Genomic DNA, 531,788 nt, shown 5'->3' on the forward strand with positions numbered 1-531,788 from the left:
GCTCACCACTGGCTGGCAACACTACTCTTGCCCTCAAAATCACATCTGGGCTTCAGTGACATTTCAGCTAATTAATGAGAAAGCCAGCCCAAGTCTCCCTGATTGAAGAATTGGTCCTGGACAGACGAGAGTCAGTATCCCAAAATCATCCTGAATTATCTCCTGGCTCACCTGGGAGGGAGTGTGGAAGCCTTACAGCTGCAAAGGCAGAGCCTTATATCTCTGTCTAGCTTTCCTCCTCCTGTATTTGCACCCAGAGCCTCATTCCCAAGCACCTCAATGCTTCTGGGCTGCCCCATGCCTGCAGCCTTCTCCTGCCTGCCCCCAGCTATTCCTAATCCCAGCCACTTCTTTGCATCTCCAAACACAAGACCCAGCCATGGCAAACTGAAGGATTTTGCTGTGCCAGGGGATACTCTTTGGCTGGCACCACATCCCTCTGATCTCGCCCTGCTGGAGCAAGAGAAAATAAGTACCATTTGTTAACATGCCAATCGTTCTTTACACTGGCTGATTAAAAAATAATTACCCACAGCCATTATTGAGCACTCTTGCAAATGAGCTGTGGGAAGCTGTGACCGTGTGCTTAGCACACAGTGTGTCTTGCTTGTTTCAATATTATTTTAATTAAGTATCTGGGTAAAAGGCCTTTCTAATGTAACTTTCTTTTCACAAGCGGAGAGCCGGGCTCTGAGCTTGGCTGAGCGGTGACGGACTGCTGGAGCCCGGCATCGCTCCAGGCTGCTCCCACTCTGGTGGCACAGTGGGACACGCTGCTCATTGGAATGCAGGAGGACTAATCTTAGGCAGACCCATGATGGGAAGAGACCTCTCTTTACCCGAGGGATTGGCCACAGCATGAGCTGGGATAGCTCTGGCAGCCCATCACCCTGAGACCGACCAGCTGGGACCACCTGGTTTGGTCTGGGACATGGACAGGATGCAGATGATGACCCAGGACATCATTTGTGGATGAGGGACTTTGGGCCACCTCTCCTGCTGGCACATGGGACCAGAGGAGAGCTGGCCCTCTCAGCCAGGTGAGAGGAGAGGAGCTCAGTTAGGAGAGCTCTGTGGGAGCTTCATCCCACAACAGGACCACAGACCCCCAGCACAGCTTCATTTGCCAGGGACTTCTTTCTATTCTTTCCACAAAGGATTTTGCAAAGGAAAAAACAGAAGAGGTGGAGGAAAACCCACACGTTCTGGTCGCCCATCCACCTCCTGTAGCTGCCTTTGTGCATGACTCAAAGCAGTCACATCAGACAATCCCACCTCTTTCTTATTTACATGTTTTCCACTTTCTGCATCCCAGCTGGAGCTGTATTTAGCAGAGCACGTGGCCACCATCCATTATTTTGGGGGGTGTTTGCTCTTTCACATCAGCTTACATTCTCTCACGTAGCATTTAAGCTGCAGCACTGGTGTCAATTGTCTGTTGTTTGCAAGAAAATTAACCTGGCACACAGATTTCAGATCCTCAGCTGGTGTAGGATGAACATGGCACTGGAGAAATTGAATTACTGCACAGGTTCAAGCAGCACAAAACAGCCCCAGAACTTCCTCTTGATCTTCTTCTTATCAAATGAAATTGCCTCTCCAGGTATTTCTAGCAAGATAAAAAGAAAGCCCAGAGCAGGTGCACTCTGAAGTGCCTCTCAGACCTGGCAACAGGGAATTGAAGTTGTTGCTGAGGCCTGGGTTGGGTTCCAGGGACAGATTTTGTTTTGGGGGATGCAAAACCTTAGGATAAATAAGATTATTGGTCACAAAAGGAAATTTTTTCACAATGATAATAATTAGCCATTGGAATCATCTTCCCAGTGGCAGATTCCCCATCACTGGGCACTTCTAATATTCAGCTGGAGACAGTTCCAGGCCATCTTGTCTGGACCATGCTTTTGCCAAGAATGTTGGACAAGATAATCCCTGAGGTCCCTCCCAACCAGGTATTCTCTGATTCTGTATAGGAAGGTGTGGAGAAAGGTGCAGCCTTAACAGGCTATCATCACTTGGTGAGCTTGCAGCAGGATGGATAAATGATCTCTGGCAGAGTCAGACCGGTCGTGTTCTACTGCTGGAGCAACACAGCAATAAAACAGCTTTTTGATCAAATGGACACTTAACATTTCCCCAGACAATTCCTCTCTGTGAGTTGAGAAGTGCAGTAATTCCAATAGACACTCCAACAACCTGAAACTCTGAGCTTCAGATTTTGAATAGACTAAATAAAAATCAGAGGGCTTTTCTCTTGCTTCAACAAAAACATATGTTCTCACCAGACGTTTTTGATGGGGGAAAAATAACACATTTCCCAAACAGCTCTAGTAACTGCAGACAACTTCATTTCCCATCTCCGACACTGCTGTGGCAGGAATGTAAAAAGCAGAATTGATTAGACCAGATTAGGTTAGATAGGGAGCCTGGTGATGAAAAGCTGCTGCTGCTGCTCTCCTTGCACCCATCCAGGGCCATTAGCAACCTCCATCCCTCTCACCCAGGGATGCTGCCCCATTGCTGAATTCTGCTGTAAGAAGCTATTCCATGTGTCTCAATTTCTCCCTGCAGTCTCTGTTTTCAAGCACATTTTTCCCCCGTGTGTTCTTCTCCCACTGGAGGTGGAGCTCCAGGAAAATGGCAAGGAATTTCTGTACACATAATTCAACAACACACTTTGAGATCCCTTGGGATAAAGATTGCTAGATTGGTCCACTTTACTATCAGAAGGATGATGATGATGATGACTATCCATTTTCCCCTGAAAGCCTATTTTGTTTTGGCCTGTTTTTCTTTTTTCCTTCTCTTTCAATGCAGTAACACCTCCTTGTAGCTTCCCCCAGGAAATCGATCTTTCCGGTGTAGCTTCACAATAGGTCGCCCAAATAAGCTGGAAAGAGCCATTTTGCCAGCCCCTCCTGTCTTCAGCATAAAACTACTATATCTTATTTGTCAGTGCATTAAGCTGGCTGAGAGTGGAGCAGGTTGTGGATGAAGTGCAGTTCACTCTAACTCTCTCCTTCTTTTTTCTTTCCTTGGATAATTTCACGGTCCATTACTTTCCTGTAGCTGCTTCCCACAAACACACAGGCATCACCATGGTGTGTGAGCTTCCCTCTCACTACCACAGGCACTGGGAAGAATGCACATGTAGCTGCCACACCTGCTCCAGGGCACAGGAAGAGCAGCTCAGCCTTGTCCAGAGCAGGATCCCCAGGGATGCTGATGGCCAGAACAGCCAGCACATGCTACAGGGAGGTGAGGAAACACTGAGCTGAACCACTGGGTGAGGACTGGTCCACACTGAGATGGGCAGCACAGTGTGGCTTACATGAGACCCATCTGGCACCCACTGCATAGAAAATACAGCAGGGAGAAGGATTAGAGGGGGTTTTCCCACCAGTGTTTTCCCACCATCCAGTCCTTCAGCTACAGCAGGAGCTGGAGCATCCCATCACAATCCCTGGCCAGAGCAACCACTGGGATGCCCCAGCTCACCCTGAGAAGGCAACAGGTCCAGTGCCCACAGCACCCTGTCCTTGCAAACAGAGCAGCTGAAGCCTCATTAGAACTCTTGCTCTGGAAGACACAATTTCGGGTCTCTTATTTTTAAATCACCTGGAGGGAAAAAAAAAAAACGGCAGAACAAACCGGTGCATGAGGATTTTGCAGCTGCATGTCACTGCTCAGTTCTGAAATGTGCAGATTTGGGGAACCACTTGCCAACAGTGAAGTCTGTGCTCAGAAGATGTGAGACTGAATTTTCAGGGAGAGGCTTCCCTGTCCCTTATGGGAAGGCAGGGGGCAGCAGGGTGAGCAGCCCCCCGGACAGACAGGGTGTGGGTGGAGGGGACTGATGAGATTGGTCTCTCTCCAAACCAACAGCTTTTACTTGGAGTACACTTTCTCCCTCTGACAACGGAACCTTGGGAAGAAAAAAAAAAAAAAAGAGGCCAGAGCAGAATGTGAATCCTGCAGGGAAAGGATAAAAATAAACAAAAAAAACCTCTCCAAACAACCCTCAACAAAACAAAGGAAGGTGGGGGTGGGGGAGAGAGCTGATGGGTCTAACACACAAAGAAATGTTATTCACAGGCATTATTGATTAAGTTTTCTTCACCAGCACATACATAAATACTTATCTCTCAAACGAATAAGAGGCTTTGTAATGCTGGAGGGAAGGAGGAAAAAGATTATTGAAAACATGAGGGTCAGAGAAGCATCCGGCTGCAACAGATGCACAGAGAAGATAAACGAAGATGTCTTTGTCAACACCCTGGTCTGCCAAAGACCAAATGTGATAGAAGGCAGCGACTTTCAGGCACTGGAAACCATGCTTGGACTTTGATAACAAGGAAATAGAGACTATGAAGCAGATCCTCACCTGGGCTAATTCAGTGCCAGCACCCTCATCACAGGGCAGCCACATCAATTCACACCACCTGAGGATCCTGCTGGCTCTGGACAACGCAGCCCATTAGCAGCAGAGCAGAAGCAGAGATTTATGACAACCTCTGTAGGGCACGGGAGAAAAGAGAAGAGCAGCAATGAATGAGATCAAAGGAGAAACAGACCCACGAGCACCCCAAGCCTGCCTGGCTCCCTGGGAACCAGCCCTCCCCAGCCTTGCCCGCTGCCACACGGTGGAGCACACAGCTGTTTCTGGGATGGCTGGGACATGGAGGAATTGTGACGCTAGTCCTGGCCCGGGAGCCAGCCCAGTGTCACCTGTGGCACCTTGCAAACCTGGGCTGGGACCCACACACATCCCGGCAAGTGAAAGGGATGCTGGTGCTGAGTGTTTGGTGATATCAGCCCAGAAGCTTTTGAGCCATCTGAAGGCCATGAGAGACCATCAGGATAATCTGTTCAGCATCCCCATGGGATCACCTCATGCACCCTGCCTGGAATTCACATCTCTATCACCATGGCTTTCTCTCAGGGCAGCAGGACTGTCTGAGGGATGTTTCCACCCCACTCAGCACAGCTCAGGTCATGCCCTTCTACAGCTACATCTCTGCATCTGCCACCATGCAGGGCAGAAATGCCTGGACCATACAGGCAGGATCTTTGTTGAATAGGACATTGCAGTGGGTGTTTTGACAATGAAGTTAAGAAGTGAGCTTCCCCCAGCACAGTGGCTTAGCGAAAGGGTGCTGGGCTTGCACAGGTGTATGAGTGCAGGATTGAGGGTGCATCTGCAGCTGGAGACAGTACAGTTCTCCCAGAGAAGCTCTGGTGCTTCAGGGCCCAGCCATCAGGTTTGCCCAGCTGTTCCCAGAATCGGGTCTCCAAGCTCTCCCAGCAGGTCTGAGGATTTTGCTGTTATTACACACACAGAGACAGACACACAGAGAGACAGACACTCACAGGGTGCTCTCCTGCCTCCTTTCGTGGCAGCAGCCACAGACAGGCTCTGTCTGTGATAACAGCCCCCATGCAGCTTTTTTCTGCCTGTGAGCAGGGACACAAGGTACATCCCTGAGGTCACAGGTTTGCTGCGACAAACTGCCAGTAGAAGAAAGGAGAAAAAAAATAACTTCATATCTTCTGATTCCTCCAGCACAGGCAGCAAAGCTGCAGTTATCCCAAGGAGTGGAAGCTCAGGAGCTGGAGCAGGGCAGCCTCTAGTGGCTGCAAGCCAGGAAATGTGTTCCCCAAACCCGTGGAGAGGGATGTTTGCTCCCCACAGCATCCACCTGAACAAGGGACAGCCTGCACTGCTGGACTGCCCCATAGCCCAGAAATATGGGTCCTTGGACTCCCCCTCCCTCTTTTACATCCCTGCCTCCCTGCTGCTGCAGCCACCTCTCAGATGCCACGTCCTGCTCCTCCAGACTCCTGTGACTCCCTGCTCTGCCCAGAGGTACCAAGAGACACATCCCAGACCTTATGGATGTGCCACCCATGTCCACAGCACCTGCAGTTCCATCCCCAGCACAGATTTGTCCTTGCAGCTGACTGTGGGTAGCTGCTGGATCTGCAGCTGTCCAAGTGCTGGAGCTGGCTGTGACAGTGAATCCATCCAAATTCATTCATGTTCCATCTGCAGAAGCCTGGCCTTCTCTACTGCAGGATGCTCTGGCCCCAGGGGATGCCCAGGGGCCTGCACTGCATGGGGAAGTTTTCCCCAGGAACTCTTCTGACCAGTCCTAGTCCCAACATTGCATCATGGCCAGGATCACAAATGCTTCCTTTGCTGTCTTGAACTCCCTCTGCCAACAAAATTTTGTCTACCAGGTCAAAGCTTCATGCTCTACAGCCAACCCACAGCTTCATCCCAGGCCTTCAGCTTCCTCTCCCACAGGACATAAAAATGAGTAGAACAACCAAGCAGGACAAAAATCCTCCTGGCTGCCTCCAACAGCCTTTTGGCTTCACCTCAGCATAACCCCACTCCCTGCCTCATCCCAGCTCTACTGGTGAGTCAGAGCTCTCCATTTAATGTCTGAGCACTGGGGCAGGGATCAGGAAGGCAAACAGGAATCAGGGTGTTTGTGGGACATATCAAAGGACAGACAGCCAGACAGACGAACATGAATAGGCAGATAAGGCAGAAGGGGAGTTAGTTACACACCAGTGGGGGATGGTTTCTTGCCATGAACAAGAAACATTTTCCTGCCCCATGTTTCAGGGAGTGACTGGTACCAGAGCACAGCATCAGTCTAACATGCTGCCTGGCTGCTGGCTGTCAACCTTGCAAGCAATTTAAACACAGTTTATGTCAACAGTACAAGCTTAAAATGAAAATGGGGTGGGGAGGGAAACCAAGAAAAGAGCTTGATGCTTAAGATGCATGTACCTGTTCCCACTGCAGCTGCTGAGGAACCCACATCTGCCAACAACCTGCCCCACTGCACTTCCATTGAGAGGAGAGCTCAGTCTGTGGCATAAGATTCAGGAGCATGGCAAGGGAATATCAAAAGTAGAAACGGGGAAATCCCTCGAACACTGCAAATATTGGCAGGTAAATCACTCATGAGTGCAAGGTTTTCCTCCCCACCTTTGGCTTTGACCATTTCACTAGGAGATGCAGTCTCTGAGCTAAGCAGTACAGGCAGCCATGCAGAGCATCAGAGACTTTGCTGCTGCTCTGGACATCAATGGAAAGCTCTTAACTGCAGCAGAGCCAGGTTTTGTAGCTCCCAGAGACTCAATATTGAAGTTAAGGGATGAACAGCTCCTAGCCTACACATGTTTATGCATATTGCCATTTCCTAATGAGGAGATGCTCATTAGAGGGTCTCTGCAGAGGAGGCCCTAATCCTTCACAGTGTTTCCTAGTTAGGAACAGAAATCAGCCAAACTCAGTTTTGCAATACTGAAAAGAGGGTGAATCTGACTATTGGTTGTGACTGGATTGTCACAGGGCTGAGAGCATCTCCTGTGACAGCCTTAGAGTCCAGACAAGCTGGGCTACATCCCTGGGACATGAATCACTTGGCCAGAACCAGTCAGGGAGCACCAACATATCAGACAAATTTTTGCTTCTTCTTGCTGAATATCACCTTGTTTCTTTTGACTGTTTCTCCCTTTTGTTTGGGCAAAAGAATAGCTAGAATTTCCTCCAAAGACCACTGGGTTTATTTCTTAAAACCCCAGCTCCTTCTTGTTGCTACTTCATAACTATTCTGTTCTGAAATAATCTCTGCTCTCAAAGGTGTGACACCTTGGAGTGACAGGTGACAGCCACCCACCTCAGAAAATGCATCATAGGCAAATAAAGGCAGGACAATGCCCAAAACAGCACTGAAGAAGTTATGGGGAGGAGGTGAAAGCAGGACAGGGACAAGATAAAACCTTTCATCCTCTGCATTCACCAGGACATTTGTCTCTTCTTCATTGAAGCAGACCTTCTCAGCAGCACCTGCACCCAAGGACCTGAGTCCAGCTCCTCCTGGACAGTGTGGATGAGGACAGCAGCTGAGTGGAGTGGGAGGTGTTTTCAGCCAGACTTTTGCCTCCAGGAACTCTCAACATTGTCTGTGCTGGCTACTCAACACCAAGGCAATGGCAAAATTAATGGCTGAGCCTCTGAATGAGATTTAAACATCAATAATGAAGAGGGGGACAGCTCTGCAAGGCACATTAGCAGCCATCCAGGGCTTCACTTGGCTCAGACAGTTGTGAAATGGTGTGTGCAACACCAGGGTCCTCTTGTGATAGGCATCCATCTGTTGGGAGTGGGATGGAGATGTGAGGGAGCCTGGCATAATCTTACCTCCACTGTACCACACTGATCCTGTCTCCCCTTCACTCCCTTCCCTTAAAGCCATAGTGGGTCAGGGTATTTGGTTTCTCAAGAGCATGGAAAGATTGTGCTAGATCCAAATTTCCCCTGATGTTGCACAGCTTCCCATCTCACACACAGATTACACTGATATGTCCCTAAAATTTACTGTCCTTCCGAGACTGTGTGTTTGGCTGTCGGAAAGCACAGAAACATTTGTCTTGATCAAAACAGGAGAGGGGCCAATGCAGTTTTGTTTCCATCAGAGCAGCTGTCAAAGCTGTTCAGAGGAGGAACAGGAGTTGCATCCATCTCACCCCATATATCTGATGACAGCATTGGGGCACAATAAAATCAGAAATTCGGCGGTCAGAGGGTCTGGCAGCTCCCACAACATCTTTCCCGAAATCAGCACCAAGTCCTTCCCCCATCCAGTGAGACAAATAACCCATGTGCCCTGTTCCTCTGTAAGTTCAAGCTGCAGAGATGCTGCAGACAAACGAGCTCCCCAGGAGGCTGTTCAGTCACAGCCAGCTCACACAGCCAGCACCTCGCTGTCCCCAGACATTGAGACACATTCATTATCTGTACTGCATTGTGGCAGAGGTGTGCAAAGGCAAGGCCTCCTGGCCTGAATCTGACAAACTATCCTCTGAGCTCTCCTTACTCATTTTCTGGTTGCTGAGCTTCTGAAGTCAATCTCAGGCCACAATTTTCAAGCTGTGTTCTATGATTATGAGGCATAAAACATCTTTTTTTTTAACTAAAAGCTTAGAGTAACAAGAACGTCTGAATCCAGATTCCAAAGCTTTGGAACAAATGCCCATTCTTGCAAACATCACAATAAAATTATGTGAGCAAGCAATACTTGAAATAACACCCAATTTATCTTCCTATTTCCCCTGTGTGATTATGGCTTTCATTTTGCTGGGGTAAAGAACCTTGAAAACAAATGAGTCAGTTTGATTTTTGTTTCATGGAGGAGTTCATTTCCTGGCTCCTTGCTCACTGGCGATGTTCAGCTGACGGTCTGCAATTCTCTGAAAAACTGAAAGCCTTTGGAAACTTTGGGCTTTGTGGGACAGGAGGGGGACTTCCCAGAAACCACTTACCACCCTCCAATTCTGCAGTGGCATTCCAGGGCCTCTGGTACCTGAAGCAAAGGAACACTGCCCTCCCGCCTTTCTTTCCCAAAACATTCCCAGCACTGAACTCAACACCAAAGACAGCTGAGAGCCTCAAAGTCTGACCAGATTTACCTGACAAATTTAAAGTGTAAATAGCAAATAAACCACCTCAGCATTACATGGAGTGCTGTGGGGTGGCAGTGGAATCTTGCAAGCCCTTACTCTTGCTGTGTAACCCAGACCACTGCCAGGACACAACCACAGAGCATCATTTAAAGAGGACAGAATCTTTCACCTCATCCTGAGGAACAGCCTTGCACCTTTGGTCTCAAGCTTCTTGACTTGCTTTTCAAGGTGACTCCACCAGGTGATGGAGCAGTCCAAGGACTGTGGAACCTTTCCCTTCTCCAGACCTTAGGCTGCTTTCCTCCCTCCACGAGGTTTGTACTGCAAACAGGAGCCTATCACCCTTGCCAAGAGGTTAATTGTATCTCAGAGCCAAAACTGGCACTGGGCACCACTCTCCATACCTGCAGGAGCAGCCCCCCATATCTCCAGCCAAGGAGGCACCTGAAAACCTCATTCTCCTCTCCCAAATCCTCAGCACTTCTTTCCACCCTTGCAGCACAGCCACACACTCACACAGTCTTGCCCAGTCCCATGAGATGTGGCCAATTTTGCATTAAAATGGATGCACGTACATAGAAGTTCTGATTCAAACACTTCCATCAGATTTAGTCACTGGCTTTCAAATACAAAATGATGGTGACACCAATTCCTCCTCAGCCTGAGTGACTAATTGTCACACAGATGCAATTAGGCTTAGTTAAATGATCCATGTCCCTTCAAAATAATGGTCTGTTGAAATGCATTTGCCCAAAATAACCTGGGATTGACTTGACAATCAAAATATCTATTTCTTCAAAATTAATACAAACCCAGAGTTCCTTGTTTCTTCACAGTGCAGCTGCAAAATGAAAGGCCTTCCTCACTGTGCTTGGGGGAGGGTGGGCCACACCAGAGAGGTGTGAACAGACAGTACAAGGCAAGAAAAAATAACTACCACAAACTACTCGCTGCAGGCAGAACAGAGCTAGAATATAGCTGGATAGACTGCTCTGGCCTTTAGAAAACCTCCATCCAAAGTCTCCAGCATAAAAAATAGCTGGAAGGTGGAACAGACAGGCATCTCTGGTTACCTCCACCAGATTGCTGCAGAGCCCCCAAGCCACCAACATGATCTCTCCTGGTTGTACTCTGGGGGTAATATCCCAGTTCTGGGAGTTTCCCTGTAAAGAAAGCCTGCAAAAAAAAAAAAAAAAAAATCTGTGGCCCTTGAGGTGATCCTGCAAAATCCAGAGCCCCTTCAGTCCTGGAAGGGGAAGAGCCACCTCATGGAAACTCCTTGCAGAGAGCACAATGCTAAGAGGGACTGTATGACACTGCCTGCCTTGGGGACAGGGACACTCAGGAGATGGGAGCAGAGTTCCTCCAGGATTCAGACAGCAATTCCAGAGCAACCTGCACTTCCCCACCAACATCCTAACCCAGAGTTAATAAGGACCAACCCTCAAGTTTGTTACCTGTCAGCCTCCACAGGGAGCTCCTACTGATTGAGTGTAATGGTTTAATTGGAAGAACCCACACAAACCTCCCTAAGAAGCCCCAGGAATGAGCTCCCCCCATCCCTGTGACCCCATACCACCCCACGAGATGGCTTTTTAGCACACCCACTAAAGTGGAGTCACCCACCTCCATGGGACCCCAGTGAAGGATGTCCTGGCAGTTCAGCTAATTTCTACATCACCCCCAAATTGTGCCAATGCAATTTCCATCCTCTCTGCACAGCTCACTGCACCCAGCTCTGAAAGGGGAATGACAAAGTAATTACCCATGTTAGTGGAAGCAAATATTCCATCCTGCCTGTCTCAGTCCCTCTCCCCACCCCCGAGGGGTGAAGGCAGAAGGTGCCACAGATCCATCTAAGCACAGCTTTTAACTTGTCTGCCTCTGCATCCCACTCACCCACACCCAGCATTCCACAGACAGCAGATCCATAAGGGTGGCTTTTCAGGGACTTTCCCAAGTGGATTCTCACCTCTGAGGCTGTCGAGTTCACACCTTGGAGACACGGATTTGGGTCTTCCACCTTTCATGGAACTGAAGAGGAATTTAACATCTTTGAGACTATCAGTTGGCTAAAGGTCCCTGGTGCTGGGGTGAGAGACAGAGGACCAAGCCCCTTAGCTCATTCCTGGGACAGGAGGCTGGAAATGAGAGATTTCACATTCAGAGCTAATTACCACCTGGGAGGTAAAGAAGAGTCACTTCCTCCCCCTGAAACACTGGTCCATCCCACACAATTTCCTCCTTTGTGCAATTTCTCAAATCAGTGTGGACTGAGGACAGACATCCTGGGGGAGGCTGACCCTTATATCTGTGTGCTGGATGAGCCCTTGCCAGCAGCAGAGGGTGGGGGAGCATCCCTGAAGTCTGTGTGATGTTGTGCATGTGGCAGAAGGGAGTCAGACCTCATCATGCCATAGGTCTCCAACTCCTGTTCTTTACAGTGAACTCAAGCAGCACACTCAGTAATGCACAGAAATAGCAACTTACTCCTGGGAGAGATTTTTCACCAAACTGTCATTTCATCTGTGACTGTCTGGGCTGATCTGCAAATTATGAGTGAAAAATACCTCTGAAGAGATGTGGGAATAGAAACAGTTCTCTACAGTGAAACTAAAAAAATCCCTGGCCTTTGAAGGGATAGTGAGTTATTCATGCTAGTGCTCATAGCATGTTATAATCACTCTCCCCCAGCATCCCCTCCATGTCACAAGGAGATTAATTACTTGTATTCCCCATTTTTCAATGAAGAAAACTGGCCTATTACTTCTGTTCTAGCTAAGCCTCTCTGCTCCACAGGTACCAGCAGTTTAGCTCTTAGGCTAAATGGATCAACATGCCCACTTAAACTCAGGATGGTTGTTTTCATATTGCTCCTACATCCAAGGCTTCCTTAAAGCACACACAGTGACTCAGCCAGGCCTCCTAGCTCTGGGTCTCCAGCCCGTGACACCCTGGGGCTGCAACAAGTTCCCAGATTTCAGCAAGGAGAAAAACCACAGCTCCAAGCACAGATGGAGGTGGGCAGGAAGGTGTTAAATCAGGAGCTGCACTAGCTCTCCCCCTCCTGCAGTGCAGACTTCATCCTTTATTTATGGGTCAGCCTTCTCTGGATACAAGACATTTAAATTTTTCAGCAAGGTCTATGTCCCATCACCCAGAGCAGTTTAAATTTTCACTCATCTTGCACAGACTTCCAGCAGAGGGATAGTAATTACAGCAGGAAAAGGATGAAAATAAGAGTCAGTTCTGCAGTGATTATCCCCCGTGTAAAATGGAATGATGTACATTTTACAGGGTGGAAATGATCAGCCTGTTGCACTCAGCCCTGCCTGAACAGAGCAGAGACTTTACAGGAGCTCCTCATTAAGGTGTTGTTTCAGGGCATTGCTGCTAGAAATAGCCACTGAACATGAGCAGGCCCCAGGTAGCAATCAGCTGGTTGTGAGCAGGATGTGACCAACAACATCTGATTCCTCACCAAAAGGCAGCCCAAGAACAGAAAGTTTTTTGGCACAGGGGTCAAACAGATTATAACATGGGATGTTTCCTCGTAGTGTGTTGACATTTAACTCTTAAGGGCTCAAATTTTCAAAGACTTGTGAAAGCCCAGCTCTGAGACAGTAGGAGAGTTGTTACAGTCCACAAGAAGTCCTCAGGCTTGCTGCCTCCTGTCACCAGCCACACCGAGAGCAGAAGCCACCACTGCCCCAGCTGCCAAAAGAGATGCTGATCACCAGACCATGTCTGGACATTAGGCACGCTCAGACAGATTGGCTTTATGTGTCAGAAAAGGTTCAGGCTCCCAGCAGAAGCTCCTGGGCAATTTGCACAGCTCAATAGAACAATTTGCTCGTGGATAAGGTAATGGGAGAGAGGAGAAATGCTGTCTGAGTGCTGAAGAGGAGAGCTGCTCATTGCCTTGCCATCAAGGCATCACTCCATGGTCATTTTCCCAGATTTTATTTAAGTGGCTGTTATTGCTGGGGGAGAAGAGACAGACTGTGAGCTGCACAAAGACACAGGCCCAGCCAGAAGGGAGGGTAGAGAGCACAGGGGCTCCAATTCCCCCCATCCAAGCCCAAGGGCTCCAATCACTCCCTCAGAGGGGCTGCTGCAAGGACAGAAATGGAACTCCCACATCACAACCCCCCTCAGGAAACCCCAGCTGCTTTTCCTGCATTCAAAGCCACCCACCCCCATCCGATGGAGCTGCATATTTGCCCCTTTCCCACCTCTCCCAGACACATTAGAGGGCTGCACATGGTCACCAAGTGTTGTGGATTCCCTAAGAGCACAGCCCTGAGGAGCCCTACACAGAAACTTCTGCTCACAGGCCACCATAGCAGAGGGAAAGGGGCTGCCCCTGGGAACCCACTTGGCACTTCCAGAAGTGGAGGCCAAAACTTTGTTTATTTTTCCTTCATGCACTGGAAGGCCTCTAATTGCACTAGACCGCTTCTATAAGAAGGATATAATTAAAAGTGAATGGCTCCAAGTCTTTTATCATCATGAATATTAAATAAAGATAAACCCTACATCAATATTAATTTAAGCAGAAACAGAGAATGAAAGGCAGGACTTGATCCCAGCTGGCACTTCAGCATTTTATAGATGAAATTACGCAGCTAGGGGTGAAAAAAAGATTCCAAAAACCAACCAAACAAAAAAAGCCCACAAAACATTTCTGACCTTGGCACAAAGCAGATGGGGCAGGTTGGAAGTGACAGCCACTCCATGCTGTGCCCTCTTTCATCACCCAGTTCCCAAAGTTAGTTGCTCCAGAGGAAGGTACAGGACATTCCCAGGCTGACAGTTCCAGCAGTAGGCGGCCCAGGAGCTGGGATTCAGCTCAGCTTTGCTCACAGCTCTGGTGCACAGGTGTTTGCTGGAGTCACTCCATGGATGCACAGTCCAAACTGGATGCTCTCATTGACTTCACCAAGAGCCCATCGTGCTCCAGTGCTGCTGTGGGGTGATCCAGACCCTACTGAGTGGGCAGCCCCTCCCCTTGCAGTCTTCTAATATGTTAAAGATTTTTTCTCACTTAGAAACAGATCTAAAGTCACATTTTCCATCCAGCTTCTCCTTCTCCATCCCTGTTCCCACCTTTTGTTTCTCTTGTCAGCACTTCCCCAGCACGGATGAGGCATGAAGCATATCTCACCACCAGCACCTGCTGGAGGCAGCTGGATGGTTCCTCAGTCTCTTGTTAAGGCTGCTGGTGCCTCATCAGCAACCTGTCTGTGTGGGTTTGGTATCTTTATTACTGTTTATAGCATGGTAGCACACAGAATCTGCACCCACCCACGCTAGCTATCGACAGCTTATCCCCTGCACATTGTGCCCTCTGGCCTCCACTCATCTCAGACTGGCTTTCCCCAGGGAGCCCAGACTGAGAGCTGAGAAAAGGTGTGTGAATCCCAGCTGAGCCCCCACGAGTACTAAAAGACACCACTAAGGAGAAATCAGACATAGCTGGCCTGCAAGGAAGTCCTCCTGGGCAAGCCAAGCCTACATCCTTCTCCTGCAGGAGGTCACAGGTGCCCCCACCCAAATCACCAAGCTTTCCTCAGGACCAGGCACACCACACCTCACCCAAAGTGCATCCCTCAGCTTTCTGAGCTGCTTCTCACACTCCTGTGTGCCCCAAGCCTGATGGAAACAGCAGAGGAGGGATACAGAGCAAAGGAATCACGGGGGAAGTCTCCCCAAGGTCCAGGATAACAAAACGACTCTCAGCTTCTCTGTAGCTATTTCTGCAGTTTCTAACTGGTCTGAAGGCAAAACCAGTGCAGCTGTGTCAGACCAGCAAGCACCATTAACCCCCAGCTTCCAGCCATTCTCACCCTGCTCTGAGATGGGAGCACAGCCTGGAGCCATGGCCCATGTGGAGCTTTCCCTGAGTGTAAAACTGATGTTTAAATTTCTCGTGTCTGTAAGCAAGGGCACAGAGTGTCTGGGTCACTGCCTGACAGTGGCTCAGGCAGACACTGGCTACAAACTTCTCCCTTGCCCAGTCTGCCCCCACCCCTCCCCTGCACTGCTCAGGTAGCTCAGGTACCTGTACTCTGCCCCACAAGTGGCCACATCCTGACAGCAACTGAAATCACCTGTGTGCAGTCAATTTGTGATGCTACAAATGTTCAATATCATTTTTCTGTGCTCAAATACACTCCCAAAGAGCTCACTCATGAATGAATAATGCAGAAATTGCTCTTCACAAATTCAGCCCAGGGCACCATCCCTCTCTGCCCAATGCTGCCTTCAGGACTAACAACCTTCTGCTCTTTCCAAACCCATGGCTCATCATCACCTGAATTTTTATGTCTTGGAGGGGTCGGTTGGAACATGAGTAGGAGCTAAGATGTGATTTGAAAGAGATTGTAAATGTGCTTGTCCCAAGAAGCACAAGGCACAGCAGTTGTTGAAGATAACCAAGGGCCCATTGCTGGGTCTCATATATCCAGGTGAGTTGTTGAAATCAGCCCCCCACCCCCCATACTCTGTCTCCAGCTATGTGATCTATCAGCTGTGTTCACCTCCAGCCCACAGAACAGATTATGCATTTCCTGCCGTTCTGCACAGCCCCTAAGGACCCGCGGTGGGTGATTAACGGGCTGTAATGAGGGCAGAGCTGCTGCTTGTCCATAATCCCCCACAGCAAGACTCAAAAGCCCTCCTGAAGAACGACAGCTCCCGAGCTGGTTCAGAGCAGTGCACAGAGGCAGGCAAACAGCTCACAGTCCTCTCCAGCATCCCTCAAGCCCTGAGTCCTCTTCTGCTCCCCTGTCTGTGCATAGCCACGAGTTTCCAGTCTTCCTATTGCTGCTCCAAGGGATGGCCAGTGGAAGGGTTAAATATCCAAACCCTCCTTGGGTGGGGGTGCTCGGTGGGCTGGGACAGCTGGCCTCTCACTCGGCCACATGAGAGGCAGCAGTTTGGGAAGCACATTTGCCAGTTAGTGGCACGATGGCCTCGAGAGAAGTTGAGGTGGGGGACATCAGGCCTCTGCCATGGACGTTGCCCTGTGTGAAAGGTGCAAGGCACACACCCAGGCGTGGCTGTGGGGTCCTTGGGGTCTCCTCAGCAGTTACGCAGTTTGGACCTCTCGGGGTCTCTAGCTGGTCAGAGTGACCCCGAGAAAAGTTAGAAAGTCCCTTTTCCCAGCCCAGCGCTTGAAGAAGGAGTCAGGGCCCTTCATCTCTCCGTCTCAAGGTTGTTTATTGTATCTTATCTATAAAATTCTTTCTCCTGTCCTGGTGAGGTCAGCTCAGCAAGACAGACAGAGGCATTCTGCCTACCCCCAGGGCGGTGTTATGTCTTTATACTAAAAACTACGTGTACAATGTTTACAATTACTTTCCAATACCTATCACCTATGTTAGACAGTGAGCTTCTACTCTAAACCAATCTAAAAGTGCCAATATCACAGCAGAAGATGGAGGCCAAGAAAAGAAGGAGAAAGGCTGGACACGTCCAGATTCCTCCATCTTGCCTCCTGAATCCCCACTCTAAAAACCCCCAAATCTACTTTTTCACCCCGTGATAAATTCACTATCATTCTACTTAAACTGTCGTGGCTTGTAATCCTTCATATAAAGGTTGGTAATTGTTTTTTTCCAAGGGCTAAATCAAAGGCACACGGGTCTTGGGCTCTGTGCCAAGGTGTCTGAGCCCCCTGGGCAGGGTCTCGAGCCCTCCAGGACAGCTAGAGGAATTTCCTGGGCTCCCACATACACCAGTGCCAAAGGATGTGTCTGAGACACCTTCTCCTTGCAGCACCCCCATACTCCTGCCTTGCCTTCCAGCCTTAGCAACTCCTCAGCAGCCCAGCTGCCATGTCCCACCCCAGAAATGGGAAGCAAGAGGGATGATCCCTGGAGTGACTGAAAGGCCCTACAAACATGTGGGTTTCCATGCTGGCAGCAACAGTTTCCCCTTGTGGTCAGGAGGAAATGAGTCACTTGGCACAGACGTCTGTACCAGCTGCCTCATCACTGAAGCAGCCCCAGCACCAGGGCTTTCCCAGCAGTTTTGGCCTCACCAAGAAGCAGTGGATGTCACCACGACATTTCTCTGTACACCAGACCTTCTTTGGGTCATTTTCTTTCCAGGCCATGCTGCTTGAGATGGCCAAAATTGTGAGGACATCACCAGCCTTAAAAATGCTTCCTACCACAGGCACAGACAGGGGTCTCAAGCATAAATTTGAATTGTTCATGGCACACATGGGCAGTGTCCCCAGCACACAGCAAATTGCCTGCCAACCTCTGCTCCACCAAGGACCAAATGGCAGGAGCCCCCAGGAGCCATCACTTGTGACAAATTGCTCCCCAGTCACCATTCTACTTGGTGCCACTGTAACCTAGATCCCATGGAGCAGGTGGACCCAACACAACACTCTCAGGGATGGGATTGTTCACTGCTGCAGCTAACAAAGACCTGCAGGCTTCCACATCCATCACATCCTCGCCACCATGTCTAGAAATACCTCCAGCCACCCAGGGCAGAGGGCCTTCCCTGTGGGGAGCTTCAGGAGGGCTGCTGGTCCTGAGGAAAAAGGCACATTCCATAGCAGGAAGCTTTGGGTTCCGGGGCTATTTATTCTCAGGCTTCCCAAGAGGAGAAAGAAGCTGCATTTAGGGTAGAGAAAGACACACCTGGAGCAGGGGCTGCAGACCTGAATGCTGGGAGCTATGAGCTACAGGGACCTGCAGTGAGCCCTGGGCATGTGAGCAGGGGCAGCTGCTAGCAGGACCAGCAATGACTTGCATCATGGTCAGACACCCACCAGCTTCAGCAGGGCCAAGCTTTTGGAAATGAACAAAAGAGAAGGAAACAATGCTCTGGGATTTTTCTGGGTCTTTTTTTTTTTTTTTTTTCCCAGCAAAGTGAGGTCCTGCAAACAAACTGTTGAGTGAGCTCAGGCAGCTCACGTTATCTGTGCTCAGGAGCACAGCTCAGCCCCCTCCAGTACCATGGATCTGCTATCATCCCCTGCCACCCACATAATCTGTCACACCACACTCTGTCCCACTGCAATTTCACAGCTGCTCTGTCAGGGGGAAATCACAGCAATTTGGGCTTGTCTGAAAGCATTACAACTGCACTCTGCCTCTAAAGAGGACACTGGTTTGCACAGAAGGATTGGTCGTGGTGTGACCCTTACAGGCTGCAGAGCTCCCCACTGACTCACTTGTCACCAAGAACAAACAAAGGATGCTGAGTCTGGGCACCTGGGGGTGAAAACTGAGCCCTTCTCATGCCAAGTGCTCCCCTGAACTGGGGAGGATGTGGGGCAACATGTTATGAGGCAGGACCAGGTTTCAAAGCCTGTCCCTTCCCCAGGTTGTCCCTGGATTGCTCAAAAGAAATTTCAGAGGTTGTTTTCTCTCAAAGGTTTGCAAGAGATGCTCTGCTGCTTCCCTCTGTGGGTACTAAGTGCCTCAGCCCTTCACAGGTCTTGTGCCTGCCTTCAGCAGTGGTGTAGGCTCAGCCAAGCCTGTCAGGTGGATGATTCCTCAGCACCTCAGGTCTCACACTCTCAAAAGCACTCACGGGCTTCCCTTCCAGTGGAATACAAAGGGGAGCAATGACAAAACATCCATCAAAGTCAGGCCCAGCACACACGGCTACACAGCAGCACAAAGTCCCAAATCTGGCAGCTGTCAGGAGCCAGAGATGCAGCAGCTGGGATCCAGAGGAGATGAGATATGTTTGACTTGGCCAATATATGATACAACATCCTGGTTTCTCTGGTTTTATTTCAATGTTACATGCATTTTTTTTTATCCTCTGTGCATCCTTTTGGATGCATCCCTCAGTTTCAGCAGAGAGGGGAATGTCTGGTTGCTGAAACAATCCCAATCACCTTGTGCCAGTCAGGAATGTGCTGTGACAGTCAGGGTGCCTCCCATGACCTCAGTGTGCATGTAGAGGCAGAGGATGGGACAGAAAATGGGAAAAGGGGCTCAATATTTCCATCCACAGCATTATGGATCTGATTTTCTCTCACAGCCGAACAAAGTATCGATTTATAGAATAACCACTGGGCTGTGCTGAACGTGCACTAGATTTTTTTGAGGTACCTTCCAGTGGAAGCTACGTGGTACCTCAGCATGTCACCTCTGCAAGGGACTGTGGCATGAGCCTCTATGCGCGGCAAGTGCCAGAGGAGGGCCAGCACAGCCCAGGGACAGGAGGGAAGCACCTGTCCCAAAAGCCTCCACGTTTTCTCCTTATCCAATGCCCAGGACAGAATCGCCCATGGGAACGGCTGCCAGGAGCATTTTGGGAGCCCCCGGGACCCCCGTGTCGCTCCGCGCTGTCCCGCACCGCCCCGCGCAGATGTTCAGGTGCCATCTAGTGGCACTGGGGCCCCGTGGGACACACCGGAGTCCCCAGCTCCCGGCAGCGAGCCTTGCCCTGCCCACCGGCCCCGCACGCCGCTTCCCAGCTGCTCTCCCCTCTTCTGCTCAGAGACACCCTTTGCCACCACCCCACAGCCCCTTTCCCCACCATCGGGATCGCCTCCTCCCCCGATCTCCACCTTCCTTCTTCTTCCCGTTGTCTCACATCCCCGCTCTCCCATCCATCCATCCTCCCTTTCCTCCACGAGGGCTCTGGCCACCTCTCCTGGGGCTGTCACATCGAGCAGGAGGCTCCAAGGGCAGGCACTGCAAAGCCACTGAAGGACTCATCTCCTCCCAGGCTCACAAAGCAGGGAATGGCTTTGGGACGGGACTGTCGGCCCTGTTCACACCCCTGAGCGTCTCTGTTGTCACCCCCATGGTCTGACCCCCTGTGACACCCCCAAGGTGACTCCCCAGCACTGGAGCTGCACAGGAGCTGCAGCAGAGGCGCTGAAGGCCCCCCAGCAGCTCCCCAAGGGTGACTTCGGCGGGACCTTGTCCGTGGCAGGAGCCACGAGGGGGCTCCAGGAGCCCATCAGAGATGGGGGAGAAATGCCAGGAGCAGAGCCTGCATCTCCTGCAGGACTGGGGAAAGATGTTAAGAGTAGAGCTCACATTTCCTGGAGAATGAGTCTTCTCCAGCATCCCAGGTGAAAGAGAGCAGAGGAGATGCCACAGCTCAGACCAGGAGCAGGATCTGCCAGCACTTTTGTCCCTGTCACATGCACCATGACAAGCAGCAGTGCACAGGTTGCAGTGAGCCCAACACTGAGACAGGCTGTGGTGTGGGCTGTGCTGGCCTGACCCAGAGAGCAGCAGGGTCAAAAACATTTGCAAGATAGACCATTTATTCCAGTCATAGCATCACCCCACAGTCATATCCCTGTGGGTCCATACTTATCCCTCACATCTGTTTTACCCCTGTCTAACTCCAGTCAGTGTTGGGGTATTATTTCAAGGAGGTGAATTTGACCCCAACATTAAAGAAATGCTTTGGACAACACTGCTGAGCTCAGTCCTTGATGAGCATCATGGACATGCAGAAGTAATTCCAGAAATGATCTCTCCAAGAATGGGAGACATGAGTGGGAAAGCAGCTCCAGGCCTGTTTGCTGACCTGTGACAGCCTAACTCCAGTGTTCCACCAGCACCCGGGAAAGCAAACACTGCTTCCCAAAAACTCAGCATGCCCACTCTGGTCACTGCATGGTGAGACCTCAGGTAATATTTCTGCAAGTGCCCCAGCAAGGTGGAACATGGCCCCACAGCCCTGGCATTGCTGGTAGCTGTGAGCCAGCTGGATGTTTCAGGCAAAGAGCAGGTAACAGCACACAGGAGGCCTTGCCTGGACAGCACCAGATCCTCTTCTGGTGACCTTTTTTGACTTTACCCTTCATGGACACTTCACACAGCTGTGTCAGTGGCCAGGCCTGGCTGTGATGAGCCCTCCTCTCCATCAGACGGGAATAACACTGGAGAAGGCATTGCAGCCAGAGCAGCTTCTGCACCACTTTCCCTTTGCAGTCCTCATCTGCCTCCCCAGCAGCAGTCAGTGCAGCACAGGGTTTATGTTGCTGCAGAGGGCAATCAGGGCTGACCTGCTGTAACCCAGGGAGGCAGTGCAATTAGCCAGGCAGCTCATTAGGGCTCCAACAGGACTCATGGAGATCAGAGTCCCTTCCTAGAGATTCAGCTGTTGGGGCTGGAGTTTGGAGCAGGAGGCAGTGGGGATGCAGGAGGCTGCAGGTAATTTTAAGCATTTGGGTACAGCAGAATTGAAGTGGTGGCCATGCAGCCACTGCCCCTCAACTTTCTTTAGAAGCCCACAATCTCTCAGGTAAGATCTGGCTAGGAAAAATCTGAGTCCTGAGCTGGTCAGCATGAGCTTTCAGGGAGATGTGATTCTGCACACCAAGGGGGTTGGGGGATGGGGACAAGCACTGGGTCAAGGAAAACCCATAGGATTCAGCAGCCTAGCGGGGAAACCAGCCCAGAGGGCTGCTGATGGGAACTGCAGTGTGCTTCCCCTTGGGCATCCTCTCCTGCCTTCCAGAGCCTACACAGTCAGCATGGATGCTCTAAGCCCATGGTACATCCACCAGCATGGTCCAAAAACCTGCAGAGCTTCTGTTACCACTTTACATTTTCCAGTCCATCCTTGAAGTGTAAACACTGACTTTGACCAGAGGTGGTCTTGAAAGAAGTATCAGCAGGCAATGAAAATCTGACTTCAGAATTAATGCTTCCCCTGAATTAGAGAAGCCATTCCAAAAAGCTATAGAAGAGTGCTGTGATGGAAAAATTAATGCATAAAGGACCCACCCTGCAGAAGAGGCAGGGAAAAAATAGATCACAGTGTAATCAGGGCTCAGACAGGACCACACTTGCCTGCAAAAATAAATCCTTGCATTTGACACATTGCTTACATATTAATTAGTTTGATCATCTTGCCTGGGTGTGTTAGCATGAGTGAGAGCTCATGTCTGTTTAGTGATAAGCTGTTAAAACTTTCCAAATAGAGCTAGAAATTATGGCAGACTGAGATCTTCCCTGTACTCAAGGCCTTTCTCCTGGTTTTTTTGGTGCTTTTCCACCCATATTTTTCTATTTTCTTTCACTGTGTCTCTTAGGTACCATTTCTTTCTCAGTGCAGAGACTAACAGGAACAAGAGAAGCAGCTTCTTCACGGGAAACCAAGGAATCATAACCCCCCACAATACAAAGACGAGAAATGGAAATAGAAAATTTTACTTTTTTTTTGCTCTATCCCCTTCCCTTCCAGCTTCTCTAGGATTGCTGGAGGGGCAAAGCCTGTGCAGAGGCTGGAGGCACCATCGCCCCTTTAACGGCAGCGCCACAGCCTGACATCAGCGAGCTGCGAGCCCGGGAGGGCCGGGAGCTGCTGCTCGCGGAGTGGTGCCAACACATCCCTGTTTCCCTGCCTCTTCTCGGCTCTTGTTTTTGTGTGCCTTTCAACATGCCGCATGTGTATCCGTGCCTGCCAGTGGATATCTGCGGGGTTTACATTAACCAGCTCAAGCTGAAGTTGGTAAACAGCTATTAAAGTTTTGCTCCTCGTGCGTCCAAGGAGATTTCTGAATGAGGGAGTCGCTTGCATCCTTTGACGTCCTACGTGCCATTCCCTTATTTGCAGCACAGATAGATCTTCTTCCCACTTAGCTATGCAGACAGGGGAGTTTGGGTTGGTTTGTGCCTGGCACAGGGAGGGGAGATCAATCTCCCGTGGCTTAGCGGGGAGTGTTCATGTTTTTACCTGTTTCCTGAACAGGAGAGAGTCAGGCTAAAAACACTGAAACTTTAATGTTTAAAGTTTTCACTCCTGAGAAGAGTCCACTTCTAAAGCAGCTCTTTTGCCCTGGGACCAAATACTGAATCTGGCAATTCCTCAGTTCTACAGGAGGATGCAAATTAGGGCTTGATTTTATTCAGACTGTCACAGCTCCAAAGTTTCTTGGAAGCCAGATCCCCATCCCAAACGCTGCTCGGCACTAAGCAGAGATGCTAAAAGCAATTCCGGAGCGCCGATACCAGCGGCAGCACCACCACTAAAGCTATTTATCCCGGCACAGTTTGTTTTTTTTTTTTCACACATTCTTGCCTTCTGTTTTTGCTGGAGCTTCAGACCCTATTGAGAGGCAAATTTTAGCCATCTGGCAAAGCAGGCTGTGAGGGGGGAGCAAAAAAAGAGAGAGAGGAAACACAATGTGCATGGGCACACACACATACACAAAACTCTGGAGATTAGGGAAGACAAAAACTCCGCTGAATGCTGGAGCGCAGGGCAGCCCCGCGGCGGAGAGGAGGGAGAGGCGGGCGGGGAGGAGGGCTCGGATGCGGGCAGGTCTGCCTGCCTGCCTGGATGTGGGGAACGGCTGCAGGCACGGGAAGGCGTGACCTGCATGGAAAATGCCAGACAGCTCCAGACGCACACACACATAGGCGCACACACGCTCGCAAATCTCCGGACAGAGATAAGGCGGACAGCGGAGCGCTGGGAAAGAGGCAAAGCCGTCCCCCGCCAGCGAGCCCTCGATCCTCCGCACCAAACCCGCCGGGAAACTCTGCCAGCAGCAAAATGAGGTGAGTACCCCGGCACGGGCTGAGCCCCGGCCCCCGCACCCCGCGGTCTCCGGCACGGCCGGGCAGGGGGGGTGTCCTGCTGCCGAGGGATTCTCGGTGGTCAGCGCCGCTCCAGCTCCCTTGTCCCTGAGCCGACAAGGCAATGCTCACGGCCCGGCTTCGTGCCGCAGCCCGGCTTGCACGCCGGCATCCAGGCAAAGCCAGGGGGACATCCCGGCATGGGCACCGCTCTGCCACGGCCGAGGGCAAGAGGTACAGCGAGGTGGGACCTGCTGCGCGGGCTTCGGGTTTCTGTGCACACCAGGGTCATTTATCACTTTCACATGAGGTTAAGACTTTCCTGTCGTGAGGAGGAAGTTTGATGCTGTTTTGCCTCCCCTGCTTCGGAGAAAGCAGAGCTGCACAAGAAAACAGCCTGTTGAAATGGAGGAGGTGATGCCCATTACACCAGCTCAGCATCCAGCCCCGTGCATGTACTCTGACCAGAGGAGTAACAGTTTTTCCCTTCACACATTTTTGTGGTTTCAGAACAGCTGTCAGAAAAGGGCATGTTCAACCTCACTCGGCTTGAAAGAAAAATCAATCCAAATTTCTAAGCTCTCATTTACTTTTCTTTGTAAAGAAGAGCTGAGAAAATGATGGCACTACACAAATGAACCCCAGAAATTTACTGCCCTGGTTTTGAAAGAACACAGACAGGTTAAAAATAATCCACTAATGCATCTTCAATTTCCCCACCAGCAGACCTAAATCAAGCCCTGATTTTGAAACCAGGTGTACATGTGAGTAGTTCCAATGTCTGTTATACACACCTACAAGCCTTTGCCAGGCCTTAGTGCCTATTTTAGAAATTTTAATGTTTAATGGCTCTTATTTCCTGCATGTTTCTTTTCCTTGTATGCTCCACTATGTGTAGAGTCTTTCTGGGTCCTATGCAATAGCCCAGGCTTTTGTGTTCACACCTCCAGCATGGGTGGTGTTCTCTCCTTGTGCAGAGGAATACTCAGCTCATGCTCCCTTTCATGTCAAATGAAGCTCGAGGCTGGTGTGAAGTCAGCTGGACCACCAGAGATTTACCTGTTCTCTCTGCCCTCCTCTGGGATAAATAAGTTGGTAACAGGTTGGGACAAACTCTTCAGACAGAGATTTTTTTAAAGATGGGTTTGATGATGAAACCTCTTTATTAATCTCAGCCTCTGAGAAGAAGAGAAGAGAAGAGAAGAGAAGAGAAGAGAAGAGAAGAGAAGAGAAGAGAAGAGAAGAGAAGAGAAGAGAAGAGAAGAGAAGAGAAGAGAAGAGAAGAGAAGAGAAGAGAAGAGAAGAGAAGAGAAGAGAAGAGAAGAGAAGAGAAGAGAAGAGAAGAGAAGAGAAGAGAAGAGTAACATTCAGGGTTGCAAAGCTGAGGCCTGGTTCTATCTTTGCCCAGCTGCAAAGATGTGTGCTATTTACTGAGAGTTAATGATCCCAATTTGGCAGGATGAGGCTCAGCAGTAATAGTGATAATAATAATAATAATGATACTTAGCAGTTATTGCCAAGATGCTTTCACTAAATCGATTTAGAAAGCATCATTATTTTATTAAGCATGCTTATGTTTATTCTTCCATTAAATGAAGATTTGCCCACCAGAGCTCCATTAGTTAACGGATGTGTTGCCAGTGGCTGCTGCTCCAGCAGCATGGGAAGCACTGAGCTCCTGATGGCACTTCAGGCTGGCTGGGAGCTGTGGAGGTGCCTTTGCATCACTTGCAGCGCCTGTGGCACCCACCTTTCAAAGGCGCTTTCCCCTCATGGGAGCTACATGCAGATCCCACCTGCACCTCCCAGGGGTTGCTCCTGGTGCTGCACCTCCTCTTGCACGACCCACTTGGGAAGAGATGAGCCTTCCACAGCCATTGTCTCTGCCAGAGTTTCATTTCATCCCCTCACATGTGTGTTCCAGGTACCCCCTGGCCTGGCCTTTCTGTGCCTTGCTGCTCTGTGTGGCAGATGCCGTGGAGCTGACAGACATGTTTGGGGAGATCCAGTCTCCCAACTTCCCCGACTCCTATCCCAGCGACTCGGAAATGACGTGGAACATCTCTGTGCCTGATGGATTTAAAATCAAGCTGTACTTCATGCATTTTGACCTGGAGTCATCCTACCTCTGTGAATACGACTATGTCAAGGTGAGCTGTGTCATCTCAGGGCAGATGGGGGGATAGACAGCAGAGCTGCTTGGCCAGCTGAGAAAGGGTAGTGCTGGAAAAGCTGGGAACAAGACGGTTTTCCCCATTTTATTGGGCTCAGGAGTTGTCAGTCCAGTTGACCACAGGGAGAACACAGGCATGATGGCAGCATCCACTGGACCAACAGTGAGTGGGGCACCAGAGTCAGAGCTTACCCAGAGACAAACAAATTTCTGAAAGTATTTGGGCCCCTAATTCATACTGCACCCAATGGGATTTTCACACCTCTGGGCTGATGAAACACCTGTGGCTAAACACCAGTTTGTGCCACTCTGGTGCCAGCAAAGAGGGCCACTAAGCTGGGCACACTTTGTCAGGCCATGGCTGTGGGTGCCTCTTGCAGCCAGCCTGGATCCTTGGCCATGCCTTGCAGGCTCTTGGGACACCCTGTCCAGCCCCACGGGAAGCAAAAGAGAAAGGTTAGACATGAGCTTGAGGCTGCTATGGAGGTTTCCAGGGAGCTGTCATGGCCAAAACCTCCAAATATTTCAGTCTGCTTCTCTGCTGGGTGGTAACCCACCCAAAACTATGGTGGCCACACACTGCAGTGCCCCAGAGCAAGCTTGTCTGTACACCACAGGTTTCTCAAGCAGGGCTTTCCTTCACATCCAGGACAAGGGTGGCTCTTGGCTGCTTTCTAGGTTGCCTGGCTGAACACACATCATCACCCAGGACAAGCTCCACCCTGCTCCTTCACACAGAGGCAGGTGGAGCTTGCTCCCAGGTCTGGAACCACAGAACTTGGCCCTGGTACTAGTTGCCAGATAATTGAAATTATTGTTTTATTCTTGCCCTAAGAAAACAAAGCAAACATTTTTGTGTTTTTTCCTCTAGGATCTGTTGCTCCCTGCTTTAATTTCCCCTTTGTGCTGGCACTCACCCTGCTACTAACAGCTCTCATTGAGGTTTGATTAGCTCTTTCTGCTTCTCCTGGATCTTCTCCAAGCACAAGGGCCCAGGGACATATATAGAGATATATTGCTTTAAAACCCCAGTAAGCTCAAGGAACAGATTTCTTGGAAACTTTCCCCATTGCAAGCTTTACCCCTCCTCCTGCCCTTCATCCCCTGCTCTTTTTTCCTTTTTCATAAGGCTCCCTGTTATTTGGCCATGGTGCCAACTTGGCACCACAGCTCTCCCTGCTGCTGGATTTCCATAAGAAGGAGGTATTTTTCACAGGGATTTAGATCTCAGCTGTATAAATTTGCTCGGGGCTGTTACTCAGCTTGTGGAGCCTCCACCACAGAATTACATTTGGAAAGTGATGAAAATGGATGGATTCCAGGAGATCCAGAGGTTACTCTGCTGGGTAAGGCTGCAGTCTTGATGCTACTAAGCCACTGGCTTAGAAAACATAAAGGGGAGCAGTGAATGAATCCATGGCTGTTTCCCTCCTTGGGTTTGTGTATCCAGCTCTGCCTCCACCACTGCAAGCTGTAAAACCAGCATCAATCACCCCCCTCTTTGACAGAGGCCACAGTGCATGGCTATATAATATAACTATAGACCTAGCACATACAGGTGCTTCTCTGTAATATTCTGGTGGTGACAGTGAGGAAGCTCAGAAATACAGGCAGAGCTCTGTGCCATGGTGCTCAATGGATTCCCCATCTTTGAACTTGTATCATTTGTTTCAGAGCTCATGAGTAACTTTAATCTCTGCAGCACCACGTGCCAGAGACTTGGACAGGTTAAATATATGATTATGTGTCTCTTTGTGTGTGAAGAAACACCTTCTTGTTTGTTCAGGGTCTTCATCATCCTGACTGCTGTAAGAAGGAGGTTAAAAAGGGGCTGAGCAGGTGGGGACTAAATTCAGGACAGGTGAAAAGCCCCTGTGCCCTGGGCTTTGCTTCCCTCACTCCTTGGCTGCCCACACACCCAAGCTCTTAAGCAGTGTAGAAGCTCATCCCAAGTGGCAAGCTCAGGGTGATCTGAGCTGTAAACCACACAGACCTCTGCCTTCGGGGTGGTCTGCAGAAGGGAACAGTTTCCAGAGCTCTGAAACAATGGCTAATTAAAACAATAGCTGTTTATTCATATATATATGCACATGCACGCGTGCCAGTGTGTATATATGTAAAAAATGGATGTGGCTCCTAAAGAAATGCTCACAGCATGGGAGGCTTGTTTGTGCAAATGGGCATGGCAGAGAAGGGGAGTTGCACTTCAGTAAGGAAGTGAGCCAGGAGGAATGGAGGAACAGCCATCCCCAAAATACCCACCTGGAGAAGCCCCTCTTGCAGGTAGAAAACTCCAGTTTGCTGGAGAGCCAAACTCCAGGCCTCAGCACACTGGATACAGCCTTTCCTCATGTTTTGGGTGGCTGCTGTCAGCCTTCTGTCAGGTGCATGTGGACAGGGATGGAGCAGCCACCCACCCTCTTCCTGCTCCTTCCTTTTGCTATGGCTCAGCAGGCTCTGCCCAGCTCATCACCATCCACAGGGAGCCAGTTTGGGGTTTCCTCATTTGGAGAGAGTTTCACCATGGTTTGCAAGCCTGCAGCACTGGCCCAGGGCACCCAAAAAGCCACAGCTCTGACTATAAAATCAGGATAAATGACTTGAACAGTGTCACTGAGGAGCACAGTGACAGGGAGATGGGCATCCTGGCTTCTAAGGGGCCATCATGAATAAATCCCCAAGATTATTATGGAGATCTGAGCCTGGGGAGCTGTCAGTGGGGTTTTGCAGGTTGCTCAGTCAAGCTCTGGAATGAAATCAGCCCCCAAGAGCTTGGCAGCCAGCTCCTTGATTGGAATGAAGATGGGGGTCACCCCATCAGTGATTGATGGGGCACTGGCGGGGCACATGCAGGACCTGGGAACAGGCTTGGGTTTTCATTCAGGGCAGTGCATGCCCAGCCTGGGGCTGCAAGAAGTGTGCACAGGGCCCATGTACACCTTCCTCTATTCAAACGAAGGAGAAAAAGCACAAATCAAGGTTTGGCATGAACTGGGGGTCAGGAAGAGAGCATCCTCTCTTGGCCCTGTCAGCCAGCCCCAGCCGGGGGGTCATTCATTTCCTGGGAGTGTGGGGTCCCAAAAGGAGTGCTGTGAACCCCAGGAGGCAGCTGGGAGTATGGAGAGCCCAGGGCTTTGCTGCTTGTCTTTCATATCCTGATAGCTCTCTGCAGAGGTGTCAGGTGGCACTGGCCATTCCCCTGTGCCACTGGGGACAGTGCAGGGGGAGGAGGGAGACCAGGCATGGGAGCAAGTCATCAGCTCTTGCAGGACCCCAGCATCCTACCTGGGTCTCTTTTTACCCCCAGCCCCTCCAGTGAACAAACCTTGCCCAGAAATAGGGCACGTGGGTGCAGCTGCCATGCAGGAGAGGACAGTCTCTGGAGCCAAGCCAAATCCACAGCACAGGAGGTGAAAGCACAGGAAACCAGCAATCCTCCTTCACCACCCATAGCAGAGCTGCCACCTATGTTCCCGTGGAAATTCAGGGCAATTTTCATGTTTGCAGCGTATGAAAGGACTCTAGATGTATCCTGGGGAGAAGATCTCCCGGAGACTTAGATGGAGGTTTTGCAGAGGCTGTCCCTGCTTCATTCCCAGCAGTCAGTAGCAGCAGCATTGTGGAAAAAAAGCCCCGTTGCTCTGGGTGTTGCCTTCTTGCCACACTCTGCAGGGCCGCTCAGCAGGGGCCGCTTCGTGCCCTGCCCTGGCTCTGAGCATCTCCTCCCCATGTCATGTTCCCAGTGTCTTCAGCCCAGCACTGCGATTTCTCTGCCTAATGAGCCATTTATATATATTACAAGTGGTATGTTTGGCCTTCATCAGTCCAATTAGTGCATTCCTGGAGGGCTGCAGAGGCGGGGCGGGTGGCGGCTGTGTTTCCGTATTGCCGACTGCTGCTCCTCTCAGGCAGCAGACACCAAACTGCCAGGCCAAATCCTCCTCGGTGTTTCTGGCATTTCATTAACCCCCTGGCTGCAGGAGGCACCTCCAGACCATCAGTGCTCCCAGGTATCCCCAACACCCCATGCCCTGGCACAGCATTTTTTCCTGCCAGCCAGGGCATCCCAGTTCCTTCGCCCAAGGGGGGAATACAGAGGGGCCCCACAGCTTGGGACACCCATTAGCCACAGCACCAGCTAAAATGCAGAGGCATATAGCCACAGCCAGAGAGGGACTGCAATCTGCCTCCATCCAGAAGGGCAGAAGTCTTAATGAGGGACTGAAGATACAAGAAAAAACAGGGAAGACAGCAGGAGGCATTGGCACGGGTAAATTTAAGGCACAAGGGTGTCGCTATATTTTATTTTTCAAAGGAAGATTCTTTCAGCGTATTTTTATAGGGAATTTCTCTGTGGCAATTGATATTTCCCTCAGGGACACATCTTCTCTAGTGAAAACGTCGACATCATGACCCGAGAGGGAGAAACTCCAAACAAACAACCAGGATTTAATTACCAGCCTGCTCGCTGGATGTAAATGATCTACAAAAAAGTATACAGTCCCCAGCAGAAGCAGCAAATATTAACCAGGGATGATGACCTCTCTGTTTAGTTTACTGCTGAAGGGCTGCCTCTGCTCCCTGTGGCTCGGGGCATGGGACCCGTCTCAGATAAGGGGCTGTGGATACCTCCAGAGAGGAGAGCACAGCTCTCCCGGGGCCCATCCTGCTGCTCCAGGGCTGTATCCAGAGATGCTGGGGGCAGTGTTGGGGCTGGCCCCATGGCTGCAGCATCCTCGAGCAGAGGCACAGGGCATTGGGAAGATTTTCCAGCGCTTTGGGAATGCTGCGCTGCAGGTCCTGCACTCCCTGGGGCAGAAGGCAAGGAACAGGAGCCCACACGGTGGCTCCTGAGTCCTGGCAGAGGTGACAGCCACCAGCCCCACAGAGAACAGCTGGCTGGAAATTCCTCCTTCCTACAGATTTCCTTAAGAAAAAGCATTTTCTGTGGAAGAGGCTGTGTTCCATGTGCTGGCACTGCCAAGTCTGTGCATCAGGGCTGAAATGCCTTTTTCCTTCACTTCTGGTGATGGCACTCCTGTTTTTCAGAGTGAAACACTATTTCATTTCAAAACAATCTTTCAGATTTAAAAGCAATTCTAAAGCACCACAGTATATTTCAAAGGGATTGAAACCAGATGGAGCCCAAATTACTTGTTTTCTTTTTTTGCCCCAGAACGCTGTTGCACAAAAAAAAAAAATTCAATTGGGTTTTTGTCCCCAAAGCAGGGAGCGTGTTTTTTCTCGAAATTCCCAAAATTTATCATCGGAAAGTGTCTCTCTTTTCTGGCCAGCTCCAGCTTGTATGAGAGGATGGAAAATATCTGGAGGCAATGTCAAGGCATGCTGAGTTGCCATTTCCATGTTGGCTTTCCCTGGTGTGAACGAGTTTCCGCCTGTTTGTTCAGCTCTGGGAAATTTCCCTTTCAGCCCCAGACCCTCCCCAGCAGGCACATCCTGAGGGTCTCTTGGTGACAGGGATGGAGACAGAGAAGGATCTCTTCTTGCTGAGGCCAAGCAAGCCAGGGACAGCATTCCAACACCTCCAGGACCCCATGGGCCCCCAGCAGATGACTGCTTTCCCCAGGCATGTGCTGGGGGGCTGCAGACTTCATCACAGCCTCAATAGCAGTGGCTTGGCTCAAGCAGTGGTGGCTGCCTGGTGGTGCTCATCACATTCCTCTGCCGAGGCTTATTCATATTCAAATCCCTGGGGGAAAGCAGGCAGGGTGCTGGGAACTGCCTGGGAGAGGTCCTGGTTGAGACAGGGGTTGGGGAGGGGATGTGTAGGAGAAGGAGGTGAATAAATGCTGGAGAAAACAGCAAGGAAAAAGGAAAGGAGAGGGTTTCCAGGGAAAACTGAAGGGTTTTCTGCAGGGATTACAGTGCTTTAAGGCATAGATAAGGCTCTGTTTTAAAGGGATGCACATAGAGACTACTGAATGTGCTGATATGACAACAGAGCACCCTGGCTCATCGCTCCCCTTCCTCAGCTCTCTGGTGCACAGTCAGAGTCTCAGCAGTGCCTGGAACCACAGCTCTGGAGCCAGACAGGGAGCCTGGGTGTGAGGGACAGGACCAAGCTTGTCCAAGGCAGCCCAAGGGACAGAAATTACAGCTGCTGCTTAGAGTTGATGCAAAACCAATAGGCAGAGACTCCTCACAGAGATGGATCAGTGTTTGAGCCATGGGAAGAGGTGAGGGGAAGCAGCTCAGGTGCCACCAGCTCTGAGTGGGAGTGGCACAGCCCAGGGTTGATTTTCACATCCCTTCTTCTGCGCTGGCACCCCATGATCTCATCCCACCTCCCAAATGGACTCCCACTCTGCATCCTCCCCTTGAACCCCCAGCTCCTCCCTACACCCTGGATGCCACCTGTTCTTGGCATCTGCCTCAGAGGCCCCTCCAGGCAGAACAGGCAGACCTGAGTCCCTGTGCCCCATGGAGATACAGGCAAGTCCTGGCAGGGGACAGCCTGGGCAAGCACAGGCAGAGGTGTGAGCTCCTGGATAGAGAAGATGATTCCAATCCCAGCCTGACCTCCTCAGGGAACACACAGCAGGCTCTCCAGGCTCACCCCTCCTTTCTGCCAACAGATTGAAACCGAGGACCAGGAGCTGGCAACCTTCTGTGGCAGGGAGACAACGGACACAGAGCAGGCTCCAGGACAGCAAGTGATCCTGTCCCCAGGGCCCTACATGGGCCTCACCTTCAGGTCTGACTTCTCCAACGAGGAACGCTTCACTGGCTTCGATGCCCATTACACCGCTGTGGGTAAGCAACATTGGAGCCTGCAGGGCCAGCTTGCTAGGGTAGGGAGCCACATTTGCAGGGACCACATCCCAGGTCAGCCTTGGGTTACTGGGCTAGAGAAGAACTTGTGTGCAACCCTTGGGCCACCCTTGGGTGCTCATGTGACCCACCGCATGGGATAACAGATTTCTCAGCGTTATGACAAATGTCCCCACAAAGTGTGACATGTGGAGAGCTTCAGGGTGACCTCCCTTCCTTGTTAACTCCATTCTAGATGTGGATGAGTGCCAGGAGAAGAGTGATGAGGAGCTGGCTTGTGACCACTACTGCCACAACTACATTGGCGGGTACTACTGCTCCTGCAGGTTTGGCTACATCCTCCACTCCGACAACAGGACCTGCAAAGGTACCACAGGCACATCCCACACACAGGCATGGGCACACAGAGGGTCCCTGAGTAGGCATCACACCCTCCAAGCACAGGCAAAACAGCCCTTTTTTTGCTGCCAGGAGGGATGAGGTGCTTCTACCCCTACAAACCAGTAGTCTGGGACTCCTTCTCCCAGGGGCTGTGCTCCTCAGTCAAGCTCTATAGATCTCCTCAGGTCAGAAAAATGAAAAGCTTTAGTCCCTGCTCTGAATCTGCATCATGTAGATTAGCTGGGACTAGCTCTCAGCCCCGGGCTTCTATGCCATGGGCATGTTTGGAAGTTGGCTGTGTGAGATTCTCCTTGCATGGACATATATTTGGGATCCATGTACCTATATTCGGAATCCATGGATCCACCCAACAGACCCCACTCCACTGGGAGGATTCCTGAGTATGGTCAGGGCTGGGACATGACTGTCAGGGCCCTGATGGAGCCACGGCTGTGTTTCAGTGGAGTGCAGTGACAACCTCTACACCCAGAGGAGCGGGGTGATCACCAGCGCCGACTTCCCCAGCCCCTACCCCAAGAGCTCAGACTGCCTGTACAGGATCGAGCTGGAGGAAGGTTTCTTCATCACCCTGAATTTTGAGGACAGCTTTGATGTGGAAGACCATCCTGAGGTGACCTGTCCATATGACCACATCAAGGTGAGCTGGGCTCTGCACTCTCCTCCTCTCATACTCACCTTTTGTGTGCCCAGTGCTCTGGTGATGGGATCAGAATCACCCCTGTCTAAACAGGGATGATAGAATCACCAGGAGCCTTGTGCTCTGTTGACCCCATGTCTCTTACCACTCTTGTGACCCTTCCAGCCAACAGTGATCCTCTTTCTGTTCACATCCCCTCAATACATGGTGCTTAAGCCCCACTCCAGCCCCATCCTGTGGCCTCAGGGATCAAAGAGCCCCCTCAAATCACCCACTCATCTTTGCCTCGGCAGATCAAAGCAGGCCAAAAGGAGTTTGGACCTTTCTGTGGAGAAAAGTCCCCAGGACGCATTGAAACCCAAACCAACAGCGTGCAGATCCGCTTCCACAGTGACAACTCTGGAGAGAACAGGGGCTGGAAGTTGTCTTACACAGCAATTGGTAATTCCTGCTGCTTTCCTGTTTGCGGGGCTTGGGAATGGGAAGGGCTTTATAAAGGTGGACAGCATGAATTCAGTAGTCCGTGATCCTGTCTCCAGGAAGGATCTGTTCCAAAAATCACAACAGGAGAGGCATTAAGTAACATGGAGCCCTCCCCACAAAGGATTATTTTTTTCCCCTACAACAACTGGGCTCTGAAACAAGACCATATTGCAGAGAAGAGCAATTTTGGGCAGGATAATTGCACAAGCTACTGTTATTAGCTCCCAGATTTGTAATGCTCCAAGACAGAGAATTACAGACTGAAGGAAAGACATGGAGCCTCCATGCCTTCTAAAAGAGCCTGGCTGAGCCATGCCAGTGTAGACTAAGCAGGGCAGAGGTGCTCAAATTCTGCTACATGGGCTGGGTGGAAGAGCTGGGACTTTACATTTGCCCCATTTATTCCTCTGTTTAGCCTCATTTGCTTTCTATTCAAAGGAAACCCGTGCCCACTGGTGCAACCACCAATCAATGGGAAAATTGAGCCTTCTCAAGCCAAGTACACCTTCAAAGACCAGGTTGTCATCAGCTGCAACACTGGATACAAAGTGCTGAAGGTATGGATTGACAACATGGAGCTGGGAATGTGGGTAGGAAGAAGAGGATACTTCCTCTCAAATCCATTGCATCTCTGAGAGAGTGAACACAATCACACATCATCCTCATCCCCTTCTCAGGGGCAAGGAAAACACCTCCTCTGAGAGCCAACACCTTTCCTTTCCAAAGATGCAGAGGAAAAGAGGAGATAGCACTTCCCTGAGCCACCCTCTCAGCATCCCTCCAGAGCCAGCAACCTATAGAATGTCAGGCCTGCCACCCCTGCCAGAGAAAGTCAGCAAAAACTTGGAGGCAGCTGCCAGGGCTCTGCCTGCCCCCCACCTGGGCACTGTCTCAGCAGCCCTGCAGAGGCCAGCCTCCACTGACTGGGAGGTCCTCGGGGACTTGGGGACAGCATTAGTGAGTCAAGGGGGGCAGGACTTTGGCAGGCTCTCTCTGGGAAACAGCTGAGAACCACAGAGAGCATGGCTGACTCATGGGGTGGCTGTCTTCCCTCCAAGCCAGTAGCCCCCTTTGACTTCCAACATGGACTTGGGTATTTCTCTGATCTCCTCCCAGTCCCATCCTTCATGCAGAGCTGCCTCCTTGCCCATCCCATCATTTACAACAGGAATAAGTGACTCCAGTTCTTTGGCTTTCAGCGTGCCACTGAGTTGCTGGCAGCAAGAAAACTCCTCAAGTTTTTCATTACAATTTTATTGCAATTTTTAGCTAAAAAAGTCCTCTTCCAGGAGATGCTAGCTATAACCTGACTAAAGCACCAAGAAATTCCCTTTTTATTGAGAGATTTATTTATTTGCCTTGAACATTGATGTTTTTTTGGTTTTTTTTTTGTTGGTACCTTCTGCACAGGATAACGTGGAAAGTGACTCCTTCCAGATCGAGTGTCTGAAGGATGGCACATGGAGTAACAAGATCCCTATCTGCAAAAGTAAGGACACCCTTCCCTACCCTGCCAGTGTCCTTTTCCTGCTAAAATCATTTCATGCTAATGGGAGCTGCCCTGCCAGAGTGGAGTTCCTTACTCAGACACAAACCCAGCCAGAGAGGCTACGTAACCCTGCAAAGCTCTTTTGGCTTGTTCTTGGATAACATAATGGGGCTGAGGCCAAATGCCACAAGCAGGAGATTGGTGCTTTCATTTAGATTACTCATATAACTTGATTTGTGAGCCACTTTGCTGTCTCCCTGTCAAAGAAAGAGCAAGCCTGGCTCTTGAGAGCTGGCTCTGTCAGGTAAGCCTGGGACAATGTGGGATAATCTAGTTCCTGGTCCAAATGTCCTTCCAAATGGAGGTTATTAAAATGCAGGGCATTAGAGAGGTCCCAGGTACTAGCCTAAACTGAGCACTGCTCAGGTAAGTGAGAGGGGAGAGAAATATGTCCAAATATCTACAAACCTTAAAATGGGAGAAGTGGAGAGAAGAAAAGAAATGCCATTTGAAAGGACAGGTGATGATTTGAATCATCTCATCTGGGCAGACACTTTAAATAATTGTGCATCTTACCTTGGAAGAAAGAGTATTTCTGGAGTTCTAATTCATGTTTTCTCAGGCCAAATGGAAACTGGGAGGCTCTCAGACTTGCTAAATAGATTAATAACTGAAAGGGCTCCTTAAAAGCTGCAGGGTCAGTGATGCCTCTGCCCTACTGAGGAACTCCTCACTCCTACACTCTCACTACCACAAATTCCCATTGATTTTATCCAGCTTGAACAGTGATCGGAGAAAAATTTGCATTGTCTAAAACTTAGAACAACATCTAGGTAAATATTTTTAACACAAAAATTATTAATTTTTTGAGAAAATGGAAATTATTACCTGCATTTTTCCAGCTGGACTGGAACTAATCCCTTCTTGTGTAATACGACCCATAACACTAAATTTCTAAGACCTCTTTGGAAAGCCAAGAAGCCCCTAAATGGGCAATTTAGACCTCCAGACTGCAAAGACTCCCACCTCCCTGGGATGTCTGTGGTGCAAGGCAGGGAACAAACAATGCAGAAAATAGAAAACTTCTCAGCAAAGTGGATGAAATCCGGCTCCATAGCCTGGAGAGGCTAAACAGAAACCTGTGACAGCTTCTCCCAGCCACCACCCCCAGGCTGCCCTGGCTGAGCAGAGTGAGTGGGTCCCCAGCAGGGCTGTGGCTCCGCTGGCATCCACAGCACCCTGGCACAGCTCACTGGGAGCTCATTAACGATTTCTGGTGTTTTGGGGGCTGGGTTTCCTGCATGTCTCTCTCTGCTCATCTACTAATTGGGCTTTCTCTCTCTGCTCTCCTCCTTCCCCTCTGCTTTCGGTGCAGCTGCAGATAGAGCCGACAACCAGACAGAGGGAAGAGCCGGCTCGGAGCAAGTGGCCGCGTGAGGCTGGCGCCGGCCGTGCCGCCCCGACGGGCAGCCTGCCTCGATGCCCCTCTGATCTGTCCAGTACCCAGGGCAGGTTCCCTTTCCGCTGGCCTGGCTGCCAAATCCATCTCTGTGGCTTGTCTAACCGGCATGGCACTCTTAACCCCCACGCCTGGTGCTTTCTTAACTCCGTCTCAAGAAGGGTGAAGGAAACGGGCGTCGAGCCCCCCTTTCCCACTGACACACTGCCCCAGGGGAAGGGGGCCCACCTGGCCCCAGCGCCGCTGCCTGGGCACCGCGTGCTGCTGCTGCAGGCTCCCAGCATTTCTGCATCCCTCCCTCTCCACTCGGACTCCTGGGCTGCCCTGGCTGCCCCTCCAAGGCAGCCGTGCAAGGACTGTGGAGCGGCCACCCGGTTGGTGGGTTGGTGGGTTGGATTCAGTCTCCCACTGTCCTTCCTCACTGGCCCAGCATTGCAAATAAGAAACACTCCTTCCCCTCCTCTCTCCAAAAGTCCTGGTGCCTTTCAGACCTTCTGGACAAGGAGGCCTGGAGGATGGGTTGGCATCACCAGCCCTGTCCTGCAGGCACCAAGCCCTGGCACCAAGACAGGGGGATGGATGTTCCTCGCTCCCCACAGCTGGCCTGGCAGAGGTGAGGACAGCCTGGCCTCAGGCTGACTGCAGCTCAAGGAGGTCAGAGCCTGGTATCTGGCCCCATTCACATCCCCAGAAACCATGGGCACGCATGCTGTGCTCCCTGGGCATTGGAGGCTCCACTAGGAGAATGCTGGGATGTGGACCAGAGGCTGGGAGAGGAGGAAGAGGAGGAGGAGGAGGAGGTGTGTGTTGGGGACGTCAGTTCACTTCTGGTCCTACAAAGACAGAGATGCTAAATGGCCCCTTTCCTGAGGAAAAACTCTAGAAAGGCTCACAGAAGGAATGCCCTCCCCTCACCCTTTCAGCAGGACCTGGAACACTGGTGCAGCAAGAGCCCATTCTCCAGGGATCAGGCCTGCCCAGATCTGAGGGACACACAGGGATGAGATGGGCTGTGCAGGCCAGTGAATGCTGCCCTGCAGCTGTAAACAATCCCAGAGCAGACATGGTCAGGATGGTCCCCTGACATTCATTCCCTCTTTCCTGCAAGGAAACAGGTACCCAGGGTCTCCACCCAGCCTGCCTGCACCTACACACCCATCCCATCACTTGCTGTCTCTACAGACAGTGGAGGGGACCCTGGTGAATGGTGAGCTGCAGTATTTTGCCATAAATCAGGCTTTTTTACCCAAGGAATTAGGCAATCCTGAGCAGTGGTACATATCCCTGGTTCCAGCTACTGTGACTAGTGAATTCTCTCTTTGTTAGCCTGGATCCCTAGGACTGCTCTCCTCGATCCCTTCACATTCTGGAGCACATGGGAACCAACAGACCTCACACCATCCCTGATCCTCAGGACTTGCTTACTGCAAAGTCACTGTTTTCCCTACTCAACCCCTCATCCTAAACATAGCAGAGCCCAGCTGCACAGCACTGCATTTCCTGGCAGGATCAGACCCTGGTTCCTGCCTTCCACTGGGGCAGGTCACCCAGGATGGGGTAGGGAAGGCTGCACAGCATCACCTGAATGTGCTGTGAACTGCTCACATGGTAGGGAGGCTCAGCTGCAAGGAGGTGACTCCTGGATTTGGCAGATGAACCCTCCCACAGCCTGGGGTCCTCCCTGGAGTCTTGGCATTCACCTAATATGGGGGACAAGCTGCAGGGAGAGGCTGGGCAGAGCACTCTGGGGGATCAAGGGGAGAAAGGGAACCATGGACAGGCCATGAAGAAGGGCAATGCCCCCCCCCAAATTCTCCTCCCTCCATCACATCCTGCGTCAACACTAGGGACTGGTAAAGAAGAGCCATCCCTGCTGATGTCTTGGGGGATGGAGCAGGTAGCAGGTTTGGTCACACCCACATGTACTGGCCTCACCCCTGCCTGCAGACCAGCCAAGCCACACTCTCCATGTCCTTCATCTCCTTCTGTCATAGGACAGCCAGGACCCAGGGCTCTTCCACCTGATCTGTAAATGCTCATCAGCACTGTTTTGTGAGCAAGACCAGGGCAGGAAGGACAGGGCTGTGCTCTCAGCAAAGCCTTGTGCATAGAGGAGCACCCCTGATGCACAGCTGGTGAATCACTCCCCTCCCTGCACACTTCTACAATGCAAAGACACACTCTGGGACCATCTCACAACAGACCTCACCTGCCAGGACAGGCTTCTTCCCCTCCCACTGGTGCAGCAGAGAGATCTTGATCCCCCATGGAGGGGCTCCCAGGCCTGAGGTCTCCACCAGTGTGAGTGGTGTTGGTCACACAGCCTGTGGGTGGGACATGCTGCTCCTGTTCCTGGTGACACTCGTGTGCTCTGTCTGTGCAGGGTGGCCATGGGAGGGGTTCACAGAGCCAGGCTGCCCTGCCAGGACAGAGCCCCCTGCAGTGCCATAGAGAAAAGGGACACGGCACCATACAGGCCCTTGGTCTGCCCCACAAGCCACCATCCAATGCCAGAGCCCAGCACTACCTGCCTGCTGGCTGGCTGAACACCCCAAGCTGCAGCACAGGGTCCAACCCCTCCTTCTTGTTGGCTTTCAGTTGCTGACTGCAAAGCGCCGCCGGAACTGGAGCATGGCTTTGTCACCTTCTCCACCAGGAACAACCTGACCACCTACCAGGCAGCCATCCAGTACCACTGCCAGCACCCCTACTACCACATGGCCCCCAACAGCACTGGTGAGCAGTGGGGCCAGGCCACGTCCCCACGGCACAGCCAGGGTGGGCACGTGGGATGCAAGTGGGGGAGCTTGGGATGGCAGCTCCAGGGTGTTCTGCAAACAGCAGGCTGTGGATGTACCCTGCACATACCAAACCCTGTGTCTGCCCTGCCTGGACTGCCAGACTGGACAAATCCTGTTCCACAACGAGGTAGGATGGAGCTGGCCCTGCTGGCTGCTTTGCCTGAGTGTTTCACAGCCTCGGCAGAGCAGTGTGGGTGTTTGTTTTGCATTCTGCCTTCTCACCCTGCCATCTGCTCCCTGCAGACTACAAAATTTTCTGTGTCACTGTGAAAGGAGCTGCTGCTGGAGAGAGCACCAGGTCCAGCAGCCTCTGTAAGGGTTCTGCAAGGCTCCTCATCCCAGCACCCAAATGTTCAGCACAGAACAAGCTGAACAGATAGTGGTGGGATCATATCAGGCTGAGTTTTTCCTGCCATCCCCCTTGGTCCACAACCACAGAAAAACCACAAAGTGGTTTATCAAGCGCCACAGTTCTCTGTACCCTCCAGACCTAGTTCTGGACAGTAGAAAGGGTGCATACACAGCCCAGTCCTTCTCTCTTCTGCTCCCTCAGCAACCAAGGCCAAAAGAATTCCTCACATTCTTGTCTTCCTGCTTTTATCTTCCTGCATATGGTCCCAGCATCACATATGAATTATCAGAATGGGCATTGGCAGTAGTTTTGTATGGAGGCAGCTGCCAGCAGAGGCTGTGGTGATAGCACAGCCCTCCAGACAGCCCCAGGCAATGAAACTGAGGATGGAGACATGTCCCTGCATGGGAGCAGGGCTACCATGGCCCCCCAGGAATGGAGCACAGAGGGCATTAAAAGGGAGGTCACTTCCTGCTCTGAAAAAGGGTTCAAGGGGCCCTGACAGGTGGGCAAGGTTTCCTCACTGGAAAGGACAATCCCTCATGCCAGGACCAGAGCCCAGCTAACACTTTGCTCTCTTGCAGCCACCTACACGTGTGATGCACTGGGGCAGTGGAGGAGTGAGGAGCTGGGGACCAAGCTGCCATCCTGCAGACCAGGTACTGTGCTGGGGGGGCTTCACACAGCCAGGGGTGCAGAGCAGGGACACAGGGAGGGGATGCTGCTGTGCAGGAACCCTGCTCCTGGTGACAGTGCCAGCTATACATACCCAAGTGCCACAATGCATGGCCAGGAGAGTGGTGGAGACAGAAGCTTCCTGCTATCCCAGCAGGCCCAGAGGGTCAGGGTGCAGTGGTGGCACCAGGGTCACAGCCATGCCAGCTCTCAGGGCTCCCCAAACTCCCCACTCCAGCACACAAGGAAACCAGCAGCTCACTAGCCATGCTCAGCTGCCAGCATCCCTGGAGATGGTTTTAGCCAAGAGCAGAGCATTACCTGGCTGTCAGCTCCTGCTGGCAGTGTGTGCACATCCAGTAGCAATTATCACCTCTTCAAGCCTTCCAGAAAAAAACAAACTGCTTTACAGGGAAGGAAAAGTCCCAAGTCTTTGAGCAGTGCAGAAATGTTTGCAGCCAGCAAGTTTCCAGGCCAGGCACCTGCTTGGGATTAAACAAAAGTCTCTGGGAGTTTCTGGCCATGGCCAAGCATGGGGCCAAACTGGCTGGTACTTCAGGGGCCTGGAGGCAGTTTGAGTGTGGACTGTAGTGGGATGTGCAGGGATGGCTCTCCAGAGAGGTGCAGGGATCTGGCTGCTGTGCAGCAGCTGCAGCTGCAACCACCCTGGGTTCAGACACTGGCCCAACCCCATGGAGGGTATCTGCTCTCCAGCCATGCTGAGACACTGCAAGGCTAGAGGAAGGACTCCTAAGATTCCCTGCATCCCACAAAACTCCAAGACCAGGGCTGTGGCTGCTCTTGTTGTGGCAGCTGCTCTCTGCATCTCTGCTTGATGTTTCAGCCTGAACTAATTTGAGCTGGGAGCATACGGGGACAGCTTTGGGGCCATAGCTGCTTTCATGGGCCATTTCCAGGCCTTGTGATTAGTGACAGGAGTCAGAGAGACTTCAGGAAAATGGAAAATCCCAGAGAGAGGGTGACGCTCTCCTGAGATCGTCATCTGCCGGCAGCAGCTGGCCAGCTGCTCTTCAGATCTTCCCATGTCTCACGCACCTCCCCATCAATAGGAACCTCTTTTCCAGGAACCTCTGCTCCATGCCTGCCTCTGCCATTAGTGGGAGCATTTGCAGCCTGGTCAGCATTTTTGATATGTAATTTAATAGAATAAATATTTGGCTGGATGCACTTCCTCTAAAAGCATCTCCCTGGGACAGCCATCGTCTTCGGTGCAGCAGAGCAGCTGGGCTGGGACACAGGAATTCTTTTCCTGAGCATGTTTTTTATTCCTTTCAGCACTGGGATAAACGGGTGTGGAGCACATACAGAGACACATTCACCATGATCCCTCCCTGCTAGAGTTACATTTTTCCAAGAGACAGACTCTAGCCTCAACAAATCCACAGTAGAAGCTTCCAGTGCTCCTGCCCTGGTTCCAAGACTGATTCTCATCCTGACCCCACCACCCTGAGGGGTCAGAGCCTCTGTTTGTGAGGCTTTGCATTCTCCCCTCCCCACAGCACAGATGGCATTGAGGCAGAGTCCCAGCACTTTCCCTGGAGGATCTGGGGTTTTTTTGCAGACTGAGAGGGATGAGACCAGCACCTGAGTTCCTGTGATTTGGGACTCTCAGATGTAAGACAAGCCCAAATAGGCTCCCACAACCTCCCAGTGATATCAGCATTCCCAAGCCACCTGAGTCCTGTTCCACAGTGCTGCCACAGGCAAGAATCAGCCCCACCACCAACAGCCATATCCCAAGGCTTAAATTCCCTAGGGACAGGATTGTCCCTCCCCAACCTGTCCAACCTCTCAGAGCCACCTTCAGCATCCTGATTCCCTCACCTTCCTAACACCGTGCTTCTGGGAGCAAAGCAGGCACCATGTCAGGGCTCTTCAGGCATTAATTCTGGGTCTGTTGAAGAGCTGAGCAGAGGGCTTCTGGTTTGGCTGCCAGAATTGTGGCTGATGAGACGCAGGAGTAAAGCCCATGGTGCTAGGCAACATCCCATGGCTGAGCCTTCTCCAGCCTCAGCAGCTCCAGGAGGGCAAATGCCATGGCTGTGAGAACACAGACCTCGTGACAGGTCTCAGAGTGAGGGGTGAGACTGGGTTGATGTCAAGCTCCAGTCCTCCCACCATCATTCCCCTGGGTCTCTTGGCACACTGAGCAGGAGCCAGGCAAGTGCCTGAAAGGTCTGGGAAGGGCTGGGTGAGCTCACAGGTCACAGTGAGGCTGTAAGATTACTCATTTGGCCTTTCTGCTTCTGAAGTGGTGTGGATCTAGCCAAATCCCTCCAGAAACTGAAAATGGAAAGAAAAACAAAACCAAAAAGGACAAAAGAGAGTGTTTGGTTTGAAGGTAACCAGCCACAGGGCCCTTTTCATTTGTTCCCTAAATAAATAAGATGGAAGTAACCGTGCTGTCCCTTCTGTCCCCAGTGTGTGGCCGGCCGGCTCGTCCTCTGCCTGGCATCATCAAGCGCATTATCGGCGGGCGGAACGCGGAGCCTGGCTTCTTCCCCTGGCAGGCCCTGATTGTGGTGGAGGACATGTCCCGGGTGCCCAACGACAAATGGTTCGGCAGCGGGGCCCTGCTCTCAGAGTCCTGGGTGCTGACTGCCGCCCACGTGCTGCGGTCCCAGCGGCGGGACAAGACCGTCATTCCCGTCTCCAAGGAGCATGTCACCGTCTATCTGGCCCTTCACGACGTGAGGAACAAGATGGAAGCTGTCAACAGGACAGTGGAGAGGATCATCCTCCATGAGGAGTTTGACATCCAGAATTACAACCACGACATTGCGCTGGTCAAGCTGAAGGAGAAGGTGACCATGGGGAAGTACGTCATGCCTGTCTGCCTGCCCCAGTTTGAGCACGAGCTGGAGGGGCCTCACCCCAACACGCTGGGTCTGGTGGCTGGCTGGGGGATCTCCAACCCCAACATCACCGTGGACGAGATCATCAGCTCAGGCATGAGAACCCTGTCTGACATCCTGCAGTACGTCAAACTGCCCGTGGTGCTGCATGCCGAGTGCAAGACCAGCTACGAGTCACGCTCAGGCAACTACAGCGTGACCGAGAACATGTTCTGTGCCGGCTACTACGAGGGGGGGAAGGACACTTGTTTGGGAGACAGCGGGGGAGCCTTCGTCATCCAGGACCCCGGAACGCGGAGGTGGGTGGCCCAAGGGCTGGTCTCGTGGGGTGGTCCGGAGGAGTGCGGCAGCAAGCAGGTATACGGTGTGTACACCAAGGTCTCCAACTACGTGGACTGGGTGGAGCAGAAAACAGGCTCCTCAGAGAGATGGACATTTCTGGACCCAGAGCTGGAGAGATGAGTGACTAAGCAGCCTGCTGCCACCGCGGCTCCCTTTCTTCTTGTTGTTATTGTTTAATGTGCTCCAGACTCGGGTCTTTCGCAAGCAATAGCCACGATACTCCACGCATGCCAAGCCCTTGCCAGGTCATTTGTCTCGTTTGGTCCCGCATCTCTTCGCTCGCATTCTTAGGAAATGCTTGCTGGGGAGCTGGAAGGAGGGGGCGAAGGACAAGATCTCAGCTGGTATCCTCTGCATGTGCTGCCCATCTGCAAACCTCACCCACACTCCAGGGAACTTCCCTCCGAGCCAGGAAAACGGCACAGCGATTGAGGCAGCGTTTCCCTGACACCAAAGCTTTGTGCTGTGTACAGGGAATTGTCCCCACCCCCAGGACTCTCTGGTCAGATCTTTCTGTCAGAAGATGCAACTACAGAGCTTCAGAGCCTATGGACAGTGCAGGAAACCCATGTGGGCAGGCCTGGACCTCACAGGTTCCCCACGCTGGTGAAGCTCTTTTCTGTGCAAGGAGTAGAGATAGAGTCCTGGGAGTTTACCATTATTTTTATAGGCAAATAAACATCTCTTCTTGGTAGCATCTCTGGTGGTATCCACCTGGCCCCAAAGATGTGAGGATGCATCCACATTTAGCCTTAACCTTCAGCCACGGCTGCCAAGACAGCACCAGCCCAAAAGGGATACCTGTATCCCACCATGTGGGATCAGTGACCCACAGAGAACACGAGGACATAGAGCAGGGCTTGAACTCAGCATCATCCTGACCTCCAGCCACAAAAATTTCTTCAATCTTCTATCACTTGAAGCCCTCTCCAGTCCCACCCTGAGATTAGCTCTGTGGTTTCCCGCCACAGCAAACCTCCAAAAGAAAGTTTTCCATTACAAGACAGCTTCACATCAGCTGTATTTAAGCAATACTTATTTTCAGCAGAATCATTTAATATAAAACACCCTTTCTTGGGTTTCATCTCTTTCTCAGGGGCCTGGTTAGTCCTGCATGACAGTTTATTCATTCCTGCAAGAACCTAGTCCCTTTTCACTGCTTTTGAGGCCACTCATTTATCTGATTTACAGGTTACCAGTGGTGTTCAGTGTTTGTTCATGGCTCTTGTGGGCTATTGCAGGTGTCCAAGTCCTTCTAGACTAACTCTAGCCCACCTAACACACCAGAAGTATTCATATCTTCCCAGCTCCCCTCCATGGCCCATGCAGACAAGTCCCAACAAGGAACAAGGTCAGGTGAGGTGTCCTTCCTTCAGCAGGACCTTCTCCTTCCTTTGCCAGCATAGCTGTAAGCAACATGCAAAAACTGCCTGCTGTGCTCTCTGCATGCCTGTAACCTCCTTAAGGCCTCTCCTTCTCCTCCTCCTCCTCCTCTGGTTTTTCCATGAAAGGAAGAAGCCAACAGTGGATGAGCCACTCTGACATTTTGCTACCCAAGAAGCCATTTGTAGAACTTGTAGAGGAGGAAAAGGCCTAAGGAAGGTTGAACTTGCAAATACACTATGAACTGTACTCTTGGCTATGTCATGTAACTGCAAGGTATTTTTTAATATATATGTATTTCTTTTTTTATATATATTACATTCTATAAAATACCTGATGTCAGGTAAGGATGGTTCTCTTAGTCTTCCTCCTGAGAACAAAATAAAACTTTTGTATGTACTGAGCTTGTGCCCTGTGGCTTTTATTCCAAGAGGAACATGGTTAAGGCTGGTTGCTGATATCTGCCACGCACGCCTGCACTCCCAGGAGAATCTTCACACCACCCCTCACTCTGACGGCTGCTCAGCCTTGGCCTGTGCAGCTTCTAGGGCTGAGACAGACCCTGAGCAGCCCCTGAATACAAAACACAAAAAAAGGGCGACAGAGGAGATCCTGCCTTCAATTATTTATAGCCTTAGCACACCACTGAAGATGGGGGTAGTGGCAGGAGCAGAGGGCAGCAAGCTGTTTGCTGAGAATAGCAATTAAGTCTGAGTTCAATTGGCATGAGGAAAACAATATGAGGTATGTGACTTTTGCTTTAAAAGGTGTGGAAAATCAGCCCATTCCCACTAGTTGTTGGAGTGAAGGAGCATGTCCCCGCAGCAGAGGACCTGCAGTGAGCTCAGATGTGAGCTGAGGCAGGGACAAAACTCTGCTGGACATCTCTGCATCAGAGACTGTGCGAATCTCCACTCTGGAGAGAGCTTAAAACAATGGGGGCTGTTTCCTCCCATGTGCCTGTATCCAGGGCTGGGAGCTGGGCTATTGATCCCTATTTTCCTATGGCACAGAACTGAAAAACAGCACCAGGCTCCTCTGCACTGATGGTGGGGAGGAGGACGGTGGGTCTGGCTGGCTCACAGGTCTGCTAACACTTCCACAGACATCACGGGAGTAGAGGAGAGGACAGAAAAAAAGCAAAATAAAGGCCTGCTCCCCTGAGCATTAAATTATCATCTATGAGATCTGAGCCTAGACAGCCCTGGGGCACATTATAAAATATTGCTGCCCTTTAACAGATCGCTGGTGAATACAGACTCTCCCCCGCCTCCCCAATAGCTCTGCCGGGAAATCCCCGACCCAGCCCAGCCCTCGCCCCCCGCTCACCAAGCTGCGGTTGCCGAGTGCCAGCCCCGAGTGACCCACGGGCACTGCGGTGGCTGCAGGGGGGCTGGGGACAGGCGGCAGAGGAGAAATGTGAGACCAACAATGGGCTTTGCATTGCTGGCACCTCGCAACCTGCCAGCGTGGTGAGAGCTTCTCTCCAGGGAGACAGGCGTGGAGACAGCTATTTATCAGTCTGGCTGTGGTGAAAAGCCAGCAAAACATCCCTGGGTGAAGTTTTGCTGTCCCTGGCTGCGAGTGCCAGACATGAGCTGAGAGTTGGCTGTAGCAGAGCCCAATCTCAGACAGACTGGGGGGCCAGACAGGACCGGCACAGAACCCACAGAGAGAGCATCCTTCTTCCCTCATCCCCTGGGATGGGCTCGCTGCTCCCATGACAGCTGGGGGCCTGGCCAGGCCACAAGTGCTTGCTCTGAACGCAAAAGTGCCAGGAACCACAGAAAGCAGAATTTTGAAGGCAGTTTGCTAAGAAACTAGTAATGGTGGCAACTGCATGTTGGAAAGGGGTATCCTGGAGAGGACCCCAAAAATGAGGCCATGGCTAAGAAGCCCATGTATGCACAGGTGGCTCTGAGTACTGGGGAGGAGATGAAGGGGCTGCATGAGGGAGGGGACATGCTTGCACAAGATGAGGACACAGGCAGGCAAGAAGGCAGCAGTGAGGAGGGGACCAGGAGAAAAGGAACATATTCACAAAAGGCCATGAAAGGGGAAGCACAGTGGGTGTATAAAAGACTTGCAGGGGAGCAAGAGGTGGGTCTGCCCTTGTAAAAGAGCAGAGAGACTCAAGCAGGAAAACAAGGACCCCTGCAGGGATGTGGTGTCCACCAGAGCTGGCATCTCAGGCAGAGGCGAGGAAGTTCCCACTCGACAGCTGGGTGGCTGGGGAGGCACAGACAGCCCAGACACGGTCACTGGGGCTGGGAAATCCTCAGCATGGAAAGAAGGGGGCTATGGGCAATGGCAGCAAGAAACCTGGCCGTATCCTTGCTGGTGGGGAGGGGCGGGCTGCTCGCAGCACAGGAGGGAAGGAAGCTGGTCCGGGCTGCAGGATCAGCCTCATCGGAGCACAGCCCCGCAGCAAAGGCACTCATCAGAGCCATTCACCCACAGACCTACCCCGGAGCCACGGAGGGTGGGCTTTGGGGGGACCATACTACAGGGCAGCAGCTGGCCACAGAAATAGGAGGGAGGGCATCCCCCATGTGGGGAATGCTGTCCCCTCCCAGTGCTGGCGGGTCACTGGTCCCAGTGGTTGGTTCCCGGTGCAGTGCCGGAGATCTGCAGCTCCATCTGGTGGCCCCATGTCCAGGGCTGCTGAGGCTGCAGAGAAGGCGCTGGTGAAGAGAAGGTTGGTGGGATAGATGCAGATTAGAGCACTTAAGAAACCAAATCCACACGGCATCTGGACAGCACAGTGTTTTCATGTTGTATTTATTTTTTTAACCAATAGCCTGCAGGTTGTCTAGTTGAGAATAAGACAAACCTTACAGTAGCAGAAAAAGCAGCATAAAGGGCCCTTCAGGATACAGCAGGGAGGAGAGGACAGCACATGGGAAGCTGCACAGCCAGGAATTGATGCTGTGTGAGCCACACTGAGCTTGGCTATTTTTCTTCCTTCAGCCTATCATTCTTCCACCAATTCAGTCATGAAATCTTCGATATCATACCTATCTTTGGCATCAAATCATTTGCAAAGCCAGGAGAGGATGGATACAGCTGCCTCCGTGGTTCTGCAGGTCTCCATTAGTTGGACTAATTTGGCATACAGGTCTAAAATCAATTTCAGTACCCAAAGTTGTTTGGAGGTTGTTCAATTCAGTTCTTGCTACTCAGGTAAGCAGCGTGGCTGCATCTCCTGGATTCTTCTGTGGTCCCATGGAGATGGATTTCCCATGGCATCCCTGGTGTCTCCAGGGCACTCCCAGGTGACAGCCCTCACAATGCTCTCTCTCACAGGGCACACCATACCCCCTCACCACCACTTGCTCACCCCAGGATCCCGGAGAAGACAGACCTTGGTAACCATGGTTGTGCTTGAGGCTTGTTATGAACAGGCTACAGGCTATTTCAAAAGTTTATTCAAGTTGCTGTGGTTTAAGCTCAGCCAGTAACTAGGCACAGCACAACTTCTCAGTCAAACCACCCTGCCCCAGTAGCATGGGGAGGAGAATAGGTAAAGGGTAAAGTCTGTGAATTGAGATAAGAACAGTTCAATAATTGAAACAAAGTAAATATTAATAATAATAACAATCATGAGCAGAGAGATAGAGAGACATAATAAAGACAAGAGATGCACACTATAGTTGTTCATCACCCTCTGACCGATGTCCAGCCCATCCCCCAGAGCAATCAGCCCATCCCAGCCAACTCCTCCAGCTTACCCACTGAGCAGGATGATCTATGGTGTGCAAAGTCCCTTGGGCCAGTTCTGGTCAGCTGTCCTGGCCGTGCTCCCTCCCAGCTCCTTGTGCACCTGCTCCACTGGCAGAGCACAGGAAACAGAAAAGTCCTGGACTTCGAGTAAGCACTACTTGCAGCTACTAAAACATAAGTGTGCTATCAACATTATTATTCCCATATTAAATCCAAAGTATAGTGCAGTAACAGCTACAAAGAAGAAATTTTCTCCGTCTCAGCTGAAATCAGTTGTGGCTACAGGACATGCTGTGCCCACAGGTAAGTTCTGCAGGAGCCCAGCTGCCCTGCAGGGAAGGTAAGAGTCAGAGTGTTAGGCTGCATGGGGACAGCAGGTTTCCTCCCAGCCTTATGACACCCACCAGGTCCCTAAAGCCCTGAAGGGTGAAGTAGCAGAGGGCAAGAGTCTGCATCTTCCCCTTTGCCCAGACCCTGTAGCCCAATATTTGCAATTTCTGCATAACTGGGACATAGACTTTGGACTTGCTGCCACAGCCTTCTTGCACTTGCCAAGTTTGGCACCCTTTGCCCCCTCTGCAGGGTACCCAGACAGCTGGCCAAAGGCAGGGCAGAGTGGGCATGTGCCTCTCTGGAAGCAGAGTTCCGCTGGGAGATAAAAACAGCCCAAGGCTTCCCTTTGAGATGCCCACACACACCTAGAAAAGGTTTTTGAGACATTAAAAAGCACAAATGCATTCCTGGGCTGAGAAGAAGGGCGTTGTTTTATCCTTGCAAGTAATAAACCTCATCCTGTGCATGGGGTAGCTGGGAGATTCATCCTCATACAGAATATGTCCCATAAGAATCCATCAGACCCATCAGTTTTCCATAAGCTGTTGGACAAAGTGTCTGGTCGAGGCATCCCAGTGTGCTCCTATGCCACCAGGAGCTGGGGAGCTTGCTGAACCAAGAGCAAGGGCTGGCCTTGGGTATCCAATTTTCCAGACAGTTCATCAGCTTCCCTAGCCATCACCCCAGCTCCTCTTTGTGATCCCCAGGTCCCTCTACATGATGGTAAAATAAAGCACAATGAAGATGATCAGTGCCAAAACACAGAGCAAAGAGCTGCCGATGCAGCAGCACCATTTCCAGGAGAAGTTGCTGTTGGAGGGTGAGGGGTGGTGGGTAAAGGTTTCATGGGGCCTTAAGCCCTGGTGTTTTGGGGTCTGAGAGGTCCTGGATTCTTTTTTACTCCGGGCAACCCGTGCTGGGGCTGACTTCAACTTAGTGCGATGGGTCCTGGCCTTGCCCACACCAACCAAGGGCTTGCAGTCATCTGATCCCAGGGATGGCCGTGACCCCGTGTGATGGGTTCCAGCCTCCCCCGTATTTGTTAAGGACTTCCAGACATCTGATGGCCAGGCCAGCCATGGCTCACTGCTGTGCATCCTGCCCTTGTCCTCATCCATCCAGGGCTGCCAGGCATCCAGCGCCGGGGCCCTGCTGCAAATGCCGAGCTCGCAGGCCTCGCAGTGGGCTCGGTCGTGTGGCCCCGTCACCGGTGTATCCACCACGACTTCCAGGAGGTCAGAGGGCTGGACAGGCTTCTTGTAGAAATACTGGAGGATCTTTATCACCAGGTTGTGCAGAATTGTCTCCACGGTGTCCAGGCTAAACTGAGGATCCTCCAGCCGGGAGTTAGGGCAGCGCCTGCATTTCTGGCGAAAGATTCGCATCCACACCGTGCCCCAGCCTGGGCAGTGGTACATGTGGAACAGGACGTGCACTTTGGCAGAAGACCAGTTATGAAAGCACTGGGAGCACTGAAACCTGCCAGGGCAAAGAGGAGACCAGCTCATCCCAGGCTCCCCATGCTGAGCTGGAGGCTTTCAGCACAGTCAGTAGGGACGAGGGTTAACACAGACTATGGACTAATTTCACTCATGCAAGCTTTACACCAAACTGTCCTCCCCCTAACAGCATGATGCCAGTCTGGGAACTGCTCTACAGATGTGAGCTGAGGGCTGGCCCCAGCATTAAAGATTTCAGAAGCCAGGCTGTCTTTTGGGATCCTGGCCCCTCTGCCAAAAGCAGGGGCCCTTGGGGTGGGAAACATCAGGCCCCTATTTGGGACTCCAGCCCCTCACCTGTGCTGGCTCATCATAGCTCAGCAGAAAGCCAGCATCAAGCCCAAGACTGGGTAAGACAATAAAAAGAAGCAAAATAGAAGGAAGGTGTGGGTGGAGGGTGCAGGGCAGGTGAAGAGAGATCTTGAGGAGCCAAAAGATGTGCAGCCCACAGCTCCTCATCTTGCACAATCTGCATGGAGGCTGGCAACCAAGGTCTTCATTTGCTGCCACTCAGGCAAGGTGTCTGGGCAATGCCCAGGGTGGAAATGTTTGGGATGGGGCTTCTCATGAGCAATGCAGAGCCACAGCCTCCCTCTGCCCAAGGCCCTGCAGCCTGGTGCAAGTACAGGGACTGCTGAGACATCACCCCATGTCCCAGAACACAGTGGTTCTCCCTCTCCTCGCCCTCTGAGTGCAAACCCAGAAGATTTGGTTCTAGTGAGGTATAACTCTCCCTTACTTGCTGAAGGAGCTCTTTTCATCTTAACAATGACATGGAGAAATTCTGGCCAAATAGCAGCTGCCCTTTGGACCTGCTGAACTATTCTCCTCTCCAAATATCCGTTTGGCAATAACCCACCGAGATTCAAACAAAATTAACAAACCCTTCACAGCCTCATCGACCTCCAAACTTCCCCTTTTGCTCAAAAACTCATTTCCTGCAAAGGAAAAGGTCCACATGTCAACCCATCAACCCTGATCCCCCCTGCCCAGGGACTGTCAGCAGCCCCCTACCTGCCAAGAGCACGGCGCTGCACAAACTCCTTCCAGCCAGGCCTGCAGGCCTGCACCTGCAAGGCATCATCCTTCAGAAGTGTCCACAGATCTGTTATGTGCATTTCTTCAATCTTCACTGCAAAAATGTCCTGCCACATGCTTATAGTTCCACTTGAAGCTGGGGAAGGGGTAGCGACCAAGGTTGCAAGTCACGCTTGCAGCTTCTGAATGCACACTTGCAACTGCCTTTTACCTGTACTTTTCCTCCTTGTACAATGTTTTTGTTCTTGGAAAGGGGAACCTTTGCTCCTGCATGAGCAGCACCACCTCATCCCGATCTCTGGGTCAACAGTCTCTGCTGACACTGCACCAGGTCTTGGCCAGGTGAAATGTCCCCTAAAGTAAAGACAAAGTGGATTTCCTCAATATATGTACATGAACCCCTGACCTTGGAAATCCACCATGCTGCTCTGTCCATAGGCAGAAAGACTGGAAACAAAACCCCCTGCCAGGCTGCCCACGCCCATGACATTCATGGCAGTGGGGAGAATTTAAGAGAGATTTGCCCGGTTTAGGAATAATGAAAGTGAAACCCCTCAAAAATGCAGGACTCAGCAGCTGATAAAGCTCCAGATAACCTTATCTACCTCAACAGCTGCCACCAGCAATGGACTATTTTTACCTATTTTCAGCCAATTTGAGCAGAAAAAGGCCTAACATGAAACTTAAGGGTGGAAAGTTGGGGCAGACAGGGTAGTACATAAAACCAAAAGAGATGAGGTGTGCTCTGAGCTGAGAGCACCAGGCAAGGTATAAACAGCAGGGCTGGGGCCGCCTGCTGCCCTTGCCTCCCAGCTCACCCCTCTCAGGATGCCCAGGTCCCTCAGGAAATCCCATGGAGAGCAATGAAGGATGGAAAGCAGGTTAGATAAGATGCCAAATGATAACAGGTCTTGAGTTTGAGAAAGATATTGATAAGGCAGGTTTAGCTCCAGGCAGTCCATGTAGGTAAATCCCAGGAACCACAGTCTGGCAGGGAGGCTCTGATCTTTGCTGCTGGAAGGGAAAAGCCACTGTCCCTCCTGTGACAGCAAAGGCAGGAGACCCCAGGAGATCCCAGGGCAGAGCAAACCTTCAGCTTCTACATTTTCCTTCTTTGAAGTTCCTTCCACTCTCAATTACACCTCGATACCATCATCTGGAGCAGGACTGGAAGGTCGGAAAGTGCTTGGAAGCAGAGAAGCCAAGATAAGGTTTTCAGGAGGCTTATGAAGAAAGCCCTAACCTATGGATAGACCCTCAGTCACCCCACCTTGTCATTACTTCATTGGGTCCTGCTTGGGCTGGAGCAGTGAACTACAAACAGGACAGTGAAGGAGGGATCATCCCACCAGTGTTTTCAATGTTCACAGAAGGGAGCAGGGAGACATCCCTGGCTCAGGGCTGGTGCATGAGCAGGATGAGATGAAGCAGCAGATCTTTACAGCCTCCTATCATTCCTTTCTCTGGGGCCCCCATGTCAGTAGGTTCATTTTAGAAGACCCCTTCATGTATCCTGCCACAGAGGGGTCTTCAGGGCTGCAAATCTCATGGTGCAGAAGGTGGGAGCTAAGCAGGGAAAGGGTTGGCCTCACAGCTGGCACCATGGCCAAGCATGGCTTGGAGATCCAGCCAACAGCACGGTGACCAGGATGGAGCCCCCACCCTGAAGCATCTGCCTGTCCACTTGACCCCTTCTGTGTTATTGTCCAAGATTTACCCTGGAGGGGTTGAATGCAGGAAAGACCAAAAGGTTTTGGCACCTTCCCTTCACATCTAAAGCATGCCTGTGTTAAACATCTCCAGCTATTTTGAGGAGGAGAAGCCCCCTGGGGACACAGCCCTAGCTCCTGACACTCATATTCACCCAAACAAGGATCTGTGGTTTCAGCACAGCGCTTCCTCCTCGAGGCTGCTGACATAAGGCATTCTCCCCACAGGACAGGCACCACTCCCCACACTTCCCACCCCAGGGGCCAAAACACTGCCCCTCTGGCACACTGTTCAGTGGGGATACAGTGGCATACTTGGTTCCTGGTGTGGGAATGGGTCGCTGCCTTCAAAACCTGGCTGTGATGGAAACCAGTGCCCTGTTACGTCATGGCAACACAACTCAAATCACGACCCACAGTGTGCTGAGCCCTCACAGTCATCTCTGACACAGCCGAGTGCTGGTCCCTCTATTTAAGCTTTTGACTTGCTTTTACTAAAGGGACTTTCCTAGAACAGCCCACAGAGACGAAATTGCTTCGACATCCTGTTCCATTTCACACACACCTCCTGGCTCTGCCCAAGCACCTTGCTGCTCATCAGTACCTGCCTGGAAACAAAAGCTGTTCCTACAGGATCTCCCCACAGCCTGGCCTCAGCAGGGACTGGGGACAAGCTCTGTCCTGAACACAGTGTGACCTTGTTTGGCTGGCAGCCCTTGCCAGGGTCAGACCCTGCCAATCCTCTTCACTCCAGCAGACTGATCATAGCTTCTCCATGGGATGCGTGAAGGAAGCACACAAGGTGCAGCCTCAGTGGTAATTTCCCTGCTGTTTTTGCACAGCACAAAGTTATTTTTGACTTGAGCTCCCACCCCTGGGTGAGCCGCCTCTGTGTGCGCAGGAAGGTTTCCCGAAGTTCTTTCTCCTCCTCTTCATCTCTCACTATATGTCAGGCTGCTCCACATTCCCCACTCTTCCAGCCAAGGGACAAAGTGCCCACATGGCCCTGTAAGGACTTTCCTTGGCCCACATGTGCCCCATTCCTGCTGGGGCATCCATCCCTTGCTTTGGCATGGGTCACCCCATACCCTGGTGGCTCCATCCTGCCAGCAGTCCCTGCAAGGGGCAGAAAGGGGCATTCAACCCCAGACCCCATGCCAGACTGCAGAAAGGAACATCCCCTCAGCAGCAGGGATGCTGTGTCCATGAGCACGTCAAGGTTTACAGGACAGATGAACTGACAACTAAGCAACAGGGCAGAACCCTAAACACTTCTCACTGCTTGCTTCATACTGAGGCTTTGTCCATTCTGAAGACTTCCCTCATTTTTTCCTGAACACACCCAATTCTTTTCCATCAGTCATTCTTTCAGGAAATTTTTGCTCTTTTCTCCAGGTCATCAGGATGTATTCAATTTCTAACCTGCCACCCAAACAGCCCCTACACTCTTTCAATAGCATCTTGCTTTCATATGAGCCTGGCTTCCACAGAAAATCTCTGTTGGATGTGTCTGCTGCACGAGCTATTGATAACTGCTCATGGGATAGAGCTTCTTGAGAATCCATCCACCCACAGTGACAGAATTTCCCATTTCCTCATTTGCTTATGAGAATGTCATGTAAGGCAGCACAAAGATAGCATCACTCCCGCTTTCCCTGTGGTACCCAGTCTGTCACCCTAATGAAGAGAAAATGGGAATGGTTTGACACAAGTTCCTGCAAAATCTGTGTTCTCAGCCCCAGCAGTGCCCTGTCAGTGTTTGGCACTTGGTGGTAATTTGTTCCAGCAGTTTTCTGGGTACTGAGGCAGGTTGACTCATCTAGAATTTCCCAGATCCTCTTTTTTCTGCTTCCGTGAAGCATGTGGTAAATTGGACATTCATATCCTCCCAGGACATGACTCCATGACAGCTCTCTGGGCCTCAGTGCCCCTCCAACCTTGATGCATTTTACAATGAATGGCTGTCACCCCTAGTCATGGTGAAACCCACCAGCTCTAGGGACAAGCAGTGGCTACAGGTTCCTTTCCATGCTGGACTGTCTGCACAGCTGAACCCTTGGAGCAGAAGGGTCCACCTATCTAAGGGTGGATTTGAGGAAAGGAGGATCAGTTCCTCAGGAAATAGGGCTATGCCCAATCTGGGCTGTAGAGAGGGCATATTGCCCCATCATCCTGGACTTCTGGAATGGAGAGGGATGCTGAGCAATGGAGAGAGATTTAAGAGGGCAAATGGATGTAAGGATATGGGCAGGTATCACCTCACATGGGTTTAGGCTCCTTGTTCAGTGATGGTCCCTCCAGGCACAAGGAGCAAGCTCGACCCCCTCCAACAAGGCTCTGTGCCAGTGCCATGGGCAGAGAGTTGGGCCTTGGGACAGAGGAGCAGGCACGCAAAGGGCTCCTGCCAGGCCCTCCAAGGCCCATGCACCAGGATCTGGACTGTGAGCTCCCTCATTGAGCATCACATCCTACCAAAGGGAAGAAGAGAGAGAAGAAACTCTGGAGGCAACTCAAAGCAAAACTAGAGAAAGCAGAATGAGGGCGGGAGGAGGAAACACAGATACTCTGTACGCTACAACAGCTCAGTGGCAGGTAAGGTGAGACTCTCAGTGGGACAGGATGGAGGAGATGTTTTGGACCCAGACCCTGAGGACACGCCAGAGCTGTGCAGAGCTGTGCAGAGCTGGCCATGGTTAGGGGTCCAGGCAGCCTGCACAGCAGCCTACCCTTCCCACCACCAACCACAGCACCCACCAGCTCCCTCCAGCCTTTCTCTTCCAGGAACAACAGTCTCTTTCCCAGATAGTCAAGGCCATGGCAATGCTCCCACCCCACAGCTCCTAACAGACCAGTCCCACCCACAAGCTATCTCATTAACCCAGTGGATAAATAACCCATACAACTGATGCATCACCTCCAGTCCAACCTCTGCTGATCAAAAACTTTGGAGACATCCCAGTGACCAGGACAGAGCTCACTTGAAACTGACCCTGCTGTCCTACAGCCTGACCACGCCTTCTCCCCTCAACATCTGCAATGCCCCGGTGCTCAGGAACAGTGATTTGCTGCTTCATGGCATGGCTCTCCTCAAAGACACAGCTTCAAAGTGCAGGAGAGAATTTCCTTTTCATCTTCATCCACCTGTCCAGTTTTCCCAAGACATGGTTTATGAGTTCAGGTTTCTTGAAGAGATGCTTGCTCACATGTTGTTTCCAACCACCTTTAATCAATGAGGGGGTGTGTAAGGAGCCAGGCTGGCTCTCAGGCATCATGTAGGGGGTTTTTGCTTGCTTAGGTATAGCCCAGGCATGTTGCCACACATCCAGCTTTCTGCGGATGCTGACAGGGACCAGTCCCAGCTCTCTGAGGTCTCCCAGAGGGCTCTGGCCATTCCCCATCATCAAGACCCTAGTGTGGGACCAGGCTGAGTCTCTCCGGAGGTCTCAGAGTGTGTGTGTCTCAGGGGGCTGACGAAGCATTTTGTCACTGAGGTAGTGGCAGCCACTCCTCGGGGGAGTGCCGGGTGCCCGCGGTCGGAAGACGCTGCTGTAACTGCCAGACCAGAGTGCACAGGAAATGCAGCAGCTCCAGCACCCACAGCCTCTCCCTGGCTGGTCCTGGGTCCCAGCACAGCAGAAGCTGTGGCACAGGGATGGGGGGCCTGAGGGGATGTGTGTTGTGGGGAGGGTAGTATTTGGTACAGTAGCTATGCAAATCTGGGGGTGTGCACGCAAATTTGTCTGGTGACTTGTTTGCACATCTGTGTGTTCATGAGCATTTATGTGTGCTTGCACATGTGTGCACACCTGATTCCCCATTCCCAAGAAAGATACTGGGGTATGGGGCCTGACACCCATCTCAGGACTGTAGCCAGGCTGATGGGGATTGGAGGGGCACAGCATGCGGCAGGCTGGATGCTCTCCCATTGCAAAAGGCAGTGGGAGATGCTTTTGCTACACCTCCAACCCCACTGGATGGCTTGGGAGCCTGTGGTCAGCTGCAGACCACCATCCAACTAGAGAGGAAAGGAGTCAGCCCCAACTGCACCTGGAGGAGTCATAGCTGCAGCCAGGGAGTGCAGGAAGTGCTGAAGATCTGGCACCTCTGCTGCCTGAGAAGTAGGATGGAAAATATGAAGCAGGGTCCACCCTCTCAGCTATGTCAGTGTCGTGTCTGACGGGAAAGCAAAACACAGAAGTGCTGACTGAGCTCCCACTTTCCTGCTGCAGCTTCCTCCTGCCTCGTTTTCTGAGGCCTGCTGGCCACAGCAGATCTCTGACAGAGCTGCTGGGACAAGCAGCAGGGCTGCTGCTGGCAAAAAGCCCCGATGGGCTGAACCATGAACTGGCATGAGTTATGTGAGTTATGGGCAGTTATGGCACTGCCCGTGGAAGCTACTGGGAGCCTTCAGCAGCACTGGGGACCAAAGGGGACGCTACATCCACTGTCTTACCCTGAAGAAAGGTGAAAGCTATCCCAAATGGATATTTATCCCATCTAGTCCCCTCTGGAAGTTTCTCATGGACTTTCCAGTCCCCACAGAGTACAAGATATGGTGCCTGGCTTGCCTCACCCTTTCCCCCAGCACCCAAGTTGGCTCCCATAAGGCTGCACTGGTTTTACTGGGGGGTAAGGGAGGAAGAAACCTGCTGACTGTGCTGCCAAAGTGTAAGATGCAAGTGACTCTTCTCAGTTTTCACTGAGTTTCACACTCTCCTGGCAAGCCTCTGCTGCCTCCAAAGCCACTTCTTACTGGGGTTTCTCCTCTCTCAAGCAGCTGTCACTTCTTTCCGCTCTGGTTTCTGGCAGGTAGCACATCTCTTTCAAGAGAGAAAGTGGAAGCACCACAGTATGAGCTTTGCCCTGGCTAATGGGAGCCAGACCCCTGGCACAGCAGGGATTCTCATCCCCATGGAGTGGGTGAGTGCCCCAAGACAAGCCTGATTAAGAGAGAATGTTGGCTTGCAGCCATACCTGGGTGACCAGCTCAGACAGGGGCAAGGAGAAAACAAGCATCGACCTCTCTAAATTCTTAAGAGCAACTTTGTGGAAGAGCAGCTTGCATATGTCACAGAGAGGCCTGGGAACCACAACAGATGCTGCCATCTCCCAGCTCAGCCCTGCACTGCAAGAGCCGTTATTTGCCTGCCCACGCACTTGCCATCACGAGTCAACTACTGGATGCAAAACTCTTTATTCGCCCCCATGGCCATATCTGACTCCCACCTGGGGAGGGAGGGACGCAGGGGTAGATTGCCCCTCATGCAGAGGAGGAAAACACCTGGAGACAGGCAGAAGACCAGCTGCCTGCTTCCCAGGGGTTTCTGAATAGCAGTACATAGGGCAGCCTCTGCTCCGAGCAAGAAGCTTGCAAGAAGCCTTGGGCTCTCATGAGCAGCATCTCACAGGATTCACTCCAGTTCTGACCTCCAGCACTTTCTTCAACAGTCATGCTTTGATACTTGGCTCAGACCTAGGGCAGGGAAGCAGCATGGCCCCTCCAGAGAGCATTGGGTGGAGGTAGAATACCAAGGCGTACTGTAAGTCACCTTTGGGACAGACCTGCTGGCATCACTGCTCTGCCTCAGCCCATTCTCCCTGCCCAGAGTGAAGAGGCAGCACATCGAGCACAGCAGGGAGCTTCCTCATCCTGTGGTACCCACCCTATGGCCACAATAACACTGTGGCCAGGACTGTTCAATATCGACTCCAGCAGCAGCATCTCTGTTGCTTTAGTCCTGATACGCTGGATTTTCCCAGAGTGAGGGGCTGGGGTAGCCTGCCCATGCCCACACCCTGGGGAGGAGGGACCCTGACTCTCAGCAGGGCTGTGATGGCAGCTGTCGTGTCCTCTCCTCCAGGTGTTTCTTGCCACGCTCCGGTGTGACAGGTTTCTCCTCAGGGAAGATGATGGTGGCGTATTCAGTCTGCTCAACTGGCTGAGTCCTGGGGGGCACCGGGCTGCACTGGTCCCGCTGAAACTCCAGCACGCCATAATCCACAGTGGATATGAACACCACGGGGGGCTTCTCTTCCTTCTGCAAGGAACCTCATCGTGGTGGTTCAGCATCCAGAGGTACCCACCATCCCCAGCACAAGCCCGTTCTCACAGCAGGTGCCAAAATCAGCTCTGAAGCACCATGGGAGAGTGAGAGTGGGACACAGCAGAAAGATGCACAGACCTGGGGTAGAACATGCACAGAGGAACCGCATCATGAGCCTTGGGGTCTCAGCTCTCTGCCTCTGCAGGCAGGCTGGACTCTCTGCCTGCCTGGCCATGGAAGGCAGGGCTGTGCTAGGAGCCCCCTTCCTACCTCTCCATCAGGCTCCAAGGTGGCATGGTGTGCAGGAGAAGAGCGTAGGGCCGAGTTTGCTCAGCCCAGAGAGGAGAGAGCAAAGGGCAACCTACTCACTGTCTTCAGCCACCTTGTGAATGGGGTTGGAGAGAAGACGGAAACATATCCCTCCTAGAGGTGCCTGGCTAAAGAGAGAGGAAAACAGGTACCAGCTGCAGCAAAATAAATTTTATCTTGATATATTGGAGGGAAACATCCTCCCATTCTCTACAGCAACACAATCCACTGTCAAAGAGAAGCCTGCTTTGAAGAAGAACTGGATTAGAGAGTCACATCCTATCATGGGTAGTTTTATTTTGATTTTGTGATGGGGCTGTGCTGCTGCAGGTGCAGAAAAGCAGTTGTAGCTGTGCAGAAAAGATCAAGCAGCAGCAGAGAAGACAGAAGAAGTGAGATGCTTGTGAAGAATTGATAAAGGAAGGCCCAGCACCCTCCTTGCCCCAGCAATGCCACAGTGCTCTCCTGCAGCACAGCAGTGTGACAGAGGTAGAAAACTCACCACTGGCAGGTCTTCACTCAGTGGTTTCTGCACATCTGCAAAGTAACACACTTGGTTAGAGGAGGTTTGTGTGCCATGGAAGCTGGCCCAGCCCCACCAAAGAGGACTGGACACCACAATCTTTTCACAACACATCCTCCTTGTCCACAGGGTCTAACACCCTGAGCATTACAAGGACAAGTGAGACACCAGCTCACAGTCTAGGGTTTAATTTGGGATTAGTGGAGTGCAGCAGAACTCTCTGCGAGTCCTTGGGTGCCTGTGGTGTTTCTGAGGTGATGCCCTGTGCTGCAGCAGGGTGAGGTGCTCCAAAGGTACCTGGGCAAGGTGCATGGGATGGATTCAAGTACACCTTTAAGGCACAACACTAATGAGTGGTGTAGAGCCACTGCACATGGTCTGGGGGCTCTACAAAGGGCAAGCAGAGCTCAAAGCACCCCTCTCCTCCCAGCATGGAGACATCTGTCCCACAGAGGTATGCCACAGCTGAGTTTAGCACATTGAACTAGCCCATGTACCCCAGGCAGCTGCAGACCTCCGGCTGACCCCAGGTCCCAAACTGGGTTTGTGTGGCCTCCAGGGGAATCATACCTCCTCTCCTGTATGTGAAGGTGAGGTAGCCAAAGATCAGCAGCACAACCACTCCAGCCAGCAGGAGGATGCCCAGGAGCATGGCCTTGATGTGCTCTGAGGGGTTGCCTTCCTCCATCTCCGGCTCATCAGTAGCATTCACCTGAGGGGCTACTGCAATAGGCATTCAAAAAAGGGGGAACAAAACAACAGGTCAGGAGTGTAACGTGGCCTCTACAGTCCTTGTGAAAGGCAGCAGGGGAACATGGGGCTGTCCTCAGAAAGGGCTCAGTGCCAGGTAGGCTGTCATAGTCCCATTTGTCCTCCAGGGTGCAAAGGAGACAGGACAGGGCAGGGCTGTGCTGTCCTGACCCATGTCAGGTCCTCTGCCAGCAGGTTACTGCCTACCTTAACCCCTGGTGCTACAACAGGCTTGGGACCCATCCCCATCAGCTCAGCCCCCAGACTGACCTGTGACTATCAACTGGGCCCTCTTGCTCTCCACCACTTTATCGGGCTCATAGAAGGTGATCAATCCACAGTAGTAGGAGCCTGAGTCATTCTGGTGGAGGTTCAGGATCTCAATCTCAAAGGCAGAAGTGTGGTTGGTGAGCCGGTACTTCTCTGTGTCTGTCATGGGCTTGTATCGGCTGATCTCAGCCATTTTTTGGGCTTGGCTGTGGTTGGTCTCCTTGTACCAATTGAGGCTGTACTCCAAACCAGAGTCACTCTCCATGGAGATATTGCAAAAGAAAGTGACTTTGTCACCTTCAGAGCAAATAAACTCTGCTGGGGAGATGGTCACTGTTTGGGAGAGAGGATACAAGGAGCAGACATGGTTACAGCAGGCACAGTTCTCAGAAACAGTCATACCCCTGTGTGGGAGTCAGGGATGCAAGCCCAGTCCATATCATCGCTCTGGGACATGGGCAGGTACATCAGTCTGTGTCTCTCCCATTCCAAATGGATGCCTGCTGGCTGGAGAGGGACTCTCAGAGATAGCAACTATACTGTGAAATGGTTTCAGCGGACCAGACTGTGCTCTGGGCTACCTAAAATTAGCACTGAACACCTGTACTGGGGAAAACAGACTGTGGGGGTTGTATTATTTTTAAATATATGCTCTATGTTCATGTCTGAGTCATCATCTCTCCAGCTGAGGTTGACTCTGAAAGTGAGCAGAAGGACAGAGTCCCAGGCTGGGGCAGGGTCCTGTAGCGCAGCCCATCACATGCCTGGCTGCCTGCTGGGATGCTTTGGGCTCTCTCCACTACACACTGCTGGGAGTTCAGAGCAGGCAGGGGCTGCCCTTAGCACCGTATTTGCCATCTCCAGCCTGAGACCACCTGACAGGGCAGAACAATCTGGAGCTTACACAGCCATCCCTTTCCAGGGGCCTGTCCTCTCCTTATGTGAGTGTGGGCAGCCAGGTCCTGGGGTTCCAGCTGGGCTTGCCAGGCTGCTCCCAACACAGAATCCAGCCAGCCACAGCCACAGCTTTAGCATCAGCCCTGCTGCTTCACCTCATTTCCCTGCCCATTATCCCAGTGGGTTCATCCATCCTGCTTGGTGGGAGTGCTGCGAATACAATGTCCTGCTTCAGGCCAGGCACACAATGTCCTGCTTCAGCCAGTCCCACACAGCAGAACAGCTGTTGTATTAATTTCTGTTCAGAACAATGAAAAGTGGGAAGAAGCATTTTTCACGTGAGTCACCCAACCAAGCTATTCAAACCACCATGGCTTTGAAAAGTCTTTGTCAAAGGAAATTTGCCTTCCCTTTTCAGAAATCACCACCGAAAGCAGCCCCAGTGCTTGCACACAGAGTCAGAAAGTCCCTCCTGACGCTCCAACCCTGGCCTGAAGCCACAGGACCATAACCTCAGCATCACCAACCAGAAAAGGAACCTGGAAATTCTGTGAAAAAATACAAGATCAGATGGAAAACTGGGCTGAGAAATGAGGGTTGAGACTAAACAGGAGGAGGGAAGGAGAGAAGTGCCCCAGTTCCCACAGGCGGCACTGGCTGTGGCAGTGTCCACACCAAGAGATGGAATTTCTGCCTTGGTTTGGATTTCTTGTGTTTAACAGGAAATGTTTGGCAGGTTCAGGGCTTTATTTCCTACTAGTGCTGCTGCCAACAACGAATGAAGCGTTCAGAGGACTTCTGAAAGTAGATGTTGGGTTTACATGTTTTCCTGTATCTCCCCAGCTCCAGAGGTAACATCTGCTCCAAGGGATACCCAGCCCTCTGCCCACCCTCAAGGCAAAAAATACATGAATCCACCAAAGAAACAGTGAGGTGGAAGGAAAGGGAGACACAGCTTCATCAGAGCTCTCACTCACCCTGCCCAGACTCACACCTTCCCTTCAACCTCTCTTTCTCCCACAAAGTTCATGCAGAGAAAGGATCCTGGATCCTGCAGGATCAAGTCCAAACCAGGAGTTGCAGCTCAAGGGCACAGACTGAAGCCACGAGAGCTAGAAAGAAAACCCCACACCCCACTGCCAAACCCATAAGCTCAACACTAAACTCCAACCACCGTCACTGTGTCACAATATAGCTCTGGTGTCCTGTCCCCTTCTCCATCCTTTAATCCCATTTCTGTCAAAAGAATCCCCAAGCCCTTGGCTTCAGCTGCACACACCCAAAATCTTTGGGGTTTCTGCCTTCTTGATGCCAGAGCTAATTTTTAACTACAAAGCTCCCAGCCCTTAGACATTTTCCACCAGCATCAAATGACATGGCCATGCCAGTGAGCCCGCCACACTCCTGTACCTACCCTGGCGGCAGCAGGTCAGCATTGGCCCACAGCAGAGCAGGATGGCACAGAGGTCAACCAGAGCCACCTCCACACTGTCCCACGGCTTCTTTGAGGCCCCTGGAGCCATGCTGAGCCGCTGTGTCCCCTGCCCAGGCAGGCGGGAGGTGCTGTGCCGTGTGCGCTGAGCCGCTCCCGGCTCTCTCCGTGCTTCCTTCCCCGCAGCGGCAGCCTGTTCTCTGTCGTACACAGCGAGCGCTGGGGGGAAATGAAACGTACCCATCTCTGCCCCTGAGGGAAACCCGGGCTGCCTCCCGCCCCCAGCTTCCTCCCCACAGAAGCAAGGATCAGCTGAGCCAGACCTGGCCCCTTCCCCTCCCTGCGCGCTCCCGGCATGTTCCCATGCAGGTACCCAGCTGCCAAGCAGTGGGGACAGGCACCTCTGAGTCAGCACCCTTTTTGGGGAAAGCTTCCAGGGATGAAGGAGGCAGGGGCCACAAGGGACTTGTCCTCAGCTCTGAGCCTGGCCCATAAGTAAAAGTCATCTTGGGTTCCCAGGCATCCACAGGTGCTCCCACTGGGTGCCCAAGGCAGCATGGTTGTGGGACATGTGGCACTGGGTAGACAGGGTCTGGGAAGCCATGGGACACCTACTGTAGGCTGTTACCACCAGGATGGGATGGGATGGGAGATGAGGAGGGGGAGGAGGACAAATTTTGCCTCCTTATGTGTTTTTCTTCTCAGAATTGAAGAGAACAAGGGCAGGTGCCCAGGGTGCTGTTATTGGGGCAGAAGACTTCTGTAATCTTTTGCCATCCCCTCTCATCACACTGACTAATACTGGCATAGGAAATAACCAGCGGTGAAAGCACGCTCCTCCACTTCTCTAAAACACAGCCTTGGTGCCCTGCAATTTTGGAAAGTGTCAGGGGAAAATTAGTAACTGAAAATTAATAAGAAGGATGTGATTATAATGATGACTTCATTATTTTTCCAAGTTTCCACAAGCAAGCTGTGGGGCTGGGCTTGCTCACCTCTCACTTTCAAACATGTCCCTGGCAGTTGAGTGGGCTGGGGCAGCCACCGCTAATTTCATTGAATCATGAAATCATAGAATCATTAAAATTGGAGAAGACCTCTAGGACCATCAGGTTCAGCCAAAAACACCATACCACAAGGATGGGTAAGGAGGGGGCTCTAAGCCGGGGCAGACAGGGCACACCCTGGGAGGGTGGCTCAGTCCAGCCTGTTTCGGTCCTCTTCTCCAGTCTACTCCTGACATTTGCAGCATCACTCCTTTCTCATGAGCTGCTGGCACTGCTTGAGCTGCAGAGCCAGGCTGGGTGCTGTGACCACCTTGTCAGCTCTCTTGCCATCTGGTCAGAGGCCACCATGCTGCCTGGATGGGTGGCAAAGGGAGCGCTCTCCATCATGTACAAGGGTGCATGTGGGTTTTGACTTGGACATCACCTCTTCCTTCATAATTTCCTGGATTCCCACTTAAAAAGTCCTGACTAAACTAAACTAAACTGAACTGAACTCCAGGAAAAAAGGAAACTGACAGCAAGGATGCTTTTCCACCTTGAGGCTTTATGTCCCCAAATGGTGACACCAGGCACTTGAGCCAGGTGTGGGGAGGCTTGTTTGGCACTTGCCACATGTTTTGGTTTCTAGAGGTGGAAGATGTAATGGGTATCACCACCAACATCACAACTCAGCAAGCCAGGGATAGGCAGGAAAAACTGGCTCACCCTCCCCACCCCATGCAGCAGCAGCAGAGGGCTGATTAGAATCATAGCACAAATTGCTCAAACTTTCCAATGCACACTTGCAATCGGTATAAACTGGTACCCAGGGCGGGGAGGCTGCCGTGTCCACGAGAAACCAACAACGGCAAGATGCCTTTTTCTCTGAAACAAAAACCCATGGTGATGAAAAGAATAAAAGAAAAGATCAAGCTGCTAGGAAGCTGCTGTGGAGGAAAGCGAGGTGAGCAGCAGTGCCAGCCTCAGGTGTCAGCATTGCAAAGGAGCACAGCCCCAGCCGTACAGCAGCCCTGGGGCTTCAGGCAGGCTTTGAACCTTGCCTGCACCCTGCCAGACCAGCACAGCTCACCCTGGCTCCTCCACCAGGTTCTCAGCATGAAGGAAAACAGCCTAGCTCCAACCATGATTCAGCTTCTTGCTCATGCTGGTAAGTCTGCTCCAGCTCAGTGGGGTAGATGGTACATCTTGGAGTTTGCTGACATGATCATTAAAAGGTCCTCTGGTGCTTAAAAACATATAAATTCTTTCTGTGAGTTGGAGCACAGCAAATTGCATAGGACAGTCCTTTTCTATTTGGCCACCAACAGATGAAAATGAAGTCTAAAAAGTAAGGACAAGCAGAAATAAGTGAGAAGACTGTTCTTTAAAATTAAGAAACAGCAACTTCAGCAAGCATATGTCACACCAGTTAATTGGAGCACAAATGTCATAGTTTTTCTCCAACCAGAAGCTGGTGAGTTACATCAACACAGCTGAGACCCAGAGGACAACCTGGTCTTCTGCAGCCATCACTGCTGGGGCACACAGCTGTCACCTAAGCACTCACCTCAAAGGGTGGAGAGTCAGCCCCAAAGTGGTTTAAAAGCATCTGGGGTATTTAAGGAGCACTGAAAAATTGGAAGAAGAAAAAGAAAGCTGTGATCAAACATCTCTGATGGAGCTGACTGAAGCCCCGAGCTGCATGACCTTGAAGTCCAGGGAAAGCATGGCATCCCAGGTGAAAGAGGAAACACAAACTGCCACAAAAGGATGCTGAGGAAGAGAAGCCCACACGTCCCAAAGATCTTTCCCCCAACGGTTTAACTGAATTCACATCTGTGGGTCTGACCCAGGCAGGAGCCGAGTGGCTGGGGTGAGAGGAGGAAACGGTTAATAGTGTTTGCAAATAAACAGAGAGTCTTGAGGTCTTTCAGATACTTCTCAGAAATTATGAAGGTCTCTGCAAACGATTTGCATGAGCAGCAACATCTGACCCTGTGGGGACAGGCAGCGTCCTGTGGTTGTGAGTAAGCAGCGGTAAGCAGTGAGTAAGGGCAGGGATGGAACAGACACAAAACTGTTCCTTTAACAAGCAGAAACATGCAGGGCCTGGGCAGAGCAATGGTAACTGTGATGGGAAGGTGCCACACGGGTATGGCAAGGGACCAAGGTCACCTCCAGCATGGCAGTGAGTGCTCCTGCTGGCAGGCAGAGCTGACACCCAGCCCAGTGGTACTAAGGACTCTGACAGTCCATCTCTAGCAAGAGGTGCTAGCAAAGTCTGTGGAAATTAAGAGCTGCTGCTGCTCAGGGTCTCAGCAACCCATCCATCCTCAGAGCAGGTCAGGGCAGGATCTGGCATCAGTTGGGATATGCCTTTGCATCCCAAGCAAAACTCTGGCAGTGGTACCCCTTTCCTCCTGGGGCAGCCTCACACCTCCCGTACCCGAGGGGCACCTCCAGGCACACCTAGCCCTGTCACGGTTCATGGCCCCCTCCAGACTCTCGTCTGTGGCAGCAGCATCATTCCACAGCAGCACTGGCTGTGCCTTCACAGTGTTTCCATTCGGAGCTGGGTGAGGCACACAGGGACCTTTCTCAGCCGTGTCATCCGCTGCACGTGGGAAGCACAATCAATCGCAAAGATCGCTGCTTCGAGATAACCTGCAGAGGAAACAGAATGTCAGCTTCTCAGCAGGGGCTGCAGCACATGCAGCCTTCCCTGTGACACACAGCAGCTATGGGCAGGGAAAAGGGCACAAGGGGTAGGATTTGAGGGAGCAAGAATTTTAGGCCTTTATGGAGGATTTAAGAAGTTGCTGGAGGAAAGAAGAAGGCTCGGGTCTTCTCCCTGATGTCTGGGATGTGTTGTACAGAGGCAGGAAGGCAGCCCTCCAAGCCCTGGGCAAGGCTGAGTGCAGGGGCTGTGGCTGCTGGCTTGTTTGTGGCAGAAGGGGGGCACTGGGGAAGCACCCAGTGAGGCCAGGCTGTCTTACTCCACTCTCTCCCCATCATACCTCCAGCCACACCCCAGGCAGCAACCTCTTCAAACCCTTTACATACAGAATCACGGAATGAATCAGGTTGGGGAAGACCTCTGAGATCGTCACATCCAATCTATGACTCAACACCACCATGACAACTACAGCATGGCACTAAGTGCCACATCCAGTCTTTCCTTAAACACCTCCAGGGACAGCGACTCCACCACCTCCCTGGGCAGTCCATTCCAATATTAATCACCCTTTCTATGATTAAGAAATTCCTCCTAATGTCCAACCTAAACCTCCCCTGGAACAGCTGTGCCCTCTCATCCTGTTGCTGGTTGTTTGGAAGAAGGGGCTGACCCCTACACGGCTACACCCTCCTTTCAGGGAGTTGTAGAGAGGGATAAGGTCCCTCCCGAGCCTCCTTTTCTCCAGACTAAACACCACCAGCTCCCTCAGCTGCTCCTCACAGCACTTATGCTCCAGACCCTTCCCCAGCTCCACCACCCTTCTCTGGACTTGCTCCACCACCTCAGCGTCTTCTACAAGCCATTGCAAAAATTTACAATTATTACAGTTATTAAAATAGCCTGCAATTATTTAACACTTATTTACCAACTACTTAATTGTACAAGTCCCATTGCAAAAAAAAAAAAAAATACACCTTCCTTTCTTTCTTTCTTTCTTTCTTTCTTTCTTTCTTTCTTTCTTTCTTTCTTTCTTTCTTTCTTTCTTTCTTTCTTTCTTTCTTTTTCTTTCTTTCTTTCTTTCTTTCTTTCTTTTCGTTTCCTCTTTTTTTCTTTTTCTTTTTCTTTTTCTTTTTCTTTTTCTTTTTCTTTTTCTTTTTCTTTTTCTTTTTCTTTTTCTTTTTCTTTTTCTTTTTCTTTTTTCTACTACAAAGTGACACCGCAGGCTGCAGAGACACCCAGCGCAGAGCTCGGCAGGGCAGAGCACGCAGCCGTTCCCCGGGGCGGTGCAGCGGTGACGCGCGGGGCGGGCGGCGGAAGCGGCGGGAGCGGGAGCGGCCGCGGTTGTCCCGGTAACCATCGCCGGGGCCTGCGGGGCCATGGGCGAGCTGGGCCCGGAGGAAGGGGCCGAGAACACGTACAGGCTGCGGCCCGGCCTCCAGCAGCGGTGAGGGCCAGCGCGGCGGGCGACTTTGGACTGGGGCGTGTGGGCCCCAAAGGGAATGTGGAGCTGCGGTGGGAATGTCGGGAGGGCATCCCTGGGCATGAGGAGCTGGCGTGAGGCAGTGCGGGTGTTGGGAATGGGGAGCACCGAGGGCTTGGGGGCACCGCGCTCCCAGACCAGCTTTGACACCCACTTGAGTGGGGGATGCTGCTTCAGGGGAACTTCCAGTGGGGCTGGTTTCACCCCTGTTGATCGGTGTTTGGCTTTTGGCAATATCTCCATTTTAGTGAGGCTTTTTTTTCCCTTTCTGTTGCACTTCTCTTTTTTTTTTTTTTTTTTTTTTTTTTTTTTTTTTTTTTTTTTTTTGGCCAAGATAGGTTTAAGTCATCCACAGTAAAAGAATGCATCCGTGCAATACTGAAGGAGAAGCTGGCCAATGTGCAGTACATCCCAGAAGAAATGCCTGAGCTTACAAAGTCTTTATCAGACACAATAAAAGACAGACTGAAAGGTAAGGAGGTCTGCTGGGGATGTAATTTCTTTTCTTGCCATGTCCTCTCCCTTTTGACAAGATCCCTCTTTCTTCCTTTAATCTTGAAACGTATTCCTTCCCCATTGACTGACTCAAGTCTGCTGTATGAAGCAATCTGTCCTATAGATGTGCATTTCTTGCCTGCAGAACTGGAGATCTAATTCAAGCAGACAAGATTTGTTTTCATATAGCTTGGCAAGTGTGTGATGTCAAATGTGGAGGGACTGCAGGGGGAAAGAAGCTGCATTAAAGAGAAGAAAGAAGTGAAGTTTCATTGTTTCGTGATTCCATTCCTGCTCTTTTACTGCTGTGAGTTAGATCAGAGCTAGAATAGCAGTGGAGATCAGAACAAGGCTCAGGGGGCACAGGGAAGGGGGAGAGAGGAGCAGTCAGCCAAGGAGGGGTGTGACTACATCCTTACAGCTCTGGAAAAAGGTTGTGCTGCTGCACAGGATGCCCCCAGCATTTTTGAGTTCAAGAAGAAAAGTGCAGGCACCAGCAGGTGTTTCCTGAGTTTTGTGCTGGAATAAGTATATGGATGTGTGTGCTGGCATGGACATTTTTTCTCCTGTTCTTCGTGGGGACACGCTGGTGCTCCACCTGCTGGGCTGGCCTGACGTGGTGGCACAGCCGTGTGGTCACCCTCGGCAGGAGCCGTGGATTTGTGCTTCTCCCAGAATTACACATCGGCTTTAAAGCCAGCAGCAGCAGCTGTAGTCCCTGCACGTGTTCACGCTGAGGGCTTGGCTTCAGTAATATGTAACCACAGTGGCAGCAGCCTGAAGCTAGGCTGGCCCGGGGTGGCCACTCTTATCAGCTGGCATCTCTGATAAGCATTGATTGAGTTGGATGTTAGCAGAGCCAGCGTGCTGTGTTCAGTCCTCCAGTGGAAACAGGGTGCTGGAGTCGTCCCGGGACACTGCTTTGTTGAAGACAGGCATTGGGATCTATATTTGATTTCAAACATGCCTGTTCTGATTTGGCTTCTGGAGCATTGCCATGGCCTGATTAGATCTGGCCTGTTCCCCAGAGGTACTTTTTACTGTTGTGAAACAATAGCACATCTCTGAAGACACAAAAATAACACAGCTATTATATGGCCTTTTATACCACCGAGGAGCAAAGGAAACACCTGTGTGGCAGAAGAACCTCACAATACCTTTGCATCAAAACAGTTTTAAAATAAGACAGTTTTTTTCAAATTGCATTTTGTCCACCAGCAGCCTTATTAATGTTCTTTCCATGTGACCAGTTCTTGAAAGTTGTCAAAGCAGAATGCTGACATACAGTGTGGCTGCTCATGGGTGTCCTGTGCATTTTAGATGAATATTTTGATGGATGCCAACTACCCTGTTCACCCTTCATCTCCAGCAAAACCATGGTACTCATACTAAGGAAAATGAAGCATTGTAAGGCAGTCTGTCCACTTGGCTACTTGCATAGGCTTGTACAGCCACTTGCTTTGTAGCCAGAAATCTTTAGCTTTCAGGGTCGTGTCTTGGGCTCATATTTTTAAAAAGTTATTGCTCTCACTATTATTTTTTTCTCTCTCCAGAGGAGGGATTTGACAGGTACAAGATGGTGGTGCAGGTTGTCATTGGAGAGCAGAGAGGAGAAGGAGTGAAGTAAGTTTTGCATCTTCTAATTGTATTTCTAGCATGTTTTCTGGGTTTGGGTGTGTTTTTTTTCTTTGGAAGCTGCTTCCAACTTCCCTTGCTACAAAGATCAGTCTGCAGATGATGAAGTGTAAATCACTTTCTTTTGTCTTTAGTGGCAACTTTAGTGCTTAGGTTGTGACTGGTTGACTTAGCCAGTGATAATTGGCTCTGTAGTGGTTCTTAACAAGCTGAAATGCTGAAAATCATTTTTGAGGAGTGTGGTAGAAGCATTTTGTGTTGTGTTCATGATGAATTAGGGTACATCCCCCATCCCTTCCTAAGGCCCTGCTGGAGCACGAAAGCCATGGTAAAGCACTTCTGTCTAAAGCCAGAAAGCTTCCATAAGCATTTAATTTACATTTTTCAGAAGTTTCAATTTCTATAATCCCACTGCAATACTGCCATGGGAACCAAGCCTAGATTCCCATGTGGGTGCTGAGCACTTGCAGTCAGCTCCAGATACCTGCAGTCAGATGAAAGAATTCCTCTTGGCTGCAATAGTGAGCTGTAGCTTTCCATTACTCATGGGTAGGTAGAAGACAAAAAGGGAACAGCTCACAAGGTGATGCGCTTTATCTGCTGGGCTTATCTTTATTATTGTGCCTGGTACTCCAGCAGAAGATAAGTGCAACAGAGCTGTAATCAGATCTGCTGCCTCCCTGTTCTGGAGGTCAGAGAGGAATACCTGTACCTGCTGCTCAGGCTTTTGTCAGGAATGTCTGTCTGCAGGCATGCTGCTCCACAAGCACCGTGCCAGGGTGAACAGTTCAGTGTTCAGGTGGTCTGGTCAGAAATGTGAAATCCAGCCACACAGGCTGACAGAGCAGTTGGGGAAATTTTCCAGTTTGCAACAGACAGGAGGCAAGATTGAAACACAATCACTGACATCCTTAATGCAAAATACACCTTAGTACAGTCATTCATACATTATGGGACTGTGCCCCAAAAGGAATCCTGTCAGCTGAGGCTCACTGGGGCAGGCAGGGAGTGGGAGCCTTGCAGCAGGGAAAAGGGAATGTCAGTGCCTTTAGACAAGGCAGCAGCAAGGTCTCTCATGCACTATCCTGCTATGGTCCGGTTGTTTGTGCTCAGGATAAGGCTTGGGTGTAAAAGTCCATCAGGATAGTCAGGGAGCAGAGGGTGTAGATACAAAAAGACTTGAAGAGGTCATGGTCTTGTAGCGTGGCATCTGCCAAGGAATACGATAGCTCCCTATAAATAAATTGGGAGTATGTACCATGAGGGTGCAGAAGGTGAAGGACAAGAACAAATAAGCTAAATTAGCCACTGATACGCATAAGCCAGAAGTCAAAGATTCTTAAGCACCATAGCAATGAGGTTTCAAGCCCTGCTGCACGGTAAAGGTGGCAGGGTTGAGAGCTGATGAGTTTGAAAGTGGAGCACATACAGAGGGGATTACAGCATGTGGTAGAATTCAGCAGCAGAAAACTAGGCATGGGATTCAGGAGCATACTTCCCAATTCCACTGCCTTTAAAGCAAACTCAGTTTGGTTTTCAAGGGAAGTATCTGTGATCACTTAGGTCATTACACATGAACTCTGGATAATGTCCCTGTCTGGCTCCTTTGTCTAGCATGGCTGCACGATGTTTCTGGGATGCTGACACTGACAGCTGTGCTCACGACGTGTTCATGAACGTAAGTAGGGACTGGATTCTCATGGGAAGTGCAAGGCTACTTGCTTTTGTATGAGAGGCACAGTGACCTTAAATATGGAGCAGAAAAGAAACAGAAGGAAGAAATCAAGATTATTGAAACAGCCTGATTTACATCCTTGTTCACAAAACATATTTAGCTATAACAGCCAACATAGTGAAAGTTCTCCCCTGAGTAGGTGACACAGTACAGTACAAAAGTCATTGTAGTCACACCATTTTACTGGTGGAGAGAGAAAGCACAAGAGACAAAGTCTTTTCTTACATACTTTGCTGAACTGCAGTCATGGAACATGGCTGAAATCCAGGACTGAGCCAAAGTCAAGATTTTACATAATTATTTTTTTATTTTAAACTGACACCTAGATATCTGTGGGTGGGAGGATGGAGGAAATTGAGTCACTTCTGGCATTCAGATGCACTGACCTGGGTTACACCACAAGTGAGGTGAATAAGAAACTTAAATAAAAGACAGAAAATTGCTATATATTACTATAGTTTTGTTCTGATCTAAGTGTTCCCTGAGGTTTGCCTGTTCCTCTAGACTTAGCAAAAACCTTGCCTTGACTAACACAGAGCTTTCTCTGTTTTCCCCAGGACAGCCTGTTTTGTGTGGTGGCTGCATTTGGCTGCTTCTACTATTGAAGGTGACAAACATTGCTCAGAAAGATGGACATTGGGGAGAATGCTTTGGAGTACTTTTTATTTAAGTGCACAAAAGCACCATATTCTTCCTTTAGTACATAACACAATTAATGCTCTAGGAAGAACATCCTACACCTGTTCTACACACTACAACATTCCCTCTTCCTTGTGGATATTTATATAGCTTTAGGCACAATATTAATATTATTATTATTATTATTATGTCCTTTATTTAAATGGACCTTTGTTTTTTATATAGTGTTGGTTTTGTCCTAAAAGTGTATTGCCAATAGCCATTGTTTTTCAAGCAAACTCAACTTCTGTCTCAAAAGGGTTCTGTTACTTTTATTTTTATTTCTATGAAATTAATGAAATATTTATAAGAAAAAAACCATAATAAATCTATGTATTTCATATTTCTTGTCTTGTGGCATTTTCTTCCACTCTACAAGATGCACTATCCTGGATAGCTTGTCTGTATTTCTTAGGTGAGCATTTTGACAATTCTTTGTAAATTAATCCATAAAGCTGATCTCTGATTCTGGTTATCCAGTTTTGTTCCTATGACTCCCACAACAATTGGGCTATGAATCCCAGCTGTGTCACATGAGATGGTATTAATTGATGGAAAGTCGAGGTATTTAGGACATTAGGTCAGGCTAGCAGCCCACACACCCCGTGACTGCCAGAACTCCTCCCTGCAGTAAGTGCTCCTTGGTTTGGTGCAGTTTGGCACCTGTGGAGGCTGTGAGTGATCATTGCTCCTCACACTCTTCAGCAAATACTCCAGTGATTTCCCAATCTCTCTCTAATTGTTTTGGAATATGAGGGTGGATGTTTGGAGACCAACTTTGCTAGGACTCCAGCCTCAGAAAGGCTGCCGTAGATCTGCAGAAGAATGCTAAATATTCTCATCTCCCCAAAAGTTGGAGGACCAAGTGGGTTCCTGAGACAGTGGGTGCCAAGAGAGTACATCTTAGCATGCCATTGGAAGATGGGAGGCCCTGTGGTGGTGCCTGTTCTCTCTCTGCTGACAGGGCAGGCACAGCTGAACCATTCCAGCAGGATGAACGGCTTTCCGAGTGCCGAAGTGGGGTGAGGTGAACCCTGCATCCCACCCTCACCAACTGTTACAGCAGAACACACCCTCGCCATGCAGCTCTTGGAAACCGGGGAAGTAAAAAATTACAATGCATCTTCTAGAACCCCTCTTTCAGGTACAGTGCTGGAGGCAGCACACTGCTGCATCTCTATTACGTTAGTTTGAAATATTTTGGTTATGAGTCTTCCTCTCCTTTTCCTCTGGTGGGAAATGAAGGGTGTCTTCACTGACTGCTTTGTTGCTGCCTGTGGCTGTCACCCACTAAGGAACCTGCAGAGAGATGTGACAGTGCTGCTCTGTTTGTGCACGATCTGGGAATGTGACTTTTGGGGAGCAGCAAAACCCTCCACACAACATTTTCCAGGAGCTCGTACATATGACTTCAGACTCGTTTTGAAGCTTTTATAAAGCCATGGCTATTTAACCTTGCACTTGCTCAATTTTGGAGGCGTTTAATGGCTTCTTCACAATAGTGTTGCACAAAGCAGGTGAGCAGATTTGAGTCTGTAATCACTCAGCCTCACCACCCTTAGCTGTGGTGTGGGACAGGTAAGGGATGCTGTATTTCCTCTGGAGAAGCTGCTGAAGCACTGCACATCCGTGCAGACAAGCAGGGTAGCTCCCTCCTTCCAGAACCTCCGGAATTTACACCGGATACATCCATACACTGGATGAACGGAGAAAAGACTTCATCAGGCTCCCCTCCTCGTGACAGAAAACAGAGGGGCAGACACTGATCTCTTCTCTGTGGTGACCAGTGACAGGACCCATGGGAATAGCCTGAAGCTGTGTCCTGGGGTTTACGTTGGGTATCAGGAAAAGGTTCTTTCCACAGAGGGTGTTTGGGCACTGACCAGGCTCCCCAGGGAAGTGGTTATGGCACCAAGCCTGGCAGAGCTCAAAAAGCGTTTGGACAATGCTCTCAGGCACTCGGTGTGACTCTTGGGGATGGTGCTGTGCAGGGCCAGGAGTTGGACTCGGTGATCCTTGTGGGTCCCTTCCAGCTCAGGACATTCTGTGACGTGCAGAGCCGCGGGGCAGGAACGTCGCGAGCCGGAACGGAGGTTCCAAGCGCGGATTCCCGGGACGCTGCTTCCCCGCGGCGGGCCGGTCCTTTCCCGTGGTTCCGGGCGGACACGCAACGACTCCGCCCGCGCCCCGCTGGCGTCGGCGGGAGCGGGGCGGGGCCGGGAGCGGCGGCGGTGCCGGACTCAACGGGCTGGGCTGCGGAGCGGCGGCGGCGCGCTGGTACGAGGGCGTCCGGCGGGAGCGGGGGGCTGTCACCGAGGGGGCTGGGGGTGCAGGGGACGGGGAGCGGAGCGGTGCCTGTCACTGCAGCGGGGGCTGTGGAGTGGGTTTAGACTGGCGGCACATGAGGGCACCGCTCGCTCCCCCTGCGGAGCCGGTCAGGGGTCCCGCCCGGGCCCTTCTCCCAGCGTGGTGCCCGGGGCACAGGCCGGGGGCCTCGGGCCGTGCTGGCCGGTCGGGACGTGGCGCGCTGGCTTTGGGCGAGAGGGCAGTGTCTGCTGGGGTGGTCGTGATGCACTGCGTCCCCTTTGTGGGGGCTTGGGCAGAGGCCGGGGCTCGGGCGTGATCCTCCGAGGTGGCAGGACTGGCAGCCGAGAGAAGGTAGAGGCGGATCGCTGGGAAACTTCTGTAGTGCACCCTCAGCGCCTGGAGCGCGGCGGCTCCGGGGGACATCCCCCCACCCAAGGGACACAGTCAGGGCCTAGGGAGGACACTGAGGAGGTGGCCCTGGCTGCGGTGGAGGAAGGTGTGACCCAGCTGCTGCGTAGGCACACATCCTCTCTAACCCTCTGTTTGTGTCCACCGAAGTCCTGGCTGTACTGATTAATGGTTTTGTAATGGGACTTAAAGTCCTCAGGAATTCTGAGAGCTGCGATGCTCCTCTGTAGTCCTCACTCGCTGTGGAGGGAGGTGCAGGATGCTGCAGGTGGCCTTCTCTCTGTCCCCACCATGTCATGCTGCCACACCGGGACCCTGGCAAAGGTTGGGGCGGTCAGAAACAGGTAATGTTGGGTTTCCATCTGCAGGACCCCAGGATCTGAGGACAGCCACTGTATATGATTATGAAAATTAGATAACAAATACCCATGCATTATTTCCTAAAGAAGTTTGCTGTATATACACAATTATTAAAATTCCTGATTTTGAAGTTTTTCGTTGTGAGGTCTGTATTGTAACACTCTTGAAATCACTGTACCAAGAGCCACAAACAATAACTGTTCCAGTAGGGAACTGGTATTGATGTGTAAATCTGCTAAAAAAGGTTTACACCTCCAGTCTCAAGAAGCTCTGTTGCTAATCCCTAAAAACAAAACAGTGCAGAAGTCAGGTCAGAATAGCCACCTATTCTCACACTTTATTGTCCCTGACAGTATTTTTTCTGTTATTCTGCATAAACCCTGTTTCTACTGCTTCACTCACGCAGCAGAGGCTGTCGCATGTCGAGGCACTCAGTGCCTGGAGGTTATGGTGTACCCAGAAGGGCTATGAATTCACAGAGGTCTTGACAGCAGTTTCTCTTTTTTATGTGTATTACTTAGCAACACTATCTAGGTGAATGCTCTGAACTGTTTTCAGTTGTGGTTAGGCAGAGTTATCTTCAGCCATTTGGGACTTTGTTGGTGAGAAGCAGCATCTTTCCATCAATTGCAGGACATGGGTACCAGAGCTTCTGCTTGAGAGAATGTTATCAGCCTGCCTGGACCAGCAGGGGATGCAAGGCCTGGGGGGTTGTTTTAGCAGGTATAGCAAAGGTGTGGATGCTGTTGGACCAATGTGTGGCACTGGCTACACAGGAATCCCTTTTATATGTTCCTGTGGCTTTTAACACACTGTGGGACAGCTGCTTTTGTTGAACTTGACCCCAAGTAGCTGAAGCAGCCTGTGTTTTACAAGTGGGCAGGACTGTACCAGATACTGCAGTAACCTTTTTAAGGGGCTCAAGGGCTTGACCATCCAGGTAGAGCAGATGCTGACTGTGGGGAGCGTTGCAGTCTGTCTGGAGGAGAGCAGGCTGGGTCATAGCCAGCAGCACTCTGTTCCCAGGCAGATGCTCTGTGTCTGGAGACTGGGACAGAGCTGGGCCTGGCAAGCCTGGGCTGGGCATGAAGTTGCCTTGGAGATTGGGCAAGTTTTTTAAGCATTGATAGAAGAGAGATGCATGATGAGTCTTCTGTCATTAACCTCTCCCAGGTCTCTGTGTCTCCACAGATCTCCACGGGGATACACACCAGTAAGGTTAATTGGAGACTGGGTGTTGCAGATAAGGGAGAACAGGGGGAAAAGGATTCTCTTCGATCTATGGTCAAGGAATGCCAAGGAATGTAGAGTTGCTTTGGTACTTTATAGCCTGGCAAGGGACCTATCTGAAGTGACAGGACTTCTGCCTTTTCCCTGAGGCTCTTGCTTACATGCTGTCCATGTGTCAAGGCAATTCTCTGCAGACAGCTGGCAGAGTGCAAAGTTTAGTAGTGTTGCCTGCAGATGAGTCAGCAGAAGAGAACTATCTTCTTCCTGTAAAGTGCAATGATCTTGTAGGCAAAGCAGCACATGACAGTCACATCTGACTGTGCCAACGCCTCCCAAGTTCAGAGGGACGATAGGACAGCCTTGGAGCAGGCGGTGCCACCCAGGGAGCTGTGGGTATCCCAGGGCCTCCCTGGTCCAGCTGCCAGGCTTGTGCTTTGTGTCCCTGGTAGGAACTGCAGCAGCCTTGGGCTGGAGCATTTACTGAGTTGTTGCAGCAAGCTCGATTTCAGTTTAAGTAGCAGCATTTATTTTGCTTCACAGGTGAATCTGCAAGCGAAAAGCAGCAGAAGTGGCAGAAGAAATCCTGCTGCTGATGTAGGTTTGCAGTTAATATTGTCCAAGAAATTCTTCAGGACACAAAAAAAAAGGCAGATGGGCCAGGTCCTTATGCCATCAGTGTGCTTAGGGTGTAGAATGATCTGACCTGCTTCTGCAGTGTAGTGTGATGCTGGAGTTCTCTGACACCACCAAGACTGAAAAATGGCAGCACTGTCCATAAAGAAACAGACAGTGAGGTAAAGCTTAGGCTAAGCAGGAAGATCTGCTGGGCCTATTCTGACCTCTTCCACCTGCCAGAGGTGTCAACCTTGGTGTTGTGGTTAAATTCCAGGTCTGATGATTGTGTAGTTAACTGACACCAAGGGAGAAGTTTTAAATTCCTTCCCTGCCTATATTTTGTTTTCCTTTCTAGTAATCAAGTCCTCTTTCCCCTCCCAGAAGTGGCTGTGTTTCAGTGGGATTCAGTGATTCTCTGACAGGAAAAGCAACTCTTTTCCCATCTGGCAGTCAACTGCTCCTTGCAGAGCCCATGCAGGTCTCTCTTTATCTTGAAGAGTTAGCTGGCAGGTGATGCAAGGCCCTTCTTTGATACAGGACACACCAAAGAAATAAGTTGAAGAAGAAAAGCCCTGAGTGTTTTATGAAGTGGTGCAGGGATTGTGATATACCCATGGCTTTTCCAGACAGAGCCCTTCCAGCTTTGCTCCTTTGGAGCAGTATCTTGTATTCAGCCATGAACTCAATAATGCAGGAGGGTGACACCTTAAAATAGAACAATGTTAATATTTTACAGCAAGGCTCTTTCTTCTGGTTATGCTTGGTTTCTATCTTGGAGTGTTCAGAACGAGCTTTGAAAGTTATCTTCTCTTTCCTCTTCCCCATCTGCTGCAAATGTAATTAATTTTAGAACAGGCAGTGTTTTATTCATTTGAGGAAGCAAAGCTGTGTCCTCATCTGTTAAACTCAGCTACAGATGCTGGATCCCACTGTTGGTAAATAATTGTTTGGGATGCTATTTTAGTCACTTGGATCAAAATGAAGCATTCTAAGATTAGTAGGTTTATTGCAGTAAGGTGTGGTGTATTCCCCGTTTTTTGTGAAGCCAAGCCTGGTGATGGGAGGACTTCCCAGAAATGCACCATCCACAGGACAGAGGTTTTAAAGTTCTGAATAGTGGTAAAATTATTGTTTCATTTCTGAGTTAATTTGAGTATTTAACAGAGCTGTGTCACTCATGAAGTGTCCGGACACTGCAGAGGCTACTTCAGCAACATCTCATCTGTCAGGTCAGAGCAAACAGAGCATATTTATCCCACCCTTGAAGCTGGTTTCTCACTTGGTACATTGGGTAGAGCTGCTGCTGTGTGGCTGATGCTGTCTCACCACGGCTGCTGATTTATTGCACCACGAATAATAGAATCTCTCATGTTGGAATCCATTCACTTAAGTTGTTTTTTGCCATCGTTTAACTGACTATGTGTACCCTGAGAAATAGAAAAGTTAGGGTGGATGGTTGGGTGTGGGAGGAGGTGGAAGAAGCTGTTGGAGTTTTCTCCCGAGCTGGGACAGTGCTGCCCTGTACTGTAACCTGCAGTTCTTTGCCTGGCCATGAGATCTGCACCCAGCAGCAAGGGGCTGGTGATAATTCAGCAGAGACTGTACTTGTGTGCAGTGAAGTCTGGTAACTCTGATGGGGGAAGAGCCTCATCTGGTTGTGTGTGGGGCTGCTGTGTCTGTGCTTCAGCACCAAAGCCTCTGCTTTTGATGTTTTGCTGGGCAGTGGTTCAGAATGTCTGCATTCAGCACATTAACAGACCTTTTAATTCTCTCCCAAGTCAGGGAAAGAAAGTGGTGAGAGACCAACAGGTGACTTGAAGCACAGTGAAATTATTTTAACTAAATAACAAGAAAATCGGCTGCTGTTTCCCCCCAGTGTTTTCATGAATTCTGGGGTTACTTGAACCAGAGACAGACATTTGCTGCTTTTTTTGAACTTCATGGTTTCTGCTAGGACCAGGTGGTAAATGACTGACGCAGAGTGTGCTTGCAAGATGACACCTTGCAAAATGTAAGAATGACTCGAGTCAAACCCTGTGTTTTCACAGAGGCACTCTGGAAGCTGTTGCATTTATAGCACGGATCTCACCTGAAAGTCAAATGCTTGCTTAAATGTTTGAAGACTTGGACCTGAGGGTTCCAAACTTTTTTGCCTGAGGTTATGTTTCCACTCTCCCATATGTTTGTTCTCAGGAAATAGTAATTTAATTACAGGAATGGGAGAAACGGTAAGCTTGACTCACAGTGAGTGCTGGATGGCTCATGCAGTTCTGGAATGTCCTTGTGGCTGCTCTTCACTGTCACTTTTATCTTCTCCACAATACTTTTTTTGGCTCCCTACTGACCTAAGATTCTCTTTCTCTGTTCTTAGTACATTGTGGTAGGTCTAGCAGAGCAGCCAGGGATACTTATATATATGTAGCCCCAAACCAGTTCAGCTGTGTCTGACCCTAAAACTGTCCATAAGGTATCATCATGCTGATGCTCAGTGGGGAGGGAGAGATATTTGCATCTCGTTAAACTTCATTTGACTTGTTACTTTGGAGCATTCCTTAACCTTGAGTCATGTGTGCTTGAGTAAGTCCAATCACTAAATCTGCTATTTAGCAGCTCTTTCACAAAACACACCCTTCTTGGCTGCCAAACAGCAGAGCTTTGCCAGTGGCCTTTTGAGGGCAGTCACAGCTCCTCACGTAGCTCATCCCAAGTAGAACACTCAGCAGAGCCCCTCTACTGCGGAAAAAGGTGGTATTCAGAGGGGTATCTGCCCTTTGTCACACCTTGCACTTGCCCCACCTAACATTCCAGCACACCCACTGCATGTGGGTGGGGCGACGTTTTAAATTCCACACCACTCTTATTATCATGGAGTTGAAGCACGCACCTTGGGATCCTTAAGGATCGTTGCTGGGTGGAGGGGTCATGCTGCTCTCCAGACCAGAAGTGCCACGTGCTGCACTGGAGAGGTGCACACTTCAAGTCGACAAGAGAGATAATGCTGGTTTTTAGTTTTTGCAAATCTAGCACCCATTTCTTACTCCTGCAGCAGCTGGAAAGGGAATATTCATTGCCATACCTTCCTATAAATCCCTTTTTTTGCATCAGCTGTGTGAAGCAGGAGTTACTAATACTCCAGGCCCTTCTGGAAAGGTACAGTGACTCCAGCCCAAAGCAGAGATAACTTCCTTCTTTATAACTGTCACAATTTCTGTCCCAAATTGGTGGCATGTCTGTTCATCAGAGATGCGGTTCAGCTGAACCACCACTAATTGCAAGCTAGTACATAAAGTGCCAGAAGTGTGGCCTAATGTGGTGTCAGCAGCTGCTTCACCATCTGCTGAGTCACCACTGCGGTGGGAACAAGGGACAAGAGGGGAGCACGGTGGCAGCTGTCCCAAGGTGGGCTGTCCCCACTGAGGAGCTGCAGCTTGGTCTTACACAAACAGCAAAGCAAACAGCAAGCCTGTTTAAAGTCATTTAAGTTACAAGCCCTTCCCTTGCCTTCATCCTTCTGCATAGACCTTCCTTCCTCTCTTCAGGACTGTACAGGGAAGAGAAGGAGGAAGGACTGTACACTGCACACCTGCCAGCTGCCCTTGGGGTTTTAAAGGGTAAAGAATCCAAATGAGAGCTGGACAAGGGCTAAATGTGAACTGGGCATGCCATAATCCTTAGGTTGCCTTTTAGATGTAAAAATAGCATTATTAACCTTGTAGTAATGATTTATAATTTGCTTTGCAACTCTTGTTTCAGTGTCTCTCCAGCCAGCTGACTGCTGCACACTTCTCTCTGCAGAACAGCTCTGAGTTGCATTAAATGATTCAGTATTCCCACCAGGCACTGTTTGTCAAGCCTTGGCAGCTGATGCCAAATACAACTGGCTAAGCCCCTTGTGAGGTGGCTGTGTCTTTGCACTGACCTTCTGTACACTGTGCCTGCTGTTGACTGATTCTGTTTTGGAAGAACTAGAGAAATATCTCTTTTCTTTTTTTTTCTTTTTTCCCTCTCCTTCATTTTGTTCCAGTTCTTTCTGGACGCGTTTGGCATGATGGAGCCGCCGACCTCATCCAGGCTGAATTCCCGAAAGAGAAGAAAAGATGGATCAGGCCCTAATGGGGCAACAGAGCTGGATGGAATCCCTCCAAAGATGTCCCGACGCTCACTTGTAAGTAAGCAGAGATAAGAATTTTGGGAACCTGTGAGATGAGGACACTGAGCTCTAACAGCAGAAAGATACAGGTGGTGGTTTATCTGTGGACAGAGAAGACAAGGCAGGGGGCAGGGGATAAGAAGCAAATGACAGTAGCTCTCCTTCTTGCAAATCCAGTTTGGAATCTTGCTTTGTTCATACTAACAACATACTTAGAGCGTGGGCTTAAATTAGGTCTGAGGCAAGCATTGCTAAGCTGCTTTTGTGGTGTGTCCAGCTTGTCACTTAAGCTGAGCCAAAGAGGCACGCATTTAGATAGCCATAGAGAAGCAGGCATTTCTCACAGGTGGCTTTTAAGTGACCCACTGGGAGGGAGAAATACCCAGGCGAAGCACATAACAGCTGCAGGAGGGTCTGAAGCCTGTAAGCACCTGCAGAAGTGATCTGTTGAATCCACGCTCTGACACATGGGGAGGATCACTGTTCATTCGATTTTCTTGGTCTGGAGAGAGACCACATTTGTGTTGCTGGTACTCTGGGAGTGCCCAGAAAAAAAACAAAAAAAACCACAACAAACAAGCAAAAGGATTTCTTTTCTAGGTCAACCTTGGGATGGCTTTAACTAGCTAAAGCCAGTGGGATCTTTTCTGAAGGGGGTTTGATCCAGTTAATGCTACTGAAAAAAGGGCTGTCTTTAACTTGTCCTTGCCACAAGATTGCGACAGTTGGCTTTTTATAGTTCTTCTCTGCCCTCTTCCTGGAGCTGTCCTGTGCATCACGTGTGCTCTAGTTGTTCTTTTCTTATCTCTGTCAAAAGCCAGCTACCATCCCTGCCACGTCATACCAGGGTCATGGTCCTTGGCAAAATGTGGTGATGTGTTGCAACCTTCCTCCTCAATGACAACATTTTGCTCTTCAGGAGGGCTTCAGTCCTGTCACAGAGCATTGACAGTGGTGATGAAGTAAGAGCAGCACCAGCAGTGAGAGCTGGAGAGGCAGGCACTGGGAATGGAGGCTTGAGCTGTTGTGTAACTTATCCCACAAAACATTTATGTCCTTCACTGTTGCCAAAACCCGCCCTGTCCCTCTCTAAAGATCTCATGTTTTTCAGTAAGAAAAGAGAAGTGTGCAGGTTATTTATTATTCTGTGGGAGTCACTTGCTCTTCAAGTTGCTGTCTGTTCTCTGTTAGAAATAAAGCATTGGCAAACAGCACAAGACAAGTAATATCCAGCCACTTTCTAAGCTTCCTGCCTGTTTTTTAGCCACAGGGCAAATACAGTACTCCTGGTGAAAGATATATTTTTTTTCTTCTTTTTGCAAAAGTTTTATTTATTATAGCAGGAGTAATAGTGTTGCCTAACTATGAGATTACCTTGAAGCCTTTTCCACTCCCAACTAAGCAGATGTTGGCAGAATGTTCCCCTAAAGCACCAGGGCTCAGCAGCAGATGGTGGTAACAAACCTGCTGACACATAAGCCTGTTGTATTGTGCACATCAGGCTGAGTTTTGACCCTCACTGGCCCTGCAGGGGAAGGGCAAAATTCTGGCAGGACCTTTTGAGGACATATCTCTGTGTTTCTCTGATAATTTTGATAGGGCTTTTTTGTGCTTTTATTCCTAATTTCAACTAAACTGCCAAGAATCTGGTTTTATAGGGAAGTCCTAGACTTAATGGCAGTGATGAGAGGAGAGACCTGCAGGCCTTATCTGACAGTTAAGGATCCTGGTAGAGGAGGTGCTGTGTGAAATGTGGAGCCCTCCGTAGCTTAAAGGAGATGTTCAGCAGTAGCAGCTTGTTTGAATGTTGTGGTCAGTGGTTGTTTTCCTGTGCATTTCACTATAAGCACTCTGATAAGGATTGACACTGGCCAGAATGGCAGCGGTTTTTCTGGTTGCAGTGCTGCTGGACGCTGCCAGGATTCTGCAGTGGGACAGGAAGCCAGAGAGGAAACTGCAGATTAGCCTTTTCAGCTTGAAGGAATTATTGTAATGATTTGCAAGCTTGTTTCCTAGTGTTCTGACTTGGGAACAAGATGTCCATTGCATCCCTACACCTTCCAGCTAGAAGGAAATTCAGCTGTTTGTTTTGTAATGGGAAGGGCAGATGTTTCATTTCCATTCAGAGCAGACCAGAAATGATGGCTGCACTTAGCTGTTGATTAAATGTACTGCTGTTGTCAGGCTAGCAGGCTGGAGGGGTTTTCTTGCAGCAGTTGGAGTTATTCTGACACAGATCAAGGTCAGTCTCTCACTTGTATGGCTCAGAAATGGTGACAATACAGACATGCTCACAGAGTTAGTGCTGCAGTTGGTATTGCTCTTCTGCTTGTTCATATACTCAAATCAAGGAGCTGTTACAGTTTGTACATCACAGCACAAACACTCAGCACAGCAGAGTGATGGTCTTGCCAGAGTGGGCACAGATGGAGCTGTGACAGTGAGGTTTGAAGCTTGGCTTGTGCTGCTGTGAACTGCTGTTTGTCAGAAATCTGAGTTTAGCAGCTGCAGCTCTGACCCTCTGATTTTCTTGCTCTAATAGAAATACTGTTCATTAAACTCTACTTTTCTCTCTCTCTTCTTCTCTAAACTCAGGCTAATCAGCCTGCAAGGCTGTTTTGAGGTTTTTTACTAATTATTCTTTTAGTACACGTGTCTGAATTATGCAGAGGCAGTGAGTCACCCGGTGACTAGGACACTGTGATGGCAGTACTGCCACTACAAACTGCCCTCACTTCTGCACTGTCACAGTGAAACTCTCCTGGCTGTTTAGGGACTGCGGGAGCCAGCTCCGTTCTCAGATGAGGTGGAGATCGACTACAGCAAGCCATACATCAGAGTGACCTATGAAGAAGCCATGAGAGGAACCCCTTGTAAGTAAGAACACAGACTGGAAGGGAATTGTATAAATGTTGGGTTTGGGGGATGTGGATATGATTGGGATATCTCTGAGACCAAACCAACCTTGTGTGTTTGACCAGGTTTACAGCCAATGACAAAGTGAGTGCTTTGGTGATTAGATAACTGTTTCCATGGGAAAATTGTCCTGTCAGTACACCTGAAATTCAAGTTTTTATGTGTGAGGAGATTACAGATATTTATTTTAAACTCTAGCTGAGCCACTGACAGCCATAGAACTCCACACTTTCTGTACTACTTTGTCTGAGGTAGCTTAAAGTTAAGCACTTTAAAAGTCGTATTTTTTAAAAGTCATATTTTCTGAAACTTGAAACGGGCAAGTAAAACCAATTTATATCCTTGTCCAGAATGTCCCATTCTAGCCTGGATTTGAATTAAAGTCAGTGTCATTAAACACCACAGGCCAGGCCCTTAACAAGGTTTATTCTCTAAACCAGGCTGGGAGAAACGCTGTTCTCTTTGCAAGTCCACAGAGGAGGCAGAGGCACAACTGACTCCTGAAGCATGCCAGAGTGTGCAGACAGTGCTGTTTCTTACCTGGCCTCTCTGTTGTGGCTACAGAGACAATAAAAATGCTGTACTTCTATCTACCTGACTGCTGAGAGATGAACCAGCTCAGATTGAGACCTGTCTGTGGTTTCCTGCCAGAGGTTCTGAAAATCCAGTGTATTTCACAGTCTGCATTAATTTCTCAGCTGGAAATCTCCAGAGTCTGCACAAAGGTCTCTGATTCAACAGTGGTGGCTCTCCTGCCTGCCAAGACTGAAATACAGTGCACACTTCCTTGTTGCTGTTTGTGTCTGTGCTCAGGAACTGTAGCTGCTGCAGGTACAGAGGAAAGATAAGGATGTCCCAGCCAGTTTCCAGAATGTGAATGAATATTCATAAAGGTCTGCTAGGACCAGTCCTCTTCTGGCATACAGAAAGCTTTTGCAGTCACAGATCTCCTTGGCTCTTCAAAGCCTTCTGGCGTCTTCAGATTGAGGTCTTAGAACCACTAAAAAGTTATTCTAAGAGGCTGTCCTCAAACTGATTCCTCTTCTTAGCTTGAACTTAACAACCCTGACCTTCGCATCAACTCCTCTTCTTGCTGCCTCCCAGTCTCTGTCTCTGGGTACCTCCAGGGCTCTGCCCAGACCTAGGGGGTCTCAGCTTCCTGTTAGGTCTTCTCTCTGCCCTCTCTTCACTGCAGCTTTGGTGTGCCTCTGCTCATCACTCCTCTGAGTCTGTCTGACTGAACTGAGCCAAGAGAGCAGCAGGCTGTTCCCAAGTGTGTCACATACAAAGACTGTGGCTTTTGATTATCAGCAGCAAGAGGAATGTGGTCCTGTGTGGTCCCAAGATGAGAAGCCTCCCACTATTACATGGCAGTGCTAGACTATCTCACTTTACCTCTGTGCTGCCCTCGAAGAGCTGAGCTACAATTTCCCCTGGCAGAGGGGGTCTGAGGGAAGTTGTATTACTATTATTATTATTATTATTATTATTATTATTATTATTATTATTATTATTATTATTATTATTAATGATGATAATATCATCATCTACAGGTTTAGCTGATAATGCCAGTGATTCAGCAGAATTTTGTCTGCTTTTCATTGAGTAGTTCAGCTGTGTTTTTGAATAAAGTCATACACTGCATGTTCCTGGGGGAGCTGATACTGCTGGTCCCTCAACCAGACTGTGGCAGCAGGCTGCACAGTGGCACACTGTAAAGGTCTTGAGATGCCATCCTGGCAGGCAGGAGGAAATCAGGCACCTGTGAAACATTTGGGCCAGTTTCCCTCTGGTATCTCACTGTTGTGCAAAAAGTTAATTCCGCATTTGGATTTTCATAGATGGGAAATGTTCAGGGTATGATTTTCCTTTGGTTTCTCCTTCACCTTGTTTGGGTGATCCATGGTAGACTTTGTCTGCCTTTATATGTGGCTGTATTTCAGCTCTGTGCTCAGATGCATATGTTTCCACAGGAGAAGGCAGAGAGCCAGGCTTTTATCTTCACAGTTCTGTCCTGATTATGGTGCTGCATTTTGTAGCACCTCCATGACTTTCAGAAGGTCCTCAAATGTGAGTATGAGCAGCAGCTGCTTCTCCAGGAAAGCATATTCACAGCTGTGTCTCTGTTCCTTTGGCACAGTGGATCGCCCTGTCAGAGTTTATGCCGATGGAATATTTGACTTGTTCCACTCTGGACATGCCCGGGCCTTGATGCAAGCAAAGAACCTCTTCCCAAACACATACCTCATTGTTGGAGGTAAGGAGTGACCTTGTTGACTTTGGCTGTTGCAGGAGTACAGTTTAGCTCTGTCTGTAGTTGTGCATACTGGGGCTTTGTCTTTGTGGCTTCAGTGACTCTCGCTGCAGACACTTGTCCCAAATGTTGCTGGAGTCTTATTGCAAAATGTTGAGGGCTGGATATGTCTGCAGAAAGATACCCTGTACCAAATGAGTACTTAAGGAAAAGATTTTTGATTGTGCTGTTTTAATTTGACCCCTCTGTTCTGTGACAGGCACAGGTGAGTTGCACGTCTGAGTATCAAAATATATTAGGTATAGTTGAGCATCTACTTTTGACTCATAAATGAGACAGCTAAAGTATGAGTCCCTCCCATGGCTGCTTTGTTCACCTGTATTGCCCTGCAAGTCACTCCTCAGCTCCAGTTTCCTGATGGAGACTGTTTAGTGTCAAACAGATCCCACTGGGAGCATGGAGGTCACAGTGGTTTCTTGGGCATGTGCCTGGACACCTGGAAGTCAGTTAGGCCTTCCTTCTCAAAACAGAAGTTCCCATTTTGTCTGTTAGCTCATAAGTCTTTAGATGATGCCAGGAATGTCCTGCTGAGTGCCTGAAGGGATCTAGCAGAGGTGTTTCAGCCAGGCTCCTTCAAGAATATAGCAGGAAAAAAGATACCCCTTTTCTGGCTGCTGCAGTACATGGGCCTCTGCCCAGGCAGTGCCTCTGCTCATCCCTCCACCCAGGCTGAGAACACATCAGGCTGTGCATGTTGTCTGTCAGGAGCTGACCCCTACTCAGGCTGCATAATGATGCTGAAGTATGAGAACTGAAAATACCTTTAACTAGTTTTCTCAACTCCCATTGTCTTCGTGAAGCAAAATGAAATTCTGACCCTGCCATAGAATGATTATAACATCCTTGGGTGGTTTGTTTCCTTATCACAGTTTCAGTCATTGCTGAGAGCATTCTAATAGCAGTGTGCCTGCACTTCTTGTGTGCTGCAGTAGTGTCTGGAAGGGGAAGGGAGGGAGGAGAGCTGAAACAGTTGCTCCAACCTACAAACTGTCCTGAACTTAGAAATTTTAAAGGCTGAAAGACATCTCCATGTACATAAACACTACAACAATCAGGAAAAAAACTTCAGGTCAAACTATTGACATGTTAAAGTAGCAAGGAGTGTAACTGACATTCTGTGCCTCTGGGAGACTGGTGAGGAGAAGGGCAATGAACTTGCACCAGGACTGAGACAAGAGGCCACATCCCAGGAGAACATTAGCTCCAAGCAGGGAGCAGTCTCCCCCACTCTTTATCATCTGTTTGTCTAGAATGTATAAATAAATCCAATACCAGTGAGACTGGTAATGCCTTGTTTACTTTTTAGTCTGATAATCAAATAGAACTCCTTCCTCAGTATTTTACATTGCAGATTATGAAGAGTTGTTAATTTACTTTCTCATAGAACATAATAATTAAGCTTGATTTCCTGTGAACTCCTCCTTTGTTTTAATGTAAACTTTGCAAGAACTAGACTGTGATATGGCATTTTTATGAAATCAGAAGTTCAGGCAATAAGTTTTTTCAGACTCCAAGCCTGAGACACTCACTGCTTTAAACGTGGATTTTTGAGCAGCAGGCCCCTCAGGTGCCATTTCTTATAGAAAAGTAGTCTTCTGTGTTAGCTGGTTTTCTTGATAAGTGTTGAAAGCTCTGGAGACTTTAAAGGCTTGGGGTGTGGGTCCCCAGCTTGGGCAGAAATTCTCCAAGCAGCCTGCCCAGAATTGCTCAGGAGTTTAGTGCCCTGCAGCGCTCCCTGTTCCTGGTGTTTTGTGGCTGGAAGAGCTAGGTTTGAAACACTAGCCTCTGTCAGCTGCTGGCATTGTCAGGTTCAGCAGAGTGTGGGCAAGGTCCTTTTATTGTAAATCATTGGGGTAAGTGCCTCAGACTGTGTTCTCTGCCTGTTTCTCCAGTCTGCAGTGATGAGCTGACCCACAACTTCAAGGGTTTCACGGTAATGAACGAAAACGAGCGCTACGATGCTGTGCAGCACTGTCGCTATGTGGACGAGGTGGTGAGAAATGCACCCTGGACCCTCACACCCGAGTTCCTGGCAGAGCACAGGGTAATTTGTGACATCTGATCTGTTTGGAATTTCAATTAGCCTCTCTCTGTTTATAGCAAGAATTCGTCTTTGGGGGTGACCTCTGCCTGAGCAAACTGTTTCTGTTGAAGCTCTTAAATATAGAATGAACTGGGTTATGGGAATTGAGTGGGTTTCTTGGGAGTGTAGAAGCATTTGCTGAGTTGGCATGTAATGTTAAAATAACGTAGAGATTGTGACATAATGGAAAAGGTTCTCGCTATTTCAGGAGAGGTTGGTGCTGGTTACAGATAGGTGTGAAATGCAGTAGAGAGAGGATTACATGGGTTGGAAGTGATTTCTGCTATGTCTGGTCCAACTCCCTGCTTACAGCAGGAGCAGCTTAGATATACATCAGCTTCCTTGCCGCAGGAGACCAGACAAGCTGTCTTGAAAGCCTTTTATCAGCTGGTGAGATAAAGTGAAAGGAATCTCTTAACATCTGTTGAACAGCTTTGGGAGGTGAAGGAGTCTCCAGGGGAAGCTTGCTTAGTTTACCGTTGTTGTCGTTAATAAGCCATTTCTCTGTGGAGCTTAAAGCAGCTGTGACGGTATTCCCAGCCTTTTCTTTCCCCTCTGTCATGTGCTCACAATTCACAGGCAATTGCCATTGAGCACTTGGGACTGCTCTGTGTTGTGTTGTAACAGAGGGAGCGTCCTGCTGTTCTCTCTCATACCCCTGAGTGGAGGTGTTGAGCTGAAAGTTAGCATCTTTCGACAGCAGTGGAGATCTGCACATTCCAGATAAAATGTTGACTAGCTTTTTTCATTTTCAGATCGACTTTGTTGCACATGATGACATCCCCTACTCTTCTGCTGGCAGTGATGATGTCTATAAGCATATAAAAGAAGCAGGTGGGTCCCCCTCAAATTGTCCAGGGCTCCTTATCAAAAATCTTCTGTAGTTTCTCTTGTACCTCTGTAATACAAGATTATGCCCCTCTGATCTGCCCAGGAGCCTCTGGTGGCAGGAAGAAGCAGCTCTGGACCCTGCTTCATAACACTAGGACTGTTCAATGTCCCAGCCCAAGCATGGCCCAGCGTTAATTCCTAATTTCAGTCTAGTTATTTTGATTGAATTAACAGCAACCTCTTGAAAACATATACAGTTTGGCTTAGAGACTCTCACAAATGGGAAGTCTCATGAACTTAGCAGAGGGACACATCTAGCTGTTTGCTGTTAAATTCACTAGGGATCCAGCTTTTTTATATCTATCCAAACTCAGCCACCAGAGTGTTATATTTCTATCCATTCAAATGTAGGACCCCTTGTCCTGTCCTTGTCCCCACACTATTCTGTACGCAGTCAGTATATAAACCAGCTAAAGTGAAAACCTTTTCATTAGAATACCTGGCATTTTGACAGGGTTTTGACATGTTTTGGTCTTACTTAGGCATCCCAGAAAGGATGGCTCTGGTATTGTACATTTAAGGACAAAGATGTGGGAACAGCTAGCAAGTGAGCTCTTGACAGAAGTTGTTTCCTGACAGAGGTGGCAGCAGCTTTTTGCCATGTGTCTTGTTCGAGCTGTCCTGGGTCTTTTTCCCCAACTTTAGGCATGTTTGCACCAACCCAGAGGACTGAGGGCATCTCCACATCTGACATCATCACGCGCATCGTGCGGGACTACGATGTCTATGCCAGGCGGAACCTGCAGCGGGGCTACACGGCCAAGGAGCTCAACGTCAGCTTCATAAACGTGAGTTGAAGTGGGTCTCACCCCACGCTGCAGGAGCCAGAATCTTGCTAAGTGTGAAGGGAGTCTTGTCTAGTGATAGCACAGTCCTGCCATGTGCCAGTGAAAGGCCCGTCTGCAGAGCTAAGTGTTGGCACCAAAACAGCATCCTTGGAGTAAAAATTAGACTTCCACCTCTGAAATGGCCTCAGGGACCCACTCAGAGGAAATGAGGGGTTGCTAATGCTGCTGTCTTGTCAGAGATGTCTTGATGATGTCTAACCTATTGAAAGAGCTGGAGAGAGGGTGTGTGGCAAAATGTGTGTTTTTTTGAATGAAGAGTAAGTTTTCTTGATAGGAGCTGCTGTCTCATCTCTGTCCTCTTCCCCTACCCACCTCCTTAGGGTAGAGTCATTTGTTAGGATAAATCTGATGTTGTTTCCACTGTACTGTTCCATTCCTGGAGCTACAGGAGCAGCAGTGCTTGGGTAGGACAGAAGGATATGCCCTGATTCTGTGCTGTGCAGCTCTAGCCCTCAGAAAGAATACATGGCAGAAGACATTTTTGATGTTGGAAGTAAAGTCATAAACATTTTTTTTTTATCACTCAGATACTGTGCCTGTGAACAACAATGAAACAGGAGAGGTAACGGCTGCTTGGCCTCTCTTTGGCACATAACTCTGCCTCTGTTTAAAAACACCCAGCAGAAAGACTGGTGCTGTTGTGATATGCAAAGATCTACAGCAAGTCACTTGAATCTAATCTGTGTGCTGTATAAATATTTCCCCCTTCCATGCACTCCTGTTAGATAGTGCTTATCTCTGGCTTTAGTCTTGCTTTGTGTACTGTGCCAGTGCCTACCACAGAGTGTCTCACAGCCCCACTGTGTCTGCCATGTAGTCAAGGAAAGAGGTGTCATGGAAGTGAAGGAGGGGTGTCACCAGACTAATGGAGATGCTGAGTCTCAAGTAGCAGTTCAGTGTAGTAACACGGAGCAGAGATGGTCTCCACTCATATCTGGTGAGCTGTATTCTGATCCACCACTCTCTGTGCAGGAGAAAAAATATCACCTCCAGGAACGTGTGGATAAAGTGAAAAAGAGGGTGAAGGATGTAGAGGAGAAGTCAAAGGAATTTGTCCAGAAAGTGGAAGAGAAGAGTATTGATCTCATTCAGAAGTGGGAAGAGAAGTCCCGGGAGTTCATCGGCAATTTCCTGGAGATGTTTGGCCCAGAAGGTGCACTGGTAAGGAGTTGCTCTGGGAAAAGGGAAAAGGGAATTTTGGAGACGTTAACAGACATTGTAGGGTTTCTACAGAGTCTGCAGAGGAAAGGTTTGGCGTTTTTGCAGTGTTCAGTGTACTGCCAGTCTCCAGACAAGTTGTCCCAGGCTTGGCCAGCCTGTTTTCAGGGAGTACTCACCATTGCCAACAAGGTAATGCCAGTTACATTGTAGAGTGAAAAAACTCCCCTGTCCCATGAGCTGGCCTGTAAACTCCAGTTTGTGCCCTGCTGACCACTGAGCTGCCAAGAGGATGGTGGTCACTTTGTTGTTGGCCTAAGATGAGTCTGAATCTAATTGTTTATACCAGGCTTTCCTGCACTGTTGGGTGAATATCACAGGTATTTCATGTTAGAAGTGCTTGAAAATGAGTGGTGATTACACTGTGTGCAGTTTCCAAAGCCCAGAGTGATGCTGGGCCTTTTTCTGCTCTTAAATAGCATGAAGTTCTGAAGGAGCACAACTCAAAATGCTGCACAGGCTGTAAGGAGTGTCCTTTTCCATAAGTGTGTAACCCATGCTAACTGTCGTCCTGCTTTCCTCACCAGAAACACATGCTGAAGGAGGGCAAGGGCCGGATGCTGCAGGCCATCAGCCCAAAGCAGAGTCCCAGCAGCAGCCCCACACACGACCGCTCCCCATCTCCCTCCTTCCGCTGGCCCTTTTCCACCAAGACTCCTCCTTCCTCCCCTGCCAACCGCTCCAGGAACGAGTCTGCAGTCACCTATGACATCAGTGAGGATGAAGAGGATTAACCTACCTGCCAGGATTTGCTGAGGACTGCTGATCGCTGAATCCTAAGTCCAGACCCACTGGGGAACTCTAAATGAGCAAGAGAGCCATAGGAACAGGGCTGATGGGTGAGCACAGGGCCTTGGAGGCACCCGTTGCTCATAGTAAGGGCTGCTGCCTGGAAGCACATTCAAACCTCCTCTTCCTTCTCCCCAAATCCCCTTTTTATTGTTTACGTTCTAGCGGTTTCCAGGGTGAAGATGGTTTTTATATTTTAAGAAAATATTTGTTAAAAGGGCAAGGAATAGCACTCAAGCGTGGCTTTTGTTTTGGTTTCTTTTCCCTTGTTAAACCTCCAGGCAAGAGGGAGAGTGGGAAGACCCATCTGTCTCTTCTTTCCTTCAGCTCCTCTGTCTTACCCCCCTCCCCCACCCTCAGGCAGTATCTGTGCCACTGCCAAACGAAAGACCCCTCAGTTCCTCAACCAGCATGACCTCGAGAGCCTGCACAAAGCAGTGGTGTAATGAGGCTTCTAGGAAATAGAGACATCCCTGCTGGGCTGGAGCTGATAGGAATCTATCCAGCAGACCCTGTAGTGCTCGCATGCCTCTTAACTGAGCTTCCCAGCGTGTTGCAGTGAGGACGTGCTGGGCAGGGGTACCAGCTTGGCACGCAGGAGTTACACCCGGGAAGGACTTGCAGCACTGTAGAGTGGCACACCCTGTAAAGTGCACAGCATTCACAGCTCCAAACTGTAGAGGGGCTGCAGGGGAAAGGCCTTCCAGCTAATCTTAACAAGACTGCTAAATCCTGAGCTAAAATTGAGCCCTCAGTTGCTGTTGGAGAGAAGAGAATGAATCTTTGCTTCAGGGCATTTGCTGTTGTACATTTCCTTGGGTGTGTGAGAGCCCAGGGAGGAAATGAATGTGTCTAGTCTTTTGAGAAGTTCCTTGTTCCAATCTGTGGTTTGTTCCACATTTTAGTGTCTGTCCAGTCCCTCAGCACTGTGCTCTGTGTGTGTTTGTCTGTGTTTCAGTTGCTGTGCTGTAGGGGCTTGAAGAGTCCTTCTCACTGGTGCCATGAAGTCGCTGCTTTAAGGGCAAAGCAGCCAGTTTGCTGCTGATGTCAGTGTGTGCAGCTGGACAGATGAAGGGCCCCAGTTCTGTGTGACAGTTACCTGGCTTGTGCAGTACATGCACAAATCCATGCCTGCTCACTCTGCTCCATGAGGCAGGATGGAAGGAGCATCAGAGACTGTGGCAGCTTTTTAAGGTTATTTAAATACATAATGCTCACGTGAGTCCATGGTCCAAGTTGTGCCTGCTGTTGTGCCTGTGATACACACTGAGCTTTGTGGCCTGTGGCTCCCCAGGGGGACTCGCCCTCCTCATGTCTGAGCAGAGCAGGTCAGTGCACCCTGTCCTGCAGCCAGCACTGGAGAAACTGGCCTTGCTGTCATGTAGCTATGGAGCTTTTATGCCAGGGTTTGCCTCTGATACCCACTGTCTCTGGGTGGAGCTGCTGGGCTGAGTTGCCTGTATCCTGTGGTGCTGGGAACAGAGGACAGCTCAGAACCCTGTCAGCAGTGCTGCCGGGAGGTCACCAGAGCAGGATGTGAGGCTTGGGGAGCAGCACATGCAAGGAAGAAAATCAAGTGCTGCCACAAGCTCTGCACACTGTGATGCTTCCAGAGCACGTGGTGGCCCTGGGGTAGGAACAGGCTGCAGCTTCTTTCCAGCTTTTGTCTTGATGGTCTTTTGTCACCCTGCCCAAAGGGCTTGACAGAGGTTGTGTTTCTCTTGAAGCCAGAACCAGTATGGGAAAGGGTATTTTGGGGATCACTAATCTGCCACTTGGACGTCTTTCAGCAGGGATGTGCATAGCTGTGGGAGCATGGCTGGCTGCTGTGGATTTTAAACTGTAAGGAGCAAGTAACAGTCACGTGGTAGAAGTCAGTTGTTAATCCTCTGGTTTATGAGTGGTAGAACACTTCCTTTGTATCACCCACATTGTCTCTTCCCTCATCTTTCCTTCCTCACCCTTTCTTCAGTATGGATGTTGCAGTTGCTTTCCTGAGCCAGATCACAAAGGCCAGGCTGCTTTAGAGCCTTACTACTGTTTTAAACACAAGTTATGCAACAGTGTTCTGTAAGTTTGGGTATCTGTGATGTTCTGGACTGTGGCTTGTTCTGCAGAGACCTTAACATGCTTGGTCTCTCTGCAAATTCTGGGGTGCTTGGTAAGAAGCCAGCCATGGTTTTACATGTAGCTTGGAATAACAGAGCTGTTTCTTGTAATCAATAATCTCTGCTTCCTCCTTGCACTGAAATTAAATTGGACACTGAAATCCCAGTCTAGTCCTTAATTTTTCCTTTGTTTTGTTTTCTCCTGGATTGCTGGACCAGTCTTCTCTAGCACTGCCATGTTTTATTGGGAATAGATAAGAGCTTGATCATTCAGCAAAACATGAGCCAAGTTCCCCAGGGTCATCTCACTCCCACAGATACACCCAGTGCTGCTGCTTCAGGGCTGTTCTGCACAACTCTAAGCCATCCCTTGCTCTTCAAAAGAAGCATCCAGAAGAGACATGAAGTAAAAGGTGCAGTGGAAAAACAAAAGTTTACTAGCATGCAGTGAAGAACCCTGTGGAGTTTGATGCTGCCAAATCTAGAGGCATCTACTCATGTGAAACAGCCCTATTTCGCTTCCTCTGTAGATCTGGGGTGTGAGCCCCTGGGAAAGGATTTTCTGATGGCAAAGAACAGCAGCAACAGGACAGAATTGAGAAGGACCAGGGATGGTGGTAGAAGCAAGAGCATTGGAGAACGCTGCAACTTTTTTTAACATGTGATCTGCTCATTTGAAACCATGGTCTGAGTTGTGCTTCTGGCGTCTTTAATGAACACTTGGGGTCAAAAGATTACCCAGTGGTTTCTGCAAATTGTTATTGCTCCTGATGTCCATCCCCGTGTCTAGAGCAGAGGACCAAGGCTGCTTAAGGCAGCATTGACTAATTCCCAGTGTTAGGAAGGTGCTTTAAGGCTCCTTCCTTTACCTACCACCTAACTGGCAGGTGTGGATGCTTCCTGTGTTCTTTCAGGAGCATCCAGTCCCACAGAGAACAGGTCCTAGGGACAGGTCAGATCCATTCTGATAGCTTGGGAGAAATCACCATTGGCCTGGGCTCGCCTTGGCTGTGGGACCCCAGCCGGCAGCACCCAGAGCTCAGTGTCACAGCTGGATATTGGGCATGCTATGATGCTCCCATGCCATGGCTGTGTTAATCTGGGCTCCATCCTCCTCCCCCTGTATGGAGTCATCTCCCACCCAGCCTAGGCAGAGATAATATGAAGCCAGTCACCAATGCAGGACTCTTGTAAAAATTTATCTTTACTCAGTGCTAGGCAAGAGCCCCTGGGCTGGAGGTGGCTCCATGGACCCCCTTGTCTTATGGCTTTTAGGTTTCAGACCTTCCATTCTTTCCCAAGATGCTCTTTCCCCTTCTGCTGCCAGCAGCTCCCCAAGGCGAGGGGAGGAGGAGAAGGTTGTGCAGGGTAGATCAAGCCCTCATCCCTACTCTGCCCCTTGGCACCCCAGTTTGTCCCTCCTGCTCACGCCTTGGCCTCGGCCCCTGTGGGTGTGAAGCTGACGGGCTGGTAGCCTGGCTTGTCATCCTGCTTGCGGTAGTACATCCGTGTCAGCACTGCCAGGATGAAGGTCTGCGGGATCAGCAGCTGCACGTTCATCTCTGGAACAGGAGAGGGGTCTTCTGAAGCTGCCCTCAGCCACCATGCCCACCCGCCATGCCATCCATGTGATGGAGGGGCCTGGCTGGGAGCACGTGGTGCTGCTCTCTCAGCTCCCTACTTACGCTGGGACCTGGCCTTGGAGGAGAAGGGCGGCGAGCAGGCAATGCTGCCGTTGTTGGCCAGGATGCTGAAGATGGCAGGCTGGAGCGCCGTCAGGAGGAGCAGGATCTGCGGCCACCAAGACCCCACAGTGAGGGCTGTGCCACTGCCTGGCTCTCAGCCTTCACCTTCCCCCTGTCCTGCAGCCAGCAGGGCTCTCGCCCAGCAGCGGCTCCTGCCCCACCATCGTCCTTCATGCTGCCTCACCCCATCAGTGCTGCAGAACCCCCTCACCTAGGAGGGAGCTGGGCAGGACAGAGGCTCACCTGGAAACAGGTGAACTTGGCCTGCATGTTCTGCTCAGCCAGGTGCAGCCGGGCCTGCCGGAAGAGGATGCCCAGGCCCCACAGCCCAAAGAGGGCGGAGACACCAACCAAGGTGTTGATCCAGAGGGCCACGCTCTCCCCTGAAATCTGAGGGGGACACACAGAAAACATTACTGGGCTGACAAAGTTCAGGTGGAGGATTCCTGTATAGGTCATCAACCTGCCCATCCCTGTGCTCTGGCACTCACGTCAGCAGGGTTGTAATTCCCATCAGTGGTCAGGATCAGGCCCAGGAAGACAGCGACAGCCTTGAAGAGGGCATACTGGAAAGTCCCCAGGATCATCAATTTAAGCTTTTTCCTGGCATGGTGAGAGAAAGCAGTAGCACTCTGAAGTCCCCAAGTCCCTGCCAAGGGAATTCTCTCCCAGCCCAGCAGAAGCACAGGGTGAAAGCCCTCCAGGGGCAGGGGTTTATCCCAGCTCCCCCTCACCTGGTCATGGTGATTCGGGGCAGGCAGGGGCAGCAGCAGCAGCAGGGCCCAGTGCTGACCACCATGGGCACATCCTTCAGAGTGCTGAGCAGTGCTTCCTTCCCCCCAAAGCCCTCCACCATGACCATCATCAGCAGGTAGAAGCAGACAGCGAAGTACCTGGGGAGGAGGAGGAAGGCAGGTCAAGCCCTGTGGGCTCCGTGGTGCCCTGTCCCAGGGTGGGTGATACTCACGCCGTGGTAGCCATCTCCACCACCGTCATGGAGCGCGGGAACCACAGGCCAAAGCAGCTGACCACTGACACAACCTGGGGGACACATGGGCTTGGCACACTGGCACTCCCCCTTCTTGTGGGCTGGCACCCCTTGGGTGGCCCTGGCCCCCCAGGGTGATGCCCCCCAGCACCCCCAGAGCCCAGCTCACCGTAGGGGCTGAGCTGCTCCAGCAGAGGGTCTTCATCTTGATAGGGCAGCGGATCTTGCGGAAGAGGTACGAAACCTCTTCCACGTAGATCACGACCGACAGCAGCGTCATGGTGGTGCAGAGGCCCAGGATGATGAGTTGGGCCATGTCCAGCTCTGCCAGGGAGGGGTGAGAAGCTGTCTTCATCCTGTCCAGTTCCCCCTGGGGCCACTACTGCAGGGAGCTGCCCCTCGACCCACCACTGCCCAGGTTTAAGAACCTCTGTGCCGTGCCCTGGACATGCCTGTCTGTGCCAGAGCTGGCCCTTCTGTGCCACTGTTCCCTGTCCCATGACACCTGCCCCAGTGCTGGCCCTTTCTGGGCTGTCCCCATCCCTACAGGCAGGACTACGGGATGGGAGGCTAAGACTCCGGCAGCAGCCCAGTTTCTGACTTCTGGGGCTGCTCCACGCCTGCGCTCGCCTCGGCCACCCTACCACCTTCATCCCTGTCCTGCTCCCGCCAGCGACAACAGGAGGGTCCTCCCCACCCCGTCCCCCCACCTACGGTGCAGCAGCTGCCGGGAGGTGGGCGGCAGGGAGAAGCAGGCTGCCGGCACGCTGAAGTTGCTGATCAGCATCTCCACCAAAGGGCGGGAGAACCTGCGGAGGAGAACCGGGAGTGCTGCACGCGGTCACAGGGACACGGGGACACCCGGCCCCGCAGGGTCCGAGCAGTCCCCTGGCTGGTTTGCCTCACCTCCAAGCGCCCTCCTTTCCTTTTCAGAGGGAATGAATCATCCAAAGCTCCGATCCAAGAAGTTGGATTTGCCCGGCTGCAAAGCGGCACGGGAGTCTCCAGCACTCACCTGGGGTCATCTGCCAGCTCCAAAGTGGGATCCATCCTGTTCGGCTCCTCGCTGTCTCCGTCCCAGCGGCTGTGGGGCTGCTCCTCACTGCCTGCCTCAGCTCCCCTGGCCGGCCCGCGGGGTCAGAGTCCCCAGGGCAGGGACCGCGGGACGATGCCGCGCCTCGTTCCAGTTTAACCAGAGCTGCAGAGCCTCCCTCCCTTTCCCGCAGCCGCGGGCACCCATTGGCGTGGCCCCACGCCGTCCCGGCCCTCCGAGTGCTTCGGCCACCCGGTTATCGACCCGGGGTGCCGGGAAGGCAATTGTCACCCGTCCGGGCACGCCCGCGTGTCCCAAGGCCTGGGGCGCAGGGCACCTGTGCTGGGGTGACACCGCTGCGCCTTCGGGGAGCTCGGACCTGGGCTGGTGGTGCTCTGGAGGCTCCGGGACGTGTCCTCATGTCCCCTCAGCAGCAGTGTCGGGGCGGGAGGTGGTGCCGCGGGGCGGTGGGGAGCCTGTCAGCCCCTGCTCGGCTCCGCGGGCCCTGGGAGGACTCTGGGGGCCCAGCTCCGGGGAGCCGCGGCTGAGCCTGCACGGAGCAGCGCCCGGGGCACTAGAGGGCAGGGCTGGCCAGCGCTCAGAGCCCCGGCCTGGGGAGAGGACCAGGGGGCTGGAGGGAACAAGCTGAGTGGGGAGCTGGGGGCTTAGGCAGGAGAGCAGCGTACCCTTGTCTTAGATGGATCCCAGAATCATCACGGGTTCCAGGGGTGTCCATGGCTCCGGGCATTCTCCCAACCCTTCAAGGAAAATGAGTTCTGGTTTATACTGAGTCCCCTTGGAAGCGCTACCCTTTGCCCCTCTGGCAGGGGGCTTCTGCAGCAGCCAGAGTGGCACCAGGGCCCCAGATGGGTGCTCTGCACCTTGCTGTAGGAGCAGGATGCTGCTGTTGTCATGGGAATGGGATGGTGGGGAGGGGCCAGGAGGAGGGAATGGGTGTGGATTCTTCAGTGGGAGAGAGTGGGATGAGGGAGGAGGGAGTCTTGTGGGAACTATGCACACCTGGCCCTCCCCTCCTCTCAGCTCCATTAACCAAGGTCCATATCCCTGTCTCTACACACTGTACATACTCTTTCCTGCTCTACATGCTGTACACTACCCTGGCACACTGCATGCTGCACATCCAGCCCTCTGCACTCACATTCACCCACACAATTACCCACACCATGCACCAGCAAACCCCTCACCATGGCTGCTCCTGGCCCCACGGTGTGCATGGGACCAACGGGGGCCCCCCACCCAGCACCCCTGTATCACCAGCATTGCCCACAGCTGAAGAAACACGTCAGCTCCCGTGACATCTCCATGCCTTTATGCGACAGTCACTGCAGGCTATGGCATGGCAGTCCTGCTGTCCTGCTCATCCACCTGGTGTTCATCCCTCTGTGGTCCATCAGCACTGGGATGATCTGCACGTATCCCTGGCCCCAGGGAAGCAGAGCCCAGCCCGAAGCACGCAGCCACACGTGCTGCACTGCCCGGACACGTGCAGGAGCCTCTTCCCCTGCCTGGCGTGGCCCCAGGGCCAGCACCACCCATGGGTGCCTGCTGCATGGGGGCACGTGCGGGTCCCCTGCCCACCACACCTGTGTCTGGCTGTCCCTGACTCACTGATGTAACACCTTGATGATCCTTCTTGCCACTCAGGTAGTACCTGAGCCTGACTGAGCCGTGGTCCCCTGCGTTCCCCAAGCACAGCACACGCCAAGGTGCAAGGTACAGCTGTGGGGCATGGAGCAACCTGCCAACCTGTGAGGGGGATGCAGAACACAGCTGGGCCCCAAGCCCAGAGCAGAGGGCAGCCCCACACACTGATGCTCTGCATGAGTGAGCCCCAGCACACGTGCACACGTGTGCAAGGAGGGCTCCCTTGCTGCACACACTCCCCTCCGCATCCCCAGTGGGGCTGGATGCACCAGTGACACCCACAGCCCCGACCCACCTGCACTGAGCCCCCAGCCCCTTCACCGTGCCCAAGACCACCCTGCATGGGGCCAGGACACACCCACACACTGTCCTGCTGTGGATTAGTTATTGGGGGTCAGGGTGTCACCACCCCAGAACTGTCCCCTGGGGACACGGAGGGCTCTCGGCCCTGCAGCCCAAGGTGCTGAGCCCCCCCTGCACCAGCAGGACAGGATGTGCCTGTTCCTTGCTTGCTTCAACCTGCCCCAGGAGCTGGCGGAAATGGGTGTGGAGAGGGGGAATGCAGTGGGATGGGACAGCGCAGAGTCCCTCCAATTCCTCCCTTACTCCAGCCCCTGTCTATGCCTGGGATGTATGGTCCTGCAGCCACCAGGGCCCATGGCCACCCTTGTTCCCCAGCCAGGGTTCTCCACACAGGCTGCTACCATGGCCAAAAGCATTTCCTGTGATGAGCATGGGGGGCAACAGATGGGTCAGGCTCCCACCAGTTCTACCTCAGCCCCAGACCTTCAGGATGCTCCAAGGCAGAGCAGCCACAGGGACTCCCTTTCCTGCCAAAACCCATTTCAGCAGAGAAGGAAAAAAGAGCACAGAGATGGGAGCCATATACCCACCAACGCAGGGCAAAGGGTGGTTTGTAGGTTTGTGGTCCACTCAGCATCAGGGTGGCTGTTTAGCCCCAAGGAGCTGGCAGAGAAACCTGCAGCAGTGCTGGAAATTCTCCCCATTTGCTCATTTAGGCTTTTTTTTCTTATTTTAAACAAAACTCTTTGACCATGGAAATCCTGCTTCTCCCCCCCCAAAAAAAAAAAAGCCAAGCAGACCCTCTCAGTATGCCAGCTCTCCCACACTGCTGCTGTGTCAGCATTCCCCAATACTTGGAAAAGCCCTTAAAATGCAAATATTTGTATGGGGTTTAGACAGTTTTCCACCCATCTCTAATTCCCTGTGGTTATGGCCAGAGGAGCTGACCTTGGCGGGCACAGCAGGCTCCCAGCTGACCATCACCACCTTCCCCATGGCCAGGACGTGGCAGGGAATAAAACTCCCCATTTATATCCTTGGTAGGAGCTGGTAGCCGACCAAAACACATTCTTTCTCATACTCTCCTCTCCCACCCAGAGCCTGAGGCCACGGTGCATGATTGGGATGCTGGGGAGTAAGAAACCCCTGCCCAGCTCAGGCTGTGGCACAGCCAGACAAGTGGACAATAAAGATCTGCACCCTGAGCTTCTGATGATCCATGGTCACTGCTGTGACAGGACACAGAGGGACAGACCCTGCTCAGTGGCACAGAGCAGCCAGGATGCTCCCTCTCCCAAGGGACCTCCCACGCTCTGCCCAGTCCCTGTGCCAGGCAGGACCAGCCCCCTGAGAGCATTGGCACCCCATAGCATGGGGGGATGCCTGGTACCTGCCTCTGGGGAAAACCACCCTCCATAGGCATCTCTTCAAAGGGATGCCCACACTTTGCATGGCCACAGATGACCCCGTTCCCCACACTCCTGGGGTTTAGGAGAGACTCAGCATCCCCACCCCGCCAGTTTTCCAGCAGCATTCTGCTGAGCCACTGGGAACAGGAGGGTGGCACACTCAAGAAATAAATAAAACACAAAGGTCTATCAGACCTGTGAGAGGGCAGGAAAACCTTTTCCAGGGTGCTGGCCCTTTGAGCCCACCTCAGCCCTGCAAGCATCTCCCTGGTGAGGAAATTGCTGCTGAGAGTTTGGTGGAAGTGGATGAGGGATGTGGATCCTGCTAGCAGCAGTAAGACTGCTGCCACTATCTGCCTTCAACATTCCAACACAATCCACAAATGCCCAGCTCATTGGCCTTGGCTGGACCCCTGCAAATCTGTCAGTGTCACAGCAACACTGGCCACCAGGCTGGAGAGGGATCCCAGAACTTTGAGCAACACCCTGCAATGCTCAGTGTGGGGGAGTGACAATGCCCCCAGCCCTGGCCCCAGCACAGCAGGAATGGGGCTGGCTCTCCTCTGCCCCAGGTCTGGAGCCACTCCACCGATAGGGATGGCAGGGAGCCCTTCCCACAGCTGGCCCATAGATAAGGCCCATGTGTTCCCCACTGATTGCCCCAGGAGGGAGCTGGAGGGGCAGGAGCCACCATTCCTTGGAGATATGGCCAGGAGGGGCAGTGGGTGATGAGAGCAGGGGGGCTGCTGCAGGGGTATGAGACACTGGGCCCCTCTGGATCCCTCCGCTGGGCAGGTGAAGGTACTCGGGCTGCCCTGACAGCACAGCTGGGGTGGGAGTAAGTGTGGACCTCCTGGCAGGGCAACAGCCCTCCACAAATCCTCCCCTTCCACTGGAGACCAGCCCTCTGCCCCTGGAAAGCGCTTCCCAGTGCCCTGCAAACCCACAGGGCTGCATCACGAGCTTGCTGCAAGGCAGAGTCAGGGACCCCACTGCACCTCAGTTTCCCCAGCTGTAAAATGGGGCATGAATCCTGCAGCATGAGAGTATAGAGGGCTCAGTCTCTCATTGCTCTGGTGCCTGGGGAAAGATCCATGCCAGGTGTTATTTAGAGACCAAGCTGGCATTTTAGAAGAGCAGGATACTGTCCTGGAAGCCAGCTGGCTGTCTCCATCTCTGCCTCAAGGTCACCAGGAAAAATGCTGGCCTTGGAGGGGTTTGGGGTAGGAGTCCTTCTGGCTGCAGCTTCCCCTTCTGGGCAGGGAAAATCCCCTTTTCCCAGCACGAGGCAATCAGAATCATTCCTGTTAGAGACCCCGGCCCCCACATCTCCTGCCTGGCCATGGGTGATGGGACACTCCCAGGAGGTGGCCATGGGGCAGCGATGGTGGGGTAAGAGTGGCAGAGGGCAGCACACAGGGGAGCACAGGGCAGAGCTGGGGACTTCTGCTAACCAGAACAGCTCACTGTTTCACCAAAAAGCCAGCCCCAGATGTCTAATCTTCTTGAGAAGCAGAAGTGCTGCAGAGGGTGTGTGGGCAAAATTTCCCCATGCTCCAGCTCTCAGAAACACTGCTCTGCCACAGCTGGGGGACCATCTTCTGTGCACAGCCCTGGTGACACCCCCAGGGACCCTCCTGTCCCTTCCCATACAGGTCTGGGAGCCACCACAGATGCTTCCAGCCTGACTAGGCTCCCATGCTGCCAGGCTGGGAAGAGAAGTGAGACATTGGCACAACCAGAATGTCACTGTGTCTGTCCCAGAGCACCCAAAGGGGTCACCCCACAGGGAACTGGCTTGTGAGCCCTCAGCAGCCCAGCTGCAGCTCAGGTCAGCAAGACACCGCTTCCCAAAACTGCTGAGATAATTTGACCATGTGCATATGTTCATAGAAAAGCCACACATAATGTATACACAGACACCCACAAACGTGTATGTGACTTTCTATACTATCTAGGATCTTGTACAGTGCATATAAACTGCAATCAGCTGGGATGGGTGTGCCCCCAAGAGTGGAACTCTTCCCCACAGGCTGGCTTATCTCCCACGCCATAGCCTCAATCATGCTTCCAAACCATTCCTGGGGTACTGGCCAACCCAAGGGCCCCCTGGCCCCACAGATGACCGAAGGGGCTCCCCAGGGCAGGGGGCTGCCCTCTGCAATGCTCAGCATTCCACAGGTCATCCCCCAGACAGGGAAGAGGAAGAGGATGGTGGGGCCTGTCCCTGGTTTGGGAGGAAGGAGAGCCCACCATGAGAAGAAAGAAGCCCAAGAGAAGCTGGATGAAACCTTTCTATGATCTGGATCGAGGCCATCAGAGCAGCTTTGATGGCCCCAGCCTTCTCCTCCCGTTTCAACAGAGCCTCACAGATGGGGTACCTGATAACACCCCTGTCTTCTGTCAAGCCCTTCTGGCCTCCTTTCTGTTTGCTTTTCCTCCCAGCAGTTCCATGTCCGATGGTGCTGCCCTGGGCCAGGAGGGAAGTGGCCAAGCTGTGGGGCTCAGCGTGATGAGGGCTTTGTGTCCTTCAAAGGGGACAAACAAACGGCCAGTGGTCCCAGCCTGGCTGGGGGGATCCTGCGGAAATACCACGGTCAGCACTCTTGGGAGCTGCTTCCTGCCTGCTCCAAGGCTTTGGATGCAAAAAGTCTTTTCCTGCCGCAAGGTAACATCTGCATTTCCAGTGGGTGTCCCAGTGACATACCACTGGTTTCTTAGAGCCGCCCCCAACCTCCGAATGAAAAGGCACCTTGTTTGAAAAACAGAGGGGCTTTTCTCTGCTACAGCTACCTAAAATAACCACGTCACTCCTGATGTTTGCTTTTGGTGAATGACGAGGTTAACACGCCCTCTGAGTGGGCTGTGAGCGTTTTCTTTGGTCAGGAGCTTTATTTTCATACTCGTCTGTCTTGCAAGAAGCTCGCAGGGGAAAATGCTGAGGCTTTAAAAAGTCAGATGGACAGTAGAGACACTGTGTTTGTAGAAGGGAGGTGCTCCTCCCCTGATGACCCTGAGCCTTCCAAGCTCTGTGACACTCACCCACCAGCCTTGGCCACCCCACAGGGTCACCCACAAGCACCTGAGTCAGGCATAGGGAGTAGTCCCACCTGCTTGGGGAAAGCCTTCAGCCCTTGGTGGGACTTCTTCAGCTGTCCCCAAGTGATTCTGCCTCCCAACACAGGTGGGAAAGCACCTGAGTAAGGAAAGCATCCCATCCCTGGCTGCCAGAGACAAATTAAGGTACCCTGGTTAGTACACCACATCTCATTCTCTGCTCCATAAATAAACCTACAAAGCACATGGCATCCCCTGGGTCCCCATGGCACAAAGCTGCACACAGCAGCCGGGGGCAGGTGTCACAGCTGCCACCAATGCAGAGAGGAGGCAATTAGCAGGTAGTGAGAAAGCTCCTGCTCTCCCTGTCCAGCCCCATTGTGCTAATCCCACCCCAATTAAAGCCTCTTTGCTTTCAGACATTGCTATGAAAGATTAATCCACCCTAAAACAAAGTATTTCCAGCAGGTCAACAAGACAAAGCCAACCCTCAGTTTGCAAAAGGCTCTGGCACCTGCCTGGGAGCACTTAATTACCCCGACAATGGCATCAAGAGAAGAAGGGCCATGAGACCCCTTCAATCAAATCCACAGAGGAGGCTTTGCCTGCTGCTCCCACATGCCTGGGGCCAGCACCTGCAGGCTTCAGCCTCTTCCCAAGAGCAGAACCATCATCCAGCCCTCTTGGGGACACCTTTTCTCCCTCAGAGCCTGCAATGCTGCACACAGTACTGGCTTTTTTATATCGTGCTTTTCCTTTGTCCTTTGCACCGCTCTTACACCAATAAATGCACATTATAAAAAAACAAAGCAGTGGATAGTTCTAATCTCTAAGTCAACATGTGCCCTTATCTCAGAGGGTGGTTCCCACTGAGCAGGCTCACGCTGTCTTTTATCCAAAAGCAGCAACGTGTGCACACGCTGCAGAGCAAAACGGAGGCAAAACTCTCCCGGGCTTTCCAGGCCCTTTGGGAGCACAGGAGTGAGCAGCCAGGGATTCTTGCAGGACCAGGTCCTGCTAGAGAGGTACAGCAGGTACTGCAGGACCCCGCCGGGCAGGCACATGTCCAGCAAACCAAACAAATCACTCCCACCATATCTTCATGTCCTTTCATGGCTCTGTCCAAGACATTGCACAGAGCTGTTCCAAGGCTGTTAAGTACCAGTAACTTTCCTGCTGGCCTTCTTGAGCAAAATACCACATTGTATGTCTGGTTTTCTAGGATTCCAACCACCAAGTCTGGAAGGGAAAAACCCCAACAAGCCCTCAGCTGTAGCAAATGCTGATTCAAGAGAAGTGCTTACAAAATTGCACGTGGAGCACTTTGGAAAAGTGACCTGCCTGGAGGTGCACTCTAAAAGAAGAAAGAGGGGCTGTGCACTACACTCCAGATACAGCACTCCAGATCAGCAAGAGCCAGAACACAGCGGACCAAGAGAATTCATGACAGGCCCAGGTTTTCGAGGAAGAGACCCACATGACTGTGTCCCAGCTCCTGTGTTCTCTCCCCGCTGATTTCTTTTCCCTTTCCACTTCCCCTCACTCAGACCCTTGGCCCCTTGTGCCGGGGCCAGTCCATGGGTAGCCATCAAACACACGGGCTTTTTTCGGCAGTGCAGGGTGAGAAGGACCTTTGATGTGCCCCAGGGCGGCCACGCTGCGTCCCCCTGCTTTTCAAAGGCCGGTCCTTGGCTATTGTGTTCACATCCTGAGCTTGTTTGTACACTTGCTGGAGGGCCCAGCCCCGCAGCTCCCCTGCTGTCCCCGCAGCTCCCCTGCCACAGCCGCAGCCGCCCTGACCCGCAGATAAAAGCAGGGGCTCACGGGGCAGGGCTGCTATCAGAGCAGGGACACACGCCCAGGTGCAGCTGCCAAGATAGGCAGAGCTCTGCCAGGCCGACCCTACAGGGGTGAAGGCTCCAGGTCAGCAACAGCCCCCAGAGCTGCACCGGCCCTGGCTGCAGCCGGGGCGCTCGGGCTCTTGGCAGCGGCGGTATCAGTGCCCTGCAGCCAAGGGATGTCCTGGCACTGCTGCTCTCCCCCTCAGCTGCCCTTGGGGAGGGCCAGCAGCTTGCCAGCAGGGGTAACTGCCAGGCAGCAAGCAACACTAAAGCTGCTAAAGCTCTTTGATCATCATTCATCTCTCCGTGCCCTCTGGGCACGCACAGAGTGGGATAACAGTCTGCCCTCCTCCCTGTCGGTGAGGTGGGGTGGTGCAAGGAGCACAGAGGGTTCCCCACAACTCGGTGGTTAAAATCCCAGTGAAACCCAGTCTTTGCAAGCAAGGAAGCCCCGCTAAAAGAGCCAGACTGTTTTAGTCCCACTGGGGCAAGGTACAAGCATGAGCCTCTCTGCTGGGCCTCAATACCAGCCCCTGGCAAGCAGAGCAGCAGTAATGAGCATCACTGCATCCACATCCCTCCTTGTGTGACAGGAGAGATGGGGAGATGAGACTCCACATTGCAGGAAAGCAAAAAAAAAAAAAAAAAAAAAAATCACAGAGGATTTGAGGGGGTGGTCCACGGGAAATCCCAGGTCAGCATCTTTATAGGAGCAAGAGCCCACACTGTCTTCAGCCCCACAGCTCTCCTCCAGGTGCTTGGTGCTCTGTCTCCTCTCCAGGCCAGCTGTGGAAAATGTGGAGAGCCAGGCCAGCCCCAGGTGCTTCCCCAGGAAGGATGCAAAGACGAGTGTTCTTTTGAAGGGACAACAATGCTGTGGCCAGCTGTAGCTTTACCCACTGCGCTTTCATTCTCCCAAGTGCCTTTTCCCTCACCTCCTCCACAGCCTCTTTGCTACAGGACAAGAAGAGACAGCAGATCCTCTCCCACATGCCAGTGCCTGTCACAGTCCCTCTCCTTCCTCAGCCAGCATGGCAGCATGTGTCAGGGCTGTGGCCAAGGAACAACAGCTCCCAAGCATGGCCGTGGGTGCCTGGATTGCTGGAAGAGAGCAGGATGGAATGACATTCTCCAAGACAGTATGGTGGCTTTTCTTGAGAGAATCATACCCAACTACTTTACCCACTTTTTGCCACGCAATTGAGAAATGCAGCAGCAAAAGCCAAAATATGTGGTCTTCTGGAGGATGGGGATACTCGTGGTGTTGTGAAATTCTTGGCTATTGCACTCTTGGCTTGGTGAGACAGGAGCAGAGAGGGCAGGCTCTCCTGGGAGCCCTTCCTGCCAGACCTAACCTGGAAGGTTAGGGTAGTAGAGGGGTTGCAGTATGATTCTGACACAGAAAAAAATTGATTTCTCAGCTTCCTCAGATGTTTAATAGCTGACTGCACCCATGAGGTGACATGGGAGCACAGAGACAGTGTACCCCTTAAACCCAGCAAGGCTGGAGCTGGCACTGCCACTCCTCTGAGTGGCTGGGGTCCAGAGGAAGCAGTTGCCATTCAGGGCAGAAGATCAAAGTCTTTCTTTTGTCTCCAGATGCCTGTTGCCTCTCTGTCTCTGCACCCTGGGGTGCCTGGAGTGCCACACAGCCCCTGTTCCATGGAGTGCACAGCCAATGGGAGCCCTATAACCACCTCCCACCCCACAGACCACTGCATGTCCCACAGCCCTTGGCCTCAGCCCAACAGCAGATCCAATCTAGCACCACACTCCAGCACTTGGTTCTTGGCTTTTCCATCCCTTCCAGACTGAAGAGCCATGTTAATTGTAGTATTTCTTGCCATGGAAGGGGTCAAGTCACCTCACAACATTGTTCATGATAAGCTGCTGGAAAACCAGCTTTTCACAGAATATTCTGAGTTGGAAGGGACCAACAAGGATCACCAAATCCTGCTGCAAAACTGAAGTGAAACCATATTTTGATCACATGTTCTCAGCATCCCAGAGGAAGGACACTGGCACATCATGAGATATTGTACAAAATCATGTGGAGTCATTTGAGTCGAGTCAGAGGACTCACAAACCCCCCAGTTTGTGAGCTCAGAGGACACATGGACATCTCCTAAAATAGCCAAATAATTTGGCTTGCCAAACCACAATGGGGAGGAACACCCTGATGCTGGGAAGACAGATCAGAAGTCAGCAATAATCAATCCTACATCCTCTTTCCTCTTAATCTGTTTCCCAGTTTTTGCTCTCTGTTCCTCGCAAAGATTTTTTGGTTGTTCTGGGTAGCCTGAGCTTCTGAGCTCGGTATTGCCAGCAGTCCAGGCATCTCTGTGTGAACAGCGGGTGTCCCTGAGAGAGGTGGCACCAGCCACCAAGCGCCGACAGCCAGCCAACTTGCAAGGTGAAGGGCCCTCCACTGCTCAGGGGTACACAACACTGCTTTTGAAGAACCCTAATTTTAAGGTATTTTACCACCAAAACCAGCTGAGGTGCAAAAATGTCTGAGTTTCTAGAATGTCGGCTCTCTCTCTCTCTTTTTCCTGCACGTGTAGAAATGGGGAACCGACTGCCGAGACACGCATGTTGTGACTGGGAACGGAAAACACCTGCAGCAAGCGTCGGCAAGGGCGGCTTGGGGCGGGCACCTCCCCTGCCATGGCCGGAAGGGAGGCACGGCGGGCCGGGGCCGCGGGGCGGAATAAATCCCATTGCCGCCTCCCTTGTGCGTTGCCACACTGCTCCGGGGAGCGTCCGGAACCTGAGCGCCCTGCAGGTGTCCCTCCTCTGGCGGGAGCTCCTTGTGGAATCGCTGCCCTGCGCCTGGCACGGTGTGCACAGGTAAAGGAAGCTGAGGGCTTGGTGGGGGGAGCCCAGGAGGAACAGAAAAAAAGCCAGGGCAGAGCTGCGGCTGCTTTCCCCGGGTTACACTTTGCTGAGCAGCAGGCTGCATCCAGGCGGTTGTGGTGAGAAATGAGCGGAGCATCCAGCCTGCAGGCCTGATCTAAACTCTTTCTGAACCCTCTTAAACCTTCGGCTTCCACCGAGGCACCAGCCAGCGCCATGTACCACGGGTCAGTCACATGGCAAGTGACAATGGTTTTCTCTCCCATGACTGGCATCATGACAGCTGGTGAGGGATGAATCTCGAGAAGAGAGAGCCCGGGCACTGGAGCCCAGCTCAGACCTCCTCTGGTAAACAACTGGCAGGTCTGCCAGCACGTTTTGCCTGAGAGACACTTTACAGATTTGTCTCCAGTCCTCCACGCCGAATTTCAGGTCTAGTTAATCCCCCTTTTATCAGCGCAGGAATGTGTTGCTTTTCACCAAACATAATCCTCTTTGCAAATCATGTGTTCTGCCAAACTAAAAACTTTCTGCTCCCATCCTTCTTTCTTGGGAGAGGATTTGAGGCAATAATCCGGGCCTACTGATTTATTTTTCTAATGAGCAAGGGACAGATGAGCACTGTACTGCAGAACATGTGCACACACAAACCTTGAAGTGTTCTGTAGCTGTGAGATGCTTTTGAGGGATGCACTGAGCTGAAGGACTGAGGCTGGAAGCAGAGACCTTCTCTCTCAGTGGGCCACAGCCTGTGTCCTGAGGCAGGCTGTCCATACTTGTGTTTAGGGGCTGGAAGTCATAATACCTGCCACGCTTCCTGTTGTACAAATGAAATAGCAATCTGTGCAGCCCAACACAAAGGAAAGGCACCCTGGGTGTCTCTGCCCATTCAGATCTTAAAAGACAGCCCTGATCCCATGAGACTTGCTGGGACCTGAGGGTGCTGAGAGCCTCCCAAGCCAGAGCAAGTCCTGTGTCTTGTTTGCACCACCCAGGGAGGAAAATATTTTTCCTGCCCTCATCCCTCAAAATGCTGAGAGGGAGGGAATGCTAAACCTGTGACCTACTCCTTCTTCTACTTCTACAAGCATGCCTTCCCACCAAGAGTTATTAACCTCATCTCCCTGCCCCACATCTAGCCCTTCCTGTGGGGAAACTGGGACTTGGTGTGCAGCTAGTGAAACACATGCTGCTTGGTAAGTGGCTCCTCCGCTGTATCAAGGGCACCTAAAGGCAATTTATAAAGCAAGCAGCTTCATTCTTTATGAATGAAGTAGGTCGTAGTGAGGAGGGAACCAGTCTCTTCCACTATGCTTACAGTGAGAAGATTAGAGGTAATGGCCTTTAGCTGAGATGGGAGATTCAGATTAGGTATTAGGAAATTGTTTTTCACCGTTTCAGGCACTGGAATAGGTTTCTAGAGAGGTGATGGAGTCATGTCCTCTGGTGTGCTTAAAAGGTGCCGGGTCACACGGTTTAGTGATTACAGTGGTGATGGTGGGTTCATGGTTGGACTGGACGATCTTGGAGCTCTCCTCTGTGATTCTGTGCTTCCTTACGTTCCCTCTGCGCAGCAAGGCCAGGCAGGGCACACGGCAGCCCGAGCCCTGGGGTGGGCAGGGGGGGCGGCATGAGCAGCCGCAGCGGAGGCAGGAACGTGCTCAGGGCATGATAGAGGCGGGGCCCTTCCCGATAGGGGCGGTCCGCCGTCTCTCCTTGGCTGGGCCAATCCCGGCACGTTAGCACCACTACGGGCGCCGCAGAGGAGCCCGGCGCGGCGCTGGAGCTGCTGCGGGTGAGCGGGCGCGGGGCCGCGGCACGGCGGGAGTGGAAGGCCGGGGCGCGGGGCGCGGGGCGGGAGGCGAGCACGGACGGACAGACGGAAGGAGGCGGCGCGGGAGCCGCGGCGGCGGCGCGGGGGCCCTGTTGGCGGCCGGGGCCGCGCCGCATGCGGTAGTGCCCGCGACCTTGACGGGCCGCGCTCGGCAGGCACGGGGCAGACGTGCCCGCGGCCGGCCGCCTATTGCCCGCCGCTTATCGGGCGGCCCGCAGCTGGGCCCTGCTGGCGGCACCGGAGCCGCCCAGCCCCGAGGGGTGGCTGCTCAAACGTGCTCGCTTTTCTCTCTTTTTCTTCTCTTTGCCGTATTATTGAAAGATTTGTGCCTGGCTGGAGGGGCTCGGGGAGGCATCGCGCACCCGGCCAGCATCCCTGCCAGGTGGGATGCCCGCAAGCCCTTTGTGCTTCCCTGCCTCTTCCCTCTTAGCAGACCCTCCACATGCTCAGTCCACTCTTGCCCTGGTGGGAGCCTGCGGCCTTAGGTTGTCGCTTGGGGAAGGCTTCTCAAATCTGTCGCGGTTTCACCTCCACGTGTTCTTGCCCTAAATAAAAGGTGAAATGAGCAATGGCCACTTTATTTGATCTCCAAATAAAACCTTGCAGAGCTCCCAGCTGTAGAGCTAATCAAAGTGCACCTGAAGACCAGAGCACCTATTAGCAGCGGCGCTTGAGGGCATACTCAGGTTGCTTGCTCCCAACCTCAACACCTGTCTGGTCACTCGCTAAATTGCAAACCTTTTTCAGGAAGAAATTGAGAAGTAAATCAGTTTCACTTTACCTTTCAGATATGTTTGCTCTTTGCAGAGAAGTTAGAATTTTAAAAGTTGCTGAAATTATTTTGGAAAGATGCTCTTAGTGATTTTCAGAGACTTTGCAAGACAGAAATTGCCTTCACAAAGTTGTAGAGAACATAGCTGTCCAGGAGGGATGTTCGTATTAAAGTGTTTTGTCGGGGTTGGAGTTTGTGCTGCTTTGCCTTATGGCCTTATGTGACTTCTCTCTTCCAGTTGGACTCATCCTGTCATTGAGACGGAGCCCAGGAACCCTAGATATCTAGAGCCCATGGTGGCACTTGAATAAATGCCTCCTGCCAGCACTCCCTAAATGGAGATGTCCCCACCATTAATAAGACCCCTGGCTGAACTTAACCATTGGAGACTGTATGCCTTGCTTGTATGCCTGTCAGCATGGCCAAAGTTCAACAGAAAGAGTTGATTGAAGCTTATCATTACCATGGGAACTTCTAGGTTGCATTCAAGGTTCATGCAGGTTCACTAATGTAGTGACTTAGGTGGAAGTATGTGCAGAAAATCCATGGGCAGGCAGTGCACTAGTGGCAGTAACTGACCTCAGGTGTGTAATGTAGTGGCAGGGGAACAGCCTAACCTTGTTGTATTCTGAACTTCTAGGGCTTTGGTGAAGTTGGTTTTCATTTGTCCAGAAGGCAATGGATCATGCCAGAGCAGCAATCTCTAACTTGGTAAGACATGGTACCCCAATGATGTTTGTCTCTTGGTGGGCTGATGATACTGCAGAAGAAAGGTTCAACACCATCTGTATATGAGATTATATGTATCTACATATAAATGTAATAATATGTAATAATAATAATATGCATAATATTATTTTTATATTTTCCATATAGTTAATTGTCTGTCTGAATATACATGAGTTGGAGAATTTAGTATAGCTAAACTGTGCAACAGGTGGCTGTGTTGATGAAACTGTATGAAAGATATTTTAATGAGTAGGGGGCTATGTTTATTTTTAAAAATATCACTACTTATCAGTATTGGAGAAGATGATGAATCCAAAGCAGCGTTAGTTGCTGCTGTGTGGGTGGTGAGCCAGATGTCACTGCAAGTAGCTGGCCGTGATAAGGAAGTGGCTCAAGCAGTTCATGCTGGTGGGTTTATCTCTAGCTGCTATCGTGTTTTGGGTATCTGAGGGCTGTTAAGAAAGGGGGGGCAGGCCTTGAATAAAGTTGCAGAAGGAAGTGCTGCTGAGGAAGCCGTTCAAATGCCTACTGGGACAATCAACGTGTGTTCTATTGTTACTTGGGGGGTGGGAATTCAACCACAAGTCCAGCTTTTGAAAGCAACCTGTGCTTGAAACAAATGTGCAGGAACTTGTTCAGCCAAGCCTGCTGGTCCTAGAGAGCTTGGATTGTGAAATGACCCAAGGCTACAACTGAGAGTGTGGTGGTTTGGTCTCTGAACAAGAATGGGTGATATGTAGGGTTGGGGCATGTCCTCTGTGTGAGGACATGCCTCAGGTGTGAGGGAAGCCAAGCTGTGGAGCAGCTGAGCAGGGAGAGTGTTAGGACAGACTGCAGTGTTGCCCTTTCCAAAATATGAGCAGGCAGCCACTTCATTGTGGTTAGTGTGGGTCGGAGTGGAGCTGCAGGTCTGAAATGACATTGGTTTCTTTTGCCCAAGCAAGCAGATATCTGGTGTCTTCACTTCCAGCTCTGACAAACAGTTTAAGAGTGAGCTGAGAACTGTGGATGAGCTGCTGAGGTTGTAACAGGGTGCTTGTTACCAGGTGCTTCTCCAGTACAAAGGAGAGTGCTGCTCCCAAAGCTATTCCTTTGGCCTTTTTGCCAGTCTCACTCTACTCCCCAGCAGAACCATGGCTGCAGGCAATTTCAGCATCTCTAATGGAAGCAGAGTGGTTCTGCCAGTGCCTGGCTATGCCTGGAATTGAGTTAATCTGAGCAGCTGCCTTGTGCATGGGCTGCTGTTCTGTGGGAGGCTGGGCTGTGTCTTGCACCTGTTTAGAAAAGTGGGCTCCAGACTAAAAGCTCTGCTTGGGCACTGGTAAAAACCTGTCAAACAGTGCCAGTTGTTGGTGGGTGCAAGAGGTATAGCCTCAGCTTTCATCTTAGCTAGCATAATGCCCAAGGGTCATCTCTCTTCAGCCTAGCTGCTTTGTAATACTACCATATGTGTAATAGTGTAATTTAAGGGTAGCCATAGGGCAGTTTATTACAAAATTATCCAGGTGCTGGATGAGAGTATTTACATCAAAGTGGATGTGGCTCAAAGGCCCATGAACAGTTGCTTTCTGTTTCCTCTGTGTTCATCAAAGTGTATTTTGTACACAGCCAAGTCTCATCTGTGCTCTGCTGATTAAAACCAGGAGTTTCTGCTTGAATCAGCCTCAGCCATGGGGTCACGTGGGAAATGCTGGTGCCATTGGCTGCCTCATATCTGTAAGACTCCAGGCTAGACTGATCCGTGTGACTCCAAACTTGTGCAGGGTAAATGGAATCTGAATAGACTCTGGAGACCCTGGGTGGGTCTGAGTCTTAACTGTGTTTAAGGCATCCATCTTGAATTAATGACAGCCCAAATGCTCGCTGCAGTGGAGCAGCTGCAGATGGACCAGCAGTGTTTGGGTTGGAGCACAGGTGCAGCTGACTACAAGGATTGCAGGCTGGTGTAGCCAACTCTTCCATCTCCTGACTGCCTTTCCACACAGTTTAGTGGCGAGCCAACATCATACACACGCTTCAGCATTGCCCGGCAAACGGATGGAGACAACAGCCACGTGGAGATGAACCTGGCTGCTGATGAGGAGGAAGGAGGGGAAATTGGGAGACCAGAGCACCTGCATGCCAGCATGCCTCCTCCACGGAGGAATGGCAAGAACCTCTGCTTCGTAATCATGGCAGCTGTCCTCCTCCTTTTGATTGGTAAGGAAGGGTGAGAGGCAACTGCATGAACTTCAGTACTGAATGTAATCTGAATTTATTAAATTCCAATCTGTATTTTTTTCGGAGATAATTCAACAGCTGGGATCCAGGCCACAGCCTCTTGTCACTAAGTATGTCTAGATCAGACTTATGGTACAGCACTGGCACAAAGAATTGTGGAGTTTGATTGTGGAGAACTGTGACTTAGCTGAAGGGAAAACTGGTCCATGTCGAAGTTTTGGTTTTCCCTCCATTAATTCCTAGCACTTCTGTAGAGATATGGGTCAACAGATGAGTAAAGCCTTTGGTACTTGTCTCTTAAGGTTTTAACAATGCCATTGGCCTGAAGTGAGCATTTTCCTTTCCAAGTGGTGCTGGAGGGACTCTGCCAAGTGCAAGATCAGATTTACAGTGCCCCTTAAAACATGCCAGCTCAGGCAAAATGTCAGGCTGCATATTTGTCTGTCATTGGGTAAGCCAGCCCATCAAAAATGGTGAGAGCAGAGATGTATCTCAACTCTGAAGCTGTGTGGCGGGCTTCAGTCATCTTTCTGCAGCACAAAGAAATACCTGTTCTGTCCACAGGGTTTCTGATCGGCTACTTGAGTTATCGTGGACGCATGCAGAGGGTTAACAGGTGTCTGGATGGAAGTGGCAACTGCGAGATGACTCCTACTGCATCTTACTTCTCAGATGATGGAACAGAGGAAGAAGAGGTTCCTGGACCACGCATCTTATACTGGCCTGAATTAAGAAACATGTTGTCCTCTAAACTGTCAGCTGCACGTCTTGAGGCCAACCTAAGGTAATGGTTCCAGAAGGTTTATCTAGAGCTTTTAGAGAGGCACAGCTTGTGAGCAGAAATTGGGCTCATTTGGAGAACAAGGGTCTTGTGTAAGGTGGCATATTTTAAAGTCAGGCTTAAATGGCTTTGCAGGCTGCAGTGCAGCCTGGTGCTGTAGTCTAAGCTGTATGTCTATCTGTTACCTACAGACAGAGAGAAGGTAAGAATTCTTTTGAAGCTGGCAAGGTTGAGGATGAGAGCACTGCCAGCTACATTCATGACCAGTTCACCAGCTTCCGCTTGGATGACGTGTGGAACGATGAGCACTACGTTAGGCTGCAGGATAAAGGCAGGTACGTTAAAGAAGAGATTACACATCTCATCCATATGGATACCTGTACATGGATACGTGTACATGGATGCCTGTAGTCTTGAGCAAACGTGTGATTTCTGCTTAAAATGATGTGAAAATTGTGAGCCAGTTAGCACTCTCAAAGTCAACCTCAATCTAGCCAAGCAATAACTGGTTCTGCCTCTTTTCAGGCTTTCTAAATCCACAGGGTCTGGAAGCAGCACTCTGGATGATTCCTGGGGGAGCTGTTTCCTCCAAGTATGCTTAGGAAGTGGAGAGAAAACAAAATTGAGTGAAAACTCAGCTGAAAGGCAGATTCCCTGTGTCTAAAACTGGCATAGGTGACTCTATCTTGTCACCCAGACAGGGCTGCACACCTGGCAGTGGCTCCTCCGGTAGCTCAGGAGGGTGTCAACAGGCATTGTGTCGTCTGACAGCTCACACCCTCGTGTCTTACTTCCCCTTTTTATCAGGGGAAATGAGTTTGCTCAGCTTCTCTTAGGAGGTGACTGAGAGACTTGGAAGCAGATACTCTTTCTGCTACTAGTCCTCGAAATCAGGCTTCATTAATGTCTGTGGCCAACTCCAGAGATTTTTGCATGGAAGTGCTGGGATGAGTCTGCCTGTTTCGGGCTCTGTTGACTTGATCAGAATTGTTAGAGCACAGACTGAATTCAGTCAGAATACTAACTCAGAATACTGAGCTAATTAAATTTTTGTGTGAAAGAGTTTAACACTGTCTCTCTACATTTAACAGTAGCAGGAACCAGGTGTTCATTATAGAAGATGATCAAGAAGAGTTGGAGAGTACTGATGCATATGTGGCATACAGCAAGAGTGGCACAGTTACTGTAAGTGACTGCAGAAGAATCCTGCAAATGTGTCTGTACAGTTAAAAAAATAAGTCCCTTTAAGATAGGGAGTGTATAAAGCCCTCCCCAGTTAAGAGAGCTGGGGTAGGCTGGTCAGAGTGGGGAGAGAGGAGTGGGCCCACGTAGTATTCTTACTGCAGCAAGATGCAGGAGTAACTTTAAACTTCCCTGCTGGAATCCAGACAGGTTCCCTTGGCAGAAGTGCTGCTCCAACAGGCATCTTGCACTGGATCAGTTTACATTGCTGAGCTTCAGTTCCCTACTATTAACAGGAGTCACTGTTACAGTGACTCTGTAGGCTGTTTCAGGTATCTTACTGACATAGAACTGCTGCATTCATAACCAGTGTTTTTACTGCAGGGCAAACCCATCTATGTGAACTATGGACGGAAAGAAGATTTTCAGAAGATACGAAATCTGCGTGTTTCGATGAATGGAGCTATAATCATCTTCAGAGCTGGAAAAATAACCCTTGCTGAGAAGGTAAGCAGTGTCTGCCCCAAAGCCTGGCTAGACTTGGCAGCAGGAAGCTATGCTTCCTACTCTTTGAGGTGCAGAGGTATGTCATTTTTAGGTCTGTAGAACCCATGTATGTAGGATTGTTCTGCAGGCCTGGTCTTGCTTGTTTGCACAAAAGTTCCACATGCAGGTCTGGACACTGAGGCTGAGCAGAGTTTGTTACTGTTCATGGTGCAGTTCTTCTTGGCCTCGGGCAGTTTGCTGGAGCAACCAGACCTCTGGAGTGGTGGGGCTGGGAGCCAGCCTGGGAACAGAGCTGGCTAATATCACTAGATACAGCCATAAGGCTGCCAGAAGCAGGACAGTCTTGTCTCCAGGACACTTCTTGCTGCTGTAGCCAGATATTTTCAAAGTTTGGCTGCAATGTGTCACTTGGGCCCTTGCTGACTGTTCCTTGGACCACGTAGCATTGCTGGTATTGTGTCCAGCTGGTGGCCATGTGTGCTGCTGTAGTGTTTCCTCTGTAGAGAACAGAACCAAATAGCCAAGCAGGCTAAAGGATCCAGGTGTTTCTATATGCAAGCCTGTTCCATATCTGACCCAGAGCTGCCCCTCATATGGGTGCTCCTGGGGGGGCTGGGGCACAGGACCCTTTGCAGTTGGACTCAGCCTTGTTTGCAGGCATCTGAGACAGGCAGAGCCACAAAGTGCTTCTAAAAAATGTGGTCACTGGTTCTCCAATCCCATTCCCACTTTCCAAACTGGTGTCTAGCTGTACAAGACTGTTTGTACCAGTGGTATGCTAGAACTGGGTTGTAGGTGTGTTAAACAGGGACCTGGTCACCATTTTCCATGTGAAGATGAGCCTCCAGTGGCTGCTTGTCTTGAGACTAACCTCATCTTGGGAAAATAGATGGAGCATAATCAAAATTAAATCATATTACATTTTAAGCTGTTCCAAGGAGCAAGTATGAGCTGAAAGAATCATAGAGTGAGACACTGTGGTGTGTCCTGACTGTTCAAAAGGATGTTAGACACAGTTTGCCTGGAGTAGGGCTGAGCTGCTAGGATTCAGCTGCCTTGTGTATCTGTCAGGTAGCTGTTAAAATCTGTTGTGGAGTTGGGCACTGAGAAGCACAACCTTCGTGCCATTACTCCAGGTTCTTGCCTGGACTCCCCTTGCTTGCGGTGCAGATGTACACTTATTGTTTCTCTTTGCTGCAGGTTGCAAATGCCAGAAAGGAAGGAGCACTTGGTGTCCTGATGTACCCAGGCCCCTCAAATGACAGGAAGGCAGATTCCTATGTCCCCTTTGCACATGTGAGTATGTGATTGGTTCCCCTGTTTGTTCTTGAGAATCTCTCTGGCTGGGGGCTGCAGCCTGGGCAGGCCAGCAGTGCCCTTGTGTAGAGGAAAGCTGTTGGACTCTGGTGAGACTTGAGAACTCCTCTTGCTTTTCACAGGCCCACCTTGGAACTGGAGACCCCTTCACCCCAGGCTTCCCTTCTTTCAACCACACCCAGTTCCCACCAGTGGAATCTTCTGGACTACCTCAAATTCCTGTTCAAACTATCTCTAGAGAAGCAGCAGCCAGACTGTTTGGGTAAGTGGTTCTGCTGTCATGCAGGCTGGAGTGCTGTGGCCTCTTGCCAGGAGTGAGGATGGTGTCAGGTGCTGTGAGACAGAGCTCTCTGCTGCTCCCTGCTGTGTGTGGCAGGGAGCATGTTCTGGAACTGGCTGGAGAAGAGTCACTTGTGTCCATGTCTCATGCCTTAAAGATTGAACTTAATCTAGTGTTGGATTCCTCTTGGCCTCTGCATTGAGCCCCTCCCTGAATAATCAGTGGTACAGAACTGCAAACTCTGTCCGAGGCAGGCCCTGAACAAGGTTGCACCTGCAGTTGCCGGTGTGCATTTTTCACACAATAGCTAAACGAGGTCAGAAGTGGATAATGAGTTCAAAGGATCTTCTTTTTCTCTCAGAAAAATGGATGGAGACAAATGCCTTGAGGAGTGGACAGCTGATATCATGGGATGTAAGGTGACAGTGAGCAGCAGCAGCAAGATGACAGTGAAAATGACTGTGAACAACGTTATCGTGGATAGGAAGATTCTGAACATCTTTGGTGTTATCAAGGGATTTGAAGAACCAGGTAACAGCAGCTGCATTGTGGCTCACTTTTGAGAGGAACCCTCCCTCTTCTGTGGTCATTGGAATGGGACAGCTGCTCCCAAACAGATGACAAATCTTTCTCAGCAGAACCAAGGCCTTCCCCTGAAGATCAGAGAGAAATCTGAACCATGCTGCCAGGGAAAGGCTAATGAGAGCACTCAGTGTGCCAGATTCAGGGATCAGACTGCAGACTCTCTTCTTAGTACAGAAGCTGAAAGCTGCTCTTCTCATAAATGGTATTTGCAATCTGAAGCTTGCAGCTCAGGTCTTGATCTTGTCTCCTTTACAGACCGGTACATTGTGCTCGGAGCCCAGAGGGACTCCTGGGGGCCAGGAGCAGCCAAGGCTGGAGTTGGCACTGCCATCTTGTTGGAACTTGCCCGTGTGATCTCAGACATGGTGAAAAATGGTAAATATTTGTGAACAAAAGCATGAGGGTGGGTGGTGATGCAGGTCTGGCTCTCTGTGAGTTAACACTGGAGAGCCCAGTTGCAAAGCAGTCCTTTAGAAGGTGTATTCCACAAAGCTTCCTGAGAAGCTGTTTCTTGTTCAATGCAACTTGTCTGCAATGAGCATTCACTTCCAAGGGACTCCTGCCTGTATCTGGTATGGCTCAATTACCAGCGTGTCCTTGGATAACACGGGATGCAAACCTTAAACTTGAGCTGTCTGTTGGACAGCCAGGCCCAAAGTGGGAAAACTGAAGTGTCTGACCAGCTGGAGCAGAGGGGACTGCATGGCGACAGTTAGTGTGAGCACACTTGTCTCCAGGATTAATTTTGAGCCCAGGCAGCTAAACAAAGCAGAGTTGAAATGCAGACAGCATTGTTCTCCTGCGCAGTTCTGCAGCATGTGGGGGCAGGGTACAGTGTCCGTGCGACGTGCACATTTCTCTGCAGCAGCGCTGTCTGAGGAGCAGGCAATTCATCATCCCAGGCCTGCAGTGCTAATCTGCATCTCCATGGGGAAAGGGCAGACCTCTGAGTCTCTCTCTCTTTACAGATGACTACAAACCACGGCGCAGCATTATCTTTGCTAGCTGGAGTGCGGGAGAGTACGGAGCTGTGGGTGCTACCGAGTGGTTGGAGGTATTGGTTATTTAATAGAGTTCTGCAGGATGGCTGTGCAGTTTTTCCTGTGGATTAAACATTCTGGTGTTGGACTGCTACTTCTCATTATTAAAATACTTGTGTTTTTTCTAGGGGTACTCCACCACGCTGCATGCCAAAGCCTTCACTTACATCAACTTGGATACTGCAGTCTTGGGTAACCTGCTACTCTTTCAAGTACTTCTTGAAAGTGGGTGGGACTAGAATAGCTTGAACAGACATCCCTTAACCTCTAGGAATGGGGGCTGTGCCAAGAGGTGACTGGTGGGTGTTTGGCTGAAGACTGGCATGACTCCATTTATTCTGCTATCATTGAAGCTGGGAGGCTGGTACAGCCTAAGCCATGGAGTCAACTCTGCTAAATCCCAGTAGATTGTCCTGTGTCTATTGAAGGTCCTTTGGCAACTATAGCTGTAGATCAGGGGTGGGCAGCTCTAGCAGTCGTGGTTGATTGTGTCAGTTATATTAAATACCCTTTCATTTTTTGCAGGCTCCAAAGACATCAAGATTTCTGCCAGCCCATTGCTATACTCAGTGCTGGAGACAACTATGAAGAGGGTGAGTTAAAGGGAATTGATCTGGTCAAGGTGACTGTGGTTTTAAGGGGGAACTGAAAGCAGACAGAGCTGTGCTGGGTCACTTTGCCCCCTTGACAAGAGAAAGACCCATTTAGGAGAAAAACCTGGGATTCTGAAAGAGCCCTGTCTGAAATCAGCTGGGCTCTGGGAATTTCAGTTTACACATGCAGAATCTAAAATCAGCAAATGCCACAGTTCAGTGGCAGATGTGCCAGTGTGGAGAAAGGTCAGGGGAGCACGCCTGACTCCAGCATCTGCACAGCAGTGTAAGCTCCAGGATGGAGCTAAAAGCCCAAGCAGATGTCAGAACAAGTGCAGTGATTCTCATCTCTGTGCAGGTAAAGGACCCCGCAAACGATTCGGGATACCTGGATAGCAGAGTTGGCCTTGACTGGATAAAGAAAGTGTAAGTATTGTCATTCATCTCTTTCATTTGGAGAAAGCAGATCTCCATAAAGGAGCAAACAGTATGATTCTGATGGAGTGCCATACTGCTGTCTGGGGTGGGTTCTACCTTCTGACATGTGGTTAGGCAAGTATTAATAGTACAGCACTAACCGTGCTGCCCCAAGCTGGCTGAGGCAGCCCAGACACCTTCCTGCAGGACAGGAACAGCCTTGTACCAAGTCCAGTGGCAGGGAATGGACAAGTAGGACAATGGATTTGGTTGGGACTCCTTCAGTCTTGTCTGAAGTTCTGTTGTTTCAGAGCCTCAATTGTTGAGTTTGCTTTTCTCCTGGGGTGCCCAAACTAGTTGATAACTGCTCAGTGCTTATTTTCTGCAGCGTTCCCCTTGATCTGGATAATGCAGCGTTCCCTTTTCTGGCCTACTCAGGAATCCCAGTGGTTTCCTTTGGTTTCTATGATGTAAGTAATGTGTGCTTGCCTGGTGTGCTCATTCCATGTAGAGGATATCTGATCTCCAGGGTGGCAGGGCAAAAGGTGCTGTCCATGCTCAATGTCCTTGCAAGAGCCTCTGGTAGGAGATACAGCCTCTGGCCTGATGGCTGTGGCAGTACTTGCTGTCAAGACTGCTCCTGGGACAAGGCTGGCCCAAAGCCTCTGTTCCAAAGTACTGAATACTTGCAGGTTTTTGGGGAGAGGGGTCACTTGCTTTGCTGGTGGCTCAGATGTCAATGAAACAGAAGCTAAAAGCAATATAAAGATGTCAGTCTGTTGCTGCATCAGTGAAAGACTGTTCTACACCCTGCTGGTCAGCAAGCAGAGGGCATTGTGGAAGCAATATCATTGCCCTTAGCAAGTACTGAGCAGAACATCTTGCTAGTCACTGGAAGCTGTCAGGGATGAGATACAAGAGCTCCATTTCCTTCCCAGTGCTTTGGAGTTTTGCCACTTGAGTCTTTGCTCCTTAGCAGCACAGGGAGATGGGATGGGGTGGAGGTAACAAGTACCTTTGGTGGGGGATGAAAAAAGTCTAACTGGAAAAGCATTCTTGGCTAACTTCAATACCTTCTTTCTTGCAGGAAGGTGACGAGTATGCCTTTTTGGGCACTACTGAGGACACTTTGGCTAACCTGAAAAGGAAGACTGCCAACTTGTATCCTCTCATGCGTACTGCTGCAGAAGTTGCTGGACAAATAGCTCTCAGGATGACCCATGACCATGAGCTCTTCCTGGACTTGGATAGATACAGTGATGAATTGCTGTCATTCCAGGAGAAGCTTTGGCACTTCAATGGCAATGTGAAGGTCAGAAGGACTCTGAGTTCACCAAATCCCTGATGATTATGGGGCCCATGTGCTAATAAGGCGCTGTGCCAGTGGATACAGCAGGATGGACACCTTTCCCCTCTAGATATTAAAGGGTAGTGAAGTGTGGCCAGAATAGATGCTCCTTATAGAGCTGTGCAGGCAGAGTAGCTGTGGCAGACAGATTTAGCTGATCTGGATGTCATGAGCTCTTGAGGAAATGGATGTGAACAGTTTCTTCTCTGGTTATTATTCACAGCATAGTGCAGCTTTCCATCTCATTTGCGCCTTTGCTGAAAATCTACAAGAAACTGTGGGTAGGGAGTGACCTCAGAAGAGCCTGCCAGGAACTTGTTCTGCTACTTGGCTAACCAGCCAAGAAAAAAAAAAAGCCCAACACTTTCTTTTGGTAAGAGAGCAGCAAAAGAAGAAAATCAGGTTTGCTAACAGCTCCTCCCTTGCAGGAACTGGGGCTGACCTTAAACTGGCTGTATTTTGCCCGTGGAGACTTCCAGCGAGCTGCAGATGCACTGAGAAGAGACATCGAAAACAGTGACAGGGAAAACAGGATTGTCCGCAGAGCCCTGAATGACAGGATGATGAAGGTGGGTATCTTCAACTGGTTTTTCTTCCTTCACAAAGGAAGAGAGTGCTGGCTGGGATGGGCCTTTCCCTGGGGGGCCATGGGCACCATGCAGACTGGTGTCTCTTTCACTTGCTTAGTGGTAATGTGATGGCTTGCTCATGAGAGAGGGTCTGGCCCTTGCAGAGCTGCTGTGGGAAAGGGCTCAGTGGGGATCAGAGGTGGGCAGATCAGGAAGGAAAATCTTGGGAGGTGAGAGTATAACCCTCTATTTGCACCTCTACTCAGGTGGAATACGACTTCCTCTCTCCATACCTCTCATCAAAAGATGCTCCCTTCCGCCACATCTTCTTCGGCAGAGGCAGCCACACCCTGAAGAGTCTGCTGGAGAACCTGGAGCAGCTGGCAGCCAACAAGACCAGTGTGGATGTGAATGAGCTGAAAGAGCAGCTGGCCCTGGCGACCTGGACCATTAAAGGAGCTGCCAATGCGTTAGTGGGTGATATCTGGAATACAGACAACGAAATCTAGACACGGCAAACACCTGGATTACCCCATCTAAGGTACAGGAGAGCTGTGTGCTCTCACAGGGAGCACAGCTTCTTTCCTGGCCCTGGTCCCAGCAGAGGGCCTTGCTATGTAGATCTAGATCCACCTATAGTAACACACACAAACTCCCTGTACCTCAGATTAGGCATTGGCATGATTTTTAAATGGCAGCTTCTTGCAGATTTCCAGTACCTTATAAATCAGAAAACCTAACCAAACCCCCTGAAACCTAAGTGAAATCCACTCCCTAACATGGCATTACTTTCCTTTAGATATTTTGGCAATGAAATGTTTTTGACCAAAGTTAAGCATAAAATTTAAATCTCACCCTGACAAATTCACAGGAGGCAGTTTTAAAGCAGTACTAAGATTACCATGAAGTCTCCTCTGACCAGGCTCCCACCTAACCTCAGTCCAAACTAGTCATGTACAGCTGCTCCAGTGTACTTAAAAACTAAGAGCTCAGGTGTTTCCTGAACTGGTACCTTGAGTGGGGAGGTACCTCATCTATTCAGGCTTTTAATTGTTGGCCACCTAAACCTAGTGACAAAACAGGGAATGGATTCCTCTCAGCATTTGTAACAAGGGTCCCTTCTCTGGCAGGGAGCTGCAGTTCAAAAATTAAACAATGTAGTAATAGCCCGCAAGTGCTGGATTACCAGCAAACTCTGAAGTGCCTGCCTGCCTGTACTCAACAGCAGGGTCCCAGTGACATCTTGTAGGCTTGCTTCTGCCAAGGCAGGTATCAATACCCAGGGAAAATGACCCAAAGATTATCCAATGTCCCCTTGATATCCTCGGCTGGCACCTCAGCAAGTCCTGCAGCAGAAATGTCTTTAGACTGGCACTTCAGACCTTGCTGCTTCAGGGGCCTTGTGTGAAATCGAGTCTCTTGCTGGCCAAACTCTCTTTGACTGATGTCATTTTGCAGGTTGGCTCTTGTTTGGCACTGAGATATTTATTTCTTTATTTATTTATCAGTGACAGTGTTCACTATAAATGGTGTGTTTTTTTTATAGAAGATAATTATCGGAAGCAGTGCCTTCCATAATTATGACAGTTATACTGTCGTTTTTGAATAAAGCAGCATCTGCTATTACAATCAAACATGATACTGGAACTTTGCATTTAAAGTAATCAAAACAAGACCCTCAAAAAGTTTTGGAAAACTAGCAGTTAAGCTTTCTGTGGCAAAAACACCCCTCTGGAAGAAACTTGAAGGTGCAAACCTGGTAGTGAGTCTCCAGGTTGCACGCTCCAAAGTAATCCTTGAAATGCTGAAACCTGGGTGGAAATTCCAATACTAGAAATTTGTCTTCCTTGTGGGGTCTGTGCCCCTCTGTGGGCTTCAGACTTCTTCCTGCTCCCCTTTCTGGATGCTGTGTGCTCTCACAGGGAGCACAGCTTCCTTCCTGGCCCTGGTCCCAGCAGAGGGCCTTGCTGTGTAGCCCTAGTTCCACCGGTGGCAACACACAGAAATTCCCTGTACATCAGATTAGGCGTTGGCACAATTTTTAAAGGCAGCTTCCTGCAAATTTCCAGTACCTTATGTATCATGAAACCTAACTGACATTATCGGGGGCAGTGTCTCCCATAATGTGTAAAGAACAAGGTAGTTTTTGCCTACCACAGTGTTATATCGGAGGCAGTGACCTCCATATGTTGCACTATGGGTGTACGTAATTATCGGGGACAGTGTTTCCCATAATTGTTCTATGCTTATCACGCAATGTCATCTGCGAAGCTTGATGGTTAGTATCTAACATGGATTAATTTCCTGCAGTCCTATTATTTCACTCTCCTGTGGTGATGCAGATACAATCTTCAGTCTGTTATGTACATCCTTAGACACTTCCTTCTCCATAGGCTGAACTGTTTCAAATAGCTGTGCTGTCTTGAATTGGCTTCCTGCCTTCAGTCACAAGAGTGGTGCTTAAGTGTTTAGTGGAGACTAGGCAAGTTAGACTGTGTGCTCTGTGGTGTTGTAAACTTCCTTCAAATTAGTTACAAAGACCTGAGGAATTACAGGTGAATGTAGGGCTTGGGGCTGACAGCTGTCTGGAGGGCCCTGGTCACTGCTCTGGATGGGTACATGTAGCATTTAGAGAGGCTGGCCTGCTGTGGCACTGGTAGGGTGCTGGTGTGTGTGCATGGGCTGCTCACTCTCCAGTTCTGGCTGGAAATTCCAGTCTTGCCCCCTTGGGTGTTGAATGGAGGGAGGAAAATCAGTGTCAGCTTTCTAATGGTGCCGCTCTGCTGTGTCACCTGAAGCTGAGCACTGCTGATGTGTGGCACCTGCTAAACCGCGCTGCCTGTTCCCAGGGGCTGTTGCCTGTACTTTGCAGTTTGATTTGGCATTTAAACCTAACCTGCGGCTTAGTTTTAACCTAAACTCTGCAGTTTGATCTGGCATTTAAACCTAACCTGAGTGAGTGACCCGAGCCCCAGCAGTAGTCCTTGAGGGAAGGAATGCTGTTCAGCTGGAGCTCTGCAAGGAAAGGGCAGGGACTGGCCCCCAGCCTAGTTACTGAGCTCAGTGCTTACCAGCTTGGAGGGCCGGATTTTCATCGGTCTCTAGAAACCTGATGCCCAGGCTTGTGCAACTTGTTCTTCCTTAACTTCTCTTAACTCTCTAACTTCCTACAGCCCTGTCTGTGTTAATGTTTTCTCTGACATTCTAGTTTCTAGTGACATTTCTCTGGATGGCATCTAAAAGCTGCTGTCTGGGAGTCCTCACTGTGGTGTTTGCATGCATCTTGATGTCAAACTTAATCTTGTGCTTTATAGCCAGCAGAGAGAGACAAAAGACAAAGCTTGTCTCCTGGCTTGGCAGCACAGCCGTGACTACTGGGATGTTGGGATGCCTTGCTCACTGCTGGCATCTGACTGCTGTGGGGTGCTAAACTGTTTCTGGATTTACCTGCTGTTTGTTTGAATAAAGTATTTTTGAAGCTTGAACACTCAGTTTCTCTTGCGGGGTTCTGGATTACCTGCTGTCTGCTTTAATAAAGATGTTGAAGCTTGAACACACACCTTCTCTTGTGACTTCTTGCAAAGCCATGGTGCTGTTGTGGCATTGTGGCCATGGGTGAGCTTGGGCAGCTGGAGGGAGGCTGTTGTCCTGTTCCATCAGGGCTGCTCTATGCAGCTCCAGTATCACTTAGTTGATGTGCAGTAGCAAACCTGAACTTCACAGTGCTACTCAGCTGCGTCCTGCCTTATCACAGACAACTGCACTAAGGACTCTGGTAATGAGGTGAAGGAGCACAACTCTATGCAAGCTCCCAGACCTCCCTCTCATTTTGTGTCCTACTTTTGCCTCCTCATCACAGTATTGACTCTGAAAAGCCTGTGATGTATGCATGAATGATGGGAGAAGGATGAAATGTCAGGTTTCCCTTGGCCATGGCCTTGCAGGTCTCTGCTGTTGAGAAGGTGGCTGGAGGAGCCTGTGGGTGGCTGTGTCCCAGGAAGCCAGCACTTGCTCCTGCCTTGTTCCTGCCCCTCATCATCCTGGAGGTCCCGTGGGCCATGGTAGATATGCAAGTGGGGATACTGCTCAGAGCCTAGGGCAGCTCTGGGAGGGCAGGAGCTGCCTCCTCAGCCCCAGAGGCCTGCTCGGGTGAGACTGCATGGGTTTGCGGCCCTGCATTTAAATAACTTCAATTTCTCTCTGCTGTTCTCCCCTGTCCCTCATGCCGGTCTCATCTTCTGCTTTACAAACACCACATCTCTAGAAGTCGCACTATTTGGGTGAGCAGTAGGTTCTCCAGGATCCCAGCTCGCGCTTTATGGGCTGTCCCGGCATAGCTCTGGTCCCTCCTCTTCCCCCGGGGATGATTTATTTGTTGGAGGGACGTCGTTTCCCGCAGCTCCTGCCTGCGCCTGGCAGAGCTCTCTGCCTGCGGTAACTCTGCAAAGTGTCCGGAGAGGCCGGGCCGGGGCTGCGGGAGCCCTGCTGCGGCCGGGCAGCGCCAGCCCCGCCGGGGCAGAGGGAACGGGAAACGGGGAACAGCCCCTTCCAACTCACTGGGAGCAGGGATTTTGGCAGCGCAGGGCAGCCTGCGTCCCCGGTGCAGCGGATCGGTCCCGGGGCCTGGCGCTGCTCCGCGGTGAGTCTGTCCGTACGTCCATCCCCGTGCTCATCCATCCGTCTGTCCGTCTGTCCGTCCTCACCCCCGCCGTTACGTAAAGCGGCGGGGCGGCGCCTTTAAGAGCGGGGCCGGGGGCGGGTCGGGGGCCGTCCGGGCTCCCGGCGGCGGCGGGAGGAGGAGGCGGGGGGGCAGGAGGGGAGGAAGGGGTGGCGGAGCCGGAGCTCCAGGGGCGCGGCGCGGGGGGGCTTCCCCAGCGTGCGGGGCCGGGGTGGGGCCCGCACCGCGTGCACCATCCGGGGGCAGGGGGCGAGCGGGGCGCCGGGGGTGCCGGAGGGCGGGGGGTTGAGCCCGGCGGTGCCGGAGGGCGGCGGGGTGGCCCCGGGGGTGCAGGAGCAGGGCGGCTTCACTCGCGGCGTGCAGGAGGCGGGGCTGGGGGCGCTGCCCCGCGGCCAGGAGCTGGTGGCCGGCGGCGGGGAACCGAGGGGCGGCGGGGGACCGGGCCGGTGGCACTGGGTGCCGCTGGGCGAGCGGACGAGTCTGCAGGAGTGGGGCGAGCGGCCCGGGCCCGTCACCGCCCTCAGCAGCCCCAAGCCGGGCGCGGAGCCGCGGCGGCCCCGGGAGCGGGGGGCGGCGCGGGCGCGGCGGCGGGCGCGGGGCGCGGAGGAGGCGGCGGCGGGCGGCAGCCCCGGGGCGCGGCGGGCGCGGGGCGCGGTGCGGGGCGTGCAGGAGCACGGCCCCAAGGTCCGGCAGGAGCAGGGCCTGGCCCGGCGGGCGCAGCAGGAGCGCGGCGGGGGGCGACGGGACGCGGCGAGCCCCCCGGCCCGCGCCCGCTGGTGGGTGCGGCGGGGCCGGCAGGAGGAGGGAGAGGCCCGAGGCGGAGTGCAGGAGGAGGGCGAGCTCTACCCGGGGGAGCAGGAGCACCGCGGCGGCAACCCCGGCGCCCGGACCCCGGCACACCGCCTGAGCCGCAGGAGGTCCGCCCGGGTGTGAGGCCGCACCCCGTGCCCGGTGCCCGCTGCCCCGGGGGTGATCCCAGCCGCGTCCCGGACGTCGCCGGCGTCGATCGTCGCACCCCGCCCCGGCAGGTGTGCGGGCTCGCCTCGCCTGGCATGCCGGCTGTCTGGAGTGTCGCCGTGCCCGTCCTCGCCCTCCGGTGACGCTGCAGACTCGGCGCAGGATGCGGTGGCAGTGGCGGTGAGCACAGAGGTAAGGAACGAGGCGCGACCCCATGGTTGGGGGTGCTGCGAGGAGCAGGGGGGTTCAGGGCTTGGCACTGTGCTGCTGCCTGGTTGACAGCTGAGTGTGCCGGTGTGTTGGCACCGTGCCCCGCAGCACTGCGAGCTGCGGTGCTTCCCTCGTGCCCAAGCACTGCGGGACTGCTCAGTCCCGGCCGGCAGCAGGCCCGACCTGCTCCAGCTGCCCGGGCAGAGCAGGCAGCAGGGTCTGGTGTGAGTGGGTGCCTGGTGCCCTTGAACTCTCCTAAACCACAGCGGAAGCTGGGGGAAGGTTTTTTTTTTCCTGGAGAAAAGGCAGCTTTGCTCTTTCTCTTCCCTGGGCTCGTGGGAGCTGTGGCACTGAACAGAGGATCCTTGTCCTCCGGGGCCAGTCCTGCACCTCGGGGTGTTGTACTGCGGCCGAAACCTCGAGCAGCAGTGAGGTGCCGGGAGCCTCTGACCTCTGGCCCAGCGTGCAGCATCGTGGCTATGTCCAGCTGTGTTGTGGCAATTTTTCTCTGAACAGTACAGGACCATTTGGAACTTTGCTGGTTTTGCTTTTTTAAATAAAAGTTTTAAGTTAAACTTGGTAAGGTGGTGCTGACAGTCCAGACAAGGATCCCACCATGCCAGGCAAATCCTGCTCAGCTTCTCACAGCATGATTAGACCCCTTACCCACTCTGAAGCAGCAGCTGGGAAGGAGGTTTGGAGCTGGACAGAGGAGCCCAGGCAGGGACAGTGTCTCTTGCAGCAGTGCTGGGACTGGGCTGTCTGGGCAGGACAGGCTGGGGCAGAGCCTGGCGCTGGCACTTCCCCACACCCTCGCCTCCCTGGGGCCACTCGGTGCAGCGGATATACTGGAGTGTCCCAGTGCTGCTGGGCTCCGGCATCGGCTCAACACCTTGCAAAGGGTGTCCCTTTTGCCAGGTGATGTGGGCTCTGCTGGTTGTACATTCCCCCCTCTTACTCAGCTGTTCATTGAGCTGGCTCAGGGAAAAGCTTTCAACAAATTTTTTGGGCTATGGGCTTTGCTTCTCCTAAAAACAGGTCCTGCCTTGTGAAGTGTCTTTGAGTAGGTCTGTGCTACCAGGCACCTCTTTAGGGAGAAGGTCCAGAACAGACCCTGGGTGCTGCACACCCATCCTCAGCTATGGCCCTGCTTCTACTGCCAGCCCTGAGCCCACAGGTGCCCGCAGGGAGGGGGGGGGTTAGAAGCAGCTTCCGCATCCCCCATCAGGCTGCGCCGAGGCCTGGGGGTGCAGGGTTGGAGCTGTGCAACCTGTTACCAACCCCTGGAGCTACCAGAGCCTCCTTAGCCAGGTATTTGTTAGAGCAGGGTGGGGTGTAGTGGGTATGGCTGGGAGGGCTAGCAATGCTTTCCTCCTCCTTGGGCAGCTGCCAGCCTGCTATCCCACTGTGACTCAGCCTTGCCAGGGCAAGGGGGGCTCTCCTAAGCAGAGGAGCAGCCCTCACAGGAACCATTAACTACTGTGAGTTTGTAGCCGAACCCTGTCCTAACCAACTGCAGGCTAGACTTGACACCATGCCTCAGTTTCCCCCCAAGAAGTCCCATCCTGCCCATGGAGCCACCTCGGTTTTGACTTCAGTTGTGTCCATGAGGGATGATAGCTGTCAGGGACAAAGCATCCTGGGGAGCATTGCCCACTTGTATGGGTTTTGGGGGACCAGAGGATGCTCTGCTTCATACACAGGTCGTGCCAGGATAGAAAGACTTAGGAGAAAGTCTTGTTCTATCCCTTTGAGCAGCCCTGGGGGAGGGCCACTGCTGCCCCTGCAGCCTGGCTAATTAGGGTGCTGTCAGTTAGTATTAATGACTGGCAAATACTGAATGGTCTGGCTAGGATGCTGTGCTGCTCTGGTGCTGGGGAACTGCGGGAATTGAGCCTTCATTCCCCCCTTCCAGCTCTAGGGGTCCCAGCTCGCCTGCTCCCAGCCCAAAGGGGAGATGCTGCTGTGTGGATGTGGTTTTGTGCCAGTCTGGCCTGAGACCTGACAAACCCGTTTTGTGCCAGCTACAGCCTGGCCCAAGGATACGTCCTGTGCTGGGGTGGAGATGAGGGTACTGCTGGCAGCACCCCTGGGTGGAGGGGCAGGTTGGACCAGGGCTCAGGGTGCATCCTGGTGCCCCCCTTCCCTGGCAGGACTGGGGGCAGAGCTCTCCTGGGGGGCAGGTCCACAAAGGCTCTTCCAACTGCCTCGGCAGAACAGGTCATGACTCTGGATGCAGAGACACTTCCCATACCTTAACCCCCAGGAAGTCTGGAGTGTCTGGGGTGGACAGATGGGGGTGCCAGGCAGGGATGCCCATTCTGAGTTCTCCCACTTTGCCCCAGGGGGAACCTGTGACCGGTGTCACCTGAGCCCTGACGTTTTTCTGCCTCGCACACTGCCCGGTTCTCCCTTAGCAGTGCCAGCCCCAGCGACAGGGGCTGGCACTGCTAAGGGATCCCCCTGTGCTGTCCTGTGGCCCAGGTGAGATCAGTGCAGGGGGCTGGCAGGCACAAACCAGCCTTGCATCAGGGCAGGGTGACAGGGTCCCTACAGTGGCAGTGACACCAGGGCTCAGCGATGCCAATCCTGCTGCCCTCTCCACCTCCCCAGCAATGAGGGGTGCCAGGGACTCTTGCTTTGTGTGTTTGTCCCCCAAAACACTGCACTGTGACCCTGCCATGGTGGGAGAGCTTGGCGCTGAGGTGAGGATCAGTTATGGGGTCAGCAATAGCTGCCCATGCCGGCGAGCTGGGAGGTGCAAGACGAGCTAAGTCCACCCCAGCTCGACCTGCGGATTTAGCAGAGGAAAGAGGCTTAGGGAGAGGATTGGGGCTGTGCCAGGATGGGGGGGCCCCCCCACGTGCCTGCGTCTTCCCGCACATCCACTGCTGCAGGCAGGGGCTCAGAGCAGGGGACGCTCTGTGCTGCCATGGGGCCAGGCTCTGGGAGCCCAGAGATGGCAGCGAGGAGGAGCCTGGCACCTCGGCCTCCCCGGCCACCCCTGCCACAGGGGTCACTAGCCCTCCGTGCTGGCCCCCCGAGACCTCCTGCTTGCTCCATCCAGCCAACCAAGCAGCATCAGGTGCCAGCACCGAGGGAGGTAAAGCACCCACTGATATGGGGGTACATGGGGTGGCACAGTCCAGCGAGGGGCTGGGGACAGTCCCCGGGGAGCTGGGTGGCAGCAGCATCCCTCAGGTAGGCAGGATGCAGGCGGCAGCCCTGCCTCTGGTGGGAGCGGGGTGTGTTTGTACGCGTGGATATGTGTGTGTCTGCACACCTGCGCCGTGGCAGCCGGGCTGGGGAGTGTGTCACCACAATTTGGGGCCGCCCTCGGGGCCCTGCCAGGACTGAACAAGCCAGCCCGGGGTGACGGTGCGGCTGCCCTGCTGCCGCCGCAGTCAGTGAGATCACTTCCAGGCGACACAGCTGCCAGGAAGGCGGCAGGAAGGTGGCAGGCAGGCTGTGACAGTGAGCAGGGTGATGTGATGGAGGTGAGTGGGGGACCTCTGGGAGCTTGTTTTGGGGACCCACCACTTTCTGGGGCCCTCGGTGCGGGGTGGTGGGCATAGAGGATGCTGTAGCACTGGTCCCAGGAATGTGGGGCCAAGTGTGGTGTCCCATAGGGCTGAGGAACGCCAGTGTCCCCACAGAGGGGAGGGACACCTTGTGTTCAGTGTTACTGTCACATCCTGGAGGGTAACCACTGGAGGATAACCCCATCCAGCGGTTATCATTGTGGTGGGACCCCCCTCAGGGTGGGAATAGCAGGAAGGTGAGTCAAGGCTGGCAGGGCACAATGCCATTTGTCCCCTTGTACAGTACCAAATCATTTTGGTGTCAGTTAAGCATGGGCAGGCCAGGACGCCAACGTGTAGGGGGGTGTGACCCAAATCCATGCCCAGGGCTGTGGGGACAGGGGCTGACCCTACTCATCCCCACAGCATCACCTTGCCGGGGCAGGCTGGTGCGGGTTTTGGGGTAGCACAGGGCGGCTGGCTCCGGAGGGAAGGTGGCATAGCACGTGCATCAGTCACCGTCCCGTGGCGTGCCAGCGCGGTGACGCCGGCGGGCCGTGCGCGGGGGCGGCTCGCTGCTCCCACGCCGCAGGCCCGGCCCGCCTCAGCTCCGCGGCTGAGCTCACCTCCGTGGTATGGCAGGAGGAGTCGCCAAGGGGCTGTTCCCGCCCGGCCCCTCAGCCGGGGCAGATCCCCCCGGGATTGTGGGTGTTTGTTTCTCTGGAGCAGAGACAGGGGAAGGGGGGGCAGGACACGCTCTTGCCCCCTGCCTTGGCGCGTTGACAGCCTGCTGTCACTCCTTTGGCAACACCGGGTTTTCGGGGCTCTGTGGGGGAACTGTGATGGGTCCTGGAGGTGCTTCTGGGGGTCAGAGTGGGGCATAATACCCTGTGGCGGTGGCATGAGGAGCAAACTGGTCCCCGGGGACTCTGCTGTGTCCCCAAGGACAGACAGGTCACAGGGGTCTTTGAGGGGGCTGCAGCCCCACAGACGCCCCCACCCCCGATTTCAGCCTGCTTGTGGCTGTGGTCCGGAGGCTGCGAGAGGGACTGTGGCTGGGCAGCACTGGGCTACGGGCCGGTCCCCATGTGCAGGTGTGGGGGCTCCCCATTCAGGGAGGTGTCTTCCTGCTGGGGGCTGTGCCAGCTGCGGCAGCGCCTGGCAGAGGTCTAGGAGACCCCCAGCCCCCTCCGAGGGGGTGGGGGGAGAGGATTGACCCTGGCGTGGCCGTCGGACCCCCATCCCGGCGGCACCCCCCGGGGCCTGGCTGCTGTGCCAGCCCTGCCGTGCTTGCGCCAACGCTGCTGGTCGCTGCGGAGCAGCCATCTTCCCGGTGCATCCCATCCCCCTCTGCCTGCGCAGGGAAGCGGGCGGGATGCTGGGGATACTGCCAGCGCCAGAGCCCCCCCATCCCTCTGCAGGTGCTTCCCTACCCATCCTGCCTGCTGTAAGCCCCGGCTGGTAGACGATGGTCCCCCCTCATCCTCCTCCTCCGCCTGGCTGCCTGGTGCACCGTGCCGGGGTGCGGGGCGAAGGGGGCTGCGAGCGCGGCGATGCCACCACCTCTGCACTCAGGAGCCGGGACAGAAGGTGGGCTGTTGGGCTGCCGCGCCGGGAGGAACACAGTGGCGATAGGCTGGGATTGGGGAGAGGGCAAGCGCTCAAAGGGCTGCCCCCCTTCTCTTTTCCCTTTTCGTCTGCATCCCTCCATCCATCCTCCACCCCCCCAACCCCCACCATTGCCGTCGCGGTCACCTTCACCCTCTCGCTGTTTTCCGGAACTGCAGCAACTTTCTGCCATGTGATCCCAAACCCGGCTCCAGCCCTCGCCGCCCCCAGGCAGACGCGGGCGTCTCCGCAGAGCCCCCCACTCGCCGCTGCGCCGCAGCCGCCGCCTCAGCCATGGGCGAGAGATGCGACTACCAGCGCTTGAGCAGCGCCGAGGAGGAGGAGGAAATGCACGGCCCCCTGCCCCACAGCTTCTCGGACAGCACCGGGCAGCGGGCCCTGCGGCTGGGCAGCAGGCGCCTCACGCCGCCCCCCCGGCAGGATATCGCCCCGGGCATGCCGTGCCGGCGGGTCAGTGGGGGGGAATCGGTAGAGGGAAGCAGCGGGGGCCCCTTGCTGAGCTTGATGGCCCCAGGATGGGCATGGGTTGGCAGCTGACATGGAGCACGGGGGATCCCCGCATGGCATCTCTCCTCTGGAATGTGCTGTACCCCGCAGCATCCGGGGCAGCATGACACCCCCTCCTTGCTTGGCTGTGCTCGCATCCTGACCCACGGGAGAGGGGCTGCCTGCTTCTTCTTGCTGGGGAAACTGAGGCATGGGGGAATGGTGTGAGGCAGTGAGGCTCAGCTAAGCTTGGCACAGCTCGTGGAGGGGGGGGCACGGTGCCCAGCGTAGGATGCAGTCCCCCAGCTGCAGCGCTGCAACCAGACGGTGGCCCTGCAGGCTGCCATCCCCACAATGGAGTGTCCCTGGGAGATGTCAGGCTTTGCATGAATGTGGGGAATGTGTAGGTGCAGGGGGCTTGAGGTACAGCACAGGTATTGTGGTGTTATTAGGGATAGATGTGATGCGGGGGAGGGAAGGCGGAAAGGAGGGAGGACTAACCCCCCACGTGCCAGCTCGGACGGGTGTGTGCGCTGCCAGGCGAGCATGGAGGCGACGACCGTGCCACAGCGGGGGCGGGCGCCGTGGGCGCGCAGGGGGCAGGCGGCTCCAGGTGCGCGCCGGGCGGAGGCGGGAGCAGGACGGTGCCGGCGGCGGCGCCGCGGTGTTTGCGCACGTGCGGCCGGGCAGGGCGGCGGCCGCGAGCGCGCGGAGGGGACGTGCGTGGGGGGCGGCTGCGGTTGTGCAGGTGGCGGGAGGCACGCGGGGGGATTGCTCCTGTGTGGTCCTGGGGTGCACGTGAGCGTCCTCAGCACGCACCGTGCATGAGCCTGGGTGCACGTAGGGTGCGTCCCTGGCGCTGCAGGGATGGGTGTGCATGGCAGGGGCGTGCAGGGCACCAAGGGCCGAGCAGCACCTGTGCGGCGGGTCTAGGGGATTTGAGACTTCCCCAGCTTAGGATGGGAGTTTGCTGGAAGGATGCCTCGCCCCACTCAGAGTCGAGGTTGCAGGATCACTCCCTGTGCATGCGGGTCTATCGCAGAGAGGGAAATTGAGGCGCGGAACTTCCCCTGGCATGGTGGGCAAAGCTGCGTTCCCCATTCCCTTTTGGAAACCTGTACTCCCGATGTGAGCGCTGAACTGGGCAGCCTCACCTGGGATTTGGGGGTGCAGGAGGCAGTGCACTCGGTGCCGGTGCCGGTGGGTGCCATTTCTGCTTGATGAGGGTGATGCTCTGTCAAGGCAGGACACCCCCCACCCCCGGTGTCTCCTGAGCTGGGACGGGGGAAGCTGGCGCGTGGCAGAGGTTGGTGCCGAGGGCACTGTGCCCAGTTGTCCCCAGTCAATGGGCTTGTTGTGCCCTGTGCTTCTGCTGTTGGGTGCCAGCTGGGATCCCAGTAGCAGTGGAAGCCCCAGTGGTGACTCCTCCTGGGGATGCATTTAATTCCCTCTCAGCTGCCCCCGTGGAATAGGAATGTCCACGGTTTGGGGGGCCAGGCAGGCGGGGGCTGGGGCAAGAGCCCCAGGGTGCTGTGCTCTGCTGTGGGTCCTTCCTCTCTCACGCTGTGGCTGCCGGCGTGGCCAGCTGCTCTCCCTAGGGAGCCCGGGGCGGACAGCACTGCTGGGGTTGAGTGCCAGCCCTACCAGGGAAGGGGAGCGAGCCCCAGGGTGCTGGTGGCACCCCACGGCAGAGCCCCGTGGGGGCTGGCAGCTGGGCAGCGGATATGTTTGCCGAGCCAGAAACTCCCCCCGCAGTGCCCATCGCCCTGGCATCCTGCCTGTGGCCTCGGTTGGGGAGCAGAGAGCCGGATGTCTCTTCTGCCTCCCTCCCTCCCTGCTTCCTAGGGGGGAAACTGAGGCCTGGGAGCGTTTCCCAAGGCCGGGGCGAGTTTCCATGGCAATGGGAGCGGGGGTCCGGGCTCCCAGCTGCCGGCAACCGCCGAACAAGGGAGAAAGCGGGACATTGATGGGAGCCCGGCCCCTTGGGCGCGCGTCCCAGCCCGGCTGAAAATAACCCTCCTGGGCAGCGCTGCGGGCAGGCGGCCGGGACCGAACCCCGCTGCCAGCGAGGGGTCCCCAGGAAGCGGCTCCAGCCAGGGGAGTGACCCCCAGCCCTGCCGGCCGCCACCCCCCGCCCCGGCCCCGTTGCGTTGGGGAAGGGGAGGGCCGGCCGGCCAGAGGATCGGGAGCCGGATGGAAGGAGGGGCAGAGCCACAGCTCGCGTCCGGCCGACGGACAGCCCGAACCCCTTGCCCGCTCCAGTGGGGGTCTGTGGGGCGGTCGAGCCCAGGGGACATCTCTGTAGCGCAAATGAAGGGACTGCGGGTGCCCCGGCTGCAGTGAGCGGGCTCCCCGGACGCCGGCACCGGGGAAGGGACATCAGCGGTGCCAGGGGCTGGCAGCCAGGCAGGATGCGACGCTTCCAGGCTTTGCACCGATCCTTCCCCTTCCTCACCCGCTTCCGCCTCTACCGAGTAAGTGCCGACCCTCGCCCCGTGCGGACCCTGCGCTGGCCGTCACCCGCCTCTGTCCCCGTCGCCTGCGGGCAGGGGAGCCGCAGCTCCCTTCGCCCCGTGTGGCCCTGCATGCCCCCATGCGCCCCCGTGCCCAGCTGCTCGCCGCGCCCGCCGTATTTTTAGCCCAGTGCCGAGAATTGTTAATTGCGGTGACGCGGCCGAGGGAGCCGAGCACAGCGGGTGAAGACGCCAGGGGCCATGTCGTCTCCCAGGGTAGAGGAGAGGATGGAGGGGGCTGCCGCGCTGTGGAGCTGGGATGGCGGGTCCCAGCCTCTCACCCGCACTCAGCAGGAGGAGGCAGAGCCATATCTCGTTGCAGAACGGTGGTGGTTAAAGTGGGGAAGAGCCAGGACAACAGGCAGGGATGGGGAGTCGGGTCGGGGAGGATGGGCTCCAGCCCTTCCTCTCTGTGTCCTGGCACAGCTGGGGGCTGATGCCAGCAGCATTGGGGTGTCCTGTACCTCAGCACCGGAGAAACAGAACCCTCCAGAGGCCCAGATGTTCGTGTCTGCCCCCTCCCTGTGTCTGCCCAGTGAGGTGCCACCACCCATAGCAGAGGAGACCTACTGTGAGTATGTACTTCAGCTCAGCCAAGTGTGCGGGCATGCTAGGGGGCCACGATGGTTGTCCCTGCTGGGGACAGCTGTCACCTCCCTGCTCAGCCCTTGCAGCTGAGCAGAGAGAATTGGGCAGGCACATCTGTCCTGAGATTTTGCCTCCTCCTGTGTCCTTGGCACTCCTGACCAGGGGATAGCCTGTGCTGGAATGGAGGGGTGGGCTGGTATTTCTGTGGGCAGGACAGGGCAGACTGGGGCGCCCTTCCTATCTCTGGGGGTCCTGCTGATTGGGGTGCCTGTCCTGGGCTCCCCCAGAGAGATGGTGACAGGCTCAGGAGATGACTCCACTAGTATCCCTCACAGCAGCACCCCAGCCTTGGTTCTGAACTCCTCTGGGTGACTCCCCCGGGGGATAGGGCAGAGGGGAGCAGAGCAGGGTTGCCCCTAACCCGATGTTGTGTCCCAGCAGAGGCTGAGCTGTAGCATGCAGGCGGAGGAGGGCACGGACTGGCTGCTGGAGCTGCTCACTGAGCTGCAGCTGCAGCAGTACTTCCTGCGCATCCGAGACGAGCTCAACGTCACACGCCTCTCCCACTTTGAGTACGTCAAAAATGAGGATCTGGAGAAGATTGGCATGGGACGCCCCGGTGTGTAGATCCCACCCAAACCTCTCCCCTTACCCCTGGCTGGATGTGTAACATCTTTTGGGAAGCCCACAGGAGCATATGGGGCTGGAGGGGACCCCTACCCCAGCTAGCTTGTGACAGCCACTGTGTCCCTGTGTCCTGCAGGCCAGCGGCGGCTGTGGGAGGCAGTGAAGCGGAGGAAAGCCATGTGCAAGCGGAAATCCTGGATGAGCAAGGTAGGGATGGGAGAGGGACAGGTGTGGCAGAGAAACTGAGGCAGACAGGAAGATCTGGATCTCTCCCTGTACCCATTCCAGGTGCCTGGCTCCCCCACGTCCCTAGAGGCTGACAGGGAAATTGGCAGAAGCCACTGCCATCCATGCCCTGCCTGAGTGTGACCCTGCCAGTGTGCGCCCTCAGTCCCCCTCAGGCTCCTGGGTCACTTCCCATCAAATGACAGCCCTGCAACCCCAGCACTTAGAAAATTCATGTTATTTGCCTCTTTGTCAGGAAACTTGTTTGCAGCGAGTGAACCAGAGAGCCTTGCTCCAGACAGCTCTATGGGCAGCATTGGTGCCCAGGACACTGCCCACCCTGCTGCCTCACAGCAAGGGGGCAAAGCCTTGTACCTGCAGGCTGGGGCACACTGTGGCAGGGGACCTTGGGATGCTCACATATGCCCTGATACCATCCCACCCAAAGCTGGTACTTCTGGCACCCTGTGGCACCTGGCACCCCAGAAGCACAGAGTTTGGCAGAGACTAGTTTGCCAGCTGGGCACTGGGCCATGGCCTCTCCCCTGTGTGACTTGTCTGCGCTGGGACATGATGAGGATGGGCTTTTAATAGAAGGCTACTTCTATTAAAGAACAAATAGCAGAAATGCCACCTCCCACCCCAGACACATGCTGGGCCCAGCCCCCGCACACCCTGCTCAAGACTGTGATGGACCCTGTTCCATGGAGCACATCATCCATCCCAGCTGAGGGAGATGGAAGGAGGGCCCATCCCTTCTGAGTGGTGGCAGCCTGCTCGCATTGCAAAGCCCATGTCGCTGCAGGGATGTGTCACCAGGCTCAGCCCAAGCTGGAGGTTTCCCTTGGCTTTGTGCCCAGGCACATTGTGTGGCCTCAGCCTGACCAAGGAGTGCCCAGGGCTCTCTGGCTACCGGCCTGGTTTGCTGTGGCTGCTGGGGAACTGCTGCAGAGCTGCTGCAAGAGAAACAACCCCTTCCCTCCACGGGAATCGCAGCTCAGTATGCTGGCAGCAGGAGGAACGGAGCCCTCTCCCACAACCAGCCTTCTCTGGGTTATGGGTCCAGTTATGGGTCGTCACTAGGTTCCAGTGTGTACAGCTGAAGCAAGGAGTTGTGCCAGAACTTCTCACTTACAGACCCAAGGGCTTAGGGTGTTTCCATGCCCACGTTTCACCCTCCTCCACGTCCCACAGGTGTTCAGTGGGAAGCGCCCAGAGTCGGAGCTGCCGCCCCAGCCCCAGAGTACCTTCCGCAAGCCTCCCACACCACCACCCCCTGAAGCTGGGGGCCAGCACTCCCTCACCTGCCTCGTGCGGGAGCGGGACCTCTCAATCTTTGAGAAGCTGGGTGACGGCTCTTTTGGTGTCGTGCGTCGCGGCGAATGGTGCACACCTGCTGGCAAGACGGTGAGGGGCTGCTCTGGGGGGTGGGGAGCCAGGCAGCGGGACCACACACAGGGGAAGACATTTCAGAACTCATCCCTCCTTTGGCCATAGCTGAATGTGGCAGTGAAGTGCCTCAAGACAGATGTGCTGAGCCAGCCGGAGGCACTGGACGACTTCATCCGGGAGGTGAACGCCATGCACTCCCTGGACCACAGGAACCTCATCCGCCTGTATGGCGTGGTGCTCTCCCACCCCATGAAGATGGTGAGTGGGGGGGATGGGGCCCACCCCAGTGACACCCCTATGGGGAGGAGGTCCCACATGATGGCATGAGCCAAGCCAGGTTGGGTCTGTACCCCAAGCCCTCTGCTGGCATTCCTAGTGGGGCATAAGAAGGCTGGAAACCAGCCCAACCAGGGTGGCCTTGGACTTATCCGCTTGCTGTCCTCATCCCATGGCACAGGTGACAGAGCTGGCCCCACTGGGCTCCCTTCTGGACCGGCTGCGGAAGAACCAGGGCCATTTCCTCATCTCCACACTGTGCCAGTATGCCATCCAAGTGGCCAAGGGCATGGCTTACCTGGAGTCCAAGCGCTTCATCCACCGCGACCTGGCTGCCCGCAACATCCTGCTGGCCTCCAATGAGCTCGTCAAGATCGGGGACTTCGGTCTGATGCGGGCACTGCCCAAAAATGACGATCACTACGTGATGCAGGAGCATCGCAAGGTCCCCTTTGCCTGGTGAGCCTTGGGGAGGGGGAGACCTGGAGAGGCAGCACCCATGGCCTTCTGATGCTCATGTCCTTCCCCCTGTAGGTGTGCTCCTGAGAGCCTGAAGACACGCACCTTCTCCCACGCCAGTGACACCTGGATGTTTGGAGTGACCCTCTGGGAGATGTTCACCTATGGTCAGGAGCCTTGGATTGGCCTCAATGGCAGCCAGGTAGGTGTACAGCAGGGACCTGCCCCCTCACCTTACCCTGCTGGTGCTGAGGGGGATCTGGGACACTCTGACAGCACACCTTGTCCAACAGATCCTGCACAAGATAGACAAGGAGGGTGAGCGGCTGCCACGGCCTGAGGACTGTCCCCAGGACATCTACAACGTCATGTTGCAGTGCTGGGCACACAAGCCCGAGGACAGACCCACCTTCGTGGCCTTGCGAGACTTCTTGGTGGAGGTGGGTGAGCAGGGAGGGGGACAGGAGCCCCAACACCCTATGCTGCCAGCTTGCTCAAGCATGGATAGAGCTAAGAATATTGCCAAGCTGGGAGGTGACATGGGGAGCTCAGGCCAGGCAGCCCTGCAGGCTGGGAGGTGGAGGGTGGTGACATGGTCACAGCAGGAAGCACCTGGTTTCTGCCTTGCCATCACACACCCCAGGGATGTGACAGCTGAGGAGGGGCTAATGGTGATGCTGTCTCTTATGTATTTCTGGGGTTTCCCTGCCCTCCTTGGAGCTGGGCCTGGCCTCAGAAGAGGATGGACATGAGGGGCTGCATCCCCTATTCTCACCCACTTCTCCCTCAGGCTCAGCCCACTGACATGAGAGCGCTGCAGGACTTTGAGGAACCAGACAAGCTGCACATCCAGATGAACGACATCATCACAGTCATTGAGGGCAGGTACTGCATGGGAGGGTGGCAGGTGTTGTAGAGGGGGATGCACTGCCTGCCAGCCTACATTGGGATAGGAAATGGGGAGACTGTGAGCACTGGCAGAGCTGTGGGAAGCAGGGTGGGGAAGGGGTGGCTCTGTCCCCAGCACACCTGGCCATGTACCCCACAGGTGGGCAGAGCTGGTATGTTTGTGGTCTCCCAGGCAGCACAGTGTGGTGGGGCAACCCGGTGTAGGGGGCACAGCCACCGCTGTGCTGTGGGCTGCACACTGCCCACAGTCCTGCCCACACCATCCCTGCAGACTCACCCCACGGTGTCCGGTGTCCGTGGGTTTGCCCAGGGAAACTGCACGCCCCAGGGCCGCTCCCTGCTGATAGTGGTGGGGACCGTGCTGCCAGCACCCAGAGCCTGCTACTGTCATCGAGCTGGGAGGGGCACCGTGGGGCTTGGTACCATGCTGGCAGAACCTGCTGTGGGCTCCTTGGTCCCTGCTGACCATGCCAGGGCACAGCCACCCCTCCACCACCCCAGGGACCTGGGACTGCAGTAGGGGCCCCTTTCGTCCCTGCATCCCTATCCCAGGATGTGCCTGTCACCTTTCAGCTGGGGTAGAGTGGGGACCTCCCAAAGGAGTTCCGTGCGCCCGCACTAGAGCCGGCCTCCCAACCCCGAGGGGAGGAGGAGGACGACTCTGTCCCCGTCCCTCCCTGTCCCCCGCCCCGGGCCGGCTCCCCGCGGTTAGTCACAACCCGGGGTGAATCAGGCCGGGTTTTTGTGTGTCTTCAGGGACCGGCTGCTCCCGGTCCGCCGCCGCGGGGATGACTCTTGCCCAGGGTCTGGCGGTTTAATTGCAGGGAGGGAAGGGGAGGGGAAGCAGCGTCGGCGGAGGGAGGGAAGGAGCGGCGGAGGGCGGTGCGGCCGTGCCAGAGCGCCTACATCGTCCCTGCCGCCGCATCGCGGCCGGGCTGCGGGTCCGCGCCCCCCGCCCCACCGCCGGCCCCAGGTGAGCCGCGGAGGGAAGGGTAGAGCGGGAAGAGGGGCCGGAGGTTGCCCGTCGGTCGGGAATTGCCGGGAGTGGAGCACAGCCGGGACGCAGCTTCCCTTGCCTCAATTTCCCCGAGGGACGGCGGTCCTTGGTGACTCCCGGTGGGTAGGTTTTGGGGGTGCGGACTCAGGGCACACGCGGTGGGTTCAGCAGCCGAGGGCTGGCAGAAGCCCCACCGACTGCCGGTACTCCCGGAGGCGAGCCCCCTCCCCGTGCCTCAGTTTCCCCGCCAGTAGGCACCCCGACCGCGCTGCTTGTGGGGATGCCCGGGCAGAGGTGGCGGGGGGAAGGGGGGTGGCCTCCTGCCGGGGGCTGCATCCGGCCCTGCCGAAGCCGCCCGGGGCACCGTAAACACCCCCCACCCCTTTTCAAGCCCCTGCCTGTCGTTCGGCGGGCGCCGGCTGTGCGTACGTGTGTGTGGGCAGGGGCAGGGACCTCCCTGAAAGCCCCCCGGGGACCCAGCCGCTCGTGGGAGGGGGCTGTCGCGGGAAGAGGAGCCAGGGCAGCACCGGAGCGGGTTTGTGCCGGGGGTCCGAGCTCGGGTTCGGTGGGACCGAGGCTGGGAGCAGGGAGAGTGGAGGGATGGCCCGGCTGCAGCATCCTTTGGTCGGGATGTGGCAGCGAGGGGCGCAGGGAGGGCGAGTGGAGGGGACCTCCCAGGGAGGGGAGCTGCTCCCCCAGCCTGCCGCAGTGAGGGAGGATGCCTGGTACTGGCTGGGCTCTGCCGGAGCTCTGCTGAGGGGTCCCCACACTGAGTAAGGCGGCTGGCTGGCGGCAGCGGGAAGGTAAACAGGAAAAGGGCTGAGCTGGTGGCCGGGGGTGACTCACAGGTGACTCCAGGAAACTGTGGGGCCCGTGCCAGCCTCACCAGGCTGGCACCCACACTGCCACTGCCCCCTGCCCACAGCACACACCCTGCTCATGGGGAGTGGAGGGCCCTGACAGGCAGGGGGGTAGCTTAGGGTCGGAGCCCCCCCACCATTTATTTGGCATGGTGCTGGGTGGGGTACACCACTTGGGATGCCTTTCCCTGCCCCATCCCTGTTTCCTCTACCAGTCCCTCTGGGTTAGATGACCACCTCATTCCCCCCAGAAGTGTCTGTGTCCTGGGCAACTTCCTGAGGACACACTGGGGACACTCAATAGCTCCAGGAAGACTGACAGCCTAAGCCTGCCTTTTGCCCATCTCCCCCTGCCTGCACGAGTCTGCACAAGGCTCATTGATAATGTAGGAAGGGAGAGCTGTGAGCTCCTCTCCCCATATGGGGGGAGAGGAAGACTCCACAGTCCCACATATGGGACCCCACAGTCCCCCATATGGGCCCCCCTTCAGATGCCAAGCGTGTTCCCTGTGCCATCCTTTAGTACGTGGGGCACAGAGGGATTGTTGACAAAGAGCTTGGTGCAGGCATCACCCCAAGGCTCCTGTGTTACTTGAGGCAGCAAGGAGGAAGGGGCATATCTTTGGGGACACAAGCATGGAGCTTTGTTCCCCACTACTTGCATTCCTTGCACCTGGTGGCGCAGAGACCATGTAGGGTGGGAGCCAAAGCGTACTGCCGTGTAGGGTTGGGATCCTGGGCACCCAGGTTCCTTCCCAGATCTGTCACCTCATGCCTTCATGCACTTGGACAAGTCATCTTCCCTCCTCCCCATCACTGGGGCAGGCGCGTGTCAACTTCCCATCCCCTCATCAGTAACGAGGTCCTTTTTATTCCTTAGGGCCGAGAATTACTGGTGGCGGGGTCAGAATAAACGGACCCTAAAAGTGGGCCAATTTCCCCGAAACACGGTGACCTCGGTGGCAGGGCTGTCAGCCCACGACATCAGCCAGCCACTTAAAAACAGCTTCATCCACACAGGCCATGGAGACACCAACCCGCAGCACTGCTGGGGGTTTCCCGATAAAATTGATGAGTAAGAAACTTTTTGTCTTCTCTGCATCCTCTGCCTGCTCCCTCCCTTCCCCGCTGCCCACTGGGCTCGGGAGCAAGACGCGGCTTGGCTACTGCCCCCCTTTTGCCTGTGAAGCATCTCTTTCTGTCCCCGCTGTGTTGGGAATGGTGGCTCTGAGTAGGGTCCCTGCAGCTGGACTAACTTCCTTGCCTCTTCCTACTAATGTGCTTAGGGATGTGGGGGGCTGCTGTGCTTGTGGCTGTCCTAGGCGGGAAGACCTTTGTGGCTGTCCTGGGGCAGGGAGACATCAGTAAGCACCACCCCAGAGGTGGCCACATTGCCCCAAAACACTTTTGGGGTGTCCCAGGGCTGCTAAATGTGCGTAGCTTGCAGCCTGTCCTCACGCTTCTAACAGCATGATTCTTTTTGAAAAGCAAAACATGAAAAAAATCCACTGAAATTATTTTTTTCTCCACCCTGCTCCATCAGAAGACACCTGGCGGGACTGTGATGTGGGGAAGGGGGGCTGGGTGCTTGTGCACCAGTGTCCCACATACTCTCTGCCAGGTGGGATTGGTTGTGCGACAGTGAGAAGGAGCACCTTGGCAGGGAGCATGTGGGGGTCTCTCTCAGGACTGGGCTGGAGGGATGTGGGAGGTCAGTGTGGTGGGGGATAGGATTTCAAAAACTGGAAAGCTCCTGGTGTGCAGGGCCAGCTCCTACCCTAGGCTCAGCCCATATCCTGGGATCACGATCCCGACTGCTGTTTGTTATCCCAGGCCTGGGACAGCTCTGCCGGTTCCCTCAGTCCCAGCCTGACCCCTCCGCAGCACCCCGTGTCATGGGCTGTTCCGGCGGCCCTCGGAGGGCTGAACCGAGGCGCCGTGCACGCGGATCTGGCTCGTGCCCCGGCAGGCCTCCCCGCGCCCCACTGCGTGGGCACGGGCGCTGGGTACGTGCTGCCCGGGCTGCCGAGAACGCACCGAGCTCGGCACACGCCCAAGCCTTCGGGCTGCGCCGGCTCCCGCCGGCTCCCTGGCTTGCGACGGCTCGCCCGGGCCTCCCAGCACCCACCGGCACGCGGTACCGGGGCATCCTGCCTTGGGCACAGCATCGCCCTGGGGCTGGAGGGGTGTCCTGGGCACCACACACTGCACAGGTACCCTACACGCAGTGCCCTGCTTGCAGTCCTCTGGGCATGGCGCAGGCAGCCACAGATGCACGTGGAGCCGGAGATGGGTGGGATGGCACTGGGATGGCACCAAGCTCTGTGCCGTAGCACTGGAAGCCTCTGGGGTGTGTTGCCCCAGCACTCACAGGTACGCACCAGGTGTGGTTGTGTGGTGGAGGAGCTGTGGGGTGTCCCAAGGCACAAGCCTGGTGAGCGAGGAGTCCCACGTGGCCCCTGCTGACTCCCAGGCACTCTCCTCTCTCCCCACAGGCTGTACCTGGGAAATCCCTTGGACCCTCCTGATATTTTAGGTGTGGACCCAAGTGCTGCCAGACCTACACAGCTTCCAGGGAGGGCTAAAAGTGAGTAGCTTTTCTCCTTCCTCCTGCCCATCAGCTGCACGAAGCCTCCATCCCTGTACGCTGCTGCCGGGGTGATGCCTGGATCCTCTCCTTTCTGTCTCTCTGCTGGCACTTGCTTTTTGCAGAGCAGGGGGAGCTGGAGTGATGGGGCGTGTTGTCACCTGGCCATACACCACTGCCAGCAGCATGGGCAGCTGGTGGCTCTGCCTGGCTGGACTCTGCCCTGCTGCCCTTTGTCTGAGTCCCTTGTCCCCTCCTGGCCTCCCACAGCTGGGCTCCCCAGTGCGGGTGATGTCGGCAGAGCTGTCACAGGCAGGGAACTCAGATGCTGTGCATATGCCACAATCCCCCTAAACCTACAGTTTTGCCTTGGCGGGGGGGGGGGCTTCCCACCAGCATCCTCCCCATGCCCCACCAGTGAAGGGGGACACAACAAAGCATGCACCCCATTAACAAGCACCCTGGCTGCCGCTTCTGTGTTCACCCTATGCTTCCCTTTCTCTTGGGTTCTGTCTTCTGCAGGGCAGCCTCCTCCGCGCCCACCTCAGCCTACCGTCCTGCTCACCAGTAAGTTGGGCTTCTTTGAGTGCTGCTCTCCTTTCTTCTTACCCTCTTTCTTTTCTCTCTTACCTGGGTGGCCTGGGGCAGGTGCCCTAGTATGCCTTGGGAGCAAAGAGGGCTGAAATTATGGGGTAGTTTGGGGGCTTGGAGATGTAGATTCCCCTTCTTGCACCCTAGGGATGGGTGCTTAGACCCTCACCATCTCTCTTTGCCCCCTTCTAGAGCCTTGCTACGACCCAGTTAGTGAGGAGGAGGAGGGTCTGCCAGGGGGTCTCCGGAAGCTCTGCCTGAAGAAGCCAGGCACAGGGAAGGGTCTGCGACCAGTCAAGCCATCAGCACGAGTACCGGGCACCAAGGTGGGCGAGCGGCAGCCCAGACGGCTGGCAGGCGAGGGGACAGCAAGCAGCGAGGTGACTCTCATTGACTTTGGGGAGGAGGTTCCCCAGGGTAGCCCCTCTCCAGTGGGAGAGCTGACAGCCCTGTCATTAGCTGAGCTGGCCATGGAGGCCTTCTCTTTGCTGGACAAGACCCCACCACAGAGCCCCACGCGGGCTCTACCTCGGCCACTCCACCCAACGCCAGTGGTGGACTGGGATGCCCGGCCCTTGCCCCCACCACCTGCCTACGATGACGTGGCCCAGGATGAGGACGATATTGAGGTCTGCTCTATCACCAGCCCCCCGAGCCGGCGGGGAAAGACCAACTATGGCTTTGTGGATGAGGGTGAGCGGGGACCAGCACTGGAGGACAACCTCTTCCTACCCCCCAAGGACACCAAACAGCCCAGCATGACACAGACTACCGAGCTCTTCGAGGAGCTGCAGCAGGAGTGCATGAAGAGGCTCAACGTCCCTCTGGGACCGGCCGCGCCAGCTGACGACAAGCCCCAGATCCCTCCCCGCATCCCAATCCCGCCCCGGCCCCTTCGCCGCAATGAGCCTGGGCGCTGGTCGGGGGACCTTTCCCCAGCTTCGGGGGGCGAGGAAGACCGGCCGCCCCAGATCCCCCCACGGGACCCGCTGTCCCGGCCCACTTCCCGGACACCCAGCCCCATGGCTCTGCAGGTGGGCTCACCCCAGCAACGTGCTGCCCTCTGCTCTTGCCTCTCCACCTCACCAGGGAAGCCCATGCCCACCACACAGAGCTTCGCCCTCGACCCTAAGTATGCCACCCCCAAGGTCATCCAGGCGCAGGGCAAGGACTGCTCCAAGGGACCCTGCATCCTGCCCATCGTGAAGGATGGGCAGAAGGTCAGCAGCACCCACTACTACCTGCTGCCCGAGCGCCCGGCCTACCTGGACAAGTATGAGAAGTTTTTCAAAGAGGCTAAAAGCCCTGAGGAGGTAGCAGCATCCCGCCAGGTCACCACAGCCACCGTCCGTCCCATGGTGCAGCAGCCATTGTCAGACTGCAAGGCCAACTTTTCCTCCAACAACAGCAACCCTGGGCCCAAGTGCCTGGTGAAAGCCTCCTGCAGCCTCCAGAAGATCGTTTACGATGGGCCAGATGTTTGCCGTCCTGCTGACAAGATCCGGCTGGTAAGTGTCATCCCCCAGCATCCATGAGAAGTGGGCTTACATGGGCAAGAGCTTTGCCCACCCTGTGCCTCAGTTTCCACAAGTTCAGGCCCAGGGGACTGGCTACAAGAAAGCCCCAGGTGTTCAGGTGGACATAAATGTCAATGCAATGCCAAAATGAGAATTGAAGGCCCTGGGGAGGAGGAAGGTGGCTGCTGCTATGGTCCCCTTGGTCTCTCTAGGCTGAGGATATTGTGGCCCACCCAGACCCAGGGGAGATTTAAGATCCCAGTGATGAGCGTGATCCCAGCTCCAGGCTGATAGTACTCCCTGAACACAGAAACAGGGATGGGGGCAGCCCCAGTGGTCTTCTGTTTCAGTCACAGGCTTCTTGCTGCCCAGGGGTGGCAGCAGACAGTGACCACAAGCTCCCCCCCAGGTGCAGGACACGGTGCATGGCGTGACCACCGAGGAATGCCAGGCAGCCCTTCAGAGCCATGGCTGGAACGTCCAACGGGCTATCCAGTACCTGAAGGTACAGCACACCCCTGTTCCTTTGTCCCCACTCCATCAAGAGTGGTGGCACCCCTGTCATCCCTCTGGCCATGCCCTGTCCCCTTGCAGGTGGAGCAGCTCTTCTGCCTGGGGCTGAAGTCCCGTGGTGAGTGCCAGCAGGTGCTGGAGAAGTTCAACTGGAACCTGGCACAGGCCAGCTCCCACCTCCTCGGTCCCTACAGCGCCACCCGCCAGAAGTAGGGACATCCTTGTTTTTGAGGGGGGCACTTCTCTATGCCACACTGCTCTGGGCAGACTGGCACTATCACTCCTCCTGAGTTCATGTCCTGTCTTCTCCTTACAGGTGGTGACAGCGGGGACAGGGCGAGCTGTGTCGGATCCAGAGCAGGCATCTCGCCATGGGGCCAGTCCCACCACCTCCACCCACACAACCTGCTGCAGGACTCTGGACTGAGCCCCCACTTGAGGGTGGAGGCACCCCTAAAGGGACCCTGCCTAGTGCCATAAACTTTCCAGGGTGCTTGTGCCCTGGCCTTGGCAATGGGCTCCATCCCCTGGCCCCTTGTTGAATTGTTTTTGTAAAGAGAAATGTAATTTTAATATATATATTATGTATATATATATATATATATATAAATATTCTATGGAGAGGCTGAGGGTGCTTATGGCCATCTCCCAGGTTTATCCCTACCAACGCACAGGCACAGGCCACACATTCATGGGTGCTGGTTCCTCCCTGCAGGCAGCTGGGACTGTGACCCTTGGGATCCACTGTGGGTTGAAGCTCGGGAAGGGATGCACAGACTCTGGGAATCCCCAGGAAGCTGTGCACCTATAAAACCTCCTGCTGAGTCCTCCCAGGCTGCTTTAGGGTGCAAAGTTCTCCCCATCCACCGCTGTTGGAGTTAGTCACAGTATATCCCACCCCCAGGCCCAACGCTTGAAGGCTGGGCATGGTTGTGCCTGCTCTGAGTGGGCAGTGTTTGCCTGCAGGGGAGCCCCCTGCAGCCGGGCCCCCCTTGCCCGGTGCCCCACGGCTGCCACCTGACTCATGCCCGGGCAGGGAGTGGCGGGACCGGCGTCGCCCCCACCCACGTGTGGCTGTTGTGCAACCGCGTGCCTCTGCTGCAGACGGAGCCGGGAGCAGTGCGGGAGTGGAGGGGTGGCTCCTGTGGGGTCCCAGAGCCAGTGTCACTGCTCACTCCCCGCTCCAAGTGGGTATCAGAACCCCTTAGCTGGGTTTCCTGCAGTGCTGCCTTCTAGCAGCAAGAGGAAGAGATCTTGGGATCAGGTGGAGGAGGATCTTGGTGCCCAAACCCACCAGGTCCAGGTGCTACCTGCTCCCCAGGAAAATCTGCTCCAGAGCTGGTGGCTCCAGAGGAGAGACCCTGTCATACACGGTGAGGAAGGGCTGCCTTGGCATGACCATGGATCCATCCCTGTGGCAGACAGGACCTGGCCACATCCTGTGCACCCACAGCTCCCTCTGCTCTGGTCCCTTGGCCCTCCCTGAGCATGGGGACAGGGAGCTGGTGCTGCTGTGAGCACAGTCACGCGTCGCTGCTTGGGACTCGGTACTTCAGTGTTCCTGCGTGAGGTGCAGCCGCCATGGCAGGGCTGTCAGTGAAGCGAGGAAGGCACAACACCATCACTGACTTACTTCCCTCTCCTTAAGCGATCCTGGAGATGTGTGAGACCTTGTGAAGAAGCAAACGCATTTGCTGCAGTGGCCTCACTGGATGCATTCACGCAGCAGGGTCCGTCCAGCCTGTCGTTGGTGGAAGGTGACCTGCAACCCAGGGCAATGCCTAGCCCCGCCACCTATGCAGGAACAACCCCCCCTCCCCCCACTCCATCCGGGTTTGTGTGGGCGTTTGCCGCGATGTGCAGATAACGCCTGGGACCGGCAGTGCCCAAGGGGGGGACTGGGCAGGGTCAATACGGGGGACCCCAAGGCATCAGCGCTAGCCTGCTCCTTCCTTCTTCCTCCTTGGTGACAAGCCAACCCCTGCCAGGGGTTATCGGCCATGCAGCCAAGTGTGGAGGGACCTGACAGCAACCAGGAGGGTGAATGGGGGTGCAGAGCCCAGGACTGACCCACCCCTCCCTGTCCCTGCCTGCTGTCCCAGCGTCTTCAGGCCAAGTGACTTTGAACCCCCTGGGGTGGCTCCCTAGGGGTTGGGGACCCCAGCCCCAGTCAACAGTGGGGTCGGTTTAGGGAAGGACCTTAAAGCTTCCCATGGCAAAATGGGTGTGACCCCCAGCATCAGTGGGTCCCCCGAATTGGGACGCTGCCACCTGAGCACAGGTTGCGAGGACACGGAGACGTCAGTGCCCCAGGCAGGGCACGTGGTGTCCCTGTCTCCCCCACCTGGAGGAGTGCTCACCGGTGGAGTCACCCGTTGCACACTCCCTTGAGAGAGTGAGAGCGGCAGCCGTGCCGCCTTCCTCCCTGACACCGAACAAGCGTTATGGGGTGCCGGGGCCCGTGGCCGCTCTGGAGCTGGGTGCTGTGGGGGTTCTGGCTGCTGCCAGGTAAGTGCCAGGGTCCCCCACATGCTGACCAGGTGGATGATACCATGTGGATGATGGGCTGCAAACAACGCTCCGGCAGCTACCATGCTGCAAGGTCGAGCCCGAGTGCCGGGCCGGGGTTTGCCCTGTCTCTGTCCGCGGGTGCCAAAGCTTTGTCACGGTCCCCAGCTCCAGCAGGGGAAGGTGGCGGGAATTGTGGATCAAATGGAGAGACTCACCCTCGGGGAAGGTCCCTGTTCTGTTGGTGTTGGTCCTCCCGCAGAAGGGAGGAGGGGTAGGGGTGATGGTGACTCCGGGCTGGCTTTTTCCTCACCTTCCTTCTGCACAAGCCGGGGAGATGAAGGGGCAATCCCTTGTCCCCACGCTGGACCCATCCGAGTCGGGCAGCATCTCCCACGTGGCCGACAGCAACAGCGCCGAGCTGCCTTCAGACCTGGCCATGTGCTGGGAGCTCCCCGGAGCATCAGCCGCACGGACAGAGCTCCCCTCTCCCGCCGGCCCGACCACCACACCCGCGGGCAGCCAGAAATCAGGTAAGGCCGGCAGGCAGCTGGCCGCGGGCAGGTTCCTGCCTGCTGGGGCCGAGGTGGGGTTGATCCAGCTGGAGCTGCTTTGTCTCGCTCCACAGGCATCCTGGTGCCACAGGCAACAGAGAGAGGGCTGGTCCCAGCTGGAAGTAGTGGTGAGCAGGAGAGACTTCCCAGCCTGGCAGCTCTCTCTGGGGGTCCAGCAATGCAAGGCAGCCCCCAGGCAGGGTCAGGGGCTGGGCTCTCCTCTGCAGGTGCTGCCAGCCAGCCAACCAGCATCCCTCCGGTTCCCACCACCGCTTGGCACATGCAGCCTCTGTCCTTCAAGCCAACGGGGCACACAGTGGGTCTTGCCCTAGGTGCTGTCACTGTGGAGCAGACGCCAGTGACAGCACGGACAGAGTCATTGCTCCCCCAGGATGAGCACAGCACAGCAACAACGTCCCCCAGCATAAGCAGGAGCTCTGCTGAGCCACGTAGTACTGCCGTGCTCCTGTCCCAGGAGGTCATACTGGGGCTGGATGAGGCCACCTCACCCTTGGCCACAGCTGCCAGCATCTCTCAGGACAGGGCCAGCCCCATGAAGATGGCAGCAGCCGCAGCCAGTCCCCCCAACACAGCCGCAGAGGGAGCCTTTTCTTCTACCACCACTGATGCCAGCAAGGCTGCAGAGCCAGGGACAGATGCTTTACCCAACGCTGACCACAGTGCCTCACAGGACCCTCCCGGGCCCCCCACTCAGCTGCCTCCAGCCCTTTTGCCCCCGCTTCCTGATGAGGCTGTGCTGGGCACAGGAGAGACGTTTCCCCCCAGCTACAGCGCAGCCCCAGGCACTGCTGGACATGGGCTCCCTGCAGACAATGCTGCCCACCAACCCCAAGCCACCACACAAGCTGCGGGCACACTGGCTACAGTGGTGGATGTCGTAGCTGGAGAGCACATCCCACCTCTGGGAAGCACCAGTGCTGAGCTGGTGACCATCAGGAATGAGGCCAGTACCAAAGCCACAGCAGGCACTGCCATCCCAAAGACCGAGGATGCACCAGGAGGGCTCAGCATGAGTCTGTCTCCCCATGCAGCTCTCAAAGACCCTGATGGTCCCTCTCCAAGGCCCTTTCCACACTCCATGGGCTCTCTGCTCCCTCAGTCCCTCTCAACAGGCCTTGTGACCACCACAGCAGAGGCAGCTGCAGGCAGATTTTCAGCCACTCCCAGCACGGCCATGCCTTTGTCCCTCACAGGCACCACTGGAGCAACGCCAGACAGGGCCCCTCAAGCTGCTGCTGCTGCTGCACCACCACCTTCCATTGCTGCATTTGGCATCAGGACTGTGCCAGCTACCCATCCATCCTCCTTTGTTAGCAGCACTCCAAGTAGTGAAGCAGGGTTGGGATCAGCATCACTGGCCAGTGGCAGTGCCACCACAATTTCAGAGGACACCGAAGCCACCCTGCCTGTGTCCGATGCACACCCTGGCCACAGCCAGCCAGGTCCCACAGCAGGCTCAACAACCCCAGGAACTGGCATCACACCCAGATCTGCACTAACCTCAGTGCTCTTGGCTGGGCCCCAAACTGTGGAAGCTCCAGGGACAGAGATGCCATCACCCAGCACTGCATCAGACACTGGCAGAGCTGTATCACATACCCCTGGGGGACCCAGAGCAGTCACTGTCCCCATGGCATCGCAAGCAGGTGAACCCCCTCTCCTGGAAGGCAGAGCCAATGTAGGGATGGCTCTGGAGGTGTCCCCATCCAGCATCCCCCAAGAGATGGCAGCAGTCACATCTCCACTGTCTCTGGCTGCCTCACTGCAAGCAATGGGGCCTTCGGGTGACCCCCAGCCCAATGGCAGCACCACAGAGCGAGCAATGGGCATGGGGTTCCTGGAGGTGAGCACGGAGGAGAACCCAGGTGCCAGTGCAGCAGGGCCAGCTCCCAGCCACACGATTGTCACTGCCAGGCCACCACCAGAGCCACCTGCCACTGAGAACAAGCCCACCGCTGGGGTCACCTCGCTGCCTGTTGGCCACACAAATGTGTGGGAGGCTACAGCTGCATCCCAGAGAGGTGCCACAGCCACCACTGTCCATGTGGACGCCACCAGCTCTGAGAGCAGCACTGAGGGTGCAGCATCCTCAGCCAGCACCAGCAGCACCCATGTCCCTGACTCCAACACCAGTGGCACAAGCCTGGCCACTAGGCCAGCCACCATAGCATCCACCAGCACGTTCCCCAGCAACACTAACCTGCCAACCACCTCCACAGGCTGGGAGACCTTTGTGACCAGTGTCACCACAGCCATGCCACCTGCCACAGCATGGGCCACCAGCACCAGCAGTGCCCCATCCCTTGCTGTAACACACAGCGAGACAAGCGGAGGTGGGCAGCCTGTCCCACCCCCAGCAGCACGTACCCCCGTGGTGGAGACAACTCTTGGACCCTGGGGCATCCCTGGTCCCAGCACGGCTGTTGCAGTGTCTGGTTCCTCCCTCCCCAGCCTGCACAGCCCAACAGAGGAGGCCACAACAGCCCCCTTGTTCCTGCTTGGTGTTGGTGCAACTGGGGTGGCAGCAGCTGGACAGACTCCCACCGAGTCAGCAACAGGCACCACTTCTCCTGCCTCCATCAGCTACCACGACATGGGACAAGCAGTGAGCACGTCATCTCCTGCCTTCCTGACATCTCCAGGGGCACCTGCCTGGAAGGAGAAAACAGCCATCAGCACAGGCAGCACCACAGCCACTGCTGCAGGGAACAGCACTGCCACCACTGCCTCTACTGCAGGCAGCACCACTGCCACCACTGCCACCACTGCCGCTACTGCAGGCAGCACCACTGCCACCACTGCAGGGAACAGCACTGCCACCACTGCAGGCAGCACCACTGCCACCACTGCAGGGAACAGCACTGCCACCACTGCCACCACTGCAGGCAGCACCACTGCCACCACTGCAGGGAACAGCACTGCCACCACTGCCACCACTGCAGGCAGCACCACTGCCACCACTGCAGGGAACAGCACTGCCACCACTGCCACCACTGCAGGCAGCACCACTGGCGCCACTGCAGGGAACAGCACTACCACCACTGCCAGCACTGCAGGCAGCACCACTGCCACCACTGCAGGGAACAGCACTGCCACCACTGCAGACAGCACCACTGCCACCACTGCAGAGAACAGCACTGCCAGCACTGAAAGCAGCACCACTGGCACCACTGCAGGGAACAGCACTGCCACCACTGCCACCACTGCAGACAGCACCACTGCCACCACTGCAGGCAGCACCACTGCCACTGCTGCAGAGAACATCACTGCCACCACTGCCACCACTGCAGGGAACACCACAGCCATCACTGCAGGAAACACCACTGCCACCACTGTAGGAGGCACCACGGCAGGAGGCACCACGGCTATTGCATCCACAGCCCCAGTGAGCCCAGCCAAGGAGGCGGGAAGTCTCCCAGGCACCACGGCACCAGTGACACCACCAGCCACCACCAGCCCTGCCACCACCCTGTCTCGTGCCTTTGGGACACAGAGAGGACCATCCACTGAACTGAGCACATCTGCCCACACCACCACTGGGCACAGAACTCCTGCACCTGAGCCCCAACCCACCCAGGAGCTTATCAGTAAGTAATTTTCTTTTTCCCAAGGACAAGAGTAGGAAAGGGGTTTTCAGCCAGTCAAGCATTGGGATGAATGAGGGTACAGCCTGTTCTGGGGTATCTCATCTGCGTTGCACATTGGGCTGCCAGATTAATGGGAAAAGGCAAAATAGGACATTTGAGAGCATCCCAAAAGTGAGTTGAAAATTTGGTTACAATCCATCAGAGCACAGGCACAGCATCCTGGCAGCAAGCAGGTGGGTTTGTCCTGGCTGCAGGATGGATATAGCAGACGTTAATGATTTCACACCTTTTTCATTGATCTCCTGCCCATGGCAGAGCCAGGGACTTCACTCTACCCCTTTGGCGTGGAAGGAGGGGATCAAGAATACGTCCGGAGGATGGTGGATTTTAACTCACCCCTGTTCAAGCCAGAAATTGGATTTCCCTTTGGGAAGTCACTGCGAGATGCTCTCTATGTGAGTGCCCCCTTTGGTGAGCACGTAATGTATGTGTTGCCTTTTTGGTAAAATAACCCAGACATTGAAATGGAGCAGAAACCAAATTTCATCGGAATATAATTTTTTAACATTTAAAATGGCTGGTTTCTGCTCACTCATGGAAGCTAAAAGCTATCCAAGTTAGCAAATAACAAGTTCTCTTGGTTAGTTTACAGATAACGGACAGATCATTTTTCCACCCACGGACAACTATGTCCCATCCAACCCCAACCCCCCTCCCCGGGGCTTCACTGGCTGGGAGAGCTTGCCAATGGTGGCTGCCTTTTGGGATGATGCAGACTTTTCCAAGGGTGTTGGCACCACTTGGTACCAGGTGAGGGCCACCAGAGGTGTTCTGGCAGAATCCAGTACCCAGCTCACTCTTTTAATTCTCTCTTTTGCCATCTGGCAGGAGTACTCTACACTCAGCTCTACCCAAGACCCCGTTGTCCAAGATGTGGAAGCAAAGATTGAGAAATACCTAAAAATCCCCTATGTGGCAAAATGGACCTTGAAGGTGACGTGGGAGAAAGCTCCAGCGTACCCATCCCGGAGGGATGACACTCAGGTGAGAAGTGCAGGACCCAGGTTACGGAGAGGAGTGCTGGTGGCTGTTTAAAGCCTCAGTCTGCTCTGCAGGGAGAGCAGGGGAGGCTCTGAGAGTGCTAAGGGGATACCTTGGGTTTCTCCAGACGAGCACCTACCAGGCAGTACTCAGCACTGACGGGAACCGCTCCTTCGCCCTGCTGCTCTACCAGGACGAGGGGATGCGCTGGGACTACAGCAGGCTGGCTGCACCCAACGTACTGATCGGCTTCTCCAGGTGCTGCACGCGTGTCACTGCCTTTTGGGACAGCAGAGATTTGTTCCAGCACCGTGTTGAGACTGTCAGAGGCATTACCCCCAGGAGAGCCCAGCTCCCACTCCTGGAGCAATCCTGCTCCATTTAAACCCTTTCTTGTGCAAACGGCAGCAGTTCCCACCCCAGCTGCTCTACGGGGGGAGGAGAGGGCTGTGTTGGAAGGATGACCTCAAACCTCCTCTCTCCACACAGTGGCAACGGCTATGCCCAAAACAACGAGCTGACTCAGAAGCCACCAGCTGTCAAGTACCGACCAGACCAGCACAGCAGCACCGGCTCCGGTACGGTATCGGGGGTCCGTGGGGCCGGTGGGGATGGAAGGAGCCGTGTGCTCTGTGCCAGGAGCATGTCCCTAGCACCCATCCCCGCCAGGCAATGGGCCAGCAAAGCCACTGAGCAAGAGCTGGCCACCCAGAGCAGGCTGTTAGTGTCCCATGTCCTCCTGTGGCTTGCCACAGCCCCGCTGGCTCTAGAGGGAGCCTGGAGACCTCGTGTGAGGTCAGTGGCCAGGGACAGCTGTCCCACGGGATCCTTCAGCACAGGCAGAGATCCTGGCTGAGCAGTGTTGTTCTGTGGTTGCTCCCCCAGATGTGCGTGGGCTGTGGATTTACAGACTGGACAGTCGCTCCCGGGTGAATTACAGGCTGCAGTGCCTGGCGTGGCTGGACACGGAGCCAGCGCCGGCCACCTGGAACAGCCAACTGCCACCATGCCCCTGCTCTCGGCCCCAGGCAGAGCTGGATCCCCGCTACCACTGGAGCAGAGGTGCCAAGGACAGCCCCCAGGACCAGCTGCAGGGTGGGGGGTGGTCCTCTCCTGCTCTGGGGGTGGTTGTGATCCCCCCACTATTTCAGGCCCAGCAGACACCTCCATGAGGATGCTGCGCACTGCATCCCCCAGCCCAGCTGGAGCTGGGGTACGATGTCTGTACCAAGGTGGGAGCCTGCTCGAAGGCTGGCAGGAGAGAGTATGGAGCCCCCCCTTCCATGCTGCCACAGGTAAGTGGGAACTGGCATTCCCTCACCCTAAAATATCCCAAGCATGGGCAGAGCAAGGGCCCTGACACACCCCATCACGTTCCTCCACAGACACAGAGCTGGAAGCGTTCAACTGGTGCTGCCGGCGTGTGGGGAAGCCCCTGTTCTGTGCCAGGTTTGCTGAGAAGAGACCAAGGGTTGACTGTGAAGGATATGTGCCACCCACCCCTGGTGAGTGCCTAGGCTCTGCCTCTGCTGTGCCAGGGCACTGAGCTGTGCACAGACCCCATGCTTTAGCACTTTGCAACATGCCAGTGGGGACTGCTGAGCAACCACTGAGCAGCTCTGGGGCTGCTCTCCTCCCTGAAATGACACCAGCATTTGCTTTTCTTCCTCTGCCCAAAATGTCTCTGTCTCCTTTGGACCCCAGCTGGTGCCTTCGGGGACCCTCACATCACCACCCTGGATGGACTCACCTACACCTTCAATGGGCTTGGGGACTTTGTCCTGCTGCTGGCCAGTGATGCCCAAACCAGCTTCGTTTTGCACGGGCGCACAGCACAGACTGGCACGGCCCAGGCCACCAACTTTGTGGCCTTTGCTGCCCAATATATCTCCAAAACTACCACAACAGTGAGTAGGAGTGCCCTGGGTCTGAGTTTGATCCTCTAATGGGAGAGACCTCTCTGGCAAGTTGGGCATCACCTCTGCATCACCTACAAGTGGGTGGGACCCAAGAGGCAACCCCTCTTCTTTTCCTGCCACCTCCCACCACCCTCACAAAGTACTATTAGTGGGGAAATAGACTAATATTCACCAGGCACAGGTCTAATGTCTCCTGCACACAGGCCAGCAAGGGCTGGAGACTCTGGAGGAACATGGTCTGCTTCACCTTTTCCATTGCACATTCTTTGTCCTGACACTTTAGCACAAGAAACTGCTCTTCCTGACTTTGCAGAATTGCTCCCCACACCCATGTCCAGTCTGTAAATCCAGCAGAATGTCCTGGTATCACCAGGAACAGGCATTGAATAGCATGAGGAGGGGGCTCAGAGCTGGGAGCCCCCCAGCACAGCTCTCCATGCTGTCAAGGTCAGCTGAGCAGTAGTGGTGTCCTGGGCGTGTCCCTTACCAATGGTGACAGGCAGCTCCCTGTCCTCTTCTGTGCAAACGTCAAAGCTGCTGCACTGTGTGTCTGCTGGGGTGGAGAGCACACCAACACAGGCCCCAGGGCTGAGCCTCTCTTCCTGGGCTGGAGGAGGACAGAGTTAATAATTGTTCCCAGCATGGAGGGACAGCAGGAAGAGACAAGCAGAGAGGCTGATTGGGACATCCACCACGATTTTCAGGTTGAGTGGACCTTGGGGAGCCAGGATGACATCCAAGTCCTCCTGAACAACAAAACCATCCAGTTTTCCTATTCCCAAGGTGAGCAGGATCTATTGTTAAACGCTAAACATATGGGGGGGGGACCACAAATGTCCCCATCCCCTGGGACCACAAATGTCCCCATCCCCTGGGACCAGCCCTGCCCAGTGCTAGGGCAGCCACACTGAGATCCATTAAATGTCTCTCACCCACACCTCTCTCTGGTCTGGGTGGGGTGGATGGGGAGCACTCCCCTCCAGGAGTCCATGGTTGCCATTTCAGGTCCCAGCCTTGCATGGACTCTCCCTCTGAGCTCTCCTTCTCTTGCAGACCTGGGTGACGAGGTGTACTACAGCCCTGGTGTCCTGCTGGTCAACACCTCCTCTGTCACGGCCGTCTTTGATGGGACCATGGCTGTCTCTGTCTTGGCCACCTCTGGGATCCTCAGCGTGGTCTGCAGCCTGCCCAACTGGTACCGCAACAGCACCAGCGGCCTCCTGGGTGAGGGCTCTGGCAGAGCCAGGGTGCAAATTCTCTTCCCACTCTAAAGTAGACTGGAAAACTGGGGCATCGTGCTTGTGAGGGCAGGGACACCTGGGTATCAACTAAACACTGGCCAGCACCAGAGACAAGGTCAACCCTGGCATGGGGGATTCCAGCACTCTGGTGATGCTCCACCAGGTGTGTGGGACCATGACCCTGCAGACGACTTCCAGATGCCAAATGGTACCAGCATCCCTGTGAACAGCAGTGAGGAGGAGATCTACAGCTATGGGATGACCTGTAAGTCCAGGATTAGGATCTCTCTTGATGATCCTCCGCTTCCTGCACCTTCTGGCCATGCTTTGGCTTGAGATATTTAAACATTTGCCTGAGCAAAAGCAATGTCAAGGGAAGGTGTTTGGTGTCCTCACTGCCCCGTGAAAAGGAACCCTAAAATACAACAAACATTAAAATGGCTGATACCCATGTCGTGCTCTCTTGCAGGGGCTGTTGGGGAGCACAGCCTGTTCACTCAGCCTCTGGACTCACCAGCACTGAACTTCACACCCTTCTTCTTGTCTTGGCTGCGGCAGGAGAACGAAAGCCAGTACGAGCTGGTGGCCTCTCAGTGTCACGGCAGCAAGGAGTGCATCTATGATTCACTGAGCACAGGGAACTTGGCCCTGGGCCTGGCCACCCGGAGCCTTGCAGCCGACTTCCAGCAGAGGAAGAAAACACTCAGTAAGTGGAGCACATCCTCACCTCTGAGAGGGCATGGCTTGGATGTAACTGGGCAGTGCTCTGCTCCTTTCCTGGGCTCTCTTGCTTCATGTGAGACAGAAGAGAAGTCACCAAAGTCTTGGATTTGCACTGCCCAGCTGGCTTGTCTCCAGTCCTGGGAGATGCCACCAGCAGGACAGTTGCCATCGAGGTTTTGGAATTGCATTTCCTGGAACTGCATTTCTGGCTTCTCTCCAAACCTGGGAGATGCCACCATGCTGTGCAACATAAGGGCCTTGCTGGTGGGCAGACATGACAGCATCTGCCTGGGGTCCCATCCTCACCAGGAGGGAGTCGGAGCCAAGGGGTGACAAGGCCACATGTGTGCTGGGCTGCTCTTTCCTCAGATGCCTTCCCTCCCGTCATCACCGGTGACGCATCAATCACGGCCTTCAGGACAGAGAAGGTCACAAGGCAGTACCATGCCTTGGGGGCGGGTGCACGCTTCATTCCCCATCTTTCACCACAGCTCAACATATCAGGTAAGGAAGGAGAGATGGAGCAGCTGGGATAGGAAGGAATGGGATGGAATTCCTCTGCCACCTCCAACTCCTACCTCTCCTCTTGGCAGAGAACGGCACCCTCATATGGGAGCCCCGTGGGATAGCCCTATTCACCATCAACCTGGAGGCTGTTGGCTCCAACAACATCTCTGCACTCCTCCAGCTCCGCTTCATCCTTTGCAGATGCAGCAGGAGCCAGGACTGTGACTACAGCAACACTGTCACTCTCGGGGAGTCTTCCCTGCAGGTAGCGTACCAGAAAGTTCCTCTGGCGACACTGTGCCTGTCCCCATGCCAGCTGTGCTGGCTGTCTTCTCTGTCCAGCCATCCTCCTCACTTTCCCTTAGCCAGTGTCACTATCCCCTTCCCAGCTGGCAGCCTGCAGATGTGAGAGTGGCTACTCAGGTGCCCTCTGCCAGAACCCTCCGGACCCCTGCTCCCAGGGATGCTTCCCTGGTGTGGGATGTGACCCTTTCAGTGGCTGTGGCCCCTGCCCAGCTGGCCTGACGGGGGATGGAGAGCACTGCTCAGGTGACAAGGGTTCACACCGTGCCCCCTGGGACCCCAGCCAAGGCGTTTGTCCCGGTGCCACGGTGCGTTGTCTCAGCAGATGTCGATGAGTGCACGCAGGGGACAGAGTGCCCGGGGAACAGCACCTGCACCAACACTGTGGGCAGCTACATCTGCTCCTGCCTGGCCAGTGAGCAGGGTGAGTATGGGGTCCCTGGCAGGCATGGTCCTCGTCCCCATGACCCCCAGACTCTGAGGAGGAGAATTCCTGAGGGACCCAGGCTGGCCAGAGAGGAGATAAGGGGGAGCTGCTTGAGCTCTGTGCCCAAGCCCTTGCTGTCATTATCAGAATGGACCAGAGTCCAGCCACCACTTGTGTTCCCAGGCTGTCGATCTCACTAATCCGCTGGGAAGAGAAATTTTTCCCATGCAATTTTTCTCCTTGAGAAAAAAATTCTCATCCCAGCAAAGTTCAAATGCACATGTGGAGGTTGGAGGCTAAATCAAGCCCTATTTTCAGATTGCTTTGGTGGGGTTGAGTTGATGGCTTTTGCTCTTGTTCTAATGATGGGATTTAAGAAGGGCAAATGGCTCCAGCTGGAAGGAGGGGGAGTGGGGCTTTTCCTCGAAAAACTCCTAACATATAAAAGAAAAACAAAACAAAACTTGGAAGAAAGGCCTTATGGAGCAGCTGAGGATGGCTCAGAGAGCTGGGGCTCTGCTCTGCAACCAGCTTCATGCCTTGACCATGCTCTCCATCCCACAGGTGAGAGGCCAGGCTGTGGCTCAGACTGCAGCTACCACTCCTGCCCTGAGGGCTACTGCAGCAACGGGGGGCACTGCCACCTTCACCCCATCACTTGTGCCCCTACCTGCTCCTGCCCCCCAGCTTTCACCGACCAGCGCTGCCTGGTGGCAGGGGGGGATTTTCAGCCACTGCCCAGCTCAGGTGGGTACCTGTGCCCTGTGTGAGGTGAAAGCCAACCCCACTCACCCTGCTCCTGGGATGCCAGAGCCACCACCGTGGCTTTCCCCCAGCAGATCTCCCTCGGAGAAGCATCCAGATGAGGATCAAGACACTGCAAAACGCCACTGCTGAGGAAGTCAACAGCACTGTATGTCACTGGAGGGGTGGGCTCAGAGCAGGGGCCTACTGGGCAGCTTGGCAGCTGGGGGTGGGCATGCCTCTCTGTATGCCCTCCCATGGGATCTCTGGGGCTCCAGCAGATCCACAAGCCCAGAGGGACGAAGCACCAATTTCATTGTGATGGCTGCAGCCGTGGCCCTGTGCCGAGTCCCAGCAAATGAACCAAAGGCCAGGGCAACCCTTGGGGCTTGGCCACAACTCCTGTATCAGTCTTCAACCTTTCCCCAGGCTGGTGTCATTCTGCCTTTCCCTAATCCCTTCCTGCTCCGCCTGCTGCAGGTCTCAGCCATCCTGGACTCTCTGGAGGTAAAGGCTTTCCAGAGCAACACCAACATCACCCAGATGTGAGTCAGATGTGAAGCAGCCGGTGACCACTCCAAGGAGGATAGGGTGGGGCAGGACTGAGCATGGGGCCAGAGAGTATGGTGCACAAAGGGCGTTTTCTCCCAGCTCAGAGTCTGTTTTCCAGCCCTGATGCTGGTAACCCTTGGAGACACAAGTCCGTTGGCACCTTCCACTCCTGCCTCATCCCTTCCTTACCATCGCCCAAATGGGAATACTGAGGCACAGTGAGGCTCAGTCACTCTGAGAGGCAGCAGCAGCTCCACCAGTAGCCCTCTCTTTTCCCTGCAGGACAGACATCAATGGCTTCACCTTCGTGGTGGTGTCGGAGTTTGCCTATGACAGCCGCGGGACCGTCATCCACTTCCTGAACGAGGAGCTGCCCACAGCCATCACCGGCGCCTTCAACGGGCGGCGGCGGCGGCGGGAGGCGGGCACGGGGCTGCTCTTCCAGCACCTGCACCGGGACAACATCACTGACCTGGTGAAGCGTGAGTTGCTCCTGGCACTGAGCTGTGGAGTACCCTCCTGTCCCCATTGTCCCCATAACCCTGAGTGTCCCAGGGATGGGCTCACACCCATGGGGGAGGCGGGTGGGCAGCCTCCCAATCCCAGGCATAGATCCAGCTTGGGGAGGCTTGGGAAAGCATCAAGGGGTGTTGCTGCAAGGCCAAACCCATGTGCTTTCCCTCTCCAGTGACAGTGGATGAGCTGAGGGACTATTTCCCCTGCTCTCTGTATGGCTACAAAGGCTACCAGCTCCACTACATGGGGGCCATCGGCTTCATCTGCATCTCCCCCTGCAAGATGGGCTACTGCCAGCACGGCGGCCAATGCCAGCACCTGCCCGAGGGGCCCACGTGCAGGTAGCAGCAGCCCTGGGCTGGAAAAGGCCACCCTGCTCAGCTGCTTCTCCCACAGCATCACAGCTCCTCCCTCCCATCCACAGCTGCTTGCCCTTCTCCATCTACTCTCCAGCCGGCCTCCGGTGTGAGTGGCTGGCCATCAGCCTGGCTGCCTTCCTCGGCATCCTGCTGGGAGCCCTGGCTCTGCTCTGCCTCCTGTTTGCCATCGCCTGCCTGGCCCTGCGCCTCTGCCGCCGGCACCAGGGGTGAGCCATGGGCTGGGCCTGCACAGGGCTGGGTGTCAGCAGGAAAAACTGATCAAAAATCCCCATTTGAAAGATCCACCGCTGGTAGAACTCATCAGGGGGACCCTGCCCTGGGAGAGCAGTTGGGTGACCTTTTAATATCTTCCAGCCCCTTTTCTAGACATCTGCTGCTCAGGGTTGCAATAGCACCAGTGGGTTGAATGTTAGCTTTCCTTTTTCCCCCAGTTAGGTAGTGTTTGCATTTCTTCCTCATTCCACCCAATACCTGTTTACAGATGGGCTTTCTATTTAATTTTAATTTGCATACCACCCAAATGATTTCCACTTCAATTCACATGGGTCTAGAAAGAGCTGGCCTGGAGCAAGGAAAAATGGTTTAAGAATTGGACCTTACTCTTCTGCAGAGCAGGGAGTTAACAGAACAATGGCAAAGTACAAGGCTGGGGTGGAAGAACCAGCATCTCCTTTCCCCCTCCCCAGCCCTTGGTCCTGTGGAGGCATCCACACCCAGGGGATCTCCCTGGCTCTGGTCAGAGCTGTGTCCTGCCCCTGCTCCCAGCTCCCTGCCAGCCCTGGATCTCTGGGAGGTTCCTTAGTTCTTTTGCACTTATGGCAAGGCAAGAAATTGTGTGTGCACAACGGGGGCTTTTCCTCCTCTTACAGCCCCATCTCACCCCTACAGTCAGTCACTGATCCCCTTTGCCATCTGACCCAGACACCAGCATCAGGCAGGGGGTCTCACAGCCCCTGCTGACATGTTCTCCCTATTCTGTTCCCCCCTCTCAGGGCCAAGGAGACCTTATGGAGAACACGGCCCTTCTCCTGTGAGTACATGCCTGTAAAACTCCCCCCACTAAGGCTCTGCTTCACCCCAGTCCTCAAGCTCCACTCCTCTTCCCTGCTCCAGCGTTAACGATGGCAGGAGAACAAGCAGAGCCCACTGTCTCCCACTCCCTGGAAAGGCATTGGAAACTGCAGCTCCAGGCCATTGACCCCTCAGTCCAGGTCTGTCCTTGGGTTACTCTTTCCATGGGGTGTTGTGTTTGGGAACTTTGGGCTGGGCTCTGAATCCTGTGCCTCAAAGGAGCTCAGGAGTTGTGCCTCATCCCGAAGCATCACCGATGCTTTGGCCGGCACTGGGATCCGCGCCACCGTCACAAAGCACAGAGCCAGTGCCACACTGACAGCATGGCCTGTTCCTCCTTTACAGATAAGAATCCAGAGACCCCATGTTATGCCTCCAAGCCAGTCCCCCCAGCAGCCCTAACCTGCCACCAGTCCTTTGCTGGCACCTCCAGGCTCACAGAGGAGCCAGACACGGCTGCCAGCTCCGCCGCTTGCTCTTGAGGTCTCCAGCAGCAGCAACACATGGAGGCAGGGGACAGGCAGCTGCCTTTTGGCTTCTGGGAGGATTCTGAAGGAGGTGCTTTTTTGAATGTGTATTTATCTGAGTGACCAAAGCAGGAGGATTTCACCTTCCCTGAGATCCTGCAGAGACACCTGGGATCATCCTTGCATGTGTCTGCACCAGGGGTATGTGCTACTGCAATATAACCAGACCTTGCAGATCCCCTGAGAGCAGGGTCAGGTGGGGCAATGCAGTGATTGTAATCCCTTAGGAACCAAATAGAATAAACCAAAAATGTTGGCTTGCTGTTAAATTATCTGCACCTCAAGGGTCTCTGCTTCACTATCATTGAGCCCTCAAGTCCCTGCCTTCTGCTGGTCCCATCCACAGAGCCAAAGTGAAAATGGCTGTAAATTTTTTGGTGGCTTCCTCCCCTCATTTTCCCTACACACCTGCAAGTCTCCTCACACTGCTTTCATGGACACTGCTTACAGTGGCTCAGATCACGCAGGTCGGCTTTTGGCCCCTACAAACATCCCACAGCCTTTCAACCCTGGTGAGTGGGAGATGCTGACCCAAGGAGGGTATATCAGACCCCATCAGATCCCCAACTCCAACCCCATTCACTGCCCTAGACCCTGGCTTAGCTGTATGTCCAGTACTAAAGCCAGGAACAGAAATACCCTGTAATCCTGCTGCTCCAAGCCTGCCCCATCATTGCTTCCCACCCCAGTTTGGCAGAGGACATGGCTGCTGCAGGATCAGTGATGCTCAAACCCTTCCAAGGTCTTATTGAACAAACAAGATTTGACAATGATTTAATTTTTTTTTAAGAAAGGAAGATGCTCTCTTACACACAAAAATTAGTTTTCTGCCAACATTTCTGATCATGAGGTTGCATTTTGCCCTCACACACCCAGCAGATGTATTGATCTGATTCTGGCTTGATCTGGAGAGTTGTCCCTTTTCCTGAGCACAGGGCCTAGGGACCACTCAGGGAGGGATTGCTGGGAAGCAGAAGTAGGGGACAAGACAGGACAGGCTCACAGGACAAGCCTGGTGCACCCTGGTATTTAAGGGCTTCGTCACAGTCAACCCATGTGTGGTGTTTAACCCTTTCCCAGGGATCCAGCCTCACCCTGCAGCATGGAAGCACAGTGGGATGTAGGAAGGACAAGGGTGGTGTGTGCAGTGGGGGGTACCTGCCCACCTCCCCACCAGTTCTGCCCCCCAGCTGCATCTGGGAAAGGACAACTAAAGCAACTGAATCCTTGGGACAAGTCTGGGTTAGAAATGTGAACTTGTGCCAGGGCAGGCAATTGCAGGCACTGGCCAAGCGAGCTGCCCTGCATGGTGGAGAGGGGTGATGGGTTCTGTGGGGGGACACGGGGGAAGAGCAGATCAAAGGGCTTGAGGATCAGCCATGGCCCAGAACTTGCTGCAGGTGTGAAACCTCCCAGTTACTTGTCCTCTCCGTCTGCAAAGAAGAAATGAGATTTGCTCAGCCACCTTCTCCCTGAGGGGCAAGCTGGGAGCCCCAGGGCATTTTCTTGCAGGGACACAGGGAGAGAAGGAAAGGAGACCCCACAACCCTGCTCACCTATCTGCTCATCTGAGTCATTCTCTGCCTCCTCCGAGGAATCTGTTGAGGGTTGCAAGAAAGCCCCACATCAGCTTACACCATAACCACGTTTGCTGTGGTCCTCACCTCCCAGTGCCATTACCTCCAGACTATGCTGGTGCTTATGTGCTGAGGGAGATGCGCCCACAACCCCACACAGTCCAGAGCATGGCACAACCTGCACATGAGCACCCCAAAACCCTTCCCTCATGTGCTCAGGCTCTTGCTGCCTTAACCAAAGGGAGGCTGGGACATTCCCACTCCCCTCCCAGCCCTGGGCACCAAGACAGCATCACCCCAGTGCACATGAGCTGAAGACCCACCCGTGCTGGGTGACTGGTATCCATCACAGCCAATCTTCGGCCTCTTCTCACTGTAGCGGGCGCAGAGGTGGGCACTGCCCGCCCGATTACAGCACCAGTCATACAGCTTCAGCTCCTGGTCTGGGGCAAAAAGGAGAGTGAGGGGCTGAAGGGAAGGGGAGGGAGATGGGCCGGTTCTAGGCGAGGCTTTCCTCGGCTTTTGGCAGCTCCACACTCCCTCCAAGGGAAACAGCATGGCAGGAAACAGGCTGGCACAGAGATTAAAATTATTTACAGGCTAAACAATGCCAGCCTCAGGCAGGGGATGCCAAGGCTGGCTCTGCTTACCACGGTAGGGCAACGCCTGCCTGAAGCTCCTCCAGTACCTCTCCTGCCGCCCCTCGATGAGCTGGCTCTGGCTGTCGTACAGGCAGCGCACGCCGGCGCCGTGCTGGTTGGGGGAGGCCGAGTGCAGCATGGAGACACGGGCACCCCACCTGCCTGAAATGGGCACCTGTGAGCCTCAGACAGCTCTGCCCAGCCAGCACACCTGCCTCAGGGCAAGGACTGGGCCAGAGCTGGCTCCTCGTTATCCAGCACTGCCACCACATCACCCATGGTGCTACAGGGATTTGGAGGAACTGACGGAGACCATCTGAGTCAGGGGGAGACCCTGGTCCCCAGCATCCCCATGCAGGTCAGACCAACTCTGGTCAGTCTACTAAGACAAGAAGAGGTCAGCTCTCAATCCTCCTCACTTTTTCTGTCTCTGAAGAGTAGGCCAGTCCCCCTTCTCCTTTTCCTTAGGGTCACCTGCCCACCCTGCCAGGTGGGACCCCAGCCACCCTTGCAGAAAAGGTGGGGAAGGACAGCTGGGGATGGGGAGGGTGAGGTAGCAGCATGTCCACTTGCCTCCACGGCTGCTCTTGAAGCGTGGGTCCTGCTGCCCTTGCTGCAAGGAGCAGGGGCAGGTGGGCAGGCCCTGGCTCCATGCCCGGGGCTCCTGCTGCTGCCCCGTCCACGCCAGGCACTTCAGCCGGTAGTTGATGCCCACGCGGCTCTCCAGCTTGTAAATCCACAACCCACGGAGGTCTGAGCAGGGAGAGAAACCACGAGCTGTCACCTTTGGCCAAGGGGACCACAGAGGCTGTTCTGTCTCAAGGTGAGAGTCATGTGGTGCTGATGCTGGAAACTAAGCCCACGTTGACCTCCACTCTATGTGGAACAGTCAATCAACAGAAGGGAAACAGGGGGAGAGGCTCTTGTCAAAGAAGAAAGCCTTGGGACAGAGTCATTGGCACAAAAAGTGACCATGAGCACAGCAGGAATGTTTCAGCCCTAGGGCATAGTGGGTACCCAGGGGAAATGTGCTTCAGGGGGAAAGCCTGGCCTTGAGAACTCAGTGAGAGCCTTGCCACTGGAGGCTGGATTTTATTCCCGGGGAATATTCCCCTCCTTGTGAACCCACCCCAGCAGTGTGGCACTACCTGTGTTGTAGCCCCCAAACTGGTCAGGGCGATATTTAGCAGCTGGAGGTCTCTTAGTCAGGTCATCATTGTAGTAAAAGCCATCCCCACTGAGTGAAGAGAAAAGAGGAAAAATCAGGGGTTGCTCTTCCTGGATGGGATTATCCCAGCCCCAGTCCCAGCTTGCCCTTCAGCCATCCTGACCCTGTGCAGCGGAACTGCAGCACCCACATGACAGCTCCTGGGACAGGAGAGCAAAGGCATGAGCTGCCCCAGCCTGCTTCCTCCTCTGTATGGGGTACAGTCCTTTTTGGGTGCTGCAAACACTCCTGCTGCATCAGGGCCTGAGCCCACAGGCATCTGGAGACCCCCACGAGCAGCTTCCATGGTTTCCAGCATTTTGCCAGGCGATTTGGAGGAGAAACCCATGAGTGGTCACACACACAGGCACACACACACACGCCTGTGCTGCCCGCGCTTCCCATCCGGGCCACCTTTTTCTTACCCAGCTGCAGCAAGCAGCTAATGAGAAAGCCCTGGAGACAGCATGTACAGGGAGAGACGTAATGCGAGCAGGCAGGAAGCAACTGCTCCGGCCAAGCACGGAAATCCCTTCCCTCGGCTGGTGCAAAGTTCAGCAAACATCCCCTATTTCCCACTCCTTCCACCCAAACCGCCAGGATGCTGGGGGCCCAGGACTCCAGAGGGATTTGTGGATCTTACAACAAGCACAGCCCAGTAAGACAGCATGCTGCAGCATGATCCAGTCCCTAATGGGGCAAATCTGTTTGTGAGGCCCCTATATGTTAGAATATATGGGCATGCAGACCATATCTGGGCTGTCCTCATCTTTGTAGGGCACTCCCTGGGATATGGGGGAAGGATTCAACCAGTGGGAGCTGTGGGTGGGATGCAGCCCAGTGCTGAGAGGAGGCAGGGATGGGGTGCTGAGCTGCTGCACCTGGTGTAGCCGATGAGCACATTGGTGGAAGTGAGCCTGGTGTAATCCCACTGCATGCCTCCGTCCTGGTACAGCATCAGGATGTAGGACCTGAAGCCATCAGTGGTCAGGACAGCCTGGTACGTGATAGTCTGGGGAGAAGTGTTGCAAAGTAAGAAAGCAAGTGAAAATGTGGAGTTTAAAATTCAGGGTGTGGGGCAGTGCTTGCTGGGGAATGGCCAGACTGAGGTCTGGAGGGAAACAAGGCAAGCACTGCTAGGCCTGGTTCACATTTCACATGGAAAATGTGATGGTTTTACTTTGAAACTGTTCCATGACAAGCTTCAAATTCACCCAATTTTATGCCTCTGAGAAACAGCATTTCTGGTGTGCAATAAACTCCCACCACCTTAAAGAGAAAGGTTTTATGGAATGGGGAAAGTTCAACTAAAGGTGTCCCTCAAAAAACCACCAAAACTTGTGACAGCCCAGTCCTTTTCGGTAAAATTCTTCAGGACTGGCCTTTGTCACAAAACTGGTTCTTATATTCAGGCACAGAGAAGGTCATTGCCTGCGGGTCTTGGTTTTTTTTTTGACAATTCAGCGGTGCCTGTGTTCCATCAGCCCCTTACCTTCCGGGTGTCAGTCCGTGCTGTGTGGACAGGTGCCTTCTCCCAGGTGATTTTCAGGGTCCAGACTGCAGAGTAGGAGGACCTCAGGTACCGCCGGACCTTTGCTTCCACGTCACGGACAAACGGCGGCTTGGCCGTGTTGAGGGTGGAGAACTCCTGGGGGTTGGGAACACCAGTGTCAGCTCCCAGGGGGACAAAACAGGCCTAGGCTGGGGTCACACACAGACCCCTGTAGCCAAAGTGCTGGATGGGATTTGGATGGCTCAAGAGGTGACATAGCACCAACAGCTCTTAGATTTGGCTCAGAAAAGAGAAAAACCATTAACGGGCTCCATGAATTACACATCTCAAGAGGCATCCACAGAATAGATGATGAGTTTACAATCAAAAGGTGTTTCGTGCAATCATGCTGCCAGGTGGCTTCACTCACCTGGTAAAAGGTGGTACCAACACCTCTGGAGAAGTCAGCGTTGTCCCAAAATACAGCGATCATGGGGACCTCTTCATGGCCATTGAAGCCACTGGGAGGAGGGTTGGGGTACGTGAGGATGTTGTTGTCTGAGGCTGGGAAAATGATCTGTCCATTGTCTGTGAACTGAGCAGAGGGATCCCTCCGTCAGGTGAGGTCAGGACCAGCAGCACTCCCTGGCATGGGGGTGGCAGCCCTCCCATTTCCAAGTCCATTTTGAGCAATGCCCAAGGAAAGCCACCACCTGACACTGCTGAAATGGCCACAAAGTCACCTCCTGCTGCAAAGAGACCACAGCAGCAACCCAACAGCTTTGGCCCCACATGAGTCCCGTCCCAGGCATCCGGTCCCTGGGGCCTCTCCCAGGGTTTTAGGTGATAGCCAATTGCCCAATGAGTCAAACCCAAGTGGACTCACGTAGAGAGAGCTGTGCAGGGTTTTCCCAAATGGAAATCCAGTCTCGGGCTTGAAAAGTGGAGAATTAAAATCTACTCTTCTTTCCACGTACTCCTGATCATTTTCCCTTGCTCCATACCCATAGAGGGGCACAGCTGGAACTGGAAAAGAAAACAAAAACAAACAAACAAACAATAAAACCAAACCACATGTACAGCAAAGCTTTTGGTCTGTATCAAAAATTTAAAAGGGCTGAAATTATCCTGCTTCTACTGGGACAGAACCTGGGCAGCAGAAGGATGGGGGAACACTGCTTAAAGCCTCCAGGGACACTCTGCATGTCACCCTCCCTTGCAGAAGCTTGTTTCCCCTCCTTTCACTGCCTTACACAAACACAGCTACCCTAAACCTGCTATGATGGCCTTTGTGGTCACTGTCCCCTGCTTCAAAGAGCCCTGTTGGGACACTGAATGACAGCCATTAGGAGGGGAAGAACATTGTACAAGGACTGTGGCAGGGGACAGCACAGAATTAAACACCCACAGCTCTTTCTAGAGACTTCTACAGCCTCCAGCTCCCTATTTATGTCTGTAAAAAAAACATTTGGAGGGGATGGGTTTTCCAGCTGATGGAACTGTATTGAAAGCAGGCTCAGCCTGCCAACACTGCAAGCTCATGTGCAGGGGTTCCTCTTGCCACATCTCTCCCAGGATCCTGCCTCCAAATAGATCCCCTTTTTTCTGGGCACTGAAGGTCCCTGAGGATGGTCCATCAGAAAACTGGATGTGTTAGTCCCACCCAGGCTGCTTTGCGAGCATCACGTACCTGCAGGACTGGGCAGCAGGGCTGGGGCAGCTGCTGGCACTCGTGGTGGAGCTGGAACCACGGAGGACGATGCACGGGAGGTGACAGCCCCTGTCCCTGGCCCGGGAGGCACCTCGCTGCCTCTGGGCAGGGGGGCTGGTGGGGCTGGGCGGGCGAGGGCCGGGCTGCAGGAGGTGGCTGGGCGTGCTGTGCCTGGAGACCCGCCCTGAGATCCCCCCGGGCCTGGGAAGGCTCCAGAAAAGCTTGACCCAGAGGTGGCAGGGGCTGTGTTTGGCAGGCTGGCGGTCAGCTCCCTGCCCAGGGGTGGCTGCAGGGCAGCAGATGATGAGCCACCGGCCGGTCCTGGCCCCAGGGTTTTTGCTCCGGGACTGCCAGCAGTGATCCCAGAGGGAGGAAGGCCGGGGAACCCTGGGCTCCCCCCAGGTGGGGAGGGAGTCTCCACATGTGCCCCGGGAGGGAGACGGGTTACATCCCCCTGCCCTGCCATGGTTCCGTGGAGCACAGCACTCCCTTCTCCAGGAGCAGGGCTGTCGGCATCCCCAGAGGGGGCTCCGGGGCTTCCCGGCTGCTGGGGAGGCAGGAGCAAGGCAGGTCCCCCTGGCACAGCAGCCCCCAGCTGTCCCCTTCCCCCTGCAGAGAACCCAACTACCGACTCACGTGCTGAAAGCCCAGGGCTGGCAGACACCCCCTCTGCAGAATTTCCTCTCTCTGGAGCAGAAGGCAGTACCGGGGCAGCGTTGGGGGATTTGGGAGCCTGAGGAGACGCTTCTCCCAAAGGTGCTGGCATGCCTGAGGCCACCTCATCTTCAAGAGACCATGACTGAGCACCTCCAGCTTCTTCTGGCAGCCCCCCTGGTGAGCCTGGCAGTAGGGGGCTGCTCCCACTCTGGGTGCTTGGTGCAGAGTTGGGGTCCCCACTGGGTGCCAGCCCCGAGCTCAGCCCCTGTCCAGGGAGAAGCAGAGAGCCAGCCACCGAGGCTGTCATGTCATTGGAAACACCGCTGTTGTCTGGAGCCACTGGGACCAGGCTGGCACCAGGGGAAGGTCCCCCATTCACCAAGGCTCCTCCAGGCACTTCCACCACACTGACTTTGCTCGGTTTTCCATTGGAAAGTTTGGTATTGGCACCACTTTGGGTGCCAGGGGCAGACACAGAGGCTTCTTGAGGGCCAGCAGCCTCCAAGCCTGTGTTCAAGCCGGCAACAGCTGCAGCAGCTCCAGGAAGGCCTTTTTCATCAGCAGCCTCGCCCGTCCTCCCTGGTGATGAAGACCCCTCTGTAGACGAGAAAGAAGATGCAGACTGCAACACACCTCCCATTTCTCCATCAAGGCTTTCTGAACCAGCTGGTCCCATTCCAGGAGGAGCCTGGGACTGCCCTGTGGACCCTACATCACCAGGCCCTTCACTTGCCCCTGCTCCTGCAGCAGGAAGAACCCCAGTGCCAGCACCCAGGGCAGGCTGGAGACCTTCAGCAGCACCGTCTGTGTCTTCAAGTGCACCCAGGCTGGATGGATCTGAAACTGAGGATGCTGCGACATCACCTCTGGGAGAGGCTGAACCAGATGAGGAACCTGCACCAGGCAGTTCACCCTGCTGAGGGCTGACAGCTGAAGGACTTGTCTCCATGTTGGAACTTTCACTCTTTGGGTTTACTGCCTGAACCAGATCCCCTGCACTCTCAGCCCCCTGCACCAGCCCAAGTCCTGGGCCAGTTTCACCTTCTGGAGAGGCCAGGGACAGACTGTCAGAGCCAGGAGCTGCAGATGAGATGGGTTCTGCTTCATCACCCCTTGACACAGAAGGTCCTGCTGCCACATCACTGGGGGAGGTAATACCAGATGGGGAACCAGCACTGGGCAGTTGATCCATCCCAGCTGCTGTTCCACTCTGTGCACTGGAGCTCAGGGATGGCTCAGACTCAATCCCACTGCCTGCTCCTTCCAGTGCTGGCTCTGCTGTGCTGGCTCCTTGCCCTTCTGCTGCTGGCAGCCCCACATTTGTGCCAAGCTGGTCCCCAAGGCCAGGTGAGGGGGGTCCTACTGGTTCATGAACTGCTGAGCTGGGGGTATCCCATGCCAAAGTCGAGTCGGTGTCTGGCCCTTCGGCCCCAGGGAGTCCTGCTCCCACAGGAGCACCAGCTGCTGTTCCCCATGGCTGTGACCCACCAAAGGATGGGGACCCTGGTTCTCCCTGGACAGCACTGAGGTCAGGGCTCACTGGTGTCTCTGCCTCAGGCATGGGGCCAGCGACAGACCCCAGGGCTCGGGAAACAGCCCCAGGAGCACTGGCAGATTCACTGGGCAGGTCCCCTGGTCCTTCAGGCCCCGAGAGATCAGACTCCATTCCAGCATTGCTGAGAGGTGCAGGACCAGGTGAGGACACTTGTCCCAGTGCTGGGGCTCCTCCTGTTCCTGTTCCTGTTCCATCCCCAAGTGCTGATGGAGGGGAAAGTTCAGCATGCACAACATCCCCTGTTTCTTCTGCTGGCAGCTCTGCAGTGTTAGTGAGGTCCTGCTGTGGGCTGACAGCTGAAGGACTTGTCTCCATGTTGGGATTTTCACTCTCTGGTTTTTCTGCCTGAACCACATCCCCTGCACTCTCAGCCCCCTGCACCAGCCCAAGTCCTGGGCCAGTTTCACCTTCTGGAGAGGCCAGGGACAGACTGTCAGAGCCAGGAGCTGCAGATGAGATGGGTTCTGCTTCATCACCCCTTGACACAGAAGGTCCTGCTGCCACATCACTGGGGGAGGTAATACCAGATGGGGAACCAGCACTGGGCAGTTGATCCATCCCAGCTGCTGTTCCACTCTGTGCACTGGAGCTCAGGGATGGCTCAGACTCAATCCCACTGCCTGCTCCTTCCAGTGCTGGCTCTGCTGTGCTGGCTCCTTGCCCTTCTGCTGCTGGCAGCCCCACATTTGTGCCAAGCTGGTCCCCAAGGCCAGGTGAGGGGGGTCCTACTGGTTCATGAACTGCTGAGCTGGGGGTATCCCATGCCAAAGTCGAGTCGGTGTCTGGCCCTTCGGCCCCAGGGAGTCCTGCTCCCACAGGAGCACCAGCTGCTGTTCCCCATGGCTGTGACCCACCAAAGGATGGGGACCCTGGTGCTCCCTGGGCAGCACTGAGGTCAGGGCTCACTGGTGTCTCTGCCTCAGGCACGGGGCCAGCGACAGACCCCAGGGCTCGGGAAACAGCCCCAGGAGCACTGGCAGATTCACTGGGCAGGTCCCCTGGTCCTTCAGGCCCCGAGAGATCAGACTCCATTCCAGCATTGCTGAGAGGTGCAGAACTAGGTGAGGACACTTGTCCCAGTGCTGGGGCTGCTGTTCCTGTTCCTGTTCCATCCCCAAGTGCTGATGGAGGGGAAAGTTCAACATTTGCCAAGTCTTCTGTTCCTCCAGTCAGCAGCTCTCCATTATCAGCAGGAGATCCTGAGGGCTGAAGGGCTGGAGGACTCATGTCACTCTGAGTACCTTCATAGGGACTGGCATCCCCTGAACCTTCTGCCTGTGCCATGTCCCCTGTCTCCTCAGCTCCCTGGCCTTGGATCCCAGCAGTGGGCCATGCCAGCCCATTGGGTACAAAAGGTGCTGGGCTGGGGGCATCTGAACCTGAACTCAAGCCAGTGCCAAGTCCATCGGCTTCCTGGGGAGCTCCAGATGGCTCCGACTCCCCAGGAGATGGAGACACGGCTGCTTCTGGGCCAGGAGCGAGGTCAGGACTTGCTGGTGTCTGTGCTGCACCTTCAGCTTCAGGCAGGGTTCTGGCTCCAGCCTCTGGGGCTGAGTAAGCAACCCCAGGAGCACCAGGGGTGTCTGTGGGGGATGTCAGAGCATCAGGAAGCAGCAGTGGCTTTTCTCCAGTGCGGGTCGGCCATGGGGCAGGCTGGAGGGATGGACTGGCCAGATCCACAGCTCCCACATCCTCTGCGGGCAGTGCAGTGGCCAAGACTGGGAGATTCGGGTCACTTTGTGCCTCAGTGGGAGCCCCTGGTGCTGGCAGTGAGGTGGCAGTGTCCTCTGTTTCCTCAGGCGCCACTCGTGCCCTGCTGGCTGCAGACGGCAAGGCTGAACCAGAAGCGTCTGATGAGATCCCGGGAACTCCCTGCCCATCCCCATCCCCACCATTGGATGGTGTCAGCGAAGTGTCCAGGCTCACTGCCTGGCCAGGGAGGAGGGAGGACTTCCCAGGGTTTTCCACTGCTCCTGACATCACTGGGCTCTCTGGAGGTAGGTGGGATGAGTTGGCTGTGCTGAGTTCACCATTTATTGCATATCCTGGATCTCCAGATTCTGAAGCCAAGGGACTTTCCTCACCAGCTGGGGCCATTTCTCCTGCTGGCTCTGGGTTAATGCCCTCAACCCCGCCCACTGCTCCATCCTGCTGGGTTGGAAGCAGCTCCCCAGCATCAGGACTGGCGCCTGAGGAGTTGGCACCGGCTTCACTTTGAATATCTTCAGGCACGATCACACCTTCCTCAACTGCTCCCTTGGCTGTGGTCAGCCCTTGGCTCAGTGGCACAGTGACTCCAGCAGTTGGCTGTGGCACCCAGGTGACTGCCAGTGGAGGGGTGGTGTGGAGGGATGCAGTGCCAGTACTGAGGTCTGTACTGATGTCCTCCTTCACATCCTCAAGGACAGGGGTGGTCCCTAGAGGGACATCAGGAGGGACCTCTGGTTCATCTTGCACTGCTTCTGGGGTGACAGCGGGGTGCTGTGTGGTGATGGCAGCAGCAGTCGTGGCCGTATTGGGAGCAGCTGAATTTCCCTCAGTACTCTGAGTCGTGTTCAGAGCCTTGGTCTCGTTCCCCAAAGCTGGCACTGAAGGGCCGTGTTCGCTCGTCACCATCCCTGGGTCCATCTCAGTCCAGGGAGGGGAGGTCTCAGCATCAGCTGCTGTAGTGCTCATCTCTGTAGTATGGGGCCACTCGTCCTCTGTTGTCATGGGGAAAGCTGTCCCCACAGTAAAGGACCCATCTTTGGTGATGGGGACAGCAGTAACAGCCCCAAGCCCTGCAGAGAAGCACAAAGTTAGTGTTACAGTGGGAGCTGGCAGCCTGCCAGGCTCAGACACCTCTCTGTGAGAATCATGAAGCTCCCACCATTTCTTAAACCCCTTCTATCTAATCCCACAGCCTCACAAGGCCCTGATTTAAAAGCCAAGGAGTGCATTCTGGGCTGCCTTGCCTACAGCACTGTACAACACCTCTTGCATGCTCAGCATCAGTAGCTGGCAGCTGAGGCCAGACACATCTCATGGCAGGTCAGAGGGAGACACTGGTGCAAGCAGGACAGCTCTGAGCACAGTCGCTTCTGCAGAGCCTGAGGGGAGTTCTGTGTTTTTTCACCTTTTGGGTGTCTGAGGGGCATTTAAATAACATCACACAAAGCCCTTTGTCAGACAGGAAAGCCAAGGCTTCCCTGACTGCAGATGGATTCTGATCTGCTGCACTTAAAGCAGGTTCAATAAAACTCTCCTGAGCTGGGCGCCTGCCTGCTCCTGCCCCCATCCCTCTTGCCTCCAGCTGAGTGAAGGCACCAGGGCTTCCCCACCCATGGAGGAAATATTTGCAAGCTCCCAGGACCAAGCCCTTCTTACACTTCTCTCCTCCTGCTGCCAAAATTTAACCCCACATCTAGGAGCTCTGCAGAAAGGTGGAGACACCTGCCCACATCCCAGACGTGTCTCCCAGAACCTGCTGGCACCCATGGGTAACGTTTCACACGGTCTTATTTTCAGGACAGGGACGCAGGCTTTGGGGCGACCAAGCTGCCCCTGTTGGCTCCGTGAGGAGCTGGGTGGATCTGCTGACGCTTGGCTTTAGGGAGCTCCAATTAGGGGAGACGAAGGGCACCCCGATGGCAAGATCCAGCAGGGCTTTGCCTCAGCCTGACAGCCCCAGCCTGTTCTCAATCCCGGTGCGCCAGTTCATCAGGTTCCCCCTGACAGGCAACCAGATCTCCCATGAAGCAGAGGTGCCTCCAACCTCACCGCCGGCTCAGCTCGTTAGCTCCCAGATAGCTTGTGCAGGGTCATTAATGAATATTAGCTCCTGTGCCAGACCACTCCTCGAGGGGTCCATCCTCTGCTAGACCCACATTCCCTTTCCTGGCAGGCTGCTTCAGTGTCATCTTCCCTGGCTGGAAAAGGCTCTTTGTACCAGCCCCCTCTGCCACAGGAGCTCAGCAGCTCCTGTCCCCATCTCAGGGAAAACAAAGTACATCAGTCAAGTCACCCCAGTTTAGTTTGGTCCACTCGCCCTGGTAAATGTTTTATCTTAATTCTTCAATGTGGAGCAGGAAATGCCATCTACCCCACACACCCATTCATGGGAAATTTGTGCAAGAGGGGCCCCAGAATAGAACACCAGCATTTGCTCTTCCCTGGGATGTGGGAGGGATGGGAGCATCCCTGGGTCCTGCTCTGCCAGCTGGCTTCCCTTGGCTCCTTTGCTGGAGGGGCACACAGCTGCCTGCAGGCTTCCGGGCTGGGCTCTCACCTCTCCCACGGCTCCACGCCTGCAAGCAGCCCCTCGGGGTGATGCCTGCCCTGTAAAATGCTTTTCCAGCTCTTTGGCTGCAATGCCTTGCAAGGACTGGTCGTAAGAGGAGTTTCCAGTACAGCCAAGAGTGGAAAGCATCTCACAGTGTACCTGCTGCACCCTGACAGGGCTCAGGGAGCACATGGGCTAGCAGAAAAATATAGGACATACCGTGCAGAATCCATGCGCAGCATCCCAGCAAGGTGGAGAGCGTCCATCCCCTGGTCCCCATGCCTCAGGCCTCCACACAGGCAGAGCACCAGGAAGCTCAAAGGGAGGAGAGAGCAGCAAGGAGCAGCTCCCTCCGTCCCTCCCTGCCTCTCCTGCAGAGCTGGAGTCCCACAGGTGCTCCTGCTCCTGCTCCCTCCCATTTATAGGGATGGCAGAAGGAGGCAGGTTGCCGACGTTCTCTCCCTCCCCCGGTCCCTTCCCTCCAATGTCCATGTCACCCTTCCCTTCCGGTGGAGCCCTCCCCTTCCCAAGGGCTGGATGCCCTGTTCAGCTGGGGCATGGGCTGGGTGTACCCAGAGCCCACCCTGCAGGAACCCACATCTCCCCAGGGACCTGGGCTCAGCCTGTTGCAGCTCCCTCGGCTGCCAGCACCAGAAGGTGAAGCTGAGCCCAGAGCTGTGTGTGGCACTGCCAACAGTGGCATGGCAGTCACCCCACTGATCCCACACAACCTGCTCCAGAGCAGTGTGTGGTGGTGACAGGGCAGTGCCAGCTGGTGTCACCATGCCTGTGAGGACACCATGGACACTAAAATCACCAGCTAAGCCATTCTCAGCCCAGAGCAGGACAGGACACAGGTCTCCACTTGACTCCCCTGGGACAGAGGCAGGTTATAAAGCAGGGAAAAGCATAGCTGGGGCGAGGCCCTGGGGTGTCAGTTGAGCTCCACAGTGCTCAGCTGCACCCAGGAGCACTGGGGATCCCTCTTCAGAGCCCCAGCACACCCCAGTGGGGTCTGAAACCTGCACCTCAGTCTGGGCACAGCAGTGCAGGAAGAGAGTAAATGGTCCAGGGAAGCTTCTCTGCAAGGCTGGACCAGCATCCCTAGAGGATGGAGCAGGAAAAGGAACAGACCAAGACCCCCTTCCCTGTTGTAGGGATCCCGAGTCACTTCACCCCTATGTCTCACCCCCCCTCCTCCTCCTGGAGCAGCAATTCCTGCACGCCCCCTTGAAAACTGCTGCCAGCTCCCCTGTGAACAGCATTATGCAAACTCCCACCACTACATGGTTTTGTAGTCAATTAAACACTTCTTAACCAGAAATGCCCCCAGGCAACTCCTGCAAAGTGTTATGAGGGGTGTTAGGCAGAACACAGTGTCCCGCTGGAGTCGGGCAGGCAGCACGTCAAGTGACACCCGGACCCAGCAGCGGGCACTGCGGATGGGGAAACGCCAGGGGAGGCCAAGTCACGGCTCAGCAAACCCGTCCGGTAAAACCCACGCAGCACCCCCGGCAGGGGGAACCGCGCACAGACCATAAACCGGGAGCACCGCTCACCTGGAACTAAACACCCGCCCACCAAAATGCCACCGTGGATGTGAAGCTGGGGGGGACAGTGCACGGGGGTCTTGCAACCAGCACTGCAGGTCTTGGGGTAACTGACCCGTCAGTGACCACCTGAGCAATGACAACACCAGGGCTGATGGAGGATTTGAGAGATGTAAACCTGCCGTGGGAGAGTGGTTCCTGCCCATGCTGACGATGCTGTATCACTTTGGAGAGCAACACCAACAGGGAATACATGCTGACGCTGGGGAGTGTTGCTCCAGATGGTGTTTGAGGTGCAAAATGTGGTGGGAACCACAGGGATTGTCACAAACATGCTTCTCAGCATAGAGGAAAACAACTCAGCTGAAGCAAGGGGCTGGCCCCAGCCTGCCTGCAAGCTCCTGTCTGTGCTCCACAGAGGCCAGCACTGTCTGGAGACCCTTGTGCCTGCTACTGCTGCCCATGCTGTCATCCTGAAATGCCCATCTCCCAGCAGAGTCACAGGGCTGACAAACAAAACTCATCCCTCTGCTGAGGCACTGGCACACTCTCCAAGAAAGCCCAGAGCCACCAAAGGATGCCTCATCTTGAGGACAGTACCCTGTTACCATTCTGGGAAGGGGCTTCTTATTGATCTTTCTGCTGTGTCTGAAACCAAGGTCCTGGAAAAGCACCGGTTCCTGTAAAAGTCATTAATCCCCTGTTACCAAAGACCAAAGCATCATGTGGGCACTGGAGCCCTTCAGGAGCCTGTAGCCACGGGGCAATTCCATGAATCCCAGCAGCCAGGGGCTCTGCACCATCCAGCATGGCAGAGCATGGCCCAGCACAGTGCCTTATCAGCTTTCCTGGAATTAATGGGCTGGTTGTTCCAGTCCTGTGGAGAACACAGCATCTCCTACTGGCTCCCCTCCAGCCTCCTGGCAAGGGCATTGGGAGAGGGCTCAGGGGTGGCAATGGGGGAAACCAGGTTATCCATCAACCCCACAGGTTCTGGATGACTTGGCATGCTGGGTGTGTTGCAACACCCTCCTGCCAGAGTGGGAGCTGGGCAATAGCCATCAGCAGGGGTGAAGGGAAGGGGGACACTGGAAGGGACACCTGAGTCACAAGGGTCCTGAGACACGCCCCATGATGCTGCCAGGTCCTCTGAAGGTGACAGTCATGTTGGGCACTAGATTTGTTCCTTTGAACGATGCTGAGAGATTAGAGTGTATTACAGCAAAGAGGCTGAGAACTCTGTTGTGGACTGGGAAAGCAGCAGGACTTGGATCCAGCCTCCCAAGCCCCTCTGGGCAGCAGCTTGTGGCAGGCCAGCAGCCATGGGGTGAAGGTGGCACCTCAAGGACAGCAGGCACAGAGAGTATGGGCAGTGTCAGGGGCTTGTCAGAGCTCTGTGCCATCACTGCCTGGCCAGGTACACCACTCCGAGAGAGCCACATCCTCCCACTGTGCCCCTCTTCTCCCTCCCAGCTGGCAGAGGGGACCAGAGCATCTCCTCCCCCCACAGCCCCCCAACCACGATAGTGGTGGAAGGCGACTGTGCCAGCAGGGAACAGTGAGTACCCTGGTCACCTTTTCATCCCAGCACTTCAGGACCTTTTCCTCCCTTTGTGACGCAGTTTGGCTCCATTACCCCGGCCTTGGCACCCGGCCATGTCCTGGGGTCTGAAGTTATGGATTCAGCAGCCGGAGAAAACAGCCCAGTGGGACGCGACGTGGGAGGACTCTTGGCCCGGCTCCAAGGCGTAGGCAGACCACAAGGATTTCTTTCCCAGCACCCCACCAGGCAGCCAGCACAGGGACTCCTTCCAACAGGCTTTGCACTGCTCCCCAGCTCCTTGCCCAGCTGCCAAGGGACCTCTCTCAGTCTCAACGGGTCCAACAAGCCCACAAAAGCCAGGCAGCATCCTAAAGAGCAAAGGGGCCACCCTGGAATGCAAGGGGCACCCCAAATGGGAGCATCCTGACGAGCTGCCTGGGCACAGCCTCCAGCCCCAGCCCAGCCTCTCCCAGGCCCTGTGAACTGGCAGGCAGCTGGGTGATCCCACGGTGTCTCTCCCCATCCTGTCCAGCTGCTGGCTCCTTCCCAGCCAGCTGACAATCCAGGCAGCCTGAGAGAAGTCCCCAGGTTAGGAATCCCACAGCCCCACACACCCTCTCCAGCCCTCCCTGTGCTGGGGCAGTGAGGGCTGCCAGTGAGAAGCAGGGATCAGCCAAAAACAACCCCTGACACGCAACAAGGCTATTTTGCTAATTATTTCAGTTTTCAATCTCCAGGAGAGGTGGCTTGCTAAGGCTAATGATTGCTTCAGTTGGATTTTATCTGGCTAATTAATCAGTTAATAAATGACTTTGCTGCAGGGGGACAGATGTTGCAGCCGTCTCCTTAGTTGGGGACTGGAAAAAACAGGGAAGGAGCACAGCCCACGGGATTTCCACAGCCCCACAGTGCTGCCCCTGCAGCTGTGGGGTGTTATGGGGCAGAGAGCTCCAAAGCAGAGACCACCAGTCTGCCGGGGTGCCGAGCCATCCTTGGGAATGTTCACAGCAGCCCCTGGTGGGAGGGGACAGCACTGAGCCTGTCTCTCCACGCAAAGCTCTGGGGACTCAGTTTTCCTCACCAGTACCTCCAATAGCTGAAAACTGGGAAAGACAACTTGGAAAATAAGGAAGTCATCACTTCAACACAGAAAACATGGAATTTCTGTTTACTGCCCGGCATGGGTGCTCTCCTCTGTCAGCAATACCACAGGTGAGTCTTGGGCACAGCAGTACTGGGGGCTTCAGGTCTCCTTCCTCTCATTCCTCTGTCCCCAGGGTGGCTTTGATGGCTGAGCCAGCTCAGTCCCAGATGTAAAAGCCCAGTCTCATGGGGTCCCCTTCTCCCAGCCCCCCAGCAGAGCTGGAGGAGGAACCAGGTCTGGAGCAGGGTGGTGGGAGGGCTCAGGCTCTTCAGACAGGCTGTGGGAAGGGGCAGGAGGGGACTGGGGGTACAGAGTGAAGGATAGGAAGCCCCAGGTTCAAGAGGAGCTGTGTGGGATTCCCCAGGGGCCTGCACCTCCATGGAGTCAGTTGCTGGGAGCAGGTGGCTTGGCAGTCCAGGTGAGGGGCAGCAGTCAAGTCCTCCTCTTCCCTCGCCATGCCAGTGACAGGCCAGCACATGGGAATGCTGTCTGCAGGTCCTCACGGAGCTGGGGGGAAAGAACAGCCATCAAACTGTGCCAGAGATCTCCCTACCCTCTGTCCCCACAGAGAAAGGGCCTGATCCTGGACTATGGCAGCCAGAGGAGGGTCTCCCCTTCATCTGAAAGGGCTCTGGATGACATTCAATGCAAGATGCAGCCATTCCCCTCTCTGACTGAGTGAACCACAGCTGGCAGAGGCAGAATCTCCTCCTGCACACCTCACCTTGGACAACAGCAGCTCCTGCACCGTGGTGTTCCCCAGGTCCAGAGGGGTGGTTAGCCGCAGCGACAGAAAGAGGTGAGATGCACCTGGGGGTTAAAAACAGGACTCTGGTGATTGCCCTTGAACCCTGGGCTGTGCCAGAGGACCTGGGGGTGTCTCCCCAGTGTTGCTGGCACAGACATGGAACATCCTCCCAGGTTAATTGTGTCGTGGACACACTACACTGCCAGAACAAGCCTCTCACTGCACAGCAAACCCCATGTAGCCCAAAGCACCAGCACCTCCACACTGAGAGCACAGCAAGAGGAGTGGGGCCCCAGGACCCCCTGCACTGGCCCCAAGCACTGATGCTGCCCACGGGTGGTGATGCCCACAGGCACTGCACTTACTGGTGTTGGATGAGCCAGAGGAGCAGGCTGGTGGCAGCACTGGCAGGGCTGTAGGTGTGCTGAGGGTAGCAGCCTCCAAGGTTTGGGCTGAGCTGGTGGCAGGGGAAGAGGGCTCAGTGCCTGGGCAAAGCAATGATAGGTTAGTGCTGTCTGCAGGGGTACAGGATGCTCCTGCAGCCGAGGACAGGCCTAGGTGAAGCCACCTGTGTGAAGCCACCCAAGTACATGAAATTCCTATGGGGATTTGTCACCCTGACCACGTCCGTGCCTTCAGGTGCCCCCCAGCTGAACCCACCCAGCTGCACTGGGGGTCCCAGATACTGTCAGGGTACCTGGAGTCGACTCCATAGTTGAGGGGAAGATGTCAGGAGTGGTCCTGTCTGGGTAGCTTGAAGAGGGAATGCTCATGAGGTCTGATGTGCTGATAACAGGGCTGGCTGTGGTGTCTGCCAGGGTTGCCAAGGTCTCTTCTGTAGATTCAGCTGAATCTTCTGTAGTTGTAGTGGGAGGAAGCACAGCGGGAGGTGAGGTGTTGCCAGTCTCTATGGATGTGCTGGACTCCTCTGGGGTGGAGGCTTCTGTTTCAGGGCTGGAGGAAAGGAGGGTGGCTGTGGTGGTAGAGTCAGTGGTAGGCAGCAGTGTTGAGCTCTCCATGGGTGTTGAGGAGGTAGGGAGAGCTGGGGACACAGTTGCTGTCACACCTATAGCAGTGGTCTCTGCAAAGAGTTGGGACAATGAGATGCACAAGGGTTGGTGGTGAGGGGCTGAGTCTGTGGCTATGCTGGGCATGGTGCAGCATCACCACCACAGTGAGCTCCCCGAGGAACTCAGAGCTGCACATCAGCCATGGAGCATTGGGAGGGGGAGTTCCCTGTCCTGCATGGATCAAACACACAGATCTCTTCAATGGGTGTCAGCCAGGCAGACCACATAAATCCCCAGCCTGACAAAGCAGGAACAAGCCATGGCCATTGCTGGTTTCAGGGCAGAAACTCCTCTGGGCACCAGTCCTAAGACCCATTCCACCATCTTCACCCATCCCCAGAGAAAGTCAGACAAACCCGTCTGACAGGAAGAGCCAAGCAGGAACTGGTGACCGTGAGCCAGTCTGGAAGTGCAGCAGCAGCAGTTTAAACAAACCCTCTGTGCTGCAGATAGTCAGGAACTGATAGCAGTGGGTGTAAATAATGGCGGGGGGGAAGCAGCCCCACAAAGGAACAAATCCCAGCTTGCAGCTCAGGATGAGCAGACGTGCTGTGACCCAGAAAAGCTCTGGGAGGGAGGGGGTGGAGCACAGGAGGGCTGTCCTCGCTTCCACTATGGACTGTACCAGAGCAATGTGCTGTCCCCAGAAAAGCCCAGGGATCTGTAACCCTCTCCAAAGGATAGGCAGGACAGCCTGGCTACCTGGACCTTTGTCAATGGTGTCTGTGAGGTGGTTGCTTTGGGATACCAGACTGGATTCCCCAGTGATCCCAATACAAACCCAGTGAGTCTGGGGCTCTGCTTGCATGACGATGGGAAACCAAACTACAAGCTGCCATCTGCACTCAGCCAAGCCAGCCAGAAACTTCCAAAGCCCCTGGCAGCCAGGCCCTCTTTGCACACAGCAGCTGGTTAAAGAAGGGCAAAGGTCTGACCCTAGCCCTTGCCAGGTGAGCATCTGCACAGAAGGGCCTCATCCTCACAAAAGGAGAAGCAGCAAGTCCACCTCTGCTTCCCAAGCAGGAAACAGCCCCAGAGCATCCCACCCCCCTGCACCCCACAGGTGCCACCCCTCCACCCTGGGGAATGATGCACCCCACTCACCACCCACCCTGCAGAGAGCACTGCAGCCCACTCAGCCCTTACCCAGAGCCAGGTGCAGCACGGCGAGGCAGGTGAGGCTCAGCAGCAGCAGCAGCAGCAGGGGCCAGAGCAGGGGCAGGGCCAGCCCTCCTCTCTGCCCAGCCATGTCCAGGTGAGCAGGAGCTGACAAACCCCCACAGGCACTGCTCTGAGTGCTCCCCACAGCCCCAGCACTGGGGTTTCCAGGTCTCCTTCACTCAGCAGAGGAGGAGCATCCAGGTGGGTCCCTTTACCCTCCAGGTGCTGGCAGCGAGGCAGCGGGTTCCACCTGACGGACACCTGTCCACCTCCACGGACACTCCCAGGGACTGCTCAATGCCCAGCAAACATCAACTGCACGGCTGGACCCAGAACAGCCACAAAAAGTGGGCAGGACAGGCCACCAAGGCCACCACTACTACAGACCTGGCTCCCGTGGGCGTCCTCTGCCTGCTGTTGGGAGGGTGACAACGGAAAAAAGCCCAGGAATGCTCCAGGCTGCCGGGAACCCCGCACTCTGCCACGGGGGTGATGTTTGGTGGTGGCTCCCAGCACCAACGCCCTCAGGAGACAACAGCCAGCTCTGTCTGAGCCGAGGAACTGGCCAGGGAACAGGCACGCTCAGGAAGGGCGTGCCCCAGGCTGAGGGTTTGTCCCCTGGGCTGTCTGTGCAGGCATCACTTCCCCGTGTCACAGCGTAGCACGGCCCAAGAGCACTGCTGGGGCTGCTTCCTCCTTCTGGGGTCAGGGACAAGAGCAGGCCCTGGGCCAGGTACTGGCATTCCACAGGCAGGCAGGCATGCTGGAGGATTGTCAGGGCATAGCCAGCCAGTGCTGAACAGCTGCATGGGGGCACTGCCAGGGCACGGGCACACAGATGCCATCACCAGGGTGCTGGCACTCTGATGAGGTGCTCTCACCACATAGGCACGGGGCCAGGGTGCAGGTACTCTGTGAGGATACAGAGGCTCTGCTGGGGTATAGGGGACACCAGGAATATGTGAAGGGCCAGGGGTACTGGGGCAGGGTACAGTGTCCCTGTCCTGGTTGAGGTGCACAGAGTGGGCCGTCACCAGGGTACATCTGCAGCCCCAGGATAAAGGGTCCTCTAAACAGCCACCAGGACAAAGCCACACTGATAGGACATAGGTGCCCAGCAAGCAGCACTGCCAGGGGACAGCTGCCTGGGGGGACTGCAGGGGTGCATCACACTCCTCGGGGTACAGGGTACATAGATTGTCCACATGGGGGGTGCATACATACAGGCTCAGTGCTGGGGCACAGCCACACGGCAGTACTGTCACACCACAGCACAGGTCCCCAGCCTGGGACCCAGCCACTGGCCTGCAGAGCCTGGCAGGTGGCCCCTGGGGGAAGAAGCCAAGCCAAGAGCAAGATGGGAGATCCCATGGGGATTTACCACCCTGATCCTTTAGCTGCACTCACCTGCAGTGTCACTGGGGCTCTCTGGTTCTGTAGGGGTGGAAGTACCAGGGGTGGTCCTAGGCGTGGTCCCAACTGGGTGGCTGGGGACAGGTGTGCTCCCAGGGGCCTTTGTGGTGGTAACAAGGGAGGTCATGGTGTCTGATGGGGTCATGAAGGGCCCATCTGAAGTGTCTGTCACTTCTGGGGTGGTGGAAGAAGAGGTGGTGCTGGTCCCTGGGGATGTGCTGCCAGGCAGTGTGGTCATGGCTGGCTCTTGGTGGGGGCTGGTCCCAAGCGTGGTGCCCACCCCAGTGGAGGAGAGAAGAGTAGAGGTGGAGGGAGGCACCATGCTCACTTCAACTCCAAATGAGCTGGCAGCCAGGGCTGTGCTGGTCCCCACAGACATGACAGTGGTAGTCTTGTCACAGCTGGGTGTCATGGCCATGGAGCTTGGAGTCCGTGTGCTGGGGGTCGTCAGCCCCAGCCCTGCTGGGGGGGTGCTGGTCGTGGTTTCCAGCCCTGCTGGGGTATTGCTGGTGCTGGGTGCCAGCCCAGGTGACACAGGAGTGCTGTCAGCTGTGCTGCCCCTTGCCTGTGGTGTGGTGATGTTGGAGGCTGCCAGGCTGCTCCGCTGAGCTGTAGAAGCACTGGATGTGAAGGCACCCATTGGCATCTCTGGGGTGGAGGTTGCAGGATGAGAGGAAGGGAAGGTGGCTGCAGAGCTTGAGCTGGTGTTGGACAGTGGTGCCATGGTCTCTGTGGGTGTCAAGGAGGTTGGGAGTCAGGGATGTAGGGTTTGTCATATCTTTGAGAGTGGTCCCTGCAAAGAGGGGGGAGACAGCACACAAGGGCTGGCAGTGAAAGGCTGGAACCACAGCTGTGCTGGGGATGGTGCAATAATACTACCACCATGAACTGCCCAAGTCTTGCATCAGCCATGGATCATCAGGAGTGGGGATTCCCTGTCCTGCATAGATCAAGCATGTGGATTCCCTGAACAGCAATTTGACAATCAGCCAGGCAGACCACATAAATCCTCAGCCTGACAAAGCAGGAACAAGCCATGGCCATTGCTGGTTTCAGGGCAGAAACTCCTCTGGGCACCAGTCCTAAGACCCATTCCACCATCTTCACCCATCCCCAGAGGAAGTCAGACAAACCCGTCTGACAGGAAGAGCCAAGCAGGAACTGGTGACCATGAGCCAGTCTGGAAGTGCAGCAGCAGCAGTTTAAACAAACCCTCTGTGCTGCAGATAGTCAGGAACTGATAGCAGTGGGTAGAAATAATGGCAACAGGGGAATGCTTTGTGGAACTAGCCCCACAAAGGAACAAATCCCAGCTTGCAGCTCAGGGCATGTCCATGAGAGACCTTTTGCAACCCACAAAAGCTCTGGGATGGGGTCAAGGGGTACAGCAGGAGGGGATCTACAGCTGTAGTTCAAGGCTCTCAGGAGATACAAGCTGCAGGTTTATTCCCAGTGCTCCACTAAAGACTGCTCTTACTTTGCATCAAGTGCAAATGTTATGATGGCATTTGAAGGCCTCCAGGCCTAGTACCTCCCAGTGAGGTTGCCATCTGGACAGGGCCGTTTGGTGCTGCTGGGCAGGTTGTAGCAAAGGCAACGAGCCCAGCAAGGGGTCTAGCTGAGCCTAAGGTCTTCTCTCCCCAGATGGAAACTCCCATAAGAAGCAAAAGAAATAGTGCTTGTTGCTTGTGTTCTATAAAGCACTGCCCTCTTTGCTCACAAGGACAGGGATGTTGGAGAGCAAACAGCACCCAAAGTATTTCACCTCCAGGGCCACCCGCCACCCTGGAGTACAACGCTCCTCGCTCACCCCCCACCCTATGGATAGCTCCAGAAACCGCTCAGCCCTTACCCAGGGGGAGATCCAGCACAGCGAGGCTCAGCAGCAGCAGGGGCAGCCCTCCCGTGCCCCGAGTCATGTCCAAAGCCAGCACCCCAAGGCCTCGCAAGGTGAGAGCCCTGAGGACACAGGGCGTGGGGAAGGTGCCAGCAGGGAACTGCGCTGCCGAGTGATGGCTGAAGGTAGTTGGAGCTGCTTCCTTGTTCCCGGGCGGACGGAGGGGAGGCACCAGCGGGCACTGACACCCCTCCCGGGGCAGGTGCAGCGCCTTGGGCGCGCCGGGGACATCGGAGCGGCACCTGCGCCCATGTGCGTGGGGCGGTCCCGGTCGCGGAGCCGCGCCCCTCGGGACACGGCCACGCCCGTGGGCACGCCCTTCGCACCCGCCCACGGCTTGTGTAACACTCGGGGCCGCGTGGCTGCCAGGTAGGGATCGGGATCGGGATCGGGATCGGGATCGGGATCGGGATCGGGATCGGGATCGGGATCGGGATCGGGATCGGGATCGGGATCGGGATCGGGATCGGGATCGGGATCGGGATCCGAGCCCAGGTATGGACACCAGGAGCGGATCGGGCCGGGGACCGTAAGACCGTTATTCCCCCGTTTCCGAGGACCGGGATGGCAGGGGACCAGCATCCCCCGGGCTCTGGGGGCGGGTCGGGGGCCGGGATTCGCGGGGAGGCGCGGGAGCTCAGTACGGCCTGTGTTCCTCCGGCAGCGCAGCCACGCTGCTCCGGGCGGCGCTGAGGATGCGGCGGGGAGGAGGGAAGCGAAAGGCCGAGGTCACGGAGGTGCCGTGCGTGTCTCGGAGGAGGACGGAGGCAGAGGAGGCGATACAGGAAGCCCGTCGGAGGGCGGCCCCGTCCGTTCGAGAGTTCAAGTACAACAAAAAGCGGGTTCGCCTTGTCTCGCAGGGCTCGGACCTGAAGGATGATGCGCGGTGCATCCTTTACTGGATGTGCCGGGATCAGCGAGTGCAAGGTGCGAACCAGCTGGTGGAAGGGGCTCCCATGGGTGGTAAAAGCGCTGGTCCCCTCCTTCGCTAACTTTGGTGCTGGCCCCACTCTCTGGGGAGAAACTTCCTGTGAAACCCCATCCCCATCCTGTCAGTGAGGCACCCTCCTGACGCTGCCCTGTGTATTTTCCCCCAGATAACTGGGCTTTCCTCTATGCCCAGCGCCTGGCCCTCAAACAGGAGCTGCCTCTGCACGTCTGCTTCTGCTTGGTGCCCAAATTTCTGGAGGCGACTATCCGCCACTACAGGTTCATGCTGAGGGGCCTGCAGGAGGTAGCAGAGGTACAGCCAGGGGATGTCCGTGCTGGGTGGGACAGGGTTCTTGGGAAAGGGGGGAGGCAGATCCATCCCTTCAGCAGATGGTTGTTGGGTGGGGTCTGCAGAGCCATGAACCATTCCACAGCCATTTCCCTGTTGCTGCAGGAGTGTGCAGAGCTGAACATCTCCTTCCACTTGCTGCTGGGCTATGCCAAGGATGTGCTGCCCACGTTTGTGACAGAGCATGGTGTGGGTGGGCTGGTGACAGACTTCAGTCCCCTCCGCCTCCCCCGGCAGTGGGTAGAGGACGTCAGGGAACGCTTGCCAGAGGATGTGCCATTTGCACAGGTGGGTGCCAGCACTCTGGGAATGGAAAACTGGCTGATGAGATGTGGGACAAACTTGTCTCCTATGTCTGACTTGGGCAGAGGGCATGTGTGTCATGTTGTCAGGATTGCTTGCTTCTCACACCCTTCTCCACGGCTTTGCTTCCAGGTTGATGCCCACAACATTGTGCCCTGCTGGGTTGCCTCCCCCAAGCAGGAGTACAGCGCCAGGACCATCCGGGGCAAGATCCACGCTCAGCTCCCCGAATTCCTCACCGAGTTTCCCCCTGTTGTTCCTCACCCACATCCGCCCTCCTGCCCAGCAGAGGTACCAGCAGGAGACACTCAAACCCATTCATGGGCAGGTCTCAGAGTGTTTCATAAGTCCTTTGAGATCCTGGGAGGGGTTGGCAGGGAATGAGGACAGTGACCTGCCTGAGGTCACACACAGATGGTGTCGAGATGAGGATGCCCTGGGGAAAGGGAGGTTCCCACCTCATTCACTCAGTTCCCACATCTGTGCCATGCATAAGCTAGTTAAAAGGAGGAAGCGGGCATGGACTGGGGACTTTGCTGGTTGGGGACATAACATTCAGGGCAGCCCTTGCTGAAAAGATGCACTCACTGCTTGGTTGCCACCCAGCCCATCGCTTGGGAGGCTTGTTATTCCAGCTTGCAGGTGGACCACACTGTGAAGGAGGTGGAGTGGGCAACCCCTGGCACAGCTGCAGGGATGGCTGTGCTGAAGTCCTTCATTGCAGAGCGGCTGAAATCCTTCAGCACCCACCGGAATGATCCCAACAAGGCAGCTCTCAGCAACCTGTCCCCGTGGCTTCACTTCGGTGAGTGTCCCAGGCTTCCCACTCTGCAGCAGGACTGAGCACTGTGGCTTGGACTGGCAGCCTGACTTGGTGCTTCCCCATGTCCCCAGGCCAGGTTTCCACCCAAAGAGCCATCCTGGAGGTGCAGAAGCACCGGCGCAGTTACAAGGACTCAGTGGATGCGTTTGTGGAGGAGGCTGTGGTGCGTCGAGAGCTAGCTGAAAACTTCTGCTACTACAATGAGAACTACGACAGTGTGCTGGGTAACATCCTGGGTCACATGGGCAATGCTGGGTACCCAGCTGGTCACTCCAACGTGGCAATCCCAGTTCTGCTAGGAGAAGGGCTGTGGGGGCACGAATGTCCCATTATTTGGTCTCTTCTGGAGGTAGGACCTCCAGGAAGCTGATGAGGGCTCTCTTCAAGACTGGTGCCTCCAGGGCACGGTGCCCTCAGTAGCCTGGTTCTCAGGACCCTGCAGAACAGGTTGCTCAGTGTTACTCCTCATCTCTTGCTCACAGGTGCCTATGACTGGGCGCAAACCACCCTGAAGGTCCATGCCAAAGACAAGAGGCCTTATCTGTACAGTCTGCAGGAGCTGGAGCAGGGGACCACACATGACCCCCTCTGGAATGCTGCCCAGGTACTGCCCTATGTCTTCCCCACAAAATGCTGAGCTTTCTTCTGAGGCACAGAGGTGACCTGCCATGGACTGACCCTTATGGCTGTCTCCATCCCTGCAGCTGCAGATGGTCCAGGAGGGCAAGATGCACGGCTTCCTGCGGATGTACTGGGCCAAGAAGATCCTGGAGTGGACACGCTCCCCTGAGGAGGCCCTGCAGTTTGCCATCTACCTCAACGACCGCTACGAGCTGGACGGGAGGGACCCCAATGGATACGTAGGCAAGCTGCAGGCTGGGGGCACGGGGTGGGGGGCCTTAGCTCTGGTGGCCAAGGCTGCACTGGGGGCTCTCCGCAGGCAACTGCAGCCATTCTGCTTTGCACTCCCATCCCCCTTGCTCTGTGGGTGCCCCCGAGCAAGGGGGAGAGCTGACGCTGGTGTCCCTGTGCGCGGCAGGCTGCCTGTGGTCCATCTGCGGCATTCACGACCAGGGCTGGGCGGAGCGGCCCGTCTTCGGCAAGATTCGCTACATGAACTACGCCGGCTGCAAGCGCAAGTTCGACGTGGAGCAGTTCGAGCGTCGCTACGCCCCCACACGCTCCCAGCTGTGAGACCCTCTGGGCTGGGCAGATGTGCCTTTGCTCAGCTGCCAGCTTGCAGGGATCACGTTGGGATATCAAAGGGCTCCTCCCTGTAGCAGCAGCAAGCTCCAGGGTTTTGCGGGTCTTTGCCATCACCCACTGCTTGAGTTGCCACACTGGGGCAGCTGCTGGAGCCCTTCTGCTGTCACAAGGTTGCTGGCAGCTGTGAGAGCACATCCTCAGCATGCCTGTGCCTGCCAGAAACCCTTCTACCACCAAGGCCTCAGGAGTAGCCGAGGTCATTGTTGCTGCTGGTAACCACAGCTGAAATTTGGACTGAGCAGGGTGTTTCTAGGGAAAAGCCCCCAGGAAGAGGCTCTTTGTGGAGCCAGTGCTGGGCTGTCATCTTTCAACAGCTGTTTTAAAGTTTACAGTTTCTATCACCTGTGTTAATGGAGTTTATGGGGAGATTCAACACTGCTGTGAAGGGAGAGCTGGGTGGAGTGGAATGGGGATGCAAGCACGGACAGGGCAGCCAAGGCCAGGCCCCTGGGCCCCTCTGCCAGCAGCAAAGGAAGGCTCTGGAAGGGGACAGACACTAGAGAGAGCCCCTCACTCAGTGGCTTGTACCTCCTGCCCTGAGTCCAGGGGCAGTTTGCAGGGTGAGGCCAAAAACCCGATGAATTAGTCAAGGGGTAGTGACAATAATCCCCTTCCAATGACTGCATCACCAGCTACATGAGCTGTCCCTTCCATTGCTCAGCAGCGCTCCCTGCCTACCCCATCACCTCGAGGTGGGATACACACCAGTACCCCACCTGGAACAATGTCACAACACAACCAGACTCCTTATTAACGTCATTTATTAAGGACGGCATTTTAATTGCTGTACTGTGCAATAATCCAGTGTGAGGGCTCCAGTTGATGGCCAGGGCAGCCCCCAGCTCTCCCTCCCAGAGCTCCCTGTCATGGCCAGTTCCAGTGTTAGGTGTAGTGGTCAGTGCTGGGCAGCAGTGTCAGTGCTGGGCACAGTCTTGCCCTGGAGACCTGTGCCTGGTTTGGGAGTCTTGCTGCTTCCACACAATCCATGGTGGAGGGTGGAAACCATAACTAAGCCAGAATTCCTTCCCTCTTCTCAAAAAGTACTCAGTGCTTCTAGAAAGGGATCTGGGCAGCCTCTCAGCTGCTGTCCTGTGACATTAAAGTGCTTCAAACAAAATAGGGGGGATGGAGGTGTGCTGCTGAGGCAACTCCAGGGAAGGGGGTCCCAGGTCTGAGCAGCAACAGGAGGGCTTGGCTTGGGGACAGGCAAGACCAAGGCAGACCAGCATCTGGCAGCCCCAGGGCTTGCAGAGAGAGTGAGCAGAAGAGCAGCTGCTCTGCTGGGGAAAAAAAGCAGAAGCAAGACACAAGGCAGTGAAAGCCCCTTGGAAGCAAGTGGGGAGCTGAACCCTGCTTTCAGGACTTGGTCAGGATGCTGCAGGCAGGGGAGAAATGCAGCAGTCCATCCCTCAGCAGCAAGGCTTGCAGCCACATCTCCTGGACCCAGCCTCTTTCCCTTTCCCCAACCCTGCCACCCCCACAAGGAGAGCCCCTAAGTCACATCCCAGCCTCGAATCAGGGCATGTGCTGAAAGAGCCACTGCCCCTTGAGGCCTCCTGCCAGTGCATTGCTCTCTGGTCCCACAACACCCTCCTTGCACGTACACAGGCCACACCATCCTTCCTAACGTCCCACCTGTACTCAGGTGGTGCTGGACATGCCATGGCTAAAGCATCCCCCCCCCAACAATGCAGAGGTACCTCAGCTGGGCACAGAGCTCACCTTGTCCCACTGGGTCCGACCCTGACCTCCCAGAGCTGTCACTTGTGGCAGGTGACACAAGTGCATCAGGGAGGAACCAGTCCTTGGCAGCATCCCAGTGCCAAACCCCTCCCCCCTGGGTATCCCATTCCAAGCAGGCTGCCTGACCATCCTACCACAGCACAGCTGGGAAGCTTCAAAGCTTTGCCTGGCTCAGGGACCCTTCCTCCCCACAAGGGAAGCAGGAGATCCTGCTGGGAGAGGGGACCAGCTCCATCCAGGGGTGAGGAACCAGGAGCAGGATAGCCCTGGAGATTTTATACTGGTGGGTCCCAAGCAGATCACATGCCCCCTAAGAAGGCATTTTAAGCAGCACCTCCTTGAGGGGAATACACAGTTAAAAACACAAACAACCACATTAAAAAAATAAAACCAAGTCCAGCAGATTAAAAAAAAAATAAAAACAACAACTAAACAGAGGCTTGGGGATGCAGCTGGAGGGATGAGCCTTCACCTGCATCCTGACAGGTCTCAGGCAGAGAGGCAGCTCCACACAAGGCAGGTTCTGGTGCCACCAGAGTAAGGTCCCATGTCATCCTTAAAGGAGAACATATCTCCCTGGTAGGATAGATTGGCAGCATGAGGAGGATGTAGGGTCAGAAGCCTCACCATATCCCATGGAGGCAGATTTCTATGGATCCATGGGGATCTGCCTGCCAAAAGTCCATCAGCACGTCCACTTGTGCAGCTGCTCCAGGGGCAATGTCCCTCTGCAGCACAGGGAAATCTGGCATTTTCATCATTGCCACATCCTCTGCTCTGATTCTGGAGAGCAACTGCTCTCCAGCAGTGTCCCACAGCACATTTGAGAAAGGAATCTGTTAAATACACAACCAATCCCAAACCCGCCCCCCCCCCAACTCCATGCACACAACCCCCAGCAGCAGAATGGAGGATCACAGGACTGAGAACTGATTCCCTCCTCCAAGGAGCAGATGTGACCAGAGCTTCCTAGTATACAGCTGATGAGCAGCAAGTGCTGACCCTTCAGGGGACCATGCTCAGCTCAGAGCAGGGCACAGGGATGGACAACACAGCCCTGCTGGGTCCAGCATGAACAACTGCTCGGAAAAGGTCCCTGTTCTGCCTGCAGGACAGGCAGGAGCAGCTGCTTCCAAGCAGCTGCCTTTGCCCAAGCAAAGGCATCAGGGAGTGGGAGCGGTACCTGGAGCAGATCCACATGGTGGAAAATGCTCCTTTCCCAGCCCAGCAGTACTGCATGTGGGAAAAGAAATCCCTTCAAGACAGTGCTCCAGGCCTCCCACCAGTCCTCATCCCCAGTCCGTGGGAGCTCAGTCTCTGGTGATGAAGGCCATGCACATAAATAAACCCATGATCTGCTCCTTGGCTGCAGCAAGCTCACGTGGCTGCCACGGCCTCCGGCTGCTGCAGCTCATCCTCGCAGTCCGAGCTGTCGGGCTCCGTGCCCTGCCTGTCCATCAGCTCTCTCCGGGCTTGGAGGCGCTCACACCGGGGACAGCGGCTGCACTTGAAGCAGGATTTGTGGTAGCAGGCTTTGCACTCTGTGAGGGAGAGCATGGCTGAGTGCTGGTACAGGCTGACACACTGCCTGACACTCCACAGCGCGGGTCCCTGCACTAGCTCATGAAGCTTTGGAAGCACAGGAGGGAGGATTTCTGCTCTGCACAAGGTCCCTCCCCAAGCTTTCCTGATACTACAAGGAAACAGTGAATTTGCCCCAAGTCTTCTCTGCCACTGCACCTGCCAAACCAAGGCTTGCTTGTTGTCAGGAGCCATTTTTTACCAGTTTGGAGGCTGGTCCCAAGACGAAGGGCCAAGCTCTACTCAGCTCTACTCACTATTAATACTGGGTATTATCAAGGCTGTTCCCTGAAGGGGCCTAGGGATTTCTTACCAGGCAGGAAGAGCACAGAGATAAAGCCTTCAGGCTCTCTCTGCTCTGCAAGCTCAGCTCCAGCCACCCAAGCAGGGCAGGGGCGCTGTGTGCAGGCTGCAGTCTGCCCTGGAACTGCAGCAGGAGGGAAGCCAGGGCCCCCAGACACCCGCTCGCTGCAGTGACAGCCTGACTGCCCACAGCTGTCAGGGCAGGCAGCACAGTGTGGTCAGGAGGGGACCTACACGCTTAACCACACCAGCAAACACTGTGACAGTGATGAACTGCTGCTGTTGTAACATTGAAGACACAGGCCATGCACAGGGGCACTCTGGTCTGGCTGGCTACAGCTCTGTACCTCTTTCTGCCCCCTCCCTGTTTTTCCCCAGTATCTCACCTTCACACATCCTGCACTTGTTGAGCTCAAATGGGAAGATGATGTCATCCTCATTCTGGCAGAACTCACAGATGAAGCCTTTGGCTTGGCACAGCTGGAAGAAAAAAGAACGAGGAAAAAGCAGCTAAATGCTCATCTTCCTGGCAAGTAGGAAAGAAGGCAGAGTAGAGCAGGACAGCAGGCCACAGTGCCCTGCTCTAACCATGTGGGACAGCCGTTCCCCAGCATGGAGCACAGGAAGGCTGAATCAACCTGCGTCAGGGGCGGGGAAGAGCCAAATTAGGGTAGCAAATATCCCATTTGTGCTGGGTAGGAGCTCTGTGAAGCAGGCAGGAACAGTTAGCATTGAATCAGTTAATTTGGTGGCTGCTCTGCACACCAAAGTCTCCCTGTCAGTTATCTTTGTAGCAAAGACTGCTCCCAAGGGTCCAGAGCCATGCAGGAGGCAGGAGAGGAGGCCTTACCATGCACTTGTCAATGTGCAGGCTGCCTGCCTTCAGGAGCTCTGTCAGGCGAGGCATCAGGTCCCCTTTCTTGATGGCACTGAAGTCACTCAGCGAGTAGAGGTGCAAATCCTCTGTCAAGTGGCCAGGCACTGTGTCAAAAGAGTCCAGGAGGCTGCAAGGACAGAGAAACCAGAGCTCAGAGCAAAGTGACTCCAGTAAGACCCCTCCCTTCACTCTTTATGCTTTCTCTCCCCCTCCAGCCTCCCCTCTCCCCAGAGCTCAATGCACAAGCTGCACAGATTCCCAGTGCAAATTGCCTGGGGACAGAACCAGGACAGCAGAACAGCCCAGGACTCACTCTTTAGCCAGCCGGCACGTCTTGAACATGTTCTTCATGTGGAAAAGCTGGATTCGCAGCAGCTGGAGAGGAAGGGGGCACAAAGAGTCAGTAAACAGAGCATGGTCTTCGGCCAAGCAGGTCTGCCCCATTCCTTGTGCTGCTGAAATAGCTCCTGCTCCTCAGCTGCTGCTCTCCTGTTTCCAAAGTGCTTACATCACACAGGGCAAGGCAAGCACAACCACTGTCATGTGCTCCAGGAGATAATCTGAAGCCCAGCTGGATACCAGCCAGAAATTCCTATTTGATTTTCCTATTAATTCGACATTCCTATGCCACTGAAGAAATCAGAAAAGGTGAATAGAAAGACACAGTGCTGAGGTTTTAAGCCTCCAAAACTGAAAGATCTGCTTTTCCCCAGCTTCCCTGTAATTGAGTTTACAGTTTGCTGCCATCCACCTCACCCAAACTCCACTCAGGAAGGCATGGAAAGGGTCTTACCCTCACTTGGTTGAGAGCCTTCACTTTCTGGTACAGGGCAGGATTGATAGCTTGCACGTTGAAGAGTGGGTCACTCCAGATCTTGCTCAGCAGGTCTTTGGAGAAGTTGCTCACGTAGTACTTGCTGAAGTCCCACTTGCGCAGGATGCGGCTGGGGATGACAGTCTGGGCGTTCTCGTGGCAGCACTGGCAGAAGTACTTGCCCAGGTACTCGCAGTACCGCAGCCGCTTGATGTAATCTGGCCAAACCCAGGCAGACGGGCAGGGTCAGCCCAGGCACGGCCTCTGCTGCACTTCAAACACTGCTCAGCATTTCCCACAAGCAAGGGACTCTGCCTTGCTGGCATCTCTGCCAGACCAGAGTGCTCAGTGCTGGGGTCTGCAAGCACCCTCTGACTGCAAAAGCCTTTGGGACCAATAGTCCAGTCTCGTGCAACCATATCTACCTACATATTCAGGGAAGAGCTCTGCAGCTGCAGAACTTGCTGGGAGCTTGAGGACCCAACGTAAGACTCTGCCTTACAAGAGTCAACATCTGAAATGCTCTCTAAAGGACGAGCTGACTGCTTTTTGCCTCCACCAGCTTATTGACCTCCTAGAAGAGAAGGCTCCTCTGTGGATGGCGCACACCAATGTGCAGGCAGAGCTGGCAAAGGCAGTGTAGCACTGCTCCAGGGACCTTATGCTGAGCTGTACCACGACGCACTCACTCAGCATCCTCCCACTTCTTTGCAGGCTCTTTCCCACCACTCTCCAGCTCAGGTCAGGTTCCCAACACTCACCAGGATCAGTCCGGATGCCACAGCCTGCACACCGGTAATTCTGCTTGGCCACAGCCACCTTTCTCCTGCCCAGAGACAGAAGACAACATGCATGACCCAGCCCTGGTGGTAGCTAGCACCAGAAGATGGGTACCAGCACAGGCCTGGGAGGTTTATGTGGACAACATACCCAAGGGAAAAAGCCCCACTATGTCTTGGGTCACACCAAAGGCACTAACCCCAGGCACTGCCTCCATCTCACCATCTCACACTGGTGACCACCGTGGATTTACCAGGCTCAGAGCAGGGAAACCCCAGCAACCAGAGAATAAGCACCCTTGGTGTGGATGGAAAGGGCAGGTCCCCTGAGAGCCCCCAGCCACGCGGGTCCTTACGCTGGGGCTAGGTGAACATTGAAGATGATCTGCGGTCGCGGCGGGGCCCACTCCAGGTTTCCTCGCACCCGAATCCTCAGCTTGTAGATGTCAGCGTGCTCTCCATCGTCAGGAGAGATAGGCAGAGAGTCAGGGATGGGCAGCAGCTGGGAGAGGCAGGCAAGAGGGTCAGATCCCTATCTTGTAGGCAGTGCACCTGGCTGGACTGCCAGAAACCTGCAACTGCAGCACTCCAGAAAACTGCCAGGCACCAAGGCGCCCCTCCAGCTGAATTGAGGGCTGAAGAAGGGCTGTCCCCCAGGGATCTGGACACTGCTGTAGGAGGCTGCATCCATCTTCAAAGCCCAGATAAACCCCTCCTCAAGCTCCACAGAGAGAGCACTGGGACAAGCAAAGCTCCCTCAGCAGTGCCCTGAAGCCAGAGTTTCAGGGAAGATCAAATGCAATCAGTGACTGGAACTCACAGCCTTACCTTTTGTGGGGCGTCATGCTCAGGGACCAGCCACTCCAATTCAGAGGCAGCTGGGAGCTGCATGCCCTCAAACTGCTTCAGCAAGCCCATGGCCACCGCCTCTGCCGAGTTTGAATTGAGGAAGGAGTGGGATCTAGACAGCAAAAGAATTGTTAGTACTGGATCTCACAGCTGTGCCCTCCTTGCAGCCCCATGCCAGTCCCAGCTCAAGTCAAAGATCCTCCCTTCAACTCTGGTAACTTAATTCTGCACTGCTGCACAGGCTTAAAATTAATACACATGATTGATTTCTGTCTTTGTAGATGTTCCCAAGCAAAGCTAATGGCACCATAACAACTGTTCAGAAGAGCGAGCAAAACTAAACTCACTTGGCAAAACCTACTCCTGTTCACAGGGAAAGCTGCAAAGTGACATCCAGTGCCTGTGTAAGCCAGAAACAACTGCTCTCCCAGTATGAACCTACCCAAGCAGCTGCCAGCCATGGACACAGCTTTGTACTTCACCACACAAAGCAAAGGGGTCCCCACAGAGGGAGGGAGGGAAGGAGGACGGGAGGGATATGTACTCCAGTGCAAAACAGAAACTGATGCACGTGGAAGAGCAGAGCTGGGCAGGAAAGAGAACGTGGTACCAAGATGTGTCACCATGAGCTTGGTGTACATGAAGACGTACATGGAGTCCGAGGAGAGAAAGGACTTCCTGCTGGAGTCTGGGTTCCTCTTGATGTCTGCATCTGAATCACAAACAGACAAGGTGGAACAGATGGGACAGGGCCGGGGATGCACTCGCTTCAAACCAAAGCTTCAAGGTAAAACTCATCAAGCTGTTCAAAAGCACGAGAACTACAGCATCAACTTCTACCAGTGGCACTGAGCAGCAAGGAGGGGTGCAGTCTAACCAGTCAGCTGTCAGAACTACCAGGGAAAGGCATGGTGAGGTGCTGTGAACAGCCAGCCTGAAGTTTGGGGGAGGAAAGTGGCTGCTGGTACAGGTCACAGACCAAGTCCTAGCAGTAACATGGCCTGAAATAGAACACACACAGGAACACAGGAGCCTGGAGAGCAGGACTGCAGGGTTAGCAAGAAGGTTTAGTAGCTCTCTACACACAGTATAGATGCTGGAAGGGATTAGCAATGGGTTGCAGAGCCCTTCTCTCTACTTGACTGTAACCTGTAAGATCAGACATTGGCCATGGCTCAGTTTGACAGTGACTGCACAGCCAGGGCTGGCAGGCTGTGCCCAGCACTGCCCCGACACATCAGCACCCCTGCAGAGAAAGGGCCAGCCGCCATGAGGCCAGCCCTCTGCAGAAGTCACAGACTCAACTCCTGAGGAGGGAGGGGTTCAAGATAAGGTGCAGGACACTGCAGTCCTGCTCCCTACACCCCTCAATCAACGCCCAAAGAGCCCTGGGCTGCCCCACAGCTCAGGTGAGCAGGGGTTTCACTGGGCAGTACCTAGTGGTACCTTCACCACTCATCATTCTTTCACTCCAGCAGGTCAAACACTAACAGGGAATCCATCTCAACAGTAGAAAATCCCTATGTCAGGACAATTCCAGTCGTACAATGCAGACAGAAGCGGGCAGAAACCTGCTTCACGGCAGATAAGGCTCCCAGAAAAGGGAAGAAGGTATGCAAGGGGAAAGTACTACAGGTCAGGACAGACCAAGAGTGGCCAAAGCCACAACCTTCATCCCATAGGTCTGCTGGTTTGTACCTCTGGGGAGCTCTAGGAATGGTCTGCAGTGACCACACCACCCTCAAACAAAAGCCTGTAGCTTTCCCTGCCCCAGTGCCTGGCATGGGGAGGAACAGCTCAGGGTCCCTGCCCCTGTACCCCAAGCAGGCTGACACACAAATCTGCAGAGAGCCCACATGATCCCAGCCAGACCCCAGCTGCACACTGAGACCAAGGGAATCAGAGCCTCTGATGCAAGGGAATCACAGGCTGAACAAAGTGTCCCCCTGCCCCAAGTTTTTCTACAGAGAGCAGGACTGTCCTAGCAACAAAGGGAGCAAGTCCTGCTAATTTACAGACTCACACTACTGGAATTTAGCTTGGACATTTGACCTTCATTGTTTGACATCCATTGCTAAAACAGGCAAAGGAAAGTATCCTAATGTTAAGGAATCCACATATCTATGTAATGCAAACTGAATTCTAGCTGCAGAACAGGCAAACAGCCTCACAACCTTGTAGGGCACCAGCCAGACACACCTGCCATGCTCTGGTGCCTTCTGCTCTGCACAGAAAGGTCCTGCATGGTCCTAGACTACAACGAACATGAGCACATGGGGCACACACAGCACAGAGTGGGCCAGGTGCTATGAGGAGGCAGAGCCAGCACACTCAGGCATTGACATGGTCTCAGAGATGGCAGAGGGAGCCAGATCTGACTCTAGGTTTCCACGGGAACTAACACTGGGATCCTGACACCGCTCGCTTCCCAACATTAACTGTAAACACTCCCCAAATCCTCATTAGCTTCCCAAAACACCTCTGCTGCCAAGGCTATCAAGTGGGATAATTCCCAGGAAGTTTGTGAACAGCTCCCAAACCTAAGGACATCACCCCACACCCCATGTGCCAGCTTCAGCCAGGATCACAGCCTGGTCTGTGAACACAACAAGGCTGGCAAGAAAGATCTGAGCAACAACAAACCCAGCAGGAGCAATGTGCTGGTGCTGAACACCTGACAGTGGAGATCAGCAGCAGCCCAGCAGACTGTTCCCTTGCTAAAGCAAACAGGGAGCACATGAAGGTTATTTAAACACGCCAGCAGACCAGACCTAGTACTACTGTAAACAATAAAAAAACTAAGCTGCATGTGATCCCAGTGACCAAGACCTCCAGCATGAAGGAACTGCCTGTGCCCTGTTTGATCTCACTACTTCTCACTCCAGAACTTCTTTCTAGAAGGATTCCACTCCAAGTCAAGTCTGAGCAGAGCAGGAAGGCTGTGCTTCAGATCAAAGCTATGGCATGCCAGCTCTGCCAAGTCAAGCAGGATAATACTCTCCAAGGCACTTGGGATGGAGACCTGGTCCCACATTGAAGAGGACTCTGCTCTGATTCAGCCCAGGCTCAGCCTTCAACATCTACAGAGCTTCACTGTCCTGTGAAGTCCTACCGCAGGCAAGACAGGTCTTCACAGAGCAGGCATTTTGATATATCCAAAACACGGCACGGCAAAATTCCCTGGGGGATGGAGCCCACAGCAGAACTCCTCTGCATATGCTCCACTCAATCCTGCCACATCATCCTGCCACAGCTTTTCTTGCTGACATCTGGATGATCCTGGAACTAATTCCCAGTTCTGAAACCAGGCAGATTTGGAAGAAGTGTGCCCTGCACACACACACACACCTCGCACACACGCGCGCGTGCCCAGGGAGCACCGCAGGGTACCTGAGAACAAGGAAGCCATTGACACTGAGAGGCCGTTCCTGGACATTTGAATCAGGTTAGATCCATCGTTACCATCTGTATGACATGGTAATGACAAAACAGTTGACTTCAGTGCTTCAGCCAGGCCAGAGAGAAAGGGCATAAAACAAGAGCAGCACTCACACAAGGAGAGCCTAGAACTGAATTCACACACTCCTCCATGGGCTACGAAACTGAGCTCAAAACCTCACCTTCATGGACTGAAAGGAGAGGTTGCTGTCAATAGTCAGGAGACAAGAAGTTTAAAGCTGAAGACTGGACAACTCCATCTTCTTTTTAAAGTAAGAGAGATGGAGTTACTGCTGAGAAGTCATCCACTTCAGAGGATGAACAAGGCTCTGAAGGCCAGGGACTTGGGCTGGTCTCCTGTGGGTGATAAGCTCAGCCACCCAAGCTGCCAGGAGCAGAGATTATAGGTATTGCAGGTCGGGATGTGACCAATACCCACCATCCAAGAGGTAAGTGGTCAGAACTATGGCTCCTTCTGCCTGGGGAGGAGAAGAGAGGATGGCAGCTCTCCCACCTCACTAGCTGTGACCACAGCTATGTGTACCAGGCAATGAAACGGAAACCACCTACCAGCCAGAGGCACAGAATGTTACAGGGTTACAGAAGATTTTGTAGGAAAGTCATGCCATCACATGAGGGAAACTAATTGCTCTGCTTATACTCGGAATTCAGCCATTTGTTTGGGAAAAGCCATCCTGAAGGCCAGAGGGACAGGGTCTTCTTCAGCAGGACTGACCCCAACACAACCACACCAGGAAGTCTGTTTCTATGAAAGAAGGCAAGACAGCCATTCCCTCCTACCTCGGATCTCATACTCTTCCACATCCTCGGCAGAGCCAGAGTCAGAGAGCCGCATGGAGCCGTGGGAGCTGAACTGGGACCCACTGTCTGTTGCCACGAGACCTGCGAGGAAGGCATCACAGCCAGGTCATCAGTGGAAGCGCTCCAAAGGGTCACAGACAGCTATGGGAGATGGGGATAGCCAGGTACGGCCAGGGAAAGGAGGGAGGGAGCTCCAAGATGGAAAACACTATGGGTTCAGAATGAAATGACATTCCATTACTCAGTGCCAGCAGTGTTATCAATGGATGGTATCTATCACATTATGGTCTTCAATAGCAGCAGTTTCACACATCTTGGCACCACTCTGGTAACAATTTAACTGTTTCCAAGGAATGGGCAGGAAGGCAGGCAGCTCTAGGATAGGCAATGGACAGAAAACCCACATCCCACTAGCTGATGAGCCCAAAACACATCACCCACTGTCTGAGCCCAGCTCCTGGCAGGCAGGGAACAGGTGCCTGGTACGGATCTGCTGGCGCCGAATGCGAATCTTTTGTTTAAGCTCCTGGATCTCCTTGTCACTGTCTTCCTCCTCCTCCTCCAGCTGCCGGCTCATCATGTTGCATTTCATCAGCTCAATGGCAGCGATCAGAGATTCTGAGATGCTGAAGTGGGCGTTCTCCTGCAAGAGCAAAAGCATTCAAGCCTATGCCTTGGACAAACTAGGAAGACTTGGTAAAATTTTGTTCCCCACCTATGCCAGGAAAGAGCTTATTACTTATGGATGGTGGCAGAAAGATGTTAATCTCTGTCAAAATATGACTCTTCTATGAGTACCTAGAAAACAAAGCCTTCTTGGGCATCAGAATACTCATAAAATACAAGAGGCATCCTGCAAAGAGGATGTGCAACACAACCACTCTGGGGATCAGCATACAGCCCTGAGGGACCCTAACATGTTGCAAAGCTGCCATGTATATGACAGATGGACAGATCCCAGCTACCAAACACCAAGGAGCTCAGCCTTGCAGTTGTGTGCACAGTTCTACAACAGGCAATACCATGGCATTATCCTCCTCATGGCAGGAAGTATCCCTGAACCTGCAGTAAGATACATTCCCCAATGCACACAGGCTGCTGCTGCTTCCCTCACCTTCTCCAGGTCTGCACAGCTGCCAAAGTCCTGCTCAGAGAGGTAGCTGATGAGGGACTGCCCTTCCGAAGGTCTCCTGAACATCCCTTCCCCCGAGCTCAGGTACTGCCCAGAGTCTAGAAATGCAAGAGACACAGGTATAAGGGAAGGATCTGCCATCTCCATGCCACCAAGTCCTGCCAGCACCCTGACAGCATCCCACAAGCAGGTGCCAGCACTTGAGGACACTGCAGCGCATGGAGGAACCTGAGCAGGACCGAGTGTCCCCAGTGAGGCTGGCTGTACTCACCATACTCCATGTAGAGGGAGCTGGGTGTGCTCAGCTCACTGCTCTGCGTGGAAGCAGAGACCGGCCCTCTCCCTGCACTTGGATCACCATGGGACTCTGGAAGGGAAGATAACACCAGGCACACATCAGTACCTCCGAGGTGCCCTGTCACTGCACAGGGTGAAATGAAAGGGGCTTGGCATCACACACACAGGCACAATGGATGGAAATAAAGAGAGACATCTTCCTGCTCCATGCCACAGCTGAGGGCAAGCCCAGGAGGAGACAAAACCAGAAAGGCATTTCAGGCAGGAGAAGGGAATGAAGGAGAGAAGATCATGAGAGACATGGAACAGTCATGTCCTGAGCCTTCCTCTGTCTACCCCAGAGTAGAGCTGGGAGACACAATAGGCTCCAGCAAGTACCTCTTGCCAGCTCTTTCTTCCTGAGGGAGCATTCTGAAGCCAGAGTTATCCCCCAGACCAGAGAGCAGGAGACACAGGGAAACATGAGCCGCTAAAGGATCTGTGGGATCCCTGCCCTGCAAAGCAGCCAGGACACCAGTGCAAGGAGGCATCTGAAGGACATGCTCCTGCTCCACTGTATGGCAGCCTCCCCAGTCACAGCACTGGAGCCTGGGTGCAGTGCTCAAGGTGACCTACACGGGCTGTGGGCAAGGCTCTGCCCCTCGCATGCACTGCGGTGCAACTCCTGCCAGACCGAGCCAGTGGAGACCGCCAGGAGCTGGCCCGACCACAGACCAAGAACAGGTGGTGCTCTACAGAGAGCCATGGCCCCAGGGAGCACCTGGATGAGAGAGGACTGCTGAAGGAGACTGAAAGCACCCTGCCTGAGTGGGAGGAGCATACAGCTCTGGATACAGGGCAGTGCCAGCTAACAATCCTGAGCACAACAGAAGGGTAACCATGCCCTTTCAGCCTCCGACTCACTTTTGCTCCCAGCTTTGTGCCATAACTGATGTGGCTGGAGGCCTCTGAGCCCACCAGTACCAGCCTCTCCCTGTCAAGGCCATGAAGCAGCAGTCACCAGGATGGAGCCTGGGATCAACCCGCCCCACAGGCTGGGATACAACAGACTTGTCAGGGTAGGAGGCTCTCATAGCTACTCACTGCAGCCTGACAGGGTGCCCTGCAGCCACCTCAACACAGAAACCACCTCATGGTGGTGGGGATGCCACATACAACTGAGCCTACTGCTGAAAGGCAAAGCAAGGCAGTGCTCAGCATCATCTGTTGGAGCAGGACACAGGGCTGGACAATCTCTCTGAACACCCATCAGCCCCAGGGAGGAGCCTTCCTAGACACAGAACCCTCAGCAGCCAGATGTGAGCTCAACAAACCCAGTGCCACTGTTCATTGGATGCAAAACAAAACAGCCCATTCTGTTGGGCTGCTGACTTTTTCTGCACGTGGGGCAAAGGGATGGCAGCACCCCAGCATTTCTGCTTGGGGTAAAACCTGCCCTGAGCCCAAAAGATCATCCAGAGTCTCAGCTGTGGGTACATACACTGGAAATCAGTCAACATCAAACCTCCCTGTGCAGCAGATCCATGAAATAAAAGGAAAAATTAGATGTCCAAGCCCATGCCTGGTTAGCTGCCAGCCCTTATTCACTAGGTAAGAGAGGAAACCTCTCCTGGCTTCCAAGGCAGTGGGTGGAGGGAAGGGCAGGGGATGCAGCTCAGAAACTTGGTGGCCAGCACTCCCTAACGCCATGCAGGGGAGCTGGAAACACTTCTGGGTCTGGGCCACTGCTTCCACCAACCAAGCTGGGATCTTCAGTCAGGCCACATGCATAAACCAGACCACATTCCAAAGCATCAGCTGGGACACAGCAAAGAAAGATTTTTTTTTTTTTTGGTTTTCTAAATGAACACTAATGGATAGATGGCAATCCTGAACTTGATGCAATGATCACTAATGAAGGGCCATTATATTGGCTCCCAAACCTGCCACTGGATCTTCTATTATAATGGTGATATCCCTGAGGCCTCCTAGGCAGACAGGAGGAGAAGGGCAGCATTAAGGGAGAGAAAACAGAGACAGACTGGTTACTACTCAGCAAGGACCCCCACTCCTCCAGTGAAGGCAGCATCAGGACAAACTTTCACAAACTGGTTGTCCCCTCACACCCCACTCTCTCCATTCCCATGTACTCACTCATTCAAAACCACAGGAGAACCCAGCAGGTTACCAGTGGGATGACATCCTACCAGCAGGATGAGCCCAGACCCCAGTCCCATATCCCAGCCAAGCAAGCCCAATGGAGAAGAACAGCTGATGCCACAGCACTGCTGACATTTTCTAAGATTTTAGTAAAAGCTGGCAATATCAGTAACAGTCCAGCCCAGGGCATTCCGGGAAGCAAGGTGTCATCCCATCATTCCACTGCAGAGCTGAAAAGCTAAGGGAAAATACCAACCACTTGCCACTGTCCCTCTCTCCAACATAATCCATGGAATCAAGGGGGTGGCCAGCATCAGTCTTCTGCTACCACTGACTCCCATGCCCAGAAACCATCCCAGAAAATCTGTCCCTTACCGTGCAACTTCCCAGAAGTGACGTTGGTGTCAGAGTGGGAGCGCACGTGGCTCTTCTTGAGGATGCCCTGTGGAGCTGAAAACTGTCCCTCCGAGAAGCTGGACCGGCGCAACAGGCTCAGGCCCCTGCTGCTGCCTCCGCTTGCCCCCTGCTCCCCCAGGGATGAGACTGAGTCCAGCTTCTGGGAGCTGCTGGAGGAGAAGAGTTTAGAGCTACTGCTCTTGGTGCTGCTGGTGCTGGTGCTGCTGCACGCCCGGCCCCGTCGGCCCAGGTTCCCAATGGCCAGGTACTCTGGCCCGTCATTAACGTCACTCTGTGGATCATCCTGACTCCCTGTCCAAGTATCCTCGCTCTGGCTGGTGGTGCTGGAGCTCATCTCGCTGGCTGGAGAGAAGGGGTCCTTGGGTGAGGGGACGTGGAAGCGGGTGACAGAGCTGGGCTGCTCCAGAGGGGACCTGCCCTCGCTGAAGGAGGAGGACCGGGTGGACGGGCAGCGCTCCTGGGGCTGGCTGGAGCTGGAGGTGCCACAGGAACTCACTGGTCTCCTGTCTGGACAGAGGCAGGAGCATGATTTCACACACTGGCAAAAGGATGTCTCCTATATCCTATGGCTATAAACTTGTGGCTTCACACCAACACGCCCACCGCAGGCAAATCCCTCCCTCCCACCATGGGCAGAAGTCTTCCATACCCATCCACCCCAACAGAAACCCAGGGAGATAAAAATGAAAAGTCTTTTCTGGGTCTACCCTGAGCTCCCCAGCCTACCCTTGATACCTGAGAGGCCAGAGGAGGCTGGATGCTGGAGGCTGGAGAAGGACCCAAAGCAGCGCTGCTGAGTGCAGGGGGCAGCAGGGACGCATGGGGATGCAGGGAGGGCAGTCAGGCTCTGACTCTTGGTCACTGGAGATGGATTGTCACTCTTCCTGGTAAGCTGAAGAGAGGTGGCATCATCAATAAATCAGCATCTATGGGGCTACATGTCAAAAGAGCAGCAACAGAAAGGGATCAACCTGCAAATGCCTGGTCACCAACCACAAACGATGCACCAGCCCTGGGAACATGAGGGTGGGGAGGGAAAAACATGGCAGCAAAGAAGGGAAGCAGCTCTTTGTTCACAGCTGCAGGACAGATTCCCACTGGGAAATTACCAGGCTCTCAGTGAAATGATCCAGGCAGCCCAGCGCTCCCGGCAGACGGCTCTTGTGTCCCTCAGCACCGTGCTCACACATCTCTCTTGTCCCAGCAGAAGGGTCTGACGCGCACAGGGATGGCAGTGACGTGCCGGCCAGCTGAAAGAACACAGCCCCCATTTAACAAAGCCTCACCAATTGCTCTCTTTTGGGGACTGTGCAAAGAAGGCAGCTGCTGTTTCTGTCCTCTTGAGAGGGGCAGCTGGTGCAGGGCTGCACAGGGGGTCACTAGCAGGTGTTCTGGGGTGTTGCCCATCCCCTCAAGAACATGACTGTCCCTCATGACCAGGCAGCTCTGCATGCTGGCCCTGAAGCCTGGGACTATTGGAGAGGGCTTTAAAGTTGCCTCTTGCATGGAAATGGTCCTCAGGTCCTCTACTTAAATCCTTGGTGCAAGCCTGAACCAAGGTGCTCCACTACAGGCTCCACACAGCCATCTCCCCCACCCTGACCCCTTACAGGTCACACAGGCAGGACAAGAAGCAATTCCCCACTCTCCTTCCCTCTTGGAGCAACTTTTACTAGTTCTAAGTCCAGCTCCTTGTCCAAGGGCTCCACATACCCTGAATGTGACCTTGAGGGAGCAGCCACAGTGGCATCTGGGGAGAGCCAGATGTAAAATCTGAGACCTCAACTCACCATAGAGGTGTCAATCTGAGCCAGAAGCCTGGGGTTGTTCTGCTCAACAGCTTCCAGGCACTGCAGCATGGCCGTGACGTGGGCGTCACTGAGCAGGAAGGCAGTATCTGGAGAGAAAAAAATGGTGCTCAGGGGAGTCCCTCTCACCTACACAGTTTGACACACCAGTTGCTCACATGCAAACCAATTTTTCTGCTGTCCTCCCTCACTCCCACACAGCTTGAAAATGCCACCAGCTAGATATTTTCCTAGTAAGAAGGAAAAGGCCCATTGCTCTTTACCTGTGTAGAACTTCCTAATGTACTGCCGGTTCCCCAGGAGCGGCCTCAGCTGTGCTGACAGGCAGTGGCACTGCAGGCTGTGCTGCAGCCACAGCTGTGCAATGGCCTGGTCTCCTGGGCCCTCGGGGTCACGCTGGCCGCTCTCCTGCAGGCTGATGAACTGGAAAGGGACGTCAGGCACAGGTTAAGGCAGGCAGAGGCAAGAAGGGGAACAGGGCTTGTTCCACTGCATGGCTTTGGTCCCCTTGATAACAGCTTTCACATGCCAGTCACTGTCAGCAGGAAAGAGGGCATGTCCCAGCAGCACCTCAGCCACCAGGGAGACAAAAGCACCAGGCAGGAACAATGCTTCAAAGGTCAGCCAGTGACCAAAGTCCTCTGACAGCCACCAGCACAATGAATTTCTCTTGCACACTCTCCCACCCATGAGCCTTGTCCCTGACCTGGAGCAACCCCACGCTCCCAAATCCAATCTGACCCCGGTGATGACGGTCATTTTCCTGCTGACACATTAACTGGAAAAGGCTGTGGCAATGCCTGAGCTGCTGCAGCTTATAGAGCTGGACTGGAATTACACCCCCGTTCCCCCAGCAGCAGGCTGGCCACTGGTATTCCCTGTGTCCAAAAGGGGCTGGCACAAATGGCCAGCCCTCGGTGCCCATCCATGGCAGGAACCACAGATGTCAGCATGGGGCAGCTGAGGACCAGGAGCCATATGCCAGTAGCTGGCATAAGTCAGGAATGGGAGAATAAATGCATGGTGAAGCCAAAACACAGAAATGGGACAGCCCAGACCCTTAGAGATCTGCACAGACACATGAATTACCCCTGCACACACACAAGCACTGCTTGTGCCAGTTTCCTTGGTGATGCCTGCTTCACCCTGCCCAGCAGCACTGGAGACTGGCCTGAGAGAAATAAGCAGCTAATTGTCTCAGCCCAGGCCACACTGAGTTCCCAGGACACAGCCTGTACTCAAAAACACGGCTGTGTCAGCCTCCACAAGCTGTGGAGCAACTTTACTCCCAACAGCCCAGGCAGCACTGTCCCACGGGTGAGGCTCCAGCCCAGCTGCCCTCTCCCCTCCCAGTGGGCACACAGGGCCACCCCCCCAGAACCCACCTTCTCCAGGTGATGAGCAGAGCCCGGACTCAGCCAGCGAATGTCCTTCACAAACTGCCAGTAATCCTTCTGTCTGCAGCACACCTGCCCAGGACAGGCACAGTCAGGTGCCACCTCCCAAGTGCCAGTTAAATGAGCACATCCCCATTAGCCCCTTGCTGCCATGAGGAGGCCATGCTGTTTGCCTCAGCTTTATTCAGACAATGAGGGGTTTTCTTAGTTATTCTTCCCCTTAGAGAGGAACTGCAACCAAGTTTCTGTTTTCCTCTCCACCCTATTGGTCGCAAGTACAGACCCAAAAAGTGTCTCTTCACCAAAAAGCTAATTATTTTTACTTCCATCCCTATTTCCTCTTTCACAAGTGACAGAGGAATAGCTTCTGTTTTGGTGGTTTATTTGGTTTGGCGGGGGAGTAGTTTGTTTTATAAGACTAGAAAACTAACATGGCAATTTTAGTTTTCTAGACTGAATTTGATTTTCTGGACAAACAAATTAATTAAAATTAATTCAGAAGTTTAAAAACCTCTTACCCTTGTTTTCTTAATGTGTACGTATGGATTTTTTCACCTTTTTTTTTAATTCCCAACTGTAGGCAAAAAGGTTGCCAAGAAAATAAAAAGTAAACGGAAATTTTTTGCTGGAGCAACTATGAGCCAACTGCTGTTAGGAAGCTGTATTTTTATGGGCCTCCTTTAGCAACTCCTATAGCTTGATTGGTGTCACACATGCCTGATCAGAGGAGACATTCCTGAGTGGAAGAGCTGTCTTTACCTACAGTAAAAGCACTGAGGAATGTAACACACCATCCTGCTTTGCATGTCTGGCATGAACTGCTACCAACAGACAAACTAGCATAAATCATTTAAACCTCCCTTCCTGAAGCCTGTGAATAGCAGGTCTGTCAGAAGGGAGCACTGCACTCCTCCACATGGACAAGGTAGCTCCTCTCTCTGTCCATCTCCCAGGGCAGGTCCCTGGTCCATGCAGCTGGGGACTAACAGGAACAGAGCAACACCTCAACTAATGCTGTGTGCAAGCTTAATAAATCCAGGGAGCAAAGCTCCCTGCTCAGACAACCTGCCAAGTCTGGCTCTTCCTGGAGGTTTTTTAGCTTGGGTGCAGCACTGCACAGGTGCAGTTTTCCTGATCTGGGACCCAGCTGTCCCGTGCAAGCTGCCTGGGGCTCCTAAGTGCTGTTCTCTCTGGGTGGCAGAGCCACTGATGGGAAGCCTGTCCCCAGGAAAGCCCTACAGCCTTGCTCAGCTTTCCACTGTCAATAAATTGTGCTGGTAATTGCAAGCAGAAGGGGAGATCTTTAGGCCTCTGCACACAAGTGAGAAAGAGAAATTCTTCCAGGCAGCCATGGAAGGGGGGAAGGCTGGGTGAGCAACTGCAGGCACAACAAGAGCCTGGAAAGAGTGATCCCATTCATGCAGAGCACGGGGTTGGCTGCCAGCTCCTGTTACTAACACAGCTAAGCAGAAACAGTGAAGATGAGAGGTTTCTCTTGCCAGGCCTCGCTGGGGGCTTGGCCAAGTGCAGATGATACGGGGCTGACTCACTGCAAATGCAATTTAATCACTTGGCTGCAGCAGAAAGAAAGGAGAGAGGGGCTGGCCTCAGCACAGGGGGCACAAGTACTTAGAAAAACCATATTGAAAGTAGATGAGATAGAAAGAACGTGCACCCAGGTCCCTCTGACAGCTGCAGCATTTACTAGGCAAGCTCAGCCCCTGCCTGGATCACTTCCCAGCCTGTTAAAAGCACTGTGCCCACTCTGCTATGAGCACAGAAGTGAGCTGCAGCACCTGCTTGTGACAGGCACCGAGGTTGTGACAGACAGACAAACAGTTGTGCTGGCAGGACAGAGCCATACCTTGTCATGGATGAGCCCATGGTAGAGGATGCTGTGCATGTCTCTGCAGAGCCGTTCCAAGCCACCATACTTGGACCAGACATTTGGGTTGCTGATGGACACCAAACCTTCCACTGTGGTCTTCAAGTTGCCAAGGAGCTTCCAGTGCTCTTTCCTGCACAGGAACACAGCAAGATATATCAGAGCTACAGCAAGAGAAGCTTCACAACAGGAACATGGTACTACACTCTCTCGAAGGAAACTCTGCTCAGGCTGGAACCTTTGGTGGTCCAGAAACCAGCAAAGGTGAGCTGAAGCACTTGGTGCATCCCTGTTGTCTCCCATACATGGTTTGTGGACAACAGGCCATACTGTAATGATTCTTCTGATGAGTGGTAGCCACCACCAGGAGATAAGACAGAACAAACTGATGGCTCCTGCAATGCACCACATGCCCAGTCTGGCCAAAAAAACTGGGGATTAACTTTCTAGCAGGCTCTTGCTTCACTGACATGTTCTCTCTAAGAAAGCAGCAGCCCCTCCGGAGCACAGCAGCTGCATGGAAGGGTGTGAGGGCCACCACACCAAGCAGACCCTGTGTTTACAGAGCAGCACTCCCTGAGCAATGCCCATCACACTGAGAGCTCCAGTCCTGTCAGGATGCAGAGGTGCTCCTCTCCCAGGGAGGTGACACTTCATCTGCATCTCCAGCTGTACAGCCGCTCTCTTGGCCCTGACCTGCTGTAGGCACAACCTGCAAAAACATTATCACCCTATGGACAGAGATTAGCAAACTGCTGGTGAGCTCTAAAGTGACAGATGAACTGAACACCAACAGTTCATCAGTATCATCCCCCTTGGCTGCCCTGTGTACAGCAAGAAATCACCATCATCCACCACAAAGCAGGAGCAATGGTGTAGAGAGGTAACATCATTTGACTATGGAAAAGCAACTTTGGGGAAGGAAGCTTTGGGTGACTGAGGTTCCCACTCAAGCTGCTTGACAATGTTGCCAGATGAACAGCAGTTGTCAAAAAAACATTTTCAAATAGGAGGCATTCTCAGAAGAACAGGAATGTTGGTACAGTTAAGAGTGGAAATAACAAAACAAAACAAAACAAAACAAAAAAAGGTCTCTGCAAGATTTGCAACAAAAGCACCCTAACTTACACCTCAGCATGAAAGTTAAGTTTTCAACTAGCAAGAAACAAAATGGTGTTTCAGAAGTTAGTCCCTCCCACAGCCAAAACCAAACTGGCTTTTCAAAACACAAGGGGAAAAAGAAGGAAAATAAATATATAACATTATTTAAAACTGCTCTCATTTTCATCCCTTGGGGATCAAAGTGTGGGCCACATACTCCTGGTAATTAAAACAAAGCTTTTCTCACCAATATTCTCTTTTTGAGACTTGTTCACTACTGCCAAACTGATTAGTTGAACAAGTAGATTAATTAATCATTAACTATTGGCTCTACTTCAAGCTGCCCATTCACTTCACTTCCTCATCACCACTTCCAGTGCCCACCTAAGCTTAAACCACACAGAAGCCAACCCATCCCAGCAGCAAAGCCTGTCACCCTGACAGCACCACTGCTCTAAACCAGACCTGCAGTGCATGTGGCAGCACGTGTATGTTCATGTTGTACTTAAACTAACAGGCATGGGGCTTCATCTCAGACGAGACTGAAGAAAAATGCACAGAAGTAAACAAAGGCAGCTTCCTGAAGGAGATACAGCTTGGGAAGACACAAAAAAATGATCCAGCTCTGCTGAATTTATGGGCTTTTCCCATCCCTGCCCTGAGCAGTGCAGATGTTCTTTGGCTGTGGATGCCCAGAGAGGAATCAGCAGTCCCTGGTCAAAGAGCACCTGCAGCCACTGAGCTCAGAACACCAGCAGCTCCTCCCTAAGGTATTTCTAACACTCAGAGCTAGGAAATGCAAGTGAAAGCTCAGCCACGCCACTGATATTCCAGTCAGTGAGTCAGGGGAACTCCCTCCCATGCTATTTCAGGCTATAAAAAGCAGGTGATGCACTCAAGGATGTGAGGGTAGCACACACAGGGATGTGCCTTTCCAATGGTCGGTCTCATTAAGGGAATTGTGCATCTCAAGAGGTAGAAACCAGGATCCATGGCTCTTTCCTAGCATGGGGAAACTAAGGGTAAGCAATCCTTGAACAAAATTATCTCAGAATGTTAAAACACTGAACACAGAAGCACACAGAGAATAAGCCACATAATTAAAGCACCTTTGCAGAGGTGATCTTGAACCCACCAAAAGTGAATTAAATCCTGGTAGGACAGTAAGTATCCTATGGGACTTGCTAGCCCAAAGCAGTTCACAAGTTGGACACACAAGACCTTTCTGATACTCAAACCCCAGCTGTTTCTGAGCTGGAACATGCTGAAAAGGACACAGAGACACAAGGCTAAAGACATGAGGACCCATATAGTTGGCTGCAGGTGGCAGGGAAATTGAGAGAGCACAGCTAACCACATTTCAGCTTTGACTGGACTCTGGGGCCACCCTGAATTAGCAGCAGGGTTTCTCCCCTCCCACTGACAGAGCCTTGGTTTTAGATGCCAGGAGAGATGAAGAAAGCCCAAGTTCCCTTTTCTGCTGGTGTTCAGAGCATTACTAAGAAATCTGCCTTTTTTCCTGAATAAGGAGGACTCTCCTTTGCTAGTGCTATAGAGAGCCTGGCATGGGGTAAGGCCAATTCATATTACATCATGAGAACACCCCAATTTACAATAAGGGCTAAGTGAGTAATTCCCCAGAGGGTCACAGAACGAGGCCAGAGCTTCCCCTGCAAGAACCACACATGCTTCTGCTCTCCTGATCCAGAAGAGCTTGGCTCCCCCAGCCAGAAGGGCCAAAGGTACTTGAAGGGGCCATGGAGCAGCAGTGAGATCTCAGCTGCATCCCTCTCCCCTCTTAAAGACAACTTCTGATCCAGCCCCCAATTTTAACCACCAGCTCCACAAACTTGGCACTGGGTCTCCTTTCTTTACCACAACAAACTCCTTCTCCAAGTACAGCAACGTCAACCTGCCATTGGGAACTGTCCCAAACATAACTGAACCTTTTGCACTGGAGTGATAAAACACAGAATACAGAATATAAATAAACACAGAATATTTTTTTCCAGCCTTGTAGCAAAAAATGGCTTAATGCTGCCACTGCTGACAACAGGGAATGCTGCTTGCTCTTCCAAGGCTTCCTCACCCCTCCATGCCAGCAAGAGTAGGAACTTCGCTAGGTCCAAGTCAGCAAACGTGATTCACAGCTGAGGCAGGGAGCCATGCTGCTGACTTCTTATTTTAAAATAAAACCAAACCTTGATTACTTTCCAAAACAGAATCACACAGGAAGCCAATGGTCAAAACTGAAAAATAAAAATGAAGCTCATCTTTCTTGCAACCATCACCTGCAGTGTATCTCCTGTGCTCTGCAGGAGGCACCCAGCAATGGCTGCTTGAATCCTGACCACCACCTGGAAGACTCTCTTGATCCTTCTTAGCACACTAAAGAGTCGGGCTAAGGATGCTGAGGTTATGGAGGGACTTCTGACAAATCTCCAAGGACACTCATTCCCATGCAGGCTGTCAGTTCCTCCTGCAGAAACCCAAGACTCCACTAAGCTGCCCTGCGCAGAGCCTGCTCCGCCTCGCTGTCCCCAGATCTCCCAGACAACCAGCAGCCCCTTCCCTGGACTCCCCCGCCTGCTCCTCGGCACTGCTGGGAAAATGGATTAAAGGAAGCCAGGCTTCGTGCAATTCATCTGCAGTCGCGGGGAGTGGCTGACAGGCAGAGGAAGCCAGAAGAGCTCTGCCAGCCCAGCAGGGATGGGCAGGAATAGCTGAGCAGGCTGGCTGGAAAAGGGACACGCAGGGGAACTCGCAACCATGCTAAAAGCTGGCACTGATATAAAATGGGGGCACAACCACAAAAGGTGCCCCCAGCAAACACAGACCAGAGGAGCTGCTTGCTGACGCATTCTTGCTCTGCACTGGCAAAGGATGAGGGAAGAAAATAGGGATTAAAGGTGTTTTTTAACCTTCCCATGGCAGACAGCTTTACCTGCTCATCTGGCTAAGTCTCTCACAAGCAGACAACGACAACCTGTAGACCCAGGGTACTGTCCACTGGGCTTCAATCTGCACAGGACCTGCCTGTGACAAGAATGCAGGCAGCCAGAGGCAGTGACAGGCAGAGCAGATCCCCACAGCAGCCCACCCCCCTGAGAGCAGCTGCTCACATCCCTCCATTGCTCACAGCACAGGTTCCCTTCAGGAACCCTCTCCTTTGGTCCTGTTGTTCCTGAGGGTCTTCCTGGTGCCAGAGACAAAGGTGGCAGCTCTTTGCTAACCTGCCCAGCTGACCACTGGCCTATCTGCTCCCCCTAGGGCTGCTGTGCCTGCTGCTAGGAGGAAAAACCCAGCACAAGATCATAATTTTCCTCTCCTGTGCTGGTTCAGGGATGGACTTCAGCAAAATAACTTTTGCTTCTGCATTTTCTGTAATCCACAAGAAGATGGATCCAGTGATCTCTATCCATTCCCTGCTGGTAACCGCCACAATCCAGTGTGAAATGGCACCTCACTGGCAATAAAAATGCTAACCATATCACACAAAGGACAAGGCAGCGTAAGGCCCATGCTGGATCCTCCCCAAGGCATCAGTGCCAGCCAGGAGAACAAGCAGGCTCCTGCATGTGCCAGCACCAGCGGGAGATGATGCCCTCCCTGTTCCCGGGGGAGTGCTGGGGTGGCACCACCCCAGCCCTATTAGTCACATGATGGAAGAGTCTGGTAGTGCAGGACTTGTACTTGCAAAGGCAAGAAAACGCACAAAGATGAGCCTGGAAAGGCAAAGCAGTGAATGCAGTCAATTCCTTTTACCTTTTGGAACCTGCTGAGTTTGAAGCATTAGTAAAGAGGGAGCTCAAACTGCGCAGATCAGAAGGCACCCCAAACCTGTGCTATAGCTTTAAAAGCACCGGTAACATTTTCCCAGCTGATATGGCAAGCAGGAACAGAGCACTGGCTGAGCCCCTCAGATAAGGAATGCTTCTCTCCCATATCAAGTTTCAGCTGCTCGTTCCTCCCCAGCCAATTTCCATCCAACATTCACCCTGTGCTTCTGAGCGCCAGGGCAAAACCAGTGCACCTGTAGAAACCTGAAGTAAATAGGACTCGCCATCAAAACACCTCCAGGAAACAGCCTCTGCTGCTCATAAATGCTTACAAAAAAAACAGGCCTGAAGCACATATGAAGACCACACAGCCGAGGTCACTGTGCTCACCATCAGCCATGTGCAGGCACAGGGCCTCGCCTTCAGGAATAAAGAAATAAATAAAGAAATGTCTGTTCAGCACCTAGAAGAGGGGACGCAGATGACTGCCAGGAAGGACAGGAGACAGGATCCCAGAGCAGCAAGCTGCAGAGCCACCTGAAGGGTGGCAGCACGGCGTTAGGGTGGGGTGGTTTCACCTTTAAGCTCAAGGCGTGTGAAGCAGAGACCTGGCAGCTGCTGTGCTGGCCACGGCTGATGGGGGACAGAGGGGGTCAGAGCAGCGGTACTGAGGTGCCACATCCGTGGCATCACTGCCCCTCCAGTGGCCAAGACTCCTTCCCACGGCAGTGAGCAGAGCAATGCGTGGCCTCGGGTGGGTGATGGCTCTGACAGCCCGCTGTGTGCTTCCTCCCACGAGGCACCGAGCCGGGGGCAGTGTCACGCTCTGCAAGCAGCGATCCCACTCACGAAAGGTTTATTCATTCCCTGCTCGCCCCCAGGTACCCCCACGCACCCACGCAGGACGCGAGCTCCCAGGAGCATCCCCCGCGCATCCCTACTGCTGGCACTGCCGCCACCCGCACATCCCGCGCCGCGTCCCAGATACACTTACACACACGCACACGCACAAACGCGCGAGTGCGGCCCCCCCACGCGTGCACACGCACAGCGCCGTGCCGCCCCCAGGCGCACCCACGCAGCCCGGCGCTGCCGCCGCGCCCCACACCCGCGCCCCGTGTCCCGCCTCCAACGGGCGCCCCCGCGGGCCGGGCCCCCGGGACACCCGCCCCCGCCCCTCCCGCGCGTGTCTGGCCGCGCGCGGCCCCACCGGCTCTCCGCGTGCCCCGCGTGGGGCCCGATCTCCATCCCGGGCGCGCGCGGCCCCGCCGCCGCCACCGCGACACCGTCGCGCGGGAGGGGCGAGCGCCCGCCACGCCCCGCCACACCCACGGACTACAGCTCCCGGCGCGCACCGCGCCTCCGCGGCGCAGCCAGTGCCGCGGCGGACTACAGCTCCCAGCGTACACCTCGGCATTCGGGAGCCATGACGGGCGGTCTGCTGTAGCCTTCCCTCGTCCCGGAGCTTTCGGTGTTCCCCCGAGTCAAAAGCGCTGGGAAAAACCACAATGATTGCTGAAATAACCCTCACCAAATCCTGCCTTGGATGTGATGAGGAAAATGCGATGGCAAGGGAAAAAAACCAAACAACGTGTCCCAGAGGGACAGCTCATCTCTGATCGCACCTGCAGAGACAGAGGGCTCTGCTCTACCGCCCACTGTAAGGAGGATGGGAAAAATACAGCCCAGTAAGATGTGCCTTCCACCGAAATGCAGTGAAATGAAACTTCAAAAAGGAAAAAGTGATGCTGCTGTCTTTCGACTGAGAACAGTCAATGACAAATTAGTATCAGAGATAAAACCTAGATATGTCTCTGGAGGTGTCTGATACCTCAGAAACCAAAGCCAGGCATTTGTAAAATGGAAATTCCCTTTAACTCTTACTTGGAATTATAACTATGTGCTGCATACATGAAAAAGCACCCCTTGACCTGACATTTTCTATATGGTTTATTTTATTAACACAGTACTTCCACAGCACATGGTTCTGTACTGCTGTTCTTGATAATAACAAAAATAACATATTTTTCAGAACATGCTTAATGAAGAGACCAGGACTCCTCATGCATCATAATTGCATAAAAGTGTGGAACAACAACTTGAGTCCAGTTGTCAGGCAGAAATTCCTCTCCTAGAGCCCACTGCACTGACTGAAACCACTGCCTGTGCATGGCATGTTAGGTCTCAGGGCATCAGGCTGTGCTGACTCCCACAGTAAACATACTGGAGGAAATCAAGTCATCCAGACTACTGCGATTGTTAGATGATCATGCCTGGTGAAATGGAGCATGCAGATAAAACTAACAGATCTAATTTAGTTCTTTGTGGCTCTCAGTGCCACGTGGAAGCTTTGTCACTTGGCTGGATGCTGACACACTCCCGAGAGCCACACAGCAAACCAAGAGCTGACGTTTGCCTGGTGGCCTTTGTGATCCCCAGCCATTCTGAACACAAAAAGAAAATACTCTTCAGGATCACAACTTAGCCTGGCTTTCTGTTGTGCTGAGCAGCAGACAGCTGGCATCCTGTTTGTATAACAAACACAACTCGTGGATATGGAAAATCTGGATTTTGACTGATTTCCACTTGTCACAAGGACAGGTAGCATCTACCACCTTTGCAGTTCCTGTGTGTGTTTGGGGTAAACAGAACATTTGTTTATTGGTGTGACACAGTGCCCAGATGGAGCTGGACCCTACAGCCTCATGGGAATTTGACTTAATGCTTTTTCAAAAATTCATCTTTTGGTACCTCTATTTTTAGTAGCTTGTGCTAATCTGGCAATAGCATATTTGCTTTAGAAACGTAGCCTTATTGTAAGAACCTCCTACTTGTCATCAATTGCTTGTCATCCACGCTCACCTGGGGAAAATGTTATCAAAAGTTTTGAAATCTGTGGGTCCAAAACTCTGTGTCTGAACTTCTGCTCCCCATGGAGAATGCAGAGAAGAAAACAGGGTGGAACTGTCAGCCTCCAGCACTGTGGTCACGAGTTTCTCCTGCCTGAAGGGAAAATCTCTCACTAGCTGGAGGTGTCCTGTGACAGTAACTGAGACATACCCTTCTAGACAATAGGAAACAGCAAGAGGAACATTCAGAAACACAGTTTTGGCCTTGTTTAAATGGAGAGAGCAAAGCCTTGTCACCAGTCTGTAGTACAGAACACAGCTGAGGACAGAAAGCCTTAACTCACTGCTCTGATTCTTGCCTTTCACAGTTACACTCCTGGAAAGATCTCCCATTCATAAGTCCTGCACAGTATTTCCTGCAGGTAGCTCCCAGCACAGAGCAGTGACAGGGATTACAGGCCCTGGAGCTCGTTGTGTGTCAGGTACTCGGGATACTGCCCTCACCACAGAGTGTTTATTTTACCAAATGCACATATGGAATATGTGGGCAATGAAAGAAATGTGGGAGTGTTCCTGCTGGAAGGAGGTGTGTGCAAGGTCATGTATGGAAATAATTCTCCCTACCCAAGGGCATTTGCAATACAGTCCCTGCAGTGTCGGTATGGAGCTCCCCCTCTGGAGGCAAGCAGGCAGACCCTAAAACAAGCTGTCCTTTGGTCATGCCACCTTTAGGACGGCAGCCTCAGCACAGCTCCCAGAGAAAACTCGGGGAGGTGTGGACAGTAATGCCAGGTGACCGTTGTGAGCAGGAGAAATAGATGTGGGTTTTCCTTTCAGCATTTACTGCCTAGCTTCTGCAGAAGTTCGTCCTCTGGGATCACCCTGTCAGTCCATCTGCTCCTTCCTTTTATGTCTCAGGAACTCAGTGACCAATTTCAACCAACCACGAGCAAGATGTAGAGATTCCAGAGATAATAACTATTCTTTAATTGTAATAGAGTGTCTAATGTAGGAAGTACTGTTGCATAAAAAAGCCCTTTTGCATGTAACTTGTTTAGCAGCAGCACATGTGTACTGCTGACCACCAATACCACAGCTCCAAGGAATGCAAATATACAGGGAGCAGGGAAAGGCTTTGCTAGATTCCTTGTTAAAAAAAAATTTTTCTTCTGAATTTCTCAATCACATGATTCTGACCAAAAACTAGCAAAGATAACAACTCTGAAAAGAAACCAAAGACAACAAACTATGGACACACTGTTCTGGGTTTAAGTAGTAATTTTAAGCTTTATGTGGTGTTTTGAAATAAGAACTTAGTTTGAACTCTGCTGTTTGACATTTGAAAACAATCCTGCTCAAAACCACCCTGCATTGGTTTTGTTGTTCACAGAACAGATTATTCTCTCCATTGCATGGGGGTCACAGGCAAAGGCATCTCACAGTCAACTTCTCAGCTGAACACCCTTCTGTACACAGAATGGTTGGATTAGAGGGGGCATTTAGAGGTCATGTGGTCTGACCCTTCCTACATGAGCAGGGACATTTTCAACTACATCAGGCTGCTCAGAGCCTCATCCAACCTGACCCTGAGTGTTTCCAGAGGCAGGGCATCCACCACCTCCCTGCCCAATCCGTGCCACTGTTCTAACACTCTCATTGTAAAAAAAAAAATTCTTCTTTATATCCAGTCTAAATCGACCATCTTTCGGGTTAAACCCATCACCCCTTGTCCTACTGCAACAAACCCTGCAGAAAAACCTGTTCTCATCTTTCCTAGAGGCCCCTTCAAGTACTTAAAGTCCGTAATGAGATCTCCCGGAGCCTTCTCTTCTCCAGGCTGAAAACCCCCAAACCTTTCAGCCTGTCTTCGTAGAGAGGTGCTCCATGCTTCCAGCCACCTCCGTGACCCCTCTCAGCACCCACAGGTTTGCAGCCAGCCCAGGACTCCGTGTCCTACGGCACAACTGCGCTGTCCCCTGCACCCTGCCGGCAGCTCCGCTTCCCGGCTTCCCGCGCCACTCCCCGGGCCCAGGCCGGAGTGCCACTCACTCCTCCCAAGGACACTGTCCCTGCAGAAGCCGCTTCTAGAAGCGGCCGCCAGCACCCAGCGGGACCCGCGTCCCTACCATCGCCCCCGGTATCGCCCCCCGGCCATCGCCCCCCGCCATCGCCCCCCGGCCACTGTACCTGCTCCTCCCGGCCGCCAGGAGGCGCGGTGCCAGAGGGGCGCTGCGCTGCTCCCCAGCGCGGGGGGCTGTGCTCTGGGATGGGCGGAGCTTCTGCGCATGCGCGGGCCCTGTTGGGGGCGGTCCGGTCTCAGGGTGGCGGCCATGAACACGTTCGGGGCTGCGGCACCGCTCCCGGGCTCCTCGGCCGCGGCGGGGGCCCGGCACGGCGGCGGTGAGAGCGTGGAGAAGATCGACATGTCCCTGGGTGAGGAGCGGGGCCGGGGCGGCCGCTGTAGGCGACAGGGCGGGGGACTCGGGCTGAATCAAGTGCCGGGGACGGGGAGGGGCGGAACGAACCAACGGGGCTATGCCGGGCACCGGCGCGGGCGAAACCAACGAGGGCGGGGGGGTGGGAAGGGAAAGGACGGGACCCTCCCACAGCGAGAGCGCAGGAGGGGCGACGCTGGCGCCGGGGGCTGGGCACGGGGGCGAGTGCCGGGCGTGCTGCCGGGAGCAGCGGGGATCCGGGGTCGCGATCCTTGGCGGGGAAGAGCCGGGACCCCTTTGTGTCGCTTGGTGGTGTGAGCAGGCCAGAGAGCGGGACACTGCCTGCTTTTGGCTCGGTGAGGCCCTCGGTACTCGGGCCTTAGGCTGGGCGGCCTCGGGGGGCGTCCCAGAGCCTCGCCTGGCGCTCGCAACTACAGGGACGGGTGAGGTTTGGTGGTCTCTCAGCTGGCCTGGCCTTTTTATTCTTCTCAGGTTTGGAAGTCAGCAGTGGCAAGTCTCCCGTGTAACCTCTTTGCACGCCGAGCATGACGTCACCTCTACAGTAGTTTGCTGTGACAATCTGCCCCGTTGTCCCCTGCCCTCCTATTGCGGGGTGTGTGTGTTAGGAAGTTGCACAGACTCGTTACAGACCTGCAGAGCTGTGTCTCTCCAGCGTGTCCGAGAAACTGACATCCACACTGTAGATACTTCAGTGAGGTATCTCAGAGAAGTTCTGTTCTGGTGCTGTGTACTGAGACCCTTTAACAGTCAGGGGCAGTTTGGTGTGTTCGTGGGCTGCATCTTCCAGTTTACTTTTATTAGGAAAAAAAAATTAATTGGTTTTGTACACTCTCAATACTGCTTTGTGATACTACCAGAGTATGATAGATTGGTGCTATCAGGAGACTTTCTTCAAAAAACAGATTCACAGTGTAAACTGAAATTAATAATGGTGGACTTGGTCCCTTTGGGCCAGTGTAAAATAAGAGGATATGTACAGTTTTTCCCTCTGTAAATAATTCAGTGGAGTTCTTTGGGCAGTGGAGATAACTTGTGAGATGATGTTTAGAATTTGTCTGAATACAGAGTAATGCTACAGCATTCATAGAAAACTAAATCTGTTTTTACCCATTGCACACAATCTTTGTTTTCAGGATTGCTAATAGAGGTATTGATCCTGGCTTGTTGTATTTTCACGTATTCTATTGTTTCCTGACTGAGTTAACCTTTCAGTCAGTCATTGCTACATGTCCTGGCCATTAGCTAGTAGTAGACTGCAAAGGACAGTTGCAGTGTCATGAGGATGTTGTTTTCAAGTGGTGTTGTGAAGTGGATGCTTTTTTGGGTGTGTGAGAATATTGTCACCCCAGCTGCTGTCCCCAAGTGAAAGCTCTGTGTCAGGTATAGCCAAAGAGAAGATGCAGTCCCACATCTAGTGAGATGTCAAAGAAACTGACATGACCCTAAACTAGGAAGTCCTAAGATTGAGATCATGATGTTGAGTAAATTCTCATATAGTGATAAAGATTAAACATGTTTTGGTTGTGTTGTGTGCAGTTGAGCTTCCAGTTTGATACTGTTCCCAGAAAATTTTGCTGTTCTAGCTAATCTCATGCAAGATAGGAGACTGCTTCAGTGTGGCTCCTCTAACAAAAGCATGAAGTCCCAAATGTCCTTCATTTACCCAAATAAGAGAATAGCTGAAACTGAAGTCCTTTTGTTTAAAAAGTTATAACCTTGTGTGCAGAAACTTGAAAAAATTTCATTTAAGATGAAGCAGATGAACTGTGAAGCATGAATCCATGTTTGAAGTGGCTTTGATTTTCTTTGTGTATAAAAGGATCGTTTGGAATCCTTGTTCCAGGGACCCCTTTGGTCAAGAAGGTTGTGTAGATATCAATCCCTGAGTGACCTGTATCAGTATTCTTGTCCTGGTAGATTTTCGCAGCAAAGTGAATTCATGTTCCCTTAGCTTTCTTTTGACAGCATGCAAACCATTGGATAATAGTGTTGGGATTTTTGTTGTTTATGTTTTTTACACCGTTTTCTCTGTTCTACCCCTTATGAGTCCATTTGAACTCAGCCACAAACACAGTAATCCCATTTCCATCTTTCCTTGACTGAAAAAAGACTGTCCAGCTATTTGGGGAGGCTCCCTATTGAAACATGACTTTTTTTATCAGTTGTGCTCTCATGATAAAGATGCAGTAAACACAGTTTGGCAGTTTCCTTTAAGGTGTTCTTGTAAACAAGCTGGCAGCCAGATAAAAGCTGCCACACCTCTTGCTTTTACTCTTCTCTCCTGAGCTGGCTACCAGGTCAATGAAGACAGTCAAGCTGGTGTAGCATAATTTGCACTGGACAGACCTGCTGTTTGCTTTTCATCAGCTTGTTTCTTACACATATTTTTGAACTGATTGATAACTTGTGTGGGATTGTTTCCTTGGACAACAGATAAGGTGATTGCTTTGGATTGTAGATTCCTGGGGAGAGATGTCTTGCTTGCCTTTTTCCCTATCATTTCAGTCCTGGTGAACATCTGAAGATAACTGATGGCTTGAGTTGTGTCTGTGTGATGTTTCTTAAGTAGCTTGGGATGAAAGAACTAAGGCTGGAATTGATATTTTATCTGATCTCTGCAAGGTCTGGGCATGAGATTGGAATTAATTTTCTTTAACCGTGTACAAAAACTAATTGAGTCATTCGAAGTAAAATTTAGTGCTGGGCTGAATGCCATGGTCTTACATGTGTCTCACACTTTCTGGAGGTATGCAACTGCTTCCTTCTGCTGGGGCATTGTAGTATAAAGTAACTTCTGTGAGATGTTACAGGGACTGGATGTTTATAGTGCTAATGTTTCTGGAACCTTAGCTTGTATGTGCTGACTTTGCAGGATTGACTGGTCTGTGTCCTGTGACTCCAGACTGTTCAGGGGTTTTATTTAGTATGTCAAATTTTATACATTTTGTCAGTTTTTCTTTTTTCTTTTTGTAGATGATATAATCAAGCTGAACAAGAAAGAAGAAAGAAAGCAATATTCTCCCAAAATAAAAAGAGGGCTTCAGCAGAATCGAGCTCAACAGTTCAGTTCACAAGGCTCCAAGTGGGGAATGCAACAGCAGAAAGGTGTGTGTACCAAACAGAACACAGATTCCACATTATCTTTCTCGAGCTGAAAGAATAATGAAATGTGTGGATTGACAGCTCACTTGTCTTTCAAATAGTGTCTTTTGATTGTAATTCAGGATATTTTTAATCTATTTATACTTGATTTTGTTTCTGATTCAGTGTGAGAAAGTAATTGACATGTTTGGCCACCAGCGAGCTTAGATGCTTGAAGGACTGTCTTTGACTCAAGGAAGAATTGGCTTGCTTTCTGATTCTTCAAATTGAATTTAATTTTGGAAATTGTGATGATACCTTGCCCCTTCTCGGAGATGGACAGAACAAGTGCTTATGCCAAAGCCTTTGTACTGGGAGATGTGGAGGCCTTGCCAGAGCTCAGAGCTTCATGCAAAAGAAAAGCATATTCATATTTGCTGGGTAGAATTCTCTTTATAGGGCTCCCCAAATTATCTGTTACTATAGACTGGGATCCTGGCTCAGGAATATTTAAATGGATAGTGCACAGTGTGAGTTGGCTTTTCTTGTAAGAGCTTGAGATGCAAAGGAAGTACTGTGTCAGCCTTCTTAAGCCAGTGTTCTTGCAGTGGAATACAAAAAGGGGAAGCCAGTGTTTTAACAGTGGAATACAAAAATGGGAAAAAGTCATATAGGCAGAGAGTGAGGAGAGGAAAAGTGCACAATGACAGCTTTGCTGTAGGTTCCCCTGAGTAATTCATGGGTTTTTTGATAAACAGGAGAAGTTTGAAAATTATTCCCAGGCTTTAGTTCAGTACATGAAGAGCTCCTGCTTGAAGTGCAGACTGGTTTTGCTTGGAATTGGTTTTGAAAAGTATCTATTTAGTACAGGATGATCAAAATGTGGAAAAATACTGTCTGATAAGAAAGCTTGCCACCATGAGCTAATTCGGTGTTTAGGTTAATACATGCAATTTCTTGTTTAGTAGCATTCCTTTAAAACAAAGACACATCTGTCTGGTGTACTCACAATGATCCCTGTGTTATCTTTGTCTTGCTTAGTGTTTGTTGTAGCAGCAGCTCCTCCTTTGTGTCTTAGACACAAATGTCTTGAGGGATCAGTGGAATGTTGTGTTACTCAGAGCTCAGAGGAGTTTTGGTTTCTGTGCAGGCCCACACTTACTTGTACATCTCTAATAAATTGGTGACAGGGCCGGAGAAAAATTTACATCTCTCAGCCCAGGTGTGAGGGTATTTTTGTTTGTGAAGAGTAAGTGAATTTAAGTTGTAGATTATCAAACATGTAGGCTCTGTTTATAACTGCAGTTGTCAAGTGCAATTGTTTATCATCAAAAGACCACAAAAGAAACAAGTGTTAGGATTTAGAATTTTAGGAGAAGCTTGATCTGTAAACTTGAAACTCTAAATACTACTGTCTTAGGCAGTTCTTTTCTCTATTTGAACTTTACCAGCTTCTCTGCCTGTCTTCTAGGAAAAGGCAAGCAATTTCTTTGCAAAATTGCCAGATTCATGACACCTTGAAACATTGTGAATAGTTTCAACTGCTCCCTCCTATGTAGCTTGGCACATTTTCTCCCATTGAAAACAAATCTCTTTTATTGTTTTTAAGCAGAAGCTGTTGTCATTAAATAGTTGTCGTGAGCATTCTAGTTAGTTATTAGTAGCTTAGCTGTAGATTTATTGCTACTCTGTTGCTATTGAAGTTACTCTGATAAGTAGCGAAGCCTCTGTGGGCAACTGCAGAAACCACAAATGGATCCACAGTGTTCAGTTCCTTGTGGTTTTAGAAGTGGCTGCCAAATTTTCTGGAAAGAAGCAAGGAACTTGAGCTGGGATTCTCTTCAGCTTTTGGGGTTAAAAGCAGAGAGATGAGCATTGTTCATTTAAATAAAAGTTGTCCTTGGTGATACACAGAATGCAACTGCACAAAGCCCTGTGCAGCCTGAGCTAACTCTGAGGTTTTCATTTATTTGAGCAGAGGTTGGTTTATAAAACTTGTGAAGTCCCTTTCAGCCTAAGCAACCCTGTGTCTCAGCTTTTCTCTTGGAAAAGAAGAGCATTTGCTAACCAGCCACGAAATGTGTGTACACAGCGCTTCTCCATGGCAAATTGATCTGAGCTGGATTCTGACCAGTGGCTTAGCTCATGTCATGGCTCATGTCTTGTGAGAAAGCACAGATTTATTATCAATGCTGTTAAGTCAAATATGTTAAAACTGAATGTGTCTGCTGCTGGAGAGCTGACTCCTCAGTCTGAAATTTGTTTTTCAGTCTGAGGTTCTAGAGATGAGGATGCTTGGGAACATAATTGGAACATGGCCTGTGTTTGCAACATGAAGCTAAATGACTCCAGACTGGGTTCATCAAACCCTGGTAACTGGAGATACTACAGACCTCAGACTTACAAGCCTTTTATATTCAAAAACTGCTTTCAGTCCTCAGTTTGGCTGCACTGCCATGCAGACTTCTAATTAAAAACACTTCAAATGTGATACAATTCATGTGCTGTTTAATGTGCTTTTGTGGGACAATTACTATATTCTTTCCTTCTAAGTCATGTCTTGGGAACCACTGATTTAAATAAATAATCTTTGAAGCTGTTTTGGTTATTTTTCCTTTTAAATTAAACTCGTAATTTGGAGTTTGCTGAATGGGTAGGAAGCTGAGGGATGCTGGTTTGGTTTTATTGTTCAGTACTTGATGAAGTTCCATTTCAGAGAATTTTGGTATTTTTCTGTGCTAGAAGACTCTTAAGTTCTCCCTTCAGACATGTCAAATAAGAAATTTTCAGTAGAAATTAATGCAATGAACTACAGTAAAACTGTGCTCTGTATGAGAAGATGATCGTTGCTGTGCTGGGGCTTGGGCCAGACCTGCCGAACAACTGAGTGTCCAAATTGTCTTCAAGTGTAGTGGTGGCCTCTGCTCTAAGGCTTGAAGTGTGCAGCCAAATAACTTGTGCTGCCTACAAGGCATCTTAAAGCATGAATCTTTTCCCTTCAGGAAGAATTGCTGAGCTTTCTGTGCTTGTTGCAGGTTATGGCAAGAATCGTTTGGGGCGCAGAAAGAAGATAGCAGGGAAGAAGCGTTCTTATGGAGTCATAACTGGCCTGGCAGCCAAGAAAGCTGTGGGTTCACATAAAGGAATCAGTCCTCTAAACAGACAGCCACTGAGTGAGAAGGTAATTAATTAATGCAACCCTGGTGATTTGTGTCAGAAGAGGTTAAAAAAATGAAACACGAGTGCTTCAGAACAGTGCTACTGAATATAAAATGGAGACAAATGGTGTAAGCTTTTATCAAATTTGGAATGTGTTAGCTGAGTTCTTGTTTGTTTTGAGTGGGCTGGGTAATGATTAGGTGTGAAAATAGTTTCTAACACTTAATTGGGTTGCAAGTCATGAGAGTTGGAGTACAGAACTATATTCTGTGCGAGTGTGGAGGGAGTTACTGTATTTTTACAAGGAAAATTGGTTTTCTTACACACCAATAATTCAGCCAACCTGCAGGTGCTAAGCATGTGCTGTTACAAAATGCAAGTTTTTGCAGAATTCTAAATTCCATCAATAGGCTCCCTTCTCTGCACTGCTCTAGTGCATTGTTGCCTGCTTCATCTCATTCAGTATTGTAGAATGGGGATTGGATTTCTGACAAAGACTAATTTTAAGACGTGCAGCATGGATTTTTGTCAGTTTAAGGAGATATGGTAATGAAAAAATAACTGCTAAGGTATGTTGCTTTTTGTTTTCTCCTGAGGATGTGGGGAATATAGAATTCATGAAATTGTAGGTGTTCTCAAATTACACTAGATTGTGAAAGGCAGGCAAAGCCAAGTGTATTCTAATCACAGTTTGTAAATGGAAACTGAAATAAAAATGTTGGTGTGTGTATAGCATACATTATGCTGAACATGTTTATTGTTTTTTAAGAATGCACAGCGGAATTACCCAGTCTTGAAAAGGAAAACAAACCTGCAGAGGCAATCTGAAATGCAGAGAAAACAAGCTCCTGCCCTCAGGAGGCCTACCCTGCTAAACAGGAGGTAAATTACCAAGCCTGCTTTCTGAACACTACTTGGCAACTTCCCATAGAGAATCTTGTTAGACAGGACCGAGGTTAAGAGAAGGCAGTAGGTACTGGAGTAGCAATATGGTCAAGACCTTGTGTGTGAAAGTTGTACAAATTTGGAAGCCAAGAATGTGCCAAACATGGTCTCCATACAAAGCCAGATGTTTGTCATGATGTAGAGCACTCAGGAAGTACTTCTATTTTTGAACACCTGCTGTTCTGCCTTCAGTTAAATCACAGGCAGCTTATATTTGAGCAACCTAGTCTTGTGGAAGGTGCCCATGACAGGGAGGTTGAATCTAGAGGTTCTCTAAGGTTCCTTCCAGCCCAAACCGTTCTGTGTTTCGTTATTCTGTATGGAAGTGGCCGCTGTGGATTTTGATAGCTCAGAAGTGTTAGCCATGGTTTAGTGAACTTCCTAAATGCCTTTGTGGAAGCTGGTGCCATCTGCAGCTTCAGGGAAGCCATTGCATGTTTTATTTGTGCTGGAATTAACGTGTGTTATAAACTGCAACCGAAATGGTCTCCATGATAGAGGGTTTCACTCTGTGACTATATTGTGAAAATTGTAAACAAACTTTCTTTATACATACTGATTTTATTTTTTTTTTAATCTAACCAACAATGTTTAAAGTGCTGGAGGATACTGAGCAAAGTAAAAATCAGAATTAATGACCACATTGTCCTGTGATGTTTGCACATTAGGCTTCTATGTACCAGCAGTGATTTCTCCATTTATGAGTAATATATTTCATTCATAGTGGATGAGGAGCGTATCCCAGCTGAAGTATTCAGCCTCAAAGAGGCAGCACTAAAGATGTCCTTATGGATGTTTTGGGCACTTTTTTGACTTCCATAGTAGTGTCTCTAAGGTGTTCCCTGTGGAACCTTTTATAACTATATTTTTAAATAAATATTACAGGAATAACATGCCATCTACATTTGTCAGGATTGGAAACAAACTAAATCAGCAGAAAGATACTCGTCAAGCGACTTTCCTGTTTAGAAGGGGCCTGAAGGTAAATACAAATTTTGAAAAGAACAAGGCAGTTGGGCTATAGAGTCTAAGCTAACCTATAACACTGATATTATTGAATCAACTTCAAATATCAGATCTGAGTAGAAACTTCAGGTGCACTGGGAAATAGCCACAGGTTCTTCTAGGGAAGTGCACTGGTTCTCTTTAGTTACTGTAATCCATTGAGTCTTGCTTCACATTCCAGTGTAATTTAATTGAGCAATTCTGAGGGGCATGGAACTTGCCAGTGTTTGAGGGTAGTTGCAAGGTATTAATTTTTCCTTTTAAAAGTTAATGTTAGAAAGCTCTGTCCAGCTTTTTAGAAGTTCACCTTCAGGTGAATAATAAAGCAGAAACACATTTTAGAATCTGATTATGGTTTGGTTTGATTTTTTAGTTATTTTGGGGTTATTTATTTTAATTATTTTAGTTACTTAAGGATTTTTTAGTTATTTTTAGTAGGATGGAGAGATGAGAGTGCACAGTGAATGAAAAGTGGTGGGTTTGGTTTATATTTGTGCCCTCATTCTACATCTGCCATCGTTGTGACTGTAAGTAGCTGTTATCTTCCTTCCAGATGGCTTGCAAAATTACAGACAGGATCAGGAACTAGACAGACTTTTCTTCCTAGTGTAGTAACATTTTGATCTATCTTAGGCTGACATAGTCCTCCAAAATGTTGCCATTGCTCTATTGGCAGTTTTGTTTAAATCATTTTGTGTTCCTAAAGTAATTTCTTTTCAAGGTCTTATGAAATTAATAGGACTCTTATCTTTGAAGTTCCTCCGAAAGTCCAACCCTGTTTGTGCAGAGTGTACAGCTTTAAACTTCTGGTTTTGAACTTCTGTATTTCCAGCTGCTACAAGAGGAATTGAAACAATATTCAAATCTGGTGTCTGTACTGATGTGTTTTCAGGTGCAGGCCCAAGTGCAGTCAACAGATCTTGATAATCAGACAGCAAAGAGAACTCGTCAGTAAGTATCTAATTTGGAAATCTTCAGCTATTAGCACGTAAGATTCTCATTTTAGCTCAGACTTCCCGGATATGATAATAGAAGGGGGGTGGATTTTTTTCCCTTCTAGGCACATCAACTAGAGTGACAGTGATCCTCCCCCTATTCTCAGTTATTTCCTAAATTATCTTCTAATTTAACCAGGAGGAGTTGGTTTGCATAAGACATTCGTAGGAATGAGGGGGAAGATGATAAGAGGATCATGCTGATCTCTAGTACTCATGAATACTGCATAGACTAGAAGAAAAATTCAAATGTCAATGGTATCCTGAGCTCTTGTTGTAATTTGCCTTTTATTTAATATGCATATCAGCCTGTGAAACAGTTTAGAAATGAAGAAGGCAGAGCCCAATGAGGCCACTTGGCTCTTCCTCTGTATACTCTTCCCATACTATTCTGTGTTGCTGGGCTCTTTGCAGGGTGTTTCTTGGGAATACAAAAGCCTGAGGAAAGCAGCAGGTGCCACAGAGTGCAGCCTGTCACCTCTTACTGTGTGGGCCATTTTGGCCCCATCTGATTCAAGGAAACTGAATGTTTTACTAAAGTAAACTCTTGGGTCAGGGCTGTAGTTCTGGTGTACCTCAACAGCCTGTGATTTAGTGTTCTCCTGACTAGGTGTAGGTGGTGTAAAAGGTACAAGAATCAATAGCCAAGTGTCAATAGCATGTGATTTTGTACTAGCCAACATTCCAAAAGCTTGTACATTTTTTGCTGGCCAATATTTTGAACGTACCTTTAACGACACCCTGACTGAAATCTCTGCACAATTTTTGTAAGTGATTTTTGTGTTTTCAAACTAGATGGCGAACTTCTACCACAAGTGGTGGGATCCTGACTGTGTCTATTGACAACCCAGGAGCAATCATAAGCCCAGTGTGAGTTTTCAATTAAGTTCTGAAATGTTCTGAACATAAATGAAATTGCTGCTTTGAACCATTTAGTAAATTCCTTGCAGGTAGTATTTCAGGTGACCTCAAAGTCATAGCTTCTTGTGAAGGCCTTTAAGTCTGGCCCCTTTCTGAGTGTTTCTGAGCAGTGTTTGAATAATATCACAGCTGGATCTCACATGTCAGCTCCCAGTTAGGAGCTTGATGTGTTATATAGAGGGGTAGAGTGGTGGGCTGGTAGATTTTCACTTTGTCCCTTCCAAATCAGGCCATGTCACAGCTGTTTTCCACCTCTGTGTGGAAATGAATGAGCACTACTGGATGAGTGAGGGTAACAGTTACTCCTTGATTCATAAAAATACTGCTGGACTTGTGCTTAAAGAGAGCATTGCTGTATTTGTTTTTGGGAAGTTGATGGTACTGTTGTTTATAGTGGTGTATTTTAAAAATGTCTTGATTAGCATTTCCTTGGTATCATTTTATCAGTAAGGAAGACTGTACCGATTTTTATTTTTTGTATTTATAGGATTAATTAACCACAAATTACGTGTTTGTCAATAGAATTGCAGATAAAAAATAAGATGGTTTCCTGCTGGGACTCTGTGATAACAATAACAACTGGTCCCTTTTTTAGTTCTGCCTGACTTACCTTCTTGAATTTGTGCCCTCCTGGCTTTTCAGCCAGCCTGGTCAAATGGTTTGATGAAAAATTTGTACCTCTATCAGCATTAAGGCTTTCTTGCATAAAACACATGTTCGTGTCCTTTGTAACATTCTTCTTTCACAGTTCCCAGAAATTACGATTAACTCGTAGTCCTGTGCCACCGTTTCTGATGAAGAGGGACCAATCTGAGGAGAAGAAGATTCCAAAAGGGGTTCCATTGCAGTTTGATATAAATAGTGTCGGAAAACAGGTAAATTCAATTTTCCTCTCATAACTGTGGAAGCAGTTTCAAGACCAATAAAAGCCAGTGAGGCGCTCTGCTCCTAGACTCCCAAGTGACAGAAAGAGAGAACTAGTGACTACTTCTTGTTTCCACTTCCAGTCTTTCCGCTAACTTGCTGTGTAACTTCAAGCAAGTAGCTAAACTCACTGTTCCTGTTCTTCTAGTTTATGCCTTGCATGCCTACATGATTTAAATGGGATTTTAAATGTTGAATATTTCTAAAGGGCTTCTGGTGTTCCTGCTGTGCTTGCATCAGCAACTGTGAATAATTCAGGGATGAGCTGCTTTCAGCTGTGTGACCTGCCTGGAACCCTGGCAGCCAAATTTATAAGGCAACTTTTGCTGTCCATCTAGGAAAAAAAAATTAAATGTGAACATGTAAGGGCTTGAAAGATGAGCAATTTTTCACAAGTTTCATGAAGACAGGTGATTTGGTGCAGCAATCCTAATGCTGTCATTGAAGGAATTCTTACAGAGTGACAGAGTTAGATGCTGTTCTTGTAATCAGCTCCTTAGTGCCAGCTGTAGAAATCTGCATGGAGTCACGGCATTGATCTGCATTTGTTCCTTCCAGGAATAAGAACTATGTCAGAAAGTCTGCTACTTTAGTGTAAAATTGATTGAACTTCTGGATTAGACTCCAGCTTGCTGCCTTAGCTGAGTGAACTGAAAAGCAACCCGCATTAAAATGGTGAAAATGTTGTATTTGTTGAAGTTGCAAAGAATCTATGTGGGGAAATGTATACTGGAATTTCCATTTCTCAGTCTGTTTGTCCTCAGTTTAACTTACAATATTTTGAGTAGGCTTTGAGTATGGACATTACATACCATGTGTTCTTAATTAATTCTGAAAATGCAAGCTCTTGATGTGTAGTCCAATCTGATTTTTAAATGGTGTGGAAAGTGACAAAATATCCAAGCGAGGCAACTAAAGAGTCAAGTGATGATACAGACTGAAGAAAAAACTGTTCTGTCTCCATTACTTTGATTAAATTAACCCAACACCTTTAAAATTTTGGTTAAATTACTTTATTTTTCAGACAGGGATGACGTTGAATGAGCGATTTGGGATCCTGAAGGAGCAGAGGACAGCACTGTCTCAGAACAAAGGAAGCCGTTTTGTAACAGTGGGCTAACCTGGCAGATGGACTTGGGCACTGAGCCCACCTACCTAAGCCCCTGAAACAGAAGTGGGCAGAAGAATACAGCATATGTCACTAGAATTCTCCAGACATCTTGCTAAGATGGTGGCAGACCTATCTCTCTTTATTACTTTTACTTGGAATGGTAAAAGACTTAATGCCCTGAGGGAGAAAAAGTGGAGAGGAACTGATCCAACATAGTGGCACCATCACCTGGTTGGAAAAGATTCTGTTGCCCAGCTGAGTTCTTTGACCCCTCTCTTATGGTAAAGATTGTTTAAGTGTTTAATTATGAACCCCATTTTAGGGTTTTTTAGGGACTGCCTTTGAGCTCTCTTTCAGAGACCAGTTTAGCACAGAGCCTCAGTCTGTGGATACTTTGGTAGCAATGTAGCGGCATTTTTCATGGGAGCATTGGTTCTGTACTTCTTTGTGCTTTTAAAGTTCCATTTTTTTCCTTTCTTGAAAACTGTTTTGCATCCTCACATTCACAAATAAAGCTGTTAGCTGAGACCCAAAATTTGTAACTGGGATGGAGACTATTCTACTCTTATCCTTAAAAGTGGTCCAGATCATATACCGTATTGGAGGAATACTGCAGAGGCAGTGAGAGTCCTTTGTATTCCAAATAGCTCAACTTCATCATCCTCCTCTGTAAATGGAGTTTATCCATCTCCTTTTCTTCTTAAACTTCTGATTTTTATTTCTTTTTGGAAGGTTTTTCACAAACTTAATGCATTAACTTCATGTTTTTGAATAATTTGATAGGAAAAAATACAGCCTTCCTTCACAAGGAAGTCAGCAGTGTGGTGGAGTTTCTTGCCCTCCCAGATACAGGATTCTCATCCTGCAATGCCTTGCCCCAGAGGGTTTTCTTTAACTCTTAAAAATAGCTAGAGGCAAGCAATCTTGTGGCACTTGTTTGTTTATACCAAAGAGAGGTAAGATGTGAAGCTGATCCCAAGTGGTCAGACATCTGGAAATTGTCTGAAACTGAGGTACGTTTCTGGAGGAAAGCCCTCACTTTGCCAGTACGTGTAAGGCATTAGGCAGGAACGTGTAGCCACCTGCTTTAAGCATAACTTCGTGCATCAGAATCTGCAGGACAGTAACAACTGGGGCGTCCTCAATCTGTATTTATATAATCCCTAAAACTGAGGCACCTCTTCAGAATTGCTTCCAGACCAGGCATTGATGATCTTGGCACTACTTTTTGGTGAGGAGGGTTAGGTGCAGTCAGGTGCAAGAGGGGCTGGCTTGCTGCATCCAGGAATGTTTAGGGTGTTTGAAGCAGGTTTAACTCCTTTTCACATTCTTGAAGAATTTATATTTGACAGAGTTGGTTTCCTTGCATTTTTATCTCAAATTCCAAGTTAACTAGTATATACTGGCAACTTCCACCTTGAAGAGCACTTGACAGCAGAAAGGGCTTTTTTTTTTTGGTATCATTTTGAAGTCAGAGTGCCCTCTGATGCTAAACCCTTATTTTTAATGTTGAAAAGTATACCTTAGCAGAGGCAAACTAAATGTAATGGTGTTAAGGTTACTTTCTCAATTACTAGTAGGAATTTTTTTTTTAATAAACGTCCCACTGTTAGAATTTGGGTAGGTAAAGAGTAGTCAGTCATCCTGTTTCAGTATATACGTTTTTCATGTGCCAGGATGCAACAAAAAAATTCTTTTGCATCAGCCTAGATGCAAAACATTGATGCAGTGCATCAAAAGTGCTAGTTTGTATTTAATGAGAAGATGCTTATACACTGTACCTTTTGGTATTTTTTGGAGAAGTTATTACATTTGATCTATTCTGAAGCTGTTAATTTTTTTTTTTTAATAAAAAGTTACAGGTTTTATATTGTCTTGTTCCTGTTATAACCACCTGGGCAATATACTGGTTATGTGAATTTTCTGATAGCCTGCAAGGGGTTCTTACTGATCAAATTCTTATTAAATATTCTGAAGAACACAGCAGAAAACAACCTAACTTAAAAGAGGGTTCACACTCCTTGCCCACCTTAATACTCTGACAAGGGAGCACTTCTTGGAGTGGCGCTGTAGAGGCTCACTTGCATTTGAATGTGTCACCTACTAATTAATGTTTCACTAGCACTTCCTAATTCAGTGATTTGGTGTGGTGACAGTCCCAGATGTGTCAGCAGCGAGCAGCGATTGCTGCTGTGACATGTCTTGATAGCGAGAATCGCTGTCATCAACACCTTGTGCTGCACGAACAGCCCGAGCAGCTTCGTGGGTGTCTGGGAGTGCTGTGCCAGCAGGAGGCACAAAGCACTGGAAATGCTGCTAGTAATTGTCAGTGCAGGACAAAATACTGCCTGTAAATAGATTTGATAAGGTGTTAAATATTGCGATTGTCTTGCTACTTGATTATTGACAGCTTTTGCTCTTCATGATCAGTTCACGTGTGTTGGCTTCAGTATCAGGTGCGTTCAGTGGAAGCAGCAGGGCAAAATGGCATTTATTAAGATGTAGCAAAGGGTGTGGCCTTCTAATGTAATCAATCCTTAAGTTAAAAGTCGTGAAGCAGTTGTTACATTTCCCATTTAGCGGAGATCTGTGCGCTCTGCCCTCGTTTTGCCGCTGGAACGGACCCGACACCCAGCAGCTGTGAGCGATGCTCACCCAGAAATCATCCTGTGACATCCCACGTTGGCGGGAAAACTATAATCTTTAACAGTTCCAGCAGGTGTCCAGGCGTGTCTGGGGCGGCGATCCCCTTGCACGCCGGCTGAGCCGAGGCGGGCGGGAAGATGCGGCCTCAAGGAGCGGCTGGCCCGGCCCGGCCCGGCTCGGCTCGGACGGGCGCGTTGCCCGCGCGGTCCCGGGGCCGCCGGGCGGTGGCCGCGCATGCGCCCCTGCCGCGCGCTCTGGCATGCGCTGTCTGGCCGGGCTGTGGCGGGGAAATGGCGGCGCCGGAGGGCGGCTCTGCCGCGATGCCCGCGGCTTGTCCCGCTCCGCCTGGTCCCTCGGCTCCTGGCTCCTGGAGCCGCTCCTTGGACCGAGCCCTGGAAGAAGCGGCGATCAGCGGGACCCTCAGTTTGAGCGGCAGGAAACTCCGGGACTATCCGCGGGCCAGCGCCGCCAACCACGATCTCAGCGACACCACCCAGGCTGGTGAGGGACCGGGCGTGAGGGGAGGCAGCGGGGAGTGGGAGCGGGGGCTCTCGGAGGCTCTGGGCGTCCTGGCTGCCCTACCAGCCCCTCGCTCAGGACTGAGTCTGATGTGACCAATTTGCTGTCTCTTCGTTAAATTGAAGCTGGTTTCGCCTCCTCCCTTCGCTCTCCGCCCTTCCTCTCCTCGGCTCTCGAGGCAGGATGGTGGAGCTGTGGCAGGGTTCTTCCTTTGCCTGTCTGATGAGATCTCTCCCATTTGTAGAGGTTTTTTTCTTTATCATCTTTGCTATAAAATGTTTCCCGTATGAGGAACTGTTTTAAAGAGTGTTGAGAGGTTTTTCTCAGTATTGCTGCTCGCTGCTGTGGTTTTAGCTAGTCTTATTCTTGCTCTGGTACATCTGTATGTGAAGGTGTGTATATACACATACGTGTGCACCCTCACAATCTCTCATCTTTCCTGCTGACACGGGAAACCAACTTTCCAAGAAGGGCTGTCAGGTGTGTGTATGCTAAAGAAACTTTTTAATAAGCTCTATAAGCTCTTATGCTTCTATTATTGTAATTTCAAACAGCCATAAGAAGATATGAAAGATACCATGAATATAATCATAGCCTTTTCTCTTTTTTTCTCCTGTATAGCATGGATTTAAGGATATTAAAGATGGTTAATTACTTTACACGGTATAGTGAGCATTAGGGCTTTTGTCCTCTCTGTTCATTAAATGTATTCATAAGAATAGACTAAATAAAGTATACTTTGACTGTAAGTACCTTGATCACAAGTGAAAACACATCTGTGATTGCATATTACTGTACTAACTAGAGAACTGAGAGTTGGGGAATGAGAGTTTGTGCAGATGTAGAAATCTTCTTAATACATGATGTAGATCAGAGTTAATTTATTTTGATTGTGCAGCTGTATAAGTGAAGTCTAACTTTAAAAGGTGTCAGCATGCCATCTGTTTGAAGCTTTGAAATCTAGACTTTTTTGTCTTGATTTGTAGCTTGAAAGCTTAGAAGTAAGCTTCTAACGTCACTTTTTTCAAGTTACCATGTTTGTTTGCAAGTCTGCTGGTTACGCTGTCATTTAAGTAATTCAAAATGGAACCTTCTTTAAAATTGTCTTGACTTCATACTCTGTCCTGTCCCATCCTACTTATGCAGAAATCTGTCACTAACAAAAGAAACACTCATGAAAACTCAAGCAAACCTTGAGACAGCACTGGTTTGCTTGTCTTGAACACAGCAAATAATCTTGAATACATAGAAACCACTTCTTGTTGGGATATAAATTTTTGGGGTGTTTTTTGTTTCTTTTGTACAAGTGCAGTTGCACAATGCATGTGTAGTGGACTAATCTGTAAGCCAATGCAGCATACACATTTGTGAGGGGTTTGGGCTTTTTGTTTATAACACTATTCATTTACTGTACTCTTAAACAATTTGTGGGAATTCTTGTTCCCACCAAGGTTCCCATCTATTGTGATGAATATTTGCATTGTAGTTGTTCAAGAAGCATTAAATGCTAATAAGCAGCAGTGCACGCCATACACTTTTGTGCATTTATCATCACAATGAACCTCAGAAAAAAGCTAGAACTGTTCTTAAGTTGTAAAAAGTAAAGCTTATTGAGTGTGTGTGAGGACACACATTATGTTTAAATTCTCTCTTTTGAAGGCTGCTGTGAATAACTTCATCTTATGCTTTTTTTTTTTTTTTTAGCATGGTCTGTTCTGTGACTTGTTTTTAATAACTCTGGGCACAATTTTGTTCATGGGAGGAGACTTAAAATTCTTTTGTATGGGACTAGCCACAAAAATGATATGATGTGCTTGTGTGTTAGGTGTTATAAACACTTACAGTAAACACTTTAAACAACACCCATACTGTAGACTCCCAAGAACCTTCCTACATGCTGTGCCACAGACTCCAAGCACACGAGGTGCTGCATGTCTGTGTTTCATAAAAATGACTGGAATTGCTCCCAAATTACTAATTCAGTTACAGAAGTGAAGATGAAACAACGATGTGCAAACCTTTCTCCTCATGTGCCTGAGTAGACACCTCTCTGGTGTGAATCATATACTGATACAGCTCATTGCCATTCTTGTAGCAATAAAAGTAACTGCATGTCAGTGTAACCACATGGATGCTTAGGAGGTGGGAATGAATCACATCCCTCATTAATGTAACTACCCTGCCCAGAAACCAGGATCTCACTGCCCCAAGCCCTGACAGAGCCCCTGGCCTCGCCTGGAAGCTGCTCTGAATGCAGGTGAACCAGCAAAGTGGGTCAGCAGGAACAGGGTGTTACAGATCAAAAGTCTGATCAAGTCCAGTTGGGTGCTCTGTGTGGATTTTGAGGTTGTTAGTGGGTGATATCAGCTGTAATGTACATTTCCAGATGTTAAATCAATGGGAAGATCACATTTTTTTGGACCTTGTATGGATTCTGATTTGACTAATACTAACCCTGGTGCTCAAGCTGTAATAGCTTCTAGGTACCATTCTTAACCTCTCACTAAACAGTCACCACAGCAGCAAAACCAGGTCAGGTTTGCTGCACTTTGTATTTCAACTTAATTTTTCCACCTAAAAGAAATACTGTATTAAGTTCCTCATCAGTCACTTTCTTCAGCGAATAAACTTTTCACTGGAAGGTGGATTCTCTAGTCATGTCAGAGCCTTGGCTGCTTCTGGGCACTGCTGTCTTCCAGATGATGAAAACCCACATGAGACTTTTTAAACCAAGATCAATGCTCAAGGTTACTCTCAGAACTGAGCATATAACTTCAGCAGGTGGTAAAGCAGTGGTGGGTTTCTACTTGTTTCTGGAATTAAGATCACCTATAATATCAAATTGATGATGGGATAGTCTGGGGAGCTTTGGCATGGAATAGCAGGAAGGTAACTCCCTGCAGTGTGTGATGCTGTTGCCCATCTCATGTTCTTGTATGTGAGAGATGTGCAAGAAATGCAGTGTAGTAATAACTAATAACTTAGATATTGAAAGAGTGTCTCATTCCTTTTTCTTCCTCCCTTACAGCTTAATTGGACTTTTAGAATGTGAGCAGGTTTACAAAGCTCATTGATGATGAAGAATGAGCAAGCTTCTTCATTATCAAATGAAGGATATGCTTTCATACTTTTTCTTTTCGTTTTCTTTCATGCTTTCATTGAACATTCATTATCTCTCCCCATTTTATCTGAGTTACAACCCATTTGTTCATTCCACTCATGTTCTTGACCACAGTATAGGAAAAAGAAGGGCTATAAACCACCTGAGCTAAATGTGAAAGGCAGCACAGTTGCATTTTGCCAGCGTTAATGTAGATTCTGATGTCATTATTTGACAGCTTTCCCAGTGGCCTAAAGCATACATTGAGCAGAAAAGTTATTTGTCAAACCCTCCATGACAGCTGTAATTACTTAAACCACTCACTGTCTCCATTTTTAAAGGAGAATATGGGAATATGTGGGTTTATGCAATAAAAGAAATGTCTGTTGTATGGAAATTGAGTAAGATAATTACATGCAGCTCACTATGTCTTGTTTCTGGAATACATTAGTAGTAAAAATGATAGAAGGACTCTGAACAAGAAGAATAAAATGGTCTGCTGTGCCTTTTCAATGGCTTGCCAATAAGGCATCTCTGTAGTTTTATTCTTACTAGTTCTCCATAGAAATGGTAAAATCTGACCATAGTGTCAGTAAATTTCCTATATGTCAAGTGTTTGTATGCATCTAGAAGGACTGCAGTGAGTATGTGCGTGTTCTGCACTAAAGGGTCTCACTGGTGTTTTTCTTTCCTGCTAGAAGTTCAGTTGATACTGCCTAATGAAATGTAAAGTGGCTTGAGAAGCACAGCATGGCTTAGATAGCACTGGCCCTGTTAGCCAGACATTTGTTCTTAAAGCCACAACAGGACAGTCAAAACCAGCCTATATATATTTTTTTGAAAATCTCTTTGGGCTACTGTATTTTGAATGTAAATTTACTGGGATCTTTAAGGTAACTTGGAAGGAATTGGGATTATTGTTTATTCAAATCTCAGACTATTTGCCATTGGAGTTTAGGGTTTTAAAACTTAGATCATCTAAAGTTTCAAAATTAAAACCCAAAACCTAATATGTTAGTAGGGTCATTCAGAGTCTTGTGATTGCATTTGTGTCCTTGTCTCTACCCTTACAAAAACCTAAAGAGAAATGCCCTGTCCAGAGGTTCTAGTAGCTGTAGGAGTGGGAAGGAGAGAGGATCACAACCCTTCCCCTGACTTTGCACCGTAACCCAGCTTGTTCCATTCAGCTGCATTTTTTGATCTTAGTTCCTACTTGTGTCAGTCCTTATTTAATTTGATTATTGCTCCCTTTTGGTTTTGTTCTTGTGTGTCTGTTATTGGGAAGTCTTGATCTCATGTGGTCTGTGTATAAATACTGGCAATTCTTGGGCTAATGGAGTTGTCTGGGAGTGGTGCTTTGGTAAATTGCTAAATTGAGGTCAGTTCTCTGGCTTTTCTTTTTTTTTGTTACCATGCAAACATAGAGAGCAGTAGACTGTGGTAGTTTATAGTTCATTTTTGTTGGATGTGTTGGGATTGGATGGAGACCTGAGGGCTGCAGTCATGCTCAGCTACTCTTTGCACACAGGAAGTCTTTTTGCCTCACGTTTTATGGCAACTTGGAAAATACAATCTGAGCTTGTAGATTCTAATCCTTGTGGCAATAAAAGCAATACGTGACATTCAGAATGCCTTTGTTTAGCGAGTTTATCTTTTAAAACAAACAATAAAGTCCTACCATCAAATTTTACTACCAGTCTTGTAACTATGAGTTCTTGTAAGTGGTGCTCAGTGGTATTGCATGTGTTTCTAGTTACTTCCCTAGTCTTCCCCTTCCTTGACTTCATCATGATCAGATTTAATTTTTTTAATACTGTCCTGACTGCATATGCCCTTGTGGTTATATTTTTGGAGATAACTGTAACTACATAAAAATGAAGAGGGTAGGGATTAAGAGTTGAATATATTGAGCCCTCTAGTCACATGAAGGACAAATTAGAATTTAGGGTAAAGAAAATGTCTATGTTTCTTTCCTGATGTTTCCAGCTATGTTCTCCTGTGATTGTTCCTGTGCTTGGAGGTAGAAAATTTATCCTGGGTAAATACTCCCTGAAGACTGTCATAAATACACAGCCTAATGTGATCCAAGTTCTATGCTGATGCCAAAAGGGGAAGAAGTTCTGTCTTCATCTCCTGCTACACAGTCAACACCAGCAATCCTAGTGCCTTCCAGCAAGCTGTTTCGTACTTACCTGGCTGAAAATCCAGCCAATAACTCCGTGTATCAAATTCTTGCACAGCTCACTGGGTTTTCACGTGCATGTGAATGCCAGCAAATTGAAAGGATGGAAGCTCTGCATGGATGATGGGAGTGAGAGGATCTGTTTTGGCAGATGTATAAGCTTAAATTGACTCGCACCAATTGTGAAATTACACCTTGACTCTGTTTTGTAACCTTTCACTACTGACCTGCTGTGAATGCCAAACAATCTGCTGCCCTTTGACTCAAATCAGCGTAAGAATTTTTTATTCTACATTGTGGCTTATAGAGTTGGATTTCATTCAGTGAAACTTTACTCCTAATAGGTTTGGGCTCTCATGCATCCATTTGGCAAAATACATTTTATATAAATAGCTTTAAACTGATGGTTCAGGTTTAGAATGCAGTAGATGTAATTAGTTTGTTCAGCAGAAGAACCAGCAGTAAAGAATTAATTACAACAAACACTGCAAACTGTGTAGCATGTGTTAAAAATAAAATTACATGGTAGCTAACAAAAAGGCTATAACTCAATTCAAGGGTTCTTCTCTCTGTAATAACTAATCAGGCTTGGATCTCATGGTTTCTGATGTTGGCCAAACAGCTTGAATGAATTGCAGTTGTGTATTCATCTGAAGCCATGGGCTGTGCAGGGTGCTTTCTTCTTCATCTCCTGTGGCCCATTCTCCGAAGCGGAGGGGTGGAAATCCATTCATGTTAGACATGTCTGGTGGTTTGATTTATCAGAGCATCAGAGTTAAAAATATTGCCTTAATTCCCTGAATTACAGATACTTAGAGAAGATGCAAAGGGTACAACATTGTGGTCTTTTCTTTATAGGACTGTTGTGCCTAAGTTAGTGCTTTTGTATAGGTGCAGGAAGAGGGTTTAATGTTTCAGCTTGAAGTCCCCAAAACAGTCCCAGTAGTCCTTGGCTTCAGCCTCACTTATAATTCTACACTACAAACCGCTGCTTCCACTGGCAGCCCACGTGTCTTTCTGGAGTGAGGAGTCTTTGTTCTCTTCTCGCTGATAATGTTACTGATTTGAAAGTTAAAGTATTTACACTCATAGCCTTCTCCCAGTGAGCTTCAGACACTCCAAAAGGAGAATATACTGAAACCCCCCAACTTGCTATGCAGCCCAGGTGTTGGCTGCTGGAACATATGGTTTGTAACTATAATGTGCTCTGGGCAGAGGGCAGGAGGATTAGGGAGCATCTATTCAATTCCTCCCACCACCCCCACATTGTTCAGTGACCCATGTGAATTTTAGTCTCTTTATTCAGCTTATTGTTGAAACTTAGCTTTGAATACAGAAATGTGTTATTGTTGCCTTGGGCTTTTGGGTAGTGCTCCAGACTATTGAAAAGTTTTCAAACACTATTTTTCATGTAACCTCTGTGCAGTGAAGCAGAGTAATGTTACTGCATTTTATATGTATGAAGCTTGGAATGGTACAAAGTTTGAAAGCATCTGTTGATTTGGAGTACCAAAATTTAAAATACTTAGAGCCTGAACTTACAGGCATTATTTTTAAATGTAGCTTTTAATAAGTTCAGATGCCTTGGTGACTCCTTAGAAATACTGGGAATCAAGCCCAACAACTAAAAAAAATGTTATTAATTAATGTATTTTTGAAAGATTAGTTTAGAAAATTTGCTTAGTATTATGAAGGAAATATGTGGCACTGACAGTATGCAATCTATTTTTCCAAAGCAGTGTTCACTACTTTCATGTTAACCATCCCTTTTTTTGTGTGTAATTCCCTTGGTTTTTTCCCTCTTGGTTTTTCAACAGCACTCTCTTTTGTAAGACTTTGACTGTGATCAGTCCTGATTCTGACTGTAATTTCATCTTGTCTGAAAAAGTCTATTTGAATAGAAGAAATTGGAAGAAAAATGAAAAGTGGTATGTGGATTTTAATTAAAGACATGGGGACAGTAGATATGCACAGGAAATGAACAATTAAAGTTCTGTGGGTATCTCTGATGATAGACTTCATCATCCTTGTGCTTGATTTACCCTTGTTACCTAAGTTTTTTGCTGAGTTTTCTCTTTACAAAATATCAGTGTGTTTTCCAGGTTGCTTTCCTGATGCTGAATTCTAAATTCAGGGTGGGTTTTAGTCAGAGATGCAGTCTGAATTCTCTAGAATGGTCAAGTGGCGTAAAGCTAGCATCTGTGTGACTCCTCAGGACAGTTCCAACCTTTACATTTCTCTTAGGTGAGCCAGCAGGATAGCAGGAGGTTGTCATTCCTTGGAACCTGTTTGTAGGGTGGGATGATGTACTTCCAAGTTGTACAGGTGTCTGAGGGCAGAGGTGATGGTTTGATCAGATCTTAGGTTCTGTGTTTGGGTGTTCTGGAGGTGATCATGCTCTACCAGGTGATTATGTTCTACGCAGGTTCCTCCCTGTGTTCATGTCACATGTCTTGTTCCCAGCAATGTTTGTTACCTCAGTTCTGTCTCTTCTGCCGATGTGTTTTTTCATCTCCTTTATCCCAACTTCCTCTCTTAACACTTTCTTCTTTTCTTGTTAATCCTGCCTAGTCTCAAACGCCTCTCTCATCACCAACTCCAGTCTTCTCATCCAAGCTGTTAGCCTGATAAAAAGAGGAATAACTGGTATCTTAACATTTGGTAGGAAATATCTTTTAAATCAAATCAGAATATTAATTTTAGGATGCTGATTAGACAAGTAATAATTTGAACATGCTTAACTCATGATTACTATTATTTATGGTCACATCTATTAATTATCTTTTAGTTCAGTCCTAGACCAAGGCTTCTACTGGTCTTTGAGCTGGTGTCAGTCACGCTGTTCTCAGGGACTGAGAGTCACTGAGCACAATAATAGCAGGACAATTAGGAGCTTGTCATTACACTGGTCCCCAGCTCAGCTATGGAATAAATGTTTTTGTAGAGGGCCACAACTGAATGTGGTTGTGAGCCATAAAATATCTGCTGTTTCCTTTCATTCTGCTGGCTTGCAAAGGACTGGGGATATTTGTGCTTAGCAAGGTAAAAATTTATCTTTGGAACCCATCTATGCTAAAACAGCAGGTCATCCATTGGAGCGGTAAACTTATTGCAAATATTCAGATGTTAAATATTCATTGCTCTGTTCTGCTGGGTGCAAATTGTGTCACATCATTCAGGGATGGCTGTGTGTCAGAAAATTGTTATAATTACCGTTAAATGTTAGTGTGGAAATCCCAGGAGCTTCACTGTTGGTAACAGTTGTCAAACGTTCACTAGTGATTAGCTCAGAACTGGTGGTGTTGTTCTGAGCATGGAAATCACAAACACACATTTCTAGTGCTTGTGATTTGGCTGTGAATTATGTAACTTAGTAATACAGATGTGATATTTTAAACATCTGTCATCTCTGCTTTCACAGATATGGTAAAATGAGAAATGCATCTTTTAGGTTCTTTTATCAGCATTATTGCACTTCAGTTTCTGTTCACAGCCCCTGTATTGCCCTGTAGTGGTTAAGAAATAAGTCTGGAAATTCCATTTGAAAAACATGTGATCAGTTTGAAAGCAGACTGCTTAAGTAGCTTTCCACATATAAATAAAATTAAATGTTATTCAGTTCATATTCCTTTCACTTAAAACACATTTTTTCTCTTTGGATGCATAAAACAAAAGGCAAAAATACAGATTTTCATTAATAATGCAGTTGTTGTTCCAGTGCTGCCAGATTTGCAGTATATAAATGGAGAAAAACTTTTAACACTTTTAATAATGACTATAATTGCTTCTGTCTAATTAGATTTTCAGACAGAAATGTGATTTTTTTTTTCCTAAACTAACTGTGTCTGTACTCTTGCTATATGATACAGCTCTTTTCAATTCTTAACCATGCTGAAAATGTTAGAAATAGAAGGGTTTTTAGAAGCATGCATTGCAGGCTGTATGAGCGGATTGTGGGATAACTCAAATGAGGTGTTGTTCTTTCTGGTTTGGGGAAGGGGTTTCCTCTTCTCGTGAATGTGTACAGCACATGTCCCTGGGGCTTTCTCAGTATAGGAAGGAGAAATGTGTCTGGTACCTGACAATTGTTAGGGATAACAAAAGTAAACAAACAAAAAGCCCTGAGATTTTCTGTTCTCCAGTCTGTGGGCTGCCTGCCACTTCACCCTTGGAGAAGCACTTTGTACTTCTGTTTTCCTCAGCTGGAGGCGTTCTTAATCTGCGGAGCACTGGTGTCTGTTTTTAAATCATCTTAGAAGAAAGTGTGTTCATATTTATAGTATGCTTTTTAGATTTGCCTGTTCTATTTCTGTTCTGGTTTGGACCATAAAGAAATTCTATCACTGCATTTCCCAACTCTTTGTATCTTGCTTTCTATTTTGTGTGGCACATTCTGCTTCCTTCCTGTGTGCACCACGACATCCTTATGTCAGAGAATTTGGAGAAGCACTTAGAGAAGAACTTGTTTGGTGTATTGTTTTACTTCTCAGGCAAAAGCATGTCATTTTAAAGCTGGAAAGAATAGTTTGTGCTCCATGAAGAGAGGAGGAAAAAAGAAATTATAACACATACCTTATGTGGGGGACTTCTTTTTTATATGGCGTATAAGTGAATTCATTGAAACAGGTTTTTCATATGCCTTTGTATTTCATTTCCATGCCAGATGATTTGAAGCTCTGTGACTACATAATGTCATAAAATTGCACGTTGTGCAGAAGAGTCATTTTGGGTGTAATGTTGGTATTAACTTTTAAAGGCAATGTCAAAATCCAGTGGCAAACTTTCATTCCCAAATTTTTTTGTCCGTTTATGGCAACTTGTCTTATGGTCCTGCCACTCTTGCTGTCTTACTTTGTACCAGTGAAATGCAGTACTCTCCATTTCTTTTACTTAATATTTCTTGTCACAGTTATAACAGTTGTTTCTTCTTTGCTGTAGATGCTGTTTAAATAAAAAATTCTTGTTTGTTAAATATTATCAGGAGAAATACAAACTAAAATAGTTTTATTTTCAAATATAGTTTGTGGTGAGACTTCTCACAAGTTTCTCATTCTTTCTTTATAGTGGCCAGGGAGTTTTATTTTACTTCTGTTAGAAGTGGAGATGCATTTCTGTGTCTCTGATGATTTCAGGATAGATTTTCTTCATCATATTGTGCTTACAGAAATAAACTCAGTATTTTTTTCAGGGCAAGAGAAATATTTGTACTGCCACTATTGTTAGTGCTTTATCATGATTTTTTTTTTTTTAATATAACTTCAAATATCCTGGTTGACACGCATTTTCCTACACTTAATTTTTTTTTTTTTTTTTTTTTTTGCTGATCACTTCCATATTTATACTAAAGTTAGATGAATCTTTTAATACTGTGCCATTTTTATGATATTGTTCAAATATTGCATATCAGGGCCAATTATTTTCAGTGTATAATCAGCCCTTCCAGTTTGCTGTGTGTGGTTCAATGGCTTATTTGCTATTCAGTGAGTATCAAATCTGTAGTTTCTTTGCTCCATCAAAGCCCTTCTCTCCCCACAGCCTGTGTAGACCTTAAGAAGTTGTTAAAGCCAAATTATTTCCATTAAATCTGTTGACTAAAATCCAGGGAGTGACTTTGGCATTGGGACTATTTCTGTTGTTTGGGGTTGAATTTCTTTGGGATTTTTTTGCAGTCTCTGACTATTCATTTGCCTCGTGTTCACATGAGTTGGAAGCTGTTGACCCACTTTGTATCAAAGCCTGTTATCCTAGTGAGGTTTTGGGAAAGGTAAGTGATTTAATAAATATCAAATGTATGTTTTAACAATACTCATAATTTTTGATAGGAAAAAATAATAGATGGATCCAGAGGTTTGCACATGGACTTGCAATCTGGCAATAGTTTTGGCTCCATTTTCAAAGCTTTTTTAATGTGTCTTGCTTTTTGAAGTTGAAAAAGCTGATTTTTTTGAAGTTGAAAAAGTTGATTTTTTTTTTTTTTCCTTGGGTAATTCCTTTTGTACTTGAAGGAACTTTATCTAAGGGGCTGGGGGGATGAGTTCATTTACTGCACACTTCCCCTCACTGCAACTTCGTGAAGCAGTCTTGGAAAATGAAACCCTGCTCTGCTGGAACTCAGTCAAGTATTTCAGGAGCAGCGGGCAGAAGGCAGTGTCGTGTTGCCGAGGAGCAGTGAATGCTCTCACACATCTCGAGTGTCTGCCTGTGGCCCTCTGTTAGCAGGGGTGAGGCAATTTCTCTGTTACTTGGAGATTTTTCCTCTTGAAATTCTTACATGCTTTCAAATAAACACTTTTTAAATTACAGTTTTATATACATGTACAGCTAAAAATACCAGCAGTTGAAATAGTCATTATGAAATAGAATAATAGAGATCTCTGGAAGTGAAATTCTCAACGTTGTTGTGCAGTGTGGGCAGTGGCTGCACAGCTTCTCTTCTGTGGCTCAGTGTTTGTCAAGAATTCTCCTAGCAAGGCAAAAAGCTTTTATTTTCCTCAGTTTGCACTGAGCTGGTATAGATAAAAGTTGTCACATGCAGAAAAGTGTTTCTGTGAAGGACCTGGAGGGATAGAACCAACTGGCCAAAAAGTTTCAAAGTGACTGCTGCAGTTTGAGATTAATTTTCATGACAGCTTCTTAAGAGCAGTGTTTATTCAACTTAAGCATTTCCCTGGAGAGGAATCAGTTTGGTTTGGATTTGAAAAAAAAATTCTTTTGTGGTCAGATGAGTTTGGATTTTGTTTAATAAAACACGTTTCCTTCCAGCATTCATAATGTTAATTTTATTTTGTGAAAAGAAGTGCATACAATTCACCTCAAATACTAACTGGAGAATGTAATAATAATTTTGATAGCCTTGCTACTAGTTTTTAGCAAGCTTAGGTGGTTTTTTTTAAAAAAAGTAAAGATGAATGAAATGGTGACTGCCAGTCCTGTCGCCCTTGATCCCTGGTTATGTCTGCATGGTGTGTTTTTGACTGAAGGTGACTTTTACGGTTTCCCGAGTCAAAATTCATTTCATATTTTAAACATGTATTTTGGCAATTGCTGCCATTTATCTCCTCGTTTGGCTGTTCCCTCTGATAAGGGATATTTTCCATGCATATCCTATACTGTTGTTTTATTCCTTGACACTAAAATGGCTTGTACTGAACAGATGACTTTGTAAGACTCAAGCTCTCTTTCTAGAATTCTGGCAATAATTGTCCTATTGAAATTGAAACACTGCTTGTGTAAAGTGTAACAGGCTTTTTTTGTTAGGGATGATGTCAGCATGAGAGATGGCCCCAAGGAGCCATTAAAAGAACATAGGACTTTTGACTGTTGGACTTTATTGACTTTTCTCCTCAGTAAAATACAGTTCTGCAGAAGATGGATCAGTGTCTGCATAGTATGAGACATATTTGTTGACTTTACTGTGCAGTCTGATGAAGCTGTACCTCATTGCCATAAATACAGAGGCACTCTATTAAGAGTGTCAGAGAAATGCAGGAATAAGAGGCATAAAATTTTAAAGAAATGCTTGCCTTTCTCTGGAAGTAATTGGCCTTTTTATGTGAAATTACTCACTTTGCTTTTTAGGGCCTTTGAATTTTCAGTTCTAGTTTGTTTCTAGCTCTTCCCTTAAGACATTTTGAAATGTATTTGCAGCTAGCAATTTTTCTTTATTGCCTATCTATTGCAGACTTTATTCTGTCATTCTGTTTAAACTGTTGTGAGAAAAAAGAGCTTTAGTAATAGATTTTGAACTGATTGGTGAAATATATAGGGGGAATATGCAGAATTAATGTGACAATATGTAAATAGCAGCTGTTACATTAGCTGACATATCTATATGTGAAAATGCTTGTAGATGGAGAATTTTATGTCCAGTATTAAGAAGAATTGAAGCTTTTAGTAAAATAAATAGATGAATAGTAGAAATAAGAAATCTTTTGTTAGTTGCATTTTATGTTTCCAGCCCTCCTGACTGACACATTCCTCCTGCTTTTATTCCATGCCAGGTTGTCTTTCCCCAAGTTACAGTTTACTCGCAAAGCCATTAGAATGGTTGTATATGTGAGACTTTACTGATTGAGATGAAAGCCAGGGCAGAACGTCCAGCAAAGTGACAGTACCACACAATCTTCCTCACTCATGATCTCTCCAGGTGTGACTCTGATAGCCATGAGCAGATTCTTGAGGGTTGTTTATCAATGTGGTTGATGTACCTGGGATGCCTGAGCTGGGTGTGGAAGGACCCCCTTGGACAGTGTAAATGTACTCAAAAGGCACTGTGCTGCCTTGTAGGGTTTTTCTAGCCTGGCTCAGTCCTTCTAGAGGTCCTTGGCACTCTTCTGTCACCAGTGTCATTACTTATGATTGTGCATGCTCTGCATTAGATTTTATATTATCCTGTGGTTTTGCTTTGTCCTGGTTATCTGACCCTTCCCTCCCTTCCCTTTTATGAATAACTGAAGGTTGGCTGTGGATTTTAAACTACAGGCTATGGTATCTAGCATAGTATCTGAAACTCTTATTGTGAAATGGAGGAACTAATATTTATCATATTCTTGATTTCCTGTCTGTTTTGTGAGAAGCTGTATGTGCAGCATAGTTTCTTGCAGGAGTCTTTTCTATTTTTCATATCTGCTCTTGTGCATAGTCTTCATTCATACTGTGTGCCCCATGTTTTCCATGTGTCTCTCTTTTCCAAGCAAAATTAGAAAAGAGAGAGAAATGGGTTTGAGGAGATGATAATGTGTGTGAAGATCTCTAAGCCTTCTGAGTGCTTACTGACCAGTCTCTGGACCATGAGAAAAATGTGGTACTTTTAACTTGTAAAAGTAAGGAAAAGTAAAGTTGCCCCATAGAACAAAGAGCCTTCTCTCCTCTTGCTGAGAGCAGACATCTCCCTGTTCCACTGGCTCAGCCCTTGCTCTGGAGGTGGCAGCCTGCACTGTGTCCTGTAGTGAAGTTTATTTTTGAATACGACTTACCGTGATGTGAGGACAAGCATAACAACATTAGCAAGCTTTTAATTAAAAACAAGATAAAAAATATGTATTAAGTGACTTGACTTTCAAATTCAACATTTCAACTCAAGCCTGTAAAAGAATGTCTTCAGCTGAACTTTTTTGCAGCCCTTTGCCACATTTGTTCCTGTTTCTGCATGGCAGCTCAACTCCCCTCTGCACAACAAACCAGATCACTAAGAACAAGTTGCTCTAAGTTATGAACTGACAACCAGGTTAGTTCTGCCCCTGTGGACATGACAAGTTATACTCAAGTCTTGAGCCATCAGTTGTCTTGAAGTGTTCATGGGAAAGTGAAGAGATGTCGAAGAAAATGAGGAATGTTTTCTGATTGGGAGAGTCCATAGAAGGGAGGTATGTTGATGTTTTTGGTAGGAGTATTTTCATATACTGGTATTTATTCTCCATGGTTTTGAGTGTGAAAACTGAGAAAAGCAGATGTCCTAGATAAAAATAGATGATGAAGAAATACAGAAGAGGTAAATTTTGGGTTTTGTATGCTGGGAATCAAAACAGCAAATCTGAACCATGAAATGATTTTAAGTGATTGTGTTGCAGTGAGACATTTACAAAACAAGATTAGTCTCCTTTGTTTTAGCCAAGATGGTTGCATAATGCTACAAGAAAATGGAATGCTTAAGTAATGAAGACTTTGATCTGATTCAATTCAAAGTAATGTCAACTTAGAAAATCCTGATGAAAGATTTTCTTTCAAAAGTTATTTTCTTACTACTCCTTTTCTCAGTTCTTTGTTAAGGCAAGACTTCAGCTTATTTGTCGAGGTGCTGATAACAGCTAATTTAAGGAAACTGTCCTGCCAAAGGAAGTCACTGCCCTCATATATCCACTGGAGAGACAGTTCATGTAAGTCCTCCCTAAGTTAGCTTCCGGCAAAATTTGCAAGAGTAGTTTAAACAGCTTCAAAAATCATGTGAGCTAACTTGACGGTTTTTCTGCCTGATGTGAATTAGGAAATGCTCACACAAGCATTGCAGAAGTAGTAGCTTACAGCAAAGGGCTGCTACGGAGGACCCAAGAGAGGGGATAATTTTAAACCAGTAAAGTCAGATCCCAGAGGGTGGGGATCTCCAAGGTTTTCAGATGTCATTACACTGTCTTTGTTATTCTGTATAAAAGGCTAGACATGAGGATTTCATACTATCATTTGACTTTTTTGTTTTTCTTTTTTCATTTTAAATCAACAAGGAGTAGGTTTGGGCCAAACCCAAACAGCTTCTTTTAAACCAGTTTTATGAATGGAGGGTGTAGGCTGCCATACCAGCTTTCTAGGTGTAGTCCAGTCTTTCCTTGGAGATAAATACTGTGTCTCTGTATGTTCTGCATAAAAAAGCAGAGGGGCCTGCGCTGCAGCTGGACAACGAGGAGCTGAGCTTCCCTGATTTAATTGGCCTTGGTGAGCTGAAGACTCCAGTTCATTTACTCAGTGATAGATCTTTTGCAAAGTTGCTTCTCCAACTTCCAATTAGTTTTAGAGCTGTTTGAAAGAGAAGCATACATAAGCTGTTGGGTGAGTGCCAAGTTTAGTGAGGAAAGGGAATGAAATTGCTAGAAGAGAGAAGGGGGGGGACTGTCACTGGGAAGTTGGAAGTAGAGCACATGTAAAAACTTCTTTAACCGCAAACCGCATGTTAAGGGGTTAGAATTAATTCCTGTTTTCAGACATGGATAAACAGGTCCACTTTGCATCATCTCTGCTGTAGCAGTACATGAATTGCAGTTTGTATTCTGTCTGTAATCTGTCCTGTTGTTTACTGGCCAGTCATAAGGCCAGGCTGGCAGGTCACCTGACTTCCTTCTGCCTCCCTTTTAAAGCTACTGAAAATCTGCCCCTGCTCATCTGAAAAGTGGTTTCATCTCACTCTCAAAATGTTTGCTTAGCTCCACTGTGTGCCATCCTTAAAATACTGTGGTGTGTACACGAAGACATACCATGCTTTGTACTGAGGTATGTATCCATAGTGAGGAAAACTTGGGTGTAAATCCCTGATCACATTCCTGTATTTGCTACTCTAAAAAGACCTGTTTTATTAGAAGTGTGAGTTAAGGAATCAAAACAAAACAAAACAAACAAAAACCCCGAAAAAAACACCCCACAAAAAAAAAAAAAAAAAAAAAAAACAAAACTAAAAAAACCCCCAAAAAGGCAGTTTTATGGTTGTCATTAACCAGCTAGTCCAAATCCCAGGTACTGCCAGAAGTTCTAATCTTGTTCTTCAATACTCATAAAGCCACATTCTTGTCCTCTCCCTTGTGTTGATGTTAGAGATTACTCAACTGCAGCAGGAACTGGATCATGCCTCAGAAGATCTGAAGACTGTTTGTGGCTTTGGTTTTTTTCAGGATTTGTTCTCAGTAATGAGACTCAACTGGCAGTGTGGCTGCACAGGCAGGAGTGCTGGTGCAAGGGAGAGGATGGGAACACATGGCCAGTAAGGCATTGCTCCGAGGCTTCAAGTGGCTGACTGTGAAGGCATTATTCATTGAATAATGAATAAACAATAGTTGATGTAACAGTTTGATCCATTCAGGCTACAGATTTTTCTGCTCTAGAGCCAATTAGAGGAAAAGCAATTGGAGTTGTTGGAATATGAAAAGTTTTCAGTTCCTGCAGAGACTGGAGCTTGTCACTCTTGCCTGCTCTCCAGTAGCCACACAAGAAGAACTGTGTAATGGTGTTCTATAGTTGTCACTGCTTGGTTTTTTGTTTTTAATAAACAAACAATATTTTTCCTTGCAAAAGGAAAATTAAATCATTTTCTAGGGGAAGTGGCATTGTATTCCAAGCTGTTACTCTTGTTAGAGTGTTTATCCTCTTCTTGCAGTACTCAGGTGGTTCTGCTCTAGCAAGACATCATGCTTTCCTTGGAAATGTGCTTTCTTGTCAGTGGTCATACAGCAGCTTACATTAAGGGTAGGACTGTAATATGTGTTTGTGTTTAGTCAGTGGTTTTTTTTGGTGACACCTGTGAGGTTTTCCTTCATATGTAAAAGATAAAGGTAAACTTCAGCAAATATGCATTAAGATTGTGTGAAGAGAAAAAAGGGAAGGAGAATGGGAGTTGGTGTTTAGAATCTTCTGTTTTCCTCTTTGATCCCAGGTATGATTGAGTTTTCTTACTTAGTATAATTAAGGTTCTTATAGATCTTTGTATATAGATTTTTCTAGTCTTAAGAGCAAATAGTGAATGTTGCAGAGACTAGGCCAGGTAAGAGGGTTGTACTTGCTTAATTTTTTTTTTTTTTTGTTAATATGATGTGTTTTAACAGAAAAGAGTTGCTGAAAAAGCCTAGTGTAGTTCAAGTAACTCGGAAGTCAGATTCTGCAAATCTCCCTTGTGTGACTGTTCTTAGGACGCTTCTGAATTAGAAAACAAAAAAGCCAGCCAGGTTTCATGGGTAATCTGGGTGTTGAAGGGAAAAAAAAAGGTAAAGGCTTTGGCCATAGTTCTCACTTCATTAAACTTGCTTCAAGCAAGGGATTTGTGGGAGTTCTTCAGAGAAGTTTGGGTTTTTCTTGTTTTTTAAAAGCTTTGGCAAGAAACTTTGTTATTTGTATTGAATATTCCAAAATAAAACTGTAGCCAGAGGAAATAGCATCTGTGAAACTTTGATTCACACATGTGAAACTTGGCAATGATTTGGCAGTGATTTGAAGCAGGTTTTATAAAGGACAGTTAAGCAGCCTTGGTCAAAAGCTACAAGCCTCGTCTTTAGCATTCAAGGCAATCCAGAGGTCCCATTTCAGTGTGATGTGTAATCTTCTATTTGTGTTTCATGTTATGCAGTGAATTCTCAGGTTGGTGGAGCAAGTTTTGATGGTCACTCTCCATTCCAAATGTAGCACCACCAAGTCAACATTTGAAAGAAACTACTAACCTTTGCCCTTGTTTTCTGGAACTGCAGAAATCACAGCCTGTGCATGGTGTCCAAAGCAGCGGGTTGGAGATTCCCAGTAACAAGCTGTTAGTTCGTGGAAATGGTTGAAGTGCAGTTTAATGGTGCTGATGCTGCTGCTAAGCAGGAATGTGATCATGCATATCAAGCATGGATCTGCTGAAAATTGAAATGTGATAAGTGTATCAAGGATGGATCACATCTGAACTTAATCTTCCTTAATGAAATGCTGGAAATTGAAACTAGAAATTCCCTATTTCATTACAGGGCTACAGAAATAATGCACGTGAAAACAGTCTTTGTTACATCTGTTTTGTGGGTATCTGGCTTGGTCAGTGGGGCTGTCCTTGACAGTTTACCTGGGGAAAACACAGAAGGAACAAATGCATTTTGGTTCAGTGAATGCCACCTTACCTTAATTGGTTTACATAAATAGTATCTTGATTCCTGGGGAAATAATTGGGAAAGGTTCAGGTTTGACAGGGCTGGCAAGTAGAAGGTGAGTCAGGACATGACATTTTTGAGGTTTGTTTTAAAGTAGGGTATGGCAAAAGTGGTAGTCTTGTATCACAGCAGGCAGGAAGAGGTAAAGTCACCCCTCCTGAGTCAGGAAATCCTCCAGGTGTGAAGGTGTGAAATGAAGCTTGAAGGATGCCAACATTTTCAGTGTTTAGAAAGAAAAACACTCCCAGTAACTGAGTACAGGGACCAACAGCATCAGAAGTATATCACAGAGGTATTCTCTTATCATGATTTCTGGTTTCCTTGTGCAAGAAAAGTCAGTACCATAATACCAGTAGCTCATCTGCTTGAGGCTATGCTTTCATTATATTAATTTTCTCTTAGTAGCTTTATGGGAGTGTTTCCTAAAAGTCAGCAGAATCACAAGGCTTGTTGCTCTTAGGTTATATCATAAAAGCAGGATAAAGATGCATGCATTTATTTGGCTTTGAGAATGAGTGACAAGCTAAAGGTGGAGCTGAGGTTTGTGTAACAATGTGCCTCAAATCCATTTGGAAATGTTGTTGTTCTAATAGAGTTGATTCTAAATGTCAGCATTGAGCAATCAGATGACATCAAGTTCCTCAAAAGATGGTTTTAGTGACATTATCTGAGAGGTGGCTGTACCTAAGCAGTCACTTTCCAGGGAGCAGTAGCTGTAAATGAGCTGTTCTGGTGAGCTGCTTTCCGTGTCATTACGGCTACATCACCCAATTCAAGGATATTCTCCATTGCAATGGTGGTTTTGTTGTTTTCAGTGTGAAAGTGTGGAGTTTGCTTCTGGTCTTTAAGTTGTGTATGTGGTGGGGGGGAAAAATTCTGTTTACACAGTTCCAGAAGTTCCAGATTCTGCTATTTCTTCTTAAACAGCTCTATCTTCTCTTCCTAAAGCAGTTAGTGCTGCCTTTTGCCTTCTTGTCGCTATATTGGCTGTCAGCCTTCTTGTCATTGATTGGCTTCTTAATTATTCATAAGAAAATATATTTTCCTCTGTCAGATGCTCATATGTCTTAGATTTGTCTGTTATTAAAGGAAACCATGAATGTGCTTTCAAGCTGCAACACATGTCTCATAGTTTTTTAGGAAAAAAGAACATTTTCTTGCCATAGAAATGAAGTCATTCTAGCCGAGGGCAGTCTGTTCACCATTGGGATTCAGATCAATTCACAGATACCAGGGTTGTTGCATCACTGCAGCAAGTTCATGGCTGACATCACTCAGCTGCAAAGGGGCTGCTCTGGAGCCATGCTCTATCATGGGTGGGAGCCCACAGCTGACAGTGTCACAATCTCTCATACATCAGTGTTGCCAGCAGGTGTTGTGGTGGCTGCAGACATTTGGTTTTGAATAAACAGCCAAAATCTGGGCTTTGCTGATTTAAATTTAAAAAAATAGAAATTCACAGTGTGTGGGGAACACACGCAGGTGTCTGATGACAAAAAGCAGATTTTTATTAACAAAATTTTGTATCAAAGCCTAGGTCTAGAGCAGAAGCCTTATTCCCATCACAACAGGATTAGTGGACTGGTCCCATCAGCATCTCGTGATGAATTGGAATTCACCACCACCCAGCTGGTCTGAGTGCCAGCAGCAGTTGGGCTGCGGCTCCCTTTCTTTGTAGCGTACATAGCGGGTACCCCATATGTTAAACAGTGCATCTTTGTGCATCACTGATTGTCCTTTGGAGACAAAATTTGTGTTACAGCTGGAGTTATAAAGGTGTGAGCACAGACCTGCTAATGTTTGATGTTAGAGGAACGTTCTTCTTTGAGCAGGAGGAGTTTCCATTTTATGCCAAATGATGCAATTTGAAGCACAGTGTATCTCTAGTCACATTTAACATTGGTTTTGCTGGCTTTCTCCACAGAATCCTAATTAAGATGGAAAAGGTCAGTGATCTGACTCTGCTCTAAGATTTCATTTTGTATCTGTACTGTTGGCTTTTTTATCTTTCACGAAGAGCTTAGTTCCAAAGAATGCTTCCTCTTTGCCAAAATTCCACATGATCTTGCCTTCAAGGAAACACATCCATTTTTAGTAAACTAGGAGAGCCTTTTTTTTTTAAAGAAGATTTCTGGTAACAGTGATTTTTAACCCATGAAATGTGGACACAAATGAGTTAATCCTAGTTCAAATTATAACAGGTATATTTAATTCATATGATTATTCATAGTGAAATTCAGTATTTGTGCTTTTATGGGGGAATTAGTCATTTGTTTTTTGCACTTTAAGGTATGAGAAGCAGCAAGGGTGTGCACCTACTTGCTAAAGAAAATAACCTGCATCAGATTGATTACTTCTTGCTTGTTAAAAAATATGAAAAATTAAATATTACCTCACTACAACATCTGTTACTTACTCTGAGAAATAGAAGTCTTTGCAGAAATTTTAGTTTACAAAATAATTTGTGTAAATTGTAATACCTTTCTGTCTTCTGGTTGTTGAAGTTATTTCATGCATACAGTAGCAGAAGAATATGATGAAAACAAGTCTTAATTGGCAGGGTATTAATTGGGTATTTTAAATAAAATACCTTAGTTTTTTCCTTTACCTCACTTACACTTTCTCTTTTGAGAAAAACACTAGCTGGTGCTGTGCTGCTGGGCAGCAAATATATGAATATGTAATCAATTTCTGGAATGATTTTGTTATCTTCCAGTTTTGTTATAGCTGTGCCTCTCATTCAGGTGTTTTGAGGAAGGTTACGGGGGAGAGGATGGAATTGCTGAATTGTTTCATGCAGTAACTGCTGCACTCTACCTTATTTCTGGTCACATTTAGGGTCTTCTGGCATGGGAAAGGATTCCAGAGAAATTGAACAAAATAACAAATGTCACTGTCTCTTAGGGATGCTCTGTTCTGACCTTTAGGAAATTTAAATACCTATTGAAAGTTTGGGGGGGTCAAAGCAAGGATTGCAAATAATCAAAAGCAGTTCTTGAATCTGCAGGTTCAGAATTTACACTGTTTTGTCATGTTGCTTCTGTCTAATTCTCAACTCAATTCTCAACTCTCTTTTCAGCTTAGTTGTTCTTTTCCTACTGCTTGCCTGTTTTTATGGTCCTGGCCAACCTTCCCTCTTGGCTCCCTGTTTGGGCACATGAAATCACAGATACTCTGTATAAGACAGCATTCTCATGACCATAAGGAGTAAAAATGCTCTAAACTTATGAACCTACCTTGTAACTGGTTAGACCCATTTTAAAGGATTCAAGAGACTATACTGCAGCATCAAAATTCAGCTGATTTAATTCGTTTCCCACTGAATGTCTACTGCTAAATAGGAATGCCAAGTTTTAAAAATCACTGTAGATTGAGAGAAGTCCAGAAAAACCCATTCATTGTGCTAACCAGCTTTGGTGTATCTTTCCTATCACTCTCTGAGCTTATTTGTTGCTTTAAAGAGTGAATTTTCATTTCTTAATACCTAGTGTTATTTTTGCAGGGAGTTATTTATGTAGCAATACTAAATCATAGTTCAGAGCATGTGAAGTTCTTGACTAATTCATGCCTTATGATCTGTACAATGTGTAAAAAAGAAGTATTAGATGTTCTTTGGTAAGATAAAGTGAAACAAAAAGCAAATGAGAATTCTCATATTTGTGGTCAAACCCCTTCCAAAACAGAGCAGAAAGAAACTTTTTGTCACTTTTCTGCCAGAAAATAAGGCTCACTACTTGGGATGCCTGTTTCTCTGTTAAAATGGGTAGAATTCAAACTGCCTTTGGCAGCACAGGTGTGTGAAGGAGAGATAAAGCTGTGAGCAGAAGGATGCTCCTATGTTGTGAGAGAAGTGGTGGAATCAGAAACTTTTACACCTTATTTGTAAACCATTGATGCAATAATTCTTCAAATAGATGGTTAAACATCCAGTCAGTGTGGGAAATAAGTATTTTTTCTAAATTACTGTTGATGTTTCTTGTCTTTTCTGAAATAATTTGCATTTTTCTCTCTTTCTTGCATGGTAACATGCAATTGTATTGTGAAACCTCATAGCAAGTTGTGTGGATGGTGGATAATTCCAGTGTGGTTAGCTGGACTTGGTAGAAATATTTCAGGATACATGACTTATGTTGGGATAGTATGATTGAAAACCTCTCTTATCCTGTTATGTTTTACAGCAATGTTGGCACACAGAGATCCCACTAGGAATGTCATAGTTTTGGACACCACAGTGTAGCACAGCACTAAAACTTTCCTTTAAATCTGCTGCAGCTCTACAACTTGGAGGGGAGGGCTGGAGTGTGCTGTCATTTTCACTATATTCTTAATTAGAATTAAACTGTGGAAGTAAAGCAGAAGGGACTTTAGGACATATTGGAGCACTCTGGGAGATACCTAGTGCAAAATAAGCATCCATTGCATAAATTCTTTAAGCGTATGCTCTGTTCTACAGGATATTATACAATTACTTTATTGACTCCTTTGTTACCTTCAGATTCTTAAGCAGGTTGTGATCAGTCCAATTAATTTGCTGCTTCCACTTAAGCTGGAGTTCAGTGAGTGCTTTAAAATGCCAAGAATAGTCTCTGCCACCAAAATACAGATTCTTCTGCCTGCAGCAAGATTTTTCCCTGGTTCTGGTATAGGGTTTTTGGGAGAGGTATTTCTGTATTTCTGATCAGTTTCTCTCACACACTCTGGCAATGCAAAGCACCTGGGACAAGCTCTAATGGTAGGAAAATTCTTCTTTGGCAGTAGCAGGAAGAAGGATCCATCAAAATGATATTTCTTTGCATTGATGCATTTATCTGATGTTTTATCTGGATTAGCAAATGGTAAGGTCAGGATGTTTATAGAGCCTGTCTAGCAGTCTGTAAGTGCAAGTTTTTCTTCACTCTTGGAAGAAAAGGGATAAAAGGGAAAAATGTTTTCTTTTTCACAAAAAGTAGAAAAGTAGGGCAAAGATCTCAAACTGCTTTCTGTCATAAAATAATAAAACTATTCTAGATATACAATGCAAACTTATTGCTGACTCCTATCATTTTGTAGTTTTAACTCCCACTATTAGAGCTGTCGAAAACATTCATTTAAAGTGTTGATTTTTCAAAATCAAGTTTGGACAAGTTGAAGCTGAGGTCATGTTTGAGCCTGATACTAGCTGGAAAGAAGCACTTGGTGTTTGTGCATTGGGGGGGGGGGGTATTTTTTAATTTATTTCTTTTTTAAAATTTTTATTGATGAACAGACAAGGGATTTCATTATGTTCCCCATTAACTTTTTGTATTGGTAGATCAGAAGTTTCCATGACTTTGATGCTTTCTTACCTGTGTGCACCCTGCTGAACTTTATATCCATCACAGCCCCTGCTGTAGTGAGCTTTTGGCTTTTGTCATTCCTGGGGGTTGGGTAACGCTTCTATCAGAACTCAGAGCTGGGTGTGCCAGGAAGTGGGGACTGTAGGTGTGTGTCTGTGGGAACTGCCCTTTGGAATTTATAAGCAGCAGCTTTCCTTGACCTTTAAAGAAAAAAGAAGCCTTTGCAACTGCAGTATTTATTACAATGCAGCTTGTGAAGGAGAGTAATGCTCATGGATATTTTGTGCCCATAGACTGGTAATTGATACTGTCCAAGGAAACATACAGGTTCTTCAAGTATAAACATTGGGTAGGTGTTTTGGTTAGAGAAATTTAACGAAAACAACTTTGCCAAGCAAGGAACTTTTAAGGTTCTAAGGCAGCTTTACTGATCTTTCTTGTTTCCCTCCCTTCAGACTTGTCACGGAACAGACTGTCAGAGCTTCCAGCAGAAGCCTGCCACTTTGTCTCCCTGGAGACTCTGAATCTGTACCAGAACTGCATTCGCTACATCCCAGAGGCTGTTTTGAACTTGCAGTCGCTAACATTTCTAAATATCAGGTAACAGCTATCTTACCAATTTTACTTTAGCATGAAGAAAGTTTTTGCACTCAGCCCAAACATACTCCTTTGTGACAGGACATGGCCACTTATCAGAGCACCTGAAAAGGCACAGAAACCTCTCATTGCTTCACACTGAGTTCAAAAGCCTCTGATCAGCCTTGATACTTGATATTCAGAGTTTGTTCACACATAACTAGATAAAGCAAGTAATGAAGAACAGCCTCATGGAACCACTTTTGTAGTAATTACATAAAAACTGTATTGATTATCTAAGTGGATGTGCTTTTTTTGTTTTTCATTGCATGAATATTTCTCATTAGACTTATTATTTTGTTTCCTTTCTGTCCAAAAGTCGAAACCAGCTTTCAACATTGCCAGTACACCTCTGTAGTCTACCACTAAAAGTTTTGATAGCAAGTAACAATAAGCTGGTTTCAATACCTGAAGAAATTGGACGGCTCAGACAGCTGACGGAACTTGTGAGTATACACTTGACTTCCAACTATTACCATTCTGCTCTTGATCTGAGGATGATCTGTGTCTGCCACAGTGTCTCTAACTGTGTTTGCTTTTATAGAGAGGTGTTAGAAAAGAGTTTTAAATACTCTGAGATTTTAGAAGAATTTTATGTGAGGGAAAGATGCATTGGAGAGCTACTGATCCATGTCAATTTAAATGTCTTCCTTATTCTAGAAAAGAAGGCCTGGTGGAATTAAGAGTTCTTGCTATGTTTATTTCTGCCAGAAAGCTTTTATGTAGCAAATTGTGCTATCTGACATACTGTGGAGGAACTTGAAATAAATTTCTACATCTGAATGCTTAGTTTTTTAAAGCTTTTATTTCCCTTTGTGTATAAAATGAGAACATGCTCCATGTCAGCAGTGAGATTGAATGAATATACAGATCTGAGGTGTTACATAAGTAGCTGTCTTTTTTTTTTTTCAGTCCTTAAATACACCTGCATATTTTAGTTAACAGAGACTTAGACAGTGATAATTCATTCTTTGCTCTTCTTTGTAGGATGTGAGCTGTAATGAAATACAGACAATACCTCCACAGATTGGCAGTTTGGAGTCCTTGCGAGACCTGAATGTCAGAAGAAATAATTTGGTGCGTTTACCTGAAGGTGAGAAAATGGCTCTCCACTATTACAGTAGAAATTTCAAACACTTCCCTGTTTTCAGTCCCTTTTTGTTCCCCTGAGAGCTAGAAGCAGCTTAATTGTTTTCTGAAATACATATTTTTGTACCCTTGCTTTTTTTCTTACCCTCTTTTCATCTTCTGAATTGTATGTTTGTTTTCTATCTCCAGAGCTTGCTGAATTGCCTTTGATTCGATTAGATTTCTCCTGCAATAAAATAACAACAATACCAGTTTGTTATAGGAACCTCAGACATCTTCAGACCATCATGTTAGAAAACAACCCTCTCCAGTCCCCCCCTGCACAGGTAAACTGCAGCTACAAAATCAGATGACTAGTTCAGCTAACAAGGGCAGAGCTAAGTTATAAATTGAAGGATTATATTACATATTTGTTATTTAAGAACCAGAGAACTTTAAATACACTCTGTTGTCTACAAGTATTCAATATGTAGCACAGCTTGAAAAATCCCTTTTCTTCTCTTTACTGTATTAATAGTCTCTGCTGTGGAATATTACAAAAATTTCACTAATGTTGGCTTGAATATTTCTGCTTTCAGCAGAGGTGAGAGGAAACTCTGTTAGGCAAGACTAATTTTCTGTCACTCAAATATAAAAATTTTGACTGAGGCCTCAGTGCTGCAGTTTGCTGATCCACTTTGCAGCAGAGTACTCAAATTGGCCTTTGACTAGAAACTGCAATATTGTTAATGACTAATTTGAGTATTAGCCCCTGAGTGTTACAGGTTCTACTGTGAGCTGCTGCATCTGAGTCAAGAGGGGCACTTGCTGAAACTTGTCGTTTCAGTAGAGTTTTGCTTTCCTTGTGAAAGCAGAGACAGCTGTTACTGCCTTCATTGACTATAAATTTGAGCTGGCTTTGGCAGTCTGCCACTGCCATTCAAATATGGGCATGGGTGGGATGCATCTGTTCTGATGCCAGGGGTATAAATTCTGGTACTTGTAAATGCTCATGTCTTGTTTGCATGATGAAATTTAGCATCCAGCTGACAGAATTGCCTGCAGACCAGATGTACTTGGAGGACAGCTTCCATTTGTCTACCACAGGCATCCCATGATGCTCCACTATGGCTGTTCCTCTAAAATGCAGTGATATTAGAATAAAAGATACATTGATTGATGTAAATGTGCTCATTTATTATTATTCTCAACTACATCTTGAATGTCTGTAGTGTATTTTGAAAATATATTGTCAAATTATACTTACTTGATTTTTGAATTTAATTTTTTTTTAAGATATGTATAAAAGGAAAAATTCATATATTTAAATACCTGAACATAGAAGCATGCAAGATAGCTCCAGACTTGCCTGATTATGATAGGAGACCCATGGGATTTGGATCATGGTAAGTTTTGCACAAGCAACATTCCCACTTTTAATGGCGTTCAGGAAAATTTTGTCAGTTCACCTTGATTTTATTAAAAAAAACAGATCAAGAATTGTTCTTTGGCAAGTACATTGAGGAAGCTTTGAAAAATATTGTTTATGGTATTTCATGGTGTATTCGAGTAAGGTGCCAGTGTGTGAGAAGTGGTTCAGGAGATGACCTGGGCAGTGTCATGGGAAAGGCAATGTCAGAGCTAATATGCACTAAAAAGAGAATAATAATAAACAATACAGGGGGCATTTCCTGTGTTGTTAACATCTATGTTCAGTTTACAAGATCTTAATATTTTCCACAGACTTACTGAATCATATCCCAGCTGTGATTTTTAACCTTTTGTACAGAATTTTATAACGGCCGTGCTCAAACCGCAGGTGTAAATGCTGATCTCCACCCCGTTAGTAAACTGTTATTTCTGGCAAGTTTTCACTTGGCACTGCTGCTTGGCATTGTAACACAAATATTGGAACAGTCAGCCATATCAGCTGCTAAATTAAGATGTCTAGCAAAAAGCAGGAGTTAAGATTTATTTCTGTTATGTGATACAGAAGAAAGGCAGTCAGTGAAGTATGAAACTGAATATATATAAAAATTACTTCAGTCATCTTTGAAGGTAGTAATAATGTGTGGAAGAGTAACTTGCTGAAGGATATACTGCTGTCTTAGCAGCAATAAAACGTGAATCAGGGGGCTTCACAATAAATCATCATGAGTGATATTTATGAAGAAGAATTTGCATGAGGGGCTGACAGAGTGATTCCTCATCAGCACTGAATGTCACAAGTTACTGTTCTAGATTAAGTCAGCATATGAATGTGTCAAGGGTTAATCGATTTCCAATACAAGCTGTTGCAGCTGGTTTCTGCGTAATACTGAGGACACTGTCCTTTTTCTTAAAGGAAAAGGCTCTAAATGAGAAAATGTCATGATCTGTTTAGCTCTAACATAGTTTATTAATTTTTAAAAGAAATTGAAAATCAGGTGGGCTGTAGGCTTACTGAGTAATTGTTGCCTCTAGTTGTATATTGCTGTGGAAATTTTCATAAATTGCTTATGTGAAATGAGGAGAATTAATATATTTTAATCATAGCTTGAAATTGTAAATGTAAAAATAAGGGCAGAACTAGTTGAGAATGCTTTCTCGAGATTTTTTACCAGACTCAGCAGTATGAAATGAGCTTCAACTGGCTTTGTCTTCGCTGTATTTCTATACCCAAGAAGAGATAAAAGTTGGTGGTAGAATTATTTGTTATACTGTGCTGTTTAGGGCATTTAGTGTTGCAGGTGATTCTTTCCATCTTCATGTAGCTATGGAAGAACTGTTGGTGGAACAGAGCACATATTAGGAGAAAATTGTGGAATGATCCTGTGAAAGAGAAAATCCCCAGTTATATTTCTATGTAATTTGAGGTGAAAGAAATAAAGTCCTTCAACTGTGATACAGTTAATATTTCCATGCAAGGCACAGGAGCTTTGTGTTTGTTATCTTCAAAGGTGACCAATAGAAATACGGTATCAGCCAGTCCACCTAGACTTTGCTGCTGGTTTATCTGATCAGCTTGGTGTAATACCATGTAGGTTGAGAGTCTGAGTGGTAGAAACTCTTAAAGTTTACAGTAGTCTGCATCATACTGTCAGTTCACATTTGTCAAACATTTTTAATAGCAAGGCTGTTGATACTGCTAATAAAACAAGATGCTCCAAAACATCATGGCAGGACGTGGGTTGGAGGTTCTAGCACAGCTAATTGATTGTTTTAGCCTTGTCAAATTATATCAAATTGTTTAACTAGAGTGAGTCCCTGTATGCTTCAGTCCTTTGTGAAATTTATCTTGTAGCAAGTTTTGTTTAGCTGCAGCAAGCCAGTCTCATTTGCAGCTGTGAAACTCAACTCAGAGCAGCTCAGGTTGGTGCTTGAGGGAATGAGATTGAGAGGAGGCAGAACTGTCAAAGCTGTGTAGCAGTTGTTGGCAGACTGTCACAGTCTGGAGCTAGAAGATTTAAAATACCAAGTACTCATGGGTGAACCAGTGTAGTGAATATTCTGGGACTTGGGCAACTGTTATTGCTTACAGAAGGTAAAGGTTCAGATTTTAGTGTGACATGGAAATGGCAGCAAGTACTGTCTTTTGGTGTTGGTCTTAGCAGACATTTGGCTTCTTATCCTTTGATTTCAAGCCTTACACAGCTTCCTGTAAGCTGTAGTTACCCCAAAATGGTCTGATCTCTCCAAATGCCTAATGGTTGTTCCTTGTGGCTTGTTGGTCAGGGAGGAATAAAAATCTCAAGTCTCAGCTGATTTTAGGATGGCTGCTGTATGATTATAAATGTGTAACGTGTAGTATTGGATAGGTGGGTTTAGTTGTGAGAGCTAAGACAAAAAGCAGCTTTCTTGTTAGAAAGGAGAAGTCCTGGGCAGTGTTTATGTATTTTTGAGCATCCAGCTAATTTTTGTGTTAGATGTAAAGCTTTTCAAATTCTCAAATTGAAAAGGGAGGCTAAAAGAAAATTTGTATCAAAACACTTCCTCATGTTTGAGCTCCTTAATTTGCAGTAATTGTTCAATTTACAACAAGGTGCTCAGGAGGTGCTGAAAATATTGATTAATTTTAAAATGGAATTCTACTGCAGATGGATTTTTCTTTGACCCATGTTTTAAAAATATGTGTAAGATCTATGAACTGTTAGTATAATTATGGTTCTATTTTCAGTTACTCAAATTGGTAGCTCTTTAACTACATTGGGTGACTTCATAGTCATTCTTTTTTTTTCTCACCCAGAAGAAGGGAGTTGTTTTTTTCTTTGTCTTTTTTTCTTTTGGATGGTTTATTATGCAGATGATCTTTCTGTTCAAATACAGGGTTGTAAAAGTGGATTTGAGTTAATCAAAACTCCATGCAGATGCAAGAGCTTGTCTTTTAGTCTACATCTGCATAGAAACAGATGCATAGCTTAATGTGTCCAATCTGTAGCCTCCATCCCTCCTGGTACTTTGCTATTTCATGTCTATCTGAAAATTAAAATAGGCCTTGAGAGTAGTCTCTTGGTCTTCTGTTAAGATGATGATGATGATGATGATGATGATAATAATAATAATAATAATAATAATAATGTATTTCCTGAAAGTGGAATTTCAGAGGGAGCAGCAACTTGACAGCAATGCCAGTGAGAAAGTGACCTGCAATTTAGTTCTGATGGGGTGAAGCAATTAACTTCCTGAAATTCATTCTTCCTTGTGCATTATGTAGTAATTACTGCTGCAGTTCTCCCTGGGGCATTGAGTGCCAATAGGACAGTTGAGCCATTGTGAAATGCCATCTGCAGTGGATCAGACAAGTCCCATTGTCTCTTTTACTGTAGCTATCTGCAGCAGTTGCCAGAGTTGACATCTGTGATGGCTATACTGCTGAATTACGTAGTTTCTCAGCCCAGAAATTTAAAGAACTGTATGCCTGTTTGGTTATGTGTATTGTAACACTGGGCACATGTCTGATGCCTTTGTCTAGACATGTCATTGACAAAGCTCTGTAAATGAGAACTGTACTTCTACAGTTACTACATTATGATGTATCTGAAATACTGTTACTGCAGTTTCTTATGTAATTATGACACAGAAGACATTTATGTAATACATGCTGCATACTTTTGAGTAAAAGTAGTATATTCTATATTTTTAGTGATTTTGTACATATTTATGTTTATTAATGTAAAAGTTTGTTTGACAGTGATTTTCAACCTAAACATCTGAGTAGTAGAAAATGAAAGTTTGACTTCCTAAACAGAGAAATATGAGACCAGTTTGCAGTTGGCTTTGTCATAGTTTCTCTTTGGGAAATGTTTGAAGAGTGGATCTCTCCTTTGAATCAGCTTAGCTCTGAAGGCCAGGCAGTGGCAGGTGACAGCTGACTGACAAGGATGGTGAGCTGTCAGCACGTGCCTCCTGCTCTATTGCAGCAAGTGCAGCATGAGGTTTTCAGACGTGCTGAGCTTGTGAACACACTGCAAATGTGCTTGGTGGCTTATTCTGCTGTTGTTGTATAATGGCTGAGAAGCTTTTGATGGTGTTTCTATCACAGTAATTAAAACTGTGTGTTTGACAGCCACGAGGAGCTCTATTCCAGTCGTCCATATGGAGCACTTGATTCTGGCTTCAATAGTGTGGACAGCGGAGACAAAAGATGGTCAGGGAATGAAGTAAGTGTCGCAGCTTTATTTTTGTTGAGTGCAGTATTGTACAGTAAAGATAACTAAATGTATGTAACATGCATGTGCTAGTGTGCAGGATACCTTGAGCCAATATTACTTGTTTTATTGGAGAAAAAGCAAGGTTAATTTTATATGGGACAGACCCCAAGTTGGAAGTTTTAACAGAAATGTATAAAACAGTGCATGAGAGGTTAATTTACTAGAGCATAAAAAATGAGAAAAATAGGGTTCTTCATTTTAAAAACTTTGTAACAGTATCAAATTACAATGCTGAGCCAACTGTAATTTTTCATGAAAAGATGTTTCAATAAAATAAATCTGCACATGAAAATTCAGATTTGGAAATCAGCTGGAAATTTGTCTTCTTCCTTTGTCTAAAACATTAAAATCTGTTTGCTATTTACAAGGAGGAAAATAGGATCTCGTAGCAAAAAGATTGTCAATTATTATTGCCAGGAAGAAGTTCCCTTTTCCTCTTGTTACATCTAGAAAATAGCCATGACCTGAAGTGCTGCAGTGAGCTATACTCCATGCTTGCACTCCTCACTTAATTTTAGAGAAGGTGCTAGGATTTTCCATCCTGGGATGTTTTCAGTCACATGCAAGTACTGCAAACAAAACTGTAGGTAGCTGGTTTCTAAAGAAAGCTCAACTCTGTGTTTTTTAAAACAATACATTATAGCTGTCTTTTGCTTTAAATTAGTTTTTTGTGGTTATAAAAGAGGACAATTGAAATACAAATCAAGAAGTAGTAGGTTACAAAATTATGTTTCTGAGGAGAAATATTTCCAGACTTCACTGTTTGTTTTCCAAAGCCAACAGATGAGTTCTCAGATCTCCCATTACGTGTGGCAGAGTTCACCAAAGAGCAGAGACTGAGAAGAGAAAGTCAGTACCAAGAAAACAGAGGGAGTGCAGTTGTAATTAATGGTGGAGGTAAGTAGTGACTTTTGGCTAACAGTATTTATTGTTATCATTATTAAAGTACCAGAATGTTTCCTACAGATAGTAGCTTGTTTAAAGAGGAAAAAAAACAGAAAGGTCTAGGTGGAACTACACAAAAAACAATGTTGTGAAAACTGTAAAAATACTGTTGATTTAAGGATATTAAAAGCAAAATCAAAGAGCAGCAGAATTGGTATTTTCTTGAAAACTTTGTCAGATTTTGCCTATGTCCTATGTTAAAGTCTCAACTGCTTCAAATGATGTTTTGGAATATTGAATTTCAGTGCATGGAGTTTTGCTGTTTGAGATCCTGAGGAAAATTTACTGCAGTAGTAAATTGTCAGTGCTCTGTGCTGACTGCTGTCGGAACAGGATGAGCAATTTTGTCAGGGAATTTCATATTTCTGACTGGTACTAGTGTCTCATTCCAGTTTTGGATTTTAATCCAAACTTTAATATCATCCAGGCGGGGCTGGTGGTTGTGAGTGGCAGTGCTTTGTTGTGCTTTCTCATTTGGTGTCTGCAGTCTCACAGGATCACCTTCATAGTTGTTCAAGAGGTGATCATGCTTTCCATGTTTCTTGATCTCCAGTCCTCTTTCATTTTAACTTCCAGAAATCTGCTGCTACCAGTGTCTCCTTTTGTTTATACGCCTTAATTTTAACAGTGTTTCAGGTTTGTTTTTTCAATCATTCCTTCTTCTCCATTGCTCTGCAGTACTTATTATTAGATCTCATCTGCATATACTTTGATTCTTCTTTGTCGGCTGCTCCCTGGTTTTCATTTTCCCTGGTGGCTACTGTTCATTTTTTCTAAGTATTGCTCTTCCCAGCTACATCTAATGTCCTGTGCCCAGCTCCCACTTTTTCTTCTCTTTTCCCTCCTCTTCCCATCTTTATCTTTTGCCATCTTCTTTTTTTTGGTCGTAGTCTTCTGTGCCACAATTTTTTGTTTTCTTTGCCACCTTCTAGAAATATCTGAAACTTCTTAGTTAACTCAAGCTCTTTCACACATTAATGGGGAAAAAGTTCATTTCAAACAGTTAAATTCTGGCAGCTAGAAGAATTGAAGACATGGTGTCATGGGGAGTGTTGGGCAGAATTAATAACAGGTAGTGCTGCCAGCTCTGCCTCCAAGACTAACTTTATTTTGTTCTTTGGCTTTTGCACACCAGGGATTTCAAAATGCCTAGCAGACTTTTAAGCTGGAGCATGAGCAGTTCATGAGTAGGTGTGTCTGAGAGGGGCACAAACCATAGCATGCGGCTGTCAGAGATCCAGATGCTTTGCAGTTTTGTGTTCCTAACACAGTGACTCATATCTTTCACCTTTTCCTGTATTATTGTTGTTATTATCATCATCATCATTTAATAAGCAAGCCTGGAAAGAAGGGAAGTTTGGGTTTTTTGCGGGTTTTTTTTTAAGATTTGAAACTGAGATGGAAATTTAATGAAGCCACAGTATATAGGAATGGAGTTTTGGATGGTTGTAGTAGCAGAGGGGGTGGCTTTGGCAGTAACAGTTGCTAGATTGTGTGGTGAGGCAAAAAGAAGTCTGTTTTAGACAAGCAGGAAAGGGGCGGGGGAGTAAAGAAGAATGTCTACAATAGTCTGGAGCAAGTTTGGGGAAAGTTTTAAGAAAAAAGAAATCTCTAGTGCTCTTATACTTTCCCCTGCATCCCCAGTGCAATATTTCTCACCAGGGGTGTTTGCTCAATGTCATGACTCTCAGAATCCCTGGGCAGAATGTGGAAAAGCAGTGACAAGTGAAAAAATTGCCCTACATAGAATCTCCCACACAAAGAAAAATCAATACCAGCCAAACTGCTGTTTCTTGCTCTCATTTCAGTGATTCCTAGTTTCTTTTTCATTCTTCTTTTAAAATAAAATTGCAGGTGCCTTATATTGTTTTAGGGGAATTTTGTTGTTTTCTGTAGTGTTGTTCATTATTTCCACATACGCTTGTTATATTTATTGTATTTGCATCCAGATAACTTAGACATGCTGCTCTCTATTTTGTTGTAATAGTAACACTAGTAGAAGGATCTGTCATATGCATTCTGATTTTTCTGACAGAGAACCAAGAGAAATTATTCCAAAATATACGCAGGTCGTTGTACAGTCTTGATATTAGCTGAAATACTTTGATATATAGTTTTTGGTTTTGAAAAGGAAATCACAGTATTTACTTTTTCAGTCACTGCAAAAGTATTTGCAGCCAGCAATATAAAACTACCTCCTTGATGCATGTTCCTCATTGCTTTTTAAAAGGCATAAATTTTACAATTATTTCAAAATTTGTTGAGCTAATGTTAGTGGGCCTGACAGAATCCAGGAGCTTTCAGGCTGAGCTTTCCCAGATGGAAGAAAAAGCAGGGCCTTAGGTTCTGACCGTGTTGCATTGCTGGGTTTGTCCTCTCTCATGGGTTATTTAATTGTGGGTGTTTTCTCTGTTTATGTTTGTCAAGTGGAACACGATCTCGATCAGATCGACTACATTGACAGCTGTGCCACGGAGGAGGAGGAGGAGGAGGTGAGGCAGCCCAAGTGCCAGGACTCAGACAGCCTCAGCTCCCAGTTCATGGCATACATCGACCAGCGGCGCATCTCCAATGAGGTGGTGCTTTTCCTTGTGTTCATTCAGTTCACACAACCCAGCAAAGCCCTTGGGAAAACTCTTCCCTGTTAAGTCATTTGGATGTTACCCTTCTGGAGAGAGTCCTCAGAAACTGAACCTATAGAAACAGGTTTTTAGCCACATCATGTTTCCTTCTGTGTTCTGTCAGGATAAATTATTTCATTGCTCAAATTAAACCGAGAGTCTTCTTATTAATCCCATGTTTTGCTTTCTTAGTCTTTCTGGGACCTGTCTTTAGAATGTCATAAAAGACCATCAGCTTCTTTATTCTGTATTTCTGAGAATCCAATCTTCACTACTCTACACTTGTAGAGTTAAACTCCAAAGAATGTATTTACATTTCAATACAAATTTTATACCTACATGAACTTCTCTGCATGATTCTTAATACTGGAGGTTTTAATCTCCTAAAGTTACCAGCATGCATATTTAATCTTGAAACTATTATTTATTTAATTTGGAGAAAAAAAATAGAGTGAGCTTGCTTGGTTGGAATTGAACATCCCTGACTTGTGTTTTGTGCTTCGTTGTCAGGTGTTTTAAATGCCAGTAGTTGCAGATATAGCTCTACAGAGAAATTGTTTGGCATTAATGTACAGTTTTCGGAATAAATTGCTAGCTTAGTCTTTTGTGATTTTTTTGCTTAGAGCTCACCAGTAAAGCCTGTATCCATTAGAGAATTTCAGAGAACAGAGGATTCAAGACGACATTTACATCAAAACAGGTAAGAATTACTGGGGCAACAATAATATTATCCAGAATTTCGTGATGAATGCAGAGCATGTATTTACTGAACATGTTTAGAAAACTGCGTTGTTTTCTGTTGCTTTGCCAGAAGTGTGTATGGCACTTTTTTGATAGGTTATTGCTCCAAATTAGGAATTAGAATTCTAATAATGGCAGTGAGCAAAAGGCATAACTGTTCTATGCCAATACTTGACTCAAAATCAGTTGGTTAAAGAAATCTGCATAATTAAAGTACATATTTTTAAACTGCTTTAATATCTGCTTTTTGTGATTTAATTTGTGCTTTGATTGAATAATTGATTTAAGCTGTAGTACATAGAGGACAAAAGGGATAAAGGTACTTGCAGGAAGGATAGAGATACTATGAAGTATCTGATGTGTCATGAGGACATATTCTTGGTTGACTCCTGCTGGTTTTGGTATTGTGGAAGATTAATTTATTTTAAAAAGTACCTTTCTGGGCCATAGTCATGAGCCTACATCAGCAGAAGGGATAGAATGGGAATCAATTCTGAAAACAAGTTGCTTATTTTGATGAAGTATGTCCATGCTCTTTAGTGATTAGTCTTTATTGATTACTTTAATGATTATTGGAGAGAATGCTTTTCTGTAAAATAAAGGTCAGAACTGGACGGAGTATCAATGAGGGGTGGTTAGGTTTCTGAAAAGAGTTTTGGATGTCTAGTTAAAAAAAATAAGACAAGCAAATAAAAGATAAAAAACAAGCAAATTTTTGCAAATGAAAATTGATAGAACCCTTATTATACTGTTGAACCATATCAGTATTCTGTGGACAGAAAGTGAATTTGCAGGGACTCCACAGAAAACCAGCCCAGTTGTACTTAGAATGTTTGGGGTATGGGGGAGTGGTGGAAAAGACAACTGCTAGTCCTAAGTAGGTCATTACTTATACTGTCAGTAGAAATTATTAATGGATTCTAAAATGGTATTGAAAGAGCAAATTAAACCAAGATTAGTGTATAAATTTTTCCAGAGTTTTGGCAACATTTTGATAGGCATTCTGAAATGTGCAGAAAATGTGTAGATACAGTAGCTGTACTGGTACAAGGAAGGGTAGCTATTTCAGCATATGTCAGCAGCCCTTATCCTGTCCACAGGTCAGGTATAAAGTGATATTGCAATTCTGTCATGCTCTCCCCCAAAAAAGTGAGTGCTCTTGGTTTGAAAAATTAATTTTTTGCTTTTTTGTTTACTTTTTTTTTAATTTGAACATTTGTGTTCAACATGGAAATAATTAAACTTTACAAACACTGGCTTCTGTGATAAATCTGAAGGAAATAAGAGAAGGCTGGTTAGCTGGGGAGAGCTGCTGTTTATATAGACAGATGTTAATGATAAAGGAAGTTGTAGCTCAGTAAAGCTATCCAGTGATTTCAAAATTTAACTTGAGGATAGCAGCAGATCTCCATGCAGAAGTAGTTAATCAGCGATCTGAATGAATTGTAGTTTACTATGCTGCAGCAGAGTGAAATTATTAAGGCACTGAAACCAGATCATGTTGTTATTGCCTTCAAATTGCATAAAAACAGCCATATGACAATGAGTAATTTTTTGTATTTTAAGCTTGTATTAGACAAATATTTTATTTTGTGGCAACCACAAGCTGTAAAGTGCTTCCACAGTAATTCTGTGCAAATGCCTTGGCAGCCAACCTCTTCTTTTTTTTTTTTTTTCTTTAGCATGCTGGAGCCATTAAAACTCTAAAAGTTGGATATAACACAGACTTCATCTCAAGAGTACTTACATTAGCTGATTCAATTAAATAAATACAGTTTATGCCTCTGGACAGACTGTGGTGCATTCCTGATGCACCAAAGCTGTGTGTACTCCGCTCTGAACACACTCCTTGGCACTGAGCTGAACCCAGTCCTGTCTGTTCAAAACAGCTCTAAGTAATGGGTTTGTCATGTGCTTCAGTGCTAATTTAAGTAACAGAATAGACCTGTAACATCTGGGTCTTCCACATCTCATCTCCATGAGGAAAAGGCCCTAAGTGTGCACACAGCCAGCTGGACTGACATTTTTTGGAAATGCATGGTGAAGTGTGTCTGTGTTCCATGGCTGCCCCAGGAGCGAAGGTCACAGAGTCAAGAGTAGGCTCCTTGATTTCCATCAACTTTGTTTCTAGGCTGCAACATGTCAGGGTACACGCTGTAGGCTGTGGACCTTGGGAATTGTTTCAGTGCTAACAGCTGTCTTCTGGCAAAGGACTGACTGCAAAATTTCTCTGTTATTGTTGATATGATGGATAGGAGCCAGATGGGTTCTTGTTTACCTAGTGACTTTGAGAGCTTGTGTCACTGGCAGTCACCTGATTGGTGAGGTGAGCAGATTTGTGCTGAAAATACCCAAGGGTCCTGATGTTTAAAATAATTCTGTTCTTTCCAGAGCAGAATAAGACTTGCAATAACCCAAATATTGTCCTAAAAGAGAGAATCCATATTTGTGTATTTTTAAATTATTGTTAATTCAGCAAGTTTTGTTTAATTACGAACTGCAGTTGTGATCTGACTTGGTATCACAATGTGATTTCTTTAGTCCAGTTTTCACTTTTGTGATTATCTGAAGCTAATTGTTTGGGCATTTCTCTCACAAAAACAGTTGTAATCTAGAGTAGAATTAATCTGTCAGTAGTCTGTATGCATCAGTGGCCAAATCCCCTTCCACCTGGTGTCTTACCTGCAGGGATACAGATGAATTACGAAGACCTGAAACTCTAAATTTGATGCAGGACAGAGAGCATCAAGTACTAAGGAGTTATGTGGACAGGACAGAGAGGTAGGGAAAAAGAAATTGAGTGTTTCTGCTGATTCATTTTATTATTTTCCCTTCCCTCAAATAACCATACTATGCAGTTGTTCCTCTAAATGAGGATCATGTGAAAAATTCCTGGTTTGGTTACTCTTAGAGAATGGGTATAAAGTACTGATTATCTCAATGTAGTAGGCCAAGTGTACAACCCCACGGGTACATCTTGTGCTGTAAAAAAAAATGTTATTACAATTCAGGAGAAGAAATAGAAATGACTCACAAAATCTGTCATTCACAGTGTTAAATCATCATCACAGCTGTTAGTAGACAGTTACTCTTCTTGATTTCATCAGCTGCTTGTGTGTCACTGACAATTCATGTATGCAAAATTTTTAGATTTAGGATTAAAAGTCTACTTACTCTCTGTTTTTGCATTTGTCAGACCCCTGCCTGATTCACCTTATTTTCTCTCGCTATCAAGTCACCACATCCAGGTAACACATAGAATTCGAATGGTTTTGAATGAGTTTGATGTGAAACCAAGCTGATGTTCCCCATAAGACGTGGGCTGTTTTTCCATAACCCATCTGCAGCTCTGGCTTCACAGCCTGGTGCCCTGTTTGGTTGCAGGTGCCAAACGCAGACTCGGAGCTGCACCGCCGGCACATTGAGCGCACCCGCCGGGAGGCCCAGCTGGCAGCCCTTCAGTACGAGGAGGAGAGGATGAGAACTAAGCAGATTCAGAGAGAAGCTGTCCTTGACTTTGTTAAGGTGCCTCCTTTCAGTACCTACTTCATACTTTATCTTTTCTAAATCCCTTAATTATAACTAATTGCCATGCTAATTACTGCTTGTATGTTACGCTCCTGGCACTTCATAAAGAATTTGCACAAATACCATTTAAGTCCATTAAGTGTTGGTGCTGTAGCTTAATAGGCAAGGCTAGAACTGGGGAGGAAGATGGAAGATTTACTCAAAACGTGATTGTTGCAAAGAATTCTGATTTTTGCATATTTCACCTCATAATTTCAATTTTCATTTCCATAGATGTGATGGGATTGGTTTGAGAAAGAAGAGGCTTTTCTTGGAGAAGGAATAGAGGCAGTTTAATTTTGAAGACAAATTTGGCAGGGAGGAAATAATGATACACACAAAAATATAATGATGCCTGATCTGTTTTGCTATTTTGTGATAATAAAAAAAGTTTGTTCTGGGTAAAGTGTGGGTGCAGACCTGTGGTACATCAGGCACTCACTCTGAACACTGTGTCTTCACTGTCTCTATCTCTGCACTCATGTCTTCTGCTCAGCATGCCAGTTTATTTATATGATAGTTGATTTAAATTTGTTTTACTGTTTGCTGCTCTGGTCACTTACCTGAATCTTACCATCACAAATTTAAGAAATGTTACAGTTAATATTTATTTTGTGTTTAGAGTGGTCGGCAGAGAGGCAAAGCATGGTTTATTGCTTATATGTAATGTATAAAGTTAGTCTAGAAAAAGGTCTTAGCTGCCTCAAACTAGGCTTTTCATTAGCAACAACTATTCTTAGGCCTCTGGCACTATTTTGTAGTAAAGCTGCTTATTAAAGATTCAGCTCAGTCTTTTAGTTAAAGATTAAGCTTATAGGATGCATGTTGTTCATTGATGAGTCTCCTGGGGTTTTTGGTTTGGGTTTGATTTTTGGGTATTTTTCTTCTGTTTCCTTTGTTGTTCATGACCACTTTATTCTCAACAGTTAAATTCCTCCCATGAGTTGTATTTTGGATTTATTATGCATCTTTCATATGCATAATTTTAAGTTTTTCTTTGTTTGAATGTGAAATAAAGGCTGATTTTTTACTAATATCAGGGAAGTTTCAGCTCAGTGAATCCAGTGCATGTTCTATTTAAAAAACTGAGACCTCTGTTTTCAAACACTTATAAGTTATGCTGATTTGTTGGGAGCATTTGTTTCTCTGTGACATTATTTTAAGTTTTGTTTTTTCTTTTTCTGTGTAGCAAAAAGCCTCCTTAAGTCCTCAGAAACAAAGTCCAATGGATAGTGAGGTAAGAGTCCAGTAAGAGCATGAGTAGGGATGTCAGCACTTAAATTCCTAGTTCTCCGTCAGAGTTACTTTCCTCATTGTGGAAAATACCTCAAAACTGGGTTACAGCATGGTTTTTTCACATATTATTAAGCCTTGGGTTGGGGTTTTTTTAATGGGTTCAGCCTAGTATTTTCTTCTGTTCGTGTAGATCGCCTGTCCAAGTGTGTTGTTTTATTGTTTTTTGTATGTTTTCCTATGCTCTCTTCAGAAAATAAATTTCGTATTCTATCCTAACCTGCTCCATGTGAGCAGTACAGTTTGTATTCTAACAGGAGTATTCAGTTAAGTTACAGTGTTATAGTCATCCTTCACAAGTCAGTTTTCTCCCAGTTTCCTGTTATTAAATCACCAGTTGTCCCAGAAATATTAAGCTTTAGGATTTTGAGGGTTGTCAGAAAAAGGAATAAATATTTTTCAAGTTTTTTGTACTATAGTTTTATAATAATGTAGTATTTATAATCAAAATCAGATCATTCAGTTGGTACAGTTAATTAGATAAAAGCTTTTAATATTATAACAAATATGATAGTTCTTCAGCAGTGTTCTCTCTTTTTGTTAGAAAATAAGGAAGACATGGGGTAATTGAAATAGTTTTTTGCTCCTTTTACTTCTTAATGTTTTTCTTTTCTTAATTTATTCTTTTAAAAGGTCCTTAGTTCTACCAGAGTCAGCACTGTGAATTCATAGTGTTCTGCATTTGCTTGACACAACACAGAAAGCAGAATAATTGATTCCTTAAGTAATATGACTGCACTGTAATTCCTGGGTCATGAGGCTGTGTGTTCCTACAGTTACAGATACTTCATGAATTGTATTAAAGAGCCTCACAGTGCTATAAGCAAGCAGTACATGTTCCAAAATGTCTGTCTGTTCACATACCATGTGTTGCTGACATTGTGTGTGTTTCTGACATTGCTCCATCTCTCCCACCTCCCAGTGTCCCTTTCCATCCAGAAGGTCTCAGCATACTGATGATAGTGCCTTGTTAGTGGTAAGATCCTGCACGTAATGGCCTTTTTCTGTGGCAGACTCTAGAGCATAGAAATGACAACATGTAATGATTGTCTCAGATTAGACCAACTGTTTTAGAGCTAATCTAAATAGCATAAAACATGACCATCTCTTTTGAAAAGTAGCTGAGCTGTGAACTATGATGTTATGAATATGTTGACACTTTTGCTGTCAGACATTTGTTAATAATACAATGATGTTGATTCCACAAAATAATTAAAGCTTAGATTTTATTTGAGAGCAGAAGACTATTACTGATAGTAAAGAACAGTTTCTAAAATGAAAAATTCATCTCTAGTTGTTCTGGTTTGATTTCTTTGCCATTCAGCTTGCTTCCTAATTGATGAGCTCTTCAGTGTCAAGGAAGGGATTTTACTGCTTAGTACAGCCTTCTACTTTAGCTTGTGTGTATCCTGCACATGGGGGTTAGAAATACTTGGCACAAGAAAAAAGTGTTCTACTTATGAATACTACAAATCATGAAATACTCCTCATGCAGTTTTATTGTTTATTAGTGCAAATATCTTAAAAATAATCTATTTTGAACATTTATCAAAAATAAAAACAAGTGTGCACATATTTCATGTTTTATGCTATTTCTTCCTTTGTGGCATCTTAGCAATGTAGCATAACTAAAAAATCTAATTAATGTCATAATCCCTGTCTAGAAAATTAAAAATACACCTGATTTGCCTGCTGTTGCATGACTGCATGCCTAGAATTTATTTTCTTGATTTATGTGCTTCCATTATCTGCCTAAATTTTCTTTAGGCAGTACTCTTGGTTAGAGTGTCTCTCTCCTGAATGTGTTGGTCAAGGTATTTACTGTGTCATTATTCAGACTTTTTGGGTTTTCTGCTTTTGTAAGACTAGCACTTTGTGGGTGAGGAAGAGAGCTTAAAGTGTTAGAGAGGAATTTAATAATTATGTGGCTGTTTAGAGAAATCACTATCAATGAGCATATTAAAATGTACTTTCATAGTTAGGTCATAAAAAGCAGGAGAACAGCAGTAGTTTGGATTGAGATGATTCTCTGTTGTCAGTGAATTTGTCTTTGGAACATATTTGAAGATGCCTGTAGGAACCCCATTTCTATTTGATTTTGTGATTACATGACTTTTGTTGTAAATTAAGATACAGAATTTTCAGAAACTACATTGAAACTGGCTTCCATTGCTGTTTCTTTCCTTTCTTGTCTTTAACCAAGTTACATCCTTATACTTCACAAAGAGTGACCAGGCTGGCAGGAAAGGATTGAAAGCAATAATTTCTCTGTTCATTTTTCATTTGGTTCCTCACATTTTTCAGCAGCACTAAATTATAATAATATATGAAATGCAGGGGTTTGTGATCTGTAGCTGTCTTCAGTGGTGGAAATCCACACTGTGCCTGATGATCACATTTGCCAGGGCAGCTCTTTCTGGCAATTACTGTAACTGAAACATTAGACCCATACTGGCTCATGAATTTGTACCATCTTTTGTTTAAAGGTAAAAACTTGTTCAACATCAATCAAATAGTCATCAGATTGCTTTTAAAAAATTATTGGAGTTTATATTGCTTTTACCTTTTTATATTCTATTGTGTTTCATTTGACATTTCCCCTATCCTTATGTGTTTGAAATTTAGCTAGGTCTAATTTCTGAGGCCATAAGGAAAAGCTTTTAAAAGTACTAAATCTAATATGTAGTTAGAAAGCAAGTAAAAAGCAATTAAAAGCAGAGCTTTTATTTTACTACTTTGCTCTTCTGGCATTGCTACTGCTTTAATGAAAAATTGCAGTTGTGAGTCTCCTTTTTAAAATCTTTGGTATTTCTTTTGGTCATCTTTTTGTTGTCTTTAATCACTAATTAAAATTAAAATGTATTCATGTTACACAGGTTACTCTGACCATTTCCTTCTGTTTATAAACAATGTCAGGACAGTTGAAGTCCCAGAATGATTGCCCGTACCTTCTGTGGATGTTAATGGTTCCCTTTAGTTGTAGTTCCTCCTGCATACCTGTGATTTGGAGTCTGGCTGTAGAGCTTCATTGCACACTGTTGTGGATTTCTTTGGGTTGACCTGTGGTAGATAACCAGACTAAAATATTGTTGAATAAGTGTAGTCACTGGCCTCTCTGAAAAAATGAAAGTTTTATGTTAGTCAGAACCTCTTGCTGTTCTTATAAGGATAGTTCCATTTGTTACAATGGAGATTACTTTTAGAGCTGGTATTAAGCTTTCAGACTTGGCTAATGACTTGGTTTCTCCCTTCATTGCTTCTAAATCTCATTTTTCTCCTAATAGTTTCTTGTTTTCTCCTATACTGTCCCTTACAACGTTGATGCTGTCAAAGGGGGAGAATACACCAAAACATCCTCTCTAACTACTGCTCAATTTCTCTTTTGTGAAGCCCACAAGGTACTTCAGAAGCATCAGGCAGCTGCTGTGACCTCTTCCTCTCACAACCTTTGTGTCATTGCTGCCTTATGCTCCCTTCCTTGTGTTGTTTTCTTGTTGTGGTCTCAAATGTGGCCTGAGTCTGTCATATTACTGGTAGCATGTAGGATCTCTGAAACGTTTGGAGTTACGACTACATTTAAATTAAGCACCAGAGTGTTACAAATACTGGTATGGGTAAAGTAAGCAGGACTTGACTTATGCAGACTTGTACCCTGGAGTTTTCTCTCAGACCTTTGGCATTCATTTGTGTATTCAAATGTTTAATAACTGAATTCTCTTAAAATATCCTTTTTTGGTTCATGCAGAGTTCTGGTTGGGCTCTCCTTTGGCTCTCCCTGTATCTGCAGTTGTTTCTGGCACAGGGAAATTTTTGTGACTTCAGTGCTAGACCTAAAGACTGTGTGCAGCATGTGCAGAGGGTGGTGTAAGTCTGAGCTGCAGCATCCTGACTCCTTTAGTGTTGTGGCTGCCTTTTCTCACAGTTGTTCTTTGCATCACTTCTTCCTTTCTTTCCTCTTTTTCTTTCCTCACTGTCCCTGACAGAATGGCTTTGAGCCTCTCTTTGTGTTTGAGATTGACAGTAACACCAATACCATTAAAAGGAGGCCAGGCACTCGCAAACAGGTGAAGAGCATGCGGTGTGTTGGTGTTGTGATTGTCCCTCCCTGTGCTGTGCCGTGCTGTGTCCCTTTCCCTGTGCCCACTGCTGGGTGTCTGCATAGTGACCCCTGCTTGTTAATCTATGTTGAGCTTGCCCTGCTCTATTCATACAGGAGTAAGCAGATGCAATGATGTTACAGACCACCTAGTTCCAGTTTATTTTAATGGTTTCATGTGCTAGCTAAAGTGTTGTCTAAGACAAGTGATATTTGAAATTCTTTAAAAAAACCCACCATTTTGGCTCTGCCCTGCTCTGGAGAAAGAGGCAATCTTGAGGATCAGCTATGAGTCAGTACAGGGCCTAAAAACATTTGTGTTTAAGGCTTGCCCTGAGTGTAAACCTTCCCTTCTAGTCCTTCTGGCTGTGCTGTTCTGAAGTGGCAGAAAAGTTGCAAATGTTTTAAAAACTAACTCCCAAATGTACACTAACTGTGGAGTTTCTAGGTGTCATTTGATGTTCTTTCCTGTGCTGAACTGTCACTTGGCTATTTGAATGCAGAAAGCATAGTGAGCCATTCAGTTCTCAAATGTTAAAGTTCTGATGGTGCTTTCAGTGAGACACAGGATTTGGCCTTCTAGATCTGCCTGTCAGTGACAGATGGGCACAACTACAGCCCCTGTTCTATAAACAGGAAAAGTTATTTATTTGGCTGGTTTTGATATTGGTCATAATTGAAATGTGACTGCACTTTATTTGTGGCAACACTGTAAATCCTGACACTGACATCTTCCCCAAGACTGAGCTTCTACAATTCTACCCACAGAATCTCATCTACTTTGTGTGTAATCGCAAGGACCAGTTGTTAGTGTTTGTGGCAGATACAAAGTGTGTATTACTGAGCCTCTTGTACATGGGTTTCCCTGATTTTTCAGACATGCATTACATCCTCGAAACACTAAAAAGGAAGCTATTTATTTTTAATGATGGCCTAGAATGGGCCGTTGTAGGGTAAGATTTCTTTTCTTCTGACGGCACAGGTGTTACTAAAGAAGCTTTTACCTCACTTACTGTTCTTAATTCTGTTTTTCATGTCACTGTATTATATGTAAAAGAAGCACTGTACCTCCCAGAAAGTTCGGGAGGGTAGAAAGGCTTTAACTATAATTCAGCAAGTGTTGATGTGCTGCTTGTTGAGTGTTTCTAAGAATGTGATCGTGATCACCTCTTCATTTTTACTTCCACCGTTGTGTACAACCTGTCAGCTACTCACTAACTCTGCTACTGCCTTCTCTTTCTCTCTGCATTCAGTCACTCTCAGGGTTGAACCAAGAAAGCTGTGCTACTACCCTGCCTAGTGCCTCTACCTTCAGTCCTGTCAAGGTATCTCTTGCTATTATCATTCACCACTAGAACCAACAAAAAAATCTCGGATCCACACATCAGTTTAAACAGGTGTTAGTCTGTCAGCATCTAATCAAAAGTTCAGGTAGGGCATGAACCTGATTCACCTGATTAAACTAGTATGTATTACCTCATCTTAGCTTTAGGCTGTTTCTACAGGAGGCCTGATCTATAAAACATGGTAACCAGTCTCTGCTCCAAGGGATTCTTAGTTGTCTTTGATGTTGCTTTTTCTGTACAAGATCATTTACTCTTGATCAAGTTGAGTTCATCAAAAGTACACTTGTCTTCTTTACCTGTTTCTTTCTTTTCTGTGGAAACTGCTGTGCTGAATTCATTCCTCACAGGAATTCATTAGTCTCTGTAAGCCCTGTGATGAAACCACAGTGTGTTTCACTGGGGACAGATGTTCAGTAAATAGCAGTTCTGCGTTAGCAAAGGTGTCAAAGAGGAGTGTCCTTGTCGGGGCTGCTGTATTGCCAGTTCTGCATGTTGCTTAATACCTGTTTTTTGCTGTCCCCTTTGCAAAGAGCACTTCTCAGTTTGAGTTGGAAGGAAAAGTTAACAATGATCTGTCATTGCATAGTCAGTGCTGTTTCATCATTCTTTTTCCTAAGGAAAAAGAGCAGTTGTGTCATTTCTGTAAAAGAAAAAAACTTTGTCTCTGCAGAGATAAGACTTGAGAAACAACATACAGTGTTTTTTCATATTTCTGGTTATTTTTCTGAAACACATTTAGATGGATGGAGCTTTTCTTAAAACACAGCAAAATAAAATGTAGTCAAAGCTTTTCCAGATTAGGACCATTCATACTCTTCTGCTTTTTTGTTCACAGAGTGATGACAGATCTACCATCTCCCCTGGCTCACCTACCGCTCAGACAGGTAACAAGGACAGGAAAAAATTTCTGAAAAATAAGATCAAAACACCTGCTTGCTTATTTGTCCTATGAAGAAAGGGGAGCATCTGTTTCCACCTCTGTCTGTGCCACTACTGTGTGTGAGAATTTACCCAGTTACTTGGGTCTCCTTAGAAAAACACCAGGGAAGAGACAAAAGGGATGAAGCATGTCCTTAGGCAGAGCACAGGGTTTGGCTGGTTTAGGCCTTCATAGAGACTTTGGCACACAGATGCGTTCAGCAAGAGTCAGAACAGTTGTTGGAATTGGTATGTGGAATGTGCTTTGCATGCAAGTGTCCTTGGAAGTGCCTTTTCCTGCTCTGCTTTTATCATGCATGGCTGTAATTTATTTTGTCATCATTACATTAAAATTTTTTGTTCTTTTAATTACCACATTGCTGTATCCATTTCCTATTTAACTCTAACCATTTCCTTCTTCCTCCTTCCTTTCCTGTGCCTTTCCACATTTGTTTAGTCCACCTTTCCCCTCCATATCCTGGCCATGCAGCCCCGCCTTCCTATAGAAACCCTTCCCAGCGACCTGAGAGTTTCCTTTTCCGAACAGCTGTCAGGGATGGAGCCAAGAAAGGTAGGTTGTATAGCTCAGAAATCAGCTAGTTTTGGTACATTATATTGACTTCTGCATTACCTGGGGCTTGCAGTGTTTTGTTATCCAGGTCTTTATCATCAAACTACTTCTAGAATTCCATTTGTAGACAGATGACAACAGATATGCTGTGAACAGATAGGGTTTTATTTGGAGCTGCCCAGTATTCTTTTGTCATACCTGTGCAAGCGTGAGGATTTTCTCATCTTGGTCTGCACTTACACCTTTGCTGCCCAAGCCCTCAACAACTTGTTAATTCTTGCATTGCCCAGTAGCCCGTAACAGAATTGCAATTTCTGGAGAAGGACAGAACCGATTCAACATACTGCATGTGGCAGAACTTTGTCATCATTTGTGCATGACTTATCCAACAGAAAGATCCGAATCTAAACAGTGAGGGAATTGTGTTGACATGTCATTTAGGTTGGTAGAATATTAGTTTGATTAATAATCAAAGGTAAGAAAGAGATTTGTGAAAAGGAATGTAACGTACCCATTCTGGAGCTTTGTGTGCAGTGCAGTAGCAAACAACACAAAGCCAAACTGTGCTTAGTGATTTTCTTTCCTTCATGCTGCTGTTTTAGCTGTTGCTTCATCCTCTACCTGTGCCTTGTCTCCCGCTAATGATTCTGCAGACCCTCGAGTGAGACAAAACTCCAAGCAGCGGGAGGAGGAGCTGGAGCTGATAGAGCAGCTACGCAAGGTCAGTGCTGCCAGGAGCCAGAACGTGAACACAGCAGGAAATGCACTTTGTGACCCTGCTAAATCTGCCTTTGTCTTATGGACAAGTTTCTCTGAACCAATATGGGGCACAGTTGACCAAAATGAAATGGTGTGGTACAGTCTATGCACTTCTTTCAGATGGATGCAGTGGTGTTCACTTGGTTGTTTGTGGTAGGTAGAGTCAGCTTCAAATTCTGTGTAATAAACTATGTCAAATCCTGCTCTTAAATGTCCAGTGAACTCTGCTTTTAGTGTGCTTCCTTTCTTCCTTACCAGCTTTCACACTTGTAAGGAGCTCCCTGGAAAGTTGCCTTTACTGTCTCCTTTTAATGTCTATTTTAAAATTCTTTTTTGCTGTAAAGCTGACAGATGAGCAGATGGAGTGTGGAGACTGCTGCCAGTCATGCTTCCATCATGGTTTCCTCATGTGCTCTAGATCTGTCTGTTGATTCTTGCCTTATCCTTAGTTAAGTGCAGAACACTTGAGCCATTAATGTTTCTAATATTTATGCTTTTTGTCTGCCCAGGGGCACCACACTCCTGGTTTTGTGCCCAGGTACAATGACAATAAACAGGAATATTGGAAATGCCACATGGCATTAAGGTACTGCACTGCTTTGCCCCAGACTTGTTCCTGCAGAGCATGAAGGGATTTCTTGAGGTCTGTAATTAATTGTTGAATTTTACCAATAAATAAGAATATACTTACTGAAGCTAATCTTAAAAACCATAAGCATTCCAGATAGAGAAAATTCCCTCTCTTTGGGAGGAAAATTTGAAGTAAGGACAGTCTCCTTTCTCTAAAGGAGAAAGGCAACTACCTTAGATAAAGCTTGGTGGTGTTTGCAGACCCTCTCTTATGTTATCTCAGATTGCTTTCTGTGTAGTCTGTCTCTTGTTCTGCTCTTCAGGTAAGCTTAAATTTTTTTTTTTAATACTTAAATTTTGTCCAGTGTTAAAAGTTGGTGATACTCACACAGCATTTTAAATGAGTTTGAAAGCCTGTATTGAATTTTTATTCATTCTCTTAAACAAATGCTAACTACCTTCTTTTTAAAGGACTGCTTATGCCAAATGGTTCAGTTTTTATTTTAAAGGCAAAAATATTGTCTTGACTTTTGTTAATTGTGTTGTTCTCCAGCCCACAAAGACAATTATTTTCACTTCTCTTGGCAGAACCATTCTCTGAGAATATGTATGGTTAAGAACACTGTTCCTAGAGCCTGATTTCCATTATTTTTGAATAATGGTTGTATTAGTCCACTGTGCTGTACAATGAAAGCTGTTTTTCGTTGAACTCAGTTGCTCCCAGACTGTGGCCAGCCCTGGCCACAGTAATGCACAGGGCTTTCCTTGGGGTTATTCAGCAAGCTGGTTGGAAATGCCATGAGGGCAGGCAGAGTGGTAGTGCAGGAACTCTGCCTCGTACGAACTTGTGCAGAATGAACCAGCAGGAAGGGCACAGCTCTGAGCTCCCCTGTGTGTCCCTGTTGGTTCCCCACAGAACATCGAGTCACGGTTGAAGGTGTCACTGCCCAGCGACCTCGGCGCGGCTCTCACCGACGGCGTCGTCCTGTGCCACTTGGCCAACCACGTGCGGCCCCGCTCTGTCCCCAGCATCCACGTGCCCTCGCCTGCTGTTGTAAGTGTGCAGAAGTGATGCTACTTTATGGCTGTCCAAAGTGATAGCCTGCAAAGTCCTGTCATCCAGACAGACGGTAAAATCGGCATTCTCAGTGAATGTACGTGACAAAAAATAACCATCTGTGCTGTTTAAAAAAGGTCTATAGTGTCACTAAATGAAATTTTGTTTGGGTTTGTTTCATTTAAAGGAAATTACTTCTAACAGCTTGTAAGCAAATGCTAACATTTTCATGTGCTCCCTAAGCACATTAACTCAAAATTAGTGAAATACAAGACAGTTCAGCGTGAAAACTAAAATAGGATATTTTAAAAGATCAAAATGACTGAGAAGTTCAGGAAAACATAGTAGGGAATTACGACAAGTAGGATCCCACTACACAAGACAGTGAAACCAGGCAGAGACCAAGCTGAGTCCTGTGTTCGCAGCACTACAAATTCCTCTGCTTAAGAATTTTAGCAGAACACACTCGAGATACTTCAAGAACAGCATCTCCTGGAACAATACAAGTCTTGTCATACCTTTGTGATAACAGGGGGAAAAAAACAGTCGGGATGTTGAGAGCAGGGAAGTATTGCAGTCTATTTTGTAGGGAAAGCACAGAATTAGAGAAAGGTCAAAATCTGTGAGATACCAACAGATTATTTATCCAGTTTGTGTTTGTGCAAGTCAGAAAGTTCAGTGAAAATATTTAGGATCAGCTACTTGAAAGTAATATGGACAGGCAGATTGCTTGTTGTGCACCTTTAAATTGTGTGAATAAGGAAAAAAACCAGAGATTATTCCTTGGGGAAGAAGTTGAAATGTGCACATAGTCTTCACTTATCCTTCTTTTGGTGTGAGTCTTCATGTTGATTGGAATCTGACCTGGCACTTCCAGGACTGCCAAGTGTGTCATTGTGTCCCTGGGACTCGCTGTGACCAGGCAGATGACCCAGTTATTTTGAGACTGAGCTGAACACACCAACACTTTAGGCAGATTATGGGATCATTCCAAGCAAAGGCAGGGAGCTGCTACTCAGGAGACTTGCATCAGTGAGATCTTTTCAGTGGCCTGGTTTGATGTGCAGCTGAATGTTCTGTGTTAGGAATTAAATTGTGGCTTTGTCATGTGAATCCCAAGGAAGAGGCAGCCTGGAGTCTCGTGGCTCCAGGAGCAAAGAGACATCACGTCATGCCCCAGGCACAGTGTGATCTTTGTACTCCCTTGGTCCTTTGGGAGCAAGAAGCCAGTGCTGGCCTTTAACCTGCTTCCTTGGTGGGGAACACAGCACATGAAGGGGACAGAGGAAACCCCATCACTTAAAAAAGTGTTGAACACCTGGAGGCTGCTGCCTGCTGCTCCAAAGCATGTTCATAGGAGCAGGGAACTTGCGTCTCTTGAACCAGAAGAGAATAAGCTTTGAGAGCAGGAGCAAGACAGAGCCTGTGCTGTGGTATGTCTGAAGAGGTGTGAAAACTGACTGCAGGAAAAAACCTCAGTTGAAAAAATGCCAGTGAGTACAATTCAGACAGCTCCGTTAAACACATCTACAAGAGACTGACAAGCAGCAAGCTTCATTTCCAGTTTTCTGACATTGTTGTTTTATTTCATCTAGCCTTTATTTTTTAACCTCTTTGTTAATTGAAGTATGGTTTGATATTTATATAGTTTTGCATTATAGGAATCCAAAACAGACTCTAGATTGGTTTATGTCATGAAATTGCTCTGAAATCACAGCATGGAAGCCATGGATGTGCATTTCATCAAAAAACATTTTTAAAATTATTATAATGTAGTCACTAAAAGTGTTAGCCAGTTTTATATAACACTGTGTATATAAATGTTGCAGGGCTTAGAGCTGTACTTTTTTTTAAAATCATCCAGCATTCATAACTTAGCTTTTCATAAAACAGCTTTGAAAACTGGGATGGTTTTATAAGAAAAGCAAACTTCAGCAGAGCCTGCTTTGAATTAGACGAGCTTATATCAGCGCAGTGTTTTTGGCAAAGAGATTTATTAAGAGTTTTCTTTAAATAAAATTTAAAATCTTTTAAAACCTTGCCAGTTAAAAACACCATATGCCTTTGCTTCTTTGCAGCCTAAACTTACAATGGCAAAATGCAGACGAAACGTGGAGAATTTCTTGGAAGCTTGCAGAAGGATTGGAGTGCCTCAGGTATGTATTTCTGATGTCCTGATATAATGTTTCAGATGCAATTTTGCCTGGTGCTTCAGAAAATAAAACTTTCTTTGGAATATTGGATTAAAACAAAATTATTCAAATTTTAAAAGGTTGAGGTACAAGCTATCCTGCAGTATAGATGAGACTTACCTTGCATGGTCTTCCAGAGCAAATGAAGCCAGGTACAGTTTATCAGAGTGTAGCATATAGATTTTATATTTTAGTATAGATTCACCTAAATACTGTACATCAAATTTATAATAGCTGATGGACTTTGAGTCTGCCTTTAGAACTGGCAGGTTCTATAAAACCAATTACATTTTCTCAGTATTAGGTATGTGACAGCTTAAAAGTGGGATAAAATCTGGATGATGGTTTGCATGTGGTTTTTTTTATCCCAAAGCTTTTCATGTTCCTTCACAATAATTCTCTTACATAAATGTCTTTACTGTCTTACCATCAAGTCACAGAATTATTGGCCCTTCACTGATGGTAGCTGTCTTTGCATAGTTCCTACTTTTGTTGTGTACCAATGGTAGAAGTCTGTCTTCCTTGTCCCCTTTTGAAACTTGTAAGATCTAGGAGGTGGACACATAAGAAATAGTCCATCTTATCCTGTCAGTCCCAGTTATCCTGTTTTATGCTGTCCTGTCCTTTGCACTTTGTCTTATTCAGCAGCTCTCTCAGTACAAATAGTTTGAGTATATTATATTTTTCTTAATTTCCCTTCCAGTGCACAAATTGATTCGGGTTTTTACATTGCTGAACAATGGTGTTTCTGTTGTAGGTGCTGGTTTCTTTTGTATTTTGAGAGGGAGAAGTAGACCCCATGACTCATTTCCCAGCTACATCTAAAGTCAATTCTTGAGTCAGTCATGCAGGATTTTCTGGTGTTTTCAGATCACTTGCAGACATTTGAGCCACTGGGATTTTAGGATGACTTATTTATTGAGCTGCCTGGCAGTTTCACATGGCTCAGTGGTGAATTGTGTTAGAAGGGGCTAGGGAGTTGTAAGTGATCCTTAATGCTGGGAGATCCTGCACTGCTTTGTCCCCTAAAAACCTTTGGACTTTCAATCCCCGCAGAACTGCACAATATAAATTTATCTGGGGCATTGTGCAATTCCATCCCAGCTTCCTTATTTATAGCTCCCTCAAGTATGAAGATGCCATGTTCATGGGATTGCAGTACAAAGATTACTGGAATGACCCACAATCAAAACCAAACAAACACAAAGGCCAATCAAGAAAAAGTCCCCTGCAAACCCAGGCTACTCCATCTGCTACCCCTGCTGTGTAGGGCCCTCCTGGTTTTCTCATATATCTTGTTTTAATGTGAAAGAGTTCAAGGAGTTCTCTCTGGGAAAACTTAGTGAAATACCCCCCTCTGAACCCAGAGCTGCTCTCACATGTCTGCATTACATCTCTGCTGGGATGTGAACATAAGATACCTGTATGGTACCAGAATGGCATGGCAGCCTGGTATGTTTTTCTTGAAAAGTTGCTTGCAGGTTTTTAATTTCATTTCCATTCTAATTACAAAAATAATACACTTTCTGAAAGCATGGTTCCATGTAGGAATACTTGCCTTTTAAGGGGAAGGCTACTTTCAGAAAGGGCTAATTACAGGCACCACAGCAGAGCAGCAATTTCCTTAAGGACTTTGGTGGTTTTAAAGCCCTTGGATCAAAGGAAACCCTGAGCTGAACAGGTTGATCCATGCATCTAGATTTCACTGATTGTTACCAGTTACCTGTGGGAAAGGGAGACGAGAAACACACAATGGGAATAGTTACAGAACTCTTAAACTCTAATTAGTAATAGATATTTCTGCAGGATGCTGCATTCAAGCATCAGTTACGCATAAATTATTCCGTGTCCTGCTGTTTTCATTAAGTTACACGTGGAGGCTGAACTGTGGTGAGTACTCAATGCCAGCAGCATCTCAGATACCTGTAACCTCTTCACTTCCAGAGAAGAATGGGTTTCACTAAGGCTTGTGTAAACTGCTGTTTTTAACAAGGAATAATTACATGTGGGAGCTGGAGAGGTGACAGGCACCTCACTGCACACTTAACAGTGACATTGAGTTCTTTGCAGTGGGAGTCTTGCAGATTTCTGTGTGAGAATTAACCAGCTGTGATGTGCTTCTCAAATGTGTAGGTTGTAGCTGAGATGTCTGATAACTGCTTCGTGGATGTTGCTATGGCTAACTGACTGACCTTTTTTTTCTGTCTGTTTTCCCTTCCTGCTCACACACTCTGGACAGGACAATCTTTGTTCCCCTTCTGACATTCTCCAGCTAAACCTCAGCGTTAAAAGAACAGTTGAGACTCTTCTTTCCCTGGGGACAGATTCAGAAGAATCCAGTCTTGTGTCCCTTTCCGTTCAGCTCTGGGGCTTTGTGGTGTTTTACTGTACTCTAATGCTAACGCTCTGTATGTTCTATCGCTGGGTCTTTTTTCTCTAGTGAAGATAGTGGTGCTGCTTCCTCCCTCCATCACTCCAGTGCTTGGGAACAGATTCTGGGCTCTGCCAAGACTGTGTGTATGAAGTGCTTTGTTTCCCATGGATGGGACAGAGGTGACAAGTACAATGTACAAACACACTGGTGCACCCACGCCACTGTCCGTGACCCAATTCCCATTTGTATTTGCTGTGTCACGTTGAGCAGATGAAATGCCTTCCAAGGGAGGAGGTGCTGTCCTTGGGCTCCAGCAAGGGCTGAGGTCAGGACGTGTGGTGCATGCTGTAGTCTGCTGACCAGTGGTGTAGTGAAAACTGCAGTGTCAGTTTGTGCCTCTGTTCCCCCATCTGTGTAATGGGAAATGCAACCACTTTGGTAAATTGCTTGAGGATTATCTGATGAAAAATGTTAAACTATGTGAAGTATTTTTTTCAATGTCAATGTTCTCGATGTGATCTCAGAGTCTTAGGAGACATGGTCTGGTGTCATCCACAGAACTTTCTAACTGCTTTGTTTTTTTACACCCAGTCCTTTATCCTGCTTCTAAGAGCATTTGATTTCTCACATTTATAGACTCTGCTGTATTACTTTGATTCAGGATTTTCAAAACAACTGTCAGTGAATCCTGAGCTACTTGAACATTATAACAGTTCAAGCAGAAAAATTTCAGAGAAATTAAGCTCTTCAACAGCTTTAAGAGAAAAGTTTTCTGTCAGAGAAAAAAAAATCTTTATGATCCTATCAGGTGCTACAGAATGTCACAGCATTTTACTGTGATCTGGATAAGACTTACCAAAAACTTGTTGAATTGTCTCTTGATCTTGGGCACTCCAACCCAAGCTAGTTCCATGCTTATTCCCTTCTTCCTCTTATCCTGTCATTTTCAGAAACACTTGTATCATGCAATTGCACAAACATAAGGCCCAGCTGCACAAGCACTCTTTGCTGTTTTACAAAACTCAGGTGGTCTTCCATAAAGCTTCACAACCTTTCCCTCCCCAGGGAAAGCATCCTGGTGCTTTAATGCTTTAATGTCTCAGGGACACCTCAGAACTTCAGGGCGCTCCCCATGTGTGTAACAGACCATGTCTCCTCAGAGTGGAGATCCATTCAGGGAGCTCTGCTCAGACACCAGTGACAGGTAAGTGTTCAGGAAATGGCTGTTCCAAATCTGTCTTCAATAAATTTTTGTTATATCTGCAAGTGCAGTGCAAGTGGTGTTGGTATTCCAGCCATATCCTGGAACACCTCTGAAGCACAGTTTAAGGTACACAGGAGTTCAGTTGCAAATGTGGTCACTACCAGTGAAAATGTGTTATGTGTATGTGGGTCTCACAAGCTCTTGTACCATGAAGTGAGTTTTTATCAAAGGAGTATGTAAGAGCTGCTGCCTTCTGTCCAAGTCACACAAAGTGTTCTGTCCAAGCCAAACATCACTGAGTAAAGAAGGGACTTTTGACAGGGGGAGATTGTTTTAATTTAAGTAAGCTATTTTTGCACTGCTTACTGGTATGAACTAAAATGAACTCAGTTCCTGTGTTTTTTAACTTCTAATGAACACTGTGATAAAAGCTGCAAGGGGTTTTACACTAACAGTGCCTTCCAGTTTCTAAATTTTGTTTGTCATTACTGTCTGTGGTATGGAGTCATTCCAAAGCTTTTCCTCCCTTATCTGTTTGCATACATAAGAAAAAGATAAGGCATATTTACTCAAGTTTACAAGTATTTTCTCAAAAAGCACACTTTTTTCAAAGTAATATACATTTGCTGGAAGAAAAATGTATTTTAGCCTGAGCATATGGCTTTCTATGAGAATTGCAGTCGGGGCTCACTTTTCTCTCTGCTCAGAGCTTTGAGGGAGGAGTGTTGGCTGCCACTGTTTGTGCTGAAGGATTCTTTAACCTCAAAAATCAGTAAAGACTCAAGAAGTGGAGAAATGCCAGTTGATGTGGAAATAACACATGAAAAATAGTCTCTGTAGCTGTATAGGAAGGACACACTTGGGTTATTTTCTGCGGATACAGAGAACTGTTGGACATGTATCCTGATTGTTGTGGAGTGAGGATGGCCAGGAGGTGCCAAGGACTTCTGTAGATCGAGGCTTTAAATACATCTTAGACTGAGAATAGCACAACTGTTAATAAACACTTTGAAACCTCTTTTTGCATGTTGTGTATTGCTGTTATTCCTCAGGATGATTTTGGGGGCCACCCACTAAGCGGGGGCACTGTGGGGAGGTGAGTGAGTGGTAGTGACTCATTCCCTGCTCCCCAGCAGGGCTTCCCTCATGGCTGTAGCTGAACAGGCTTGTCCCAGGAGGACTCTCTCCAGAAGATGTGATTTGGGAAGGAAGCTGTGGTTTCTCTCCTGCTCTCTTTTGTAGCACATTGATCATATTGAAGCAATCCCCTCCTCGAGTTCATCTACTTTGGTTTTATAAACTGCTGCCATCTCAGTGTGGGCAGAGATAGAGGACAATTTGCTATTCCCCTTTTCTCCCACAATCTGTTTTCAAATTCTTATTTATAGAGTTTTCTATTGAAAGAACACAAGAGGTTAGCCCAAGGCCACCTTTCTTGAGTAGTCAAGGTCATGGTTCCTTTGTTACAAGCAGAAATCTCATGTCCTACCCCTATGTGTGTGTGCTGCCTGTCCATAACATTTCATATTTCGGTCACCTTTTGCTTAATTTTTTTTTCTTCGAGTTGAGTGGTTTTCATCCATTTTGTTTTTGTCTTTGTTTTGTTCCCCATTCAGGAGCAATTATGTTTGCCTCTGCATATTTTAGAAGAGAAGGGTTTGACACAGGTAGCTGTGACTGTGCAGGCGCTCCTGGAGCTGGCACCCCCAAAGCAGCAGCCACTGCACCACTTGTCTGCTGTGTAAAGACCTCCGGGACCTTTTGGGTTACCTTGGCTAAGCAGAAGGACCTGAAGACTTTACTGCCCATGCAGTGCATCCAAACACACAGAGCTCTGTTCTAAGGAAATGAGTTTCCGTGATTCCTGACAGGAATGTTTTACTTCATTTCTCCATTTTTTTGGAGATCACAACAGTTTCCAGGAACATTTTTATTACCAATATTTTTGCCCCTTATTTAAAAAATGAGAGTTCATTGGGAGGAGGGCAGGGAATTCTAGTGGCTGGCTGTTGGAGCCAGCTATAGAAATGGACCTTGCAGGATGAAGAAATGGGTTTAGAGTCTGGAAAGCAATTCCTAGGGGAATTTGTAAAAAAAAAAAAAAGAAACCACCAGGGTGTTGTTGCAGTGGGCACGCAGGGAATTAAATTACTTTCCTTACCCACAGGGTGCAAAGAAATGGAGTTTCTTCGCCTCCAACGAATGGCTGTTTCTATTATAATATTTTTTAAATTGCATCACACAATCTTAACCTGCAGTGTTTGATAACAGGGTCCAACTTCACACAGCCGTAATTTGTCTTGATAGGTCCTCATCACTAAAAGTTGAAAAAAAAAATCCACTTTTTTTTTCCCCAGTGGAAAAATTACTGCATGTTTTCTCTGCCAGAAACACCTTAGTAAAAGATACTAAGTCAGATCTGTTCAAATGGGATTAATCCCATCAGCATTCTTGCTGGGTTCACTTTCTCTTTGGGTTTTAACATGTCTTTATCTGAAGACTTTTCCAACAGCAGTGGAGGAGGATTGCCCCTGTCCTCACATCCCCTTCTGGTGGTTTTGTGGGATCAGCAGAATCCCGTGCATTTCCCTGCAGTGGGAACAGTGCCAGCCTGCCCTGCTGGTCATTAGAAGTCCTGCCAGCTAACACATTTATGAGAGGCTGAAGCATCCCCTGCAGGCACAGAGTGGATCTTGTTAAGAGCACAGTTCTCAAGTTCCCCAGGTGGGCTGGGTGTTGTCAGAGCAGCTGTGTGCTAAGGCAGCTCTGAAGGGTTAGACAAGGCTTTCAATAAAGCCCTTTATTAGTTGGAGTTCATGTAGAGAGATGTGCTGGTTTTACAGAACTGCTGTTACTTGATTCCTCTTTCCATAACATAATAATGGAAATTCACAGAACAGAAGTGGGAGAGGCAGCTGACAAATTTTGCATTTTCCTGGAAAGCTGATGTGCAAAATAAAGACAGGTCTGTATGCTCTGGTCCTAGTGACAAGGCCAAGCTTGCTACCAGATCAATTAACAATTCTTCCCCCCCCAAAAGGCCTTAGAGAACCCACTTTCCACCCATGTGGTTCCTTTGTCCCTGAACATTATGCTACTAATAATACATGGTACATGTTCTGAAAGCAGCTCCAGGCATCAGCCGTATTCTGTCTGGGATATATTTAAAGCAGAATACACTGAGAGGATTTTATGCAGATAAAGGAAGAAGAAATGGAAACAAATTAGCTAAAAGTCATTTTTGCAGAAGTAAAACCTGCTGTGGGAGTGCCAAGGACTGGTCTTATCTGCATTTTCCCCCTTTTGATTTGCAGTTTTGTTTCCATTTTGTTTTGCTTCATGTATTTCTTTCAAGGGCGATTGTGGTGATTGTTGAATCCCCTATTTCTCATAATTATTCCAGTTGCTTCTTATTGGCATTGGTTGGTCACATTTCAAGTGAAGAACACCTGGGAGGTGTTCTTAAGAGTGCCCAGCTGCAAAGAGAAACCTCCTCATGTTGGGCAAATGCAGCACCCTGAGCCCTGCAGGGAATGGGAGTGTCAGGAACTCACAGTACCCACAGGAAGAGCAGCTCACACAGGCATTCTTGCTCCCTTTAAGTAGTTTTTGTGTTTCACTTGATGCCATTGGTGAGAAGCCTTGGTCATTCCCACAGGGACACAGAGGTGTCTCAAGTGTCAGCTGCAGTTTGCTGGGGGGAAGATGCTGCCACTCACAGGCAACACCACAGACACAGTCAGTGTGTTCCTGGTGTGTTTGTCTCTACAAGTAATTTGAGAGAGAGGGAGGCACTGACTTCATCTTGGTGTCCAACAGTAGGTCACCTGTTGTTACAGGGACAGTTGCATTTACCAGCACACCCATCATGGGCTATTTAAATACCCCTGTTTGAAGGAAACCATTCCCTTCATGGAATTGCAAGGGTGTGGTGATTGCTCCAGCACTTAAGGAAAGTTAAACTTAACAGTATTCAGGTTGGTGGAAATTTTGTCATTTAATTAACAGTAGTTTTTAATGGGGTGGGGGCTTGAGTCTGGCCTGCAAGAAAGAGCCATTTCCCATGGCCATGTGTGGCTCACAACCTGGGTGGCTCATGGCCACCTGTGGCTGGAGGCCAAGCAGGCAGAAGTTCCGTGGCACCAGGTATTTGTTGTGAGCAACATTCACTCTGGAGTTTCAGTGTAGTTAATTGTGTTAGTTTGACATTTGTAATCTTAGGTTTTCAGGCTGGCAAGCACTAAATCTTGTCCAGATGCTTAGGACAAAAATCCAAACCTGAAGTTTCATCATGTGGTTTATTTAATGCGTTATACCATGCCCACTTCAGTTCTCTCTTGCAAAATGGGTTGGGATTTTTCAGTGTAGTTATGTGCAATTTTTGTTGTATCCCATGAAAAGAGTATTTGAAAGAAAACCTGTATAAAGTTCTATTCTGTGTGTTTAAGCAAAGAAGAGATGCTCTTTCCTCTTTGGGGCATTTGTGCTGGAGGATGTGGGAGGGATCCACCTCAGTGTTCTGTGCTGCCTGTGTTCCTGCACTGACTCCATGGTGTCACACTCCATCCTCAAACCTGGCGAGCCCTGGGCACTGGGGCTCTGCAAGGTCACACACTCCAGGTGGAGCAGCCCAGGCACTCAGGAGCCCCTAATGGCCCTGGGGGTCCAGGGCAGAGCAGCTGGAGGTTCCCCTTAGAAGGAGAGGCTTTTGTAAAGGCCCTGCCCCCTGTTTAAATCCACCAGGGACAACTCTTCACAGCACCAGGGCACCTCTGTTGTTCTTGTTAGCAGCAGGATGGCAAATGGTATTCTTACCCCTTTATGACTATAAATGGTTCTTTGAAAAACTGTTTTAGAAACAGAGGACTTGTAAGGTGAATTTGGACATCAGAAAATTCTTTTGTATAGATATTGTGATGTTCTACAAAGTGATCTAATTTTGTTATTTCTGAAAACAGTGTAAACGTGTAAGTAATAGAGTAAAGGATTTTAAAGCTTCATCCCATGCTGTATGTCTGTAAATACATTCCATCATTTCTGTTACATATAAATGTGTCTGAATATTGTATATTTTAAATCGCCTGTATTCTGCCAGTAGTGTGAACTTCTAGCACATTGATAATATAAAAGGAAACCATGGGTATTTGAAATAAAGTTCTAAAACTTACATGAATTGCAGTATTTCTTCCTGCTGTTTTTCTGTTGCACCAACAAATGTCACATCCTCTGTGTCAGGCGTTTATTCCCCTTCCACATCATCCCAGTTCACATTTGATGGACCTGCTTTGATTTTCTATTTTTCATAGTTAACCAGGACAGGAAAATCACAGTATTTTTACACATATTTTGCAGCCACATCAGAAGCTTTTTCTTAGGTATTTTTAACCTTCCCAGAGACTGATTTTGTACAGAATCCTATGCTCATTTCTCCACAGCTCCTTGTTTTTTCCTTCTCTATGTAAATTATACATTCTGGGTTTGGGGTTTCCTGCTGCCAGTCCTATTGCTCCTTGTTCTCATCCTTTGCTTTTGGCCTGTTTTCGGTTTGAAGTGTGAAACTCTCACCCCTCCTTCCTGACCCTGCTGCACTCCCCTGACAACCAAGTCTGCCCGATAAGGCACCAGCACTTTCTTTTCAGAGTTCTGAGCCACAGGCTCTCTGCTCATGGTTTCAGCCATGTCACATGAACTTCAGAGCTTTTGGCCCAGTTCATGTCGGACATGAGGTTTGGATGTGGCCAGCACAGGCTGGTCACAAAGAGCAGAGCAGACTCTATGGTTTGAGATCATCTCCCACGTGGGACAGTCAGAAACAGAAACCAGGCAGCTCAGCCACAGGGCTTGGTGCCCAGACCTGCGTGTGGACTGACAGTGGTGTCAGGAGCAGGGATTCCCTTTGGGTTAAAAAGCAGCTTTGCTCCCTGCCTTCAGCCCTGTCCCTCTGCGCGGTGGCGCTGGCCGGGCGGTGGGGACAGCTGTGACAAGCCAGCTCCTGGAGGCAGCATGGCTGGCTGCCTTTTCCCTTTGTTCCTCCTCTTGGTCAGAAGGTACATGGAGCTATTCTGTCTGTGCACTGACACTGTGCAGGACTGTGGGAATGGAAACCCGCATGCTCTGACTGCACTTGTGTTTACACTGCAGACTTGCCCATGTTCTCCCTGCTGACCTGATGCCAGCACTGGAGGCATGGAGAGCACAGAGGGAGCCCAGCTGGGGCTGCCTCGGCCTCCCCACCTGACCCAGAGCCACAGCCAGTGCTTTGGGGGCAGCAGAGGAGGTTCTGGGCACATAGCATCCCATGCTGCTGAGTTACTGGGCTGGTAACAGGATTACTTCCCACTGTTTTGTTTCCATAAAGCACTTTGCAGGGGATATAGTTTTTCTCACTGCTTTGATGCAAATCCCCTTTCTGCTGGGAAAACAAGGCTGTACAAGTGCAGCTTTAAGATCTTTAGTGCAGCTTCACCATAACTGTGTCTGCAGGAACTGCGTTCTCCAGAATTGCCCAAGTTCTGCTTTATTTTGTCCTGTCAGACATACCACAGTGCCCTGCCCAGCAGCAGTCCTGGAGCACATATGTGGCCACTTTCTTTACTTAGCTCTTTTCTTCTTTGCCCCAGATTTTTCCTTGCCTGTTTCCTTCTCTCCTTTTCCCTTCAAATACTTCTCAAGCTCCTGGTAGGGGCCGAGGAATCTGCGGACCATTGTACCTTTCCACCAGGCCTGCACCTGGAAGTGAGGGAGAGAGAGGCCTGAGGGGAAATCACTTGCTGGGGTACCTGGTACTGCTCAATGCCTGGAAAGTCTTTCCTGTACTCCCCAGCCACAGAAGGGAACCCCCAGCCCATGCAGCAGCCTTTGGGCCTGTGCTGGTTGTGCCAAAGGCATCCATAGCTGGGCTGAGGGCGCCTGTTGCTGGTGGCAAGGGAAAAACAGGGGCACTACCCCATGACCCTCCCTGTATCACCTGGGCAGTGATATTTGCAGGAGACTGGCTGCTCCCCTTTCACTTCCCATCTCAAACCTACAGCCAGATGCTGGCTCTGAGTGTGCCCAAGCAAGAGGAACAGGCTTTATCCTTTGCTTGTGCCACCACACACCAGCCAGCTTTCTTAAGCTGTTTTCTGCCTGGACAAAGCCTGTGACACAGATTATTAACTCTCAGCTGCTGCTGCTGCTGGAGCAGCACTGCCTCAGCTTTTCTCCCCTTTACCTTCACAGCACTCTTCAGCTCCAGGGCTTCCTGCTCTCTTTGTTTCCTCTTGGTCTCCTTGTCTGTCCGGTCAATGATGATGGTTGTCTGGAATGTCAGGCACTGCAAGAAAGCACAGGGATGGCAAAAGCCATGACAAACACATCCCCTGAACTGCACAGCCATTGCCAGGGCAGGGCTCACCTGGACCCTGGTGCAAGGATTCTTTCCCTCTGCTGCCTACAGGTCTCATCCTTACTACACACTTCCCACAGCCAGGACTGCTCAGGCCCATAGGTTGTGGTGTCCCTCTTCACCAGGGAGCTTCAGGGCAGCCCCAGGATAACGTGTGAGCGGGGGCTTTCCTCCCCACCTCCATTATTTGATCTTTCCTAAATCCAGATGGCAAATGTTGCTCATTACCACTGTCAGTCCTCAGGCACTTGGAGCTGCTGCTAAAGTGAAACCTCTCACGGCCTGGATGTAATTAACCCCCTGATCCTGTGCTGTAAAATGGCTGGTTGATGGCCTCCCACGCAGCAGCTGGTGGTGGGGAGGACACTTGGTCCCCCAGGCCAAGCAGCAGATAATCTACAAACACACTTGGGACACTCAGATGACACTGTACAGAGTGAAAAATGAGCCCACATGCAGGGAAACATCCAGCTCCATCCCATCACTTCCAAGCCACGGACGGTAAGGAATGTTGAATGTTTACAAGTAAATTCCGTCTGGTTTTAAAGCACGCATTTTTCTAGATGCTTTTCTCTGTTCTGTGCTGCTGCTCTGCTGTGATCAGAGCTCAGCAGTTAACCAAGAACCCAGTGGGGCAGGAATGGTTCTACCTAGAATCAGCTCCCTGATGACAGAGCCCTGTGCAGCTGGGAGTGTGTGTCTGTAGGAAGGCAGGAGCTTTTAGTCTCAGCCTGTCTTATCCTGATCTCCCTAGAAGGAGCAGATTTGTTCAGACTCAGGCAGCAAAGTAAGGTGAGGCATACTGATGGGATAGGACAGCACCTCTGCCCCTCACAAAGGCTGTCAGTAGCTCTCTCATTACTTGCTGGTATTTGAAAATAGCTATAGGGGAATCATCATCATCCCTCCTTAATGTCACAGGTGGCAAATAGAAGAGGACATCTCAGCCATTGTCTTCCCAAGACAAGTGCTATAATCACAGCCTGTGCCTCAAAATTACTGATTTTTTTTTTCTGTAGTCCTGGTTCCTTATCCAAATAAGTGTAGGAAAAAGCCCAATGCAGTCTTGCATGGCTGAACATTGAGATGCTAATGTCTTACCTCCTTGGCAAATCTCTGCATTGTTTCCAAGTTCTCTGCTTTTAATGCTCTTAGATCATCCAGTTCTTCATCTTTTGCAGCAGTGTCTTTTTGATACTTCTCTATCCAGTATTCCAGCTTCTCTTTCACCTTCTGCATGGGGAGAGTGGTGCTCAGCAGGGTGCAAAGAGGGCACAGGTGAGAGGTTTGCTACTATTACATGACCTGCTTTCAGGATGGGGGTGAGGGTCCTGTAAATTGTGCATGGTTAGTGTTTTCTTCTCATCTTGAAAGCATCAAACCCCTAAGACTACTCATAAATTACTGCAGGGCAGTAATTTTGTGCAGTCAGTTCTGATGAAGCAAGTGACAGCCAGAAGCCATTTGTTGTGCATATACAGAAGGAGGGGGGCTTAAAAAGCAGAGTTTGTCAGTGGGAGAGCTTTTATCCTCTGCCTGACTCCCTACCCACTTTCTGGATTAAGCTCAGCACACCAGGAATAAGGTCCCAGGGGACAGCACTTCACACTATTTCAGGTTGTAAACTTGGCTTTGTGTTCGTGAATAGGGCAGGTGTTTCTGAAACAGTCACCCAGATGACTTCCTCCTATTCACCGATAACTTCTCCATAGCAACCACCCTGATTGCTTCCATGGAAAAATAATCTGAGGAAAAGCATCAGTCTCATTACAGCATCACAGCTGGACACACAAGGGGGATGGAGGGCATGGCCATCCTCCTGTCTGCGGGCCCCTGCAAAGCCAGCAGCTGCTGTCTGAGCACTGAGGGGCTGCTGCTGGAGGTCAGCCAGGCTCAGCATGTGCTGGGGCAGTCCCCTCGCTGGGAGCATTGATCAGACCAAAGCTCTGGGGTGCAGAGCACACTGTTCAACTGCTCACAAGATACAGCACTGGTTTGCACTCAAATGACATTTTTTAAAAGCTATTATCTCCTATTAAATTCTGTACTGGCAGTGACCTCAGGTACCCTGCAGCAGTCCAGGTTTTCTTCTCATCATACCATTTATGAGAGACTTTGCAGCATTAATCACTGTCAAGTTATTCACTGTTAATGATAGGAATGCTCTGAACCAACGCCACAAGGGCATTCATGCTGCTGAAAATGAGTACAATAGTTGTGAGTTAGCAATGATCCCTAACTCTTCCTCAGATAAGGCTGGACTGGCAGTTAGTATCATTCCCTCCCCAGTGTCCCTTCCCTCTATGCAGCCCTTACTTGGCCCCTTACTTTGGGCTCTTCACTGTGGTGCTGGGAGCCCCAGTGACTGCCAAGTAGGGTCTAAATAAAATTTCAATTAGCCAAGTACAACTATCTGAGAGAGGAAAAATCCATAACACCTGAATAAACAATGTAATTTACTACATGAACCCTAATTTTAAGGAAATATATCTGTATGTAGCAAATCCCAAGCCTTGGAGAGCTGGGTTAATTAAGATTTGAGGACAAGTAATCATTCAAACTGCAGCAGTCATGAACCAGGTACATTTGATGGAGCAGTAACTGTTTTCCTTTGGGCACTAATCAATTATATGGTGTTTATATGTTACTATTTAAAGAATTGGCTGACAGTCACACATACCTGATATTCTTGCATGAGGAAATTTTCAGTTTCCATGTGAAGTTGAATCTCCTCATCAATTTTGCTCTTCAAATTCTGTGATCAGAGCAGACAGAACATGTGTGAGACAGTGTTGGTGTGTATGTGTGCACACACTGCTGCTGAAAGCTGAGTAAAAGTGCTGGAGCTCTGTGTAGTCCACAGACATTTTTTCCACTGATAAAATCAGGCAAGGCAGTCCTTGCTCCCAGGCCATCCATGAAAAAGGGACAATTAGATCAGACCTTGATCAGTCAAAAAAAGATGCTTGCAAAACCAGAACAATTTTCTAGTCCTGATCACCTTATGGCCACAGAAGCAGCTCTATCTGTATAATCTGCTGGGGGCACTGCTGGGAGCTCAGGTTGCTAATGCCTTTGTAACCACCCCTTTGGATATACTTCTGGGTCTGGTCTTCCGGCCATGGCATTGCTTGAAGCATTCCCTGTCTCCTAAAGCCATGCCATCCTTGTTGTTGCTGTTTGCAGCATCATACAGAGAAACAATAGAAGAGATCAAGGTGTGTGACCCCAATGAGTTTCCTGATCCAGTTCAAAGAGCTGTGCTGGTGACTGTAATGGAGAACAGAGAGGGCATCTGGGGAGCGAGGGAGGGCTCTTCTCTTAATGGATGGAGATGCCTTCCAGTATGGGCCATGGGGAAGGGCTTACCTGGATTTCCTTCTCCAGGGCATTCTCTGCACTGCTGCACTTTTTCTGGGTTAGTTGGATCTGGAGATCTGTGTTTTTCTTCATGTAGTTGCTCTCTGTGTCAACTTCGGCCGTGGTCTCTTGAAGCTTATCTTTGAGACAATCAATAACCTTATCTCTGCTCTAGTGGAGACAAAAGCAGCACAAAAGCAAGCCTGGAGGCTGAGATCAGCTCACCTTTCTTAATCTCTCCACTCCCTGATAAGGTCAGAAGAGACAAAGCCATAGGCTTCACTTTCCCTGAATGTTGCTCCATTTCAAGGAGCATTTCAAAGGTTAGTTTGATCTGTTACCCATATAGACAGCAATAAACCCACCAGCAAGGAGTGATTGCCTCTGGAGAGAGTGGACTGAGGAACAGAGGAGGACAAGAAGGCAGGCCTGCTCTCTGGTCAAGAAATGGATTCAGTCATGCTTAGGATAAACGTGAATAAAAGCCAAAGAATTTTAGCCACCTAAAGTTAGGCTTTACTTTTACTAACACCTTGCATTAGACTATCTCAGTGAGTGAGCATCTGTAAGAGGAGGATAATGCCTCAGCCCCACAAAAGCCAAAGTTTGTTATCCTAAAGTATACTCTATTCCTTGGATTTATTTTTTTTTTCTAGTGATGCAGCAACTGTATAAACACAGCCTTAGGAACAAGTGCAAATATAATGCTGACTTGCTCATATTTTCAAACAGTTCTTTCTTGAAATCTTACCAGGTAGATGGTGCCCACTTCATTATGAAAACATACACCCAGGGCAAGGAAGCAGTGTCAAGGAAAAGCTGGCTATGAGGTCCCAGCCTTTCCCCATGCCTTACTCTGCAATGGAGCTGAGCTTTCCTGGGGCAGAAAGCTCAGTTTTCTGTTCCCTAGAGTTCTATGGGCTGGAATCCTGAGTGGTTTGTCCAGCTTTGGAGCATGCTCAGGAAGCAAAGTGCATTTCCTTGATTTGGGATTGCTGTTTTGTTTGCTCCTTTTTAATTAATTTATTTGAATAGCAGATAAAGGTTCATTACCCTGGGGTTGGAACTTGGTACAAATGCCTGTAAAATGAAGACTTTTCTTATAGGTTTAAAAAGGTCATCAAAGCCTCCTGTGTAATTATGCAAGATCAATGTGAATGCACCCAATGTGAATGCATCCATTACAGCCTTTCTCTTTGCTTCCCTGCCATGCTGTGGTGGGTTTGATATTCATCAGCCAAACCTCCACAGCTGAAGATGAAATACCAAAGTGCTGACATCTTTTGAAGCCCACATATCTTGTCTCTGAAGCACCTCAACATTCCTTAGCTGTGTAAACATGGAAAAATGCCACAGGAAGGAGCCAGCTCAGTAGTGCTGTGTTTGAAAGCCCTTGCAGCATGACTCATTTGGAAAAGGTCTCCTTATAAGAAGAGTTTGGAACAGTTAAAAGAAAGTACTTCCTTCTGCACCCCTTGTCATACATAAGAAGAGTAGAGTACATTTATGAGGCTCAGGATAATTGGGGCCTTGGCTGATGCCGTTTTGTGGGTTCAAAGATGTTCACATGTTTTTGAATGTTTCAAACACCAGATACTATTTTTATGGCCATATCATCATATGACTGCAGACAGTTACAGACATGAGCTGTTTGTGCCTCATGAAGGTTTCTGGTCATGGCCTTTATTTTCCCTGGCATGGAATTTTGGTGGCCATTGGGAGGAGTTGTGTTCCTGGGCAGTGGACAGGGGATGTGAGTGTACTACTCTATTTTGAGATTGTCTTCCTGGGTCATAGTGGAATCATGTCTAAACTGAAGAACCAGCAGAGAGACTGAGGAGATGCTAATTTAAAAAAGCAAACCCACAACTTTTTGTGGCCCTGAGGCTCAGGGAAGTCAAGCACTGCTGATGTCAGTGTGTTACTGCTATCTACTCAAGATCTGCAAACTTGCCAGAAAATAAGGGTTCAGCCTAGGTTACAAAGTACTCAGAGAGTTGGGGCAGAGCCTGAACTTCTCACCAGGTTATTTTCTTTTTCATTTCACATTTTATTAGAGACAAAAGTGCTTTTGATTCTCGTGCCCCAGGCCTCAGCTGGGATGGGGGCCCATCTGCTCTGTTGTTTTCTCTGGTGAATGGCGTGTCTGTGGTTTGGATTTGGTCTGCAGGGTTGTAAACATACTGGTTAGAGGTGGGGAGTCTGGGGGCTTGGTTACACAATCCAAAGCAGACAGGAAGTGAAATGCAAAACCCACTGGTGGTTTACAGCAGCATCTGCCTGGCCAAGGAATGCCAGCTGCAGGCATGAGGGCAGCTCCTGCTGCAGGACCTGCAGAGCTGGGGCACATTTGGGATTTAGCTGAAGGCAGTAAATGCCCACTAGCTGTGGGTACCATCTGCAGAATGTACTGTTCCCTGAACTTCAGGGACAATAACTGGGAAAATGAGTTAATATTTATTCATTCTGGTTTATCATAGCAAAGGTCCATGCCAGGACACGGAATGCTTTCATAGCTGATGCAGTAAATCTCTGAGCTGCTTATTTGGGATGACTTCAGCGTTGAATCTGCCAAACCAAATTGTCCCTCGTGTCCAAAACTATCAGAAAGCCGGCAGAGACCAAGATCAAAACCCAGGAAATAATTGTCAGGAGCTAGTCTGCTTCACAAGCAGGTAAACAAGCTGATTTTCTCTGATCTCTCAGCTCACAGACATCAGCTCAGGGGCCTGTCTGCTGTCACCTGGTGCCACTGGAGTCATCCCCACAGATGCTGTTTGGCTGCAAAAGCAGCTGCACTTAGCTGGAAACATTATCCACACTCCTGTGTTTTCATTTACTTTGATTTATCTCTCTTGTAGTGCCACCAACTCTTCCACAGCAATTAGTGTTTACAGTCATAAAATACAGCTGGTTACAAAAATAGCCCCCAGGAGTAAACAGTCTGAGGAATTCTCCAGCAGTGCAATGCTGCCCATTTGGCAGGGGAAGGAGTGCTGTGCTCTGTGCTGACAGGCCCTGCTCTGCCTTGCTCCCACACCGAGTGCTCAGAGCTCAAGGCTGCTGGCAGCTGTGGCATCTCAGCTTGCAGGGCCTGGAGATGTGCTTGGATCCACACACCTGCTGCAGCCTGGGCTTGCTCCCTGAAACCACAGCAGGCAGCCCTGCAGGCCCTTCAATAGGGCTTTGCCTGCATCACTGTCCCAGCTCCAGAACACCCCCAGGGAATGTCCCTTGTCCCCTGTGCCCAAGGGACAGCAGGGCTGGCTGTCACCTGGCATGGACAGAATGTTTCTGCAGCCCTTGGCCAGCTCAGCACCAATGCCAGCAGCTGCAGGAGAGCCCCTGGAGGGGCAGTTTGCTGGCAGAGGGAGCAGGCCTGTTAGCAGCAGCACTCCTATGGAAAACCCTGCCCCTCTGGAGCCAGCTTTGGATCTAGTGCACTAGCTCCAGGTCCTGCAGTGCTCCTGGGGGCTCTGCCAGCAGTGAAGCTCAGGACCATCACAAAACGTGTGCCTTCTGCTGTAATCATCCTGTGCATATCTCCAGTAGAAATATGCACCAAAGGGTGTGTGTATGTGTTTAAAACATTCCACAGAACACTGTTGATGCATTTGTCCTCCTGAGAGAGGAAAAGGGAAGAAACATTATGGGTTTTAATCTTACTACTAAAAGCATGACTGAGTGATGCACTGATACAGTGGAGTTATCAGTGATGCACTGATACAGTTATGAGAACTGACAAAGAGTTAAAGTTACAGATCTGTTTTCACTGGTACTGTGGTGCAGTGGCTTGGCTTTCTGTCTGTTTGGTAGCTGTATCATTATTGCTTGTTATAAAATGACACCACTACCTGCACACATGTATGACATGAGTACACCACAAAACCTACAGGACATAAAAAGTCTTTGGGTGAAGAACAATGCAGGAATGCTAAATTTTACATTCCTAAATTTTTATCTTATGCTGCATAATCCTATATGATATGAATATGTTTCAAAAGTTGCACAGGCTGCTGTTACTTGTCCAGGAAATCAGAGAAAGTATTTTTATAGCAACTATGAAATGAACACTGCAGCAGGAAACAGACCCCCTGCAGCCAAACCTGAGCTACCAGTGCTGCTCCTGCACAGAGAGGTAAAAGCAAAACCAGATGCACCATTTCAGCTCCTTTAGAGACATCAGTGCTTTCCAAGAGAAAACAAAATAAAGAACATTTAGCATTTGATTTGTGTTCCATTAGAAAGAAAAATGAGCTGAGCAGGCTAATACACTATTAATTAGCATCTTATTAAGAGGTAGAAAGGCTGAAAATACAAATTCACAGCAACATGAGTGAGACAAAGGCCGTGTTTTTCTGGTTCCAGGATTAGATTTGCTCGCTTTTGTTTTCTCAGCCATGTAGGCTTTTGTCTACAGGTCTGTGCATTATTATTGTTGTTCAAAGTACTCCTAAGTCAGTGAAGCTGTATTTTTATTTTTAATTAGTTGGCAAGGTGACAAATCATGCAAGTGTCTGTAAAACTGCCTATGGGAAAATCCCATATGAAGCAAATATAAATTATTCTCCCTTGGGAGACACAGTGAGACACCATTATTTTTGGCACAGGAGGAGAGCAGTACTTTAAAGTAGTCTTGTCTTTGATTTATCAAAGCTGAAACTATAAGGGAAGCTCAGAAAATGACTTTTAAGCTTGAAATATTTAAAAAAATATCCCAGATAAGTGCAAATCCCACTTAATGAGGCAAAACCCAAGAATTAGCACTGAAAGGACAAAAAAGAAGACCCACCCTCTCAGCACAGGACCTACACACATTTTTATGACTGCAGGAGGTAGGAGGTGGCCCCCTGACTGTGGAGGGCCAGGACATTGCTGCTGGTACAAGACAGGACGATTACAGCCCCTGGGAAGGCATTAAACCAGGACTGGGTACATATATTGAGTGCACGGACATGATGAGGTTTGGAGAGCGCTACAGAGATGAAGAAGTATCTCATAACATTCACCAGCCTGGGGAGTGGGAGAGCAGGAACTTTGCAGGAGCCATCAGAGTCTGAGAAGGCACAGTGTGAGAAGCAAATAGGTCCCCCCTGTATTAACAATTAAATTTTCCACTGTGTATGCATCCAGGCTGCCAACACAAAACCTTTGTGCTCTACAAACCAAATTTCACCAGCATATCTGGAGCTTAAAATTCCTTTCTGTAGTCAACTATATCCTGGCTTGATTACTCTCCACACTTTTGTCCAAAGACAAAACTCAGTGACACCAATTCTTTCCTCAGATGCCCTTGATGTCCTCTTGCTCACTACTGAACCAAGTGTCAGGTTCTTGTTCCTTCCCCCAGGCCCTGTACAGCTCTGCCCCAGCTTGCCTTCTGCTTGTTTGCTATCACACATCTCCTGCCTCAGCAGGGCCAGGCTACATTTCCATGTTGAATGAGCATCCAGTCTGAGCTGTCTGGTGAGCACCAAAGTGTCCAGTGATAAGCTATTCAATTGATCTGCACTAGTGTAGCAAGTTTTATATTTCCAGAATGCCCCATATTTACTGTGCATGCACACACCCTTTACATGATGCAGACAGAAGGGCTGAAGCTTTCCAGAAAGATTAAGTTGACAGCATATGTGCAATAACATTGATCTGCCCTTGTGTAGGCATGTTTGGGATTTTCTGATGTCTGGAAGCCTAGAAAATAGATTAATAGAATGGCACTTTCCCCAGATGAAAATGTAGGTAGAAAAATAGCCTGCCCCTATGACAGGTGTCTTTCTCACTCCCTTTGGCACACTTCCTTCTGTGCCAAATGATCTGTCACGACTGAGTATGACAGGACCTTAGATACTGTTATCTGTAGATAACCTCTTTCTTACTGATTGCAGTATCTGTGCTTTGTCACTCCCAGCAGAGTTTTTGGGATATTCTAATTTGACCACGGTCTCTCATAATTATGAGCATTTTCAGCTTCCATTTGAAAATCATCAGACACTGCTCTTGAAGTCATTAGTGGGCTTATTCCAAATACAAATCTTTACTGTAATTATTCTGCTCCTGTACTCCTAAGTGATGGTTCATTGTGTATGGCCATGGCCTCCCTGAGTGCTGGGCAGCTTCCTAACAGGCTTCCCCTGGCAAGATGCCCAGTGCTAAATGCTCTCACCTGAAGGTCTTGGCCAGTTTGTTTCTTGACTTCTTGCAGCTGTTTCTGGAGTGCCTTTATGTCCTTCTTTCCTTTTTCCTCCCTGAGGTGGGAAAATACAATCACTTGAATATATCAAAAAGACAAGAGCTGTTTACCTAGAAGGAGAACTTCCTGTCTCCTGATACATTGTGGTAAGATAAACAAATACTTCTCACCAAAACTACTGACTTGGTCAGTAAATCCTGAAAGAAAAGGTGCACAGACTGAGCAAGGCAGATGGGAACAAAAGGGAGAACAAGCCAAAAAAAACCAGGGGATGCTCTTATTGAAGGCCTGGAATGGATTTGAGGATGATGCAATTATTATAGCGGAGATGGAAGGTGCCTGTCATTGAGTCACAGTTTCTACATTTAGGGAAAAATGCCTGAGATTCTGTACAGAAGCAAGCCTGAGCAGCAGAGAGTGCCAAATTGTGTTATTATGTGTATAAGAATGTTATTTCTTTCATATCAGACCAAAAATCTTCCAAAGAGTACTGCCCCAGGTTCTGAGATCCCTGAAGGGACCTGAGTGAAGACCAAAAGCTAGAGAAGTATTCATCTGTCTAAAACAAAACAGATGCAGTAAATATTCAAGGTATTATTATCTTATTTCACTCAGAGTGCTCTCTTAGATTTTATGCTTATGATTAGTTTTAAAACCACTAAATACTACAGTTGGTCCCTGAAACTTTGTATCCTATTCCAACCTTACAATCACACGTGCATTTCATTTTCAGAGTACTTATCTGGGTGACTGGTGAACAAAAGCTCCTGATAAGGAGTGTCCCATCATCTCACTGCAGGTGGCTTTCAGAACAGTGTATTTACACAAAATGAGGCAAGTATTTATTATCTTGAAAGACAGATCAAGTTCATTCCATGAAAAGAATGTATAGTACAACATGGCTAGCTATGATTGACAGAAGGGGATAAAAAGGATTATGTCCTTTCTGATTATAATTTGTCTGCTCTTTTCTACCTCTCAGTATTGGATAGTTACTCCACAGCCAATTGCCAATCTCATTCTTGCTTTCTGTCCCTTCCGTGGCTAAACAATAAATCCCTTAGTTTTAGGCAGTGGAAATGGAAGAGTTGGGTTTCATGCTTGAAGTCACACATTGCACTGAAGCTGGGGATTTGCCCTGGAGGCAGATCCCTGAGTCACCACAAGAGCAGTTCCAGTAGGTTGGACTCCTGACAAATCATGACTGAGAGCAGCTTTGCTGTGCACCCCCAATGATGGGCCCGAGCTGCTACACTGAGGTAGCTTTAAAGTGGTGAAATATTTGTCTGATTACTGCAATTCTGACAGTTTTGAGTTGAATCAGAGGTTTGCATGCTAAAAAATAAAAACCAAAAAGACCTCTAGAGCTCAAAAGTTTGAGCTGAGAAGTCACCAGTTTGAGCTGAGATTATAACAAATGTGTACCCTGGAAGATTTGGGGCAGAAGAGAATCACAGCACAGTGGCTGGTGGATTAGCCTTAAATAAGACACCTCAGTCACCATCTGTGCTAACCTCTCACTGCTGCTGGGAAAAGGGAGCCTATTAGCATATGGATCAGAGCAGATTCTCCTGGGCATCAGACAACCTAAAGGCCATATGTTGCTGGCCCTGATTTGAACAGATTCTCTGCTGCTCTGGCTTTCACTGGGGACAGAAAAAAAAAGATCAAGGAGCTCCTAAATGACATTATGTTTTAATTGAAATGAGGCATTTGCACTAATTCAGCCACTGGTGTCCACCGTGGTCAAAGCTCAGGCAATTCCTAGCTCAGATCAGTATCAGACCCATCCACTGTTTCTTTCCAAAGGGGAAAACGTGCAGTTTGTAAAGCAAACAGAATAATTCAACTTTTAAAAGATATCCCTTCTGTATTTTAGCTTTATTGGGTTTTATTTCCTTTTCAATATGTACTGAGTGGGAATGGCTTTCAGCATTTAAACAGGGAAGAACTGAACACAACACTGACCTGATGAGGATGTCATAAAACTTGCCCTTTCTTGCCTTCTCTCTCTCATTAGCATCTGTTAGGCTACTAAATGTTCCCAATTCCTCCATCTTTTTAATAGTGACTGTGATTACATCACTTGCATACTGCCTGCCAGGAAGAAAAGGCACACAACAATACTTTACAGGTGCTGGTAGTACAGTGTTTGGCACTTTTATCCATTACTGTTTACAGTAAAATGTAGAGCAATAAAAGATCCCTTTTCTGGTCTTATGTCCTATCAAACCCAGGAGTGCTTCTCCCACAGTATCTGTTTATCGTACATCTGGAGAACTCAGTGTTAGGAGCTGCTTGAAGTTTGTATTTTAAAATGCTGCCCTGCATGCTACTCTGGGAAATTGCAAAGAGACACAAACGTATCCATGCTGAGCCAGACTGTTGCCATTAAGAATGCTGCTGGCCTGGAGTAGTGATGACAGGTGGATCTTGGAAAATGAGACCTGGCCATGCAATACATGGGCTTGTCCAGTTTATTGAATGTCATGATGCATGTGGCATTTACATTTTAGCTGCATTTTCCTCATTTGTGTTAGAATCTTCCTTAAACCCATTGTTGAAATGACATTAAATGACAGAAGCCAGGATGCAGAAAAATGCATACTGGGCATTCAGCTCCATAATCTCTTTCAAACCAAAGGCTGCTGGTCTTTCTGCAAATCAGAACACTGGTTTAGGTGCAGGAATAAAGTTTGTTTTAAAAAAGAAAGAAAATCTTTAGTCTTTATATACATTACCTTTTCTATAATGGCTGTAACTGCCACAGAAGCTCTGTGTGCCCTGCAGAATTACTGAGTTCAAAAACAAGGCTCAGATCTCCCTTTGCATGTGGGATCAGCTAAAGGAACCTGACTCCAGGCACCAGAACATGAGAACTGATTAGTGCCTGGCATTATTTCTACCCAGGCAACCATTATCAATGGGGTGATGTTTTACAGCTCCATTCAAAATAAACTGCTGGTCATTAGGTAGCATCCAGAAGCAAGCAAAGGCTGGAACTAAATGGTCTAGGAAGGATACCACTCCTATCCCTAGGGGAACTCCTTTCAGACAGAGACTGATGTACTCTGGCAGTGGGAGAGCAAGGAATTTGTATTTTTGCTTTCAAGAGAGAGACTGAGAACTTTACAGCTCTGAGCATCCCTCACAGGTGCTTCACTCACCTGTCAGCATAAATTTTTTTAAGCTTCTCTAGAGCCCGAGTGATGTGCTCCTTGGGGGTTTTGGAAGAATGCTGGGTGCTTTTTTGATCTTCAGTTTTCCCCTGCTGCTGCTCTTGTTCGGTGTTTTTCAGGACTGTTTGCCCACTCTCTTGCTTTGCTGACATAAGCTCTGGGAAGTTAACACCCAGCTCCTCCTGGATGATTTCTTTTGTTTGCTGGATGGGAATGAAAGGGGATAAGGGAAATAAGAAAATAAGGGAAGAGGGAAAAGGGAATAAGAGAGACCTGCTTGCACGTTGCACAGCAGAACTAAACCCTCGGCAACATTATGTGATAGGAAGGAAAATTAGTAATTAACTAGAATGAAGCTATATTGGGAACAGCTGACAGTGCATGTTACGCTTTGAAAAGAGTGGAAGATCAGAAACATTTATGTTGGTTAGTTTTGAGCACATAGTGTAGCACATTGAAGTTGATGGGCTCGGAAGTCTTAAAATGACAGGACTAGAAAAGGCCTAAAAAGGTGAATTCATTCACTCCAAGAGATGATGGTTCAGACTGTTCCTAATCTGACATGTTCTTAATGGCCTCCAGCAGTGGAGACTACACACCCTCCTGTCAATGTCAGCACCTCACAATTTTCTTTACCATAAGAAAGTTTTTTCTCCTCAACAGTATTTGGACTCCTAGCTTGTTGTCCTGGTCTCTAGGCACAGAGAACAAGTCGTTCCCTCCTTTTTTACAGCAGGTTTTACAAACAGGAAGACTGTTAGTCTGTTTCTACTCCTCCTTCTCTCCATCTTAGACATTTCCCAGTGCCTGTCACCACAACCTTTCCCTACAATATAATTGTTATAACTAGAGCTGTGTGGAAATAATTGCAATAGACTTGTCTGTCTGCTATCTGCTTAGCAGGTTTTTTGAGAGAGTAAAGCAGAGGAAATATAACATAAATTCAAAGGATAAATTCAAAATATTGGCATATCTCTCCTTCATGGAAAGGTATCTTGTGATTGAGTACAATTTCATCAAAAAAGGAAGAGCCCCCCAAAATGCAAAAGTACACTATAAAATCAGCTAAGCTCTTGCTTCTAGGAAATTCTCTGCTTTATGTGTAATGGATAAAATGCAGGTGTATACACTGGGACATTAAAAGAGAACATTTTCTTACTTGCCTACCAGCATTTCTGTGGCTGAACACTTCCTAACAGCACTGCTGACTGCAGCTAACACAGCCTCTGCCAGCCCCATTCCTGTCCGCAGCTGCCTGCTCCCCACCCCGGCTGCTTGGGGAAGCAGACAGAGAACTCACTGTGATGAAACATTTTCCAGCAAAAAGGAAAAGAAAAAAGTTATTTTTAGCAGCACTAGTTCTCAGTCCAGATCCTTCCACAGCCACACACATTTGTGCCAGCAGAGCAGAGAAAACAAGTGGTCAGGGCAGCAGCTGTGGATGCCAGGAGTACTTCCAAAAAGTTACTTGTCAGGCAAGTCAGGCAAGGCTCTGTCAGAGGCTGGAGGGCTGTGGTAGTCTGTGAGGGCACTGCAAGGGACTGCCTCATGCTGAGTGTTTTGGACAGTTCTGGGTTGGTGCCTGACTCATCAGTGACTAGAGAAGGAGGCTAAGTGACTATGTGCTTAATTTTCGGACTGTTAAATTTACATTAAATGAATCATATACAAAACATACACTGTCCAATGAAAATTGCATTGTTAATTAGCAAAAAAAAAGGGCTTAAATAGCTGGTTGGTGACAACTGTACTTCAGAAAGAACTAATTTTGGCAAACAAGCTGCTTTAATATCATGTAGATTTTATGAATGTTCTGATAGATGCTTTTTAATGTCTGGGAAAGTTCAAGACAGGCAATAACTGAGTTGTCTGTAAACAGTAGGTACACACTAATAATCAACACTAATAATACATAAAAGCAAGAAGTTTGTAAACTGCATGTGTTACCATCTGTGTAGTCTCCTAAGTGCTTGTCTGTTGCCCAAAATTCAGCAAATAGCAAGGCTGCCTTCCTCTGGGGCATGCACTGTGTGAAGCAATGTGCGAGAGCATCCAATCCAGAAAATCAGTGAGGTGCTGGCCAACACTGTGATTAATCCTCTCAAAAATGTCATCAGCTGAAATTTAGATGTCAGTCTTTGAAGATGCCATTGATTTGTCTGCCTGATAGAACTCCAGAGTACTTTGCAAATACAGATCTTGTACAAATACAATGAAAACAGCCAAATGTAATCTGAGAAACAGGGAGGAGGAGCAAATTACAGAGCACCAAAGTTAGCAAGTGGCTTCCCTAAGCTATTTTTTTGCTTCGAAATTGTTTCCTCCTCAAATTGTTTTGAAATCTTTAAGAACACAAGTAGGGTTTCTAACCTGTGAGAAAGTTGTGTTCTAAGACGAGACTTGGTGAAAATGAGCATCTGTGATTGAAGAGAAAAGCAAAGGTGTTTTCTCTGTAATTTACATGTGCCTTCAGTAGATCTATCAACCTGAGTCTGCGTGTCTGAAGAGGACAACTCCTGCTGTCCCAGAGATATGCTCTTTCTGTGTGTTTTGCTGCGGGCACATAAGAGAGGGAGAAGCATCCTCTGGGAGCAGTTGAGGCCGGCTCCCAGGAGTCTTTCAGGGGAGCAGTGCCCTCTATGGCACAGTCTCAGCATCGTTCCCGCCCTGAATTTCACTGTAACTCCAGCTGCTGCTGCGGCTCTGCCATGGGTTTTTTGAAAAGGCAAAAGGTAAACCTTTGCCAAAGGTTTTTTGAAAGGAAGCACGTAGAAAAATTTGATTTAACTTCATCTGGCATTCTTAAGTGGTACATTAGACAGAGTGAACACCATTAGATGTCAAAGCTCAGATCCCGGGGTTTATTTCCATCCTGGTTGTGAACTTTTTACTTGAGTTCATCTTAAAAAGGTTTCACACCTGCTAGAACTGGAAAGAGCCTGCTGTGTCACTTATAGACCACAGCACTTACAACCATTTACCCCTCAGGATGGTCCCATCCTGATTCCTATGTCTAATAGCTATCAGAAATGTCACAACACCTTCCTCCACAGCAACAAACCCCTGCCTGAGCATTAGGAATTCTCTGTTCTCCATATCTCTGCCCAACCATCTTAGCTATGATGCCTATTAGAAATCAACTAATAATTAATGATCACTGAGAAAGGGTAGTTACTAATCTATTTTGAAGTGCATCTTTCTTAATACATCATGGGAACAAAAGGATCTTTGGCATGGACCTGGAGAGGAATAGAATAAACATGGCTTTGAGTACTTTGAAATAACCTATACATTTCTACTTTTAAAATAGCTCTGTATCTACAGAAGAACCTACATATGTTTTGCTTCCTTTTCCCCAATTCTTTGCTTATTGTCTAACCACTGAGATTTTAAAATTATAATCTTAGGAACCTCTTCTTGGATCAGAAGAGTCCTTTGCACAAATTCTTGACCAAGTCTTCTCAGTCATGCTGCAATATAAATATTTAAATCAGGTCACTTTTATTGTGTTTCTTCACCCAAGAGTCATAGAACCACAGAAAATATATTTGAGTTAATTTTTTTTAAATGCTGGTAAAAGATATAAAACCAGGACAAAGAAAAAAAGATAGGATATACATCTTTTTAAGCAGTGGCACATACATGGTTGATGTCTGTCTTGTCCTTATGTGGAACTGGCATGATATATCCAAGAATTGTAAGTTGATCCACACAGCTCTCCAGCACAGCACTAAACATCAGAGCTTCCAGATGAGTGATTTTTTCCATTTGTTTAGTCTCTGTGTTCTTGCTAGGAGGAACAAAGATAAAAGATACCAATCAGAAAATGCTGTGGTGTTACTAATGTCAGTAACAGTAGTTTAAACTAAAGGTAGACCCGAATAGCCTTATTTGCAGCCTTACATATACTTCCCTGGCTTTGTTTATAACCTTCCATACACTGTTTATAAGAGGAGCTGTGCTCTGCTAATGGCTGCATTCAGGGACAGTGGGAATGTTTAGCTTTCACAAAACAAAGAGGTCCTGGTCCCTCCTACAGCAGATCTGGGTAGACAAGCTGAGAAGGGAATGGGTATGGAGGGCACAAACTGGATGAGGTGCCCCATTATTCAGTTCAGGGGGGAGCAGTGGTTCATAGTGGACTTTGGGAAAGGACAGAAGAAAGGTGCCTTTTTAAAAGAAAAAAAAATCTAGGTCCTATAAAGTCTCAAGGGTGAACCTTCATGCTCCAATCATTCCTCAATATTACTGTCTAGCCTTCACACTTTTATGATTCCAGTCCCCTCTCAGCAGGAACTGTTACCATCTTAAGATGCTGAAAGTTAATCAAGAACCAATATCTGGACTGAGTAAACAATCTTTGACTTTCTGTATTATTTTAATTTGCAATTCAAATACAAAACTGCTCTGACATACACTTAAGCACCCCTTTGCCTTGCCTACAGATGGAATATTGTGAAATCATATCTAAGGAAAAGTGAAAATTCACTATTAATCCAAAAATAAGAAAGCACCTGCACAACAATGGGAAAATTCTCTGAGAATGGTACTGTTTTGATATGCCATTGGACAATCCCTCCAAAGCCTGTACATACAAATGAGGTATTTCTTGTACAACATGTAGCACAACTGCAGTCTGAGATGGCTGAGATCCTGAGTGTCATTGTAATGGAAGTATCAACAAAATCTTAATTTGGCTGCTCTACCTACAACTGGATTTGTGCCATCTGTAAAACCCTTGCATAAACATATCCTAAGCCTGCAAAATATTACAGCCCAACCTGTAAGCATGCCAAGGAAACACATCAGGCAGTCCCTGTTAGCATAGGACATGGCTATATCCTATGAAAATTAGAGGTTTGGATGCAGCTTTGCTCTGCATCACTGGAAATCAGTGATATTTCATAAGCAAGTGTTTAAAAAGATTCATACTTGCTATAATATTTCTGTAGCAGTTATCATTTGTCCTCCTCCTTTTTTGTTGTTTTTTTTGAAGAAAATATGTAATTTACAGGTGGACCATGAAGTTAATTTCACTTGGCAGAAAAGAAGAGCCACTTTTCAGTGCAGGTTTATCTGATGTCTGTTGGTACAGAATAAATAAACAAACAAAAGATTCAAACTCAAAACAAACTCGGATTTCACACATTTGTTTCCTGACGTCCCTGTCTGCTGCAGGAAGTTGTTTAAAACAACACGTGTTGAAATGTGCTGGAAGAGGACACGGCTCTCCATGGGGATGAGGTTAGAAAGTGTGCACAGGGCCGTGAGTGGGATTGCTCTCAGTAAATCCATAGGAAGGGCAGATAGCAGGGAGAGACAGAGGTATTTTAAGTTAAAGGGCAATACTGCTCTAAGTCAAGGGAGAGTAAATTCCCCTAAGCCAGGCAATTGTGATAAGGTTTCTAACTCCTGAATGGATGAAGATACAGAACAGCCTTTCAGCCAAGGTAATGGTAGAGGCATCCTGATTTATTTCAATAAGATTGTTTAAATCATGGCAGGAAAACAGCAAAGTAATGATTCTGAATATTATCAATATGTTCACTATACTTGTATTGTTTGTAACCACTTACATCTAATGCCTCTGAGCAAGGCTTTTGATGGTCACCTAGGACAAAGAAGGAAGTGATTTCATCCCTTTGCTTCCGAGATTTTTTTTCTCTCTTTTAACTTAATTATAAAAAAAAAAAAAATGTAACAACTTGGGATAGGAATCTAATAAAAGCATTAACAAAAAAAAAAAAAAAAAAAAAGGCAAATGATCTGTATAGTACACTAAACCCATCACTTTTTTTGTCAACCTTGGAATCAATTATAGAAGTGGAGATGCAGTATTTTTACAAGAAAGTCAGGCAATGTCTTTAGTCAACAGGCATTAATAAAATATTTTTCAATGTTTTACTAATTTTTATCTTTTTCAGAAATCCATGATCCATATTTTGAGTCTAAACAGCCTAAGAATAATCTATTACATGTGGAGTCATAATGCTAAAAATATGGTGAAAAAAGATGTGTTGGGAGATAGCTGTGACAGATGATTACAGCAGCATTTTTGGAAGAAAAAATAACACATGCAGCTCTCATAGGAAAAAGGGACTTATTTGGAAACAAAGGAGGATGCAACAGCTTTTCCTCTTTTCCAGTAGTGGCTTCTGACCAGGAGAGAATTAATTCAGCATATTAATATGTTTCAAGACAGCTGGCAGCTGGAATGTTTTTCTAAAGGCCCTTTGCTGCTTTGCTCCTCCTGTGTATCTTCTCTTACATCCCCATCCTTGCTCAGCAGATCCATGTGCCAAGCCAGTAGGGTCTGGGCTTATGTTAAGTTGGACTTGAGATGGAAACCACTGTCTGTGAATTAGCAAATCTAGGATTTGAGCTGCTTGCTCTGGATTTTAGTGTCAGCTCAGTGCCCCTCGGACCATCCACTGGCACCACCCTGCACTGCTGTGTTTGCTGAGCTCCCACATTAAACTTTATTAATAATAATTTTTAAAAAAAAGTATTCCCCCATGAGTTTTGGATGACATTCTTTCCCTGCTGATATAAAGGGAAAGAAAAAACATATCAAGTAATAATTTTTAAAGCAACTGTATAAAAGGTCTGGCCTCCTGCTCCTTTGGGGACTGCAACTCCCTCTGCTGTGTGAGAGTCCTGGATGTTCATTTCTCCCACCCTGCTGCCTGATAAAGGAAAATGGATTCAAGAGCAACATTTTGTGCAGCATTCCTTGCAGTCAAGAGAAGAGACTCCAGTGAATTCCAGTGATAAATGCATAGCTGAGAGTGTCACATCTCCTTTAGGTCTGTGTGGCAAATGATTGGCAAAGAGAGGTTCTGAATATCCACAGGAGCAGCACCTGAGCCAGAAATCACAAGTAACTTCATTTTTACCAAAGAAAGGTCTCTTGAAAAGCAAAATAGGTGTGGGCTTACCTTACACAGCTCTGCCTCCTGCTAGAAATATTAGGACAGCAAGGTGCTCATTAAAAAAAAATAAGGCGGGAGGGAGAAAGGGCAAGGAAAGGGCAGGAATGGAGAGAGGAAGGGGAAGGGAAAGAAAGGGATGGGAAAGGGAAGGGGAAAGGGAAAGGTAAGGGGAAAGGGAAAGGGAAAAGGGAAAGGGACCATCAAGGTTCCTCAAGGTTTCCCTTCCCTTCACGTTCCTTCCCCTAAATCACTTCAAGCGCTCTGAAAATGCACCTGAATTTCTGGCAGTGTGAGGGAAGTGACAGAAATCAGGAGTGAATAACCCTGACGTGAGCAAATGGGTAAGTACATGCTTCCAGACCTTATTTAGGAAAATAAAGGAATGTGAGACTTGGTTACAGCGATTTCAGTGTCGAAATATGTTTTCTGCCTCCAAGACGATATCAGAAGTGAAATAAATGTCGAGATGATACATTGGCTCAGGGTAAGAACATCGGACGACGAGCAGGGCCCGGAGCCCACCCCGAACCCCGAGGGCTGCTCTCTTCCCCCGCGCTGCCGCTCTTCGGCCCCCTCGGCTCGTTCCACCGCCGTGGGCCGTTTTCACTCGCCCTGCCCAGAGCGGCCCGCGCTCCCCTAAACCTCTCACAGGGATCTGCCCTCATTTCCCCCGCTCCTACTCCCACTCCCGGTCCCGGTCCCGGCCGCTCCCGCCCTCACCGGGATGCGCCGCCCGTCTCCATGGCAACCACCACGCTCGGGGGCCTCGCGGGGCTGCCCGTCGGGTGCCTGCGCAGCGGGGTGGGGCCGCCCCTCCCGAGATAGCTCTTGCGGGGATCGCCCCCGGGGCACGCGTGCACAAGACACGGGACGCGGGATACAGGACTGGGGACACGGGACGGGCGGTAACTTCCTCAATTCGGTGCTGCTCATTACGGCAGCGCTCGGGCCGCCCGCTCGGGTCCTGGCAGCGCATTTCCCGGCAGGCAGCGCGGCGCGGGTCTCTTTCGCCGCCATCTTGGGGCGCTGCGGGTGAGGTGCAGCGGGGCCCCGGGGCCGGGAGCGGGGCTGGGGGGTTTTGCCGTCGCTGTGGGGCCGCCGGCGGGCGCGGGGCTCCAGAGGCGCGGCGGATGGCGCGATCCGAGGCGGAGACAAGGCGGGATGGCGCCGATGTGCGGCGGATGGTCCCAGTCGCGGGTTGGGGCCTTCGGCTGGAGCGGGGCTGAGGTGGCTGTTCTGGGGGGGAGCGGAGGCTCCTGGAGCTCTGGGTGGCTCCCGGGCAGCCCCCAGGTGTTCGGGGTCCCGCTTGCCGGGCCGGGTGGTGATGCCGGCCCGAGGCTCATGGCTGTGTGTCGTTTCTAGGCCTGCCGGGACCGGGTCTGCGGGAGGACACCATGACCGGGAGGTGAGTGAGTGCCTGAGGTGGCTTTAGGCTCGGTGCTGTTGAAACGTTCCTGAGCAGTAGGCAGTGAGCAGTGTTCCTCTGCCCACTGCCCTGCTGGGCCCTGTTAAACGCCCACAGTTGCGTGTTGCTGTTCTGAAGTCTCTTGAGCTGTTTGTAGTTGCTGTTACGATGTGCTGCGCTCTCCCTGGCCTGTCAGTAAATGTCAGAGTGAAATTTATGGGTTTGTTAATCTCCAGTGTACAGTGGAGCTTTGGCATAGACTTTTTTCTTGGGTAAAGGGAGCAACGTGTTTTTCCCATGAGTACATTTTCTGCTGTGCCACCGAATTTTCTTAAGGATATAGGGATTAAGTTTGTAAGTGAAGGGATTAAATGTGAATACTCTGGAGTTGCCTGGAGAAGCTGTGGCTGCCCCATCACTGGAAGTGTTCAAGGTGGAGCTGGATGAGGCTCTGAGCAACCTGATCTAGTGTGAGGTGTTCCTGCCAACCCAAACCATTCGATGGTTCTGTGAATCACAGCTTTATTATCTGTGGTGTTTATGTCCTGTTACACTGTGGCAGGTAGAACTGGGTATCTCAGTTGGATCCTGCTGTATTCTGGGGCAGGTGCTGGATGCCCTTGGGCCAGATGTGCTGTCAGTGTGTGGGACAAGTCTTATAATGACTTCACGTGGGCAGTGCCTGAAGAATTGTCCTGAAGAATTGCTGGGGAGTTTGTGCAGTGTTTGTGTCCAGTGGATGTCAGGCTGTTGCTCTGGCTGTTCACTCCTTTAAAGCTACAAATCAGGGACAGCTCATGCCTTCCATAGCAGTTACTGCAACGCAGGAGACTTCCTGTGGTGTGTAGAAAAAAAGCAATGCTTACTCATCAGTGTTAGCAGACGTTTGGAAACAATATTTGCTAATGCTGAAGCATTTGAAACTTAGTATGAAGCCAGTACTGCAGTGCCAGGAGTTTATGACAAGCAGAAAATGGAATGTTTTCATAAATACTTCATGTTCCACATACTCAGCTTTCCTCTGTTCATTGAACATAAGTATTTGCAGTGATTTGTAAAAGTGGGCTGTTTCCTCTGCTAATTTCTACTGGTGTGGAATTAGTTTCTGGTGAACCAGCCTGTGATTTGTTTTTATTTTCGTTACTTTGGAGTGAGTTATAATTTGCAGATATTTTCCATGTCTTTAGGCTGTGGTGCAAGGCCATTTTTGCTGGCTACAAACGTGGCCTCCGAAACCAGCGGGAGCACACGGCCCTTCTGAAAATTGAAGGTGTTTATGCCCGTCAGGAGACAGACTTCTACCTGGGCAAGAGGTGTGCCTATGTGTACAAAGCTAAAAAGTAAGTAATGTTTTATTCTTGTGCTGAGTTAGCCAATTCCTGTATTGGCTTTGTAAATGCTAGGAGATCATGATATTACATGGTACATTAGAGAGCATGTGGGATGAGAAACAAGTTTTGCCTAAGCTTGACAAAACTGAAGGTGGGTTGATGGAGTAAATTGAAGTGGATGAATTTGTGTTAAATACTTAGAACTGTTGAGTTACTTAAACAGTAAAGTAATTTTGTGAAGCCTGGATGAATTTGTATTCTGACTTTTGTGTGCCCATGTCTGAGCAACGTCTGTTACTTCTGCTCTGCTGCCATTGGTAGACAGAACACCTTGGGAACAGTTACTTATTACTTCCACTTCCTTTTTTTTCTTGAGTGCTGTCAGAGTTACCTTGAATAAAAGTGACCAAACTGGTAACTTGACCACCATCATTTCCAGCATGGTACATGGCTCTTCATTTAAGGCAATTTCTGCCATCTATCACAATGGCCTGTTCTTCTCCTGCCTTCAGTGTGTCTGGAGAAATAAGGTGTTGGCAATTTCATGTTGATTTTTCAGTTTCATCATATTAGCAAAAGTGTTTTCCAAATTTTTGAGCTTTGTAAGCTGTTAATAGTCGTCTGGTGGAATTTCTGATAAATTACAAGCTGTAGTTACGCCTTTGAAAGGTACAGTGAAAATCCCAGGCCGGGAAAATGTCACAAGTAAACAAAAGTGGATGTTGCTCTAGTTAAAGATGGTTAGGGACCTAAATTACTGAGAAACCACATTGTCACTGCTGGTGACAGCAGAGCTGTGACTGTCCTGCTGAGTTGTTCTTTGCCTCCTTTTCCCCAGCAACACGGTAACCCCCGGAGGCAAACCCAACAGGACACGCGTGATCTGGGGGAAGGTGACGCGCGCCCATGGGAACAGTGGCATGGTGCGTGCCAAGTTCCGCTCCAACCTTCCTGCCAAGGCCATTGGACACAGAATCCGGGTGGTAAGTGGATGTGGTTTAGCAGCAAGATATTTATTGGCAGTTTTTGTGGTGCCTTTTTAATTCCACATAGTATGAGGGAACATTGGAATTCTGGTTTTGTTCTGTTGCCGTTGGGTGTTCAGCATGGCTCAGTGACTGTTTGTTTTGGAGCCTAGAGAGGCTTTTTCCTGGCTTCCTGTGCTGAGAGGGTTTGTCTCTTTGTCAGGGGTTTGTGTGCTTGCTCAGGTTGTCTGGAAAGGCTCTTCAAATTCCAGGACTCAGCTCTTTTCCAAAGCTGCCTTGATTTCTTTTCCACCAATCTGTTCTGTATATTTTTGCACCCTTTACTCCACTGCCTGTTTGATTTTTCTCTTACCTCCCAAATGTTTTAACTGAGGGCAGTGCTGTCCTGTCGTGGCCCCTCCCACCTGTTCCCACTGTTAGCGTTTTAGCCACAGGGCTTCAGTGGGACTGTCCTTTTAGGTCTCTCACCCAGAGTTGTGATGTAACACTTTAATAGTGATGTTGTCAAAAGGAGTACAAGAGGGGTGTAGTCCTTCCTGTCTTTCTCCTGTGCCTTAGAAAAAGCACAGTAGGAGCAGCACAGATAATTCCTGAAATCCAGAGCCATGGGAACTCTTGTTGGTGCACAGGAGGGCTGGCTGCCACAGAGTCTGTGCCTCCAGTGAAGTGCTCCTGCAAGTCTTTCTCACACTCTTCTGTATAAATTGGGGATTGCTTTAATAGCACTTAAAGAGATTCACGGTCTAGATTGTAACTGCAAAACTCGTGTTTGATTACAAGATTTCTAACGTGATTGTCTGGTTTTGTGTTTTACAGATGCTGTATCCATCTAGGATCTAAATTTTTATTCAAAATAAAATGGAGAATCTGTTTAACTTTTGTATATTTCTGGTTTTATTGCCTCCACCAATTTTGAGAGACTTCTTTCTCAGTAGGGTATCAGAGTTGACAGCACAGACGGAGACACTAAATCCTGGCAGGTGCAAAGCCTCTTTCACATCTCACAGTAGTAGTTCTGGTGGAATCCCTGATAATGAGCCCATGTGTACCTGCCAGCACATGTGCCTTTAGTGCCTGCTTTGTGTAAATAATTTAAACACATTTGCATTGCATGGCTCTGTGGTGCCCAAATGTTAATGCTGTTTTCTTGGCCAGCCTTATCCCAGCATGTCATGTAGGGCAGCAAGCATCTTCCTGTACTTCCATAGTTCTTTTAGTTTTGCTGAACAATAAGGTGGTGAAAAATGAACTTACAGTCATGAAGTGCAAGGCTCAGTTTATCTCTGAAAATCCTCCCAAAATACTGGGTAGTTTAAAGGGAGGTTTGAGGTGGGTACAGGTTGTCATGGTTGCTGCTGATGTCACAGTCCCAAAATGACCTGTGGATACCCTGTGAGAGCAGTTCCACGTACACCAAGTAGTTCCATCATTTTCAATGCATCCTGGTCGGTCAGGTAGGTGAGTCTGTTGGCTCAACCACACCTTGAGCCCACTCTAGTGCAGTCCCTCCTTTTCAGGGCATGAGAGCTTCCTTCTCCCTGCCTGGCCCTGCTGCCAGTGTGTGTCATGGAACCCTCTGAGCTGTTGGCTTTGCAAGTCTCCTGCAGTGGGCTGGTATTTCACAGCTAATCCTCTTCCTTCTGAAAGAAGTGGAGTAGTTGTGTGTGCAGAATATATTGTTGGGCAAATCAAAACATTACTGTGAATTGGAATTAAAAAACTTGACCAAACTACTCAGCTCTGGTATAGAAATTCTTTTTCTGGATTTAAGACCTAAGCCTGCTGCCAGTGCTGTCCTTTACAGCAGGAGAGTCTTTGCCGTGGAAAACAGCCTTTTTTCAACATGTGTAGAGAAACTGCAGCTTATGGGATATTTGGCCAGGTCAGGTAGCACTTTTAGTCTTCCACAACTACCAATAGGTTAGACAGATTGGATTCAAAGAAGGATGGGTGGGATTTCCAGCTTTAGGCATTACAGAGGAGGGAGGCAGAAATGTAATGAGCAAAGTGAACTGTAACAGGTCTGTAGGCCTGTGATCACAATCATATAGTTGGGTTTTGCTGATCAGAAGGTAGTAAGTCCTGAGTTTGATACAAGATGCCCAAAAACACATAATCATCTCTTCTCTCCCCTGTCACTTGTTTCTGTTGTACCAGACTGCCAAGGTACAAAGCCTTTTTCTGGGAGGTCCAACCCCAAAAAACACATGGCTGCAATTTGTCAGTCTTTGTATCAAAACTGCTATTTTCACATTCATTTGGTCTCACCCAACCCAGCGCTGACTGCTCAGAGCAGCAGGTGTTGCCTGTTTTGAGCCTGTGCTGTGCAATTGCCTTTGCTACTTCCACTCCTTTCCCCAGCAGCACAGTAAACTGACGTGTGAGAAGAAGCTATGGCATCAAAGGAGTCGGCCTCCTTCGTGGACAGAACTACCTGGGATTTCCTCAACCTACTGGACATGCTGGGGAGCCGGAATGGACGGGTGGGTGTGATGGAGGTGGACCATGCTGAGTCAAGAGCTCCCTCATTGCTGGTGGATTTTACCCGGGACCTATGTGGCACAGGGGACATCAAGCACAAACCACAGCAGGCAGAGAATGAGGGAAAGGAAGAGGAGGACCTGGTTCCCCCACATCTGATATTTATGCTATGGCAAGCCAGTGTGTTGAAAAGGCTCATGCAGTGGGATCACCTGGAGGAAGCTGTCCGGGATGTGAGGAGCCTCCTCCCCTGCCTGCCGGATGTGCTGGTGCTTGTGATGATCCGTCCTGACTCCCAGGAGCAGCTGGACCAGGCAGTGAAAGCACTGAGGAGAATGCAGTGTGTGCTGGATGGGGCCTTGCAACTGACTGTAGAGACTGCAATTTACAGCCCAGGCCAGCCTGGAGGTGTCCTGGAGGCAAAGAGAGCTGCCTGTAGGGCACTGAGAGAAGCCTTGAACTGCCATGAAGGTAACTGGGTAACACAGCTAGACACAGGGATGAGGGATACAGAAACAAGCTCAGGGCAGAACCTGAGGGACAGTGTAGACAGAAGTGGTGCTTGTTGACTGGATTCAGATACAAGAGGGAAGACAAGCTGGACCTTGCAGGCAGTATGAGCCAGAAATGAGAATGAGGGTTTGCATGCTGGGATGGGGATGGACAATGTTTCCAAGCTAAGTGTGTTCCCTCTTCCAAGTCATACGGTGTTGGGTCTACCTTGCCCCAAAACACACATGGCAGTGGAAATGGCTGCTCACTGTAAGAGCTGCAGTTCTGACTCCGTGCTGGAGCTTTCTGTGATGATGTTAACTGCTCCACAGCCTCACTGACACTGAGTTCTCCATTGGAGGGATGTGCCAACCTTTTTTGGGTGGCCACAGGCCTTAGCTTTGAGAGGATGGTGTCAGGTGTTCTTCTATCATTTGTGTTTCTTCCCCTAGAAGTCGACTCCCAGGAGCCATTTGTTATTTCACTCCCGGAGCTCAGATACTGCCGAGTTCTGCCTGAACGTAGGCAAGAGAAGATATCAAAGACAGATGGAGAATGAATTCCCTTGGGCAGCCGAATCTGTCAGGTTGGTTTTAGTACTGTCCTGCTGGATGTCCCTTTGCAGAACACTTCCTTCCTGCTGACTTGCTTGTCTGCCCAGACCTTCTGCATGTATGAGATTCAGTGTGTGGCTGCTGCCAGAAGGGGACAGTGCACCCTCAGCATTACACTGTCCTTGCCACAAAGCTCAGAGTTCTTTGCCGCGTTGGCTGAACAATCTGCCCCGGGAAACTTTTATAAAAAATTATTGGGTTTCTGCTTTGCATTAAATGCCTTGATTATCAAAATGTCCCTAAGAAACCTGTCCCTAAGAAAGCTGTCAGTAGAGAGGGAATCAGAACAGGCCAGAAGCCTCTAGATTTGAAACTGTCCCGAAACTGAAATAGTGAGAGAAACTCAAGACTAAGGCCTCAGACCATGTTTTCCTAGTAGAACCTGGATGGAGGAGTCTTTGGTACATGGTTCTCATCAGGAACAAAGCTCCTGAAACCCTCCCAGGTTCTTTGTCCAGGGAGTTTACCTTACATACAACCATGTACACATCCAGCAGATTTTCTGGAACGGGTTATTTTGGATGGGAGGAACTGTGGGAGCAGTAGAATATTTTTAAGTCCAATTACCCACATAATAGCTGAACTCATTTCCCATCCTCTGGGCATGGCAAAGCACTTTAGGTAGCTGCACTTTTTTTGCATTGGGAGTTTATATATATTTTTTCTCTGGTGTTTTTTGTAGATCTTTTGTCATCCTAAGATCTTCATTATCATCAAAAAAAGGATTAAACACCTGATATTTATCTCATTTCTCTGTGTCTGTGTGTATTATAAGCTTTAAAGCTTTTATCTAAGACTGCAAAACTTGCTGAAGCTGCAGGTTTGTGCAGTATGGTACAGAAGGGGTGGGATTTGAGGGCAGTATAGATCCTGTAAACCAGTGTTTGTCAGAGAAAGGATTCTCCAGGTTATTTTTCAAATTCAGATTCTTTCCAGATCCTTAAGGTTGTGGCTTTATGAAGCAAAACAACCTTGCTGTAAGTCTTTGGGTGGTGCTGGTGCTTGGCAGACTTTTGGAATGAGGTGACCCAGAAATAGGAAGAGCCGTGGAGGAGTGAACAGGAGGCAGGCTAGAAGGGAATCAGTGGGAGTGGGATGTTGGGGGCAGGAGTGGGGTTTGGGGTATTTTCTTCTCTCACAATTACCTCCTCTGCTACTTCTTTGGGCAACCCAAGGAGGTCTCCATGAATGAAGAGCTCAGTGAGTGCTGGTGCCTTGCAGCAATGCCCTGGAAACAGCTGGTAGTGCTATACAAGTAAAGCATATGCTTTCCAGCATCTAGTAAGGATGTGGTTTTCAAAGTAATAATTGAAGGAAGTTTGGAGTTCCAGCTCCTACCTGGCTCAGAGGCTTTTCCAAGTGCCCCAAAACTACTGAAAGGATGAATTTAAGGAGCTGGTCTGGGTCATCAGACATTGGGCTCAGAACAGCTCCTACACATTCCTTCTTGCTCATTCAATCTCTCTGCTCTTCTATCATCAAAACTGGCACAAGAATCCTTTATCCCTGTCCTCTTTTTACTCTCTTCAGAAGAAAGGTTAATCTTGGTAAATGCAGGCTCTAATGCAGTGGACCTTTTTTTGTTGTTTAGGCTTCGAGGCATTACTAATACACTTCACTCCTTTTTTGAAGTCAAAAAATGAATAGATGTTTTGTCTGCTCTGGACAGCTAAAGCTTATGTAAGACATGTGATTTACCCTCACTTAAGGCTGTCTATAGTGATTCTCTGCAACTATGACTGTTAGATGGATCTTTGATGGAGTGTCAGGTTTTCTAAATACATCTGAGTTCTTGCTCAGATTCCTGACAGGGCTTTGAAGACATCTTATGGAGGACTACAAATGCTGCTGAGCTCATGACTGCCTCTGAACTGTTTGAGTTGTACCTCTTTAAGTAACACAAAGGGAGTTGTATGTGTTAGATCTTACCCCTGTTAATGAGTAAAGAAATGTAAACAAGGTTGTTTGGGTATTGTGGGTGACATTCACCTTTCCAACCAGCCTGTGCTGACAGTGTTACATGTGTACCCAAAATAAACTAAAGAATTGCAGTGGCCATGAAGAACAGCTCTACGTGGTCCCAAATATTAGTTTTTAGTGGCTGTGCAGGCAATTTGAACATTGAGGCCACTGCAGGGAAGTAGCCAGTGGTGTACCTGAGTTAGGAAGAAAACTCAGATTTTTTCTATACCTTCTCTGCAAGAATTATCTTCATAAATCTGGGGAATTGCCAGCTAGAAAGCCAGCTTCCCAATGCCTGAGGCATCTTGGCATCTCTAGGCAAGTCAGTGGCATAGTGCTGCTCTGGAAGAGCTCTGTGAGAGCCGTGCTGTAATGGTCTGCTCATCAGTCAGGCTTTAATCAGTACCACCACACCACAGGCTGTGCTGGCAGCTCACGAGGAGTGTAAACACTCTGTGGATCTCATGGCAGTTTTCCAGAGAGATGAGGATTTCTGGGGACTAGCACGTGTTCCTGTCCCCTCCTGCTGCTGACACAAGTCATGATGCTGATTATACCCTGGACTTTTGTCCATAGGACCATGAACAGGTTTCTGAACAGATGAGAAAAAAAATCCTTGTAAATACAAAATCTGGGCAACACTAAGGCCAGACCTGACTCCTGAATTACGTCTGACTTTGTAGCCCTCACATGCTGTCAGCTACTCTCAGGGCTACTACACTGGCATGGGGCATGGGCTCTTTGAGACCCTGATCTTTGGAAGAGGAGCCTAATCTTTCTGCTTTACCTTCCCCTTTTCACCCTGTCCCATTTGCTTATCAGCACTTGTCCATGAGTAAATTACTTTTGCTAGGATCCAAGGCTGAAAGTCTCTCTTGAAGCCCTCATCCATGATACTAGCCTGGGGCAGTGTTTGCTAAGCCTGCCATACTGGGGGAAATATTTTCCTTGGATTAAAATTGGTGCCACACTGTGACCTTCCCAAGCTGCCACACCACTGTTGTGCCTGGGAATCAGCCTGTGGCACATCCCTTCTACTGTGGCTGCTGATCTGCTGGGCTTTGGGGACACGTGGCCATGAGTATGAGCAGGCAGCAGGCATGATGGCTCAGCCTTATTTGTGGCTGAGTGAATCCCAGCACACATGTTGGGAATCACCAATCCAGGACAGACGTGGATTTTGGTTCTGCTGTCACACCCAGTACACTCTGAGACTCTTCCACTCATCCCACAAGAGATGGTTTGGCTCCAAAAATCCTCAGAGAGCAATTGGCCAAGGTGACTCTAGCCGTTAACACCTTTGAGCTGTTTATCCCTTCCCAGGCTCTTGCGATAAGACGTTACTTGTTTGGAGGAGCCTGTTCTGATATGGCATAGGGGAAGTACTTACTGCATGCCATGGATTGGAACTTCCCCATACAAGTGTCAGGGCTGGGCACAATGGCTTTCATTCAGTGTTGGCTGGCAGAGATCTGTGTAATAAGTGCCAGCACCGAAGCCCTGACTAAAGCTCCACACATATCCCTGGAAACATAAGTGCTTTGATAGGATGTAGAGATGTTGATGCTTGTGCGCCTGTGACTGCAGGCTCTGTTTTGCGTGGAGGTGGCAGAGGGGAAGTCAAAGGGCACTGGCTTGGGAAGGGACTCAGAGATGCAGCATGTGGTGTGGGGGCTGCAACTCAGGCATGCACTTGTGACCAGTGGGGTGGGTATGTCCTTTGAGGGTGTAATTGTTTCCCAAAGAGGAACCTTTTCCAGGGGTGGCTATAGTCTGGCCATGCTGTGCAGCAGCATAGTGCACGTGATACCAGAGAGGCCACTCTGTTGCTGCTCTGGGATATGAGATGCCACACCATAGGGGGCACCTTGGGGATGATGATCATGATTGCATGATCAGCTGCTCTTCTATCATTGACTACATGCTCTCTACAATTTGCAAGCAGTTACAGCTGCAGTTTTCAGCGCGTGTCCCACTCTGCAGCCACCACAGCCTCTCCTCATCCCCTCTCACATTTCAAACCCCTCCACAACGCAGTTTTTTGCCTGAATTTTATCAACTCCTCATTGGCAAGAAGACCAGCCTGTGCGAGGGCTCTGAGTCTAGTCGTATGGCAGATCCAGGGGCTCTTTACTAGCCTCTCTGCTATGCCCACGCGGCAGCAGGCAGGGGCCGTTCACCCCGCGGGATTGTGCAGGTCCAGGATGGGGCTGGAAACGGGGGGGGGATCCTTGATACCCTCTCGCCCCGCTGCCCCGGGGTGTTGCGCTGCGCGGGGCCGGGGCTGCTGCCCGGGGCTGGTGCAGGGTGCTGGGGCGGGTGCGGGCCAGTGGGCGGTGCGGAGCCGGGGCCGGGGAACATGCGGATCCGGGCCGGACAGGGAGCACGGCGGGGGATGGCGGCGGAGGACCTGCAGGAGCTGCGGGTGCTGGTGGAGCGGGCGGGCGGCCGGCGGGCAGTACTGCTGGTGGCCGAGGTGGCGGAGGGGGCTCCGGCGGCGCCCGCGCTGGCCGCCTTCGCCCGCGACCTCCTGGATGACGAGGCGCCGCGCGCAGCGTGCCCGGGGCCGGTGCCGGGGTGCCGGGCGAGGCGGTCGCCCGGCGCCGGGGGCCGGGCGCTGGGAGCGCGGCTGCTGCTGGTGCTGTGCGGCGGCGGGGCGGCGCGGGACCGCGGGGCGCGTACTCGCCTGCGGGAGGTGGTGCGGGACGTGAGCGGCCGCCTGCCCGCGGGGCCGCCGCCCGCCGTCGTGGGCGTCCTGCTGCCCGGCGGGGACGGAGAGGACGCGGCGGTGCTGGACGCCGCGCTGCGGCGGTACTTCCCGACGCCCTGCACGGTGCAGGCGGCCCGGTACAGCCCGGGCAGCCCCGGCGATTGCCGTGCCGCCGCCTGCCGCGCCCTGCGGGCTGCCCTGCAGCACCCCGCAGGTACCAGAGTCGGGGGGACCCTTTCCTCCCTCCCTCCCTTCCTCACCCGGGTCCCGGTTTTTACAGTGGGATTTGCTCCCTTTTCCTGTGGGATCTTCCCCTTCTCAGTGGGATCTACCCCATCCTAATGGGTTCTGATCTCTCCTCATGGGATGTCCCCTACAATGGGGTCAGGCTTTTCCCATAAGGATCTGACAGTTCCTGATGGGAGCTTCTCCTGACCCAGTGGGATCTGGCTTTTCCCATTGGAATTGAATGACTCAGTACTGATGGGATCTTTACACATGCACAATCCGATCTGGATTTTCCCAGTGAAATCTCTTTCATGCTGGTGGGATCAGAGCCTTTCCAGTGGGATCTGCCTCTTTCTGGTGAGATTCCCAGCCCTGGCAGCCAAGGCGGACTAACTTCCCAGCAGTTGGGAAACACTAGAGTAGCTCATGGATAACAGGGATATGGCAGCTGACAGCTGTGACATTGTGGCCATCCATGACATGGTGGCTTTCCATGCTTATTGGATGTGTGTTCTTGGGGGAAGCAGGACTGGGATGTGGCCTGTGCTGTAGGATGCAGGCAGAACCTGACCTTCCTGCAGGAGGAGGATGCTTGTGCTGATTTTGCATAATGAATAAGTAACAAAAGCAAGTTGTTGTTTGCGTGTAAAACAATATGTCAGGATAAAAGCTGGGTGTCAGCCAGGCCTGAGGAGGAGCATTTGCCCTGGGGTGAAAAGGGAGTTGGGTTTGTGTGTCAATGCGGGGTGATGGGCAGCCGGGCAGCCTCTGCTCTCACAGCTGCCACATAAAACACTTTAATCTTTGGCACTGTTTGTCTTGGGCTGTTTCCCTTTCCTCCTCCCTTCTTCCATTTTTTTCCCACTTTTACCTTGCTCCCCAGCATTTCCAGGGGCTTGGGTGTTTTGCTGTCTTGCTGGCTTTACCTCGAGGGATCCTGCCACTTGCCTTTGGCACCACAGGGTTGACAGTGTCTCCTGGGATCCCTGGGACATGGGGATGATTGGCTGCAGTTCAGGTGCTTCTTTCTATCAGCTCAGCCCAGAATCCTGGATCAGAATGTTGAGGAGCTTTGAGGTGGCTGGTGGCGAGGGCACAGGGCTGTCTTCTGCCACCTCTCTACTGAGGCACACAGCTCTTTCCAGCTTCTCTCCTTTCACATGCTTTTGTCTTCCTCATATTGTTCAAGCTACAAGAATTTCTGGTGTGCTCCCAGACACCTGTGAATCCTCCAGTTCTGGCTGCAGCAGTCTGGTGGGACAGCAGCTGCAGAGGCAGTAAAGCATCCCTGCATACCTTTTTCTGCCTTGGCACTTTGCTAGTGCTTGGCTCAGTATATGTATTTTTGTGGCTGGCTGGGGAAAACGAGGAGCAGCAGGAGCTGGATTGGGTGTTATGGCCTGATTGTATGTGCTCACTCCCTTCTGATGGTCTGCCTGGTGCTCTGAGTCATGTAAGTGTCCTAATGTATATGAGGACACTCATCACCTTCAGGGTTCAACCTTAGGCAGGGACAACTCCTTTCCATGCTTCTTTGAGCTTTGCCTTCCAAAATCTCCACCTGGACAGAGGGATCCCAAGCGTAGCTGTGCCTCCAAAGAGCAGTAGAACACTTCAGGCAGTGCACCCCAGGCAGTGCACTGGAGTTTTTTGTTTGATGACTGCCAGAAAGACACTGAGCCCTTTAGTGTTGCAATGGCTCGATAAAGTGAAGGACACTGAAGTGGTTTATCATTTGTTATCTGATCAGGAGGTGAAAGGCTGGATGATATTTCAGTGGGGATACTGAACTGCTGAAGACCATATAAAATTATGCTGCTGTAGTATTTTACAGGCTGCTGTAGTGTTTTACTAAAATGGTTGGAAAGTCTGTAGTAACTTTGTTGTCTTCTAGAATAATTACCATACATTGATTACATGCTCTCTGCAATTTGCAAGCAGTTTCAGCTGCTGCAACACCCCGGGTCCAGCAGGTCTCCATGGGAGGGAGGAATTGCTTAATAAAGCAGGGAGCAGTAAACAGGTTGATGTGGTAGAAGCTGTGTGACAATGCAAAAGGAAAACTTCCTTCTGTGGGAATTCTCTGACTGTGTCTGTCAGTCCCCAGCCTCGCCATGTGTGCCAGCTGAGCTGCTGCCAGGTTTCTTGCTCACTCTCGGCTGCCACATCCAGATTAGTTTTGGCAGTGAGGTGGCAAAGTACAAACTGGCACCAGGGACAAATTTCCAGGGTAGCAGAGAGGTTTCAGTCAAAAATAAGGACTGCCAGGAGTTGCTCTGTGCTTTCCAGTGGTGGGCTTTATGGAGTGGACCTGTTTTTGTTGCTAGGACCTGGTTTTGTTGCCAGGCTCATGGAGGGAGAGGTGAAGAAGCAGCAGGGCTGACCTGGTACCAGTCTGAACTCATCTTCTCTGGTTTATTCAGAAGACATGAAAGACAGGCAGAGGTGGAGGCTGCCATCCTTCCTGCAGTGCATTTCTTGGAACCAGAGGAGCTGGAGGAAAGATTACAAAGCAAAAGCTGAAAACAACATTTATGAAGGTATGCCCAGCTCCCTCCCTTGTACTCTGTTGTGATTGTCAGAAGCTCCTCATGATTCTCTAGTGGTTCTGGTGCCCAAGCCCTTTGCTGGTAGCCTCTTCCAGTTACTTCCAGCTCTGTACTTCAGGGCTTGCCACACTTTAAAGGATGTTATTAAGGGCCTTGTCCAAATGCCTCTTAAATATATAAAATACTCAAAGAGCATAAGAGTCAGTAAAACAACTGAAATGAATACCCAATTTAGGCAGCTTTGAGATATGTGAGACATATGAGGCTTGTGAGACCCACTCTCCATGGTCAGAAAACAGAAGTGCCTGATCTTGCTGTCAGTGCCAGGCAGGCAACACCCTGTGGCCATGCAACTTGTTTTGAGGTTGCTGAGACTTCAGGAGGCCAGGAGCTAGGCCCTGTGCTCCTTTGCTGTATTTGCTGAAGCAATGTTAAGTTTGTAAAACAAAATGAAAATTAGTTTTGAAAAAAAACCAGCTGTACTTAGGTTGTGAGTATATATCAATTGCTTGAGCCCATGCTTTTTTTCATCTTAAATTGTATTTTTTGGGAAGAGGGGTTTTCCATTCAGGTCTGCCTTGACCTCTCTCTGCTCCCTGCAGATCACCTGCAGGACCCTGAGGAAGAAGTGGCTCTGACCAGCCTTTCCCCCAATGGAAGCTGTGAAGAAGCTGCTGGAGGCACAGGCACCTAGAGCTGCTGGGCATCCAACACAGTCCACATCCCAGACCTGCCCAGTGGATTTGGAGCAATGGGAGGACGAGCTGGTGCAGGCCCTCTCCTCCAAGGGCCCACAGCTCCAGGGAAAAGCTGTTTGGCTGAACTCGTCAGGGTTTTTTTAGCTGCCACCAGCACAGAGGGTCTGTGCCAGAGAGCCATTCCCTGCTGCCCCGGGGCACTTGGAGCTGCTGCTGGACACTGGGCTTCTGAGAAGCCCTTTGGGATGTACCCCATGTCCTGGGCAATATGACATTGGGACTTTAAGTGTGAAATGCAGCCACCTGTTTGAAGAATGAGAAATGTGTTCTAATTCTGAGCAAAGTTCCCTGCTGAGGTTGCTGAGGCTGGCCTCCCTGGCAGACTGATTCTGCTACCTTGTTTTCCTACTTTATTGGTGTTTGGAAGTTCCCACCCTCTTTGTGATCCAAAACCAAACCAAACCAGAACAGAACAAAAAACCAAAAGAAAACCAAAAAAAAAAGCCCCAAAAAAAAAAAAAAAACCACAATGGCTTGGATACTGCAGTGGGACTAAATGTGAGCTCTAGGATCTACCAGTTACTGAAAAGGCTTAAATATAACAGGGTAACATGAAGAATGCAGTAACAGCTCAGCCTGAGGGGCAAGAATAACATGAATGATACTGATAGTACTGGCATCTAGATCAGAGTGCAGTTTGAGAGCAGGATCTGTCCCTCTGGCTTGTCCTGGTGCTCATAGGCTGACATGCCTGGGTTGGAGGTGTGGCAGGTGGGTACCAAGGTGTGGCTGCTGCTAGATGGGGCTACAGGAGAGGGCCATCTTACCTGTGAGATCTCCACAGGCACGGTGGCACATCTTGGAGGTGGCCTGCAGCACAACAAGAGGCGGCTGTTTCATAAATAAACATAAAAATATAAAAATTATCTATTTAAGTAGTTCCAAAGGGTTGCCTGTAGCCTGTGGGGCAACACAACTAACCAGAAATCCTTGGCTTACAAGGAGTATTACTCTAATGCTAAGAATATCTTTCAAATTCTTAATGCAATATAAAAGAGGTCTTGTTTTATTTTGAGCACAAACTTGGGGCTGGCTTTCCTTTAGGAAAGCTCAGATTTAGTTTCCTCCAGCTCAGATCAGAAATTTCAACCTGCCTACCTCTACTTTGGGTTAATTGCCAAAGTGCATCCTCTGTGCATGTCTGTCCTCTCTCTGGCTCCTTTCCCACCACTGGCAGCAGAAGTGTCTGGAGTCCTGCCAGCTCTGGCCAGCACTCTACCCCGGCAGCTTGCCTTTGGCATCCCTCTAGCTCTTACCTGGAGCAGGGCATGCTGCTCTGCAGAGAGGGCACTGAACCACTCTCCTTCCAGCCTCCAGGATTTCTGTGCTTATGACCTGTGGAAAACACAAATATAACCAAGTAACTTGGTGTGGGTGGCTGTGTTACTGACCCCAAATTTCAGCACTGAGCACTCAGGGTATCTTGGTAAGATTAAGGTTCCCTCCTGCTCCATCCCTGCACAGCCCAGGTCGCTGCACAGGTCTGTATTTCCCAGTAAAGCCCTTGGTTAGGTGGGTCAAGCAGGACTCACCAGGAGGAATTTTTATTTTCTTGCAGCATTTAGCCTTTGCTGCTAAGCATTCTCCAACGAAGAGGTGGTCCAAGAGCACAGACTGGCAGTTAAACCTCCCTTAGTGCTGCAAATCCACTGGATTTATTTACTGGTAATTTTTAGGTAAATCATGCAAGTTTATCCTGACAAGAGACTGGTGGAAGTGAATGAACTGCCTGGACCTTAGGGGGTGTGAGTGAGAATACATTTGACCAAAAGCATTGCTTTACTTTGACTGAGGAATAAAAGTGACTTGAATTACTTTTTTTTTTTTTTTAGCTTTTCTCTTTTCACTATCTGTGCACTTGGAGGTGTAAGCAGATAGTTTTACATGTTTAATCGATTGAACAATTTAAGGGCATATTACGTGCTTGTTGAATAAAGACAATTTCCAAATTGGAATGTGCTTACTTGTTTGCCATGGTGTTATTCTCAAAGTAGCATTATGTATAGCTTAACTCGTATTTATCTTGGCTTGAAAAAACTGGATATTGGGATGGAATGGAAGTGACCCCAGTGTCGGAAATGCAGATGATCAGAAGTGAGTGCAGCCCAGGGTGGGCAATGGAGAAGGCTGGACATCTTCCCAGTTGTCCAAGAGTGGAGCAGTCCCTCTTGGCATTGTGGGTAGGGGTCTGATAAGCTTTCATAAGTAACTTTCATTAATAACTTTCACTAACTGATACCATTATGCATTCCCAAGGAATTCAAGCCCTTCATAGGTATTTCTTCCTATTCAGTAGCATCAAGGAGAAATGAATACTGCTGAGGTCTGGGCACTTCGGTCTCTCTCATCGTTGCTCCTGAGCTGGACTTTCCCTGGTGCAAATCCACCAGCCTGGGTATCTCATCTATCTTGTGCCGCAGAGGCGGCCGGCATGAGTTAAACCCATGGGATAAAATCGCTGATCCTTGCGCTGCCCTGGAACACGCTGTGCCCCTGCAGATGTCCGCCCACTGCGGGCGGCCTGACCCGGCGGAGGAAGCAGCCGCTTCTCTGGGCACGGCACAAACGCGGGCACCGGCGGGGTCACTCGCGGGTAGCTCACAGCTCCGGTCCCGCTCGCGCAGGCAGCGGTGTGGGGTCTGCGGGCGCGGGAGCTCGTGAGGGGCAGCGAGGGAGCCCGGAGAGGTCGCGGGGGTGTCGGGATGTCCGTGAGGGGCGGCGGACGGTACAAGGCCCCCGGCGACAGGGCTGCCCCTTTCCTGCCTGCCTGGTTCTCCGCCGTCCCGCGCAGGCGATCACACGGGCACCTCTCTCGGGCGCAGCGCGGAGCCGCCGGAAGAGGCCCTTGGCTGCACTTCCGGGCCGGGCAGCGGCGGCGGTGGCGGAACCGCGGTTGGGCCGGACCGGACCGGACCCGACCCCCCCGGACCCTTCGGACCTCCGCGAGCCCCCTTCCGAGGGCATCCGGGCGGCACCATGATCACCTCGGCCGGTGAGGCAGCGGCGCGGGGCGGCGTTGTCCGCCGGGGTTTCGCTGAGTCAGGGCCGTGACTGAGCACCGCCGCGGCTCCCCGGGGCCGCCCGTCACGGGACTCCCCCACCCCAGTCACCCCCGGACGGCAGAGAGAGGCCACCCCGGTGCCCGGCCGTCCGGCACGACCGGCTCTTGAAGCCCGGTGCCGTGTCCGAATCCCGCCGGTGTCTCGCGAGGGCTCCGGGGGCGGTGCGGGGGTCCCGCGGTGTGAGCGGGCGGGTTCCGCTGCTTGGAGTGAACGGCGCATTTTGGGTGTAAAACCGGAGGGCACTCGGGAGGTGCAGCAGGGACTTGAGAGGGGGAGGAGGAAGGAGTTTGGAGTTCAGAAACGCGAATGCCTTGCACAGGAAACGTCGGTCTGAGGAGTGCGGGATAATGAAGCGTGCGAGGAGTTGCATGTTACGCGGTGTTTGTGCATCTGCTGGGAACTTGATAGTGTAAAGAACCATGGGAGGTATTTCCAGAAATACTCAGGCCAAAAATTAAAATGCGGCTGGTTGTGGCTTGGAGAGAGAAACAGTGCAGAGGGTGACAGTGTCCAGGGAGCTTTCTCTTCCTGAAGCCTTTGCTTTGTTTAAGTCTTTATTTTAATTGAGGAAAAGTAGGAATTAATTTTAGAGGCATTTTAAAAATGTTAAAATGGTATGTGAGAGCGACGGATGTAGGTGATATGTAGGAGTGAGATTGTGTTCTCCTGACAGACCAGGTAAATGCAGGAACTTATTTAAAATAATAATAATAGTTAAGTCCCCAAAAAAACCCATTTGGTGCAGAGATGCAGGAAACAGCTGGGAGGAGGTAGAAGTGGGATGGCTGCTAAATCTGCCTTCTTTGCCTAAGAGCCATGTTGGTGTTCCTTCAATTCCTGTTACTGATAGATGTGTGTCTAACCTGGTCTTTAAGAGCAATACTGGAGGATCTGCAACTTTATTAGGCAAAGGGATAAATGTGTTCTCCTGAGAAAACTTTTCAGATCATCAGACCTCATTCTTCAAGGCTTCCCTGAAGTTTGGTGTTACTCCCTGTTGATATCTGACACGAAGATCAGATCATTCCCTTACTGCTGGTGGCTGCCCTGAAGGCTGCACCCTTCCCAGGTGTCTGTGGAGCAACCAGTGAGGAGCCTCCAGCCCCCCTTCAGGAGCTGGCTGCCAGAGCTCCCTGTTCCCAGAACCCTGGTTTGCTCATGACTCAAACGTGGTGCCCAGCACTGGGTATGGGCTCTGGCCAGTGGGTGCCAAGGGAAGGTGCCTCATGGATCTGCCAAGAGCTGCTCTCACTTACACATCTGTGTGAGGTTTGGGTTCTCTGCCTCCCACTGCAGCCAAATGATGTTATTGATCATATTTTATCTTAAGCCTCTGTACTGTTCAGATTCTATATTTATAAATTTTGGTTTGGACCTGCACATGCTCCTTTTAGATTTGTCAGGATCTTTTGGAAGCCCATTTCAGCCCTCCAAAGGCTTGCTGGCCTTTCCAGTTTCATGTGTTTTTTCAGATTTAAAGAAGTTGTCAAGCTGTACAACAGATTAAAAATTTAAAGCAGTGAATTGTGTTGGACTTTGATCAGATCATATTCCAACCCTTTCTGTTGCAACTTTGCAGTATGGCAAGAAACCATCTATGCCTGTTCGTCAGATTAGCTCCTGTGAACCTCTCAGTCATGTCAGTTAAACAGTATTTCTGTAACTGTACAAATGTTCTGGGACAGGATCAATAGTCAAAAGCATAAAGCTGTGAGGTACATCTCCTCTTATTCATGAGGCTAGTTTCCTTAGCATGGAAAAATTCTTTGTTGTCCCCTAGGAAGGATCACCTTTTATAAATAATGTACATTTTCACTTATAAATTCTGAGTTATTTTATGTTATATTTAATACAAACTTGATTCTGATCTTTGAAGTTTTATACTGAAGATTTAAAATCAGTATTCCAGAGATAGCTTTCTTTCTTGTTCTGTTGATTTTGAACTAAATTACAAGCTTACTTCTGATATGGAGAAACCAAAAGTAACTATGATTTTGTTTTGCAGCTGGAATTATCTCTCTTCTGGATGAAGAAGAGCCACAGCTCAAGGTAAGCTCTTACATCTGAGAGCAAATAACAGCAAATGGATTATGTAGAGAGCTTAAAATCAAAAAGGAGCAGATCTCAGTTATTTCTGGTTAGACAGCAGCAGGTGGGCACCAAATAGTATCTAGACTGAAAGCTAAAAGAAGGGGCTTAAATAAATGATAACAGATTGAAAACGTCCTTGTTTTGAGCATGGATCAACCAAGAGCTTCAAATGCAAAAATCTCTATTCATGGAAGGTCCGTTCTCTCTTGTGATAATGGGGCTTTGTTACTTAAAATTGTTTGAGAGGCTGCATTTTTACAATGTAAAATACAAAGCTGAAGAACAGCTCAGGTTTTTAGAATAATTTAACCTGTGTAGAACAAAATCACAGTTACAGTTTTCACTTGGGAAAAAAAAATCACAGTAATAGTACAACAAGAAGAAAACAGCAACAGAAAACTTTCCAGGGCACAGAGGGTAGGAATCCACAGAACACCAACACTCAGAATGGTGGTGTTGGAACATGCACTTATCAATATTTGTAATTCCCTAATTGTTTTTCTTGGATAAACACATAGGAAGTAATGGATCTCAATGATCCCTGATTTTGCTGTGAGCTGATCACAAGTGGGCTGGTTGTGGTTTGTTTATCATCTGAAGTACTGTGTCCATATAGATAAATAGAGTTAGATGCTGTAGGCCACAGGTTGATTCCATGTGCTACACAAAGGTTGTCACAATTTCGTCTATCAGACACATCAGCCAGTCATTCATCTGAGAGAGGCCATGGATAGGAATGCTAGAGTTCTCTTACCTGTGAAGTGAACAGCTCTGTATTTGCAAAGGACTTGCAAAGATTAGTGAGTGCTTGCAAAGATGTTTTAAAATAAAATTTGCTGTTGAAATGGGTCAGTGTTCATGATATTTATGCTAGAATGTATTTAATTTTTTCTGGGGAAAGGCATTTTTAATATAACATAACTTTTCTTTTTTAGGAGTTTGCTCTTCACAAGTTGAATGCCGTTGTCAATGACTTCTGGGCAGAAATCTCTGAGTCAGTGGACAAAATGTAAGAGAAGACACTTAATACTGCTTAAAAAGAACATGAGATATGAAGTGGATGTAGTTCTGGTTTCTTGACAATGTTTAATACAGCATGTAGCTCCATATTTCCTAGAAAGCTCTAATGTGTGGGGTTGGAGCTGTGGTCCCAAAGATGCAAGTTCAGTCAAGCTTGTACTTGAGTCTTGTGGCCTTAAAGAGATCTGAGCACAGGGAGCTGATGCTCTTCTCTCCCTCCTCTGCAGTGAAGTTCTCTATGAAGACGAAGGTTTTCGGAGCCGCCAGTTTGCTGCTCTGGTTGCTTCTAAAGTGTTTTACCACCTGGGAGCCTTTGAGGAATCCCTGAACTATGCCCTGGGAGCTGGTGACCTCTTCAATGTCAACGACAACTCGGAATATGTGGAGACGATCATTGGTAAAGAACTGTTGCTGCAAAGGAAAAGCTCTTGTGTTGTCAAAGCTGCTTTAACTTTGATATTTTACTTGGTTTAGCTTTTTTCTCTGTATTCTTCTTGCTGTCTTTGTGTTCATTTAAACCAATGCTGCAGCTAATTTTACCCTGTTTATTTGTACTTTCTTGTATTTTGGGATTTTGTAATGGAGCTGACTTTGGAGTTCTGGAGTTCTTTTCCTTTTCCTAACCTTTATTTTATAGTGAATTCCTAATAAGAAAATTGCTTTGGTTGTTTATGTCCTTTCTCTCATTTGTGTGCTGATGTTATTATCAATTTTAGCATGACTTTGGAAATAATTGACTGGTAAGTGTAGCTGCACACCTAATTGAGAGGGACAGTTGTGTTTATCGACCCACAATAAGATGGCAAGTCAGCAGTTGACTGTGGGTATAATTTGAATACTTTTAAAAAATCTCTTCTGCTGGAGTCACTTGCTTTCTACATCGTATTTTACAGGATGTGATGGAGCTGGGCTGGCTTTCAGTCTCCCCAGCTGGTGTTTGCACTGGAGCTAGGAAGTCTCCTACTGCTGTTTTCTCATTTATTTAACATTGTAGTTGAGAAAAGATCATATCTTTGGTTTAATTTTCAAAATACCTACTTGATTTCAGCACTAAAATCAGAGTTTGTTAGGAGATAAGAGAAGTGTTTTCCACTATTATCTGAATAATGACTACACAAATATGTAATTTCCCATACCGTACTTGCTGGTAGAACATGTTCATGCACATGCTGGTTTCTTCACCTGTACAAAACTGCAAAAATCTGAGAACTTGACTTTTCCCCCCATATTTGTTCCTATCTCTTCAGCAAAATGCATCGACCACTATACCAAGCAGTGTGTGGAGAATGCAGAGCTGCCGGAAGGGGAGAAGAAGCCCGTGGATGAGAGGCTGGAAGGGATAGTGAACAAAATGTTCCAGCGGTGCTTGGATGACCACAAGTACAAGCAGGCCATTGGCATCGCTCTGGAGACACGCAGGCTGGACATCTTTGAGAAAACCATCCTTGAGTCGGTATGTGCAGGAGGCAGGAGGTGCCTGTAGCTAGGCTTTTCCAGGTATGGCTCCAGAAGTCAAGTGCAAGATCCATGTTGCTGGAACTTGCCCTGTTTTTTATGAACAGAACAAAAGCTAAAACTCAGGGGTGTTCAGTTCAGTGTGTTCATGGAAAGCAGAGCCACTCAGGACTGTCAAGTATAGGAAGATCCCCCTACCTTTAGGAAATCCTTGAGCTCAAGTTTATGGGACAGTATTCCCAGGAAGCTTGCTTGGCTATGTGCCTTCTTCTTAAGGTATTCCTTGTCAGCTACTGGCAGAGATACAATACTGGTATAAAGTAAGAACAGCCATTTTATTTAGTTGTGTCTTTCAACTGCTGTAATTCACTGTGGGAAGGAATCCTTAGGGCTGGGTAAATGATTCATTAATGTCAAACAAAAGAAGAAACTCCAGTAGATGGGTGAGCTGCTGTAATTTTCAGTGACTGTGCAGTCTTGGCCTGCCCTGACTCCAAATGGTGCACCTTGGCTTTAAAATCTTTCACTGAGGGTTTAAGGTAAGTCTTGTTACTGTTAGTGGCAGTAAGAGAAGTAGGCCTATAGTCATCTGCAGCAGCTCAGCAGTTGTGTGCAATTTTGTTATGCTGTAGTATCTCCATCATATGCCAGACACATAGCTTGAATCCTTTAAATTTTACAGGTTTTCAGGTTTGCAACTTTTATGTATGTTTGGATGTTTCCCATTTCTGTGTATGAGTGATAATCATAAGGCATCCATCTTACTTTCATTGTTCCTTTCTAAGGCCTAGTAACCAAATCATTTTCTCAGGCTTGCTCTTGCTTGGTGCGTGGTTTGTTTTGCTGACATTTTATGTTAGTGCAGTGAATTTCACTGCATTCAAAACTGATTGTTTGAACAAGAAGGATGAAGGGAAGATAGGTATTGTACTTTTAGGTTAATATTTTGCATGTTTTAACTTCTGAATTAAATACTGGTCCTGCATGATTTTGATAGTGTTTTTTCTTTAAACTGCAATACACACCTGTATTTAAGCTTTTCTGAAAATAGGAGAGGAAACTGTGAAGATTTATATGCATATTTGGTCTGCTTTTTAAAATAGAAAAAGGGTAGCTTTATTTTCCTATCTAAATCCTGCTTGTTAGTCTAAACCCATGTTTGATATCCCTGAATTTTATTTCAGAATGATGTTCCTGGGATGCTGGCCTATAGCTTGAAGCTCTGTATGTCTTTGATGCAGAATAAACAGTTTCGTAATAAAGTCTTGAGAGTTCTAGTTAAAATCTACATGAATCTGGAGAAACCAGACTTCATCAATGTGTGCCAGGTAAACTTTTCAGTCATCTTTAAAGATAATAAAAAGTTACTCTTGTTTAGGTATATTTGGCGTGACATCTCCCTGTTCTCTGTCTTTTGTTCAGTTAAATGAAATATCTTTTCCTGCTTGCGTGCTTCCAACATATATCAGAGTGAGACCAACTTGAAAAAGAGATGTAAAGATTGCATATTTGGTCAATTTATAGAGAAAGAAATCCATTCAAAGGCAGTTTGAGGACACAGACAACTCTGAGAATATTTTAAGCCTTTGTAGGGAGTATCAGATGGTAGGTTCACAGCTTGGAATTTTATTTATTCCTCACAAGAACATTTCCAGTGCTTTGTTTTTTTGGTAAGCCATTGTCTGAAAGTGTTTGGACAACCAGTTGTGAAGTTACTCAGATGTTCTCAGATCTTTGCCAGTCTTGGTGTGCCATGTACACATGACTCAGTATTATGCCTGTTTATTTTCAGCCGAGACATCCCTACAGAATGACTGGTGCTTCTTCAATGTGCTTTTGAATTTCTGTGTCTAGTGGGACAAGTCTTTATTTTTTTGTGAAAACTCTTCTGAGTTTTCTGTTGTCTTCAATAAAAGAGAGATGTTTTCTCTCTTTGAAGGGGATGTTCTGTGGAGCAGCAGATGAGGGCATTGGAGTGCAGCCATGATAGTGTTACTTTCTCGTTCTGAAGTGTCTAATGTCTTCTCCTATTTTTTTTTTCTATTCTTCCCTTTCTCCTGCTCAGTGCCTGATATTCCTGGATGACCCACAGGCTGTGAGTGACATCTTGGAAAAATTGGTGAAGGATGATAACCTTCTCATGGCCTACCAAATTTGCTTTGACCTGTACGAAAGTGCGAGCCAGCAGTTCCTGTCTTCTGTCATCCAGAATCTGCGCACGGTTGGAACTCCCATTGCCTCTGTGCCTGGATCCACCAACACTGGCACTGTCCCTGGATTGGAGAAAGACAGGTGAGGAGATTGACTTGAGAGATGGTGGACTTGTATGGCTCCAGTCCTGCTCTGAGGGAGCCTCATATTCCTTGTATGGATGCTTTTTACAAGCTATCAAGTTACTCCCCTTTACTTAAGTATAGGCGAGACGTCAAAACAAAATTGTGTATTACCAAAATCTACTGGTTTTTAAGGGGATTTTCTTTGCAGTTGAGATAAGCACAGAGCAGTTATACTGGGGTCCACTCCCTACAAGCATCTTTATTTTTGTTGTGTCTGTAGGTGAAATAAGAGAGTAGGGATTTTGAGGCCTTTGCCTTCAAGTTCCCTGAAAATTGAGTGGAGGTGGAGTTTTCTGCTCAGCAGTAAGCTCCAGATAGTCAGCCCTTCTTCTGTCAAACTCCTCTTTTCCAGTCATCATCTCCAAATCCCAGGCTACTCCTTCAGGACAACGTTCAGCCATAATTACAGTTCTGACTTGTTGCAAGTGATGCATTTTTCATTTCTGTTTTATTTCAGTGATGCTATGGAAGCAGAAGAGAAACCAGGAAGCACTTGTGCAGCAGGGAGATCTGCAGAAATTGTGAGTGCTATTTCTGAAACAGATCTTACTTAGTTTTTCTTATGTGTTCTCTTTGAATGTCATGGATTTCTAAATTTTTTTGGCTAATAAAGAATGGAATTCCTTTTCTGTGTTTGGAGACAAGGTGACAAATGATCTCTGAGGGCCAAAAATCTAACTTAATGTCCAGCAGTTCAGTTACTGAAAGCTGTGTGAGAGTGGGAAATGGTCAGAGTTCAGTAGGAATTACTGAGTTCTGAGAAAGGAGACAGAAAGATCTGGCTTATGTGTTTGCTTTTTGATATTGAAATAATTAACTCATCCCAAAAGAAAGGGCCTGAAATTTAACTGCTGCTGAGAACCTTCGGGAGTGAATTAGCTTGTTGCTTTTTTTTTACCTCTCTTTTTAAAAACCCAGCTGTAGTTCTGGTTGGATAGAACTGATGCTGTTCTGCGGGAATGGCAGGAGGGGATGCTGATGTAACATAGTTTCTTTTCCATGAAGGTGTAAGTTACCTCGGGCCTACATGGTGCTGTGTTGCTGGCCCAGTCGGTTGGAATCTTTTTGTTTAGTTTCTTTTCCCAAGTAGTGGAGAAAGTGAGTTCACTTCTAACATGCACATACAGTTGCATTTCAGCATGTAGAATAGTTAATGCAGTTTTGACATTTCCAATGCTGCAGACAAGGAGTGTTACCTGAGAGGATGGTAAAACCCAAGACAAGTTGTTTTTTGTTTTTCTTCTTTTTCCCCATGGTAAATGCTTGCAAACAAAACTTGGGAATATTTGAAAGATTCTTGCAGATCACTTAAAAATTAACTAAGGCCAAACAGAAGTGTTTTCTTCAAGTTATATTTCACACAGAAAACAAAAGGGATTGAGTTTCTGCCCCAGCAAGGAGCCTCGACAGTACATTTTTACCGGAAAGGTGTCTTGAATCAGTTTCTGCTGTACTGGCTTTGCTGATTGTGCCAAGTACACCAAAACAATCTGTTTGGCCAGAAATGTTCTTTAGCTTAATCTTCCACAATTAAGAAAGCTGACTACGAAGAAATAATTGAGGGTTTAAGTTTAAGGGCTGAACTACTCATACTTGACTGGTCTGTGACCAGCTAACAATGTCAGGACAAAGAGCTGCACTGTACTTTTCACTCTGCTCAGAATGAACTTCAATTTCTACAGATCCATTTTCAACTGTTCAATCAGGAGGAAAGACACTTTTCTCAAAGAGCTCTTGAGGATGAATGTGTCTGTTTCCTACTTCTACTAACTGTTGTTGTAAATGAAGCTTGTAGCTCACAAGAATGGTGCTGCAGCTCAGCACAGGCTCATGCAAAGTATTGTAGCTTTGTGGCCCTGTCTATGAAAGCTTCCATGGAAATACAGGTTCATTTATAAAAGGGTTTGCCTCTGGCAGGAGACTTACTGTCTCTGTAATGCCAAGCAGCAGCTTGCAGAATGTTAGATGTTGCCCATATTCTTTTGCTTTCAACATTTCTTTTTGAAGAGTCTTCTCCCACCTACACTGCTGTGCACAAAAGATTTGATTTCGGGGAGGCTTGGGCTTTTGCACCAAGGACAGAAACAATGTCTTTTTAGTGCTAAAACCTGATAGCTTTTGGAATATGGTGATGGGAACATACCAGAGTGGCTTCTCCTGAATTGTGTTTTAAGAGAGTCATAGTTAGGTTCTCATGGAATTTTTTTTTTTCCTTTTTGCTTGTATGTGAAGAACCCAGAGCCTAAGGACCAGATCTCAAAAATGATTAAAATTTTAAGTGGAGAAATGGCCATTGAGTTACATCTGCAGTTTTTAATACGAAACAACAATACAGATCTCATGATCCTCAAAAACACAAAGGTAAAAGACTTGTTTAGATGTGGTTGTCTTGGATTTATCTGATTCATCCTGTGTTGGTTTTTATCATGCTGCTGTTGTTTTTAATGATAGGCTGCTATTAGCATGTTGGCATTTTAATTAGGGCTTTTTAATTGGGTATAGCAACTCATCTTTTCTCACCTTTTTTTTTTTTTTTGGTGGGTTTGTTTTTCATCTGTTCAGTAAGATGGGCAAAATTTTCTCTCCAGCTCCATGTCAGATCCATTGCAAATGCTGCTGGTTGGGTAGGGAGGAGTCAGCCAGGACTGTAGGTTACAATATGTTGTTATCTTGTTTGAGATGTTAGGTAAGCCCTTAAGCTTGGCAAGGGAATCCTGGTATGTAGTAAAAAACAGTATTTCCACATTGGAGACAAAACCAGTCAGATACTGTAATGTAGACAGAGTTAGTGAATGGAGTAACTGGTTTTGTTTTGGAAGGTGTTACTCAAGGGTGGGAAAGTGAAAACTTACAGATAAGCTAGAATCTTAAAAGCTTACTAGAAACTATAGGAGAAGTTTTTTGTTTGTGAAATAAGATGCACATCATCAGGAAAAGTAGTAGGGGTTGCTTGTTAGTGGGTTGATCTATTTCAGATGACATTTCAAGTGTTTTGGAAGATCTTTTCCCTCTGCTGATGAAGTGTTCAGGATTCTGCAGTAGAGTTCTGGGAACAGCCTGGGGACATCAGCAGCACTTGCTGTGAGTGCTCGGTTCTGGGAAGCAGAGCAGGGTGATTCTCCAGTTAAGTGGCAATTGGAATAATCACATCTCTGAAACAAACTCACATAAAGGATCATTTTGCATGGGAAAGATGGCTAGAGGATATGTTAGAATGTATTAGCAATCTATTAGCTGATTACAGGGAAATTGCTGGTTAAATTGAGGATCATTACAGTCCATTTTTCTACTGTACTGGCAAGCTTGTTAAGTGACCTTGGGCAGATCTTTTGCTACTGATTGTTCTTGTTCTTTCAGGATGCAGTGAGGAATTCCGTGTGTCATACTGCAACTGTTATAGCAAACTCCTTTATGCACTGTGGGACAACCAGTGACCAGTTCCTTAGGTAAATCTATGGCAAGGAAGCTGCAGTGACATTTAGAGAGGTGTTTGAACAACATTGTTGCCCTCCTTGATACGTCCGGAGTGATAACTGCAGAACTCTAATGGTGTTAGAGAGTTGTTTCCTTTTCTCTATCCTCACAAAATGGCTTTGTTTGACTGCTAGCTGTATGAGCAGCTTGGAGGGTGAAGGTCTGGAATTTCTCTTCTCTTTGTTTACCAGTTAGAAAGTTTCTGAGATAGATCTTCTTATGGTAGAGACTGACAGTACTGAATGACTCTGGTAGGAGAAATACTAGGGCCGACCTTACAAGGGACTTAAGGAAAGCTGCAGAAACTCTGCTAAAGTTTCTCCCAGAGAATTGGTGGGTTGGATATTGAGCAGTTCTCTGTTTTTCATTGAGATCACCCATGTCTAGAAGCTTGACTACAATCAGGCAAAAGTCAGGACTGGTGAAGGGGAGGGAAATGTAAAGTGGAAATGTGTTTAGCTGCCTTCTCTTCTGGAGCTGCTTTTTAGTTTGAAAGCAGTCTTCAGTGTTCTTAAACCCTGTTTGCAGGATTAGGAACAGGCTAGATGAGAAACTTTGTATAACCTTTCTCTTTTCATCTTTAGAGACAATTTGGAGTGGCTGGCCAGGGCCACTAACTGGGCTAAGTTTACTGCTACTGCCAGCTTGGGTGTTATACACAAGGTAACATTGCATTCATTTCTGTCTGCTCATTGTAAATGCTTGACTTGTGAACACTGAAAATGTGGAACTGGGGATTCCGGATAGTGCCTGCAGTCCAGTGTACCTGGCACAGCTATAACTTATTTTGTGTCTTTACATTAAAAAGTTCCTTACTGTAGTAACTTTCAGTAAGTTTGAATGGTGATGTGTGGCACTGATATACTGATTTCAATGGAGAAAATAATGGCTATAACACATGTTTAAATATTACCTTGCTGTTTTTTCCCATTTCACTTCCCACTGTCTTCCCTTCCTACTGGACATCCAGGGTCATGAGAAAGAAGCATTGCAGCTAATGGCAACCTACCTGCCCAAGGACACCTCTCCAGGGTCAGCCTACCAGGAGGGAGGAGGCCTCTATGCCTTGGGTCTCATCCATGCCAACCACGGCGGGGACATCATTGACTACTTGCTGAACCAGCTGAAGAATGCCAGTAATGATGTGTGTACTGGGCTCTGCAATGAGCCTTTGCTTTGTTGGGAATATGCAGGAGGGTGCTGGCTGGTTGAGTAGTGGAGGGTAGAGGTATTTAAGCAGCAGTGTGGTACTTAAACCTCCTCTGAGTCTTAAAGATTGGTTAGAGGTTGATTTTAGCAACCTGTTGCTTAAGGTTTAGGTAAGATTTTCAGGAAATTCTTACATACTTGATAGTGACTATAGCTTCATCATATATACTGCTTGTTATATCTGCTTTGTTTTGCTAGTGGACCTGCAGCATTCAGGCACTGTTATTGTTTACAGCTTAGTTGTCAAGGAAATAAGCCACGAAATGTTTCTGCTGACATGACCTGTAGTTTTAATGCATCTTGCACAATAAGATACTTCTATACTTAGTATTTGTAGACCTCTACAAAAAAATATCTTTTTAAGTTGGGAATAGATCACTGTCTCAGCATGTTGCCTCTTTCTTCTTGTGGAATCCGATTACTTTTTTCTTTAAATTCCTTGAACAGATCCTACTAGTCTTACTGCAGATGTATCCATTGTTAGATCAAAAGAGGTTATAGACTCTTTTTAAGTGGGTACCTTTTAACCTTTTTATTTAAAAGCTATTATTAGCTAGTGGTTTTTACACATGGCACAGATTTATGATTTTACGTAAATCACTGAGTGGGGGAAGAGATTTTGAAGTTACTAGAAAGTCTTCTGTGCTATGTGTTAAGCTTCTGTTACTTACTGTTAATGGGCTTTTGAACTGTTTTTCTTCTATTTTCTGTCTCTTTCACTGGACCTGCTGCCTGAGACTGTGAAAGTGGTATTTCTGGCAGGTCAAGAGATCATTTTGGGTTGGTTTGGGGCTAAAAGTTTGCAGGTTTATATTGATGGAAAGATGTCTGCTTCAGCTGAAGCCATACTGTTCCCTGCTTTATGACTGAACTTGTATGTTCTTCTCTAGATTGTGCGACATGGTGGCAGCCTGGGCTTGGGGCTGGCTGCCATGGGGACAGCACGTCAGGATGTGTACGATCTGCTGAAAACAAATCTATACCAGGATGATGCAGTGACAGGTAAATGTTCTGCTTTCAAAGCAAATAACCATCTGAGGCCTTATCAGGCACCTGGGGGTTTTTTGTCATGTTTTTTTTTCCCCACGTTTTCCATTAGCAGCACAGATTGTTTCTAGCTGTGTTTTACTAACTGACCTTTTCCTAATCATTATGGTTCTTTAGTTATGTGTCAGTAATGTTCAGAGATCCTGTCATGACTGGCACTGTGGCAAGTTTTGATAAGACAGGCTAGGTCTTTAAGCGGCCCCTTTTTTGCTCTATTCTTTTCTTTGGCATATGCTTTTTCTTTAGTGTGGCTGTTCTCCAGAGCCATGTACTTTTTTGACCTGAGAGATAGGTTTGGGAGAAGCTTGTGGGAGTTACTGCTGCGCTGGTGGGGTTCATAGGAAAGTGATCTCAGCAGCTCTTGGTCCAAGGAAGGGATAATGGAACTTGGTAGAGAAAAGTACTAAATTGTGGTTACAAACACATTTTGCCATGAATAATGGAGTTGTTAGGCATGGTGATGTCCAGAAGTGATCTATTGGCCTACATGTGGTGTGATTCTCTAGATACAGTATTTATTACTTTTGGGAACAGAGTTGACTTTTTTGCTTCTCTCTGCATTTCAGGTGAGGCAGCTGGCCTGGCACTGGGGTTGGTTATGTTGGGATCTAAAAATGCCCAGGCTATTGAGGACATGGTTGGCTATGCACAAGAAACCCAGCATGAAAAGATCCTGCGAGGCCTCGCAGTTGGAATCGCTCTGGTCATGTATGGGAGGATGGAGGAGGCTGATGCTCTCATTGAGAGTCTCTGCAGAGATAAGGTAAATTGAGCTGTAACTTAATCCCTGACTCTCGTGTTACATGGCTGACCTCCTTTCCATTTGTGAATCTCCAGCTGTAATGGGTTGGCTCTTTTGAACCAGAGAAATTCCTACATAGATCTGAAGTGGGACTGTTTCCCAAGTTGTTGCACTCTGATCAAGAACAACACTGCTTAGTTGTGTATTTCTTTAGCCTTATACTTGGTCTTCATAGTCATGTGAGCAGCAAGAGGGAGTAGCTCAGGATGTAGTGGTTAAAAACAGGCTGTAGCTGGGTCATCTCAAGGCTCTGGCAGTGATTATTGCAGATAGCAAGTAAGAAGCAGAATGACACCTCTGCCCTATACTCTTGGGCAGCCTGCAGCATAGCAGGCTCTCTGTCCCTCTGAACTTGGTAATGACAAACCTGCTTTGGTCATTGTCCTGTTACTTGTCCCAAATAAACAATTAAGCAACGAGGCTGACCTGTGACCTGTTTGTAGGTTCAAGACACAAGAGTGGAACAGATTTAAAGATATAATTACTGAGTCACCGTTTGGATGGATGTGAAATGTTGATGCTTTCTCTTCCAGGATCCAATTCTCCGTCGTTCTGGCATGTACACTGTGGCTATGGCATACTGTGGCTCAGGGAACAACAAGGCTATCAGGCGCCTGCTGCATGTGGCTGTAAGTACTGTGGCCTTAGCAGCACGTAGGAAGAAATTTGTGGTCAGGAAACAAGCACATCACTTTGTCAGGCTTTGTGTCTGCAGTGTTAATATTCTGGTCCAAATCAGAGATTGTGAAGTGATTAAAACATGAACCTAAACTACCCAGCTAATATGTTTGCAGTAAATAGTGGGCTGGAGAAAAAATAAATTAAGCTGTAAAGGGTAAGGTCTGTCTGTTCTTTGATCATCTTGCAGCTGGTGTGCAAACATGGGTGAGGCTGTTTGGGCTGAAGCTGAACGTTTTAACTAACTTTCAATTTTAATTAACTTTCTCTATAGTCCTGTCTTCTTGATTAACTGACATCTGGCCTGAAACATGGTCCTCAAGTGTTTTAACTGTATTCTGAATATGCTGTTTTTTCTTTTGTAGGTGAGTGATGTGAATGATGACGTCAGGCGGGCAGCTGTGGAGTCACTTGGTTTCATTCTGTTCCGGTAAAGTGTCTTCCTTGGTCACTCCTGCAGCCTTCAATTTAATGTTTGTTACTTTTTTAAAAAATTAGTATGCTACTGCTTTCACAAAGTGACGCAACTGCTAACTGAATGAATTCTGAAAAGTTAAAAAACTGAGATTGGTTTAGAATTAGAAGCCTTCCTTAATGTTCAGCAGATGTTTAATGAGTCTTTCTGTGGGTTTCTAGACTTGTGGCTTAATTGTCTGAACAGAGCTAGATGAAGTTGACAAATAGAATGAAAAAATAATATTTGCAGGATTGAGAGTTAATTAAAAATTAAATATGTTGTGCTGGTACCAAGCCTCTTAAGGGCAGCTGTACTCAGACAATTATATCTACCTAATGGCTATCTAAAATGTTGTGACTTTGATTAAGAAAAAAGAGCTGAAGGAGGACCTTGACATAGTCTTTGTTTCTTGAGTATCCACTGTTAAACCGTGAGAAGTTCTTGGGCTTACATTGTAACATGAGCCCATCACAAAATCGTCACAATGTTTCCTTTGGTTGTCTAAAGTGAAACCTATTGCTGAAATGGTATTCTGTAGTGCCCTACAGGTTCCTTGGCTAGGGGGTGGTTGGGAAATTAGAAGGCTTTCCAAGAACTGCACCTGCATCTATTAATACAATAATCTGTGTAATCTGAGCACTGAGCCAAACTGCAGCTTTTGAGTGTGGCTGAGAGGAGTTGGTGCATACTTGGGTCCATAATTGTAATTTAAAAATTGTTCTTCACATCTTCTTTTGGGTTGGTAGCTGTCCTTAAAAGCAGGATGAGAGGTTCTTAAATATGGGGTTAAAACTTGGGTTACTGATGTGAGCAGTCAGCTTTTCTGTACCAAGTTGTTCCCCACATGGAAGTGATTCTGTGCCGTTCTGTTCTAGGTGAAGGATAATTGAGTGTGGTTTGCAAAGAGGACAGATTCTCTCAATGGGCAGCAGGTGTCTCTCAAGTGCTTCTGCTCTGTTACTTCCAAGCAGCACAGCTCCTTCCTTGCTGTTTAGGGATCTCTGCCTCTCCTGAAGCCAAGGGGTCTGTTTAGCTGACTACTGTATCTGTGTACAGAACAAAAATTCCATGCATGCCTTCCATAGTTTCAGGCATCTTTTTTCAAAACAGGTTGTGACAAAGCCCTTTTGAGCTCAGATTTCAGTGTAGTTTTTCTTTTCAACAAATGCAAAACACAGTTGGACATGGATATCTCTTACCAAAATGAGAAACCTTCAAGGCTCTGAGCTAAACCATTTACCATGTAAATGGTAAATGGTGTCTTGCTGGAACAACATAGTTCAGGGTCTGTTCTCTCCATATCCAGCAATGAAGAAATGAGTGATACCATCTTTGCCTCCTTCACCTCCTGTAGAGTGGTTCAGATGTTATCCTGCCTCTTCCCCTCCCTTTCTGGAGACTTGCACCTACTTGTGCAATAAGGAGGGTCATTTCCTTGTAAATTCTAGTGTCCACCTTTCTTGGTAGTCAAGGAGTAACATTTCTTAGCTGATTAGCACTGGCTCCTGGAGGCAGAAGGTTTGTGTTAGGCTATGGTAGTTGCCAACACTTTTTGCTTGATAACTGGTTGTGTGCTCTGGCCCAGCTGAACAATGCCAGTGTACAGACATAAAGACCAAGATGTGAGTTTGTCAGATTTCATGGCTAAAATGACATTGCTTTCTTAGGACTGTCGTTTGTTGAAGTCTAACTGGATTTACTTGTAAAGGCCACTAACACAGCACTGAATACTGACGAGAGTCAGTGTTTGTCAGCTGCTGGGTATACAGATCTTTTGAATGAAGTGTTTTGGGGGTAAGTAGGTCTGAGACACAGTGGGCTAAATCCCAGAAATTAATATCATTTTAAGTAAAGGAAATATGACTGAAGGTCCTATGAAAAGAGTTCTCATTGAATTCTTTGTATGTGGTTCCAGAAAGGGAACTGTGAAGTCAGGATTGAAATAAGAATACATTTGTTTAATGCAGTCTACATTTTTCTTGGGGAATTCATGGCATTCATGAGGTTGAGTATGCTGGAGGTGTGAGTTTGCTGGATGGTACACTTTAGCAGCCTCAGACTTGTGCTTCTGTCTGTTCCTCCTATAGGAATAGTAAAATCCATATAAGGGTGGAGGTTACACAGTCAGAGGATGATAATTTCCTTAAAAGCACCATTGCTTGAACATGACAGAACTACAGCCCACAAACTCACATTGTGTCATAAATATCCAGTTTGTTTTCTCCTGTTGTTACAACTATCTATGAATAAATGTTCTTCCTCTTGGATTTGAACTAAAAGTGTCGTAAGCATCACAAAACTGCTAATTTTAGGTAGTGCATCTGCATAGCAGAACATTCTGTAAAGCTTTGCTGTCCTTGTTTTCCTCTGTGAGTCTTCCTTGCTGTCACATGCATACAACCCTGCATGCACTCACTCAAGAGTCCATCTTGACTCTTGATAATGAAAACAGCACAGTATCGAAGCAAAATGTGATAGAACATAATGCAATAAAACATGACATTTAATTTTTAGAGTAATAAGGTTTTGCTTGAACTTGAAGATTACTTTTTATATTTTTTTAAGCATGGTAATTTTTTTTTCATTGAGCTTTTGAATTACTGGAAAAACATACAAAAGAATGTATGTGGTTTCTTTTCATTATTCAGAATTCATGAATCAAGGTTTAGATAGAATATTCTAGTCTAGGTTCTTAAGTTTTACCTAAGAACTGCAAGATTAAAATCTCCAGTGTGTTATGAAAGATAATAAATCACCCAGTTACAATCCCTGGAGGGACTGGGGAGCAGGGGTTAGTGCTTCTGTTAGAGTTTCACTCTGGGATGTTGGATGCACACTTGCCTGGCTGTCAGAGAATGTCTGCAGGCAAGTCACCCGAGTGAGCAGAGCAGTATCAATCACATTGCTTGAGTGCAGAATATGTTGCAGGTCATATTCATATAGCACAAAAGATTCCTTGTCCAATTCTTGGGCTCCCCAAAGCTTTCCAGGGGACCCTGTGTGTAGAATTGAACCTTAACCAGCGGAGTTGCTGCGGTTAATTCTGCTTTTGTTGACTGTTTAGAAGCAGTCCATAGGTTCAGGCTGGGGATGGGAAACACAGCTTGCTGGCTATAGAACTTGGTAAGGCTTTTTTCACTTCTTGACTTAGTCCCATACAAAAATTAGGCACTAGTAATGGATTTTGGAGCAGATCATTTTCATGCCACTATATTAAATTATCAGAAAATGTTCTGGTGCAAGAGAGTTGTTTCAAAACTGCCTCCTCTTTTCTTCCTTTTGCCATCTTAAAAAAAAGTCAAAATTGTGTGGAGCGAGACTTTACATCTTCTCTCTTTTTAAAAATGGTCACCTCTTACAGGAGGCACTTCTAAATAAAATGTTATTGTAAAGTGATACAGAGGCATTAATAAAGATTTGGATGTTTGGAGTTTGCAGTGTGGATGCAGAGCTGAATGAGAAGCTGTGTTGAGAAATAGGAAGAAGAGAAATGATGTATTGACTTGGCTACTGTAAGGTGTCTCTGTTTTCCCAGTCCTGCTCCTTTTGCCAGTGGTCACAGATAGCAAACTTACCTAATTGTTGATGTTTATATACTGGTGGTTCTTTCTGCTGAAGTGGTTTATAAAATATTTATGATTATTGGAAACAGCGTTTAAATCGCCTGTGATTTTCGGTCAGCTTTTTAAAATTATTATGATGCGATGGAAAACATGATCAATTTAAAGTGTTTTGCTTTTTAAAAATGGAAAGACTTATTTTCATCATAATTTTGACCACTTTAAATCATGAATTGATCTTTGTTGGTATTGCAGAGAGAGATGTGATTGGATTATGTAGTCAGCCTTATTTTTACATTTTTTGAGCAGTGTTACAGAGTATCTAAACACTTCATGTACAAAATGAGGAGGTAGATGTTTTATGGATAGAACAAATCTGATTGGAAGAAAGCTTCAGTGTGGGATGGAACAGTGCTTGCAAGCATGAACTAAAAATGTTTAATGCTCTCATAGCAGTTGTTAAATCCAGGGGAATGAGAGTCTTGGGGAAGTGGGACTTGAGTTGTAGGATGCTGCTTTTGTCTTCATGCCATACTGCTGGGAAAAGGCTGAGAGTAGGAGAGGGAACAATGCAGCCTCTAGAGAGTCCCAAAAGGAAGATGTAGTCTCAGATGATAAGTGTAGGCTACCCAAACATGAAGAACTCTTCATGGCTTCTGTTCAATTTTTCATTTTAGGATGATGCAAGTGAAATAGTAATGTTTCCTGCTTTTGTATGCTTTGTGTTTACATAGCCTTTGGTATTTTAAGGCTATATATTTGTTATAAGGCAAACAGATCAGATACTTGGATTTTATTCCAGGAAGACTGGGACAGTTTGTTTTCTTTATATCTTCTAACCTACCTTTGTCCAGAAGGCAGATAGCACATGATCTGGGTAATTGAGTGTGAGGCTGACAGTTACTCTAATGTGATCTGCACCAGTGACTTTTTCAATGTTTTAACTGTGAAGAGGAATTTAGTGAAATGTATCTGCTTGTTAATTCTTGCATAGGAAAGATTAAAAGGGTTTTGTTTACAATCCAGCACATTTTATCTTGTCGTATTCAGTCTTCCTGGTAGACGAGAATGAAGGTCCCTGTCAAAGAAATAGAAGCAGAAATCTTACTATAATCAGAAGAAGCCTTAGACTTTCACTGAAGTTGTGCAGGGTTTTATGAATTTGAAAATGAGTTGCCATTACCTGTATAGAGCATTTGTAAAGAGGATCCTTCAGAGAGTAAAAAACTCTTAATTTTTAAGAGCCTGATGTTGTTTTTCAGAGATTGGAAAGGACCTGAATACCTGAGTGCAAGGAATTGTAGCTGTGGCTTGACAAATAGGGTTGACATGAATTATTAAAAATAAGAGTAAAAATGGACACTTGTAGCAAGCCATCTTTCCTACTTTTGTACCTACCTTCCCATTGTAAAATGAAAGGGCTTCCTCTCCTCTGCAGGGCAAAAGTCTTCCACGGGAGTAAACATTGTTTCTCAAGGGAATGGACACTGATAGTAAACACCACGTTAAACCAAGGCAAAATTATGGAAGTTACATCTCTCCTGACTGCTGTTTTTGCCATGTTAATGGTCCTAGGGAGCCAAAGGGGAAGTGAAACAAAGGAAGGCTTCTCAGCAGTTGCACGTAGGCATCTTTATCAATATGAAGAAAAAAGTCTAAAGCTTCATGGTAATATTAACTCAGTGCTGAGAACTGGCCAGAACTCTGGGACTCTTGGCTCCAGCTGGCAAGGTAGAAAGCCAGAAGAGCTCTGGCAATGTTCTGCCTCTCTGGGTTCCAATGTCCCAGTTTGTTCAGCATGCCTTTACCACGTTTACTCTGCTTACTCTGCTTTACTTATTAAGTCTGATGTTACATACAGCAACCTAGAAAAAGATTTAAGGGAGTTATGTTTTTGTTGTCTTTTACCAGCTTGTAGTCATGTGGATGTTTCCACAGTATGGAAACGGTGTAGAAAAGCAACACTTTCTGTGAAACACTATAAAAAAATCCTATGTGCCGTTTGTGTGCAGGTAATACAGCACCAGCTTGTAGCATCAGACTCTCTTCTCAGTGCCTCCTGCTTAACACTTGATTTTAACTGTATTTGCATTTGAAAATTGATGCTAGTATGGCCTAGTATGATATAGTCAGGAAGAGTTTTATACTTGTAGGATATAAGATAACTGAATAGTATGTTTTTCTAGCTGCCTGAAAGTTTCCTGATAGCTAAAGGCCTACAGCTTATAGATGGTTTAGGGCTGGCTGCACAAAATGCATTTTACATCACATCACTATAGCTGGGATTAGCTGAATTTCTTGCTTCTCTGTTTCTGAGTGAATTAAAGGTTGGGTTATTTTTTGGTTGGGATATTTTCTGGTTTTGTCTGTTTTGTGTGTATTTTGTTGTTTTGTTTAGTTTGTAGTAAAGCAATCCCTTTATTTGCATTTCAAGACACTTATTCTGGTAGACTTCAAACTCCATTATTTTCCTCTCTGCAAGACTGCTGAGTCCTTATGTGCATGTCTGTGCTGTAATTTTTAATTAGATAGGCAGACAGAACATTGACTGAATGTCTCCTAACGTATTTTAAATAATTAAACAACAAAACAACCACCATACTTGTCCATTGTTCTTCTAAAGTGTTCTTCCCATAGTGCTTGGATGTTGCAGATCAGCTTTGACTTTTATCTTGCTTTTCAGTAGTTTAAAAAATTAAATATGCCAGATAAAGGTCTTTGTGATAATGAGAAAAGTTGAACTAGTTATGTCTAAGTTATTATTTTATGGACTTTATTATTTTGTTATTTATTGTTATAACTTGGAGTTATTATTGTAATGAGACTACAGAGCTGGCCAGGTGGCTGATTCAGTGTGGGTCGGGTTAGGAAAGAACTGGCAGCATTTTGCTCCAGAGAAAGGAATCCCTTTTTTTGTTTGTGTATGTTAAGGGGGAAGTGCATGACCCCTTCCTTCTGTAAAAATGTCTTGTGTTCTACAGCCAAATGACTGCAAAGCTTTATCAGTTATTATACTGCTATCTTATGAAAAAAGCTCTAAAATATTATAATGCTGGGAAAATATTCTCACTTTGCAGACAGCATATAAAAATATATTTTATAAATTTGTGTTACCTAAAGACAGTACTCCTGGATGTGGTTCTAAGCCTCCTGTTGTGCTTGTTGATGCCACAAGAGCAGTGTTGTCTGTAGTTACCATACAACAAACTGGTGCTTTCTTTCAGGAGCTTGCAGTGACTCTTCTATCATCTTACTAATGAAGGTGATGTCTTTGTTCAGAGCTGTTCTTGTAGATACAGTTGCTAAAACAAGAACTCTGCTATCCCTTAGTTTTCTTACTTCATAGTTCTGCGTCTTAATTTTTTTTTCTTGCTCTGTCCTGCTTTCCAAGGCTGTTACCTGAATTCTCAGCTTGTTTGCTTTGTAAGTGGACAATCCCTGAGCAATATCTTGTTGCACTTAGCATGTTAAGTGGAATGTTTTCCACTTGGAAAGTGGAAGCATGGAATGTGCATGCTTCCTTGGCTGATGTGTTTCTATCTATGGAGAAATTTTCTTGCCTATAGAAAGACTGGACTTTTTATTAGTCACTCATCTTTTAGACTGAGGTTTGTTGTTGCTGACTGACCTCAGTAACTGGAACATGCTGAGCTTCTACTTACAGTTACTAAAATTGAGAAACCTGTATACTGGCTTGAGAAAATACATCTCTTTTGGGTGGGACTTATTCAAGGATGATTTCCTGTTGGTGGAGGTCTAAGCACTGATTGCAAAGAGGCCTTGGAATCTTTCTTTGTGGGAAATTTAGGGCAAATTACTCCTCGTGTAAGACAGATTGCAGACTTGACAGCTATACAAGAGCAGGGTCAGACAGAAAAGAGCTGAGTTACCTCTCAGTTTTTCAATGTGCTGTGAGCCAGCTGTGATGTTTCTGCTGGAAAGGGAAACTATAAGTTGCTGCTCAAAGTAGGTGATTGCTGCCTGCTATATGAACATTTTTTTGTTTAATTAATATGGATTTATTTAAGTATCAAGAGAGATTTCAAAGATGACTGCTTCTTGCTTTCTGACTGCTGGAAAATAGCCCCTCAGGAATGGTGTTTGCCTTTTGGTGTTACTGCTCATGAAGGTGTCTCTTACAGCTATCACAGTCCATCCATTCTGGCTTTTAACTACAGAATCCTCCTAAACAAATTTTGTTAAAGTGAAGAGGAGGGAGAGCAGTTAGAATTTACTGTGATTTAAGGGGCTAGTGATTATCACCAAAATTGGGAAGATGACAACTTACTGCAAGTACCACAGATGTATTTTTAATGCTTTCGCCGGAAAATCTCTGGCAGTTGTTACAGTAGGCTCTGTTTTGAACTTGCATATGTTTTAAATTAAATATATATAAATAAATGTTGGAGGGACATGTTAGCTTTAGTACTTTGTGTTCTGCAGATGAAAAAAACCTAAGCCTTTTGCTGTACATAATTTTAGTGTAACCGAAGAATGCTGAAAATATTAAAAATGAAAACAAAGCCCAAACTGGAAATTTTACTGTAAATGGAAACTATGGAAAAAATGGTGAGCTGGCTGCTTGATGTAAGAATTCCAGTACTTTGGGGAAATCAGATTTCTTTTCCCAAAGAGTCTGGAGCTATCAGAAGTTTCTGATTTCCCAAATAACAGACTCTGGTAGCTTTTATGGATTGTGAGAACCAATTATTTCTATTAATTTTGTGCTCATACTAAAGTCTTGAGCATGTTTGAGAGTGCAAATTGGGACCTGTAATTGGCCATTAGTCCAATTAGATCATTTTGAGCTCAGCTAAACTGTGAATATGTGCAGGTGTAGCCAGTAGTGTTGTCTCTGCTGTCTCTTAAATATTTGCTCGTATTTTCATGTGAAGTAGCTGTTCTGTGTGTGATTTCTCTACTTCCTGTGAACTACATTGGATGAGTGGAGGCTTTCACTGAAGTTTCCATGATCATTTAAAAGGAAGCCTGTTCATATAAATTGTAGGGATGTTCCAGGCATTGTGTATCCTGTTTTTCTTATGATCATTGATTGTGTGTTGTGTTATTTTGATTAAATAATCCATTTTCCTAGTATGAAAAGAAAAAGGGGCAGTTTTCAGTGAATAATCTGGCAACACTCAGCTTATGTATATGTAATGGAGATGAAATTCAAGTGGGTGAAATTCTGCCCATCTCTACAGTAAAGGGATAATTTCCATACATGGAATTTTTAATCATGCCTTATGGAATGGGCTTGTACATTGGTCTCTAGAGTGAGTGATTCTGCTTGTGTTTTATATACCCTTAGAGAACAAGGGAAGCTCCTATGTGGATACTCAGTCTCAGGAGAGGAATGTATCTGTAGGAGGGAACGCAGTGAGCTTGTGTGCAGCTCTGTTTACAGACATTTAAATTGAAACTTGTATCCCTGTGCTGCTTCCATTGTGGAGCATCAACCTACAAAGTTTTGTCTTCTTGCCAGTGCAAATGTTAGTGTAGTGTTTGTACAGAAACACTTTTCTTATAAAGATGTGCTTTGAAGAGACTGAAGGTGATGAGAACTGAAGTCAGATACTTAAACTGATTTAGCTTTTATTTATTTCCCTCTTCCTTAGGCTACAATTCCACATGAGTCATTTGTCATGGAATGAAGTTGTGGTTGCCACCATGGGGTTGGGGTTAAAGTAGAGGAGACTTTGAAGGAGAGGAATTAATATAAATTTATAAGATATTGCTCACATAAATTACAGAAAACAGTAGTATTTATACCCTCTTACAGTGCAGTTATCTGGAATAATACATACAGTAATGCTGTAGGGACATGACTGCCATTCCACTATACGTAGCTGACTTGTTCTTCTGTTTTATCAACCTCATTCTCGGTGAGCAGCAACGTATCCAGCAGAATGGCTGATGATGCTTGGATGGGTGAGCTCCTCAGCCTCATTGGGCTCTGGTACATAATGGGATTAATCCCATTTCTCATCCCATTCATGACAAAGAGCTTGGAATTTTCTGCTACAGAGCTTCTGAAAGAGATCCTGCTGGAGCGCTGCCGAAGGGCCTTGATAGGCTTTGTGGTCCGATAGTTGCAAGTGATGTACCTGCTGAAAGCCTCCCTAAATGTTTTGTTGAAGAGTGTATATACAAGAGGGTTCACTCCTGAGGATACATACCCTATCCAAACAAATATCTCCAAAAGCTTTTGAAAAACCTCCTTATTGCAGGAGTTGCACAGAACTGAGCTGATGTTTGTTATGAAGAATGGGCACCACATCAGCAAGAAAAGAAAAAACACAATCCCCAGAACTTTTGATGCCCTTTGTTCATTGGTTATCGTTTGCATGGACTTCCTCCCAATCGTGGATGTCCTGCCGATAGGCATGTCACTGGACAAAGTCTGGTCCTTTCTGGAGCCATTTAGCATGGCCACCTTTTCTGGTGAGGAGGCAGGTGTTGTGTCACGCTGAAAGACTGTGGACACTGTTGACCAGGTGAAGCGCTGAGGCGGCTTGTTGATCAAATAGGCCTTTTTGCGCAGCACTCGGATTGTCAGTAAATAAGTGACGATCATGATAGCGAGGGGAATGAAGAAGGAAGCCACTGATCCGTACAGAATGAAGTCATGAAAACGATCAGGCATCAGGAGACACGTGATGTTTGTAGAGTTGCCATTTCTGTCCTCAATGCCTCTGATAGGGACTGGAATTGCAATGCCTGTAGGAGAAAAAACAAGTGCTTGAGTAGAGAGTAATTGCTTGCAATCGCTTCACTGGGCCTGAAGCCTTGGGGTTTCTAAGGAAAGGTAATTCCTGAGCTCTGGAGCAGGCACAGGAACACAACGTGAAGTGTGGAGAGCGTCACGTGGGTAATTGGGCAAACAGTACTTTGTAAGACTTGGCAGGCTGAGCTTTAACAGAGTGCCCTTTCTAAGGAGATTGGGCCTAACTCATAGAGATTGAGGAAGCAGTATGAAGTTGCCAACTTTTCAAGTGTAAAACGCATGAATTGCTTTGACTCTGGTTATTAGAATTAGTATGGCTTTTCCTCCAGTGAAATATGTTTTCCTGATGCCATCTCCCCCTTTTTTTATCTCTTCTCCAGGGTAACCTTGCACTTTTTGAAGGGCAATTTTGTAAATACATAAATCTTGTCTTTCCCTCTTCTATTAACCACATCAAGTTACTGAACACAGACAGCTGATTTTTTTCACCCTGCTCGACTCTTTCATATATACAAGTAGCTAAATAGTTGCCAGAATTATGCAGTGTGTGTTTGGGATGGATTTGTTGTTTAAAGTCTCCTGCATATTTAGGAGTGTTTAAATGAGGCTGGCTAGCTCTGTAATTCACCACTCGTTTAAAAAAAATGTTAACAGTCTTGTCTTTTAAATGAATTTTTTATAACCACTAAATTACAGTCAGCACTTCATTTGCCAGCAGTCTGACATTACAACAAAAACAACAGGTTCCTTGCTGTCTGGTGAAGGTGATTTGTGAAGTTTTCTGATACCACTTAATGAGATATAGGGATTTACTGTATTCCTCTGCTACTCAGCTTACTGAAGTTGGTTTAAAGCAGCAAGAGCAAAATGGGTTACCCTTCTGCAACTTGATCCCTTTCTTAATTAGAAGTACATCTTCAGATACAAAAAGCATTTAAAATTAAGATTGAACCAAATTAACCTTTGATTTGGAGAACCTAGCTCAACTGCAGAGTAGTTTTATGTTAGATAAAAAGAAATTGAAAAGTACAGTGCTGTTTAATGGCAATAAATCACACATTAAAAGGTCAACTTGTGTCTTGACAAGTTGCTTTTTTTTTGGGGGGGGCAGGGATGGGTTGGTGATAGAATAGAGATCTTTTCTCCTATCATTACAGATCTTTTCTCCTATCATCACAGCTCTTCCAGAATTTTTTTCAACTCAGAAATTTGGGGTTTGCCTTAGCCAAGAAGTGGCTGTATCCATTTCGTATGCATCACTGGCCTTAATAATGCAGAATAATTTTGTTTGGTCTTGCACACAGAGCATACACCACTAAGACTGTCTGGAGCTTGTATTAAATTATTTGAATTAAATGTTTTCACTTCCTTAGCTCATTTAACAGATTCATTTTTCAAGCATTAAAGACAGATGACATGCTGCATGTACATCACAGAGACACTGGTATCATCATAGACATAGATATCATTTGTATGTTGGTATAAACTTCTTCATTTAAACTGTTCAGGGTTTGTTGTTTTGATTGTTTGAGGGTTTTTTCTTAGACATTAGCCTTTCTATAAGCTGTCTCAGCCTTCAGTGTTAGCCTGGATGTTACCAGACACTGATTCATATCTTTGCTATAAATAATTAAACCTTTTGTACTTCCTTTATGCAAAATTTTAGTAACATCTGTTCAAGTCTTAAAGTTGTGTTTGGGACAAAATATAGCACCACAGGAACATTGGGAATCTTGCTTTCCCAGGAGACATACTGTGCATGCAGATATTGTTTTCTGATTTTTGAGCTTTCAGGACCATGAAGAGGAGTGATGATTAATACTCTGACTCAATTCTTGGCGTTTCTGGTGAGCCTAATAAGGAGCAGTGGTTCAGGCAAATTTTTATGATGTAGCTATGTATGATCCAAGAGGCAGACTTCCACCAGCATTTTATGGTCCTCCAATCAATAGTACTTGGCCAAATCTTCCATTTTCGCCACATTTCACCTATTGTTTTGGACATGAAAAGCTTCTGTGTTCCTTTTCCAGTCTCCAGGCCCCACATACCTATTGAAATGAGCCAAACCACGATGATTTTGATGATTGTTGTAGCCCATGAATTGTACTGGCTGGCCTGGATTGGCTTTTTTATCGCAATGTAGCGGTCCAGGGAGATGGCGCAGAGGTGCATGATGGAAGCTGTGGAAAAGAGGACATCAAGGAACAGCCAGATAGGACACAAGGCAGCTGGTAAAGGCCAGGTATTGTCTGAAAGAGAACAAAAAACTCATTAGAATCTAAGCTTTTTGAGAACTTTCAGTGTGTCATTTTCCTGTGGCATCAGTATGGTTGAAAAGTTCATAGTGCTACAGGAACTGAGCTTTGTCACTGCCTCAGATGGGTTCTGTGCTATATTGTAATTAGCTCCTAACTGGCATGGTTGCTGCCATCATATTCATCAGGCTACCTGTGTGCTATAAACCTTTCCCTGTCTTTTTGTCCTTTTGTGGCAAGGACTCTGGATTAAAAAGTTTATTAAAATAGACCATGACTGTTTGGTTCTTGTGAGCCTACTGTAAAGTTATTATTTTCAGCTGTTTCTGCTTGATAGTCTTGTGATACAAAGTTATATTAAATGGAGGAGATAATGAGTCATAACCAAAGTATTAGTTAGTCATTGTAGAACTACTGTTGAATCTTAGGAGTGATATTGAAGAATCTTGTTTACACATCTTTAAAATGAGTTTGCTGTGTTGTGTCACTTGGCCATATATACTTGAACACTAATGTGACAGACTAGGGCTGTTCTGTCTCAGTAATGATTTTATAAAAATTGAACATTTTTTTTTGCTTCCCCAAGAGCCATGGCTTGGATTTTAAGTCTGGCATCGTGTTTCTTAGAGTAGTTACTTGTCCTTAATATTAATCTTTACAGCAATCATAGGGTCTATCCAGTGCACTGATAAGGGTTTTATAGTGTTCAGATTTCCAAAAGGCTTTTATTTTTGAGAGCTGTATCTCCCCTATCAATGTCTGCAATACCAAATGAACTTTAATGGAAATTTATTTATTTTTAAAGTGGTCTATTTACTCATTACTGGTCTATTAACTGATTATTTTTTAACTGATCTATTTTCACTCAGAAGTAGCTTCTCTTGCAATCCAGTGTGAGCAGTGTTCAGTTTGAGGTGCACTGAAGTGCTGTGTGTCTATAAGGATGTTCTGTAGTCCCAGGGAAGAATGTATGAATGAGGAAGATTTTTCTGTTTCTCATGGTAGAAGTTGATCTACTAAGTGTATTTTCCTCCCTTATAAAATTCAGCTGTACTCAATCAGTAAGTACATTATTAGTATTGCCGGGGAAATCAGTTCTTTGTTGAATGATGGTTAGGGGGGAAAAATTGCATTTCTAATAAATCAGATTGGTTTTAATTTCCTTGGTCAGCATAAATAGACCTGTGTGCTGAGAGCACCAAATGAGCTGGACTTTTGTAATGTTCAGTCTTATCAATGTAGTAACATTGCAGTCATTTGGGATTAAAACATTTTTTTGTAACGTGACTGATTGATGGAAATGATAATGGTGCTGCTTTGACTTGAATTATAAACTCCAGTGGATGGAAAATTTTATGAATACAAACAACAAGGGGTTGTCTGCACTCTTACCTATGCTGGGAAACCTGTGTTAAACAAAGAGAATGGATGGATGGAGCCCTGAGCTGAACTTCAGCCATCCCCAAAGCAGAGGACTCCAATGAGGATGATGTAGGCAGTGAGGCAGAAGGGGAAGAGGCAGTCTGCTTTCAATTTATTAACCAGAAAATTTTAGTATCTACCATAATTATTTCCTAAAATAGATTCTGTCATTGAAATTATGCTTCAAAAAACTTAATCTGTCAGGCAGGTATGAGAAAATTGTAATTAGTAAATTATGAAACATTTACTCATCTTTAGTTTTCATGCCTAGACTTTTAGCTGGCAGTAAGGTACCGTGCATTTCTGAAACAGATTTTCTTTAAAAAGAAAAACCAAAATGTATTGTGGCTTATGTAACCAGCTGTAATTAAAAAAAAAAAAAACAACAACAATAACAACAAAAAAACACAGTTAAAAGAAGTAACTGATTTGATGGGCTTGAAATGTTTCTGCTCACTCCAGAAAATTGACAGCTTCTTTTGATTGTGTGATGAAGGATTAGTTTCAGATAAAACATGAACAATAGAAAGTGTGTTCTACAACTTGAAGGATGGCAGATAACACAGCAGGATTTCAAGTGAACAGCTAATACTTCTTTTGGATAGTACTTGTATGCCATTCCCTGGATTATAACTGCCTTGAGTTGTGGAGAATCCCAGTGTAGGAAGTCTTTCCTTTTTTAGTTAATTTACTGTTTGCGGAAGAAAATACTTTGCAACAAAATGTTTATGTTCTGACACTCACACTCCTAAATTAAAATTGTTGTGTATGCTTGTACCAGAGTACATTTTGGTTGCTCTGCTGAGAATAAATAAAGTGCTGCTCATGGCACTATACCTGCAAGTGAGTTTACAGATTGATTTATTTACTTATTTTTAAAAGGGGCAGCTCTTTATTACAGATACAGTCCATTTCTGAAGATTTTTTGTGAATGTTCTGTCAGGGTGTGGGGCCAATGCCTGTAGCAGATTTTGATTTTGAACACCCTGTGACACATTAGTTTGTACAGTTAGGATCTTAATGTGACTGCACTTCTGTTCACACCTTTTCCTTCAAATCTTTGCCACATAATTAGATATCAATCCCAAATCAGAAGCATAATATTTGTACTCTGTATCTAGAAGCTGCACCCAGCTCTTTCATTATTATGGAAGCATTCCTGTGTGGAGGTGCCAGGAGGCTGGATTTAGTTTGCTGTCTGGCTGTCAATGACTTCTTTGTTCATGTAGTTGTCTGGCTAATGTAGCTTCAAGATTTAGACTTGTTATGTATTTAATGTCTGTTCTGTCTTCATTCCAGTAACTCCTCATGTTTTGCTCATGCTTTGAACTTCTATAAACACCTCAACATCTTCTCCCAGTTGGTGAAGAGGCAAAGCAGTTTTTCTGGTTGGCTGCCAAAGAGAGACTTGTGTGCCAGAAATTTCAGTTTTAACCACTGTTGTGTGGAAGGCGGGTTGTGGTCTTAATTAATTATAATTGATTTTACTACTTTCTGGTAAATTTCCTGCACCATGAAAGACATTTTTGTTTGACTTTTGAATTAAGATTCCTAGCATGCTTTAAACTGTTGTAACCAGGATTTAGCAGTGGATTAATTGGGAGATTAAGGAGCAATAGAGTCCTTATGAAGTTATAAAGGAAAGATTTGTTAGTCTAGCAGAATGAAAATAATAATAAAATCCAAACCAAGAAAACTCCACCACTACCAAAAGCCTACTCCACAAAATCCAGGATTTGCCTTCCCTTTATATTGATTGCTAGTAAACACTAATACTTTTTATGGCTAGTAGCTTTATTGTTGTTAGTGCCTGCCACAGGTCTCATTACTAAGTTGTTACAGCATCCACGTGTAAGTATGGAAATGCATATCTGCTTCTTGCCTCCCAGTCATGTGCACATACATGTTTTCTGTAAGTGACTGGGTTTTTTGAGTTAGAAATCACTGTCTCACTTATGTACATTCAGTTTTCTTTTTAGAAACTGTTGCTTTGGGAAAAAAAATCCCTAATCTGTGATCTCACGGCTGAATTCTGACCTCCTCTTCACAATTCTGTTTAGGGAAAAGAAGTCTGTGACACAGAGAAATTCTCAAGGCATTTAATGAATGAATAAACACATTTGTTAATAAAGTGATATCAGTTTTCTGTACAGAAACTACTGAAGGGCTTTCTGAAATATAGTTTGATTGTGTTTGCTTGTTGCTCAGGCAACTCTTAGAGTCTAGCCTAGGAAAACTGAACTCCTGCAGCCTTTCTTAGGACCCAGTGTATCTTAAAGGTAATTGTATAAATCATTAAGTTTCTTGAAAAACCTGCCTCATTGATTTTTTTTTTCCATTTTTGATATGAAAATAAACCATTTAAAATGTATTCTTAAAGAAAATTTAGCAGTAAAAGAGAGAGACTTTCCCATGGAGTTGCCTCTAATTAGTTGTCAGAAGCAGTATCTGAAATAAAGCTGTATGTTAGAGACTGTGGAAAAATCATACTTGTTCTGTAAGGACTAATGAGAAAGAAGATGTCACATCCAATGTTTTTTCATGTGAAAAAGACCCGTTTTCTTTCATATGAAGCAGACAAAAGGACAAATGTATCTCAAACATTAGGTACATGGATTGAGGCTTCCTTGGCTTGACAGATGATTTACTTGTGATGTCATATGAACCTGTGGCTTTCCCCAGGGTGGGAGGAAATCAGTTTCTCTGAAAGCAGTGCTGATAAAGTTTGTCATCACTGATAGTGCCAGGGACCAACTCTGACTGACCATGTAAATATATGACTGCTCATGGAGTCAATAGTCAGGTAAAATCAGATGCATTACTCATAGAAAGTTCAAAACCTGTTCAATGTACGAAATAGATACCTAGCCTTGATTTCAAGTTTTTTAAGAGAATACTGCCTGCAATTAGTGTAATATAATACAACAAATACCAGCATTGTGCTGATGTTGTTAAAAATTATATTACACTGTACAAAATGTATTTCTCTGTGCTTCAGCTCATATTTGAATATTTCTAAGTCTTGGATGATTTTTGAATGTTTTGTTTCAAAGGAAAGAATATCCACATAGTTGTACTTTCCATAAAGACATTAGGCTGTATTAAGGTGAGAGGGAGAGAAGATTTAGCAGCTGTCATCCAAGTGATTTTTAAAATTGTAATGCTGGAAAGCAAACAACTTTTCTGTTTAAATTAGACCTCCCAAAATTGTACCCCATATGCAAACCTGATGAAACAAACATGCTGCACTTACCAAATAATATTATGAGAAGGGCAATTGGCATCACAAACAGACCCACGAGCAAATCTGCCACCGCCAAGGACGTCAGAAAGTAGTTGGTAGCATACTGCAACTTCTTCTCCAGGGACACAGCCAGAATGACAAGTATGTTCCCCCCAATGGTGGGGATTATCAGCAGGAGGATCAGCAGTGCTGCCCAGTGCACTTTGTTTCCTTGTTCCTCACTTGGGTAGTCCTGCTTGGGTGCTCCTGTTACCGAGAGAGGCGACAAAGATCCATTGCCAGCTCCAGGTCCGTTCAAGGAGTGTAAAGGATGGGACATTTTTGTGTGCAGAGGAATGTCTTCGGAGGCTGTGTTTTGTGCAGGAGTTGCGTACGGTGTAAGAGTTCTCTGTTCCTCTCTGGTCCAGGATGGTCCTGAAGATAGGCCAGCATGGTCAGTCTAGTGAACTGGTCATCTGCTATTTCGAGATACTGTAACCGTGTCCAAGCTGGTATCGAATTTTTTTATTCTATGCCTTGATGGGCGCAAAAGAGTTTTAAAAATGCAGGTCTTGTCTTGTGTCCATCTCTGGTTGGTAGGGTTCAGGGGTCTGGTCTCCCCTTTATAACAATGTTCAGATTTCAGAAGATTAAAAGGAAAAAATCAGTAGCTGTCAAAAATTAGCAGTGCATTAGCTTCCTTTTTTTTTTTTTTTTTTCCCTGCAGCAGTAAAGAGTGATAGATGAATCTGAATGCAAAACAATTCCCTTTAGGTGCAGTCTATGTAGATTTGCTCCTTCTGACTACAAACTGGTGCAGAGGCAGATGCTTGAGTTGTGTATGTGCAACTCCTCCTCTCCCGAGTGTCTAGTCTCCAGCAGCATGTGCGTAGGCAGACAGCAGTTCCCATATTTCCCCTTATTAAGAATCCTATTTCTCCTCAGAGGGTAACCCCAAAAATATCTTCAGAAATTATGTATGAGGTTTCCGTTTTAATCTCAGCACGTCCTAATTTATCAGGTGAGGGTCAGGAAGCTGCAGACAATAAAACACTACTGACAGTCTCAAGGGGACCATAGAGATTTATCGAACTGAGACATCTAAATTTACTCCTTACTTGAAGGGGTCGGGGTGAGTAAAATGCTTGTTTTTGTAATCCGAGCAAGGCTTTTATTTAGCACAGCCCGTTCTCTCCCTCTGTCTTTCTCTGTCTCTGTCAACTCTTTCCCCTTTCAAGCAGAGACTCAAACAGCTGCCCCCACATTAAGCTGAACAAATACTCAGTTACTGAGAAGATTTGATCTGTTGCAGTTTTCAGGTGAAGAAAGCCTTACCTCTTTCTCTTGCATTTTAGTAGAGTTCACTTTGCATCCAGGAAGATCATTTATAATTTTCTTTTTCATCATATGGTGGAAGTTGAGATTTTTTCCTACTTTCTGGAAAACAAGTGGTTCATTTACTTTTGGCTTTTATAATATTTCTGAAGCTTGTTTCTTTGTGTGCTTTTTTTTAGCACATTTCTTCTATCACAAAGATTAAGAATTTCTGTTTTGGAAAAACTGTATTTCTTCTCATCCAGGTATTTTCTCCAACTCTGAAAAGGAGGAGAAGAATAATTCTTATCACTTGTAAAAAATGATAGAAATAAGGTTGTGTTCACTTTTGCTGTCCTTTAACTTCCATTCTTAGTTGATTCTACTTAGATGATCAGCAGAGTCTGTGCAGTTCTCTCTTTGCTCACAAGCAGAGCTCGCTGTTTGCTGCTACCCTTGTTCCTTGAGTGACTCCTTCCAGTGTATCCAGCTCCAGTGTTTGGAAAGCAGGGAAGGGACTGGGTGGGGGGTTTGGCTGGAAATGAGACAGAGAGGGTTAATTGATTCACTGCTCCAGCACTACAGTGTGTGCTCCCTGGAGCTGTATCAGGATGTGCAGGTCCTGGAAATGACCCTTCACACTACAGCATTCTGTCTCTGTGCACCATAGCGTGGCTGGCTGGCTGGCTGGCTGGCTGGCTGCTGCTCACTCTCTGGGCTCTCTTGCTCACTTGCTTTCTGGATGAAAGCACAGTTAACCCTAAAAAGTTCTGCAGCCCTGTAAACACTCCAGATTTTTTCTTGCCTAACTTTTTAAATGTATTGTCTAGCATGCTTACTTTAAGTGTGTGCACTGTTACTTTAAAACTTTCCTTCTGCAGCTGCTTTTTATTATCCTGAGTGTTCTCTTTTGTTGCGTTCCAGCTTTCAGTCAGATGTGTGGATAGCCTCAGCGTCATCTTATAGTTCTGCATTAAAATGGAAATAGAGTTCACTTCCAAGGACATTAGCTGCAAAATTGGGTAATAAGTCCTGGAGTAAAGGCTAGAAGAGACCATGAGATCATGGTTTGACCCTCTGTATGACACCAGCCATTACATTCCATGAATTGCTAGTGCTTACTAGCCTTGAGTGGGAAATCAGGTCCTCAGTGAACTGTGCATCAATTCATATTTCTTTAAAAAAGAAAAAAAAAAAATTGTCTCTGGAATGCAGGTAATGTGGAGCCAAAGAGAGAAGGCTGCTGTCAGAAATTAACAGAAATACTTAATATATTCAGATCATACCACAGAATTTTCAGTAGCTTTCACTTGTTCCTTACTTTTCCTGTTTAAAGGAAACTGTCAATGAGATTCCCTGCTGTATTCATTTGCAATTGAGAGTTGATTTTTTTATTAATTAGGAAAGTATATATTAAAAAAAATAAAGCCAGCTTGGTAATACTGTTTCCTTATCTGGCCACTTCCCTATTGTCACCACTAACAGAACTGAGAGAGCAGAGCACATGAAAACATATAAAAAGTGGAAATTGAGACAGGACAATACCTTATTTGGCTAATGGGCATTTGGATTCAGTTTTTCTTAAGCTCCACTACCTCTAATCAAGTTCTGGTTTATATTTTATAAATCTTGAAGGATATCCTGACATTAATCTAGCTGTAGTTGAATACATGTACTGCAGATGAAAACATTTATATCTAATTGAAAAGGAAATTATTCTTAAAATACAGATAAAACCAATTATCTTAGGAACTTGCGGAAGATGGTACAAGTCTAGTGGTAGATTGGCTTGCAAGCATTTTTACCTCTTTGGTGCATTGTTTAATTTCAGAGAGATGAAATACATACCTGCCCTTTATGATGTTTTCTGAACTTTACCAGGTTTGAATCACTTGGGAAACATACCCTGCTCTATATGTATTACAGACCTGCAGCAAATTCTTCTCTGTACCTTTTGGCCAGGCTTTTTGTGCAGGCCACCGTCCTGCCCCCATGTCCAGATGTGTTAATGATGGTAAACCTTAAATCTTGTGAGACCCCACTCCTGGTCCACTGTAAACTGAATATTTGAACCATAAATAGATATTATTTTTATTTCCCATCTCTTGCTGTTACTTCTGTTTTCAAACTGCCAGTGTGATTTTACAGAGCCATGTCCCCATCAGATATGAGCTGTCTCTGGTGAGTGCAGTTCAGTCAGTACATATCATTCAAGTTCACTTGCTTTGCTGTACATGAGATAGTTGCAGGAAATTCCTGGTTTGGGAATAGCTGAGATCATTTTTGTCCAGAGAGAGACTGAATGTTTAGTCTACGCTGAATGTATCAGTTTGTTGCATTTTTCTCTGCAGGTTTTCTATTTTCTATATATTTCCCTTTCTGTGGCACATCCCCTCCTCCAGAAATGACCATACACTGTGCAGTTAATATCTGTATTTCTCCTTTAACTCATTCATGGATGAAATGAAACTTCTCTTAAGTTTTTTTTTAATTGCCACTGCACCACTAAAACAACTTGTGGAAATAGTTCTGCATAAAATTATTGATTCATGACCAATAGTTTAAAAAAGTTATAAATATTTAGAATCTTTTGAAATATGACTGAGGACACTTAATGAGGAATTTAGAAGATATATTTGACATTGCTCTTCAATTCTCTGATGTTTCATTTTTCAATGAGTTGTATAGTCCTTAAATATTTAGACTAAAATATAAGTGCATGTTAATGATGCTTCAGATGCTTCTATTTTTAGTCTCAATCATGAGACCAGTGTGATGGTTTTCTTCAGTATTCTGTATCTTTACTTACTGATGTTACCATATATTTACATATATATAATTTCATGCTGAAAAAGTGCTGAAATATATAGAAAAATGGCAGTAATGCATTAACCTTGAAGATGTGCAGCTTACAGGATTGGAGATAAGCTACTCGTAAGTGGGGTTTTAACTGGTCTGTGATCTAAGACACTTGAAGTGGAATGTGCTCCAAGATATGGCAGTCTGAGCTTTTAGTTTATCTTGTTGCATGCCTCCTGGGGAAAAAAGATTACAGTGGATTGCTAAGAGCCATTGTAGCTAACTGTGATCCTCAACTTTCAGTAGCCCAATAGGGCTCTTGAAGGCAAAGCCTGATGGGAACTACAATATCTGCAGATGTTGCAATTGTAAAGACTTTCAGAAAAAAACCTGTTTAGGTCAGCACCAAAAGGAATCTGACAACCTTCTGTGTCCAGCTGGCCTGGGCAGGTTTTTTTCATATTAGTCTGTGTTGACAATCAACATCCTGGTTTTCATTTTGTTAATTTTTGCACTGGAGGCTTAAGAAGAGTTTTCTTTCATCTCTCTTTGGAAGTAATGAAGAATTCAAAATTATCTTTGGTTTCTCAGAAATTCTAGGCTACTTACAAGCTAAGTATCAGCTTCTTATGGAAAGAATATGACCTTTTATTTATATATATATATATATATATATATATATATATATATATATATATATATATGCAAGAAATAATAGCCCCAGAAAGGAGTTCAGAAGTGAGGCTAAGGCAGTTGGGCTGGAGTCAGGCAGCTCCTCTGTGTTTTCACTGGTTCTAGTTTCTGGGGAGATTCAAAATCCATAGTGTAGGGTGTTTGTTTCTTGTGGAGGTTTCAAGAGCAACCATTTGGTGAGTAAAACTAATAAAATGCCAGCTGTTATGTTTTGCTGAGAATCTCTTATTGCTGTCTTGGTGCATCTTTATTTTTCTTTATGATTTTGTTTGACTTCTGAAACAAAGCAAACTGGATCTTGGAGGAAGTCCTTCATCTTCAGCCCATTTATCACAACAGTAAAACTGATCCTGATGTATGGTGGAAACAAAACTCTAGCTGACTACACTGTTGAAGTTCCATGGAAGAAACTTCTTGAGATTTTTGGCTTCTTTATTAATTTAGTTTCTCAGTAACAGAACAAAGTTGAAGCTAGTTATGATGTTGGGGTTTTTTGTGTACAGGTCTGGGTTCACTGACGTCTGTGGTTTCATGGCTTATGTAGGAGCAGCTGAGCAATTTTCAGATAAAATGAAGGAAATAATTGGGCCATTTTTTTGTCATCATTTTGCTGTTGTAGTAAAGTGTAATTGCAAAAGCACACTGCTTGAGTAAAACCAGTGTTAGGAAAAAAGGAAGGAACCAGTGCATTAGAGATAATTTGGTTTTCAAAAATAGACATTGCCTGTCTTTCTAAGATACACAGTCCAGTTTTGAGACATGCCTTAGGCTTTAATGTAGGAATTTTAAGATGGAATTACTGGACTGTGTTATGGGAAGGTCATGCTGGAGGACTATGGTACATTGCTTCTGTCCTCAAAATATATTAAATCTACTCCAGGCTTAGAATTTTTACTGTGACTTCAAAGAGGGGAGAAGAAATTTGTGTCTGGAGATAAAATGTCCGCCCACTGAATCTCCAAATGTTATTCTGGTATTTCATGTGATGTTATTTTCTGTGTTTAACTTGCAGTAGTGACAGATATCTGCATTAGGACGGAGTAGGAGTAGCAGGTTGCTGAGTGTGAGTTGTGACAAACCATTTCTCTTTTTTAGGAGTGTTACTAAGATTTCTCACACTCTTCATTATTTCTCTCCATCTCCCACCAGAGGTTTCTACTCTGTAACCACATTGATTCAGCCATCAGCAGTCAGCAGAGTGGTAAAGGTCTCCAGCAGGGAGCCAGAAGGGTGGACTTGTTTTGGGAGCTTGTGTGGGGCTTGGTACCAGTGAAGCAGAAACTTCCTCCATCCACAGGGGGCTGTCCCTCTTCCCTCTGGATTGTGCTGAATGTCATGTCAGCAGCTCGAGGGGCTGTGCTCTCAGTGAAGGGCCAGGGGAAGGAGAACATGGTCATGTTTTAAACATAGTCCCCAGCTGGATTACCAGATGGAAGTAATACCCAAGGGAGCAGAGTTGCAGCCTGGGACTGCTTATGAGGGCTTTTTAACTCTTTTTCTGATCACTTGACAGAATTGTTTTGGGTTTTATAAATTTTTTGGGGTGTGGGTTAGGGTTTATATGGGCTGACCTTTGGCAACACTGTGTAGGACTTCGTAGTTACAAACATCTCAGCACTAAAGGAGTGAACAAATGTTACTGCTTAAGCATTGATGCCAACATTGCTCTTGTGCACTGAGGTCCTGTTCCTCCAATACACACTTTTGCAAGACTTTCCCACTTTTTGATCTGCCTTCTAGATCTCTCTTAAGTAAGAAGACATTTTTTGAAGATTAAAGTTTTGAGAAAACTGAGGAAAGAGGTGGGACCCATAAATTGCTGCAACTCACAAAGTGGATTTATGGAAGGCCTCCTGTCAAAATGTTTGACCGTTTTATGGATAGATTTGAGATTAAAGTATTTCAAATAATTGCCACAAATAAATAAAGTCTGGCCAAGAATTCAAAAAACAATTAGTGTACATTAATCCTGATTTTATGATAAAAACTGTGTTTTTAGAACTTCTGAGCCTGCAGACACAAATATGTGTCCAAGTTAGTGATTCTATAAAATCCAGTTTTCTGAACAGGAATTTAATGATTAATGCCTCAGAGTGCATAATCACATCTTTGCCAGAAAGTGTTTTTCTCTTCTTAGGCTCACAATCTGCCTGTTTAATATTATCCAAAGTAAGGCAAACACAAAGGTGTTAAGGGTCTTTGTGCAAGAGCTGAAGTCTTCTGTGCAGCTGAATGTTGGCCTCATTTATTATAGGATATGTGTCTCCTGGTGTCCACATCAGCTCATTTAAAAAAAAAAACCATTGTCTAAGCTCTTATTTGAGCAGGAGTCTGATAGGTATTTTAAAATGTGTCTTTTAGTTTGTTGTCTTCACTCATAGGGCATGACAGAATTGTTCTGTTGCCCAGCTTTTCTCCCTTTCTTAACATTTGTCATCATGGCTTCCTCTTTGAGGCAGCAGTTTCCAGCAGCTTGGTGTTTCCTTCTCTCTAGTGGGTTTTTTTTGCTGCTTTTGAAGGCCATGGGGGCTGTAAGGTGATATTGGTAGGTGGGATTCTTTCCTCATGTGGATGCTTTGGGAAGACTCAGATGGAAGTGATGGTGGGAGAAGATGTGGGTGCTTGCTGCCATTACTGCTGAGGCATGTCCTTATGAGTAGCCTCTGAAGCCTGGGTGCCTTTGGGTCCCTTGAGCAGTTCTGGAGGAGGTCTGGAGCCTGTGTGATGGTGCTGCCTGTCTGTGGTCAGCTGGAGTAGGACAGAGGAGTGCAAAGAGGAGTTCAGGACCAGTTGTCAGAGAAGACCATGGGAAAGAGTTGAAATGGGAATAGCTAGAGGAGAAATTGTTTGGTTATGTGTGTAGAGTATAACTGAAGGATAAATGTGTTGTCATATGAACATGTCTTCTGTCCCCCATCACAATGAAGAAGAGAAGGAACTAGATTATTGCTCAAAGTCTTTTTCATTACTGTTTTCTATGATTCAGCTATTCATTTAAGTAAAACCCATGCTGGAGTATATTCTATGGTTTTTCTCTCTCTTGAGTTGTTGAGTGCCTTGAGAGGTACTGCTGCCACCCTCCACCCTCCATCTTTCAGTGTAGCAAATGTAAGAAAGGAAGCTAAAACTAAGGTGCTCTTGCCTTCTTCCTAGGTACATTTTAGTCTGAAATCAGTTTCCAGCAGAAGTAAATGGCTTGCAAGACTGCTTATAGGATTGTGAATGTGGCAATTAAAATGCTAGTCTGGCTTGCAAGACAGAGTGAGATAGCATGAAGAGCCAGATGATGTTCACTCTATAAACAGATATAATGAAATCACTTACAATTTATAGTTTTACATCTTTCTTCTTCATGAGCTTTTACCTTTCAACTGGATTCCTGCATTGCTCTTCTGTTCATCATGCCATGAGACTCAGTATCTGAAATTGGCAGTATTTGACATTATGGAGTGGTTTGTGTGGCATTAAAATTAAACCAGGGATAAATATGACCATGAAGACAGGTAGGAAATCAATATATTAGCACCTGTGAGTTCTGCACTACTTCAGAAATACTCAATATTTACAAAGCTGTTTGCATGAGCAACATATGCTTCTGGCTGTGGGAAATTAAGGCTCTCTTTCACCTTCCAGCACTGGGCTGGAAGTTTTGTTGCTGTAGTGACCAGCAGGACACTGGTTCCCAGCTGGTCAGACACAGAGCATATATACTCATTTCAGATCTCTTAAAAGGCAGCAACAGTCCCAGCATGACACTGTAAGGAGGCAGCAGTAGACATTACTCATAAACTGATTGGAAGTGTGTGTTGTATCAGCATTTCCTCCTGTGCTGTGATTTACAGCAGTAGGTGGGGGTGAGGAGGAGCTGGCAGAAGCCATGATTGCAAAAGGGAGTTTGGGACCCACCAGCCTGGAAGGTTGATTGAATGCTGGAGGTGAGTTTTGTGTCTACTGATGGGAAATTTAGTACTGTGTATCTCGTGGAGGGTAAATTTCTGCTAATGGAAAGCCTGTCAAAAAGGCCTGATTTCTGGAGATAAAGACTTCAGCCTCAATAGATGCATCAGTCTGCTGGATGATCTTTTAAAGGCAGAAAATAAGCACTGAGGAAGGCTTCACTAGTGGGAACTGTGTGTGATGGGGAAGTTTATTAATGTGTTTATTAATCTGTTCTCTTAGCCCATTTGTTCCTCCCCTCTGGTTAAGTTTAGAGAAATGAAAAAACCATACAGTGTGGAAGAACAATTTGAAATGTTCAGGTATGAACAGAGTGAAGTCACCATATTTTGAAGCACAATACCATATTTTGAAGAACACTAATAATAAACAATATTCTTTTTTTTGCCTTTCTCTAGGACTCCAGAGCAGTGTCCAAGTGTGGTTTCTTTGCTGTCAGAGAGCTACAATCCCCACGTGCGTTATGGGGCTGCCATGGCTTTGGGGATCTGCTGTGCAGGCACTGGAAACAAGGTGAGGGCCACAAAGAAGCATCTGTGGCCAAGACTGTTCCTGCTCCCTCCTGTGACAGACACATTGTGTGCAGACATCACACATGCAGATGGGTTTCTCACACGTGTACACTACTCGCCAGCTGGAGTGAAGCACTACTTTAAATTCTTTAACTTTCCTGGGCATAGAGTTTCTTTTCCTGCTTGTACAGAATAGGTAAATTAGAATTTTTTTATACATTACTGCCACATTCTTGGAATTTTGTCTTCAAGATTTTTCTTAGAGTTTTCTTACTGTCAAGTTGCCACTGAACTTTAAATGTATGTTCAATACTCCAAAATCAATACTTCTTTCCCCTTGGAGTGCCAGTGACAGGAATACAGCAGGTCTTTTGCTTAATTTCTAGCTCTTTTCATCTTTCCTCTGATACACGATTCATGGAAGATCCACGTAGTAAAGCCAAGTCCAATGAAATTTAATTAAATATATTGTAGTTTCAGGAGTGTAATTAACAACCAATACATTTTATATATTTTCACTTTATAAGTGTCAGTGAGGGTTAATACTCATGGATGGTAACAGACCATTTATAGTAGGATTCCTGCTGCTGCTGAGGAAAGTGAGCACTCATTGGACCAAGCAGCAAGTAAACTTGGGAATAACCTCCCTCTGCTTCTCCCACATGTGTATAATAATCTGTAGTGGTACAGAATTGCAGTTTCAGAACAGGTGCACACACAAAGCAATATGTCATGCTTCTGAGTCTTTGATAAATCTCTTGCTTATCTGTCTCATCTCTTCCTGTATTAAACATTTGGTCTGTGGCTCTTGCATGAGCGCTCCCAAGTGTCGCTTGTGCTGCCAAAAGCACAGAATGCTGACGTGCACTGCCTGCCATCTTTAGTAGCTAAAGCATGGAGATTTGAAAGCAGATCTGAGAGTCCTATTTTTATCCAGGTCGCTTTATTCTCAAGTGGAAGGTGGAATCAAGGAGTTAGTTATTTTTAACCTGCTGCATCTGACAATTTAAGTGGAAATGCTTTTAGTCGCAAGAATGAGTCTTGTTTTATTTCCAGATACATTGTATGATGACCTAAACCATCTGATTACACAGAGACATGTCTTCCAGAGCTTCTATTAGTAGGTTTTGAAGGCCCAAATAGATTCCGTTTTGGAGATCAGAAAGTTCAGCTTTTTGTCATAGTGGGTGTTTCATCCATGGTACTGAATGCTTGCCAAAGAGTGAATGAGTCACCTTCAGGTGAAGAAGTACAGCCTCCAAACATAGCTCAGATGGCAAAAGCAGTCTTAATGAATGCATGATGTTATTTTAGAAGTGGTTCTTTGAAATAATGTTCTGTATAAAATGAACTTGTTTTTAAAAGCCTCACCTAAGGGAAGTAACACTGACGGGTCTGAACTGGGAATCTCTTGCACTCTGCACTCAGCTGCATTTACTCATGTCCTCAGTTTAAGTATGGACAGAAAGGCACTCTGAACAAGAGATTACTTAAAAGATGCTAAATGCTACAGGTTCTGACAATAAAGTGTAAGGCTGAGAATTTGGAAGCTAATGTGATGAGTGCATCTGTTGCTTATGCCTGTTATTTAGCTCTTGCCCTGTTTCTGCAGGTAGATCTTGTTCCATCCATCCATCACTTGTTTTTAGTGTGTCTTTTCTTTTTCTTCACAATTTTTAGATTAAAATCTACAGAAATACAGATTTCTGCTTCATTTGCCAAGAACAGGCAAACCATTTTTTAAAGTATATCTGATAGCATCAATCTGATAACCTTCCATTGGAGAATTGAATCCTGGCATTCTAAAAATAGTAGTATTAACTCTGTGATTGTGTATTTCTTCTTTTCTTTTAGGAAGCAATCAATTTGCTTGAGCCAATGACAAATGATCCTGTGAACTACGTGCGTCAAGGAGCTCTGATTGCATCTGCCCTTATCATGATCCAGCAGACTGAGATCACCTGCCCAAAGGTAGTGTGTTACACCTCACATACCTCTCATACCTCACGTGCCTCTTAGGTGGGAAATTGTTTTGAATGCCAAATCTTTAGTGCTTGGCACTGCATGTAAGCACTGGCAAGAGACTGCACATGTCTGGTAAAGAGCCAGAGCTGAATGTACAGTGAGAAGCTCCTGCTTGGATTAGACCATGTGCTCTGAATGATGGGAACATCACTGATGGATGGCAGCATTCTAACCCTGGGCAGTACAAGAATAAATGCTCTCAAAGCATCTTGTAATGATAGGAAAGTGACTGTAAAGACATTGGTTTTGATGACAGTAAGCTTAGTTTTAGATGTGGTCAACATGCAGAGAGGTTCTGTAACAGCAATGTTTCCTTTGTAGTCCATTGTTCACGTGAAACCACTTCAGAACTTTCAGAACAGGTTTAGTGAGTTATAACAAATACTCCATATTTTAATGGAGTTTTCTGCTCATAAGGTAAAAGGGGTTGCATGTGCTGTGTTTTGCTTCTAAAAGTAGGTTCCCTGTGAGTGTTGACAGGTGATGATATGCAAACATTTGTACAGACTAAAAGTCCACATTGGAGAAGCTCTGAGCTTCCACATTTCACCTGCTCTCTCTGGTGAGTGCTGAGGCAGAGCAGTAGCTGGTACTTTTCTGCTCATCTGCTGCATATTGGTTGCTTTTATTGATGTCATTTTAGAAATTGAACTGTGGTAAAAACAGACACCTTTTTACTGCGTATGGATGAGAAGAAGGAAAAAAGCCTCTGTCCAGTGGAAGATTTTACTTGGGAAAGTCAGAGAAGGAGATCTACAAATGCAGGTGTTTGGGTATTTCTAAGTCATGGAACATGAAAATTTGCTGGCAGACAGTTTGTTCCTTCAAATTATTTTTTTTTTAAAAGAAAGAAAAATGTTAGTTTTCACTGAGCAGAATCTGGGAATGTTGTTTATATTATCAGAATTGTAGTTCAAGTGAATAAGCCAAGAATAGTAGTTCACTTGAATAAGCCAGTGGAGAACACTAGACTTCTGTTAGATCCCCTTGTCCTCCAAGGACAAAGTTTCTGTAATGTGAAGTTGAATTATCTCTCTGTGGAAAGAAATTAATTGTTGTTTTTATTGTTTGTTCCTTGGTCAGGTGATTGAAATGCCAGGCCTCAGTATAGGAGATCAGGTTTAATCATTTTGTGTTGCTCTAGTACTGGACAAATTATATAGCTCTCCTGTGCCTCAGTTTCCCAGCAGAAAGAATTAATGATTTATATATGGAGGAATTAATGATTTATATATGATTTATATATGATTTATATAATCCTCATCGATTATGAGGATCGATTCATTTTAGTTTGCAAAGCACCCTGATCCTCTTGGGATTGGAATTGCAATCTGCTCTGAATCAGTCAGCCATCCTAAAACATGAATCACTTGCTGAGTCTGCCTGTTGGAGTTTCTGGCTTTTTGAGATGATAGGTGAAAGACTCTGTCCTAAAGAAAAACGTGGGTAGGAAAATAGCTAGTGAAAATATAGATTATTTGAGGTGTGTAATAAGGCAGATCTCTTTTCCCAAAGAGGCCTGAAAACCTTGACTTCCAAGTCATGTGTGATACTTCTGCTTGATAAAAGGGTGGTTAAAATAGTTGGCCAGCAAATACAGGATAAGATGTATAGTTTGGAAGTCAGTGGCTTGTTTAAAAACGGGGCCAGAAGCTGAAACAGCTTAATGTCAAATTGTTGCCTGATATAGATACAGAAGGCAATTAATTGTCTAGTCATAGAAGCACTACAGGTATTTAAAAACAAACAGAAACAAAATTCCAGATTAAAAAATAAAAAATACCTGAAGTATTCTGCCACTTAAGGATCTAAACACAGAATACACAAATTTTGCTTCTTATAAATACCCCAAAAGTTGGTTGTAACCATTATTGTTTCTTGCTCAAAAGTAAAAGAAATATTTTGAGGGGTATGCTTCCAATTAAGTTATTTATTATTCATGGGAAACTTTTTGGAGATCTCTGCCAATCTGAAAAAAAAATTACTTAACTCTGATGTGAAGGAGTGGAGTTCTTCAGAAAAGGAGCCATTTTTAGATTGCCAGGACATATTTTGATCTGATTAGATTCCTGAGTGACATGCTGGACACTGTGTGCCGAAGGTCTGACTTGATGGATGTGGGTATTTGCATTGCTGAATAAGCACCTAGGAAGAGCAATGTGGTGATTTTTGTGTTCCACAAGCTGATGGGGTTACAGAGAAGCTAAATTTTATATATCATCATCTCACTGCTTCTAAATACTTGGTGATGCTTTGCATGTGAGAGATGGTGATTTTAAAAAAGATGTGTCATAGAGCCTGGCCAGCTTCCTGTCATTGCTGCTCAGTGTTGTCTCTTCTGGGATTTGATATATTTTTTAGTTAACTTATTATTAGTGAGCTTTGGGTTAGAAATACTTTCAGTTCTCTGCTGGTCATTTGGGGAAGATGGTAGCAAATAATCTTCCTTAAATAGTTCAGGATGTTTTTGGGAATAAAATGCTGTCAGAGTTTTTAGAGCTGAGCATTGCAACACCAAAATGCCAGGAATAAACAGAGATTTAAGAATCAAAGTATTTTGGTTAAAAAAACCCAAACATTTTTATTGTGAGAAAAGGGTAGATGTATGCCTTTGAATTAACTTCATTGTGATCTTCCCTTTGTGTTTGTCCTCCTCTTTGTTGTGCTCAATCTTTGTTTAAATGAATAATTCAAAAAATTTAAATTTAAATAGTTTAAATAAGGGGTTGTGAAATAAAGAATTGTAAATACATTAACTCCTTGGACTTGCAAGTTGCTTAAGGACCAAAAAGGGATAGCAAGTGTTGAATAAAGGTGGTTTGGTCTCTTAAGAATTGAGACAGTTCCTCCATGTGCAGCCAACATGATTTTTCCTGACCTCTGTTGGTCGATTTAAGAACCATATTAGTACCAGATATAAAATATTAACAAGTTTATTTTGTGACATGGAATCCAAAGTTACAGATGTGATGAGGTCATCATGACAGAAATCAATGACAACTTCAGGATATGTTTGTGACCTGCAGGGCACTGAAGTCAGCAGTTTTGGAGACAAACTACATGTTGAACTACTTGAAAAAGTAAATTCAATTCCTGGTTTTGTGTTAGGATAGTCATCTTGGCAAAATGAGAAAATAATAAACAAGGTCAAGCCTTTTTCCCCATCCTCCTTCAGTCATAATGGCCTTTTTCTCCATCTTCCTTCAATCATATTGGCCTGTTGTCTTTAAGATGTGAAGAAACCAGGACCAGAACTGCTGTTGGGATTTTCTTCCCCCATTTAGATGAAATGCTAGGTCTCGCTAGGATGCAAGAATGATTTTGCAATATTCTGGTAGCACCTTTACTTTATGAAAACCCTCTACTATGAGATGCTTCTGCACAGTCCTTCAAGAGGGCAAGTGTATGCAGAATAACTTCATCTTTTGAAGAAGATAGATACAACATGCAAACAGTTTAAAACCTATTCTATTAGATTTTATTAATGCTCTTGTTCTGAAGAGCTTGCATTTGCCAGAAGCATTGTGCATATCACCTGCCAATATTTCCTGTAATTAACTGTTTATAAAATCTTGTTCTTGACAATCTCCTGGGCTTCATGTGCATGAACATTGACTGGTGGAGGGAGATGTGGTAAACAGCCTGATAAATGACATCCCTTGGTGGTAGGAAATGGTGCTGTATCGTTCTCATATCTCAAAGTCTCTGTTGTTTCCTCACTGTTTCCAAGGTTCTGTGTTTGGCTTCATTTGAACTCAGTGCTGTGCCATTTTGGCCAGCGCTAGTTATCAGAATGGGGTGTGTGTTTTGTTAGAAAGATGAAATGAGTCATTGTCTATATTTTAGTGTTCCTCCTGGAAGCTGCCCAAATAAATTTCTAGGTAGCATTTCCAAATGCTGTAGAATTTTTGAAGTGCTTGAAGATTTCAAGGGAGAAACAAAGCTTGTGGGTTTCATAGCATATTAAATAAACTTACACAGTAGCTCAGGTTGTGCTTGTTGCTGTGGTTTGAAAGAAAAATAATAGCAGATAAAAGGGCTTTACTAGACACACTCTGGCAGGTTTTGCTTCAACAGCTTAAGAAATGGCTTGCTGTTGACATCTTGCTCCATTTTGTAGGAGGTGAGTGCCCCAGCACCTTCTCCCAGGAGAGAAGCATTGGCTCCATGTGAGGTTAATACCTTCCTGAACTGCTGCAGCCAGAGCTGCCAAAGCAGGCTTTCCCTTGCAGCAAGGAATGTTTTCAGCTGGGACCTGATCCACTCAAAATTCCCATTCCTGTAAAGCATTTGCTTTGTAGGAACAGCCTGAACAAGCATGTGGGCCTATTATGCATTTGAGTGTTGAGACCTTTGGTCTCAGTCCTTGGTCTGGGTTGGCCTGGCCCCTAAGTCTGAGCAGGATAGTCTCTCACCCTTTCACAGAACAATTTTCCTTCCATTGACTTTTAGACTCTGGAAAGGGCACACTTAGTGCATTTTCCAGGCCTGGCAGTGATCCTTGGCTCACAATGCACAGGTATGCAGAACTGATATGAACACAGAATGCTCCTGAGATGAAATTACATATTTTGTATTTTTATAAGAGATGGCATGAGGACTATTTCTTACTGCAGCTGTTCAGTGCTTGTTCATTTAATGCCTGCTCTCAGCTGATCTGCTGTAACCTGTCCCTGTCACCTGGAGAGGTGGCAGCCGATGTGCTCAGGTAGAGCAGCCAGGTTTCTGTCCTTGGTCCCTTGTCAGTCCCTTGTCCCTCTCAGACACCTCTCTGCCCTGCACAGGGTCCTGGTGCCAAAGCTGGCAGGTTCCTGGTGGGCTTGTTGCCTGGGGGTTCTGTTCATGTGCTCTGTTAATGTACACGTGAGCAGGAGCTGAGGAAGGTGTATTAGGGAAGGGGTTTTCACAGGGGCAGTGCACCATGACCAGGGAGGTGGATGATTTCCCTTTCTAGCCCTCTCTCTCCTTCCCAAGTGAGGTGTTCCTGCCCTCTGTTCCAAGGCTGCTCTGTCAGTTCAGACACCAGTGTGAACATCAGCAGTTCTGCTGAATGCCTTCTCACTCCACCCAGGGTTTAGTTCTCTGAAGATGTGATGACAATGTAAATTCTTTTATTCCAGTGACACCCTAGAGATTCTCAGGGTATTCCTATAAGGTTTGCAAAATGTGATTTGGAAATGCACATCCATCCTCAATATTATAAATCAGTATATGGATATCTTCAAATGGGGAAAATCTCTGTGATTAATATTAATGGGGTGGCTTGTAATGCCAATGACTAAAGCTGTTGAAAATGCAAATGTCATTGTAGGGTGCAGAAATTGAAGATGCTTCTATTTAAGATGGACAATTTGACTCAGGCAGTGAGTTTTATAATCTCTCTCTCTTTTTTTTTTCCTTTTTATTATTTTTAACCAGGTCAGCCAGTTCAGGCAGCTCTATTCCAAAGTGATCAATGATAAGCATGATGATGTTATGGCAAAGTTTGGAGCAATCCTGGCACAAGGCATTTTGGATGCAGGTAATTTCTCAAACATTTAAAGCTGCTAAAATTTCTTAAACTTGTTTGGTTGCAATCACTGTAACAGCAAATTCCATTTGGGAGATGTGCTGGTTTTCTGTCTGTCATGTCATAGTAGCAAGAAATCTCAGTTTTCAAGGAATTGTATCTAATTAAAGGAATAAACCCTGTTCTGTAGTTTCAGCTTGTATCAGCATGTTTCTGCTAGGAGAGACTCAGCCCAGTCATTGGGGCTGAATTCATGTCCAGAAGTCTGGACAAATATTTTTTCTCTGAGTCTGTTTTGTCACCCTGAATGTTGATTTATTATAGCATGGTAGGTTGCTTCTTTATTTTTCTAAATCATCACCTGCTACGGAAATTCAGAAATCATGTGGTATCCAGTCTTCATATTTTTCTTTTTCTGTTAAAACTTAACCAGTTTCATATATAAGTTTTTATATATATGTCTTTAATAACTAGTTTTTGCTACTTTCATGATTATTAAAAGAGGTTGCACAAAGGAGGAAGCACAGTTAACTGCATCATCAGTGTTTTTTCAGAAGACCCAGTTAGTTTCACAGACTACTGCTACCTTTTTCCAGCAAAGAAAACATCATTTCATGAATGCTAATGACTCAATGTTGAGTCAGGAATAGGATTCTCTAAGGCCACCAGCATTTCACAAGGGCTGAGTTGCAGGACCTATTAAGGACAGTTTCTGTAAGCAAAGAGGACAGACAATGTTTTGAATTTTTCCTTCTGCTGAGATAGCATTTGTACAGTGCCGTGCCTGTCAGTGGCACTTCTTTTGCATGTTTCCAAACACAATTTCTCCCATCTAGTCTCTTGTGCTGAGCCCTTCTCTTGCCATGCACCTCCTTATCCCCTGTAATAGGCAGAAAAAAGCTGGTTTTTCCTGTACTCTTGAGATCAAGATTAGTCCTGAAGTCCACAAGCAAAGGAGCCTCAGAATTTGTCTCTGTGCTGTGGCTCAGGCACAGCACCCTGCAGTGGGTGCAGTGTCTGGGGAATCTCTGCACCTCCAGGCTGTGCCATGGGGGAGAAGAACGTGGTGCTGCCTGCACCTCTCTGCATGGAAGCAGGTTTAAAAAGCTTCCCTGCTGGCCATGTCAGGCTGCTCTGTCACAGAGGACCAGGCTGCTCAGTAACAGGCACCACCTTCCTGCCTCCTGGGTGCCCCTCCTGGAGCTCAGGCTGAGCAATGTTCTTGGCATGAGACTCAGAATAAATTTGGTTGTTCCCATACTCACACTCAGTTCCTGGGAAGTCAGGGACTAGCTGGCTCTGGGATTTTTCTCTCAGCAGTGCAGACCTGTTTTGAATTCCGACCCTTAAGATTAAATCATAAAAATACAACTAGAACCTTATTTGCTTCCTGTGTCACCCATGTATTGTATAATGATTTGGAAACCAGAAGTGTCCTGTTATAATAAACTTTATGGAAATTTGTGCTGACTTTAACCACTTTTTCTTGCTGAGAGACTCAGGGAAGGCCTATTAACCTATTGCCACTTTCATTAGAGCCTCCTAAAAGAACAAATTCTTTTTATCCCTCCTATACAACTGGAAGTACTTACCTGAAACAATGAGTTATAGAATTTAATTATTACCAGGAAGAAAATGTTCTTTGTGTTATCTGCCACAGCTGGGGCAATTGAATTTAATTTTGTGTCTTTTTTTGTGGGGTGAGGAGAAAAGCCCAATTTTCTTCCAATGACAGGGTTTGATTAGAAGTGAAAGATTTCCAGTGTATGCCTGAGAAATGATGAGCTAGAGGTGTGATTTTTGCTCTCACAATGAGGCAGCCATGTAGGCTGGTAGTTTAATGGAAGGAGTATCTTGGGAGCACTGAAGTGGAAATGAAGTATTTGGTCTTTGCCATTGCTGGGGCATTGAAGAATTTGATCATTGCCTTTGCTGAGGCATTGATGAGACCCAGCAGCAACATTTTTCTTTAATAAAATAAGAAAAAATTTACTAAACTAAATTTACTAAATTTAACTTAGTACTTGGGTTTTTTCCCCAAACCCCCCTTGCCCCAGTGGCAGTAGGAATTTTTGGAGATGGATCTTGTAGTACAAGGATCCCTGAAATTTTTTCTTTAGTGTTTTTTGAACTTTTTTTTCCAGGCATCATGTTACAGCTTTTATTCATCCAGCCAAAGTTCTGGAATGTGTTCCCTTCCAGGCACTCAGGGCTGCTATTTAATCATGAAAATAAATCACAATTGTGCAGTATTATGTCTTCCCACCTTTCTTCTTCCCTGCAAAATCCTGGGAGTGAGGGTGGACTGTTTGTGGGTATAAAACAGCAGAAAAAAGTAGCATGACAGCATCTTTTGAATATTAAATCTGTTGCTCATTCAGGAAATCCCAGAGACTGGATAATTCTAGGTTTTATCTGAATTATAGGTTAAAATTCTGAAAATTAAAGTACAAAAGTTTGGTAAAGTCCAATTAAGCTGTTTGTGCAACATTCACTGGGCTGCTTGATTCAGAATATCTGCTGATAACCAGGGCCTGGTCCTTACACAGTGATGCAGTAAAGTTCAAAGTGAAGATGGGGGAGGAGACCAGAAATTTGAGTGTGCACTGCTTGATATGTTTAAGGATAGCACAAGACCTCAGGCAGTCTACCCACAGTGTTGTGGCAAATTCAGATGAAAGGGCAAGAGATTGCTCTCAGAGAAAATACTAAGCAGCAGAGCAGACCTAGCAGTAGAAAAAGACGGGACCGTATCTTTGTCTTTCTTCAAAGACGTAGCAGGAAGGAGTTTTCCTATCAAACAGCAGGAGATCTATTGCTACAAAAAAGGAAGAGGAAGGAGATAGAATGTAGGCAGAGCATACTACAGGAGGGCATTAAAATGTCCCCCCTTGCACTGCCTCTGCTGGACTGACCCTGACAGATGCCCAAGATGACAGTACTGCTTCAGTCAGGGCTTTCATTAGTTTTGGCAGCAGAAGAGAATTCTGTTTGTCTTTAAAACTCAGACAGCTCCATTGCTGTCTGGCCCTGCCTGAGGTGGCTGTTTGTGCAAGCCTGGGAAAAGCTACTCCAGTTTGGGATTTTCAGCTGCAGGAGGGGGTGTTTGTGTTTTAACAAAGTTAACCTCCCTGCACCGGGTCTTGTCAGCAGTAATGGACTTGCCTGGTGCCCTCTTCAACTCAATGCCCTGTGTTTATCAGCAGACAGAAGATCAGATTAACACTTTCTCACTCTGTCTGCAAGTCTAGTCTTTCAATTTTGTTTCTAGCTGGATGTTTCTGCACTACATCAACATATGGAGTTGTTTGGGTCTCTGCTTTGCAAGTGCAAATCTAAGACTTGGTTGTCTGGCAGAGATGTAATTTTTCTGCAAAGGCTGCAGGAGCTTGTCTTTGTGCAGCTTAGATTGATAATGTCTAGAAACAACTTCTGAAGTTGCTGCTGTTTACATTTTTTTTTTCTACTGAGATGGTGTAGGATAAAAACCTAGTCATATTTCTTCTGAATAACTGATAGATCAGGGAGACAGTCACAGAAAGAAAAGTTTCTGTATGCTCAGCTGTATATGTACTGTGTTCCTCCTGAGCCTTGTCTTGGGGATCATTTCTATGCCATGTTTTAAAAGTGTTTATGGCACAAGTTTGTCTTTTCCTCTCCCTCTCACTGCCTGTACTATTGTCTAACCTGTATCCTGGCAAAACAAGCATGGAAGGGCTGTATTCCCTGATTGTTTGGGTACTGTAGAGCAGTGTGGTCGCTGTGCTGTACATCTGTTTTACTGAGTAAGCTGAGCTCTCAATAAAGGAGGGAAGTGTGTTCCAGAGGAGGAAACTGGCAGCTCTGTGGCCTGTGCAGGCCTTTGACAGCAGGTGTTTGACATTCATTGCTCAGGTGTCTTTGTGGGGTACCCAGGAATAAATAACTCACTGACTTTCATGATTCCTTACAGGGGGCCATAATGTAACCATTTCACTGCAGTCCAGGACAGGACATACACACATGCCTTCTGTGGTGGGGGTTTTGGTCTTCACCCAGTTCTGGTTCTGGTTCCCTCTGTCACACTTTTTGTCACTGGCGTTCACCCCAACCTGTGTCATTGGCCTTAACAAGGATCTTAAGGTATGTAATGAGAAGAGAGAAGAGACTGCACTTGGAATATTCGAGTGGTCTGCAAGGCGTCGTCATGGATTTGTTGGTTTTCTTTGCATGTTTCTGACTTGTTTGTGCCAGAAAAGGTATAACTGGAAGAAATCTGAAAAACAGGCTTAAATTGCAGAGCTGGTGGTGGGAATGGGGACAAGAAAAATGTAGAGAGCAGACACTGACCTCTTTACTTCAAAGTAGCTTAAAAAGAAAGGAGCTCTAAATAGAGTATTTTGGCAGAGGCCACCCCATTATCACTCTTGAAGGTCAGGGTTATTTTTTTAAAAATTGTGTTATCCCCCCTTGGCCTTCCAGATAAATTATGTGATGTTCTCCCCTAGGAAAGCTAGCAGTGGGAAAAGAGGATTTGTTTGGATTCCTTGGGGACTAAACATTAAACTGAGGAGCCATGGGTACTGCACTTTTTTTGTGCATCTGTTCTTTCAGCTATCAGCTGTGGTACAGCCCCTGTAAAGCTGTGTACCATGCTGGGTCTCCTGTGCTGAAGAACTGAGCTAGGAAGTTCCACAAAAATGCTTCTGGATATGGCAGCATGGGGGTGTTTAAGAACTTCGATTGGCTATCAAAAGATGCTTTCTACCCTTGCTTAAGTAGCCAAGAGTAAGAGAATGTGTGTCACTGGTAACTCACCCCCAAATGTACAGTCCTTTGGCAGGAAGGGAGTGTCAGTGCTTGGTTTGCCCTCGCGTGCAGTGACAGAGCAGATCTTCACTTAGATCTTAAACCAATTTTGTGTTAATACACACAAACACAGCAACAACATCAAAACCACAAAAGCTTTGAAGCAATGAAAACAAAGCGTGGTGTGAATAGGATAGAGTGTATGGAGAGGGCTAGGAGAGCTTGCCAGAGTCAAATTATAGAATAATTAAATAACATTGTTCTAGTTGAACCACTGCCACTGATAACAGTTTGTCAGCTTCCGGAGAGGGAGAAGGGGAAGCTTGTATTCTTTAGAGGATCTATGTTTGTCTCTGTTGGAAGGAAAATCAAGCTAAAGTAATTATTCTGTTGTGGATTTTTCCCCTGCTTTTCTAGTTTCTAACATTGTTCTAAACTCTTTGTCTTAGATGCCAAAAGTCCAGTACAAGTCCAACTGTAAGCCGTCCACATTTGCCTACCCCCCACCTCTTGAGGTACCAAAGGAAAAGGAGAAAGAAAAGGTATTTGAGCTGGTTTTCTGTGTAAGGACTAACCTCTTCTCCCTCCTAGTATAAACATTGACTTTGGTGGTACTACGAGGGAATCTAAAGAGCAAAGGGAAAAATGGCAGGTGCTGTAGTCTCCGAAAGAGAATTCTAGGTAAATTTTCCTGCTGTGCCTGGGACTGTTGTTGATGTGGCATACAAGTGCTTTACTACTGAATTGCTGCAACCTCACTTGTCTGAAGTGGTCAAGCAGAAGTATTGAATTAAAAAACTGCTTTCCATGCCCTACTGATTTGTATATGCAGCACCCAGCACAGCAGGGTCCTTTTCTGTGACTTGAGCTCCAAAATGCTGCTTCAGTGCAACTGTTGAAAATATTAGGTGAGACACTTCTCAAATAGTCCCATATGGAAGGAGCAGTGGGCCCAGGTGCTAGAATAATTGCTGTCAGCTCCATGGATTGCAAAAAGGTGAGTGTGGCACTGAGAATATCTTGGTATTGAAAAGGAGAAGATGAGACCTGTGGGGTCACAAGTGGGACAATAGTGGAAGCAATTTGTCTCCTGGCACAGGATGGTAAAAGCTGTTGAGCAGAGCACAGCAGCAGGCAGAACAGCCCTTAGGGAGCAATTGTGGAACAATGGAGACCTCAGGCATGTCATGCTGATGAATGACATGGTGTGAAAACTGTAAAACGTCTTACCAGAATTGACTGCTGGACAGGACAGATTTCCAGGCCACCGAGGAATCCAGAAATTAACTCTGATGAAAGGCAAAGCTCACTGCTTATAGCTGTTTTCCTGCCTTTGAATAGGATGTGAATTGGACAAATCTTTTCTCTTTAAACTTCTCTGGCCAAAAGTTAAAATGTGCCAAGAGCCCACATTTATTCTCACCAGCAACATGACAAATGCTGTTGCTCCGCCACGTTCTCAGAAAATGTCTGCCATTTGTTCCCAAAAGACTCCAGCCTGGTGGGTGGAAGCTCTGTATACTGTGTTGGGTCACACTGAATGCCTCATCTGTTGCCATATCCAGGTTTCCACTGCTGTGCTGTCCATCACTGCAAAAGCCAAGAAGAAGGAGAAGGAAAAGGAGAAAGAGAAGAAGGAAGAGGAAAAGATGGAAGTGGTGGGTGCAGACATTGAAACTTAAAGGTCTTCTTTCCCCCTACCCTTATATATGTGGAAGGTGTGTCATGAAAGTTGACACCCACTTATCTCTGTCCTCTTGCAACCTGTGTTATGAGCAAAAAGCACTGACACACATTGCTGCAGACACTGGTTAGCACCTTTAGTCTTTGTGTGCACTGTTAAAAGCAAGAAGTGCTATTAATTGTGAATCTGTTATACAAATAAATCTTCCTCAGTGTTGCTAAGTAACTGACTTCCTGAATGGCAAAAGCTTGGCCACCTGAGCATGCACTGCCTCATGTTCCGTCACTGGCAACCAGCACCCCCAGCTGCTTTCCCTTTCGGCCTCTTTAATTTAAATTTTAGTCTAACAAACCCCACATATGTGGCATTAGATCAAATGTCTGTAGGAAAAATAACCTTCCCAGACCTACATAGACATGACCACATTGTAGGCAGTGAATGTCATGCAGCTCGCCCAGAAAATTCATTATCTCATGCATGCAAGGTATAATCTCTGGGTTTTGGTTTTTGTTCTTCTTTGTCAAGTTTCCTTGTCACAAATGATTGCTTTTTCATTGAATTATTCTTACAGTTCTTTGTAGTAAGCAAAATGTGCTGAATAGATGCATATTTATTCTAAAATTGCTACAATATATATTTAAATGCAGTTGTTGAGTGGAAGCAATATATTAGAAGGGGTTCACACGTTGTGTGTGTATGTCTAGATTTTTAAAAAGTTTCTTTGGCTGAATTGAGCAGAAAAACAAGGATGGTAAACAGGGAGCTTGCTGCCACCTGCTGTGTTTGAATTGAGTGTTTTGGCCATTGTCCTAATGTTTTAGAGGTATCATTGCTTTCGTGTTCCCCTCTTATGCCTGTTATGTGACTAGTAATCCATAGCTTCCAAGGGTTCTGCACAGCAATGAGCAGCTGCTGTGCCAGAGAAAGTCCTGTCTGCTGTTACAGGACATGCCATGCATTCAGTGGTGTTCCCAATAGTTTCCTGTTGGTTGTTCCCATCTTTTCTGCTTTGGCTTTTTTTTTTTTGTTTGTTTGGTTTTGGTTGGTTTTTGTTTTGGTTTTTTTTTTTTGGTTTGCTACTCAAATGTTTCTGAGCAAGTGGGAAAAAATGACCCACCTTTTGAAGTATGTAAAGGTTAGTGGTTTTTTTCCTTCTGCTTTTTGCCTCTAGCTGCTGAGTCATTGATAAGGGAGGGATTCACTGTAATTCCGTAGCAAGTTGCTGAGGTCGAGTCATTTTGGGTGAACTGCTGTCACTGCCAGTACTGTGAAATGTTAGTGACAGCTTTATAGCTGCAAAAATACAAGGGCAGCTTTTGGCAATTTTCATATGCTCAGCAATGATATTAAAGAATCTTCAGTTGTGACAAAAAGTGGTGAGTGAGTTTACAGAAAAAAGCAGAAGAAAGAGAAAGCAGAGGTTAAACTGTTCCACTGCTACCTCTCGCTGAACTTGCTTTCATCTGCAGCTGAGAGTGAAGCATTGCCTTGTCAAGAGCACTTAGATCCATGCCAGCATTTTCTGTGCCAGCTGATAGATAAATATTAGCATGTTCCTCAGCAAAAGAATGGTTTCTCACCACACTGTGGAACTGCTGCCTGACTGCATTGCCCTACTGAACTGTGAAAGGTTAGAGGCTACTGCTGAAATCATGTTGATCTTCTCTTCTCCCTCCACAGGATGAGAATGAAAAGAAGGATGAAAAAGAAAAGAAAAAAGAGCCTGAACCCAACTTCCAACTTTTGGACAACCCAGCCAGAGTCATGCCTGCTCAGCTCAAAGTTCTCACTATGACAGAGAGCTGCCGGTACCAGCCTTTCAAACCAGTATGTGTCACCTTCCCAGTCCATGTGTTTGGCAGAGCATTCCCAGTGCTGGGCTTGTGTATAAGGCCCAGAAGTTCTATGTGTACATGAGAACTCACAGCTGGTGCAGCACTGGAATGTGTTGCAGGGATTTGCAGCTTTGCTGTCAACATATTCCCTTTCTTAATGTCCCTCTCTGCAAATGGTCACAGGCAGTTCTAGCTGGGGGAAAGTCAGAGCTGCTGCAAACCTTTTCACCATGCTAATGATGCTTTGTTTTTCTTTCTTCTTGTACTTGTGTCAAATGCGCAGCATGAAAATCAATCTGACATATTCTGTGTATTAATGACATTGCTGGAAACATAAAGACTGAGCCATGATCTTGAAAATAGAAGTTTTACAGGTTCAGTGTCAAAGCAGTGAAATACATTAGGACTTGTGCTGGAGCTTTTTTGCTCTGCAGTGGGAGTTATACCTACATGGAGGGTTTTTTTCATTGAACATACTTCCTATTGAGTTACATCTGGCTTTAGAAAAGTTCCCTCAGCTCCTATAAACATAGAGGAGAGAGAGCATGTGATTGTCAGATGGAGAATGAAGAAGGTCTTTTAGCACTCAGCCCAAGGGGTAACTAACTTCTCTGTGAGATGCTCAGATATATTGCAAATCTGATAAGCTGGCTCCTGAACTGTAAATCTCCTGAGTCAAAGTCTTCTGCCCTTTATTATTGTTCAAGAAATAACATGCTTGACTTAAGCCCATTTCCAGGATTACACATGGGAAAATGGTGTTCAGTAGTAGTAATACTTTTTCCTGGAAAATAAGGAATGTTTTTAATAAATGGATTTCCTGGAATTCCATCAGCACATTGGAATTCTCTGTGCGCTGCTCCCTTTTGAAACATCTCCTTTAGCAAAGCAGTGGAAGGGTTTTTAGTTTCTGCCCTTTAAAACGAGGTGACCCAACTGCTGTTTGGATTGAGAAGATCTGCTGTGTGTTCCAATAAGTGTCCACTCACTGAAATGTGTCTGTTTGCTTCAGTTTCAAAAGAAGCAGAGTCCTTGGTGGGGGAGTTCAGTTTCCTGCCTTAAAGCCCCATAAATAGGTTTTGAAGAGAAGAGAACAGTGCAGTTTTTGCTGGGATTAGGGTGTGTAACCAAGGAGCCTCTTGGAAAGGAGCCGTTCTGGACCTTTGCTCTGCTTTGGGGAATGCCAGAGTAAAAGACCTCTTTGAAATGCTGTTTATAGCCCGAAATCCTGCTGTGGCCAAAGCCCTGATCCCAGCCAGGCGTGACACAGCACTGCCTCTTTGCACCTCGTGTTCCACTCCCGGAGGTGCTGCAGCCTGCCAACGTGTTTGGTTGTGATCTTTGTAATTAATTCCCCTTTGGTTCTGTGAGGTTCTGCTAATAGGATTCCTGACTCAATGGAAGCTGGTGATCAGATTAGTCTCGATTAGTCTCTGTTTCAGAGAATCTCCTGGGATGCAGCTACACAGAGAGGCTTCACTAAGTATTGTAAACCTGAAAAGATGAGCCTTATAAAGCAATTACAGTTCAATTAGTTTTCATGTGGAAAGCCCCAGCCTGGGAATGGGGTAAAGCTGTAAATCCAGATGTCACTTTCTACTCAACTGAGACCTAGATAGAAGAAATATAACAAGTAGCCTGGCTACACTCTGCCTGTTCCATGCCCTGATCAGGCAGAGGTCCAGGTGAGTGTCAGATGCTTTGCTCTCTGAAAGTCATTCCTGCTGAGGAGTCTCAAATGGCCTAGGATAGACTCTGTGGCCACAAACACTCCACCACGAGGCAGGGGCAAGCAGCTCTAAATGCTCATGGCACTTGTCTTGCAGCTTTCCATTGGAGGAATCATCATCCTGAAGGACACCAGTGAGGATATGGAGGAGCTGGTTGAACCCGTGGCAGCTCACGGTCCGAAGATTGAGGAAGAGGAGCAAGAACCTGAACCACCCGAGCCCTTTGAGTATATTGATGATTAAGGCCTGAGGTACAGTGTAGTGTGCAGAGTCTCCTTTTTAAATCCCAATGAAGGAAAAGCCTCTTTGCACCAACTGAAGCAGTTATCAGCACTCAGCACTCTTGGTTTAGTTCTTTGACAACTTCTGTGGCAGATTTGGAAAAAAATTCTGTCCTAATTTTAAGAGTTTGGCAGCTTAGAAGTCCACAAATTCATTCTTTTTGGTCAGGCCTGACTCAGTTGTACTGGATCTGCTCTCTAATCTGGCAGGCTTAACTATTCTTGAGTAGAGCCTGACTGGGCAGAGAGTAGTGCAGGGGTCACAGGGACAAGTTTGCTCCTGAAAGGTGGCAGAGGGGCAAGTAGTTTATATAACGAAGTTGTCATCTACTTGACCTCAGGGTGCCAGGATCTGTCAAAACAGAACTACTGTTTTGCTTCCTGGAGTTGCCTTGTCTTCCCAGCAGTTCTTAGCAGAATTTAAAGGCACTTCAGTCAGGGGCTCTGAATGCCCATGTAGTAGATCTGTTTCAGGCAATAAATGGTGCAGTTCTCAGGTTCCTTGGTTAAACTGCCTGAATGGATGTGCAAGTTTCTCACTGAGAGGCAGAAATCCAGTTGCTTTATTTCCAAATATGGGCTGGCATGTCTCAGGGCTCCCACGAGCAGAGATTATGCACTTGAATTGGTGGATGGGCAGGGAAACAAACTCCTTGCTAAAATCTATTAATGTTGTGTCAGTGACAGGCTCGGGTGAGTGTGTGGGGCCAACCACAAGAAGCCTTAATTAAACGGATTTGATTTTCTGGTTTCTCTCTCTCCTTCCTCCAGGGTCATGTCATCTAAAGAAGACACAATGCTTGATATCAGAAAGACAGGCATGAAGACCTTCCTATTGAGATCTGATGTTCAGTGCATGCAGCCCCAATCTGTGCTGAGCTGAAGCTGATAGTCTGTGTTTTATGGCTGAAGAACAGATATATGCTATTTAGTGTACTCTTTCACAAAACCTTGTTTTCAAATAAATATATTAAAAACTCTTGACATAAAACTTGCTTAAAACAAAAAAAAAAAAAAAAAAAAGGAAGCTAACAACTTTTACTTTCCTTAAATGCTAAAAACTAAACTCAGGTTGTGCATCCTTGTCCAGCAGAGCTTGATTGACTGCTCCTCTGTACAATCACCGGGATCTGTGCACACCTCTGCACTTGTTGAGGCTGAGCAAGATCACAACTGCAGCCTGGCCCAGCCATGGCACTGATGCCACAGAGGGCAGGTCTCTGCTTGCCAGCAGCTGCACAGATGAGGTCTGCTTCCATATTCCCTGTGATCTTTCCCCTTGCTTATCCTGGTATTCATGTGATGGTGTGGGGCTGACAAAAGGGCTCAGGGTGTTAATGATGGGGAAATAGGGGCATGTTTCTCCTTGTTTCACAGAAACCCTTTTCTTTCTTGTGTGTGTGTTTTCACTGCTTTCACCAAATATGAGCAAAGTAGCTGATATGAGCAGGTTACATTGCAGGCCTAGATGGAGTGGACCCAGACATGTAACTTGTCATAGTGATGTGTATCATTTGCTAAGGGGGAATTTTAGTCAGGGATATGGCATGAGGAGCAGTCAGAAGGAAGGAATGGTGCTCCACCATTCACTATCCAGCTGGCCCTTCATCTTTTGGGCTGTAACACTTCAAAGGGTGTCTCAACAGCAAGCCAGAGACTGCAGCCCTGGTCTGCTGCCGGCAAATTCTGGGTGAAGCTCCATTGCTGGAAACAGCACATAAATGCAATGAAGTTTTATTGTATCTGTGTGTGGGGAGAGTATTTTATCCATGTGAATATCCCACTATCTCACATGCATTGGTAATAATGGAAGATACATCTTGCATGCAGTGCTTGGGAGCTTCTCCAGCAGATGGTCTGTTTTGTTGAATGCTACTATAGCAATGGGATAGTCTGCCTTTGTTCTCTGCAAAGCTAAGGAATACTGAGCAGAGATGTGGGACTGAAAACCAGTTTTGAGTCCTTGGCTTCAGGCAGAAGTCCCTCAAGTTGAAATGTCTCAGCTTACTGGTTAGAGCTTGCAGTTCTCAGCATCATCCAGATCTGTTCTCCAATGAAGTGGAGCCAAGAATGAACCTGAAATGGCTACAGACAATATTATTGTCAGTAAAACTGGAAACAAAGAGTGAACCACTGCTCCAATCCCATGGTCAAAGACCTGGTATTGTCGTGTAAGAAACAGAAGCTGGACAAATGTACATTGGTGAGTCTCCTGGGGCTGCAATTCCTTCCCTTTGAATGGATACCTCTATCCCTTACTCCAGCGTGTTCTGCCAATGCCAACCAATAATGGTGTGTGGTGTTTTTCAGGTAATTTGTTAGTAATGCCTTGTGTTGTAAAATATTGTGGAAAGGGAAGGACACTGAGAGGAGAATACCCCTCATTTCAGGCTGTTCAGCAACCTGCCAGAGGCCAGATATTGCTAGAGGATTTCTAAAGTCCAAGTAGAAATGCTGGGAACAGCTGGCTCAGAAGGACCTAAAGTCCTGCATTGATGCTTTGGCCAAGCTGTGAACAATGCTGCTTTTCATGGGACTTTTGGCCACACTTTTCTAATTGCAACAGATTTTTCAGGGTAATCAAAACATACCTGATGCTTGCTGCAGGTCCTCAGTGAGGCTGTGTAAATCCGTATGTACAGAGCAGCTCCTACCAAGCCACTGGGTACTGCCTGGAGCACCATGAAGGACTCCTGATTCTTGTGCTAAATTATTCTCTTGTGCCCATAAGATCCCTACTGCTCTGGCAGTCATGTTTCCCCAGAGCTCCCTTAGCACAAGCAAATGTAAAAACTTCAGTCCCAAACTGATTTCTGAGCTGCTGTTCTGGGGCCACGAGGTAAGGTTAGACACACAGATTTTTAGAGGACATTTTGGTGACTGTGGAAGAAAAAGGCCATGTGTACCAGGCTGGGGACACCAGGAGGCAACTGGGAACTGGCCTGTCCTCACTTCCCCATCTGTGTCACTCTTTGTGGTTTCTTCTCTCCACTGTGTAAAGGATTGAGAACACTCAGAGAAAAGTATCCACTGTTTTGCCTTTCTCCCCCAGCTCCTGTTTTTTCTTCCTTGGACAGGAAGATGCTGGTCTGTGTCTCATGAGACACGTGTAGCTCAGGCTGTTTTCTCACAGGACAGTGCTCAAAAGACTCCAGACAGGACTAGAAATGCTCCTACAGAGTGCTTTTGAGAGTTTGTGTTTCAAAACATGTCCAGATGATAGAATGGCCCCATACATGGAATTTTTTTTTTTTTTTAATCTCTACACAATTCCTCAGTTTACTAATCAGGCTGCTGAGGGTGCTGCTCTGTGACCATTTGAGGTCATGTGGTGCTTGAATGAAGTGCTGAGCTTTGCTCAATTTCCAGGGAAATTGCCACTTGGGAAATTTGGAAATGGCCAACCTCTGAGTGTTGAAACAAAAGAGGCTTATACAGCCCTAAAAGGGTTCTAGTAAACCTCTAGGAAGAGTCTAGGAATGTTCTGGAAATACAACAGGAAACCTCCAGAAAGACTAGAAAAACATCAAAGAAATGGCCAGGAAATGTCCAGGAATTTTCTGGAAAGGTGCTAGAAAACCTCTGAGAAGGCTCTGGAACCCTGTGGGATCCTGTCCTGGTTCTAAGGGGTCTGACCAGTTTCTCTCAGGCAGATGAAGCCAATTACAGCAGGACTGGCTCAGTGCTTTGAATAAAGTCATTTATTTCAGTGACTCATTAGTGCTGAGGAAGTGCTGCTCTCCTGGGCCTGTCTGGGGATGCTGCAGAGGGACCCACCCTGATTGTTTGTCAGGGGCTAATTGGACCTAAATACTCCTGACTTTGCCAGAGGGAGAGGCGGGGGTGACAGGAAGCGGCTCTAGCCCTCCTGACTAATGGGTTCCATCTCAATTAATCCTAGTGCAAATGAAATCACTTCTAAAGCATGCTGCTCTGACAGATCCCAGAGTCCCTCCAGGAGGCCCTGGACATTTCCTTAGCCTCCTTTTTCCACTCCTTAACTTGGGTGCAAGCCCTGTGCTTGGCACCATGCTGGGACTGAAGTGGTGATGGAGATGTTGAAGGTAAAGCTCCCTTCAACAAAGGGAGCTTTAAAGGCAAGAGGTCTTCAAGGAGGGGGCTGAGAGCCCTCAGCCCCCCAGCACTGCTGTTCCTCCCCTGCAGGGATTCGGTGGCCCCATCCTCTCACCTCTCCTCATCACCCTCCTTATCTCTCCCCTTCCTTCCAGGGCCAGGCAAAGCTCTTCCTCCTTGCCTTTCAGAGTGAAGGATGGGCACTGCTGATAACATGATGATGTTGACCATTTATCTTCTGCATCCTGGTGGCTGAAGCACCCTCCACCCTCACCCCTGTCAGATGCCAGCCAGCCCCAGCCTCTTCCCTTGCTTGCTGCTCTTGGCATTGGTGACGGGTTGGGTTTTCAGCCCAGCTCTGGGGCCACCTTGAGCCTGTAGCAGTGGCAGCATGGGAGAGTTGGTAATCATGGACATTTCAGGACTGTGCAAGGCTTGTATTGTTTACTTGTAACCTCTGATGGGACCAATGGGCCTGAAGGCCTTCAACCAAGGGTGCTGATCTTTGCCCAGGTGATTTTATGTGGAAGTAAGGGTCTTTGGTCCCTCAGTGAAAGTAACTGCTTGGGCAGACCTGGTTCAATGTGTTCCTCCAGCACTTGTGGGATTAGCCTGGCCCATGCTCTGTGTCTTGGGAGGAGATGCTGCCCCAGCCTCTGGAACTGGCTTGACTTGGCCTCTGAAATCCTGTTCTGTGTGGGCAAATGTTCCAGCTGGCAGCAGCCCGGATCTGGAGTTTTGTTTTGAGCTCCATACTCCAGTTCCTGGCACTGCTTGCACAGCTAAAGCTCTGGGTTTTGCTTAGAAGAAATACCTGTGCAGGTGCTCAGGTGAGCCATCAGTGTCTGCCACTGGGGAATCAGTGCTACCCACACATGGCAGAGAGGTGACTCAAGACTATAATCCCAGACATCTCTGCCCAGTGCACTTAGTCTGGTGGGCCCTGCTGCCTGACAGGGTTTGGTTCAGCAATGTCTATGTCTGGATTTTTTCTTTGTGTTTGCAGAGCATGAACAGAAAATGGGCACAGGATGGTCTACACAGTAAGGGTCCAGGTGCAGCAGGTCCTGGGGAGCAGGGCAGACTGCTTGGGGGGACACCATGGCCTTGCTGCCCACTGCCCGGGTGCAGGGTTGGCCAAGGGGAAGGACATTGGTTTGGTGGCAACAGCATCCCTGGCCAAGGGTATAAATAGCTGCTCTGGTGACCCAGGGAAGAATGGCTGCACAGGAGAGGTTAATTGTCAGCAGAAATTATGGGGACATTGCTCCTCCCAAGATAACCTGCAAGGGGTGAAACACGGAACAAATTTTTCCCCTTCAGAGTGAAGGAAAAAGAGCCTGAAATATCGATGCACTGTCTTTGTTCTCAGTTTTAGGGTGGCTCTCCCATTTCATTGTTTTTTTCCATTTCATGTCAATGAGAACCAAGATGGATTAACTTTTTGTCTCCCCACCATGCCCTCCCAGAGGAGGAACTGAGATAGCTCCTGCAGGGCTGGGCAAATTCTCTGTTTAATTTAACCTCACATCAAGGTCTTTTTTATTTTTAGCTTAAGCTTAATCTGGGGTTCAGGGGTGGACGAGAAGCAGCTGAAAATAATTTGCTGGAAACATCTGCATTGGACAGCAGAGTTCATGGGCTCCTTCACAGATGAAACCTGATGCTTGCTTCTCTTGCAGGCCTGGACGTTTTGCAGTTTCCTCCTGAGTGCCTGGGCAGGTGGCCATTGGTCTGTGTTGGTGGCATGGGACAGGTGGCCACTGGTCTGTGCTGGTGGCAGCACCAAAGCTGTGCTGGAGTGATGAGGGCAGTGAGGCTCGCTGGACTGGGGGTGTTTCTCCTGATGCTGAAGCTCTGTCCTGCTATTTCTGTGCACCCAGTTGCCAGACTATTTTGTCCATATTTTTTCCTTATGGAGCATCTCTAGCTCTTCCTTTCTCCCAGCCCCCTGCCATCTGGGGCTGGAATGCCTTGCTGTGACTGAAAAGCAGCTCTCTCACACCGAGACCCCGGGCAACACCTACGAGACCATACAACGCTGTCTTACAGCGTGCAGCTAACGTTTGCTGGAAACCTGATGTTAGTGGGGAAAAGTTCATTAGCACAGTTAATTGAAAAGGGACAAAGACTCGATAAGGGGCTTGGTCAATCCTCTCCTTTGCTTTGGCGGGGCTTCCATCAGGTAAGGATTTGTCGGACAGTGCGGTCCGGGCACTGCTCATCGCACCGGGTTCAGCCTCCTCCCGCCCACCTCGGTCCCTGCAAAGCTCCGCCCTCCTCGCCCGACATCTCTTTCAGACGAAACTTTCATGCGGGAAGGCTTTTCCCGGCCCAAGGCGGAGCGGGGGCACAAGAGCCCTGGTTGAGGCCATTCGTCATTTCAAAACCCGAACAGCCCCCAGAGCCCCCCGGAGCCACCTCAGGCCGCCGCTGCAGCTGCGCCGCCGCGCCACAGGGGGCGCTGCACGCCCCACCGCCGCGGGCACGCCCCCGCCACGTGACGGGCCGGTGCCAGGTGGCGATTGGCTGAGAGTGGTCACGTGTCCTGGACGCGGCGCGGGGGCGGGGCCGCGGTTGCCGGGGCGACACCGGTGGCGGCTGAGGGGAGATCGAGACAGGTGGGAATGGGGGACAAGAGGGATTGGGATACGTGGTAATGGGGGACGGGGTCAGGGAGGAGTAGGGGAGAGAGGGGATTGGGGCAGGGGGGAATTGAGAGACCGGGGCATTGGGGCGGGTGGGAATGTGGGAGGGGTGGGACTGGGGCAAGGCAGAATGTGGGAGAGGACGGACTGGGACGTGAGAGTGGGGCACGTAGAGCATGGCTCTACACAGAGGAGCATAGGTTCCTCTGTATCTCTGTGTGTGTCTGTCTGTTTGCTAGTGTCTCTCCTCATGCCCTCCGGAGATGCCGTGGTTGAGGGGAGGGGCTGTGCCGTGTGAGCCCTGTACTCTGCACTAACACCCCCTTCTTTGCCGTTTTCCAGCTGTATCAGCGATGAGAAGTAGCAGCAGCCCTTAGCAATGGGTGATGTTTTAGCATATGAGGCCGAGTTACTTGGACTAGTGAAAGAGGTTGGTTTTCTATCTTTCTTTCTTTCTTTTTTTTTTTTTTAAATGATTCTTGCAAGGCAAGATTTCTGTGTTTGCATTCAGAGCCAGGCATTGTAACTGAGGCCTGAATTCTGGAGTTTTTTATCTGGCTGAGTGTTGCTACACTCTGAAATTGTGCTGACTTCTGTCACGCTCGGTCAGTTCAAAAGGCTCAATGTCCATTAAATGCCAGCAGTAAATTTTCTTCTTTGGTTGAATGAAATTACTGGCTAAACATGGAGGCATCATTCTTTCAGAGATGGTGTACTCAATTGTCTCTAGGATGCAGGAGGAAATTGAGAGATGGTATTTTCCTACCATGAGTTACCAGTTCTTGGTTTATCACTTTGCAGTCTTTGGCATTTGTGGACCATCCTGCAGAGAAACTTTGGCATTTCGTGGGCCATTCATTGAAGCATTAATCACCTAAAAAAAGGATTAATCACTTATTGAAGCAATAATCATCTAACAAATGTTCTTCCTCCATGTTTTTATCTTGCAGTATTTGGATTTTGCCGGATTTCAAGAAACAGTGAAAGTATTTAAAAAGGAATGTAAAATAAAAGGGAAGCCACTACCTAAACCAGCAGATGTTTCATCAGAAGATTCATTGCCTGTTCAGGTAATGCATCATTTACACTTACTTTAAGTAATAATGAAAACAGAGGTCACTAACCACCCTGTAAGTTATTACAACAGTGAATTGTCTGAACAGATTCTTGATTATTCGAAGAAATCTCCTGGCAGTCTTCTTCCAGCACAAGAACCTTCAAGTTTGAGGTTGGGGGTTATTTTTTTTTTTCACAACTGCAGTAATTTTGAACTTAAGGCACTAGTTTTGATTTACACTACTTTAAGTTTTTACTGATATGCTTGAAAATGTGGGCTTTGCTTCTTGTATTGATGATTGATTCAGGCTCTCAAAGATACTAAAGATATGTGAAGAAAGAATATTTGGGTGGTCATTGAATAGTAGGACATTTGTGAATAAAAATTTTAATTGGAAGTGTTCAGGTGGCACTGGAATTCTTCATTCACTAACCTGCTGCTAAGAATATGTGGCTCTTCTGTGTTTGGATTTTCACTTGATGCTTTTCCCTTTCACAGGAAGAAATGCTTACAGCATTTGAAGATGGTGATCAGAAAGTTTTCTTCCGGCTCTGGGAGGAGCATATTTTGTCTTCAGTCCATGACAGTGATCCAGTTGCTCAGAACCTGGAGTTCTATCTCCACATCTACTTTGCTATCTTCCTCTTGAAACAAACTATGGGAAAGCCTGTAAGTTTAGTTCACACCTCAAGCCTCAGATTGCTGTTGTTTATTTTACTTCATTTTTTTGTCTTTAGTGTGGATGAGGATGGGATATTTTCTAAGAATCGTTCCAAGAATATGTATCCACTTTTGACCACAGTCTGCATTTTAGTTCAGCCAGATCTTTTGTATTGTGTAGTACAGAGAGTTGGAGCTGTCCTTATCCCAAAGTTCCTGAAGTATTTCAATTTGGAAAATACCAAAATGGCAATACTTTTGCACTTGTGATTGTAGATCATAGCAGATTCTTAAAACATTTATTTTGCTTGAAGTTTGGACTGGAAGTGTGAGTTGAAATACAGTAATTTCTGATTAAATGGCAAAGCTCAGTTTTGACCAGCTCAATATATCATGCTGAGAAATATGAATCCTAAGATGTTATAAAACAAAATCTCTGCTACATGGGACTTTTATGATGAAGAGACATTTAAGTCTGGATTGAGCCAGATCAGCCAGGGCTTAATAGCTCCTGGCCTTCACCTGTCAGCTGCTTACAGGAGTCTTTGGATGCCTGCAGTCTGTTTTCCAGCCTCTAAGGAGCTTTTGTTCTGTTATGTGTGCCAGCTCCACTTCCCACTGCTGTGCAAGAGGATTTTTTTGTTTCTGCACTTACCTCTGAAATAAAGCATGTCTAAAGTATGTGTTTTCTCTCTGCCTTGAGGGTAGCAATGGCATTTTTCTTTAAAAGTCTAGCCTGAAGTGAACAGGAATAATTTACATGCAAAAAGCCATTGTCTGTCTCTTCTTTCTTTGGACCTGGATGAGAGAAACAACAGCATTGGTTTACATTTTCCTTTATGACTGGTGAAAGCATACAGTATGTTCTCTAGTTAAATAAATACTGGTTTTTAGATAACAAATATACTGGAATTTCAAATTTGGTATTAATATACTTGAGTCTCTTATTCACCAGCTTTACAGTGCATTAGAATGGTAGTTTTCTAAATTAAAAATGCTGCTTTATTTCCTAGGACAAAGCTGAACTTGATGAAAGGATTTCTTATTTCAAGGCATACCTGGAAACAAAAGGAGCTGCACTGAGCCAGACTACAGAGTTTCTTCCCTTCTATGCTTTGCCGTTTGTTCCAAACCCCATGGTACATCCTTCCTTTAAAGAACTTTTCCAGGTAAGTATCTGTGTGGCAGAGATGGTTTTGTGGTGACTTACACTGACATACTACACAAATTTGCTTGTAAAGCATGTATAGTATTTTTTGAGTTATTTGCTCTGAATGCTTCCCTGACCATGTGGACAGTTGTGCTCTCCTGGCTGAGCAGCTGTGGGCAGCCACTCTGGTGCAAGGATATGTCTTCAGCCTGCATTGCTGCCACACTGCTTTTGATACCAAATCAAAGCTTAAGTGATACTTGCCCTACAGCTGACTTTGGAGGTACCAGCTGATGAGGAGCTCCAGTTTAACACCAAAAAAAGGCAAATCCTGCCATTTTCCTTTGGGACTAGCTATAAACAATGAGATAGACTGGTTGACCTCAGAGATGGAATATGACTACTCTTTTTTAATTATACTTAGCAGCATTTTTTTTTTTTATGTGTTATCTAAGACGAGATCCTCAGGTTTATTGTGAGTAACCCAGTGTCCAAGCTCTTAGTCCACACTCATATTTTCTTGTGGGAATTGTTCAACTCGTTCCATGTTAGTGTTGAAGCACAGATTGTTTTATGTTTGAGAAAGAGCAGCAGTGAGTCACTAGTTTATGAAGCAGAGTTCTTATGGCATATATTTTTCTCAGGCATCTAATGCTTTATACAGCTGGAGTTCCAGTCAGTTTGTGTAAAACATCTTAAAAAATGATATGCATTCCTCTCTGTAGGAGACAAGGTTCCTTTGGTAATATACAGTGTCCTGTGGTACACCACTGTCTGGATACTGAGTTGGTAAATGCAACAAGTAAATTCTGTACACTCTTCAGCATGGTGAAATAAGGGCAAATCTGAGCTGTGAGAACGGTGTGCAGCATATATGTATACAGCAGTAAATTTAGGGAGCTCCTGGTACTTGTTAGAAGACAGCTTTTTTTTCATTGGCTGGCTTTTCCTCAAGCAGAAACCAGCTTCACTGAAGGCTTGAAATAGAAGACATGAGTATTTGGTAGATTCCTAAGTGTAGTTTGACTTTTTCCCTTAACTGTTATTTCCATGTCAGTATGAGACCCTACGTCAGACAGAGGACAGCATTCCAGTTCATGCTCTGAGTTTGTTCTGCGGGTCTGTTTTTCCTGCATTGCCTGTTTTTCTCCAAATCCTTATTTTAGAAACATTGTACCCACCAGTGTCATGTCATGATGCTTGCAGTAGTTACTGACAAAACTTACAATTCCCAGATCTTGTGAGGAGCAAAGGATGAAAACTGAGCAGTGCAAAATTGCGAATTTTGTGCTCTATTCAATACATGTGAAAATAATTTTTTATCCTTTTCTCAAGTTGCTTGCCCTTTAAAGGTGCTTTTACTTTCAGGGCAGTTGTTGTATGTGTATACAAGCCACCAACTGTATGTGACAGTTTTGTACTTTAAATAAAGATACATTGTGTTTCTAGAACTTTTATCTAGGAATACTGCTGAACTCCCCTCTGACTTCTGTATGCTTTCATGGGGAGTGAGCAAACAAATCAGTTAACAGTGAAGGGAAAATCTTTTAAATCCAATGCTTGCTGCCTTGTTTACTAGTAGGAAGTTGCTGTGATCCACGCAGTACTTTCTGCAGAGTGTACATATTTGGTGAACTGTCATTATTTGTTTTTCTTTTCAAGGATTCTTGGACACTGGATTTAAGGACAAGATTGGAAACATTCCTGTCTCTGGCTCTCAAAGCCAGACAGACTCCTCGGCTTCTCACTATATTTGTATCCTTCTAAGAAAACACTTTGCAGATAATTAGAAATACTGTAAAGAGGCAGTATAATTTATTGCAACAGTGTGCTGCTAAGATTTATTGCAAAATTGCAGTAACAGTGCAGTTCAGTGTTTTTATGACAGGAAACATTGTTTATATTCCACATTCAAAAATAAACTTTTTCAAAAGTCATATAAAGACCATTTCCAGATCCATATGAACCTACATGCTTATCATGTGATCATTCTTTGTTTCCATGTATAAATACAGGATACCCAAATGTACCAACCCAACCTGACTTCTTTCTTAACATTTCTAAAGCTGTTAGTCTTTTAAATTAGCTGTTTCAGGGACTAGCTGAAAATTTTCCAGGGCTTTTAAGGATTCTGGAAATTATTTGGTCACTCATAGGTCAGCAAAAGATGTCAAGTCCCTAGGCAACATTGTGAGTTGTGCACTTATGAGATTTTTATGTATTTATTGTTGATTTATGTATTCTGTAGAGCATCAGGCACTTGCTGTTGGCTGGGGTAGTAGGAATATCAGGCTTGGTTGAGATTCTCATTCTGAGTTTCTGGAACAAACACTGAAAAGGTGCACATTTTCCTGATCTGCTTTTACTTGTGTAACAGAAGGAGAGTGGACAGTGCAACAAAGGTAAATACTGGGCTGTGGTAAGGATGCTCTGTAAAATTGTCAGGGGCTGTGAAAGTAGTGGGAGGTTTACCTGCAGGGTGGGGAAACCAGCGATGCATAGCAGAAAGTCCTTGGAAATCCAGGCCCCAGCTTTGGTAATAGCTATTGATAGCTTTTTGAGCTCAGTGAGGTTCAAGCAGTCAGTATCACTAAGTATGGGCTAGAAGTGGGAAAGGGTCTAGTAGTGGGATTTGCATTAAACATCTATTCTGTTCTAAAACATGGTAAAAACAAGTGGAGAACTCCATACAAAGTGCATACCAGCTTTCCTTTTCTAGTTCTGGTGAAAGTAAGTTGCCTCAGATTCCTTTCCTTGCTTCCAGATTTTGTCTCATTCAATTGTTCTGATGGCTGTCTGATGATCTTAGACAAAGTTGATTTTTGTTCCTATTTACTTATTTTGTTTAAATAGTGCCTCCTAGAATAGTGCATATTAGTATATCCTGAATAAAAATGCGTTCATTTAAATGTGAATGGCTGATGTGTTGCATTTTGAGGTAAGGTGCTTATACACACTTTAATATGTGTGTGTGACTTGTGGTCCTTTAGAAATAATAATTGCAACACAGAATCCTGTTAGATGCTGGTAGCACTTGAAACATGTACCTTTTAAAAATCAGTTCAATAAATAGAACTAAGGTTTCCAACTACCTTTCATTGATTTTTTTTCACTTGACTTTCTGCATATACTTTCTAGTTAGGGATTTATATGAGACCAGTTGGATTCTTAAAATTATTTTTCCTCTTGAGTTATTTTATCTGTAGGTTTGTCCTGAAGATTTACTTTTTGTAGATGGTTTTCTCCCAGTGTGAGTTCCATGTGTTTTCTTTGTTATTTTGTGCTTTGTGTTGTTGCATAAGATTTTCACTGAATAATAGAAAGGTGTCTTGGATTTTTTTTTTTCCAGAAGTTACATTTTTCCTTGTGGACGACTTTCCTGAAGGCAATAATCCCATGCTCTTATTAAAAAGAAATAACTACACAATTGCACCTGATTTATTTGGGGCCTAATTAGTTTTAATTTGGGCAGGTTCTGTGCTTTGTGCAGGGACTGTCATGGAATTCAATTCAGGCAGATCAGCCTGAATTTGCAGATCTGTCATGTGCATTGGAGATTGAGTCAGTTTGGGTTTTTCATAAAGGTTACTTGAGGACTGTCTCATAGGAAGGTTTTGGATCCAAGAGGTTATTTTTGTAGTATCCTGCTCACATCACATGGGATCCACAGCACTTATTCGCTGCTGAAGAATATTTACTTTATCAGTGAAGGGGAAATGCGAAGGAAATTTATAGTAAAAACATGAATGAAGAGCAGTATGGCAGAGTGCTGAAAGCACCTTTTGTAAATAGTTGCCAGTCATCAGTCTCACATGCTGAAATTCTTCAAGTTTGGGTGGGGTGGTGTAAATGCTTTTGAGGGTGGCCTGGAGTGTTCAGTGTGTTTACCTTGCCTGCATTACCTGCTACAGTCCGGCTTCTTACCCATTTGCTAAAGCATTTCAGTTCCTGTATGACTTCCAAAGCTATTTGTGTGGCAGTTGGGCTTAACTTACAGTTCTCCCATATGTTTTCAGTTTGGCTGGAAAGGAAAAAATTGCAGAATGGTTGGCATCTTGCACAGAGAGCTTCAGACCTTCTTTGTGTCCTTTCTGCTAACAGGAACTGAGGGGATGAGGTATTTGGAAGTGTGTTCAGCTGCTGTTCCCTTCACTGCTTCATTAGAAACCTGTGGATGAGTTCACAGCCACTCTTGCATCTTTTTGGGGAGGGCTAGAGTGGTGGAAGTGCATCAGACCCCTGTACTAGAGAAGGTGGAGTGTGACCTACCTGTCTGTGAAGATTTGCTAAAGTCTGACTATTTATGTGGAAAAATGTCAGTTTAGAGTATGGGTAGTGATTTTTAAGCAAGAAGGAGAATCCTGGTTCTCCTGAGAGCAAGATTCAGTGTCCAGCAGCAGCTCCTGAGACCTGCGGCTTCTCTGCTCGGAGCTCTGCTTCACTGTGTGCAGGAGCTCAGCTGGCTGGAGTCAGTGCTTCTGGACAAGTATGTGAAGGTGGGCTGAGATTAGACAGAAAGAGACAGAGCAAGCACAGGTTCAGGAAACAAGTGTTTCAGGTGTAGGTAAGTTGTAAAGGAATCTCTCACTTAGAAAAAGTTATCATGGGATTCAGTGCATATGTGTAGCTCTTTGGCTGCTTGTAGGAACTGGAGTTAGAAGACTTGGCAATTACACACATAAGAGAGCAGGCAAGAATTCTGGTAGAAACATGCAGTAGTTCAGATGATACCCAGTGCCAGCATCTTCATTTGGCAGAGTCACAAGCTTTACTGTATGTTGTATCTTCCTGCACCAGGAAATTAGTCTTGTGTGCTGTATTTTTCCCCCTTTTCATTGACATATGAATAATGTTTCTGGTAGGTGTTTGGTCCAGAGCTTTTTTTTTCCTCCTTGATAAGCTTATCATATGTACAAAGCATTTGTCAGTGCTGGGAGTTGTGTCTGGGAAAGAGAGAGGCCACAGTGTTACTCTGATTCCTGTAATGGTACAGTTTGATCCCTGCTGCAAGATGACATAAATGTCAGCTGAAATGCCTCTGAAAGGTACCATTTTCTTTTACCAGATCTGGACTGGGATGGTAATGATTTAACATTTTAAACAAGGAATTTAGTACTAATTTTTACCTGGGCCGGTAGCTCCGTGATTTATTGAAATGAATGCTGTTAGAGGGATATGGCAGGAATGCAGTGAGGGAACGGGGCAGCACAGGACCAACACTTCCAGCAGCTGTCTGAACTTGGAACAACTGCTTGCTCTTGTACAGTGATGAGAGCTGCCTGCTCTTTCAGAAGGAAAGCTGTTGTGAAAGACTTTCCCCTTTTCAGTAAAACTTCTTATGTGTGAGAAGATAGTGATACAAAATTGCAAGATATGCCAAGACTTTGTGATTCCTTTCTGACACCCTTTTCTCAGTTTATAATTGAAAATCCCTGGATTTAACAGCCAAGAGGTTAAATTGGACACTTTCTGAATTTCCAAGACTAGTGTTCATGAGCTGCATTGAGTTTTGGTTATGTAGTTTTTTCCTGCTGACTGCAGTTGGAAGACAAATTTTATCACTGGAAATTCTACCCACTGGGCTATGAAAAGTAAGCAAACTCTGAGAAGGTTTATGCTTTGTGATTTGATGCTTCCAACTTTCCTCTGAGTGAAAGTCACGCTCTAGATACGTCCATTGGAAATTTACAAATTGAATGTGTTATGTCACAGTTAAAAAAAATATATTCCTATTTGCTCATCTAGGCAACAGAGTGATGTGCTGGAGTAGGTAGTTTTGTGCAGTGGTTACTCTCAGAATCTTTTTTTAGTTTAGAAAAATGTTCTTGTTTTGAAGCTGTATCATATTAAAGCTGTAGTAGCATTTTAACAGTAATGGCTGTGAAATAAAAACAAAATCAAAGTTGAATTATTATCATCAAGGCCTAATAATTTGGTTGTCTTTGGAAATCATCTTAACTCTGATTTTTAAGTTAATATTGATTGAAATTGAGATTAGTATAATAGCTAACAGAATTGTAAAAAGCTTAGCAGGATTGCTCAATGTTACTGTTCTAGTGGTGTTTTGGTTATTGGTCTGGGGTTTTTAAGTGCATTTTGCTGGATTTGAACAGGATCTGTGGCTTATCATTTATCAGTGAGATAAACTGTGTCATATTGGTCTGTTTAGAACATTTTACTTAAACCCAGAAAGATTTTCAATCTGTGAGAGGGAATCCCACTTTTGACTGAAACTCCACAGTCAAGCTGGTTCCTTCCCACTGTTTAACAAAACCTCCTATGGTAAATATTGTGTCTGTTTGCAGATGGGCCCCATGCCACTTTCACAGCACTAAAGCAATACTGGCTTCTCAGCAAACTAATTTAAAACATAATGTTCTAGCAAAATACACAGCATCAGCTGTAACAATAGAATTATTGTGCCTCCCTTCATGGTTTTGTGTGGTCACAGAGATCTGCACTGTGGACCACAGCTCTAGGTTCAGTGCCAGTTTCACGCAGAACACTGGCTTGGCTAGGTCTGAGACTGGGGTGGAGTACACAGATTCTGGTACTCAGTTTGCTTTGTCTCAAAAGTAATTGAACCCGAAGGAACAAAATGTATCAGAAATGTAACTTTTTTATTATTCAAATGGAAATGAAAGACAAATTTTCAGCAACTTAGGGTATTAAAAGTAAGTGATAGAGTTTACCATTAACCACTGAGTAATGGATCATCCTCTTCACAAATGTGTTCAATGATGTTTATTGCCTTGTAGTTGTGTTGCTACTGCAACTGTGAAGCAGTTGATTCTTTGGACAATTAAGGCTTAATAAATACTCGTAGGTGTTGCAATGAAACAGAATCTTGCTAGAGGCATGAAATTATCCTTGTAGGCATATTCCACACCTCAGAAATTGAGGTTGTCCCTTCAGAGTAGTAAAAAGGCTTGTGAGTTCTTTTGTCCTTTTGTTTGAATAGGTGATGCTATTTCTTTTTTTATTATTCTCTTGACAGAAATGATGCAACATCTTCATCAGCAGTTAGTGAAGCGTGAGCACAGGTACATGACCAACCTGAAACGATTGCGCAAGTTGCAGATGGACTACCGTGGTCTCCTTGAAGTCACTGCAGAGCTGGTGGATTCTTTGGAGGCCACAGTCACTGGCAAGATGGTAAGAGATGACCCAGATGTACACTTGCTTCCACACACCCCAGAAAATGGAGACAAAAGGGTGAATTAAGCTTCACAGTTATGAGCATTTCTGTTAGACCTGTGGCCCTTTACTAATGAAACACAGCGCTTTGGGTGAGCTGTTCTCCCATTGCCCTGCTGAAGGAGGATAAAAGAAGTGCAAAAAGTGGGTTGAATTGTGCTGGCTCAGAAATCTTGAAAAAATTATCACCATCTCGCAAGACATCTCAGATACCTTGTGCAAGTGCCCTTTTGAGCTTTGGCAGCAGCAGTTATTAGAGGCCATTTTGGTGATTACTGATTGCAGTCCAGCCCATCAACAATTGTGTATTTAAAACTTCAGTCAAGTCTCTTTTAAAGTCCACAGTAGTGGAAACGGTCTTCTTATCTAAAATTTTGGTAAGGAAAAAATTTGCTCTTTGTTCTGCTAAACTGGACTTGTTAATTTAATTGATAAAGGAAACAGGGAGATAGGAGTGAATGAGTTATTCATCACGTGAAATGAGCCACATGTATGTAAGTGGAGATGGTAGAACTTTCTTAGGAGTATGTTTTGTATGAAGTTGATTGTCTTTTTCATGTGTTGTGCTCCTCTGGGAGCATAAGTTCTGTGTAACCTGAAGGTTGTTTTTATGGCAGATGTTAGTGGCCTCTAGGTGCTTATAAAGGAGCTGTGAATTATTAGCAGGGAGAATGACCTGGCATTTCCTGGGCTGCCTGCTGAAAAGTCAATATGTACCTTCCTCCTGTCATCAGCATGAGCACCATATGGTTTGTTACTCTGCTCTTGGGTCACTGCTGCTATCACTGCAGGGAAGAATTTGCCTTTGGGTGGATTATGCTTTACAGAAGATTAGGGAAGGTACCTGCTCAACAATAAAATCACAGTCGTTCATTTGCTGCCTCCCATTTACACCTCCGTGCTCTCCAGGCGATATCCAATTACCCTCTGTGGTCGGGAGCCGGACGCTGGCTCTCTTCTGTTGCGGATGTTGTTCTGTCTCCTTTGTGAGCTTTGTGCGGGGCACCCGTTTGGTGCTTCCCAGGTGTGTCCAGTTGAGGGTGCTCTTCCGTTAGGGATCCTGGATTCTGTCATTTCTGAATCCAAGGTGGAGCTGGGTACTGACTAAAGTGAGATTGAAGTTACAGCGTTCTGAATTTGAAGGGGTTCATTGTCCTTCTGAAGGTCTGGGAAGTGTCCCCAGTTGCATTTCTATAATCTCCATCCTCTCTTCTCTCTTCTGGGGAAGGTACTAACTCTCCTGAAATTAAGCTGTTTTCTTGAAGTGTAGATTTCCCAAAACAAAAACACTAAACCCACTGAGATGTTTTGCATTGAAAAACAAAGTTCTGTACTGTGTAATTCATATTTATTCTCTCTGCTGTACCAGACAGTTGTGTAAGTTCTGCTCTTTAGGGAAACACATCAGCATTGTTTCAAGCTCAAAACTGCTTCATTTTTTAATTTGATTTGATTTTGAACCTTTTGATTCCCAAAAATCTGTATGCAAATAGAGGTGTGACAAAATCTGGTTTTCTCCTAGACTCTCTGAAAGTGTTAAGCACTAGTCTTGTGAATAGCATAACGATTCCCAGATAAAGAGAATTTACAGGTTTTAAAATTTCTGTACAGAATAGTAGTTGCAGTATATACTTCGTGCTTGTGTCACTGAGCCTCAGGTGTGTGATTTCTTACTCTTTAAAAAACCTAAAGAAACAGTGTTTAATATAGAAACACTTGTCTCGTAGAAAGTGTAAATTTTATGTAATCCTGTTCTCATTTTGTTTCCGAATTTTTAGATTACACCAGAGTATATTCAAAGTGTTTGTGCTTGCTTGTTTAGCAATCATTTGAAACAAACTGTAGCACACAACATTGACTTCACAAGGCCTGGAACTGTAAGTATAAATGTTTGGGGTTTTTACAGTAACTGTCTTAAAAGACAATAGTACTTAAGCTACATATAGAATAATAAATGTTCTGTAACGGGAAAGACAAAACATAATGTGTTCAAGCTTGTATAAGAATATGCAGTACGTTGTTTTATTGATCTCAGATGCTAGTCAATGACCTGGTGGTGTAGTTATAGCTGTGTAAGTATGGCAAATTCTGTTATTGTTGAGACAGTAAAATTCGTGTCTGTTAAAATGCTAACGAAATTCTTTCAATAAGCATTAATCATAAAAGTGCATCAAAACGTTTTACTAAGAAAATATTGTGTACCACTGTTCTACAAAGACAAGCCAAAATCATGAACTGTGCTTATTGTTTTTGCCATGGCAGGCATTCATGTGTACTTAACTTTGTAGCAGGAGAACTTAGTGAAGTGTCAAACGAAAAGCAAAAGAAAATAAAATTCCTGCTTCTTATTCTAGCCAAGGTTTTTAATAACAATGATGCTATGGGTACATTTTGCTCTTCTTGAAAATTTGCTACAGAAAGATAAGGAGATAGTATAAATGCTTCCTTTTCTTTTCTACATGCTAATATTTTCAGAGATAAGTATTATTCCTCATTGCTTTTTAGGCTGTTCTAAATGCCATCACTTTCCTGTTAATGGTCAGAACTCCTTTCTCTGACCTGCCATGAGTTTAGGAGGTACACTCTTATGCAGCCTGCAAAAACTGCTATTTCAGGGTTTCAGGAAGAAACCAGCATCTGTTTGTCTGCTACCTCAATATTAGGTGCAGTCTGCTGCTCCCCTCTACCCTCTACTCAGATTGATACCATATCCTTAGCTTATCTCATCTCCCATCCCATAATGTCCCTCCTCCCACCCCATCTTTCTTCTAACCAGCAACTTCCAGATGTCTTTCCTCTTTCCTTGCCTTTTGGCAAGGAAAGAGGAAAGACAAGTGGCTTTTTGAGATAATGCTTTAGATACCTCAGTAGTCTTCTGTATTTTTGCCATCTGATGTTGAGGTTGTGTGTGTTTCTCCTTCCCTGTACTGAGATCACCCATTCTGTACAGCCACATGCCCACTTCTTTATGTTCCTGCTCTCTGCTTGCATCAAGACTTCTCTTTTTCTCCTGTGCTTTCAAGGTGCTCCATTTGCCCAGGGTTTTGCTTATTATTTCTATTCTTCTTGTCATACATCGATCCTCCAGTCTCTTGAACCCTTTCAGGAAAGGGGCAGAGGGAAGTGTCATCCTTATGCAAGGTTCTGATTTCTGCTTCCCTAAAAGTGTCTCTAAAAGCATTTCTGCTCCAAAAGCACCTTTGCCACTATACTTATGGCACTATGGCCACTTTGACACAGTCTCCACCTATGCAGATAGGTTAGAGAAGAAGGATATGTTGGTGGTAGATTTTTTTCCCTGCTGGAAGTAAATTTTTGTCTCCCTTAACTAGGTTAACCTGATCAAAGCTGTGTTCTCCTGGCACAGTTGAATCTATTTTTATACAAGGCTTTGCTAGCAAAACTATTTCTGTGTGACTTTGTGGCTCATTTATCCACACTATTTGAGGTAGTTGCTGTGAGAGCCAAGCTGTCTAGTGAAGGACCAGTCCAGTTATAGCCCCGAGACTGTTTAGATTAAGGGTTTCTAGACTGGTTTAGGTCACGCCTTGACATTGAGGTTGAACTCTCATGTTGTTTCTATAAGTAGATCCACACAGGCTCTCTGAGTCATTAGCCAAGTTTTGGAGGGCTAATCACAGTCTTTGCATATAGACATTAACTGCATAATAATCAGGTTTCCTCATCTTATCCTTTTGTCCCCCCTTGATCATATTTTCTTGTTTATTTCCCATGTAAATGGTTCTGGTTTTATACATGATTAGCAAACATGTAGAAACACAAATAAATGTTAGAAAAAAAAATAGATATTGTCTTATGAAAAGAAAAATGAGATTCCTTTCTCATCCCAGAATATTTCTAGCCACTCCCTGGCTTTGTTGATGCAGGGAGCCAGATGAGATGAACTAAAATTCTGACTATTTGCCACTAGGCCACTCAGGCATGCCATTGCTTTCTCTTCAAGGATTCAAGTACTTCATTGTTGTACACTCAGATGTTATTGTTCTACCCTTAAGTGGTTTCAGGTTTTTGCATAAGTTTTGGAATAAAGCTGGAGGCACCGTGACCCAGACTAAGTAGCAGCACGAGTTCACAGCATCTGTGCTGGATTTGTGTTGGAAGATTCAATCACTTTTTGCCCATAACCATGCAGAGGCACTAGAGTGTGGTCTTTCCAGCTACTCCATTTCACAAACCTCCTGCTGTAAGGGGCAGCCAGCTGCATAATTACAGAAAGAAGAGATTAGCAGAGGGCCAGCTACTTAGTTCATCCTTACCTTACCATCATCTTACCTCATTCTGTAGGCGAGATGAGGGAGAGGCTTAAAAAAACAGTCATTGTCTAAAGAGTTTTATCAGGCATTAAATATGGTGGTTTGTCAGTTGTTAGGTTTTTTTCCCCCTCTTTGCCTTGGCTGTTAAGGATGATCTTATCTCACTGACATCACCAATGTCAGGACAAGGCCCTGAAATAAATCAGTTCTGCTGGATCAATATCTCTAAATAAACGAGCAGAAAAAAGAATCATTAGCAAGGAAACTCCTTTTTTTTTTTTTTTTTTTTTTTTTTTTTTTGTGTACTGTCATGCAGCCTTAAATTTCCACCACTGTTATTCAGGGTATGAGTGCATGTGCATTACATAGTTTGGAAAGAGGAGGTGCTTGAGTTCTCAGCCAGTTGTACCGATGCAACTCAGGGGACAGTCCATTTTCTGAGAGCAGAAAATGCTAAAACTGCATCATTCTCTGAGATCTGTACTTGAGCTTTAGAATATACATACTACCAGCTACACTGGTAGTTTTTAGTTACACTGGGAAGGAGGATTATGTGAGTACTGTAACCAAACTGAAGAATTGTCCAAGGAAATTAAGGAGTATACCTTGGATTATATCCTTGGCATCATTATTTGTATGCTAAGTTGATTTTGTTCCCAGTATATTGTGCTCGACTTTTAATGTTGGAGAAAGTCATATTGTGTAGTAGAAAGCTGTGAGATCTCAGGCTTTGAAATTACAACAAAGGTGACCTGTATCAGTTGTTAATGTGCAAACATCAGCTTCCTGGCTTGCCCCCCACCATGGCTGAAGGCCTGTCCTTTCAAACTGGAAGAAATTTGTATCAGGAGAACAAATCCCAGAGGCAAGTCTTACTGAGCTGGTTTTAAGACCTGAGGCAATGACAGCCAAAAGAGTTTTCCATTGTAATCGTACCCTGAAATCTTTGCAAGGGCTTCTGGTGTCAGCTCTGTGTTCTCTGGTGAGCTGGATTGGATCTCATTCTTTTGCAGCACAACTCCATGTTTCTTGCCAGCTCTGTGACTTCCTGGGTCAGCTTGTGAGCCTGATGTACAGTCCATTAGCAGGATGCATCTGCTGCGTGCAGTGGGAGAGAGGTGACACTACTGTGTTACAGCTGGGAGATGTTTCCAAGGCCTCTAAAGCTCTGTTTCACCCTAAGGTTTTTCTCTTAGCTGCAGTTGAATGTTATCACCACCTTCTATCATGTCATTTGACATGTGTGGTCCTGAACTGGGAGATAAGAAACCTGAGAGAATTGTCAGAGCAGAAGGTGGGAATTTAGAGTAGAAGGTCAGAGCAGCAGGTCTGACAAGCTGAAGAAAACATTTATTTGAGGAGTTAATAGATTCCTGACTTTTTAGTGTTCCTTTGGATAGGGAACTGATGTGGGTAATGGTAAATTTGACAAGTATAGTTTCAAGTACAGTAATCTATTACAGGACTATCACAGTCTCTTATATTTTTAACACTCTTGAGATCAGTCAAGTTTTAATTTTTTTTTACCATTTTCCTTTTCTAGTCTTGATTTGTCTGGTGGATAAGAAGCAGGGGTTGTATTTTTTGATGCCTGCAATTTTCTGTTTAATAAACATCATGAAGCCAAGAGGATTCTGGCTTTTTATCAAAAGCACAGTACATTCACATTCCACCAAAAGCAGCACAGGCTCAAGTCTGAAACCCAAAACCAGGTTTTTTTTGATTGAAGTAAGGTGTACACCTTCCTGGAATATTTTTGATTAGGGATAAGGTAATAAGGTTCTCTAAGTTTTGGATTATAGTCAAAACAGGAACTGCTTCTTCAGATGTGCGCTTTCTGTCAATAGTAGAGATGGGTGTAAACCAAAGGAGAATCTTTCAGTGACCTGAAAGCTGTAAAATTGTGTGCATGTATTGCATCTGTGTCATGGAATAGAATAAATGCCCATTATGTTTATGCTGCTATTCATTCTGATTATATTTACCTGTAGCTACAGTTAGGTGAATTAATGTCCCTTGCAAATTTTGGGTCTCTTTTGATACCACTCTTGAAGCTGTGGAAAACAGGTGGGATGTTTTTTTTAAGTTCTGTCACTGGACAAAATTACCAGCTCCTCTGGAAAGTTAAACTGTCACTTACAAACTGCGAACAAGAAAGATTATATTTTTCTAATTTATTTTTGGGATAGTTGTAATGACTACTGTGGGCTCCTATTTTTCTTGTACTCTCTGCTTTTTTCCTCAAACATGGTTTTTACTGCAACTGTGCACTTGCCATCATGCTGTAATAGTTGGTGGCAAGTATTCTGTTTCTTACTTATGAAATTTCTGCACCAGCAGACCACATGAAACCTAGGATGAGGGTAACAGAAGGTTTTTATTTTGGTTTTTTTAATCACTCTCTAAACCATTCAGAGTGGATTCACCAGGCATTATTATGCAGATGTTTGCTCTTTCATTTAAAAATGAAGTGCTCATTGCAGCAAACAGCATCTACCATAAGTGAGCTTTTCTTCGGATGACGTAATCAGTTTTCTGCATCTCTGTCCATGGGATTATTTTATATGTTCCCATTTATGTATGGAAAAGAAGATACAAGCCTACCTCTTCATGTAAGCAAGGAGAAGTTCATATTTTCCTGCTGATACAGTATATAATGCCCTTTTCACAAGTTGATGCAAGGTTTTTTGTTTACATGAACTCTTTAAGGGTAAGGTATTGCCTTCAGTAGGGGTTTCCACAAGCTTTTCCTACTGCTGTCCTCAAATCATAGAATAGACCAGTTTGGAAGGGACTTTGAAAGGTTGTCTGGTCCAACCATTTGTGATTTCCTTTAATGTTAAAACTTTACTTTAATGTCATCTTTTGTCTTGATGCCTACGTCCATTTTCACTGCCTCAGGTCGTGCTTGTGTTGACATGTCTCTCATCAGGATGCAGTTTATCTCCTGGTTTTGCTCTCTCTTTTGCTCACTTATTGGTCTTCATTGATGTCATACTTTGCCTTAATTTAATTTTAAATTGTCTTTGCCAGGAACTCTCTGTATGGGTGTATAGCACCATGAAAGTTAAAGTAATCATTCACATCAGGGAATTCTAAGTATCATGGTAGTAAAAAGAAGAATGCAATATTTTTAAAATTGGTTAAAGAATAATAACTTTATTTTCTGCTCACAGTGAAGAGTGGCAAGTTTCTTATGTCTTCTGTGTAAGGTTGTATATGTCTGTTAAAGACAGCCTGCTAAATAGGGTGTTTATGTGCTTATTCATCTGTACAAATATGTCCTGTGAAGTAAGTACTGGCAGGTTTGCACAAAAAGGCAAGTAATTAAAGTTGGTCTTATTTCATTGTGTTGAACTGTGTACTTTTATTTTTAATTAAGACTGTTCTTTTAGATACTAAGCTGTTCTATGTATTTTAGTCTAATTAAGGAGCACATGGCATATTTTGTACTAGACTACTAAACCATGAATTAGCACCATTCTTTATTTTAGCAACTACATACTAGTTTCCCTCCAGAGACTTTCTTAGTTTATCCCTGGAACCTTTTGGGATGAAAAATTGATACATTGCTGAAACACCTTAAATTGTCTCTGTCGGTCTTTGTTATGTGCTGGTCAGAAACTCCAGTCAAAGCAAGTGTGGAGAACAGTGGCAGGGGCTTTCTCAGGAGCTGAGGTCTTCTGATGCAGGCCATGTTCAGGGTTTCTCTCTTGGCTGCCTCAGTGCAGTGAGCAGTCCAGGCCATATATTCCTGTCAATTTGTCAGTGTGTGCCTGTTGTGACTCTGACAGTGTGGAGCAATGTACAGACTAGGAGTGTTTGCCAGGTGTTGAGAGGAGAACTTCCAAATATATCACAAGAGAGACACAGCAATTTCAGTTCTAAGACATACAAGTATGAGGCTTGGGAGAACATGTTTATACTTTTTCTTTTCAAAGCTGATAGTCTGTTAATTTTTAGCTAATTTCTATTGGTTGGGTTTTTTTGAACTGTGCATTTCTCTGTGATTTATTTCTGTTAACTTTTTTTTTTTAATCTTCTTTATTTTAATGTGTGTCTGTTTGCCTATAAAGGGATATTACTCTATGAGCCCTTGTGATGACGGATATGTAAGTGTCTATCTTTATTTCCTTTCACCATTGCCTGCTCAGTCTGTCACAGTCTGTATTTCTCTTTATTTCACAACGTGCAGCAATTTTCCCTGCATTTTAACTTGTCATGAACACTAACTGTGTGGTTTATGAAGAGCCAGAAAATGTACAGGGCTTGGAAATTCTGCATGGGGAATGGAATAGATGTTCTTGGTAACCTTATGGCTTCATAATGCACTTAACACAGCATGTCAACATAAGAGCAGCTTTGTCCACAACTTTCACATGAAGCACAGCCTCTTACAGCATGCAGAAAGCAATTGTTTCTTCCATGGGATCATCTGTGTATAGTATACATTCTCTCTGAAGTGTGCCAAAACCAGCTGGCCCCACAACACTTTGACAAAGCAAATAAATCTTACTGCTCAAGATAATTCAGCAAGTTGATTCATGCTTTTCAGAGGGGTGTTGTATTTTACATATTTGTATTTTTTGTTCCTAACATCAAGCTTCCTTTAGGTAGTAAAGATTATGAAATTCTCTCACACAGTTAAAATGATCCTCTTTCACTGAAAACACAAAATTATATTCTCTGTACTGCCTGTGACTTCTGTAATCCAGATGGAAGTTTGTATTCTGGCAATGCTACAAGTACACCAGAAGTATCTAATTTTGCCCATAGTCAGTGCATTCTTTGTGAAGAAAGGAAATGAGTCTACTTCTAAGTAACTCAGTATGTAATCAATTCGTAAAAGTCATTGACACCAATTCTGAAAGATGCCAGTCAATTTAAAATAATAGATATTTATATTTTTATCACTTTCTTTAGGTAAACCAAGATTTTGTCTTTCAAGAAAAGCTGCCTAAATTTCAAACATATTTCAAACACCTGGAATTAAAGTAAACCCTTGTGGGCATTCAACTTTCCACTTTGAACAACATTTTATTTTGAGAAATAGTCATAAAAGTATTGAATGCAATGGACTATTCCTTACATACTTATTTTTATCTTGATGTAGAGAACATAACCCACATCCACCTGCGGTGAAAGATCTCCTGTATCAATCAACCTGTTCCTATTGGTGACATGAATGTTCATAATGGACACTTTTTGCTTGATGTTAAGCATTTTGGTCCTTCATATAATTCTCTGTTTTCAGATTGAGAAAGATTGATGACAGATGAATCAAATTATTTTTGCTAAAGAAAAACTTTTTCCTTATACAGATTAGTATTAAGCATTAGTTAAATGTAACTTTATACAATGTAGAATGTAATGGCTTACTGGGCAGAGTTGTTTATAAATTTTTTGCAAAGCTGTCTGACTCTGATTCTGAGGTATTTCTTGAGTATATGGGTAGCTTTCAGCTCCCCTCACTGTTTATGTATAGTATTTTATACTTTGTGACATTTGTGTTGTCATTACATTATCACACAGTATTACTGTGTGACTTTTTAATGTACACATCAGATGTCTTAAAGAACCTATTTTGTATGGCAAATGGGAAGTTTTCATAACAGCATATCTCTAGTATAAGTAGGAAAAAAATAATTAAAAACATTTGAAGATCTTCTTATGAAATAATACTTTGCATAGCCCCAGTAGACCTGCCAGGTTACACAAGCTCAGGGTCTAACTCTCACAGGCTGTGTGGAGCAGTCTTCTTGTTATTAATGTGTAACAAATGAACTCAACAAAGATTTGTGAGTTCTGATGATTTGTAGAAATCTGCTCAAATTTTGGTTTTACTCTTCACATATTCGTCACGTATCTTTGATTACTAATTCTGAATCTGCATTGAATTTGCACTGAATTCTTACAGCACATTTTCAGAGTGGGAATTGAGGACAGAATCTGACTTTCAGCTTTGCTTTCAGCATATTATGAATATATACATCAAACAGCAAAGGGGATATGGTTTGAATATAGGGCTGCAGTATTTGATAAAATCAGTTGTGGTTTTGGCTTGCACATGAAGTGCATCTGCTTTCTTTTATAAATACTGATTTTTTTTTTTCCCCTTTGAACTTCTTTGGTTTATTCCATGCTGTTCATATTCATGCCTGTCTTTGTTCAAAAATAAAGGGATGCCATCTGGGGCTAATGTGCATCGTGACAGAATTATTTGACTTAATGTGGCACCTGGTTTGGCTTTGGCAAGAACCAACATAAACATAAGTCATACCCATGATCCTACCAGAATGAGCTATGCTTGGGCTGTTTTTTCTTGTCTTTCTTTTTCTTTCCTTAAGACACTGAGCTTCTGCATGTCTTTCAGTTATGACAAATGATCCTCTCTCAAGACAGGTTTTGCATGAAATGTATTTTTTTCAAGATGAGTTCTATGAGTGTTGGGACATAGGAACGTGTTTGCCACAGGTTCTTCACACTCTGCCTTTCATTGGCTATGTAAGGTATACTGTCACTCAAAGGTTAAAATTATGGTTAACCTGTTCCAGGAAAGACTAGGGGAAGGGCTTGGGAGAAAATGCTGAGGAAATAAATCTTGTAATCGAAGAAAAATGAGTAGAAGAGGAGCTACTAAATAATTTCTATTTATGGTGACTGTACTATAAGCATTCAATCATTTAATAGCAAAATAATAACTTTTAACTCTTGCACTCTGCCCTTCATTGGCAGATCTCAAAACCCAGCTTGTTCAAGAGATTGATGCCTCTATCTGCTTTTCAGATGAGAAAAACTGAGGCCCAGAGACATGAAATTATGTGTTTGATTCTGTCTGCAGTTGGTGGCTGAATCAGGACTAGGAGTGAATCTCCTGAGCCAATGCATTACTCAGCATGCCACAGATACAGATGAGTTTACTTATGACTAATTGCAATCATGCAGATGAAAAGGAAGAAAGGAAACCTCTGCCTGTAACATGCTGGCATTCTTTCTGCTTATCAATGGTGCTGACCATAGTCAGATTGAGAAATGACAGTGCAGTGAAGAACAAAATAGCCCCCCAAAACTTTCTTCATTCCTGTTTAGCCTTGATGATTGAACCTGAAGCAATATGAACTTTATCCTTATTGCTTTCCCAGAAACACCAAAAGCCTGAAAGGACTTCCTTCCTCCTGTGCAGGTTCTAGACTGATAAACTGGGTCTGATCAGCAAAGTGACCAGAAGTTTTCCCAGCTCAGTGGTTCTGCACTCAGAGCCCCAGTGCAGGGCTTGCCTCACTCTCTGGTGCCTTTTTGGTGTAGGAAGAATACAGAAGGAAACCATACTAAATACTTTGCTGTGCTCCATCTGCTGGCTTAAAAAATTATTTGGGAATTAATAGGACCTTGTCCCATTTGATCTGAATGTTTTTCTAGTTGAACTTTCTGTAGTTTGAAATTTTATAAAAGCTTGCAAAATCCTACATTTGCCAAAAAGTTTTATTTGTGTAGAAGAGTGGTATGTGTATCTTAACTAGTTATCCTCTGGTTAGATTTTGGTTGGAGCACGTTTTTCTTTCTAAGACAGCAAAGAAGGGTGTAAAAAAACCTTTATTGAGAAGCAGAGAATCTTTTTATGCATCTATATAGTCCTAGTGCCCTGCTCTGTTTCTTTACACATTGTTATTCTCTATTTGACCTTCCATCTCCAAGGGCTCTGCAATTTTTTTTGCATGCAAGTGCTATAGTCACTTTCTTCCATTTCCCCTAATGGACAAAGGAGAAAGGTGCTGACAGAGGCAACAAAAGTGATTTGTGATTTCTGTGCACATGCAGCTACAAGGTTTTAGGTTTTGACTGGGAAAGCAGTTTTGTTTAAATAAAATTAACTCTTTATACTTATCAAAAATGCTAAGGAAAATGAACGAGGGCAAAACAGTCTAGGGGCAGATATGATACTTAGAAAGAATTTTGTATTGTGTAAGATAAACTATGCTGTGAGAACTGCTGGCCCAGACAGTTAGTTTACTTTTGAGGTGTGTGACCTGTTTATTGTATATAAGTCATTCATTGACATAATATAAAATGCTTTCCAATGTGCACATAAGCTTATTTCACATCTAATAGAGCAGTTCCTTGTTTTACAAGGATACCCACGAGGTTGTTTTCAAGAATATGTCAGTTGGTGTAATTCAATATTCTCTATGGTATTTCATGCTTTTTGTCTCCTAAATCCCAGTTTTAAATCTGACAATAGACATTGATTATATAGTTCCCATTGAAAGAGGCTCAGTTAGGAGAGAAGACCAGTTTTACAGGCATAAGTGGTAATGAGAGATTTTTAGCAGAGAGATCAGCACAAAGAGATGACATTGAATATTCTACAAATACAGCATGTAGTTGACATCAGAATGCATGACATGAAGCATTCTTATGCCAGAATTGCTGCTTCTTTGCTTACCTACAATTAAGTCTAGCAAAAAATACTCACTGAGGCAGACAACTTTCATGTGGAACTTTTATGTGGTGCTGGTGTTCCTTGTTGCACAGTAGTGCCTGCACAGGGACTGCATCACCCTGCATCAGAGAAGAAATATCCAGGATTTAATTAGAATATCCTAGGCAGAACCACTAAGAAATGGCACACTATTTAATATTGGTTTTACCCATACCAGAATACATGGTCCTCTCTTTACATATTAATAATTATATATAGGGATATATTTTGGTAGCAGCAGACACTTGATAACATTAGTGTTGGAGCAAAGAATTACAATAAATTTATATACAGGAATGCATGCTGGGTCTCCAATGAAATATTACTGCAATTTTAAAGGTATAAAAATTTATGAAGTCATTGAATGTGCCTAGCAAGTTCTTCATCTTCCTCAGTGAGCTCAGATAGTAGTTTCTATTATTTTTTTTTTTAAATGCTTCAAGCATAGGTAATTTGTGGACTATGTGGGTGAGGATAATATATCCAGATCATAACAAAAGAGATTTTGACCTGTAAAACACTTTAAGGGAAAAGAAAGATAAACACTGAAGTGCTCTTTCTTTAGCTGTGTTTCTGGTTTACAGCACAGGTTTTTATAGGAAAAGAACTGCAGAATCTTAGTGAAAGAATTCACTTTGGACCTCATTAATAACATTATGTGAAATTTGAACTTATATGCTGTAATTTCTTTTTTTCTTTCTTTTTGTGATTCAGGCTTCCACACTGTTAAGAGCATCTTTATCCTCTATGTAAGTATTTGTTGCTGAGCTCCATTTCTGTCTGTAGAGAAAAGGAGGGGTTTGTAAACTGAAGTACACACTGCCAGTTGTCCTCAAATGGGATTCACTCCTCCACTGTGCTTCCTGTGACCTCAGTGAACATTGATGCAAATATTGTGTGATCTGTGTTCTTCTGCTGAACAGCTTCAGTAATGTTCTAATTTCAGCAGAATGTTGTTAATCCAGTAAATCTGCCATTCCACACATGTGAGGTTGTTGCTGTATTTTTAGTGTTTTCACATATTTCAGTCCTATTGTTGTAATTGATTTGATCCTCACAAATCTAGGAAAAGGGGGAATCACTAATAGGGATTTTTGGGTGCTTTAACTTTAATTTTTTTGTGTCTGACTTAATAAATTTTGGCTTATAATACTGAATAGAAATGGCATATTCAAGGTGAAGTTTTATTAAAGTTTTGAGACACTATTTTTATCCTGTTGTTTACAAGATAACAGGGCAATTATACATAGGACACAAAATTTGTTTTGGAAAGTGGTAGGATGGGAAGATACTAAAACATTTTAGTGGATTATATTTAAATATTAAGATTGAAACACTGACTGGAAGCAGTTTTCTTAAGGGAAACTTCTATTGCAGTGTTAAATTTCAAAACAGCAAGATAGTATTGTTGCATAGAAAGTAGTCCTGTATTAAGTCTCATGTTAAGTCAGCATACTCCAGGCTGTAAAAATCCACTCAGCCCACACCACCTCTGCTTTGGAGAGGACATTTCTGTGTGCATAAGGGCTTGGAGGTGGAGATGGAGCTGCAGCTTTTTACTGCTTCTGTTTCTAACTGTCCTCATGCCCTTGTGGCCCAGTAGGGGAGGGGGAAAAAGGATGTTGCTGAACTGTTTTGTGCCAGTAAAAATCTCAGATCATCAGATGGCTGGTTGTCAGTTTATGTCTGCAAGTTATGATGGTAAGCAAGCTGCATGCATAAGAAAGAACCCCAAACTTAACAAGTCTGTTGTTCTAACACTGTAATGGTAACAAAAGTAATAGAAGTGTGAAAATTTGGAAGTTCTTTTCCTGAAGCAGACTTCCTGTTTTGGCTCTTCTCACCTCAGTAACATCAGCTGCACTGAACGAGGAGAGAGTTTTGATGAATGTCTTTTCCTTTAGGAAGGTGCAGGATGTGCCATTGCTGCCCTCTCTGGATTATGAGAAGCTGAAGAAAGATTTGATTACAGGGAGTGATCGTCTCAAGGCTCTCTTACTGCAGGCTCTGCGCTGGGTAAGGACAGGAGGCATCCAAACCAGGATCCCTTTTGCAAACAAGATGGTTGTTCTGGTGGGGAGTTCAGCATGGCAGGTGGAGCTTGCTGAGGCTGTTGAGATGATGAAGGCAGCCCAGGCAGGGGGTGTCTATTTGTAGTGTAGCAGTGTCCTTCTCATCTGAGGAGAGACAGATTTCTCACACAAATATTATTTCCACTGAATATCCCAGATTTCTGGGATATTCAGTGTAAATAATTTCTGATGTGCTTTCAAATAAATTGTTGGTTTAGGCAGTTCCCTTTTCCACATATCCTTTTGGTTTATCTGCTGTATCCAAGACATACCTGACTCTAATCACCAGTTTTCCTTCATAATCAAGGTATTTTACGGGAACCTAGCTTTTGGTTGACTTGGATCATGCAATGACATTTCAGAAAAATTACAGATGACAACAGGAAGTTACATTTTCCTGCTGAAAAGGAAGATGTCTTCAAAGTGACAGTTATGAAAAATGATAATAGTGGAATTCTGATCAAGTTTCAGTGTCTGTTTTCACATAAAAACAATCTGTTTGTTCTGACCAAAATACTTCTTGCCCACTGCTCTGTCTCAGATGTTTAAGAAAAGCACCACATCTGTAACTATTAGAGCCTTTTTTAACTTTATGGGAAGTAATTCTGTATCCTTCCTGTATGGACAGTGATGACAGCTCCCAAGTTACAGTTTTGTACTGCGTCACAGAGCTGAAGTCAGGTCAGCTCATTTCACCTCTTTCCCTTAGGTCACTGAGGTTGAATTAGCACTCCCCATGAAAGAGGTTCTCAGCTATAGAGTATCAGCACCTTTAAAATCTCCAGGGGTCATCAATCCATAGTTTTGGCTTTTTGTGTTTTTTTTCCTTGTTTATTTATGTTGTTATTTATTTTAGCGCTTGACAACATCATATCCTGGAGAACAGAGAGACACTATCATGCAAGCCTACATCAGTAATGACCTCCTGGATTGCCACAGCAACTGTCAGGTCAGCTGAAACTGAGTTGTCAGTTGTCCAACTTCTGTGTGATATTGCTCATTTATGTCTATGAAGTGCTGATCATAAAATTTCCTTTTTTATTTCTCTCTGGAATAGGAGAAGAAAAAAAAGGTAGTAGTGCCAAAACTGGGTGATACATTTAGCTTCTGCATCCCAGTCTTTAAAAGTTGATGGCAAAGCTTTGCATTACAAGAGCTCTTAGTGTAGGCACAGTTTTTGTAGACAAATGGAAGTATATCACCTCTCTGTGCTTCACTTCTGTGAGTTGAACCGAAGCCTGAGGCCCTTTAAGTCTTGCTTATCAGATGCTGTGTTTCTTTTTGATTGATTGTGTATTGTTAAATAATACACTCAATTCATTTCAATGATTTAAGATAAGAACTAAATTAGGACTTCAGTCCCAGTGCCACTATGGAATGTGCCATTGTGCACCTGCAATGATCAGCTGTTTCTGTGAATTTGAGGTGGATTGGCACCTTTCTTTAGAAAGGGGAGTTCTGGTTGTGTTGATTTTGAAAAGTTGTTTCAGTCCCTGATAACCCAGTACTGTTGCTAAGAAAAGCACTTTTTTCATTGGTTGTAGTGACTTCTGAGCATATTTGAGTTTCCCAGGGGTTTTCTGTGGCTTTATTGTCTTTGCAACAGTCTCTTGTACCACTAGGAAGCATAAAAGATTATTAAATCAACCATCAATTTTTCTCCCTCTAAATTTCTGTAAGAGGGAAGTTATATGTAAAGCCTGAAATAAAACAGATTAGAAGTCATGTCAATGTGGTGGTGTTGGAAAGTTACTGAGATGCTTCCCACGCCCTTCATTGTCAAAGAAAAGTATTCCTTTTCAGGTAATATTACTGCATTTAAGTTTATCAACCAAACTAAGTTGTTTGTTTGTGGGGATTTTTTGGTCACTGACTGAGTATTAATTTTAGGTACCAGCTTTAACTAGACTGTGTTGGCTCAATGTAACTTCCACTCTACACCATAGAGTTTAATGGTGTTTTAACAGACTCAGATGAGAAGCTGTAATTTGCCTATTTGTTCATTTTTCATCTCTCCTTCAGCCCCCTGCCAATAAAAAAAGAAATTGTACATCATATTGACAAATCAGTATGCATTCAAAGGGTTTGGTTTTTTCCTGTGTAACTTTAATGAAGCTTTTAAAACATTATGGAAGACTAACTTTTGTGTTTTCCTTCTTTGTGATGTATTAACATCTGCTTTCTTTTTCAGAGAAGTGTCCTCCAATTATTATATTCTAAGAGTGAGGTAGTCAGACAGTATATGGCAAGGCTCATCAATGCTTTTGCTTCACTGATAGAAGGTAAAAGATTCACTGCAAAAAATAAGAGAACATTTTCATATAATGCTTTCTTATTGGTGCTTCACAAGTGCATGTCAGTGCCTGTGGTAATTTAGAGCCTTATTTGCACCCTTTTTCTAGTGATTCACTATCTTTTGTTGCATGCATTCAAAGCAGCTTTTCAGTATCTGGAAAGTTTTCATTTTGATGCTGTATATTCAGTATTTCTGACTTGTTTTGATGATTTGTGATCTGTGTGGGAACTTACTCAGATACTGCCTTTAACATAATCTTCAGTTTCTCCATGAGGGTTAAAGAGAAAAATCCTCATTAATTAGGTTTCCTGGGGGCAGACCTGCTACCAGGTTGTGCAATAGTAACTACTCTGGCTCCTGCATTTTCCTCTTCCTCACCTATATTTATTCAGGTGCATGACTGCTAACAATCCAGATGCATATATATCCGGCTTTCTATCTCTGCCTGTCCCAAATTAGCTCTTGATTTGCTGCTATTTTTGGAGCTAAGTATTGCTAGGTGCTGAAATCTCATTTGAAGTCAGTAGCAGGAGGGCACCTGACTTTCCCAAGCTCCTTGGACATTTCTGTTCTTTTTCTTGATTGTACAAGACTGCTAGATCAGAAAGCATATACTGAAAGTAGATTCTGTGTGGTACTGATTTGCAAGTGTGGACCTCTAATACCCCAAGTGTCTGGATTGAATGCAACTGATCTGCTACACAACTTTGTGCAGCTTTGTTTGGATCTTGGCACAAGTTTGTGCCTTGTCAAGAGGAAACTGAGGTCAATCCTGCTTACTTTTCCAAAGAGAGGGAGGTTTTCTGTCATAGCTGCTATCTCAGCATCTGTTCTTTCATCGCTTTTTGCACCAGGTCGTGCCTACCTTTCTCAGAACCCAACATTGCTGCAAATGCTGGAGGACAGACTGAAAGCTGAAGACAAGGATTCCCTTACATGGGAGAATGTTCTGGGGGCTCTGCAGAAATTCAGCCTCAGGTGATGAAAGCACAGCGTGTGGTGGTGACAGCAGGGGAGGAAATGCAGCCTAGTTAGGCTCTGTTCAGGGAGGAAAGAAGAGCACTTGATTTTCCCATAACAGTCATCAGAACCCCTGATGGCTGATGAAAGCAATGTCACTTATTATGGAGGAGAATTCAGTTTTGCTGACTGAATTAACCTGACTTCCTACCGGCTGTCAAGGCCCAAGTAAATGAACATCTCCTGCCACAGCCTTGTGTGCTTTGTATGTGTTCCTTAACTGAAGAAAGTGAAAATCTTAATGTAGAAAGTTCTGATGTTCCTACATAGAAAAAAGAGTTGTGTTACATTCCAAAGCATAAGGTTTTCATTATCCTTTCTGCAAACATTTTTCAGGGATTTCATCTTTATCCTGTTGACCCCCTTTCCTGGAGCTGTCTATGCACAGGCTGTCTTGTTTCTTACTTTTACATTAGCAGTCTGACTCAAGTGCCCACCACAAAAGAAATACATAAAAGCAGTAAAGGGCATGCTCTATTTATCAAATAAATATGATCTGAGGAATTCTGTTTTCACAGCAGTCAGGAGGAATACTGAAAACATGGAAGTTTTTTATTTTCTAAAAAGTAACAATCTTCTAGAAGGTTAATTCCAGATACTTGACATAAGGGAAACTTTTTTAATTTGTGGTCAGATGCTCCCTTGTTTTGCTTAGTCCAAGCCACAGACCTGCTGCAATATCCAGCACTAAGAAGCATATGAGCTTTCAGGACCAAAGCCAGGAAAGCACCTGCTTGGATCTTTGCAATTTAAATATAGTGCCTCTTGGAAATAATGTTATGAAAAATTCTGTTATTCAGTAAGACTTTTCTACCAGTATATACTTCTTTTTTTATGTTGTAAGGTGTAGAATTTTTATTGTAGACCATGGCTGGCCACTTGGCACCTTATTCAGCAACTAGGGCAACTACAAGTTGAGTTAAAAGAGCATGAGATTTATGAATCTCTAGAGAAAAGTGCAAATAGATTCAAGCAAAAACCTCATTTGTCAAATTGGCAGTACAAAAGTGCTACAGTGCTATGGCTACCTGTGACAGAAGAAGTAATTAGTTTGTTTTATGGATCTGTTGTGTGTAGCTGCCTTTTTAAACCAATTAAAAAAGACAATTGAAAATGCCATTTTAGCTGGAGTAAGAAGCCCTAGAAAACAATGAAGAACTTTGCCTCAGCAGTTCACAGGTTTAAAAAGAACAAAATAAGACAAAAGACAAAACCCCCCGATCTATCCAACAATGTTTTAGTCCTCTAACCATACGGGAATCTGCATCTTCAATTTCTTCAGGCTTTGTTAATTACTTAGTTTAGTGATTGTGCCAAAACAGGTAGTTTAGGGATTTTTTTTTTTTTTTGAGCAGACTATTGTATTTTTGATGTGCTTGTACTGGCTATAAATGTATATGAAAGCTATTTATGTTGTGATCTGACATTTGTGGTTTGTGATCTGATTTTGTATTTTAATCCTAGGCGCACACTGCAGTCAGCAATGATCAAAGATGGGCTCATTTTCTGGCTGGTTGATGTTCTAATAGACCCAGATTGCCTGTCTGATTACAACCTGGAGTACTGTGCTGCCTTGCTCATGAATCTTTGTCTGCGGAGTGCAGGTGTCTTACATTTTGAATTAAAACCTTATTCCAAGAAATAGATAGTGAATCTTTTTCTCCTGCTTTACCAGGATTCTTTCAAGTGACTACAGTCAGCAGCAGGAGCCACAACCAGAGATATTTGACTGTTATAACCAATGCTTTTGAGCACATCTCCCTTCTCGAGAATTCGAATTATGGGAATTCTAAAGAATTAAGTAAGAAATAAGCAATGGCACCCCATAAGATTTGATTTTTTATATTAGTATGTGAAGGCTGCCATTGCTACATTCAGGCCCACTTTTCAAAGGACACTTTGTCTCCACTTACAGACTCTGTGTTAGAGATTTCTTTGTAAACAGAAAGAACGGGGTTGAGGAGTAAGGGCGAGGAGCTTAACCTTCCCCTTGCTTTCACTTCTACAAAGCAGTGATTTCCCCCAAGAAAATAAGATCCTGTCTGTGTCCAAGAGACTTAAAAAGAGCATAAATTCAATTTCCTTTTAAAAAGGAAAGTAAGGTAAGGGTGAAAAATCATCTGCTTCTTGTAAGCAAAAAAATGCCTTTGTTAAATTTTTAAATCCCCTTTTTGTTCCATCCTGTCCAAGACCACAACTGCATAAATCCAGAGTAATTTCACTGATCTCAACTCAGTTATACTGAACAGCATTTGTCAGGAACAAGAAACAGTATTGCTCTTTGCAAACTATATTTAATATTAATTCTAAATAGTAAGAAAGAAACTTGCTCTGATCTGTTCAATTTTTCAAGCATATTTATGTGTTCTGCCTTTGCAGGGAAGAAAATATGTGCAAGTATCCCAAACCCCATGCTCAGAGTTCTTTCTGGTCTTCTTGACCATGAGAATCCTAAGGTATTTGTATATCAAGCTTTGGGTTAATGAAAAGGTGGAAAGAAAAATTTAAAAAAAGAAGAAAGGAAAAAATGTAAAAAGTAAATTGGTTTTGTTTCCTTTCTTAGATCCTTGTTAATTAAGTTGCATGAATTTTGCCTAAAATTCACAAATGCGTATATTTTATTTTGGTGAGCAGAGGTCTTTCTAGACAGAAGCATGTCTTGCTTTAACAAACATTGGCAGCTAAGAATGGCAGCTTTGGATGCACTTACCATGCAGTCCACATGCCTTGACTGCAGTTTCTGATGCTTCAATGTCATGCACCCAAATCAGCTCAAGCTTGACTGTTCATGAGATGAACAATATGTGATGCAAACCCATTGTGCAAAACATCAGGTGCAGGGGAACTTACTTGCTGTGGTTTTAAGGAATGCTATAAGAAAGTAGTAGACTTGTGACATTCATGAAGCTGCTTTGGCTTTGTCAGCCTGCCTGAGGCTACAGTGCTTGAAGCCTGTCATGAGTTCATGCTGGCAGGGACTTTTCCCTGTTCTTTGTCCTGTTTTTTGTACTCTTATTAGTGTTTGTCAGAAACCTTTTTTCTGCTTTTCTCTCTTTCTTTGCCCTTTTTTTTTTCTTTCTTTCTTATGGCTAGGTCAATTTGCAAGAATACATTATTAGAAGCAGGGGGGGCTGTTTGGGAAATTGGCATGCAGCACACTGGTTTAGATCAACCATATCACAGTATATTTGCATCCTAAAAGTTCTCTGCTTCCCATGTGGGAATTTTTGCAAGTCCAGTCTAGCTTGGTTAAACTCTTTGAAGTATAGTTATTCTATACTTTTGCTCTCATATTTTGATAGTCAGCTGGGAGGAATGTAAGAGTTTTTCTTCATGGTTTTACTATTTCTTCCTCTTAGGTCCAGTCATATGTGAATGGAGTACTGTACAGTATTCTGGCCATCCCTTCTGTCCGAGAAGAAGCCAAAGAAATGGTAAGTGCTGCTTTGCAGAGCATAAAAACCAACATCTCTGCCAGAGATGGCCCGACAGAGCACAGCAGGGCTGTGAGGTGGGAGCCAGGGCATTTTGAGAAGGGACCCCACAAGTGGCCCTTCCCCTTTGATCCTCAGGGAAGTATGAATTATTTCTCAGACACTTCTGCCATATTTCCAGATCCTTTTCCCAGGAGTGGAGCCCCAGTAGTGTGAAGGATTCTGCCTGAATTATAAATTAAAGTTGTTATTTTAGAATTGTGTGTCCTTCTAGCATTTTGTAGATTTCTTGTGGTCCCAGGAGATGCTTTCATCTCACCTGCTACTTCTTCCATTTATTCTGCACCATTGAGTAGCCACTAGAAGGACTTCTTGCTGCTTTTCCTTCTGCCTGGTATAGACATGGTTATTTGGGGAAGGAGCAGGAGGAAGGTTTCAGAACTAGGAGCTGATTTCCTGTGAAAGTTAGTCTAATAGTAATGACTGTGTTTCAACTTCTGAGTTTGAGGAAGCTGTTCCTGGGATAGCTGCATGTCTTTGTATCTTAAGAACGAACCCAGAGAGTTATGGGGACATAATTATTGTCAAATGTTCTACCTCACAGAGCACAGAGGATTGGAAGTGATCATAAAGACTTAAAGACACAACATCAAGGCTCTAAGGACCCATAAAGAGAGAGACCAGGTTCAAAGTCAAAGCTGGTTCTGTTTTCTGCTTTCTTTCTCTGAACCTTGCACTGTTGTCTCTGTGGATGCAAATTTTATCCTGTTCTGATGACTATTGTGTAGCGAATTCAGGAGGCAAAAGCAACAGATCTATTGTAAAAATTTGCTGTTCATCATGGACATGTCTCTGTTTAAGCCTCGAAGCAATCCAGAGAACATTTTTCTTTTGTCTGTGCAACACTTGGAGCTGGACACCGTGCTTTGCTTCACACTGCCTCAGGTTTTCCCTGACCAAAAAGAAAAAAAAAAAAAAAAAAAAAAAAAAAAAAAAAAAAAAAAAAAAAAAAAATTTAGCTAACAGATCTCTGTCCCTGTGGTGACATGAAACACTGATCTACCAATGTTTTCTGCTACATCCAGGGAATGGAAGAGATTCTGCGCTGCCTTATCAAGGAAAGAAATGAAGAGATGATTCGACAGATGGAATTTGTTATCAAGCAACTCAATTCAGGTCAGAACACAGGCAGCTATCAGAGCTTTAAATCTTTCACAAAAGCCATAAAAAAGCTCATGTTTTTACTTGGCATTGGAAACCTCAAAGAATTACAATAGTGTGATGGTCTTAGGGACGGTGAATGATGAATGTCAGGATTTGAAATGTATTTTAAAATTTCCTTTATGTTGTAGTAATAAGGAAGAAATAAAAGGCTGAGTAAGACACAATTCCAGAGTTTTGGGATCATAAAGAAAATTACCTTTGCTGTTTTCTTTCATGCCAGTGGTCTGATGGTAATGAGAGACTGCTGCCAACTGCAAAAATGCAGTAGAAATTTGTAAAACAGGATTTAGGGCCTTGGTCTGTCTGTGCCTATCTCTTGCTCTGTTGAGGTGTAGCTTTATATGAAATGGCTCATCCTGAATAGGGAGCAGAGACCATCCTTTTTGGGGAGGATGTTGGTGAGTCATCAGAGTTGTAGATGGTGTTAATACAAACTGAGAAGGTGGAATATTTATTCCATTTTCTGTTGCCTGTAACTGAAAGGAAGACTGAAGAAAGAGAGAGCAAATAATGAAAAAGAGATTAGTTCTGGTTGCATCTTTCTGTACAGTAAACATAGAACAAGTTGAACCGCTCTGTTTGACTTTTAGAAAGAGAACACAGCTTGTAATGTTTTTGTTGTTATTCTTTTACAAGCTAGAACTTTTACAAATTCTACCTTGTAAAAAAACAAATAAAATATTTAAGTACTTTATTACCACTATACAATGTTTCTTCTTCAAGGTTACAGAACCACTCCTCTTCTACCTGAAAATGGCATTTTTAAGAGCTTTTGTATGAGTCATGATTCAGATTTCCAGTATAAACTGGCCATTCTTTTCCTGAGGAAATAATTTTGTCCAAAACTTACAATAAGTATTCTGCATAAGTACTAACTTTTTAAGTACAAAAGCAATATAATATTAAAGTATTTTTAGGGAGAAGTAGAGTCTCTTATTAAAAAATGTTTTGAAAAATAGACGAATTTACAAGTGCACACACTTTCATTCAGGTCTTGTCAGTAAATACAGTGAGGTGTCACTGGATTTTCTGAGAAAGTAACTATTCCAGAGTGTTTCTATTTCTGCCATTTTCCAAAATATGAATTGATTTCCGTGATTTCTAGTAGAATACTTATAGGATCAAATTATTCCAGTAGTTGTCCTGAAAAGGACGTGTGTATGAGAAGCAGGTTAAATCTTGCTCCTGTAAAACTGAGGTGATAATGAGATTCTGTCAGGGTGTACATGTGCAACTTAACTGACACCATTTTGTTTTGCTTCTTTTTAGAAGAGCCATTCAATGATAGTATTGTGTCTGATGATGATGAGGAAGAGGAGTATGAGGAAGTAAGTAAAGTCTTTCTGGCATCTTTTAGAAAAATCCATAACCTTCTAGAAAGAAAATATTTGTGTCAATAAACCAGATGTTGGTTTTCTGGTTTTGCTTTTATGTTTGCTTAATTATTCTTGCATTAACAAGAAAATTGGCTCTGTTTCCATTATCTTTTTTTCATTTGAAGTCCTACTCTTTTATTTTAGCAACTCACCACCTCTGTGATAATTACTGGATTATAGCTTGGCATAAGTGAAGAGATGAGGAGTTACTGTAGCAGTAGGAATCTTGCTTTCAAGCAGACCTATTGGATTCAGTTAAAAAAATGTATATTGCCAGAATAGTTTATAAACAGGTTGTCACTTTTTCTTAAGGTATCATTATCTATTCAGGTTGTGACTTTATTTGGCTGTTTAAAAACTTTGAAATACATTTAGTAAATTGCTAGAATGTAAGAAAGGGAAACAGTTATTACAGATAAGGAATAAGTCCCATGAGAAAATAAAATAAAATAAAATAAGCATGAGAAACTATATCATAGTAAATATAAGCTGATTAGCTTTGTATTTCCTTCTCTGCTAATAAATGCATTCTGCACCAGTATTTCAACATCTTTTAAGAAGCTGTCTTCATAGAGCCGTGGGTGTAGACAACACAACATACTGGATCCCCTAAATTAAAGCAAGATGTAAATCTTGTGAGGGAAATGTTATACCCAGTTTTCACTGGTGGTGTTGCCATTTCTGCATTGCCATAAGTGCACAGTGAAGGCTTGAAAATACAGAGTCAGCACTTACGTGGGAGTTTTATCTTGAGGAAATCTGCCCCACTGCATTTTTATTTTATTCAGAAGCCTTGCTTGAGAATTTAAAAGAACAGCTATAGTAGATGTCCTGGAAGCAGTATTTGTGCATACTTAGGTGTGTGTATGTGTGAAAATACATTCATAACATCTGTTTGGCCCTGAGCAAGTCAGTGACATGGGGAGTGAGTGAACTGCAAAATGTTCTTGTATTAGAAGTGTTACTGCAGAACAGATTCACTGAAAACCATGCTTTTAGACTAAATATAAGGTTTTTGTCCTGAACCAACAAAGAATAAGACAGATAAAACTTAGTTGTGTCCACATTCTGGTAGCTCATTGCACATTAATGGGAATGACAGTGACTGAGGAAAACCAAGTCTAAATTTTTTCCTGTTGCTGCAGCATGACAGAATACATTTTCTAGTGCACATTGACCTTTTTCTGTTTTGAGAACAGATAAAAATGCAAATATCCTGACTGCAGCAGGTGTGGGGTGCTCTCAGCTGCTATGGGGTGCAGCATCATGCAGGATATGCAGCCTTTGCCTGGCAGTATCCAGGGAAGCCTTGCACTGGTTGTATTATTTATACAGTTTTTGTGTTGTGGCACAATAGGTGGTGAACTAATGATCCCTTTGCCTAAAGTTAGAGCTATGTGGAAATTCTAAGTTTAGAGCTAGAAAATAAGTTTTATTTAACAATCAACTCTCCTCTTTTTATTCTAAGGGGAGAGTTCTAAATGAATTCTAAGGGAATACAGTAAACTTTTCTTTTCTTGTCGGATTAGATTATTGTAATTGTTTCACCAGCTGCAGTCCTGAAGTCTGTTTTTTATTATCTTTCCACTCCTCCAACTGAAAAATCAATGCTTGTGGTGCAAGATGGGCTTCCTGGAGATTAATCATTAAAACTTCCCTTTGCTTAAAATGCTGCTTAACACCTTTAACTGAAGTTTCTAAGCTTTGAGTCTCTTGGGTGTATGGTGAGAATCCAAGGTGATAAAACCTTTGCTTGAACTTCAGTAGACTTTTTTAAAGGATACTGTCTTTTGTTGTGAAAACACATGGGTGTTTTCCTGAAAGGAGCTCCTTCCTGAAAGGTGTGGCATTGAATTGCATGATAATGTTCAACACTTCCATCACTTTACCTGTTCCTGGAATGAAAGGAAGGTGAATTCTCCTATTCAGTCCTACTCCTTAAATGAGTTGCTGCTGCTTACGATCCCAGCAAAGGCTCTAGGTCAAATCCTTTTGAAATGTATTTTTGCCACTGGACCATCATGTGATTAAAATGGACTTCTGGCATTTCTTATTATTTGACTCAAAAAACAGCAGTAGGCTTCTGTGTCCAATTCCAGTTTTTCATTAGCTTCACCATTATATTAAAAAGAAAAGCCAAATTTGAAACAGTTTTTAGTGTAACATTAATTGCAACACATTCTGAATCCTAATTGCTGCTGGGAACTATAATTCTGTTCTGCTACAAGGACATCTGGTTTCTTAGTCCCTCAGTTTAGAAAATACAGTTTACAAATATCATGGCAGTAATGCATAATGTTGTTACTTTGTTAAATAAACAAAGATTTGTTGACTCACTACCTCAATGATTGGAACTCTTTTGTATTTTAGAATTGCAGTGAGTTATTGTTCTCAATGGTGTTCTGTAATAACATCTGATGTTGTGATCTGGCAACAGAAAGTTTTGGAAAATTTTATCCAAAGTCTTGCTTTTATGTAACTTTTCAACCACTACAGACTGAATACATTTCAGGATATGTCCATATATTGCCAATGTTGCCAATTTAGTGACATGCTTTCAGACTGCTTACTGATGTTAGAATTTGTTGCTCAATATCTTTATTTATACCTTTACAACTTAAGAAACAACAAAAAGGCTCTCATGCAGCCTTAATTTGCAGATTTTGCTCCAGTTTTAATTATTTACAAGAGCATGCAATGTTCCCAGTGCTGTTACTATTACCTTTCATTGGGGTTTTTTGCTTTTATCTGTGTTTAATTTAGAGTTGATAAATTCTCTCCTGTCTTTGAACAGATCTTGTGGTAATGACTACTTTCTCCTAAACACTGTGGCTAAGATGCAGTTGAGCCTGTTAGAGGAAAATTCTGGGATTTCTAAGGGCATCATACATTCAGAAATTTAAGATTCTGTACTGTGTAGTGCTGGAGCATATAACCATATAAAAATGTCTGTATGTGTGCTGTTATTCAGAAATAAACTGGCTTTTGTGTTTGGCTGGTATGCTTTAAATTAACTAGTGTAGAGCTTAGGATACACTGGCTCATGGAGTACATACCCAGCCTTGAGATGTCAGCCTTCTGGGGTGTGTTGACACCCACAGACACAGTGTGTATTTCCTGGTGCTCAATATTCTCTGGACTGGTCTGTTAAATACTAACTTAATTTATCTTCAATATTTGATCTTTGCCTTCATTTTTTTATTTGACTTGGACCATCTTGAAAAGCTGCTTGTTAAAGTGAATATGTGATATTGTAGCTCTGATTCCAAAGCTTGGTTACAAGCTGGAGCTCTGTGAGGTGCCTGTACAGTGACAATTTATCAGACACCCTCTGATCCGCTGTCACTCAGCACCTGGCAATAAAATCAGAGAGCTGCCGTGTGAAAATCCACTTCAGCCACAGAGCACATCAAAAGAAAGGGCTTCATCACAGGGCTTCCAGCCATTGCCTTAACGGGCTTGGCTTCCAACATCTGCTGCCGCCTGTGAGCAGTGGGGAACAGGGCACCAATTGTGTTATTCCAGCAGTGGAGTGATGGCACATGGGCAAAGTCCTTATTTTGTACAGGGAGGCAGAGGGGGGACACTTTCAGGCTTGGTTACCTGGCAGGTTAAATAATGTCAGGGAGCAGGAGTGGCTGCATTAACCTTGTAAAACAAAAAAATTCTCCCAGACCTACTTATAGAGCTTATCTTTGCAACCTCCCCCCCCATAAAAATGCACTGTTGTGGACTTTGGAGTGTGGTTTCTTGGTGGGGGGGTGGGAGGTGATGGGTTGTTTTTTGCTTGATACAGATGATTGTTGCCTAGTCTGCAAGTGTTTGTCCTTTTGCCATCATCTATGTTATTTTTCACACATACCCAGCTTTCCAGGTAATTAAGAGCTGATTGTGATTATTTAAAACTGAGTCTAAATCTCACAAAAGTAAAACTGCTTTTCATTTTCGTTGTGCTCTGGAGTTCATCAGAGTCCAGTGGACATTGTTTTTAATGGAGTTTGTGTCAGACTCTCTACATAACTATGCAATCTATCTTTTTGGAATGATTTCTTTACTTTTTATCATTTACTGTTTTTGACAGTCATTTACATTTACTGTCACAACAGGTTTCAAAAGCAAAGACCATTTTCTTCATCTGGAGTGGGTCTGTCTTAGGATATCGTGTGCAGGACAGGAGAGAATTCTTTCTAGTAGCAAAACACAAGCAAAAAAACTGTCTTGTCCTTGTACTACTGGTTTTGGTTTGCTGGAGGAATCCCTCAAACTTCAAAATTTCCTGGCTTTTTTGATGTGTAGAAGCTGCAGAGCTTCCATGAAAGATGAATCACCCATAGCTATTCTGGAAATAGGTACTGGAGAGTGAATTCTTGGTAGTTTTTACTTGAAGTTGGTTACATTTGGGTTTGTGGAATAAAATCAACAGAGGGTTGTTGCCTTGTTGTATGATCTTTTTATCCTGAAATACTGATTCCAAGCTTTTTGTACCAGCCTTTGGGGTTTTTTTTAATTACCAGCTTTAAAGCTTTCTTGTACCCCTGAGTTTCTTGTTGCCTTTCAGGAGGACAATGACATCCTGGAGCCTGATCTGGACAAAGATGAGGTTTTGCTGCCTCAGCTGGGGGAGCTTTCAGGAGAGAAGCTGCTAACAACGGAGTACTTGGGAGTGAGTACCACTCCTTAGAATCTTAAAATAAATTCATTTCCTGGGTTAAGTGTTTTATTTCAGTCGTTTCACCTCTTTATTCAGTTTGTTGCTTGAAGAGGCAGATGCTACCTGCAGAGCAGTCTGGATCTTTCACAGTTTGTGTATGAGCTGCTGCTCAGGAGAAGCAGAACCAGTGTGAGAAAGGAGCTACCCTCTCACAGGGGGTGGTCAGGCTAGGGCTTAATAATAAGCTACAGGCAGCCTTAGGGTTCTAGTGCTACACCAGTGACTCTGAGCACACAAAGCAAAGTACTGAGCAGGTTAATAACTGGAACATTCTGCTGGTCTGAAATTATTTTAGAAAAAAGAAAAGTTGAAAAGTCAACTGCTCCTGCAGGCATTGTGCTGGATCAAATATTGTCTGCCTTACTTCAAGCAGCAAAAAGCCATTAAGTAAAAAAGCATAAAGTTTGTATTAATGCCATTTAGTGTGCTGTGACTAATTTGAGATATTAGAGGGCTGGAGCACCTCTCCTGTGAAAACAGGCTTAGAGAGTGGTGTTATTCAGCCTGGAGGAGAGAAGGCTCCAGGGAGACCTTATTGTAGGCTTTCAGTCTTAAAAGGGTCTACAAGAAAGTTGGAGAGGAACTTTTTCACAAGAACATGTAGTGATAGGACAAGGGGGAATGGCTTCAAACTGAAAGACAGTAAGTTAGATTAGATACAAGGAAAAAAATTCTTCCCTGTGAGGATGGTGAGGCTCTGGCACTGGCTGCCCTGGGAAGCTGTGACAGCCCCATCCCTGGAAGTGTTTGAGGCCAGGTTGGATGAGGCTTTGAGCAACCTAATGTAGTGAAAGGTGTCCCATGGCAGGGGAGTTGGAACTGGATGTTCTTTATGAACCTTTCCAACCCAACCCATTCTATTATAAATGTGCACTTTCGGGATTCCAGAGTCCAGAATCCTGACAATGAAAAAGTGACCTGAGAGAAGATGTTGTGAAAGATCTTTCAGTGATTCCAGGAAGTTTTATGCAGTGATACCAGAATGCAATTTAGTTTCTGCTGCAATGTTTCTAAAGAATTTTCTCTATGGCTTCAAATACCTGTTTTTCCACTGCATTATTTTTTTTTCTTCCTTTCCTGTATATCAGATAATGACTCACACTCCAAAAAGTAAGAAGAAGCAATTTGCTGGTGTCCATCAGTGTATAGATGAGCCTCTCCAGAGACCTGTGACACCAGGTTATCACAGAACTGCATATCTAATGTAAGTCCAAACAAAAGAGACCAAGTTAGGTTTTTTTATAAGCTCTTTTAAAAAGCATAGCAACAAAAGAAGCCCTTAACAATGCCTAATAGCTAAACTTTCTCTATCTAAAAGTGCATTGCCATTGTCATTCATTGTGGATAATTTCAAAAAAAGGAGTAAAACATAGCAGGCAGAGAAAGGTCCACTGGCTGAGGTTACATTCTCAAAATAGTTGAATGAATATATACTGATAAGGTTGATTTAAATTTGCATTGTATCCTACATGTTCTTGCATCTTCTTGTAAAATACTCCATTGGAAAGTTGCACCAAACATCTGCAATGCCTGGGATCTTCCACTTTACAAGCAACCAAGTGTATTGCTCTGGGGAGCAGTGTGTATGACACTTTGCTCCTGCTGTGATTTGGGTCAGAGTAGAAGGCTTATTGTAAATGGAATAAAGGAGTACTACCATGTAGAGCTCCTTGAATATTCTCTGCTTTCTGTTAGAACAAGTATATCTTAATTTCTGAGATGAGATTTGTCTTGTTCACTGTCCTGACTGAGGAAGTAAAATACCAATGAGATCCCAAATTGAAATGATTTTTTAACTTTCAGTTGCATAATTTTGGATTGATCAAGTCCAGGTAGCTATGATACAGGCAAGTTTATTGTGAGGATTTAATGTTTTAATTTCTGTGGGTTCTTAATCTGAGACACTACAAGACTAACAAAGTATGATGAGAGCACTCAAGACTCACAGGATTGGTACAGGTAAGTATGTTACAATGAGTGGTAACCTTAAAATGAGTGGGTAACCTGAAACACAACAATGGAATGAAATTACAGGTGGTTCTTCGAACACATCAGTCCTGAAGATTGTCCAATGTTGTCCCTCTGCCACTCTTTACTTTTCTGTTCATATTTTCTATTTCTTAAAGTACTTTTCCTCCTCATTTTAGTGTGGAAAATGGGTACAGAAGACAGTGAGGACTGATGTAGCTGCAGAGGTGTAGGTGACTCTGAGTGAAGTCTGTTGTTTTGGACAAGGAGTGGTCACAGCTTTATCCTTCCTCCCACTGTCTCGTGCTGGAATTAGCATTCCTACAAGCAGGTGACCTGACTGGGAGCCCCCCTGAGTCATCCAAATATACCTTTTTGGCAGGTGTACCATTCTTATGGGATTATATGTTTTAGGTTACCAGGGCCTTGGAACAGACAAGAGTAACATACCAGATCTAGGCATGGACAAAATCCCAGAAGACATTTATTTTTAAAAAAAAACAAGATGAAGGAAACACACACTTCCAAAGCAGAAGAATTTTTTGCTGTCCTGTGGCAGAATTTGCCTTAAAATCTTAATTTTTCTTCTGAATACTGGTCTGGATAAAATGGCATTTGCTTGAACATGGCTCTACTTTGTCTGCCTGGTATAGTCTGATTGTGGATTTGGAGTTCTGACTTTGTGTCCTTTCTTACAGTGGCCAACTTTTTGCACCATCACAACATCCACAGTTTTTGCAAGACCTCTCCCCATATATATTAAATGTATGTGTTGTGTGTCAGAAGAAAGCAGCAATTAATTATATGTTATCTAATAATTTTCATACAGTCCTCCAAAAGAACTTCAGGCCTTAAAAATCTAGACTGGTTAATCTATGCCTAAGTATACATATACTGGTTGTCTACGCCTCAATATCCATTGCCACTTTACTGTGGGGTTAGTGTTAGAGTTCAAGGTCCCACTTACCCTGCACAGTATTTTACCCAGGGTGGGCCTGGAGACCTGGACTGATTCTGTGGAATTGGCTCTTAGGGCAGTGTTGCAGTCCAGTTTTTAAAGTTACTAGAAATTCCTCTGCCCAGATTAATGTGCTAATGAGACCATATGCCAAAGTCAATATTGTGCACTTTATTTGATAATAAATATGAGAGAGAGAGGGAGAAGAAGGAAGAGAAAGAAACAGAAAAGGGGGGGGGGTACAGAAAGGGAGTGACAGAGACAGATTAAAGAAAGTCTCACTACTCCATGGATCCCAAGGATGTTCTGTTGATCCTCTCCAGCTCTGGTCTTCTTGGTGCTGAGGGTGCCCCAAAAAGCACAGAATGCAATGGATGATGACATGCTCAGCCAGGTGGCAATGCCCAGGTAGCTCCCCTGGGGGGGCAGTTTGGCTCAGTCTCTTGCAGCAGGCTCTGTGGTTGTTGCATCGCAAGGCCTTAGGAATGAGCCTGAGGAATGCTTTGGGGGTCTTTGATGGATTATGACACCCCCTCAGGTGCCTCCCACATCAGTGTCCTGTGGAGGTGGCCTGTGGGGTTGGGGGTTACACTGCTGGGCCAGTTTGTGTAAGGGAGGATGGGTGTTCAGTGCCTCTGACCAGAGGCTACTCCCAAAACCGCCTCCCACCCTGGTTTCAGGGGGAGTCTCTGTAAACCTGGCCTCTGTGGGCTGGGGTCTCCCTCACCCCAAACCCAGCCAGGGATGATTCTTTGCTGCATTTGGCTTTCTTGTGGATGCATTCCTTGCTCTCAGCCTTGTTTGCTTCTCCCTAGACCTGAGATGATTGAACATATCTTTATCTTATCTAGGCTGCTTAACTCACAGTTCTTCAAGGGGGGAGGGCTTCTGTAGTCGTAGCTTCTTTAGGCTGTTTTTGCTATAGGGCAAAACTCCTTCCTAACCATGTTTAAGGCCCATTTCAGTCCCTCACAGGCAGCCTTACAGCCTATTTGGAAAGTATATTTTCAGGAATAAATCATCATTATCACTGGAGTGTGTAAGCATTACATTCTTGCTTTATAAATGGAGAGAAAACCAAGCTTGTGAAAACGAAGTGACTTCTCTCTCAGGAAGTCAAAACAATTGTGTCAAACCCATGGGAGTGGCTTTTATTTCCCTGTGTTGTGTACTGCACTGCAATTTTTGCATCAGAAATAATCTCTGGAAGTGATTGCTGCCTCTCTTTAGCACCATCTACCCTGGCAGAGTGTTTACTTAAGTGTCCCAGGGTGCTGGAGTGACACAAGTCTTGTATTTGGCGCAACTTGAATCCTCTCAGTTGTGCAGCTTGTGCCTCTGCAAGACGGCTGCAGGTCACTGCTGGATACAAATTAAAACCACATTTCCATCATGCTGGTTCTGGTAGCTCTTGGGCTAAGAGAAGTGTTAGTTTGATGCTGTGAAGCAGCCTTTACAGATTGCCTCACTATGCAAACTACAGAGGAGAAATATAAACAGCAGAAATCTAACACTGTGAAAATTAATTTCCCTCCTGCTCTGCCCAAATGGTAGAAATTCTATGAGTGTTTGATGCTCCCATGTTTTAAGCAGGAAACAAGCAATACCACCCTGAATGAGAAGTTTGTCCTTTGTACCTAACTAATTTGTGTGCAGGAAACTGCAGTGAGTAGACTAAGACATTCTCAAACTACATTTTGCAGCAGAAAAGGACAAGCTTTGATGACTTTTATGCTGTTCTAATTTTAGTACAAATTCATTTACTAAAATAAGGAAATACTCGCTTGGAAATTATTGCAGGAGGAAGACAATAAAAACTTAGCTGCCTTAATTTGAAAGCAATATCTGAACTGGATGTATTTTGTAGTTTAAATAATTTAAGTGGCTTGTATCATGTGAAATCTCATGAAAAATGTTAGACACTTTTGCCCTGGATACAGCTTGTCTACCAGATACAATCCAGGACAGTTCATCTGAATTATCTGAAGTCTCGTATTCAGCAGAGTGGTTAAACTACATTAAAATTTTTTGTAAATGCTGCCATTCAAAATTGAAGTGAATATAATTTGTTTGAAGTTCTTCATGTGAGACTCAATGTAATATATTCCATTTAAAACCATCATGAAAGAGGAAGCAGTTGAGGAGATACTATAACGTGTCTCTTTGAGTTGTTGGTTCATACCTCCAAAAGGGAGGGGGTGAAGATCTTTAGTGCTGAATGGAAGTATTCACACAGAAAATTAATGCAGAATAGCCACTGCACATGAAGCAGCCATTTCATGCTAATTTTTCTATGACTTCCCAGTGCAGAAAAGGCTCTAGTTACTTCAGATGAATTGTCATGGGATCCCTGTATGGACAAGCTCTTGCTGTATGGAGCTGAGGGAGTCAGGAAATACTGGAAAGCTGCCTTCTTTTTCTTTTTTTCATTTTTCCCTCCTTCTCTAAAGACTCGCTGGCTGAGATCACTCAAGGGGGCCTGAACTACTTAATATTCTGCTAGCTATTTCCTTAGAAACTGATTTAGCTGTGAAATCATTAACTGCCTCCTTGGACTGCGTCCTTTTTACTAGAAATGTGGTTTAGTTACCTTAACCTGATATTGGGCAGGGAAACTTTCCATGTCTGCCAACTTCTTTCTTCTTTTCACACACTTTTCACACCCTCTCACTTTTGCTGTGTTTTATTGTTTACTAGTAAGCAATTGTGTCCCTGTTCTGTCCTTCAGCTGCTTCAGTTTCCCACTGATGCACTTCACTTGTGAAATCAAGAGTTCTATTTGTTGCCTACCTTGTTTTAAGTCAGTGTTGCATATTGCTTTTTAAAGTGAAATCCTTGGAGCATTATCTTAAATCTTTGAAAAACTCAAGTGTTGAAGATCTCAGGCCCATTTCTACAGTCTTTTTCTTTAAGTGTCATAGTGGTATTTTGGGTCTTCAGACTGCAGGGAGTTATGGTTTCCTTTCCTCGGCTCTTTTATTGCAGTAGGAAAAAATGTTAATTTCAAATATGTTTGATGGCAGCTGATTTGGGGAAGCTGCAGTCAAGCAGTTAAATTACATCCTTGCTACTGGTTTGCAATATGAAATTTAAAATAATTTCAATGTGTACTATGTCATTACAGGCAATTAGAAGAAATTAGGATTTACTCTGATTAAACTTTATTATACTGCAAGCATTCACCTTGCATTCTCCTTTCTCCTCCAGGCCAGAAAACAGTTCCAGTTCCTGTCACGACAGGGATGAGAAGCTGCAGTCTCCAGCAAGTGGTGCTTCTTCCACTTGTGGTGGGAGACAGTCCAGCATTTCTGACTTCTGCATTTCCCCCTCCTGTAAGGATGGCCTGTGGGTGCTGTTCTTAACTGCTGACGTCTTCCCTGACTGGGGCAGGTGTAGGGGGCCTGGACTGTGTGTTGTAGATTGGGGATTCTTTTAGTGCAGTGTGGAAATGGCCCTCTGTTTATAGAGGCAGGGTCGGTCTGCAGGGCCTTGGGGCACGCAGCAGGCTTCAGCTCCAGCTGAATGCATGGCCACAGCAGGTAACATGTGGCCAGCAGACACCAGTGGTCTCACTTGCCTCGCTCCATCTCGCTTCCCATGGGAGTGCCAAGGATCAAACCCAGGGCTTCCGCTGTGTGAAGGATACTCTGCAATGTCCCCTGCCCAGGGAAGGAGCTGCAGCCAGAGACAGTGCACTTCCCAACAGGCAAAGCCCCGTGCTTGATCAAATATCCCTTGTTTGGATCTAAATGAATCACTGTCTGCTGGCACCTGCGGGCTCTGCTGGCTGTATCTCAGTGTTAGAGCTGAAGGCAGCTGCTGTTATCTGCTGAGATTTGCAACTGCATTCAGACCATCCAGGGCTGTGGGGGATGGGCAGCCTGGTGCTGTGTGGCTGCATTGTGGATGATGCTGCTAAAGATTCTGCCCTTGCAGCTTCAGCTGAAATGAATGCAAACTCAGCTGGGCCCGAGAGCTCAGAAACATGTGATGGAATTTAAAAGGTTATAGCCTTCTGGAATACTCGATTGCTGAACTTCTGATATCCACGAGATCCTGCAACTTTGGATGTTGGAATTTCAACCTTCCTGCAGGGATTCATTAACATTTGCAATTACAGATCTAAGGCAATTTGTTCAGCAGTCGTAGATAAAGGATCTTGCAGCATATCCGGGACAGAATTATTAATAAGTTCAGGCAAAGTGTGCCTTTTCTTTTCAGAAAAATATGCTTTGAAGCAGTAAAGGAATAGCATACTTTTTACTTTCTCTTTTATTTTTTTAAATTTCCTAAAGGAAATGAAAAGGATTCTGAGAAAAGTAACCGAGGTCTTGCAGACAGGAATTCACTTGCATAATGCCTAGAGCTGATAAATGTAACATGCTGAAGGAGAGGAGGACAGGAGCAGGAGAAGCTCCTGTCCACCATGGGCACTTGGGTTCTTGCTGCTGTGCAGCAATGGGAGCTGCTGTTCTCAGCCTCACTGTGCACAGTAACACCTTGAGTACAGCTCAGGGGGTTTGGCTGACCAAGGGCAGCAATTCACGCCAGCAAAGGTTGTAAACCAAGTAAAAGCATACTGACTTGGCACTTTTCCTGCAGAGAAGGAAAAAAAGAACATACCTGTACTTTGTAAAGGAAATCAAGCCAAGTAGTTATCAAGGGTGTTCCTATTTAGTGTTTTAAAGTGTAACTGGATGCAATTCCTAAGGCATTTTGCAGCCATCCAGAGCCCCAGTGAACAGATTTTTATATCTTTGCAGTGAGATGCATACACTCACCTCTGTCACTTTTGCTGTGCTGCTGATGCTTCTGATAGTTTGTTTTGTAGAGGTTTGTGAAGAGGTTTAAGCAGCATGAGTCAGTCAGCAAAGTAAATGTTGTTAGTTTTTGATGAATATTGATTTAAAGTATTCATGCTGAGGATATTTCTGCCTGCTTAAATGTTTCATTTTGACAGAACTTTGTTGTAGCCTCTGTTTAAAACATTCTGTTAGCTGCTTTCAGTCAAAATTATGTGCAGGTGGCTACTTATAGGACTACTAGATTATAATCCTTTCCTGTAGAAAAATCTTTGAGGTCAGAATATACAACATATTGCTAGTTTATATGCATTATACATGTAAAAACACAGATAATTTTTGTCTGTGACAGAAGAAATTTTTCCTAGCATTAATCCAGGCTATAAAATAACATTGATCTACTTGAAAGATGGCCCGAGGTTTGTTTTGGGTTTTTCCAATTAGCAGTGACATATGTGCTTATCTTTCTTATCTTTTGGGATTTAGAAATTAGGTGGAAGAGAGGAGAAGGTGGAAGAGAAAAGAGAGACTGCACTGCTGGTCTCCCTGGTTGTTATGTCAGTGACAGGACTTTATTCTGCAGGATGATAATTGAGCTGGGTCTTTGAACATCTCCACTTTTTCAAAAGGCAGTGGGGATTGTAATATATAAATTGAAAAGGCTTTAATTTAAGACAATGGAAAATAAACCCTTTCTCTTCTGTTTCCTTCTAAGATACAGCAGGGAACCGAAATGTGTAAAAATAATGGTACTGCTTCTAGAGGCTTTCATGATGCTCTGCCAAACATCTCTGCTGTGCAATAATATGCTTTTTATTGACTTCTGATCTTGGTCTGATGGTCATTCTGCAGTACCAGGAGCCTGCTTATTTCAGAATATTTGTTTCCCAGCATCACATGAGTACCTTGGGACTCAGAGTTTCATGCAGCCAAGTCACAAGAGACAAAGAGTGAAAAAACCAGAACAAAAGCTTCATGTGAACAATTAGTCTCCTCAAGGGGCTATCTGAAGGAGGCTAAGTTCAGCCTCAAGGAACCTTGATCCTCTTTTGTTTTCCAAAAATGAGCATATTCTTTAATGTCCTCCTGGAAATATTTGGTTCTTTAATTGGTCTGATTTTGTCAGGATCCATCCTCTCCCCCTTTATCTTTTGGTTAAGAATCAATAATTCTTGCACTCTTTTATTTTTTGTCTCCTGTGGGCAGAAAACTTGTGGACCAAAGATGAGTCCTGGTCATCTTCCTACACTTACTATGCTGAATGCCAGACAGAACATGTGCTGGGCAGCAGAATGCCTGTCTGAGAGTGACCTGATCTGCATTCTTATCAGCATGAGAGAGCAAACCAGGACAGCAGCCTGTCCTGAGCATGGCAGGAATGGAGCTAGGGATTTTCCCTAAACTTTCATTGAACTTGCACATCTTGGTAGCCTTGTGGTTCTAAGCAAACTGAGTGTCCTTCACTTCCCCATTAGTGTAAGGCAGAAATTGAGTCTGACAGAAGTGTAGAACGCTTCTTTTTGTCTGCAGTGGCCCTGTTGCTGTGGATAGGTACAGACAACTGCAAGGGCTTGTGTTCTGTGGCTTTAATGAGATATTGGATGTAGCTGATGTGTGTTAACTGCAGGTCTGCATGCTCCTATCCCATTGTAAGTGCACAGTGTAGCCAATTTTATTTTCCAACTGCAAAGGGCTTAAATTACCACACTTAGAGCTGTTTTGCTCAGGTGATGAGCTCTAATACACTCTGCCACACAAACTCAGTAGCCTGCCAAAACCTCGAGTTCATACAGCAGGAACTGTGACTTGATTGTATTTCTAATAAAACTGTAAGGAGACAACTCCTCACTGAACTGTTTCTTTTTTAAGCAGCAGTTGAAATGAAGTCATCTGAAGTATTTGCATCAGGCCATAGAATGGACCAACACATCCCAGCTGGTGATACCTTATCTTCTCAATCTGCTGACTTCACTGAGGACAAAGTAAACGGTCCATCACACAGGTATGCTCTATCCAGAGAATACCTCAAATTGTGAGAGGAGTCTGACAGGATTTACCAGCTAATTCCATGCTGCTGTAAAGACAATCTGTGAAGTTACTTGATGTGTGATGTAGTCTGGCCTGAGACAGCTGTGGTGGTGCTTGCCAAACAAAATACCCTTTGCTGTGCCAGAGGCAGCTGTTCAATTTCTAAGCTTCTGGTTCAGAATGAGAGGAGTCTCAAGCAAGACATTATTAATGAACTTCACATGTATGCTCAATGCAGCCTTCTGAAAATAAAACTTCCTGATTGCTTCCTTAGATGACTCAACACTAGTCCATGAAAATCATTTATTAGTAAAGAAATAGGACTGTGGGAACAGGACAGGAATTAACATGCAGAAGGAAGAAAAATGAAGCATTTAAGTGGGTTAAGAGTGCTTAAACATGCTGTGTTGCTAGCACTGCTAACCAGAGTCCTTCATTTACCCACTAGATGGGTACAGCAAAGGAGGCAGTTATGAGATCACTCAGCAATGGGTTTCAACTCTTCCTTGAAATTATTCCTGTGAAATGAAAGGTCTTGCTCTCCTTATCCTGCTTTTCCTGTTCACCTTAAGCCCTCTGTGAAGCCTTTGTCACGTGTACAACTGTGATGTTATATCTTGGATGAGAACAAGGAATTAATTAGCAATTGGACTAAAGTCTACCAACGTTTTCAGAGCCTGCATTTGTCCTTCAGACATTAACAGCTTTTTCCTATAGCTAATTAGATTGAGCCAAGTTTTAAACAGTGTAGACAAATTTTAAAAGCAAATATCTTCCAGAACTAAAACACAGAATGGGTGAAGATATGTTAAAGGAAAGCTTTTACAAGCTCTTTATGCATCTGATTTTTCAGAAGTGCTTGGTTATTTGTTTCAATTATAGCTCTAGCACTTCAGAAAGATTCTGTGTCCAGAACTTTGTTTCCTTCATGCCTACAGATGCCAGTGTGTGGTTTTTTGTTTTTTGGGGGGCTGGTGTGGCCTTGGTTGTTTGGTTGGGTTTTTTTTCCCCAGTTGTACTGTTTCCATGATGACATCTGAGAAATTATACTATGTCCACAAACTGTCACTGGTTTCAGCTGAAGTGATTAGTAGTCATACCTCTGGGCCAGCATTACTGGTTTTATTTCTGTTGTCTGTTGTAACAGTAGCTAAGCAAATAATAGAAATACAAATAGACCACATAAATTTATGGCCAAATTGTTTGCTTTGTGGTGGAGATAGGGATATTATTTTTCAGGCTTTGCTTCCAGGAAGCAAGTAAAATTGGCAGCATCTTGTCCCTCACCTTAGTGAGATGCTTTGCTTCTCTATGTAGCCTATTATTAAAAAGGTGTGTTCCCAGTCATTTTTAATATTTGTTCACAAACATATGTCTAAATCTCAGGATGGGATTTATAGAAGTGAAGGCACAGGTGCAGTATCCTGCAGAGGAAGATCATATCTTTTCACCCTGTGTTTCCTCAGCATGCATGCAGTAATTTGGATTTCCAAACACAGCCTTGAGTTACAGGTACAGGAATGCAGCCATTCTCAGTCGAAGAGAGCACAGGGTTTTCTGTGTCAAGGGTCTTTTGTTAATATGTTGGTGTTGCAATACCTAGACCTGCCTTTTCATTCTTTCACTCCTGGATGCAGACCATAATTTGTTTGCAAAACAAACAGGACTAATAAATCACTTCTTTGCTCATAGTTTTGTCCACTGTAAGAATTGCCTCCTTCCTGGAGGCAAATACCTGTTTGGCAAATACCAAGACCTTCCTAGAAGAGGTATGTATGAGAAAAGGAGGGCAGAGTTGGGCTGTGGAAGCGGTCACTTCTCTTTCCCCTCTACCTTAGCAGTGTAATTTGGGAACTTAACTGCACAGAGGTGAGTGAAAGGATCCAAAATCAATTGGAGAGAAGAATGAGACCTTAGTAGTGACATTTCTGCTACAGCTGTTTGTTTCCACAGGAACAAATGATTGTTCCAACTGATGCAGGTCAGACTGAGTTAAATGACAAAACAAGCAATAAAAATGACACAGCTGTGTGGAGATAACCGTAATGTTTAAATATCTCCGTGGTCTACGCCTTGAGGTTTTATCTAGCCAGTCTTATTTTTTGGTGTTGTTTTACCAATCTGTTTCTGCTGCCATCTTCTACCTCCTTCTTTGAAGCTGAGACAAACATTAACACTTGTAATAGTCATAGGTAGAGGGCTGCAGAGATGGTTCTTAGCAGAGCAGTTAGCACATCTCTGTCGCTAACAGTTAGCTTATACATATGCAAAATACAGACAATAATGCTATTTAAAATACAAAAGGAACACTTGCTCAAATCTCCCTGCAAGGTGAAGCAGGGCTATGGAAGGGCTAATCAGTACTGACTCAGCAGCATTCCCAGGGGAGGAGGGGAGATTAAATATCTTGAAAATCCCCCTAATCACCCCTTCTGATGGTCACAAAGAGTTCTTTTGATGGAGCTAATTACACGGGGACTTTCTATTTTGAATCACCGGTTTTTAGATGGCACCTTTCGATGTCCTGCCTTTGGCTCTTTTATTTCCCTTTTCAAATATGGTGAAGTTTACATGTAGCTGTTATTTTAGTTTAACATTTACTCCTTTTAAGAGAAAATCGACTCACTAGTGCAAACATTAATTTAGATTCAGAATTATTTTAGAGACTTGCTATTTCCTGGTAGCCTCCATTTTTTTAACTGGGAAAAACTTTACTTATGCTGGGGACAAGGAAGGACAGTGTATCCTCACACAGTTATTGACTAAATTTTAAAGAATGGTATTTTTGCAGACTGTGAAATAGCAGCACCTGCTTTATGTTCTCAGTGTGAGCAAGGAAACTGTGTGTTTAGGGAATTTATTTTAGAGATGCCATCACAGCTTTTTGCTCTTTTGACAAAGACTTCAGGGCGTTATACAAATCTTATCTCAGACAGGAGCTAGGGAGGCTGCCTGTGTCTGCCGAGATTGCCTGTACCTGGAAGAAATTGTGGTGTCTGTGCCCGAAAAGGATGTGTTCCTGTGCTGTAGTAAATCAGTGTATTTTTTGCACCCCAGAACGAGTTACTGGATGTGATAAACACAGCAGAAAACAAGCTGTTCTCTGTTCCTGGTTTGCAGGGAATTTAACTGCCCCCTTCAGTCCTGTTGTGCCAAGAGTGAGGTTTGGGTAGGATGGACAGGGCAGGAGCCAGGCTGGAGGCTGTCAGCCCACAGCCCAGGCAGTGCCTGTGGTGCCATGTTCCTTTCCATTTGCAGCCTCTCTGAGGTTTGAGCACCTGCCAGGCTGTCACAGCAGTTACTGCAGGTTTCACTTGGTTGCAGCCGTGTTTCTCCCTGCATTGCTGACCCTTTCCCTCTCCTCCTCCAGTGACTTTGCCCTAGCCTTCACCAGCAAACCCAAGATCCCGCGCACTCCTGACGGGCAGAGCAGCAGCCCTAGAAAGGGAAAGGTCCCAGGCATTGCCCCCCAGTTCTCTCAGTCTGGACCCCAACAATCAAGCCATCCAAGCTCCTCAGGATCTACAAGGAGTAGACAGAGTAAGTGGAAAATGTCATGGTTCTGTTTGTCATTCCTTGGGTGGGAAAGGAGGGAACGTTGTAGAAACTCTTCAGGAATGAAGTGGTAGGCTACAAATGTGCCAGGAGTGTATGACATTGTGCTTGTCATCTGCAGGATGTACAACCATGTAATTATATCCTGCTGAACACTGCTCCTATTTCCAGGCTGTCATGTGAGCAGTTAAAAGACATGCTTTTTCCTGTCTCTGGGTGGAGAAAAGTGACCCAAATTCTCAGAAGTTTTTGCAGAAGCTTATGAGTCTCAGATTAGACCTTCTCTAGATTTCATCAGAGGTTTTCCTTTTCTTTAGACACTTGGTCATCCCACTGTGTAACTTGAAGTCGGATCCCTGGGTGTGTCCACACTGCAGCTGAATGTAGAGCAGATGTCAGGCAGCTCAGGAGATGGCTCAGGGCAGCTTGGTAAGCAGGGAGCCAAGCACAGTGTGCTGCTTATGGCAGTGGCCTTTCTGCTGGAGACTGGTACTCAAGAACCACGTGGCCATGCTGTGGCCTGCAGAAGTTTATAAAAAGTACTTCATCTCTGGGGGGTTCAAAAGAGAGGGTGGATTTGACTTGAGGATGGAGGAAAATGATAGACACTTGCTTTGAGCCAGGCAACACAAACTCAGAGAGGAAAAATTGGTCTTGGGTGCTCACACATCAGTAAACACGTGTGGTGTGTCAGCTGTGGAGTTTTTTGGGGTGGAAGGGGAAGAAAGATGCATTCTTCAGTAATGAACAAATTTTTCTCAGGTGTGTGGATAGGAAAAGCTGGATTCTAATACAACTCTGTGTCTATCATCAGTGAAAATGGCAGGAGCATGCCATCATAACAAGTTTAGTGATGATTATTTGATCACAATGCAACATTAGCTATGTTCTTTAGCTGTAACTGTTCCCTTGAAGCATTTGAGAAAAACATAGTAAGTCAATACCTTCCCAAGACACTGGAATGTGTGTGCATCATTAGCTACTCATTACAGATAGAGCAAATGAAATGAAGAGAATTTAAATAACCCAGTAAACCAGTAACAGAGCTGGAAAGAGCATGCTGAGCCTTCTGTGTTGCTCATTCATTGTTCCACACAGTTGCACATGCAGAGAAGTGGTGTGGTTTTGTTCAGGGAGTACAGGTGAGGCATTGGAAGGGAATGTTCTTGGTGGCAAAAGGAGGTTTTGACCTGGAGGCTCCTTGCTTCAACACTCCTGTGCTGAGGTAATGCAGCTCTTTCAGCTTTACCTTTGCTGCATGTGCCCTGAGTTTTACCTCTGACAGCAGTGCTCTATTTCCTGTGACAGCAGCACTGTTCTGCCCTGATTGGAATTGGTGTTAACACCCAAGAGTCTGTCCCTGGTTCCTGTTTCGGTTCATTTCCAAAAGCATTGGCCCATTGAAAAGAAGCCCTAGTGAAGGAAGGAAAAGTACAGAGTGTGTGTGTGTACAAAAAAAAAACTTCTGCATATTCTAGTTTCTCCAGGGCAGCTTTACACTCCTGGGGAGAGTGTCCTAGGAAGGATGTGACAGACCAGTGTTGCTTTCAGGGGGCTCTGGAGCAAGATCCTTTTCCAATGGCACAGTGTTAAATGTATTTTATTTTTAAATTGCTCTAAAGTAGATCACTTGGGGCTCTCTGTGGATTCAGTATATGTGATCTGGTAGTCCAGATACCTGAGCTCTTCTAACTTTTATTGTTTTATTTGTTTTACACTGTACCTCTTCTCTTTGCTGGGAATGTATGCTGAATCTGTAACAGGAATCCAAACTTGCTATGGTCCATTTACCATTTCTCCCAATTTTTTGCTTGGAAATCCAGGTTATCATTTTCTATCTGTCCACATGTGCCACAAGACAGTGTCAGCAATTAAACGTTAAGCTCTTCCTGCTAAAAATAGCAATTAAATTATTTTGCAAACAACTAATCTTCCACTCACTCTGTGGACATGTATCCAGCCTTGTTGTCTGCTGTCACAGAGCACCAATTAGTTCTTGTCCATCCTGCAGGGACTTTCACACAGGTGTTTATAGGTGGGAAGAGTTACATGAAGGTTCTAAGGACCAGATTTTTTAAGGATTAGAAAGAGTTTTAAGCACCTACACTGAAACTTGAGGGTCTCAAAGGTAATTCTCAGCTGTTAGAGATGCAGGGAAGAGGTCTGGAGCAAGTGAGCCCCTAATGTTTCCCTAGTAAAGCTCTGTGCTTACTGCTCCTTTAATTTCCTAGCTGACTCATCTGTAGGTCAAAAATGGTATCAGATGCACAGATACCAGCAATCAGTAGATTCCAGCAGTTGCTGCCTCCCATTTGCCTGCTGCATAGGTATGTAGGATTTTACATATCAAGAGACTCTTCCAGTGGAAGACTAATTAGTGGATTTCTTAGTATTTCTGGAGAAATGCAAGTTTTTATAGCTGATGGGCATGATGAGAAAAAGATGGCTTTCTGATTTTACTTGCTGCATTCACTTATTTTAGAGGCACATTTTTAGCTTGATTTTAGTATTTATTACAGGTGTATTTTCTGGAAACAAGTTGATTTTATGTAAACCTACCTGAACTAGCTGGACCAGCTCCTCTTGGAGCATGGCGTGTGCGGAATGCCTGAGGAATGCAGAGGAAGCCCAGGGACTTAGTGCAGCTACAGGCCTGGGGCCAGATTCCTGTCTGAGATGCAGCCCTGCTGTTAGCTGAACTCTACAGCAAAAGCAAGCTCCTCCAAATAAAATCAGCTGTGCTGGGATCCTCTGTGATTTCCACTTCCAGGCTGGTACAGGGATGGCACTGGCAGCACGGCGGGAAAATAGAGTTCCACAGGGAGCAGAGGCACCTCCAAATTTAGACCTTTTCAACTGTGTTCCATGTGGACATAGTTGTGTGGTTTAATCCACTCTGATCCTTATTCTCTGTCTGTTCCAGGCAACTCTGCAAGGGTGTGCTGAAGCTGTTTGCAGTGTACCAAGTTCTAAGGCACATTGCAGCTAGGGCAGTACAAAAATCTCTCCCAGAAGAATGGGGAATGTTTTTTGTCAGGAGTGCAACTGGGCCCTGGTGATGCCCTTTCTGTTCCTTCAATGTCCCCTGAAAAGGGGCTGCCATAAATGCCTTCTGCAGTTTTGAGTGCAGGATCACGAGTTAAAGGAGTTAAAGTGCCTTTCTGCATGTTTTTGTGATGTTTGTTTTTGTTGTCCCTGTACAAGTTGCCCTCAGGCACTTCTGTCTTGTAAATAAATCCTGCTTTCAGCTGACAGACCCTTTCTCGATGTTTTTCTGCAGGCAGCCAGTCCTACAGGAAGTGAGAACAGTTCCTTTCCTCGAGAATCACCTGTCACATTGCAGAAGGACAGAGCCAGCTTCCTGTAATGAGCTTTACTGGTGACCTACAGAGGAGAGGGAGGCTGTTGGCACTGCAGGCCTTGCACAGGGACTGGGGATTATCTGATGGGATGTGTCTGTGGGCTCTAAAACTGGCTAAGACAAGGGCCTTGTTATTAGAATTCGAGGTCTCAGCAGCAGCCCAGGACTGACACAGGAGATGGATATTTTCTGATAGTTTACTCTAAAGTGACATTGCCACCTTGAGAAGAAACTCTTCCTCTCTGCCTTCTGTGTCAGTGTAAAGGGTCTTTGGAAACAGAATGTAGGCTCAGCCCAGGAGTCTTACCATGAAACTGTATTTTTTACTTAATGCTTGCTGAAGCAGCCTGCCAATTGCTTTTTTAAATTTTGCCTGTGTGACTGGGTTGGGAGGTGTCTGTGTTCAAAGGACCTGCACAAAGAGGGACAGTGTCTGCCACATGTGCAGAGCCCTCCAGCCTAGAGCAGCCCTGTGTGGGGTGAGATCTTCCTGACCCTGAAGAGGAGGTATTTTATCAACTTCTGGCTGACCTGTAGCAGATGAAAAACACTGTTACAGTGCCCAAGGCACCATCCATGCTCGCCTCTGAGGTCTTTATCAGCAGCAATTAGTCCTATTACTTCTTTCTGCATTTTTTTGTTAATTCTACTGTTTAACATCTGTGGAATGAAAAATCTTTTTTTTTTCTCCCTGGAATGAAGAGCTTTGCTTCTTCATTCATGGAAGAAACCATGAGAATGTGAACAGATCAGAAGCAGCTTTCTCTTTACATGTAACTGTGCTCCATCTTCTTTGGTGTTTGTTGGCTTTTTACCTTCTTCACTTCAGAGCAATGACTGTTTATGTCTTTGTGGAATTTGTGCTGGTCTTTGGTGCCTGTGAAGTGCTGGCTAGACAAGAGAGATCAGGAATCCTTCCACTAAATAAAAAGCAGCAGTTAGTTCTGCCAGTGAATTACAAAGCTAGTGCTGTTTGTTCTTTCTCTCAACAGTAACAGTGACCAGGAAACACTGAAGCCTTCACTGGGGGTTGGCTTTTCAGTTACACCCCTTGATGTGACAGCTGCTAGGACACATAAATGCAGTTTACATTGGGACTTGGCTGCTAGGGAGGCAGAGATGTACAAAAAGCTGACAATGTATTTGCCATAGTCAGACTTCAGAAACAAATGTTTGATTGAGTATGAAGACACGGAAGGTAAGGCTTTGGTTTTGGAGAGCAAACAAGTGGAACACAGCCTGCAAGGTAAAGCAACTGCTGTAATGACAGCACCTTCCCCTAAAGTAAAGAGTTGTAAAGCCATTTCTGTAGAGCCAGAAGAAAGCTTTGTGCTTCCAACAAGACATTGAATTGGGCCTCTCGCTCTGTGGTGGCAACTGAAGAGCCAAGGCCACTGATGTCATTGCTTCAGGCCCACTGAGATCAGTGATGCTGTGTCAAATGTTTGCAGAAAGGGCTCCCACACAAAAGCTCCTGATAGGCTTTGGATAGACTTTAAATCAGAATGGGGTTTTTTTGTAGAAGACCTCCTGTGGCTTAAAATCCAGTCAATTCATGTGGAAGTTACAATTGACTACTCAGTAACACCAAGCAGGCAGAGTTTGGGTATTGCTTTAGCTCCCAAAGTACCCAGGACATGAAGTGACTACAGGCACTTGCTTTCCTCTGTCACACAGATCCCCATGCCAGACAAAGGAGTCACAGACAATCTCTGACTTGTGCTTAGAGTCATCTGCCTCCTCTCAGAGCTGATAAACACAACTAATGGGAAAATGTCCTCTGGTTCACGAAAAGGCAGTAATGGAAAACAGTCATAAAAGTTCACCTCTGGCTTTCCAGGATAGGCAGAATTTCCTCTGAAATTCTGGTTTTTTTCCAGCACTGTACCATCAACAGCCAAGTTGTGAATGAAGTGCTAAGCAGTTCATTTGCATACATGAATAACAGAATGCTCCAGTAGCTGAGTTTTTATTATCTTACAGCAGTGCTGTGTTTCATGTTGGATCTATGCTATGTTCATGCTACATCTGATTGTGTAAGATGGAGAGCAGCTTTTGAAAAGTGTTGAGAGCAGACTAATTTTTTTTTTTTTGGGTGGGAACAGCAACCCCAAAACCTCACCGATTCTATGAATTGAGGTAAAACTTCACCACCCCTTGCCAGACACCCCAAGGTGATTGGTAGGTGTGGCAGTTGCTCCAGCAGATCAAGATTCATGAAAACCATCTTGCTGAGTTGGACTGAAAGGAACCAACTGAAGTGTGTGTGCTTGAGTGTTTCTTGCTCAGGCCTGTTGCACAGCAGAACTCTATATGAATATTTTCCCATGTTCTCTTAGCTGTGTGAGTATGGAGGTGGAAATCCAAGACTGTTTTTATATTAATGCATGAGAATCCTAATTTTCCTAATACCTGAGAGAAACTGTGGATGTGCTTGGAGATAAGTTATCAGCTGGACAGTAATTTCAGAGGCTGAGGAAGTAACATGTCCTCCTTTCCTCTGTCTTCACAAAAAAGCCCCTGTGATGGCAATCAGGAGATTTGAAGCTAATAAAAAATGTCAATTCTGCCTTTGTTCATAGAACTGCACTCTTTGGGGTGGAAAGGTCCCTGAATGGAGGTCAGTAGCACACACATAGCAAATTCAGCACCTCACTCTGAAAAGTTGTTGGGTGTCTTTTGCATGTGCCATGAAGAGGTAGCTGCTAGATTCAACACCTTCCTGAGGAATTCATAACAGGAGCAGTGGAAATTGCTGCCCCTGTGGGAGGGGTGTGATTGCAATTAGAGTGGCTGTAATTTCTTTCACAAAAAGCAAATAAAATTATTGCAAACAACACACGGATCTGCAAGGGAAGTTTTTCCGGGACCAAAGTCCTAAGTGGTGCTACCTTGCCTTTTGGATGGAACTACTGTATATTCAGTGTCATTTTGTTTATGCAGAGAGTTATTTGAGTCTGTTTAAGGCTACTGAATTTTGCATAGAGGGCTTATTCTGTATGTCTTTCCATGACTAAATAAAAATGCTCCTAAAGGGTTCTTTTTTCTTCTTTCTCTTTCTGATATATTTGGTTTGGGGGTCATGCAACTTTTTTTGTATGAATTTCTTTACATTTTACTCTAGTTTATTGACAAATTCTGTCCCCAGCAGTTTTTATCTCCAGCTAAGTGGGAAATGCAGCTCCCTTCAGTTCAGCCTGGCCTGCCTCTGCACAGGTAAAGATGATTATTTAGAAGTGTTGCAAAGCAGGCATGAACCACTCATTGTTTGTGGTCTCTCATGCAGAGAGCCCAGGCATGTGGGATGCCACCAGTGACACTGGGTTGGTGTCAGAAGTATTATTTGTTGAACTATTTAAGTGTGTAAGGGAAGACAAGCAAGGAAGTTCTCTGGAGAGAGAATATTGCTGTGATGGGGAGGGACAGTGGTTGTTTGGTTTGACTTTGAGTTGTCCCTTTAAACAAAGTTTCACTAATCTTTATAAATCATGGTGGAGATGGCAGTGCAGAGATAAGGAGCTCGGCATGGTGTTCATGCACATCTTGGCTTGGTGGTAGCTTGCTCCAAAAAGCAAGCACGCTGCCTTCCTTGCAGGTGTTTAAGTATATCCAGACTTACTGTTTAGCTAGGGGCTTGAATTTATCTTTGAGACAGGTCCTCCTGGCAGTTTGGACCATCCTCACACTTGCTTGCACTCTGAATATTGGAACAAGCACTTTCCCAGGAGAGGAAGTGTGCGGGAGCTGGGGGGTGCTCCTTGCTCGAATCTAAGGAAGGAGTGTGTGAGCCCTGCCAGGCACCCCGGGCACCTCCTGTGGGCTCTGTGGGCCCCTGAGCCTGAGGAGGGGTGAGGGCATGGCAAGCAGAGAGGATATCTATAATTACAGCCTTGCAAACCTCCACTGATCCTGTGGGAACCCAGTGCCAAATTACCTCTGTGACTGAGCCACCACGTGGACTTCTCTGGGCTAGGCTGCACTTTCCCAACCCATTCATAGAAATTGTGAAAGGAGGGAGACTCTTGAGAGTTTCTTGACAGGTGAGAAATAGCAAGATGTTTCAAGACAAACAAAACAGACTTAAGACCAGACTGTTCTGGCCAAGCTATGGCATTCTGCTGCTAATGGATTTCAAAAAGAAACCAACTTCTGGGTGCAGAAGGTAGAACATTGTCCTACTGTTATCAGACCTGTAGGAGTTGGGATCTGACATTTCAAAGCCGATTTCCTCCTAGCTCCAGGCTGCTTTCTGCCCTGCAGTGACATTGTATTCCCTAACAGCATCATGGTCCAAATTTCCACTTTTTGAGGACCTGGTGCTCTCCGAACAGCAGGCTCTGTGGCACTCCCTAGGACATCTAATGACTTTCTGGAACATGTCCTCCTTTTCGTACAAGTTCTGTCAGCAGTCCTCGGCATATGGTCCAAGTTTCCAAGAAACTAGGGCAGTAACTGATGGCAGTGAAAGTGAGAATGCTTCACATAAGCAGTAAGAAATCCAGGTGACAACTTTAATGTTTTGTTCTTATCTTCTTCAAGTATGGGAAATGCTATTCTGATATAATTTTAAGGCAACAGATTTGGGAGAGTCAGTTATTTTGTTCGCTCTGCATGCGAGTGACCTAGGACTGTGTGTAATTTCAAACATGGTTTTCAATATGCCTTGCTGGCTTTCATCTTTAAAGACTTTTAAAGTGTTACTTTGTTTTATTTCTTTTTCCTTTAATAATGCTGAGAGACAATTCTTCTGAGTAACCAAATAAACAGGACAAATAAAAAGCAATGGATACCTGAAACAATGAGGTTTATCCTGTAGATGTTTAAGGTGCCTTTCATATTAGGCTGTAACTGACAGCTACAAATGCTGAGGCCATTTGAAAATCAGACCACCTGCAGAGGGATTTTAGGAGTTCAAGGACACCTCCTTCTACTGATCTCAAGGAAAAAGGCTGGCCTTTGTAGGTCCAGATTTAGTTCTCCTCCTCTGAAGAGTGAAAAAGTCGAGCTGGAGTGAGGATGGGATGAAAGTGCTGGAAATAGCAGCTGTGTGCCAAGTGATAGAGTTCCTCATTTGGGCTGCCGTGTGCCGGCCTGTGTCCGAGCCCTCGCCTGGATCCGGCTGACTGTTGGCAGAGGTTGAATCCTTCCTGAGAACAAATCACTTTATTGTTCCTGTCTGCTCATGCACTGCCTTTTGGGAGCGTGGTTCATGTTGTTGCAAGAAGCAGAACCATTAGCACCAAATGAATTCTTTGTCAAGCAGCACGGTCTCCCTGAAATTTTTACTCTTTCCTCCAGCAGCCTTCCCCCAGGATCAAATTTGCAGTATTGTAGGGGACTGGCTCCTGGTAAGCAGATGACTTTTTTTGTTAATTCTGCAGATCGTGGCCTACCATGATTTTCCATTAAACTGGATCCTTTCTATTTCTTCCTCATCCAAGTGAGCATCTGGGCAATGAAATGTGGCAGCTCTGGGACTTGAGGAAAACAGTTCTGTTTCGATTAAGCCCCTTCCACCCTCAAGGCCTGTGGAAACTGGGCTGTTTGAAACAGCCAGAATTTCCTCCCTGACTAACTGTACCAAAAGCTCCATGCCAGCATTGTGAACTTCCACAAATCTCAGACTATGCTGGGGTTCCTAAGGTTCTCTGAAACCTCAGTTACAGCAACTAAAGCAGTGTCAGCAGTTGTGTCACTGCTCAAGTCACCCAGAAATGGCAGCAGTGAGAACCAATTTCATCTCAAGTGATTTGGCTCCTGGGTCATGTCCGTGAACAGGGCAGAGACCAAGGCTTCTTAACCACAACCAATCCAGGTGATCTGACACCTTTCTGGTGACAGTAAGACATTTGTGTCTGGAAAGTCCAATCTGAAAAAGATATTTCTTTGCTCTACATCTCATTGTTCCATTATTCATTCCTAGTGAGATGGAAACATCTCCTGTGTTTCAACCCAGTCCAGCTTCCCCCAAGCAGCACTGAGGAGGGAGCTACTTTTCTGCAAGCACTTGCTCCTTGCTGGCAGCAGGGGATTGTTTAAACCCTTGCACAAAGCTGGTAAATTTTGTTCAGGGGCCTAAAATAAGTTTCAGAGGGAACTTCAGTACATTCACAAAAATCTGTCCCTTTATCCTGCAGCAGTGGCCTCTCTGAAGAGTGTCCTTGTACTTTCCTGTCTCTGCTTCCTTCCCTCTCTCTTTTTGTTTTTTTTGAAGTGGGGGGGTTGCCTTATTTTTTCCTGCAATGGGAATTATTCCATGGAGCTGGATCATGTTCATGCATTACAGAGGCAAAGGAGGCTTTGAAAGATGCTTGTCCCAAGCTGGAATTCTGTGAAAACTGGTTGGGTGTTTGGTTCTTGCTGGTTGTAGCCCCCTTCATCTGTGCCACAGCCTCTTCCTGCAAACAGACCTGATCCAAAAGAGATCCTGAATTAGAGTCTCTGGTACTAGCAGGAATTCCCTTCCTTTTGTGCCGGGGCTGATTAAAATCTCTCATTACCTTTACTTTCTAACGTCAGTACTTTATGCAAAGCCATTTCCTAGTAAGAAAAGTTCAGGACAACTCAGCCCTGAAGTGTCACCTGTCCAGAGGTGAGACCTCTGGTCTTCCTTACACACCCCTCAAACCATTTCTGGGCAGTAGCAGCAGGACAGTGTGAGGACACAGTGTGAGCTGGCATATTTTGCTTCTTTCTGCCAACACAGACAGTTGTCCTGGGCAGAGAAGTAAACTCTCAAGCTGCCTTATCTTCTGCAGAGCTGACTGGTCCTGCAGCTTGGCACAGGTTCTGGTGTGACCCACGTGCTGCCTTGAATTAATTTTCTCTGGGCTATGAGTGTGGTTTGTACCGGGAATACCCTGTCCTTGCTAGAAAATCAGCTCCTGGGGAAATATGTTCTTGCTTAGGCATGTGGGAGATGATGTGGGGGTGTAATCAGCACAACCTTTGGGGTGTGTGGTGAGTTAACCCTGGGGGGCAGCTCAGCCCCACACAGCCCTCATCTGCTCCTCCCTCCCAGAGCAATGGGGGACAGAAGCAGAAGGGCAAAAGTGAGAAAATCTGTGGAGTGAGATAAAGATAGTTCAATAGGTACCAGCAAAAGCTGTGTGCACCAGCAAAGCAAAATAAGGAATTCCTGCCTGCTTCCCACGGGCAGGCAGGTGTTCAGCCATTCTGGGAAAGCCAGAACAGTCACTCCATCATGCAAACCCTTATTTGGGAAGACAGACATCTAAACTCCCTCTTTCTCACAGTTTTTATTGCTGAGCACTTTGGCACATGGCTGGGCTATCCCTTTGACCAGCTGGGGTCTGTGCTCTGTCCCCTCCCATTGTCTTGTGCCCCCCCAGGCTGCTCACAGCGTGGGAAAGAGAGCTGGCCTTGTGCTGTGTAAGTGACAGCTAAAACACCCCTGCCTTATCAGCTCTGCTTTGCTCCCAGATCCAAAACACAGCCCGTAGCAGCTACTAGAGAGAGAAGGAGCTCTGTCCTGGCCCCAGGCAGGGCAGGGGGGTCTTCTTGTTGTGCTTTGCACGGGACTGGCCACAGCATGGGAGGAGTGGAAGCACAGTACAGCTCAGGAGAGGCAAAAGCTCTTCTGAGTCCAGCTGGACACCAGAGGAACTGGGTAGGTGGCAGCAGTGGCTAGCACCCAGTTACTGGGCACAGACCAGTTAGAGAGTAGAAGCTGTGGGTTTTCCTGAACAATTTTGGGGAGATCTGAGAGAATGTGCCATGCAACCCTGAAAGGAGACTTGGTCATCTGCTCCATCTCCAGGGAGTTGCTGGCAGGGACCCTTAAACCACCAGCTGAACAGCATGGAAGAAATCAATCTTGCACTGGGAGCTGGTGCTAGCTTTTCACCACTTCAGGAAAGGTTCATGCTACTGCAGCAGCTCTTGCAAGTCAGGCTGTAACTGCTTGACTGTGCCAGAGCTGTTGCAGTCCCCTTTTCAGCCACATGGACCAGGATATCAGTTTTTTAATCACTGAGAGCTTTTCTTCTGTGTCTCATCATGAACTGATGCAATAGGTCTGTAACTGCCCCAAACGGCTGCTGCTGTGCCTGGCTTTCTGCGCAGACCTGGGCTCTGAAACAAAAGGATGGGGAAAGAAAAGAAGCTAAAACCTCTGGTTTGCTAAAGTAGCACCAAATCAACAAGGCAGCTGCATTTCAGCCTGGATTATTATTTAGAGCCATTTGTATTCAGGATTCTCTTACAGCAGCTCAAACCTGGAGTTTGACCTGCCTTCAGGTGTGTATATACCAATCAGTTTGTATTAGGCTTAACCTGGACAAGGTCATACAATAGGCTTGGTGTGGGAAAGGCTGAATCACTATGAAATTGAGGCTGTGCCTGTAAAGATTCCAGAATGGAAACTTTACCACCACCACCACCACACCTACTTTCAGAACTTGCACATCACAAAGAAGTTGAGGGATACCTTTGTGTTGGGTCGTTGTCTCAAATGCAAATGTAATAGTTTAGAAGTATCTCATTTTAACTCCTTCAAACAAGAGAGAGCTTTGCAGCTGCCTCGAGGGAGATGGGGAGATTGCAAGAGAAAAGCCGGGGAGATATGGGGACTCCCCCTGAGCCTCCATGGAGTGTGGGCTGCAGGGCTGGGAGGCTGCAGGGATTAGCAGCCCAAAAAGGTAGAGGGTGAGTTTTAGGAAGGGTCCTATTTTAATCCTTATTGTTTCATCTGGTGGTCCCATTTCTTGGTGGTAGGGGTGATTCTTGTGATCCCTTACTGCTGTCTCCTGTGTTCTTGCAGCAAAGTGAAATGGTTTGGGCAGGGTGAGAGTGCAAGGACTGCTCTGTGCATAGGGAGGGTGCTGCTGGGGGAACAGCAGCAATATTGTGCTTATGGGGGCTGCTGAGATTGTCTGGAGACTTAAAATGTCAACATGATCAGTTGTTGATCAACAACTTCTTATTTTCTTTTCCAGGCACAGTTTGAAGCTAACATGCATGACCCTGAGGGTGAGAAATAGATGGTGTTTGTCTGGACAACCACATGTCTTCCCCACTGGTGTGGTTCAGGAGGGAAGCTCCTACATACTCTTAACTTCACTGTGAAATTGAAACAGTTTTGATCCTCCTACACGAACTTAGCCCATGCTGTGCCCACATCAGCTAAAAGCTGTTACGGGGGATCTGACTTTTCCTCCACATCCACTGAACATGCAACCCCCACCAAAGGCCAAAGATTGGAGCTGTGCATGCCCAGCCCACGTTTTCATTTGCTCATCCAACCCATATTAATGGGGGGCAAAATACCAGTGCTACAAGTGTCCTCATGCACTGTTCCTTTTGCTCTAAACCTGAACTTTACTTTTTCCTGTTGCAAAATAATGGGGCGCAAAGTACCAGTGCTAAACATGTCCTCATGCACTGTTCCTTTTGCTCTAAGCCTGAACTTTACTTTTTCCTGTTGCATTGTTTTGCGTAGGCAGCATCTGGTCAGGTTTCTGTTGCATCAGTGAGTTTGCTGGTATTGGGTTTTTCTCAAACAATGTGTTCTGCCACAAAGGAGCAGGTTGGAGCAGGTTAGAGCTGTCCAGCCTGGCTGTGCAGGAACCAGTGACGAATAAAGCTCCATAAATACGTTATTCTGCCTCTCCCCTTCCTCCACACATATATCAATTGCTTTTCCAGATTATTGAGAAAAGAATCTCTGTGTTTCCTGGGTGTGAAATGTGTTGGTTCTCCCTTTGCAAGCAGATAATGCTGCTGGCAGAGCTAAGGCTTGGCCCAAGGCTCTGCTTCTGGATGGGTGATCCCAAGGCCAGCAGGAGCAGTGGAGATATTTGTGTCAGCCCTGTGAGCAGATTGCTCCGCTGGGACCCACCTGGGATTCAGGACCAGCCCAAAACAGAGCTGCCTGCAGGGGCAGGGCTCCCCTCCTTCCCTGCTGACCACAGCACACAGTGCCCTGCAGGGCTTGGGTGTGGGAAATGCTCACCGGCCCTTCCTCCACTTCAGCAACACTAGTCCTGGGAAATGGGGTCCCTCTGGGCTCTAGGAATCTCAGGGCTCTGTATATATTTAAACCTCATCTATGAACTGTCCCTTGTGGTTGCCACCACCCTCCTTCAGCATCACAACATTTGGCACAGCTAGCACTGCCCTGAAAGCTGGGTCTTGTCCTCCCCACACACTCCTTGGGCTGTGCTAAGGGGTCCACAGGATCCATCCCCCTCCTCCTTAACAAAACCAGGTAATGTTGGAAGGATAACTGAGGAGAGAAGGAGAGGAAAGAGTTTCTGCCGCCTGATGCAGCAGCACTTGCTCTCTGCTCCAAGGCAGTTTGTGAGTCTGTGGGCTGTGCTCACCACAGCATCATGCACGAGACAAGTCCTTCTCCTGGGGCAGCTGCTGCTGGTGTCCACACACAGAGCTTCACCCCACACTGCCAGGAGGGCAGTTTCCAGGTGACCTTTCACAGGTTAAGCACCTCATGCCTCTTTCTAGGCTTATAAAACTAATTTATTTTGGTGGTTTCATTTGCAGTTTCATTTCAGGAGCTGAAGAGGGACTTCACTGCTACCGAAACCTGGCGAGTGTCCAGAGGGGAGGGTGGCTCTGATGCACATCTCAGCCCTTCAGCTACCACATTCCTCCCACCAAGATTTTGAGATTTCCCCTCTCTGGCCCTACTTGTAGAAGAGGACAAACAAACCCTCCAAGGAGAAATGCCTGGGCAAGAGCAGAGGTTTGTCAGGCAGTCAGTAGCAAACTCCTGGTGGAGATCCCCCTTGAGCCTGTTCAGCTGCCTCTTGCAGTGCAGCACAGGCAGGGTTGCAGGGTTTTCCCAATAACCCTGTTCCCAAGCCCAGGGCTGAGCTTGGTGCGGGTCCAAATGCTCTACAGGTGTAAGTCAGCACAGCTTCAGCTACACTGATGACCCTGCCATGCTGCCCATGGAGTGAGGGCGAGTGAGACCCCTTTGTCCCCTTTATCTCATCTGCACTGAGAACTCTGGTAAAAGTGATCTCTCTGGACAGAGAGAGGAATCTGTTTTGTCAGGTATTTTGGGCATTCTGGCAAACTGAGCAGAAAATGACAGGTGAAAAACACAGCAAGAGGCAGGAAGGAAAGAGGCAGAAGACTCATGCAGTCTCATGCCCGGAGGTTGCTGCTGTGTCCGTGCACATCCCCACTGTGTCACCCAGGGTCACAAGAGTTCACCTTGCTCCCTGTGTCTCCTGAGGCATGCACGCCTTGCTGGAGAGGCCCTGGCAGCTGAAAAGTCCTGGTGTTAGGCTGTGGCAGGTTGGTAAGGCTCCTTTTGGGGTACACCTGAGCACCACCCTCCCCTACAACTACATGCATGGACTTTCCCAGCCTCCAGCACCTCAGCCCTGGCCATTAGACACAAGACTCTGAGGAGGGCCAGCACGTCCCCTGCACAAGCAGGGCCCAGCGCAGTGCAGGGGTTGGTGCTGCCCTGCAGACAGTGTGGCTCCATCCCACTCTCTGCACAGCCCTGGCCCTGAGAAAGTGCAAGTGGCTTTTCCAGCAGCTCCTCTGATGGAGGATTCTGCAACGTTTTCAGGTGAGGGGCGGTTTGGATGGTGGTGCCCACCCCCTGCTAGTTTGGGAGCTGGGCAACAGAGAAGCCTCTTCTCTGGCCCCATCCCCACACAGACAGAGCCCCGCTGTTGGTTGCAGGAAGTTTGGTGAAGGCAGAAAGGAGGAAAAGATTCCTGACAGGTTTCATCTGTCCAAGCCTAGAACGGTCACATTAGAAGCTTGTAAACCTTTTTCTTCTCAAATACATCTATTTATTTTTTTTAGCTGCTGGCCGTTGCTCAAAGCGACCCGGTCTGTGTGTCCATCCCATTCGGTCGAGCTCCTGCCTGTGCCTCATCCTGGCCCCGATCACTCCGGGCAGCTCCTTGGCTCCCCGGCCGTGAAAGCCGCTCTCTCAGGGAGGGCGTGGATGTCTCCCCTTGGCCGGGAGCCGGTGCCGGCAGCGGGCGCTGGGGGGGCTCGGCCCGGCGGCGCTGGAAGACTGGGACAGTGTTCGGGGCCGAGGGCTCTGAAAGGGCTCAGTGTGTGCCGAGCGTGAGTCAGCCGGGCCGGAGGGCAGCTGGGAGCCGGCGAGGAGAGCAGCGAGAGCTGCCGCAGGAGGGGCCGGCTGCCCAGGGAAAGGCGGCGAAATGGATCTCATTAGCGTGGAGTGGAGGCAAAGGGCCCGAGGAAGGAGGGAGGCTGAGAGGTGGTGTTTCCAGGGGTGTAGGGATTTGAGGGAGCCTTGCACCACACCTGGGTGTCTGTGTGCGGTCAGGGATGAGAACGGGAAGGGAGCAGGGAGGCTGGGTCTGTCTGCATCCATCACTGGACTTTCATGTGACTTTGGGTGTCAAACAAAGCCTGGGCAAGGGCTGGGAAAGCCCTGGAAAGATCCCTGGGGTTCTTGAGATATGGAGCTGTCTCATGTCACATTTTGGTGCCCCGAGCACTGGCTTGCAGGGCTGGGGCTCCATCCTGGCTGGTGTAAAACATCCCTGGAGCTGCTGGTTTTCTTTGGCTCAGTCTGGCTGTGCACTTCCCGCTCTGGCTGACACACACCCAGGCGGCTGCCGGGCTGTGCCAGCACCTTCCACATCCCCAGCATCAACTCCTGGGCCCCAGGGATGTCACCTACAGTGGCAGAGCCAGGAGGTGGCTTTTCACTTCCTGGAGCAGGCAACATTGCTCATAGCTCTGGGCAGTCCCAAAGGGAGAGTGGCTTCCTGGTGGTCCCAGTCAGGACCTCTGTGCCTGGCTGCATGTGAGATGAGAAGCAGGGAGGGATTTCTAATTTTGATTAGATGCAAACATTATGGGAAGATCTGGTTTTATCTCAAAAGCAAACAGCTCTGCACATGGTGGTGCTACCACCCAGAAAGGTCCCCCATCATATATCTGAGGATTAGGCATGTCTTCCAGAGGTATCATGTGCTCGTGTAAGACACCAGCAAGAGAAAAGTAGAGGCCCCTTGGGGTTCAGTTTGCCCCTGTCCTGGAGCCCACATCTGCTGGGGAGAGCAGTAGGGGACCACTGGTGTAGAGAGTGTGCAGAAGGCCCTTGCAGTGGTGGTTGATCAGGAGATGCATCTTAAAGGGATATGCTTTTTATAGGGATTTATCTGACTGGACTATGAGGGACTTGAACTTAGATGAAAAGTCAGACTTAGATATTTCCCATTTGTACAAATAGCCATGGCCCAAAAGCAGAATTAGCAAATGGCAGCTGATGGCTCTGGACAGCCTGGCCACATCCCTGTGCCTCCAGACCTGCAGAAAACCACCCCACAGGCTGGGAATAATGCTATCAACTTGCTGGCTGACATTTCAGGGCTAGTTCACGCACCACACCTCTGGTTTGTTGATCTGTGGAGCCCCGTGGCTGAACTCTGCAGCCACATGCTAGGTGTTGGCACCCTGAGCTGCTTGTGCCAGGGAGTGTCCCTGCCACCTCACCCCAAGGACTGATCGGCTTTCCATCCTGCTCCTTCCATGATGCCCAGTTCTCCATCATTCCCAACCTCTCTCTAGTGCTGGCCAAAGCTTTGGCCCTGCAGGAATGACCTCTTAGGGTGGTGCATTTCTGTCCTGTTGTCACCAGTGACAGCAGGAGGATGAAGGGAAAGTAAACCACGATGGGGAGCACAGTGTGATGATACAAATGGGCTGGAAGGACCCAGGAGAGCCATCAGTTTGTCCTCCACCCTGTGCAGGAACTGTTTTCCCATGGTGAGGCAGGGATCAACCCAGCAGCGGTGTCTGGAGCCTCCCTGCACCAAGACACTGGGAATGCCAGAGCCACGTGAGAACCGTCAGCCCAAGGGATGGCACGGGGCTGTGGCTGCGCCTGCTGTGAATCAGGGAAGGAGCTGGATCCATGCATTAACTCACTGGCCATCTCAGCTCACAGCATAGAATGACTTCACCGTCGGGTGAACATCCCACCATGGAAACCAAACCTCAGGAATGCGTCTGGGTGTGCCGACTCTCTTCTCCTCTCCAGAGGGCTCTCTTATGTCTCAGCTACTCCCAGGCTAGCAAATTGCTGTTGTCACCTCTCCCACCAGCTCCCTGAGCTGGGCTAGGGAGCAGTGCCCATGCAAGGGTCATCCCCTGTGCCCAGTGGGTGCCTGCCTGGGGGTGGCACTGTGGGTGCCGCCCTCCCTTCATGAGCATGCAGGGAGCTTTGCCATGGCTTCAGTCCAGTAGCCCCAGCCAAAGAGGGGAAGTCTGCACTCCACATGCCCTTCTTCTCCCTGTCTCCGTCTCTTGCTGGAGACAGATCCACCAGTGGCTGTAGCTGAGCCCAGGTTTTGGCGCCGAGCAGCAGCAGAGTGATGATTAATGCTGAGCAGAGCCACAGAGCCAGGGACGTCTGAGTTGTCTCTGCCTCTCTCCTGAACCAATTTGGCCAAAAAAGGCTAATGTGAGCATTTCTGCATCTGCCAGCCTAGGAGGGGGCTCGGCCAGAGCTCAGGGTCTCAGCAGGCATGGATGGGGCTGTATGTTTTTCCACTTGGGCTGGAGAGGGGCTGTGGGCAGGCAGCCGCCGGGCTCAGGTGACTCCTGAGCCGTCCTTTCCATCTGACTCATGAGAGACGTCGCGAGTGCTCTCCTGCCCAACGGAAAACACGTCTCCTGTCTCCTTGCAGCTCATGGCTTCTGGGCCCATGCCAGTGCTCAGGCAGCACAGCTTCCCAGGGCTGTGCTGGCACCTGGAGCCCAGCTCTTCCCAGGCTGGAGCTGGGAGAGCGGCTCCATCGGATGATGCCCAACCAGGGCAGAAAAGTCAGGGTGGCAAGGGCTGGGTAGGACAGGCCCATGGTCTCTGCGATGGGCAGGAGCATCTCTACAGGCAGGGCTCCTGATTTCACTGCTGGCATGACACTGCTTTCCTAACACTGCTGATTTCATCTTCTCCAACTCTTTGGAGGTTCCAGGATGGAAATGACCATCTTTCAGCACCAGGACAGGTCTTTCCCTTCCCAAGGCCAAGCACCCCATCCTCCTCCTTCCTTTCTGGGTTTGGGCAGCATGAGAGTGTCTCCCACCTCAAACCCCACATTCATGTCCCCTAAGGTTTCTTCATTTTATGTCCTCGTGGGCTTGTTTGTTTCAGTGCCTGGATGCCATCCTACCACAGGTCCTCAGGAAAAACCCAGACCCTGAGGCTTTCTGCACAAGGGAAGCTGAGGTACACTGGGGTCAGCACTTCTTGCTGGGGCACACTGAGCTGGGAGAGACAAGTCACAGCCTGTGGCTCACTGTGCCCAGCCTCATGCTGTTTGCATCACGCCCCCGAGCCTGCCCCCTTTGTGCCTGCTGCCCAAGCTGCAGCACTGGGCTCCCCCTGCTCCTCTGGGAAGGGAAATGTTTTCCCTTTCCCCTCCCATTCTGCTCGCCAGCAGCCAGTGAGTCCGGTTTCCCCTGCACGCTGCCGCCAAGTGCCTCTGGAACCACTGGAAAATGCATAAAAGGCCTGGGCAAGGCTGCGGTGAGGGTTACTCGCAGTCACAGCTGGATCCAGCTGCTGCTTTAAAGCAACAGCACAGCCACACAGGGCTCCATGGGACACCCAGGTGTCCCAGGGGTTTAAATCCTGTGGGAAGAGAAGGCAGCATCCTCACTGGGCAGCAGCCCTGAGGCTGGAGGGGGCCTTTTCACTGGGGAAAATGAGGAAGGGGCAGCTCAAGGACAGAAACCCTTGGGTGGGTCTGGGCCTGGGATTTGCTCACCCAGGTTTGCAGAGGGCTTCCCTCTGCCCTGCTCCTGTGGCTCCTGGCACAGTGACCAGGAGACCACTTCCCTGCCAGCCCCAGCTGCATCCCACAGTTGGGTCTGCAAAGGACAACAGCAGCTTGGGGACCCCGGAGCAATGAGTGCCTTGACCCTGCAAAGCAACTTATATTCCTCCCCTATTTTTGGAAGAAATCATGCAAATCCCAGAGTGTTTGATTCCAGGCAGGACAGAGGGTGTGGCTTTTGGCTGTGGCTCAAGGTGTTTCGGTAGCCCCTAGTATTTCAGTGTGTGAGATGCTGAGGCCAGTGGAGTGGGATGGAGCAGCTGGCTGTGGGAAGGCAGAAAACCTTCTCCTGCATCCTGGGTGCCAGCATGGTCCTGCTCTGACAGAGGCAATGGGATGGAAACAGCCACGGGGCACTGGGGTTAATGAGTAAAATAACTCACCCCGCTCTGTTAGCATGGGCAAGCAGAGGGAGCTTTCTGTGGGGGTGGATGTCTTTCCCAGTGTCCCACGTCAGACTGGTCAGTCCATGACGTCTGCACCACCTTCAAGACGCAGCAATAAATCAGGTTAATAATTAATCCCAACTGCCTGGGGAACCTTCCCTGGGACTGAGGCAGAGCTCCCACCATTCCACGTGAGAGCTGCAATGACGGGCGAGTCTCACAGGGCTGCTCTTTACCACAGCATCATGAAAGGTGCTCATAAAGCAAACATGGAAGGAGAAAGGAACATTCCCTGTCCTATCACATCCAGGATGTTTGCTCCTGAGTGTGTGCAAATTCTTGATGTGGTGCGAGTCTGGCTCAGCCAAACAAATTGTAGCCTTGACCTCCCTCCCTGCTCCAGGGTACACCACAGGTGAGTGGTTTAAAAAAGAAAAACCTAAAAGTGTGACCACCCTGTGTAGCTGCTCTTGGGTCAGGCTGAGCCCTTGGTCCTGCTCCAGTCACTCAGAGGTTTGGGGAGGAGAGGGCGGGTTTGTGTGTCTCCACAGGGCAATGGGACCTCGGCTTGTGTGGGAAACCCAGCCCAGGGACCACAGTGTTGGCACAAGTGGTCAGGAGGTGTGAGAATTCCTGGAAGAAGAAGTGAGAGTTTTTTCTGTGTATGTATAATTTGCTGGAATGAAAATAAATCAGAAAACGACACTCACACACACCAAAAAAAAAAAAAAAAAAAAAAAACCATATCAAAGAAACCAGTGCAGCTTTCCCCAGTGAAACAAATTCCAAACCATCAGTGGGAAAACATTGGCTAGGTCAATCTGCCACTAGCCAGTCTTCTGGGATTACATAAACTTAATAAAAAAAGCTCACTTATTTCTTTGTACAATTTTTTTAAATAAAACACTTTAGTTCAGGTCCACTTTGAAATTAAAAGAGGATTCTTGAAACAAAAAAAGCATTGTGGTTAGCTTTGAGAACATCTAAATGAGCCACTTGGGTATAACCCCAGTCCTCGTCCTTTCCCTTCACCCAGACAATGTCCTGGAGCCCTGTTTGATGCCAGCTCCAAAGCCTTGTTGTCCCCACAGGTTGCCCCTCCCCATCTCTGGCAGTGCCACCAGTTGGGATAATGCTTGGGAGGGGGGTGAGTATGTGGCACTGGGACCGGCTCTCTCCAAATAGGTCATAGGAGCCATCAGATGTGGAGATGGCTGCTGCCAGCAGGAGCTGGTGTCACCCTGGCTGTCATTCAGGAAGATTGCCTTCCCCTCTACATGCCCATCCAATGCAAAGACAGCGTGTCCAAATGCTATTCCTCACAGGTGCCCTGCCAGCTCTCCCAGGGCTGCAGTGGCCTGGCACACCTCAAATATCACTGGTGTTGTGCAAGGAAGAGGAACTCGGCTTTTCCATGCTCGAGCAGCACCTGCCACCCAAGAGCACTTATCCAGAAATCTGCAGCTCTGCCCACAGTGCCAAAAAGGCACCTGGTACCTCCAAATTTCAGTCTAATGGCTCAGACCTAAGAAATACATGGTGCTGCAGAGAAGGAGGGGCAAGGCTACAGATTCAGCTGCTTTGCTGAAGGCGGGGCTGGGCAGGAATGGCAGGGATATGCTGCTGGCTGTCTGCTGGGGTGAATAAAAATATTCAGGTTTCTCTTTTTCGTATTTCATACTCAGCAGAGTGGTTGTACCTGCTCATGTGAAACCTGTTCTTGCTGGGTGTTGGAAAGAGGCAAAGGGAATGTTTTTGAAGTAAGACTTTTTAAAAGAAATAGGCTTTTAGCTGGATTTTGTTCTTCCTGCTGCTTTTCTGCTTTCCCAGGATGAATCTGAAAAGCTGAACACTTGGTTTTGTGCTAAACCTTTCTGTGTAATGATGAAAAAAAAATCATAACCAATACTGCTTCATTTTCAGGTTCATCCTTGAAACAGGAGCTGGTGGTGCCAGGGATGGCCAGGACTGTGTTTATCCCAGGCATCAGAAGCCCCAGACCTGATAGGATTTGAGCCTTTAATGATTATCAGTGGTAAAGCTTTCTGCAGCCCTCACACCCCAGGCCTGCAGTGCTCTCATGCAGTGGGATGTGCATCTTTTTCCCACACAGGGGAAGGTAGGGGCTTATTTGAACCAAAACCCTGCACAGCAGCATGGAATCATCCAGGAAGTCCTGTGCTTGCAGCCCTACAGCTTTCCTGCACAGAAGCAGCTGTGAGAGGCAGGACACTGGGAGCAGGGCTGGCACAGCTCCCTGCCCCAGGCTGCCAGGAGCCTCCTCACCCTGCAGCAGTGCCCCTTCCACGCCAGAGGGAACAGCACAGCCCGCAGGCTGCAGCACGGCCAGCCCTGCGCCTGCCGGGAGACTGCCACACACCCACAGCTGCTGGGTGCCCTGGGATGGCAGCAGTCACCCCGGGCTGTGATTTGGGATTTACTGCAGCTCCCCACCAGTGAATGCTGCCATCCCTGTCCCCATCATGGTCCCATGGCAAATTGCAGGGATGAAATGGTCGTTGCTCTCTCCAGGCTTTCCTGTTCACATCCCTTCGTGCCTGTTTGCGCAAGGGCCATTCTCCAGTGGGGTCCTCCTCCACTGTGAGCCCCTCTTTGCAGAGTGGAGTGAATTCCCAGCCATGGGCTGGCATGCACCTAACCATCCCTTGTGCTGCAGGGATGAGGTGGGTCCTTCTCACAGCTTGTTCTGGTCAAGCTGATGCTCAGTGAATCATGGCCATGATTTTCTTGGGGCCATGAGTGCAGCAAATACAAACTTTCCTATGGGCACTGGGAACAGGCTAAAAAGGAATCAGAAAAGGTATGTATGGACTTTTGGTGATGATAAGGACATGGGATGCTGTAGAGCTAGTGCAGCCTGTTTGGGCAATTTTCCTGGGGAGCTTTCACAGGCCCCAGGACACAGAGCTGCAGGGCACCTGGGAAAGTGATAAGCTGAGATAAGGAGAGAGAAACAGATCTGGAGAAAGCAGTGCAATCTTCCTCCCCAAACTGAGCTGGACATGGATTTTTATTGGTGCTGTTTGAGTAGCAGAGGTTGTGTGGGTCCCTTTACATGTCCAGTCTTTGAAAGAAGAGCCTTTCCCATGAGAAGCTCAGTGTGTCCAGGGGGTTGTGAGAGCTGCAGGAGACCCTGACCCTCATCATGAAAAATGCAGAAGAACTGTTCAGAAAGGGACTGGGATATCTCTGCTGGACAGGAAAGGAAATATTGCAAATTTCCTGCAGGCTTCCCAGCTTGGCTTCATGGCAGATATGAGCAGCTGGTGGGATTGGGAGGGTGACAAAAAAGGGAGATATCAGAAATTAGAAGGACTGGTTTTTGTAGCTGAAAAACACCTGTAACTGAAATGTTACATTTAAAAGGAAGGTCTTTAATCTGCTTTTTAATGGGCTTTGGGATGTCCCATACTGATTTGGCTCTAGCAGGAATGCTGGTGAAACTGTATCTGAACAAGGGCTGAAGGAACAGTTTGAAAGGACCCCTCACCTGGCTGTGATGCTATTGGAAATTTGACCCATGAGAGGTCCCAGCACGCTGAGCAGGCACCTTCCTGGGGCAGCAACTCCCCGTCAACTCCCTACAGCCCCAGGTGTGCCGTGGGTCCCAGGAAATGTGTGAGTCCTGGGCAGAGCATGGATGCCTGGATGAGACTGGAGTCCTGGGCAGAGTATTGGTCCTTGACAAGGTGTGGACCCTGAGTGAGATGCGGGTCGTGGGGGAAGGGTGGGTCCCAGGGGAGGTGGGTATCCCAGGAGGCACATTAAAGACTCTGGGGCAGAGCTAATGCACCGCAGAGAGGGCACGGTACACGAGAAGCCGGACTAGGACGCCCCCGAGTTCCCAGATCCTGATGAGAGTGCCATCAGCAGCTGGGAGGGTCCTCAGGGGGACGTGTGGGGTGTCACCCTTAAACTCCTTGCCCTGGGAGCACTGGGGAGGTGTCTTTGCTGGGGCGGGCGGGGGGGACGGGACAGAGGGGCAGGGCAAGAGTTAACCTACCTGCTCTGTCATCCATCTCTAGGCTCCACCTCAGAGAGAGAGGGGAGGGAAAAGAGAAAAAGTAGGAAAAAAAAAAGAAAAAAGAAGAGGAGGAAGAGTGCAGAGAGTAGCGCCCGGACCGCGGGCAGCCCGGCCAGCAGCGGAGCGGCCGCCCCGTCCCACTCCCAGCATGTTCCAGTGGTGAGTGATCTCCGGGGAACGCGGAGCCGGAGCCCCGCTCCTGCCCCACTCCCGCACCGAATCCCGGTATCCCTGGCTCCGCCGTCCCGTGTCCTCCGCTCCCGCTGCCCGGCACTGCCGTCCCGACGCTGCGTCCCGCCCGGAGCCGGGGGACTGCGAGGAGCCCTCCCCACCGGGTCCCTCTCGAGAGTCGCTCCGGGGGTGGCTGGTCGGGGAAGGACAGCTCTGGTGGGGTCGGTGGGCATGCGGAAGCGACTAAGGACGGAGTGTGTCATTAGAGTCCCCTGTCCGTCTGTCCCCATCCCAGGAGCGACACTCCCGCCGCCGCGGCTCTGCGGAGCTCCCAGGCGGGGTCTTGCTGGCCGCGGTACCCCGGAGAAGGCTCTCTGGGGGTTCGCTCCCGATACGAATTTCTCTCCATCCCGGGGCACCGGAGCTCCGGCCCGGAGGGAGGCGGATGGGAACAACGGGCAGAGGCGGCCGGTTGGTGCCCCCCAATCCCTGGGGTTGCCTTTCCCAGCTTTTCCCTGGGTTCGTGTGAAGGGGCCGTGGGCAGCAGGGCTCCAACCCTGCCCGGTGGGGTCCCATCCCACCGCAGCGCCAGCCTGGGGGTAGATGCCCTCGCCCGGGGCAATACTCGGGGTTTCGGCTCTTGCCCCTTCCCCAGAAGCGCGGTTTTACGGCCTTGTATTTAAACCAGACGGCTTTTATGAGGAGGGGACGCGTCTCCGGGCATGGCGAGCTGCGGCCCCGCTTGGTGCTTGCACCCAGCTATTGCACAGGCTACTTCTGGGGACATTTGGGTTCTTTCTGCCTAGCATCTGCCCCTTTATAAGATCCCCTCTCCAAATCCTTGGCGCTTTCAACAGACAGGACTCTATGCTGGCGGTGACTGGGTCTAACTGAGGGGACAGCAAAAGCCCCTATCACATAAATATATAGCGCTGGCGGATCAAAGAGGTTTTCACGTGAATCCAAAGTGAATGGGATAGGGATAGAGAGCCCCTGTCTCCCGGGGCCTCATCTGCCCTCGAGCATCAACACCTGAAAGGGATACTGCCCACCTCTAATTTGGAGTTTATATTTAACTGCCTGGTGGCAAAGCCACCTCACGGGGAGGCTTTTGAAGTTTCCTTGGTGGATAAAAGGGAAGAGGAGGAGCATGTTAAGACCTTTTGAAAGCTCTCTTGATGGCACCAACACCAGCAGTTGGGGCAGACAGACCTGACTGGCACCGATGGCAGCCCACCCCAAATCCTTGGTTTGATATGGGAATTGCCTGCGGTTGTGGCTCAGGGTCCTCCCAGTCTCCACCACTTACCTGGCAGTGCAGGGACAGGGTTTCTGCAGGGCAGAAGTGGCTGTGGGTCTCCTGGTTCCTGCTGGACCCGTGGTTTGCAGTCAGACCAGTAGGAAAAATCCCAAATAGGTTCTTGTAACAAAGCAGGAATTGCACTGGTGAGAACTTCAGGGTCCACTGAAGGAAGGAGGAATAAGTTTCTGTGCTGTTGTGCAACATCTCACCTGCAAACATACCCAGGCCACTTGACGGTCCACCTCTTAATAAAAGCTGGAATTGTCCCATCAACCCTGAGTCAGAACCTTCTGTCCCAAGGAGAATATGGGGGTCAGTGCACCCATGCACTGTTAGGCAGAGTCTGCTAAGGCTGGGACCATCTGTGCCAGTTAGTGACAGCCCTACCTATGCAAATTGTTAAAATTTGTATCTGTAATTCTCTGCCCTTTGGCTTCTGGGGAACGTTTGGCCATCTTTCAGGCTGAGTATTTTATTGCTTGTTGTCCTCGGATGGCGGGGAATGTAAGAATGTGGTGGGACAGGACAGGATGGGATTGATGCAAATGAAACTACTATACAGGGTGACAGGGGTTATTTCTGCAGCAGAAGTTCTGCAGCATTTTTTTGCCGGGTATGGATGAGAGGTTTTAAACATTGTTTGGCTGTGCTTGGAGTAAAGTTGTATTGGAACAGAAGGGTTTGTAAGAATAAGCTCAAAGCTGTGCAGGCAGGGCTGGAGAGGGTTAAGGGAATGGTGAGATCTAATCAGAACTGCTCCCTCATCAGTCTCAGATGAGTGGCCACATACAAAACTGGATGAGGAATATCTATCCATTTATCCTTAATTACTTATTTCCACGCTCACTCCCACAGTCCACACTAGTGATCACAGTTTTCCCACGACAACGTTGAGCTCAAAAGTTCTTTGTGCTTCAGAGTGAAGCCAGAGACAGGAGCTCCTGAAAGCTCCTGGTTCCCATCTGGGATTGCTGCATTTCAGGGTGAGTGGAACCCCCCTAGCAGTGTTGTCTCCTGCCCTGGTGAGTCTGATGACCTATGGGGTGTCCCATAGGTGTTTTGGTGCAGCCTGAAGCCCATAACTCCAGCAGCTTCATGGTGGTTCTGATCACAATCCAGTCCCCAGGTCTAGGAGAGTTTCGCGGCTTTTTGGGGTTTTTTTGTCTATCTGGAAAATACTTGGGTTAAATGTTTCAGATTTCAGCCCCAAACTCCTTCTCTGGACTGTCCAGAAGTGAAGGTGCCTTCTGCCTGCTAGAGATGATTCTGGATTTTTCTTGCTCTGAGAGGAGCAGGGGGCTGAAGGCTGTCCCCCGTGGGTGCCACCCAGGCTGGGATGTGCTTCTGACATGAAGAGGACAGGCACAGGGGCATCCCAAGACCAGTGCCACATCTTTCGCTGTCAGCTCCACATCCCAGTGGCAGGAAAAGGGGGTTCAAGGACTGCCAAGCTCCTTGTGTCAGAGCAGACAGAGATGGGGCTGCCCTTGGGAAGCTTTTGGGAGTGGAGACAAGGAGCTCAGCTGCCATCCTCCCATGCCCACTGCTCATCTGCACAGGGAGACGGCCCAAGCTGGCCGGAACACGCAGGACTGAGGCAGGAGGAAGTTGGTACAGTGTGTAGCTCAGTGCTCAGGAGCTACATTGTGCAGCTAGGCAGAGAGGGCAGTTCCCCTCCTCTGTGGCAGTGGGATGAGAAGCCCACCTTTAACTGAATGGAAAAGCAGGCTGGGGAGGAATTGTGCATCAATAATCTCCAAGTGTAGCCTTCCCGCAGTCCCAAGGACCTCAGGAGGATCCTGCTCAAGCTCCCCATGAACTCCATCCAGGGTTTGTCTCTGAGCCAGCAGCTTCCCAGGGCTGTAGGTCTGTGGCACAGGAGAGCAGCAGGAGTGCCCCCAGAAATACTGGTTCACAAGGTGGTTGTAGATTTAGGGATGTCTTTTTCCCACTGAACCATGAAATTTTACTCAAATGGCTTTCTTTTTTTGTCCTGATGTGCCACTTGGAAATGAAACAGCAATGCTAGTTTCAAGACTATAAGAGTCTTCCCAGCTCTGGTTTCTCAGTGCTGTGTAACCTGTGATGCCAGTCTAGGCCATGGACAGTATGTCTGTCTTGGAGCTAAGGCTTCTGTGGAAAAGATAACTCCCTCCTGCTCTTGTCCTAAACTACAATTTTCAGAAGGCTAAAACAGCAGTTTCCTTTGGGACTTTCTCCTGAAACAGCTGCCTTGCTGAAACTGTCACCCTGACTTCTCTCTCTCTCAGCCCATTTTCATTTTTCCTGTGAACCTTTCTCTGATCTTAGTACTGAGGTTACCAGATGACACTGTGACCATCCCCACGTACCTTGTGCCTTTCCCTACAGTTAAGCACGACCCCAAAGCCACCCCACAAGCAGGATGCAGCTGGGAAGAGTATGCATTGAGGCGTCCTGAAGCTCTTCCCACAAGGTTTTTCCTCCTCAAAAGGTGATGGAACACAGATTATGAGCATCCCATGACCTCTCAAGGAAGTGCTTTTGCAGACAAGCCTCTTTAAGCCTGTATATTCTTCTCCTTAACCCCTTGTTTCTTCCCTGTAGGAAGAAGACCATCTACAAAACAGTTTGTCTCTCCTTCTTGCTCATCGTCACAGTGACGGTGCTGCAGCGTGGAATGGCCCCAAACCAGTTCATGCAGGGCCAGCAGCAGAAAGAACTGCCCCCTTCAGAGCCCTTGAAATCACAGAAGAGAGACAACGCCTTCTCCATCAGCAGCAGTTTCTGGAAGACCAAGAAGGAGAAAGCTCCTGTGAAGGAGGAGAGCGGGACAGCAAAGCAAACAAAATCCTGGGATGTTACCACTACCAACTGCTCAGCCAACCAGAACTTAAGCAAGGTGGATTGGTTCAAAGGGCTGGAGCCCAACTTCCAGCAGTTCCTGCTCTATCGGCACTGCCGCTACTTCCCCATGCTGATCAACCACCCAGAGAAGTGCAGCGGGGATGTCTACCTGCTCATTGTGGTCAAGTCCATCATCACACAGCACGACCGCCGCGAGGTCATCCGCAGGACCTGGGGCCAAGAGAAGGAGGTGGAGGGGAAGAGGATCAGGACGCTGTTCTTGCTGGGCACTGCCTCCAAGGAGGAGGAGAGAGCCAACCACCAGAAACTGCTAGATTATGAGAACCACATCTATGGGGACATCTTGCAGTGGGATTTCCTGGACAGCTTCTTCAACCTCACCCTCAAAGAGGTCCATTTCCTGAAGTGGGTTGATATCTACTGTGACAACATCCGCTTCATCTTCAAAGGCGACGACGATGTGTTTGTGAGTCCCAGCAATATCCTGGAGTTCCTGGAGGACAAGAAGGAGGGAGAGGACCTCTTTGTGGGGGATGTCCTCTACAGGGCCAGGCCAATCCGTAAGAAGGAGAACAAGTACTACATCCCCAGTGCCCTTTACAACAAAAACATCTACCCACCCTATGCAGGGGGTGGGGGCTTTATCATGGATGGAGCCCTGGCCAAGAGGCTACATAAGGCCTCAGAGACACTGGAGCTGTACCCCATCGATGACGTCTTCCTAGGGATGTGCTTGGAGGTCCTTAAAGTGTCACCTGTTGGGCATGAGGGCTTCAAGACTTTTGGTATTGTGAAAAACAAGAACAGCAAGATGAACAAGGAGCCATGTTTTTACCGGAGTATGTTGGTGGTTCATAAACTGCTTCCTCCAGAGCTGCTCCAAATGTGGGACTTGGTCCACAGTAACTTAACATGCTCAAGAAAACTCAATGTCCTTTAGCTCAGTCTCTCTGGAGAGCTGGGACTGCAGGAGCTGGGACAAGTGATCCCTGCTCTGGGGTGGGGTGAGCCTCCGCTGGTGGCACACAAATCCTTCAGGGGCACTGCCCTCCGGGGTGAGGAGGGCAGAGACACTGTGCTCATGGGCAGGGTTTGTTCCTGTACTGTATTGTGGTTCATGTATCTCCAGCTGGGTTGGGGGTTGCTGAAAAAGAGAAAAAAAACCAACAAAACATGACAAGTCTAGCACAAGTGGAGAGAGGGAAAGAGGTTTGTGCTCTGCTTTAGGTACCTCTTCCACAGCAGCATGATGAGTGGAGAAGTGGAGGGAGGCAGGGAGGGATGTGGCACAGACATTTTTTGGAGATGTTCAGGGTCTGGCTATCCAGGGAAGCTGCTCCAAGGGAGTTGAGCTCATAAGAAGTGCATTGACCACTCCTGACTCAAAAATCATGGGATTTTATTTGTTATCTCGAATTTCTCCTCTGTGTAAGGTCTTGGTAACATTGACCCTGTGTGCATTGTGTTCACCCCCACCAAAGTCCTCTGTGTCCCCATATGCAGCTGGGGAAAGGGGCTCTTCTCCGAGGCTGGCCCTCAACAGTCCTGAGTCCCCATTAGGGTTTCAGCCTGGCAGCTGGGGAACTGGAGTACTTGTCCCTGTCAGAGGCACCCAGGCAATGGTGGCTCCCAGCACCAGCCTGGGCTGTGCTTGGCTCCCCAGCCCCTCTGCAGCCTTACTGCATGTGTCCTTAAAGGAATGCACCCAGCTGAAATTCCTCAGGGATTTGTTCCTCCTGTCAGGAAAGAGACTAGGCCAGCTGCCCTTGCCTGTGGCCAAGGAAGAGGAGGAGAAAAGTGGTGCCCCCCCATGGAGTGCCCCAGGGATTTGTCACTTCTGGGATCCAACTTCCTGGGCATCCCAGGGGGTGCTGTGGGGAGACCCTCTCTGTGCTGCACAGCTGCCTTCATGGCTTTGCCTTGCAGGGGGACAACAGCCCCAAAGGCTCTGTGTGTGGCTGCTTCAGGTTCAGCCCTGGTTTGTCAGCAACTGTGATGCTCCAGGGTAGGTTGGAGACATTGGTCCTGCTCTGGCATGAGAAGCAGGGTCCAAGGGGACAAAGTGAAGAAAAGCTGGTGTTTCACACGTTTGCTCCTCTCAGGGTTGTTGCAGTATTTATTCTACAGGCTGAGATGCAGGAGCATGACAGGAATTGGTGTCACAAGACATGGCCTTTTTTCTTTGGGCTGAAAGGGCCACGAGCTCTAGAGGGGAGCCCTGGGCTGCTTTCTTTGCTGGAACCACCCAACAGAGAGACATGTGGCCACACAAGGGCCACAGACTCTCCAGCCCCTGACTGCAGGCATGAGCAAAGGCCACAGGAATGTGCAAAGCCACACATGCTCACACACGTGCTCCCAGGCACAGGCTCTACACACACAGATGTCCCTGTGTGTAGGGCTGGCATGCCCAGATGTCCCTGCAGGGGTGGACACACACAGCCACATCCATGGCCCTGACCACGCAGAACGAAACATGGGCACAGGTGCCCTTACTCTCTCTCCCTCTCTGGTGCCAGACATTGAAAGGAAAAAAATTTTACTACCTCAAAGGTCCCCCTGTGCAGTGCCTTTTTTTTTTTCCCCCCTTTCTCTTATTTTCTTAATGTGTTTTGGAAACAGGCCTGTTTCATTTACTCTAAGTACATTTCCCAGGTTAGAGAACGAATAAAAAAGAGCATAAACCAGTCAAAAAGGGCACCCACACTCCAAGCCACACCACTCTTAAAATGTCCCTGTTCAGATGAGATGCAGATTTGAAGAGAAAGAAGTGAAAGAGCCAGTGCTGCCCAAGGCTCAGCTGGTGGTGATACTGTGAAACTGGATGTACAATGCACCGGGTCTCTGGAGCAGCAGGGCAGAGTCCTGAGGGCATTTTTGGTACCCACTGGGCTTAGGCAGCACACAACTCTTTCCTTTTCCCTTCCCCTCCCTCCTTCCAACAGGAGTGAGTTCAGAAACACTTTCCAAATTGATACCTCCATAATTTATGTCAGGTACAGTACTTTAGGCTGTACATTTTTCCTGGATGCAGGGTCAGCTCTCGCTCTCTGTAGCAATGTGTACAGTGAGCCAGGGCTGTGTGCAGACATCTCTCAGTGTTGTTCTTCACCTGGTGGGACCTGTACAGAGAAACCTTGTAGAGTTTGGTGAATATTCTAGTTTCTAAATAAAGGTTAAAAGAAGAAGAAAAAAATCCTACAAGCCTTCACCTCATGTCATTACTAGTGAGTTTCTGCTGAGAACAAAAACCTGGCAATGTACTACAGTGACAAAGGTAACTCCTTGGAATGGGCATCTGGGGACTGAACTGCCCTGTTCCAGTTTGGCACAGCTTCCTTGTGGAGCCGGGCATAGTAACCAGGCTGGTGGGTATTTTCTCTCTTTCATGCACACTTCCTCTTTCATCTCAAATTAAACTTCAGATCCTCCTGGTGCCCTGCAGGGAGAAGCTTCTCATGCCAACCTCTGTGGCAAAAGCCACTTCGGCAGGGCAGGAAACTCACTGGTTTTCTTGAGCACTCTCTCCTAGGGCAGGAGATGGGCACCTCCTGTCCCTGCTACTGTCCCCACAGCAGGACCTTGCTCACTTCCACAGCCAAAGCAGCACCATGGGGTAACACAGCCCCTGGTCATGAGGTTTGAACCTGGCTGCAGTGAAGAGGAGGAAAGCCTCAGGAAACCTGTGGGTCTGACCTTGGCATTTAGGCACTGAGGGGCTGTTTCCAGGGCTGGCACCCAGCTTGGACACTCCTGGTGCTGGGGAGCAGAGGTCAGCAAAGGGGACCAGGACACACTATTTGGCAGGCTGGGCCATCTGTCACTCGGGCTGGCTTCCCCAGGGCACCAAAAATTTCATACACATGGACAAAACGCAAGTGCTCAGTGGATCTACTCATGGATACTCCTGCCCATTCCCTCTCCAGTGTGACCCCACGCTGTCACATGCCACTGCGTGCCACGTGTCCGGCAGTGGGAGCAGGGCCCCGGTGCGGTGTGGAGGCGGCTCCGGCCGGGGCCCCCGGCAGCGCCCTCAGGAGCTGCCCCCTCGCGCAGGGCGGGAAGGACGCGGCGCGCGGGCAGGTGCTGCCCCCTGGCGGCCGCGCCCGCCCCTCCATTTGCCGCCGGGCCGCGCGTGCGGCTCCAAAATGGCCGATGGCGGAGGGCCGGGAGAGCCTGGGCAAGGGCCGGGGGGCTGACACACGGCACACAAACCGCACAGCTCTCCAGCTGAAACGACCCCAGACACCACTGGTCTAGTCCGGGCCACAGGGAATGGCCTTTGGCAAGGCTCGATGTTGGAAAACCAGGGAGAAATGGCCAAAGTAGATGAGCTGCTGGAGAGGCTCGGCAGGGCACGGAAGGTCCCAGCAGTGGCCGTGTGCCGGGAAGGTGGAACAGTCTGACCATGGCCAGAGCTGGCATGGACCAAATGCCAGGGCAGGATCTTTCAGCAGGGCAGGGTTAGATCACACTAAGGGAGCCCATGCCCAGGAAGGCTCAGCTACACAGCCCTGCTTTCTATGCCCATTTTCTGCACCCACCAGTCTGGGAAAACCACATACTCAACAGCTGCCACTGCAGGGCCGCATGCTGTGCCTGGCTGGAAAAACCAGCCAGTGACCACTGCCACAGGACTGAGGCCCTGAGGCCCCGGCTGGTGCCTGATCTTGCATGAGGAAGGAGAGCAGGCCTGAGTTTGGTTACAAACAAGCAGCCACTCAGCCCAAACTCCTGCTTATGTATCTGCTTCACACTTAGGGGCAAGAGGAGATAATTTGAAATAAAGCGCAAGAGAAAATACTTGTAGGAGAGCAACTGAACTGCAGGGCCTTAGTACAAGATCTGATTTACTTTGTTTAAAAAGAAAGTAGGAAAGCAATTGGCTAGCAAGCACCATCACAGCATCTTCCGTTAAAAAAAAAAAAAAAAAAGGTTGTGGTTACAGAGCTTACCTTGGCCATCATAATCCTTTCCCTTATTTCCTGCTAACAGCAGGCATACACTGCTGGAGCAGAGCAGGACAGAAGCTGCTGCTGTGACACCAATGACCTTAACCCAAAAGAGGGAAGGCTACAGACAGCCTGTTTCTCACAGCCTGGCTTCATTTAGTGGCACGGAAGTAACACGAACCAGTTTAGGTCCTTTAATCTGTCCAAGACAGGGTGCTAAAGCACAAATGATAAAACATTCTGCATTTTTACAGCAAAAATGCTACAGAAGTTTATAGGAAAAAAAAAATTTTTGTACATGGGTAAAACATTATAAATTCAAGACAACTCACAGACAAGGGGTAAATTCCCACATCTATCACTCTTTGTTTTAAAAAGTTCCTTTGAACAGGCAAGCAGTCAAAATGGCTTGCTCTCTCTTCCTTGAAATGAAAATGTTATCTTCCAAGTGGCTCACAGTACTGCTTCGCTTCTTGGAATGTCCTCCGAAGGCTCCGCCAAGATCAAAGGAGAATAAAAACCCCCGGAGTCCTTTCAGATAGTCTCGGAGAGCAGGAAAAGGGAAAGGAAAGGGGAAGTTTATTCGAACTTGATCTTCTTCCCTTGCGGCTTGTGATCTCCACCTCCACCTCTGCCTCCTCGGAAGCCACCTCCTCCTCTACCTAGAAAGAAAATGATTGCAAAAAGCAGAGTTACCACTATAATATTTCTATTAAATGCACACAAATATATATATCTATACTACTGCCCTTCCAAACCCATCCTGGCACAGGACAGAAAAGAAATTCACATTCAATATTCTCTGGTAGCTCTAAACCATAAACCCAAGATGGCTTTGGAGCACACTCCCTCCGATCAGCAGCATTTGCTTCCTCTTACCTCCAAATCCACCTCTGCCACCACCTCTGCCACCAAATCCACCTCTTCCTCCTCGGCCACCTCCTCTGCCACCACGACCACCAAATCCACCACCACGCTGAAAGTCACCCTTTGGCTTGGCAAAATCAAGGGTCACTTTGTTTCCATCTATCTCTCCATCTTCCATGGCTTCCTTAGCTGCTTTGGCATCTTCTGCAGAGCTGAAATCCACAAAACCAAACCTAGGAAACAGGTTACAAGAGCAACAGTCAGTCACATGTAGTGAGCTGCAGCACCACCTACAGGTTCCAGATAGAAACCCTTTCAGAATCAAACAGCAGCACTTCTGCATCCCACAGGATGTGTGTCACTTGTAGGACAGCAGTGGCTAATCACAATCGATGGAGCTCCACTGTGAGTTTGCCAGTACTGTACAGTCAATTTTCTTCTCGTGCGAATCCATCAGCTGCCACGGAGATTTGCTGGCAGGAAGGAGCTCATTGAGAAGAGGTGAGAAGTGAGCATGTGCTGCCCTCCACCAGTGGACCCAAAGCTGTGTGTTCTCTGCTCCCACCCCATTTACCAGCATTGAACCACCCATATGAGTGTGAGAAACACCCTGCATTACAGAGATCAGCCGCAGTGAGGTGCTCTGTAGCACCTGAACCCAGCCCAGGTGATGTTTAACCCACCCTTTAGATGATCCAGTGTCTCTGTCTGTGACTATCCTTGCGCTTATTGAGCCTTCAAACGATTCTCTTAATGTCTCCTCTGTGGTGTCCTCAGAAAGGCCTCTGACAAACAACGTTTTGCTTTGCTCTGTGAAAAGGGAGCACATTCAGAAGTCATTCAGCCTGAACAAGGCAACCTTCAGCTTCATAACATCACATCCAGCTTGCATTACTGGCTCCCAGAACACCTCTCAGTGATAAAGGGAGTTTTCAAGGAACAGTTCAAGCACCTGGAGTCCATGGAAACTTTTCCAACCTGACATCAGAGGATGTCCATCAGCCAACCTGATACTGCCAAATTAAGTTTGCCCCACTCATTTTTTTAAAATAGATGCTTGCACCTTATCAACAACGATAATAACTAACTATACAGACACTGCCGGATCAGCACTTGACTATCTAGAGGAATTTGACAACAGTTTCATCAGCATTTCAGATAATCAGTCATCATCTCCAGCACACTTGTTTGTGTTTGTTTTTTTTAAAAGCAGCCCCAGCTTTGCCTGGATGGTGCTCTCCTGCCACAGCTGGAGATCGAACATGAAACACTTACGACCAAATCCTCCGCCGCCTCGTGCATTCGTGTTCCCTTTCTGCGCACTGAATTCCAGTCTGATTGTTCTGCCTTCAATCTCTGTGTTGTTATAGGAATTCAATGCCTCTCTGGCATCCTCAGTTGTGGCAAAATCTACAAATGCATACCTGTGTGGAGAGGAAGATTCCAGTCAGCTTGGGAACAACAAGGGATACCTTGGAGGCAAGTCACTTGCAATGCCAGCCTGGGGGTCAAGTGAAAGGCACAACCTACCCTTTAGGCCTGCCTTGGTTGTTCTGTGGCACCTTGATGGAAGAAGCTTTCTTAAACACTTCTTGGAGAGTCACTTCTGTAGCAGAATACGAGAGGTTGTTGACAATCAGGGTCTTCGACTCGCCTATGGGAAAACGTCAGTGCTGTTAAGTACAGGTTTGGAGAGGGAGAGCTCTCATTCTCTAGCTACCAGACTCTGTCAAAGGGTTAAGAATACTTGTTTCCCTTTCCTCACCTCAAGGTGAGGCACAAAGCAAAATGCAACCTTGTTTTATTCACTGAGACCAGTCATCCCCCTTGTCTGAAACACACAGTAGAGACAAAGTGCATAGGATGCAGAGCACAAGTCAGGCAAAAGATCTGGTATCCTAATCTTCTTGCAGTATTTTAAGTTGGCAGACCCCCAGGAACTTCTGAAGCAAGTGGAAATGAATCCTGAATGCCATCTGTATGCATGTTATCAGTATGGAAAGTACCTTTTTGATGTTCTTGCTGGCTCTTCTCACCAGTGAAGTCAATGACCACAGCACGACCATCAATTTCTATGCCCTGCTTTTCCTCCAGAGCTTTGTTTGCCTCAGCTTCTGTTTTAAATTCAATGTAGGCCATCCTACAACACAGAAAAGAATGTAAGCAAATGCCTCCTTCCGGGAACAAAGTTTGCTAATGAGGGGGGAAAGATGTAAAAGAAAAATGTTGCAAAAAGTAGGACAACTAATGCAGCAGGTTCCTTAAGGTAGCCAAAGGACACAAACTTATCACAACTGGCAAGGGCTAAATGAACAGCAAACACACAACAGTCCTCTCAGCTACACACCCTTTGCTGCTCCCGTCCTTGTTCATCACTATCCGGACTTCCAATGCATTTTCAAACACCTCCCTGATGTTATCCTCAGTTACGCGGTAGGGCAGGTTCTTCAAAAACAGCGTTCTGGCATCTCTCTCTGCAAAGACAAGTTACTTTCAGGTTATCAGCTAAAAATCCCTCCTCATTTACACTGCCAGTTCAGTGAGACTCAGCAAGTTGATCCAGCAGAAATTAACAGCAAGCATGCACATTTTCAGAAGCTGCAAAAGCAACTGTAACAAAAGTTAATGAAACTTCTGCGCTTCTCTTAAGGGCATCAAGTTCAAAAAACGGGTCCTAAAATTTCAGAAAGAAATGTATTTTTTCCTCAGCCCTCCCAATATGCACTATGTCTTGGTATCACTTTTGCAGATACTCCAGTCTGAACTTGTATATCTGTATGTAACCATTTTAGAAACTCTTAATTGGGCCATACCTTTCTTGTCTTCTTTCATAGCTTCCTTGCTCTTTGCTTTTTCCAGTTTGATTTCCAAACCCATTAACTTCTTCCCATTCATCTGGAGAGCTTTATCCAGATCCTCAGCAGATGAGAAGTCCACATAGCCAAACCGCCTGAAAGAACAGCATCTTTGAGGTCTCTGATCCATCTCTGGCAGCAGAGACCACAAACACAAACCTAACACCAATGAGGTCCTGGCTGGTCAAGTTCCAGGCAAAGTTAAATCCTCACCATTACCACCCCAGCATCTTGAGGGGAACCAGCACTAGCACACTTGGACCCCTGCGAACAAATTTGTGCCAAATAAAAGAAAATTAGCAGCAAAATTCTACTGATGAACTCACTTGGAAGCACCGATTCTGACATCTACAACTTCAATATTCTTCTTCCCAAAGAATTCTCGGAGGCCAGTCTTCAGCTCCTCAAACTCCTTGCTGCAGACCAAATTTCCAACAAATACAGAGAAAGCTGATGCGGGCCCTTTAAATGAAAAGACATTAAAGTGGGTTTTTTTAAAGGCAGCTTTTAAAACTGGGAGCCAGAGTCCAGACAGCCTTAGCACATCAGTTTTTGCTCAAAAGTGACATCATATTTCAGTATTAAGTCCCTCATAATCATCATTTGTGCTGGGAAACCCCACCCCTGACATCCTGGACCTTCACAGTTACATTCCTCATGCAACAGAGTCCAATCACAGTCCATTAAACACGCATCATTTGATGATTCCATACCACTTACCATCTGTTTTCTTTTTCTTGGGCTCTGGTGCACTTTTACTGGTCATTTCTTTCTTCCTCTTTCCAGGTGCTTCCTTGACAGGTTCTGTGCCAGAAAACAAAACAACACTAAAAGATACAGAACTTTTCGTAAACCGAATCAAAACAGGAGCATAAATGTTTACACCAGTCATACACAAGACCTCCAGTTACTCAGCAGTGTTAAGATTTTAAACTTCAACTCACTTTCATCTTCACTTTCCTCCTCGGCATCCTCTTCATCTTCCTCCTCTTCATCATCATCCTCATCGTCATCATCCTCATCGTCTTCCTCATCTTCAGATTCTGCTGCCTTGGCTTTCACTGGCGTAGCCTTGGCTGGAGTGGTTTTCTTCACTGGAACAGGGGCTGTGTCCATGGCTTCATCTTCAGACTCTGAAACACGATGAGCATAGTATTTATACAGTTCCACATTAAGCACCTTTTGGAACTAAACAAAATGCTGTTTAGCAAAATGTTTCTCATGCCTCCTGAAATTTTAATGTTCTCAGGAAAAAAGTTTAATACACTTAATTTTTACAAAAGATGTCTCTCCCCTGAGTTTTACTGCATTAAAAAAACCCAAAACCTGTTCACTAACAGTAAGAAGTTCTACTGACAATAGGGAAATTAACACCCATTCAGCAACATGAACAGCAACCAGCTAAAACCAGCTGAGCACATGCTGCATCATTCCCATTATCCTTTAAATTACCTCCCTCCCCCAGGTCCCTATAAGTGTTTAATAATAAACATCTTATACCATCCTCTTCTTCATCATCCTCCTCATCCTCTTCATCCTCATCCTCCTCCTCAGATTCCTGCTTTGCTGGCACAGCTGCAGGCTTTTTGGCTGGTACTGCTGCAGGCTTTTTGGCTGCAGGCTTCACAGGCATTGGTGGTTCCTCTTCCTCATCTGCACCAAGAGTACAAGTCTTTACTACTAAGGTTCAATGAATAAATGGTATACGTAAAAAGTACTCAGAGCTTCCCAAACTTTTGTCTAAAGGTTCAGGAAAGAACATTCAAGAAACTAGGAGATGTTTTACAGGCTGTCTGTAAGGCAGCTGAAGCCCAAGCTCTCCTCCATACTTCACTCATTGCCCACCTCTCTTTCATAACCCCTCTTTAAATGTGTAGTCACATTTAATGACTTGATTGAACCACCTTTAGTCAATGAATATTTCAAAGATAACTTACCAGAATCTTCTTCATCCTCCTCCTCCTCATCATCATCATCATCTTCGTCATCATCTTCATCGTCTTCTTCTTCACTCTCCTCCTTTTTGGCATTCTTTCCATTTTTTGCTCCTTTGGTTAAGACAGCAGCCTTTTTAGGAGTTGGAGCAACAGCCTTTTTGGGCTGTGGAGTAGCCACAACCTTCTTTGCAGGTGTAACTGCCTTTTTTGCAGGAGTAGCAACTTTTTTTGCAGGAGTTGCAGCCTTCTTGGCTGGGGTAACAGCAACTTTTTGTGGTTTCTTCTGGGGGATCATCTGAAAGACATATTAGTGTAAGACTCATGCTGGCCTGTTTTATCTACCATTACTTCACTATCAGACAAATATACAGCAAGTGAAATCTAAAGAATATCCTTCTGACAGTTTCTGTTAAGTTACCTCAAATGCCCACCCTGATGAACCAATAAAGTTCAATCAAACTTAGCTTTTTCATGCTTTCAGGAGCCTACTTATGGAACATCAAAGCACCTCTAAATTCCCTGGTCCTGAACCAAGACCAGTGGTGTATTATTAGCATTCAGCATCTTGGAATTTTTACACTTGCACATTAACCACATGTGACAAATGTCATACTGCTTATTACTAGGGTAATTAGGTACCCACTTGCTTATCAGCTTTAGGACAGCTTTAAGACCCCAGCAGTACTTCCAAAAGCCTGGAAATACAGACTTAGCAGTTGAACTATTTCCCCACGCTGCTTTAGTCTTAAAAAATCCAGTTCGTTCTTTAGACACAGTTTAGTGAAGAACACCGACAGTTTATTGATACCCTGTTACAGTGTAACCCACAACCCTCACGACACTTCTGTAACACGTGCATTCTCTTGACTCCATCTCTAGATCAATCACCTCTTCTCCGCTGCTCTCCTCTAGGTCAGAGGACTCCTCTTCCTCACTTTCCTCGAACTTTTTCGGGGGAGGAGCCATTTTTTTCTGTTTTATCTGATTCTTCGGCGTCTGAAAGAGAGCGGGAGCAGCACGTTTAGCTCTCGTGCTCACCCGGGTTGCCTGCGAGTGCTCGCTCCGGCGGGCAATTGTCCCCACCACGTGGCCGCCCTCCGGCCCCCGTGGCGCTCAGGGGGCCGTCCGGGGGCTACGGGGTCGCGCCCGCCGGTGTGCGGGGCCTTCCCGGGGGGCGCTCCGGGAGCACCGCGCGCTCCCACGTGCTCGCTGTCCCCGCGCCCCACGTGGCCGCACTGTGACGTAGCTCCGCCCCCTCCCCCCCCCATCCCGCGCGCGCTCACACGCGGGGCCCACCCGCGCCCCTCACACACACGGACCCCCCCACCCCGCCGCCCGCTCCCCTCCCGCCCCGCGCCCCCGCCCGCAGCAGGCGCACGGAGCGCAGCGGGACAAAGGGGGGGGGAGCTGGGGCTTGAATCTACTGCCTCCGGGCCCGCGGCCCCTCCCCTCGCCGCCATCTTCACGGCGACCGAAAGCAGGCCTGGAGCCACCGCGCGGCCCGAGCGCACGGCGGCGAGAAGGCGGCCCGGCTCCCTCCCCGATACGCTGCCGTCCGCACCCGCCCGCCCCGTCATGGCGGCGTCTGCCCGCTGCCCGCCCGGCGGCTGCGCCCCCCCACGCCCTCACCTTGGTAATCTTCACCATGATGGCGGCGGTGCCTGGCGGCGCAGGGGCGGTGGCCGAGCTGTGTCAGGAGCGGGGCGGGCGCGTCCAGCAGGACGGCGGCGCGGGGGGATCGGGCCGCGGGCGGACGGCGGGAGCGCCGGGGACGCGCGGGCGACCGGGCCGGGCACTGACACGAAAGAGCGAGCGCGCGCCCCTTCCGCCCCCTTTGCTAGCCCCGCGTCAGGCTCCGCCCCCACCGCCCCCGCCCCGACCAATGGCCGCGCGCGCCGAGCCACACGGCCAATCGCAGCCCCCGCCCCTCGAGCCGCCGCGCCAATGACCGGCGCTCTGCGATCGGCCAACCGGAGGGCGCCTTACAACCCCGGGGCCGCGCGGCGGGGGGCGAGCGCGGGGGGGACGCACCGCCCGCCCGGGAGGGCTCGGCCTCAGCCAATGGGACGGAGGCAGCTCGGCGCCTGCGCGCTGATTGGGCGGCGTGGCCGGGCCAAAGGCGAGCACGTGGCGGGCGGCGGCCACGTGGTGGGACCGGGCGGGGGTCCCGGGGGTCCGGCAGAGACCGGGGGTGTGACGGGTCCTGGGGGTCTGGCAGAGACCGGCGGGAGAGACGCTGCCATTCCCCGGCTGCCCCGGCCAGCCCTGCGGCAGCTCGCCGCCCGGCGTGCAACTGTGCCCGGACACGCTTTTGCCTTCCGCTTTGGGACTGGGTTCGTCCCGGCGCTGTCTCTGACCCAGCGCTGTCCCTGCCACCCTTCCCCCTGGCTCCGCGTCCCCTACCCGGCCCTCGGGAGGCACTAAACACCCGTGAACTGCTCGAAGAATCATCCGTAGGTGCCGGTCAGTGTGCTGCTGCTGCTTAGGTTGCAGTTGGCATAGGAGCACTCTGCAGTTGCCAGCCTCCAATATTTCAGGCTGGGAGAAAAGGCCCAAAGTGGAAGAAAAAAATAAGCCCGTGCTTGCCTGATGGATGCTTTTGAATTCAGTCACTGCAAGAAGACACCACCTTTCTCCCTGTGGCATTTTTCCCCAGTGGCTATAAAGTCGGGATAGAAATGACCCCAGGGCAGAATCGGTACCTCTGTTTCACTTGTCACTCTGCTGGCAGGGCTGGGTGCTGCCTTGCCCCTGCCTGACACAGAGGAACCTCCATTTCTGGGGTTTCCCCACTGCCTTACCTCCCCTACCACTTCAGACTGGGCATCCAGCCAGCTCCTGGGGGCTCCTGACTCAGGCATGGGTGACTCTAGCAATTTGCTCTTCCAAGGCCTACTTGAGATAAGCACCTGACTTGGGGAACATGAGATCCTAGTGAGCCCTAGAATAAAAATGCAGACTCTCAATGAGTGCTGTCCTGCACGGCCCTGATGCCCTTGAGAGCACACCCCAGGATTGTTCAGTGCCACCTGAAGCAAGGGACACACTGCGGGTGAGGAAATATGTTTGGCTCCTAGGCTGTCCTGGTGCCTCTTTCTCCTCTGCTGGGTAAAGGAGGCAGTTTCCAGGCAAGCTGAGCCATAGTTAAAGGCACCTCTCTGAGAGGGGATTGGATCAATCAGCCTCTCCTGGAGTAAGCCGAGTCTGTGGAGAGCCTGCCACCATCAGCCAGTATGGGGAGGGAAGGAGCTGGAATGGAGTGGGATTCTGCCCCTGTTCCAGCCCTGGTCACATACATGCAGGCAGATGGGGATCCCACCTGAGAAAACCCCTTGTGTAGGGCAGCTGGACCCTGCCTGTGAAATAGCAATGTCTGGCTCATGTCCCACTGTGTGCTGCAGGAGCTGTCCCCAAGTGGGGACACTGCATGGGGGAAGCAGTGACACAGACCAAGTGTGGCCCAAGGGAATGCAGAGGGATGGAATGGAAAACAGAGAGACCTGAAAGTGATTTTTAACTGTCTGAAGCAAGAGCTGATTGCTCTCCTTACCATGCATGTGGGACAACAAAATCTGTACCATGACTGCCTGGGTAGCTCTGCTGCCTGTGCTGGGGCTGGCCTTGGTTCCCCCACATGCTGTGGGAGGCTGGTTTGTCATGAGAAAGGTACAACTGTTGCTTTAGCCAGGGGCAGTTTTGGCAGCGGGGACACTGCATGTGTCCAATAACAGTGCCAGCAGTGGGATCTGCACAGGGCTGGGCTGGCAGAGGGCCAGTCTTGGTTCCCAGCCCTGGCAGGGGACTTCTCAGTGTGGCCTGTGTTCCATCCCTTTCCCCAGCAGTGTGTTGGAAGGTTGTGCTTGCCTCTGGCATCTCTGAGGCTGCAGCAGAACCCAGTGTTTGGGGGAAGGAGCACAGCACCCTGTGCAGAGGAGTGAGAACCAGCACTGCCCACAGGGCTGTGCTAATCCATGCTCCGTATCAATCCATGCTCCATATCAATCCATGCTCTGTGTCAATCCATGCTCTGTGTCAATCCATGCTCCGTATCAATCCATGCTCTGTGTCAATCCATGCTCTGTGTCAAGCCACACTCTGTGTTAATCCATGCACTGTGTTAATCCATTCTCCATGTCAATCCATACTCTGTATCAATCCATGCCCTGTATTAATTCATGTTCTGCATCAATCCATGCTCCATGTCAGTCCATGCACTGTTATCCATGCACCATTGAGCAGGTCTGGATATGGCCCAACCCTGCCAGCTGCTGTTATGGCCAAAAAGGGCCAGGATACTGCAGAGAGGAAAGTAGCCAGGACATTGCAGATGCCAGTGTTTAGGTTGGGCTGTTCCCTGTATCCCATGTGTGGCCAGGATTCTTCAGCCCTAGCACTGGGCAGGATGATGCCAGAGTGGAGCAAGGCCAGCCTTTTTCTGGGACGCACCACATTGCAGGGCTGTCCCTGCTGGGGCACTGCACAGCCCAGCTCCTCTGCAGGCAGCTCCAGGAATTTCAAGGCCAAGGGAAGTCTCACAGAGAAGCATCAGTGAGAAGAGTAATTTGGCCAAAAGAGCAGGTTTGGCAGCTCTATTTGTGCAGTAAATATTATTCAGGTCTTTTTATGGCTGTCTCTTGTTGTGGCATGTCTGTGGCTTGGGAGTGTTGATATAATTCCACAGTTAACGAGAGTTTAGCTGGTTCAGTGGAGACCCCAGGAGGGATTTGCCATGGATTCTCAGTTTCTGGCATGGCAGACGCTCACCCCTGTGCTTTTGCCGAGCCTTGCCTCGCTGGGAACACCTTACCCGGCTGCTGCTGCCCAGGGCTGGGGGGGAGCTGGGCTGCGAGGCAAACGCGGCCCCCAAAAGCCAGGAAAGTTGGGTGGCCAGCTCGAGGGGGAGCCCCGCAGGAATCACAGATGAGGTCAGTTCCCAAACGCCCTGTTCAGCCCCTGGCCGGTCGCGGCTGCGTGTTTCCACTAGATGGTGACAAAAGGCTGCGTGTCCCGAGCGAGAACCCGGGGACACCCGGCTCCCCCAGCGCCTCCCTGGGCGCAGCGGAGCGGGACATGCCGCCCTGCCTCCTTCGTCGCTCCCGGGACATCCCGGGGTGCATTTGATACTCGCTGGATATGAGCACCAGCCAAGTGCAGTTGGGAGGGGAAAAGTTTTACCTGTGGCTGGTGAAGGCGTCTGCTGCCAAAAAATTGTCAGGGATCTCCAGCAAACGCCCAGTGGGTGCTCAGAGAAGGGGAAACCAGCTAGAAAAGCAATGAAACGTGTCCCTGAGCACCCCAACCTGTCATCACCTGCTATGTGGTCTGAGCAGTGCCATGATGTGTATGGCATGACAAAGGTGACCAAAAAAAACCCCAAAAAACCACAAAAACACCCAAAACCACTGAAAAGCAAATTTACCAATCCCAGGTCTAGGTGCTGCTCAAAACCTCTTGAACAACCCCGTATTCCACTGGCAAATCCTTTTCTCCTCTTGGTGCCCACCTCACCCCACCATGGTGCTCTTGTGCCAGCAGGTACCACAGCTGATGGATGGTGACACAGCAGCGCCAGGCACTCAGGGCCTGGCCTCCCTCTTCCCAACTGCACAGTTCCCCAGGCCCTGATTAATGCAGGACAGAAAATGAGATGGGGCCGTGTAGCAGTCTAATTAAGTATTTTCTTCATTATCCCCCTGTCTGTGCCAAGAGGAGAGTCCTCAAGGATGATGAGTATGAAGTGGGTGCAGGGCTTGCTGTGACAAATGGCACTTAATTCAAGTAGTCACAGACAAGTGCACATCCTCTGCCTTGAAATGGGCAGCCTGGGACATGCTAGCCTGCAGGCATTAAAGTCAGCAGTGCCTGGCAGAGTATGGGATTTCTTCTCTGGGAAGTATCCTTTCTTGAGGTGGGATGCTGCAGGAATTGGCATGGGCCCCTGGAGTCAGGCATGCCCATTGTCACTCTGGCAGATGCTGGGTGATAACCCAGCACATCCCTGTGCCATTCCCTGGGGTTCATGGACAAGGAAGCCTACAGATGACTCCCACAGGGAGTTTTGTACATGCAGATTTAGTCTCCACATGACCTCCAAGTATTCCTTGTAGTGATAATTTCTGGTACACTGCAGAAAAGAAGGGGGTGTTTGTTTCCAGAAGGAGCCAATTCCCCTAAGATGTCCCTTCTGGCAGGCCAATTCCTCTCCTCAACACCCCTTGCCTGGAGCTGGCAGCAGGATCTTGTGGTCTGCCTGTGAGCCCCCAGCAAGCCCACAGAGCCACCCAGAGCCTCCCAGCCAGGGGGACTCCCCTCTGGATCTGCTCAGCAGGAGAACATGTGCAGCCCTGGAAAAAAGGATGTGTGAGAGAAAAGTGGGACTGGAAGAGGACTTGCAGTAGGTGTGCAAGAAGGCAAAGCAGGACTGGGAAATGTGGAACAATTTGGGTGGTGAGAGGAGATCTTGGGAGCACTCTTCTCTCTTCATTGCAATAGAGAAACTCCAAGTGGGAAAGTCAGTGAGATGGGAATAGGCAGGCATGTTGAAGCAATGCATGCAAATCCTTTATAACCCAGGGGAAGTCAATCTGGAGCAAAGCTACAGGTGATCCCAGTTCAGCAATGCCAGGCCAGTAGCCAGAGCACGTCACAGTTCCATGAAACTGCACATCTTCCTGCATTGCCCTGCAGCCTTTGGGAAGGCTTTCCAGGACCTTTGTGGAGACAGCCCAGAGGAGGAAGCTCATCTTTGCATGAGCATTTCTGTTCATCCTCTTCATCTCCCAGAGCTGGGGCAATAGGGAATAGAATCCAGACAAGCGCTGGGTCTCCAGGGATGGCTGTCAAGGCATTCAGGTAAAACATCTGCACACTCTTGTGGCTCAGCACATCTGCCCCTTGGTACAGCCCCATGGAGCAGTGACCTGGGGCTTTGTCTCTGTTCCCATTTTACCTGCTGGAAGCTCCCTCTGCTCCCAGGCCTGTGTTGGGCTATTTCCATTTCATGGCAGCTCCTGGGCACAAGGCCAGTGAAAGGCAGACGCTCTGCCTGGAACAAACCCAAACCAGGGGATTTTTTCCTTTTTTTCCTTCTCAATCAAAAAAAAAGAAAAAAGAAATTGAATCTTTGTTGAGTTCAAACTGGAAAAGCAGGAGTCTCTCCTCACTCCCCTTATAAGGTCACCAGTTTGATCCCCAAATAGACCATTCACTCAAGAATCAAACTCAATAATTCTTGTGGGTCCTTTCCAACTCAGAAGATTCTGTGATATCAGTTTATTTTTGTGTTTGTATCTGAGTGAGGGGGTCAGCTCATCCCTGCTTGGGAGCCACATGCACCCATCACTCAGACAAGGCAGTGGGCAGCATGGCATGGTGAATCTCTAGCCCCAGAACAGAGCCAGATAACATCAGGGAGAGCAGAGCCACACACACACAAACACACACGTGTCCCCAGTATAGCATGTCCCAGCCTCTGCCAGGGAGCAAGAGCCAAAACTGCTCTAGGAAACAGGCATCAGTGCCAATGGGAAATGCTGGCTGGCTTCTTAAACTCAGTGGAAAATGTTCTATCATTCCCCCTGAGAGCTTCTGTCCTGTGCTCTCCCAGTTAAAGTTGCCCACTGAGCCGCATCCATGGAAGTTGCAAAGGCCCTGTCCCAGCTTGCTGCTGAGAGGGAACAGCCACCCCAAGGGCTCTCATGGTTGCATGGTCCAGCCATGGGCTGAGCTTTTTGGAAAGGGTTACTTTGCACTTGACTGTGCCTGCAGAGCTGAAGGACCTGGGCAGGTGTCAAGGTGTACAGACCACCTGTGAACCTGGGAGAGGTCAGAGCTTGGGAGTCAGGGAGTCCGAGCCCATCCAGATTTCACCATCCATCTGCTCCCCTGCTGCAGCCAGCTCCATCAAAAGGAGGTCAAAAGTAAGAGCTGAAAGTGCTTTTCCAGCCCAGACCACTTTCAGACTGTTTGTGCCTCATCCCAGCAGCACACTGGGCTATTTCACTTATCAGCTCTCACCACAGAAATTCCCACTTGCAGGATGTGAGATGAAACCACTGCTTTGAAACTTCCTACGACCATAGTTAAAAATAAGACTCAGACCAATAATTTCCTTACTGTTGGTACCTCAGATCTGAAAAACCTAGTCCTGAATGACCCAGTGGTGTCTCATTTAGCTGGGCAAGCTGTGATCATGATGTCTGCATCCCGGGAGGGAGGTGAGAACACGGTTTCTTGGGGAAAAGTCCTCTCCTTCCCATCCTGTGCAAGCCATCGGCTCATCTCCCTGTGTACGAAAAGGCAGAGGAAGTTTAAAGCAGACTGAAAATTACACTGAGACTTGCACTGCATCTCTCCTGCTCAGTTTTAATTGTAGAGCAAAGAAAGCAGTCCATCGATTCATCCCACTGGGTAATTAAATGCTTAATGCTATTGACTATAAAGACATTATGGTTCAGCAGCCCAACACTAATGCATTCATAATCACTTATATCATGGCTAGAAAGGGGCACGAGCTGCTCCTGAGGAGCACAAGAGTTACATGGGATGGGAGCACACAGTGAAAAATCTCAGGGACTGAATTAGTGCTGTGACAGCCTCAGGAGTGAGAGCTCATCCCAGGGAGCAGGGGAACAGGGAAGGGCTAGAAGGACCATGGAGGAGAGGGCAGCCCATACCCCAGGGAAGTCCCCCTGGCCATGGCAGTGGGAGGGGAGTCTGGGTTCTGAGCATCAGTGCTGCCCCCAGCACAGCTCTAGGATGTTGTCAGCCATGGGATCAGGAAGATGAATCTGAGCAGTACAACCCTTTTATAACAAGCCATGGCAAAGGCCCCAGAACGTCTGCCCACCTCCTGCTGGGCTCTACATTCCCAATAATTAGCCGTCTGCTTTAGCCTATTTATTATGCACATGATGTGGAGCACAGGGCAGAGCCTACACATTGCCTGGCATTGAGCACATAAAAGTGAGCTGAGTGAGCACTGCTACAAGCTGGAGAGGCTGATTTGCTTGCTGGGAGAAGCAGAGTCAGCCCTCAGAACGTGCTGTGCCAGTGGCTACGGCTCCCTTCCCAAGGGAGGTCTCACCAGTAAAGGATGGAGGCTGCACTGCCTCCCACCTGCAGGGACCTCAGAGCCCAGCACAGGGCAGGAATCCCATGTCCTGTGGACAGGGGGGATGCTTAAGGGCCATTTATAGAAGATGGAGGAAGGAAGGACCTGCAGCATCACAGGGAGAGCAGCCCTTTTCAAGACCCTCCTCTGCTGAGTTCTTTTCCACCTCCCCAGGTCAAGGCATTGTCCCTCCAGCCATGGCACGCTGCAGCCACTTCAGGGACACAGCAGACATGGCCTAAAAAGCCACCAGAGGCAAAATTTCCACCCAAGCTCTCAAACCCACGTCAACAACCCCCTGCCCAAGGATAAGGGGAGCCCACACAGCCCTTCCTGACCTCCAGCATGGAAACCAAAAGCAAAACTTGCCATTTTCTCTGAGCAAATCCGAGTACAGGTCATGCTGTCAAACCCTTATTTGATTTGTTTTTCTGGTGGCTCTGCTCCATTTGCCTTCATTGCATTCTCTGCCCTGTGCCATAGTCTAATAATGCAGCATCTGCCCAATAAAAGGTCCATGAATATAATTTACAAGTAGTTGGCACCTCCTGCCTTGTCTGGGAGGGCGGGCTCCCTGGGTACACTGCAGATTGGAAAAAGTGGATTTTACAGTCATTCTCAGCGGGGTAAATAACCTCTGAGCACTGTTTGTAGCTTGATTTATCTTCGCGACATTGCAGTTCTCCCAAACATTTGATTCATGGTTTGAAATTGAACCTCTCTAAGTATATTTCTTTACAGAGTCTTAAAAAAAAAAAAGTCTGGAAAGAAAGAAGGGAAGGTGCTTTCTGACAGCCTCAGGGATGAGGAAGGTGCCTCTGGTGCTTTGGATATTTCTGAAGGGGAACACTGAGCCCAGGGAGAAGGAGCACTGGTGCTCCCAGTGTCCCACCTTCTCAGGTAAGGCAGCCCTGGCTGGGTGAGCTGCTGCATTTACTCTAGAAAAGCCTTTCTGAGACTGAGAATACACACCTGTGTTGGTACATATGTGTGTACAACAGCCTCAGGAAGGGTTTGTTGTTGGGTTATTAGGAAAGAAGCATTTCCTGAGGATGCTGTGAGGGTAAGGGAACACGTTGCTGCCTCCACACTCCTTTGCTCTGAGGCTTTGGGGTGTGCCTGTGCAGTGATGGGCAGAGCTTGGGGGCTGTGCTGTGGAGCAGTGCTTGCTCTGCACCCTTTTTCAGGAGCCAAATGAATCATCAAACCCTGCACCCTCTGGGCTGGAGCCTCACAGCCTCGTGCCTAAACTTGCTGAAATTGGAGCAGGGGGCATCACCCTATGTCTTTGGGCTGAGGAGTGCTCAAACCAGCCCTGCCACCTGCTGGGGCTCATCCTGTGCCTGATCCTCACCCTGCTCTGGGTATCTCTCCCAGGGAAACTGACCTCCTCCACACAAAGTGCTCCCTCCTGCAGGACCAGCATTCTCCAGACCTTGAAGGTGATAAAAGATCCCCAGTGGATGAGCCACAGCCTGGGAGGGAGCAAACCTGTTTGCAAAAGGAGATCTCACTGGGAGAAAGGTCCAGAAGAAAAAGGGGAAATGTAAGGGAAAGTCCAAACATTTCCAGCCACAATGGTACCAGATTTCTCTATTTTAATGGGTTTCTTTGGCCCCATCACACTGTGGGTGAAGGCTGCCTGTGCAGAGAGGACAAAGGCAGTTTCTGCCCAGGGCTGCCCTGGGCTCTCATGAACACCTGCAGCAGGGCAGGGGTTAACAGAGAGCTTGGTCACACCAACCATCTCCTGCCAAAGCCTTGGCCAGAAAACAGGCTGGGGCAATTGAAAAGGTCTTGAAGACTGGCCAAGTGTGAGGAGGTCAAGAGCTGTTCCTGCTTCTAACACAGAAAGAGGAGACAAGTGCATCCCCAGGTCCCTGCCCTGACACCAGCAAAAGGCAAACCTTGGTGAGTCTAAAAGAGCACCAAGCTGTACTTGCACTGTCATGACTGCAGGGTTTGTGCAGCCTGAGCTTCACCCTCTTGGTATTGAAAGGTGCATTTAGCACAGAAAGGGTGCAGAAATGCACCAAGCAGGAATAGTCACACTTTGCTAACTCATATTTGAACCATCTCTATTTTGCCCACTGCCACAGACCAAAGGGGCACAAAATCAGGACCCATTTTTTGACCTCTGCTGCCCTTGCTCTCACCTGCAGAAAGGAGATCCTGCTCCTGCCACCACTGGGTCTGGAGTGAAGGCAGTGAACAGGGGGGGTCAGAGATACAGCAGCAACCTGGGGGCTCACAGCAAAATGCCTGTTTGTTTTCTGGAAAAAAAAGTTAAATCCTTCTCTCGTGGGATAAGCCTGGTTTTGTGGGGCATTCACTTATGAGTGTCCCAGCTGCCAAAAGCAGTTGCTGTGGGGTGACCTGTGAATTCACATCCTCTGGTGCTGCAGCACAGGAGGGGACCTGCCCTCACCAGCAAGGAGGGGACACAGCTGAAGCAGAGCAGGACTGCAGTGGGACCATGTCTGTGCTTGGAGATGCTCTGGCTCTCTCTGGGTATTAAGTCAAAAGGATACCAGATTGCTTGGCCTGGTCTTTCCTGTTGTTTTAAATTGTTCTCCCAATTTCTGGCTCGAGCACAGTGACCAAAATCATCACTGTGGCAGAAAAGCTGAGTGTTGGGACATCCTGAACTGGGCTGAAGATCCCCAAACCTGTTTCTAGTAGGTTTGGAGAGGAAACCATGGACAATGCAGAGGATGCCTCACTGCTGAGCCCAGCCTCTCCCAACACCCACCTGCAGAATAAAATTGTACCAGTGTTAGCCAAAGGACCTGTTCAGCTCTGTAGCTGCTGGGCTGGGGAGATGTTGAACTGGGGCAAGGAAGCAGGACAGGAGCTGGGAGGAGCAGCAAGAAGACACAGAGAATTCCTCCCAACAGCTGAGGAGATGCTCACAGATACAGATAGATAAGATAGGAGATGCTCACCCTTCAGATCAATCTCAGCTCCAGGTGAGGTGAGATTCCTACTGCAACCACTGGCTTTTGGAATAACCACTGTTATATCTCCCAGCTATGTCTGCCCAGAGACAATCAGCACAGAGACAAAAATCTTAGTAGGAAGAAAAACCTTTAAATGTTTCTACTGTCCCACTCACCCCACCCCACTGGGTGCAAATGGGTGCTTTTCAGCCCAATTATTACCACTTACTGTGTTTTCTTTCTTTTAGCTTTTTGCTGCTGTACATCTAATTCAACCATCCTTGACTTAATCAGTAGAAATGCATCTTATCTATCTCCCTTCCTCCATGGGAAGGGCCTGGAGGAGTCCTCACCCAGCCCTCATCTTGCAGATGATGCTTGAGCACAGCATTTGCTGCTGTTTCAGGGTCCTGCCAGATGGACTCACCGCCTGTTGGTCGGGATTGCCACAGAGAAATAGGAACGAAACCCAGCTCCAACCATTTGCTTTTCCATCTGTGCAGGGCGGTTGTTGAAATACAGAGAGGTTTGGAGCTGATGCCAGGATAAGTTTGGAGAAGTGAAGAGCTGTAGAGAAATGTGGATCTTCCTTTAGCCAGAGCAGAAATCACTGGAAAACACCAGAGGAGCAAAAAAGTCAGCCTGAGCCTGGCATGGCTGGCTGGCTCCCAGGATGGCTTGGGGCTATAGGTGTGGGAGACAAGAGCAGAGCAGGCAGCAGCAATATCCTCCCTGCTCCTTATTAATACAGTGGTGAGTCTTGATGGCTCTCCTAAATTATAATGTCTTTCTTGTCATTAACTTGATTTCTTTCTGGTGACAGCAGCAGCAAATTGGCCCCAGCTGCTCTGAGCAAGGGATGAGAAATTAAAATGAATTAAACAAGCCAAGTGCTGGAGGGGTTGGTGTGCAGGGGAGGGGGTGCTTTGGGCCAGAGATGGACGGGGAGGGGGAATGGGATGGGATGGGATGGGATGGGATGGGATGGGATGGGATGGGATGGGATGGGATGGGATGGGATGGGATGGGATGGGATGGGATGGGATGGGATGGGATGCAGTCATGGGGGTGGTAGGAAATGCCAGGAAGGGAGAAATGGGCTCGGGGCTCATGCTTTTCCCTGCAAGCAGGACACTGACAAGCAGGTGCCTGCCACAGTCAGGAATATCTGGGGAGGGGACAGCCCTGTGTGTGCTGAGGCTGCTGCCATGCAAGAGGACACATGGAAGTCCCTCAGGGATTCCTCCCTCCAAGGAACATTCCCTGCCTGGGGATGAAGGAGGACAGTGCTGCTGAGCTTCTTTGCAAGCCAGTACAAGCAGTTCTCGTGCAGTAAGGAGTTTTTATCATCTGTCCTGGAAGAGGCCAGGCACAGGAACTGAGGAAAACAGATCTATGTCTGTGTCTTCATTTTCTGCCACCTGTTGGCAGCTCTTCCCACTGAGGCAGTGCCTGCCCTGTCAGGGCATGGAGACGGTCTTGGAGAACCAGTCCATCAGTCTCTGCCAAATACCTGCTGGGAACCTGTGTCCTCCCATGCTGGCAGCCCCAGGCTGATTGCTGCTTTTGACCTGGCTTGTAGCCCCAGGGCCAGCTGGAGCCATCCTGTGCCTGATGTGAGGGGTGGGCAGGAGGGGATGTCTCATGCTCAGTCTCAGCATCCTTAATGTGAGATGGTCATTAATGTGACACAGTCACTCCACCTGCCCAGGAAAGATAACAAGAAAGATGAGTTTGGCCTCCCAGTCCTCTCAGACAGCTTTCTCCAATGTGCCACATTAAATAGTCCTGGACTGAGAAGACAAACTCGCCCTGGCTGCTGTGATAAGCACAAAGAGCGATAAACCCACGTAATTAAAGTCTGCCACTGTAATAATGTTGCAGCAGAGACAGCTGGAGCCTAGGGTCCATACCTTGGGTTTTGCTTGTTTTCATTCAAACTTAGTTTGGAGAGATTCAGCCCAAGCACTGCTGGGTGCCAGGAGGGAGGGAAAATGCCATCTGGGCATGGTGGAGAGGAGGAGCAAGGGCTGTTGTTCCCTTCCTGGCTGTAACACAGAGAAGTCCTTAGCAGAAGTAAACACACTCAAAACTGTATTTGAAGAGGAGCTGACCTTATAAAAAGCACAAGGTTCATAAGGAGGCGTTTCCCCTTGAGGTACTACACCCTTGCCCTTAAAAGCCTGGGCAGAGACAATAGGGACTGGTCAGGGACCAGTTTCACTATTCCTAAATAAACAGAACACTAGATAAAAGCTAGTTTTTTCCAGTCTGGCCTTCTCAACCTTCCTCTTCATGCTGGAATTTGCTCCACCCCAATGAGACCTGGAGGGCCCCCTCATCCACCACATCCCACCCAGGGCACCAGGGCAGCCCCTGGGATGTGTGCTGGGGACCCTAAGCACAGCCTGTAGAGCTGTAGGAAAGCCTTTTGGAGATTGTTGTCCTCCAGGTCAGTCTCAGGGCCCTGAGCCCAGTCCCCCCAGTCCTGCCAGCAGTCACAGCCAGCTGTCAGCAGTCCCCACTTGCCTCAGAGCTCAGCCATCCAGCCAACTTTAATCCACTTACTGCCGTGCTAATTATCTTTCTTCACTTTCATTTTTTTAACCAAAGCATCCCCATGAACAAAAATAAGCATCACACAGGCTTCTCTGACATAAATTCTGCCATCTTTAGCAACCAGAGTTGCTGCAGGAGAAGATGTGGGCCAGCCCCTCTCTCTTCTAACCCATGTTTTAACCCTGCCCCAGCTGATGCCTGTGAAGGTGCTCAGTGGCTTTAACTGTCCTTGCTAGACTGAGGGGAAGGATAGATGTGCCATGCACAGTGCCCTTCCCCTCACCCTGCCAGCAGGACAGTGGGATTTCAGACATGGAACAACACACAGTCCTTCACTTCTTTCAGATGTCCTTTGTCCCTCTGGCTCTGGTGTTTCCCCCCACTGCGTGCCCCAAGTTCAGGAGAGGTGGGGTGCAAGGACCCCATCACTTCCCTGCACATGGCCTCATCCCTCCAGGACTTTTGGGTTTGCTGTGACACAGAGGAGACTGTCCCTGGTGCAGGTGACAGTCCCAGTGCACCACTGCTGAGTCAGCCTGAGCATCCAGAGCTGCACCTGAGCTCCTCCACCGAGGCCCTTGGCTGGGCTGTGCTCCCCACGCTGCCCTTCCCAGCCTCCCTGCAGTGCCTGCCTGGAAGCTGATGTATTTCTGTGAGAATCCTGGCTCTTGGGGAAGCCACTGAGGAGCCAGGCAGGAAGAGGGGCTGCCTCTGATATGGGCCTCAGAACTGAGCCCAGAGGTGTCCCTGAGAAGCAGAATCAAATTCTCTATATACACACTAGGCACTGAACTTGAAATTCAAAGGTCCCTTCCAACCTGAACTATTCCATGATTCTGTGATTTCTTGCTGTCTGTTTTCCTCCCTGCCTATCTTGTGCTGCCCATCACCATCTGCAGGCACTATGTGTTGGCTTTTCACCACCACCACTAGCCTGGAATAAAGGAAACAAATGAAATATGGTTCAAGAAGCAGTCTAAGCTCAAACCCAGCACAGTTTCCTGACATCTACATTTTCCTGCTTCCCTCCTTCCCTAAAAAAGGCTGGGATCTTGGTGGGAAAGGCTGCTGTGCTGCATCCATGGCTGGGCAGCCCAAACCTGCCCCCTGCCCAGCCCTAGATGGGGACTGCTCATTCCCAGGCTCACAAGGGCTTTGCCAAATTCACACTGTACGAGTTTCCCCCATCCCATGGCTGTGTGAAGGAAAGGAAAAACAACCCTTCCCTTGAAACCATTTTCCCTTGAAAAGGGGCAGCAAAAAATCTGCTGGCACACTCTGGAGCCATTTATCATGGCTGCAAATATACAAGGCAATTGCTGTAAAACTTGAGTTTGGCTCTGTAAAGAAAAAAACCCCACCACATTCTTGTTGCAAATAATCACAGCACAAAAAAAAGCCTTACAAGGCTGGGGCAGCCTCATAGATTAATTGCTTTTTAATCCCCAAAGCTAAGGTGATAAATCTTTTCACTGGAAGCTCTGGAGACACTGTGTCACTCAGGGCATGCAGCAGCGTGGGGGGAAACAGCTCCAGGAGCTGAGCTGGCACGGGGGGCGGGAGGGCTCTCCTGCAGCCAGGAGCAGGTGATTAGGCAGGAGCTGGCAGTTGGACAGAAGCTGCTCTAAGTCTGGGAGGACAGATGGACAAGTTTTGGGGAACAGCTCTTCAGAAACAAAGTGTTTGGAGAGGAGATGGTGGCATGGAGCCCAACCTGACCACGTGCTCCATATTGCAGGGACAGAGAGATGCTTCTCCCTGCTCTGAGCAAAGACATGGAGCAATGGCATCCACACGCTCCCTGCATCTCCTGGCCCCTCAATTTTCCTCTACTCTGACCCATCTGGGGTCTCTTGGGCTCTGAAATATTTATTTGACTCCCAGGCAGTGTTTTGGAATGCTCCTTCTGCCCAACCATCCTGAAGCACCAGTCACTCCCCCTGGCCAGTTACAGGGGTGGGAGCAGTGGCAACAACTTGCCCATCCTTGCCTTCCCCATCCCACAGGGCCCTTTGCTTCTGCATCTCCTCCCTGTGAGGAATAATCCCTCTAATTTATACTGGGAAGGTGACAGGGGCCAGGCTGGCCCTGAGGGCCAGGGCAGTGGGGAGCATCATTCTTGGAGCAAACAGCTCCGTAATTCCCTTCCTGGGGGCTGCAGTCAGCCTGAGGCAGGAAGGAGTCCTCAACCACTGCCTTCCCAGTGGTGGAGAGGTGTAAAATGCTCTTCATGAAACCCTTCTCCCTGCGGAGATCAGTTCCTTCTTTATGAGGTTTCATGTATTTATTAATTACAGGATTAAAGGACTTGCCCAGCAGCCTTTGATTCCAGCATCTCTTGGGAGCCCGGCTGGCATGTGGTACCCAGGAAATCTCCACATCATCAAAACCCAGCCAGGGGAGCAAAGTCTGCCCATGCATCTCCACCCAGGAATTGCCACCAACCATGCTGCAGCTACATCTCTGACAAGCTTTTGGGATGCTTTGCAGGGTGATCCAGGCCCAGCTGTGCATGTGGAGTGGTTGGGCTGCATACTCCCTTTGTGTGTCCCAGAGAGGAGAATTTGGGGTCACCAAGGAGGATGGGGAGTCCCAGGTCAGGAACTGTCTGAATTTGGAGTCACCAAGGAGGATGGGGAGTCACAGGTCAGGAGATGTCTGGGCAGCTGGGAACACAAGGCTGGGTAAAGGCAAAGCCAGTGCCTCACCTTTCTGGCTGCTCTGGACTCCATCCCAGCTGTGCTGCAGCCAAGGATCCTGTAAAAAAGCCCTGGGAACAAACACTTTGACACACTGTGACACTGACCAAGGCACTGGAGCTGCAGCAGCCACAGCTGTATCCCTGCACAGCCTGCCTGCTCAGGAGCAGCAGGACAAGTTTTCTCTCGTGCAGCATGAGGGACCCAAAATTCCACACAGGCATCTGTCACTGCATTACAAAATACTATTGACTGCCTATTAAAAAGCCATTCCCTGGAGATTTGTGGCTGAGGAAGCAGCTGGGTGAAGTGAGATGGGGCAATAATGGCCATCAAGGAGGCATCAGTCACATCCACCCACGCAGCAGCCACAAGAGGCCCCACATAGCTGCCAGGGTGCTGTGCCCTGCCAGGACCATCACCAACAGGAGAGAGAGACAGAGGATGAAACAGACAGATCTCAGTGTCCTCGGTCACACTGACATCCTCCAGACAGAGGCTGCAAGCAGTCAGCATGACCCTGAAACACAAAGTTACTGCAGCCCAATGCCCATCCTCACCTTGCAGCACCCACCAGGACCCCTCAAGGGCCAAGAAAGGGCTTTGCCCATGGCAGTCCTGGCTGTGGGATGGGGAGCAGGGGAAGCCAGCTGCACGGCCTCTGAACTAGGGACTGGGTAGATGGGGCAGGAGAGAGTGTGCAAGCCCCAAACCCTGCCTCTTCTCGGTCACTGGCCCAGCTATGGTCCCATGCAATGTGCTTAGGAGGGGCTGGAAGCAGAGCAGCAGCTGCCAGTGCTCTGCCTGGGGCTTGCTCATCCAGTATTTCTGCTCAAGCAAGCCCCAGGCTAGCCCATGCTGACCAGAGGCACAGCCATGTGATGCTGAGCCAGGGGAGCCTCCAGAGCTGGCTGTGAGGAGTTGGGGTTGAGTAAGTAGTGCAAAACAAGAGCTCAAACTGCTTGGGCGGTCCCTCAGCTCCCATTTCAGATCATCAGTATTTCATCCTGCAGGACCTGGTGTACACAGGGAGGGCAGCAGCATTGATCTCAGACTGGAAATCAATGGGTCCTTCCAGCCTCGGAGAGCATGACCAGGCAGCCCACGCTCCCTGGCATTTTCGTGACATTTTCCAAGCCCTGTGTCTGGGGAAGGACTGATGGCCACGGCTCCAGAGGCAGCTATCCCTCTGCAAGGGCCCCAGCCCTAGCTCAGCCTGAGAGGCCAGGAAGGGTGCAGGCATCCCACTTGTGCCCTCCCTGCCATGCCCTCCGTGTCCCTGGACCTGCAGACCCACCACAGCAGCAGAGCCCCGCAGGGGATCTGGTGAAACAGCCCCGGTGTCCATTGCCCTGGCATCCACCACCCTCCCCAGGAGCATGGCCTGGGTTCAGTCCCATGCTGGGAACAGAGCTGGGTGCTAGGGGACACAAGCAGGGCACAAAACAGGCCAGTGGCTTTTTTAATTCTCAGTGAGGCTCAGCCCATGCAGGGCAGGGATGAAGAGGGCTCCCCACATTCCGCACAAGATCAGGTGACCACGGTGGGCAGAGGAAGAAGAGATTGGCACCTAGAACATGCTGGTCAGAGAGGGGAGAGCATATTCATGTGACACAGACAGTTATGGAGCTCTGCCTTGGCACTACAGACAGCCTGGAGATCCCTTTGTCCCATATTTTCCACCCCCAGATCCAGCTCTGGAGGGAGTAGCCATGCTCCTTCCCTTGCCTTTAAAGGGCTGGGAATGCAGGGCATGAGAAAGGCTGGGAGCAAGGACCTGTACCAGCACCCTGCAGCCAGGCACCGGCTGGCACCACTGAAGAGATGTGCCAGAAAATCAGGGTTACATTGGTGCCAGACAGCCCTGAAGAGGTCTCAAGGGAGAAGGCATCCACAGACAGTTTTTTTTCCCATGGGATTTTTCCAGAATCCCATGCAAACCTCTCACACAGCCCTGGATCTCAGCCCAGGTGCAAGCACCTCTGGGGGCACCCATCCATCCCTGTGTCCCAAAACAGCCTGGGATGCCTAAGTCCCCATCTCCAGTACCTGCAGGTGCACCCCACTGGGCCAGAAGGGATGGAATATTTTTAGGGATTGCTGACATACCCCTGACATAGAAGTCAGCTGTCCCCATACCACAAGGGATGCCCTGGCCAGGCCTGGTGCTGAGGACAGCGGGATCATTTGCTATGCATCCAGGTCACTGCCACCATGTCCCTGGAGCAGTGCTGCTGACACAACCAGCCTTTCCATGCCAGTGGGACAGCACAGAGAGGCAGGGACTCCCCCTCGCTCCTGCCCCGCTCCCCACCACAGCATGAGCGCCACAGTCAGATGGAAGCCGGCGGTGAGGAGAGCTGGTCCCAGAGTCCTTCCCTGTCCTCCCACTCTTCAGCAGAGGGACATTACGTGGGTGGTGGCCTGGCCCCTCTCCACGTCCTCCAGCTCGTACTCCTCGGCGTCAGAGAGGGGCAGCGCGCTGGGCGCGGGCTCGCACTCGGTGCTGCGGCTGGCGGTGCGGGTGACGCTGGGCGAGTGCCGGCGGGCCCAGGGCGGGCGGCGCCCGGGCCGGCACATCGCCTCCCTGAACATCTCCCGGAAGCGGCTGGACATCAGGTTGTAGAGGATGGGGTTGGCAGCCGAGCTCAGGTAGAAGAAGACCCCTGAGATGATGTGGACGTACTGGAACATGTGGAGCATGTTGCTGGTCCAGGTGGATACAAAACTCCAGACAAGGCGGTCGGTGTGGAAGGGAGCCCAGCAGATGCCAAACACCACCACCAGCACGACTGTGGGGAGACAAGGAGCCGGCATTACTGGGGGGATGGGGATTACCGACCCCGCAGAGATCTCCAGTCCCGGGCCAAGCACTGCCCCTTTTCAGATTTGACCATAGCAAAGAAGCATGAGAGAGAGGAAGGAGGAGAGGGGAAAGGTCCCCTCAGTGCCTTCTGGACTTGTCATGGAAGGGCTGGAGGTCTGGACAGGATCTCCTCCCTCTATCATCTGCCAGTGCTACTTCAGGCCCTTCTGTGTTGCACTTCTCCACTCCTCACTGGCAGGCAGCTGGCCCTGTCACAGCCATGCAGCACAGCTGGGAAACTCACTCCCCAGTTAGCATCCAGCCTCCAGAAACCTGCCAAATTGACCAGCAAAGTCCAAGGGGCACGAGCTATTTGAGACCTTTTCTTGTGCTCTGGTTTTGATTTTGTTTTTTTTGTTTTTAACCCAGCTCTGCTGATGGAAGGGAAAGGGTGTAGGTATGTATATGTACAGGTAGTCCTGGGGTCCTCTGCCTACCCATGCCACAATGCATCTCTGTGGCATGCAGGGCAGGTCCCCCTTTGTCCCCAGCCCAGCCCAGGTGCATTGGAAAGCAGAGTTACCCCTTGTCTGGGAGGTGGCAGAGAAGCAGCCTCACCATGCCATTGGACTGGGCTGGGCAATCTGCCATGGCTGTGCCATCATGGGACTGGGAGCGTGTGGAAGTCAGCGTGCCAGGGAGAGGCAGCTGCCCAAGGGCAGGCAGCTCCCCCTCCTGGGAAGGGGCCAGAGGCTCTGGGAACCATGCTGGAGAGGGGAGCAAGAGTGAAGAGCAGTAGAAGGAGGATGTTTCAATCCAACCTTGGGTCATTGCCCTGTTAGAGTCACAGAGGCTGTGGGGCTGGGCAGAAGTGCTGCCCTTCTGGGAAAGCCCACCACTGCCAGCAGCATTTGAGGTCTGGAGGGATGGCGAGTGAGTTCCCCCATCCCAACCCACCTCCTTTCTCTTTCTCACCCTGCACTTCCCTCGAGGAAAGGATATAGTATGGCTTGGAGGGAACTGGGCAATCCTTACTGCTGGACTAGAATCACCAGAACTGCCTTTGCCCCAACACCTCACAAGCCAGACCCACAGCTTTCCTCTGGGATGACCCAGCCATTGTGCTCTGAACTGCCCATGACTCGGTTTCCCCCCAGAACCCTCCCAACACAGCCTTGGGAGATAGTCCCTGGCTCTGCCCTGCCCAGCACCGACTCACACAGCATCTTTGTGACCTGCCTCCTCTTGACTTTCTTCTGCCCCTGGTGGTTGTGGCAGTTGCGGCTGCTGCCGGACTTGGCTCCCAAGGCTTCCAGCATCTTTTCTTTCTTGAGCTGCAGCCCAATAAGAAGGTAGAGGACACTGATGGTCCCCATGGGCAGGAAGAAGAAGAGGATGGTGGTGACCTGGATGATGAGATTGTAAGTCAAGCGTGGTTTCACCAGGGTGCAGATCTCTGAATCGGGCACCCGCCCCCGTCCTGGCACGTAGAGAGGCTGCAGCCCGTGGAGGCTGGTGTTGGGGATGGAGCAGATGACTGACAAGACCCAGATGGTGACAATGACCCTCTTGGCGTGGTTCCTGGTCACCACGTACTTGGCTTTGAGTGGGTGCACCACAGCGATGTAGCGCTCCACGCTCAGGGCTGTGACGTTGAGGATGGAGGCAAAGCAGACGGCCTCGAAGAGCAGCGTCTTGAAATAGCAGCCACTGGCCCCCAGCAGGAAAGGGTAGTTGCTCCACATGTCGTAGAGCTCCAGAGGCATCCCGAGCAGCAGCACTAGCAGGTCAGACACGGCCAGGCTGAACAGGTAGTAGTTGGTGGGCGTCCTCATGAAGCGGTGCCGGAGGATGACGATGCAGGTGAGCGTGTTGCCCACGGACCCCACCAAGAAGATCAGCAGGTAAATGACACAGACTGGGACAAAGAAGTTGGACCGTCGAGGGCCCAGGTACTTATCCCGCAGCTGCTCCTCTGTCAGGTTGGCATCCTTAGGGTCAAAAAAGGTCTCTGGGTGAGTCCTGTTGCTGAGATCAGGGCTGATGGGCTCCACAGGGAAGTCTTGCTGGGGCAGGGGGAACTCGGAACTGGAGCAGTTGACGTAGGGATTCATGGCTGTGGAAAGATGGAGAGGTTTGTGGGATGCTTTCCCAACTTCACTGCTCCCCCTGCTCCCATTGTCCCTCTCCCCACTGGTGTCAGGGTGCTGGGGTTCTGCTGATCACCAGGGCTCTGCACTCCTGCACCCATCCTGCCCCAGACACCGCCTTTCCTTTGCAAAACCAAACAAAACCTCCACCTAAACTGCCTCGGGCTTCCTGCCCCATTTCCCATCCAAAAACAACCCTGGCAGCTCCCCAGTCCGCCTCAGCCCCATTGCCCCATCAGAGGAATGTCAGCAGGGCTGTCCTCTTTTCCTGCTTTGTAAGCAGAACAGGATACAGCCCAAAAAAATCTCTCCTGCCAGTAATTCTACTAGATATGTAGAAGGGCTGGCAGGGCAACCAATAAAACAGCCAGAGGGAAAATTGATTTTCCAACATGATAAGGACTTACGGCTCGCTGGGAAACTCCAGATGAACGCAGAGGTCCCACCACCCCTGCACCGGACAGTGTCAGGGCTGGGGAGGGAACGTGGGAGGGGATGGAGACTTCACTGCCTTAAGAGGCAGGCAAATGAAATCCTGCTGCTGCTTTCCCCTCGGAGCTCAGCTCGGAGAAGCCTCCTTCCCTTATCCACCTTCTCCCTCTTGTCCGCTGTCAGCTGAGAGGCTGGGGGCTGTGCCGGGGGCTTCCCTTCTCACGGCTGGCCAAACAAATCGCGGTGCCGAGACCCTGCCCCTGCCTGGGGCTGGGTCCTTATCTGCAAAGCAGCACTGCCAAAAAGCTGCCCTTCAGAGAGAGGAAATAACGTTAAGGTAATAAACTCCATCGACTCTGAGAGTCCCAGGGGAGGGCGGCACAGACGTCTCCTGCCCCTCCGGCAGCCGTCGCAACGCCGGCATTTGTCATCTGCGTGGCCTCGGTGGTGACTGAGGCATCGATCAGCCCCGCGGCCGCCCCGGCCCCGTCCGGCACGGGAGCCTGTGCAGCTCCCGCTTGTCCGGGCTCGTCTCGAGGACATGCAGATGGACCCAGCGGCTTCCCGAGGTCTCCCACTTCCAGATATGCCATCCCTGGGTCACCCGAACCACTCCCCCGTGAAGCAGGTGGCTCCAGCCGACTCCCGTCACACTTGGGTGCGAGGAAGTTGCTGCGCTCGCAGCATCGCCCCGTGCTCCGCTCAGCGCCCTCCCCGTGCCCGGTGTCTGTCCGCTCCCGCCTGTCCTCCCCGTGCCCGGTGTCTGTCCGCTCCCGCCTGTCCTCCCCGTGCCCGGTGTCTGTCCGCTCCCGCCTGTCCTCCCCGTGCCCGGTGTCTGTCCGCTCCCGCCTGCCCTCCCCGTGCCCGGTGTCTGTCCGCTCCCGCCTGCCCTCCGTGGTGACACCCCGGTGCCAGGGAGCTCCTGCTCTGCCGTCGCGCAGACCCGCGCACACACATGGACATGTCGCACACACAGAGACCCACTCACGGTTCCTAAGCCCCACGGACGCGTGTCAAGGCTGCTTGTCCCCGCTCCGCCCGCTGCTCCTCTCTCCTCCTCTGGACGTGCTGGCCCGGTCCGAGACCCGCCCGGAGCCGGAGAAGCCCACGGGCTCCCGCTCCGCCTGCGGGGTGGGGGCTCCGCGGCTCCGGCTCTCCAGCCCGCCCCAGCCCCGCAGGTGGGGAGGGGGCGGGGGATGCGGGGTCGGCAGCGCATCGTTCCGCTGCCACGGCCGGGGTACTGGGGGTACTCCCGCGGACCGGGAGGCGTCCCTGGGCACAGGGACGCGCGCCAGCCCCTTCATCCCCTCCGAGGGTGGCAGGGCGCTGGTGGACCCGGTCCCCCCCAGGGATGACACCTTGAAGGGCTCTGGCATCTGGGACTTACCTCCTTCTGCCTGTCCCAGCACATCCCACCCTGCACAGAGGCTGAGCTGAAAGAGCCCCAGCAGGGCTGAGTTCGAGCAGGCAGTCCAGGGATCTTGGAGAAGGAGCCCGGAGAGACCTGCCAGGAGAGCCCTGCTGCCAGCCCACGCGGGCTGAGCCCCAGCACAGCTGGCTGCATTGCTGAGCCTGGTGCTTGTGGCCAGGATGTGAGGAGCTACCTGGATCTGGTGGCCTCCAGCACCAGGACACGGCCCCTGGGTCCTGCAGGGCCCACTGCTCCTCCTGATGCCAGAGCACACAGCAGATGGAGCAGCACCACTCCCTCCTCCTTGACTTTGCTCAAAGAAATTCCAGAGCAGGCAAGGGATCACAGGACAAGGCCAGCAAAGCCCTGGGCTGTCTTGGTAGCCCTGACCTGGCTCTACCTCTGCTCCCTTCAGCAAAAAAAGCATCAATCGGAGGGGAGCTGGCAGAGCAAACGCTCCCAGGGCACAAAGGGTCTGTGGCTGCCCTGAGCCCTGACTTTCCTCAGGAAACCATCTTTTCCCCCAGAGGAGAGGAAGCCAAAGGCCTGGAGGGTAAATGAGTGTAAACAAGACATTACTCAAGGGAAGAAATCAACAAACTGGAAACAGTGTCTGAAACTGGGAGGGAGAAGGAGAAGAGTTGCAGTCTGCTTCTGTGGAAGTGGGGAAATGAAACTTCATCCCCTCTGGGGATGGAGACACAGTAAAACAGGGTTATGGCATAGTGCTGGTGACAGCTGGGACAGGACACAGGGACAGCAGCAGGATGATGCTGGCAAGGGCTCAGCAGGGCTGTTTCTGCAGATGCCAGGGTGAGTGACAGTGCCAGGGAAGTGGCACACGTCAGGTCACACCCCCTGGGTGGCAGAGCTACAAACATTAAGTGATGAGACAGGGATCTCTTTCCCTGCTTCCAGACTGTGCACAGGCTGTTTTCCCTGGGGGATGCCCGAGGTAGGGAACAGATCTGTGCCACTGCAGAGGCACGAGGAGCCTCAGCATGAGCCCACTTCAGGGATTACAACATGGAAAGAAGCATTCTGCTCCCTTCTATTCCCCCTCTGTTTTCTGACTGCCCTGATGAGCACAATCACACACAGCCAGCTCCCGGCACAGTCCCAGGTGCTCCCCAAGCTCTGGACACTGTTACACAGCCACCTCCCCATCCTTGGGGCAGAAGCTGTTCCCTGCACACAGCCACAATTCCTTCAACTGTTTTGTTCTTCATCTCATCCAGGCTTTGCCTCAAGGCAGCCCTTGGGGAGCCCCTGAGCTCTGCACCTCTGTCCTTGTCCCTGCAGGAACCCACGTGTCCTGTGTCCTGCACTCCCAGGAGGATGAGGGGATGTCTGCAGGCACTGGGGTGTTTGGAGGTAGCTTGGATTGGAACAAAGCAGTGGAGATGTTGCTGAGCTCTTGATAAACTTCAGCATCTGCTTCCCTAAACCCTCCTTTCCTTCCTGAGGACAACAGGCATGTAGAAATGATGGTTTGCAAGGAGCAAGGACAAGACAAAGCTTGGTTCTCTCCAAAATGACCCACGAGTCCCTCCATCCTCAGCAGGCTGCCAGAATTCCAGAATTCCAGGTGGTGGCAGACCTCTCTGTCCCATTTGCAGCCCCAGTTTTTCTGGGACACCAGAATCATGGGACATGGGATCCTTCTCCCTTTGCCTCCTTGTTTCCCTCATCATTCACATCAGCCTCTTGGAGCATCCCACACAACTGGGGCCTCAATAGCTGCTCCCACCCTGCCTCCTGTCATATCTCTCTGGGAAGTGTTGGCAGCTCCCAGGGACTGACTGCTTATCACTTCTTTCTCTTGGATCTCTTTCTTCCTGCATCCTACCTCTAAGTCCTCACAAATCTAACAGTCCTTTAGAATGATCCATTCTCTCTTAATTTTCTGATTAACAAAATGACCAGGAGGTGACAACCCCTCTTCCTGTACTGCTGAAAAGAGGGTAAACTGCACATGGGAGCTTGATCCTTCAGCCTATTCCTCTGATCAGGCATTATATTAACCCTGCCTGGGCAGGTGGCGGGGAGGATGGCCAGCTGCACACCAAAACCTGCTCCTCCTCATGGTCTGCCACAGCCCAGCCTTCTCCGTGGCCAGAGCACCTCTGGGTTAGGCTGGAAGAAGACAAGCAAGGGCACCCATTGTAAGCCCAGTTGCAGTGCTGCTCCTGCTCCCTGCTGTACACCCCTCCCTCCCAGAGGGCAGCCAGTGCAGAGCTTGTCCCTGCTGGCAGCTGCCTCTCCCCACGAGTGGGTTAAGGCTGCCACACAGAAGCTGAGCAAGACCCAGCTCTGCAGCTGTGCCAGGAGAATTAAGAAGGCAAAAGAGAAAGCAAACCTCAGTTTCAGAGCTCTGCAGGCACAGCCCTAATAACCCACTGCAGCCACTTGTGGCTCCTTTCAAGAGGGCATCACACAGTAATTGCAGGGCAGCCCAGCCCAGCCTTGTAGAGCTGTGGGTGCTTCATCCCCATTTCTTCCTGCACTTTGCAGACTTAATTAACACCCTCTGATTCTGAACACAAAAAGCCACCAAGCCACAGAGTAACATTGCATCCAAGAGGGAAACTGAGGCACAGACAGTCCCTTGTCCCCTCTGTGCTATCCTGCAGCAGGCAAGAGCTCCCGCGTGGCATTCTGCTGCCACAGAAGGAAGCAGATGAGCAGCCCCTTCTCAGGGAAGTGCTGCAGCAAATTTTCCAGGGCAGGGATAGCCAGCACAGACAGAACAGGGTCATGAAGCTTTTGGGCAAGAATGAGCCCCCTCCCCTTGGAGAGGAAGCAAATCTTTTGGCCATGAGGATGTGTAAAAGGGGCTTCTCTCTTTGCTGGGAGCTGCCTACTCAAAGCTGCCCCTCTTTGTTCACTTGCAGATGCCAAGCCTAGAGGATGCATTTCAGAGAGCAGGAGGGAGCTTTTTTTAGACCTCAAGGCCAGGAAGGGCCACACAGACCCACAGAGCATCAAACAGGCCCAGATCTTGATAATTTTGCAGACAGGCCAATGGGGTGGCTTTTTCAAAGCAGCCCTGCTGTGTTTTACCCAGCAGAGCCCCCCCACTCATCCTTGTCTGTGCGGGACACCCTCCTGTAATAATTTTTTAGCCATCACTCTCCTGTGCATCTCCACTCACTAACTCTCCAGAGGCCTTTTTCACTGTGTAACAGCTGTGCCCATTCCCAAAAATCTCATCTCAGCATTTTTACCTTCTCTTCCCCTCTCACACAGCCTAAGCAGGTGACAGGTGACATCTTAACCTCTCACAACAGTGGCAGTTGTTTCTAGATCTCCAAATCCCCTTTCCTGAGCTGGTCATAAACTGGCCAGCACCTTTTCCAGAGTGCAGGCATCTGGTAAAGGAACAGCAGGGAGCCTTTGCTCCCCTGGGCTGGTGCCCTACTCACAGCCTGGCCTTTCTCCCTGCAAGGTCTGCACCCAGAGCCCCGCAGCTCACCTGAGGAGTAGCTGGGGAGAGACATTTCTCTTCTGCCCCAAACGAGACTGAAAGAAGGAAGGAAAAAAATATATAGACCATTTCAATATTCACTGGGATGAAAGCAATCAGCTTTCTGAGGAACAGCAAAATTGGCCTCTGCTCCATAGCTTGTGTCCCCTGGGTCCGCAGAGGGGACAGGGAAGGCAGGCACTCTATTAGCAGGTATTCAGGCTCCATGGCAACCATAGTTTTGCTAATCAGGGCCGCACAGACTTGAAGTGCTTTTTCACCTGGCAGGAGCTCTGGGCTTTGACCATTAGGCTGAGTTAGCCAGGGCTGCTGCCTTGGCCATGCCCCCTGGGCAGTGATGGAATTGGATGAGGGCTGGCTGCAGGCCAAAGCATCCTGACAAGGATCTGCACAGTTCCAGCTCTGTGCCCTCCATTCAGCACAAGGCTGGGGACCATGGTTTTTTTTTGTTTGTTTTTTTTTTGTTTTTTTTTGTTTTTTTTTTTTTTTTTCAGAATGAATCACCCAAGATCAAAAAAGGGTCAGATTATTTCACCCCAAGCTGTGGATGTATCTGCTGGCCAGGGCTTTGCTAGTAGCACATTGTTTTCCTGTCTCTCCCTTGCCACCTCTTTTGGCTCTTGTTTGATGCTGCTCCATGGCACCAAGCAGGGTCATCAGAGGTGGCAGAGCCAAGACTGGGATGGCAACCAGTGATGGAGGTGGCATTTTGTACCTGGAGGTGGCAGATGCATCTGCAAGAAGGGGGTGTCTTGTGGGCCTCGGTCCCACACTACAGGCAGAGCTACCCCCACATTTTCCTTAATGTGAAAAAGCCAAGCCTGGGGAGGATGAGAGGTGGCCCACAGCAGGTCCCAGGGCTGCAGCAGAGTGCTCTGCCAGCCCCAGAAGCAGCAAGCAAGCTGTGATGGAAATCCCTCATGCTGGCTGAGGTCTGCTCCATGACAGAGCTGTGGCACTCTCGGCACCTGGCCAAAGCTGCCCTGCCTTCCCTCAGCAGCAGAGCCAAGCCAGGGGACACCCAAAGGAGCATTTTGCCAGCTGAAAACATCCTGGCCAACACATAATGCACTTGGGACCACCTCATCTACAGCAAGTCCATCTCCAAAATACATTTAAATGGAGCCTGAGTCTAGGGCATTTCACCAGGCACCAAGAAGTCACTTCATGGCTTTATTTGCTGCTCTCTAAGTCTCCTCCTTTTTGAGTTATCAAACCTATGTAACTACATGGCACAGCACAGGGATGGCCTTCTCCCCTCCCCTTGGTTCAGAGCCACTTGGCACTCACAGGCTGATTTATGGTGTCCCCCAGGCCTCCCAGGATTGATTGCCAGGACTTGTTACATCTCCCACTGGGCCATGGTAGATATTAATTCCCTGCCTATGCACAGCTCTCAGCACCCAGTTCATGTCTTTAAATGTGCCTGGGAAGAGGCTTTCAGCTAGAAGGAAAAAAGCTGCTCAAGCCCTGCAAAACCTCATTTGCAAAGAACACCGGGTGAGGAAATGACATCTCTGGGATGGGATCCCATTTGCCATGCAGTGACTCACTCTGCAAGCCAAGATCAAAACCTCCAGTCATAAAGAAACCCCAATCAGCCACAACAACATCCCAATGAAGCACAAGCATGGCAGCAAATAGAGATGCAGGACAGAGGGGGAAACTCATCACAGGACCTGCAGCACTTTCACATGAATTTATTTGTGAACAAGCATCTCCCAGGTCTGGCATGGGACAGGGGCAGGACCATGGGGGTGGCAGGGATGAGAATGTGAGAGCCTTGTTCCTCATGCTGACACCTCCAGATGCCAATTTAATCATCACATTAATGGCACCACAATTTGCCTTATTGCTCTGTTCTTGCAGTGCAACAGCTGGCAGCTGGGGAGGGTGGGAGCATCTTACACTGCTTGTTGGAACTTCTGCTTCTCCACTGGAAGGAAAAAGGGCTGGGGTGCACCTTCCCTATGCAAGAATACCACACTCTGCATTGTGTCCTGTGGCAGCATTTTACTCTGACCCTCAATTTCCAGGTACGAATAAACTTCAGGGCTGTACTTTTCTGCTCTTGTTTTGCATCCAAAAGAAATTCCACTAAAAAAAAAAATGGGACACGTGCAGACTTTCATTTTTTCCATCAGAAAGCTTATGCTGCATATAGAGAGAATTAAAGCTCAAAGAACATCATGAGCTTTCAGAGACAGTAATATGGAAACTTCAGCATGAAGTTCTTGTCTAAGTGGAGAGACTCTCGGCCTGATTTTCACACTCTGAAGGAAACTGGAAGGAAAAATTAAACATCCCACCTGCACCCACTAAGGATAATCCCAAACCCACATCTCACAAGTGCAGCAGGTCCAGCCAGTCCAGCTCCCCTCTCCAGCAGGATGGTGGTGAGTGGGTGAAAGCCACCAGGCTGGCACAGTCATACCACAGGAGAACTCCCAGTGCTGTGCAGTACAACAGCTCCCAAGGCAGGGAACAGGCCCTGGAGTGGCAGCACAGCTCTGCTGCCACCACCTTTTAAGCCTGGAGCCAGCAGCCTCTCCCTTCTGCCCCATCAGCCCTTCCTGCAGGCTTCTCCCAGCCCTTTCATAGTCCTGGCACCACCTGGGCAGGGCTGGGTTAACCCTACACTTGCTAGCCACCTAATGCCACCCTCACCAGCAGCTCTAGAGGAGAGAGCTGGGGACAGCTCTGCATCCACACATTTCAACTGCCCTGTCCCACCCCATCCCACCAGTCTGCTCTCCTATGCCTCAGCTTCCTTCTGTGCTCCTGCCTGCCATGGCAGTTCTAAGGAAATTCCTGTTCTTCCCTCCTTGAGGTGTTCCCCAGATGGACAGGCAGCTTTCCCCATCTCAGCTGTCTCACCACAAGGCTTGGGACATGCACACCCTGCTTCCAGCATCTCGGAGTGCTGTGAAGAGTCTGGGGCACAAACTTAACCCATAGAAGTGTCTTCCTCCTGATGGCCATGTTGGGGTTTCCCAGCCAGGCTTGATGGCCTCTCACAAGTGTCTTGGCCTCTCATTGTTTCTGTGCCCCAAAGTCCCCAAGAGCTGAACATTTTCAGCCACTTCACCAGGAAGTCAGGATTAAATTCCAGGTCTGGCTGGGATTTCCTCTCCTTGTCTGTGCCAGACTGCTCTGGCAGCAGTTCTGAGTAGCAGCCTGGCACTGTCTGCCTGGATTTGGCCCAGATCCCATTTATTCCATGATTTTCCCTGGCCCACAGCCTCTCTACTTCTTGTTGACACTGTGGCAGCCTCCTGCTTTCAGCCCCAGCCTCTCATGTGCCCAAAATTTCCCTCGTGCAGGGGAAGGGCTGGAGCCCCCAGACCTCCTGGCTGATGCAGAAAGCAGCAGTTTTCAGTGGAGAGCAGGATTTGGAGAGGACTTTGGTAGATTAGACACATGGTCAAAATGTGGCACCTAATTCACTCGGGGCTGGTTTAAATCCCCTTCCACATGGCTGCGACTAATGATGGGCTTTAAATAAACGAGCAAATGCTGGGCAAATGGGAGGGACTTTCCTCTGACATCATGAAGCATTCCCTGAAATATTTCTTCTCTGACTGTCCCTCTACCCATCTCCCATCCCCATCTGGCAGGTTATTTCCATCCTGCCCCCTTTTCCCACCAACAGTGTGTCCAACAGTACCCAAACCTGTGGAACGATGAGGTGTGAACAGGAAATCTGGTGCAGTGCCACAAGCCGACGTTCCAAAAGCACCAGGAGCTTCATTTCAAACCCTCCCTTTCTGCTGCTTCGCGTCTGCATTAATTTAGGCTGACTACATCCACCATGAAGGATCAGAGCAGAGATGCTTCACCGTGCTCTGAGTTTGGACGTGGTGTCGGGTGATGGCTTCAACTGGGGGAAATCCACTTGTCAGAGCGACTGTTCAGGGCTGCCCCGAGTCTGGGAACACCCTCTTTGCTGCCTCAGCCGCTGGTTTCCGATGTGTCCGGCCCCAAATTCCCCACACAGGGTCCTGGGCTGGAGGAGAGCTCTGGCAGGGGGTGCAGCCCCCGGACAGGGATGGCTCACGGAGGGACAGACCCGCGGGATTTCTGCCCGGGGTTGTGGCGGCTGGAAGGAGGTTTGGGGGCATTTGCGAACCACTCAGAGGGGTGACAGTCCCCACTCGGAGGGGTGACGGTCCCGCTCGGAAGGGTGACAGTCCCCGCTCGGAGGGGTGACAGTCCCACTCGGAGGGGTGACAGTCCCGCTCGCCCCCCGGCCGCCCCCACCATCCGCGTCCTTTGGGCTCCCTCTGCTGGGAGCGCCGGGGAGCTCCGGCGCGTCCGGCAGCTCCGGGGCCACCGGCAGGCCACGCCGGGATGGGGCTCCCGGGCAGGGCAGGCAGCCATGGGGATCCGGTGTGGCCGCTCAGCGCAGCCCCCGGGACCCCCAAAGCGGGGCGCGGTGATGGGGCACCTTGGGGATGTGCTGCCCTGGTGACCCCCGGGGAAAAGGGGGGCCTGGAGCACATCTGGGTTTTTCCACGGAGAGGTGCGCGGGATATCCTGGAAAATAGGCAAGAAGGAGTATTAAATGGGGGAAGAAGGGATGGAAAATCTGGAGAGAAAGTTTGCACGCGACAGAGAGCCTCTCTTAAGACTCGGGGAGCAGAGCAGGTTCCCCCCAGTCCCATCATATCTTTCCATGTCTGGCCACTTGTGGTCATTTATTTTCCCTTTCCTTTGCCCAGGGGGTTTGGGGGAATATTCCCCCCCCCCGTTCAGCAGGTACTTGACCCCTCAATGTAGTCACAATTTGGGAATGGCCAGAGCAATGGGGTTGATGGGTTGGAGAGGAAAGGCGGAGCACTGACGGCTGAGTGGGAGATCCAGACAGTGGGCAAGATTTTGGGAGACCTGGGTGGTGAGAGTGGGACAAAAACCCCTTTGGTGCCCGGTACAGCCTGGGGGAGCTGTGCTGCCAAGCTTGGTCTCTCCGCCAGGGAAAGGGACCGGGGGTTCGTGCAAGTGTCGTGTGTCCACACGATGGCACCAGACCCGGAGCAGTGTCCCCAGCCATGGTGGCATGGCAGGACCATGTTCCCGAGCCCTAGAGCTGCGTGATCCTTCATCTGGGAGCTTTTTTGGCTGTGCCCCACTCGAGGGTAAGAGCTGTGCAGCAGCTCCCTGCCAGCAGCTCCTCTCAGCATCCCTCCAGCTTTGGATGTTCCTGCTTTTGCTGCAGGTATAAAACAGGGGAGAAGTGTCTAAAACTTGATTTCTGATTTTCTGCTTCATCCCCCCTTTTCATCTTCTGCTTTCTCTCTAAAAGCCTCACCTGGCTCAGGCGTGCACAATCCCTGACTGGCAAGGATTTTCTGCCAGGGACAGAGCTTCCCACCTCTCTACCCTCTGGACAAACCACAGCCCCCTCTCCTGGGAAAGAGGGAGCAGTGGGAAGAGGTGGGTGCAGGGGAGCTGGAGCTTGAGGGTCCTACATTGTCCTCCAGCAGCTGACAGGGCACCTGGGGTCTGCTCAGTGGGGACCAGGATTCCTTGCCTGGGGTCTGGCAGATGAGGGCTTTGACCATCCTGTGCTGTCCCATAATAGTCTGGGTGAGGAGCAGGAGCCAGGCTAGAACCACCACAGAAGGCCTGGGAGAGTAAGGGCTGTGATAATGGTGACCCTGCAAATACCTGGGTTAAACCACAGGCTCTGTGAGGGTCCTAGTGGGGCCTGCACAGGCTCAGTGCCAGCAGGACTAACCCCAAACCTCCCAGTGAGCAGTCAGGCTCTCCTCAAACCCCCAGGGCAGCCCTTTGCTCTGGTCTGGATGCTGCAGGACAGGATTCCTTTGGCTACTTTACCTGATGACCTCTTCCCTAGGGAAACAGGATATCCTTCCTATCCCCTCATTGTGGCCAGATTTTCCCCTGAGC

At 48.0% G+C, this 531,788-nt stretch overlaps 25 protein-coding genes, 1 long non-coding RNA gene and 3 other non-coding genes across 67 annotated transcripts; 15 read left to right on the forward strand and 14 right to left on the reverse strand.

Moving 5' to 3' along the window:
- The first annotated feature begins 23,619 nt into the window (after positions 1-23,619).
- MASP1 (MBL associated serine protease 1) lies at positions 23,620-46,281 on the forward strand. 3 transcript variants are annotated; one of them, XM_059855519.1, is made up of 11 exons: positions 23,621-23,996; positions 25,939-26,164; positions 32,784-32,961; positions 33,215-33,346; positions 33,822-34,018; positions 34,312-34,459; positions 34,940-35,058; positions 35,912-35,990; positions 40,048-40,185; positions 41,187-41,261; positions 43,720-46,281. In XM_059855519.1, the coding sequence occupies exons 1-11, from the start codon at positions 23,683-23,685 to the stop codon at positions 44,613-44,615; spliced, it is 2,502 nt and encodes an 833-aa protein (XP_059711502.1). In that variant the 5' UTR covers positions 23,621-23,682; the 3' UTR covers positions 44,616-46,281. The 3 variants fall into 3 exon arrangements, with proteins under 3 accessions (XP_059711503.1, XP_059711502.1, XP_059711505.1); XM_059855520.1 differs by lacking the exon at positions 40,048-40,185 and having other exon boundaries at positions 23,620-23,996; XM_059855522.1 differs by lacking the exons at positions 40,048-40,185; positions 41,187-41,261; positions 43,720-46,281 and adding an exon at positions 37,366-37,765 and having other exon boundaries at positions 23,624-23,996.
- A 2,361-nt stretch (positions 46,282-48,642) lies between these two features.
- LOC132331477 (receptor-transporting protein 3-like) lies at positions 48,643-52,782 on the reverse strand. The gene is made up of 2 exons (XM_059854891.1): positions 52,448-52,782; positions 48,643-51,413 (listed from the first exon to the last, which is right to left on the reverse strand). Exons 1-2 carry the CDS (start codon positions 52,585-52,587, stop codon positions 50,648-50,650), a joined length of 906 nt encoding a protein of 301 aa, XP_059710874.1. The 5' UTR covers positions 52,588-52,782; the 3' UTR covers positions 48,643-50,647.
- Positions 52,783-59,355: 6,573 nt separating this feature from the next.
- PDCD1 (programmed cell death 1) lies at positions 59,356-68,067 on the reverse strand. 3 transcript variants are annotated; one of them, XM_059855523.1, is made up of 7 exons: positions 66,959-68,064; positions 66,482-66,732; positions 64,388-64,624; positions 62,077-62,409; positions 61,627-61,779; positions 61,036-61,070; positions 59,356-60,218 (listed from the first exon to the last, which is right to left on the reverse strand). In XM_059855523.1, the coding sequence occupies exons 2-7, from the start codon at positions 66,534-66,536 to the stop codon at positions 60,000-60,002; spliced, it is 1,032 nt and encodes a 343-aa protein (XP_059711506.1). In that variant the 5' UTR covers positions 66,537-66,732; positions 66,959-68,064; the 3' UTR covers positions 59,356-59,999. The 3 variants fall into 3 exon arrangements, 2 of the variants coding, with proteins under 2 accessions (XP_059711506.1, XP_059711507.1); XR_009487677.1 differs by adding an exon at positions 60,495-60,661 and having other exon boundaries at positions 60,075-60,362; positions 66,482-68,067; XM_059855524.1 differs by having other exon boundaries at positions 60,075-60,661; positions 66,482-68,067.
- Positions 68,068-69,361: 1,294 nt separating this feature from the next.
- DYNLT2B (dynein light chain Tctex-type 2B) lies at positions 69,362-74,452 on the forward strand. The gene is made up of 5 exons (XM_059855525.1): positions 69,362-69,512; positions 69,887-70,020; positions 71,597-71,666; positions 73,293-73,356; positions 73,971-74,452. The coding sequence occupies exons 1-5, from the start codon at positions 69,445-69,447 to the stop codon at positions 74,016-74,018; spliced, it is 384 nt and encodes a 127-aa protein (XP_059711508.1). The 5' UTR covers positions 69,362-69,444; the 3' UTR covers positions 74,019-74,452.
- A 1,793-nt stretch (positions 74,453-76,245) lies between these two features.
- PCYT1A (phosphate cytidylyltransferase 1A, choline) lies at positions 76,246-96,494 on the forward strand. Its single transcript, XM_059855526.1, has 9 exons — positions 76,246-76,368; positions 83,036-83,176; positions 85,935-86,034; positions 88,218-88,334; positions 90,284-90,435; positions 91,230-91,308; positions 92,011-92,153; positions 93,186-93,374; positions 93,959-96,494. The coding sequence occupies exons 2-9, from the start codon at positions 83,057-83,059 to the stop codon at positions 94,163-94,165; spliced, it is 1,107 nt and encodes a 368-aa protein (XP_059711509.1). The 5' UTR covers positions 76,246-76,368; positions 83,036-83,056; the 3' UTR covers positions 94,166-96,494.
- A 1,020-nt stretch (positions 96,495-97,514) lies between these two features.
- Positions 97,515-100,257, reverse strand: SLC51A (solute carrier family 51 member A). Its single transcript, XM_059855527.1, has 9 exons — positions 100,077-100,257; positions 99,776-99,870; positions 99,231-99,385; positions 99,041-99,114; positions 98,808-98,966; positions 98,565-98,676; positions 98,317-98,463; positions 98,014-98,119; positions 97,515-97,890 (listed from the first exon to the last, which is right to left on the reverse strand). The coding sequence occupies exons 1-9, from the start codon at positions 100,109-100,111 to the stop codon at positions 97,754-97,756; spliced, it is 1,020 nt and encodes a 339-aa protein (XP_059711510.1). The 5' UTR covers positions 100,112-100,257; the 3' UTR covers positions 97,515-97,753.
- Positions 100,258-111,073: 10,816 nt separating this feature from the next.
- On the forward strand, positions 111,074-128,956 carry TFRC (transferrin receptor). Of its 2 annotated transcripts, none has more exons than XM_059855530.1 (19): positions 111,074-111,219; positions 114,472-114,542; positions 116,546-116,759; positions 117,345-117,564; positions 117,753-117,896; positions 118,653-118,746; positions 119,128-119,250; positions 120,451-120,546; positions 120,690-120,829; positions 121,209-121,378; positions 121,688-121,807; positions 122,401-122,486; positions 122,601-122,664; positions 122,998-123,065; positions 123,424-123,491; positions 123,871-123,952; positions 124,570-124,794; positions 125,259-125,399; positions 125,666-128,956. In XM_059855530.1, the coding sequence occupies exons 2-19, from the start codon at positions 114,510-114,512 to the stop codon at positions 125,906-125,908; spliced, it is 2,331 nt and encodes a 776-aa protein (XP_059711513.1). In that variant the 5' UTR covers positions 111,074-111,219; positions 114,472-114,509; the 3' UTR covers positions 125,909-128,956. The 2 variants fall into 2 exon arrangements, with proteins under 2 accessions (XP_059711513.1, XP_059711511.1); XM_059855528.1 differs by lacking the exon at positions 111,074-111,219 and adding an exon at positions 112,929-113,020.
- A 1,795-nt stretch (positions 128,957-130,751) lies between these two features.
- Positions 130,752-151,528, forward strand: TNK2 (tyrosine kinase non receptor 2). Of its 7 annotated transcripts, none has more exons than XM_059855535.1 (16): positions 130,752-131,226; positions 140,420-140,600; positions 140,745-140,815; positions 142,028-142,240; positions 142,331-142,483; positions 142,683-142,960; positions 143,036-143,162; positions 143,254-143,400; positions 143,751-143,845; positions 146,607-146,801; positions 148,222-148,313; positions 148,836-148,880; positions 149,097-150,412; positions 150,831-150,926; positions 151,016-151,143; positions 151,251-151,528. In XM_059855535.1, exons 2-16 carry the CDS (start codon positions 140,438-140,440, stop codon positions 151,255-151,257), a joined length of 3,126 nt encoding a protein of 1,041 aa, XP_059711518.1. In that variant the 5' UTR covers positions 130,752-131,226; positions 140,420-140,437; the 3' UTR covers positions 151,258-151,528. The 7 variants fall into 7 exon arrangements, with proteins under 7 accessions (XP_059711518.1, XP_059711517.1, XP_059711520.1 ...); XM_059855534.1 differs by having other exon boundaries at positions 130,753-131,226; positions 140,423-140,600; XM_059855531.1 differs by lacking the exon at positions 130,752-131,226 and adding an exon at positions 139,062-139,354 and having other exon boundaries at positions 140,423-140,600.
- A 1,628-nt stretch (positions 151,529-153,156) lies between these two features.
- MUC4 (mucin 4, cell surface associated) lies at positions 153,157-167,824 on the forward strand. The gene is made up of 27 exons (XM_059855538.1): positions 153,157-157,604; positions 157,920-158,059; positions 158,250-158,414; positions 158,493-158,648; positions 158,773-158,903; positions 159,135-159,223; positions 159,531-159,707; positions 159,797-159,940; positions 160,031-160,150; positions 160,350-160,552; positions 161,269-161,347; positions 161,618-161,788; positions 161,969-162,070; positions 162,275-162,511; positions 162,898-163,032; positions 163,122-163,300; positions 163,425-163,584; positions 163,664-163,762; positions 164,330-164,512; positions 164,605-164,678; positions 164,990-165,054; positions 165,344-165,543; positions 165,750-165,918; positions 166,002-166,163; positions 166,950-166,987; positions 167,071-167,168; positions 167,374-167,824. The coding sequence occupies exons 1-27, from the start codon at positions 154,175-154,177 to the stop codon at positions 167,428-167,430; spliced, it is 6,963 nt and encodes a 2,320-aa protein (XP_059711521.1). The 5' UTR covers positions 153,157-154,174; the 3' UTR covers positions 167,431-167,824.
- A 493-nt stretch (positions 167,825-168,317) lies between these two features.
- LOC132331762 (mucin-4-like) lies at positions 168,318-184,734 on the reverse strand. 3 transcript variants are annotated; one of them, XM_059855541.1, is made up of 12 exons: positions 183,782-184,734; positions 174,820-179,175; positions 173,359-173,498; positions 172,903-173,067; positions 172,473-172,628; positions 171,862-171,992; positions 170,922-171,010; positions 170,343-170,526; positions 169,783-169,931; positions 169,456-169,575; positions 169,112-169,153; positions 168,318-168,988 (listed from the first exon to the last, which is right to left on the reverse strand). In XM_059855541.1, the coding sequence occupies exons 2-12, from the start codon at positions 179,105-179,107 to the stop codon at positions 168,972-168,974; spliced, it is 5,481 nt and encodes a 1,826-aa protein (XP_059711524.1). In that variant the 5' UTR covers positions 179,108-179,175; positions 183,782-184,734; the 3' UTR covers positions 168,318-168,971. The 3 variants fall into 3 exon arrangements, with proteins under 3 accessions (XP_059711524.1, XP_059711523.1, XP_059711525.1); XM_059855540.1 differs by lacking the exon at positions 183,782-184,734 and adding an exon at positions 180,876-181,046; XM_059855542.1 differs by lacking the exons at positions 174,820-179,175; positions 183,782-184,734 and adding an exon at positions 174,163-174,798.
- Positions 184,735-184,889: 155 nt separating this feature from the next.
- Positions 184,890-191,278, reverse strand: LOC132331765 (mucin-2-like). 2 transcript variants are annotated; one of them, XM_059855549.1, is made up of 6 exons: positions 191,138-191,278; positions 189,280-190,078; positions 186,339-186,722; positions 186,007-186,126; positions 185,618-185,703; positions 184,890-185,400 (listed from the first exon to the last, which is right to left on the reverse strand). In XM_059855549.1, exons 2-6 carry the CDS (start codon positions 190,007-190,009, stop codon positions 185,326-185,328), a joined length of 1,395 nt encoding a protein of 464 aa, XP_059711532.1. In that variant the 5' UTR covers positions 190,010-190,078; positions 191,138-191,278; the 3' UTR covers positions 184,890-185,325. The 2 variants fall into 2 exon arrangements, with proteins under 2 accessions (XP_059711532.1, XP_059711533.1); XM_059855550.1 differs by lacking the exons at positions 189,280-190,078; positions 191,138-191,278 and adding an exon at positions 187,858-188,253.
- Positions 190,921-195,191, forward strand: LOC132331764 (deoxyribodipyrimidine photo-lyase-like). 2 transcript variants are annotated; one of them, XM_059855546.1, is made up of 10 exons: positions 190,921-191,551; positions 191,847-192,109; positions 192,280-192,425; positions 192,567-192,749; positions 192,897-193,055; positions 193,371-193,569; positions 193,659-193,811; positions 194,070-194,191; positions 194,292-194,451; positions 194,627-195,191. In XM_059855546.1, the coding sequence occupies exons 1-10, from the start codon at positions 191,016-191,018 to the stop codon at positions 194,779-194,781; spliced, it is 2,076 nt and encodes a 691-aa protein (XP_059711529.1). In that variant the 5' UTR covers positions 190,921-191,015; the 3' UTR covers positions 194,782-195,191. The 2 variants fall into 2 exon arrangements, with proteins under 2 accessions (XP_059711529.1, XP_059711530.1); XM_059855547.1 differs by lacking the exon at positions 190,921-191,551 and adding an exon at positions 191,559-191,677.
- Positions 195,192-195,597: 406 nt separating this feature from the next.
- On the reverse strand, positions 195,598-225,178 carry RUBCN (rubicon autophagy regulator). Of its 3 annotated transcripts, none has more exons than XM_059855545.1 (22): positions 225,051-225,178; positions 215,114-215,267; positions 213,238-213,321; positions 212,116-212,275; positions 211,835-211,941; positions 211,154-211,294; positions 210,780-210,936; positions 210,003-210,551; positions 207,463-207,558; positions 207,174-207,289; positions 206,501-206,702; positions 206,039-206,140; positions 205,190-205,264; positions 202,451-202,511; positions 201,779-201,911; positions 201,307-201,452; positions 200,933-200,997; positions 200,151-200,389; positions 199,671-199,732; positions 199,331-199,484; positions 198,867-198,960; positions 195,598-198,137 (listed from the first exon to the last, which is right to left on the reverse strand). In XM_059855545.1, exons 2-22 carry the CDS (start codon positions 215,150-215,152, stop codon positions 197,974-197,976), a joined length of 2,946 nt encoding a protein of 981 aa, XP_059711528.1. In that variant the 5' UTR covers positions 215,153-215,267; positions 225,051-225,178; the 3' UTR covers positions 195,598-197,973. The 3 variants fall into 3 exon arrangements, with proteins under 3 accessions (XP_059711528.1, XP_059711526.1, XP_059711527.1); XM_059855543.1 differs by lacking the exon at positions 225,051-225,178 and adding an exon at positions 221,225-221,332; XM_059855544.1 differs by lacking the exons at positions 205,190-205,264; positions 225,051-225,178.
- On the forward strand, positions 225,137-239,328 carry FYTTD1 (forty-two-three domain containing 1). Its single transcript, XM_059855551.1, has 9 exons — positions 225,137-225,296; positions 228,293-228,424; positions 231,436-231,581; positions 232,329-232,441; positions 233,390-233,486; positions 234,402-234,460; positions 235,300-235,374; positions 236,174-236,300; positions 237,374-239,328. Exons 1-9 carry the CDS (start codon positions 225,149-225,151, stop codon positions 237,467-237,469), a joined length of 993 nt encoding a protein of 330 aa, XP_059711534.1. The 5' UTR covers positions 225,137-225,148; the 3' UTR covers positions 237,470-239,328.
- Positions 239,329-240,363: 1,035 nt separating this feature from the next.
- On the forward strand, positions 240,364-301,407 carry LRCH3 (leucine rich repeats and calponin homology domain containing 3). Of its 16 annotated transcripts, XM_059855568.1 has the most exons (23): positions 240,364-240,607; positions 265,048-265,192; positions 265,548-265,674; positions 266,216-266,321; positions 266,507-266,643; positions 267,593-267,702; positions 271,842-271,935; positions 272,763-272,883; positions 275,359-275,507; positions 276,176-276,252; positions 278,982-279,074; positions 279,490-279,541; positions 279,678-279,818; positions 281,050-281,097; positions 282,076-282,129; positions 285,137-285,217; positions 286,503-286,574; positions 287,431-287,479; positions 287,971-288,084; positions 288,687-288,805; positions 290,330-290,467; positions 292,549-292,626; positions 294,902-297,258. In XM_059855568.1, exons 1-23 carry the CDS (start codon positions 240,397-240,399, stop codon positions 295,100-295,102), a joined length of 2,517 nt encoding a protein of 838 aa, XP_059711551.1. In that variant the 5' UTR covers positions 240,364-240,396; the 3' UTR covers positions 295,103-297,258. The 16 variants fall into 16 exon arrangements, with proteins under 16 accessions (XP_059711551.1, XP_059711538.1, XP_059711535.1 ...); XM_059855555.1 differs by lacking the exons at positions 285,137-285,217; positions 286,503-286,574; positions 294,902-297,258 and adding an exon at positions 297,857-301,407; XM_059855552.1 differs by lacking the exons at positions 285,137-285,217; positions 286,503-286,574.
- A 1,139-nt stretch (positions 301,408-302,546) lies between these two features.
- On the reverse strand, positions 302,547-320,141 carry IQCG (IQ motif containing G). Its single transcript, XM_059855578.1, has 9 exons — positions 319,999-320,141; positions 316,345-316,559; positions 315,146-315,274; positions 313,151-313,232; positions 306,997-307,158; positions 306,308-306,382; positions 304,729-304,860; positions 303,454-303,555; positions 302,547-302,969 (listed from the first exon to the last, which is right to left on the reverse strand). Exons 1-9 carry the CDS (start codon positions 320,122-320,124, stop codon positions 302,832-302,834), a joined length of 1,161 nt encoding a protein of 386 aa, XP_059711561.1. The 5' UTR covers positions 320,125-320,141; the 3' UTR covers positions 302,547-302,831.
- Positions 320,142-324,207: 4,066 nt separating this feature from the next.
- RPL35A (ribosomal protein L35a) lies at positions 324,208-327,885 on the forward strand. Of its 2 annotated transcripts, none has more exons than XM_059855576.1 (5): positions 324,208-324,320; positions 324,651-324,693; positions 325,881-326,033; positions 326,863-327,007; positions 327,827-327,885. In XM_059855576.1, exons 2-5 carry the CDS (start codon positions 324,683-324,685, stop codon positions 327,848-327,850), a joined length of 333 nt encoding a protein of 110 aa, XP_059711559.1. In that variant the 5' UTR covers positions 324,208-324,320; positions 324,651-324,682; the 3' UTR covers positions 327,851-327,885. The 2 variants fall into 2 exon arrangements, with proteins under 2 accessions (XP_059711559.1, XP_059711558.1); XM_059855575.1 differs by having other exon boundaries at positions 324,230-324,325.
- On the reverse strand, positions 326,925-340,148 carry LOC132331775 (uncharacterized). Its single transcript, XR_009487678.1, has 4 exons — positions 340,061-340,148; positions 339,572-339,635; positions 336,369-337,990; positions 326,925-328,650 (listed from the first exon to the last, which is right to left on the reverse strand). It is a non-coding gene; the product is annotated as an uncharacterized LOC132331775 (long non-coding RNA).
- Positions 328,647-331,345, forward strand: LOC132331771 (uncharacterized). Of its 2 annotated transcripts, XM_059855574.1 has the most exons (3): positions 328,647-329,962; positions 330,436-330,569; positions 331,280-331,345. In XM_059855574.1, the coding sequence occupies exons 1-2, from the start codon at positions 329,404-329,406 to the stop codon at positions 330,540-330,542; spliced, it is 666 nt and encodes a 221-aa protein (XP_059711557.1). In that variant the 5' UTR covers positions 328,647-329,403; the 3' UTR covers positions 330,543-330,569; positions 331,280-331,345. The 2 variants fall into 2 exon arrangements, with proteins under 2 accessions (XP_059711557.1, XP_059711556.1); XM_059855573.1 differs by having other exon boundaries at positions 330,436-331,345.
- C10H2orf72 (chromosome 10 C2orf72 homolog) lies at positions 334,906-340,759 on the forward strand. The gene is made up of 3 exons (XM_059855572.1): positions 334,906-335,483; positions 337,921-338,037; positions 338,649-340,759. Exons 1-3 carry the CDS (start codon positions 334,919-334,921, stop codon positions 338,738-338,740), a joined length of 774 nt encoding a protein of 257 aa, XP_059711555.1. The 5' UTR covers positions 334,906-334,918; the 3' UTR covers positions 338,741-340,759.
- Positions 340,760-341,639: 880 nt separating this feature from the next.
- On the forward strand, positions 341,640-401,740 carry PSMD1 (proteasome 26S subunit, non-ATPase 1). Its single transcript, XM_059855570.1, has 25 exons — positions 341,640-341,796; positions 343,872-343,915; positions 344,893-344,966; positions 345,205-345,374; positions 346,225-346,430; positions 347,617-347,760; positions 348,498-348,724; positions 349,226-349,289; positions 351,001-351,129; positions 352,126-352,214; positions 352,827-352,905; positions 353,213-353,386; positions 354,342-354,453; positions 355,065-355,261; positions 355,834-355,929; positions 356,344-356,408; positions 382,784-382,898; positions 384,752-384,868; positions 390,341-390,443; positions 394,384-394,553; positions 395,669-395,761; positions 396,785-396,877; positions 398,584-398,730; positions 400,565-400,719; positions 401,521-401,740. The coding sequence occupies exons 1-24, from the start codon at positions 341,781-341,783 to the stop codon at positions 400,709-400,711; spliced, it is 2,871 nt and encodes a 956-aa protein (XP_059711553.1). The 5' UTR covers positions 341,640-341,780; the 3' UTR covers positions 400,712-400,719; positions 401,521-401,740.
- On the reverse strand, positions 365,574-375,464 carry HTR2B (5-hydroxytryptamine receptor 2B). The gene is made up of 3 exons (XM_059855571.1): positions 373,653-375,464; positions 368,771-368,971; positions 365,574-366,715 (listed from the first exon to the last, which is right to left on the reverse strand). The coding sequence occupies exons 1-3, from the start codon at positions 373,960-373,962 to the stop codon at positions 365,835-365,837; spliced, it is 1,392 nt and encodes a 463-aa protein (XP_059711554.1). The 5' UTR covers positions 373,963-375,464; the 3' UTR covers positions 365,574-365,834.
- A 5,569-nt stretch (positions 401,741-407,309) lies between the features above and the next one.
- ARMC9 (armadillo repeat containing 9) lies at positions 407,310-472,713 on the forward strand. Of its 5 annotated transcripts, none has more exons than XM_059855581.1 (26): positions 407,310-407,444; positions 407,814-407,901; positions 408,422-408,541; positions 409,027-409,197; positions 410,202-410,357; positions 412,001-412,093; positions 412,716-412,740; positions 417,336-417,493; positions 419,314-419,412; positions 425,886-425,921; positions 431,003-431,037; positions 432,193-432,304; positions 433,217-433,309; positions 434,552-434,642; positions 435,511-435,634; positions 437,141-437,280; positions 438,056-438,132; positions 439,036-439,110; positions 440,196-440,286; positions 441,604-441,662; positions 446,269-446,373; positions 447,510-447,625; positions 452,555-452,679; positions 456,019-456,151; positions 459,548-459,717; positions 472,051-472,713. In XM_059855581.1, exons 2-26 carry the CDS (start codon positions 407,851-407,853, stop codon positions 472,059-472,061), a joined length of 2,466 nt encoding a protein of 821 aa, XP_059711564.1. In that variant the 5' UTR covers positions 407,310-407,444; positions 407,814-407,850; the 3' UTR covers positions 472,062-472,713. The 5 variants fall into 5 exon arrangements, with proteins under 5 accessions (XP_059711564.1, XP_059711562.1, XP_059711563.1 ...); XM_059855579.1 differs by lacking the exon at positions 472,051-472,713 and adding an exon at positions 463,013-466,132; XM_059855580.1 differs by lacking the exon at positions 472,051-472,713 and adding an exon at positions 463,013-466,132 and having other exon boundaries at positions 456,022-456,151.
- Positions 472,714-483,335: 10,622 nt separating this feature from the next.
- Positions 483,336-490,868, forward strand: B3GNT7 (UDP-GlcNAc:betaGal beta-1,3-N-acetylglucosaminyltransferase 7). Its single transcript, XM_059855584.1, has 2 exons — positions 483,336-483,510; positions 487,412-490,868. Exons 1-2 carry the CDS (start codon positions 483,500-483,502, stop codon positions 488,610-488,612), a joined length of 1,212 nt encoding a protein of 403 aa, XP_059711567.1. The 5' UTR covers positions 483,336-483,499; the 3' UTR covers positions 488,613-490,868.
- A 1,636-nt stretch (positions 490,869-492,504) lies between these two features.
- Positions 492,505-500,073, reverse strand: NCL (nucleolin). The gene is made up of 15 exons (XM_059855585.1): positions 499,913-500,073; positions 499,172-499,279; positions 498,284-498,578; positions 497,847-497,999; positions 497,291-497,479; positions 497,067-497,150; positions 496,673-496,808; positions 496,305-496,441; positions 495,839-495,965; positions 495,498-495,631; positions 495,022-495,145; positions 494,767-494,915; positions 494,175-494,301; positions 493,504-493,724; positions 492,505-493,286 (listed from the first exon to the last, which is right to left on the reverse strand). The coding sequence occupies exons 1-15, from the start codon at positions 499,928-499,930 to the stop codon at positions 493,204-493,206; spliced, it is 2,085 nt and encodes a 694-aa protein (XP_059711568.1). The 5' UTR covers positions 499,931-500,073; the 3' UTR covers positions 492,505-493,203.
- On the reverse strand, positions 493,852-493,992 carry LOC132332055 (small nucleolar RNA SNORA75). Its single transcript, XR_009487777.1, has one exon. It is a non-coding gene; the product is annotated as a small nucleolar RNA SNORA75 (small nucleolar RNA).
- LOC132332058 (small nucleolar RNA SNORD20) lies at positions 494,593-494,669 on the reverse strand. The gene has a single exon (XR_009487780.1). It is a non-coding gene; the product is annotated as a small nucleolar RNA SNORD20 (small nucleolar RNA).
- LOC132332057 (small nucleolar RNA SNORD82) lies at positions 496,887-496,956 on the reverse strand. The gene has a single exon (XR_009487779.1). It is a non-coding gene; the product is annotated as a small nucleolar RNA SNORD82 (small nucleolar RNA).
- A 16,967-nt stretch (positions 500,074-517,040) lies between the features above and the next one.
- Positions 517,041-520,576, reverse strand: NMUR1 (neuromedin U receptor 1). The gene is made up of 2 exons (XM_059854892.1): positions 519,618-520,576; positions 517,041-518,384 (listed from the first exon to the last, which is right to left on the reverse strand). The coding sequence occupies exons 1-2, from the start codon at positions 520,510-520,512 to the stop codon at positions 517,987-517,989; spliced, it is 1,293 nt and encodes a 430-aa protein (XP_059710875.1). The 5' UTR covers positions 520,513-520,576; the 3' UTR covers positions 517,041-517,986.
- Positions 520,577-531,788: the final 11,212 nt, after the last annotated feature.

Source organism: Haemorhous mexicanus, chromosome 10 (genome assembly GCF_027477595.1).
Source record: "Haemorhous mexicanus isolate bHaeMex1 chromosome 10, bHaeMex1.pri, whole genome shotgun sequence".
Taxonomy (NCBI): domain Eukaryota; kingdom Metazoa; phylum Chordata; class Aves; order Passeriformes; family Fringillidae; genus Haemorhous; species Haemorhous mexicanus.

Excerpts from the sequence above, each read along its gene's own strand:
- MASP1 (XM_059855519.1), top strand. The coding sequence starts at position 23,683 with ATGCTGGAGCGCAGGGCAGCCCCGCGGCGGAGAGGAGGGAGAGGCGGG. Across the intron at positions 32,962-33,214 it reads TGCCCATTACACCGCTGTGG|ATGTGGATGAGTGCCAGGAG; the intron begins GTAAGCAACATT and ends ACTCCATTCTAG. Across the intron at positions 35,991-40,047 it reads CAAGATCCCTATCTGCAAAA|TTGCTGACTGCAAAGCGCCG; the intron begins GTAAGGACACCC and ends GTTGGCTTTCAG.
- LOC132331477 (XM_059854891.1), bottom strand. The coding sequence starts at position 52,587 with ATGTGGCAGGACATTTTTGCAGTGAAGATTGAAGAAATGCACATAACA. Across the intron at positions 51,414-52,447 it reads CAGCGCCGTGCTCTTGGCAG|GTTTCAGTGCTCCCAGTGCT; the intron begins GTAGGGGGCTGC and ends TTGCCCTGGCAG.
- PDCD1 (XM_059855523.1), bottom strand. The coding sequence starts at position 66,536 with ATGGTTGGAGCTAGGCTGTTTTCCTTCATGCTGAGAACCTGGTGGAGG. Across the intron at positions 64,625-66,481 it reads AACCTGGTGGAGGAGCCAGG|CGCTCGCTGTGTACGACAGA; the intron begins GTGAGCTGTGCT and ends ATTTCCCCCCAG. Across the intron at positions 60,219-61,035 it reads TGAGTGAAGACCTGCCAGTG|AAGGAAGAGAAGCCCCCCGT; the intron begins GTGAGTTTTCTA and ends GGTTCCTTGCAG.
- DYNLT2B (XM_059855525.1), top strand. The coding sequence starts at position 69,445 with ATGGGCGAGCTGGGCCCGGAGGAAGGGGCCGAGAACACGTACAGGCTG. Across the intron at positions 69,513-69,886 it reads CGGCCCGGCCTCCAGCAGCG|GTTTAAGTCATCCACAGTAA; the intron begins GTGAGGGCCAGC and ends TGGCCAAGATAG. Across the intron at positions 71,667-73,292 it reads CAGAGAGGAGAAGGAGTGAA|CATGGCTGCACGATGTTTCT; the intron begins GTAAGTTTTGCA and ends TCCTTTGTCTAG.
- PCYT1A (XM_059855526.1), top strand. The coding sequence starts at position 83,057 with ATGATGGAGCCGCCGACCTCATCCAGGCTGAATTCCCGAAAGAGAAGA. Across the intron at positions 86,035-88,217 it reads AGCCATGAGAGGAACCCCTT|TGGATCGCCCTGTCAGAGTT; the intron begins GTAAGTAAGAAC and ends CCTTTGGCACAG. Across the intron at positions 91,309-92,010 it reads TAAGCATATAAAAGAAGCAG|GCATGTTTGCACCAACCCAG; the intron begins GTGGGTCCCCCT and ends CCCCAACTTTAG.
- SLC51A (XM_059855527.1), bottom strand. The coding sequence starts at position 100,111 with ATGGATCCCACTTTGGAGCTGGCAGATGACCCCAG. Across the intron at positions 99,871-100,076 it reads GAGCTGGCAGATGACCCCAG|GTTCTCCCGCCCTTTGGTGG; the intron begins GTGAGTGCTGGA and ends TCTCCTCCGCAG. Across the intron at positions 97,891-98,013 it reads CTCCAAGGCCAGGTCCCAGC|AGATGAACGTGCAGCTGCTG; the intron begins GTAAGTAGGGAG and ends CTCCTGTTCCAG.
- TFRC (XM_059855530.1), top strand. The coding sequence starts at position 114,510 with ATGGATCATGCCAGAGCAGCAATCTCTAACTTG. Across the intron at positions 118,747-119,127 it reads GCAAGAGTGGCACAGTTACT|GGCAAACCCATCTATGTGAA; the intron begins GTAAGTGACTGC and ends TTTTTACTGCAG. Across the intron at positions 119,251-120,450 it reads AAATAACCCTTGCTGAGAAG|GTTGCAAATGCCAGAAAGGA; the intron begins GTAAGCAGTGTC and ends TCTTTGCTGCAG.
- TNK2 (XM_059855531.1), top strand. The coding sequence starts at position 139,292 with ATGCGACGCTTCCAGGCTTTGCACCGATCCTTCCCCTTCCTCACCCGC. Across the intron at positions 143,401-143,750 it reads TGCGAGACTTCTTGGTGGAG|GCTCAGCCCACTGACATGAG; the intron begins GTGGGTGAGCAG and ends CTTCTCCCTCAG. Across the intron at positions 146,802-148,221 it reads TTTCCCGATAAAATTGATGA|GCTGTACCTGGGAAATCCCT; the intron begins GTAAGAAACTTT and ends CTCTCCCCACAG.
- MUC4 (XM_059855538.1), top strand. The coding sequence starts at position 154,175 with ATGCAAGGCAGCCCCCAGGCAGGGTCAGGGGCTGGGCTCTCCTCTGCA. Across the intron at positions 159,941-160,030 it reads CCCCTTCCATGCTGCCACAG|ACACAGAGCTGGAAGCGTTC; the intron begins GTAAGTGGGAAC and ends GTTCCTCCACAG. Across the intron at positions 163,301-163,424 it reads TCGGGGAGTCTTCCCTGCAG|CTGGCAGCCTGCAGATGTGA; the intron begins GTAGCGTACCAG and ends TCCCCTTCCCAG.
- LOC132331762 (XM_059855540.1), bottom strand. The coding sequence starts at position 180,936 with ATGGGGACCAGGGGATGGACGCTCTCCACCTTGCTGGGATGCTGCGCA. Across the intron at positions 173,499-174,819 it reads CAGCCCTGGGCTTTCAGCAC|TTCCAGCTGTGCCCCTCTAT; the intron begins GTGAGTCGGTAG and ends TTTCTTTTCCAG. Across the intron at positions 171,993-172,472 it reads CACGGACTGACACCCGGAAG|ACTATCACGTACCAGGCTGT; the intron begins GTAAGGGGCTGA and ends ACTTCTCCCCAG.
- LOC132331765 (XM_059855549.1), bottom strand. The coding sequence starts at position 190,009 with ATGGCACCACTGTCCAACACCAGCTCAAGCTCTGCAGCCACCTTCCCT. Across the intron at positions 186,723-189,279 it reads GAGCCCCAGTGACACTGCAG|AGACCACTGCTATAGGTGTG; the intron begins GTGAGTGCAGCT and ends AACTCTTTGCAG. Across the intron at positions 186,127-186,338 it reads AACTATGGAGTCGACTCCAG|GCACTGAGCCCTCTTCCCCT; the intron begins GTACCCTGACAG and ends TGCTTTGCCCAG.
- LOC132331764 (XM_059855546.1), top strand. The coding sequence starts at position 191,016 with ATGTTGGAGAGCAAACAGCACCCAAAGTATTTCACCTCCAGGGCCACC. Across the intron at positions 193,812-194,069 it reads GAACTACGACAGTGTGCTGG|GTGCCTATGACTGGGCGCAA; the intron begins GTAACATCCTGG and ends TCTTGCTCACAG. Across the intron at positions 194,452-194,626 it reads GGACCCCAATGGATACGTAG|GCTGCCTGTGGTCCATCTGC; the intron begins GCAAGCTGCAGG and ends TGTGCGCGGCAG.
- RUBCN (XM_059855543.1), bottom strand. The coding sequence starts at position 221,262 with ATGGAGATCGGGCCCCACGCGGGGCACGCGGAGAGCCG. Across the intron at positions 211,942-212,115 it reads CATTAGGAAGTTCTACACAG|ATACTGCCTTCCTGCTCAGT; the intron begins GTAAAGAGCAAT and ends TTTTCTCTCCAG. Across the intron at positions 200,390-200,932 it reads TGGCATCCGGACTGATCCTG|ATTACATCAAGCGGCTGCGG; the intron begins GTGAGTGTTGGG and ends GGGTTTGGCCAG.
- FYTTD1 (XM_059855551.1), top strand. The coding sequence starts at position 225,149 with ATGCGCGGGCCCTGTTGGGGGCGGTCCGGTCTCAGGGTGGCGGCCATG. Across the intron at positions 225,297-228,292 it reads GAAGATCGACATGTCCCTGG|ATGATATAATCAAGCTGAAC; the intron begins GTGAGGAGCGGG and ends TTCTTTTTGTAG. Across the intron at positions 236,301-237,373 it reads TAAATAGTGTCGGAAAACAG|ACAGGGATGACGTTGAATGA; the intron begins GTAAATTCAATT and ends TTTATTTTTCAG.
- LRCH3 (XM_059855568.1), top strand. The coding sequence starts at position 240,397 with ATGGCGGCGCCGGAGGGCGGCTCTGCCGCGATGCCCGCGGCTTGTCCC. Across the intron at positions 272,884-275,358 it reads AGTTGTAATTAATGGTGGAG|TGGAACACGATCTCGATCAG; the intron begins GTAAGTAGTGAC and ends ATGTTTGTCAAG. Across the intron at positions 279,542-279,677 it reads TATCAAGTCACCACATCCAG|GTGCCAAACGCAGACTCGGA; the intron begins GTAACACATAGA and ends GTTTGGTTGCAG.
- IQCG (XM_059855578.1), bottom strand. The coding sequence starts at position 320,124 with ATGGAAAAAATCACTCATCTGGAAGCTCTGATGTTTAGTGCTGTGCTG. Across the intron at positions 313,233-315,145 it reads TTTTATGACATCCTCATCAG|GGAGGAAAAAGGAAAGAAGG; the intron begins GTCAGTGTTGTG and ends TTCCCACCTCAG. Across the intron at positions 304,861-306,307 it reads TCCTCATGCAAGAATATCAG|AAGGTGAAAGAGAAGCTGGA; the intron begins GTATGTGTGACT and ends CTCCCCATGCAG.
- RPL35A (XM_059855576.1), top strand. Across the intron at positions 326,034-326,862 it reads TATGTGTACAAAGCTAAAAA|CAACACGGTAACCCCCGGAG; the intron begins GTAAGTAATGTT and ends CCTTTTCCCCAG. Across the intron at positions 327,008-327,826 it reads TTGGACACAGAATCCGGGTG|ATGCTGTATCCATCTAGGAT; the intron begins GTAAGTGGATGT and ends TGTGTTTTACAG.
- LOC132331771 (XM_059855573.1), top strand. The coding sequence starts at position 329,404 with ATGGCATCAAAGGAGTCGGCCTCCTTCGTGGACAGAACTACCTGGGAT. Across the intron at positions 329,963-330,435 it reads AGCCTTGAACTGCCATGAAG|AAGTCGACTCCCAGGAGCCA; the intron begins GTAACTGGGTAA and ends TTCTTCCCCTAG.
- C10H2orf72 (XM_059855572.1), top strand. The coding sequence starts at position 334,919 with ATGCGGATCCGGGCCGGACAGGGAGCACGGCGGGGGATGGCGGCGGAG. Across the intron at positions 335,484-337,920 it reads TGCCCTGCAGCACCCCGCAG|AAGACATGAAAGACAGGCAG; the intron begins GTACCAGAGTCG and ends TGGTTTATTCAG. Across the intron at positions 338,038-338,648 it reads TGAAAACAACATTTATGAAG|ATCACCTGCAGGACCCTGAG; the intron begins GTATGCCCAGCT and ends TGCTCCCTGCAG.
- PSMD1 (XM_059855570.1), top strand. Across the intron at positions 355,262-355,833 it reads AGAGTCTCTGCAGAGATAAG|GATCCAATTCTCCGTCGTTC; the intron begins GTAAATTGAGCT and ends TTTCTCTTCCAG. Across the intron at positions 384,869-390,340 it reads CTGAGATCACCTGCCCAAAG|GTCAGCCAGTTCAGGCAGCT; the intron begins GTAGTGTGTTAC and ends ATTTTTAACCAG.
- HTR2B (XM_059855571.1), bottom strand. The coding sequence starts at position 373,962 with ATGTCCCATCCTTTACACTCCTTGAACGGACCTGGAGCTGGCAATGGA. Across the intron at positions 368,972-373,652 it reads CCTTCTCATAATATTATTTG|ACAATACCTGGCCTTTACCA; the intron begins GTAAGTGCAGCA and ends GTTCTCTTTCAG. Across the intron at positions 366,716-368,770 it reads GGTTTGGCTCATTTCAATAG|GCATTGCAATTCCAGTCCCT; the intron begins GTATGTGGGGCC and ends TTTCTCCTACAG.
- ARMC9 (XM_059855579.1), top strand. The coding sequence starts at position 407,851 with ATGGGTGATGTTTTAGCATATGAGGCCGAGTTACTTGGACTAGTGAAA. Across the intron at positions 425,922-431,002 it reads GCCCTTGTGATGACGGATAT|GCTTCCACACTGTTAAGAGC; the intron begins GTAAGTGTCTAT and ends TTTGTGATTCAG. Across the intron at positions 446,374-447,509 it reads TAACAACGGAGTACTTGGGA|ATAATGACTCACACTCCAAA; the intron begins GTGAGTACCACT and ends CCTGTATATCAG.
- NCL (XM_059855585.1), bottom strand. Across the intron at positions 498,000-498,283 it reads GGAGGATGAAGAAGATTCTG|ATGAGGAAGAGGAACCACCA; the intron begins GTAAGTTATCTT and ends CTCTTGGTGCAG. Across the intron at positions 494,302-494,766 it reads AGGCGGCGGAGGATTTGGTC|AGCAAAGCAAAACGTTGTTT; the intron begins GTAAGTGTTTCA and ends CCCTTTTCACAG.
- NMUR1 (XM_059854892.1), bottom strand. The coding sequence starts at position 520,512 with ATGAATCCCTACGTCAACTGCTCCAGTTCCGAGTTCCCCCTGCCCCAG. Across the intron at positions 518,385-519,617 it reads GCAGGTCACAAAGATGCTGT|TCGTGCTGGTGGTGGTGTTT; the intron begins GTGAGTCGGTGC and ends GTCTCCCCACAG.